We start from the raw sequence: 576716 nt of genomic DNA, 5'->3' as shown, positions 1-576716 counted from the left end.
CTGTGAAATTCTTGAAATTATCATGGAATTTATCTATATGTTGGTTGTTTGGCCTCTATAACTGCCTTTCTGCTAATTGAGGGATTTATTCCTTGTTCTGGATTTGTGAATGACTGATCCTCACTTAGTTTCCTACCTAGGCCATAGCATAGTGGCTCCTTGGCAAGAATTTGGGTTCTTGGTTCCAACCAAACATGAAAACTTTGACTGCAGAGTCTGAATTGAGGATAGATGGTTTACACTTGTGAAATACAGATCTTTTCAAAGCCCCATCTTGTGAATCTGTATTACTCTGTTCACCCAGCACCCCTCCCTTCTTCTAGGAATAACCCTCGTTCGTTTGGAGAGCTTTGACCCCCTCACTCCAACATGATTTTAGGGGAGATGAACATCCTCCCCTTTGGCCACAGAAGTTGGTCCAGGGAGCTGGCACACGAGCCAAACCAGACCAATCAGAATAGTTCCCTGGGGTTTTTTTTGAACTGGAACTCAGTAGGGATTTTCTCAGATGATGATGCAGGGAAGATATGAGCCTGCAACTTTGGGGAGAATTGGTCCATCTTTGGAGAGAGTCAGTTTGAAAAGATGAGGTTGCCATGGAGAGAGAAGCAGAGATCAGAAAAACAGAGAGAGAGAGACAGAGCACATGAGTGATGGAGTGCTGATGGAGTCCCTGTCTTGGTCCTTTAATTCCAGAGCCCAGCTCACCCCAGGGTTAGGTGACCCCCAAAACGTCCCCTTGTTGCCCAAGCTAGTCTCTGTTTCTGTCACTTGTAACCAAGTCTGCCATAATACAGTCTATCTCTTTTTTTCTATTGCTTATTCTCAGCATAAGGCCAAGACAGTACATGACTGAAATAAGCAGTTTTGATTTCAGTGAGGCCTGTGGAATTGCTGTAAAACTGACAGACCTGATGGCTTCATCTTTTAAGGCTAGAATGTATCCCGGTCTGCTCAGGACAGCCGTGGTTGATGCCTGTTGCCCTAGAGCAACGATTGCAAGTGCCCCCTTCCAGGATTATAAGGGCCTGACGTGGCTGATAAACCGTATATTTACCTCATTCATCTCAGTCATCCCCTTTCTGAAGCCTTTTCTGACCCCCCAACCTTGAGCCATCCTCCCATAAGTGGGAGCCCCTGGGAGACACAGAGCATGCCTCATCCATCGTTGTAGCCCAGTGGAGTTTTCTGCAACACCCTGCACACTGTCTGAACTCACGCAGTTGTGGCTGCTTTGAACAGGTATGCCTTAAAATAACTATTAAACAGGCTTACCTGAAAGAAATCAATCTGATGGATGTGCATTAGTCATGACCTAGGTTTCTAGTCCTTCAAGTTTAAAGGGAACCTAGTCTCATTTATGAGACATTATTATTATGGAAACTTTGAATATGTGCTTTCATTTAATTCTCTAAGGTAAATCTTATCTCCATTTTTACAGAGTAGGGAATTGACAAAGAGGTGAAGTATGTGCCCCCAAACCTGATCTCTCCCTACAATATGGGAGCCTTCACTGTGTCACGGATTCCCCCCTTGGAATGCCATTCTGCCCTCAGAGGCTGAAAGCTAACCACAACATCTCCCACGCTTCTTTATAGAGAGGGTTCTGGGTGTGATTCAGGCCCTCCTATCTGATGCTGTTACACTGGTTGGAGAATGGAATTAATTCCATAGGATGAGAGGTGGACATTCATTTTGCTGGTGCAGGTCATGGCAGAAGCATGATAGTTCTGCAGCCAGCAGATGCAGGTCCCCACTTTAGCAGAAATGACTTCCTGATCGTGGCGAGAGCAACAGGCCCCTTGAGACCTCCATCTACGGTGTGGCTTTTGGGTGTCACTCCTGGAAGCTCAGCCTGGAGTCTGTTTCTTCCGTTCTGCTATTGATTCTGCGGATTTAATACCCTTCCAGCCAGGTATAATGGGAGTTCCTCTTTGAGCAAGTGAGCACTGACCATTAGATTATGTCTGCACATACCTGGGAGGCATCACAGATCATGGTTAAGATTCAGGGGAGCCAGATGGGCTGGCTTCACTTCTCTTTACATATGCTTTGATTCTCTTCTTCGTGATGAATAGTGGAGACGGAGTCTGAGGACCCTCCTCTAGGCTTCTGGCCCCTCATTTAATAATATCGAGTTCAAGCCATACCTGCTCACTTCCTACTGCTATTTGCCAGAAGATTACGATCACTACCCAGTCTCATTCAGACAGAGCTATATGGAGGAAGAACTAGCTTCATCGTGACCCCACTGCTGAATTAAAATCATCTGGAGCTTTCCTTACACTGATATATATGTTAGAAATTTTTTCCCCTCATTTAGATGGGGGCCAAACAAAGGAATACGTCTTTTATTTATTTCCTTGAAATGATTCTTACATGATAATTGTCCTTAGCATAATCACGGCTTGGTTCCATATTCTCACAACTGAACACTTTTCTTTTCATTTTGGGGTGAGGTGACAGAATCATAGAGAAATACTAATCATTTGGTGTGGTTTTCTTGATTAAAGGAACTGTAAATGACTATTTGAAAAAGTCAAGGAAGGCTTATTCTTGGATTAATACCAGGTAAAATTTGTGTCTATAATTCATCTTACAGAGCAACTGGCTACTCTTTAAAAGTTCAAACACAGTAAGATAAGGAAAATGAGAATAATCATGCCATAAGCCTCAATTAGTAAAATACCTCAGGGAATGGGCTGTCCAACCATTAGGGTAACAAGAAGGACTTTTCTTACTAATTTCTTTGTAGCATAATTTTGGCAGCCTCGAGAAAGACCCACACATCCAAAGAAATTCCACTCCCTTGGCTAACAAATTGCTTTGAATTTCTTTACGAAGTTATAATGGTTACTTTTATGTGCCTTGACTGAGCCATGGGGTGACCAGACGTTTGGTTAAACGTTATTCAGGGCGTTTCCTGAGGGTGTTTTTGTATGAGAGGAACATCTGCATTGGTAGACTGAGTAAAGCTGATTGCCCTCCTTAATGTGGTTGGGCCTCATCCAATCAGTTAAAGGCTTAAATAGAACAAAAATTCGACCCTCCTCCAAGTAAGAGGGAATTCTTCCTGCCTGACTTCCTTCAAGATGTAACATTATTTTTTTTCCCCCTGCCTTCAGACTGAAACATCGGCTCTTCCTGGGTCTTAAACCTGCCAGCCTTTGGACTGGACTACACCACTGGCTCACCTGGGTGGCCAGCTTCACAACTCAACCTACAGATCTTGGGGCTTCTCAGCTGCTATAACCACACGAGCCAATTCCTTATGATGTATGTACAGAAGACATATATATTCATCCTACTGGTTCTGTTTCTCTAGAGAACACTGACTAACACAGTAACAGAGAAGGGACAAAAAAGTACCCATATATCCCAGAGGGGAAGCAGGACTCTCATATACACCCACATACTCAGGAGTGAGTGGCTCATCTCCCTGCCTCTTGAGCACACATTTGTAAGGAGAGGATGGAGGAAGAGCCAAACGCTTGACCCTAAAGAGCACAGAAAACACCTGTGAAGGAGATACTTGCCACAAAAACCAGAAGCTTCATTTGGTCATAAAACGTATCTAAGATTTTTCAGCAGAAACTTAGCTACTGGTAGAGGGGTAAAGAGAACATTTCCATTTAGGGGACATGGACTAGACAGACTGGTTAAGAGATGGCCACAGCTTCCCAGTGACAGCTCAGCTGGAAGGGTCTCACCCCATTACTAATCAAGTAGGATTTAAACAGTATCCATCACTTCCCGGGCAAAATAAGAATGGGTTTTGCAAGTCACAAGTCCAAATATGCAGGCTTGGATGCCAGGTAGGTTTCCCTGGCCTGCTGGTCCCTGACTCTTTGGCAGGATGGCAGCTCACTCTGAGCTGGTGAAAATGTGACTACCCACATAGACCTCTGCTCAAATGTCTGAATCTTGATTCCAGATTTCAGCTGTCAGCCTCGAGACCACGAGGGTCAGGAGGGATAGAGACTGGGAACCTGGCATCGCAAGAAGGACAAACAAATAGGGAAACAAGGGGAAAGTCCAGATTGTCTGAGGCAAAGAAGCAAGCAGGGACATGGTCGAGGTGAGCTTTGGGGACCAGGCTAGACAGTTCCTCAGGCGTCTTCTGGTCTAACACTTCCATTTTTCAGGTGGTGACACTAAGGTCCAGAGAAGGGAAGAGACTTGCCCACATCATACAAGACATTCTAGGGATAGAACTCTGGACTCTGTCTCCAAGACCCAATAACTTTTCTGCTTTATAACAATACTTCTTAAAAGAAACCCAAACCCTATTCTTCCACCAATAGGACAGGAGATCTTAGGGTCAGGATCCAGGCCAGAGCAGCTCTAGAAAGCAGGATTTCGTACTCCGGGCCTAGAATAGAAGCCACGTGGACACTGCCCATCCCTACACCTCTCACTCCCATCCACACATTGGAGCAGGAAGGGGACCTGCAGGTGACCTGCCCAGAAGAGTGGAGAGGAAGGGCCCAGGTGACCAAACACCCATGTTCCATATCTGTCCCTGTCGATCCCCACAAATCACTTTCCCTCTTTGTGCTTCAGTTTCCCCATCTGTAGAATACATTGATCTAACTTCACGCTCTTTAGTTTTATTGATATTTGGACATCCTACATGTTAAATGATTAAGTATACCTGTTTGAGGCAGAGACAGAAATACTATATTTATGTCCAGAGGCAGAACCATTCTGTGCTGCAGTCACCAAGGTGTAGATGTTCTGGAATCAAAGGCCACACAAAGGGCAGATTTCTATTACAATTAAAAGAGGAGTCAGAGGACGCAAGAGAAAACGCTAATTTGTCTTCACTTGAAAATATTTCCAACAGAAATTTTGAGGAGGCTCATCCCCTCTTCCAGCCGTGCGCCTCTCCCATCTTTCCCGAATGGAATTCAGCTTGAGAGACAAATAAAGGATGACATTTTCCGTTCAAAGGTAGCCTGTCTTGGGTCCCAGGGCAGCTGGCTTTGGCAGAGGTGACAGGTGAGAGCAGGCGCTCCTGAGTGAGGACTCGGAAGTGGACATCCTGCATGGCTTTAGGTACAGGTTACAAAGGTGTTACTGACAGCTCCCCACTGAGGTCTGGAGCAGAAAGGACACTAGATAGGAGTACGTGGGGATTTTTTTGTTTGTTTGTTTGAAAAGATATTGGGTATCCTGATGCTATTATCTTGGTAATTACAAATTGCTTATACCTGTGAAAAGCAGCCACCTAAGGGAGGGGAGGGGTCCCCTTGAATGTGGTTATCACAGGGCATTTGCCCCCTGCCCTGCCCGTCCTCCTCTGCCATCTCCCCACCTCAGGTCTCTCACATATCTTTGGCTGGTGATTCCCAGATATGGGAATCACATGCTCCGCCTGCCAGGCTGCAGTGTACCCTGCTCAGGAAGTCTATCTCGACCCATAAAGTCGGGCTGGGTGCCTGTATCAGATGTTGATGCTCCACCCAGAGCTCCTCGGATCCCTTTACTATTTCTCTGTACTCCTCCCTGGTTTCCTTCTGTTTTCTCCTTTGGAATGTTTTTGCTTCCTGAAGCTTCTCCAGGACAACTGCCCTGGGCCCACTGGTGCTGGCAGGTGTAGCGTGTTGGAGAATGTGCCTGCCCCCGCAGAAGTGCCTAGCCAATGACTGGCAGGGTGGGAGTCTGCAAGCTCATCCTCTCTTGTTGGGACAAACTCTGAGACCTGGCTAATACTCCAGAGTTTCCCTATGGGGTCAGGTGGAAGCCACTTTCAGTGGGACTTATGCCTCTCACCCTTGTTGGGTCTCTTCCACTGTCCTGCTTCCCCTGCTCTCTTTTTTTTTTTTTTTTAAATATTTTATTTATTTGTTTGGCTGCACCGGGTCTTAGTTGCCACGTGCGGGATCTTTTAGTTGCAGCATGTGGGCTCTTAGCTGCGGCGTGCAGGATCTAGTTCCCTGACCAGGGATCGAACCTGAGTCCCCTGCACTGGGAGCGCGGAGTCTTACCCATTGGACCACCAGGGAAGTCCCTCCCCCGCTCTCTTACCGGTTTCTCCCGAGACCGCTGCTTGAAAAATCAGGAACATATCAGATGTACCAATCTCTAGGGAACCCAACCTAGGATGGCACTCCCATGTGCTGCCACAGCTCTATGGACCTGCCCCATTTATAGTACTGACCACAGTGACCCATAACTCTCTATCCACTAGCCGGCCCTGCCACTGGACTGAGAGCTTTCCAAAGGCAGGAACTGTTTTGTCCAGGGCTGTATCTCAGGACAAACTGAGGACCTGCCAACAGACTCAATGACAGCTTGTAAATGAATGAATGAACCATGAACTCCAGCTATCAGAATCAATCCCAATAGAAGGCTGAACCCAGAAAGATATCTGAACAGTATGCTTTCTTGAAAATGGAGTAAGAATGTTATGGGACCCTACATGCTGGGCCTAGGACCAAAATAACCCCTTCTTCCTCGTGCTCTTTTTGTGTGTCTTCACCAGCACACTTCATCAGCCCTTTGCCTGTTGATCCCATTTTCCAACAGGCCTTACTCTTAAAAATAGACCTATGGGGCTTCCCTGGTGGTGCAGTGGTTGAGAGTCCGCCTGCCGATGCAGGGGACACAGGTTCGTGCCCCAGTCCGGGAAGATCCCACATGCCACGGAGCGGCTGGGCCTGTGAGCCATGGCCGCTGGGCCTGCGCATCCGGAGCCTGTGCTCCACGACGGGAGAGGCCACAACAGTGAGAGGCCCGCGTACCGCTTAAAAAAAAAAAAAATAGACCTATGTATTTACATCTGTCTTCTTAGTTTTTAATTCCTCTGCAGCTTCTGCATCCAGGCTCTCAGAGTCCCCCATAGCGTCCACATTCATCTCTTAGCTTCTCGCTTACTGCTGGATACTGACCTGCCTCAGAATTCCACCCTGAGTCCTGCATCTGCCACATCAGATCTGCTGACTGCTGTCCCCAGGTGCCCCCAGTCTCCAACTGGTCCCCATCAGGTGCCCTTTCCAGACGGCAGGACCTAGAGCATTGGACTCTCACCACAACACCCCTGGCCCCTCCTCTGTTCTCACCCGGTGCCAGCACAGTGTGGAATGTGGCTGTGACAGAGAAGCCCATTCTGTCACCACCACACAATCTCTGGCACGTTCAGGCAGGCCTGGGCAGGTCACCACGGGTTTTGTTGCCAGGAGGGAAGGCCCACAGCTTTCCCAGAAAAAACCGTGATGAAGGCTTGGAACTGTCACTTGGCCTAAATGGAGACAAGCAGATTGGAGGACTCTTACACTCTAAGTCATCTGGGGTTCTGGAGGATGGCTGGCCATGGGCTGAATTTATCCTCAGGGAGGATACCAAGGCCCGTTTGTCCAATTTATTTGAAGGCAGGGGTGAGGCACAGAAAAAAATAATTCATATAAAAGAAACCGAAGAGCTTGAGAGAAAGAGGCCCCTGCTGGAAAAGGAGGCCCACCGGCTCAGGAGAGGGCCCGGGAAGCAGGGAGAGAGCCATTGGAAAGGGCTATTTAGTTGCAGAGAAAAGGCTCCTAAATCTCACACACACAAAAAAGTGCTTGAAAATGAACTTTGTGAACTTATGCTCCTTTGCCTTTGCTAATGTGGCAAATGCCATCCTTTCATCAAATATTCACAGGCAAGCTATGAATACTTGGGAGTCAGGCTGTGCAGGAAATGATGGTGACCTTGGCTGAGCAGTCAAAGAGAGGGCAGATAGGGCTTCCCTGGTGGCGCAGTGGTTGAGAGTCCACCTGCCGATGCAGGGGACACGGGTTCGTGCTCCGGTCCGGGAAGATCCCACATGCCGCGGAGTGGCTGGGCCCGTGAGCCATGGCCGCTGAGTCTGCGCGTCTGGAGCCTGTGCTCCGCAACGGGAGAGGCCACAACAGTGAGAGGCCCGCGTACCGCAAAAAATAAATAAATAAATAAATAAAATAAAAAAGAGGGCAGAGGATATGTTAATGATTTACAGCCAGGGGATTCCTTCGACACAGACTCATGGCACAAAGAGCCACAGGAGGGATGGCAAAGATGAAAAGGCTCCGTGCAAGGTGATCCGGGAAGAGCATCTGGGCAAACAAGACTAGTTTCAAGTTTTCTCTACCTTTATTTCTACCACACTGGCCATTCCAGATCCTCATCTGTCACACCCATACAAATGTCAGAGACCCCCAATCTTCTGGCCTTCTTTCCCCTCTTCCTTCAATGAATATATATTGTCTTCCTTGCACCAGGCACTAGGGAAACTGCAGTGAACAAAACATCAAAATCTCTGCCCCGGTGGCACTTACATTCCAGAGGGAGGACACAGACACACGTATAGCAAGTCAGAGAGCCATAAGCCATGGAGAGAAGAGGAAAAGGAATACGAGGGTAATGGGAGGGGAGGGTTGCAAAGTTAAAGACAGAGGTCAGGGAAGGCCTTGCAGTTGAAACTTTTATTAAGCTTCTCTATGCCAGACATCATGCTGGCCACTATGCATGCGTTGGGCACAAATTCCGAATAAAAGGATGGGATTCGCCCTTGTAAAGCTGACCATCTAGCTCCTTTCCTGCACACCTTAAATCTCTCCTCGATACGGCTGGCCTGGTGATTTTCCTATAACACAGGGACCACCACATCACTACCCTGCTTAAAAATCCTTCGATTTTCCTCACACCTCAATGTGGCGAGGATCAAATTCTGCCTCCTGAGCAGGTTTAACGTTCCCCGTCCCACCCACATTCCAGTCTAGGATCTGATTACAGCCTTCCTTCCCTCTAACTAGGTACCACACAGGCTAATTTGCCTGTCATTATGCCTGTCATTCTGCCATCATTATTAGTAGTGTGCACTGTACTCTCAAGGTGGATAATAGCTCATGCAGTCACGCTACTTGTAGCACACGCCCAACGCTTCAGCTTGTACAAAATACCCACAATTCTCCAAAAACACGTGCTATTGCCAGCTTCCTCACCTTGCTCGCGCTCCCCCCTCAGTCGGGGTTACCCTTTCCTGCCGTGCTTGTCTGACGAAATCCTCTTTATCCTAAAAACCAGCTGAAATGATACCTTCTCTCTGTTTCTGGGCTGTCTCCGCACCCTCACCCCTCTACTAGACAGCATCATTTGTTCCCTCCTCTGTGTCCCCAGTGCGTCACCCCTTAAGCTGGTGCAGTGTGCTCCACACCTCCATCTGGGTGTCATCTCCACCTCTGCCCTGGGGGAAGGGCCTGGACGCTGTCCAGCCCTGTGTCCCCAGGGCCTTGCCCAGCGTCTGAACCACAGTAGGTACTAAGTGTGGAGTAGGTTGAATGCAGTGTGGTTGTGCTCTAGCTGCAAATATAACAGCTGAAAGCACTAAATGCTTTCAAGGAAACTTCTAGAACTTGAAGACTGGATCTGCCATGCATTCCCCCCGCCCCGCCCCCAATCTGTCACATAATTTCTTCAACATAGTGTGAAGTCGGTGTCCTAACAGTGGATCTCTTGTTGATCTGCACCTTAATTTTCTGGCTCACAGGTGCTCACTCACCTGTACTCTGTATTGTCTCACCTTCCACTTCCCTTGCCTCCTGGGGGAGAGCCACTGTGACATGTACCTTAGCTCTGAGTCTTGGGTCAGGGGAGCAACGAAGGATATTCTCAGCCTATGATGACTGGGATAGTAGGGAAGTGAGATTGGGGCGGGGGTGATGTCAAGAGTGGGAGCCAGCAAAAAGCACCCCTTATCCAAAGCTGAAATGAGAAGTTTCTAAAAAGGGAGACATTCGAGGGCAAAGTGTTGGTACCAGCAGCAAAGTTTCAAGCAATTCTATGTTTATGAGTCTTGAGTAAGGGAGGACGAGGGAGGAAGTTTAACACGTGACTAAAGTCAGGAAGCCAATGGTTAGAAGAGGGGGTACGAAGCAATGGAATGAAAACAAGCTATGCTTTTAAAACCCTGGCTCACCATCACTCAGGTGTTGTTTTATTCATTCGTATTCAGTCATAGTCGCCCAATGAATACTGAGTGCCTATCTTGGGCTGGGCACTGTGCAAGGTGTTTAAAAGACAATGATTAGAAAAACAAAAGACCCAGTTCATGCCAGTCTAGTGAGGAAGTCAGAGATAATCAAATGCTCATAAGATAAAAATGCCCACTTTAGGGCTTCCCTGGTGGCGCAGTGGTTGAGAGTCCGCCTGCCGATGCAGCGGACACGGGTTCGTGCCCCGGTCCGGGAAGATCCCACATACCACGGAGCGGCTGGGCCCGTGAGCCATGGCCGCTGAGCCTGCGTGTCTGGAGTCTGTGCTCCGCAACAGGAGAGGCCACAACAGTGAGAGGCCCGCGTACCACAAAAAAATTAAAAAAAAAAAAAAAAAAAAAAAATGCCCACTTTAGCATGAACATACATACACCACCAAATGTAAAATAGCTAGCTAGTGGGAAGCAGCCGCATAGCACAGGGAGAGCATAGCACAGTTCGGGGCTTCATGACCACCTAGAGGGGTGGGATAGGGAGGGTGGGAGGGAGACGCAAGAGGGAGGGGATAGGGGGATATATGTATACGTATAGCTGATTCACTTTGTTATACAGCAGAACATATATATAATTGCTTAACAATGTAGAGCAATTATCCTCCAATAAAGATGTTAAAAAAAATGCCCATTTTAAATGGTCGTAAGTGCTCTGAAGGAAGCATACACAGGACTCTAAGGGCCTATAATAGACCAGACCTGCCTGGGGAAATGATGGGGAGTTGTGAGCTTAAGGATGAAGAAAAGTGGGGCTGCGGTGGCTCCCCAGGTGGAGGTGGTAGCATGTGGGAAGGTCTGGTGCCAGAGAGAAGCAACGCACCGCAGACTTGGTTTGGAGCCCAGAGGGTAAAGGGAAAGCAGGACAAAATGAGGCTGAGAGAGGAGGGCACATACCCTGCAGGGCTGTGTCAGATACCTTAGGGCATCTGGTCTTTTTGCCAAGAGCATGAGATGACAGGGAGGTTTCTAGCAGTGGGAGTGGGGGTAAAGAGTATGTATGTGTCACCTGATCAGATATGTATTTTGAAAACTTCATTCTAGCTGCAGGGTGAAAATGTGTCGTAGTGGAGAGATCACTCAGCAAGCAATTGCAAGAATACAGGCCAGAGATGGGGTGTGGAGCTCAGACTAAGGAGGGGGCCATGTGACTTCCCATAACCTCCCTGAGTTTCCGTGTGTCATCCTATAAAAGAGACAGTAAGATTTAAAGCTCTGGGTAAGTAAATAGGCAGAGCGTCTACTTCACGGTAAATGCTCAATAGACATGTGGTTTCCTTCCCTCCTGAGTGAAGCAGGCAGCTGACACCTTGGCCGAGATTCCTGGGCCTGTCAGGCTCTGCTTTCTGAGACAATTTTGGTTTTATTCACAGAAGCAACCCTGTGTTTGTGCAGGGAAATGGGGACAGGAAACAGCCCAAGACACATTGTGGAGAAGTTCCTTTCCAAAATATTTTTGAGGTGTAAAAAGAGAGGACAAACTATATAGATTCCAGGAGTCAGTCTCTCTCTCTCTGTCTCTCTCTCTCTCTGTCTCTCTCTCTCTCTGTCTCTCTCTCTCTCTCTCACACACACACACACACACACACACACACACACACACACACACACACACACGGGTGAGGTTCCTTAGGTAAAAAATGACATTGGTCTCTATCACAATAGGGAGGGCCAGTGTCCTAGCTAAGAAGGCTGATGGATTCCCAGGAGTATTGTTATATCTGAGGTTTCCTTGGAAAACCCTTCCTGTCCCTTACAGCCAATCAAGTAATGAAAGTTGCATTGGACTGGGATCAGGTAACTTAGATAAAGGCCTCTTGTGTTCATCCTGGTGTGTGCAATATCAGGTGACCTGCTCTTCCAAGGAAAATAAAGAGTAGCCATCCTCCAACTCAGCAGAGGGGGAGAGAAAGCCTCCCCCCATTTCACGTGGTCAGCTGGAACAAGGCTTCATCATTGGTTGGCTTACAGAGTACACAGCCAAGGGACACCTGCACATTTGCATTCATCAGATGGTGTTATCGTAAGCACAGTCAGAGATGCTTCTGGCAAAAAAGAAAATGTAATTTCATTATCTTCTCTCAAAGTAACAACCTACAAAAGAAAGCTCAACTTGAAGCACTGAAAACAAATCATTCGTTCCTAAAGACAAAACTGGGCAAGAACATTTTGCAAAACTTACTGTAACGTAAACAATTCCTGCGATAAAAGCTTGTAACCAAGAAAGTCACACTTCCTTTTAGTACCCAAATGATGATGGCATTAACCCCAGCAACTGGGTTGTTAATTAATAGCTCCCATCAAAGTGTCCCTTAGTTATCTCAGAAAGCTCCCAAAGGGCGCCCCAGTCTAGCCTCTCAGCACAGACTCCTTGGGTGGGGCCTTCACCCTCCTCTCCTGGTTGGCTGTCCACTCAACCGGATGCTCCCTTGCTGTTCCAACCTGTCAAGCAGATGCCAATGACCCTATTATGGGGGCTCCTCCACGGAATGGCCAGGAAACTACTGGAGGGTCCTGATCAGAGAAGCACATGCTCTTCTTATCTTTAACAGTTTCACGATGTTGCTATGCTAGAAACAAACTGTAGGGGGCGAAAGTGCCAGCAGGGAGACCTGTTTAGCGCCTACTGATGCGCAGGTGAGAGACAAGGAGGCTTGGACCAGGGTGATGGCAGTGGAGGTGGTGACATGTGGTCAGATTCTGGATGTATTTTAAAGGTAGAACTAATAGGATTGCCTAATTGCAACGCAAGAGAAAGAGCAGAGTCAGGGATAACGCCAAGGTCCTTGGCTGAGAACCAACCGGGATGGAGCCACCATCGCGTTCCCTGAGTAGAGAATTGGCTCTATCCACCCTGCTTGCCTGACTGAGCCCTAACATTGCCGCTTACTAGTTCTTAAGCCCGATACTGGGACCAATGAAAGCTGTCTTTCAACTTTATTCACTGAAGATTATATTTACCTCTAGCAAACAAACCACAGTCACTTGTCGGCCAAAGAAGAAAACTTTAAACAGATTTTTTTTAAATAGCAATTTTACAGGCAAAATTTCTTTTCTTTTTTTTAAATTGAGATATAATTGACATATAACCAGGCAGATTTTCTGATTATTATCTAATAACTTTAAACATAAATTATTAAAAGGCGAATAAAAATCTTTACTTAAGAAGTGTGCACCTAGACAATCTTTGGCTTAATGAGGAAATCAAAAGGGAAATTCTTACTGCTAAAAAGCAATAAAAAGGAGAAACACAAAACTAAAACAAATGACCCAGCAAAGCTGTCCTGAGAGAAGTATTTATGGTCTATTACAATTCTCTTATAATTGGAGAAAGAAGACTAAAAAGTAAAAGAACTAAGGACTTGTCTTAAAGAACTAGCGAAATAACAATAAACCAAAGGAAACTAGGAAGAGATTTGTAAAAATAAAAGCAAAATTTAATTAAATATGAGTTAATTAAATCTTAATTTATTGATTTATTAAAATTTAATTAAATTTAACATTTATTTAGAAGTTTAAATAAACCTAAAAGCTGCTTCCTTAAAATAGCTAAACCCTTAAGAAACCTGAATAAGTAAAAAAGAGAAACAAAAAAGGGAGATTCAACCCTATGGCAACAAATTCAAGAATTTAGAGAGAGAAGATGACTTCCTGGCACAGTATGTACTACTAACACTGACCTAAGAGAAAGAGGGAAACCTAAACAGACCAATTCCCACTACTTTGAAAGGTGATTAAAGGTGTACAATATCAAGAGTTTCTAGGACCAGATGGCTTCCCAGGTTAGTAACAAACCACTGTTTGTTCCATTTCCCTCTCTTTTTAATTCAGCCACACCACTTGGTTCTACAGTGAATAACAGTTACATAGTCATAATATCTGAATTCTCTTTATTGGTTTTCTATTTTAATAGAAACAGAAAAATCAGCTCACAGACAAAGCAAACTCAATTATAACTGTACTATGACGTCCAAATGTTATGAATATCGAAAATATGGTTCCTTGACTAAAAAGGGGAGGCTAATACGAGGAGAAGTAGATGGGAGAGTAGGGGCATCTAATAAAAAGCAAGTGTATAAGTATGTACAACTTTGATGCATCAAGATTTGGAGGTTTAGGTAATTATTTAATGATAATCATCAGAAGAACTCAAATTAGGACTAACACAAAAACCAAGAAAAGGGAGAGGGAATGGAAAAAGGAAGTGGGAGGTGGAGTAAGTGTGCTAATTTCACCATATTTCATATTGAGGAGTCAACAAATACTGTCTTAGATGGATAAATTATGAAATAAAGACTTAAGTATCAGAACTTAAAGTCATGGTGGTAACCACCAGAAAAACTCAAAATAGAAGTGGGTAAAAGCAGTCATTTCTGGGTGTAAAAGAGATATAGTACTTTAATTTTATTTTGCACTTTTTTTTTTTTAAAGCTGATCATCTCTTTTATTTATTTATCTCTTTATTTATTTATGGCTGCATTGGGTCTTCATTGCTATGCACGGGCTTTCTCAGGGTCTACTCTTCGTTGCAGTGTGTGGGCTTCTGACAGCGGTGGCTTCTCTTGTTGCTGAGTGCGGGCTCTAGGCACACAGGCTTCAGTAGTTGTGGCACGTAGGCTCAGTAGTTGTGGCTCGCGGGCTCTAGAGCGCAGGCTCAGTAGTTGTGGTGCACGGGCTTAGTTGCTCCGCGGCATGTGGGATCTTCCCGGACTAGGGCTCTAACACGTGTCCCCTACATTGGCAGACGGATTCTTAACCACTGTGCCACCAAGGAAGTCCCTTATTTTGCACTCTTATGTTCTGTTTGCATTCTTAAAATCAATTCTTATAAATAGCAACCTTCATGTATACATACACAAAAATAGAGGAGAAAAGAGCCAACACAACAGGTACCCTTTGGGGGAGGGGAAGAGAGAAAAGCCTCTGGTTGTAGCATGGCCAAGGAAGGAATTTCATGGGAAGACTTCTGATGAGCAGTTTTCAGTTGTTTGCGGTGGGGTGTGCCCTGTGAGTCCCCCTCCACCATTCCCACACAGTCTGCATTGCTCCGGGGTGGATCAGAAGTCCTCAGGAGCTACCAAATGGGGCACCCGGGTGGGCTTGGGGTGAACACAGACAGCACATGTGGATTATAGAGCTGTAAGACAAGGAGACAGCCAGTGCCCTGGTTACACAAAGATGGATCCAACAGTTTCTGTCTTGAGGAGTTCACAGTCTATAGAAAGAGCAAGATACAGAAATAGAGCTTTGCTTAGGGCTATGTGTAGGTGAACATAGAAAAGAAAACTGGAAGAGTCCGGAAGGTCACTATGGAAAAGATGACCTCTGAGTTACATGTTGGAAGTTGAGTAGAGAGAGGGAGAAAAAGGGCTTTCTTGGCAGAGGAAGAGGAAAGGGGCCTGACAGGATGACGCTTGTTCCTGGAATGGTGGGTGATTGGTGTGGCTAGACCAGAGGCTATGTGGGGTGGGAAGACTGACAGGAAATAAAGCTAGAATGATACTCTGAGGCAAATCGTGAAGAGGTTGGGCATTAGCCCATGGGTGTTGAAGCATCAGTCAAGGGCTGGGAGTGGGAAAACAGCATGACAAGATTTGCACTTTGGAAAGATCACTCTGAGTGGAGGCTGGGAGGCCAGTTAAGACTGTGAAAACTAGGGAAGATATAGTGAAAGTATGAAACAAGTCTGTGATGTGGGAGTTGTGAATCTCAGTACTTGTCAGCAGCACATGGGCGGTCACTCAGAGAAATCCAGGGAAGATGGGCTTGACCTTGACCCACTCAACAGAGTGCTGCCTGGAGAGACCTAGCCAATGGTCAAGCACAATATGTCTGGGTGCAGCAATCCCCAGGTATGGTTTAGGAAGATGGCGGGCATCAGTGATTCTGAAAGTATGGCTATCTCAACAGACAGGACACCAGACTGGAGGATCCAGAAAGGAGATTTCAGAAATCCAGGCAGGCAGAGGCCTAAGCCAGAGCAGGGCTATCAGATGCAGCAAAAGCCTCTCAAAGGCTTACTTTCCCCCCTTTTTCTTCTAAACCAACATCTGAATCAGAGTTGGGGCCAGATAGAGTCCTGTGGCTGCCCCAGTCAGGTCTAATTTGCTTTAATATTTATTCTATATTCATTCAACAGAGTTGGAAAGAGAAAACCTATTTTCAATAAAAATGCAATGCAAACATTATGAAAAAAAGGTCCTCTTTATTTTCAAACAAAGCATTGTTAAATATTAAACAATATACTAAAATTTTTTATTTAAAATTTAAATTTTTGTGTTTCATTGATTGTTTTTTTCTCACTTATAACTAGATAACATTAGGTTACTCACCAACTCAATTACTGTAGATTAATTTACAATAATATATGGGTTGGCCAAAAAGTTCGTTCGGGTTGTTTCCATAAGATCTTATAGAAAAACCTGAACAAACTTTTTCGTTAACCCAATAGTTACACAAGTTTTTACCCATCTACCTCCTACCCCTGGATTTTGAACAAACTGCTTTGAATCAATCCCTTCTTCATTACTGACTAGCTGTATGACAAGGCATGTTACTAAGCTAAGGAACATTTTTCTGATCTGGAAGGCAACAGTATTATTATCTTCCTCTCAGAGTTGCTGTGAGGATGAACAAAGTTTATTGTGTGGAAGTTCCAGGAACATAATAACTACTCAATAGATGCTGGTTGCCTTGCTTTCCCAGTCATGTGGTATCTAGAAGTGGGGTTACTGGCAATCGGGTATAGCCAGTGAGACAACATCCCTCATGCCCTCAGTCTTCTGGAAAATTAGGAGGAGGTAGGGAAGAATCATCAGGAGGTATTCAGGCTGTACCTGTTGAAAGTGTACCATATACTCCTGTGAAGTCGTCACTACGGTCGAGATAGTGAATATCCATCATGCCCTAAGTTTTCTTGTGCCCCTTAGTAATCGCTCCCTTCTGCCCCTCTCCACTATCCTCATTCTCCTGCTCCCAGGAAACCACTAATATGCTTTCTTTAACTCTCCAGGTTGTCTTCTTCTTATCCAGTTTTCAGAGTTCTTATACATGGTGGGAAAAAAAAAGTTCTTCAGCAATTATACAATTTGCGAGTGTTTTCTCCCAGTCTCTGCCTTCAGTTTGGGTTTGTCTGACATTTTCTCATGATCAAACTGGGGTTATGGGATTTGGGGAGGAATATCACAGAGATGAGGTGCTCTTCTCATAGCATTATATTGGGGTGCATGCTAGCAAAATGACTTATCGCTGGTGATGTTGATACGGATCAACTGGTTATGGTGGTACCTGCCAGGTTTCTCCACTGTAAAGTTTCTTTTTATCCACTTTCTATATTCTTTGAAAGTTGGTTAAGTCTATTCCATACTCAGCTAGAGGGGAATTAAGTTCCACTTCCTGGAAGGGAGAATATCTATGTATATTATTCAGATTTTTCTGTAAAGAAGTTATCCCTTTTCCCTGTTATTTATTTACTCACTCATTTATATCAGTATAAACTCATGGATATTTGTGGTTTTTTGACATGTTCCCATCCCCCCCCCTTTTTTTTTTTTGCGGTATGCGGGCCTCTCACTGTTGTGGCCTCTCCCGCTGCGGAGCACAGGCTCCGGACGCGCAGGCTCAGTGGCCATGGCTCACAGGCCCAGCAGCTCCACGGCATGTGGGATCCTCCTGGACCGGGGCACGAACCTGTGTCCCCTGCACCGGCAGGTGGACTCTCAACCACTGCGCCACCAGGGAAGCCTCCATCCCCTTTTTTTTGTACTTCCTTATTTTCTGTGCACTACAAAATACTCCACGCTCATCTTGTATTTTCTCTATCCCAGCCCTAGAGTTAGCTATTTCTCCAAGGATCCCTGCTTCCTTGGAGGCAATAGTATTTAGAAATAAATATCTAAATAATGTATGTGCTCCTTGTTAGTGGTGTTACTGTTTTTAGGCATGGGGGGTATTTTTTGTTTTCCTTGTAAGTTTCTGTATATTCAGAGGGAGATTGAGAAATTCACAATTAGCCAGTCACGTAAAAGAGTTCTACTAAAAGTGTGATTCATGAACCATCAACGTCAGCATCACCTGTGTGTTTGTTAGAACTGCAGCTCTTGAGCCTCATCCCAGACCTACTAAGTCAGAAACTGAGTTGGACCCAAGACTCTGTTTTAATAAGCACTGTAGGTGATTCTTTTGCATATTAAAATTTGAGAATCAATGATGTAAGCAGTAGGCTGTAGAAATACAAGTTAACTGCTATTGTATTTGGTACTCCAGTCCTGCTATAGGTGGTGCTCCAGACAATGGCCAAGCTAGTTGGCTTCTTAATCCAGCTATGATGTCAGTCCTTGGATTCCTACCATTCTGAGGATGACACATCAGACAAGGAAGAGCAGACAGGCCAGACAGAAGCAGCAAAAACAAGAACAAAAGAACCAATCATCAACAAAATACTAGCAAACCAAATCTAGCAGCATACACAAAGGACCATATACCATGACCAAGTGGGATTTATTCCAGGAACGCAAAGTTGGTTTAACATCTGAAAATCAATTAGTTTAATATAATATCAATAGAATAAAGGGCAAAAAGCACATGATCATCTCAATAAATGCAGAAAAAGTATCTGATGAATTCAGCACCTCTCCATAATAAAAACACTTAGCCTAGGAATAGAAGAGATCTTCCTCACCTACTAAAAGGTATCTATGGAAAACTCACAGCTAACATCATACTTAGCAGTAAAAGACTGAATGCTTTCTTTCTAGTTTACAGATTTATTGTGAAGACTGAATGAGTGATAATGTGTGTGAAGTACTCACAACAGAACTAGGCACATACTGAGTCAGTTGTAATTATAGAAATATTGGGTGTAGTTTCTTAGTATAGTTTCAACTTACTATAGTTTCTGACACTTATTAAGGGCAGGATTAATATTGCCTGTTACTATTAATATTATTTTAATGGAGTCTTATTATCTTGGGGTGAGGGAGATAGCATACAGAAGTTTCTACATGAAAGGAATCCTGGAGGGACATGGAAGGGACTATAAGCATGAGAATTCTGTTTGGAATTTTGATACAAAAGTAGTACTGAGCATTGGCCAAAGTCCTGCTATAGGGAAATACACTATGGCCAGTTTATCCTGAGGTCTGCTTGCTGGCAGCACTGAGCTGGGGTAGGGGTATTCTATAAGCAGGAGAAACTGCCTTCATGGACAGAGGTGTTAGCCACCCCCCTGCCCCCACCTCCACCCCTACACCAGCGATGGGGTCTGATCTCCCTCTACATCTTGTTTTATTTATTTATTTTACTTTTGCCTGTGTTGGGTCTTTGCTGCTGCACACAGGCTTTCTCTAGTTGCGGCGAGTGGGGGCTACTCTTCGTTGCAGTACGTGGGCTTCTCATTGTAGTGGCTTCTCATTGTGAAGCACAGGCTCTAGGTGCGTGGGCTTCAGTAGTTGCAGCATGCGGGCTCAGTAGTTGTGGCTCGCGGACTCTAGAGCGCAGGCTCAGTAGCTATGGCGCACGGGCTTAGCTGCTCCGCGGCGTGTGGGATCTTCCTGGACTGGGGATCGAACCTGTGTCCCCTGCATTGGCAGGCGGAGTCTCAATCACTGTGCCACCAGGGAAGCCCCTTTACATCTTGTTTTACATCTTGTTTTCCCAACACAGCTGGCAGCAATTGCCTTAGTATTTCCTGGGCCTCTTCTCCAATGACACTCCCTTCCACACAACCACTCTCAGCTGAAAGGCACCAAGAGTGACCATCTGTGAGACAGGCCTATTCAATATGCTTTTTTACAGATCAGAGGCCAGGTTTTGTTTTGTTTTGTTAATTGCATGCCAAGCTGTCACCTAGAGCTTAGTGAAGGGTATGAACATATCCATAAATTATCCAGTATTCAAAGGTGATTTTGATATTCCTATCAGGAGCCTCTTTATGCTCAAATGAGCATGCAGTATTTTTGCAAAGGTAAGCATTCCGAGGGAGCTGTTAATTATTTGAAACCAGGGTGCTTGGGTGACTGCAAACAGCAATGAATAAATCCCAGGAGTGGCTAAGATAGGGCATGATTTTATAGTTGCTAGTGGGGGACTTACTTGGGAACTGTTTAAAAAAGTAAGAGCGACCCATTAGATTATTTCATAATTCAAAAGTGGCACACTATGACAGTGATGGGGTTCAGAGGGAACCCTAGGGATTTTTGTGTCCCTGATGGGGGCAGAGTTGCCTCTGGGCAACACTGTTGTTACTGAGGTACCCCTCAATAACATGGTGGCATGAGAGCAACACTGAGTCACAAACTGAATTCTTAAAATATCGAATTAATGAAATTCTTCTGAGGTATGGGAGGAGGGGACATTTAATCTCAGATCCCCCTCTCTTACTGCTTTCTCTACTCCTTGGCAGCTGGATCTGCTGATGGTTTTAACTCAGGGTCAAGCCTGTCCCAAATTCCAAGCCAATCTCAACAGGCAAAGGCAGGGCCTTTCAGTCATTCATCTTTTTTTCCTTTCATTTATTCAGCATACGCATGGTGATAGGCATTGTTCAAGGAATGAAGGGATAAGAGACTATAAAAGGCATGGCCCCAACCTCAGAGTAGCTCACTACCTAGGGCTGGAAATGGACACATAAATAACTCTAATCTTCAATTTGTTCTAGGAAGCCCAGCCCTGCCCCAATTAGGCTCTGCCTGACTGTGGCTTGCTCAACAAATCCAGCCCCACACGCTCCGCATTCCAGCCCCACATTACCAGGAAGTGTTAGTGCCTTGCACCCAGCTCCCAAGTCATGAGATGGTCTCACACACAGCAGGGTAAAGAAGAAAGGAGGATCGGAAGAATGAAGGAGGCAGGACCTAGTGAGAAGGCAGGGTTGTCAAGACCAGCTGTGGGGCAGGAATAGAACATTTGATAGGACAAGGAGGAAAGGGGCAAGGCAGTGGGTCTGTTCACATCTGTATCTTCATTATCTAAAACTTAAAATTTTGGGACTTCCCTGGTGGTCCAGTGGTTAAGACTTCACCTTCCAATGCAGGGGGTGCGGTTTCGATCTCTGGTCAGGGAGCTAAGATCCCACATGCCTCGCGGCCAAAAAGCCACAACAGAAAGCAATATTTTAACAAATTCAATAAAGACTTTAAAAATGGTCCACATCCAAAAAGGAAATTCTTTAAAAAAAACAACAAAAAATTTAAACTTTGTCATTAAAAAAGGTTTGTGTTATTCCCAATATTGTTTAGTGGTCAGGATTAGGGGTTTGAGGTCAAGCCAACCTGAATTCAAACCAGTATTTCTCTTACACCCAGGTAAAAGGGGCTCCTGCCAGGACCCACACGTACTAAGGATCCTACCCGCTTCCAAACACACACGTACATATACACAAACACTATCGAGTGACTTTCTTAAAACTTTTTAAGTGCCTCTCTGGTGCTTAGGACCAGGCAGAGCTGGCAGTGCTGTCCAGGTGGGTGCCCTGATCCCAGATGGGACTTGCATGAGCCCTGACCTTGTTTCTCCCCTTGGAAGCTCTCTCTGACCCTCCACCCCATGCATGGGGTCAACCAGATGTCCCCTTTTTCCTTATCAGGACAGCAGCTTGGCAATCCGATTGCTTCTGCTGGCTGGCATGGCATTTCTTTTGCATGAGATGTAGCTGCCCAAACAGTACTGACATGCTGACGTTGCTACTCTCACAAATGTACCACTAAGAATGAGTTCCTGGCCCTGGGCTACTGATGTCCACCGTTGGCCCTCAGGGTTGAGCCGCATGTGTGCGTGTCCTTAGGTATACTTGTCCACGTTCTGACCACAGTACTGGCTTCAGGCTACAGACTCAAAGATGGTGGGATGATAGCACACCCTGCACAAGCCTCCTCAGGCTTCACACCATGTGAATCAGCAGTATTCCCAGGTGGCTGTGCTTATCTCCTCTGGGGCTTTTGAGACCAACTGCCACTCTGAAAGATCAAAGGATCTTCTGATTGATGATGTCCTCTCTAGCCAACATGGTGACATGTGCTCCCCTGGACCTGTGTTGGACCACGCAGAAGTTCCTGTACAGAAGAGACTATTTTTCTTTCTCTGCCATGGACCCCTCACCTATCTTAGGAAAAACTTTCTTGGTTTTATGATTCATCTTCAGCTCTAGTCCATGCATTTGATCCAGAGGGTTCAGGGAAAGAGAGATTAAAATGACCTTAAGGAATTAAGGTTTGGGGAGAGAGAATGGATTCAGTAAGAAAACAGTTAAGGAATCAAATTTGTTTTCTTTGGAGAAGAGAAGGTCAATGGATGGTTTAATTCTTGCCTTTACGTATAGGCAATAATTTAACGCAAGGAATATAGAAAAATTATTCTTTATGTCTGAAAAGACTAACAAGAGGGAACGAAATTAAATTAGAGCTGGAGAGATTTCAGAATGATAAAGGGTGATCGGAGAAAGCCTCCCTACCCTGGGGGACATATAAAGGAAATCAGACAACCATTCACTCAGCTTATGTTTTCCTGAGAATTTTCAGGGTTTTTGGGGAGAGGGGGTGTGGAGGAAGGGGGAAGGATGTAGGTGTGGTCCCAGTGGTTTCATCCAGGTTCTCAGCCTCAGCAGATGTGTACAGTGTTTAGCGGGTAGGCCTGAAGAGATTATTAAGTCTCAAGCCCAGGAGCAAAGGGAACTGGGTTCTCAGGGGTATCCTGAGCAGCAGAGCTAAACAAACACCTCTAGGTGTGCCTCCACCTCTCTGCCTGTAAAAAGGGATTACAGACTTTCTTTTGTTCTATCATGTCTAGGAAACGTCACTGAGGTTTATATGCAAAATAAGTTCCTTAGAGGATTCACAGTCTGACCCACAGCCCACATCGGCTGAATTTCTGCACATCGAGCTCCGGGCACAACAAACATGCTCACCATCTCCAAACACGCCCTGCTCCTTCACCCACAGCACCTTCTTTGCTGGAAATGAGCTTCCCTTCCCTGCGCTCTCTCTATTCTGGCCAATTCCTACCCATCAGTGAAGGCCCAGCTTAGATGTCATCACCTTTCAGAAATGTTCCCCCACCCTCCCTCAAACTGAAGCAAACTGAGTCCTGCCTCTGCATTGCTGAATGACTTGGTCCACACTATTGCCTCCCCTCTGGACTGAGCTCACTGGGGACAGGAGTCGTGTTTCAGTCTATCAGTCGGTCAGTCAGTAAACAAATGATGGTTGGGCACCTACTATGTCACAAGCACTGTGTCAGGCACAGCAGATACATCCATGAATGAAACAGACAGGATTACTCCCCCGTAGGAGCTTACGATCTGGGTAGGACTCTAACAGATAAAGAGGGCATTACAATGAATTTGATAAGTAAGAGTCCTGTAGAAGAAGAGGGTGGGGATACGTGTTCCAGATGGAGGGAAAGGCATATGTAAATGGTGGTGGCCAGATAGAACCTGGCACATTGAAGGAAGAGAAAGAAGCTCAGTACTGCTGTTGAATAATACTGGCAAGAGACGGGGACAGAGGGGAGAGCAGGGGCCACGTTACCCTGTGCCTTTTGAGCCCTTTAGGAAGATTAAACTTTATCCTAAGAGCAAAGAAGAACATCTGAAGAGTTTTAAGCAGGGAAGTGGCATCTCAGATTAGCCCTTTGAAAGATGACTCTGGCTGCAATTTGAGGAATAGATAGGCAGGACTTGTTATGGAGGCAGGGCCAGCAGTGAGGAAGGATTTTGGTGAAATAATTTGGTGAAATAAGATGGTAGCAGCAGGAATAGACAAGTGGGTTGTTGACAGCGGTGTCTCACAGGTGGAATGGACAGAGCTTGTGGCTTACTGTGTATGGCTACAGATGGAGGGTAGAGATGGTAATGGAGGGGAAGACTCAGTGGAGCCTTCTAGGCTTTTTTCTTGGACAATGTTTAATGGAGGTGTATTAACCTCCTAGGGCTGCCTTTGCAAAGTACCACAAACTGGGTGGCTTAGAACAACAGACAATTATTGTCTCAGGGTTCCGGAGGTCAGAAGTCTACCATCAAAGGGTTGGCAGTGCCATGTACCTTCTGAAGGCTCTAGGGGTGGATCTGCTCCAGGCCTCTCTTGTAGCTTCTGGTAGCCTCAAGTGTTCCTTGGCTTTGTAGATGGCTGTCTGCTCCCTGTGTCTCTTCACGTGGCTTTCTTACAGTACTCATGTCTCTGTCCAAATTTCCCCTTTTCCTAAGAACACCAGTCATATTGGAGTAGGCCCACTCTACTCCTATATGACCTTATCTTGATTAATTATACCTGTAGCAACTCTATTTCCTAACAAGGTCCCATTATGTATAGGGGATGTATAGGTATTATGTATTATTATTACGTATAGGTATAGGGGATGAGGACTTCTTTAAATGAATTTGCGGGGAGGGGAATTCAACCCATGTTGCAGGGCGTGGGGGTAGCATCATTCACTAAGACAAAGAATGCGTGATAAAACAGGTTTGGTGATAGAAAGATGAAGCCTTGAGCTTGGGGGTTGTTGCATTCAGTGGCCCTGTGGGAAACCAATGAAGAGATGTCTAGAAAACTCTTTGATACATTGGTTTGGTACTTAGAAGAGAGGTATGGCCTGGGCTGGGAATATACATCTGAGAGTCTTCAGCATATGGGGTAGATAAGATGGTGAATCTCTGGGGAGGGTCAGACCACCTGGGGAAAATGAACAATTCATCTTTGAAACCCCAGCACTTAGCTCAGCCCCTGCCATTGCTCTAAATGTTGAATGAATAAGTGCCTGATGAAATGAAAATGTTTCTTAAGCTCGCCATTAGTTTGAGACAAGAAGGCTTTGCGTGGGTGACGGCACGCCCCCCTCTGGCTCTGTGACACGGAGGGAGTATACTTTGTAGGAATGAGGAACAAGTGTCCTTAGGTTTTACCTTATAGTCTCCTTGGCTCTAATTTAGTAAATTTGTCAAAAGCTTCCCACCCTACATCTCCCAGGGAAAGCCATGAGGTCAAGGGTGAGGGATCCTAGGGTTGTGCCCATCTCTTGACTTGTAGGAACACGAACCAGAGGAAAGGTACACGAGTCTTGTTGCAGTCTGCAGCAACATCTCCGTTTACCTGAAAGTCTTCACCTTTGCCATCAGCCCAGCTTTTCAATAAACTAAATTGTACTGAAGTTTCTAAATAAAGACTTTCCTACACCATCTCCTTTCCCTCCAAATCCCAAGACTGATGGTAATTTGATCTTGGGGGAATCTGGGGCAGAGTCACTCTGGCCTGGCCACGCTGGAGTGGGAACTGCAGGAGGCGGGAGCTGTGGGTGGTGTAATTGTCTGCTGGGCGCTTGATCCAGCCTTCTTTGTGCCTGTTGCCTGGTGACATCCAGAGGCCCCTATCTCAGAACCACACTCGGGCTTGCTATTGGTTCAGTGGTGGCATTTGTTGACAATAGATACTTCCCTGGCCCTGGACTCTGAAAGAGACCTCTGGAGCTTGAGTTTCAGGCTACACTGCTTGTCCAAGCGCAGTTCCTTAACTCTTTATGTACCCTGCCAGAAAGGCCCAGCTGCAGCTGCCAGGGCACCGTGAGTGTGTCCAGCCCAACTCTATAGCACTGTTCTCTGCCTCAGAGTGTGCAGCTGGGCTGGGGGATTTTCTTTTCTTTTAATCTTATTTTCTTTTATTTCTTTAGACAGCAGGTTCTTATTAGTTATCTATTTTATACATATTAGTGTATATATGTCAGTCCCAATCTCCCAGTTCATCCCCCCCACCCCCCGCCCCCTGCTTTCCTGGGCTGGGGGATTTTCTTTTCTGCTCTGCTTCTGTGGCAGAACAGGGTTTTCTTCCCTTCTCACCTCTTCCTGGGTTTTCCTTGCAAGACAGTTTAAACAAACAGACTTTGTTGGCTTAACAAGTCATCTGAGCTGAGCTAGGAAAGGCAGTCAATATTAACAGAAAGGCTTGTTTTGTCAATGTTCTTTTCTGAACAATCTGAAAGATCTGAACCTCTTCCTGCGGTGCCTAGGAGTCTGTGGATGAGATCTACACCTTCCTGGGATGGAGCTGGGGCCACGCGGGAGAAGAGAGGTTAGAAGGAGACTGAGGTGACTACAGGGGAGGTGAAAAGAGAGGGAAGCCAGTCAGAGAAGGGGTTCTGGATGCCTCCAAGGTGGACCCTATTGGATCAGTGACTGAATGAAGGGACCAAAGGGATGGTATCATTTATGGAGGTCAGTCCTCCACTTGGGTGAGCACCTGGCATCCGGGCTTTTCAGGCAGCTCCCTAGGCCCTTCCCACCCACCTCCTCCTCACCTTCTGCCTTGGGCACCCTTTAGAGAATGGGTCAGCTGAGGGTCAGGCTGGGGACAAGCTGAGTCAGGGCAGCTGCAGTGAGGACTAGAGTTTGCCCAGTTAAGGGAAAGAGAGTTCTGGCTGGTTCCTCAAAGGTTCCAGCCCTGATCTTCTAAACCCAGTACCACTTGGAGGAATGTTCAGGCCCAGCATCCTGGCAAAGCCCCTACCCCCAATCTCCACCCCCTTGTGCCTCTCTCTCCTTCCACGTGCAACAAAACCACTCACATTTAGGCAGGGAAAGCAGAGGATCTTGCAAAGACCAAGCAAGGCTGTGTGTCAGACATGAGAAAATGACGGGAAACGGGAGGAAGGGGAATGGTCTTCCCTTGCAGCCAAATGCCCAAGCCTGACCTACACTCCGAGAGGAGGCCCTAAGAACATTGCAGGAAGGAGAGGAAGAACTAGGGGTTCTAAGCGGTGTCCTCAGGATTAACTGACCTCCATCTACAGCAGCCAGCACTCCAGAGGAAGTAGGGTTTGGAGCTGGAGCAGAAGTGCCAGGATCCCGTGGCCAGGAGACATGTGTAGCAAACCCCAGTGATCCATGGGTCCTAGGGATTTCTGTTGGGCCTGCTGGAGCCCAGATGTCTGGTTGTCCCTGTCTGAAGGGCACCACTGGGTTGGATGCAGTGAAAGGACCCATCACTCCCCACCCCTGTCCAGCAGGGCTGGGGATCATATTATGCAGCTTCTTTTCTTTTCCTAGTTCATCTTTCTGCCAGCACTAACTGCTCATCAGGGTTTCTGATGTGACTCTCCCTTTTGTTTGCATCTGAGATCCAAGGAAAAGGTGGGCTTTGTTCCTAATGCAGGTGTAATGTGCCAGCTGAGAACGCAGTAGCCCTTTGCCGCCACCAGTTTCCACAACCATTTGGACTAAGAACCAGCAGGAAATAGCCCCTGAAATGGGTACAAAAGTTTTGCTGTAACAAAGTACCACAAACAGGAAGTACCACAACAGAAACGTATTGTCTCCTGGTTCTGGAGGCTCGAAGTCTGAGATTGAGGTGTCAGCAGAGTTGGTCCTTCTAGGAGAGAATCTGCTCCACGCCTGCCTCCTAGCTCCTGGTGGTTTGCTGTCAATCTGCAGTGTTCCATGAGAAATCTCACTCCTATCTCTGCCTTGATCATCCCATGATATTCTCCTGTGCACGTGCCTGAGTCCAGGCTTCTCCTTTTTATAGGGAACCCAGTCATATTGCATTAGAAGCCTACTCTAGTATGACCTCATCTTAAGTAATTACATCTGCAATGATCCTATTTCCGAATAAGGTCACATTCTAAGTCACTGGGGTTAGGACTTCAACATATGAACTTTGGGGGAGAGAGAGAGTTTTTGAGCATTTGGTAAAATAATCAGTCATCTCTAGAAATCAATGTAAGTCCACTAAGAACAAGCCATGTCAGTCTAACCACTTCCTACTGTCACAGGGTTAAACACAAGTAAACAGATTTACCTGCAGGGATGGGCAGGGGCCAGAGCCCAAGCGCCCTTTTTGCCACACAAAAGGAGACGACATTTGCCTATATAACGTAACTGACCTCTCATTTGTTCCAAGGTCTCTAAAACTCAGAAGTAAAACAGTTCAGCGAAAAAGTTATCCCCCAACTGGCTTCAACATTTGGCCTGGTGGGCAACAAGCTATCATAGTTACTAGGATAGCAGTCATATTATAAACCCAGGGAGGAAGTTCTCAGAATCATTTATAATGAAATCTCTAAAGCCTGGAAAACAATCTCCTATCACTTCCTTTGTCATCATACGACTTCCTTTTAATTTCCAAGCCTCGTTAGTGCCTCTTCCCACAGAGTCTGTGAACGAAAGCAAATGCCTGCTTTCGCCAGGAATAACAGTGCAAAGGAGTGTGGGTGTCAGGGCCCTAACGCCCAAGCTTGGGCCTCCATTTCCCGCCATTGTTCCCTCAGTCATGTTCCCATACACTGGTTTGGGCTGTCCTGGAGGGAGTTTTTCCAGATAAAAAATGGCCTGGTTGGCTGCCAGTGATTCAGGCAGGTTCACAGCCCCACACCTGTTTTATCTCTCATGCTTATCACTCATCATCAGCTTCCAGGACACAGACAATAGGGGCAAAGAGGCATGTTGGCTGGGCCAGGTCTTAGGTGGCCCCAAGGGTTTTAGAGGTCTCCAAATAACCAGACGCCGGCAGTCTCACCAGGTCCCTCTAGGTTCTAGGCGAGGGGTCCTTTCCCAGTTAAAGCAGCAGGGATTCAGTGAGTTCACTTGGTGTTCAAGCTATATAATGCCCATTTCCCTGGGGCCCATAATGGCAGAAACGGAGCTCTCCATGTGTGTTGATTTGTCCCCTCTTCTGATCCTGCTGTCTCAGGAAGCCCCAGAGGTGACTGAGCATTTAAGTATCCAGGGAGGAAGGGGTGCCAAAGGGCCTTTTAGATAGTTGTGGTTTTGGTTTTGTTTGTTTTCCCCCAAACTGTGTTAAACTTAAAAATAACCCCAATGGTGAAATTAGTGAAATCTGAATAAACTCTGGATTGTACTAATGTCGATTCCTTGGTTTTGATATTACACTACAGTTAGGCAAGGGTGCAATTTTTTGCAACTTTCTGTGAACCTGTAATTATTTGAAAGTAAAAAAGTTCTTTCAAAAGTAATCTTGATGGGTCCCCAAAGCCTAGTCAATGTACCTTGCCTTTGAAAAAGGTGCAGAGTCTAATAGCTGAGAGCACAGGATTTAGGCCAGACAGATCTCAGTGCCAATGCAGGCTTTACGCCTACAAGCTGTGTGACTTTGGGCAAGTTACTTAATCCTTCTGAGCATGGTTTCCTTATCTAGGAGAGAAATCTTAGTGCTTCCCTGATGGATTGAGTGTGAGGACTAAATGAGGTAACTCATGGAAAGCACCTAACAGGATAGATGATAAAGCACAAAATGTCCCTTTAAAACCATAATCTATTGAATAGAGGAGCCATGCATGTGTTTTCAATAGTGGGTCACAAGCTCAGACAGTCCTGTGTAGCTGAATTTTTTCAGTGGCCCCCATGGTGAGTAGAGACGATCCACACATGGATGTGATTCAAACATGAGTCAAGTGCCTATGGAAGAACTGTTTGAATTTTGTCCCAATTTTTTTCCCTATAAATTGTCCAAAGTCCCAAGTTTCCTAATGTGGAATTAGATTAAACAATTAACATCACAGAATAAGCAATATTCCGTTTCCACTGCAAAGAGGAATTGGCTGAAGCCTACCAGCCAGCCAGGTGCCTGGAGCTCAGGTGGGGTGGGAAGCCTCGGGGGCTGAAAGGTGTTAGGCCCTCTTGCCCCCAACTCCTGAGTGAGAGCTAATTAAGGAGAAGCAAATTTTTGTGAACTAACCCAGGCACCTGCACTCCAGAAAAAGAAGGACCCCTTTGTGCCGGGGAAGCATCTTAGCTACCATGAGCACCTCCTGGAGATATAAGAATGGGTCCCGAAGGCAGCTCTTGACATGCCCTTTCTAGTCCTTCTCCCCTTCCCAAGCCCTATATTCCAGACATCCTGGTTACTCATCATTTCTCAGACACCACCTAGTTTCTCCAAACAGGTTGTCCATCCACCTGGAGAGCTCCTCTTCCACCCACTCCTATAGTCTCACGCACCTCAGCTGATTCCATTCCACCCATTTTTCAAAGCTTCCATCAAATGTTTTATCATTGTCACTCACAGGTCATCTCTCCTCCTTTGAACTCTCCTAGGTCCTGGTTTTTCTCTTTCTCACAGCCTTTACCACAATCATTCAACAAATATCTACTGTGTTCTGTGCACCAAGCTCTGAGGTCGGCCCTAGAGGTGCTGCAGGAGGGTAATAGAATGTGGGAGCTGTGCGTTGGGATAGGGGTGGAGAGAGGGCCGTTAAAGAGTCACAGTGAATCCGAAACTAAAGAATTTTGCTGGGGGCTTCCCTGGTGTCTCAGCGGTTAAGAATCCGCTTGCCAATTCAGGGAACACAGGTTCGAACCCTGGTCCGGGAAGATCCCACATGCTGCAGAGCAACTAAGCCTGTGTGTCACAGCTACTGAGCCTGCGCTCTAGAGCCCGTGAGCCACAACTACTGAGCCCATGTGCTGCAACTATTGAAGCCCATGCGCCTAGAGCCCATGCACCGCAACAAGAGAAGCCACTGCAATAAGCCCGTGCACCACAAGGAAGAGTAGCCCCTGCTTGCCACAACTAGAGAAAGCCCACTCATAGCAACAAAGACCCAACGCAGCCAAAAATAAATAAATAAATAAATAAATAAATTTATTTTTTAAAAAAATATGAGTAAGACATAGTCCCTGCCTTCAGGGATCTCATGGGTTAGTAAGGGGAACAGACCAGAAAAGACACCAACATCTGTGACACCTACGTCAATAACAATGAGTGCTCTCCGGGTACTACGTATGTGCCTAGAGATATCCATTCACTATTTCGCATGATACTGAGGTCAATACAGTGAAGCAGGTAATAATATTCTCATGTTACGGATAAAGGAGATGAGACTAAGATTTTAAGTTATTTGTCCAAGATCACAACTGGCTAATGGCAGGGTGGAGATGTGAATTCAGCCTTGCCTGGCTCCAACTCCATGCTCTGGGCGTTACCCTCATGGCCTGTGGGCAACGTGTCTCAATGCTTCTTCCCTGCCTTGCCCCCCGCTGCAGAAACTCCTGGCCTGCCTGCTGCAGGACATGGTTTCTGGGACATAATCTACCCACCTCTAACAGTGAGAGCAGAGGCCTTGGTTTGTCACAAGAACTGATGTGCTTTAGTATTTTCAGAGCCCCTGCCCTCAGTGAGCCTGCAGTCTAGGAGAAGAGATACCACGCGTATGCATAAATATTCAGGTTATATGACTGACAAATTGATGGCCTGTTCCCTATCTGTTAGACTGTGCTAGCCATCATCTCCCCTGATAGCACCTTCTCTATCTCCATTATAGGTTCCCTGCATTGCACTGTACTTATTTTCTACATGATCAGTTGTGAGGCCTTCCAGAGCCGTGAGTGTGGTGTAACTTCACATCGTGTACATTGCTCGTATTTAGCCTCCTCATTCCTGGGGCAGGTCACCGTCCTCCTATCTCTTGCCTTGGGTTCTTGCCACAACTTCCTTACAGCTCCTGGTTTCAAGTCTCTCCCTGGTTTGAACCATTCTTCACACTGTAGTCACAGTGATCTGGGACCACAGATTTTGAGTCTATCCCTCGCTTAAGACCCTCAACGGCATACCACGACCATCAGGGTGAATCAGAGCATCTAAGCCTGGTGTTCCAGGACCTCCCGCTATATCTTGTACATTCTATGCTTTAGCGACGTTCTCTGCTCCAGCAAGAAGGGGCTGCTTGCAGAGTCTCCTACACACCTGGCTGCTCTTCGGCTCTGGGTCCTGTTCTTTTGTCTGTGTTGAAAGTGTACTCTCTCCCCACCTTCACCTGGCCGACTTCTACTCATTCACCAAGACTTAACTTGGACAGAGATCACACAGGAAGTCTCCTCGAACCTGCACTCACGTTGTATGATAATCCTCTCCTTATGTGTCGGTTTTCACTGCTAGACTGAATTTCATGGGGACAACAAAGGTGTCTTCCTCATCTCCGAATCTCTAGCACCCACCGGAAAATAATAATCACTCAGTAAATACTTGTTTAAGTAAATGAATAAGTGAATGATTCATTACAGAGTACTAGGAGGTATTAAGTGCCAAATGAGTAGTACAGACAATAAGAGTAACAGAAAGGAGGAAGCGGTCACTTCCAGTTGGGAGAGCCCCAGAGGGCTTCACGGATAAAAAGAATTTTATGCTGGGCCTTGCAGGATGAGATAACACATGTGAAAGTGCTGGCCCAACGCCCACCTGCCGTTGGCGTTGAATCAGGGTGAAACGAATCTGATTTGGCTATAGGTGGAAAGAAACGGGGAGGACATTCCATGGGGGCAGGAGGTGGGAGCAAAGGTTTGAAGGTGGAAAAACACACGGCAAGTTCAGGGAACAATCAAAAGGCCAGTTTGACTGGAGGAAAGGATTTGCATCCGGGAGGACAAGTAGGTTGGAAGTGTGGGTGAGGCAAGCCGTGGACGATGCAGAGATATCTCATACTATTGCCCAAAGTGGTCAGTATACAAGGGCCCCAATGCCGCCTGCACCTGTCTTTTCCATCAAGGAGGTGTAAATTTGAACTTGATTAAGGGGGTCTTTGAACAATGTAAGCAAAATACTCAGGATTGTGAGATAGAGGCAGAGTGGATAAGGTGCAGGATTAGGTAATTATTTGGTGTTTCTGTAGTGTGAACAGGAGAGTAAAAAGAGCTCTGACCAGTTTTCATTTTCCCTTGCCTTTCTAGTTTTGCCTGAATCAGAGAGCAGCTGAGTTGACCTAGAAAAAAAAAGTTGCTGTAAGCAGGAAATGCAGTACGGAGGGGAATGGGAAATCCCAAAATCGTGCCAGGAGAGAAAGCAGTCAGTGCTGGTCAGGTGGGAAGAGTGAGGCCTGCTTGCCCCACTTCGGTCCTGGCCCGCTCTCGGAAGCAGCCTACCTGAAAGGTGCTGGACAGCACAGGATAATGACAGATGGGCCTGTGTCATGACATGTTTGGAGCCAGCACCGATATTACACCATGTTTGGAGAAGGAAAGCAGGAAATGTAGAGGGGAGCACACAGGAGAGCTCTACCCTCTCACCAACCCCACGTGCATGTAGCGGGGAGCACACAGGAGAGCTCTGTCCCCTCAACAACTCCACCTGCATCTTGTGTGTGACCTAAAGGAGACGGCACACTGCCGTGAAAGAGAGAGGGGGAAGGGGGTTCTGAGGCAGGAGCTTCCTAGCCCACACCTCTGCCATTTACCGGCTCTGTGGGCTTCACTGGCCATTGAAACTCTCTAAGACGTGGTGTTCTTTCTTTTCTGCTTTTCTAATGAGGGAGGGCGGTTAAGGGTGCCTTCCAGATCTCAAGTTCTATGAGACTCCCACAATTTCCTCTAAGAAACAGAACCAATAGGAATGTGTATATACAGAAGCAGACATATTACAGGGAATTTGTGGTTATCGAGCCTGGTCAGTCCAATATTGGCAGGGTGTGTCAGCAGCCTGGAGATCCAGGGGAGCTGATGTTGCAATTTGTTTGAAGGCTGTCTGCTGTAGACCCAGGAAGAACTGAGGTTACTCTTGAAGTGCAAAGGTAGGTGCCTGGAGAATTCTCTGCCACATGGGGGAGGCCAGTCCTTTTAGTCTAATCAGTCCTTCAACTGATTGAATGAGGCTCACCCACATTAGGGAGGGCAACCTGTCTTAATAAAGGTCCACTGAATCCCAAAACACTCTCACAGCAAGACCCAGAATAATATTTGACCAAATATCTGGGTACCCATGAAACAGGAGGGAAGGGGGCAGGGCACAACCTTTGAAAGAATGACACAGCCCAAGGACATGACATAAACTGATTAGAACCAAATGGGTCCAAGATGGCAGACTAGTCAACTTCCACTAGACCTTGAGCCTCAGTATATGCTCACTGTAACACCCACAGGTGCCATGACACACCCACAGGTGCCATGACAGTTCCAAGACTGACAGTAAGGATCAAAAAGTGGGTGGTGGCCCAATTCCTGGAAATCCCCGCCCCTTCCTGAAATAGCTGGAATACTCCTCCCACTCATTAGCCTATGAAATTACCCACCTCTATAAAAACTGACAACCCCATACCCTGGTGCCTTTCTCACCTTCTGAGATGGCCCACACTCTGTCTGTGGAGTGTGTTTCTCTCTAAATAAATCCACTTCTTACCTATCACTTTGTCTCTCACTGAATTCTTTCTGTGATGAGACATCAAGAACCTGAGCTTCATTAAGTCCTGAAACCAGGTGTGTGATCTCAGTTGGAAGACTGTGGGTTTTGGCTGGGTTGGAGTCCTGGCCATGTGGGTTTGAGTCCCAATCTGAAGTACATGGTGTCACCCATGGCCCAGCCAAGTTGACACATAAAATTAGCCATTACACGTAGTTATCCAGCCTAAGATTACAGATCTCACTCATCTTTTGCTCCAGCTACAAAAGAATATTCCCCATACCTGCCCTGTATTTTCCAACTTCTATTCCTTTGCTCATGCAGTGCCTTCCACCTCTAATACCCTTCCCTTTCCCTCAGTTCCATTTATTGAAATCCTATATTTCCTTCACAAGTAGCTTTATACCACCTACTCCTGAAAGCGCTGTCACGTTCTAGCAGAAAATCTAAGATAATTTCCACAACCTCTGTATCCTTGGGTTTCCTCTTCTGTAAACTAGGGATAATGATTCCTAACACAGTAAAGATTGCATGAGCTAATACACATAAGGCAGTCAGAACAGTGCCTATCACGAGCATTGATGGTTTTTTATTATTATTCTCTACCCGTTCCCCCATTCCCTACTAGGAACGTGTGAATAATAATAATAATGGTGAATGAAAATTTAGCAGTTATCTTCAAGGTAAAGTGCTTTGAAAACAGACATCTACACGTAAAATTTACTTCTGTTCTCCCCTTTCATTTGTATCTCAGTGGTCTTGAACATCCAATGGTTATAAGATTTACTGTCCAGGGCTGTAAACACAAAACAACGTCTGCTCTCACAAGCATTAAAGGATGTTGAAGGATAATTGTGACTATATGTGATTTTTGTCTCATGCACTGATTCCACGTAGAATCTAAACAGTGACTCTACTTTGTGTGTTTGGTTTTAACCACTAAATCCTTTCTCCTGGGGTTTACTGAGGAAGCCCTGGGGGGAGAGTGGTCAGCAAAATGTTTGCCCTAGGCATGGCTGAGATGCTCTTAGTTTTCTCACTCTGCCTTTACTTTCACTGGTTGGTCATAGTGCCAATGCCTAGGGGTTTAGAGCTCTCAGAATCGCTCTGATTCCAACCCTTCAAGGGCTGTCTTCTGGCTGAATTACTAGCTGTTTAGCAACTGTATTTCAACAGCTTGTAAGCCTTTCACTATTGTGGGGAAATGTAAACGAGGGACTCTGAGCCCACAAGGGGCAAATGCTTAGTCAAGTGGGTGTCACCCAGGCATGAAGACTACAGAGATGCAAATGACCAACCTGAGACAAAGAGCACCTATTTGTGCCTGGATGTCACCTTCAGGCAGAGAGACTTCAATGGGGAAAATGGCCCAGAGGACCCTTGGTACAGAGTCAAAAGGAGAAGAGAGGAGGTGAGCACTGTCCTTGGAAATGATAGTGGAGATTATAAGCCCCCAACATGCTCTTGTTTACTACATTTGGGGAGCTGTGAGGAAGCCTAGACCAGTGGAGAATAAAAACTTTGTAAGAGTTCAATATCTGTGTTATTTTCCCATATTTGCATCTTGTTTTCTCTCTGGCTGTGCTGCTGGGAACAGCGGTTAGATGCGTGGACTCGGCTTTAAGGAGAGCCAAGAGAGGTAGCTGGAGCGGCTGCTTCCCTCCTCATCAGGCTTGAATGGGGAAGAAAAGGGCCTTAAGAACCCTGGGACCTGCGAGAAGACGCTACTTCCAAGCAGTATGAAGTTCTGGGTGAGTTGCTTCAACAACCATTGCAATATTCGACTTAAAATGCCTATCCCCTTGATTCCTATATCCCATATTAAACTTGTTTTTGTATACAAGTGTATGATGTCCCCCTTAGACTCTAAGCTCATGGAGGGTGCGAGACATCCTTAGTTATGCTGTCACTGCCAGGCTCTGTCTATCACAGGGTGTTGCCTGCAGAAGGCACAGTCTTTAGCTATTGCTATATAACAAACCACCCCAAAACTTAGCAGCTTGGAACAAGAGTGATGTATTATTTCTCATGGTTCTGCCATTTGGGCTGTGTTTGGTGGAGCAGTTCATGCTACATGGCATTGGCAGGGTCACTAGTTAGGCTGCAATCTGCTGTGCTGGAAGGTCCTAGAAGGCCTTGCTCACATGTCTGGCTCTCAGGTGCTCCTCCACCTGGCCTCTATCTGTCCATTCAGTAGTATAACCACAGCTTCTTTATACCATGGTGGTGGCTTCCAAGAATAAAAGTGGAAATGGAAGCTGCCAGGCCTCTTAACGGCTACACTCAAAACAGATATAATGTCACTTCCACCATGCTCTGTTGGTCAAAGCAAGTTATAAGGCCAGCCCAGATTCAAGGGAGGGGAATTAAGCTCTGCTTCTTGATGTGGGAGGGACATGCTTATCTAGGGAGGGGAAAACTGTGGTGGCTATCTCTGGAGATTCCCACAGGCACTTGGTCAGTATTTGTTGAATTTGCTTTCCAATGTGAGGACTGGTGAGTGTGACATCATGAAGGGAAGCTTATATTTTTCTCCTTTTCATGCATCACTATTTTTTGTCTCATAAGCCAACAGGTTAGACCAGTGCTATCCAAAAGAAATATAATGTGACTCACAAATGTAAGTCACATATGCAATTTTTAATTTTCTAATAACTCCATTTAAAAAGTAATGGGTGAATTTAATATTATATTTTATTTAATCTAATATATCTAAAATATATCATTTCAGCATGTTCTCAATCAAAAATGAATAATGAAATAGTCTACATTCTTTAAAAAATTTTTTTACTAAATTTCAAAATTTGATGTGGATTTTACACTTACAGCACATCTCAGTTTGGACGAGTGCCTAAGAGCCACATACGGTGGCTACACTATTGGACAGCTCAGAGCAAAACAATTTATTAATTTTCCTTATATCTAAAATAAGAGTGATAGGGACTTCCCTCATGGTTCAGTGGTTGGGAGCCTGTGCTTCCACCGCAAGGGGCACAGGTTCAATCCTTGTTCAGGGAACTAAGATCCTGCATGCCGCACAGTGGGGCTAAATAAATAAATAAAAGTATAAAAAAATTAAATTAAATTAAAAAATAATAAGGGTGATAAAACAGAACAGGCAAGCAGTATAATGCATTTTTTTCAGTGCTATTGTGAGTGTAAAATGAGAAAGAATACATTACACACTCAGCAAGTATCTTGCATGCAATAAGAGCTCATTAAATGTTTGTCTGAGAATTTTGGGCTGTTATAAAAAATGTGCCATAGACTGGGTGGCTTATAAACAAAGCTGGGAAGTCCGAGATCTGCACTGGCAGATTCAGTGTCTGGTGAGGGCCTACTTTCTGGTCCACAGATGGCTGTCTTTTGCTGTGTCCTCACATGGTGGAAGGAGGTGAGGCTGCTCTCTGGGGTCTCTTCCATGTGGGAATTAATCCCATTCATGAGACCCCCAACCCCCAACCCCATGACCTAGTCACCTCCCAAAGTCCCCACCTCCTAATACCATTACATTGGAGATTAGGTTTCAACACATGAATTTTAGGGGACATAAACATTCGGTCTAACTTTGGTCCCTCTTCATTGTTTATGGGTATTTCATTGCGGGACTGGAGACCCTCTCAAGCTTGCTCAAGTAAGGCTACATGTTCCTTGAGCTGGAGAGCATTTATTATTTGCTTTTATCTGGTGCTCTTAACCAGGTTTCTTGTTTTTCTCATTTCTCAACTTTTCTTGAAATTTCTTTTCTCTCTGCATATCTGCTGTGTTTTCTTCTCCCCACTGACCAGCTTCTTTTGTCTACTCATAGTTCATCATAGCTTCCCCAGCCTTTCTTGCTATGACATGATCTTTTGATAAACTGTCACCGACTAATAACTGGTTTGGGTTTTCCATGTTTCCCAACAAATTCCCAAGAGGTAATCTGATTGGCCTGGTTCATCTTTTCATGCCAGTTCATGTCTTACCTTACCTGAGAAATGCCTGCCTTGGGTTCAGGTGCCCATCCTTGGCCTATTCAGCTGTGGGGAGGGATGCACCTTCTTATAGTACTCAATGTGGCCACCGGGAAATCAGGGGCTGTGAGTGGGGAAGTTTCCCTTAGAGGAGATGTGGGCAGACAGGCACTGAATGATATCACAATACACTGTTTCTCTCTCTGTCACTGGGATTTTCCAGTTGAGCGCATCAGTCTGACCCCGACAGAAGGAAAGTTTCTTCCCTTTACTTGCTACTTCCCTTTCCTCTGGGATAGACTCTCTTAACAACAATGCATATAATTGGAGACTGCAGGAACCCTGCTTGCCGAGGAAGTCTGGTTAGGCGCGAGGCAGTGCTCAACCGGTGGGAGGGGATGCAGATAGTCTTCCTTCTGTAGTTCTTGACAAACCCATTCTTGGCTCAGTACTCACCACAACAGGTTGATCTAAGTGCTTACTTTGCCAGCATCGCCAGAAATCAGTGTTTTTCTAAGTGGAATTTGTTGTGTCACCCTGTTGCACTAGAATCAGCTGGGAATGCTCACGAAAAATGCAAATTCCTAGTCCCAACTGCAGACCTATGAGTGAGAAGCCCAGGGAGTGCGGTCAAGAATCCGCATGTTTACAAGCTCCGTAGATAAGTCTAATGCACAGTGAGTCTGAGAAGCATTGCACTAAGCTACCCTATGAACCTCGTCTATTTCAGACTATTCTGTTCCATTAGATTTCATGAAAATCCCTTAGAACACCTGATATGCAGAACCTACATTTCTTTTCTAGAACTTTCCAGGTAGTCTAAGGTCCATCCAAGTATCCTCAAAGGCAGATATAAATAAGCATGCAGGTCCTGGCCACCATCCACTCTGACCCGAAACCCTGGATTCAAACAGGGAGCACCCAAACTTTGCCTCTGACTTGACATTTCCCATGGGATGGCAAAGGGATTTCCCTGGTAGCTCTTGTGTGATAAATAAGCACAAATCTCAAGACACCACCCTGGACAGAGGCCCTCTTGGCTGGCAGCCGGAGTCACAGCTCAGTGGGATAAGCCCAAAGAAGCCCCAGGTGGGTGGAAATCAGTGCATGTGGGGCAGCCTCTCTGCAGAATCACAATGGAGCCACGGTTTGCACTAGAGTCAGACAATGACTCCGATTCAAGGGACCAGGTGCCAAGGCCGAAGGGTGCTCTGGGTAAAAGGGAGGACCTGGGCCCCTTTCCTGGCTCAGTCTCTGCCTGGAAATGATTCCACTTTGTTTTTAATCCTATTTGTCTTTCTTTCATATTTCTAGGAGCGCCAATAAATGGCCATCCATTTCTTCCAGGGTAATCACATCTTTTTCGCATTTGACCCCCCAAAATTTAGACACTTACTACCTCAGCCTGTCTATGCTGTATATGAGCAAGAGGTATGCATTCTCCAGATTCTGGAGAAAATGAAGTAATCGCCTTAACAATGAGTCAGGAATGACATTCGGCCTCTCTCAGCAGTCAACAGCAAGTTCTTTCGCAATGCCTCACTGCCTGCCACGTATCACAGATTTCCAGCTCCAGTCACTCCAGATATTTTCATTTGTACTCCAGGACAGAAACCACCATTTGACTTGTGAGCATTTAGTGGATTATGTGCTTCATAATCCATTTCCTTTCCCCTAAGCATCTATTTGTAACACTAAGAGGTCTTCAAAGTAGGCGAAATGTACGAATATGGTTCCTATTTGGTGCCTGCTTATTCACTGAACAGAAAACTTACTATCCTCTTCCTTTCCAGCCTGGAACTGGATGCATTATACTTGTCTCCAGCCTTTTCCTGAATGGGCTCATCTCTCACTCTAAAGAGATGATCAAAGAGACAAAAATTAACACAGACCTGTGAAAATCTATTATTTTATACAAGAGAAGGAGAAAAATGGCCCAATATTCTGGAATCAAATGTAGATTTCTCGCCCTCTGATGTAGATTTTTTTGTATGATATCAAAATACTCTTAGAAACTCTTCGCCTTGTGTTTTTAGTAGCTACTACTGAAATTCTCCTACTAAACAGGAACAGGACGTACTGAAAATACAATCAGCCAAACAAGAAGAGACTTTGTGGAATTTAAAGTGCAGTACCATTCGGCATCTATGTTGGGCATAGAAAAATAATAAATATGACACTGTAGAAAACTATATTAATGAAAGGATAAACTGAAGAAACTATACTAGAGAACAGAAAAAATATATATGTAAATGAGAGATAAAGAATAGCTAGTATAGAAAACAGGTCCCAGGATCTATCTTATTAATTCTACTGAGAAAGGAAAGCTGAAGCAATAATAAGCGAAAATATTCTTGACTTTACAAACAAAATCAACCTAACTGAGTGTATATTCAGTGCGTTTTATCCAAAATATTAACAGGTACAAAAATATTGGCAATTAAAAAAATTTAAAACAGAAGGAATTATCTTAAAAAACGGAAGAGGCTATTGACAGAAGAAAACAAAAGAATGACCCTCCTAGGTCTTCCCATCACAATGAATGCCAAAAGGTCATGAAGAAATGTCTACAGAGATATGTAGAGAGAAGGTTATTATCTACAAATTCAGAAAAAATTGTTATCTGTGACAACAATAGAAAGATGTTCTCAGAAATGCAAGAACTATGAAAATGTACATTTCATCACTCCTCCTGAAGGTTCCTGAGAATGTCCACCAGAAAATCATGAGGGGAGTCCAAAGTAAGATCTTAGGACAAGAAGGAGGAAAGAACTGGAAATAAGTACTGAAACCAGTTACACGTGCATACACACACACAAGTACCCTGGGTTTTTTATTTGTGGCCACACCACACGACTTGTGGGATCTGTTCCCTGACCAGGGACTGAGTCCAGACCAAGGCAGGGAAAGCCTGGAATCTTAATCACTAGGCCACCATGGAACTCCCAGAGGAAAGGATGATTGTAGTTTTGTTTTGTTTTGTTTTTCCACACACACAATTATTATCAATGTGCTTATGGGAGCTTGAATATAAAAAGTAAACTGAATGGATAATTATATTTTTAATTGTTCAGTTAAGGGACTTCCCTTGTGGTCCAGTGGTTAAGACTATGCACTCCTTGGGGCTTCCCTGGTGGCGCAGTGGTTGAAAGTCCGCCTGCCGATGCAGGGGACATGGGTTCGTGCCCCGGACTGGGAGGATTCCACATGCCACGGAGTGGCTGGGCCCGTGAGCCATGGCCACTGAACCTGTGCGTCCAGAGCCTGTGCTCTGCAACGGGAGGGGCCACAACAGTGAGAGGTCTGCGTACCACAAAAAAAAAAAAAAAAGACTATGCACTCCCAATGCAGGGGGCCCAGGTTCAATCCCTGGTCAGGGAACTAGATCCCACATGCCACAACTAAGAGCCCGCATGCCGCAACTAAAGATCCCACATGCCGCAACTAAAGATCCCACGTGCCGCAACTAAAGATCCCACGTGCCGCAACTAAGACCTGGCGCAGCCAAATAAATAAGTAAATATTAAAACCAATTATTCAGTTAAAATTATTGGAAATGTGGAAAAATAGACGAGAAAGAAAGAACACTTGGTTCCTCATTCCATGTAAAGAGGAGTAAAAAAATTAAATGTTTACTTTTAAATAAAATAATAAATATGCTCTTCTGGTTGTCTGTTATCAACTTGTCGTCATTCTGCATGGCTGCAGAGAAGCCAGGAACTACCTTTCCTAGAATCACCTTCCCTGAATGGTTCTGGGTTAGATTTTGCCCAGGAGAGATGCTCTTGAGAAGTCTGGAAGGAGAGGTCTTTGTGACCACAAAAGTGGGTAGTCCTGTGACTTCACAGGGGCTTCCCAGTGAGTCCCAAGAATCACCTGCTTTAGACCTTCAGGCTCAGATCTTGGTATGGATTCACTGACCTTCCCAGCCCTGCTCTTCCAAAGTTGTGCCAGCCCTAGTTCCTGTTTTAAACTTTTCATTCCTGGAATACCTAGACAGTGGTTTTCCTGACTGAAGCCTAGTGATACATTTGACTTTAAGAATTACTTCATAATTTAGTCACCACTCAAATTTAAAGCAGGAAATCTAATTTCCAAATCATTGCAGAAGATAAAAGCAAACAAAATACTCTCCCTATAGCAAAAAACAGAATAGAAAGTAAACAGAAAACGTAAGGCATAAAGCAAGATGTCAGAAGTAACACCAGGCATAACAGTTATGCCAACAAACATTAACACTTTTAAACCCCTTTAAAAATAGGCAAAGATTCAGCTTGGAGCAAAAACAACAAAGCGATTCAATGACTGCTTACCAAAGATGACTTAAAATTCTACTAAAAGATTGAAAATAAAAGGATGGGGTATGGACATGTCATGTAAACGTAAACAAAAAGAAATCAAAAAGAATTTAATGTAACAAAGATTAAACAGGATAATTAGAATTTTTAAAACGTTTAGACACCTAGTTACATTCTCATTGTAAAAAGTCCAAACAATATAGAATTAAATAGAGGTAAAGGTAAGCACTGCTAACATTTTGCTGCTTATCCTTTTAGTCTTCTATCATTTATTGATTATCTATCATCTATGTTATATTGACTCTAAGATGTATCTATTTTTTAAAGTTCCATTATTTCCTGTACATCCAAGAAAGGAAAACACTATGAGTTAAATTATGACATGCTAGCAACTGTGAGATGCATCCCAATTTTAGATATTAAAAAATATTTGAATCTTAACAATGGATTTATTTCTAATGTATTTTTATAAGAATTGACTTACTTTATATAAGGGTTTTCTTATTTGTCTATCTATCTATAATATTATCTTCTGTCATTTTATTTCTTTTCCTAATGATATGACTTGGTAGATTATTCTATTTCACGTCATAACTATCTACCCCAATAAAAATGCTACATGGTGTTTCATAACTTGCATGTATCATCATTTATTAGTTCTTTTCTTTAAATGTTAAACTTAATATTTAGGTTATTTCCATTATTTTTTGCAATGACAAAATGCTGCAATGATCACTTTACACATTCTTATGGAGCACCTGTGTGCCGTTTTTCTAGAATAGATAACTTGCTCTCTCAAGTATAAGCACCTTTAAAACTCTGGTAGAACTAGCAGATTGTCCTCCACCAAGACCATACCAGTTTATTGTCCCATTAATACTTGCTTCCTCATCAAAATGGATATTGTTATCATTATATACATTTTTGCTGATTTGGTAAGTTGTTTTCATCTCCACTTTCTTGATTACCAGAGAGGTTGATTAACTTATCATGTTTATTGCTCATCACATTTCTTCTGTGAATTGCCTTTTTATATCCTTTGCTCATTTTTCCATTGGAGTGTTTTTTTCTTCTTGATTTGTGGATTTCCTTAGTGTTGAGGATAATAGTTTGTCGACCCATTATGTAAACTGCAAATATTTTCTCCCCCTGTGCTGCTATTTTTACTTTATTATGATGAAATCTGTTATCTGGAATATCAAATAGATATAATCAATTATGTCAATCTTTTCCTTCACAGATTTTAGGGTTTGTATCCTGATTAAAAAACACTTAATTCCAAATCATTTAAAGTCTTCTCCTATATGTTCTCCCAATAAAGAAATGTATTATTTCACTTAAGATGTCCAGAAGTAAGGTGGATTTAGGCTGGTATGGTCAGTGGCCCAATGACATTTTCCTGAACTTGACTTCTTTTCATTCCATTGTCGATACTGGCTTTATTTCAGGCTGCCAACAAGATGGCTAGAGCAGGTGCAGATTTCATATGCAGAATTCACAGCAAATCCAGAGGAACAAAAGGGATTGTGTTTTCCTGTTTCTCTTCCCTTTTCTTTTCCTTTTTTTTTTGGCCGCGTAGCTTGTGGGATCTTAGTTCCCCAAACAGGGATTGAACCTGGGCCCTCAGCAGTGAAAGCATAGAGTCCTAACCACTGGACCGCCAGGGAATTCCCATGTTTCTCTTCCTTGGAAACATGAAAATCTTTTCCCAAAGTTTCAAAATACTTCCCCTCATGTCTTGGCCCAGGGAAACGTGGTGACTGTGAATACCTTAGATTAATCCTTTGGGGTGCACAGCTGGTGGGGGTGGTCAAGCACAATGATCACCACGAACTCTTTGTGAAATTTTTCATGTCTGACTCTTTACCTGAAATTACTTTGCGCGTGGTGCTAGGTAAAGACCACCCCCTTAATGAATATCTAATTATTTGCTTAATGAATATCTAATTATTTTAATACCAGTTATTGACTAAGTCATGGTTTTGTTATTAAAAATGCCACTTTTAACACACGTGCACATATACACACGGGCACACATGTGTGGGTCTCTGGACTTGCTTCTCTTCTGGGTCACTATATGTTTATTTCTACACCAAAGTCATCAACTCCGTTGTGTTTTGCTATGTGGGAAGACAGCCCCACCCACTTCTGATTTTGTGCTTTCCAAAAATTTTTGTTATTTTCAGATGATTTCTTGGACATTACTGAGTCAGCTTGTAAGGGTAAAAGAATAACCCTTCTGTAGTTTTGAATAGGATTACATTAAATACCTATTGTTTAGGAAAAGAATCACCATCTTCACAATACTGAACCTCCCAATCTAGGATTATTTGGGTCATTTTTTATAGCTCTCAGAGAGATTTATTGTTTTCTTCATATTAAGCCATACACATTTGTTACTGGGTATGTTAGTCTGTTCAGGCTGCCATAACAAAATACCACAGACTGGGTGGCTTAACAACAGAAATTTACTTCTCACAGTTCTGGAGGCTGAAAAGTCCATGATCAAGGTGCTGGACGATTTGGTCTCTGTGAGAATTCTCTTCCTGGCTTGCAGACAGCTGCCTTTTTGCTTTGTCCTCACGTGATTGAGGGTGGGGAGAGAGAAATCTTCCTCTTCTTATAAGGTCACATCCTATTGGATTAGGGCACCACCCTTATGACTTCATTTTACCTTAATTACCTTCTAAAGACCCTGTTTCTAGATAGAGTCACACTGGGGGTTAGGGGTTCCACGTATAAATTGTGAGGGGCGCAAGGGGCACAGTTCAGTCCGTAGCATTAGACTTGTTATTGGGATTTCATAGTATCTGAAGATAGTATGAACAGAGAAAGAACTGTTCAGCAGAGCAGAGTCAAGAGGAGACATAGGGGGGCTTCCCTGGTGGCGTAGTGGGTTAAGAATCCGACTGCCAATGCAGGGGACACGGGTTCAAGCCCTGGTCCAGGAAGATCACACGTGCCTCAGAGCAGCTAAGCCCGTGCACCACAACTACTGAGCCTACGCTCTAGAGCCCGTGAGCCACAACTGCTGAGCCCGTGTGCCACAACTACTGAAGCCCGCGCACCTAGAGCCCGTGTTCCACAACAAGAGAAGCCACCGCAATGAGAAGCCTGTGCACTGCAATGAAGAGTAGCCCCAGCTCGCCGCAACCAGAGAAAAGCCTGCACGCAGCAACGAAGACCCAACGCAGCCAAAAATAAAACAAATTTAAAAAAAAAAAAAAAGAGGAGACATGGGGAAGAATAAAAGTTGATCTCTGCCTGTACTCAATTGAGTTCAGCTTATTCAATAAAGGTTTCACTATAGATTTACTACCCAACGTATATTCCCACCTGCAGAGTTCCTATTTTCCCATACCCTTGCCATCACTATCATTTCTAAAATCCTTGCACAAATGACGAAAACTTGTAACTTATTTATATCTGCTTTGCCCTGACTGAATAGTGAGGGTATCTCTCATATGTTACTCTCCATTCAATTTTTCTCTTTCTGTGCCTTACTTGTTTATGCCTTTTCCCATTTCTCTATTGGGTTGCAGTCTTTTCCTTTTTAATTTGTAGGCTTTCTTTATGTTTGGGATACAGATACTTTGTAACATGTGCAAACATTTCTCCCATCATGTGGCTTACCTTTTCATATTTTAAAAATGTGTCTTTTGATGTACCAAAGCTCTTCATTTTAATATAGTCATGTTTATAACTCTTTTCCTCATGGTAGGTCTTGTCAAAAAATTCTTCCCTACCCCAAGGACATAAAGATATAATATAAGGATATAACATATATTTTGTTAATAGGTTTAAAGGTTTGTGTTTTACATTTGTGTCTTTAATCCTCCTAGGAATTACTTTGGATAAAGGGTGAAGTAGGAGTCTGATTTCATTTTTGTCCACTTAGAAATCCAATTGCCCCCAAACCACTTAGAGACTATTCTTCCTTTCTGCACTTGGGTTTTTTTTTTTTGTTTTTTTTTTGCGATACGCGGGCTTCTCACTGTTGTGGCCTCTCCCGTTGCAGAGCACAGGCTCCGGATGCGCAGGCTCAGCGGCCATGGCTCACGGGCCCAGCCACTCCGCGGCATGTGGGATCTTCCCGGACCAGGGCACGAACCCGTGTCCCCTGCATCGGCAGGTGGACTCTCAACCACTGCGCCACCAGAGAAGCCCCTGCACTTGGGTTTTTAAAAAATAATTAATTAATTAATTTTTTTCGGCTGCACCTTGCAGCCTGTGGGATCTTAGTTCCCTGACCAGGGACTGAACCTGTGCCCCCTGCAGTGGAAGCACAGAGTCTTAACCACTGAACTGCCAGGAAAGTCCCCACGCTTGGTTGTTATATCTCCTCTGCTGTATTATACTAGGTTTCCTGTCATTTGTGTTTTCGTTTCCAGGTTTTCTAGTCTGTTTTTCCAATCTATTGGTCTCTTCCTGCTTCTAGGGCAACTCGCCCAATAACATGGAAGGCTGTGCATGCACACACACGTGTGTGTGTGTGTGTGTGTCTGATAGAGATGGGTGGGGTTTGATCCCGGGGTAGAGTTTCAGGTCTGAAAGGTTTTCTTGGCTATCAGAAGGCTGCCCACTTTTTAAGAATACTTATGGTAAGGGCCACACGTGCCAAGAACTGGGGAGCAAAGCAACAGGCATACTCCATAAACTGCAGGAATTTCAGGAATGCTGTAGCTCCAATGTCATAAACATCTTGGTTTGCAACATCCAGATGTCTTGCAAGGAAGTGACGGGAGCAAGTCAAACTCAACCTTCCTGTGCTCTGTACTCGGGAATATAACCACAGTTACCTCACGATGGTCCAAGCAAGTTGAGACTGAGGGTAAGGGAAGATGTCCTCCTAATTCTGTGACATGATGTGCTGATGGGTGGTGAAACTGTATATGATTTCCCCTCTCCTTTCAGCTCTTCTGAATTTTCTAAATTTTCTATAGTACACGTGTTGCTTTTGTTTATGTATCTATTAGGAATATGTTCAGCTGCAAAAATAGAATATTTGACTAACAGTGGTTTAAAAAAAATAGGGATTTATTTGTCTCAAAAATAAGAAGTCAGGACTTCCCTGGTGGTGCAGTGGTTAGGCATCCACCTGTCAATGCAGGTGGCATGGGTTCAAGCCCTGGTCCGGGAACATCCCACATGCCACGGAGCAGCTAAACCTGTGCACCACAACTACTGAGCCTGCGTGCCACAACTACTGAAGCCTGTGTGCCTAGAGCCCGTGCTCCGCAATAAGAGAAGTCATCACAATGAGAAGCCCACGCACCGCAACGAAGAGTAGACCCCGCTCACCACAACTAGAGAAAGCCTGCACAGAGCAACAAAGACCCAATGCAGCCAAAAATAAATAAATAAATAAATGTATTAAAAAAAAGAAAGAAAAAAAAGAAAAAGAAGTCATTGGGCTGAGCCAGTGTCACAATGCTGTCAGAGACACACTTTCTGTTTTAGATGTAGGCTTTCATCCTCATGACTGTAACCTCATCATCACAAGATGGCTGTTGTTCCTCTAGGATTCATGCTCATGTTCAAGGAAAAAAGAAAAAGGAAAAGGAAGGAGGAACCAGTAACACCTTTACTAGGAAAACAGAAGCTTTTCCAGAACTCCATCATAATAGTCTGCTGATGTCTTATTGGTCATAACTACCCCTAAGTGCAAGGGAGTCTGAGAAGGTGACAATTTCTAAAAGGGTACAATGTTGCATGGAACATACTAAAGAAGCGCTGGCAAAGGATGGACCACAGGCCTGATGCCTGTTTCTATAAACAGAGTTTATTAAACACAGCCACACTCATTCATTTACATATTGTCTATGGCTGCTTTTGCTACAACAGTAGAATTGAGTAGGTGCAACAGACCATACGGCCTCAAAGTTAAAAATGTTTATCATCTTGCCCTTTACAGAAAAAGTTCGTGGACCCCTATCTAAGGGAGAGGGGAAAAGGATAGCTGTTGGGAGGCAACTAGTAAGTAAGAAAAAAGAAAGATCCAGCATTATGTAGGCAGCCAGTAGCCCTTGAGGAATGACGGTCATCGTGAAGAAGGCAAGTTGTCTTAATGTACACAGCCCACAGAAAAGGATAGATGTTTAAAAAAGAAAACAAAAACCTAAGTTAGAATGGAACTCACTGGAACAAATACATTTTTAGACAGTTTCCAGGCCCTGCTGGGCACCAGCCTTGATGCCTGAAGGGCAATAGTTTAATCCTCTAACCCTATTATTTTTTCATCATTTTCTGCTCATTAGCACAGAGGAGAAATCTCTTCAGGTTTCCTAAGTCCCTTCTTAGGCTCTTTAAAAGGAAAGCATTAAGGTGAGCAGGCTGTGTGAAGTAATCTCCTTTCTGTCCTCACCCTCCAATGAAAGGGAAATGTAACACTGCCTTGTAAGTTACACTGAAAGGAAATAGTTCTCATTGTATCTGAAAAAAATGTGTGGTGGTAGCTGAGAAAGAGACCACAGGATCCTGGGGAATGTGTCCTCTGAGCTTCTGTACAAAGCCCAGTGGACACTGGTATTTCGCTGAGGTTCCTTATAACGATCTCGCTGTACAAACAGATCATTTTACTCCTTTGAGTTACCTTGACTGTGAAAGATCAGCCCAAGTAAACTGGCAAATGAATAGTGCTGATCTTCCTTGATCCTAAGTAAGAAAAATAAACCCATCTCAGGACAAAGATGACCCCAAATTCTCATGACAATCTCTGGTTGACCTTGACTCAGCGATGAGGCATAATATGAGAATGGGGCAATCCACTTCCAGAGCGCCATGGCTCAGGTTTTTTCTGCAGAGACCAACTGTCTGCAGTAACTATCATGGCAGCTGCTCACAACCTACATTCCCGATGCCTAAGGTAGTGTTTTAAGACTGAGGCCAACCACGGCCCCTTGGCTTATAAGGAATCCACCTTCCCCATGGCTGCTAGAGGGATCTATTCTCAAATGCAAATCTGATGAGGGATGTTGGCGAATGCACTGGGATCAACCAACTGTTGATGTCTGGAGCATTTGTATGCAGATGAATCCTGAGTCTGTGTTTGAGCTGAGTGTCACAGATCTGAGAGGTCTGTATGAATGGGGAAGGGAGAAGTGGTGTCACAAATACAGGTATTCACTGTGACTGCCCAGAGTACAGCCTTAACTTCCCTGTTGTATGGCTCCTGCCAACCTCTCCAGGCCCCTCCTGCTCCAAATTTACCAAAACCTCCTTCAAGGTCAGTTCAACCCTAACCTTCCCTGTCACACCTTTTCTAATTTATTCAGGCTTCCACCTCTGTATTCCAAAAGCACCAAATATATATCTCAACAATCCCATGTTGACGAAATGATCTGTTTTGCCTTCTGGTTCACCTACCAAACCGTAAGCTTTTAAGAGAAGCTACGTAAACTCTGTCTCTAGCACAACTCTTGGCACATAGTAGGCACTGAATAAAGTTTTGCTGTTTTGCCCAAATTCCCTTCACAGGCAGATGGAGACTGTGGGTTTTGCATAGGGCAAGGATAAAAGCAAGGAAATCTTCACAGCAGAGAGTCTGTATGAGCTGAGTTTTGAAGGGCAAGGAGTGATTAGCTGGATGAAATAGGAGAATGAGCTTACTGGGAAGAGAAAGCAATGTTAGCAAATGCACAAAGGCATGAAACAGCGTGATATGTCCAGGAAATTGCAAGGAGCTCCATCAAGAAGGAGCAAAGGGAGCAGGAACTGGTCTTAGCCAGATAAAGAAGGGCCTTGTGAGCTAAACCAAAGACACCAAGCCTCATCTTAAAGCTGAAGAGAACCACTGAAAGTCTGTAAGCAGGAGAGCAACAGGGTGATATCTGAATTTAAGAAAGGTCACTCTTGTTGCAGAGTAGATGATGGCTTCATGAAGGAAAGGTTGGAGGCAAGAATCATTTCTATTGCAACAATCCAGTGGAGAAAAACTGAACTGTCATATCTTTGATAACCTTGATATATCAATTCCATGCCAAAGAAGATATCCTAAGAAAATAATCAGAGGCACAGAGAGATTTATGTACAAAAATTTTCTGCATCATCATTTATAATGGCAAATTTTAAAGAATAATTGTAAGTTCTATTTATGGGGGATGGTTAAATAAATTACGGTACATGTATCATACTTTGAAAACATGTTCTAGATCTGTGCCATTCAGTATGGTAGCTGCTAGCCACATGTGACTATTGAACACTTGACATGTGGCTAGTCTGAATTGAGATGAGGTATAGATATGAAAAAAACTGGAGTTTTGAAGACTTGGAATTAAAAAAAGAACTTAAAATATCCCCTTGGCAATTTTTTATGTTGGTTATATGTTGAAATGATAACATTTTGAACATGTTGGGTTAAATAAAGTATATTAATAATTTGACCTGATTTTTCTTTTTTTAACATAGCTATTAGAATATTTGAAATTAATATATAGCTTACAGTATATATCTATGGGACAACAATAGTCTTGATAAAAGTTACAAGATGGGGAAAAGTAGGTTTCAGGCAATATCATGTGACAGGATGTTTTTATGGTTTAATATTACGTGCAAACCAACTTGCAAACTTGTAATGGGGCAAACTGACATCATGGGCCTCCTGATGAGATGTACCAAAAAGAACACAACATCACTCAGGAAGTATTCCTGCCTAAAATATATGGTCCGAATCTAATCAGGAGGAAACACCAGACAAACTCAAACTGAGGGACAGTCTAGCCTGTACTCTCCAAATATATCAACATCATAAAAGACAAAGAAAAGCTGAGAAAGGATCCTAGATCAAAGGAATTTAACAATCAAATGCCACATTTTCAAAAATGCTCTAAAGGACGTTACTGGGACATTTGGCAAAATCTGAATATGGACATAAAATCATATTGACTCCATGTTACATTTCCTGAGTTTGATCATTGTGCTGTGGTTAAGAGAATGTCCTTGTTCACAGAAAATGTACACTGAAAAGTATTTAGAAGTAAAGGATCACAGTGTCTGTAACTTATTCTCAAATGTTTCAGCAAAAGTTATTGTAGGTATATATCTATGTATGTATATACAGAGAAAGCAAAAAGGAATTCATTGAACTCTTTTCGCATCTTTTCCATAAATTTTAAAATATTTTGAGTAAAATGTTAAAAAAAAATTTAAGTATAAATTTTTTGAAAAGCATATGAGAGGCAGCAGTGTAGAAAGTGCCAGCTGATTCTCATTTTTAAATAGTAGCACCCTTAGAAGATCCAGGTAAGAGGGGCTCCTGCCCTGCACCTTGCAGTTTAGAGGGCCATATCCTACCCCTCTCTGGCTGCGCCCCTCCCAACAGGACAAGAAGGCTGCAGGGCCAAAGGGATGTACCCTCAGGGCCCATCAATCCCATTCTAGAGCATTCTACAAGTTCCCAGAACTTGGAATTCCCTGCCATATAATGCAGAGCCCACTTCCAGACCTGTGTGTGCCTGTTGCCTGGGTCCATCTTCCTAAGAATGGACCATGCTGTCGCGGTGTACATCCCTGAGTGACAGATGTTTGCAGGGCGCACTGCATGAAGCTAGGATGTGCGGGCCGGGTAACCATATGCATTCAGGGGACAGCCCTTGCACTGCAGGATGGAGCCAGGAGTGGGAAGAGAAGGGAGCAGGCTGCAGGGTGGGAGCCAGAGGCCCCTTCTCCCCACACCACCTGTTCAGGGTGGAACTCCAAGGAGTCTGAGAAGTCCAAATTCAGATCTGGCCTTGTAGGTCATTATGAAGTTTGATATGTCTAAGTCAGATGATAAAATGCATTTTATATACAGTTTGCCAGCCTGATGCATAACTTTCAAGTATTTAGACATATGGTACGCAGACTTCCGTTTGTGCTCTTTCCCCAGGTCCTGCAATGGTGGGAGTGTGATGAGGGATAGGAAGCCGAGAGGAGCCTGCCTGCATAGACCTGGCACTACCACCGCCTCCTGTTCCTCATTCAAAAAGGTAGGGGGGACTCCCCAAACAATGGGAAAACCAGACCCTGTAATGATTTGGGAGGATTGACGGGAACCTGGCCTGAATACATGGGGAGACTGAGATAACTCAGAAGAGCCTGCAGGCCTTTGACCAGCAAGCCCCAAGGAAAAAAACATTTTCCAAGAAAAACTCTCACAGGTGAGGACAGAGCACTTTCAGTTTGGCAAGGATCTACTCTCCAGGCCCTGAAAGGTGCACATTATCTGGAAACTCTTGTCTCCAGTCCTTCAAGCTTTACCTATTATCCCAAAGGGGGTTGGAGGTGGGACCACAAGCCCAGAGTCCAGGGCTGTACAGGCAGCCTCCTTAGAGCCTTAGAAGTGCTGGGTACTGAGCTCACCCATGGCCCAAGGAAAGCCTCAAGGGGGCAGCCCTGAGATGCTAGAAAGGCCCAGGCTGGGGGTTCTGACTGCCTCCACCCTGGGCACTGACGCACACTGGCAGTATCACCGTCAGGAAGGATCACAAATCCCTGGATCTGACACTTCTTACTCTTCACATGGCTGGCTCCTGACTACACAGGGCTCAGCTCAAAACCATCCTGAGAGCCTTCACTGAGCACCCAGCTAATGCCACAACCTGCGACCCCAGAGCCACCCCAGTCGTGCCTTCTTCTCCCTCTGTTACGGTCTTCACAGCACTTACCACTCCTGAAAGTATCTTGTTCATTTATTTGTTCCCTTATTTATTATCAGACTCCCTTCTTTTATACTAGAACTTTTATGAGAGCAGGGAATTTTACCTGTCTTATATATCACTATAGCTTTAATCTAATACCAGACAGAGAGCAGACATTCAATAAACATTTGTTTAAAAATGCATACCAGGCCTTCCCTGGTGGCGCAGTGGTTGAGAGTCCGCCTGCTGATGCAGGGTACACGGGTTCGTGCCCCGGTCCGGGAGGATCCCACGTGCCACGGAGCGGCTGGACCCGTGAGCCATAGCCGCTGGGCCTGCGCATCCGGAGCCTGTGCTTCGCAACGGGAGGGGCCGCGGTGGTGAAAGGCCCGCGTACCGCAAAAAAAAAAAAAAAAAAAAAAAAAAAGCATACCAGTAAGCCAGGCTGTTTCCAGCTTTCCTTCTAAAGTTTCTTTCTGTAGGGGGCATAAACAGCAAGCCCAAAAGGGCCATGAAACATAGGCCCAAACAGCTGACCCAGCAAGGGTCAGCACACCAAAAATTAATATGAAATATTTTTTATTCTAAAAGGTCAGTGTATTTAGTTTTCTGTTGTTGTATATCAAATGACCAGAAATTCAGTGGCTTAAAACAACACAAATTTTTTATCTCATAGTTTCCGCTGGTCAGGAAGCTTGCATGTTTTAGCAGCTTCTCTGCTCAGAGTCTCATAATGAAATGAAGGTGCCAGCTGGCTGTGTCCTCACTCAGAGACTTAACTGGGGAAACATATATTCCCCAGCTCCCCCTGTTGATGACAGAATTCAGTTCCTTGTGGTTGTAGGACTGAGGTCCCTGCTGTCTTGCTAGCTATAGAACAGCGACTGCTTTTAGCTGCTAGAAACCACTCTTGGCTCCTTGCCATGTGGCCCTCTCCACCTCAGCAATGAAGACCCTCCCCACACATGGAATCCCTCTCATGCTTTAAATCTCTCTGACTTCCCCTTCTGCACCCAGCCAGAGAAAATGCTTTGCTTTTAAAGGGTTCAAGTGATTATATCAGGCCCACCCAGATAATCTCCTTAAGGTCAACTGGTCATATAACCCAAACCCAGGAGGAAAATTTTTCATATTCACAGTTTTGGGGATTATTCAGAACACATACACCAAGGTCAGGAAATCTCGAGGACATCTTAGAATTATGGCTACCACAGTCAAATTTATTTGTCTATTTCATTGTATATTTGTTTTGAAAAATATGTTTATTTAAATTTGTATGTAAATTTATAACATACATATTTATAATATAGATTGTTTATTATACTATACTATATAGTATAGTATATAATTATATATTATGTATAGTTATATAATAATATATGATATATCAAAATAATAACAGAATATATTGTTATATATTGTAAACATATATTTATAATACAAATATTAATGTATATATAAAATATGTATATAACAATATATATGTATATAATTTGTATAAAACAATATTTAAATAAAATTGACTGGCTAGGAAAACGTAAGATGGCTCTTCTGTGGCATTACGTGCCCTCTGGCCACCACCGCATATCCAATTTGGAAATCCCAGGTGGAAGGGGTCTATCACAGGGATGCCATAACATCACATAAGGCAAAGCATGAGAGAGAAAGGAGACCAGAATGTAGTGGGTGGTCCATCTACTTTTGCTGAAGTTAAGTCAAAAGCCCTAGGTCCCATCACTTGAGGGTGCCCCAGTCGTGGGCAGATGGTGGCAGGAAGCTGGGGCATGGTGCAGGCTTGGGGAGAGAGCCACGGCTGCTATGTGGGTAGGGGAAGCAATCAGAACTTCTGACTTGGAGTCTGACAGAGACGAGCTTTAATCCTGTCTCTCCCACTCGCCAGTTTTGTATCCTTGGGTGATTCATTTAATTTGTGTTTGAGTTTTGGCTTCTCCATCTTAAAATGGGGACAATTAGACTTACTATGGTTTGCTGTATCAAACAGAATAATGCTTGGAGCAGTTCTCAGTCCAAGCCTCAGATTAGGGTAGGTATTCTGTAAATGTTTGTGGATTCCAAATCTGGAATTTTCCCACTGAGCTAAGCCTTTACATTAGGGCATTATGTCTCCATGGAGCTTCTATCACAAGGCAGATGTGTACCTAGAAGGGGTAAGACCTTACCTTGGCTCTGTGCTTGGCACCTGCTAGACAAAGAGAAAACACTTTGGCCCTGAGCAGTCAGCCTTGGTGAGGGGAAGCGGGTCTTGACAGAGAGCTGGTGGCAGAGGAGGTGGCCCCCAGGCCAGGGACACCTGGGGATTGCAGGAGCATGTAGGAAAGCCCAGATCAAGGGTGGCCACTCCTGGGGCTCAGAACTTAGTGGGCAAATCCAGCAGTCCCTGGGAATCCCTGAAGCAGTGGGAACTCTTTACACCCATCCTTCCCAAGAGGGAGTGGGGTTGAGCCCCCAGGCCAGTAGCACACTCCCCAACCCTAACTGTCCAGTCACTGCACTCTGACAGCCTTCCTTCCTCCCTTGCCCTAATTCCCTCCCCACCCACTCCCAATCTATCTGTCATCCTAGCAGATTTCCACTCTGACCTACAAATTCAATGACCCTCCTTTGAGGAGCTCTCACAACACTTGTAAATAACTGTAACCTAAAGTGATCTATTTTTTCCATAGGTACACGTGCACAGTGCCATCATAGCAGCCTGGGGTGGAAGGGAATTGGAGACGGGAGGCGCTGTCTGGAAGGGACTCCAGGGGCTCTTGAGGGCTGGGTGGAGTTGCATAGCTGTAGAAGGGGGAGGAATTCTAGAGGGAGCAGGGGCTGTCCACAAACATCTTGGTTCTCCTTCCGGACACATGATACAATTTCATCTCTCTACTACTGCTTTCGAACTAGGCAGGGAGAAGGGGCGGGGGAGAGAGAGAGAGAGAGAGAGAGAGAGAGTGGGGAAAAAAAGAGTGTGAGGTGTGAGGGTGCAGGGGGCAGGGAGGAGGAAATGTGAGAAGAGAAAAATATTTAGAAGTTTTTTCTCAATCTTCTTTATCGGCTGTGAAGAAAGAAAATATTTGTGAGGAATGTGGTTCTGGTGATGTGAACAAGTAGCCTAGGGGGTGTGTGTGTGTGTGAGACAGAGAGAGAGAGAGACAGACAGAGACAGAGACAGAGAGAGACAGAGAGAGACAGAGATAGGGACAGAGAGTCTTAAAAGTGGGTCAAGCCAGAATCAGGCTGACTAGCAGGTAGCCAGGAATCTCTTTGTACTGAGACAAGTCAGGCATTTGTCCTGCCCAGGCCACTGAGGGCACCAATGCAAGCACTGTGTCTAGGCATTGTGGCCCAAGCTGCATATGTTGTTTAACCACATCCACCTGATGAAAGTCCAAGCCAGAAACAGGAAGGATTTACAAGGTGCCCACTCTCCCACTACAGAGGCATTTGCTGTTGAGTTATGAAGCCAATGGGGTCAAGACTCCTTAGAGTCACAGAATGTATTACACCTTCTTCTAAGCACTCTGGATCCCATCAGTGCCACTGGACACCTCTGAGGTGAGAAAGTGACTCAGAAAGAGGAAAGGACCACCCCCTGCCAAAACTGTGCCAGGAATTAGTGCCCAACAGGAATCCTAAGAAACTAATCCTAGGATTTGGAATCAGGAACAGATCCCAGGTAGAGCAACTGCCCCAATACCTTGCTTACTTGCATGTGTTCTGACCTGAATAGCACCAACTATAATTAACCATGCTGATTGTACCCAGCCTTAGCAAATCAACCAATTAAGTCATGGGTGATTAGCTGTAGAACAAAACAAAACAAAGAATCCCAGGCTTGCAAATTCTTTAGCTCCTTGTTGTAGCTTTTCCTCTCACAGTTGTCTGGCCTGCATTTTGCCTTGCCCAACCTAGAGAGGAGACTTGTGGGTGATCTGGACACCAAGAGGAGAAAGAGGAAAGGGAGGTGGAAGAGAGTGAGAAGAAAAGGTGTGGCCAAATGCTATGTTTCCAAACAAATTATCCAGTGCTGCGTAAGTTGCAAAGAAACCAAGAGCCTCCATTCAGCATAAAAGTGAAAAAAGGGAAGGAAGGAAAGTCTGCCTCTGAGACACTTGGAGGGGCTTGTGATTTTCTCTGATACTTACCATTCTGCACTGAACTTGAAGCATTCTGGGTCCTTGACAACAGGGGGAGGAGGGGAAGGGAGTAGACCCAGACTGGGCAGAGATTGTAAGGTAAAGAGCACAGCCAAAAAAGTGACCTTCCCTCTGGACTGCCAGGGAATTCCCGGAAAGTTACTAAAAAGAAAGGAGCTGGGTTGCCAGCTCTGGACATTGAGGGCTCTCTGGAGCCTGCAGAGGAAGGATTAGGGGCCATGTTCTGTATAATGGTGGAAGCCATCTTTGGCTCCAACTCCAAAAAGGAAGTGACCCTTCCCAATTAAAGAGGGGTAAACCTCCTTTCCAGTGCCATTATGTGTCCCACAGTCCACAGAGAGAATATTATGTGTCTCTCAATCCACAGAGAGAAGAGACCCAAGGCCAGCAGAGAGCTAGCAAGAGGCAATATCCCACAGCTGTCCTGGAACAAGCAACCATCAAGAATACTACGTTTCTGAGGCATGAGCTGGCCGAGCATGTGCTCCAAAGTGAGGGAGTCAAGAACGGTGAGGGGAACATAAGAGAGGGCGAACCCTCCTCCTCCCATGCAGCCTCAGGGTACCCGAGCAACAAGCAGCTGGGTCCCCTCATCTTCCTCCTGCAGGTCCAAGTCATGTAGAATCCTAACCCAGACAAGACATGGGTTACTGGCCTTGGCCTCCTTGTCCAAGATCCTGTGACTTGGTGATACTTTGACCCCATCCTGAGTACCTCTCTTCTCTTCCTGACATCTCGCATACCTGCCTCTAGTTCTGACACCAATTCCGATGTGTGGTTTTTTTCCCATACCACCAAGCAATTAACTCAATTCTGACACTATCTACCTAGAGATAGCATCAGATTCTACAGGTTAAGGGCTCAGTCCTACAAGACTGCAGCCTCCCTTGCCACTTCAGATGCCAGTCACAAGTCCAGGTTCACCTGTGCTTCTGACCAACCAGCTACATACTGGAGGTTCCAACGACATCCTTCTTGGGTTCCATTAATTTTCTAGAGTGGATCACAGAACTACCAGTTTATTATAAAAGGATATAACTCAGGAACAGCCAGATGGAAGAGATGCTTAGGGCAAGGTATGTGGGTAAAGCGGTATAAAGCTTCCACGCTCTCTGAGTGTACCACTCTCCAGAAATGAACATGCGTTCGCCAACCTGGAAGCTCTCCCAACTCAGTCCTTTTGGGTTTTTACAGATGCTTCATCACATAGGCATGAGTGATTAAATTATTGACCATTGGTGATTGATTCAACTTCCAGCCCCTCTTTACTACCAGGACATCAGCGGGTGGAAGATCCAACTCTTCCATCACTTGGTTGGTTCTCTTGGCAACCAGCCCCATCCTTAGGTGCTTTCCAAAAGTTGCCTTATTAACATAACAAAGACACCTTGATTGCTCTCAGACTTAGTAAATTCCAAGGGTTTTAGGAGCTCTGTGCAAGGAATGGGGCAAAAACCAAATATACTTAATCATGATACCACACTGCCTCAAAGCACTTCTCTCTCCTTTGGCTGCCATGTGGTAGCAGTCCACAAGACTGAGCTTCATGTGCTTCCCTCCCAAAGCCTTAGATCAATTACAGTACCTGGTACTCCACCCCCACCCTAAATCCCAGACCCCGCATGTACTCACCCACCCCCTTCTGATGACTGGGTCCTGATTTCCTGCCTCTCTAGGGTTCAGCCACTACCTGAATCCCCATTGCTCTTTATCTCCCATGGCCGAGATGCTGACCATTCCTGCAATGCTGTGTCTGAGCACAGAATCTCACTTCCAGGAAGAGAAAGGACCCCTCAGGCTCAAGTTTATCCAGGAGGTTGTTCCTCTGCTTTGCCTATTCTGGAACCAGAAACTTGCTTCTAAGACTCAGGTAGAGGCTTCCAGTTTTAGCATTCATATTTGACAACATACAACGTTGAAAACAAGACTTGAAACATCACGAAGATAACACTGCTATTTCTGAGAATGACCAGGCCCATGTTCTCCAAGGAGGATCACATGCAAGAAATATAAAGGACATAGAGTGGCCGGGGGTCCTCATTTCACTGGGAGCTGATAGACGTGTGAACTTTGGCCTCATCTTGGGACATCCTCCCAGTGAATTCTGATGTAATGAGGGGACCCTACACCCAGTTTTCATCTTAACTCTATCTCCCTCTGGGCCTGCCTGGGTCTCAGGGTCTGGATAATATATATATATATATATATATATATATATTTTTTTTTTTTTTTTTCTTCAGTACGCGGCCCTCTCACTGTTGTGGGATCTTCCTGGACCAGGGCACGAACCCGCATCCCCTGCATCGGCAGGCGGACTCTCAACCACTGCGCCACCAGGGAAGCCCTGGATAATATATTTTGAGGGTACATTCATCCATCTATTCATTGATTCATTCATTCAGTATATAATTCCTGTGACCTACTATATATGAGACCCTACCCTGGGGCTTGCAGCTTCCACAGAATGATAGCATTACACAGTGGTTATGAGTGTAGACTAATGCCTGGGTTCAAGTTCTGGAATTCGTACTCATGAGCTATATGATTTTGACCTAATTATTAATTTTCTGAGCCTCAATTTCCTCCTGAGTAGAAAGGAAACATGATAGTACCTAATTTGTGGAGTTTTATTATGCTTGACATATAGTAACTGCTTGATATCTATTAGTTATTATTTTATTTTATGCTGATCCCACTTGGGTTACCAGCCACTCCTCCCATAAAATAAAGAAATCTATAATTTTCAGGCAATAAAACAATATGAATTTAAAAATCTCTGTGTCAACGAAGATAGTCTGGGCTGTATTCAGGTTGTTTCTCATCTTGCTTTCTGATCTGCCGGGAACAGAGGGACTTCGTCATTTAGAGAGGAAAGAGGTAGAATTTCCGAGTACCTTCTTTGGGGATCTTAGTGGGCAAAAGCCTGCTCGTTGTCCCAGACGTGCCCTCCCCAGCTTCTCAAGCTCGGCAGCCTCGTGCTACCCCAGGTCATGAGCTTGTCCAAAGTGAGCAGGACGTTTATCAGTGGCCTCAGCCCCTCCAACACACAGGGCTTAGGGTACAGTTGCTAACTCAGCTTCGGATGGGGGTCTGCCAGGTAAGAGCAACTCCCATGCCCCCTGCTCCAGGTCTCCTTTTCTGTCCGCTAGATGCAGGAACCAGCGTACTAGAGAGCAGGCTGGGCATCTGTGGATTCCCCCATACCCTAGCACACCACACCCACCCACTCCCCTTCCTGTGTGCGCCTACTTCCAAGACTGTACCTCTGCCTGCATTTCCTCTCCTTAATTTCCATGTAGGGCCACTCCTCCTCCATAGGCCAGGGGCCCTGCTCTGCATCTCTGCCAGTGGCCAAGGCTCCAGTTCCTGACCTAGATTCTGAATCCTCCTCCTCCAGGCTGAACTCTCTTTCCACCTCCCTGCCAACTGCTCCATTTGCATACCCCTGGCTCACATGGTTAGATCTGTCCCTACTCACTGCTCAGGCTGGATTTGGAAACTGTTTGCCACCATATTCCTTCTGTTATCCTTGGGGCTGATTAAACCACCTGGGTTTGGATTCCTGAGTCTCTCCATCAGGACAGTTTCTCCAGCCCCCAGGCCACTTAGGCCAGACACTCAGGCTTTGGAGAATCCAGCACCTGCCAGTGGTATGATCTTGCAAAAGTTAAAACTTCTATGCCCCAGTTTTCTCAAGTGTAAAATGGGAAAATAAGACCTATCTTACAGGCCCGTTGTGAGGATTCAATGAGATAATACACAGGCAGCACCTAGCACATTGCCTGGCACACAGTAAGTAATCAATAAAAAACAACTGTCAAAGAGCTTAAAGCAATGGTATAAAAAGACATCTGTTCAGTTTTTGGTACAGTTCTGTGTTCACATATTTCTCATTGATCCTTGAAAACTGTAATGATGCTCCCTTTCCCACACAGCCCTTCCTGTCCCCAACTAGTATTCGGGACCCAAGGGACAGTTTGGAAGGGTCTGAGGTGGGTAGAGTCTGTGCTCCCAGGTGCTGGGCAGACTGGTCTGGGGGTTCAGCCACCTCTTGGTCACCAAAGGTGCAGATGCTTCCCAGGCTCTAGGTATGAGCTGAACCCAGGGAAGAGGAGAAAGGAGGGAAAGAGGATGGAGTGGGGGAAGTGGCTGAGTAGAAAGGGCTCAGGAAATGAGAATGGGATCACTCAGCAATGGGCCTCCCTGCAAACAGGGCAGAAGCAAACCTAAAGGCTCTTCTGTGCCAGGACCAAGTGGCCATGACAGCACACCAAAGCCAGGCTGCTCCTCCATTTTCTCGTCCACACTCTCAAGACTCATGGGCAGGGCTGAGCTGTGAAGACGCGGCTGCGCCACACTGACGCTATCTGCCCGGCACTTAGCCCAGCTTTCATCAGCCCTCCAACTCTTCACGAGGCTCTAATATGCTTCCCAGCAGAAGCACATTTCACAGATGGGGTGGTGAGGAGAGCCATTAGCCTTGGCCTGTGGGTCAGAGTTGCCTCTGATCCTAGCCTCTCCAAACACAGCGTTAGCCACTCATTCTGAGGAAGACAAGTAGAAGGGATTTGTCAAGGCATCAAGCCTGGGGCAACGAAGGACACAAAGCAGGTTCCTAGAATCTCTTTCCTCTGGTGTCAAGAAGGTCAGCTTAACTATTGCCATAGTGAGAGTCAGGAGAGGACCCTGCCTAGACTAGGGAATGGAAGCTTCAAGTTCAAAGGCTGTCTCTGCCCCAGGCTCCTCATGTGAGATACTAAATTAAACTAAAAGTGGAGACACTCAACATCACCATCGGAAACACCATCCCACAACAGTGGGATCATGCCAACGCACATGGCTGTTAGCACCTGCGCCACACAAGTCTTCCCTTTGCTGCTCTGGGTCAGTGGACTGAAGCTGGAAGAGAACATACTGAGTTTGAATGCCATGTCACAGACTCTCTTACCACTCAGAGCCTTTGACACCACATCAGCCTGGACACAAGACGATCACCAGCCTGATGTGATCAGCTGTGTGAGGGTACAATCAGCTGTGAAAGTGTGTATAAAACCAGGCAGCCTATTAGTACTCTGATGCTGCTTCCCAACATCACTCACCTGAGAGCCAGAGAGGGCCTTCCCTGGGTCTCACCTGTTTCCCAATCAGGAAAGCTCTCTCTAGTAGAATGTAAGCTCCACGAGGGAGCCAGATTTGATGTTTTGTTCCCTGCTGTATCCACAGCGTGGGGTACATAGTAGACAGTCAATTAATATCTGATGAATGAATGCATGAACTTCTCCACTTCACATGGCCAGGCCCACCAGTGTCAGCCTGGAGCCATGCTCTCCACAGAACTTCACCTCCCCTACCTACAATAACTGGACACACTCAGCCTCTGCTGAATATCCTCCTCAATCTTCTAGACCTTAACTGTACACAAGAATCACCAGAGGAGCTTCTAAAATAATATTCAATACTAGTGCCCAGACCCTACCTCTAGACTTGGTTGGGTGTAAGACTATGGCATTGGTATATTTTTTTAAATACCAATGAAAAATAAATGATTCTAATGTGAGAACTACTGCTCCAGACAGAAGAAAGGATGGTTCCCCAAGGACAAAATGGGAATGGGATAGGGAGACCAGACAAGGTCAGTGTTCAGGGGGAACAAGTTCACTTGGATTCCTGCAAAATCCACATTCTTTGAGTTTGATTAATCAAAGAGTCAAAGTAAAGATATGGGCTTTTTCTTCCCTAGTAGGAACCTAAGTCAACCAAAGCTGCTGCAGGAGGCCCCTTTCGCCTCTCCTCACATGGACACCCAAAGACATAACTTTCCCCCACACCTACCCAGCAGCTCATTCAGGACCGCTCTGAACCTACTCTGCCCACTTGAGGCTCCCAGACAGGGACTGTAATATTGATTGGGTTCACCTGGCTGAGGTCCGCCTCCTTAATGATGCCTAGAGGGATTCTTTACCGAGACCCAGAAATTAAAGACAGCAAAACTATCTGTTGCTAACAAATAAACCCACACTATGGGATGAGCTATGCACTGTGTTTATAAACACACGCACACCCCTAGACGCACACACACATATGCGTGTGCACACCCCAATGATAAATAAAGTGTAACAATGGTATACATCTGGTGTTAACTTCTGTAAACCAGTTTACTGAATGGGATGAATTCAATGGTTGCACAAACAGAAAACAGGTTAGTTTTTCTCTTATTGCTACCTTCAGCTGCACTGCCTTCCTTTCATGGCTTTCTGGTCACTTTTGTGTATTTAAAGGGTTCAGTCCAATTTAAAACTTGAAGCATTCAAATGTTATAACTGATAAGGGGTTAATATCCAAAATATATAAACAGCTCATACAACTCAATATCAGAAAAACAAACAACCTGATTAAAAAATGAGCAGAAAACCTGAATAGACATTTTTCCAAAGAAGACATACAGATGAGCAACAGGCACATGAAAAGAGGCTCAACCTCATTAACCATCAGAGAAATGCAAATTAAAACCACAATGAGATATTACATCTCACCTGTCTGAATGGCTATTATCAAAAAGACCATAAATAATAAATGTTGGGGAGAAGGTGGAGAAAAGGGAACCCTCATACACTGTTGGTGGGAATGTAAATTGGTGTAGCCACTAGGAAAACATTGTGATCGTTTCTCAAAAAACTTAAAACAGAACTACCATATGACCCAGCAATTCTACTCCTGGGTATTTGAAAGAAAAAAAATTAAAACAATCATTTGCAAAGATACATGTACCCCAATGTTCATAGCAGCATTATTTATAATTGCCAAGATATGGAAGCTACCTAAGTGTCTATCAACAGATGAATGGATAAAGACGGTGTGTGTGTGTGTGTGTGTGTGTGTGTGTGTGTGTGTATGTGTGTATATACATATATATAATGAAATACTACTCAGTCATAAAGAATGTAATTTTGAAATCTGCAACAACATGGATGGACTTGGAGGATATTATGCTGAGTGAAATAAGTCAGACAGAGAAAGACAAATACTGTATGATATCACTTATATGTAGAATCTAAAAAATAAACTAGTGACTATCACAGAAAAGAAACAGATTCACAGATATAGAGAGCAAATTAGTGATTATCAGTGGGGAGAGGGAGGGGGAGGAGCAATATAGGGGTAGGGGGTTAAGAGGTACAAACTACTATGTATAAAATAAAGAAGCTACAAATATATATTATATAGCACAGGGAATATAGCCAATATTTATAATAACTATAAAGGAATACAACCTTTAAAGGAATACAACCTTTAAGAACTGTGAATCACTATGTTGTACACCTGAAACATATAATATTGTACATCAACTATACCCCAATTTTTATAAATAAATAAATAAATAAGGGTGAAGAAGGTTCTTCCAGGACACAGATGGGAACTTATTCTGAATAAAGAGGAAGTGAAGACTGGGGGGGAAATGCAATGGATACAGAAAGAATTTAAAGAAAAAAACAAAATAAATAATAAAAACCAAAATGATTAATTGGTTAAAACAAAAACAAAAAAAGCTTGAAACACTCCCAATTCTAGATGTCTCACTCCTACTTTCCTTCCTCTAAGCCCAGGCTGGACGTGTGGCTTGGGGATCATCAACGGGGAGGTGAGGACTGCTGTGTTCCTTCACTCTTTCTTCATTTCCTTCCCACTTCCTGCTGTAGATTCCTCCAGGGTTGGGGAAGAGAGTGTCTGGTGTCTTACCTGTCCTGCAGGTGCTTTTCTCTTGAGTGTTGACAGCTTCTGGGAACTGTAAGTGTTCAAAGACTGGCTCCACTGCAGGTTCTCCAACCGGCGGGGTGCACTGTCTGGTCAACATCTTGCAACACTCTTAGCAACTTCCCCCAACAACTCACTGTGTAGCCTTTTCCTGTCACCTCTTAACTGGTAGGCGATCCTCTCTGACAAAGTCCCAATTGATCTCAAGCCTAATTATCTTCCCCAGTGCATGTTTATCCCAAAGGAAAATCATGCTTTCTTTTCACACTAAAGCTGGTCTTTTTGCTCACTCTTTTTATCCTGCCTTAGTGGATGACTTCAGCCACCCTCTTGCCTTCCAAATTTAGTAGGAGGTAAGGTTAGGAGGGGGTACCAGTGTCCACGTTCAAATATACCTCCAAACTCCAAGGGAACAAACATCACTTTCTCCCAATGACCCTCTCAAGATAGACCCACAATTTCTGCAGCTCACCGGGACTGTGAGATACCAGCCCTCTTTTTTGCAAATCTCAATTTCATCAGTTTCCCTTCACTTGGTTTGGAAGTGATTGGAAAGAGAAGAGAAACATCACAGCTCTCCCAGCTAGGCTGACAACTCCTTACCTCAGTGACTCTCCAGAGAGCTCCTTTCAAATCTCTTGTTTTCTATATAAGAGAAAGTAGGAAGTAGGCATGCCAGCCTACTTCCAACTGCGACTCCTGGCCCCATGCCTGGGGGCTTTATCCAGCTGCTGAGCACACCTGGAGCAGGTCAGGTGCTAGGAATTAACACCCTCCCTTTGCCCCAGGAGCAGCACGCAGCCAATGACTGATAGGAGTCAGTGACTAAAGAACTCATTTCCCTTGCTCCCTTGGTGGGATAACTCCAAAGTGCATATTCTACACTGGCTCCCAGAGTTGCTTCCCCCAGAGGGATGAAGCTCCAGTTGCCACACCTTTATGGGCTGCCTTCCCTTCCTTGTTAAACTCTCAGCTTCAGGACGCTGTCTCAGGGTACCCTTCTAGGGGAATCTCAACTAAGAACAATTCTGAGACAGAAATGAAAATATTGTGGACAGATTGGCAGGACCGGTAGACTCAGACCCAGGACTAAGCAAGTCTTCCCAGGTGCATGCCACATCTGTGTTGTATCTTTCAATGTAAGGCTATATATAGCCAGGACATCTTTAAGAGAGTACACCTAGCAGCAGACATGCAGCAAAGGGTGAGAATTTTATTCCTCTGTCCGCTCCTCTTCTTTCTCCTTTCTTCTTTCACCTCCTTCTCCTCTTTCTCCATGGCCTCTCACATTTAGAGTATGACCCCTGGCTCTGTAACTCAGCCATTCCTTCCTCCTTTTAGAGCTCGCAGCCTTGAGCTGAGGTGGGTATGGGTGCCCGTCTCCCTTCTCTGTCCTGTGAGTGGCCTGGAGAGCAACCAGCATGCCACCTTCTGTGAGCACACCCCAAAGAGCCAACCATTGTCTCAGGTCTTTTGGAAAGAAGTCAGCAAAATGATTCACTGATGAAAGAATCTGGTCTTAGGAAATAAATTCAGTCAAACCTAGGCATTTGTTTTCCTAGTAGATGATGGGAAACCTCTTATCTCTCTGTCAACTGTGTCAAGAAAGTGACTAACTCATTACTTAATATCAGTAAAGATGATTTAAGGACTTCAGATAGAAGCCAGTAAAAAGGCACGCTGTAGCAGTGATTGCAGGCGAGAGGGCAGTGCTCACTCCTCCCTCCAAGGGTTCAGAAGCCCATGAGGCTGCTCCGTCACTGGATGCATGAGTTCATGGCGAAACCCCACTGGGGTTCTAAGATGCCCTCTAACTGGGGTGTAGGTAGCCCGAAGGGCAGCAAAATCACAGCCATTGAAAGCCACTATTACTGACTGTATGGCATCGTAGCCCTCAGGGTACAGGATGAAGGACAGGTTGAGGTATCCCCATGACAGCACTGCCCTGAACAATTCCCCATGGAGCAGGTGGTGTCTGCTACCCCGCACTGTGTGTGTGCAGCAGGGCTCCTGACCCCATCTACATGGGGTGGGTCAAGCATGGCTGTCCTCAGAGCACAGCAGCTGGAGGGATCCTTTGCCTGCACGTTTTGCAGACACACTCAAATTCTCTCTGCCAGGCAGAATGATTTATTTGTATGTCTTCATTGAGGACAATTATTTTTTAGCACCTTGCTAGGCATACTGGGTGATCTCATCACAGGGAAGAGCCCATGAGTGCCTGCATCGCTCAGAGCAAAAGTGGGAAAGGAGCCTCCCCCTCCTGCTCATCGAGAAATTCTCCTCTTTCCCTGGCACCTTCACAGAGATATGAGGAGCCTGCTTTTTTTGTCTTGAGAGCACTGGTTTGCCCATAAAAGTTTCATCGAGGAGGATATTTTAAAGGTGCCTCCCTTTTGGAGAGAGTTTTTCTTTTTTAGAAAGAAAGGGGAAAACATTTCAGATCTCCTGCTTTTTAAATTAACAACAAGTAGCATTAAACCTGATTCAATACGTAAATGTAATACTAAACATGTCTTAGATTTCCAAATGTAGGTAGTTGAGCAGGGGAAGAGGAAAAAGAGAGGAAAGGAATGGAGACAGGACACAGGATGGGCCCTGGCAACAGAGGAGAACCCATGGAAAATAGGGGAGAGAGATGAAGACAGAGAGATGGACTGAGGGGAAAAGAGAGGGAGAGGCAGCGGGCAGGGAAAGAAGCCTGGGCAGGCAGACAGCAGGGATGGGGGGCGGGGCAGAGAAAGACACCAGGTAGAGAGAGGGCAGGAAGGAAGAAACGGGCAGAGGGCACAACCCCTCTCAAGGCTTCCTGGTTCTCCTTTCCCTACTCACCAATTTCTCCAACAAGGGTCTAGTCCAGACTCTTCTACTTCCACACTACCCATCCCTCAACTCCTTACACCCCCTCACCATGCCTCAGTTTGGATGCCCACTCCCACGCTGCTCCTACAAGACTTCTATGGGCCAGATTGACACTGCAGCTCCCTCCCTGATTCCTCTACTTCTGTGGCATCTGAGACAGTGGAAGCTGGGTCTATGGGATACAGAGGTTCCCATACCAGTTCTGTTGTTTATTAGCTGTTATATCTTGGGCACGTCCGTTACCCTCTTTGAGTTTTCATATCTGTAAACTGGCAGTAATAACAGTACTTAGCTTGCTTCCAACACTGGACTCTGTAGTGGTTTTTGGATGTGTGTGTAGGTGTGTGCACGTGTGTGTTTATATGATAAGAGATAAGGACACAAAGACTCACTGTGAACTATAAAATGATACACAGGGCGTCCCTGGTGGCGCAGTGGTTGAGAGTCCGCCTGCCGACGCAGGGGACACGGGTTTGTGCCCCGGTCCGGGAAGATGCCACATGCCGCGAGCGGCTGGGCCCGTGAGCCATGGCCGCTGAGCCTGCGCATCCGGAGCCTGTGCTCCGCAATGGGAGAGGCCACAACAGTGAGAGGCCCGCGTACCGCAAAAAAAAAAAAATACACAAATAGGAGTATTTTGGTTCCTTTGCTCTTACTGTCACTTTCTCTCTCCTCCCTGCTTGCTCTTCTATACTGTATCTCATCCCCTTTATCCTCTTTAAACAGACCTTCCCCAAGGCTTGTCTTTTGTTCCTTTCAGTTCCTGACCTCTCCCTTTGCTTCCTCTTCTGTCGACTACAAACACATCTCCAGCCCGACGCTCTCTCCGGAGCCACAAGCCAGGCTCTGCAGCCTGCGTGCCTCAGCGGCACTTCAGATCAACATGCCCCACGTGGCATGGGTAGAATGTCTGCTTGCCCCAGGCTTGTTTTAGAGGAGTGGGAGAAGATAGACTATGGACAGACAGGCTCAATTTCAAATCCTGGCAATCCTGTGGATGTGCTGCCTTGCAGTAATCTTCTGAGTTTAGTTTGCTCACCCACAGCATGGGAGTAATAAAACCCACCTGAGAAGTAAGACGAGGCCTCACAGTGATGAAATATTAAATGACAGCACAGTGAGATAAGGCCAGGAGGGCACATCTGGGGCTAGATGTTCTACAGACACTTCTCAAGCACCAGTGAGTGAGGGGCCACAGGAGGACGACGTTCCCATAGGCAGGTGGCAGGCTTGACTCCAGCAAGCTGGCAAAATAGCATAGAGGTTAACAGCACACAGTCAAGAGCCAAACCTTGGCTCTCCTGCTTACTGGCTGTGTTGCTTTGAGAAAGTTACTTAATTTCTCTATGCCTCAGTTTTCTGTAAATGGCTTGTCATGAGGATAAATCATCAAACATATAAATTCACACAGGCTGCTTACAATGTGCCTGGCATGAAGAAAGTACCATACAAGTACTTTATTTAACAAATATTATATTAGCTATTAGTGACATTATTTATCAATGGTTGCATGTTCATTTCTTACTTGGGAGGCTTTGGGGGCCACATGGCAGCTAGAAAACAAGAGGCCTGAGGACGATCCCCACTGTGTCTCCTGCCAAGTCTTGCTTCATCTTCCTTCAGGCCATAACCTTCTCTCTCTGAAGAGAAACCGGGTGGGGATTCATCGCTCTCCACCTCACCCCCTGCCTTGGAGCCTTGGTGCAAACTACTGCACATGCGGCCAGGCCTGCGACATCACCAGGTGAGATGGACGTGTCTGTAGGGGCAAGGGGATAACGGAGGGAGTAATGAAAAGTGCCTCCAGGTCCGTCTCCCCTGTCCTGGTGACTCTGGAATGTGGCATCATGGGTCGCTCCTGGCACTGTGACCAGCCAGGTGGAACTGGGGCCTGGCGAGAAAAACAGAAGTGGGTCTGAGGAGACGAGGACGGGACTGTGGAGGGCTCATGCCCTGTGGAGGGGGTGACTTGGTCCTGAGGGCAGTGAGGAGAGACCTGAGCAGAGTTTCATTTAAGAAAGTTCTCTCTGGCTCCTGGGTGGGAAACGGGGCTCAGTGCAGGGTGAGATGGGAAGTGAGGAGAGCAGGTGCAGACACCCGAATCTGGGCAGTGGCCACGGGGAAGGAGCAGAGGGCCCAGACAAGTCTGACTTTAAAGGAGGAATTGGCTGGACTTTGTGTCAGCAGTGGGGAGGAGTGGAGTCTCGGGTAGCATGAGGTCTCCAGAACAATGCTGTGCTTTGTCCACAGTGGCAGGTTCCACACCTTTCAAAGGTGTTGTTTCACCTTGGGTAGACTCCACAATGTGTAAAGGAAAAGGGCAGGTTGCAGTGTTTGCCGCTTCCTTTAAACACAGAGTGGGCCCCTGCTTGGAGGGAGCAGGCAGATGCGGCCCTGCCTTAGAGGTGCTCACCTCTGATCTGAGGAGGCAGGTCCTCTGGCCAAGGAGGCCTCGTACTTCTTGCCTCACCCAGGTTTGGTCAAGAACCAGGGAAAACCTGAGCTTCCCTCCTGGGGGGGTGAAGGGAGAACCTCCAGGCCAGCCCAGCCCAAGACGCCACCCTCTCTACTACTCATGTGCTTCCCCAGAGCTCTGGGGTGATATGAAGTTTTAAACTGCAGTCACTAGCTTATCAAGACATTTGTCAACTTGTTGCTTCATCTATTAAAGGAAATGATAAGAGAAAGAATAAGTTAAGAAATATACGTAGAACTCCAAGCAGAGTGTTGGCACATAGTAAGTGTTCATTTAAAAGAGGCACTATGACTATCACTATTACTACTTATTATTACACTTACTACCACATCCCCCTCTGTCTCTTTTCTCTCTTTGCTTTTAATACTTCCGACACTTCCCAGTCCTTCTCCCTCAAAGATTTGTCCGAGACAGTTAAATATTCCCTGATATACGTCAGAGAACTTAGTGGAGTCAGAATCAGGAAGGAGAAAAGACCTTCTGGTCCCTGAGGCCTGCCAAGCACCAGCCACATAATTCCACTGCCTGGCAGAGTCCTCACAGCCCTAGAAGGAGGTATCATTGCCCTCACTTTACAGAAAATGTAAAATGAAATAGAGACAGAGGTCAAGTAGCATGATTGAAGTTCACACAGAAATAACCAGGAGGCCAGAATTAAATGGGGGACTGTCTAATTCCAAAGTCTGGGCCCTTACTTCTAACCCCACAATCACATAAAACCTCCCATCCCTGGGTGGAGAGGAGCAGCCATCCCTTTGATGAACAGCCCACAGAAGGAAAGGAAGTCATTCACTTTTGTGTGGCCTTCCAGATGGAATTGCCAAAGGAACAGAGTGTTTTAGACCTAAATAATCCAGACTGGTTGTGTGCGGGGAACAGGGTCAGTGTTTTCATCCCATCCCTTCCTGGTGTGGCCTGGACACAGCGATGGTTGTGAAATGGAAGGGCTATTAACGGAACCAGGCCGAGGATGTACCTGGGCAGACACTTATCTGGGCAGCATCTCCATTACACCCAGAACCCTAGCCCAGCCTTTACTATGGCCAGGCTGCCAAGCAGAATTCCAAGTCATAAATCCTCTTAAGGGCACAGAGCACATGTTCCACCCTGACCAATGGGAAATGCACACCTCATCTGCTCCCTTCCATCCCTCCTAGGTTCCAGCCCTGGGAGAAAGTGTCGGCGGTTATCACAGCCAGCACTTGTGCGTGCACTTTAGACATCTCTTTCCCATCCATGATCTCATTCCACCACATGTGGAGGTGGAGTCAACAGTCCTGGTATCAAATCAAAACTCTGCCATTTACTGGCTCTGGGCTTTGGCTAAGTTATTTCTCTCACTACAGCCCTGTGAGATTTTCACTGGGGAAGTGAGAAACTTGGGCTCAGAGAGGGCACCAGGGTAAATAGCAAAAAATGTTTTGTAGCTAGATCTGTGTGATTCCAAATCCAAGGCTCTTTCCAAAAAAACATCTGGTCCATGGAGAAAGGAAAAGCTCAGCAAACAGAGTATCTTTGCTACTTCTCCTACTACCATCTGAAATACAACCACCCAAATTCAACCATCAGCCAACTCAACAAGTTAGGCAGAAGGGCAAAGCTCTCTGTCCCATTCAAGTTCCATCAGTAAGAGACAACCCAGGTGGTGGGGGATTGTACCTTATTTGTGGGACCCCATCCCATCTTCTGGACAGCACAGACTGGCTATGGGAACGCCTCAGCCTTGGGGGATACAGCCTCTTTCTGGAGTGCAAATGCTGACCAGGAATTCAAGTGGGAGTCTGCAGAGTGGGGCTGGGGTAATCCGTGTGCTCCTGAGGGAGATCCCAGTAGGACACTGGCTGGCTGAGGACCATGAACAAGGCCCACAGGAATGTGAAGCCTGCAGTTCTGAGATATCCCTGCCTGTTTCCTATGCCTGTAAAGGGATCAAGTCAGTGTTACTTCTGGAGACCAGCCTGCTGGCCAGCACTCTGCATCGTTGCATTTCAGGGTGGACTTTCTGACTCGCGCTTCTTGGTCTCCTTTTTCTAGGAGAAGCTAGAGCCACACTTTGTATTACCTGGTGGCAGAGTCTGAAGAGAAGCAGTTTACTACTCATTCGTTCATTCACCCTGACTGGCACTGGGGATTACCATTGCAGCGAGACAGCTCAAGGCCCCTGCCCTCTCAGGCTTAGTGGAGTGACATGAGATGTAGGGCAGATGGACCAGGGCTCTAATCGCAGCCCAAGCATTTACCATTCGGATGATCTCACCCTTTCTAAACTCTCTGAACCTCAGTTCCCTCAGGTGTCAGATGTGTGCAGTGATGCCACCCTCATAGGATTCAATGAGTGGAAGAATTTACTCAAATAAACGTGAAAGTGCTTTCCTAACCATAAAGATCATATCGACTTTATTTACTGTTAATAATGTGACTATTATTATTACTATTGCTACACTTTTCCATTCAGGAAGTTTTCTCTGCCTGACCTGTGCATTGTGCCGGAATTTGAGTAAAATTTTCTTTGCACAGCAGGCTCAGACAATATTGGTTGAGCTACTCTGGTTAGCCTACTTTTTTTGAGATATAAATTCACTTTCTACACAATTCACCCATTTAAAGTGTACAATTCAATGTTTTTCACTATTTTAACAGGGTTGTAGGACCATCACCAACTCTAATTTTAAAACATTTTCCTCGCTCCTAAAAGAAATTGTATGCCCCTTAGCAGTCACTCTCATCCCCTCCTATCAATCCCCTCTCCCCACTATAAGCAACCAGTAGTCTTTTTGTGTCTATAGATTGGCCTATTCAGGATGTTACACATAAATGGAATTGTACAATATGTGGTCCTGTGTGACTGGCTTCCTTCACTTAGCATAATGCTTTCAGGGTTCATCCATGTTGTAATAGGTATCAGTATTTTACGTTTTTATTGATGAATAACATCCCATTTCATACATCAAACACATTTTATTTATCCAATCATTAGTAACAGACACGGGTTTTTTCCATTTTTCAGCTATTATGAAAAATGCTGCTATGAATATTTGTGTATAAGTTTCTGTGTAGACATATGTTTTCATTTTTCTTGTGTATATACTTTAGAGTTGAATTGCTGGGTCATATGGTAGCTCTAAGTTTAACATTTTGAGGAACTGCCAGACCGTCTTTCAAAGGAGCTACACCATTTTACATTCCCACCAGCAGTATTCTAGTGTTCCAACTTCTCCACACTCTCACCAACACTTGTTATTGTTTTTTTGATTACAGTCATCCTAGTAGATGTGAAGTGATATCTCCTTGTGGTTTTGATTTGCATTTTCCTAATGACTAATGATGTTGCACATCTTTTCATGTGCTTATTGGCCATTTGTATATCTTATTTGGAGAAATGTCTATTCAAATCCTTTGCTCATTTTAAATTTGTATCATTTGTCTTTTTATTATGAATTGTGAGAGTTCTTTCCATATTTTGGATACAAGCCCCTTATCAAATATATAATTTACAAATATTTTTCCCCCTTCTGTGAGTTGTCTTTTCATTTTCTTGATGATATTGTTTACAACACAAACGTTTTACATTTTGATGAAGTCAATTTATTTTTTCTTTTGTCTCTAATGCTTTTGGTGTCATATAAGGTCTGTTTCTTTCTTTTTTTTTTTTTTTGCGGTACGCGGGCCTCCCACCGTTGCGGAGCACAGGCTCCAGACGCGCAGGCTCAGCGGCCATGGCTCACGGGCCCAGCCTCTCCGCGGCATGTGGGATCTTCCTGGACTGGGGCACGAACCCGCGTCCCCTGCATCGGCAGGTGGACTCTCAACCACTGCGCCACCAGGGAAGCCCTAAGGTCTGTTTCTTAAGTGGGCTCTGCCTTTTAAAACACGAGTCTATTATTTAAATAAAATTTTGATATTAAATATCTAGCATTAAATCCAAATTAGGAAAAAGCAATGGATCATCACTATGGTCTTGAACAAGTTACAATAATGGAATAAACCAGACTGAAACCTTGTTATAGAAGAAATGGGGAAAGAATGGAGTTTTCAAACTGGCCGAATGGCATTTGAGGGGGGCTAAAACCCCATTTCTCTCACCATCACCAGTGCAAAATACTTGTGGGGGTGGGGTGGGGCTTACGATAAGAGAGAAGAGTGTGGAAAAATGTACTGGGACTGAGATGTTTAGGAATGAAGCAGCCTGTTATGTGTCCTGCATCTGCACCCAAGGGCCAGGCGAGGCCAAGACTGGATTCCAAGGCCACCCTTCTCACCCTCCCCTCCCCACTTACCATCTGCGAAGGACTGGGGGGATGATCGAGCACTTCCTAAGGTTTGACAGGACACCAGGGTCTTTGAACATGCTGTTCCCTCTGTCTGGAATGTCCCCCACCCCCAGTCCATCCCCCAGCCAACTACCACACCTATTTTCCCTCATATTTCATTTGCTACTTCCTAGGGAAAAACTTCCCTGACCTCCACCCACCCCCACTGCCAACAAGATCAGGTACCTCTGAATGCATTTTCACAGGTACTGTCCTTTCCCTTCATGAGACTTTTCACAATTTCTGATTAGACCTTTAACTAGTTCATCTTTTCTTTTTCAATAGGCTGCAACCTCCATGAGCACAGAGTTTGTGTTTGTTTTGCTCACAATTGCAGGCTTATCACAAAACTTGACATAAAGTAGATGCTCAGTAAATATTTGTGGAATGAATGAATGAATGATCACAGGAACTGGAAAATCCCTCCAGAATGACCCATTTGTTTTCAGAGGGGTTTGTTTTCAGGGTCCTCATGCAACCAGAGTAATATAAAACGATCACTCCCCAGTAGACAGAGCAGCAACAAGCACCCTTTCTGTCTGTAAGATGGCTTCCGTAGTACAGGACTACCCTGTCATGGTAACTGACAGGACCCTCAGGCTGGGCAGGGAGGACGTGGAGGCAGCATGAGGAGTGCTAACAGCTCATGAGGTCAGCATTTCAGGGGTGGCTGGCAGCTGAGTGCTTGCTCCTGGGAAAGTTGAACTTGCAGATGCGGGAAGTAAAGAGTGCACCACGGGAAAGCAGTTCACCTGCGAGGGAATTTGTCTGAGAAAATAACTTTGTTTTCTGGAAATCCTCAGCCAAATCAGCCAAACTCTCATCCTGACAAATAGGCCTCCTCGGATTGCGACACGTGCCTTCACCAGTGACACCTTACTTTATAAAATGTGCGGGACTTTGTTTAGCTCAAACATTCCATTTGCTTCCACAGACGACTTCTGAGCATGCACTATGAATCAGGTGTGGTACTGGATAAGAGGACACCTGGATAAACATGCTCTTTTCAAGGCGTTCACAATCCAGGGGCGAGTCAAATCGTCAATAGATAATTATGAGGCAGCCATGAGTGCCCCGATGGAGCCTTAAAGAAGGGACTGAGAAGAAAGTGATTCTTTTTTTCGTGGGGGTAGCCTGGGAAGGACTCCTGGAAGAGGTAACTCTTCCGATGAGTCTTGAAGTAGGAATCAGAATTATCAAGGGGATGATGCGATCAAGAGGCAGAGATGTTTCATGTAGAAGAACTGAGTTGTGTTGAAATGGTAGGAGCAATATTCAAGCTGGAAACATCCTAAACTAGAGAAAAACAAGGCCCAGTGCTCTTGAGAATGACTCCTCCATCTGCTCACACCCACATCTGATAGGTCTCCGAGACCTGCCGCTTCCATCACCTGAGCAGGTCTTGAATTCTCCTCTCCAGCCCTATTGCCTTCGCTCTAAGCCAGCCCCTCACAAGCTTCCCCAGTTCTACTGCACAGTCTCCCGACTAACTGGTCTCCCTGGCTGAAGCCTCTAACACGTCCTGCGCCCGGTAGATCTCATGTCAGGCCGAGGTGGATTCAGGTACGCTAGCAGCGGCATCAGGACTTGATCTCTCTGTCTTGGCTCTGTTTCCCTTTGTGTTGGCCTCACTCGCAAGCTGGCCATCTCCCTCTGGTGGCCCCACAGCCACAGGTCAGCAGGCTTCCTGCTTCGAGAAACAGGATTGCTTCCCAACAGAGCCAATGGTAGCCTAAGAGCTGGGTCTCCTTGGACCACCAGCAGTGTATGCCCATTTCTGAATCAATCCCTTAGAATCAAATAACACAATACAGCCTGCAGATTCTACCTTTGCAGATTCAACCAACTGTGGATCAGAAATATTCGGAAAAAAAATTCCAGAAAGTTCCAAAAAGCAAAACTTGAATGTGCCACACACCAGCAACTATTTAACATAGCACTTACATTGTATTTACAGCTACTTACATAGCATTTACATTGTATTAGGTATTGTAAGTAATCTAGAGATGATCTAAGGTATACGGGAGGATGTACGTAGGTTATATGCAAACACGATGCCATTTTATATAAGGGACTTGAGCACCTGAGGATTTTGGTATCTGCAGGGTGGGGGTGGGAGGACCAGTCCCCCGTGGGTACTGAGGGACAGCTTACACTGATTGGCCAGGCCTGAATCGTAGGTCCATTCAGGAACCAGAAGGAACCATATGAACTGACAGTGATGGAGGGGTGACTCCCCAAAGCGAAACAGAGATGTTATGATTAGCTGAAGGGCGAGTGAGGGTTGCAGGGGCAAAAGATTGTCTGCCAAGACTGTCTGAAGCACAAATCTGATCTGCTGCTCCACTGCTTTCAAGGTATGGTGAGCAAGGCCTTCGAGGTGTGGCCCCAGCCCACATCTCTGAAACGACTCCCCATTGCTGCGCCATACCCCCACCTTTCCTGCCTTCCACCCACCATCCGTGGCTTGGCCTGTACCATCCCTCCATCTTCCTCCAGGCACAATGCAAAGGCTCCCTCCTGCAAGGGGCAGCGTGTGCCCACTCCTCCTGGCCCTCCACAGAGCTGGCCGCTCCTTCCTCCGGCGTAGCACTGAGAGCTCTACTCTGCACCTGTTCGTTTGCACCCTCCTCATCCTCGCCTGGTTGCTGGGTGAATGTTGGTTAAACTAAATAATTAATTAACTGCCAGGCAAAGGGACGCATTGAAGAATGTTCCAAGGCCTGGTTCCTTTGGATAAAATTTTAGAATAAACTGGCTTAAACAGGGCACTTGTATTGGAGGGGGGAAAAAACAGGCTCTACTTTAGTTTTTCCCTGATTCACTGAAGAGAAAATATGTTTCATTTTTCTTTTCAGTGACTGTGTATCCTCCACTCACGCATCAAGACCGTATATGTTCTCTGAGGGACGCCCCACCTCTGCCAGGCAGGCAGTGCCCAGGCCTGGCCATCCCGTCGTTCTAGGGGCCTGATCCTGGCCTTGGGCATCACCGTGAGGCTTAAAGCACAGGCAGTGGGCCATTTGGGGACAGGAGCTGTTCTCCACCGCTTCCAGGATGGCCTGAGTGTCTGTCTGCCACAATTTTGCCCACCCAGAGTCTGCCTGTCTCCCCCCAGGTCTGAGGCTATGTGCTGCCAGCAGCAGCCCTTTCCCTGATGGCCCTACCCTTCTCAGGTGTTCCCAGGGCGGAGGAGGTGAGAATGCTTTTAGCTCTAACCCAGGCATTGTACAGGTAGCTATTACTACCTATTTTACCAGAGACAGAAACTGACTCTCAAAATGGCAAAATCACCCACCCTGTGTGCTTCTGTCTGCACAGCTAGCTAGACATTGTACCTCATGTTACGTAACTACACATTAACTAGATTTCAGAGAAATATGGGGAGAGAGCAGTCATGTCTTGCGGGCTTGCGGATCTCTGCTTGGAGACAGTGCAGGCCATGCACGACTGCCCCCAATAACAACCCCGCTCCACTGGCCTTTCTGCCTTGCCCTCAGTTAGCCATTCATTCATTTACGAGTATTTGTTTCCTAGGTACTGTTCTGAGCTCTGGGACACAGCAATGAAAAAGGCAGGCATCAGACTTTACCTTCCAGTAGGTATGACAGAAAATAAATACGTAAGGACATAATATAATTTTAGATAGTTAATAAATGCTATGCAAAAAATATCAAGTGTTAATATTCTAGACCTTAAATTGGTTAGTGGGTTCATAAGTATTCATTACATTATCATGCTTTATAACATACCTCTTCTTTCCATATTTTCTTTGTATATATTTTTTTATATTGGAGTATAGTTGATTAACATTTGTAAATATATTCTTCTAATTCAGTATTATAGAACAAAAAAGTTGTGCTTATAAAAAGATTGGGGTAAGAGGACGGAGAGAGATTGTGATGGGGCACGGCGGGTGTTTTAGATGAAGTCATCAGACAAGATTTCTCCCCAGATGTATATTTAAGCTGAAATCAGAAGGATGAGAGGGAGCCCGCGGTGCAAAGGTCTGAGGAGGAGCGATGCTCACAGCAGGACAGGGAGGGTGAAGGCCCCGCAGGGAATGACTTGGGAGTTCCAGAAGCAGCAGACACTGGAAGGACTGGAGCCCTCACCGAGAGTGAGAAAGGGAAGGAGGAGGTGGGCCGAGTAGGGAGGATGGACCCGGCACATGGATCTTGGGTGCATGGACCTTGGGACACTGGGCTCATGGCATGTGGATATTATTCCAAGTGTAACGGGTGGTGGGTTTTGTTTTTAAAAGATTAGTCTCTCAGGAGCACCACAGGAAACAACTGCCCGTCTCATTTCCCCCCTCGCCTCCCCTCTGTCCTCACATGGTCAGGGACATGCCAGAGGCCCTTGTCCCTCTTTCCAGACTCATCAACTCCAAGAGCGTGGGCTTTGTTTTTATAGGGCAAGGAGGCAGAACAGTAAAGGTTTAACTTTATGCTGCTTTTACAGGTGACAGTTAAATCCATGTTGCCACTAAGTTTCAAGTTCAAATATGTCTGTGAAATGATGCTCTAGTTACTTGATTTATATTGACTGTCAACGTTTTCACCAAACTATAACCTCCCCTTAATTATGCTAATAACTTCACTCCTGTCATCTTCGTTCAGCTCCCCCAACAATTCTCCAGTGATGTCTGCCTCGACCCCAGCCTTTGGGTAAGGGAAGAGAACGGGGGAGGGAGGCAGTGAAAAGAACCTGGTCTAGAGACCTGGCTTTAGCACCTGCCATGTCTCTTATCAGCTGAGTGACTTTGGACAAACCATTTAACCTCTCTGAACTCATTCTTTCATCTGTAAAACCAAAATAAATCCTTTCTCAGAAATAAAGTATGAGAAAAGCACCTAGCACAGTGACTGGGATGCAAGAAGAGACCTGTAAAACTGAGTTGAGTCTGATTTTAATTAAATTCCTAAACTAAAAATCCTAAATCTATTAAATAAACTTGACCATTGTTAGTGCTGCTTCACTGACCACTCAGCATTTTTCTTATTGTTTTTTTTTTTTTTTTTTTTTTTTGCTGTACGCGGGCCTCTCACTGCTGTGGCCTCTTCCGTTGCGGAGCACAGGCTCCGGACGCACAGCCTCAGCGGCCATGGCTCATGAGCCCAGCCGCTCCGCGGCATGTGGGATCTTCCCGGACCGGGGCACGAACCCGTGTCCCCTGCATCGGCAGGCGGACTCTCAACCACTGCGCCACCAGGGAAGCCCCTTATTGTTTTTTTTAATGACTATGCATACTCATTGTAGGCTATTAGTAAAATACTAAATAGTATAAAGTAGGAAATTGAAATCATAATTCCACCACTCAGAGATAATTACTCTTAAAATACCCATGTGTTTCCTTCTAGCCCTTTTTCTGTGCATGTATTTTCATATCTGGATAGTACTGTTTATTCCATTTTATATCTTGCTCTTTTCATCAATTTCCTAAGTCTCTAAAATATTCTTGAAAATATGAGTAGTAAACAAATGAAAGATGTCTGCTCTGTGGGAATGGAGGAAAGCATTCAGGTTCAGAATGTATTGGGAAGGAAGAGGAGACAGGTCTTGGAGATGGATTCAATGTGAGTGATCAGAGAGATCACAGATAATTCCCAGTGTTTAGCCTGAGCACCTGGGTGAAGAGTAGTGCCATTTACTGAGGTGGGGATTGAAAGAGACGCAGATCTGGGAGAACATCCTTGGCCACAGGGACATTCTAGCTTCTTGGTCTTCCAGAAGACTTTGACAGGGGGATAAGGGGTGGGGGGGTAGATCTGACTAAGTGCTTAGGGACAGCTGACACATCATCCCTGAGATGTTGTAAGATGTTTCCCCAAAGAGCACCTTGTGAGCAATTCAGAGGCAGCCCCATGGACTGAGTGCCAGATTATGTTCCAAAACTGGGCCTCCCACCTTTCTTGAAGGAGGAAATCGTAGACACAACTTTCAGCAGTTAAAGGCAGACACAGTGTGCATTCCTCATTCCACAAATAATTTCTGACTGCTTACTACGTGCCTGACACTGTTCTCAATACTGGGCATACAGCATCCATCCTGCCCTTATGGAGCTTACATTCTAGTGAGCAAGACCATAAGTAGTATATAGTGTGTTCAATAGTGTTAAGTGCTATGGAGAAAAATAAAGTAGAGAAAGATACCAGGTGGTGTGGAGGGGTGGTGTTGAAATTTTAATTATCGTGGTTCCGAAGGCCTCACCTGTAAGGTGACACCCGAGCCACATGGGGATGAGAGTCTGGGGGATGAGGAATAACCCGGGAGCCTTGGGCCTTTTGTGGTGACTGATATAAAGAGGACTAATAAGGTAAGTTCTGATGGTTTCAAGGAAGAGAATAGCGGTAAAGCTTGAATGTCAAGGGTCGACAGAGTGTATTAATTAGAGTTTTCAAGAGAAACAAAACCAATAGGAAATATATATTATATATATTTACACACACACAGAGATTTATTATAATATATACTTCATGCAGTTATGGAGGCTGAGAGGTCCCAGGATCTGCTATCTGCAAGCTGGAGAGCCAGGAAAGTTGCTGATATAGTTTGAAGGCCTGAGAGATAGAGACCCAATGATGTAGATTCCAGTCCAAGTCTGAAGGCCCGAAAACTAGAAAGATCTCTGTTCCAGCTCATGCAGTCACGCAAATAGCAAAGTCAACTTTCCTCCACCTTTTTGTTCTATTCAGACCCTCAGCATATTGAATCATGCCCACTCACATTGGGGAGGGCCATCTACTTTACTCGGTATACAGATTGAAATGCTAAACCCTTCCAGAAACACCCTCACAACCACACCCAGACATAACGTTTAACCAGCTATCTGGGCATCTCATGATCCAGTCCAGTTGACATACAAAATTAACTATCCCACAGGGATAGGGAGGGGCTGTGTCAGGAGTGCACAGAGCTCGTGATTGCCGCCTGGACTCCTGATAATGGAAGGTATGGAGGTTGGAGGAGGGCATCTCACAGAGAACAAGGATGGCTGTAGGGCACTCCCTTGATTTCTGCTGATGGCAGCTGGAGAGGCCAGGGGAGGGCATTCTTAAGTTTACAGAGGACTGGAGAGAACTCAGAGTGGGAATCCAGGTACGAGCTCTAAGGTCAGAGTCAGGAAGGTCAAGGGCCTCAGGGAAACAGGCAGTGTTACTTCTCCCGCAGGCCACAGATGATGGGGAATTTGGGGGAAGGCAGGAGTCCTCTTCCCAGACAGTAGACATTACCCAGTTGCTCAGTTTCATAGTACTGGCTATTGTATAGTACACCATAAGTAGGTAGCATTGCTATGTCACCTGTGCTGTGGCCCAAGAGGCTGCCTGGACTCTCACACTCTGAATGGAAGCTCTGAATATTTGGAAAGTATAATTGAAGAGCTATAAATAAAGATTAGCCAAGTTATTTATATTCATAGTACTCTCATGTCTAGCACAAAAGAAGGTACTTATCCTTCATGTAGCAGGCATTTGATATATACTGGAAATTAAACCAAAAAATTATTTTCAAAGAAATAAAATCTATTATTTATTCAAAACTTACTGTATCCAAAGTTCTGAGTTAGGTGCAGTGGGGATTTAAAAAAGGCAAAGACATAAGAATTACCCTTAAGAAGTTTACATTCATAAATTAGAGTAGAAAATGTACACTCAAAGAACAAAATTGAATGCAACCAAGTTAGGGAAATTTGGGACCAGATCAGTGAATGAAGTAATGGTTCCAAATACAATCCTCAGGTACTTGAGTCAGTCATTATAAGAAATCTTTAAAATGACAGAGGTGAGGGACCTAAGAATTCATTTAGCCATAATTGCTCACACTTTCTGACCATGACCTACAATAAGAAATATATTTTACGTCACAGTTCAGTACCTACACACACACACACACGCGCGGGCACGCACACACAAACACCTAATTGAAACACGTCTCACTTATCCTTGATGAATGTGCTGCACTCTGATATATTCTATTCCATTTATTTATTTTTTTGAGAGCTGATCTCAACCCACTAAACTGATTTCACAACCCACCAATGGGTTGCTATAGCGTGAAAGGCACTGATCTAGTCTAAATGCCTCCTTGTACCATACCTTCAGCCCAGGCATACTACAGGACCCCAGGTAAGTTGTGACTTGCTGACCTCACAATAAACTTAGAGTTTTGACTCTGCAAAATCCAAGGAGAAGAAGAACCCTGGCTCATTCTACTCACCATCATGTCCCTGATGTCTAGCACTCTGCCTGGCACACAACAGATGTTCAAGAAATTGGTTAAATGAATGAATGAAAGCCAAAAGTCCCACAGCCAGTTAGCTATAATGATGCCTCCTTTCAAAGGCAAGCTAGAACAGACAATTGTTGGGTGTCAGTCAATAGCAGCTATTTCACAATTCCATAAGAAAATAATTTAAAATTTTAAACGTAAAAATAAATCATCGTCATGACATCTTACATGTCATCAGTACATTACTTTAGGTAGTTACACATTGTTTTCTGTATGTACATCCTCATCTATCCATTCTACCTCTGGCCAATGGATTGCAAGCATTTGGATGAAATAGATGTCTTCTTTCTTTGTTCCCACCAACCACCTAATAGTAGCCTTGGCAGTTAGGCTGAAAATCCTTTGGGGAAGAACTGAAATCATTAATAGGATTTATTTCTCTTCCATTGTTTTGTAACAGCTTTATGAGGTATTATATAATTGACATACAATAAACTGCACATATTTAAAGTGTGCAACTTTCAACACAAATATATACCTGTGAAATCATGATCACTATATATATATATTTTTTTTTTAAATATATGATTTGCAAATATTTTCTCCCAATTTTTGGCTTGTCTTTTCATTCTCTTAATAGTGTTTGTCAAAGAGCAGAAGTTTCTAACTTTGATCAGTCCAATTTAGCAAAAGGTCAAAAAGGTTTTCTCCTATGTTTTCTTCTAAAAGTTTTACAATTTTACATGATACATTTAGGTCTGTATTTCAGTTTGAATCGATTTTTGTATATGGTGTGAAGTATGGAAAAGTGCATTATATTTACATACAGATATTTAATTTTTCTGGTACTACTTTGTGAAAAGATGATCCCTTCTCCTCTGAATTGCCCGTGCACCTCTAGCAAAAACTGGTTGTCCAAACATGTGTGGATCTATATGTATACTGTGTATTCTGTTCCATTTACATTTCTATCTGTGTTAATTATATACAGTTTTGATTGAGATTGTGTTGAGGCTATAGATCAATTTGGGTAGAAGTGACATCTTAACAATATTCTAACCCATGAACAAGATATATCTAATCCATGAATAAGGTATATCTCCCAGTTTATTTTAGGTGTTCTTTAATTTCTCTTGGAAGAATTTTGTAGTTTTCAGCAAATAGGTCTTTCACATCTTTTGTCAGGTGTATCCTTAAGTACTTCGTATTTTTTGAGACAAATGTAAATGGTACTGTTTTTTAATTTCAATTTTGAATTGCTTGTTGCAAGTATATAGAAACACAATTGATTTCTGAATAGTCATTGTGTATCAGGTAATCTTGCTAGACTCACTTATTAGTTCTGGTAGATTTTTTTGTAGATTCCTTCAGATTCTATACAAACAAACATGTTATCTGTGAGTAAAAATTTTTTTACTTCTTTCTAATCGGGATGCCTTTTATTTCTTTTTCTTGCCACAATGCACTGGCGAGGACCTCTAGTACAATGTTGCTGTACAATGGCATTTAACCATTAAGCATATGGTTAGCTATACTTTTTTTGTAGCTGCCTTTAATCAGGTTGAGGAAGTTCCCTTCTTTTCCTACTTTGTTGAGTTTTTAAAATCAGGAATGATGTTGTAATTTTAGAAATTATTTTTTTTGGCATCTATTGAGATGATCATATAATTTTTCTTTTTTAATTTGTTAATAGAGTGAATTATACTAATTAGTATTCAAATGTTAAAACAACCTTGCATTACTGCAATAAACCCCACATAATTATGATGCATATTCTTTTTATACGTTATTCAATTTTATTTGCTAAAATCTTAGCTAGAATTTTTGCATCTATGTTTATGAGATATATTGGTCTGTAGTTTTCTTTTCTTGTAATGTCTTTGTATGAGGTAATGAGGTAAAATAAAACAAGTTTGAAAGTATTTTCTCTTCTTTAGCTTTCTTGTAGAGTTTATGTAGAACTGGTATTATTTCTTCCTTGAATAGTTGGTAGGATTCATCAGTGAAACCACCTGGAGTTGGAGGTATCTTTGTAGGAAAAATTTTAAACTACAAATTCAATTTTCTCTAATCGCTATAGGGCTATTTACATTACTTATTTCTTGTTGGATGAGCTGTTTTAGTCTGTGTATTTTAAGGACTTTTTCCATTTCATCTAAAATTTCAAACTTAGGAACACAAGGTTTTTCATGATATTCCTTTATTAACCTATTAATATTTGTGGATGTTTATGGATTTTTTTTTTCCTGATCAGTCTAGCTAGAGTTTTATCAATTTTATTGCTCTTTTTAAAGAAACAGCTTTTGGTTTTATTGATTTTGTCTAGGAAATAAACAAAGAAACAATAGTTTATTGTTTTCTACTTTATTTATTTTTAAAAATTTATTATTATTTTTTTTAATTTTTGGCTGCATTGGGTCTTCATTGCTGTGAGAGGCTTTCTCTAGTTGTGGCGAGTGGGGACTATTCTTCGTTGAGGTGCGCAGGCTTCTCATTGCGGTGGCTTCTTGTTGTGGAGCACGGGTTCTAGAGCGCAGGCTCAATAGTTGTGGCGCACGGGCTTCGTTGCTCGGCAGCACGTGGGATCTTCCTGGGCCAGGGCTCGAACCCGTGTCCCCTGCATTGGCAGGTGGATTCTCAACTGCTGTGCCACAAGGGAAGTCCCTGTTTTCCAATTTAATCTTTATTATTTCTTTTCTTTCACTTACTTTGAGTTTAATTTGCTCTTCTTTTTCTGATTTCTTTAGGTGGAAACTTAAGTCACTGATTTGAGACATTTTATCTTTTCTAGTGCAGGCATTTTGTGCAATAAATTTCCCCTTCAGTACTGCTTTGGTGGAATCCTATGAATTTTGATATGTTGTGATTTTATTTAATTCAAAATAGTTTCTAATTTCCCTTTTGATTTTTCCTTTCCCATGGGTTATTTAGAAGTGTGTTATTAAGTTTTCAAATATTTGGGAATGTTTTCAGTTATCTTTTTTGTTATTGACTTCTAATTTAATTTCATTGTGATCAGAGAACATGCTTTTTATGACTGAATACTTTTAAGTATATTGAGACTTGTTTTATTGCCCAGAATATGCTGTATCTTGGTGAATGTTATGTTCACACTTGAAAAAAAATGTATATGCCACTGTCGTTGGGTGGAGTATTCTACAAATGTCAATTAAGTCAAATCAGTTGATAGCATTGTTCAAATTGTCTTCATTTAAAATTTATATTTCAAATCAATTGTTGCAAATTAAAAATACAACATATTTTTGAAAATTGATCTTTTATTTGTCACTCTTTCTCTCTACTTTTTCTACCAATTATTGAGACAGAGGTAGTGAAATTTCTAACTCTACCAGTGGATTTGTATGTTTCTTTTTGCCATTTCTATCAGTTTTGTCTCATATATTTTGAATCTGTTATTAGGTACAGAAACATTTAATGTTAATGTTTCCTTTTTATGTGTTGATCCTTTCATCATTATAAAATGACCTTTTTTAATCCCTGGTAACATTCTTTGCTTTGAAATCTATTTTGTCTGATTTAACATAGCTGTTCCAACTTTCTTTTGGTTAGGGTTAACATGGTATATATTTTTCTATCCTTTTAGTTTTAAGATATTTGTGTTTTGATATTTGAAATGTGTTTCTTGTACCTAGAATGTATCTAGGCTTTTCTTTTTTATACAGTTGGATAATTTCCCAGTTAAAATTGGTGGTGTCTAGACTCTTTACATCTAACGTGATTACTGAGATAGTTAGGTTTAAGTCTATCATCTTGCTACTTGTTTTTTAGGTCCCAACTATTTTTTGTACTTGTTTTTCTCTTTTGCTGTCTTCTTTTGTATTATTATTTTTTCTTATAATTCCATTATGTTTCCTTTGTTATCTTACTAACCATAACTTTGTTTTGTTATTTCAGTAGACTCTTTAGGATTAGTAGGATTCTTTAGTAGGATTTATAATATAGCATCAACAATTTGTCATAGTCTACCTTCAAGTGATATTACACAGCTTAACACATAGTATAAGAACTTTACAGTAGTAATCTTCCCTCTGGGCTTTTATGCTATCGTTGTCATACAATTCACTTATGTATGTTATAAAACCCATAATGCATTGTTATTATTTTTTTATACACAGTCAATTATCGTTTTTTTTTTTTTTTTTTTTGCGGTACGTGGGCCTCTCACTGTCATGGCCCCTCCTGTTGCGGAGCACAGGCTCCGGACGCGCAGGCTCAGCGGCCATGCTCACGGGCCCAGCCGCTCCGCGGCATGTGGGATCCTCCCAGACCGGGTCACGAACCTGTGTCCCCTGCATCGGCAGGCGGACTCTCAACCACTGCGCCACCAGGGAAGCCCCAATTATCTTTTAAAGAGATTTCAATAGTAAGAAAATGATGCATTTACCCATGTTACCATTTCTTGTGCTCTACATTCCTTTGTAGATCCATATTTCATCAAGTATCATTTTTCTTCCATCTGAAGGAATTTCTTTAATACTTCTTGGAGTGTGGGTCTGCCTGCAATAAATTCTTTCACCTTTTTTATGTCTGAAATATCTTTATTTCTTCTACTTTTTTTTTTTTTTTTTTGGTGTACGCGGGCCTCTCACTGCCGTGGCCTCTCCCACTGCAGAGCACAGGCTCTGGACGCGCAGGCCCAGCGGCCATGGCTCACGGGGCCAGCCGCTCTGCGGCATGCGGGATCCTCCCAGACCGGGGCACGAACCCGTGTCCCCTGCATCGGCAGGCAGACTCTCAACCACTGCACCACCAGGGAAGCCCGCCACTGTCTCTTGACTTGTGTTGCTCTGATGATAAATTCTGCTGTCATCCTTCTCTTGGTTTTGTGTGTGTGTGTGTGTGTGTATAATGTATCTTTCCCTGCTCCCCCCAATTGTTTTTAAATTTTTCTCTTTATCACTAATTTTGAGCAATTTGATTGTGAAAAGCTTTGGTATAGTTTTCCTTGTGCTTCTTGTGTTTGGAGTTCATTAATCTTCTTAAATCTGTGGATTTAGAGTTTTCATCAAAATTGGAAGTTTTTCGGCCATTATTTCTTTAGCTTTCTCCCTTCCTTTTTCGCTTCTCCTTCAAGGATAAGAGTCATATGTATATGAGGTTTCTTGAGGTTGTTCTACAAATCAGTGATGCTCTTTCTTACTTTTTAATTTTTTTCCCCTCAGTTTTTCATTTTGGATAGTTTCAACTGCTGTGTCTTCACAGTTACTAAGCTTTTCTTCTGAGGTTTCTAATCTGCTGTTAATCTCATATAGTGATTTTTCATCTTACTCTGTAGTTTTCATCTTCATAAGTTTAATTTGAGTGTTTTTTATGTCTTTTTCTACTTAATTTTTCAAACATATGGAATGCAGTTATAACAACTCAATTTCTTTCTCTGCTATTTCCAACATTTGTGTCAGTTTTAGGTTGCTTTTTCTTCTCATTTGGGTCAAGTTCTGCTTCTTTACATTCCTGGAAACGTCTAATGGATGCCAGACACTGTAAATTTATCTTATTGGGCATAGGATATTTTTATAATCCTATAAATATATTTTTGAGCTTTGTTCTAGGAAAGAGTTAACTTATTTGGAAACAGTTTGATCATTTCAAATCTTGCTTTTTTTGATTCATTAGATGGGCTCAGAACAAGACTCAGTCTAGGGGTAATTATTCTCCATTACTGAGGCAAGAACTTCTAGAGTATTCTAGTCAATGCCCCATGAATTATGTGTTTTTCCTGTGTGGCTGATGGAAACAGAACTATTTCTGGCCCTATGTGTGCATTGGGAACTCTTCCTTTAATCTTTTTTGGATGATTCTTTCTCCAGCCTTTGACAGTTTTCTCCCACATATGTGCTGATCATATCCTGTTAAAACTTGAGAGGGACTCTATGCAGATCTTAAGGGTTTTCTCTCTGTGCAGCTCTCTCCTCTTTGGTACTTCTCCCTGTACTGCATATCGTAGCTGCCTTAGTCTCCCTGCTGCCTTAGCTTCATCTTCTCAACTCTGGAAGCATGCTGAGCTTTACTTGGATTTCCCCTCCCTGAGCTATGGGCAGGTAATAAACTTGGGCAGTCATAGGGCTCACCAAGTTTGTCTCTCATATCTCAGGGATCACTGTCATTCATTGCCTGCTATCAGTATCTTGAAAACTTTTATATATTTTGCCTTTTCTTAGTTGTTTCAGGCAGGAGAATATATCCAATCCCTATTACTCTATTTTGGTCAAAAGTGGAGTCTCCCTCCATTTTTTTCTCCCTTTCTCTACAATGAGATTTGTGTAGGAAGGTTTCTTAGCAACTATCCAAAAATTGTCAAAGGTATCATGTTACTCTCCATGGGCCCAGATCACCTTAATAAATACGACAGCATTTAATTAAAAAAACAACAAATAAACAAGAAACACTTCTTGACTCTTCTGGAAGCTTGAGGAATTTTTAAAAGGTACAGCACTTGGCCACTGACCTCCAGAAACTGAGACTGTAATGGAGCCATGCCTATATTAATAAATAACTCTAGCAAGACTAACAACTCTGTCATTCTAACTGTTGAAAAAATTGATGTAGCACCTGTCCCTGCAGCCTGCGGGCTGAGAGAAGGGAAGGGTGGGGCCCAAAAGGGGCACACAACTCAGCGAATTCATCTGTAATCTGGAGATTTCAAAAGACTGACTGATAAATGGAGCGTCATAAATTTATCTGTGGTGTTTATCTTCAGAGGTTTAGAGCAGTGGCTTAAAAGACGCTAAATACAGATGTAATCTTAGTTTCAAACAGTCTAAGAAGGCAGCTGCGTTTGGTGAATCTGAGATTAAAGTCTTCCTGGGACCCCTGATAGAGCCATCAATGTTCTTGCCTGCAGGCAGCGGCAGGCTAGTGGTTCAGGTGGCTCACTGAGCTACAAGTGGTAACATGGGACATGTGTGGGTGTTAGGCTTTTAGGGAAGACAGCCTTGGGGTGAAATGCCAGCATTGCCATTTACTCTACTGTATGAGCTGGGGCAAATCAGTAGTTCTTCCTGAGTTCTGTTTCCCCAGGGTGTAATTTTCTATGACTATTGAAATCACTGCATTGCATGTAACAGAGTAACATCAGTAATACATCTCTTTTTGAAATCCCATTCAAATCATCTACCTTCTGGTGGTAGTCCTCTCCTACACAGTGGTATATAAGACAATTGTTTAGCTTTTAGTTTTCTTATTTGCAAAAAAAGGGAAAGGCTCAGGAATCTTTGCTGAATTTGTGTGTTCTCAAATCTTCAAAATCTTTTATTTGCACACTTGACTTGGGTTACTTCTAGTGATGGTTACTCTTATTTTTGCCATTTCTATCTTCCTAATTTCACTTTGGGAGATACCCTCTTTCCAAACACTGGACAGATCTTCACTATAGGGTTTATCACATTTCTTTGGGAATTATTTGCTATTTTTACTGATTGCCCCACTAGGAGATGAAACCCTTAAAAGCTAAGACTAAGTATTAGTCAGCTTGGTATTACCAACACCTACTATATCAAATAAAACATAGTAGGACCTTTTTAAAATAACAAATAATCAATGAATGGACCAATGGAGGAGAAAATTGACATGATATCTGGAAAAGATACACCTAAAATAATCCAAGGTTGAAGTCTAGCAAGCTAAGTTCCTTACTGGGAATAATAATTTAAGTGAAGCCAGTCAAAACACAAAGAACATGCAGGACATCCTTTCTGGAAAGCAGCTCTGAGAAAAACAGTGTGGTAGAGAGAAAGGAGCACAGACCCCACTATCAGAAGGGCTTCAGTTCAAATTCTAGCTCTTCTATGTTTAAAATGTGTGACCTGGGATAAATTATTAAATCCATCTAAGCTTTAGTTGTATTTAAAAAGTAAAAAGGGAGAAATAATAATAATAATAATATTGTGGCAATCATTAATGCTCTTCATCAAAAGTTTCTGGTTCTTCTTCTTCAGGTACTTGATAAAGACTGTACTTCACTTCTCCCTTGTTTTCAGGCATGGCCATACGATTGACTTTAGTCAGTGAAATATGGAAGTGTTTAAGCTAGTGCAAGATTTGCCACTGTTTCTTCTCCTTACCCTAAAGATTGGGAATGTTCCAGAGGTGAAATCTTCACCACCTGGGTCTCTGTGTAGGTATGAAGTGCAACAGAGCCCCCACTGACCTCAAGTAGTAAATTTTGTTGTTTAAAGCAACTAAGATTTGGGACTTGTTACTATAGCATAACCAAGCTCACTGTTACTGATACAAGTTGATAGGTTGTGTCAAACTGATAGGTTGTTGAAATAATTAAATGAGATGTTTTTTAAATGTCTGTGTCAGTTTTCAAGTCTTTGTGGGCCTGACGTTGCTGGGTTGAAAATGTAAAAAAGTTTCAAATTATTTAGTTTGAACATGAGAATCTTTTTGGTGAGGCAACAGCACTGCAAAGTCTGTCAATAAGAGAACTAACTCCCAGCCTCAACAATTGTCAATTAATAGACAGTATATACCAAAGAGTGAATACTTAGTGTTGGCAACCAGTATTTAGCAAGATCTAATAAGATATGAATTGTGTGGCAAAGGGAGCTAGTGAAGGGACAGACCACTTGTAGCTAGAGGAAATGGGGGAGTTTGACAGAAGTCTTGAAGGTGGAAAGGGTATGAACAGATGGAGGAGAGAGAAGACCACAAATTTCTAAAAACTATGACACCTCTAAAACATCTAAGTCTTGCTCTTCTTGTTGCAATTCTCTGATAAGAAGTTGTATCTGAATATAAAAAGCTGCATTTTCACTTTTCTTTCCAAGGAGTATGGTATCATCAAAACAGCATAGCCTTCCACAATTGCTGGCACATAATAGAGACACAATAAATATTTATTGGTCAGATGTATGAATGGATGGATGATTGGGCTTTATGGAAAGACAGACCTGGATTCAAATCTCAGCTCTTTTACTATATGACCTTGTAAAGGTTACTTGTCATCTCTGTGGTTTCTTTCCTACATCATAGCATAGTTTTATGTTCAAATGTAGCACAGTGCTTCACATGGTGGCAGCTCAGTAAAGAGTAGTCTAGCATTTTTCTGTGTTGCAACATAGCTTTCATAATGATCACAGTTAATGCTCTTCACCAAGTGAATGTACATTCTTGGCATGAAGGGAGTTTTCTAATATATCAATATCATAAAAATGTGCTGATAACATCATTATGCCTAGAGATTCTTCCTTTTGTTGAATATTTTCAAGTTTGGACTCACTGAGTCAAAGGCAGTGACTATATCCATGGAAAAATCAGCATCTTAAAGGGATGCTACAGGATGCAGTCCCAGCTAGTGCAAGACGGAACATAATTATAAGAGCCCAAATTCAGCTGATGAACTTAGATTGGATCAAAAGATCTGCTTGGGCTTGCTGGCAGATTCTGTTTAGCAAAGTTGTTTTCTTGTGCAAACTCTTCCCCTGTTTTAAATAAATCTTCAGTCTTCCGTCCCACTGTTCCCTCTCATCTCCCAAACCTATCATCACCACCTCTGGAGTTACTTCAATCCCCTTATTAGTGAATGATACCATCTGAGGGTGGTACAGCTGGCTGGGGTGTAGGTTAATTATTTTCTGTGCAGTGTGTGGGCCCGTTCTCACTCCTCAGATGCCCTGAGTTCCTTTTCATATCTTTCTGTACTAAAGTTTTTCAATGTGTTTACCGTGTAAGTTATAAATACTGATTCAACTTACAGCAAAAGAAGGTAAAATCCATAGTACTACAAGAGATGGCATTTCTAAGAGTGAGATGTAAACATACAGGACTCTTCCTGGAACCAAATCGTGTGTGTGTGTGTGTGTGTGTGTGTGTGTGTGTGTGCGCGCGGGTGCGCGCGCACGCATACACATATGTCTGTTTTTTCTCAGGGTTTTTACTCCCCAGTGTATCCAGATCATTCAACATTTCATGTCCAAAAGCAAACTCATGATCTTCTACTTTCTCGTATTTGGTCTTTTCCAAAGTTCTTTAACTTGCTGAATGGTGCCAATTATTCATCCGGTTGGGCAACAGCAGAAACCCAGGAGCTATTCCTGATTCTTCCTCTTCCCTCAATACCTCCACTCCATCTACATAGAATCCTTCAAGTCCTGTAGCACTTCAGCTACTACGCCATCCCTGAACCGGCCACTTCTCTTTGTCTCTACTGCCACCACACCGTTTCAAGCCACCATCTTCTTTCCCCTGGACAACTAGTTAACTGGGACCCCTATAACCTCTTGTGGTAGAAAAGGTGTGCAGCCCAGATCCCCCTTCAAAGGAAGACTTACTGCCCAGCCATGGGGAGTGTAGACAGCAGATGGCTTCCAACTGTTAGCTCTTGCAGAGTGGGCTGCAGCTGCAGACAGCCGCCTCACCTGGGGTCATACTTTTCCCAGGGTATCCCAGACAGGTGACTGGGAAGTAGAAAAGCTTGGTCATTTCAGCCTTATGTGGGACAACTTTGACTGACAGTATTCTAGAGGTCCCCAGTAGCCTGGCTGAGCCTTTGTCGCTGAGGCTCTCTCTGTGAGCCCTCCTGGAGAACTCAACCTGCAACACCTCTCATCCCCTCTCCACTCGTTCTGTTTACTGTGGCCGCAGTGATCTAATTACAGTGTAAGTAGAATATCACTCTCCCCCTTACACTCCTTAATACTGCCCCACTGCTTTAAGTCCAAAGTTCCAAATCCTGGACCTGGATATCTGATTCTTCTACCCTTCCTTTCTCATCTCACACTCCTCCCTTGCTCTCCATTTGACAACTCAGCCACAATGGCTCTATTAGTTTCCTGGGGCTGCTGTAACAAAGTATCGCAGACTAGGTGGTTTAAACCAGTGGTCCCCAACCTTTTTGGCACCAGGGACCAGTTTCTTCATGGAAGACAATTTTTCCACGGACCGGGGTGGGGGTGGGGGGCGGGGCACTGGTTCAGGCGGGAATGCAGGTGATGGGAAGTGGCAGATGAAGCTTCGCTCGCTCACCCGCCACTCACCTCCTGCTGTGCGGTCCGGTTCCTAACAGGCCGCAGACCGGTACTGGTCCACACCCTGGGGGTTGGGGACCCCTGGCTTAAACAACAGAAATGCATTGTCTTACAGCTCTGGAGGTTAGAAGTCCACAAACAAGATGTCAGTACAGCCATGCTTCCCGCAAAAATTGTGAGGGAATCCTTCCTTGTTTATTCCTAGCTTCTGTTATTTGCTGGCTGTCTTTGGCATTCTTTGATTTGTAGATGCATCTCTCCAATCCTCCATCATCACATGGTACTCTCACTGTGTCTCTGTTTTCACATGACTGCCTTCTTATAAGGATACCAGTCATGTTGGATCCGAGGCCTCCTGTACCCCAGTTTGACCTCACCTTAACTAACCATATCTTCAACAACCCTATTTCTAAACAAGGTAATATTCTGAGGTACTAGGGATTAGAACTACAACATATCTTTTTTCCCCCCCAACATACCTTTTCCTGAGGGGGACACAAAGTAACCCATAACACTGGCATATGTTCAATCCCTGAAACAAGCCACACTCATCTTGCTTCAGGTCTTCTTCAAATACTGTCCACATCTTCCAAGTTTCTTGTCCAAGCCCTTCATCCTCTCAATTTCAGTGTAAAGTTCATTCTCCTTAGGCAGATTTTCTATCCCACTCTTCCCCCAAGCTAGGTTAGCTCTTCTCACTCATAGCACCTTGAACTCTTTCACAGCATTTAGCACTACCTGTAATTACAGACTGACTGAGCAATGACTGTCTCCTCCACAGCCTATCAGCTCCATGAGAGCAGAGGCTGTGTCTGCCTCGCACACTAGGTATCTCCAATGCTGAGCATGGTACCTAGCACACAACAGGTACACAGTACGTATATATAAAATCAGTGATCTCAGAAAACTTTTATGGAGCTATTAGGTTTGATCCCTCCTTAGAGTTTTGAAGTCTTAGGTGTCCCTGTTTCCAGGAGATATGGTATTGCACTAACCCAGTCAAGACAACAGCTTGCTGAAGAAATGGGGAAGAGGAAGAGAGTAAACCCCAGTTAAAGATGCTTGAAGTTGACCCCCCAGATATTCCCAGGAACGAGAGCAGACAGAGGCATCTTCCAGGGGACAGTTGTAAATCCACTACCCAATAGGGAAAGTGGGCAAGGTCTCTATTATTCTCCTGAATTGTGAGCTTTCCTGCCATTAGGACCTTCCAGAAACGTAGGTTCCTCACTGAGTTTCTGGGATCATGCCAGAAAGCTTGATAAATGACAAGAAGCAACATGCAATTCCATAAATACTCCACCTAGAGAAGAGAGGATGCCTCATTCATTTGGGTGATAGTCTGGAAGGTAGAGTGATGGAAAAAGTCCAAATACATAAAAATAGCTATTTAGAGAAGGTTGCAATTGGGGGAAGTGGAGAAGAAAGTTCTAATTAAGATGTTATTGAAACATACCTATTAAATGAAGGGTGACTGCTGATCAGCTGGTTATTTCTTGAGTAGGGAGAAGTGAGTAATTCTTATTTGAAGAAAGCCCCTTAAAGCTCTTTATGGGCTATGCTTCCTGCAGCTTCCTTTTTTCCCCTTCAAGATGCCCTTTGAGTGATGTACCTTTCCCTTCTGTTTTTTTCCACTCAGGGGCTCTTATGTCCCCTCTGTCATCAGCTAGAGCCATTGTCATCCCATCCTCGGCTGGGACCAAGATTTACCAGGCTGACAGGGACAAAGATGTATCCCAGTTGGAAGAATTCTCATTGCACAGTGCTGCAGTGTGCCAGAGTGGAAGGATCTTTCCAGAGAAGCAGGTTTAGAAGAGTAATTAATATTTTGGATTCTTTAAAATTGTTCCTTTTCTTTTTAACCTTCCCAAGCACATAACCTTTATCATAGAATGCCTTAGGAAGATTAGATTTTGTGACAGAAAGAATGTAAAAAGAATTACCGAAGTATTAATTAGCTTTGGCAATCACGATTTAGGCAGCAGGGTAGTAGTTTGCACCCAAGGCTACTATCTTGAGAGGTGGTTTTCCAAATTCTTTTGTATCCCTCCTTAGGTATCAGGGTCCAAGCCTGGAAGACCTGGCTCAGACAGTGCTTCTGTGGTGTGGAGAAGATACCCTAGGCCTCGTGCAAGCCAGGTACACTGTATGTGAGAGGAAATGGAGCAGAAGCAAAAGACAAGCTCTCCACTTTGTAGCCCCGGGAACAGCAGGAGACAGAAGGAGCACCTGGAGGCCAGAGAGCAAAGCTGTCGGTCTTGTTGGCTACCTCCTGGCAGACCCAGCAGGGGATGTGTTAGTTAAGTCTGGGGGAGCCAAGAAGGCTGGGGGCTCTGTTGTGCAACCTCTGGAAGACTAGGAGGAGGCTAATTCTCAGGCCGTCCACACTGAGCTGGGGGACCACCTCCTCACCCTGATGGCTCAGCACAGTCAGGAAGAGGCCAGCCTATGGTTCAAGTGTCCTGGGTCATCTTTGGTTCCAGTGTGGTAGAGACAGGCTCCAGAAATACCTGAGGGTCCAGAGGAGTTTGCAAGAAGGATCAACGTGGTGAGGACGGGGGATTTAAGTAGCAAGGGCTACTGAGGGAGACACTCAAGTCAAAGCCAGACAGGAGTCTCAGGGGAGCTTCTGATGCCTGAGAGCACCAAGGGTCAGGGTGAGTCAGCCGGAGGGAGCTAGAAGGCCCTGAACAAGCTGAGCAAGGCCAGATCACGAGTCACACTTCCACAGAGACCAGAGGAAGCAGGGAGCATCTGCACAAAGACCCTGAATCTTCCCCATAGCCACAGCCGTGGGGTTGCATAAGCTGCCACCACCCCCAGACACACATCTGGACACATCTTTGGGAATTAAAAAGAGACAAAGAATTTTATCTGTGAAACTGAGCAATTTTATCCAAGAGAGGTTAATTTAAAACTTTAATATTGGGTTTAATATTGAGTTAGGCTTTCATTTGAACATTTACAGTTTTTCTTTGCTAACCGATTGGCTGTGGGCTTGGGAAGAAGGCTGTATTAGATATACGAAAAACAAAGCAGATGTTTCTCTGTGCATCCAAGTTATAGTGTGAAGTTAATATTCTGCTTCTGACACACAGGAATAAGGGAACCATGAAATCACTTGTCAAAAATCTCAGCAACGTTTAAAAAACCAAGCATTCAGTTGTTGCAGGGTTGGATGGGTCACATTCCGGAAGCCCCCCCCAAACAGGGCTGACTGCAGCTTTCACGACTGCAGAAAATACAGGAGGAAGTTCAAGGAGTGAACCGGGATGTGTACTCCTCCAGCAAGTATTCTGTTCTCCACTTTAGAGAGAGGTGCCCACACTCAACCCTCAGTCAGACCCGCGCTCTAAGGAGTAGCTAGTCTGCCCAAGGTGGGCACCAGGTGACTTCCAAGGACATGAGACCTGTCCATTCACTTCCCTCCCTTGGCAATACCAGTAGGGGTTATGTCAGCAAAACAATTTGTTTAAAACGACCAAGCCCACGATATGTGATGAACCACACATAGGTTAACTTACACATGAATGTAGTTAGAGTAGTGATGAAATAAAAATTCGTATTCTAAGGCAAGTCGAGGAAAAGTTACACATAAAACATTTTCTCTGCACTTTGGCCTCCTCTCTCCCCTCTACCATGCATCATGTATCTGCATTATGCAGTGACCAAACTTCTCCATCGGCAGAAATACCCACTTAACCGTAAAGAGCGACATGCTCCTAGCATCAACAAGACAACTTAAAAGGTAACATTCCTTCTTAATCTTTGTAAGTGTAGAACTGGATACTTTGTAAGTGTAGAACTGGATTGTGTAAACTGTCAATAATACGTCATTTAATATACAGTCTTCTGTCTCAAAAACTTATAAAACTGTGCTTTGACCTCTAATGGCAAAATATTTCTCAGAGCTTTCTGAGAGGCTGTTCCTGGGTTATAATCCTCAACTTGGCTCGAATAAAATTTCCCATTTCTTTCTTGGATCGACCGATTAATTTTTACATCAACAGTAGGAAAAAAATAACATGATTAAAACAACATGGGTCTGGTGTTCGCTACCTTGTCCTCCCCACTAGGACAAGCCACAGGGACTGTGGCCATCTCTTCCCTGTTTTTTTCTGTCTTACTTTCTTTAGTTATCCTTGTTATTCTTTCACAGGTTTCCTTGTGTATGCTGTGCTGAGCCACATTCCATCATGATCCCGGCCCATCCTTTCAGGATGGAAATAATAACAATCAGTGAGCTCTGGGCCATTCCATCTGCAAAGTCTTCATCTTCCATAACTCTAGCCATTCCTGTTTTTGTTTCTATTTGCACAATAAATTCATGTGTAAACTGTGGTTCTCCTCCAGTGAAAGCCCACTTGGTCAAGTACCTATTGCCAAAGGACAGTGAGTGTCCACTTATCATCAGTGCTGAACACGGCCCTCTTTTTAACTCCTGATGGGAAAGGACAACTCCCAGGCTAGGTGCCTCTGTTCCCCCATCCCATTATTCACAAGTTTTTACTCTGAATGCTAACTATGCGCCACTACTAAGTGTCCTGCTGGATGTATATGGGGACTCAGAATCGCCCACTTGCTCCCTACGTGCTTTTTTTCTGTTTAGTTCTGTAAGTCTCTCTGCATAGGTAGGTGAAACCCATTCTTACACTTGCACACATATCCATGTGCTTGTTTTTAGCAATTCTGAGCACTCAATATTGTCATTAGAAAACTCTACAAGAGTACAATCCAACTCTATGGAAAATTCCTTAAGCACAGGGATGTTGATTTATACAGTCATTCATCTGCATCCATGGGGACTAGTTCCAGGACCCCCTGAAGATACTCAAATCCAAGGATGCTCAAGTCGTTATATAAAATGGCTTAGCACAGTGGCCCTCCGTATCTGAGGTTCCACAGACAAGGATAAGGAGGACCAACTCTACCTCCTTCATTTCTCTCAGTGCCAAGCAAAAAAGTTACCATTTTGATTTGACTTCACATCCTATTAATATTTGATATCTAACCAGTGTTTACTAAGTGTTTGCAATAGGCCTGAGCCTTTCTTATACATTCTCTAATTTAGTCTTCAAAACAACCTCGTGAATTACGGACTATAGGATATTCTCAGCTTTACAGAACAGAAAACACTGATTCAGAGAAGTCAGGTGACTTGTCCAGTCACTCAGCCAGAAGGTGGTGACCCTGGAATTAGAACATGTACTCTTCCTGCTTCAGAGTACAGTGCTATTTTCTACACCACAGCGGCTTCTCCACTGGTGGTTCTTGCCTTAAAGAAGAAGGTCTGCCTAAGGTCAGCAGACTTACCCAATCAAGAGGAAGTCCTTATGTGGAGAGGTAAGGACCCAGCTTCATGGAGCAGGGCCTGGAGGCCCCATCCTGTGATAGGGCACCAGTCCAGCAGGTTCCCAGTTCTCTGGCTGTGTTAGTAGTTTCTGATGCACGTAGAAGGGCAATCTGGGCTCATTTCACTACTCCTGCCAGGGCTGGGATAGAGGGGGATAAGGCTGGCTTGGCCGGGTCCTCTCACCCACAAAATCCAGGCAAGCGGCTTCAGCATTAGCCCTTTCCATTAAAAGGGCAATGTGGAATTCAGTCTTCCCCAAACAAGGAGGTTGTGATGGGGGTGACAAGTGACACTTCCACACCCTGCCTGTCCTTGACCATGATCATGCAGAGCCCCAGGTATGATCCCTTGAGCAAGCAATGGGGTCACCCATGTTATCCAACCAGGCTTAGCAGGAGTTGACAGGGCCAGAGACAGCTGGGACCCAGGTAGGTCTATCCTCTCCCACTAGTGTAAGAACTCCATGAGAGCTGGGACTTTGAATGTCTTATTTACTGCTGTACCCCACTGTCTTGAACTGTACCTGGCATATAGTAGGTATTGTTGAATAGACACTGTTGAACAAATGATTGGATGGATGAGCAAAAGAACCAAGAGGCACGCTGCATCTTGTGTGCATAGAACCCCATCTGCAAGGGAAATGTATGCACAGACCTTTTTCTAAAGGCCTCCCCTTTAACCTTGCCGGCCCCCCTCCCTTCTTCAACACATACTGTCTCCTGAAAAAAACATCTCTGACTGATCTCTAAGCACTGGTCTTATGCTGGCACCCTCTTTACCAAAGGCAAGAAAAACTCGTCTATCAACTTTCCCTTAGATTGAGCAGAAGCACCCGTCTCCAGCTTCAGAACCACAATTCTCTCAGGAGCAGCTGAGCCCTTTCAGTTTAGCACCACTCCCCTGAGGCAGGAAGGGGAGAGGCAGAAGCCATGCCACAGTCCAGGCTTGGGTCTCCCAGACTCAAGCTGCCTGAGGAGGGCCCCATAGTGAGGCCAGGCCCCAGTGGACATCTGAGAGAGGCACAACCTCCTGTACATAATGGAAACTCTCGTCTATACTCTCTCATTGTTCTTTGTCTGAGGGAGTCTGTAGTACATGGGGCCAAAAGTCTCACAGAATATTTGATCACAGGAAACTTTCTTAACTTGGCTAAGCCTCAGTTATCTTATCTATAAAACTGGAATAACAATAGCTTCTGCCTCATAGAATCATTATGCAAACTAAATAAAAGAACATCTACAAAGTGCTTAGCACAGTGCTTGGGACATAGTAAGAGCTCAGTAAATGATAGCCATTATTATTCCTGTTAAGTATGGTTTGTTCCTGTGCTTCCATTGTAAAAACAAACAAATATAACCCACAATCTGAAATAAACAGAAAAGCCTCACTTATCATTATTAATTCATTCAACCAAGACTGCATCAGGCCCTATGCCAGGTCCTGGACAGATTAGGGAAGGTCTCTAAGTTCTTTAAGTCTTTAAGTTCTCTGGGCTTTCACTTATGTTGATCCCTGGAATGAATCGCACATACTCTCTGTTTGCCTGTCTCACTTTAATCTCCAAAACTCAGCCAAATGGAACCTCCTCTAGGGATGCTTTCCCTGAATGGGTGCATCCCATGCTAGATTCCTTGGGAGGCAAATTCTGAGATTAGCATGGAGGAAATCCTGGGGATGATAACTTACAGAAGGGAGGAGAAGAAAAAAGACTGGATAGAGGGAGATGTTGAGCAGCAATGCAGTTCCAACAGGGGCCCCAGCAACCCCACAGGCCTGTCAGACAGCAGGGAGTGGGCCAGGCCTTCACGCTCCCAAGTTGCATCAGTCATTGGATGCAGGCTGCCTCTGGAAGGTGTGACCTTGGATGAGACAGTTTTCTTTCGCCCCGACAATCCCCAGAGAGGGCTGTCAGCTGAGGGTGATCTGGAAGCACTCCCTGCAGCAGGGGAATGGGTCCTTCATTCCTGAAACGGGATTTGGGCAGCACAGTGTAGCATCCACGATATACTCCAGCCTAGATTTTATCAGTCATATAGAGATGTTGATTTCCATCTGCTCGACTCCTATCTCTCAAGTGGTATACTACATGCGTGGGAAAAAGGAAAGGAATTTACGGGCCCCTGAACTCTCAGCTGCATTAAAATCTCCATTATCCTCTTCTATTCCACAGCTCTGAGTCCTTCCTTCATTGCTAAGCATCCCTGCCACCAAGGCTAGAAGTCAACAAACGTAGGAGGGTTTATGAAAAAAGTAGTGAGTCAAGATGGAGGAGGGTGGAGGGTGGACAGGGATTGAGCTTATCTCTGGACTGGGCTGGACCTAGTTTAAGACAATTTTTGATGCTTCTATGGCTTTTTTAAAGAGAGAAGAGGGCAGGCAGATTTCAGTCTCACCTGAAAGAGCAGGAAGTTGTTTCCTTGGGCTGTCAGGTAGGTCTACTGCTGTTATCAGTTTGGCACAGTCTATCTTAAGAAAATGTAACTAGTGGTTCTGCTGTCTGTTGGCAAGCTCCAACAAGGCCTAACTCGAGACATATTGGGCATAAACGTCTATCTGAACGAATTCTGGGATCACACAGTGGATTTGCAAACATGTTTTCAATTAAAGGCTGCTCTCAGGAAACTGCAGCTGCCTTTCCACCCTAGAAAGAAAATATCCAAAAATCCAACTCCAAACTGAGAACTGAACTTGTATTTCAGGCCTATAACAGATTTTTATCTCTCGGGTTTCTGAGTCCCAAAGATACTTTCAGACTTCTTATTATTACCCACTAAAACTTTTATGAATTTTAAGAATTATGAACACATCCTAAACTCATTTTAGTAGGTTTGTTTATTTAAAGGGCACAGGTGAAGCAATTCTGAAGCTATTATATATGTATTACAGGATTGAGAAGTGAATGAATATATCAGTGTTGAGATCCAGGGTGTCCACCCTGGAAGAAGGGACATACAAATATGAACTGATAAACATGTGAGGCAATGGATGTGTTAATTAACTAGGTGGTGGGAATCCTTTCAAATTACCATTATGTGTACATGTTAAATATCTTACAATTTTATTTGTCAATTATACCTCAGTAAAAATGAAAAGAAAAAAATATGGATTGGGAGAAGGCAAAAAAGAATTCCACGAGGAAGGAAATGGAGCTATCAGTGTAAACTCATGATTTCTAAAACAAGTATATGTGTGTGAATACACATTTTATGTGCACATATGTATGAATATGTATTTATATTTATATACAGGCATATATTCCCTAGATCTGCCTACTAAAAGGGTCAAGAAGCAAACCCCCTCTCCCCTCCCCATAGCAATGAGCACATCTATCTCCCCAATCTTGGTCTCTAATACCATTCCCCACTAAGAGGAAACATGTTTCTCAGAGGAATGGCTGATTCCAGGGTTGAGGTGAGGTAGGGACAAAATGAACCTAGAACATCTTATTATGCCAAGGATGCTAAAGAGGGAGAAAGAGAGAGAACAACTGGGGCATGTCAAAAGGACACAGGAGCCAGATTAGAGGGACTCCCACTGGCCAAATCAAGTCCATCCATGCATTATAAAGCACTGGAAAAAATAATTTGTATGTTCTTACCAAGGACGAATAGATAGATAGGTAGGTAGATAGACAGATAGGTGAATGAATGAATCAATGAATGAATGGAGAAGGGAGAACTCTTGCTTACAGTAAAGTGCAGAAAACCGGCTGGTGAATTTAGAGGTAGTCCTGTGGGTGGAAAATGCTCATTTTGCAACCATCATAATAAAGATAGGATGAGGCAAGAACCATAAACGGAAATAAAATCTAGGAGGAAATTTTGACTAAGAGCAAAATATTTGAACCATCTTAAGGTGTCTCTCCCACAGGAAGAAAAAAAAAGAGTAACTACAGAGTGGAGAAGTCAAACAACACCTTGACTGGGTCATCAAAATTAACATCACTAAGAGGACATCATGAACTTCCAGGTGTGACACCCTGAGAAGGACACAATTATCACCTATGCAGTGTTCTGGCCAAGAATGCACGACCTGAATTTAATCATGAGGAAACATTAGATAAACCTAAAATGAAGACTGTCCTATAAACCAAAGGGGAGAGAGTTTGAATTCTTCAAAAATGTCAGTGTCATAAAAGACAAAGAAAAGCTGTGGATAAAGAAGACCAAACACCAAAGACGGACAATAGCAAGTGTTAGGGAGGATGTGAAGAAATTGGAAACTTCATACATGGTTGGTGGAATGCAAAATGGTGCAGCTGCTTTGGAAAACAGTCTGGAAGTTCCTCAAATTTTAAACATTGAGTTACCATGTGACTCAGCAATTCCATTCCTACATAGATACCTAAGAGAAATGAGAAAATATATCCATATAAAAACTTGTACATGAATAGTCATAGCAGCATTATTCATGATAGCCAAAAAGATAATAGGCAAATGTCCATGAAATGATGAATAGATAAACAAAATGTGATATATCCATACAATGGGCTACTTATTATCCAGCAATGGAAAAGAATAAAGTACTCATACACGGTGCAACATGGAGGAATCTTGAAAACACCATGCTGAGTGAAAGAAGCCAGACACAAAGGACCACATACTGTATGATTCCATTTATATGAAATGTCCAGAACAGGAAAGTCTCTACAGGCAGAAAGCAGATTAGTGACTGCCTAGGTCTAGGGGAGAAGGAGGGCAGGTAATGCTAATGGGTGAAGGGTTTATTTGGGGTGAAAAATATGTCTAAACTTCGGTTGCGGTGATGGTTGCACAGTTCTGTGAGGATACTAGAATTATATCTCAATAAAAATGGTTTTAAAAGTCTAACGTTCTTTAAAATACCTGAGTAGCAACAATATTTAGCAGTAAGATTTATCTCTATAAAGAGCAATTTTTTACAATAAAGAAATAAAACATGCACATACAAGGATGGTTCGGGAAGCATGGAGGACATTTGTGACCTGGGCAGGAGCAGCTTGAGTGACGAAGTAAAGGCAGAAGGCAGACTGGACTGGGTCAGAGGAATGGAAGGTGAGGAAGCAGACAGAGTACGTTTGTATTGCAGACAACTCTTTCAAGGAGCTCCCATGTAAAGGGAAGTAGGTAGAGAGATGGAGTGAGACACGGGGATGTGAGGGCTGGAGTAGGCTTTAATCATGTTGGAGAGCTAGAGTGTTGAATGCTGCTGGAGAGTATCCAGGGGAAAAAGCGCAGTTGGAGATGCAGGGGTTGAGAGAAGATAATCCATACAGCAAGGTCCAAGGAAAGTCATGGGACCCAGAATCCATGTGATAACCAGGGAAAAGAACAGGAGAAGTGCCCGTATATACAGGTCTGGGATTTGGCTTCAGTAAGATGAGAAAATTCCTGACAGCTGACTTCTACCCGTGGAGAAGGAAAGGACTGAAGGTTTGAAGTTTCACATCCTAAGTTGGTCGCCTACTAGCTGTGTGATCTTGGCAAATGTAGTGAGCTTCTCTGAGCTGGTTTCCTCCTTTGTAAAGTGGATTATACCTTGGAGTGTGCTTGTGAGGATAAAATGAGAAAACATAGGTAAAATGTAGAACAGGGTGACTATCACACAACAGGCTCTCAACAAATGTTAGTTTCTTTTTTAGTTCATTTCTATACCCTTGTTCACTCCACTACCACCCAAGTACATGCAAAAATAAGAGCTTCTTAAAGGCAACAGCCTTATTTTATTAATCATGTTCCCATGACCTATAACGATACCTGGCACACAGTAGTTGTTCAATAAATATGTTTCCTAAATTCCTCTTCTCTGAGTAGCTGTCAAGTGTCCAGCCCCATGCTAGGAATTTTCACTCATGTGCTCCTCACAGATACACTGGAAATGGGGTGGTATCATCTTGCCTTTACCAGCGAAGGACCTGAAGCTGAGAGAGGTTAAGTCATCCAGCTGCTAATGATAAAGGTGGAACTCCAGGGCAACTCTTCATTCCAAAATCAGTGTCTTTCCACTATCTACCAGATACCTGGTTTTGTTTTTGTGTTCTGTTTTGTTTTTTCTCCTGTCTTAAGCTGGTTTATAGGTGAGTCTCCAAGACATTGCCTGGAGGAACCTGTGTAAGCCTCACAAGGGCTAGAAGCTTTCTGCTCACCTGTCCTAACTTCCCTCCCCATCAGAATTGCCCTCCCTTCTTCCTCCTGCCCCTCCCTGACCTGATGAAGGTGTCTAGTACCACAATTAGATGGTTTAAAGGCTTCATTTTAGTTATTTCCAGACCCAATATATAAAGAAGAGAATAAAGGGTAATCTTAAAGACTAGTAAATTATCAGTGAGCAAGTGAAATTCACTGTCTAGTTTTGGCATGATAGAAAGTTTGGGGACCTGAAATGCCCAAATTCACTGCTGTTGGAAAAGGGTAGAGGGGAAAACTGTATCTTTTGCCTTATATGCTCTGTCTTTTAAAAAATTTCTTAAGATTTTAATGAAAAATTTTGAACATACAATTACAGTGGCATAATTGTAAAATAACCTAGTAGAGAAACTAGTATAATGAACCCATGTACCCAACAATTAGCAAGATTTTGCTTCACTGGCTTCATCTCTCTCTTTTTTTAAAATGTAATTCCTGACTTCCTGTCATTTCACTCCCCACTTCAAGATGCATATTTTGTGGCTGCGTTGGGTCTTCATTGCTGCACGCAGGCTTTCTCTAGTTGCAGCAAGTGGGGTCGACTCTTAGTTGCGGTGCGAGGGTTTCTCATTGTGGTGGCTTCTCTTTGTTGCAGAGCATGGGCTCTAAGCGCACAGGCTTCAGTAGTTGTGACACGTGGGCTCAGTAGTTGTGGCTTGCAGGCTCAGTAGTTGTGGCACACCGGCTTAGTTGCTCCACGGCATGTGGGATCTTCCCGGATCAGGGCTCGAACCTGTGTCCTCTGCATTGGCAGGCGGATTCTTAACCACTGTACCATCAGGGAAGTCCCAAGATGCATTTTTTTTAATGCATTTTTTTTTAACTTAGCCACAGGATTATTTTTACACCTAACAAGCTTGACAACAATCTCCTGGTATCACCTAATACCAAGTCTGTATTCAAATTTCTCTGATTATTTAACGTTTTTTTCTTTTTCTTTTCCTCTCTCTTTTCTTTCTTTTTTTAAAAAAAAAATTTGGTGTGTTTGAATCACAATGCCAGACCTACACATTGCATTTGGTTGTTCTGTCCCTTAAAACTTTTTAAGAGAGGGAGTTTCCCTTTCCTAAGCCCATTACTTGCTTTTGATGCCAATGCATTGGGGGAACTAGATCCATTGCCCTAAGAACATCCCCCATTCTAGATTAGTCTGTTTCCTTGTAATGAAATTTAACTTGCTCTCTCTCCCCCATAATTCCTGTAAACTAGAAGTTGGCATTAAACATTTGATGGACTTCAGGTTTTTTGGCACTGATTCTTTGAGGTGGTGCTGTGTGCTTCACATTGGACCACATCAGGAGGCAACAGCACTGACTGTCCCGCTCTTGGTGATGCTGAGGGTGGTCAGTGTGTTCAGGTGGTTGTCCTGCCCTTTTCTGGGGTAGAGCAACCATGAAGCAAGTTATCAAAAGTCAAACTGACAGTGATCTTTAATTCATTCAGTTGTCATTACCTGGGTCCCTACCATGTGCAAGCCACTCCATTAAGGAGATACAGAAATAAATAAAAAATACTTTTCCTGCCCTTGAGAGAACTCACTGCGACGAAGGAAACACTGTGAACTGCCCTGGTCTTATCCCGTGAATTGCTTCCTCCTCTGTAGGTCTGCAGCTCTATAAACACTTATAAGACACAGCTCAGGGGCCAGGAAGTGCCAACATTCTCTCCTAAGACATCACCTTGCTTGAAGGCTGCAGCCTTCCAGGACTCCTGGTCATCATGAGCTTTCCTGTGGGAAACTAAGGGAATAAGGGAGTGTTCTCCAATAACCACAAGGTGCCCAGTTGACTCTTCCTTCAGTCCTGAAAAGTTTGACTTCATAATTTAATGAGCAATTGGACTTTCTGCTTTTTGCTTCAAATTCTAAAAAGTAGAAACTCTCACCTCCAGTGAAGGTGTCTTAAGTACAGCTGCTTTGAAACATTTATGTCTTAAGTACCAGGTGGCTACATGTGAATGGGGAGACTTAAGTCTGTCCTTGGCAAAATCAGAACTTTAGAATTGTGTCAACTCAGCTTTTATGTGTTGTCCAAATGCTTCACCCTTTGGTGGTTCTCACTCTGCTCAAAACCCTCCACAAGACTTCTCTGCTGCACTTCTAACTTGTGTTCAGCTCTTGCATGGGGGATAAACAGGGGATGTAACTCACTACACCTCAGAGAATGTCAAGTGTATTCTGAGGTTCTGCATCCTTTAAAAGAGGCTCTGCCAAGTCACCTGGTGCACGTGCCCCTCTTGCAGGTGAAGAGAGTGGAAGCAGCTGAGGACACTCCACTCCAGGCCACTTTTTCTCTGAGTATTTTTATTATGGATATATACATCTTTAAAAAGCGATGAAAGCACTCTTTATCGCAAAAACTCCCTCTGTTTGCATTTCTAGCAACATTTCCTAGCCCGCTCTGGAGCTGGAACAAATTCTTTCCTCCACCTGGCCCTCCTTTCCCATCTCTCCTCCTGAGTGCTGTGCCAGCCCTGGAGACTGAAACTACAAACACATCTACCCTGCCTATTGACAGAGGAGGCTGTGGCCTCTCCTCTGCTGCCCCACCCAATGCCTCAGGGACCTCCTCCACGGAGAGTTAAACCCGTCCTCACCAGTCAGGTCCTTCCCTACAGGTTGGGCTGATCAGAACTCCCTCGACCAAGTTGCCTTGGAGACAGCCCTGGTGTCTGAAGAGAACAAAGGTGGGGAATTGCCACCCTGCCCTGGAGCCCAAGCAGCCTCCAAAGGCCAGTGGCTCTGACACCAGTTGCATCATCCCCAGTCTCTTAGTATCACACAGTCTCTTTCCTCTGTTTTGTTGCTAACTTTACATAACTTTGGCTCATGTACCAAAAAACTCATTGGGAGGCCTCTGAACATTATGTTTGTGGACTTAGGAGAAAATTCTGAAGAATATCCTAAGTAAGGGGAATGAAAACCCCAGTTGCCAGGGGGTAGGGTTAAGGGGAGAGCAGGGTGGTTTCGCATATGCTTGTGTATCTGAAGTGTATCATACACGAAAATGCCAAGTATACTTCCAGTGGTTTTGAAGCAATAGACAGTTGCAAGTGGGGAAAATCTTCAGAGGCACAGAAGGTCTTCCCCACCAGCTGGTCTCTGTTTTATTATCTTTTATAAAAAGACATTCTGATTTATTTGCAGGTCCTTACATCTGGGTTATAAATTAATACTCCTTTTAAACAAATTTACAAGCTCTAAGAGTCAGACATTCTTCTTCCCCTGAATCATATGAGTATCCTTTGCATTAGAAAGAGAGCAAAAGAGGGTGTAGACTATAAAATCTAAAGCATTATTGAAGCCGTACGTGCTCAATCCTTTTATAGCAAAGCAGGATGGTCTAGCTCTTTCTAGGGCACCTGGGTTCAGATCCTAAAACTTTTCTGTCTTCTGCAGGTGAGCCCTTGGAGACTCCATCTATTAATACATAAATTAGGAAAGAAGCAGTACTCATAAAGGTGTTGAGAGACTTAAAAAGAAAGGATGCGTACAATATTGGCTTTTAGTGGTGCTCATTACTGGTTAGTCCTCTTTCTTATCACATTGAAAATCTGGAAGCTCTTTCAGAATTCATTAAGTCAGTACAGCAACTTTGGAACATGAGCTTTGAAGTTCAATTCCCTGAGCTTAAATCCTGCTTCCCTCTCTTATAAGCCCTATGACCTTGAACATGTTCATTAACTTTGCTATGCCCCAGTTCCCTTAACTGAAAAGCAGGGATAGTAGCAATACCTATCTCATAGGGTTGTTGTTGGGCTTAATTGAGATAACAGTCCCTGGCACACATAAAAGTGCTCAATTAGTGACTACATTCCAGAAGCTGAGAAGTGTGAGAGTTGGATCAAAATTACACTTTCTACTTGACTTTGTCATTATGAAGAACTTTCTCAATTGAAAAAAACAATGCTGTTTTTTCTAAGAGCAAAACTTGCCCATTAAGGAGCTACTTGAGTTGAAATGTGCTAGCAGGAGGCATTACTTTTGATGGATTGTGGAAAGTTCTGTACAGCACGCAACTTGTGAAATGAAATAGGTTATGTTTTTGTAAACTCCTCCCACTCTAAGAAGGTTTAGTGCCACTAGGGGTTCTCCAGGGACAATGTACGCTTTCGTTGTGGTTTGACTTTTAAAAGTGTTTGATTGTTCAGTACACCTTGTTTGAAGAGTTGCTTTACTACAACTTAATGGCAAATTCCACTCTGGATTTCCTGCCAACAAATCTATAAAAGCTTTGTTTGAGACTGAAAGCATTCAGAACATTTTTTTTTTTTAAGCTGGGAGGTGCTGGGTGTACAAAAAAAAAGGAGGAGGAGGAGAAGAGAAGTCCTGTGGGTGTAGGATGAGTGTTTGTTCTAAGAACTGGCTCGCCGGCTCCAGAGCAATTAAGAAAGGCCAAGATTTAGAGTGGGGCAAAGCGAGCAAGCAGCTCTGTTATCGCCCGGCCCAGAAGAAACAGCCCGGCCCTGCTCTGCCCCTCTCATTCAACAGTTCTGTTCCCGTTCTGAACTGATGTGATGACAAAGCAGCTTTCAGGGCATTCTTCCCAGGATGTAACATTACATAACACCTACTCTGCTTGGCCTGCTGCGGGTGCCATGGTTTAATATCCAAGACTGGCATTCCAGTGTTAGGCTAAGGAAATAAACACGTAGTGGTTTTCGTGCCAGTGTTCACGGGTGGCACCTGGTTAAAGAGCATTTCAGACTTATGTTCCTAAGGCTGTATCCACGTAAGCCACCTTATATTCATGTTGGAATAATGAAGATTAAAAATAAAATTAAAGCGTCCATTAATGGAGAACTCTTTTTAATATGGATAAATATCATACATATAATGATAAGTGAGAAGAGCAGCTGCAGAACGGCATGCAGCTGTATGAAGCAATTTAAAATAAGCCTAAACCGCCCTCTGTATCCACAGGTTCTGCATCCTCAGGTTCAAGCAGCTGTGAATAGAAAATATTCAGAAAAAAAAATTCCAGAAAGTTCCAAAAAGCAAAACTTCAATTTGCCCACTCCCTGGCAACTATTTACATAGCATTTACTTTGCATTTATAACTATGTACGTTGTATTTACATTGTATTTACAACTATTTACATAGCATTTACTTTGTATTAGATATTAGAAGTAATCTAGAGATGATTTAAAGTACATGGGAGGATGTGAGTAAATTATATGCACATATCACGCCATTTTATATAAATGACTTGAGCATTTATACATTTTGGTATCCAGGAGGGTCTTAGAATCAGTCCTCCATGGATACCTAGGGACGACTGTATTATGTACTGTATATATACAAGTACAAAAACATGCACAGAAACCCCGAATACCAACTTCAGGATCGTCAGCTCTGCAGAAGGATGAAGAGATGAAGGAAGGGAGAGTGATGGGGGCAAGGCCCTACCTGTATTTGAAGGTTTTTTCTCTTTAAATCCAAAATAAAGAGATCTGAGACTAATATGTCAAAATGTTAGCATTTATTAAACCTAGGTGACAGGTGTGTGGATATTTGTCATATGATCTGTACTTTTCTGCTTTTTCAAGTATTTCATCATTTAAAAATTTTTATTAGAAACTAAAAGCATATCTACATGATGGAATATCATGCATTAGATAGAGTAAGGAAAGAATATAGGTTATCAGAGAAGTATGTACAAGAAATATTCTAGATCAAAAACACAGGCTGCTCACGTTGGCCCCGGCAGGAGTGGAAGCTAGATCTAGGTGGAATGGGGGTGGCCTGCTTAGGTGGAGGCCCCTCTTGACCACCTCCTTTCCCTCGTCTCCCCCCTAACTCCTGGGCCACGTGGGCCAGCCCGCTGAGCGGGGGGGCTGCCTCCACGTTCCTCACCTCCTCAGCCGACTTCTCCACAGGGGCAGGCTGCTTGCAACTGGGGGTGTGTAGCTGGCGCATGGGTACAAGGCCACTCGGGATGCTCCTGTGGAGGCCCCCACCATCCCTTCTTGAGTTTTAACGTTTCCACTTGGGCATCCCTGAATAGTACTCTTCCACTCCAAACTCAGTCTCCTAAGTTCCAGCTTCTGCCATCCTGCCTCTAAGGTGCAGCTCCTAACCCCTTAGACTTTAAGCCTACTCACCAATGTACCAGACCACCCCACGGGTTCCCATAAAAGTAATTTCCAGCCAGAAGGAGGAGGGCATCATTACAAGAACAAGAACAGATACAAAAACATGACACAATAGGTTGCTGTAGAGCATGATACTATAATCTATTTTTGCATAATAAAATATACATATGTATACACACACACACACACACAGTAGTCTAAAGCTTTCCTCTGGGCTCTATACTCATAATCACTGCCTGAAATCTCCATTTGGATGTCACTCAAGCAATCCAAAACCCTACTGGGTCAAAAACCAACCTCTTCATCTTTCCCTCCAGACATTCTCATCTTCTACTTTTCCCCATCTCACTACATGACACCATCATCCACTAGTTGCTCAGGTAAAAATCCCAGGAATCAATGAGGATTTCTCCCTTTCCCTCAAGGCCTGCTGGTCCTACCTGCCAGCTCTAATGGATCCCATCTTCTCACCTTCCCTGTCACCCCCACTGCCCAGGCCATTATCAGTCACTGGATGCCTGCAAGAGTTTCCCGACCAGCTCTCCTGGCAGCCGCTGCTGATCCCTACAGTCCATTCTCCACATGGCCAGAGCGGTCCAGTAAAGACACAAATCATCCCTTAGCTAAAACCCATCAATACTCCCACTGTTCTCAACTCCTTAATTATGGGTCTGGATCTGCCACCTTCCCCTGCCTCACTGGGCACCATGCCCCCCTCCCTCCCCTGCACTCCAGCCACCCTGGAGGACTTTCATTTCCCAGGGATCATCACGCTCCCTCTGGGTCAGGGCACATGCTGCTCCTCTTGCTTCAGATGCTTGATACTCTCCTCCTTTGTAATCAGAAATAACCCATAAACTTAGTTAAAATATCCACATTGAGGGAAGATCAAATAAATGTGTTTGTCTTATTTATTTCTTGAATAGTTTATTTATTTACTTAATTCAGCAAATACCTATTGAACACCAACTGTGTTCCCAGATCTGTACTGGATGTTACGGTTCCCTTGTTTGGCTTCCATATCCTAAGCCCAATTGCTTCAAGGTTTACACTAGGGGTTTCATTTTGATTACAGCCCCTTCGTACGCCCAGCTCTGCTATGAGATGGGTGAAACTCAATGGAAATGCAAACACACTTTCATTTCTCATAGGAGAGAAAAACTTTTACTATAATAAGCCATCTCCTTCAGGAGATGAGGCTAAACAATTGTCACTGCAATCATTTTCCTCTTATAGACAATTATAAGTCCAGAAACCAAGTAATTTTCACCATGTTCCCACTGACCACTTGTTCTGAGATTTCTACACCCACCCTGTTGTCAACTGTTCCCCAATGCTAACTTTATGTGTCTGCAGGGTTTGCCAGGGACCTCACTGAGGAACTTCAGTGTTGGAGCTCAGGGTGAGCAGTTTCTGGATATACGGACAAGTGCCCAGTGCACTGTGCGCTCTGCCCATCAGAGCTTTCTCATCTCCTTGGGCATGTTTCAGATCTCATTTCAAAAGCCTCAGGGCAAAAGTCTGCAAGGAAAACATGTGTTTGTAAGACTGGAATTATCTAGGTTGACTATTGATATTAATTCAACTCAGTTTCTGTTTTTCCTTTTTATCTCCCTAAAAGACCTGAGTGTACAAGAAAATACTCAGTGAACATCTGACTAGTTGTGAGATGAATGGAAGTAGTTAATTTAGCATAGTGTTTAAAGCAAGGGTTTCAGAGCCAGAGAAAGCTTGCTCAGTATGTTCTTTCCTTCATGCCCTGCCCTTTGCTTCCAGACAAACTCCTACTCATCCACCAACACCCACCTTAAATATCACTTCTGGAAAATTTTCCCCAATGCAATCAATATGAGTAGGTAGTCCTTTCTTCCTGGGTTCCCAGAGCATGTCTATTATGTTTAGTTTAGCACCTGTCATGTTGTCTTAAAATTGTTTGTTAACTTATATGTCTCTTCCATTGAATAACTAGGTAATACAAGGCCAGAAACACACCTTACTCTGTTTAGCATGGGGTCTGTCATACATTATAGTGATCAAATATGAGCACTAAGTAATCAGTCTGACCTGGGTTCAAATCGTAACTTTACCTCTTACCAGTTATTTAACCATGTGAAGTTAATTAATCTCCATAAGCCTCTGTTTCCTCATCTAAAAGACATTTACCTTTAAGAGTTGTTGAGAAAATTAAATTAGGTATTGCATATAAATGTTTGACATGGTAAATGGTCCACACTGAAGGATTTTTTAACTCTCACTTTTATTATTAACTGCACAAATGTTTGTTAGCCAAATTAATAAATGCATGACCTAAACCTCTGATCACAACCCCTTCATGCCAACCAAAGAAGGGATTGTGAGTGAAATGTAGGAGGAAATGTCATTGACATAGTGTTCACTTTTCTCATAAAAATACAGATAAAAATATACAGGTGTTTTGAATGGTCACTTGTGAAGGACACCTGTTAGGAGAAACTAGCCTAATCGTTCTAAACTGCTTCCCGTGTTAACGGTAAAAATCAAATTCAATTTAAATACTGAAGGTCTTATAATGTGCATTTCAGCCTACCTGTTTGGGCAAGCGATTTTTTCTGGGAGCCTGCAAGAGACAGCTTAATTAGTGGTGGTCATTAGAAGAGATGCAGCTGATTACACATCACTTAAAAGCATTTCAGGTCGATTTTTTTTCACTTTGTAATCTTCTACCTTTATCCTTCCCTGGCAACTTTTCTGCTTACTCCTGACTGAAATTTAAGAGATAGACACATTTTCATAAAATTTTACAGCCTGTTATTTTGCCTCAGGCTCTTCATCTTTTCTTAATTATGATAATAGTAGCACGAATTCCCGGAGTGCCTACTGTGTGCTAGCCAGACAGTGTGCTACGTGCCACATATACTGTATATATCTCCTTTTCCCTGAGTTTATCACCATCTAACATACCAGATTACTTGCTTCTCTATTATTTCATTGTTTATCATCTATCTTTCCTCCCCTCCCATCCCTCACCTCTAGGAAAGTAACAGCCCAAGGGCAGGGATCTTTGTTTTGTTTCCTGATATATCCCGAGAGATTAGAACAATTCCTGGCACATAGTAGATGCTCAATAAATATTTGTTGAATGAATGCATCTTCACACAACCCTGAAGTAGCTAGTATTATACTTATTTTGAGGCTGGGGAAACTGAGGCCCAGAGATATAAAATTAAAAGCCCCCCCCCCCAAAAAAAAAAGCCCAGCATCACATAGATAGTAAGCAGCAGCTGTGGCCCTTGGACTCAGACTTGTCTGACTCTAAATTCTCTGCTTTCTCCAAGAGGGAATGCCTTGCTGTGATCAAGTCCTCTTCTGGAACGCATGCATCCCCTGTGCCTGGGTTGACTTGAGACGGGATTTGAGATCCAGGATGGCAATGCCAGGAGTGCACATGATTATGTTGTCAGAACTAGACAAGGAGACAGGTCAGACTGCTGGCCACAAGGGGGTGGCTTGGAGACAGGTTGGCTGACCATAACACCCTCTGGCTCTGTGCTCAGAGAGAACTTCATGGTCTTCTCAAATCCTGTTTTTCCTGCATGCCAGAAGTTAATATAATCTCCCCTACCTCTTACAGACCTCCCAAACTTTCTGTGAAAATTCACGGTGTCTGGGCAGAGATTCCAGTTCTTTGGAGAAAGGTGTTCTCTACATGCCAGGTGTTATTATTATAATGATCATTTACGGCTATTCACACCCTTTTGATATTCGGAGCCAGGCACCTTTGTTCCCGGACCTCTTCGGTCAACCCCAAACTATTTCATCCCCAGCTCCTTTCTCTATATACTGAACATTATGAAAATATTGGCTGAGTTCCATATTCCCATCCTGGATGTGGATTTTGGTGAGTGAGTCAAATTAAGAAATCATGACCTGTTGTGGGAGGTCTGGTACCCTCTCCTCATCATACATACTTCCTTGGCAAGATCTTCCAATTCCATAGCTTCAGCTGCTGTTTACTGATTGGTTTCCCAATCAGCATCACTTTGCTTTCCAAACTCCAAACTCACTTTTGCAACTGTCTTCTGCATACCTCCACCTGGATGTCTGGAAAGCATCTCATATCCAACATGTGCAAAGCTCAGTTTCTCATCTTATCTCCAAGTCTAAACACCCCTCTCAGTTCTTTGTCTAAATGAATGGTCTCTGTCATCTTTTATTTCTCAATTCTCGTTTCTTCACCACCCACATCCAGGCATTAAGCTCTTTCTGTTTCAAATCAGAAAAAAATGCTTCACATCTGTTTCCTACTCTTGGTGTCTACAAACACTGCCCTAGTTCTGACCCCAAGCAGCTGCTGACCTCCTCCCTGGCCTTTCTGGATACAGTTTCTTCCTTTTACACGTGGCCATAACAGCTGTCTTTGACATGACAAGCCTAATGATGTTACACACTCCAACTCTAGGCTCTTCAGAACTGGCCCTATCTATCATGCTAACACCATGGGCCCCATCATGTGCTAACTTCTTGTCCTCACCACTGTCTTCCATGACTACCCTATGTTTCAAACTCTTCACCCTCCCCTACATGCAGTGGTTTTCATTTCTTCATGCCTTCCCACACTCTGTTCCCCTTGTCTGGAATGCCTTTCCTTTTCTTTGCCACCCATCGCATTCACATACATCTTTTAGGTCCCATCTCTTCTGCTTTTCCAAATCCCTGGAGGTAGAGTAACATCCTTCTCTATGGTTCTGTAGCCATTTGTAAATGCCCTCTTGTATTAGCCAGGGCTCTCCAGAAAAACATAACCATTAGGATATAAATGTAGGAAGTGATTTATTAGGAATTGGAATGAGGAATTGCCTCACCCTATTATGGAGGCTGAGAAGTCCCCCAATCTGCTGTCTGCACACTGGAGACTCAGAAAAGCCAGCAGTGTGATTCAGTCTGAGTCTAAAAGCCTGAAAACCAGGAGCACTGAGGGTGGGACAAGATTGATGTCGTAGGTCAGCAAGAAGGGATGGACTCTTCTTTCCTCCAACTTTTCGTTCTATTCAGGCCTTCGACAGGCTGGATGCTGCACACTGGGGAGAGCGAACTGCTTTACTGAGTCCACCAACTCAAATGCTAATTTCATCCAGAAACACCTTCACAGACACACCCAGAAATAATCGTTAGCCAAATATCTGGGAACCTTGTGATCCAGTCAAGTTGACACAAAAAAATTAACCATTACATCTCTCAAAACAATTCTTACCAAGAGCATTCTATAATACATGTTTTGTGATGGGCACTTTTCTGACACTCATTTAATCCCTGCAACAACCCAAAGAGTCGTTATTATCTTTATCCTCATTTTATCCTCAAGAGGCTAAGACCAAAGTTAAGTCACTTGTCCCAGGTCACCCAGCTAGGAAGTGGAATTGCCCATTCAAATGGAGACAGTCTACACCGGAGCCCATGCATTTGAACACTACGCTTTTTGTCTCTCACTGTGAGATTTATGCATCTGTCTAGACTGTACGTTTGTTGGTTTCCCCAACTCTAAAACCTGGAAAATTATTATTAATGCCTAGTCCTCAGGCTTTGGGGAAGCATGAACAGAGCTTAGAAATTAGATGTAGACGTAGATGGTAAAACACTAATAAGCAATTATGATTACACCCTCGACTGTCGCACCAGGCCCCTGAGAGTAACTCATCCTTCCAATCCGTCCTTTTCGCCACCACGTTAGTGTCCTAGAGCACAGATGAAATAATATTATTTGGTGGCGTTAGTTTATATGCTAAGGATACAAGAGAGAGCAAGACAGATATGTCCCCTGTATATATGAGCATAGAATCATGGGAAAGATAGATATTAAGTGTGTGGTTGCAAATATGATGAGTATTTTGATAGAGGGCATATATAACAATAACAAGTGCTGCAACTTTTTTTTGGATGTTTTATTTATTTATTTTTATTGAAATATAGTTGATGTACAATATTATATTAGTTTCAAGTGTACTACTTAGTGATTCGACATTTACATACATTACAAATTGATAACTACAATAAGTCTAGTATATGAAGTTATTACATTATTGACTCTATTCCCTATGCTGTAAATTACATCCCCATGACTTATTTAATTTATAACTGGAATTTTGTACCTCTTAATCCCCTTCACCTATTTTACCCACCCTTCTACCCCCTCTCGACTTTGGTGATCCACTAGTTTATTCTTGGTATCTATGAGTCTATTTCTGTTTTGCTTTGTTTGTCTATTTGTTTTTTAGCTTCCACATATAAGTGAAATTATATGGTATATGTCTTTTTCTGTCTTATTTCACTTAGCATAATACCTTCTAGGTCTCTCCATGTTGTTGCAAATGGCATGATTTCATTCTTTATATGGCTGAGTAATATTCCATTGTGTATACATATACCACATCTTCTTCATTCATTCTTCCATCAATGGACATTTGTTTCCGTATCTTGACTATGGTAAATAATGCTTCAATAAACATAGGGGTGCATATATCTTTTCAAATTAGTGTTTTTGTTTTCTTCAGAACAATACCCAGAAGTGGAATTGCTGGATTGAATGGCAGTTCTATTTTTAATTTTTTGAGGAACATCCATAGTGTTTTCCATAGCGTTGCACAAATTTTCAATCCTACCAACAGTGCATGAGTGTTCCTTTTTCTCCACATCCTTGCCAACACTTGTTATTTGTTGTCTTTTCTTTTTCTTTTCTCTTTTTTTTGTTTTGGTGGGGGTGGGGGGGCCATGCTGCACAGCTAGCGGGATCTTAGCTCCCCAACACCAGGTACTGAACCCGGGACCATGGCAGTGAAAGCGCCAAGTCCTAACCACTGAACTGCCAGGGAATTCCCTTGCTGTCTTTTTGATGACAGCCATTCTGACAGGTGTGAGGTGATATCTCATTGGGGTTTTGATTAGCATAATCCTGATGATTAGTGATGTTGAGCATCCTTTCATTTGTCTGTTGGCCATCTGTATGTCTTCCTTAGAAAAATGTCTATTCAAGTCCTCTGCCCATTTTTCTTTTCTTTTTTTTTAACATCATTATTGGAGTATAATTGCTTTACAATGTTGTGTTAGTTTCTGCTGTATAACAAAGTGAATCAGCTGTATGTATACATATATCCCCATATCCCCTCTGTCTTGTGTCTCCCTCCCACCCTCCCTATCCCACCCCTCTAGGTGGTCACAAAGCACCGACTCTACCCATTTTTCAATCGAGTTGTTTGGGTTTTTTGGTACTAAGTTGTGTGAGTTCTTTATATATTTTGGATATTAACCTTTTATCATATATATTATTTGCAAGTATCTTCTCCCATTCAGTAGGTTGCCTTTTTGTTTTGTTGATAGTTTCCTTCTCTGTGTAAAAGCCCTTTAGTTTGATGTAGTCTCATTTGTTTATGTTTGCTTGTTTCCCTTGCCTGAGGAGACAGATCCAAAAAAATATTGCTAAGACCAATGTCAAAGAGCTTACTGCCTATGTTTTCTTCTAGGAGTTTTATGGTTTCCTGTCTTACATTTAAGTCTTTAATCCATTTTGAGTTATCTTTGTATACGATGTAAGAAAGTGTCCCAGTTTCATTCTTCTGCAAATGTTTGTCTAGTTTTCCCAACACCACTTATCAAAGAGACTGTCTTTTCCCACAATGTAGATTCTTGGTTCCTTTCTCTTGGGTTAATTGACCATAGATATGTGGGCTTATTTCTGGGTTCTCTATTCTGTTCTATTGATCCATGTGTCTGTTTTTGTACCAGAACCATACTGTTTTGAATGTTATACCTTTGTAGTATAGTTTAAAATCAAAGAGCATAATACCTCCAGCTTTGTTTCTCTTTCTTAAGTTTACTTTAGCTGATGAGGATCTACTTTGTGTCAGGTACTGTTCCAGGCCATGAGAAATCACTATTTTCATGAAGCTTATGTTCTAATAGGAGACACAGACAAACAAAAATGTTAGGTAGGGACTCCCCGGGTGGTCCAGTGGTTAAGACTCCATGCTTCCACTGCAGGAGGTGTAGGTTCGATCTCTGGTTGGGGAACTAAGATCCTGCATGCCATGTGGTATGGCCAAAAAAGAAAAAAAAATGGCAGGTAGTGGTAAGTGCTATGAAGAAAAAGCAATCCAGATAAGGGGGGATAAAGCAGTCTGGGGGTTGTATTGGTTAGGATTAAGTCCAAGTGCACTGAATAGGCAAAATAAATAAGGATGGTTTAATATAAGGTTTTTTGTTTCTCTGCAATGATGAAATCCAGAGGTATGCAGTCCAGGGCCTTTAGAATAGTTTCACGGTCATCAGCCTTCCGCTTTCCTCTCTGCCATTTTCAATGTGTCTTACCTGTTAGGATTGCCTCATGGTTCATTGTGGCTGCAAGAGCTTCAGCCATCATATCCGAAGTCCAGCAATGAAGAGGGAAAAAGGAAGTGAGGACAAATAAGGGGCACCTCTCAGTTAAGTCAGCCCCCTTGAAGGGAATTTGCCAGAAATCTCACACAACTTCTTCCTTCCTATTTTAATAGTCACCCCTAAATGTAAGGGAGATTAGGAATTGCAAGTCATCAGCTGTGTGAAATGCTATCCAGAATATAATCAGGGTTTATTCATAAGAAAGAAGGAAAAAGTGGTATTCGATAGATAACTCCACCAGGAGTTAAAAAGGCTTTCCAGAAGAATGGAGGCTTGGGCTGACAGCTGAAAGATGAGTAGGAGGGGCCAGGCCAAGAGGAAAAGAGCACTGCTACAGATAGAAGAATAGCAGCTCTGATGCTCCCGTAGGGCTGGAACCAAGCTGATCTTTGTTCTGTGCTTAGAACCTTAAGGAACCTTGAGCACCTTGTTCTGTGCTCACCTTAAGAAATAGTTACTGACTAAATACCAGCCTCCAATCGGCTACTTATGCTACCCAATGTGTAGTCTCTACCCCAGGAGGAATACCCCCTCTCCCAAAGGAACTCTCTCTGTTATTTCCATTCTACTTACAGCAAATGACTCTTGGTAAAAAATCATCTTGTATCCAGATGCAGACAGGACAGTGCTCACAGATGCCAAGAAATCAAGATATGAAACATGTGTTGCAGCAAAATCTGACCATAAATTCCAAATGAATCAGGAACACTGCTTAACAGGCCAGTGCATCTCACATATTAAGTATCCTTTGTTGCTTATAGCTACAGAAGCTGCTGAGGTTGGGAGTAAGGTAAGGAAATGAGAAGAAACCTGCCCAGCCTTTCCTGTTGATGAAATTCCAGGGGAGTCTGGTTCTCAGGTTTGGTGATTAGTGAGCCAAGTCTGGGAGATCTGACACTGAGCCAGTCTCTACTCTGCTGGCAGACCTGGAAAGCTTGGATGGGGTGGCTCAGAGGAGGGACCAAAAGACTGTGTGCCTTGCTTAGAGCCTCGCACATGGTAGATGTTCAATAAATATGGCTACCTGAATGGTTGAGGCATTTGAGAAAGAGTTTGTAGAAGTATGACATTTGAACTAAGTTATAGGGGTTCCTGCAAGGGTGGGAGGAGGGACAGACATTTGAGATGGGAAAGACAGTGTGTGCAAAGGGAGAGAGGCGTGAACAGGTTAACCTCACGTGGTACAGTGAGGCTAGGGGAGGGTAGCAGTGGGAGATGAGGCTATTAAGATGTATTATGCAGGACAGTGCTAAGATAGACTTTTATAGACTTTCTCCAGTGGGTAATAGGGAAGTTTTGATGAATGCTGAGCACGTGAGGGACATAATCAGAGTCACGGGCTCATTCACCCCTCTCTGCCACAGTCACTATTCCAATGCGAACTTTCCATATAGTCACAATATTGCTTCCATTCATTTACCTCTCTCTGTTCCTTCACATCCAGACCTCTTCCTCTCTTCATCCCAATTCTTGATATCATCATAGGGGCCTTCATCATCCACGTGGATGTATCTCCCAACACCCGTGGCTTCCAGCTTTGATGACCTTCAACTTCAGCCATTCTCTTTAGCCATCCACTTCCAGAGCCATACCATAGACCGTCCCCATGTTGAGAATCTCAAAGCCCAGTTGTTCCTTTCCTCTATCATCCATGGAACAGGCAGAAGAATCCAATCACGTCATTCCCCTGCTTGAAGCTCTGCAGTGGTTCTCAGGGCACATTACAAATCCTGTCATCCATGGAGCAGGCAGAAGAATCCAATCACGTCATTCCCCTGCTTGAAGCTCTTCAGTACGTATACAAATCCAAACTCCTTCCTGTGGGCTTCCGGACCCTACAAGTTGTGGCCCCTGCCTACTTCTCCAGTCTCATCTTGGACCACTCTCCCCCTCACCTTGCATTCTTCCTTGGCCCTTCATCCTTTTACAACTACAGTTGTATTGCCACCCTCATCACACTAGACTTCTCAAACGAATTCTCATTACTTGCTGTCCCTAACTTTCCACTTCCCATTCACTCCTCAAGACACTAAATGTGGCTTCAGCTCCCCCCAATCTTCTGACACTCCTCTCTCCAAGGCTATGGTTATAAACTGCCAAATAAAATGGGTGCAGGTAGCCACGCTTGTCTTGAAACTCACTCCCCCTAAACATGATTTCCACGATGTTACTTTTTCCTTCTTCTCCTACTTCTCTGTTTTTTCTTAGTCTTTGTGAATTCCTCTTCCTCCATCTACTATCTAAATCTCTGTCTTATCCAGAGCTCTATCTTCAGTACCTTATATTCCCACTCTACACTCTTTGTTGAGCAACTGAATCCCTGTCCATGGCTTCCCTGTCCCCTCATCCAGGCACCCACAGACACCTCAACACAATATATTCCAAACTGAGTTCACCATCTCCCACTCCCACCTCTTGCCAAGGCCCAGTCCACACCATTTAAGAAAAGCACCCACCCATATCTTCCCATCTGCCCAAACTTGAAAGCTGGAAATCATTCCAGGTTGTTCCTTCTCCCTCATCCTCCACCAATGATTAATCACCACATGTGGGTGAGGCTAGCTTCTAAATGTCTCAGATCCCTGCTTAACCCCATCTCCTAGTTCAGGCCCTCCGCATCTCTCTTCCAAACTTTTGGACCACCTGATTACCATGTTCCCTATCTTTGTTTTTTATCTCTTGTCCTCATTAGATCATGTCTTATTCAATTTCTTATCCTCTGGGTCTGCTAATAGTGGCTGGCACATAGTGTGTACTTGTAGTAGCGTTTGTGACTATATGAATGGACACATGAATATGTGCATAAAGAAGGAACAAATTGGGCAAGGCACCTGGCATTGCCTAGTTCAAAATAATATGCCTACAAAATCAAAATTCACAAATCACTTGCACAATAACTTTGTGAGGTGCTTATTATTATTCCTAACCTCTCTAGTTCAATAATTTAACCTAAACGATAGAATTAATGTCATAGAATTTGTAAGTGGAAAAGCCTGGATTTTAACCTATGGCTCCAAATCTTAAACTTGTCACCAAGTCTTAGAGTTTTTCTCAGCAGCTGCATTATTTTTAGGTCCTACCAACAATCTGGGATTAGCCAAATTATCTATTCTACTTTGCAGCATTGTTTTTAAACAACACATTTTTACCCACAGAAAATGAAATGTATTCATTTCCTTAAAGTACAAAGGTTTGTCTTCATTGTTGCTGCTCCAAAGAATGTGCGATCATGTGCAGCCTCAGGTAGACATTTCAGTCTACCTGAAATGTGTGTATGTTCAAAAACTAGCCCTAGGTACCAAAGGCTCAGACTTGTATGCTGCTCTGTGGCTTGAAACTCCCTCTTCCTTGGTGATTTTGGCAGCCAGTCCCCTCCTAGAAAGGCTGACGTAGATAAAACATCACCCAAATAGAGTTTGGTTTCCTGCACCATCCTCCCTCAAACCTCCTCCACCTCTCGTATTCCCTACCTCTGTGAATAGCCACCCATTTCCCAGACCAGAAACTTGGTCACCATCCCTGAGTCCTCCACCTGCACATCCAACCAGTCTCCTCTACCTCCCAGCCAGTCTGTTCTACCTCCTCAGTGTTCCATGAGTCTGTTATCTCTTCATTCCAATGACTACTACCTTCATTCAGGTCTCCACCTGAATCTTAGCTGCATTAGGAATCAACCTCCCAACACATCTCTCCACTTTTTGGCTCTGCACACACAAGCCAACATCCACACTCTAGTCCAGTTCATGATGCAAGCAGACAAATCTGCTCAGGTCAGGCTTCTGCCTTTGAACCTCTAATGTCTTCTCTTTTGTCTCAAGATTAAGTCTAAAGTCTTCATCATGGCACACAAGACCCGTCATGGTCAAGCCCCTACCCACCTTGCCAGCCTACTCTCACCCCACTTTCCACCTCTCAACTCTGGGTTTGTACTATCTTCTTCTGCACTTTGCATTTACTGGTCCCTCCCTCCCCCACTTCAACTTGGTCAACTCCAACCAGTCCTTCAAATCTTGACTTGGGCATCATCTACTCCCAGTGACTCTGGCTTCCACAATCTGGGTTAGATGCCTCCTTCATTTTCCCATGGGAGCCAGAGCACTACCCACACCGTATTGTGATTGTCCACTTGTTTGTCTATCCTTTACCCCACACCCCTTACTCAGTGAGCTCTGTGAGGGCCAGGAGTGTTCATCTATTTGCCTCTAGTTCCTGAGCCAGTGGAGGCTCATGAGTTTGTTGAGTCAATGAATCCTTGCCCTCAACTCTCCCAACTCCCCTTTCCCTGCCACCATAGTGGTGGAGACACCAGTAAAACAGTCAGCATATGTCAGTGTTATAAGAACCTTAATGGAGTTATGTATAAGGTGCCCTGGGAGCAAGGAGAAGGGAGCCACAGCAGCTTCAGATGTCTCAACCAACTGTATGGCAGAAATATGCCTGGGATGTTAACTTTTTGAAAAACAGCAAATGGAAAGAGCACCTCAATTTACAACCCTGAAGATCAGCTTAAGAATAATTCATAACTCTAGGTCAGTGGTTCCCATTCTCTTTCCATATGAGGACCCCTTCTAATATCAAAAAGTTTAGATATTTCTGTGTAATAGTAGCTGACGCTGAAAATCCTAAAACTCCTCTAACTTCAGTAAGGATTTTATGAATCTGATTGGATTCATCACAATGCCATCTACAAAGATTCACAAATTAGTAGTACATGAATGTGAAAGACAGTTATTATGCCCACAGACTGCCTGCTGTGGGTATGGGTTTGTGGACCCCCCGGTAAACACTCCACAGGGCCCCTGGCAGCCAGGGGTTTAGACTCACTGATGCTACCATAGCCCTTTATGCCTCTCAGCTACCCTTTCCTCCTGGATCTGGACCAACTCAGGAAACTCAGTGATGTAGAAGACAGACATGGTTGGAAAATGAGTAACTGGTAATACCTTCATAACTAAGTAATTCTATTCAGGCATTAAGAGATTAGTTCAATACTTTAAGAATCTGTATTTTAACACAGAATGAGCAGATCAAATACTTTCCTTTAAGCAACAATCAAAGGACCACTCTACTGTAAAGTCTACTTTGCTGCCATGTGATGAGATGAGAAGACCATCTGTCCCAGAGACCATGGATCACTTTGTTATCCCTCATGGCACGCAGGTTGGTTGGTTCAGGGTCATGCTGAACCTACTCCAGTGATTCAAGAGCAACCTTCACTCTCATGGTTTTAGGTTCTATTATCAGCAGCTATGTTCAACCAGGATATAAGAAAACAATCTCCCATGGTACTTTGCTCATACTTTAATTATGACACTTTACTCTTTTTTTTTTGTAGTTACATAAGTTATATGTACTTATTTAAAAAGTCAAATGAGGGACTTCCCTGGTGGCGCAATGGTTAAAAACCCGCCTGCCAAAGCAGGGAACACAGGTTCGAGCCCTGGTCCGGGAAGATCCCACATGCTGCAGAGGAACTAAGCCTGCGCGCCACAACTACCTAGCCTGCGCTCTAGAGCCTGCGAGCCACAACTACTGAAGTCCGCGCACCTAGAGCCCGTGCTCCGCAACAAGAGAAGCCACTGCAATGAGAAGCCCATGCACCACAACGAAGAGTAGCCCCCGCTCACTGCAACTAGAGAAAGCCCACGTGCAGCAATGAAGACCCAACACAGCCAAAAATAATAAATTAAATTAAATTTTTTTTAAAAGTCAAATGATACCAAGTTTATAAAATAAAAAATAGCAGTTTCTATATCACTCCCTGATGCCATTTCCCAAAGATAACCATAGATAATAGTATAATAAAGTCTTTTGTTCTGTTTTATTAAAAAGAAAAAAAAATACATATTGTTCTACAACCTGATTTTTCCTTCTCTCTTCCAATTTTTTTTTACTTTCTATTATTAAACTCTTCAAACCAATACAAAAACACAGAGAACAGTATAAGGTATCCCCATGTACCTATCACCCAGCTTCAACAAATATCAACAATTGGCCAATTTTGTTCTATTTATCTCTCCTGCACGTCCAATTATTTTCCCTGAAACATTCCAGCAAATCTTATATTATTTCACCATAGTATTTTATTTTGTATTTCTAACAGGCAAAATCTTTTAAAAACAATCATTTTGTCATTATCATATCTAAAAATAATCACCACCTTTTAATAAACAGTCTGTTTCTATTTTTCCTGATTGTCCCTAAAATTTGTTTTTTAACTTTTGGTTTGTTCGAATTACTATCCAAATAAAGTCCATAACTTGTTGATACATCTCTTTTAATCCACAATAGTTATAATAGTTCTATCTCCACTCCCTCTGTTAGGCTATTTATACATGGGTTTTTGTCCTATAGAATTGCCCAGTCTGGATTTGGCTATTACATACTCAGAATATCATTCCACATGCTCTTCTCCTCTCCCTGTTTCCTATAACCTCCTCAGTAGACCTAGACTCTTGATTAGATTCAGACTCTTATTTGGGGTGGAATATTTGGTAGATGGAGCTGATAGCTTTCCATTTTATCCATGGCTGTTAGTGTTGTCAGCTGATCCATCCACTATAAAGTTTCTGATTAACTTGACACCTGCTCATTTTAATATCATCAATGATCACTATCTAGATGCATTAACTCATTAGGGGTTGCATAAGGGTAATTTTCTAATTCTATCATTTCTTCTGCATTTGCTAGCTGAAATTTTTTTGTAAAGAAAACTTTCCCTCATTAACTGTTTGATGACTTAGAAACTCAGTGTGTACAAGAAAGACAGAATAAATGTTCTCTTTATTACTAATTTCCAGAATAACAACTTGGTATCCTAGCCACCTCATATTAATCAAAGGTGATTAATAGGTTAATTTTTTTGTAATATCATTGTGAGCCCCTAGATTTTTATGCTTTTGGTGTGTTTCAGTCCATTGCAGTTGTTATTCTCATTGAAATTCATATTTTCCTGTCTTTAACCATTGAAGCCCCTTCAGGTTGCCCCTGAGTTTATATAAAATCACAAAGTCTTTTACAGTTTCCTTGTTTTCTAGAACATAGGATGTAGCAAGCCTATCTTATCTATTTCTTGTCATGAATTTGGAATCAGCCATTACTTCAAGGAGCCTTTGTCTTTTTAATAGAAAATGGTATTTAGATATCGTTGGTATAGGTGCTAGTGGGCAGTAATTGATTCCAGACTATTTCTGTGGACAAAGCTAAGAAATGTATAATTTTTAGAGCTATAAAAAAAGTAATGACTTTATACTATTTCTACTTCCTTGCTTTTTTTATTTGACAATATAATACAGATTTTTTTTCATGTCAGCAACGCAGATCTAATTATTTTAGTAGCTGTGTAATATAATTATATGGCTATAACACAGTTTATATAACCAATTTTCTCTTTAGAAGAAATATTAATCCAAAGGGCTCAATAAATGTAAAATCCCAATACCAGTGTCTTAGAGAGCACTTTGCATGCTTAACCCCTAGGCCTGGTATACAGCAGGAACTCAATTTTTGTGTGTTGACTTGGACCGAGCAAGCCAAGGCCCACAGAAGAAGATGTAAAAAAGAAAAAGTCTAGGCTAAGGCCTCTGTAATAACTCCAAAGGACCTTTGGGAAAGCTCTGTGCCTCTGGTCCAAACAGGATGACAGACCCATGAAGTAGGCCTAAACCTAACCCACCGATTAAAGCCAAGTTCAGTGGAGCCTAGCCTGGATCAACTACCTCCCAGGTGAATGAGAATGAATGATTATTATTTTAAGCCATACTGAATTTGGTAGTGATTTGTTATACTTTATTATTATCATATTCTTGGACAGAATGACTTGACATGATAAAGATATCAACTCTGCTCAAGATAATGTATGTATTTAACATGATCTCAATAAAATATACTGAGACGGGTTATTATTAGCTACATAAGATTTTCTATAACTAAAATTGTAGATGATATCAAAATGAAAAGGGAGAGAGACCAGAGAAGTGGGAGTAGTGTTTTAAGATTCTTATCTTGCTTGGGGGCAAACACAGCACTTATAAGTTTATATCGTGGTCAGAAAAAATAAGCAAAAGTATGGCTCTTAGTAAGTTTGAAAAATAGAAGAGCAAAATTAAATGTATAACTTTGAAATCAGTCAAAGAAAATTCTATCCATTCAATGAAAAAAGAAAAGAGAAAATGAAAACACTTGTAAGTGACTTAAGTGGGAATGGCAGAGAAAGGACATCCAAAAAGCTACTTGTCAATAAAAGTAAGAATACTAGCAAAAAGTTGTCAGGGGCTTCCCTGGTGGCGCAGTGGTTGAGAGTCCGCCTGCCGATGCAGGGGATGCGGGTTTGTGCCCCGGTCCGGGAGGATCCCACATGCCACGGAGCAGCTAGGCCCGTGAGCCATGGCCGCTGAGCCTGCGCGTCCGGAGCCTGTGCTCCACAACGGGAAAGACCACAACAGTGAGAGGCCTGCGTACCGCAAAAAAAAAAAAAAAAAAAAAAAAGTTGTCAAAGAGCTAAATGTAAGAGCTAAAACTATAAAACTCTTAGAAGAAAACAGAGAAAACGCTTCAGGACGTTAGATTTGTAAGGATTTCTTAGATATAACACCAAAAGCAAAGACCACAAAAGAAAAAATAGATAAGCTGGACTTCATAAAAATTTCTTATGCATCAAAGACACCATCAACAAAGGCAATAAATGGAATGGGAGAAAATATTTCCAAATCATACATCTGATAAGGGATTGATATTCAGAATATATGAAGAACTCCTACAACTCAACAAGAACAACAACAACAAAAAGAATCTAATTCAAAGTGGACAAAGGACTTGAAAAGACATTTCTCCAAAGAAGATAATAGAAGTTACCAGGGGCTGAGGAGAGGAGACAATAGAAAGTTATTATTTAATGGATACAAGGTTTCTGTTTGGGATGACAGACAAGTTCTGGAAATGGATAGCGGTGATGGTGGCACAACATTGTAAATGTACTTAATGCCACTGAATTGTACACTTAAAAAGACTTAAAATGGTAAATTTTATGTTATCCATATTTTCGCACAATAAAAAATTAAAAGAAAACAAGGACAATGAATTTCGTAGCTCTTTCCATGAAAAATTTCTAAAAGTAATCACCAACCCAGTAGCAGTTAGTGCTCCTAGTATACAGACTGTGGTTTCTAATATGGTACTGGCACAAAACCAGAAATATAGATCAATGGAACAGGATAGAAAACCCAGAAATAAACCCACACAACCACGGTCAATTAATCTATAACAAAGGAGGCAAAACTATACAATGGAGGACAGTCTGTTCAATAAATCGTGCTGGGATAAATGGACAGCTACATGTAAAAAAATGAAATCAGAACATTCTTTAACATCATACACAAAAATAAACTCAAAATGGATTAAAGATCTAAATGTAAGACCGGATACTATGAAACTCTTAGAGGAAAGCATACGCAGAACACTCTTTGACCTAAGTTGCAGCAATATATTTTCAGAGCCGTCTCCTAGAGTAATGGAAATAAGAACAAAAATAAACAAATGGGACCTAACTAATTAAACTCAAAAGCTTTTGCACAGCAAAGAAAACCATAAACAAAATGAAAAGACAACCCACAGAATGGGAAAAAATATTTGCAAACAATGCAACCGACAAGGGATTAGCCTCCAAAATTTAAAAACAACCCATGTGGCTCAATATCAAAAAAAAACAAACAACCCAATCAGAAAAATGGACAGAAGACCTAAAAATAAACATTTCTCCAAAGAAGACATAGAAATGGCACAGAGGCACATGAACAGATGTTCAACATCACTAATTATTAGAGAAATGCAAATCAAAACTACAATGAGATATCACCTCACACCAATAAGAATAACCATAATCAAAAAATCTATAAACAGTAAATGTTGGAGAGGGTGTGCAGAAAAGGGAGCCCTCCTACACTGTTGGTAGGAATGTAAATTGGTGCAGCCACTATGGAGAACAGTATGGAGGTTCCTTAAGAAACTAAAAATAGAGCTACCATATGATCCAGTAATCCCACTCCTGGGCATATATCTGGAAAAAAACATGGTTCAAAAGGATACATGCACCCCAATGTTCATTGCAGCGCTGTTTACAATAGCCAAGACATGGAAGCAACCTAAATGTCCATCGACAGATGAATGGACAAAGAAGATGTGGTACATATATACAATAGAGTACTGTATTACTCAGCCATTAAAAAGAATGAAATAATGCCATTTGCAGCAACATGGATGGACATGGAGATTATCATAATAAGTGAAGTAAGTCAGACTGAGAAAGAGAAATACCATATGATATCACTTATACGCAGATTCTTAAAAAAATGATACAAATGAACTCATTTACAAAACAGAGACAGACTGAAGAGACTTAGAGAATGAACTTATCTTACCAAGCGGGATAGGTGGGGGGGCACGGATAGACTGGGAGTTTGGGATTGATGTGTACACACTGCTATATTTAAAATAGATAACCAACAAGGACCTACTGTATAGCAGAGGGAACTCTGCTTAATACTCTGTAATAACTTAAATGGTAAAAGAATTTGAAAAAGAATAGATACATGTATATGTATAAATAAATCACTTTGCTGTACACCTGAAACTAAAACAACATTGTTAATCAACTATGCTCCAATACAAAATTTTTAAAAAAATTTTAATTAAAAAAATATTTCCCATTAAAAGGAATCAGTGATGGCTGATTTCAGGTCTGGGTCAGAAAATGTACGGTATGAGCCAGGAACACCTTGACGCACCAGAGAGCAAAGCTATCAAAGACTGTGAAAAATGTGTGAAAAGGATTCAGGAACTAACCTGAAGAAGCTCCCACTCAGCCAAAGATAGGACCAAAACTATAATGGATTGAAACACATTAAATATTTTAAGTTCAAAATTCCATAATGATTCCCAAAAAGATGAACAAAGAAGAAAAAACTCAGTCAACTTTGGAGAATGCTAGGGAACAACCACATTATTCTGAACACTAGTAAATAAAAAGAAAATGCAGGAATGTTGCTTTTATCCTATATTTCAGGATAATCAGGATTTAAACTGTTCATCAGGGTGACATTTGATATAAGGAAGAATCTTTCTACAGAAGTATTCCAGTTAATGAATGACAAAGGAATGAGGGAGGGAGAGGAGAAAAGAAGGGAGAGAAGGCGGACTTCCCTGGTGGCGCAGTGGTTAAGAATCCACCTGCCAATGCAGGGAACACGAGTTCGAGCCCTGGTCCGGGAAGATCCCACATGCTGCAGAGCACATAAGCCCGTGCGCCACAAATACTGAGCCTGTGCTCTGGAGCCCACAACTACTGAAGGGAAGTGGATGTGGGGTTGGGCGGGGGGGAACATGAAGTAAAATAAAATAAGACAGAAGAGAGACCTTGCACAAACTGAGGATGGCAATGTGACCTTAATGAAGAAACAGGATCCGGTCAATTCTGTGGTTTTTAAGGTGGGAAAGGATGACATCGAAGAGGGGTCTTGAGCTGGATAACCAACAACCTTATAAATCCTGCTAAGCAATGTGCATTTTATCCTGAAAGCTACAGAGAATCCTGGAGATATCTGAAGCAGGAAAATCTTGCATGGGACTGGGTGAGAGGGGCAGAGGCTGGGAGAGTGGTCCTTCAAAGCAATCCATGCTAGGTCTCCACATGTGTAGTGGGGTCAGTGTGGACACAGAAATGCCCTAAATCAGGTGTGCATGCCCAACTACATGGCACAGGGATCTTTGGAAGACTCAACACTGCCTCCCTTTAACCTTCCCTGATCCTCATGTACCAGAGGCTCAACCAGGAACAAGGCCTGGTTAAAAGTGCTGGGGACAGCTCCAGCACAGTCATGGTTGGTACCACCTTCCAGATGCGACTGTGAATAGGGCACAGCTGTCTGTTCTGATGGACAAGGATTCCAGGTTGTTGACTATACACCTGTGTCCTTGGGGCCTTCAGTCAAAACCTCCATGCTGATACAGAGGGTATTAATTTTTTGTGAGAATTTTTTTTCATTGGCAAAGTCTTCACCTCTCTCAGACAGATGCCCAGATATTTACATAGGAATTTCTCCTCCTTTGCTTTTTCCTAAATCCTCACCTGGTAGATACATTACCAGCCCTATGGTTCTGAAAAATCATTCCACCTCCCTGGTGGAAATACTTGGACAATACTTGATAGTCTCTGAGCACCACCCTCTCCAATGCCAACACTCTGAGGTCTGTAAGCACTCCTTTTCTGAGTGTGCAGAGCACTTCTTGAGTACAATGTGCCCGGTGTGATGTAGCAAAATGGGTACAGGTTTTAGTCAGGCTTAGGTTAGTATCTTGCATCTTATCAAATGGGTGGCCTTATCTTCTCCATCTATAAAAACTGGAGGTTAAAAAGGTCTATCTCACAAGATGAATGTAGGGAAAATGCATGTGAAAATACTTAGCCCGAGGAGTGGGCATTTGGAAAGTACTCAAGAAAAGATAGTTCCTCCTCACCCTCCTTCATTTCTGTTTAGGAGAACATGTTTCACAAACACCTTCACACTGAAAATCTCACAAATTGTCATGATCAAATTTTCCCTTTTCAAGAATTTAAGGGTGAACTCAGGTATAGTAACATATGTAGAAAGAAATGCCTAGAATAATCTAAACTGTTAATTAGAGGCTGTTAATAAACAAGTGGGCTTACGTACTTACTTTATTTTGATTTAATTTTTGATAGGGGTGGGTAGGGAGAAGCACAAAATCAAATATGTTTTATGATACCACCTTCTAAGGATACCTTTTCTACTAGACTCAGATGAAAAAAGATAATATTTTCTTTTTATAAATCTGATTCTATTCGTTAATCCCCTTAATCTCACTCATGTAGAGTTTCTGGCCCTTCTGCTCAGATGGATCATTGTTCAGCTCTGATATCAGACAAGACTGCTATTAATAAGCAGAGTTCGGGGAAGATAAAGAAGTGGGAGGAAGAGAAAGCACCATGTCCTCTTAACACTTCTGGTCGGATGACTTGCCCTTCAGGTTGTAAGGATATTTTAAGTCAGTGGTTGCCAGCCCTGGATTCCTGGGGCCCCAATGAATTAATTAATTTTGGTTAAAATACTTTCTTAACAAAATATAATATCAAATGAAAGTCAAGGTGTGGTGAAATGGGCACTGTTATGCATGGCAGATTGTAATTAGACCAAATCTTTTGTAAAGCAATTTGGTAATTAAGTCTCAAGCCTTTAAATGTTGTACTCTTTGACCTGGGAATTCTTTCTGGGAACTTATTGTTGGGGAGGAGTGTCTAATTAGGGAAACAGATATGTACACAAAGAAGCTTATCACAGTGTTGTTTTATAATAGTAAAAAAAATATTGGGAACAACCTAATAACATGAGAATAGTTATATGCACTATAGTGCATCCAACAGATGGACGGAGCCGTTTACAAGGAATATGTCAAAACCTGAGCCTAAAAGCATATAGGCTTCTCATTAAAATTATATATTTTTAAAAAGCAGCAAAATATGAAAACTTCACAATTCAAAAGGTCTGGAAGGAAATATACCAAATTTTGATAGTGATAAGCTTATGGTGATGAGATTTTGATTGACTTTTCTTCTTCCTTATGTTATTTTCAGGACCACCATAAAGACTACAGAATATAACTTTTCTAATTAGCAAATCATCATCATCATCATCATCAATCATGTTTTATAAGGAAGTAAACAGAGATGCCAGATATAATCTTTTTGGTTTGGGAGATGGCCGAGAATGGGATCATAAAGATCAAAGATACAATAAATTCTATCAGTTCCACAAAAGGATGGGACTGGTTGGTAAGGAGCCTACTCCATCTCATATTCTCCTGCACAAGCTTGCTGGTTTCTCCTCAGCGTTTCTGTTAGCCTTGGAGAACAGTAAAGGAGGTAGTTTTCCCAGGCGCACTGAAATCCTGGTGCTGGTGCATTCACTGTTATGCATTCCTTCTCATTCTTAGTGCCATGATGATTATTTTTAAAGTGAATGAAATTTTAAGGATATCTAGGATTTGTTAGGCACTTTTTATCCCCATATTTCACCTTCCTCAGGCTTGCAGAAGTTCTTAGTAAAAGGAACTATTGTCCCCCCCCACCCCCCCCCTTCTCCTTTCTCCTACCCACACAGAAAGTGCCTTTGGGGGATATAATTGATTTGGATAAAAGAAAAAATGGGCAGACTGGACCACCCTTTGTTATGAACAAAACCTCCTTCACTGCCTGAAGAGCTGACTGGGAAAGCATGTTCAGGTGGTCAGGACTGGAAGGTCCTAGAAAGAGGGCATCAGAAAATCCCACAGGCTTTCTCCCTATGATGTGGCTTATTTGCTTTACAGGCTTCAGGCATACTTGCTGACGTCAGCAGCCCGTCAAAGTTTAAAATAATAGTGAAAAGGAAAATGGCCCCTTTCTGCTAGGCAGTCCTGTTCTGCCAACTTTTGTGTTTTCTTTTGAGTTAATAAACGTCCAAAAGCCATCTCCTCTACCACCCTTGGTGCGGAGCGAGGGAAGCACAATAACTTTAAAACCACCAGGTCAGTCTATTCCCAGCATAAACCATCCAGACAAGTAGCGTTTGTCACACTCTAATGAGGATTTTACCTCTGCCTCCAAAAGAAAGCTATCATTAGGCTTTGTGTTTATGGATTCAAATGACTGTCTTGGGACAGTGGGTTTCCTTTGGTCCCTTCCTCATTTTAATCATGCTCCAGACCAAACGCATAGACGTTTTCTGCATCAGACGAAACGAAAAAACCATAATTATGCCAGCTAATGTCTTTGGAAAACACCAGTTAAGAAAATGGCCTTTTAATTCCCATTCCACTCGAAAATCTGAAAATATCTACACATGTTATAATAGCATGGCGGTGGTGGAGGGTGGGTGTCTAAAAAGCAGAGAGCTCAAAGGGTCTGAGGAGGTCTGGTGGGCAGGCCCCTCTTGGCAACAAGCAGAGAATCTCTCCAAGAAAAGAAATTTCTCTATAAAAGCAAGACCTCTTAAGTTATCTTCCCATGTAGTGTTGAAACTGGAGCCGGCCCCCGCACAGTTAGGTTGATACCAGGCTGGCACCGCGCACACACCCTATTGTTAATACCTCCTCAGGACAGATTAGATCCCACATTCCTCAGAAGTTCTGAGCTCTGGAGGGAACACTGCCAGCAGGCTCCTTCCACAGGGCAACAACTAGCTACAACTGATAAGTTTTCATTGAAATAACTGGAACAATTACACTGAGTTCCCACAGGGCTGTGTCACTAGCTATTAAGAGAGAAGCACTGCACTTGCATGCTGTGGTGTCTGCAAAGGTGTGAGCCAGACAAGAGTAATTCAAGTCGAATCTTTAGCTCAATTTTATATGCCTTTATATGCTTTTATGGCTACATGCCGTTGTTAACCAAATTCTTCACCTAAGGTGTACTATTAGATTGTTTTATGTTTTCTTTTCAGGTCTTATCTAGTAAACCTTGATATTTACACTATCTCAATTTAGGTTTGGACAAGTAACTAATTAATCTCTGACCAAAGATACTGAAGTTAGACTTGGGTTTGTTTGGTAAAATCTGTTGAGGTCATGGTTGGTTTTACACGTAGCTTAGTTAAAAAGCTGAATACTAACAAAGATCTTTGCTTTCAAGGCTTACCTTTCAACCAGAGTGCTCATTAAACAGCAAATGTAGTTGTACTTGGATTCTGCAACTTCCCTTTTATTTTTTCTGAAATAACAGTGTCTGAAGGGAATGAAGTGGCAATAAGAATAAAAGGACAACACACATACCTTTGCAGGAGCAAATCTCAAAGGGCCTAGATTAAATTTTAACCAGGGGTTATGTCTACCACGATTCTGTATCTCCACGGGTTAGGTTTGGCTTTTATAATAATAAAAGGTGATTTTGGGAAAAGGACCCCATTTTAACATATACTGTATTTGCTAGGAGGAAACAGAGTTAGTCTTTGAAAGAAAATAAAAGGCAAAGAGTTTAGCAGATGGGTAATTCCCAAATCTGCATAAATGTAAACAGCCAGGATTTTGGTGCCTATGGGTTTTATCAAAGGTGTGAGTAAGGCTGAGACCAACACCAGTGCGTCCTCTTTGGCTAGTTTTAACATGTTCACAGTCACAATTAACATTCAAGGAATTTCCTTTTCATCCAAGTGTTTCTTTAAAAAGTACTTTATACCACAAACTAAAGTTCTAGCTGCCATCAGTCCTTCCCATACAAAAGATTGGTGAAATCTCCATGATACTCTTTTTGTTGTTTTTTTGGAAAATGAGCTCGGACCACGTCAACTTCCTGGAGCATTTGTTTTCCAACATAAGGGGGTTCTCACCTCCTCCCTCCTTTCTTCCCCTGAAAGAGCTTGTAATGGAGACCCTGCTTCCTCGTCTGGTTATCATCCTCCACATTCACTCCAAGGCCAGAGGAGCGCCGCTGCCGAGCAGGCGTCCCCTGCCCTCCCCCACCCAGTCAGAGCGCTGCTGCCCGGCAGAAGGTCCGGGCCCACTCCCCGCCTGGTTTCAAGTCCCTGAGCCGGTCAAGCCGGTGCTTCCTACAAAGAAGGGAGAATCGGCCGTCTCCCTCTCCCCGCTCTGCTCCTCCTACACAAGGGATTCGCACACAGGCACCGAGTCCGAGTCCTGGCTGTGCATAGAGCTCAGCCCGGTATCCGAGTCCTCGTCGTTACCAGGACAGCTCTTGGCCAGTCCGCGGGCCTGGTCCACCCACACCTCTGCGCAGGCCTGAGGCCGGGGTTCCTGCGAGGGACCGCTCGAGACTGGAGTCCCATCGGGAACTACCGTCAGCTCCAACGAGTGCAAAGTCTGGAGAAGGCCCTGTAGCTCGCGCTCCTTGCTGTCCCACTGCTGCTGGCTGTAATCTAAGTCCGACTTGACGGCCTCAAGGTCCGTGTTGAGCCGGAGCCCGATGTAGAGGCTGGTGCTGAGCTGCGTCCTGACCCGCTCCCGCTCCAGCAACAGCTCACCGTCGAGGCCGCCATCAGCCTCCGGGGGCTCCTCCCGCGCTGCGAGCTCCTCCTGGCGCCTCCGCATCCACCTCTGGTTCAGTTCCTCCTGGATTTCGGCTGAGAGGCGTTCGAGCAACTCCTCCTGTTGGGCCCGCTGCTCCTGCAACCGCAGCAGGTCGTCGCAGCGCTGGGCCAGCTCCTCCAGCTCGACCGCCTGAGCCTCGCCGTCCAGGGCCGGCGCCGCCGTCGCCGCCGCCGGCTCCTCTCCCGGGCCGCGCCCGTCGAGCTCGATGCCTGCGCCCACCAAGTAGGTGTCCTGCACGTAGTTCACTCCGTGCCGCCGCATGCGGTCCAGATGCACCTTGGCCTCGTAGCGGTCAATCTCTCGGTCCAGCTCCCGGAGCCGCTGCACCTGCTGACGGATGGTGTGGTCCTGGGAGAGCACCAAATGCACCAGCGTCTCCATGCGCTCCACCGACGCGCTCTCGGCGGCCCGCGGCGACGACGAGCAGGACGAGGCTGTAGACGAGGAAGTGGACGAGCAAGGCGACGACGGCTGCTGCTGGCGCCGCCGGTTGAGCTTGGCCAGCTTGCGGAACGCCTTCCGCACCACCCGTCGCTGCTTCTCCTGGGTCAGGGCCAGGCTGGGCCGCACCGGGACGCCCCGGGCGGAGCAGGTGCGCTCGCGACTGAGCACAACGCGCGCCTCGGCACTGCGGGGTCCCGCGTTGGGCAGCGACGCCTTGCTACGCACCAGCACGAAGCGTACGTTCTCTCGCTCGTCACCCCAGGCGTCCCAGAGACGCAAGATGCGCGTCTTGTTGGGCAGGATGCGCTCAAAGCCCCGCCACTTCTCCACAATGCAATAGCACTGGGGGGGCCCGCACAACATGCCCTGGGGCAGCGCGTCGTCGTCCTCGTCGTCCTCGTCCAGGGGTTCCGGCAGCTCCCCTGGGCCTGGCGGGTCGCCAGCTATGCCCCGCCGCCGGCCTCGCCTCTGCCGGCGTCGCCGCTGGCAGCCATCCTCCAAGAGCACCCGCACTACGTCCGAGCAAGTGGTGCGACGGGAGAGACCGGACACCAGTTTCTCCTCCTGGCAGATCCACACCGATATCGTCTTCTCCGAAGGATCCATGGCTCAACCGGGACGCAGGTGGCGGGAGGGGCCGAGCCCCACTGGGGCAGCGGGCAGCCCGGCAGCTCTTGAATAGGGATTGGAGCTCGGGATCCTCGTCCTCGTCAGCACCGGCCCTTCTCCCAGCTGCGCAGAGAAGGCAAGCTGCGGCGGTGCTCGGCCTGGACGGCGCGCTCCCGGAGCAGCATGCGCGGGCTCGGGCTCCCGCCGCTCTGGCTCTGCCTAAGGTTCCCGGGGCCTCCGGGTTTCGCTCCTCCCCACGTGGCTCCTCCCCCTCCCGCCCCCAGCGCCGGAGCTACGGCCGGAACGCGGGAAGCACGGAGCCCAGGCCCGCCCCTCTCCCGCGCTGCCCGCGTGGGCACTCTACTGCGCGTCGGTTCGAGAGAGGGACTCGGGGACCTCCGTGCTGCAGCAGGGCCTGGATCCGTGCCTAGGCGCGGGTCAGCTCTGCTCCTCTTCTCGGCCCACTGGCTCCGCTCCTTGCGCCTAGAGCTAGCTGGACTTTCTCACCTTTCCCGGCGCCCCAGAGACGTTTCCTGGTCCTTAGGCAGCACGGTCTGAGAAGTGCCGCGGCGCAGAGAAACCGAGACACCCCGCGCCACCGGAGATTCCAACCGCTTGCCTGACCTCCAGACGGGAGCTGTAAGAGCCTGCTATAATGCGGAAGGCCTTCAGTCTTTCTTGTCTGGAGACAATATTTGCATATTGAAGGCGAACAGGACGGGGCAGTGTGCTCGGGGAACAAGTGTAGATATAGTAAGGTCTAGACTTGAAGGGGACGTTCAGAGGCTGCTCCCGGTGCCCGGCACCGTCATGTCTGTGGCTCCCCACGTCGCCTTGGCTTCACAGAGCCTTCTTGGTAGGGGGACTCCTGATTCTAGTGTGAGTTCCGGGCCCAAGCTCTTTTCCACATCCCACCTTCATAAAGAGAAACCTAGTCATTACCGCGACAGTTTCTGGCATTACCCAGGATCTAGATGTGGTCAAGAGGAGGTAAGGGCCAACTTTCACAGCTCAAGAAATCCAAGACCAAAATGCAAATAAACTTTTTTCATCCTCAGACGCTGATGAGGATGGTCCGTTGTGTGCAAGGCTTGCTCCCAGCTTGTCCTTGGGAGCACAGGCCTGATAAGCTCACTCCTTTGCTTCAAGACCTTGGACGGCTCTTCACTGCCTCCTGAATAAAGTACTTTTATTCATTCATTCATGCACTTGATAAATATTTGCGTACCCACTGTGCTCCAGGTATTCAACAGAGGTGCTAGACGTGTCCAACACGGGGTCTTCTGTGCTCTGATAAAGGAGAGCACGAGGTGCCAGAGGAATGCTGGAGTAGCGTCCTACCCAGCCTGGAAGAGTCGAGGAAGGCCCCCCGGGGAAGGGTCATCTTAGGCAAGACTGAAAGCATCATCTGAGTCAGCCAAAAGAAAAACAGAGGGGAGGAGGCAGGCAGCATGCCAGGCAGAAGGAACCACATGTGCAAAGTCAAGGAATCAAAAGGGCATGGCAGTTACCGGGGCTACAAGGAGTTTAAGTGAGACGAGTGTCTTAAGAATGAGGTTGGATGGGTGAGCAGGAGCCAGATCTGGAAGGGGCTTTAATTCCATGTGTCAGTATTTGGACCTATCCTAAGGGCAATGAGAAGCCATGGAGTGTGGATTCTGAGGTCAGACTGCCTTAGTAAAAATCCAGCCCTGTCACCTACTAGCTCTGTAACCTTAGGAAAAGTATTTCATCTCTCCGAGCTTCATCTATGAAATGGTGACAATAAAAATACCTGCCTGATGCAAACTATTATATATGGGATGGATAAACAGCAAGGTCCTACTGTATAGCAAGGAACTATATTCAACATCCTGTGAAAAATCATAATGGAAAAGAATATGAAAAAGAGTATATATATATGTATATAACTGAATCACTTTGCTGTACAGAAGAAATTAACACAACATTGTAAATCAAGCAGAAATTAACACAACATTGTACATCAACTATACTTCAATAAAATTTTTTTAAAAAACTACTTAATAGAACTGTTATGAGGATTAGATGCTTGGACCTGGTAAATCCACAATGGAAGTTTTATTGGAAGGTTAGAAGTAGGGGGTATATTAGTTTACTATTGCTGTGTAACAAATTACCACAAATTTAGTGGCTTAAAATAAGACCCAGTTATTAGGTCTGCAGGTCAGAAGTCCAGCATGGTATGGCTGAGTCTTCTGCTCATGGTCTCCCAAGGCTAAAGGCTAGGTGTTGGCTGGGTTGAGTTCTCACCTGGAGGCTCTGGGAAACAATCCATTTCCAAGCTCACTCAGACTGTTGGCAGAATTCAGTTCCCTGCAGTTATAGGAGTGAGCTCCTTGTTTCCTTGCTGGCTATTGGCTGGAGGTCACTCTCAACTCCTGGAAGCCTCCCTCAGGTCCTTCCCATATAATACCCGCCCCTTCAGCTCCAAGTCAGCAACAGCATGTCAAATCCTTTGACTCCTCATTTGCTTGAAGTCTCTGTGGCTTCCCCTTCTGCTACCTGCTGGAGAAAACTCTGCTTTTAAAGGGCTCGATTCATTACGTAGAGCCACCTGGATAATTTCCCTGTCTTAAAGGCTGGCTAGAGACTTCCCTGGTGGCACAGTGGTTAAGAATCCACCTGCCAATGCAGAGGACATGGGTTCGAGCCCTGGTCCGGGAAGATCCCACATGCCGTGGAGCAACTAAGCCCATGCACCACAACTACTGAGCCTGCGCTCTAGAGCCCACAAGCCACAACTACTGAGCCTGCATGCCACAACTACTGAGCCCGTGTGCCACTACTGAGCCCACGTGCCACAACTACTGAAGCCCGCATGCCTGGAGCCTGTGCTCCGCAACAAAGAGAAGCCACCACAATGAGAAACCTGCACACCACAACAAAGGGTAGCCCCTGCTCGCTGCAACTAGAGAAAGCCCGCGCACAGCAACGAAGACCCAACGCAGCCAAAAAATAAATAAATAAATAAATTATTATTTTTTTTAAAAAAAGGCTGACTAATTAGTTGCCTTAACTGCAAAATCCCTTTTGCTGTGTAATGTAAGATAATCACCAGAGTAACACCAGGGGGATGGAGATCATGGGGCCATCTTCAATTTCTGTCTACCAGAGAGCCTAAGGTGACCATTCTTATTTTGAAAAATCACTCTGCTTGCATTGGGGATGATGGATGGCGGTGGGGAATGAAAGCCAAGGTGGCCCTTGCCTTGTGAAGACTGTCACATTCATCCAAGGAGGAGATGGTCGCTTGCACCGACAATAGTGGTGGTGAGAGGACTGGACAAAATTGAGAGCTCTCAGGGAGGCGGGAGAAGCAGGACTTGGTAATGGATTCAAGGGGTATTTCCATCTTTCTAGCATGGTATTGGGAATCTCATAATCTGGCCCTGCCTACTCCCCTAACTCCTCCTTCACATGCTTAGATATCCTTGCCTCCTTCCCCTCTCATGATTGTTAGAGCTTTGTTATCAGCTGCAATCCCTAGAAGATTTTAAGCTCCACAAAGGTAGGGATCATATCTGTTTTGCTCACTTTTGAATCCTCTGCATTTGGCACAATGCCTAGCACATTCTAGGTTTACTAGGTATCTGTTGAATAAATAAATGGATGAATGAATGAATCCTACATTCTAGCAAGTCAACACCTCACTCATTCAGAGCAGCACCTGAATCTTGATGCATTCATGCTTTTATAAGTGCTTTCCCCACTAACTAGGATCCCTCTTAAACTGCAAAACTCCTACTCATCCTTCAGAAGTTCAGCTCAAACATCATGTGTTGTGGGAATTCTTTCTTTCCTCCTCCAAGATGAACTGGCTCCTTGTTCCTCTTCTGCCTCTCTTGATGCACTTGTTACTTTGTGTTGTGATGCACTTTTTTCATCTCTCTTTGTCCACAAGACTTAAGAGCTTTTCAACAGTGAATTGACTATCTTATTTATATTTTGGTCCCTAGTGCCTAGTGCCTGGTACATAGTAGGCACTTTCTATGTCTTACTCAATACTGTAAGGAACACTGTAAGATGTAACACTAAGATGAATACTATCTAAGATATTGTGCTACCCTCAAGGTTGTAGTTTCTTTTTAGTGGCAGCAGATAGATACATGAAATCCCTGTTGTAGGAATGTTATATATGTTATTCCTGCTGGAGCAATTAAAGGATAGAGTGATTAAGGGGTCCTGGGAAGACTGAAGAAGGCAGGGCTTTAGTAAGTGGAGAGAAGGAGTTGGTGGGAGAAATGACATGAGCTAAAATGTTAAGGTAGGTATACACATGGTCATGTACTAGTGTTTTAGAGTGCAGGCTCTGGGGCTGCCCTGCCAAGTCTTGAGTACTAGCTGCAAGCTTTCTAAGCTGTAATTTCCTCATCTGGAAATAAAAAAGAATAGAACCTCCTTAGAGAATTGTCATGAACATGAAATAATGTACAACATGTAAAAAATTTAGTATGGTATCTGGCATATCACATCACAAATGCTCGATAAAACATAGCTAGCTTTATCCACACATTTTGAGTACCTTTCCAAGCTGTGTCCTGGGCTAGGCTTTAAGGCTACAGCAGTGAATTAGACAGGCACGGTCCCTGCCCTTACAGAGCTCACAGTCAGGACTAGTTTGGTATTTGTTTGATTAAAAATGTAATTGTTAGATTAGGCAAGGCTGTAGTAATAAACAGAGCCAAACGTGTATAATGGTTCAAACGTAACAAAGGTTTATTTTTCTCTGATGTAATAGTCAAAAGCAGGTATCCTGGTTGGTAGGTGGCTTTATTACAGACAATGATACAGGGATCCTGGTTCCTTCCATCTCATGACTCCAAAGTCCCTTAGACCTCATCGTCTACATCCAGCCAGAGGAAAAGGAGAGGAGGAAGGGGCATATCGTTTTCTTCAAGAACTTGGCCAGGAAATGGAAAACACTGCTTCTGCTCACATCCCACTGAGTAGAACCCAGCCACATGGCCACTTGTAATGGCAAGGGAGGCTGGGAAATGTAGTGAATGTCTCAAAAGAAGGAGTGGATTTTTATGAATAGCTAACTACCTGCCAGAAGAATCTTTATTAAAAATGGGAGATGAGGCAGAGAGATGTTCCAAAAGTCTGTTGCAACAGGAGGCCCACAGGCCAGTTCTGGCTGTCTTAGATGGAGCACACCCTTTCCAGTTGGCCATGAACCCAACACTTTCTTTGTCTCTTATATGACCCAATTCACCTACATTCACAAGTCACCTCACCACTGTAGACAGCTGAGTTTGTGACTCCTGCTTCTACACTTCCTCCCAGGATTATCTCACTAACCGCCAGGGATTTAATACTATCGATACACCATGGCTCCCAAATCTAGGCATCCCTTCCAGATCTCCTGATCTCCCAGTATGCAATTCAACTGCTTGCCACATAGCTCCACTTAGGTGTCCCCAAAATACCCCCAAACATTTGTCAAAAGGATAAGCTGAACGTATCTTTCTTCCCAAACCTGTTCTGCCTCCTGAACTTCTATCTCAGAGAATGGCCCCACCATCCACCAAATGACATATGAAACCTGAGGATCACCCTGCATCATCTACCTCTTATCCCACAGTGTAATGAAGTTTTATGAGGGCAAAGCTGTTTTGTTTTCTGCTTTCTCTCCAGTGCCTAGCACACAGTAGGTATTGAGTGTTTGTGGAATGAATGAGTGAATGAATGAATTTCCTTAGCTCAGGCCCTAGTTATTTCTTACCTGGATCACGCACTTTCCTCCACACTAGTTTCCTCCTGGCTTGCCTTTCTCCCATATTCCCTACTGACAAATGTGTGATGACTTCCTATTATCTTCAGAATCAAATCCAGCCCCCTCAGCAGAGCCTACATACCCCTCAGGATCTGATGGCTGCTTCACTCTCAGCCTGTACACTCCAGCCACCTCCTTGTTCACAGTCTTCCCTCTGACCCCCTGGCTAATTCCTACCCACCCTCCAAGTTTCAGCTTAACTGCCACCTCTTCCTAAAAGTCTTCACTCACAACAACATCCGCTCCAGGAATTAATCCAAGCAGAACTGTGCTTTAGGAAGATTAATCTACATCAGTAGGTAGGATCAATTGAAGTTATGATACACTTTTGTTAAGAAGAACAGGCTGCGGGGGAGGGTAAAGGGCTGCACTGTCCAGTACAGTAGTCACTAGACATATGTGGTTATTGAGCACTTGAAATATGGTTAGCTGAATTGAGATGTGCTATGAGTATAAAATATACACTAGATGTCAAAGACTCAGCACAAAAAAAAATTTAATAACATTAGTAATATGCTCTATCAACTACATGTTGAAATGATACTATTTTGGAAATATCTGATTAACTCATTGAATTTATTTTACTGTTTTTTTTAATGAAGAAACAAAATTTTATTCAGCAAATGGGAAAAAAAGAAATTCCAATACTTTCCTAATCAAACACAAAAATTAATTCAAGATGAATCATGGACTTACATGTAAAAGCCGATACTATTAAATCTTCTTTTTCTTAAAGAAACATATTCATAGAAAACATAGAAGAAAAAATATATTCAAGCTTTAGCATGGCTAAGATTTCTTAGAAAAGACACAAAAATAACCCCAAAAGAAAAACTGGACTTTATCAAAATTAAAGACCCCTAGTCATTAAAAACAAACAAATAATAAAAAACAAAAACAAGCCTGTTAAGAAAAGGAAAAGGCAAACCACAGACTGAGAGAGGTTATTCACAGTGCACATATCTGACAAAAGACTCATGTCCATAATATAAACTAATCCCTATAAGTCAATAATTTTTAAATGTTATAAAAGCAGACAAAAGACTTGAACAGATACCTCACAAAAGAAGTATAAAAATGGGCAGTGAGCTTAAGAAAGAGCTCAACATCCTCTATCATCAAGTAAAAGCCAATTAAAACCACACTGAAATACCACTATATATCTACTAGAATGACTAAAATTTAAACAATAACCCCAAATGTCAGCTAGGATGTAATGCCACCAGAACCCTCATACACGGCTGGTGGGAATGTAATAATACGAATGCTTTGGAAAAACAGTTTGGCGGTTTCATACAAAGTTATACACCTCCCTTATGATTTAGCAAATCCATTCATAGGTATTTTATTCAAGATAAATGAAAATATGTCTAAGAAAAGACTTATCCAAAATGTTTATAAGAGCTTAATTTAATAGCCCCAATCTGGAAACAACCCATCAACAGAAGAATGCAGTATATTATATTACATTATATTAATTATATTAATTCAACAAAATACTAATTAGCAATAAATGTTATAAAGTATTGTTATCCACAGCAACATGAATGAATTTTAAGAACACTCTACTGAGTGAAAGTAATCATATATAACACATATTGTAAAATTCATTTGTTCAAAGAAGGCAAAACCAATCTTTGGTGACTGAAATCAGAACCCTGGTTGTCTCTAGGGTAGAGGAGATTGCATAGGATGGGTTATGGAGAACTTTCTAGGGTGAGAGAAATGCTCCTTATTTTTATTGGTGTTTTTTGTTGTATCGGAGAATGCATTTGTCAAAACTCATTGAACTGTACCTTTATAAATCTGTTTATTTACCTGTATATAATTTTTATCTCAGTTAAGATAATCCAGTCTGTCTGACTCCAATGCCCACATTTTTTTTGCTATCTTATGCTGAATATCAGGCAAAAAATTAGCCACTGGAAATTTTACAAACCTGAAATGAATCAGCACCTTGTGAAGGAAAGAGAATGGATTCCTGTATTAGAAGAGCATAAGTGAGGAAGCTGTTTATAAACTGTAAAGGTGACAGAAATACTTATATTTATTTTTAAAAAACTATTATTATAAACTGTTAAAGCAGTATCACACCCTAGGGGCTTTGGAAAAAGTAGCCATTTCCATTATCTGTTGCTGCATAAGTGGCCTAAGGCAACCAATTTTATTCCCTCATTTTTCTGTGGGTCAGGAATTTGGAAGTGGCTTAGCTGAGTGAATCTACCTTGAGATGTCTCAGGAGGTTGCAGTCAAGTCCTTGGCAGGGGTGCAGTTATCTGAAGGCTGGAGGGTCCTCCGCTAAGTTTACTCCGTGGTTGTTGACTGGCCTCAGATCCTCACTGGCTGTTGGCAAGAGGCCTTAGTTCCTTGTCAAGTGGGCCTCTGCAGACTGCTGAGAGTCCATAGGATATGACAGCTGGCTTCCCCCAGAGCAAGTGGTCCTGTTATTGATCGCAAGTCCATGTGCCCGACGCACAGTGAGGCAAAACAATAACAAAACGGAGTTTGCAGCAAAGAAAGGCTTATTGCAGGGCCATGCAAGGAGAATGGGGGACTCATGCCTTAAAAACCCCAAACTCCCTGAAAGCTTCCAGCAAAGCCATATTATAGGAAAGGTGAGGGAGGAGCATGGTTAGCAGTTGCAGACTTCTTTGTGTCAGATCCTTTGTTCTTGAGGTCAGGTCACGGTCACATTACGATGTTCCTGTAAACCTTAATGGCAGTGTCCATATACTCCAGCTGCTGAGGCCTCAGCGGACTACGACCCACAGAGACCGCCGCTGCCATTAGGTCACGGAGGTGGGGATGGGGGGAGGGGTTTGCTGCTGCTTCAAGGCCTGGGCCTGGCCAGTGGGCGGCCGTGGCAAGGGCTCTGGAGCTCTGCAGGACACAGCCCTCAGCCTGTCCCTGAGCCCCCCCCCAGCTCACCTGTGCGTCCCAAGGACGGAGGGCCTGGGAGGGCCCCGGGGAGAAGGCCATGATCTACATCTCACCTCTGCCATGAGGACCACTGCCAGGCTGACTGTTGTCGGAGCGGGACCCTACGGTCTCGTGCTCTTTTTTTTTTAATGGATAAACCAACACATTTATTTTGATGGATTTTGTTTTTCAGGCAACATAAGAATGATATCGTAAATGATGTAAGAGATATTTAGTTTTAAAAAAAGGAGTACAGGAGAAACAAAATTTAGATACATTAAAACAGACCTGCTACCAAATTCAAACATAAATAATTGAATTTCACAAATTACTACTCTCTGTAATTGTGGTTTAATCTTACATGAAAGTGACTAAGTTCCACCCCATTTACCTGTTTCTTGTTACTTCTTTTTAAATGTGGCTACCAGAAATTTAAAAATATCTGTATGGCTCATATTATATTTCCATTAGACTATGCTGCCTGTGGAAATTTCCAGAAACTTGAAGCAAATTGTTTGAGCCTCTCCAAGTGTGGAATTACCCTAAATATCCTAAACAAGTGCATGTCTGCCTGCGTTATGGCCATCTCCAGAGAAAGCCATCGCATAGCTTTTCTGGATTTGTAGTTTGAATGTTTCTTTTTGTTTTACGATGTCCCTCAGAAAAGTTTCTTGTTAGAACCTAAGCTACTCCCCTTAGGCAGCCTAAGATGCACATTCCTGAGTCCAAACCTACAGGTGAATCCAACTGAAAGTCAAAATATAAGTGGTTACTTCCCAGACAGGACTTCAGCATCCTTGCTCATCTACCAGTCCAGATCCCTGGTGGAGATTCAGGTAGCGTCCTGAACCAGAAAATACACAGGCTTCACGATAGGAGAAAATATACAAAAATATATTTTTGATCTGGGCATAGGGGAGGCATTCATAAACAGGACAAAAGAAAGCAAAATTCATAGAAGAAGACCACGTAAAAATTTGAAACTTCTGATTGGAAAAATATATAAGGATACCATAAATTATGTTGTCAAATAATAACGCAGAAAAAATTATCTACAGCATAGATACCAAAGGATTAGTATTCAGGATGTATAAAGACTCCTAAAATTTAGTTTTAAAAAATCATGCCACATGACGTAAGATAGATGAAGGGTAGATTAGAGGTAGATCACAAAAGAGGAAACATAAATAGCCAACAAACAATAATGCCCAACTGGACAAGATATCAGGAAAATGTAAATTTAAGTGAAACCAGATGCCCTTTTACTGCCAACAGATTGTCAACATGTTAGAAACTGACACTGACAACGCTGGCCAGGATGAGGGGATATATCTATTAAACATTAAAATGTACATACTCTGGGACATAAAATGTCCCAGACATAAAATGCCCCATTCAACTTCATGGTATCTACCTTAGAAAACATACATGCGCTCAAGGAGGCATGTATACGGATGTGCACTAAACCATTTCGTTTTAGCAAAACAATGGATACAATCAAAGTGTCTATCAATAAGGGAATGGCTGAATAGACTAGGAGATACTCAAAATTTGGAAGGCTTGGCAACAGTGAAAGCCAGTGAAGTAGATTTATAAGAATTAGGTAATAACAAATCTCCAAGATGAACTGTTCAGTGCAAAAGGCAAGTTTCAGTGTGATGTTTATGATGAGATCCCATTTATGTTTTTAACACATACACATATACATCAAATCAGGCCGTGTGTTTCCCTGGGTACAGATAACTATATGTGCATGCACAGAACAAGGTATCGGAGGATGTTTGCCAAACTGAAAGCAGTGAATCCCTCCTGGAAGAATAAGAAGTTTGCAGAGGGAGACGATCAAAGAGGAATTTAGTTTCATCTGCAACAATTTTACAAGAATTTAGTCATGCATTACTTAATTATGCAATTGCAGTGTATGATTTTTAAAATTGAAAGGGCTCAGGTTGGGATCACTAAGTTCTGGTTCTCTTTTCGACCTTTCCTTCATCTCTTTTAGACATAGCTCCCTCACTCATGAGAAAACTGAGGCCATGGGGAAGGGACTGGCCAGTTTCCCAGCTCACTGAGCCCTGTTCTGTCTGCAGTTTCTACCTGTCCAATCTATCAGTCACAGTTCATGGCAGCTGTGGAACACCCAAAACAGGAACTCCCGCCCTTAATTATATCAAGGCGTGCAGAAGTGTGACTGGCCCTTACTGCATGAATCAGCTCCTCTTAATGATTAACTGTAGAAAATAATCCGGCAAATTATGTTTACAAAAATTTTTGGTTGCTCTCAAATGCATTAGAGGAAATCTGGGAACCGCCACGCTTGTCCAAGGGAACCCATTCCTGATCAAACTGAACACCTGGCTGGGGGATATCCTCAGGGATGTGGCTTCTTAAATTGAGGTCAATGGGCCACCTGCCCAGAACTGCCTGTGGTGTTTATTAAAATGCAGATATCTGGGCTCCACTCTAGACATAGTGAATCAAAGTCTCTGGAGGTAGGCCCCAAAATTTGCATTTAAAGCAGCCTCTCCTGGGGATTCTTTTTTTAATAAATTTATTTTATTTTATTTATTTTTATTTTTGGCTGCAGTGTGTCCTCATTGTTGCACATGGGCTCTCTCTAGCTGCGGCGAGCAGGGGCCACTCCTCGTTGCGGCACGCAGGCCCCTCACCGCGGTGGCTTCTCCTGTTGCGGAGCACAGGCTCCAGGCACGCAGGCTCAGTAGTTGTGGCTCGCAGGCTCAGTAGTTGTGGCGTGTGGGCTTCAGCAGTTGCGGCGCGCAGGCTCCAGAGCGCAGGCTCTGTAGTTGTGGCGCACGGGCACAGTTGCTCCGCAGCATGTGGGATCCTCCCGGACCAGGGATCGAACCCGTGTCCCCTGCGTCGGCAGGTGGACCCCCAACCACTGCACCACCAGGGAAGTCCCTCCTGGGGATTCTTATGCAAATTAAAGCTTGACCCCCAACTGCACTAGGAGGAAAGAACTAGAGACAAGAATGCTTTTAGCAAGAATGCTCTTTAGCCATCTTGGTCCCATAGATGGTAATCATATAAAAGTAACATACATACACAATAGGGTGCTGGCAACATATGACAGGTGAGAAAGAGATGTCCCTGAGAAGAAGAAGGTAAGAGAGAGGACAGAGTAGGGGAGGAGCTGATCACTCTTTATCCTCTGGAATCTTTTCTCTTTGGTGGAAGCCTGGGTTACAAGATGATAACATAGAAATGTAAGCGAGTCTAAAGTAGCAATGACTTCAGTCATCTGAAAGACATTCTGGAAGATACTGAGCATTCCTAGTCCTTGTTCCAACAAAACCAACCTAGCTCCTGATTCACAAATCATCCTGGGAATGTATAGCACTTACAGTCAAAGAGAAACCTCTTAAGCAAAAAGTATCATCTATTCAATGGTCTATGACATCACCATAGAAGACCATGTCAAAAGGGGTTTTGTGTGATTAATTTTCATTATCTGTTGTTACCCAGTTAATGAAAGGTGATACTGTTAATGAGTGTGTGAACGAGACAGTGTCTTCGTTGCCACATCTGAAACATTTCCCAGCTTTCCCAGGGTAGAATAGTCCTGACCCTAAGTGTGGCCTTTCTTCATTATAGAGAGATACAAACTCTTTCTCTCTCCAATTGCCCAACACCAAATTATTGTGTGTCAGCTACTCACCACCCAGGACACAATATGAGGCCTGTACTTGAATTACTGCTATTTTATGTGAGCAAAATGCTAGCTTTATTTTCTCAGTAAAGTCGATTGAGTTGAGAGAAGTTTCAATACCACATTTCTTGGTTTGAAAGCATGATTGTTTTAGTAGCTGGTGTGAACTGCCTGGAACTTGGCAACTCCCTCTAAGAAATATTTAGAAGATATTAAATTTGATTAAATGGAAACTTTGATACAAATAACTTTGAGACAGTGAAACCATGTTCACAAGGAGATGTTCTTTTCCCCACTGAGGAAGAAATGGAGACATGTTTCTATTGTCAGTGCGTCCTATCCGGCCAGATTAAAAAGGAAGGCTGTGGGCTAGATAAGCAAAAATAGGTTACATCTGGGTAACTCTGCGGTCTCTCCCTGCTTGCTGAAGAAGCTCCTCTTTGTTTCACTCTTAAAGCACAGCGTTGTTTTCTTGGACTGGTGCTGAGTTAAACCGGGGTTAAACTATGGATCCCTTACACTTGATTTCGTGATTGGGAGACCTACACAGATGCAAACCTAGAACATAATTGAACCCTTAAAAGCTAAAATCTCCACGAATAGGAAAGAAGCCACTTGATCCTACAGAAGATTGTCTGGTTCCCTTCTCTTTTGTATCTGTTGTTAAACTAGAGAGAGAAATCACTAAATTATCAGTCTGTATTTGCTACTTTAGAGTACCCATTAAAGAATTTTACAAAACAACTGTGTCATAAAAAGTATTTCATCCATATGATTCAGCCACCCCATTTCTCAGTGTGTATATACCCAAAATAATTGAAAGCAGGGTCTTGAAAAGATATTTGTACACCCATGTTCATAGCAGCATTATTTAAATAGCCACAAGGTAGAAGCAAGCCAAGTGTCCATTGATAGACGGATAAATAAAATGTGGTATGTCCATACAATTCAGCCTTAAGAAGGAAGGAAACTCTGACACATGCTACAACATGGATGAATTTTGAGGACATGCTAAGTGAAATAAGCCAGTCATAAAAAAGATAAATACTGGGACTTCCCTGGCGGTCCAGTGGTTTAGACTCCGCACTTCCACTGCAGTGGGCACGGGTTCAATCCCTGGTCGGGGAACTAAGATCCCACATGCCGCAAAGTGCAGCCAAAAGAAAAAAAAAGATAAATATTGTGTGATTCCACTTATATAAGGTACCTAGAAAGGTCAAATTCATAGATACAGAAAGTAGAACAGTGCTTACTGGGGCCTGGGGAAGGGGGGAGGGGAGAGTTATTGTTTTATGGATATGAAGTTTCAATTTTCCAAGATGAAAAGAGTTCTGGAGATGGAGTTGGTAATGATTGTACAACAGTGTGAATGCAGTAATGCCACTGAACTATATACTTAACAATAGTGAAGATAGTAAATTTTATGTTACGTACATTTCACCACAATTTAAAATCATAATGCTTTTTAAAAAGTATTTTAGATTTTTATGCCAAAGCTCTTACTAAGGGAACCTTCAACTTTTTCAAAAGGTAAAATACTTTCCACATGACTTTCAAAGTAAATACAGTATTTTGTTAATTCCCTGCATCTCTCAGGAAACAATTTCTGATCAGTGTTCATTTGAAAAACCTTTGTCTTCCTTCTGCTTTCATACTCTTTCTCCCTAGCTCCACGTATTGGTCAACTTTGTTAGCCATTTATGCTGATTTGTGGCTTTACTGCTCCAGTCTTTATGAGAAACTTAGGTAAATAGTTGCAAGCTTTGCTAAGCTTGAAAAATGATAGCTGGGTACTAAGTCTTTATGTTGAAAAGACTGTGACTACAAAATATATTCTTAATAAAATTAATATTCTCCCTAGTTCACAGAGCCATGTGCAGAACAAACAGCACAATTTCTGCCTGGAGACAATCGATATGAACACATGTTGTCCTAGTAGATAGTTGCTTATTAAGCAATTGCAAAGAATAGAGCTGGATGGACCCAAAGACATTATTTTTATCCCTGTTTCCTGGAGCACTAGGTTTCTAAGCAGGTCTCCTAGGAGCAACAGAAGACAGGGCTCTAAACCCCGCTTCCAATACCAGCTAGTGAAGCTCCATTTGTGTATATTTTATACACTGGGGCTCCATTCCCCCCAAATGTTTGAAATCCACTGACCATGAAAATGTTTTGCTTGACTCTGCACCTTTCCTTCTCTTCTTCTCACTTCCCAACTGTTACAATTCTGTATGGGAATCAATGCAGTTATAGGGAGGCTGAATCCACCCTCAGCAGTGGGAATGGACCTAGCACCACATTACCTCAGCCTGGCCAATCAACACATTTCATCCCGTCAGTTATTGGTTCAGGGACAGGCATGTGACCTCAGAGGGTGTGGTTAGAGTAAATCTTAGAACTTCTGCTGATAACACTGACACAGAGATTTTCTCTTTGTGCTATTCGTGAATGGGCGTGTGTAGCCCCAGGAAACAGCTGGAAGCCATTTTGCCACCAAAGGGTCTGCTGGGTCTGCCTAAGATAAAGCAACACCAGGCAAGCAGTGCCAAGAGATGATGAGGGGCAGACTGATTCCTGGTTAAGTTGTTTGAGCTACCCCTCAAGCTTTTCAAATTTCTTTGGGCTTTTCAATTACATGAGCCAGTAAATTCCCCTCATAATTTAAGCCAATATGAGCCAGCTGTCCTGTTACTTAGAACCAAAAACATTTGAACTGATACACCATCAATACATGTCAAACAGCCCCTTAGTTTTACAGATGAGGAAACTAGGACCCATGGATGCTATGTTAAGAGGCATAGACTTCCAATCCCAGGCTATTTTCTTTTTAGTGTCCTAATCATTTAGAGCATATTTGTGGTGAGTTTGGCAACAGTGAATAAAATGTTAATTCTCCATATAAGCAAGCGTTAACTGGATGTGATCTAAAGTACTAGAACTGATTTTCCTCATGTTTGACTTCTGGCAATCAATCTCATTGCTTTATGGCCACTCTGTGTATTATGCACCCTGATTGATTCATTAAAGAGAAGAAAGATGAAATAGTTGGGAGGAGGTGTGGGGACCTCACTGAAGAATTTAATTTATAGCTAGTTTACCAGCAACTTAGGATGCTGCTTTGCCATTTTCTTCTAAATTTGTCATGCACTTTTACTTCATAATAATCATCCCTTATTACCATTTCTCATCTTTCAAAAGCACAGCCCTGCTGCCCTGTCTTCTTACATTTTTTTTTTTTTTTTGCCGTACGCAGGCCTCTCACTGTTGTGGCCTCTCCTGTTGCGGAACACAGGCTCCTGATGCACAGGCTCAGCGGCCATGGCTCACGGGCCCGGCCGCTCCGCGGCATGTGGGATCTTCCCGGACCCGGGCACGAACCCGTGTCCCCTGCATTGGCAGGCGGACTCTCAACCACTGCGCCACCAGGGAAGTCCTCTTCTTACCTTTTGAAGCTCCTTCTACAGCTAGAATTTCCAGATTCTGTATGCTCTTTGTCTGTAAACTCTGAAAATTCTATCATTTTTACCTATATATACCATCTCTCTCACCCAAACATTGATCTTATCTTTTGGGGAGGACTTTGTTATCTACCCCTAGCCCTAAAATTACTTAAGAAAATGCTCACTGAGTCTTCAAACAAATGTCCCACAATGAGGAGAAAAGAGAAAGGAACCCACATTTAATGGGCCAGGAGGGGTACTTGATGTCTCACAGATATTCTCACAACCACCTGACAGGAAGTAGGTAGTAGTGTTCTAGTCTAAAAATAAAGAAACTGGGGTTCAGTGAGTTGCTGAGACTCAAACCTAGGTGGGTGCAGGTCCGAAGACATTTCCTTCCGCCCCTGTGCTGGGCAGTGGACTCTGCCCCTTCTTTTGCCAGCTCTAAATAATAGTGACCACCCGGATCTAGTGTTGGGAAGACTGAGGCCGCATCCAGGCCGAGAGGGAAAGACAGTAGACATGTCTGTCAAGCTTGCCAAAGGGGAGAGTGGCAGCCCACATGCCACATATTTCACATCTCTGCATGCCCATGCCACAGCCAGTTCTAGAGGTTTTTCCTGGAAGAAGTTCAGGTGCATCGGAGAGTCTAGCTATAAAGTTTGTAAACTCAAATGTGTTGGGGGGAATGGTTCTGCATAAAGATGAGTATGCATTTGTAGTGTGTATGTGAGAAAACTAGAAGTCAGAGGGTTAATCGCTGTCTACTGGAGGTGAATCATGAACCAAGCAGGTGAGAAGTTTGGGTCCTGAAATGACCAGTACACTTTTGTACGGAATGCACCAGGGCAGCATACCAGCCTCCTTTTTCAGATTCACATTGACACACAGGTACGTGAATGTTGCCATCTGAAGTGACTCGCTTAAGAGGAGCCAGTTCACATGCCACTACACAGACGGACTTACAGCGTCTTTCTATCAAAGCATAAAGTGTCGCACATGAACAAACAGTGAGAAATAACCAGTTTTCTTTTCCTGGAGAAATAGGGACACCAGAAAGGGAAAGAGGAAAGGAAGGTAGCAGTCAGGGAAGCCACCTTCTAGCTCCTGCTTTGAAGACATATTCATCATGCATATCCCTTAGCTGGGTGGTGGACAACACTGGAAGTTACAGGCCTGCTGGTTGCATAGACGGTGGTCCTCATGTGGGGTTATTCAAGATATGCAGAAGGAAAGAGGCTGGATCTGGTCACAGAAGGCATTCCATAAAGAATAAATGAATGAATGAAAAATGTAATAGAAATTAGTGCAAATCATGGATTCAGATCTAAGCCATATTTGTCTTATTTCCTCATCTGAAGAATATCTATGATTTTCGGTTGTCTGGGGAGGGACTGTAGAAGGCAAGGAGGCAGATTTTGAGTTCAGTAAAGGTGGGGGTATTTGGGGCTGAAAGAAGCCAGTGCAGGAATGATGGGCTTCACCAGGAGAAAAAGTGCATCTGTCCAAGGGATGGACACTGAGAGTGACCTGGGAGGCTGAGCAGGTTAAACTCTTCCATTGGGGTAGACTGTGCGTTTATCTGAACAGGAGGTTAGCTGTGGGGTAACTGGAAAGGAGGCCATTCTCCAGAATGAATAACAGTGGATTTAAAGACAGACTTGAAGTAGACAAATTAAAGATGCCAGATTTTTGTGGCAAAGTTAGTATGATATCTAGTTTCCAGAGCTCTGCTTCTCAGTTCTGGCTGAACCCAGAATTACCTGGGAGCTTTTCAAACTTACTAACGCATGGACCCTTCCCACAAAGATTCAGATTCAATTGGTCTGAAGTGAGGCCAGGAATCAATTTTTTTTTAATTTTATTGAAGTATAGTTGATTTACAATGTTGTGCTAATTTCTGCTGTACAGCAAAGTGACTCAGTTATACATATATGTATTTGTTTTCATATTCTTTTCCATTATGGTTTATCACAGGATACTGAATATAGTTTCCTGTGCTATACAGTAGGACCTTGTTGTTTATCCATTCTATATATCAGGGGTCGCCAACCCCCAGTACCAGTCCGCGGCCTGTTAGGAACCAGGACACACAGCAGGAGGTGAGCAGCCAGCGAGGGAGCAAAGCTTCATCTGTCGCTCCCCATCGCTTGCATTACCGCCTGAACCATCCCCCCGCTTCACTGTCTGTGGAAAAACTGTCTTCCACAAAACCGGTCCTTGTGCCAAAAAGGCTGGGGACCGCTGCTATATATAATAGTTTGCATCTGCTAGTTCCAAACTTTCGATACTTCCCTCCTCCACTCCCCTCCCCCTTGACAACCACAAGTCTGTTATCTATGTCTGTGAGTCTCTTTCTGTTTCATAGATATGTTCATTTGTGTCATATTTTAGATTCCACATATAAGTGATAGCATATGGTATTTGTCTTTCTCTTTCTGACTTACTTCACTTAGTATGATAATCCCTAGATCCATCCATATTGCTGCAAATGGCATTATTTTCATTCTTTTTAATGGCTGAGTAATATTCCATTGTATATATGTACCACATCTTCTTTATCCATTCATCTGTCGACAGACATTTTGATTGTTTCCATGTCTTGGCTAATGTAAATAATGCTGTTATGAACATAGGGGTGCATATATCTTTTTGAATTATAGTTTTGTCTGAGTATATGCCCAGGAGTAGAATTGCTGGATCATATGGTAGCTCTATTCTTAGTTTTTTGAGGAACCTCCATACAGTTTTCCATAACGGCTGCACCAATTTACATTCCCACCAACAGTGTAAGAGGGTTTCCTTTTCTCCACACCCTGTCCAGCGTTTATTATTTGTAGATTTTTTAATGATGGCCATTCTGACCAGTGTGAGGTGGTACCTCATTGTAGTTTTGATTTGCATTTTTCTGATAATTAGTGATGATGAGCATCTTTTCATGTGCCTATTGGCCATCTGTATGTCTTCTTTGGAGAAATGTCTATTTAGGTCTTCTGCCCATTTTTCAATTGGGTTGTTTGTTTTTTTGTCACTGAGTTGTATGAACTGTTTGTCTATATTGGAAATTAAGCCCTTGTCAGTTGCATCATTTGCAAATATTTTCTCCCAGTCCGTAGGTTGTCTTTTCGTTTTGTTTACCTTTGTTGTACAAAAGCTTATACGTTTGATTAGGTCCCATTTGTTTATTTTTGCTTTTATTTCTATTGCTTTGGGAGACTGACCTAAGAAAACATTTATACAATTTATGTCCAAGAATGTTGTGCCTATGTTCTCTTCTAGGAGTTTTATGACATCTTGTCTCATATTTAAGTCATTTTGAGCTTATTTTTGTGTATGGTGTGAGGGTGTGTTCTATCTTCATTGATTTTCATGCAGCTCTCCAACTTTCCCAACACCACTTGCTGAAATTCCCCATTGTATATTCTTGCCTCCTTTGTCGAAGATTAATTGTCCATAGGTGTGTGGGTTTATTTCTGGGCTCTCTATTCCGAGGAATATATATATATATATATATATATATATATATATATATATATATTCCACCAGGGACCACCAGGGAATTCCCAGGAATCAATATATTTTTTAATTTATTTCAATTTTTTTATTTTTCGCTGTGTGGGGTCCTCATTGCTGTACACGGGCTTTCCCTAGTTGTGGCGAGCGGGGGCTATTCTTTGTTGTGGTGTGCAGGCTTCTCATTGCGGTGGCTTCTCTTGTTGTGGAGCACAGGCTCTAGGCATCCAGGCTTCAGTAGTTGCAGCACACAGGCCCTAGAGCACACAGGCTTCAGTACTTGTGGTGCACAGGCTCAATAGTTGTGATGCACGGGCTTAGTTGCTCTGCAGCATGTGGGATCTTCCCGGACCAGGGATCAAACCCATTTCCCCTGCATTGGCAGGCAGATTCTTAACCACTGCACCACCAGGGAAGTCCCAAGAATCAATATTTTTTAAAAGATCTCCAGGTGGCTCTTACATGCCACTAAGGTTAAGAATCTGCACTCTAGATATAACTCAAAGTAGGTAAATTTTCAGGAATCCATGCCTAAACTATGAAATTTTGAAAGAATTCAAAAGAGACGTTTTGGGATTATTGATCCACACCATATATATCCTTGGTTTCTCACCAGCCCCTAATCTCAAGGCCCGACAGATGCCAGGGTGATCTCCATCCATGAGAGCATCCCTAGAGGGGCCAGTGGGAAGTACACTCATGGAACCATCCTGGTAAAGCTATGGCAAAGAAAAATCTCAGACTCTGAGTGGCCTGACACTGTAGCAGGGGAGAAACCACACTGGAAGGCATGGCACAGTGGAAAGGGCACTAGGCCAGGAATCTGATGTCCTGTCTTTCACTCTTGACTCTGCAACTCCCCCACCCAGTAATCCTGGGCAAGTCATTTCACCTCTCTGGGTCTGAGCTCTGTTACCTGTCAACTTCAGTCTTAAAGTTTCCTTCCACATCTACGGCTCTCTGACCCTAACTCTATTTCTTTGGCCAGGTCAATTTGAGGTCTCTAGGCCTCGTGAGTTTCTGGGGGGAAAAGGGTGATGCAAGAGGAAAGAGTAATATGGGAGAAAGTAGAAAAGGTGGACAGAGGTTATTTGAGCTTTAAGAGATACTGACAAGGTTCTATATCAAGAGTATTAAAAACATTCTAAAATTTATTTGGTTCTGGATACAGAATTCACTTAAATTGAAGGCGAAAAGGTGGGACTGAATGTACACTTCTCTAGTTGGAGAAAAATCTAATGTGATGATGATGCTAATGGACATTTTGCAGCACTTGACAGTTTACAAAGTATTTTCACATATTAATAATTATAACTATATAGTACTTTAAGTAAAAAATACTTTGCAGCGCTCTCCCACCTGCAGGAGTTGGTATTGACTGCACACGTAAATAGGCTTATTATTTACATGGTTGTTAGCAGAAGTGAGAGTGATGGAGATCCAACACTAGCATCTGGACAGCGAACAGTTCAGAAGATGACCTGGCACATCTGTATCAACACTCCAGTATTCAACCTGGTGGTCTCCTAGTCATGGTCTGGAGCAGAATTTGAGCTGTGAGGCCCTGCTTACCTTCCTAGGAAGTATGTCTTTCCTCCATCACCACTGAATCCATACATTTGCTTTACTTCCTCTTCCATTTAGTTTCCATTAACAAGCTGTCATTTTGTCTTTTCTCTCTAGACAGAATCCTAGCCTGGGAGGCAGAAATTCTGGGTCCCGGTCCCAACTCTGCCATTTAATTATTTTGTTCCATCTGATCCTCACTTTCTTCCCCTAGAGCAGAGTAGAACCAGCTCTTTCCACCTCACTAGGTCTATGTCAGGCTCAAATAAAGTAATATATGTCACAAGGTTTTGAAATGTTAAAAAGTACAATCCAGATAGACCTGAAAGAATGTCAACTATTGTTATTTGGGGGCTTAGCAGGACCAGGAATTTGTTCTCATTGCCTCCAGAACATGTCAGTGCTATGCTGGCCTCCTGACTCCCTAGGATCCTCCTTCCATCACACAGAACATTGATCCTGGGATTGTCCCCAGGATTTCCAGAGTATATCAGGGCTGTGCCGACTTCCTGACCACCCCCAGATTGTATCCCTGGTTCTTACAGTGCTCTTATGGGCTTAATTGCTCCAACTTTCCATCTCCTGCCCACATCCAGAGACTGTCATACAGAGTGAAGTAAGTCAAAAAGAGAAAAATATCATATATTAACGCATATATGTGGAACCTAGAAAAATGGTACCGATGAACCGGGTTGCAGGGCAGAAATAGAGACACAGATGTAGAGAACAAACGTATGGACACCCAGGGGAGAAAGTGGCAGGGGGTAATGGTGGTGGGATGAATTGGGAGATTGGTATTGACATGTATACACTGATGTGTATAAAACTGGTGACTAATAAGAACCTGCTGTACGAAAAAATAAAATAAATTAATTAATTAAATTTTTAAAAAATAACCTTACTATGTGCTAGATACTCTGCCAGACACATAAACTTGCATTTAATCTCCACTATAGCCCTGAAAGTGATGCTTTATTTTCCCACTTTGCAGACGAAGACCCTAGGGTGAGTTGCCCAAGGCCATAGAACCAGTGATTGACAAATCTAAACTTCAGCTTTGGTCTTCTGATCACAACGCCAAGACCCACCAAACCCCCTGATCACTGTAAGCCCCTTCAGGTTATCCACTCATCCATCAGTTTGGGTCCAGAAGCTAAAATAATTCATTCCAACTGGCTCAAATTTTAGAGTCCTTAATCAAGGGACTATTTACAGAGCAGGGTTAAGGGAACAAGAGAGGGACAGTTAACCACCAAAAGATGACTGTATCCAAGTCCAGGAGAAAAATAAAAACAGAAACAGAAACGATGCCACGGTATGAACAGGAAGAATTAAATATAATAGATTGATTAACCAGGCACTGGAAGACTAAAAGGGTAAAAGAGAACATTTCTAAACAATTAAATCAAACCACTAAGGGATCTTTGCCTATGGGCAGTAGCAGCTACTACAACCCTGCTAAAGGGGGCTGAAAAGTTAACGGTTGGTCAGCCAATCACTACATGGACTCCACACCAGGTTCAGGCTTTAGTAAGCAATAGGGAAGGTCAATCTGAGTTCAGGCTATGCTTTTAGACAGCCCAGTGGTTACCATAAAAACCTGTCACATGTTGAACTACCATATGACCCAGCAATTCCACATCTGGGCATTTATCTAAAAAAATGAAAACACTAGTTTGAAAAGGTACATGTACCTCCATGTTCATAGCAGTGTTATTGACAATTGCCAAGATATGGAAGCAACCTAAGCGTCCATCAATAGATGAATGGATAAAGAAGATGTTTTATACACACACACACACACACACACACACACACACACACACACATACATACAATGGAATACTACTCAGTCATTAAAAAAGAATGAAATTTTGCAATCTGCAACAACATGGATAGACTTGGAGGGCATTATGTTAAGTGAAATAAGTCAGACAGAGAGACAAATCCTGCATGATATCATTTATATGTGGAATCTAAAAATTACAACAAACTAGTGAATATAACAAAAAAGAAACAGACTCACACATATAGAGAAAAAACTAGTGGTTACCAGTGGGGAGAGGGAAGGGGAGAGGGGCAAGATAGTGGTGGGGATTAAGAGGTACAAACTATTATATATAAGCTACAAGGATATATTGTACAACATGGGGAATATAGTAAATATTTTATAATAACTATAAATGGAATACAACCCTTAAAAATTGTGAATCACTATGTTGTACACCTGAAACTTATATAATATTGTACATCAACTATACCTCAATATAAATAAGTAAAAAAACAAACAAACCTGTCACACTGAATCCTGCCACCCTGCTACCCACAGAAATGGGGCTCCTGGAGCATGACCGTATAGAAACCGTAGACACAATCTATTCCAATCACCCAGACCTAGGAAGTGAGCCTTTTCCAAATGCTGAAGAGGAATGGTTCACAGACAGGAGCAGTTTTATGAGAGAGGGATAAAGGCCAGAAGGATATGCAGTTACCTCCTAGACCCAAGTCATAGAGGCAGGAAGCCTATGTCCAGGGACTTCAGCCCGCTGAGCTGATAGCCCTCACCTGAGCATTAGAGCTCAGGACCAGGAAGATCTTAAACGTTTACGCCATCCTACATGCACATGGGGCTATTTGGAAGGAAAGATATATGCTTACAGTGGAGAATAAGCAGTTGAAACATGGCTTAAACCTATTGAGACTCCTAGAAGTAGTGCAGCTGCCGAAAAAAGTGGCAATGATTCATTGTTGGGGTCACCAAAGAGGGATGCAGAGGTAAAAGGGAAACCAGGTGAACACAATTGCCAAAAGGGCGGCCCTAGAACTAGTAACTTGGCAACTACCACTCATACGTAAGAGGTCAAATCCATCCAATTATTCCCCAGTCTACACAAAGGGAGAATTAGCCAAAGCCCCAAAATGGTGCTTCAGTAGAGATCTAGGAGGCCATGGGTGGCTAATTAATGAATATGGGCAATACTTCTTTCCCCAAACTGCAGCTTGTCAAGCCGTTAGGGAGGTTCATCAAGGAACTCACTACAGGAGGGAAGCTCTGTATAATTGGTTAGTTGAGGTCATAGTAACTCCTGGCATGAAAGGTATAATCAGTTGGATTGTTGAGACCTGCCCCATCTGCACAATGAACAACCCCAAAGTTGGACCCCACTGCCGACCAGAGGCCCCTAGGTAAGCTCCATTCAGACTATTCAGACCAGAGAGACATATCCTGAAGATCAGCAGATTGATTTCACTGTCACCGAGAGCATTAGACAACTTCAGGTATCTCTTGGGGCTAGCGGACATGTCTTCAGGGTGGGTAGAAGCATTCCCACTAGAACTTAAACGGCAGCCACAGTGGCTAAAGTATTGCTGAAAGAGACAATCCGAAGGTTTGGGCTCCCAAGATCCCTATAAAGTGATAATGGCCCAGCATTTGTGTCTCAAGTGACAAAGGGGATAACAAGTGCCCGGAGCATAAAATGGACCTTGCACTCAGCCTGTACACCCCAATTGTCCAGGAAAGTAGAGAGATCCAGTCAGACCTTAAAACAAGCTTAGCCAAGCTATACCAGGATACTCAAGAAAACTGGATTAAGTTACCCCCAATTGCCCTGCTTTGCACACAGTTAACCTCAAGAGATAAGTCAAAATACATTTGAACTCATGTATGATAGACCTATTCCCAAGCCCAAGAGAAGGGACACATTAGCCCCCTTGAAATGGAACAACTCAAGTATACCCTCCAGAAGGAGAAACCACGAAAGGCCTCATGGAATATGGTAACCAGGTGCCGCCTGCACCCACCGACCTTCACCCACTGGCCCTCCACCCCTTCCCCCCCGGAGACTGGGTGAACCTAAACACCCGGAAAACTGGCAACACGCAAGATCAGCTCACTCCTAAGAGGACCGGACCCCACTCAGTGATCCTTACCACCCATCCTGCCCTGAAGCTGCAGGGGTCACTCCACGGGGGCATCACACTTGAGTGAGGGGGGCCCCTGACCCCCAACCTCAGAGAGACAACCTGGGGCAACAGACCCCCCCCCCTGACTCTTCGTGTGAACCTCTCTCTGACCTGAGGCTTCTCTTCCAAAAAAACAACACAAAATTGTGACCAGGGATATTCAGCCACGGCAGAGTCTCGACATCAGGGCACACTTGTACCTACAGGCAAAGACCAAGAAACCTTCATTGGTAGGAAAAATTTTAACGCATGACCATTATTCTCTTGCTAACACTTGGGCCATGCATCCTAAACTGTCTGGTGTCCTTGGTCTCCAAAGTTTAGAGTTTCTAAAACTCCAAATGGTGGTCGCTCAGGGATGCGAACAGCCCGGGCGGAGGCCTGTGACAAGGATGCACGTGTAAAGGCAGCTGGGAGAAGCTCTGCTCCTCCACCCGCGGTTATGACGACGCCCCAAGTCACCCGGAAGCAGTTACAGACGGACCCGCGCTCCTCGGCGCCCCTCAAGCGTGAGGCGCAGGACAAAAGACAGACGAGGGATTTGTCACCGACAAAGCCCATTAACAATTCCTGGGAAATAGAATCTGCGTAATAAAATAAAGTCTAACCTTTTTTCCTCTGTGCTTCATCTAGTTTCACTTGCTCGTTGGGGACCGTGTGCAGAGGCCTTGCACCTGGCACTTGAGTGCGAAACGGCTGCTCCGACACCTCAGCGTGGGACCAAGTGCAGAAGCGCTGTACTTGACACACTTCAAGATGGCGCCGGCGGCAGGGCGGTGTTCAGAGACGCCGCCCCCCCGCTGGGCAATCAGGGGCGTGAGCAGCGCAGCTGCGTCCGCCCCTAGCGCTCCGCCCCCTACTCCGCTGACTGGAACTGTAAGCAGCCCCGCCCGTGGCCTACCTGGGAGACTGGGTACTCTGGAGGACGAGATTGGCCCTCTCCGTTCTTTGATCAAAGAACAAAGCTTTCCTTCGCTTCTGAACTGAACTTGGTCTTGTTCTATTAGTGTGAGAGACTGCGGGCAGGTGATCCTTGTTGGGGACTGACCTGGGAGGGTCGGTAACAATGCTACACTTGGAGCTCGGGAAACACAAGGAAGCGATTGGGATTATTCATTAGGAAGAACCCTGTAGAACTGGGACCCAGATCTGTGAGGAAGGTGCTACCTACCTGATGGTCCTGTTCATCTGGCCCTGAGAGCCCCAGAGCTTAGAGAGTGGACACAACAGAGCTGTTCCCACACCTGTGAGAAGAGGGTGTTCTTAGCGGGTGCTGGTTCTATAAGAGGGTACAATGAGGCTGATTGTGGGAATATGAACAAAAACCTGAAACCTGGGACCGAAGGCCACTGCAAGGTGACAAACTATTGCTCAGAGGATTCTGACAGAAGCAGGAAGCCAACACGGAAAGATGCAAGACCTTTCTTCCCCTTCCTGCCTTCCAGCTCCTTTCAGTGGCCCCTTATTGACAGAACCTAACAGGGAGCCGCTGGCAAAGGAGTAAAGTAATGATAGAGTCCCAGCTCCAGGATGAAAATGCTGAGACTAGAAGGATGGGTTTGGAGCAGAGAAGTCAGAGCTGAGCACCCAGCATAGCCCACCCTTGGCCGCTCATCATTCACATATGTCATTCACATATATCCTTCTACACACACTTGAACTTCTATACAGAACTGTATGCTTCTGCCTAACAAAACACAACTATCCTTTGTACAAATGAAGACAACTTTACCTCTCCCAGAGAGGAAAGGCACAAAATCCCAAAAGTAAAGGTGTCCATTTGTGGATAACAGTCACAGTATCTGTCTCTGGGTGATGTGATTATCAGTCCCACCTGAATGTTTTGTAAACAAAGATTAATTTTAAAGTTTACCACTGCCACCAATACTCATATAAATTATAAGGGAAGGAAGAGAAAGAAAGAGAAGAAATAAGTGTGCGTTAAATATATGTATGTGTATGATGTCACTTATACGTGGAATCTAAAATTTGACACAAATGAACTTATCTATGAAACAGAAACAGACTCACAGACATAGGGAACAGACTTGTGGTTGCCAAGGGGGAGGCGGGGTGGGAGAGGGATGTATTGGAAGTTTGGGGTTGGCAGATGCAAACCGTTATATAGAGAATGGATAAACAACAAGGTCCTACTGTATAGCACAGGGAACTATATTCAATATCCTATGATGAACGATAATGGAAAAGAACATAAAAAAGAATGTATATATATATGTATAACTGAATCACTTTGCTGTACAGCGGAAATTAACACAACATTGTAAGTCAACTATACTTCCATTAAAAAAAAGTATACACTGTGCAAACATGTAAGAAAAAAACATGCAGAGTGGTGACAGTCCTTGTCTCTGTAGCTGATCACCAGGAAGGGTTGAAATTTTTAACTTCCTTCCTCTGTTACTCATTCTATGTTTCCTTCCTTTGCTCTGTCAGCATATCACCTGGTGTGGGTTTTTTACCTGCTAGGATGACATCAACTTTCATTTCGAAAGGGTCTGAATCTTCAGTGGTTCTGCCCACTTTTCCATTAAGTATTACTACTGGACGTGGAAGTACTAAGAGGTGCCCCAAGCAACCCCTAGATTCCAGACACGGTCCTCCATGTCCTCATTATGTGGCATCTATCCAGTTTCTCCTTGGTAGTCAGAGCCTGCCACCTCAGCAGTGTTTGGATTCTATCCTGTAGGTAATAAGGAGCTACTGACCAATAATAATAATGAACCAAGGCAGTGAGGAGGATTTTTTTTTTTTAATAATATAAGAAAAACAGGGCTTCCCTGGTGGCGCGGTGGTTGAGAGTCCCCCTGCTGATGCAGGGGACACAGGTTCGTGCCCCACCCAGTCCGGGAAGATCCCACATGCCGCGGAGCGGCTAGGCCCGTGAGCCATGGCCACTGAGCCTGCGCGTCCGGAGCCTGTGCTCCGCAACGGGAGAGGCCACAACAGTGAGAGGCCTGCGTACCGCAAAAAAAATAAAATAAAATAAAATAATAATAATAATATAAGGAAAACAAATGACCCAATATTTTAAATAGCAAAAGATCTGAAGATACTTTACTAAAGAAAATTAGGTATGGCAGGCAAATAAGCATATGAAAAAAAAATGCTCAGCAAGTCATCATTAGGGAAATGCAAATTAAAATCACAATTAGATACCAATACACACCTGTTTGAATGACCGAATTGTTTTTTTGATATTTTAAAGTCTGACAACACCAAATGCTGACAAGGATGTGGAGAAACTGGAACTCTCCTACAGCAACTCCACTCATTAGTATTTACTCAAGATAAATGAAAAGGTATGTTCACACAAATAACTGCACATAAATGTTCATAATGGCTTTATTCGTAATCACCAAAAAAAAAAAAAAAAAGAAACAACCCAAATGTCCTTCAACTGATGAATGGATAAACCAACTGTGGTACTTCATGCAATAGAGTATCACACAGCAATAAAAAAGAAGCAGCTACTGATTCCTGCAACAACATGGATGAGAACCAAATGAAATCAAATTAATGTTGCTTATAGATCTAAAGTTGCCAAATGATGTCTTTTTTGAAAATCAATGTTTAACTTTTTAAAAGATATAACTATTTATTTATTCTTGCACAATTGCCCTATGTATAACAAACACAATCAATGCTTGATGATTTTGCCAGGTCTAAAGCTGCTCTTCTCCATTTGTAAAATATAGTATAAAATTAAATATAAGCGATTTCTATTTTCCATCATTCCAGTATATATCTATATAATCAATATGGAGTTTTCTGTATATGTCCACATAAGTTTGAGTTGGAATGGTTTCTGACAGCATTCGTTTATCATTGTAGGCGAACAATCATGAATGCAAAGGATTTTTATCAAATCATACCCAACATCTTATGCATTTTCCACAGTTCTTGAATTTTGGCTACTCTCAATCAACAAAATTCCTTTATCATATATCCCAAATCCCTTTCATGATGCTACATTTAAGAAGAAGTAGAAATCATTTGAAACTTGATATTCAGTCCACATTTCCCCTTCAAGTTAAAAAAAGTGACGTGAGACCACAGAGCTGGACGCATATTAGGAGTCTTACTGTGCTAGTCCTGGCGGGAGATGGTGAGAGTGGAGCTGGGCAGGGATGTGGGGTGGAGAGGAAGGGACAACACATAAAATAGAACTGGCAGAAAAACTGTGGGTTCAACAGAGTGTGTGTGTGTGTGTGTGTGTGTGTGTGAGAGAGAGAGAGAGACAGAGAGACAGAGAGACAGAGACAGAGACAGACAGACAGAAATACAGACAGGTACAGAGACATAGAGAGACATGCAGAGAGAGAGATGGAGGCAGACAGGGAGAAGTGGTCCTGATACAGGACCACTGAATTTTTGGTTCTTTTATTCTCCAGAAAGATATAGGACAAGACCTGGAATTAACACATACAAAAAAATCTAAAAGAAAAACCTTTAAAAAAAAAAAGGATCTTTTTTTTCTCTTCTGCACATGGGGAAAGTGCAACCTCTCCTCATTATGAGTTTTCAAGTATAAAAGACTTTTTCTTCCAGGGCATCAAGATCTGTGGGCTGCTGAGATCAGGGAAGCAGCTCAGGCTGCAAAGAGAGCTCTTGGTTCAATTGAAGCCTCCGCACCCCGGGGGCTCAGCCTCCAAGAGGATAAGGAGTTTCAGGAAAGCTCCGCAAAGGCACGGTAGCTTCTCTAGGAGAACAATCCTCCAAAGGAGGGGAGTAGGCAGGTGGCTCCCCTCAGGGCTCTTTCAGCAGCTGAGTGTCTGAGCGCTGTGTGCAGATTGGGCTGTCTCTCATCGTCACTGGACTCCAAGGACAGTGATCCGCTGTCCATCACCAGCAGAACGTTGTTCCCTCACTTCAGAGCGCCCTCTTGTTATTTAAAGGGTTTTCTGCCTTCTCAAGTTCCTTTGTCAACAGTCTCCAGGAAGAAGCCCAGGCTGCTGGGGCAGAAATGAATGCATGCTCACATTCTACTTGGGAGCGCTTAATCATTGCCTGGATCACCACTCCTGCACCGCCTTTGTTTGGAAAAGTTACACGTGGGAAAACTTCCCTTTCTCGTTGAAATTAACAGCGAGGCAGAGAGAGTCCACTGATGTGTAGAACCTCAAAACTCACAAAGAGAAAGAACTTTGCTCCTGTGTGTGAGTGAACCATAGAGGAATCAGATAGAGTGATAGTCGTTATCATCCTGCGACCAAGACACTTCTGCAAGGTTTGACACCACCCTATACTCACTCCCCTCCCCCTGGGCCTATGAGACAGACCCAGCCACGAAGACAGGCAGCTCAAAAGAAACTGAAGCTTAAAAAAAATACTTCGGGTTCAACAGAGGTGATAGGGCAGAGGTAAATGTGGGAGGGAGGCAGGGTTGCTTTCTTTCACTTCTTCCCCTTTTGTTTTTTAAATAGCATTTATCACTCTCTGCTTTTATCTTGTTCGTGTATATGTTTTTATTATTATCTGTCTTCTCTCCTACCTTGAAAACTCCATGAGAGCCTAGCTATTTTCAGTCTTGTTCATCATTGCATCTCCAGGCCCTTGATCAGAAGTAGGCTTTCAGTAAATATTTGTGGAATGATTGAATAAATGAAGATGCCCTCAAAGGTGGGCTCTCAGGAAGGTGGGCCTGGGCACAGGTTTTCAGCCCCAGTCTGACCACATGGCTGGGATGCATTCATGTCACTTTGCCATCCCAGTTAGAGACTTGGAGAAATAAGCATCCCATAGAGGTGGAGCCATCTTGGGGGGTGGGGGTGGGGGGTGGGTGGGGGGGTGGGAGGTGGGTGGGAGGGACAGTGGGTGGGGGCAGGTGGGAAGGGATTAACAGCTGTTCATATCTTCCCCTGAGCCCAGTCTGGGTGCTTTCCCAAGGCCAGGGAGCTAAGATCCCCGGCACTGAAAAGGTGGGCATTAAGGGCAAAAGGGCATATGGGAGTAGGATGGCCTTGATGAACCCATGCAGCCATGGGTTTAGGACCAGTGAGGAAAGCTCCAGAAGCCAGAAGGGGGAAGTAGAGAGTGTCTCCCGTAAGCTGTACCTCTGTACTTACAAGGTTTCCAGATAGCTGGGCTTGTGCCTTGGAAAGAAAATAAAATTTGTTTCTCCTTCTCCAAGAGATTCTGAAACACACAAGGAAACAATCTCACAGGATACAGCAGTAATAAACAAACAACAAAGCAACAACCCCAGGCCCCAGGCTCTGCAGTCCTGGAACTTGGGTCAGATCTAGCTGCCTTATTCATTCACTTATAAATTCATTTAACTAATGTTTATTGAGCACAAATTTGTGCTAGAAATTGTGCCACTGTGTCCTCAAGAGTTTCTGACTTGTGGGCTCCAAAAGCTTTTGTGATCTAATGGGTAAAACGATGTTTTGTAAGGAAATACCATTCTGATAGTTGAATATCATATTCAAATTAACTTTGTGGAATACAAGCCATTTTTCAATTGGGATTTGTCTGCATTGCCTTACACTGTTAATGAATTGCTTCCCAGGCTGATGGGATGCTCCTTGGATCTAACCATTGCAGTGTAAATATTGCTAACCTGTGTTTTGTTTTGTTTTGTTTTTTGCGGTACGCGGGCCTCTCACTGTTGCGGCCTCTCGCGTTGCGGCGCACAGGCTCCAGACGCGCAGGCTCAGCAGCCACGGCTCACGGGCCCAGCCGCTCCGCGGCATGTGGGATCCTCCCTGATCGGGGCACAAACCCGCGTCCCCTGCATCGGCAGACGGACTCTCAACCACTGCGCCACCAGGGAAGGCCTAACCTGTGGTTTAAGTCTGCTGCTTTTGTTGTTGCTTCGTTGTTTGCTTATTTCTACTGTTTCCTATGAGATTGTTTCCTTGTATGCGTCATAATCTTCGATTGTGGGCTGATTCTGAGGGTGTTTAACGGTGGGATTTCTGTGTAGTCTGGTTTGTGTGTCTACAAAGGGGGTTTTTGCATTGGCTTCTGCCAGCCTTGTTACCAGCTCAGGACGTTTTTCATGTCGAATTGTTAGGGACTTCTCCTCCACTCAGATAGTATAAGTTTGAACCTGTGAAATTTGAATAGCCCCTGTGGGTAAAACCCTTTAGTTATAGTTGGCTTCAGGTTACAATTTCTCTGAAGGGAAATATTTTTTCTTACCCAGAGCCTTTTGCTGGTGGGAAGAATTTTCCAGAATGTGCCTTTAAAAGTTATTTACTCTATGCAGGGGTCTCCGTTTAAGTCCTTGCCCCTGTCCCTGAATGGGCAGCAAAACTCAGACTTGACAGCTCTGCCCCCAAGGACAGCCAAAGCATCAGATATTACTTGAAACTCCTTTTTTCAGCTTCCACTCCATTTTTAGACGCTGAGCATTTTCTTCCTTTTCTTTTCCTTTTGCAAAAGTGTATTGCAGAAATCGGTGTCTATATTTATCCTATGACTGTTCTTTAATGGCTCATAATTCACAATAGACATGTTTCAAAACGAAATCAATAGATTTTCAAAACGTGCTATTTTAAGTCTCCATGTGACACAAAAAGAAGGGGAAAAACTATGAACCGTGAACCCTTAGGCAATTTCATGTACATCGTCTTATTTGATTCTCACAACAATCTTGTGATATCGTTATTATCCCCATCTTACACATGAGGAATCTGAGGCTCCAGATTAAGTGGCTTGCTCAAAGTCACGTATCTAGTCAATAAGAGGACTGGCATTATACCCATGTCTGTCTGACTCCAATGTCTGTGCTCTTCCACTGTGCCATGCTGAGGGTTCATGGCAGAGCCAGAGAGAAAACATAACCAGCAAAAGGCTCAATACAATATAAAAGTAAAAAAATAAAATGATAAAAACCACATTGCAAGAGATACTACAAGAAAGCAAGGACGTGTGTAGTTGCTGGTGAATAAGCCAGGGGGCTTTGATTTCAGAGGGGCCATAGTGAGCTGGGAGAAGGAGAGACTTGACTTGGGCCTTGATGATACTGTCTCAGTGGAGAAGGGGAGAAGCACATTCCTGACAAAGGGGAGAGCTTAAGAAGAGGCATGAAGGTGAGAAAGTGCATGCCTGCTATGGTCTCCAGGAGTAGACAGGGCATGGTTATATAGAAGTACGGCTGGGAGAGAAGATGGGAGAAGTTTGAGGCCAAGTGTGGAGGATCTTGACTGCCAATGGATTTGAACTATGTTGAGTAGGTAATAAAGCCTCTTAGCTGGGAAAGGTGTAGTCAAGGTAGTGGTTTAGGAATATGTACATGGAAGTCATGTACAAGACTGACTGGGAAAGAATGGAGGAAAGGAGAGAAACCTGTGAGCCTGGATTAAGGGGGCAGCAGTGAAAAGGAAATGGAAAGGATGGATAAATAGACATTTCTCCTACTCAGGAGGCCTGGTACTTAGCATGTGTTCAGTGAACAGTGATTTTATTATTAGTTCAATGACTTCATTTTACAGACAAGGCCTCTGAGGCCTGGAAAGTCGTTTGCTCAACTTTGCACAGTTAGTGGCAGAGCTAATAGTCTCTTGGACTCATATTCCTTAACTCTTTCCACATAACCAGAGAAATCACCTACAACGCCCAGGTCACGTGGTCGCGGGTGCGTTCAAGCCTCTGTAGATTGGCTGAGTTGATGAGAAACCTGGATACTAGGAAGTAATAACAGATAACAGCTCTGAAATCTCTCTGTAGCCTCAACATAGGCCTTCTTGTCTAATTTTTCAGGGTGCTCAGCAAAGGCAATCCCCACACAATGCTCCATATTTCTCTCATAGCTTTATCATGTTTTCCCAGAATTTTAGCTTTTGGGATAGCGATCCTTGTTATTCTTTTCATACTCCAGTCAAGGAACAAAGCTGTGCTGCATACCTGTTTCGTTCATTATTAGTTGTTATATAATTATAAGTCTAGATGGCTGGTTCTATTAGTTAATACTTCAAGTGATAATAAAGACACAGATCCAAAATATCTTTCTGGGCAATATTAATACAAAATTTTATAACTTTGGGCCACACCCTCTCTCATACTTTCAATAGATGAATAGCCTGTCCTCGTCAGGATGAATGGAGAACATTTACCTTTGTCAGCATTTATTGGTGCAGTATTATATGCGGCCATTTCTTTAATAAGGCAGTAACTCTTTAGCAGAGTTTATAGGCTGTCTTTCATCAAAAGACCTCAAAGTAACTTTGTTAACACTGTGTCATTATTAATCATCCAACTTGCCCAAGGAGGCAAGCGGTGGTTGTTTCAGAGGAGAAACTGAGGTTTTTAGAAGGTTATATGACCTCTTAAGGTCATGAACAGGGTCAGAAAAAGAGCTGGGCACACTGCCTACATTCCTACCTCTCAGGCCAAAACCCAGCCTTCCCCCACAACACTCTCTAAACATTTCCTTTTGACAGAAAATGCAATTGGCTACCTTGATCTATTAAGCAGAAATGAACTCTGAACCCTCCTTCAATGACTTGAGGAAATCAAAGCTGACTTCTGAAGTGACTTCAAGTCATAAAATGCTTGATTCACTATATTAAATCGTAACATTGAAATAAGTAAATAGCTTTGTAGTCAGAATGATAGCTTGGATTTAAATGGTGCCTGTTCACACTGCACTGTTTGAAAAGCACTGCAGTTCACAGGCTTCTAAAGGCTGTCAGTCATTTTGGCTGCCCGCGACTTTTTGACTTCAAGTATCCCTTTCTTTCTCACAAGTCTTTTTTTGTTTTGTTTTAAACTTATTTATTTGTTTTTGGCTGCATTGGGTCTTTGTTGCTGCGCCCGGGCTTTCTCTAGTTGCGGCGAGCAGGGGCTACTCTTCGTTGCAGTGTGCGGGATTCTCATTGCGGTGGCTTCTCTTGTTGCGGAGCACGGGCTCTAGGCGCACGGGCTTCAGTAGTTGTGGCTTGTGGGCTCTAGAGCACAGGCTCAGTAGTTGTGGCTCGCGAGCTCTAGAGCGTAGGCTCGGTATTTGTGGTGCACAGGCTTAGTTGCTCCTCGGGATGTGGGATCTTCCTGGACCAGGGCTTGAACCCGTGCCCCCTGCATTGGCAGGCGGAGTCTTAACCACTGTGCCACCAGGGAAGCCCCTGTCTCACAAGTCTTTTCTCCGCCTCCCCCCTTACTTCACACACATCCCTTTCCTTTTATCGAATCATTTCCTCCTGTGTATCAGGCAATCTCAAGATATAAGAATCTCCTTGCTTTAGCTAGATATGAAGAAAGATTTCCAGGCTCTCTGGAATAGCCTGTGGATTCCCACTCTATGGGACTCTCCAAGAGGCTCTTATGGGGATGATTTAGCTCTAATCTTGCTTGAGGTAAAGGATCAAACTTACAAAGACTGATTAAAACTCATCAAACACTTAAATGGTCCTCTAAACATCCCAAGCCCCCTTTTGTTGAGATTGGGGTTTTGTAACTAGTCTGGCCAATGGAAGGAAAGGCAGTTGAGAACAGAATTCTTCCTCCACCTCCCAAACTGCTGAGTGGCTTTGGAGTCCACGCCTTCCAGATGGGACAGCTACAAGATGGAGGGTGGTTGCCCACCCAACTTCAGACTTTACAGTAAGCAAGCAACAAACTTTTGTCAGGTTAAACCACTGAGATTTCAATCAGCTGTTGTCAAGTATCCTGACCAGCGCCAGGAGTAGAATATCACCAAAACAAAGAAATTTAAGATGTGTGGCATTAGCGCAGCAGTCAAGCTGGAGGGATGGCAATCCGTGATATGCAGTGGCAAAAAGTTGAATAAAGGTGGGCGGGAGATAATTTGGAAAGCAGACTGTGAGCTGACGAATTTGTAAGTCTAAGGCAGGGGTCAACAAACTTTTCTGTAAAGAGCTAGATAATAATCTTCAGCTTTACAGACCATACGGTTTCTTTTGCAACTACTCAAGTCTATCATCACTGTAGCATGAAAACAGCCAGAGACAATATGTAAAGGAATGAAGTACGGTTATGCTCCAAAAAAACTTGCCATTGACTGCATTTGACAAGACACTTCAATAAAGAGATGAGTTCCAGAACTATTTGCTGGTTTGCAGTCAGGAATTAGAGAGAGAAGTTAGAAATTTGGGTTCCCAATCTTCCATAAACTATATGAGGGCTAAGAATGCTGTGCGGCCCCCAAAGCCCATTCAGATGTGGAGAAGGGGGATAAATGCATGAGGAGTGACCTCCTAGAGAACAGAGCAGGGATTGGGGTGAGGGGTTAACCTCATTAAAAATGTGAACAAAGTGAAGGACAAGCTAGGTAGATAGATGGGAGAACAGAATTATAAGCAAGTGCAAAGGTCCTGAGGCAGGAGTGTGCCTTGTACTTTCAAGAAACCACAAGGATGCCAGGATGGCTGGAGCAGAGGGATCAAGGAGTAGAGGGATAGTAAGAGATGACATCAGAGTGGGAGGGCAGATGGGTATGGGGGTCCTGTCACACAGGGCCCTGTAGGTAATTTTGAAGATGCTGGCTCTTATTCTGAATGAGCTGGGAAGGCATAGAGGGTGTTCAGAGTGTGAAGAGGGGTACACTCTGATTAATGTTTTTAAAAGGATCATTCTGGTTGCTGGGTTGAGAAACAAACAAACAGGGGGAAGGATGTAAGCAAGAAACCAGTGAGGAGTCTATTGCAGTAATCCAAGCAAGAGATCATTCATTCATTCATTCATTTACTGAACAAGTATTTCTTGGCCACCTCTTGAGAAGACGTTACCAGGGGTAATGCTTCACAAAGTTATTGTGAGAAATTTCCTTTAAACAACAATGCTGTATCCATGCTATGAGAGAAAAGATTAAATGTGGTAATATGTTGTGAGTTCTTCAAGAACTAAAGGTTTGAAAAATCATGAGAAATTTTTTCATTTTTAACCTTTGAGGAAATTTTTAATGAAAAACTTTTGAATTTGGGGAATGAAAAACAAGATCAGATGACAGCTTCCTTATGTTGTCATATTATATAGTAAGAAATTTGTAATGTAAATCTCCTGTACCAGCAAGCTTGAGCTGTAAACAAATGCAACGTATGAATCTAGATTGAACCCTGAATTGGAAAAAAGAAATCTGTAAAAGACATTATTGAAACAACTGGCAATACTGGAATATGGACTGTAGATTAGACAATAGTATTGTAGTGATGTCAAATTTCCTGAATTTTATAACTATATTGTGTTTATATGAGATAATAATAGCCATGGTCTTGGGAAATAACACTGAAGTATTAAAGATAAAGGCATACAATGCATAGAGAAGGGGCATGATATATGCAACTAACCCTGAAATGGTTCAGAAAAAAAAATGTACAATGCCCATCATATATGTGTGTATGAACATACACAGAGATTGTATATGTGTGCATGGGTATATATAGAAATGTATATGTGTGTATATATATGTGTGTGTGTGAACAGATATGGTAAATATTAACAATTAGTGCTTCTGGATAAAAAGTATACAAGGGTTATATGTATCATTCTTGAAATTTCTGTTAAGTTTGAAATTATTTCCAAAAATTTTTATAAAAACATTTGACTTCCGAAGTCAAGTTTACTAGAAAAAAAATTAAGCTAGTTAAGCTTTCAAAGGAAGAAGTGGAACTATTTCTACCATCAAAGGGCATCACAACTTTCATAGAAAAGGGAGGAGGATTCCAAGTCCTCTCTGCTTGAACACTGACCTCCTTTTCCAAACGGAAGCTGGTCAGCCGCCTTCTCTCTCCCCGCTGGGCCCCAGAGTCTCAGAACCATCTCAGCCATTTGACATCACTAGTTCTCAAACGTGGCTGCTTATTAGAACTGCCTGAAAAGCTTGAAAAATGACTGGTGTTTGGGTCCTACCTACAGAGACTCTGATGCAATGGGTATTGTGTATGTGTGTGTGTGTCTATGCGTGTGTGTGTGTGTGTGTGTGTGTTGGGGACAGGGGTGCCTGAGCAACAGGATTTTTTTTAAAAACCCACATGATTCTCCTGTGCAGCCAATATGGAGAATCCACTGAACCACACCGTGTTGCCTCTAGCTCTGAGCTGAGCTCAGAGCCTGGTGGGGTCTCAGGTATACAATGAGCTCTCTGGCCTCGTTCTTTGGCTGCAGAGAGCACCTCTCCTCCCTGAATGGCTTTGCAGTCCTCATCTGGGATGCAGGACTGCAGGTTGCTTAGAAGTGTCCATCTTGGAGGGCCTCGGGCATCACGAAAGACACCTGTTGGTTCCAGGGTTTCCACAGCCAAGCTCAGCACTAGGGGAGTGCGCGGGGGTTATTGGGCATCACTGCAGGAAGGCGGCATTCTGCATGAGCGATCAAGAGGGAGAGCCCCGGGAGGGGGCGGGGTTCAGAAGCTTTTCTTTCAATTGACACCCCTGTTCTACCCTGAAAGCCTAGGGCCTGTCTCTTTAACAGCCCAGAAAATCCAGGGGCAGCATGTAACACTTGTCTGCCTTTGAGACTGGCGATCACAGGATAAGTCCTCAGAATGGTCAGCATTCTGACCATATCTTTCCTACCACATGGATATCCTCTTTGTCCCCTCTCCCCTTTAAGACACCCACCTTCTACATTCTTCTAAAGAAAGTCATTTTCACAAGCCTTGGAATGCCAGTTCCGAACAGCCTCTGGCATCACGGAAGGCACCACACTGGTACTTTTCATCTCTAATCTCCCCTGCTCACCTATTAAAAGATACATTTTCAAAGCAATGGGAGCAAGTTACTCATTCAAATGCTGTTAACAAATAACAGGATTTAAGGGTGTAACAGGTAGTTACTCAGCTTTGAAAATTTGCCCCGAAGAGTTAAAATTTCTGCTTCATTGGAAAGGGTGGGGGCCGGGAATGTCCTTGTGGGAGGAATTTTCAGCCCCTAGAATTTTATGTCTGATCTCTCTCCCCTGCATCTGAGCTGGAACGCGAGATCCAGCGTGAGATTGCAGGAGAGGGAAGGCTGGGGACAATCCCGGGACCTGCAGGTGTTCAGCGGCTGCACCAGCCAGGGCTACTCCCCGACCCCAAGCCAGCAGACACCAGCTGGGACTTGCCGCAGCCCATGTCAGGGGAGTTGGCTTGTAAATTACTCCCTGGATCATCCTCCAGGTTGGATGGGATCACAGGGGGCGGAGTATGGAGGTGCTGCAGCCCGGGCTTCAGGTGGAGGGCTTCCTGGGCCAAGTCCATCAAGGAGAGAGGCTGACAGTGCAGTGATGACATGCCCCGCCCCCCCCCCCCCCCCCAGCCAACTCAGCGGAGCCTCATCATCACCACAGCCTCCAGAGCAGCCCAGAACCAAAAGCTGGGGTACTGCACCCCCTCCCACCTCTACTGTAATGATTGCTTTTTCTTTTAAAGATTTCTTGAAGTCCTACACCATGAGAACGTGACACTGAGTCCTTCACTATGAGACATCCTATGCAGTGGGGACAATACCTCCAGGGAGGCTGCAGAGTTCTGGTCTCTAGAGTAAGTGTTCAATCAATGGCAATTCTCTTCTGGGGTTTAAGAAAATCTTCAAGCTCCCAGGGTGGTATTAAGACATAAGCTGTGAGGCCTAAAGGGGGGTCAGTAATAAGGCAGCAGGAACGGTAAGGAGGTCAAGACTCCACATTAAAGGACTTCATCTGATCACCAAGAATTCTCAAGTTTGGCTGTTCTGCGGACAGGTTCAAGTTTAAAAGAGTACTTGTGGTATAGGAATTCAGAAAATTTGCATTAAAAGAAGAAACGGTTAAATTAGAGGTGGGAGAGGGGTACAATGACCAAGGCAAGAGAGAAGAAAGGACTCTGAGTTCCCACTTGAGGCAGCTCCTGAGCCTGTAGGCACAGAGCTGAGGGGGCAAAGGGGGGGTACGAACACCACTTAAACCCCTTCGGAGCTTCGAAGAGGGTGGGGGAGGGGAAAGAGGCGGAAGGAGAAAGAGCAGGAAGAGAAGAGTCAAGGGTCAAGTTCTCAAATTCTCCTTCTCTATCGGTGAAAATAGCAGTCTCTCTGCAGGGGAAATTCAGTCCGCCTTAAAGTTCCCCTTCCCATCCTGGATTTGACCTCATCACACACCCCATTCTGCCCCAGGCCACCCACCGACAGACAGGGACTCACAGATTATAGCTTGAGAGTAGATGCATTCAGGACCCAGCCCAGTACTTTACACATCTCACCTCTGGATCTAGAAATCCATGCCTTAGCTCCCTGCGATCTTACAGCTCGCCTTCCTCTGCATAAATCCCCTTTCAAAGTTCTTATCTTGGATCTAGTTGACCCTGATCTACATTTTTGTGATAATATTTTAATTACCTTTGCATTTATCTATTGATTTTCATATCCAGTCAAAAAGGATTGGAGGCAGCTTCTACAGTTTTAATGTGGTAACTACTTTGATAAATCTGGCTTTCCAGACCCCCTTCACAAACAGCTATAGGCACAGCTACAAAACAGAGATGAGCCTTCTAGTTTAACTGCAGAACAACATACAAAGCACCTTTGAAATCTTGCTCCAAGTTTTAAAATATGTGCATCTACTTAGTATCCCAAGAAGTTTCAGACAGTATTGGGCATCCTGGTCACAGAGACCTGGTGCTGTCGGTGACCTCAATCTGCTGCCTGTCACAGCTGTCAAAATCCTGGGTTTCCTCAAAAGTATGCCCCCCTCCCCTGAACCCCAGCATGAGGCTGATTCTTGTGCAGGAGTTTGGATTCAGGGTTTGGGACACCCAGGAGTAGGACCTCCTGCATTTTCTTTCTTTTGTTAGGTGCAGAGGAAAAAGAGGGGCAAAATTGTGCTGGAGAGAGGTATTTTGTTCAAACCAAGGGGCATTGGAAGAGGAGGGGTTTCCTTCTCTTCCAGAAGCCCCTGCAGTGCCCCGATCTCACCAGCTCAGACCTTTTCCCAGCCACACTCGCGTTCCATCCGGAAGAGAGTCAATCAATCCGATCTGGACCTGTAATCCTTTGCTAAAAGGCCTCTTGGCCGTGGCCCAGCTCAGCAGGGGAGGGTCCAGCATTGTCCTTGGAAGGTTCGCTGTGTAGGGTCCCACCCTTGGGGGCTCCCACGCTGGGACCTAGCAGAAGCCCCTTCCCACATTCACAGAGGTAACTGTTGAGGGTTACAACAGGTCTCGCCTCTCAGGTGTTACCTCTGGGAACCTCAAGAGAGTCCCTGGACAGCTTCACCCTGGGGTAAATAAGTAGCAGGGCCTTCTCTTTCTGCCAGTGACTCAGGGCCAGATCTGCTCTCTCCCCACCCAAATGGCCAAAGAGAAGACAATGGGGACCAAAAGGGGGCCATTTTTCCTCATTTTGTTGTTGTTTATCCATTTAAAATATATACCTTTCTTCTGAAAGCATCTGAGAGGGCGTAGAGAAAGCATGACACAGGAGAAGGTAGTCAAACACAAAATGCAGCAGCCTCTTTGGCTGGAGCAGAATATTTGCTTTCAAATACCAGCCTGAGCTTGGAGGAGGGGAATAACATAAGAGCCCCCATTTGTGAGTCTGGTCAACACTTGGCATCCATCGTCTTATTCGTTTTTCACAACACTGTAGTGGTAAATGTGGTCACCACTATTGGACAGATAAAGAAACAAAGGCTCAGAGAAAGGGAGTAAATTTCCCAAAGACCCATCACCAGTCAGTGATAAATCAGAGCTGGAATCCTGATTCTAGAGCCCTCCGCCTAGCCACCGCAGGGTACTCTTCTCCTGTACTGTTACCAGCCTTGATCATTCAGTCCTGCGTCCTCTAGCTACTAAGGCAAAGCTAAGCTGCACACTGGCTAACGAATCTCACTCCTCAGAAGGGCAAAGGAGCACCGTGATGGTTTTCTCTTTTGTTTTGTTGTTTCATTGTGAATGCCCATTAATGAGGCACTCACCGCCTCTCACATCTGATGTTTAGGATTGTTGCCTGCTCCTGGTGTGCATTTGTGTTTGCTGGACCAAAACATTGCCATTGACTATGAAAAATTTCAGCTCTGTCTTATCTTGACACCTGTGTGCTTTGGGGTCTGCCTTATGTGGTTGCACAAAGTCCTCTAAGTAGCTTTTAAATGTAATCCATTTATATAGAACAGTTAGAAGCTGACTGGGAATGTGAATGAATGTCCACTAAAGTCAGTTTTCACTGGGCTGAATCAATGCTGAGTTTCTCCTTAGAACGACAGCGCTCCAGAAGAGAGCAGAGTAAGCTGCTGGATTATTGCTTTAAAAAGAAAAAAGAGAAATTTTAAAAGTTCTTTCTTTGCTTGATGAGAGATGCAGTCCAGGTCACAGACCTTGGGTGGTTGTGAGTTTTCCTGTTTGCACGCCTTCTCTGTGACTGGGAGAGGGCTGGGGTATAGCCCGAGGGAACTTGTTTCCACCTGACAAAGCAAAGACAAGAAAAAAATGGCATTCTCTTTTTAAAAATTTTGTAGAGGCAGAATGAACCTGTGTAAAGAGCATGCCTTTTTTGTTTTTTGTTTTTTTTTTCAGTACGTGGGCCTCTCACTGTTGTGGCCTCTTCCGTTGCGGACGGAGCACAGGCTCCGGACGCGCAGGCTCAGCGGCCATGGCTCACGGGCCCAGCCGCTCGCGGCATGTGGGATCTTCCCAGACCGGGGTACAAACCCGTGTCCCCTGCATCGCCAGGCAGACTCTCAACCACTGCGCCACCAGGGAAGCCCCAAGAGCATGCCTTTTTGAACCCAGGTAGATCAGAGTTCAAACCCACATTTTCTCACTTCATAGCTGTGTAACCATGGACAAATTACATCAAGTTACATTTTTGAGTCCAGTTTCCCACCAGTAAATGCAGATGAAAATACAGACCTAGCTGGCGTGTTCTAAGGATTAGAGGCAATCCCTGGACGACCCCATGCCGGACCCCATGGAAGGCTCTTCATAGCAGGTCTGGCCATTAACAGGAGCAGCTGGCACGGGGCACTGCTCATCCGGCCGCTAGGCTTGTACCTTCAAGGTAAAAGGAGCTGCTCTAACGCAACTCGGGACGGGTTTCACCAGAGTAGCAAATACCAGGCGCCACCGCACCTAAGGTGGGGCTCAAGAGCATAGAGTTTCTGGTTTTCAATGATAAAAACAAGCAGACAAACAAGCAGCCCTGTAGCCCGTAAACATTCGGGAAAGTCGGCTTCAAACCCTACCCCTCCTGGGTGAGAAACCCTTAAGTGGCAGTTTGCTGCCCTCTGCTGTCCATCTGGAAAACTCCGGGATGCTTCTCGCAGTGCTGCCAGCCTCCAAATTCCAAGGAGCTTGGATGTCGAGGACTTACCCAACCCCTCCAAAAGGTGCACCCCAAGAGGGAGGGCGGGTAGTACCAGGAAAGGCTACATAATCTGAGGGGTCCAGTGAAATATGCAAGTCACCTTGTTAGAAAGTTAAGAATTTCAAGACTGGGACGAGAGTCTTAAACCAGGCAATGGGCACTTTGGAGGACGGGGCCCTGTGCAACTCCATGTGTGACACACATACAACTGGCACACCTCATTATTACCTGCTCTGACGTTAAACTTCTGGATCCATGTCCTAGTCGTCATAGTTCCCAGAGGACCTGAAATTTAGTAGAACATGTCTGGGGAGAGGAGGTGGGGAAAGGGCCTTCCCTAGTAAGCCAGACTCGGAGTGGGTGTGGGGTTTCTTTTGGCTAGAATGTTGTTGTAGCACAAATCTAATCTTCTGCTTACTGCTGGAGTTTGAGGAAGCCAAACAAACAAACAAAACCCAAAAAAGAAAAACTGAAAACAACAAAGAAACAGATATAGCACACCTGTCCTGAACTTGGGCACCAACTCAGACTCAGGAATCAGACGGATGAAGATTCAAACATCAACCTGATTACAGAACAGGCTATCTTGGATGACAGAGCATACCTATAACTAAAGAGTATGCTCAAATTCACTGTCCAATTCCACCAGGAGATATCCACCCAAATGAGAATGGGAACCAATTGCTGTCATCCACTACCCAGATAATTTAGTATATGTACTTCCATGGGTGGAGGTAAGGAGTAAGGCAAGATGCCAAGAGTAACTAGAAGAAAATCTCTCTCCATGAAAACCAGAGCAGTGGGGAGAAAGTGCTCCCCCAACCTGTATGAGTCAGGGACTAACTAGGAAAATAGAAACCACTTCAAGTATTGAGTTGGCCAAAAGGTTTGTTCGGTTTTTTCCATAAGATGGTTCTAGTAGCACTTAGTTGTCTTTAACTTTATTTGAAACAATTTTGTTAAATTGTATGTGACAGCTGTCATATCAGCGTGCATTTTAAAAAAAAGACATCAAAATTGGTGAATTTTTGTGTAGCCATTTTAATACTGAAGATGGAAGAAAAAAAAGCAAGATTTTTAGCTTTTTATTTCAAGAAAGGTAAAAATGCAACTGAAACGCAAAAAAAGATTTGTGCATTGTGTGGAAAAGGTGCTGTGACTGATCAAATGTATCAAAAGAGGTTTGCGGGGTCTTCCCTGGTGGCGCAGTGGTTGAGAGTCTGCCTGCCAATGCAGGGGACACGGGTTCGTGCCCCGGTCCAGGAAGATCCCACATGCCGCAGAGCGGCTGGGCCCGTGAGCCATGGCTGCTGAGCCTGCGCGTCTGGAGCCTGTGCTCTGCAACGGGAGAGGCCACCACAGTGACAGGCCCGCCTACCGCAAAAAAAAAAAAAAAAAAAAAAGAGGTTTGCAAAGTTTCGTGCTGGAGATTTCTCACTAGACGATGCTCCACGGCCAGGTAGACCAGTTGAAGTGGACAGCGATCAAATCGAGACATTAATTGACAACAGTCAACATTATACCACGCGGGAGATAGCCGACATACTCAAAATAACCAAATCAAGCGTTGAAAATCATTGGCACCAGCCTGGTTACGTTCATCGCTTTGGTGTTTGGGTTCCACGTAAGTTAACCAAAAAAACCCTTCTTGACCATATTTCCGCATGCGATTCTCTACTTAAACATAATGAAAACGTTCCGCTTTTAAAACAAATTGTGACAGGTGATGAAAAGTGGATACTGTACAATAATGTGGAATGGAAGAGATCGTGGGGCAAGTGAAATAAACGACCACCAACCACACCAAAGGCCGGTCTTCATCCAAAGAAGGGGATGTTGTGTATGTGGTGGGATTGGAAGGGAGTCCTCTATTATGAGCACCTCCTGGAAAACCAAACGATTAATTCCAACAAGTACTGCTCCCAATTAGACCCACTGAAAGCAGCACTCGAGGAAAAGCATCCGGAATTAGTCAACAGAAAATGCATAATCTTCCATCAGGATAACGGAAGACCGCATATTTCTTTGATGAGCAGGCGAAAACTGTTACAGCGTGGCTGGGAAGTTCTGATTCATCTGCTGTATTCACTAGACATCGCACCTTCAGATTTCCATTTATTTCGGTCTTTACAAATTCTCTTAATAGAAAAAATTTCAATTTCCTGGAAGACTGTAAAAGGCACCTGGAACAGTTCTTTCTTCAAAAAAAAAAAGTTTTGGGAAGATGGAATTATGAAGTTGCCTGAAAAACGGCAGAAGGTAGTGGAACAAAAGGGTGAATACGTTGTTCAATAAAGTTCTTGGTGAAAATGAAAAATGTGTCTTTTATTTTTACTTAAAAACCGAAGGCACCTTTTGGCCCACCCAATATTTACAACAAAGGGAATTTGATGCGGAGACTGGTGGTGAGGGTACTGAAAAGCTGAACTCCAAGATGGGCAGGAACAGAAAGTCACTCTAGCTTTTAGGATAGAAGAGCGAAGGGGTAAGGTGATGGTCCTAGATCCCCAGATCAGATCACTAGAAGCTGGAACCCTTGGGGGTCCCTCGAGTGGGAGCTGGAGCCATGAAGGAAATATAGCCTCTGCTGCTGGAGGCACCCCCTGAACGGAAAGGGAGGGCAATGAGCCAGCTTCTCCCTTCCACCAGGACCTTGCATTGGCCACGCTCTGCTGCCAGGCACCTGGCAGAGGTGCCTGGAGAAGACAACCAACAAGGTTGCATTTCAGAGGAGGTAAAAGGCAAGGAGTGGATCTGAGCGCAGACAGGCCTGGGGCAGAGACGCCCTTGATGGTTACAAACTCAGATGAGTGCCTGTTGCCTACTGGATACAATGTAAATTCTGCCCCATGAAATGAAAGGTCTTTCCCAAGCCAGACCACTCATAAACTGCATTTCCTGCTACTGCCTTGTCCTTGTTCTGTCACCTACTTCCTAATTGTAGGCTCTCAGTCTTGCTTCCTCTTCCTGGAACATCCATTGCCCACACCATCCCCTTCTCTCTTCTCATTTCTCCTCAACCTGTATCCTTCTCTTCACCCCAAGCTTCTCCTTTTTCTTCCTCTTCTTTCCTATTTCATTCCTTTCCTTTCCCATCCCTATCATCCCCCTGTCTTTCTTTCCTATCAATGAGCAGATTGAAGTCCAGGTCTTTAGGTATATTAGTTGTTATTGTTTTCTAGTAACTATTCCTTAAAAATCAATTATTAAAACATATTGTAACCACTGACCCCCCACCCTCACCTCCACACCTGGGAAGCCCCAAACCTAGATGTAACTGATTAAAACCAGTCCAAACTTTCTTTACCAAGCCACTAGATGTCATATTGATTTCACAGCAGAGTTGGGAAGCCCTTGCAAGAGCTCAAAACCTGCAAAGAAACAAGCATCTTCATACCTTGCTTGCCCCGAAAATATCACAGCCAGACTTCTGCTTACAGTGGTAACTGAATAAGATTTTACTAGATGGGGACTTCCATGGCGGTCCAGTGGTTAAGACTCCGCACTCCCAAAGCAGGGGGCGCGGGTTCAATCCCTGGTCGGGGAACTAAGATCCCACAGGGCGCGGAGCCTGACCAAAAGAAAAAAAAGATTTTTACTGTATGGACGTGTACAAAATGGAAGCATTGAAAGTACCGGGGAGTAAAAAGAAGCAGGTGGATTTGGGTGGGAAGTCCATGTGTGGAGAGAGAAGTGATAGGAAGTGAGCTCCCTATTTCTGCTGTTTTGTGCCCGAGGGGCCAGGTACAGGGAGTGTTGTGCAAGCCAGTGGTGGTGCTGGTGGAAAAGCAGCCATCTTTTTGGCCCATGAGAAAAGAAGATCGAGTACAGGGCAACTACAGCTGCCGAAAGGAGGGGACGGATTCCTGGAAGGGAAGGGCCAGAGAGGGGGTCCCCAAATTTTATCTGTTCATATCTCTGGCTGGCTGCTGGACCACACAAACACAAAACAGACACAAAGCATCTCAGCTAAAGGCAAGAGTCTGAAAGAGTCTTAACCCACTGATCTGATGTACCATTTCTGTCATGTTTTATACAACTTTGGGTCTTTTTCCAATCTCCCTATTCTATTCCATCGGTTAGTTTGTCTAATTGTGCATTATTACCACACAGACTTATTTACTAGGGCTTTATAATAAATATTGATACCTTGGTAGGATTAGTCCCCTATATCAGCCACAGGAATCACACATATTCCTGAACAGGGAAAATGTAGTATAAAGAATTGTTAACTCGTAGAAAGCGGTTTACTAAAAGGGGTAAAAGACGACTCAGAGGAGTACAGGAGTAGCAAGTGCAAAAAGGCAGCAACTACCTCTAGGCTAAAAAAGAGTGTGAAAAAGGGTGAAAAATGGAATACTACTCAGCCGTAAAAAATGAAATAATATCAATTGCAGCAACATGGATGGACCTAGAGATTATCATACTAAGTGAAGTCAGAAAGAGAAAGACAAATATCATAAGACATCATTTACATTTGGAATCCAAAATACGACACAAATGAACCTATCTATGAAACAGAAACAGACTCACATAGCTGTAAACTATTATATAGAGAATGGATAAACAACGAGGTCCTACTGTATAGCGCAGGGAAGTATATTCAATATCCTGTGATAAACCATAATGGAAAAGAATATGAAAGAATGTGTGTGTAATCGACTATACTTCAATAAAATAAATTAAAAAAAGAAAAAGAGTAGACAATGAAGGCACTAGGGACTTAGGAGAATTCCACGCCCTTCCAACCAAAGGTTGAGAACATGCAGCCTGCCAGTAGCAAAGAAACGTGACAGGGGCATGGGCCAGAGCTGGTCTCTAGAAATTGTCCACCATGGCCATAGGCCGTAGCTGGGATAAAGATAGTCTGTAGAAACTGCCTACTTGGTGGAGAGACAGTTGCCAGAGGCACAGTTGGAGCTGCTCCACAAGGTCTGCTGGACTCCTGTGCAGAGTAATAATAACGGAGGACTGATCCCCAGAAGGGAAACGCCTTCCTGTCGCCATTGCCTTTCAGTGTAACTCCAGTGCTCTCTATTGGTAAAGCTTAACATTGTGTCCGGCTGGCAAAGAAGAAATGTTTATAGGGTCTATTAGCTCCACTATCACAAAGCAGGGCAAAGGATGGATTTGGAGCTGAGAGAAAATTGGTAGCTAGCTCATACTCCTAACTTGTTCTTATTCTTCAAATTTTTAAGCTATTTTTGGTCACTTACCTTCCCATGTACACAGTGGGAGCAGGGTAGTGGTGGTGGAAATTATTAAATTTTCACTTGGATTGGATTTAATCTGCAGATTTGGTGGACCTAACAACCTTACATTATGGAGTCTTGCAGCTCATAATATTTGTCTCTGTCCATTTATTTAGATCTTCTTTAAAGTTTTTCAGTAACACTTTTATAATTTTCTCCATAAAGATCTCTTACAGCTTTTGTTAGGTTTATTCTTCAGCACTTCGTAGTTTTCAAGCAAACAGTATATTAAAAATTTTCTATGTTACTATTAATACAAAAATGCATTTTATCATGGTACATTGTTTTGTATCCAGCAACATAATAAACTTACTTCCAAATTCTAGTAATAAATCTATCTGTTCTTCTGGCTTTTCTACATATACCAGTTTATCTTCCAAGAATAATGACAGATTGGATTCCCATTCTTATGGATTTTGTTTCTTATTCTAGCCTTACAACATTGTGTAGAACCTCAGTATGCTGAGTAGAAGTGGTAAACTCAGGCATCGTTGCCTTGTTCCCAAGTATCAAAAGGAATGCTTTCATTTTTAGCTTATTATTTTGTAGATACCTGTTATCAGTTCAGAGTGTTTTCTCCTAGTTCTAATTTAAGAAGTTAAAAAAAAATCATGAATGGACACTGTGTGTTTTCAGATGCATCTATCTTCCTCTATTCAGATGATCTATGATTTTTCTCCTTTCGTCTATTAATGTTAATCACATGGGTTGATTTTCTAATGTAAACCAACCTTGCATTCCTGGGATGGACCCCATTGTGTCATCATGCATTATGCTTTATATACATGGCTATCCTCAAATTAATATTTTAATTTTATGCTCATGAGTGAGATTAACCTATACTTTTCCTTTTTCGTACTGTCCTTGTTGGTATGCTAGCCATACAATAAAATGGGGAGTATATTTAGAAACAAACTTTATGCACCTTCTCAAACACCCTTGACTGCCTCCTCTTTCCCTGCCTTGACTTGTAACTCATACATTGTGGAATTTCCCTCCACTTTCAGACTTTAATGAGACGCAGCATTACAAGACATGGGATCTGCATTCCTGAACAGCTGTTATGAGGTGGATAATGCAACCCAGTGGGACAGTCAATCATCCCTGTGGCAAGAACATTGACCAATGAGAACTGAGGGATGGGAGGTTACCTGATAGCTAGATTACTCCCTTTTATCTCCCATTGGTTACTCCACAACATTGTTTCTTCCTGGAAACCTTACCAGAAAAGTCCACATGCCAAGAGTTTCACATGCTGAGTGACCTGATAGGTCTCTTTCAACTCACTGTGAAGTGGCAGTCAAGACAGTAATGCATCACATATTTCATAGGATTCTCCTTGCTTTACTTCCATTTTTCTCTCATTTTTTCCCTGAGCTTACGTTTCCCAAATGAAGTACTGTATGTGTTAGTATCTTAGTCCTTGCCTCAGGCTCTGCTTTCTAGAAGACCTAAGCTAAGGTTAGAAATATACCCTTTGTTCTATGCACTGCAGTATTTTCTGTAAGATTGCAGGACCTTATCCCTTTAAAGTTTGATAGACCTCACTAGTAAACCATGTAGGCCTGAGTTTTTGAGTGGAAATATTGGGAACTACTGTTTCATTAACTTTAATGGTTGTTAAGACTACTCTATTCAGGTTTCCTACTTCTTTGTGAAGCAACTTTCATAAGTTACAGTTTTCTAAGAATTTATTCTTTGTATCTATACTTACAAATTCATTGGCATAAAGTTTATAACAGTATATTTTAATTATCTATTTTATTATACTTTTATTAATATCTGTGGGATCTGTAGTGATAACTATTTTCATTCCTGTTACTTTTTGTTTATTCAGTTGGTTGGTTTGGTTCTCTCTCCCTCTTTTATCAGTCTTGTTAAGGTTTATAGATTGTATTTCTGAAAAACCAATTTTTGACTTTGTTGATCTTCTCTATTGTGTTCATTTTTCTATTTCATTACTTTGTGCTTTAACAGTTCCTTCCTTGCGTGTGTGTGTGTTGCTTATTTTGGTCCTTTTAACTTCATGAATTGAATGCCTATCTCATTAATTTTTGGTCTTTTTTCTTATCTAGTATGGACGATTCTCCGCATGTTAGTCTAGTATCCTCTAAATACTGCTTTAGCTGCATTCCACACATTTTAGTAGATAGTATTTCTTTCATATAAAGTTTTCAATATTTAACTTCTGTGACTTCTTTTCTCATGTGTTAATTAGAAATATTTATTAATTCCCAAATATATGAGAGCTTTTCCAAAGATCCTTTTAAAATTGATTCTACCTTAATTGCTTTGAGGTCAGAGAATATTGAGCAGCTTTGCAGCAATCCTTTGGAATATACTGACACTTGCTTAATTTGCAAGTGTACGGTTTTCATATGAATGACAATTTTGGGACACATCGTACACAATTAGTACTTCGATTTTTCTACATATTTCCTGGAATGTGTCTGCTTGTTCCATCAACTACTGAAAGCATCGCATGGTTTTGTATTTTTCCTTGCAGTTCTCTCACTTAAGAGTGTTAAGGTAATTTTATTAAGAGCATATCAATTTACAATTATTTCATCTTTGTGGTGAATTTAACCTTTCATCACGTGAAGTGACATCTTTATTAAGACTCCCAAATAAACTGTTCACCCTCAAGTCTTTTTTCAGGGTCTGCTTCTGGGGGAGCCTAAACTAGGATAGTTGGTCCACAAGGAAAGGGATGCACTACCTTATGCAATCTCTAGCATGCTAGAGAGATTGGGGTGGTGTGAATTATGATTGGTTGGTGGTATTAATAGGTTAGTTGTTGCTAAGTGCAATTGGTGCACAGAAGGAAGAAAATGTCAGGCTCAACTCAGGGCATGGTGTAAAAGGTCTCCCTGGCAGCATTTAAAGAAATCCTTAGCTCATGCAGTTGAAGGGCAGACTGTGCTAAAAATCGAGCCAGAAATTACAAATAAAGCTGAATTTAGAGCTCTCGCAAGTCTCCTGTCAGGCCCTAATAGATACGGAGTGGGATACTGAAAACATGGAGTGGGAACACCTGGGTGGGAACACTGAGCGCTGTGAACCTCAGATTTCTCTGAAACTTCTAGGCTAGCCGTCCACCCCTCTGCCTGAAGACCATGTTAAGGCCCCATTTGAAACAGAAGCCTCACAACATGAAGTGCTCGCCTCCCCGCAATCTGCCCCACCTCATCTCATTGCTTCTAGCAGCCTGAGGCTTTGCTAGTTACAACCACCTAGATAAATCTGACATATGGGGCATTAAACACAGCAAGGCGGGTTAACAATTTCAACGACACACTAAAGAGAGACAGGCAGACAGGCAGGTAGACCAACTGACCTGTGGATGTTTTTAAGAAACCCTGCTAAAGGGAACTATACTCAATATGTTGTAATAACCTATCAGGGAAAAGAATATGAAAAAAATAGATATATATGCATGTATAACTGAATCACCTTGCTGTACACCTGAAACACAACATTGTAAATCGAATATACTTCTATTAAAAAAAAAACAAACAGGAAGAAAGAAACCCTGCTAGACATTAACATGTCATGTTCGGATAACTGAGCTTGGTGGACACCATCAAAAGGATCATGGCTTCAACCTCCTTTACTCTGTCCTTCATACATTCACCCACAACACATAAAGCACCTTTCATTTTCAACAACATACACTTTGGCAGATAAAAAAGGTGACCCACACTTTCATTTTCTTTATTTTTCATTGATACCGTATGAATACAAAGTTTCTAGAAAGCTACAAAATGTCTACCACTTTATCAAGAAGGCATCAAAATGTGTCACTTTGCAAAGACATGAAAACACCTGCAGGAACTGACACAAAAATAGCATTTTTAGAGTGATGAAATAATTGCACTTAACTGTCATGGATATTACAGTTATCACACATATGTACCGCGAAAGCTAGAATACATTTTTTTTTACAAAGCACTTTATAAAAAAATTCTCTGCACACAAACCCTATAATTTTCATATAACTATCATACTAAAGATAAATTCACTTTAAAGCCAACACTTAGAACATTTTTAAACAAAAAGGTACCAGTACCTAAACACAGACGTTAACAAATACAAGAATACTGTACTGCCAAGAGGTTTAACCAAACGCCTTTTCAAAGTTTCTGCAAACAGGTTATGAAAACGTATGTGAGAATTTGCCCCCATCCCCCCATCTCTCCAATCTACCCAAGAGGAACCTTACTGCCTAAAGGCAGGCTCCCCAGCCCACTCACAGCAGCAGTACAATATCAAAGGAACCACTGACCAGATGAAACGCTTACGTCACAAGCCCATTTCATACACGTGACACGAAGACAGACTGTGAGAATCCCATTAAGCCATTTAGAATGTGAACAAACACACGTGGCAAAAAACCGATTTACATAAAATTTAAGCATATTAAAGAATTAAAGGCTATTCAGGTTTCTTTTTTAAATGTTACAAAACTTTTTTTGTCTTTTTTTAGGCACATAGTTTTTGTTTTTACTTTTTTTTTTTTTCCTTATCTGCAGTCATGAGCCTGTTGAAAAAGGCCTACAGAAGTGACTCTTTCAAGGAGGTAACAGGGAGGTGGTTTTTTTTTTTTTAAAGAAGTGCAGTTAATATCTAATTTACACAGTGAAACTAATCACAGAAAATGACTGATGCAAAAAAGAAAAGAGAAGGAAGGAAGGAAGGAGGGAGGGACTGAGGGAAGGAGGGAGGGAGAAAACCAGAGACTGGTTTCCAATTGATTTACACCTAGATTCTGTCAGCCTCTTTCAGAAAAAGGGAAAGGGGAGACAATTTCATAATGGAAGGCAGACAAAAGAGAGCCAACATGATAGAGATGGAATCTCCTGGAATCTGCCCCCATTTCATGATGAACGAGAGGGAACATAAATGCTATTTCAAATGCTAAAATGATGGAGTGGGGCATATAACAGACTCAATGCAAATTCACAGAGAATAAAACAAGTTTACGGCTTAGGAAGTAGAACAATAAAGACAAATATTTCATCTTATTTAATGGTGCATGACTTCAGTGAAACTATCCTTTGCAATGCAATTTTAAACACAAAACCTTCATTCTTAATGATATAAGTAATGAGTTAATGAGAGAAAACTATTGCCAAAGAAAGCACAGTAACAGTTGAAAAGGGAAACAGGAAAACAAACATTTGATTAATTTCTTCCAAGTTGTGGTGTAGTCCTGCCACGACAGGGAGGGGCTGAATTCAAGCAGCTAACTATAACTTGTGCTGAGCAATTTTCCTTTTCATTTAACTTTTTTTGTTTCTTGTAGAAATTTCTACGAATACTCACAACTTGGTGTGGATAGAAATCACTCCTGAAATTTCAGACAGCCCAAAGAGGGTACTCTTAAAGACACCAGGTAGAGACAGACGGACCATCGCATTCAGAGGCTAACTTTCAAAGATGTCTAATGTCACTGTAAAGTCTATATTGGTAAAGAAAAGTCTTTTTTGTCCTGGCTTTTGTTTGGCTCGTGTTTTTGCCTTCTCATCCTTTTCACTCCTTTTCCTCCCCTCTATCAATTTTCCCAATTTACACAAGGTTTTGATAAAAGCCAGCACGGACTCTAAAGAGTTGCCCTTTGGAGGGCTGGAACATTCTTCGAAAATCCCGAATCGTGAGTGGTGCTCTTTGGAAGTTTCTCATAGCGCATTCAGACAACACTCAGAGTCAACATTTTCGCCCTAAGAAGAACACTTCAATTGTAATGACCCTAACCCATTTTTTGTTCTGCACTGTCATCTCAGTTTGAGGCTTCCAACTTTCAGAACGGTATCACTGCGTCAACCGGAAGTGCGCGCTGTCGTCTGAGTGGAAAGGCAGGCCTCCACAGACTGAACATGAGCATAAGAAGGACCACTCTGTCCACCGGCCGAGAGTCTGCGGTCTGTGTGCAAGTTCCCTGAGGCGGACACAGGGCTGGGTGACGGGCGGAGATGGCGCATGGGGTCACGGCGCACAAACACACCAGTTCCTGGGGGCCCTCCTGCCGCTGTGCGCCCCGGGGGCATGGGTGGCAGGGGCTCCCCCACGGCAGACAGACAGCGCGGCAGGCAGGGTCCGCGTCGTGCTCTTGTGAATGGAGGCCTGTGGTTGGTTACCATCCCAGTAAACCAAAGGCATTACGGTGATCTCAGAATATTTTTGGTCTCTCTACAAATCATCGTGATTATGGCAGCACTTTTCTAAGCTGGAATCTCAAACCAAAGGCACTTTCATGCTAGAGTGCAGAAGATTCACAAATAGCTAAGTATTTGGTCATGAATTTAAAAGGCAACATTAAAAGTATACAATTTGCTTTTCATAGTAAACTACGAAGTTGCAAAACCTTCCATTTTGGTATAGACATTTGACAGTGTGGTCAATGAACTGACTTCTGTTCATTTCAGATTTCAGACCAAGAAGTCAGTTTCCAATAGAACTGGAGAAAAATGGGCTTACGAAACAAAAATGAAAACAATGCTTGCTTGCTCTATTTTAAATACCATGCCGATCAGTAAAGGGACATCGAGAACTGGTGTGAGAAAAGGCTGGCGGCACGACTAAGTATCACTAAGGCACTGCTTACTGAACGCTTTGGCAGCTCTGAATTGAAAACTTCCTACAAAAGTTAACAGTAGTAAGAGAAATGCTTCCAGCTTACAAAAGGGCTCACAGTTCCGAGGCAGCCTTCTGCACTGCAAACCCTACACGCAACATCGCGAAGATTTAAGGCTTTTCAGAAATGACATGTGCAGGGTTTTGCCACAGAAACATCAACAGAAAGAAAGAAGCAATGCAGACGTATCCTCTTAATGTCACAGGTGTGAACACCAACACACAAAATTGGTTCTACCCTTCATTAGAACAGGTGTAGTGTACCAGAGCATAGACAAAAATCATACAAGTTATCGGTACCTGGTTTGAAAAGTTGACTGTCATCTTGTGTGATTTAAATAACTTACGTTTGTACAAAAACAAACTGCAAAAGCCACTAGAGTCTTGAGACCTAGAGAAGACTTGGGTTTGTAACACCAAGTTCTGGGCACGGGGGCTGTTTTTTGGCTGGTCCGAGCGTGGGACTTTGCTGCTGGGATGCTTTGTGAAGAGAAATTTAACTCAGAGCCTGTGGCAGGTGAACTGTCCTCAGGGTAAGGAAAAGGCTCATCAGCTTTCCTATCTGCTCGCGCATGCCTCCCAGACGTGATGCTCCAGGGAGAGAAGCAGCGTCACCACCAGGAGATGCTGCTGCTCTGGCAGAGGAAGGGGGTCTTAACCTCCCTCTCTCTTCCGCCCTGAGCACCAGAGAGGAACGACCCCCGCCAAGAGGCCAAGGATTAAGTGTCAGGAGTCCCAGAGCCTTACTCTTAATCTGTCACTGACCAGCTGGGTGACTTTGGGCAAGTCATCTCCCCTCTGGGCCTCAACTTTCTCATCTACAAAATGGAGGTCACAGGCATACCTCGTTTTATTGTGCTTCACAGATATCGCAGTTTTTAAAAATTGAAGGTTTGTGGCGACCCTAAGGCAAACGAGTCTACCAGCGTCACTTTCCAATAACATTTGCTCACTTCACGTCTCTGTGTCACATTTTGATAATTCTCGCAATAATTAATAATTGAAGAACAATTCAACTTTGTTATTATTTTCATATTTTTTATGGTGACCTTCAAGTTTCTATTGTAATTGTTCCGGCATTTTTTAGCAATATTTTTTCATTAAGGTATGTGCATCGATTTTTTTTTTCAGACATAATACTATTGCACACTTAATAGACGACAATATAGGGTAAACATAACTTTTATATGCACTGTGTGACTCGCTTTACTGTGATATTTGCTTTCTTGTGGTGCTCTGGAACTGAGCCCGCGCTAGCTCTGAGGTATGCCTGAAGACTGTGCTTTCCTAAAGCTCGATAAAGGAAAATTCGATCAGCCCTCTTCCGAAATGAATCCCTCTCTCCACCATCCTTAAAGATGAAACGTCCCAGAGGTCTCTGTAAATTCTACAAAAAAGCAATGAGTGCAAGGCTAAAAGTAGAAGACCAGAGGAAATGTATTGAAATGATTAAGGGTTTGATAATGAGAACTATAACCTTAGGAGAACTCACAAAAATGGGTGGGATTTTCTTTAACCTGATAAAATAAGCAATGAAGAGCAAATTAGAAATGCTCTTTAAATAGGTGTGAGTTGATTCTAGGGATGATGGTGGCCAGCTGTCCCCAACTTTCCCAGGGAGGAAGGAAAGAATACTTGTAGCAGAGAGATTCTGTTGTGAAATAGAAGTTCTGAAATAGGAAGAAACATGGACACAATATCATTTGAGTAATATTCCTACCTGTCTCTTGATGGCCTGAGACAAGGCTCCCAAGAGAGCAGCTTTCTCAGGGTAAAATGGAAGGAGAAAGAAAACCTCAAATATGGCATTTGTGACCTGTCAGATGCAGGGCAGTGGTTCTCAACCAGGGGCAGTTCTGTGCCCCATGGCACATTTGGCAATGTCTGGAGACGTTTTGGGTTGTGACAACTGGGGAAAGGTGTATCTAGTGGGCAGAGGCTAGGGATGCTGCTAAACCTCCTACAGTGCACAGGACAGCCCTGCACCACAGAGAATTATCCGGTCCAAATGTCAACAGTGTCAAGAAGGGGTTGAGAAACCCTGGTCTAGGGTAGCTTAGACATTCTGGGATTCTAGGACATGTTTTGGAAAAGCCCCAACTTTATTTAGGTCTCTTGCTAAGATGAAAATGAATACCAAGAGACCAAAGCCCAGTTCTTCAGCTTCTCCCTATTTAGGCTGCGGAAAGTGGCCTCTGAACTCTCCAATGAAAGCACAATATGTCCCTGAATCGATCCTGGTAGTGGAGGGTCAACCAGGAGATAGAGCACCCAGAAAAGAGCAGTGAGGACGGAGCTCTGGAAAGGCTTCTTTATGGTACAGAAAGCTTTACGAGGGGAGGAGACTCTGCCATAAAGGGTGAAGGACCAAAAACAGACTTGGATTCGATGTTCTAACACAAATCTAATCCCAGGGTCTAATTTGGGAGTGACAGAGAAAGGGCTAAGAGGTTGGACCAGTGGTTAAGACAGGGAGAATATCTGCCCTGGAGAAATCTTTAGAAGGACAAGACAAGAAGTAAACTTGTTTTAAGAGCAAAGAGCAATCCTCAAGTTCATCCATGTAAACCCCCAAACTCAACTACAAAGGCATTCGGAGGAAGAGGCAAGCATCAGAGCGCCCAGCCTAACTCTGTGAGTTCAGCAGACCAGGGTATGCCCTTCTCTGCAGCCAAAAGAACTACCCTCTAGCTGGTGTTCTTGGGTCTCCATCTATTTGCGCTTTGAAAAAAGTAAATCCTCAGAGCCCTCCTGGCAGTACCGAAGAGCCCCATTCCTGGGAGAAAGCGGGAACCAAATACCTCTTGCCCTGAAGTTCTGGAATGGCGTGGCTTTTAGCCACATAAGATCATTTGCGCCCCTTGGTCCTGAGAGACTGGGGGTAACACCTTGAGTAAAGACACAGGAGATGGGAGCCAAAGAAGCATCCCTAAGAGGGGTGACCAAGAGAAATCATAAATATATGACCAAGGAAGAAGCTTAATGCTTGGGCCGAAGACCAGATAGAAGGGTGGGCCACTAGGGCAATTCTTCAAAGGTCCACCTGGAATCAGGGAGCAAACTGTAGTCTCTTTACGTAGGGAAGATACACACCATGCTACTGGCTTATGTAAGGGATGTGTGTTCCAAAAGGGGAAAGTTCTGCGCTCTCTCCTTTGGTCTTCCCAGTGACCAGGGTCATGGGTTTGGGAGAGGTCAGGCTTGGTTCTTCTGTTTGCCATGAGCCAGCCACACCCTCATGACCACCAGATACTAATCAATATATAAGCAGGGTCAGAGCAGGTGGTGGGACAGGGAAGTGGGTGTGTAGGTTATTTGAATGTGACAGAACAAAGTTTTCATTTTCTGGCTTGACGTAAAAGTCTTGACATGTTTCACAACTTACAAAACATTTTATGTTCTAATAGTGTTAACCTATTCCTGACAATTATCAAAAACGTCACTTTCCTCCAGGAAGTTGGGGAGTATGCCCTGTCCCCTTCCCAATGAAGCACTTATGGAAATAACCCAAGACATGTGGCCACATCAAACAGACTGCCTGGACAATGCTTTGGAATATTTGGGTTGGAAAGTTGAATTCCTCCTAGGAAGAAAACCTCCCAAATGTGCCTGTTTGGAAAGGGCAGAGATAGATAGCTGAGCCTCTTCAACCTCAGTCAAATAAGCATTGTGACTTACTGAGAGATGTCAAGGAAACGCGTGTCCTTAGCGAATACACCTAGATCTACGGACACAGACTGTGAAATACACACATATCAGCACCTAGAAAACTGAGTGACACTGAATAGATGTTCAATAAATATGTGTTGAATAACTATATATGTATATGTGTATATATGTACACACAAACACACACGTACACATATAGTTACGGCAGGTTAATATGCACATTGGATCACCAGAAATAATTTACCCACAGGCTGGTGAGCACGCTTGTGATTTTCTGGGGAGCAGAGATCCTAAAACTGATGAGCCTTTTACGAGTTTGGTTGATGAAATTTCTCCCAGCCACAGGGTTTTCTATAATTTGCAGCTCACAGTGCAGTATTCATGCCAATTTTAAATTTTTGTTATTAAATTTCAGTGGTTCAAATATTTACTCATCTTAATAAAAAATTTGGTTGTCCATATAAAATATAACTGCACACACAAGACTATAAACATTGTAAGTTTAGATTTTCAGTATTTATCTACTTATTGCAAAAAGAGCCATCTTTTCTTTTTCATTAAATAATCATCACATTAGTACAATACAATTTTATATTTTTTAAATATACTATATATGTTAAGGATAAGGGGTGAAGTTTTCTTCCTCTGTAATAGCTGTTTCAAGAGTTTAATGGATTAGGAGATTAGTTTTAACCTCGAGGAAAAAAGTACAAATTTGTCTCATTAGGATATTTCTACCAAGCATTTCTTAAGGCTATATTTTAACATTTGGTTTCAAAAAGAAGGAAAAGTTTCATTTAAAAAATAATTTAGTGAATTACATTCTTTCATAACTTCCACCCTAATTTGTTACAAAGATAAGTCTAAAGATTCTTAGTTTTGTGTACTAATTTACATTTATATTTAAAGATTAATTTTACTTGTATCTTAAAACAAGAATTTTATGTTGGGAAAAAAAAAAACACTAAATACATTTGTATAAAGGCTGTAAATGTCCAATGGTAAATGCTCTGTCTTAATTTTTTTTTCTACCACAACGAGAAACAGGTCTCTGCAGACAGAGACTTGGGTTCTTAAGGTTCACCTTTCTGAGGAATTGTGGGCTGTGGATCTGAATAACACACAGAAACAACTCGATTTCTCTTTTTACAACTGTACCAGAACTTCACAGCTATAATGAGTATGAACACATGAAAAAATGACTTCACTCAAACAGGATTTAGAAAAGTTGGGGTGACCTCAGGGCCAGGGCAGCACCCCTGTGTGGTGAGGTTTACAGTCAGTCGTTCGATCATGGAGAGAGTGTGTGTGTGTGTGCACATATGTGTGTGTGTATATACAGATATCTATATATATAAATAACCACGGTTAGTCCTTTACAAGCCTGTAAATATGATGCTGTGCTCCATGTTCACTATTTGAAACTTCAAATACACAGGCCATGCACAGGAGAGTTTCTTGTGTATCCCTGTTTGTTACCACCTGTTTAAAAAAAAAAAAGTATAAATGGAAAAGAATATGAAACAGAACGTACAATATATATAGGTATAACTGAATCACTTTGCTGTACAGCAGAAATTAACACATTGTAAATCAACTATATGTCAATAAAATATTTTTTAAAGTATATATATATATATATACACACATATATCTATATCAAACACCACATGAATGAAAACATATTCCATCTGTGCCATGATGACTACGATTTACTTGGAAAGGAATATGGAGTCCAATGTTCAAAAAGTGGATTGTTCAGAGATCTGCCCAGCCTTCCTCCGCCCCCTCCAGCAAAAACTCAGGATATTACAGGTCTGACTTAAATCCTATTTAAGCTTAGTTACCATATGTAAGAAAGACCTTACAGATTGGGTCTCACTCAGAGAGCCTAAGAAGACACCACAAGAATTAGTGTGGGGTTTTTGTTTTGTTTTGTTTTCTTCGGGGGTGGTGGTGCAATTTTTTTTACAACACAGAGAATTTTCTATAATTCAGTTCCATGGGACAGTCATTTATCCTAGGGACTGTCTCCTATCTTATTCCTAAACCTCTACTAAATTTTGTTTCACGATAGCCAATGGGAGACATAAACTCTGTGAGTGCCTTGCTCACCACTGTATTAACATGCAGTGCCTGGACTCAGTGAAATACATGCGGAGTAAAAGAGCAGTCACACAGTTCAAACCCATGTTGTTCAAGGGTCCACTGTATTCGCTGAATGGATGGAAATTCACAGAATAATAGCCACCATCTGTTCAGTGCTTACGATGCACCTCCTCAGTATTAAATGCTTTACAGAAAGTATCTCATATAATATTACAACAACTCTAGGAGCAGGTGCGATATCACTCCCTCTTTGACAAGGGAGGATGCTTGGGGTTAATTTGTTTAAGGTTATACTAACGTCAACGAAAAACCCAGATCTTCTGGATCTGAAGACCTTTTTCTTACCCGTTATGCTATGCTGCTCTAGATAAATGCATTGATACAGTGATGAATCATCTAATTTTTTTTTTTCTGGGTAACAAAGTTTTTTTTCAATACTGGTACCCACTTGCTTTTCTAGTCTCACTCCCTGCCACTTCCCTTGCAGATCAAATACTCCAAGTATGCAAGTCTTCCAGCCCTGAAATCTTTCCCTCCCTCATCACTATATCCAAACAAATGCTGTGTCCTGCTGCTTTTATCTCCTGAAGAGTTCTTGAATCCATCTCCCTTTTCCCCTGCCACAGCCCAAGGCACCAGCAAAGCTGACCTGGACTCCTCCACCAGCAGCCACCCTTGCCGGGCACCAGTCTCACCTGTGCACAGTAGTCACAGTAACCTTGAAAGAAATATGAATCTGACAACAACACACTCCTGCTTAAAAACTGAATGGCCTCTTTTAAACTTTAGGATGAAGAGAAAACCTGTTCTCATCCTACAAGGATGAGAGTGAGCGGCCCATTCTGGCCAGTCCTACCGGGCCAGCCGCACTGCTCCGTTTCCAGTCCTCCTCCTACCACATTCCCACCTACGTGCAGTATTCTTCCCTACCCTCTCTGCCTCTCTATGCATCTGGAGACACCTCTCAATTGTTTCTTCCTCAGGGAAGCATTCCCTGACCTCCTATTACACGTTCTCTTGTCACCATGCACCGACCTCTACCAGCCGGCAGCCACAGGTGAATTACACGCATCTTGTGACTCCCTGTCCTTGATGAATGCCTGCCTCCCTCACCAGACACCAGGATGCCTGGTCCTGCCTGTCTAGTTCACCGCAGCCCCGCAGCTGATATGTCAGTATGCACCCACCGAACGGGCCTTTTCTTGGTAAATCTGAAAAATATCTGCTTGCCCATCAGGCAACTTAAATATCATCTTTTAACATCCCTGAGAATTCCCCACCTCATTCCAAGTACAGGTGCCTCCTCAGGCAGTTCAACTACTCTGTGCTCCCATGATGTCTGTTTCACAAGTTTACTGCAGCCATGATGGGCTTGCATCGTCATCATCTATTTACCCGCCTCGTTCTCCCTACAAGGCCCAGATTTCCTGTGTTTTATTTGCACTGTATTTCAGCAGCTAGTACAACCTTTCCATAACTTAGCCGAATCAATGCAAACATTCTCAATAACCTTTGAGGTGGAGAGGGCAGACTTGAGCACTTTGTAAACAGAGGTAACTGAGGTCTGGAGACTTTAAATGTCTTACCCAAGGTCATAAAGTAGAGCTGAGTCCTAAACCCAAGTCTTCTCATTCCATGACCATGACATCCTGCAAAGTGTCTTTTCCATCAGTTCAAATCTTAATTTACGTCTATCACTGGCTCTGTGACCTCAGGAAGGACTAACATTCCTTATCCATAAAATAGGGATAAAAATGACTTCACAGTTCTGCAGTGAGAATTTCATAATTTATCTACAAAAGATTCAGCACTGTGCCTGGAACCTCTATGATCTACTTTACCTTCTTGCAGACTTTCTATGAAAGACTATATCCTATTTAGGCTTCATACTTGAGATGAAGGAGGAAGGAAAAAAAATGTTTCTAGCAACCTGTAGGTCTGAATATGACCTCAAATGATGATCGAAATCCTTGGCCCACAATTCAGTCGCTGTCTTCCCCAGTCTGATTGCCACCATTAAGTCCCCAAACCTACAGGGTCACCTCAATTCCTGAATCATTCTGACGAAACCAGAGTCTAGCCCACCAGCCAGTAAGGCATGGAACCGGCCGTGGTGACACAGGTTTTGTATCTAATGTTCCTAGTAAAACACCTGCAACTGTGTCCAGCAACTGTCATCCTGGCCATGTCCCTACACCTGAGGAAGTGCTGAAAAGTATGATCTCTCCTGTTTATCAGTGAGATGACTTCATTTTCATTGCCCAGGAGTGCTGGCTTAATTTCAGTTTTTCTACAGAAAACTATTATTTCTAGCAAATATTTATTTGCTACTAATTCTATATTTATTTGCTTCTGATTCTTCATATCAAAGGGATGTATATAGTTGCTTAATGATACGTTTTAAAATTAATTTAACCTGGTAAGTTAAATGGATGGCAGTCATGTGTTCCAAGGGAGCATTACTGATATAGTTACACGGGTTTTGTGGGTAATAGATACTTACAACTTTCCCTGATCATATTTATCTTGGCTGTGCCGTGAAGTCGGGTTTTAGGGACTGAGGACATATTCCTTAACGTGCTGAAACAGTCTCACTGGTTTGTAAGAAACATCTAAGACTCCCTCCAGAAGAGGGGGGGTGGCCATCCACTCAGAGAGTTTTGGTTAATTTCTGAGGCAACTGAATGTCCACACCAGGATGCCACACACACCTTCCGGTCATCTGAGCACTAAGGTGATCCATCTGTTCTTAAATAGCAACAAAGAACACCTATATGACAAGTACCTGCCAGCACCCCAAACCTTGAACTGCTCAATTTTCACCGAAGACCGTTAAAAAAAGGATACTAATGAATAGTTATAATATGGTTTCCAAACTTTCTCCTGGACTGCTAGTTTCCAAGTTTCAGAGGGACATGGACACATATGAGAATCCAGAGATTCTCTCCTTGGAATAAATGAAAATTAGATGTAAAATTATCTGTCTGCCAATTGTATACCCATAATCACGTGTCTGTGAACTCTGAGGCTCCCTGTGGCTCACTTAACCAATCCCCTATAGCAGTGGGTCTCAACCTGGCTACACACCAGAACTACCTGGGGAGCAGTAAAAATAAACAAAAACCATGATTCTGGGTCCCATCTTTCAGAATTTTTAAAAGCTTCCTGGATGAATATCTTGATATGCAGAAGGTTTTTAATTTCTTGATTTTTATTTATCTTTTTTTTTTTTTTTTTTTTTTACAGTGGCATACAAGAGCTGGCTCCTACTAGCTCTGAAAGTTATTGTTAAATATGAAGGAATTTCGTGGGCTGGACAAATGTTGGTAGCTTGAAATTGCCCATGGAAGCTGTATCTGCAACAATGGAAATGGGCAAAAGCTATGGATCAGGGCTTTGGAAGGAACTAGGGGAGAGCCTTTTTTTTTTTTTTTTTTTAAACCAGCACATCACTGATTGAGAATCACTGTCCTACTGAATCCAAAAAGTACAGGTGAAGAATTCTTGCTCTAAGTATTCTAGTTCTTAAACCTGGTAACAAAGAATAACAAAGTAGGCCTTCAGAGGGCTGAATATTTGACCACAATATTGTCCTGCTGCCCCTTTTTGTAAAATTGTTTCCACCAAATTTTGTTTTAGCATTTTGCCTTTGGTTTAATCAAGGAATGTTATTTTTAAAAAATTCGCTTTATGAAATCCATTACTGCATATTTTATAGGTATATTTTGAGAGGAGCACTGTACTTATTAACCTTCCTAAGTAACCAAATGAAGTCCCCGTGAGAAACTGTTTTAAAGTTAAATTTAGGGGGAAAAAAACACACCAAGCATTGCCTGGGGAACCAGAAAATTTTCCCATCATGGGCCTTGAGCACCATTGCTTTTTCCTTGCCCTTTAGCTGCCCATTAAGTTTGACCATACTTTTCAGCCCATAAATATTCTCCCCCCGCTCCTGGTTATGCCACTGACTGTATTCTAGTTTACATTTCTCCTGGTACTGAGGGTTTATACTTTGCTATATTAATGTATGTTACTTATAATAATAAGGTCTTGTAAATCCTTCATGAAATGAGTCTAGGTATGTTTGAAGCACAAACCTGCTGACTCGGCTTTTGCCTCATTTATGATTTGTATACCATGGTGCTGCTGAGACTCACACTTAGCTAATACTGGAATTACCCAGGGAACCTTAGAAAACCTTAGAAAATACACATGCCCGGGCCCTATCCTCACAGACCCTGATTTAATTGATCTAGGATGCAGCCCTGCTATCGGGATTTTTAGATATTCTCCAGGTCTTGCTAATGTGCAGCCAGAATTAAGAATCCAGCTGTATCACCCTCACCCTCCCTCCCCAAATTCCAGTTCTGCTAAGCTTAGAAAGACCGGCCAGGTGAGACCCCTTTCTCTTCCACAAACTTGAGCCAAACTAAGTTTGCCCTATGGATGTGTGAATTCAACTACTGATTGACCACCTGGGGCCCAGCCCCACAGTCTAGTCAGTTCCCCTTGGCCCAAGCCCCAGCACCTCCCAGGCCCATCTTCCCCACCAGCCTCATGGCTGAGACTGACAAAACTTGAAAGAGACAAACAGTTACCAATAAAATTGTGAAGTTTTCCAAAACACTGTTCATCATATATTTCTCTGGTAAGTGTTTGAGCTTGTGGATGAAATTGATCATATATTCACACATCGGGGAGCGGTTTATTCGGTATACAAATCGGCCATTCTCAAACCTTGCATATTCCGTCTGTGAGGGAAAAAGGATTTGAGCATTTTTACACCTTTGACTTCAAAATACATAAAAAAGATATTATTGCCTGTAAAAGCATTTTACGTTTTCAACATGAATCACCTGCTATATGCTGCACTACTTATGTAGTTTACTTCATTAAAAAAAATCCTATCTCCAAACTTAACACCATACTCAGAATCCATTATTTTTCTGGAATTTTTTTTTTTAAAACTTGGGAAGATGACAGCTTTAAAGAAAAGTTGTATAGATGCTTTTCAGCAAAGGTTAGAAAAAAATATAACTGCCTGCTTAGTGATTCTCTACCTCGAGATCTGTGAGAGCAAGCCCGGCCAGTCACAATTCTTCAAAGGGCCCATAGAAAATCCTTCTTTACTGTGACAAGGCCTCACAGGCCAACAACCAATGCAGCTAATTTCTCTTCTTTAGGAAAAACTACTTCACACTGATCATGAGCCCCTGACTGTGTTATGTCTTTAATTTTTTCAAAAAAGGGGTTTTTAAAAAATATATACATGCGGTTTGAAGATCCCACTGAAGCACTTAGAAATAAGAGAGACACTCGTAGATACTCTGGATCAAAGAGGAATTTAAAAAGAAATTACAAGCTATCTAAAGCGTAATGAAAAAGAAAATATTTACATCAAACTTTTGGGACTCGATGAAGCTATACTTGCAGGAAAGCAGCTTCATGTCTTCATCATTAAAGATGAAAAGTTATAGAACTTAGTACACATCTTAAAAAATTAATAAACCCTACAAAATAAACCAAAACCAGTGAAAACCAGGAATAGGAAATTAATAAAGATAAAAGCTCAAATCAATACAAAGGAAATTTCTTTTAAGATTTTTTTGTTTTGTTTTGAGGTGGACCTTTTTTTTTTTTTTAAGTCTTTATTGAATCTGTTACAATATGCCTTCTGTTTTATGGTTTTTGGTTTTTTGGACACGAAGCATGTGGGATTCCAGTTCCCTGACCAGGGATCGAACCCGCACCCCCTGCATTGGAAGGCGAAGTCGTAACCACTGGACTGCCAGGGAAGTCCCGTAAAGGAAATTTAAAATGTAGACAGGATATAAGAACTAGTTCTTTAAAAAGACAAAATAAAATAAATAAACCCTTCACAATCTTAAGAAGGAGAAGAAAGAAAAGAGACAAAACCACAATTACATTATTGTTCAGAAGATTTAGAGGAGGTTACTTTATGTAACTCTTTGGCAAACAACCAATCAACCAACCAATCAATCAATAAAAGCAAAGTAAAACCTAGAGGACAGGATGATTTCCCAGCAAAATACAAATTGCTAATACTGAACCAAAAAGAAGTAGAAAACTCCAATAGGTCAATTACTGTGGAAATGACTAAAAACTATTTAGAAATCTACCACTGAAAAAGGTCCAAAGACCAAATGGTTTCACAGCTAAGTTTTATATAATCTTTAAAGAACAGTTATTTTTAATGTTATTCAAACAATGCTATACCATAGAAAAAGATAGGTATTCCAATTATTTTTATGAAATTGATGTATATTCAATACCAAAAGTTGATGGTTTATAAAAAAGAAAAGTATAGATTAATATCACTTATGAGGTGCAAACATTTTACGTAAAATAGCAAACAATGCATCAAAGTATCCAAAGTAGAACTTTCTTCAGGAATGCTGTGGTGGTTCATACATAGGATGTGCGTTAACTCATGATGTCAACAAATTGGAGAAAAATCACATAGTGAGAGTTGCTGAAAAGGCATCTGATAAAATATTGCAGCTATTACTAATAAAAAAATTTAAGTAAAATAGGAATAGAAAGAATTTCAATATAAAATAAAGACTATTTATAAAAACCAATAATAAGTTTAATCCCAAACGTCAAAACATCAAAACTATTTCTACTGACATCAGTAACCATACAAGGATACTCACCATCACTATTTCTTTTATTTCTTTTTACAACTGTGTTGGAAGTTTTAGCAAATGAAGAGAAGGTGAGAAAATAATAATAGTAATAATAATAAAAGTGGCATGAACATTGGAAACGAGGAGATAAAATAAAGTCTTCTCTTTTTGCTGCTGCTAAGATAATACAACAGAGAAAACCCATGAATCTAGGGGGCAAAACCCGCTGGAGATAAATAAGAGAATATGGTAAGATGGCCAAATAGAATACAGATATGCAAAAACTAGGACCTTTCTTCTATTCTAGTAATTAAAATCTGGAAACTGGAAAAATTGTATTAACAAATTATATAATATTTAGAGATATATTTAACAAGAAAGGGATAAACCTATATATGAAAACTAAAATCTTATTAAAATAGATAAAATGAGATAGAAATGCAAATAGGTTCTTGATTGGAAAGATTTAATATCAATAACACATCAATCTGTCCCCAAATAATATCTAAATCTAATGCAATTACAATTAGGTTGCTCAGGACTTCCCTGGCAGTCCAGTGGTTGAGACTCCACACTTCCACTGCAGGGGGCGCGGGAAGATCCTATATGCCGCGGCCAAAAAACAAAACCCCAAAAAACGATTAGGTTGCTCAAACAAGATTTTTGTTTTTCTTTACATTTTTATTTTTATTATTATTTTTTGAGGTACGCGGGCCTCTCACTGTTGTGGCCTCTCCCGCTGCGGAGCACAGGCTCCGGACGCGCAGGCTCACCGGCCATGGCTCACGGGCCCAGCCGATCCGCGGCATGTGGGATCCTCCCGGATCGGGGCACGATCCTGCGTCCCCTGCATCGGCAGGCAGACTTTCAACCACTGCGCCACCAGGGAAGCCCATTTTTTACATTTTTAAAATGCTCTTATAGTTTGGAAGAATAAATGCTGGCTACCTGCCTAAAAAATATATGAAAAAGAAGAGCAGTGAGATTGACTTGCCCCAGCAGATATCAGAACATGCTATAAAGCCACTGTAATCAAATCAACACAATACTGGGACATGTAGAGATAAATAGAGGGTGGAATAGAACAGACTCCAGGAACAGCACCCAGTATATGCAGTAACTTAAAGGGGACAGATCCACTCAGTTGGAAAATAAATGATTTAATAAATGACTTTGACACAAATGCCTATCTATTTGGAAGAAAATATAAGCAGACTCCCATTTCACACCAAATGCAGAAACATATTCCAAGTAGATTAAAGGCTTAATTACAAAACTCCACCTGCCACACCACAGCACGTTCTCCATGAAAATGCCTGGGATTTCATCAGTCGAAGACAACCTTTCCCTGTTCCCTGAACTTATAAAGAGATTTGGGTATGTTAGCTGAGGATGAACTGAAGAATAGTTTGACATCTGGGAAACTGAGTTACCTATCTGGTTCACTGTTTCTCACAGGTACCTGTCCAGGCAGGAAGTCCATCTACAGGTAAGCCCTGACAACTTGGCCATTTGGTAGCAACAGTAACACTAACTAACCTTCCATGCTCCCAACCACCAGCAGGTACCTTTGCTTCCTCCTTCTCAGGGGAGATGGAGGTCATGTGGCTCCAGGTCTCCCAGCTGTGTCTCATTACACAGCCACATTCTCACCCACCCTCTCCTTGGACTTCCCAGACACTGCCTTGAGCTGGTTTCCCCCCTCCCTCACCCTTCTTTGTCCTCGGCTTCTCTGTTCATGTCTCCCTTTCCACCTACCCTAGGTCTGGCTGCCACTCTCCAAACTTAATCTTGATCCCTATTTTCCTTGCTATTCCCTCTCTGCAGCTAGCTCTCCATTCCCACAGCTTTGATTATCCTTAATGCTCAGGATTCTCAATTGATATTTTCAGTCTTTACCTGTCTCCCAAATCCTAGTGTTGCAGCTATATTCGTCCCTGACTATTTCCAGTTGAACATCTTATTTACTTATCTCTGCTGGTGGCTACACTGTCCTCCTAAGCATAAAACATGTGATCTTTGACTCTTCCTCCTCTTTAATACTTAATATCCAGTCAGTTTCTAAGTACCATTCAAAATGTCTTCCTGAATTCCACTACCACCCTTTTAGTAAAGCTCATGACACCTAAGTTTACGGCTACCATCTAGTCAACTCACTTACATCCTCCTCTACCAGCATAACCCTCCTTAACACCATTCTCAGGATGCCCATCCTGTGCTCGGGAAGCTATGAGGGCCTGCAGCATCCCAAATCCGCCTTGTTCAGCCCAAAGTCTTGAAAAACATCTCCTGCTCCCTCTCTCCACCCAATGCATCCTCTCTCTCACGCCTCAACACAAAGTCAGGTTGGGCTCCTGGACCTGAGAGGTCCTGGACATCTGTGAATAAACACCACTCACTGAGCATGGATGAATTGGGTGATGGGTAGAAGACAATGGAAAGCACAACTCTAAATGAAATCACCTGCAAACATTATTCACAAAAAGCAACCCACCCCAGGAAAATGAACATCCATTTTTTGAAGGGGAGGGAGGCATGAACTATAGAGGCCATAAATAGGTTTTTGGTCCCAGTATATACTGAAATATGTTTAAAACAATTAAGATGAAGGGAGTGGAAATGGCAAAAGCAAAAACCAAACTCAAGGCATCAGGGTTTTAGAAGGCAGGTGCCAATCAGCTGAGGACCACCTTGGTTGTTATCAAGATGCCTGGAAGTGCCCTTGAACCTGGAACCTGGGGTGGGAGGGGTACCATCTACTGGGCAGCAGGGTCTATCTCTAACAGATTCCATATCAGCCCCCCCTCCATCCCCCCATCCCAAGGCCACCTGCAGGACTGACACACTGGCAAGCACAGGGCTGACTTCAGACAGTCGGAGGGCTGGCATGGGATTACTCCTGGCCTTCTTTCTTTCAGTTGCTTTCAAATCATTTTGCCTTCTTAGAAGTAATGGTGTGTGTGGGGGGTAGGAGTGGGAGGGGAAGGAGAAGACACCAGAAAAATAAAACCCTCTGCCCCAGTTTAGTTTTAAAGGAAGGCGACAGGCCGCCCTGAATGAAGGTTCCAGCATACAGAGGACAACTTACCTCTACTTTTTCTACTACTTGCTTCCCAAAGGAGCAAACTTTGGTGGAACAGGTGACTGTCATGTTCTCAGAACTCTCATACTGACTGGTCACGCCGTAAAAAGCCCCGGCATCATCTTGAATACTGCAGTTTAAATCCGCCTGTTGGAAATGAGATGGAGGTGGGGATTACTCTCTCATCGCAGGAGTCAAAGCAGTAACCATCCGGGTAAGACCTCCACCATGCTGGCTGGAGGGCAGTAGCGGGCCGGCGTGGCTCAGAGAGGTGGTGAGGTGACGCCTCGCTAGAAACAAGTTCTATGGCTCATCCGTTATTTTTTGAAGAGAATGCTAGTTTGGGCAGTCTTCCCTTGAAATAATGACATGCTATATGTATGTTTCATTTTACTTTCTTGTATTCAGTAGAGAATACTATATATCCTTGTAATAAGACATTCACGAGGTCTCTGAAATATGTGCAGAAAGCAGTATGTGAATTGTATTCATATTCACTAATCTGTAGATATAGTTAAAAGAACAGGAGATTCTGTAGCTGACTGGCCATTTGTTATATAAGTAAAAACAGATACCTCGTTAACAAATTACAGCACCCAGAGGGGAGACGGTTCCTACTAAAGACTGGCTTACAAAGATGCAAAATAATTAATACAAGTTCCCACTCATTTAACGTATTTATGATTACTTAGTGAGGCTCATGCTAGAAACAATACAGGACTACAAGCCAATATGGGATGTACAGAAAATAGCTTTAATTTAGATAGAAAATAAGTACCATGTCAAAGGTACTCAGTTTGGACAATGGAAGCATTATTTTCAATTAAGGGTATTTACTTTCAGGATGGTTAAGATTTGAACATGCGGAGAAGGGCTGAGAGAACGCTTGCACAGAAGCAGCCTGGAGTGCTTCATTCTAGCTACACCGTGAGGACTAAGGAGACTGGGAGGAATGAGTTTGGAAACGCCACAAGGGCCCAGGTAGAGGAGGACTAAGTAGGGGTATGGGTTGTATCCTGTAGGAAATGGGAACCTATTGGAAGTGTTGACACAAGGAAGTGAGGTGATCAGAGCTGAGCTTCAAGGAGAAGTGTCTCAGAGTGGTATAATGTTCACCGCAGAGGGAGGCTGGGAGGCTGCTTCAGCGGCTAGATCACTGACGGACGGTCCCCTTCCCTCAAATATCTACTGACCCTTTCCTGCACACTAGGCACTGGGTGTGGAGCTGGGGATCAACGAGTCCACATAGCTTAAGATTTAGGAGTGGGGACATCGCAACAGAAATAAGCACTCCTGAGATGGGCACAGAGACATGAGAACAAACAGTGGGGAGGGAGCCCTTGGGGTCAGGGAAGCTTCTGATGATGACGCAGCTCAGATCCAAAGAGAGAAGCGCTGGCATGGGTCGGTGGATCATGCTGTAAGAGAGAGTGTATAAAGGGCGCTCGGCCAGAAACAAGGCTGGAACAGAGAGAGCAAGGAGAGAGGGTAGCTGGGGAGGTGGGGGTGTGTGGAGGGGTGCGGGGGAGGGTCTTACATCCTAAAACCAAGGGACATATGAGTTTTAAGTACATAGGATAGGGCCAGTGACAGTTTAGGATCAGATCTGCAATCCAGAAGGGCACCCCTGACCACAGCTTGGAGACTTGAGAAGAGAGTGAGAATGGATGAGTGAGGTGTGTCAGGAGGCCTGGAAGAAGTTCCAGATGAGGCATGGTACTTGGGCTACTAGGATGACTGCAGAGAAAGAGAGGGGGATCTGACATACAACGAGACTATCTCTTGCGAGGTGTGGCACGTTTTGGCTAGCTAATTTTAATACCTTGACAGGTACTAACCGCCATGAAGACCTGAGTCAGCCTATATATATTTTTAATAAGGATCTGCATTTCAATTTCCCTCTTGAATTGGGTATCAGGAAAATCTCCATTTTCTTAGGTAAAACTTCGGATATGCTGGCTTCAAATAAAAGGACAATATACTTTATATTCCCTTTTCTTATATGCCAAGAAATTCAAAGTTAAATTAAGTGTTCAACTATAGTCATTAACTTATTCTAGGTACTTCTAATAACTACTAACAACCAGTGTCCAGCTCCTGTTATGGGATTCCAATCTACTTTTACTTGTACTTGTCCAGTTTTACATTATCCATAAATTTAGTATTGCTCCCTCACATTTTGGTTTTTGAAATTTTATGGGGCATAAATTGTAAATAATTAAAAATGCCCAGGTGTGCCTTTTGCTCACATTCAAAGGTTTGACATTTAGCTCCATGAGAGAGCAGTTTAGCGGGGAATGATGGAGGTCTTACCCTGAGATTTGTATCTCAGCTCCTTAAGGCTGAAGAGAGGCCCGTGAGTCTATGTGGGCTCCAACCTCCAGTACAGAAAGATACCAGTGTGTCCTAGGCACACAGGAGCTCTGACACTGGGTTGTCATCCAGCCTTCCAGGGCGGGTATCACCTGCTGTGAACTAAGAGAGGGCCTTTCAGAACTTTGAGCGGGTCCTGCCGCCAGCTGAGAACACAGAGCTCCGAGAAGTGGCTCAGGTGTTTTGCGGGGGTGGGATGACCAGTGATGTTCTTTGTGGGATTGATGCTCTTACTATTATGATGTAGTTTGTGCCAACAAGGTTTAACTTTAAAAAAAAAAAAAAAAAAAAAAAAGTAAAAATATGCATGTGGAAAGGAAAAAAAAGAAATCAAACTGTAAAAACGATGTACGTTGTATTTCTACCTTGAACTTGCCAACCTCCCTAGATGACCAGTGTTTTCTATTTCTCAAGTGTCCTTTTAGAGATATTTAGCATTTAGATATTCAAACATACACATTCCCTCTTTTCTGCACAAACTGTAGCATTCTTCTAAACCTGGCTATAAATAAATAAATACTTCTTAGAATTCACATAGTACTGATATAGAATACCAGTTTTCAAAAGAACAGCCCTTTAAAAAACTGAACAGCCACACTTTTTGGTGGCTACGTATTATTCCATTATACAGATGCACCATAATTTAACATGTGCTCTACTGATGAATATTTAGAATGCTTCCCAACAACAGTGCAATAATAAGTTAAGTGGAACAGGAAAGGTCCATTAGAAATTACTTTTACTTTGTTTACATTCAATTTTTAAAAATTCCCTGCTTTGAAAATGGGAATTAATGGACCATAAATACACTGTTAACTAATACTGCAATTTAAACAAACTCATTTTGATGTAATCAAGTTGTTGTGAAGGACTGGTGAACAATCAAAAACAGTCTGGTGTTTGTGGTGTAAGGGGTGGAGTGTGGGAAGGAGCATGGGGAAATTAGCAATGTGCAGGGGAGTCAACAGGAGAGCGAGCACATGGGATTGGGTTACTTTTTAAAAACTATCAACTTCAAATTACATCAACTTAACCAGGAGGGAGGTTTCTTAAGAATTGCACCTCAACTCCCTAGGCACAATGTTTTCTTTTCTTTCAATGCTCCATTTTTCACTTTGTTTACTTCAGTGGCAGTATTTTTTCATATACAATTTTTAAGGGTTACATTCCATTTACAGTTATTACAAAATATTGGCTACACTCCTGTGTTGTACAGTACATCCTCGAGCCTATCTTACTTATACCCAATAGTTTGTACCTCCCACTCTGCCACCCCTATATTGCCCCCCCACTCTTGTACTGGTAACCACTAGTTTGTTCTCTATATCTCTATAATATATTTTGTTATATTTTGTTGTATTTTTTAGATTCCACATATAAGCGATATCATACAGTATTTATCTTTTTGTCTGACTTATTTCACTTAGCATAATGCAGTGGCAGTATTTTTGACAAGCAAAAGATTTACAATGTAAACAAACTACGAGTCTTAAAATCTAAAGCAAGCATAGAAATATACAAAATAATCCATACAAATTCAAAATGTTACCCAAGTTTATAATGGCATTCACCATAATTTGATGTTAGCAAAATTGCAGAAAACTTTCACAGCTTTTATGTTTCCACCTCTGTGAGTTTCCACGCTTAAGTAATACTGGTGCTATAGCAGCAGCACACCTAGTAGATTTGACAGTTAGAGTGGATCATTTTTAAGACCCCCTTCCTTTGACAAAATTATCTTCAGTAATCATCAGCACTGTTTCACCGTTTTAAACTTTAAACACAAAAACTCTGAAAGTGGTAACAGAGAATGACGTAACTCTAGTTCTACTTTTTCGTCTTCATAACTACTGTGGCCATTTCCAAATCACAGAAGCAGCAGCACTGTGTGGACTGCAGCTCCAACGATTCCAAACTGTTAGAACTTACTCTAGAATATAAGACTGAGTCTTTAATCACATGTGTTATTAAAGAATAAGTAACATAATGGATAAGCAATATAAGTGTGCTGGTTTGAAGCATATATATGTGTGTGTGTCTATACATATATACGAAATAAAATATATATGAAATATATATACGAAATAAAAGCCCAACACTAATTTTACCAGTTGTTTAAGGTTTAGGCCAACAAAGGATTTTTTCTTTTTGAGGAATATTTTATTGATAGCATTGTTTAGAACTGTGGGCACAGTGTGATAATAAAAATGACAACCATTTTTAGATGGTTTTGCCATATAAACTTCTCTGCAATGAACCTCCTTAATGCCTGCACCTGGGGCAGACCATTCCCACCCTCTCACCTTTGGTTCACCACTGTCCCTTAGAATTCCCTAAATAATTTAATTAGTTTTAATTCGGAATGGATGACCCGTAGGTACAATGTCAGGAAGTATCAAAAATGAAGGTATTCAAGAATTCACATTATGAAACTCCACCATCTGAAACAATCTCAACAAAGTATGAGTTTTAAAGTTGTTAGGATTAACTTTTTTACATAAAATTAAAGTAGAACATACATTCAGAGAAGTGTACAAATCACAAGTTTACAGACTGGTTAATTTTTATAAAGTGAACACACCCATGTAACCAGCACCCAGATGAGGAAATAGAACAGAAGCCCCCTCATCCATGCTCCCTTTCAGTACAATCAAACGCCCCATGTCACAAGAGTAATCTTCATCCTAAAATACTGTACGTTAAGTCTGGTTTTGTGAACGTTTCACAAGTGGAATCACATAGTGCTGATTCCTCTGTGTTTAGTTCTATTTGTGCAGCATTACAGTGAGAGAGCCATCCATGCTGTGGTGTTCATCTATCCTTGTCACTGTAGAGTACTCCACTGAATGGACTATACCACCACCTATCTCTTCTAGGGATGGACATTTACAATGTTTCCAAATTGAACCTATTATGAAGAGCGCTACTCTGAACATTCAGGGATAAGCATTTGATGAACTCATGTGTGTACTCCTGTTAGGTGTTCCTAGGAGTGGAATTGCTGGTCATGAGATCTATGTGCACTTTCAGCTTTCATTTAGATAAGAGGAACAGATTGGTTTTTGAATTATCTTGCTTTCCTTAAAAAAGTTTGAGACAACTTTGTATTTAAGTATTAGTGTATATTTAATAGGTTAGATTTTAAAAGACTTCTCAACTAACAGTAAATAAGCAATTTGCTATTACAACTGCTTTGCAGTTACTTTTGAACATGGAAAATAATTACACAGCCATCCAACCATATCATAGTTGTTCTTTGGGAATTTTCTAGGAGGAGGTATTGACGTGAAAGATAATTATCTGTCAGCTGATGATATTATGATTATCCCAGAAAGAAATATGGTCACTGAACCCCCGTGGAGCAAAGGTAATATCGAAGAAAGAATGCTAACATTAAATCAGCAACAGAGGAGGCAAACTCTGTAATGAGTCTATGATTCGTGCTGAGTTCATTATCCACCCTCTCGACTCATTTTTCCCAACTGAAAACTCAGGGCAAACGTATTTCATATAGTTCTGAAGGCAAGAAAATGAGGGAAAAAATGCTGGTGTCAGACATACAAACTATTTTTGCCTAATCAGCTCTTATCTGATTACAGGATATTTTCTAAAAGCAAATAAATATAAAAATCCAAGAAACAGGGACTTCCCTGGTGGTGCAGTGGTTAAGAATCCATCTCCCAATGCAGGGGACACAGGTTCGAGCCCTCATCTGGGAAGATCCCACATGCCGCAGAGCAACTAGGACCGTGCGCCACAACTCCTGAGCCTGAGCTCTAGAGCCCACAAGCCACAATTACTGAGCCCACGTGCTGCAACTACTGAAGCCTGTGCGCCTAGAGCCCGTGCTCCGCAACAAGAGAAGCCACTGTAATGAGAAGCCCAAGCACCGCAACAAAGAGTAGCCCCCGCTCGCCGCAACCAGAGAAAGCCCACGCGCAGCAACGAAGACCCAACCCAGCCAAAAATAAGTAAATGAATAAATAAATTAATTAATTTTTAAAAATCCAAGAAACAACTAGAACCCAGCAAACTTATCCTTCCAACAAATTCCAAGTTCAAACGATATCCTATCCTCCGGGTATAAGCCAGCTGTTGGGGCCCAGGGCAGCCCGTTCCAAAATGTGCCTCAATGGCGTACTTATTTTGGATTAAAGTTACTTAAGAAACAACCAATGGAAGAGGTTGACCCGCCCCTCGGTCTCCCTGAAATCAGGAAATAAATCTCTCATATGAAAGGTATACTTCCTGCGTCTGGAGGTAGAAGGACACCCTCATCACCAGAGATGGAGAATTTAGGGCCGAGAAGCCTTTTAAACAAACCTTGTTACTTTAAAATTTTACTTCCCCAAGCCCAAGCCCTGTTTAGATTCTTCACTAATTAAGCACCCCAAACCTACGTCTCTTTGTCCTGTGATTCCTCACAAATTTATCATTTGTCTAAAAAGTATAATAGATGCCTGCTTCAGCCACTTCTTAGGTCCCATTTCTGTGTGAACTCCATTGCCATGAATTAAAAATTTGTTTCTGTTTCTCCTATTAATCTGTCTTGTGTCAATTTTATTTTCAGTCCAGCCACAAGAACTCAAGAGGGGTAGAAGGGGAAATTTCCCCCTCCCTAGCTAGTCATGGGCCATGTTCTAAAATGAAAAAAAACAAAAACAAAAAAACAAGCGCCTTGCCGATGTGACTGGAGAGGGCAAGTCCAGGCAAACGGGCCCTTCTAAGGAATCTTTGCCCATTTTGCCCTAGAACAGAGACCCTCTATATGAACTGGGTTCAGAGACCAGCTCCTTCTCCTACCACCTAAGGCAGGAGTCCTTTCTACAGTATCCTGACCTGCGGTGCCTTCTGGCTAAATACTACCTTCAGACACAGGAAAATCATTCCTTTAATAAAATACTCACCATGTCCCGGGCAGACCTAATTGTTAGAGAGTTCTTTTTCCTGTTGTTATTAGTCTTCTATTGCTGCTTTAACAAACTACCAACAATTTAGTGATTTAAAACACCACCAATTGATGGTCTTCTACTTCTGTAGGTCGGACATCCAACACGGGTCTCACCAGGCTGAGATCAAGGTATTGGTGGAGCTGTGTTCGCTTCTGGAGGCTCTGGGGAGGATCGGATTCTTTGCCTCTTTCAGCTTCCACATTCCTTGTCTCTTAGCTCCTTGCCCCATTTTCAAAGCCAGCAACACCAGGCTGAGCCCTCACATTGCCAGCTGTCATCTCTCTAGACCTCTTCTCTTGCCTCCCTCTGCCACTTTTAAGGAAACTTGTGATTTACCCACTCACATAAGCCAAGGTATTTCCCTGTCTGCTCTTAGCGACCTCCACTCCCCCTTTCCATGTAATGTAATACACCCCCTAACACTGTGGTAAGAACTCGGACATGCTGATGCCTACCACACCCGTTACGTTGCAATCGGCTTCCCAGCCGCTTCCACCTACAGCTCTGCCTTCTGCAATCACGCAGGCCTAAGAACACTGCTGTAAGACAATCCTGCAACCGTCTTTCATTTCCCCCCTCATCTCACCTTTCCACTCCCCCTTCACACCACAGAGTTCTTCAGGTCCTACTGCTTCCTAGGATCCAAGTTCCATGTTTATTTTTATTAAACTCCATCCTGACTTCAGACCTCCCTTCCATCTAGTTCAGAGACTTGAGAATCCTGAGTCTTCACCTGTCATCATCTCATCTCAGACACCTGACGGACAGCATGGACAGCGGTCACTCCTCTGCGTCTCACTCTCCGCATCTCTAACCTCAGAGAAGATCTGTTTCCAAAGCCCACCACTGTGATCAGAAGAGAGAACGTATACGAGCCTCATCTGTATACTGAAACGTGCCACATAAACATAGACCACTCCTGTCAACCCAGGGACTTCAACACAGACCTGGACAGAGATTAAAGACAGAGCCTCAAGTCACATCTCCAGAGGTGTGACCCAAAGTAGACGGTGGTTCATAATCAACAAACAAGATAGACGCTTTCCCCCCAGAGCCAGTCTGAGTCCCAATCCATGCTTATCAGGTGAGCAGCACAGATGCAGCAATGGCTTTTTTCAAACAGAAAACTTAGTACTTTTTCTGATTTGTGAGTTTATAACAAGCCTTAGGTTTTAGACATAACTGCTCAAACAGGTACAAAATTACAATCTTTCCCACAAAGATATGATTAGAGATGTCATGAAATTCTGCCTGGAAGCAAAAAAGGCCATCGTTAATAAATGTGTGGGGAATGGATTAAAAACTTGAGGATCTATATGCGGGCAAGTCCTGGAAAACAGTGTAAGGTCGAAGTAGAAGCAGGTTACAATGCTAGGCAGAGAAAGCTGACTGCACCAGACAGCAAGGAAACAAAAAAGTGAAACATCAAATTCCCTCAAATTCTTCCCTAAATAATCCTTCTCCTACACACTTGTTACTTGTGCAGCTGAGACATGTAAGTCACAAGACAAGACTTCGGCTTGGTTTCTCCTCTGTTACCTCTCACTCAGCAAGCGTATTTGTTCATGGATGTGTTCCACTGCTTCATTTCATGTTTTTGAAATTGAAGGAAAAAAAAAAAAGCAATATTCTTCAAAGAACGATTCTTCCCATTTCATGCGTGGGGAAAACAAGGCCTAGCCCAGTTACGTAGGATCCAGAGTCCTCTGAGGGGAGGGCTGGGCCAGGGAAGGGGCTCTGCAAAACCTCAGGCCTCTGGAAACCTGGCTCCAGGTGCCTGAACGACAGGGAAATGAGTGTGAGGGTTGCCAAGGGCGGAATGGAATGGTGCAGCTCAGGCAGAGGCAGCGTTTGGCTGACACAATTACTTTGTCACTGGCCTCAGAAAGAAAAGGCCTGCAGGAATAAAGGGGAAGCAGATCAGTCCAAAGGCAGGGGAGAGGGCTTGGGCACGGGGTAGGAAAGGAGCAGGCTGCAGACACTCCCTTCCCACTGGCCTCTCCCTTCCACCTGGAGGGCTTGGAAGGGCTGGGCAGGAATTACTTGGTTGCAAAAATGAAAACATCAAGAGGATTGTCCCTGACAAGAGACAGTATAATAGGCACCGATGGATGCAAGGAGACGCTGGCATTTTCACCACTTTGAACCTCTCCTCTCCATCCTCTCCCAGCCATGATCAAAGGACCAAGATTTCAAATTGTGAAGCAATTTTTTCCAATGGCAGCATCTGGCTCCTTGGCAGGCAGCGCTGGGAGCCAGGCCCTGTCGTGGGCGTCCATCCAGGCCTGCCACGTGGTGAGGCTCGGCCAGGCAGGGCACCACGTGGGCCTTACAGCTGCTCCCCCAGGCGCCGCAACAGCAGTTGCTCTGCCCTGGGCCGTGAGCCGGCAGGCAGAAGTGCTCCAGGAGGCAGCCCGGGCAGGGGACTCTTGAGGCTGCGGTCTGCTCCCCAACCCTCCCGCCTGACTCATCTGCCTGCATCTGCCCCGTGGCTTCGGAGGCCTGGGGTGCGGGAAGCTGGGTTGACTGTGGGACAGCCGCCACGCCCCCTCCTCCCACCCCCCGGGGGCAGGTCGACTTGCATTTGGGGAGAGCGAGAAAGCTGCCCAAAGGGAAGGGAGGCTTTGAGGGTGTTCGGGCCATGGTGCCCCTGCCCGGTGCAACAGGACGAAGCTGTAGCTCTCCGGCCACAGCTGTTTTAAATAAAAATAACAGGCATAAACTCAGCCCCCCCCCCCCAACTCTTCAAGTTACTTCCCACGAACTAGGGCATATATTTACATCTACAAAATAGAAGATTTTAAAAAACAACCACCAAGAGCCCCTTTATAGTGCAGATCAGCACCCATTTGAATTTCATCAACATTTAGTACTTCAAAGAATCTTAAAAGCTTGCTCTAATTACAATAGGCACTGCCTGAAAGACTGGCTGTTTGCATTGCAAATTCCTACAAATACTCGCATTCATTAAAAAAAAATTCAATTAATATCGCCCACACAACTTCAGGTAACTGCCACCGGTGACTTCACACAGTAGTAGCTGGGGTGAAAGAGCAAAGGTCTCAGGTCCTAGTACAAAGCAGCTGCACAGGCCAGTTCTCTCCACCGGAGGCAGTTAATGAGTCCTGGGCGCCCAGCTGAGCTGGCCCTTCACCCAAAGCATTCACCAGGCAGGCGAACATCGGCCAGAGACCACCTTTTCCAGACCAGAAAACAAGGCCTTTTTTCTGGTCTGGAGTTTTTGTGCATGAACAGTCTTACACAGAACAATAACAACAAATCAATCAACTAATTAACAAGTGGAGAGTTGCCAAATAAAATAACAGGCTTCCTGGTTAAATTTGATTTTTATATAAACAACATACTTTTTTCCGTGGGGATAGATAGGGACATATCCCTTTGTCCCAAAGATGGCATGGGACAGACACTAAAAAAGTATACGCTGTTTACCTGAAATTCAAATCAAACTGGGTGGTTTAAATTCTTATTTGCTAAATCTGGCAACTCTTCTAACAATTCACCTTTACCAAAAAAGAATAACAAAAATTGGGACTTACCCTCAAATTTCCATTGCTGTACGGAGACATCTTATGCTCAAAATATTTTTGAGTGGGAAAAAAATGAAGCTGCTGAATAACACATGGAGCATGATACTTCTTTTAGTGAAAACAAATGGTGTACGTAAACGTTTGTAGATGCGTATAAAAAGCCAGGGAGGATACAGGGCTGGCGGAGGGCCGGTCTCACTTTTTCTTCTATAGTCTTTGGAACTGCTCGGAAAATTTAATAAGCTTCTCTTGCTTTGGTAATGTAAACAGTACATTAAAATGGGGGTGGATGGGTAGGGTGTACCTTGCATCTCTACCTTCACAGGGAGAGGGAATTTCACACATCACCAAGGGTATAGGTCCAGTTTTAGACAACTGACCAAGATGCCTGAGGGGTTTATGACTATGTCTAGGTAATCCACTAACTCCTTGCAAAACTGGGTCTGGAAATAAGCAGCCACACCCTGATTGTGCCACTTCAATTCTTTCCTTCTCAAGCTTTTCTTGGTGATGGTTACAGAGTGAAGCTAACTGTGCCTCCATGAACAGGGTGAATGCTGGGAGGTGCAGGTGTACCACACGTCTGCTTTCCCCTGGGCTTCTGCTTAGCAGCAGCTCTTGGGGGACACAGTGGCTCTGCATCTCAGCCTGTAACCACGGCACGGAGCAGAGTTAAACAGCCCCATGCGGGAAAGAATGGACCCCTGACCTTGGCTTTGTTAGCAACCACTGAGCCCAATGGCCCGGGACAGAAAGCATTAGAGGAACAGCTGTCAGATGGATTCTCCCATGAGGTTAAGGGAATTCCCAATTTAGATTCTGCCTAGATGTCCTGAAGAGTTCAAGGTTAAAAAAAAAAAAAAAAAAAAAGGATCCGTGGTGGGACTGAGGTCGAGGGATTGAGGGAAAAGCAGAGTGAGCTTCTGCTCCCAGCTTCCAGGCTGTCCTATTCTGCCTTATGTTTTCAGTGGATTCAGAAAGGCTCTTTTAAATAAAGTCACTGCCATGGAGATCGTTTCCACCCTCAACTCTCACAATTCTCCAGGTTCTGTGAGGCCCAGCGGCCCCCAGGACCTTCTGTCAACTCTCAGTAGGACTCCTGGTCTCTGCACAAGCGTCCACCTGCCCTGAAAACTCCTTCCCACTCCCCTTCCATTGATTAAATTCTTTCAAGATTCAGCTCAAATGCCACATCTTTGTGAGGCCTTCCAGAATGTTCTCAGGCAGAAAGAGCACCTCCTCTACCTCTGTGCTTCCACATTTCCACTAGAGCCCCTATCCCACAGTGTGTCTGCCATCCCACACCAGACCCTAAGGTCTGACTCTTACTCATGTCTGCTTCCCCAGCTTTCTAGGAGCAAAGTAGAAATCAGTGAATTGACTGATTTGTTGAATGACTCACTGGCGATGTGTATATTCATTACTAATGTAAATGATTAAACTATTTCTCTAAGAACCTAACAACTCCAGAGAGAGCCTGGAAAAGTTTTTGTGTGAATCTCTTGAGGTCTCCTCCTACCCCCTTTCAGTAAATTCCTTGAGAAATTTATTCAACAAACTGTCAGATGCCTACGATATCTGCCTACACTATCAGTGCTGGCCAAGTGACAGTTCTAGGACCCCGTGTACAGCAATTCCTCTAGGTGTACTGAATGAAATAACTCTTCATCAACTGAATTAAAAAAATAAATAAATAAAATAAAAAACTGTTGAAAATCTGCTATATACATTGCACTGCTGGATAAACAAATGCTATGGATAGGATCCTTTCTCCCTGGGGAAGGCTTACAAAGTTTAGGGCACAGGCCTGGGAAAACAGGAAGGAAGCAATAATAGACAGCAGTCAATGCAGAAAGCGCTAACAAGCTCCAGATATTTTTCTCATAAAATCAAGCCAAAATGGGTTAGATGTGCAAGGTTACTGACCACCATGCCCCCCCAACCCCCATCCTTCTATATGAAATATCAGAAACTGCTATCCAAAGATGATTTTTCAAAAAAACAGACCCTGGTGAAGATAATCATAGAGTCACAGTCTACCAAAGAGAATTTATCATGTATTAGCCCCATCAGTACCTCTGAATATGGTATTTCTTGCTAATCTTCCTTCCACTACATCATTCCATTACTTCCTATTGTTCACATAATTTCAGAACTTAACACTGTTGTGAGAAGAGACAGAAGTAGAGAGAAAGGGAAAGCTTGTTGAACTGAAAGGCCCTTTCCTTATTGATAACCGTTTAAAACATGTGGGGAGCAAATTATTCCATTTTGCTAACGTCCTTTTCCATGAATTGCAACAGGGACATTTGGTTCCAAATGATAGACTCAAGTCTACAATTCCAGCCTAAATCATGCAGAATCCAATTAGAAACAGGCTGAAACTCTGGAGGGTTACATGTGCACCCAGTTTCTTCTCCCTAAATAAAGCCCAGTTGTTTTATTTATAGTGCCTGTCATTTTGTCCAACAAATGTCATTTCGTTCCTACCAAGATAAAAACATCTTCTAAAGGCTGCCCTCTTTCCAGATAATTCGCTTTCCATTTCTGTTTTATAATATCTTCTCACATCTCCTCTGGTTAGTAAAACTAGCCTTGCTTTTTCTTCCTCCAGAAAAATAGGTTAAGAAAGTAAGTTGAATCACTATGAATAAATTGTTAATTGTTTACACTGGATGATCATAATCCCAAGAATTTTAAAAAGCAAAGCATAAATAGCCATAGGGTAACATGGAGTATATCCTGATTTCTAACATACCACTAATTTAGTAATGATTTGAGAGAAAAAAGAAGTATTATAATTAAGAATTTGTTTCTTAACCACAGGATACAGAGCCATACAATTTCATATTATTTTCTTCTTTGTTATTCCAAACAAAGTTTGAGAGTAAGCCTTCATCATCCTAATGATTCTTCTGAATAGTTTTAGGCTGTGAGGTTTATAAGTAACATGTTAGTGGCGCAGCTTTCTTTGAACCAGTGTCCCCAAGCTTGACACTCTTGAGGACTGTTAGGACAGAGAGTAGAATTTTGAGGCTCCTCCAAAAATATTACTTTCATTGCATTTTTTAATTTGGTTAAATCCATCATTTTGTTTATTCCCTTAATAAGCTACTTATGGCTGGAAACAAACTTCTTTTGAAAGTGAGCTGCAAGCTATACTTGGGTTTCTGTCTTTCAGGATGCATGACTGAATCGCACCTACTTCCTTCTAGCTTTGGGGATTCTATGATGAATTCCAAGACAGCTGACATTTTATCTTAAACTAGCTGCAGTGTCTGCCATATCGCTGGCAACCCACCTGCATGGATCTCAATACTGAAATGAAGCACAGCTCTGTCCACTTGTGGGTGTACATCTTCCCTTCTTAGAGCCCACAAAGCATCTGACCGTTGTTTTATAAGGAAAATAGAAGCATGGTTTTCTGCCAGTGCAAAATGTTCACTTAGTACAAATCTGGTCCCACACTCTTCCCTCAACGATAATGACAATTTCAATGCTGCATCAAACTATAATTTTTCTGAGACATTTTAATTAGGGATTCAAATTTAAGCTACTAAGTATAGTAGTATACACTACTAGTGCAAGTAATTCAACTAAGGTGACAAGGAGGTGGTGAGATGCCTTTTACACTGCCTAGGGTTGCAAAGGGCAAGTAATAATAACCGCATCATGACTTACCCCTCTGTGTAGGGGTGGGCACGGTGTTTATCATGGCCACTGTAAGAAGCATCCCACTTCTATGACTGTTGACATGGGAAGTATATGTCTTAGAATCGAGGGAACACAGTATGTTTAACCTTATTAATAGTTGTTTCTATAGAGAGTGAGGAAGGATTAAAGACTTTGAGTGGAAAGAAAAAATAGCTGCAGATGCAGAGGAAGCCAAAACCCAAAGTGACAACAGAAAGTTGTTTTCTTTTAAATTACGCCACACGAGGCTGATGAAGATGCCTGGTATGCTCACTATTAACGGCTTGACAACTTTCGAAAGCAACTTGGTTCTTTACACACAGACACAAACTCACACATACCTACACACACACACACACACACACACACATCCTAATCAGTGTCTAATGAGAATGGTTAAATTATGATACACCCAGTAGAGAGGATATTATGTAGTCATTAATAATGGTATTAGGGATCTAATGACATCTAGCTACAGGGAAGGGTGCGAGATAAGGAAGAAAAGCAGGATGCCAGATTTAACGCACTCCTTGGTTGAAACTACATAAACATGTATCACATTAAGCCATATTCATGGTGCATTTAGGAAGGAATTAAGAATTATAGATTTCGAAAACTGCCTAGAAGATTATGATGTTGGCTTCATAAACATGTGAACGCGATGGTGCTGCCCCCTGCACAGGCAGCTACCAGGGTTGCACTGATCGCTCTGCTAAAACTTAGGATTCAACTTGAACTTCCTGGTAACAGCAGTCTACTCACCTTGTTGCCCAGGTAAACAGACACCTGAGCGCCCCATACTGACATGCCTTCACAAAGAAACTACACTGCTTCACTTCAGGTACCCGCACTGGCTTCCACGCATAGACGTCGTGGAAAGCACGTGGATTCCGGAGTCCAGCAGATCTGGCATCAATTAGCTGTGTGACTTTGCAGAAATCACTCTGCCTCTCCATGACTCAGTTTCTTTATGTGTAAAGTGGGAATAATCACATGTACCTCACAGGGTTTAAATAATACCAAGTACATGCTTATGCCTAGTCCAGGGACTGGCTCAAAGGAGGAACTCATTAACAGCCACGGTCACACACTGCTGAAAAAGAGAGGAGCCCCTTCCCTCCTGCTCCAGCAAATTCACTTTCCTCTCTTTGTAATGAGATGTAGAGTAGAATTAAAATGCACGGGAGTGAATAAAAAGTAGGCAAGAAGGAAGAGAAAGGAAATAAACAGGAGACTGTCATAAAAGGAAGAAGTTAAAGAACAAAAATTAAAAAGGCAAAATGTGGAGAAAGTTGCTTAACAGTAAAAAGAATCCTATTACTCTCTTGGCTCAAAATTTGTTGAAGCCACTGACAGCTCCCTATGACTGATACAAATGAACCCCCCTGATTCCTCTCTTTCCTCATTTTCCACCCACCTGTGTTTCCTATATAAGTGAGGGCCCAGCTGCAAAACACCTTGATGCACCTGAACACACCTTAACTAGCCTTACATGTCCCTTGTTTTGGTGCTTCCCACTGGTCCCTTACCTGCCAGACTCACTGCCATCTCTCCCTATCCTAATACTCGCAGACGTAACGGTCAAAGGAGGAGGTGACCCCTAACATCTCCCCGCTGGGACTGTAAAGTGGTACAACCATCTCAGAAAACAGCTGGGCAGTTTCTTAAGCTAAACATGGAGTTACCGTAAGACCCAGCAACTCCACTCCTGCATAGCTAGCTGCCCAAGAAAAACGAAACCATACGTCCACACACAGACTTGTCCACAAAGATCTCATAGCAGAATTATTTATAAAAGCCTAAAGTGGAAACAATCCACAAGTCTATCAACTAGTGCATGGATAAGTAAAATGCAGTCTATCCATACAGTGGGATAGTATTTAGCAACAGAAAGCAGCAAATCACTGACTCAGGCTAAGAAAACATTATAAGTGAGAGAAGCCAGATGCCAACAACCACACACTGAATGATTCCATTTACATGAAATGTCCAGAAAAGGCAAATCTGTACACGCAGAAAGTGGATGAGTAGCTGCCTGGGCCTGGAAGTGGGAATAAAGACTGACTGCAAATGGGCACTGGGCATCTTTTTTTTTTGCGGTACGCGGGCCTCTCACTGTTGTGGCCTCTCCCGCTGCGGAGCACAGGCTCCGGACGCACAGGCTCAGCGGCCATGGCTCACGGGCCCAGCCGCTCCGCAGCATGTGGGATCCTCCCGGACCAGGGCACGAACCTGTATCCCCTGCATCGGCAGGCGGACTCTCAACCACTGCGCCACCAGGGAAGCCCTGGGCATCTTTTTGAAATGATAAAAATATTCTAAAATTTAAGAGTGGTGACGACCACAAAACTCTGCAAATTTTTCTAAATATCATTGACTTGTACACAGAAAATGAGTAAAATTTTATGGTATGTAAATGATACCTCAGTAAGGTTCTTAAGAAAAAAAAAAGGTCTCCCCAGATGCACAGCCATTCACAGAGGCCCTTGGGTGTCCCATACCATTAAGGCTCACAGGGTGGAGGGGCACCCACAACACTGGCATCTGTGGCTCTGCCATTCACTTGTGTTTTGGGGCCTGAGTCCTGGGGGGCCAGTCAGTCTTCCACCCTGAAGCCAGTGGAGTGGTCACTACATGACTCACTGACATCCCGTTTACCTCAGTGTCCCCTGGCAAAGAGCTGGGGTCACAGCTTGGGCGTAAGTGCGGGTACCTCAGGTGGACTCAATATTTCTCCCACAGCAAACTCCTAAGCTGATCTAGCCTGAATGAGCCCAGAATGGACATGGAGCAATCATTATGAACAAACTAAGAGTCAGCCTGATGGTGACAACCTGGAGACTGCAGGCACTTTGAGAAAGAGGAAAAAGGAAGAAGAAAGGAGACGTGAGGATAGGACCTCTGTTGAAATGCACTGAATTCACACAAAAATGAAAATCTGTGAAGCAAATTGCTAATACGAAAGAAATTTCAAAAGGAAGATTAAGCCTACTTAAGAAACACCCACTGACATTCAAGGATAGAGTCTAAGTGTAATTCATGCTTTCTCAGTCATTAGAGGAAGGCAATGAGATTTCAAGTTGCAGCAAACTGTAAACCTAATTCAAACTGCCTTTCCTCATTTATTCTAACATAGTCAGGACTGAATTTCTTCATAAAGGTTAAGTACTGCTAACAATTATACTGAAGGAGTGATGTCTTCCATCATATTCATAGAAGAGCTCAATTTTAATTCTGCAAATCTTAATTTAATAAACTAATATCTAATCTCAGAGTAATTGTTTCTACATTCGCAAATCTCATACTAGCCACCACACTCTAAACATCTGCAAATCTAGACTTCATTATTTGGGGATTCATGACTGAAGGGTCCCATCACTGAAAGCATTTATTAAAATCATCCCCTGTGTAAAATGGAAAATTTTGGAAGCAAAAACAAAAACAACTTTCTAATACTTTGCATTCCACTTTATAGTCAAACAATATGCTGACTATAAGAAATCTTATTATCATTAAAATCCAATACTATATAGAGGACTTCCCTGGTGGTCCAGTGGTTAAGAATCCACCTTCCAATGCAGGGGACGCAGGTTCGATCCCTGGTCGGGGAACTAAGATCCCACATGCCGCAGGGCAACTAAGCCCGCAAGGCGCAACTACTGAGCCCACGCGCCACAACGAAGACCCAACGCAGCCAAAAAAAAAAAAAGGAAAACAAAAAAACCAATACCGTTTAATTTGAAAGCACTGAAAATGGCTTATTTTTATCTTATCCTACAATTTCTGATTAATTTTAATTCATTTGGGTAGAACAGTCTCTTTTTATATCCTTCACAATAGTGTCTCTCAAACTTTTGATCTTGGGACCCCTTTTCCACTCTTAAGATTTACTGAGGACCTCAAAGAGCTTTTGTTTCTGTAGGTTATAGCTGTCTGTATTTTCCACGTCAGAAATTTAAACTGAGAAAAATTTTAAATATTTATTACCTGATTTAAACATAATATTAAGCTCATTGGGTGTTAACATACATCTTTTTTTAATTAGACATACCTATATTTTAAAAAACAATGAAAATTAGTGAGAAGGATAGCACTGTTTTACATTTTGCAAATCTACTTAATGTGTGGCTTAATGAAAAATACCTAGATTCTCATACCTGCTTTTAAATTCAATCTGTCATGATTTGTACTTCAACTTTTCGTTGAAGTACATGAAGAAAACCCAGCCTCACATAAATATGTGGCTGGAAAAGGGAAGAATATTTTAATAGGTTCTTCAGATAATTGTGGCCATTTTTCTTTGACACTACACCAAAACTTGACAAGCCGTAGTTTTTAAAGGTTAACTATAGTGTGGAGTCTGAAACCATATCAATGAACTTTTCACACTCTGTTACTTTAAAATCCATTGGTTTAACTTGCACAGTATAAAAAAAAAATCACATTTGTTAATATGACTGTAGATCCCAGAAGAAAAGTCTTTTAAGTATTGGGAAGCTGTCAAGTTCACCAAAGTGGATACAAGTTTTCCAAAATTCTTATTTTTACTTGAAAGCTCAAATCTTATCTTTGGCAACAAAAATTATCCGTTGTTTTCCTTGATGTAGCAGGCAGGCTCACTGCATTCATTTTCAGTGTGTACTCTAGGTTCAAGATACAATAAACCTCATAAAGGACATTCTTGGTGTGACTGATTTTTTTTTTTTAATTTAAACTGTGTGGGCTTCCCTGGTGGCGCAGGGGTTAAGAATCTGCCTACCAATGCAGGGGACACACAGGCTCTATCCCTGGTCCGGGAAGATCCCACATGCTGCAGAGCAACTAAGCCAGTGCGTCACAACTACTGAGCCTGTGCTCTAGAGCCCGCAAGCCACAGCTACGGAGCCTGTGTGCTGCAACTACTGAAGCCCGCGTGCCTAGAGCCCGTGCTCTGGAACAAGAGAAGCCACTGTAATGAGAAGCCCGCATGCAGCAACAAAGACCCAACACAGCCAAAAATAAATAAATAAAAAATAAATTTATATTAAAAAAACCCCAGAAACTGTGCATGCAACCCAGCCCGACTGATCCAAGGCTTCAGCAGTTTTACCCTATTACATTTGAACCATCAATGAGCACATCAGCAGAGTTCAAAAGGAAAATAATATCTCAGTGTCATAATGAAAATTGTTTTGACCTTGTCAGCCCATTGAAAGGAGGCTGAGGAACCCCCCAGGGGTCTGTAGAACACCCTTTGAAATCTGCTGTGTTATCATATAACAACTGACCCCCAACCACCATTCAAGTCAATAGGTGGCAGCCACTAATTTAGAAGAAGGAAGTGACTGCTTAGAAAAAGGAAGTGCTTTTTCAGGGCGTCCACATGTATTACTGATCCCGAGAACATTAAATTAAGTAGAAGGCTACTTCCACAATCCAAATTCAATATGGAAGCATGACAAATGAAATCCAGTTACCATGCAAGGATTAAAAAAAACCTAAACGAACTGAATTTAATATGTAAATTTCCTCCCAAGGAATTTAAAATATGAATTTTTCCTTAGTTCATCTGCTTGTTTCCCCCATTTGTTGATGTTCTTGTGCCAGGTGTTTGCTTAGCTTCGCAGATATGGAGAGCGATTGACAGACCCTGTGGGTGGGGTCCAGGGGACACGAAGCAGCCAGGAAACAGAGCAAAGGCACTTCAGTCAAACGGATCGGATTTCAAGCCCCAGGTCCCCACCCTGGTGCAGCCTGTACTTTGTGATCTCTGGGTCTCTGTTTTCTTAGTTGGATATGAGGCAAATTCCAGGTAACACTGGGAAGACTGGATAAAATGCATGTAAAGCATGAGCGCAGCTCCCGGCCCACAGCAGGCATTCGATCAGTGTAGCCACCATTATGAATAAGGTGTCCAGAGGAGTGGGACACACATCCAAGTAATGATGACACAGCATGGGAACTGAGTAACCACACAACGCGATAGACTAAAAGAAAAATCAACCATTTGTTTAAGTGAGGACGGTGCTATGTAATAAAGAAGCCACCACCTCAAAAGAAGGAGGGAAAGGAGGAGAAGTAAAAAGTCCACCCACTCACACACAAAGGCAGGCCATAGGACAGACAGCAAGGGAAACACCCGGAACCAGCTCTTTTAGGGCCTTTAATGCCATGCTAAGAAGCGCAAACATTTGAGCCATTTTCTTTTTATTCTTGTCAAGACTGAGGAGTTATAAACGCTCAGTGCCAGCAGGTCCTCTGCTCTTAGGCCCCCAGTACACACACATTATCCTTACGCTTGCTGTGACATCCCTGACCCAACAGCAGTCCCCTGGCCGGGCCTGACTAGTGGAGAAGGGACAGCAAAGCTGTCCTCAGAGGCCAGGGGACAGCAGGAAGCCCCAGCAGCTGGGGGAATGTGCCCTTGGTGTTTTAAGGCACAAATGAGGCACGTAATGGGCAGAGCCATTGTGTATTCTGACACTTATAAAATCTTGAAGCATGTCTTTAGCTCCACCCAAGCCCCTCCTTTGCCTCAGGTCCTACGCTCCAGTGGAATTTATAGGTTGCTTTGCTTAATGGTGTGCGAACAAACAGAAAGAGGGTCTAAGTGTCTCAAGTCGGCCATTGTGACCCCAGCCACCTGCAAAGTTTCTTGTCATTGCATGAGAGAGCCCTGAAGCCCAAGCAGCTGCCTGTGTCTCTTTGGCAGGGACAGCAAATGCCACCTGGGTCACCACATGGATGTGCCACAGGCCAGCATGAGGACGGCCCACGGATGTGAATCTGTGATCCCTTGGCGATCCTGCAGATCAGTCAGTGGGAATCCACAGCCAGTGCTCTGCCCTCAAGTGTGGGATGCGACCATTCAGACAAAATCCACTGAAATCACAGCAAGGTCTTACTCACCCAGAATTTTACGAGGAAGAAGGCATTTTGAGGGCCCTTTCCAAACAGTTCCTTTAAGCCACCTTTCTTTTCAGGAAATTTGTCATAAATCTGACGAATGTCCACGGATTCGAGCAATGGGTCACTGTAAGAATGGTTGGCATGCCCAATGTGCACGAAGAGGTGTTTGTTGTACTGTAAGAAACCAACAGAAACATTCCCATTACAAACCCTTTGATCAACCTGGGACACATCCATCTTGAGCTGCACAAAGAGTGGTAGTCTCGAAATCCCGGAATTCCGCCTTGAACGGCCTCGGGTCTGTGCCTTCGAAAAGATGAAGATATTAAGAAAAGCCATTATAGCTAAGGGTTAAAACAATCATTGTCTATTATTACAAGGGCATATATTTTCCCAAGTGCCTAAAAATGTCTTTTTTGTAGACACAGTAGGAAACAACAACTTAAGTTACCCAACTACCAAACCTAGAAACAATTCCGTTACCCAGTTTTACCTGACTTAACTGAAAATGACAGTGACTTTGGAGCCCATTATTTACAGTGTAAGTCCAATAAGCAGTATGGGTGTGGTCAGCTAACGCCATCACCCAAAATACACTTGTCACTCCAGCTCCCCTAGCAACAGCATGAATGCAGTGCTCTGAGCAATGGTACCCACCTACTTCTTCCATCAGGAATAAGAGAGCTGAGTGTCTTTCTCACAAGTCCCCTTAGTAACCAATCTAAAACTTCTGCAAAAGGGCTGGTCAATATGTGACTGTCAGTGCAAAGTTAGAGTCATGGGTATAGATCATGGAGAGGATTCATGGTGCAGGGCTATATGGGACCCGTAAAAAAAGTCCAGTCACTCATTCACAAAACCAGAAACAGACAAATCAAAACCCTGGCAAGTCATTTAACAAATGGAAATGTTTTCTTCTCCTTGCTTTGGTATAAGATATGGTAACCAGACCAAAAAGGAGTGTGGCAAACCAGTGGTTCTCACTCAGGATGCAGCAGAATCACCATGGAGCATTTAAAAATCACCAATGCCTGGGTCCCACCCAGGCTAAACTGGCATTTCTGAGAATGAGGCCAGGCATCAGTAATGTTTAATGCTCCCTTGATGAATTCCAATATGCAGCCAAGTTGGAGAACCACTGGCCTAAACTCTATACTCCAGCCCCCCCCATGCCCGCCTCTCCTGCTGAATAGGCAGTTAAGACCAGCCTAATGTGACACAAAGGCATCCGGGGTACAGGGGTTCCAGGGAGCTCAGAACCCAACAGGGTTCACAAGAGAAACCCATGTCAGTGTTTGCCCACCAGTCCCTATTCACTTTTCAAGTTTACACTGGCATTTCTCCAACTAGAGTCCTTCCAAGTACTAGTTCCATAGGGAATGAGAAGTCCCAAATAAAAGAAGGCTGCTCTAAGCTGCTCGCCAGCAGTACTGAGTACCGGCTGAGATGGAATCTGCGCTCAGCCTGCTTCAGCACAAAACTTTGTGCCCACTGCCAATCAGCTACGACACTGGGTAAGTCCCCCCAGACTCCGACATGGGGACAGCGATGGTACCTACCTCCCAAGGGCGCTATAGGGTTTATTTTTGTTTTTTTTTAATCTTTTTGCTTATTTATTTATTTTTTATTTTATTAAAAAAATTTTTTTGGCCGCGTTGGGTCTTCGTTGCTGCGCGCGGGCTTTCTCTAGTTGGCGGCGAGCGGGGGCTACCTCTTCATTGCGGTGCACAGGCTTCTCACTGCGGTGGCTTCTCTTGCTGTGGAGCACAGGCTTTAGGCGCAGGCTTCAGTAGTTGTGGCACACAGGCTCAGTAGTTGTGGCACATGGGCTTAGTTGCTCCGCAGCATGTGGGATCTTCCCAGACTAGGGATTGAACCCGTGTCCCCTGCATTGGCAGGCACATTTTTAACCACTGCGCCACCGGGGAAGTCCCAGTGCTATAGGGTTTAAATGAGGTACTGCATACTAAGAGCTTACTGGAGCTCCTCCATTCAACAAACAGTAGACACTAAATAAATGTTAGCTACTACTATGTCTCATAAAACCTCTCTCCTTTGAGGTTCATTGAATATAACACATTAAAAGCACTGCGGAAGAGAAACATTGTGTAACTTTCTATAGCCCAAAGTTTCCCAAAGTTGTTTGCTCACAAAACCCTGTAAATATATCCTGAGGAAGTGCTGGTTTACACTCATGACCTGCTACCCACACGCTGTGGATCTCTGGCCACAATGTGGAAGGGCAGGAGGCGCAATACCCCATCTGGTGCCAGCTGTCCACATACAGGGAGTGTGGCCAGGGCCCAGCACCATCTGGGAGAGGGCTAAGCCCCTCTCCTGCTCAGCATCAGAGTGCTATCTTTACCAAGGCTTCCAAAACCCTAAAAGGCATCAGGTGAAATGAAAAAGAGGAATGTCAAGCTCTGACATGGACCCAGCCTCTGTTCCAGCTGTCTGGTGGATTTCAGGATGGCCTGAGACCTGGATGCAGCCACGCAGGAACGGAATATGTTGTGCTGGAAGAAAACTTTTAAAATAAAGTAGAAGCCATTGTCATGTTAGGGAAGTGAGGTTATAGGGAGGGGTGAAGTACCTCTGATCTTTTAAAAATTTTCTCAAATGTCATCACATCATCTTTTCAATTATAAGCAAACCAAAGCCCACAGAAATGTATGGGGCACTGCTGCTAAGGCGCTTCCAGTCTCATCAGTCGGTAGGAGGATAAAAAACAACACAGGTGAAGCTGGGAGCACAAACACTAGTGCAAGGCCCTCAGAGATGAGGAGGTGCATGAAGAGGTGATGCCTCGTGCCTGGCCCCTCTGTTGGACCTCAGTTACCAGTACAGGAGCAGAGGGCAAAAGGTGTTGTTCCTTCATTATCCAGACAACTGGCTGTCTCCATGTCCATCACCCAGCCCTTAACCAAACCTTGCTTGCAGCAAGCTCCCAGCCCCACCCGGCTTTGAGAGGCGCCATTTCTGTCACTTCTTGTGGCATCTGTAGGCAGTGAGTTTACGGGAAAGAATGGAATACAAACAGAGCCTTGGGTAGTATACCTGTGAAAAGAATCAGAGTCTCTCTGCTGAGCACACCTCACTCCCAGCTCTTCTGCCTCGCCAGCTCCCATGGGCCAGGGAATCCGAGCTGGGGTGAAATTGAAACTGTTGTAACTCAGGGACCACAGCCTGGACCTCCAGGCGTCAGAGATCAGGAAGGTGAACGACCAGAGGGTAAAATGTACCGTTTTTCAATGGGGACCATGAAAGTATAGCTGAAAATCAAGGTGCTGAGCACAAAGCACTCTGGAGCCAGACAAGAACCTGAAATCTCGTTTTTCTCATATGTACAATGGGGATATATGACTGTCATACAGAACAGGTTGGAAGATTAAAGGAAATAATGCACAGAGGGTGCTCGGCATAGGGCCTAGCACACAAGAAGTGTTCAATAAATCACAGCTGCTAAGATTACTGTTGTTGCAGTGTATTATGTGAGATTAACTAGATCCTGGGGTAGAATCAAAAGAACTTTCCTACTTTAGCTATCCCTCCTGCCTAGCAATGGAAAAATAAACACAAATAAGCCAAGAGCTGGGAGCAAGTTGTGAAGCTGCATGGCTGTTCAGATCCTTGATTACAGCCCACCCGTTACAAGCTGCTCGGGGTGTTGGCCTCTCACCTGTGTCTGCAGAAAGAAAGAGAACTGTGTCCATTCAGTGTTTGTACAATGTGCTTTCTATATATGTGACCTCTATACAATGACCTCAGGGTCACTGCCTCACAATGATACTGTAGGCAGATTTTATTAAAATCGTTTTTACAGATGAGGAAACAGAAGCTCAGAGATGAACAGATGTGCCTGAGGTCACACATCCAGGAACAGTCCTGAAGTTAAGAATAAAACTTGGATCTGTCAACGCCACAGCCCATGCATTGGCTGCAAACATCAACCACACTGTCTCCAGAAGAAAATATAAATGCCTAGATCCTTCTAACTCAGATCTACTTTTTCTGAAAGTTGATCTGAGAAAAGAGAAAAAAGCTGAATAACGTTTTCAAAATTCTGAGAAATGAAATTAGAGTTCGGGACAAACATAATTATTCACAGATGCATCAGATAGAGGCTTCAGAGGTTTCTATTTTGAGGAGTTACCTTAGTGCCCAAGTGGCTGAAATGAACTGAGCATGGGCAGGCTGTCTTTGCCAAAGGAAATCGGGCGCTGCCTCCCCAAGGCTGGTGACTTGAAACCAAACCCTGACTGTTGGCATCTGAGTGGCTTTATTCCTGCCAAGAGGTGACTTTGTTTCTAAGAATACAAAGGGCTAAAGAAGGCATCCTGGAGGCCACAGCAGTGGGACAAACAGACCTCCCTCTCTCCTTAATTCAACTGGCTAGGTGAGGAATCCCTCTGCACCCAAATCTAGAAGGCTGAAAAGAAGACGTCTACCTGATATGTTTGGGTTCAAGTTTTAATGAAATTGAAACCCTAAAAACTATTTGGTGAGGCTCTACTTCCCATCCTGCCAGATCTCCTCATAAGAGAAGACTAGGGTGGATACCTCACTTCCCTTCCTCCTTCCCCAATAAATCCCATTTTCTTTCCAGCAGTGGTGGTTTCCCCAAAACTAAAGGTGAAACACAAAACCAAAACAGGGCAGTTCTATTCTATATGGCAGAAAACAAATATTTACAAAAACAACAAAAATAACAACAACCAACGATCCCAAGTATGTGGGGAATGTACAAGCAGAAATGGGGTGAATGTCAGTGAGTCACGTCTACCAAAGCCTAAGCCTGAATTTCCTTGATATCGAAAAGAGAGGTTAACGCTGGCTTGTTCAATGACAAGAAAGTCTCCTAGGCACTCAGTAGATATGCTGATTATCAACATATCAATGACAGCAACAGAAAAGGTGCTCACTCTGCATATTTCTTTTGTGGATTTCCGTGGCACAAATCAGCACACCTAAGGTCCATTATATACCAGGCACTGGGGTGGGCACAGGGAATCCATGAGCTAACAGTACAAAGCCCCTCCCTTCAAAGAACCTACAGAGTGAATGTATGGAGCCAGCGTATTGCCTCTGTAGTCAGAACCATCGGCTGCCCATTAAATACATGTCCTCAAAGATTCTCATAGAGAAGACTGGGATTAAGGACAGTCAACATCCCATGACTTAAATCAGCATGTACCTGCTCTGTTTGTACGGATGGCAGTATTCTCCAGCACTAAACAGACAGTGTGATTCATTAGCAAGGAGAATGTATGTGGGATTTGTCTTGAAAAAGTGAATGAAGCTTCACAAGCCTAAGGTGCAAACCACGATGAAAACCAAATTAGCCATCACATGTGAGAACAGAACACACTCTCAGATTTGTCAGGGTTCAGAAAACCGACCTTCCCTGCAACTATGAGGTAGCAATAGGAGGATATGTTCTTTTCAAACGAGGGAGTAAATCAAAAAAGCAGGAGATGGGCTTCCCTGGTGGCACAGTGGTTGAGAGTCTACCTGCCGATGCAGGGGACACGGGTTCGTGCCCCGGTCCGGGAAGATCCCACGTGCCGCGGAGTGGCTGGGCCCGTGAGCCATGGCCGCTGAGCCTGCGCGTCCGGAGCCTGTGCTCCGCAACGGGAGAGCCCACAGCAGTGAGAGGCCCGCGTACCGCAAAAAAAAAAAAAAAAAAAAAAAAGAGGGAGATGAGGCCGGAACCCAGAAGAGAGGTGAAAGGAACACACTGGCCCGCAGCTGGGCTGCTGACCTGCACAGCAGCCACTCCAGAGGGGACGAGAAGCTGGAGGGCTCCTAAAGGGACTAGAGAGATTCCCTGACTTAGCTGATCGTCTGGAGAAGAGTTTGAGAATTCTGTTAGAAATGCGGAGGATGAATTTGTGTAGGTATATAAAAACGGAACAAATAAAAAGGCAGTGACAAACCTTAGAAAAAACAAGTTTTACAATCAAGAAAATGGTTCTAACCCATTATACGTTAACCATGCTGTGTACAAAATTTGCACAGGTTTGTAATATAAACACTGAGTGTTAATTAAACCAAAAATTGTGATGTAACCATATGGGGGGGGGGGGTGAGGATGTGCTAAGTTCAGAGAGCTAAGTCCTGGTCTTCCACAGTAAGAAGTCAGAGATAACGTCTGCAGATCGATGGACTGAGATACAGAGTAGATGCATGTTGTTTAGAAATACGGAGATACTATACAAAGCAAGGAATAAAAGGCGGCAGCAGCTGTTTCTAAGGAGCAGGACTGGGGGGTGGGAGACAGGGCAAGGGGGCAGGCGATGGCTGCTCTGCCTTATAGGCCATGCATGGGGTGTGATCTGGCTTATACACGAAGCACATCTATTACTATCTTGAAACATCATGGAGTTTTGTGAGGAAAGAACTATAAAGGGAAACAAAAACACAAAGAGTCGTGCTTCAGGATGTGCATTCCAGTTGGCCGCAAGTTCCCTGGACCTGAAAGGAGCTTGGTCAGATCATAGAGCCTTCCTAGGCCCAAATACTCAGGATGACTGAGCAGGAGCTTGGACCCTGTCTGCCTGCAGGGTTCACCAGAAAGACTGATGTTGCACCAGCACAATCCTACCTGGATTGAGATGTCCCGCGGCTCAGCAGCCCCTGACACAATCTTAATACACAGATTCCTATTCTGGCTTGGGGAAATGCTCATTTTCTCTTTTTATTGCTAGAACCTCTCCAGTTATTCTTCACAGCAGTTGTAAACAGTGACAAAGGTAAATGTAATCCTAAAATCTCCCCAACGTGACTTGTGAAGGGTAATTTAGCTACCCTGGGGGATTAACAAAGGACTTTCCCCCTCCTCCAAAGCTGTTCTGCGAGGTCGCTTTCCTTCCTGGTCTCTGGCTCTCCCTCTCTCTCTGCTGCTTGGGGAGGCTGCAGGGGAGGAGGGCTGAGCACCAGACTCAGGAGTCAGACAGGGTCTGGGTCTGAGTCCTGGCGCCGGCACCGCTTCCTAGCTGAGTCATCTGGGAGGGGCGCTTTCAGCCTTCTCCACATCGGTAATGCAGGGATAATAACAGTACCTACCTCGAAGGAGCGTCACGATGCTTAAAGGAGATCACACGTGGAAAATCCACAATGCTGTGCCAAGCATGTAATTTGTTATTATTATCATTGCTATTATTATTTTCCCCAATAATCACGATGTTTCTGTACTTCGGGTGAGATTACTTGAAATTATGGCTGTTCCTCTGACAGCAACGAAATGGAAATACTAAAAATTTAAAGCAGAAATTGAGAGGAAAGTTTCAGACACATTGGTGATTTCTACTGTCCCGACACTGCGATTAAGTACTGTACTGTCGGGCAGCTGAGGTAGGGGTGACGTGTACACGAGGCCTTGAGGAATCCGGCCCCTGAACTACCCCCAAGGCGTGTCCGTGAAGAATGCAAAGTCTGTCCTCGCAAGTGGGGCTAGGGCAGCCTGGGAGGTTGCCCATTACTGCAGATGAGACCAACCAGAACAAGCAACTCCCAAAGTGGCCACTGGGGTTTAATTTTCTTTTCCCTTTTTTGAAAGGGCTGCTAATACGTTCTAGTCCAGAGTCCTCTGATGAGGCAGTTCACTTTTTATGCAAAAGGAAAGGGAAAGCCCTAAGAATCTGCTGGTCCTTGGCATCTGAGAGGCTCCCTTGGACACACCCCAACGCTGCACTACACTGTCTGACCTGAAGATGGCGGTCTTTCCCTAAACTTATTCCAAAAATTCCAAGTATTTGAAGAACGCAGTAAAACCTTGAAAAATGACTGCTGTCAAATAATACCGGGAGAAAAATTATAATCCACTTAGGAATTCAAAGAAACCAAGACAAATAACTCATGTCAAGGGATGCTAATGTACAAGTTGAAACAGAACAAGGACAAATCACCTACATTTGCTTCCTGTTATTTTGCTGCCTGGACAGTCTGCTCAGACACCCCCAGCGCAGCCTGGGCAACCTGTGACGGCCCCTGGGCCCTGCAGGGACAGGGAGTGGATGCAGGACCAAGCCACGGAAAGTGGCCTGCGTCTTCAGTCCCTGGGGAGAGAAGCTTGCCTGGGCTCACGCTCCAGCAGGCTCTCTCCTCAGCTAGCTAGTCCAGAGGCACCAGCCCTGTTCTGGCTACTTGGCCCCCCGGTGCTGCTTCCTCCCCTCCCTGTGCTCTTCCCAGAAAGAAACATCACTGAACACAAGAAACAAGGAACGCATCGGTCCTTCCTTCCTGGATCTCACACCAGGATGCAACCCCTCACCCCACCTCCCACTTCTACCACCACCTCCATGGAGCGGCTGCTGTTTTCTTAAAAAGAAGTGCGTCTTCCCCACACAAGTGCAGCCGTTAAGGCCCACTGGCTGAGTACAGGGACAGCGACCAGGAAGGCAGGCGGGGGTGAGGGGGGGCGGTGGCTGACCTGCTAAGGAAAGCAGATGGAGCCTGGCTGGGCCTCTGTGAAATGTCTATAAAACCCAGATTTCCAGATGCTTTCAATTGCCTCATCCCCAAATGGTCATGAATAAAGAGGGTGAGCGTCCAGAGAAGCTCAAACATGGAGAGCAAACCACCCACTGCTGCTACGAGAGGGTGCAGTTGGCATGGATGAGCTGACAGTGCAGCTTGGCAGTCGTGCAGGACAGGGTGGGAAAGGCTGTCACAGCGACCTGTCACCTCCAGCACTGGAGAACACTCCATGTCCCACGTCCTACTGGAAGACCACACGTGGTAACACGTAAGAGAAAAAGCAGGCAGAAGCATGAACATTGAGCGCAGCCAACCGTCAGACCTCCTGAGGACCTGGAAGGCCAAATGTGCTTTCTGACCATTTACTCAAATATGTGATGTGTACATTAAGAACCCATGGGTTAGAATCCAGGCCCTGCTGTTGCTGAGCTGTGTGGCCTGAGCCAAGTTGCTTAAACTTTCTGGGCTGTGGTGTCCTCATCTGAACAGAGATGTCACCTGGCCTGCTCATCTCACGGGTCAGTGTGAGGTCAAACAAAACAGGAAACATGACAGTTCTGTGTGAGCCTTAGGGAGCTGCACAGATGCTAGGATGCAGGTTCACTGTTAATGAGAGCCACACACAAGCCATGAACTGGGGGAGAGAAAGAGTCTCTTTTCTGAAGGACCAGAAACCAAATCTCCCCAAAGAGCTGTTTCCTATGAACACACAACCCCGCTCTGAGATGTAGCGACCCCCTTAATCAGCAGGCACTGCAGGGCCTGGAAGCTTCTGCAGAGAGAACTTGCCCTCTTCCACTCTGTCCAGGATATAGGCGAGGCTCCTCCTGGCAATCTGGAATCTAAATAAACCTTGCTTCTGATCTTACTTCTCCAACTGAATTCCCATACGAAACAATTGACTCTTCTTTCTGCCACGGCCCTCCTCCATGTTTTATTTCCTCAGAGTTGCACTGGTCACATTTTCCAAACCAAAGTCGGGATCTGTGAGATCTGACAAAGGAATTTCAGTTGATCTGTGAATTTAGGCCTTTGAAAGAAGCGACATAAAACCATGAAATCCTCCTTGGGGTCCACATTTAACCAACTGCCCGTATGGAAAAGAATCAGGCTGTCTGCAGAATATATTTGCAAAACTTGAGGGACAAGACTCCCCCCAGAGGGAAGAACTCAGGTTCCCTCAGGCTGTGAAGACTGCTGACTCACTCCCCGCACTGGGGAAGTCCCATGCTTTTAGGCTGTTCCAGCCACTTAGAAATAAAGATAAGGGGCCAGGTCACTCCAGGCAGCAAAACTCCTCACCTTCTGGTTGAGGAACTGCCATCGTCCAAGCCTGGGTATCATTCGGGAATTCTCTCCTCCTGTGGAGCCCAAATCAAGGGTCCTTACTTTTCTTTCTCCAAATGTCCCGATCACCTGCCTTCACTGGCTGCCCCCGTGTGAAGGGCCTGCTACATCCAGGCTGTGCTTGGGGAGCTCAGACCTTGAAGGGCAGCCGTTTTTGCATCTGAGTGATTTTTTAATTTCTTCCAAAGTACAGTGACATGGTGAATATACAAAGGGGAGACAAACCACGGCACGGCCATTTCCTGGCCGTGGAACTTGATAATGTACCTTAATGCTCCCGAGCCTCCGTTCCATTACTGAGAGACGGGACGTAAGAACAGTGCCTGTGTGTCAAATGCTTGGCACGCAGGGCTTGGGACACAGCTCAGCCAATGCTGGAGGTTATCGTGATGGCTGCAACTAGCAGAGGTGTCTCCCTGGTCAGGTGTGCTCCTGCACATCACGGAACTTCTCCTTCCCCAAGATACTGCTCCTTCAAAATCTAAAGAGAATAATCTCCTGTCCCGCCCTCTCCATCCCAAAGCTTGCCTTTCTCTGGCTGTGTAACTCCTACCTAACCGAACTCACACACTCTCTTCCTGCTCACAGCCCTGCTTGCTCTGGAATCCAGATCACGGTAGGCATTAAATACACAACCTCTGCCTGGGAAGGTGTGGCTGAGCTTCGGGGCGGCTGGAAGAACCTGCCCTGCACCAGGGAGCAGGTAGAGGGATCCCGTTAGGCTTTATCAGGAAAACCACTCTGCATGCACACACGGGATTCAGCTTACAGCTCATCAAGGCCGGGTTTTCATTTCTCTAAAGGAGCAGCTGCTTCAGGTCTCCAGGAACTGGGCCCTGATTACAGGCGAGGCCCTTTTAAAAAGCCCACCCTGGGTGGAGGATTTTGCACTTAACACCTTTGATACGCAACACTGAAATCGTGTAGAAAGTGTACTTTCGAGCATTACTAACCACTTCTAAAATAGTCTTTTGTTTTTTAGATCTTCCTTTCTTCACCCTCTGCTGTTTTTCTCTTAGCTTCTAGTGGAGCCAAAGGTAACAGAGGGACTGACTTGCTGGTTCTCCACCAATATAAACAACCACCGACTCCGGGAAATGTCTGGTTTACACATGAGGCAGAGCCAGCAGGGGGCGTTCATCCCCCAGATTAGTCTTCCCTTAGCTCCTTGTAGATTATGGCTGGCTACAGGTACACACATCAGATACAAATGGACCCCAGAACCTTTGGTTACAGGTCTCAGGATATGGAATCGACAGACCTGGATCTGAATCCCATTTCCAATGTCAGCTGGCTGCCTAATACTGGGCAGGCTATGTCATAGGGTTGGGTAAGACAGTGCTGGCTATCACCAGTACTACTGCTGGTAGGGGTGGCAGAATTGTGAAGAATCTTTAGTGGTAGCAGGTGACACGTGGTAAACCGAAGAGTGAATTTCCAGCATAGCTGGGACTAAAAGAGGTGGCTGACTAACTGAAATGGGGGAGAATTCACAAGCTTACTCAAAACAAGCATTCTGGCAAGTCTCAAGCACCAGCCTCTCCAATTATGTAATATGTGCTTCATTTTGCAAACATAAGGTGCTGTCACAATGAACATGTAAAGGCCCTTGAGGTCCAAGGTCACACTGAAAAGACATGTAGCATGTGAATGGTTTCTTTGGCTCTCAGACTTCCAGCTATAGGAAAATTTAAAGCCATCGAAAAGAAACTCACCTGGTACATTTAAACAAATTTGGATATACTACCCTTAAAATTTAACATCAAACATTAAGCATGTTAATTTGATAAGGAAGCCAACAAAGTGACAAATAATTAAAGGTCCTAAACAAATTCAACTTGGGATTTTGCAAATCTGTCTACATACAGACATGTACACACATTTCCCCCTATGTCTTTGCAATGGCTTGGGTTCACTGGAATCATGGGTCTATGGGTAGTGCTGGCAAAAACCAAGCAAATAAATTAATGAGCTTGGTGCAGTGCGATTCTTTTTCATCCCTATCACAGCCCTATGAGGTAGGTAATTCTATTTCTTTCTATAGAAGAGGCTTGGAGAGATCGTTAGTCAATGGCTGTGGGCAGGTCTGAACCCTTTTCTGCCTGTATTGTCACCCAAGAGGAAATAAGGCACACTTGGGGAGCAACAAAGCCAAGAGGAGAATCTAGTTTGCCTGGTCCTCGGTCCAGGGTGGTCTCCCTTAAGTCCCTCCTACTCTGGAAATTCACTCTCTAGTTTACCACATCTGTCACCATTAAAGTCACGTGTTAGAGTTTAAGCTAAAGAGGCAAACCTGTTCATTCATCAGTGAAAGGTCAAATCTAGTTGAACCATTCAGATTCTTTTTTTTTTGAATTTTATTTATTTTTTTATACAGCAGGTTCTTATTAGTTATCCATCTTATACATATTAGTGTATATATGTCAATCAAAATCTCCCAATTCATCCTACCCACCCCCCTCCACCACTTTCCCCCCTTGGTGTCCACACGTTTGTTCTCTACATCTGTGTCTCAATTTCTGCCCTGCCAACTGCGAACCGTTCAGAGTCTTACGTGTAATCCTGAACATACATGAAACAAGTATCTCTGGACTCTATTCCAAGGACTTGGTGGGCCCTGCCTTTCTAAGCTAGTCACCAGCTTTCACCTCCTGCTTTATCTACAACAGAGTCATCGCCCCTCGAGTGCTCTTCTCCCTTACTCGTCCCTGCCCATATCGATGCTCTACCTCTTGGCATGAGGGCTGCTTCCTTGACGAAGCCTGCCTGGTTCCCTGTCCCTCATTCACAGCATCCAGTGTCCTCCGTCCCCAGCCGTCACCACACTTCGCAGTGGCCTCATGTGTGACTATCGCCTCGTGTGCCTCCCCCACTAGACGTCACCCCCACCCCCCACCCCCGCCAAGGGCAGAGTCAGTGGCTGGCTGTGCAGCACTGGGCCGGCCCCTCCTCGGTACAGCGCCCTGAACATGCAAGTGCTCATAAATGTTTATAGAATGGACTGAATGAATCTGCCGGTGATTCACAGTGTGAAGCCCAATTAACACCAACAACAGGAAAAAGAGGAACTGGTCATCCTGGGCCCTAACAGGTCCATAACTGAGGAGGACAGTTACAATATGAGGGGGCTGCCATAGGCTTTTTAAATTTAAAAAAAAAAAAAATTTGTTTCTTTTTTTGGTGATAAAACATTATATTGAGTCTTGTAACAAGGATAACAACTAACATCTTGGGACTTCTGCTTCCCAATGTCTTGGAGTTCTATTCCTTAAAAAAATGGTCAGAAGCAAAGAGAGAGATTTGCTGATACAGGAGATACACAGACTGAAAACACAATCCAAGAGACCTTCACAATTGGTGGTGGTTCACAGTAGTGAAGAGAGTACACAAATGAAAGATCTGAACTCCTGGTCCTCCTGCTTATTGGCTAAATATCCTAAGTCATTTTATGTGCCTGGGCCTCGGTTTCTTCATCTGTACAATGGGGAAAAAAAGAATGCAGTTCACCAGCACGTTGAGGACAAAATGAAATAACCAATGACAATGCACTCTGCGAGCAATGAGGTGTCATACAAACACAAGTTACAGAAAGCAGAAGCACAATCTGGGCCAAAAGCCCAGTCTTCAGCCAAAGAACCATCTACACTTCTCAGACAGAAGAGGAAGAAAAGGAAGATAATCTTTTTGGTTGTTTATTTCAATGCTCCCGCAGAGAGGGATTTAAGCTCTCACCATCACCCTTCTTGTAAAGTCACTCAGACACTAGAGAAGAGGCTCCAGGTGGCCTTCTCTTCCCTGTTCTCAATAATCTCATTTTCCCTGACCTGCCTCAATGGGCCCAATGACCTACTCTACATCTCCTTCTTCATTTTTTCCTAATTTTGGAGCAGGCTCTATTTTTCCACCAGCTCCCAGCATTCACAATTCATAGACAGAAATGTCAGGGGGCCACACGTGGGTTCCCGAGTCTCCACTCTGGTGACGGCTGGCGGAAACCCCTCCACCTGTGGGTTCTCCCCCATCCTACCATCAGAGGCTTTCCAGCGAGCCAAGGTACAAATACTCCCAGGAGAGGTCACCTCCAGATGTCTGTATCCAAGTTACTTACAACAGACAGTGAACTCATTCATGATGATTTTTCCTGGTAACAGAATGACAGCAAGGCGGCAAATACCCAGAGAGCGTGGCACCTGTGTGCTTTTGGTAGCCCCCGAGATCAGCAGGGTGGAGTGAGGTACAAATTATGGAAAGGAGTTGGTAAAGCTCCCAAAGACAAACTCATGATTTCTTTAGTTTTTGCCTTGGGCTCACCCACACACAGATGCAGTGCTCATAATCACAGCCAAGGAGTGGGAGGGAAGAAAGGGTCTCAGGCTTGTCGGGTGGGAAAGAAGGGAGGCTCACATATGCAGGGGAAATGGTGGGTCTGGCTGAGAAACAGGGGGATGACGGGCACTAGATGGGGCAGGGAAATGGGAAGGAAGAGAAGCGACAAATAGAGTCCAGATGCCAATGTTCTTGGTATTTCTGGTATTATAATGCATCACATTCCACTTCAAATTACTTAAGTACTACTCTGTTACTTCTTGCTATCTTGAGAAGACACAGCTTTGAAAAGAAGTATAGAATAATGGCTAAATGTTTAGGCTTGAGTTTTAAAGACATGAGTTGGAATCTCTAATCCGTAACTCTGTGGCTATAGGGAAATTATTTAACCTCTCTGTTTTCTCGTGTACCACAGAGCACCTACCCTTATGGGGTTCTGTGAGGGTTAAATGTGATCCTATCTATAAGCTTTGCACAGAGCACCAGCCACAGGGCAGGGCTCAGAACACGTTACATTTTACCACGTGCCAGAGCCTGTTAAGGTCCTTCGCTACAGCTCCAGCAATCCTTGGAGTTCGCAGCCCACAGCACCATAACCATTTAGCTCTAAAGTTCCACATATTTTGTCAACAGAAATACCTTTTCTCTTAATTGAAGGGCTGTTCCGCTATCCTCCACCAGGTCTGCTTCACACAGGTTACCTGTCAGGCCTGAGGGCAGGGAAAGAGGGGCAAACCCTGGGTTCAGGACACACCTCTCTGGGCACACTCACCGAGTCTGGGTCTCGCTGCTGTTCGAGGAAAGCTGAGAACTCCACCAGGCGGAGTTTGGTTGTGCCAATGGAGCGGCCCTGCCAGGCCGGGACCGAGGGAGCTGGGGCTGACGCAGGCTCAAACCCTGAAATACCGATCGATCGTCACCTTCAACCTGGCCGCTCCCCTCCCCTCGGGCCTCAGGCCAACCCCGGGGCAGGGCCCTACCAGGAGGAAAGGGCAACAGGCCCATCCACCAGAGTCAGGGGTGGAGCTGAGCCAGGTAGTGGTGGGCTCTGGCGGAGGAGCCCAGAGGCAGGGCCAGCCGGAGAAGCGCAATGCACGTGGCGGCTCCTTCTAAAGCTGGCGCCAGCTCAGGTTAAGGGCTGTGGCGTGAGGACACCTAATCCTGGGCAAAGGGGCCTCGCTGGGGACCACGACAAGAGTGACGAAGAGTGGAAGCAGGTGCTGGCAAAGATCTCCTGTGAGACAGGAAAGACAGGCAACAAAGACCTCCTGTGCTCAACCATCTCCTTCCCTAAGACTGCAGTCACCAGCACTGTGGAATACTCTTGGAATGCTCCGTGGTGTTGGAGCAGAGGGTGACGAGCGAATGCACGGCAGCCTGGGGAGTCTCTAACGGAGAGAGTCCCACTGAGCCTCTGCACCTGCGTGCGGCGGGAGGCGGGCAGGCCGGCTGGGTCCCCGGTTTCTGGCTGGGCTTCCGTGTAAGCGCTCCTTTAAAAAAGCGGGCTCGGAATTGAAACGCACTTCTCTGAGAAAGGGTGAGTAAAACCCTATCTGCCCTCAAGACTGGGACTGCCCCACATGGCCTGTTTATGATGAGGGAGGAACCACAGCAACTTCCCCTTCCAAGGATGACCCAGGGTCCTGAGTGAAAGTGATCAGGCTTCCTGTTTCTTTAAAAGCTCATGAGAAGAGCTCTCTAGAGATGACCGAGGCGAATCAGGACCTGGGAGGGGACACCCCCCTGACCCTCCTGAGCTCCGGGCTAACCCTGCCTTAAGGAGGGTGCCGGCGAGAAGGGGGCGTCCATGGCTCTGCAAGTGAGGGAGGGTGTGCAGCTGTGGAACAAAGCAAGAGGGTCCCGCAGAGACTCACCTGGAATGGGGGCTGTGACCGCTGGCTGGATAGGGTAGGCCTGCTGCACAAAGGGCTTGACGCTGGAGACAGAGGACGGAGAAGAGTCAGAAACCACGACTGCAGCAGCGGCTACTTCCCAGGCCTGGCCTTGGCCTCCCAGGGCTAGGGACCCACCTGGGGGCCTCGCCACCGTAAGGTTCCCTGTCTGCAGGTGGTAGCACAGCCCAGGCAGACCTCTGCCAAGACAGAGACCCAGGTATGCTGTCCATTTGAGACGGGCCAGCAGGCTGCTGGGGACCAAACCACCAAGCCTCATGCCAGTTCCGGGGGACGAGCTGGACAGACATCAGCCTGCCTTGCACATGCTGTGATATCTACCTCTGAACCTCTCCTCTGATCCCTGCAGAGACCGAGGTCAGTGGTCACCATCTCCAGGCAAGGATTGGGACGTTTCAGGCTCTCCTTCTCTGGGCCAAATAGCTCTAGTTCTTTTGAGAATACATGGGCAGGAGTTCCTTTCTGCTTTTATCCCTAGACTGCCCTTATCTTCCAGCTTACTGAGCTTGCTTCCCTCGCCCTCAAAGCATCAGTAGGACTTTCTATTAGCTGCCCCCACTACAGGGAAAGCCGGAATAAAATGGGCTATAGGATCACCTCCACTGCCCTCTCTCAAGCAAGCACTTTCAGGAGGACCCCAGACTCTGCCCCCCAAAACCATGAAGGGATGGAGCCCCTCCTCCTGTTGCCAGCTGCACAACCACTAATACTTAAGGTGGGAGTGAGGTGTTTACACGTCTCCCGGATCTGAGCAGTCTCTTTCCTGCTATTGGCCTCAGTAGATAACAATAGGGGATGACTTTGGTGATCTCAGGTTAATTCTCCCTTCTCCTCCAAGCCTGCAGGCAGTCTGGTGCCAGGAAACCTCTACCTGGGGTGGGCTGTGACCAGCCCCTAGCTGTCACTGCTGGCCCCTCCTCAAACTTACTCTTGTGAGGATCCAGGCTGTCCTGTTTGTATCATTCCCGGCCAGAACTGGAAGGCAAAATGCAAAAAGCTTCAGGGTTATGAGTTCACCTCAAAGCACTGCTCAGGATGTCTGTGCACTGTAATCTTTGCTAAAGACAGTGGGTTCAGATCATCCACCAGCTGCAAAGTGACCTTCCCTAAATGCAGATATGGTCGCTGCCCTGCAGAAGATTGCAACCTACAGCTCCCTCTGGCTTTTCTTCCAGGAAATCTCCTGGACGGCAGGGACTAGGCAGCAGCTCTTCAGTGTTCACCTGACACCCAGCTGAAATCTGGGTGCACTGCAGAGGGTTCAAAAATATCTCATCTGACTGCTTTACCCATGTGCCTACCCACCCTTCTCCTCCTCCCTCCATTCTGAAATGTTTCCTGTGTAACATGTGCCTCCACAGCTCCCAGCACCGGGGAGAGGACACAGCTCAGAACGAGAGGCCAGGAGCTCGGAGCAGCAGCAGAGACGCCTCCTTTGCTGCGACCTTTCCTGAGCTTTCTGGTGCCCGCTGACTGGAGGCCTGCTGGAAAGGCAGTAGGATGTCAAGGGAGTCAGAGAGCCCTGGGTATGAGTCCTGACATCGCTAACCATGTGATTACGATCAAGTTACCCAAACTCTTGTTACTAATTAACTCCAGTTTTCTCATCTGTAAAATGACAATAACAGTAAGAGGCATTTAAGATTATTTTGAGGATTAAATGAGATCATAACATTAAGCTTCTCAGCCCTTGGCAGGTGCAAAATGAAAATGATAATAGAATACTTCTGTCCCTTTAGGAGTTAGTTGCCATAAAGTAACCCTGAGGACATAGGAACAGAGACCAAGGGCCAGGATTAAAATGATAGAGCTGAAGAGGCAGATAACAACCTGGAAGGGCACCAAAAAAGTGATACTTAATTCCATGTCTTCAGGGACTAAGCTCCTTCCCTCTCCTTCTCCCTCTCTTACTCTCCCCCTCTCCCTCCCTCCATGCTTTCTTTCACCATTTTGCACTCAGCAACAGGGCGCCACAAAATGGTCCTTACCCTCTCTTACACCTGACCCAATTAACAAGAAGCGCCAGGTGGATGGCTCTGTGCTTGGCCATGTGGACCCCATGCGCTCAGGGGCCATCATTATGGAGCCACCTCATGACTTACCCCCGGCGCCCCTGGGAAGGTGGGGCGTGGGATCCCTGGCAGCCCCAGCTTGTTGTGAATGGCAGTGGCTGATACGATCTGGGCTGACGACATGGCGGCCATGTGCTGCAGGGCCTTATCCTTTGCAGTCTGATCCTTGAAGGTGACAGTGACACACAGAATTAATACACAACACATGGCTACCGGGCAGCTTAAACAGGCACAGCCACGAGCACAGGGACTAAAATACAGTGCCACAAAAAAGGCCAAAAAAGCAAACATGCACAGATAAATAAACACAGCCAGAAGGCTAAAAACACACTCAACCTACTGTAACTCTGAACATTTACTGAGAACACCCAGTAGCAAGGTTTAAAAAGAAAAAAAATTTTAATCCATTTTCCAACAGAATGGGAAGCCTCTGAGAAGAGTGGACAACGTATTTATTTTTCCAGCTTCCAAAGGGAGATGTCTCCAATTACTTAACAGACTCAAGGAGAGGGGGAAAAAAGGCCCTGCTTTCAAGCACACAGATGGGGAGGAGGGTGAGAGAAGAGGCGTGGTTGTGGATCTGGGGTAGGACCATCGCAGAGTGCTGGGAGGCCCGTCTGTGTGCTCGGCCTGGGAGCCCTGGCAGACACCTGGTGGGGAGGCTCAGAAGCAGCGGGGCGGCGGGGCGATGAGGCAGGGCGATGACGGGGCCAAGCAGCATGCTGGCGGGGGGCATGCTTTCTCAGGTATCCCCGCCTGGGTCAAAGGCTAGACGGGTTCTTTCTATACCCAAGGACACAGGGGATGCTACCAGGTAAGTGGTTTCCCCTTTTCCTAAAAGGGTCTTTTCTAAAAAAGCCAAGGCTGAGAACACACAGCTAGCCAAAAAGTCTGCCAAGCACAGCTAAAGTACAGAATACTCGATTTGGTGAAAATACTTACCATGCTTGTTACCTGGATACAACAATAAACAATTTGTTAAAAGGATTGCGTTACAAAGGCAGGGTTATGTTTCTTCTTAGTTAAAAAATATATACGTATACAAACACATGACACTTGGGTACAATAAAATGCGTAGGAGCGTGGGTTTTTTTTTTTTTTTTCACATTTTAGGAGAAATGTGTGACCCAGGTAACTATCTAAAGGGCAATTATCAACGACCGCAACTCCCAACTCCTCTGAGCTGGTTCTGAGGCTTCCCCAGTACAGATGGAGAAGTGGTCAGGCCCCTGGTGTGGGACAGGCCCTGATGGTGGGGGCAGGGCTTCACACTCAGTAAACATGTCAAGGGTCCTGGCTGCTTGCACAAGGTCTATGCAAGCTATCCCAGGCCCAGACTCCATCAAAGCAGGAACAAAATGGTGACATCAGAGTAAAAAGAGCACTCTCCCCAGCTGTCCTTCAGAGTTCAGACAGAGAGTGAAGGTCAAGGGAAGCTTCAGGCTAAGACACTGAGTACCAGCTGAGAGGTGGCTTCAATGTTTACAGATTTACCCAAAGGTGATGAATAAACATGCTGAGGCGCCAAAGGCAAGGCCAAAAGGAGGGGGGGGGGGAAATCAAAGCCTACAAGACAAGTACTAGAGGGTTCTAAGGAAGATCAATCAGGTGCTCCCAAGGTAGGGAGGCCACTTTGCCCCATAACTGCCAGGAGCACCGTGTGAATTTTCAAAACGCTTAAATTAACCGTTGAAAAGGAGCCTAACGTTTGCATAAAATTTTATATTTCATACACTTCTCTGGCTCTCAACTGAAAAAACGAGCCTCATCTAACAGCTATTCGGGGATACACATGGTCATAATGAGTATCTGTAAGGGCACTGCTGCAGCTGAATGACACCAGGAGGGCTCTGGAGGCCTGCAGGATTATTGGTCCCCAGAGACTGAAGTGATGCCTTTGCTGCCTCTGGTCAGATGGCATTCTTCGAGTTGAAGTTCCATTTGCTAATCTGCTGAACGTTCTATCCTGAAGCCAGCTTTCTCAGGTCACCTTTTTTTAAAGGCCTGAAACATTTCAGACACTGAGATCCCAGGAAAGAAGGCAAATATTGAAGTCAGTGGAATTTTATGATAAACTGACCGTGTGTGTGCAAATGCCCTACAGCCAAACTGGGCCTGACACGTACAAACCTCAGTGCGCGTCAGTCTACCCTTAGCTGGTCCTGCAGTTCCACCTGCCACCTGCCCCGCCATCCCCTCAGAGGGTAACCCTGGTATAAGGAACAGGAAACCTGGCTCAGTCACACTTCCTTCCTTCTCTGTCAAGAGCACCTTGACATCAATACAAGCTCATGGGTTTCTCTTTGGACCAGTCCCTTTGGACCCCAGCCCCCAAGTCATGTAACCCTTAATAAAATGATTATCAGTACCCTCAAGGAAACCGAAGGAATGGCATAGGTATAAACACAGGTGCCTTCCCCAGCGAGCTACAAGCCTTACAACCTGTCCAGGGCCCAGGCGGGGGGAGCTGAGAAAATGGCAGCCCAGGCTGCTTGTCTGCCTGGCCGATGCAGACTGTGCAGAGTAACTACAGAAGAGCTGTGGGCTTGGCTCTATTCCAAGAGTACGTCATGGGGCCTCTCTCGGACCTGAGACTTCTGTGTTTATGAAATGCTGATGACAGGGGCGGTTCTGCTTGCCCAAATACAAAGTGCGTCTGTGCACACTTGGGTGCAGTGACCAGGAATCATTAAGTCCAGGTCCACATGGAAATAAGTACCTACATCTCCACAACCCACTCTTACTCTATTAGAGTTGCTTGAGATGTTTCCCTTTGCTAGGCTGATTGAAAAGTTCTTCAAAACGTTCACGAAAGTTTGATACTTTTCTTTTCTAACAGGGTAATCAGTCAATGAGGAAAGGAGAAAAGTCACCAACTTTGCCATTTATGTCACATAGCTCCAGACACTTCAGAATACGGTCTTTTTCTTTTGTTAAATAAAGTCAGGTTTGACTCTCTTATTACCCAGCATTCCACCAGGTACCCAAATGAAAACAGAAGTTCAGAAGCAGAAGAGCAAGTCAACTGCTGCGAGCACACCAACTTGCTCTATGCCAGTAAAAGGCGTACGTGCTGGGGAGTCCGGAGACCTGGTTCCAAACCTGCCCTCCACCTGACATTAATGGGCTGTATTACCTTGGGCAAATCACCTAACACTCTAATTTTCTTCAACTACAAAGGAAAGAGTTGTACTTTATTTTCTAAAGGTCTTCTGATTCTAAAAGTATTCATAGCTGTGAGTTTGACATCCATTATAAGCAAATACATCTTAATACATATAGCTGAAAAACCACTAGTGAAAGGACAGCAGGATGTTAAAATTTGGGCAGTTCTTGGCCACCTGTCCTAATAGAGAGAAAGCCAAGTGCAGAGAGGAAATTTTATCTCAAGTAGAGGTTCTTTCTGCACTTGACCTACCTATTTGAGAATAGGCAATTTCCTACAAATGGACTAAAATGTCTACACCAGTTATTTCTTACTTTTTTTAGTGGTGACATTCTGAGTACTCACTTAATTTTATAACATCTCCCCTCTACCTATGATATACGATGGAAAATTAAAAATTTGTTTAAAATCTAAAGTAACCCTGCAGATAATAAGCACCACCAGGGAGATCTCGAAATCAGAACTGAGAGACTGGCTATAGGCCTACTTATCCTGAAATGGGAGTACACCTAGCTGAGAGATTTCAATGGAAGGATGTCTAAATTGTCATTTTCAGCCTAGAGATACATGCCTGGCTTTGAAGAAATTATAACTCTCAGTGTCAGACCTGATTAAATGGCATCTCTGTGTCATTCTAGTCTAATATCCTGGACTTTTAAACGTTCCACTCTATCATCACCACCTACCCCCAGAATAAAGGGGGGTGTGGGTGGGGGTGTCGCTAATCCATCCAAACAACAGTAGCTTAAGTAAAATCAAAAATATATGCTACATTTGTACACCACATTAATTTTATTCTAAGATGTTTTCACACTAATATTTCTGAGATGTGGAAGAGATTTACAAAGGATGAGCACATTGTTTTATCTTGAAAAACTGTTATTAAGTCAATACTGAGTTATCGTCTATGATGTCTTAGATTACAGAAAATACTGAGTGTATGCATGTGTACATACGAGTATGCACGAGGAAAAATGTGTCCTAGGAAAAAGCGTGGACAACTTCATATTCACTCCTTTTTACTGATTTTAAGCCCTTCTATTCCTAAGATTATAAAGAATGAGGCCATAAAAAGCCAAAGTGGGGAAAGAAAAGGCATATCTCCCTTATCCAACCAAACCCAAACTCAAACCCACAACCTGGAATGTGGAAAATATTTATGGAGCAGGAAACATGGGTCTAAGACTGTTGATGGAGTGCTAAGAACAAACAGCCCATGTGACCTGAGACTGAGGGCAGACGAAGCACTCCAAGGCAGGGTGCACGTCTCAGTACCCACTCGACTCTCTTCCTGCCCCATTCCTGGCATACCGTGCTGTCAACGGCCTCACTACCTCTGCCACGCGGGGTCCAGCAGGCCATGGCAGACATAAACTTCTCAGCCTGAAGCCTTTCAAACTGTTATTGTTACTAAGTAAACAGGCTTTCATATTTCATGAAGCAGAGCAAGGCTGCCACTACAACTCTGGGATCAGCTGACTACCTTCTTCTTGCTGCTGAAATGTACACAATGCTTGGAAAATGTCTTCAGGTGATATCCATGACAGGAAGGCAGCCTATCACAGATGCACATGGCTGGAGTGGTGCGCTCTTCAAACTCAGGGAGATTTTATGAATCAGTCTCTGGAAAGTAGGGGACCCTTGTTCCCCCCTCTGTTTTCTCAGCTTTTAAATATTCTGGGGAATCAATTATCTCATAATTTTTAGGCATTAATCATAAACACATTTTAAAGATAATATAAAATGGCGCATGCTCGCATGTACTATATTATAGTGGCTACATATGAAATCTGAATGAACAGCATACTAAATCAATATACTCCTGCTTATTCAGGGGCCATCATTTCAGAATTTAAAGACTCCAATCTAATTTCTTCATATGGAAGCCCACCAATACATCAGGAAAAATATGTACAGTCAAAAATAAAAAAGACCATGGATACAAAAACTTCGGATAGCTATTAAGTGTTCTTCTCCAAATATACTTCTCTCAGCAATATAAAAATATAGCACATGAGAGGAAAGATAGCAATTTGCTTGCAAAATCACTTTTTCAGAAAAAGACAAAACAATACTTTCCTAAGAAGTAATTTTGCAGATGTTGTTTCTAATCTTGCACTATGTGGATTCACATGACCTCTGCAATTATTAGCAGTAGCCCTTAAGCAGATAAACATCATAAGAGTCTATGATGGCTTGGAGAAAGGATGGAGGGCACTTGAATTTTTCTAGCCATGATCTCTAATTTGCTTATTATTAGAGAAAGCAGGAGTAAATACAAAAGGGCCTATTTCAGGCGGGCAATGGCTAATGCCAAGGAGAGAAGGCCCATTCATGCTTCTCCTGACTTGACATGTAATGAGTAGCAATTAATTCATCTTATTGTATTTCCAAATGCCAAAAACTCCATTCACATCAAAGAAAAATTTTTCAAGGCTTTTACCATTGTCCATTTTTAAATGTACTGTTCTATATTTAGTAGTTTATAATTGTCAATAGTGTTTCCTTTAATTCTCATCTGGGGCTCAGCATCATAAAGGACTGCAGACAAGGATCTGTGATTTGTAGGTGTGCCTGATGACTCTCTACCAGGAAGCCTGGGATTTAGGTCTGCTAATGCCAGGTCTGGGTGTTGGGGAGAAGGCACCCACTAACTTTAGCCCCTTTCTCCGTGAGGGACAGTAAGAGGCAGGAGGCAAATCTCCCTTGAAAAGCCAGAAAGTACCAGCTCCCACCACTCATCTTCTCTGTTTCATTCGAACAGGCAGACACAATGAAAACAGGGCTCAGTTGAGGGAGACGATGCAAAAGCATCTCGAGTTAGGGCAATGAGCCCTCATCCTCTACCAGCGAGCACTCTGTAAGGAGGCAGCATGACAACACAGCTTGCTTGGGCTGTGGTGCCAGATAGCCCTGGGATCCAGTTCAGACTGGTGACCCTGGGTGAGCCCCTTAGCCACTGCAAGCCTCTGCATCCTCACTTGCAAAGTGACGACAACACTCACCTTCAAGAGTGCTTTGAGAACCACATCAACCACTCTGAGCACACAGTGCCCACAGCCTCGCCATTCTGTGGACGTGCCATCTATGGGGCCCACATGACCGACCATCCAGGCTCAAGTCACTGGAGAACTGAAATGCTTAGGAGCCCTGGTCCTGAGTACATACCTCTGGGCTCAATGTGATTGAGCACTGTTTATATTGGAGGCCAGTTAACAATGGGATTTCCCTAGGAAGAGATAAAAATGTAGAATGAGGCTGTTTCTGTTGTCCTTAAAGAGAAAATCCAGACCTGGCTCAGCTGACATAGAAAGGTAAATGTATTCAGTCTCCTAGTTTACACTGTAAGTTCTGTATCATCACACCGTTGATGAGAGGTTCTAATTCCACCACATCCAAGCACAAGAACTTAACTGCCTCCAGTTTTGGTTTTAACCCAGCTAAATTTAAAAAAAGGTAATGAAAATATTGCTGAGGAGAAAGAGTACATGTCATGAATGCAAAAGAACTCCTTGAAGTTTGGGAGATGCCAGGAAAGGCGGTGTATCATTTCCCAAATCCTGCAGCAAGGCCAAGTGCCTTGGTGCTGGCATTGAGACAAAGGAGGTGGTTGTTTCGGGCTTCTTTTGCCTTGTGTACTGTTAACAGTCAACGCCTGAACGAGCAAAGTGGCTCAGAAGGCCATGGGGAGCACCACTGGATGAAGTGCAGCGTGTCTTCCCCGTGGACAGGCCCATTCCTGGATAGAATCAGTGGTGACACAGCCAGGATTCAGCAGTGTAGATGCAGCAAAGCCACAGCAAAGTTCTTGAACTCCTCAAGAGAATTAAATCAACAATTTGAACTTTAAGCTCTCTGCTTACTGGAAGGAATGGCAGGTTGGAAAGAATGGCCTGCTCAGAAATCAAATCACAAAGGCCACCAGGGCAAGAACGAAGAAAATGGCCCCGGGGAGCACATGGAGCTCGTAAATTAGTCACCAACGACTGGACACAATCAGAGAAGCTCAGGCTTTTTTCTGCTCTACTGGGATGATGCAATGTCAGCAAGTACAGGCTTTTCTTCAATACAATCCAGAGCTTGACATGAATATGTCTATTGCCTAAGATGTATTCCTGCTGAGGTTAGGGCAGAACAAAGACTTCCTTTACTCTTAGCACTGTCTGGACTCATGCACTCACCAAAACACACCCCAAACCAGAAGCGGCCTGGTCCACCTTCAGGGGAAGATGAGGACAGTCCACAACGATGAGGACAGTCCACAGTGTGGTGGTGGCCTGCAGAGCTTGGCTGTGGCTCTCACAAGCCTCTGAAGCCAGCAAATAAAGGACCACCTTTTTGCTGCTATCAGGGAAAGGAGGCCTCTGGGCGGGGACTGGACAACCTCCCAGGACAAACGAACATACAGAGACTCAGAGCAGGAAACTCTAAGTAGGAACTCTGAGTAGGAAAGAAGAGACTGTTTATAGCACACAGAGAACATTTCTGCAGTCTTTCTACATGCTGGGATAATAAATCCATGGAGCTTAAAAAAAAAGCAAAAACAGTTAAAGACCTTTTGATGAATTAATGGTGAGTGAAATAATTCAAAGTACAGAATCATGTCTAAAGTTGCAGGCCAGGCCTCAGTCTGTACCACACAAAGTCTTCTCAGACAGGCTGCTGCCTCTCACTGCTCAATTGCAGATTCCAATGAGGGGATAAACTAGGGAACAGGGGGAGATGGAAGATAACACATGAAACCGGCATGGGCAACACTGCTGTAGACCCAGCTGGTGACACAAGGTCCGAGGGAGATTTCTGAGTCAGCATCTGTGGAATTCCTCAATGCATGTTCCATAGACCTATAAGCCACCTGCATGCTGTAACTGCACGGATCCATCTTCTACTTTATAACTAGAAACAGGCACCTGAAGAGTGGTGGGCCAAAAGGATCTTGTCTGGGCAGGGGCCAAACATGTGGTCCTCCCATCACAGAGAAATGACTCTGTTCTAGACCAGCGGTTATCACACTCTGACTTGTCTTTTAGACATTTTAGTCAAGAAAATTAAAAAAAAATAAAAGTATATATTTGATGTCCAATATTCTGGCACTCTGGCCACAAATGCCTTGCAGTTCCAATCCATCTTAGGGCTTCTGAATCTCACCTGCACTCTGCTGGCCCCTTCACCCTTTTCCCTACTGCCCCAGTCTCCCTGCTGATGGTTCTTGGTCTCTTCACATCGTTCCTTGACCTCTTCAACTATCCCCTAGTTTTTCTTGCCCCTTGCATCTCTCTCCTGTGGTTGAAGTCTGTGTCCAAGGCCATCCCAAATTGTTGGCCAAGTCTATCCTAGCTCAGGCCAGGATAAACTACAGAGAAGAAGTCTCAGGTTGGTGCCAACGGCTTTAGCACAAGTTCATAGTAAACAATGGGTAAAAATCTAGCTTAGTTTTAGGATAAGGGCCAAAGGAGAAGAGATAGTTTTCACTGGATTTGATTTTCTCGGGGAAATACTAAATGGCAAGGAAAGACACTGATGGTGGGGGGCTGAGATTGGTTGAGGAAAGACAGTAGGTAGAGGAAATCAGAAAAAGTAAGAATAATGTTTTGCCATTTGATTTCTTTCAGTTAAAAAAAAAACAAATCCTTACAGGAAATATAATGAAAAGAATCATTTCTGGATAGTACAAACATGAATGCTTAATATGGCATTCTCTGTACTAACTTTCTGGTGTATTTAAAATTTAGCAACAAAAACTTCATAGTTAATTTTGATGTATACTCTCAGTTAATGGCCATTACTTTAAGAGAACCCGGGCTTTAATAACATACTTTTTTTTTTAATGTTTTAAATTTTTTATTATCTATCTATCTATCTATTTATTTATTTTGTGGTATGTGGGCCTCTCACTGTTGTGGCCTCTCCCGTTGCGAAGCACAGGCTCCGGACGTGCAGGCTCAGCGGCCATGGCTCACGGGCCCAGCACTCCGCAGCATGTGGGATCTATCCCGGACCGGGGCATGAACCCGCGTCCCCCGCATCGGCAGGCGGACTCTCAACTATTACGCCACCAGGGAAGCCCTAACCTAAGTTTTAAATGCTGCCTTTGAAAAGTTTCAGTGTACAGTTTTCAGACTTAATAAGAATAGAACTTTTTAACATAATTCACTCTTTAAAAACAATGAGCAAGAAAGAGCATGCAGCAATCAGACTGGAGTGGAGTGGGGACCAGCCGAGGGTGACAATACGGATGGATAAGAGCCATGGAGCAGGGCCCCAGGGGTGCTTGGTCGGCCCCTGGCCCAGGCCCACATCTTGCTCCCTTGGCTTCTTAGAGCAGCCCCTGAATTAGCCTCCCTGCCTCCAGCTTTGCCTCGCTCCGCGCTATCCTCTAAAAATGGTTGGAGGGATCTTTCCAAAGCATAACTGTGAACGACCCCTGCGTGTTCCCATGCTCCTCAGGGGAACCTCACCCCTCCAGTCTCATTCCTCATTCCATGCCTCCAGCTAGATGGGTGTTCTTCATGGTTCCCCCAACCCCCCCACCCCCATTATCTGTGGAAATTCTCTACCTTCCTCTATGCTTAGTTCTAATGGAACCCCCTCCACGGGGCTTTCTTTAATTCCCCCACACTCAGAATTAATCATCCTTTTCACTGCGTGGTCTTTGCACTGCTCTGTTAAATTTCTACTGCAGAGCCCCCTAGCTGGGGACAATCCACTGGGAATCTTGTATTTTCCCCAAATGTGGCCAAAAATAACAGAAAGAATGAGTGTTCCCCCAAAACAGAGACTCTTGTGTAATCAACTTTCCACGCCCAACATCTACTAAAGGGTCTAGAACACATGGCTTCTCAATGGAACCATTACTGGACTGAATAAAGTAATCATTTCTGTGCTTTTAAAGTTCAAATCTACACGGAAATCTTAAAACTTTTACTAAAACAATTTTGTTTTAAACGAAAATTAAAATCCACACATTTTGAGGTGATCTGGCTCACAAACAAGCACTTTGAGAACCAATGCATTTAGCAGAAGCATAAAGCTGACCTTTGAAACGCATCCTAAGAGATTTTCAAGAGCGTGACTTCTGTAGCTAGGATGACTCATCCACAACCGTGACATGAGAATAACCACTCTCTCGAGCCTGTTTTCTTCAGAAGGCTATGGCAGAACAGGCTACGGAATTTAGAAAATGTGGGCTCTAAGTGGGACCCCCAAGCTGTCCCATAAAGGCCGGAGGCACGGCTGAGAGGCGGGCATTTCCTTTTCCTTCTGCCTAACGCAGTGTGGGGTTTCAAACCTTATTCAACAGAACCAGCCAAAGAGGCCACTGCTAAGGACGAGAGAGTGTGAGCTTTAAATAAAACAGCTTTTACTCTTTTATATATGGAAAATTTCGAGTAAGATTTCAATCTGAAATGTGAGTTTTGCTGCTTAAAAAAGGCTGGAAAACCACTGGCCTCAAGAATTCTCCTGCACCCTTCCTGGGAGAGTGAAGAGAGGCTCACAGGCAAGAGGGTGCCCTTGGAAGCCACACCTGGCCCTGGCCCTGGCCCCGGCCCCAGGTGTGAGCAAACCACTTTTTCAAACCCCGAGGGAGAACAGGGAAATGAAACTTGGCTTCAGTCTTCACAGGAGGGCCACAGGCCTCTGTCCACCCTAGAGAACAGAAATCCTTTGACTTCAGAGCATGCGGAGAAATAGTGAGAAGCCCGGCTGGCAAGGCACAGCAAGGACAGGTCCGGAGATGGCCAGTCAACGGCTATCTCCTCCAGGAAGTCTTGCTGCATCGTCTCAGACAAAGCACGGCACCTGTTGTGAGTCTGGATACTTCCTGCCACCCCTATCCCTGCTCAGAAGCTATCCTTGCTGTCTACTGAGATGACTTCAACTTCTGTAGTGAGTTTATCTCATTAGCCGGTGTTGGGAGGCCAAGAAGTCAGAGGCTATCAGCCTGACCCCACAAGGAACTCGGCGAGGATGCTCATCCCTGCCTCCCGAGGACGTCAGACCCCAGAGCTGAACAAGAAAGCGCAGACAGAGAGAGGAGTTCTATCCTCCTACCACGCCAAGGGGCCTGAGCCCGTTTCCTGGTAATGGCTGGCAGGAAGGTTAAGGAGGGCATCTTTAACATAAAACGCCTGTGAGAGGTGAAGGCAGCAGGATATCTGCAGGCAGGTGGCAGCCAGCCTTATTCTCCTCAACTGTCCTAACTCCCTCTGAGTGGGGACGCAGCAGCTCTGCAGCCAGGAACACATCACCCCGAGATACTGATGACCGTCAATCCCAAATTAGGCCCACATCTTGACCGATGGCTCAAAGTTTAAAAATCATCTTACTTCTAAAATGTAGTGGCTGAGGGACTGTGGGAAGCAAGGCCTGCACGCCCAGGTCCAAAGGGGCGTGAGGGGTGGTGACACGTTATCTACAGTGTGTGCTGATGAGAAGCCTACTGCTTGAAATCCACTTCAGCCTCCGCTACAGGAAACCCTGTCTGGAAGAGCAGTAGTTCAGGATTCAGAAAGTTCACATCCTGACTTCGCCACTTCCTATGCTGGATGGCTTTTGGTGAGTTAATTAAACCTTTGGATCCCTGGTTTCCTGAATATTACTCCTGAAAATCTGAGAATGGAACTCACTTTGTAGTGAGCTTACATGAGAGAACGCACAAGAGGCCCTGCACTGCACTAACTCCTGTCTTTCATCCCCAAACTCAGCAGCACATTGTCCATACAGCTCGTCTCTGGGATTGCCCACACATTTAACTTTGGCTCTTTCTGCGGACACTTATCCTACAGTGCCCTATATTTCACATTCCCATTTCCACGGCCAGCTCTGTGAATAGAGGATTGGTTGTTAACTGCCCACTGTGATAAGCGCCATGCCTGGAACACTCGACTGGTATTAGCTGATGGGAAGAACAAAGGCCTCCATTTTTCCAAGAGTAATGAGGTAGGGAGGAAGGAAAGGAACTGTAAGAAGATGGAGGTGGTTCTTGGAGATGAAATGCTGAGCCAGTTGCTACCCCACTGCCTCTGTCTCTGCCTCTTCTTCATGCCCGCCCCAGAGGAGAGTGGTCCAGGGCTGGCTGAAAGTGGGGGGAAGTCTTTTTGTAAGAACAAACACAAAAACGACTGTGTGTTGGTATGTATGTGTATGTATAAGATAATGGCAAAACTGTTTCCATTGAGGAAAATTTGTCAAGTCACCAAGAGAGAAAAAGAGTGCTTGTGGAATCCCATGGGGATCCCCTCTGACCGGGAGAGCTTTACCCACCATTTACAGGGCTTTCGGTCCAGGGCCATGTGCCCTGGTGAGCATACAGGAACCACACAGTGCAGAAATAGAACAATTCATAACATCACAGATGGAAACACAAAATTGATGTCTGTAAACTTCTTTGTACATCATTAATCCGTTAGAGAAACTAGAAGCAGAGTGAGAACTTGAGCAAACACTGGGGTAGTTACATCCACATAGAAAGGACTGCACCTTTGGTTAAAAAGCAGGAGCTACGAAGTTATTTTAGTCTTCCAACTGCTCAGCCAGTGCAACTAAAAGCCAGCCACCATCAGCCACATGTGTGAGCGAGCGAGCCAGCATGCTGCCCACTGCAGAGGGCACCCCAAATGCGCCTTCCTGGTCGCTAGACCTATTTCACAGTCAGCGTCGTTTGCATAAAAAATGTTGGAGGCCTTTGGGAAGGGTCCCAGTGTTCACCACTTGGGGCTGTGAAATCACACTTTGTCCTTTAGTTTAGAACAAAAACACAAATTTACTTAATGTATGGGGGGGGAAAATCAGAACAGAACCAAAAACAGGCTTGTGGGAAAGACAACAATATGGACTACAGATTCATTTTTATTATAGAGTAGAGCTCCTCCACGCAAACTATAATCCCTTTGCATTTCTCAGATAGGGCATTATGGAGGGAAAAAGTCATGCATGTTCTACTGCAAGTTTTGGAACGAGAGAAAATAGGGAGAACTTGCATTTTTAAGTCGTCCATGCCTCTGTTTTTGCTATGAAATATATTTTAAAAGACTGGAACATGAGGCACATGTACAAAAAAAATAATAAACTCAAGTATAAACGGAATTGCAAACATGGATTTGATCAAGAGCTTTCCCATCTCTAAGACCTATCTTTTTTTTAAGCCCTCACCTCCAATTTCTTTTTTAATTAACAAAGCCACACACTTAAAAAACATTAAGCAATGTGGAAGAAATCTGGCAGAAAATACTCTCTGTTGGAAGAACTCATGAAAAATTACATGAAGAAGATGTATTTTTCATAAGTACTGAAAATACATCAAAAGCACAAATTAAAATAATTTCTAAATTTTTTTCAAAGTAATTTCATGATGGCCACTTGGAAATGATTCATTTATAATTTCTACACCAACTTTGCATCTCTTTGACATTTTTTCCCTCTCCTAGCTCAGGGCTGCTTGGTGGTTATTTGAAGGGTAAAAAAAAAATCATGTTTCTGTGCTGAAAAGTTATCAAGACCAGCTCTCTGCTGCATTTGCATTGTTATTAGGGACACACACACACACACACACAAACACACACACACACACTCTCTCTCTCTCTCTCTCTCTCTCTCTCTCTCTCTCTGAGCTTAATGTGAGGCTAGTACAGAAACAGAGAGATTAGACACAAAGAAATGTAAACAGCTCTCACATGCGAGGAAACTAGGTTACCAGAATCCCAGCACCAGGCATTCACCAGTCACCATGGAAAACAGGAAGTGAGATGCATAGCAACCACAAGCCAAAAAGCAGGAAAGCGCATACCTTTAGCTTGGAATGAAAATCACGAGATTTCCTTCTGGCAAGAACCTGAATGTGACTAGACACCTGCAGGGTAGGGGAAGGGAGGAAAACAAAGGAAAAGCCTGTAACCATGGAGATGAAAAGCCCCCTACAACTGGGCAAGCCAGACGTACCTTAATGGCGGCTTGAATTTCTCGAACTTTCTTTCTTGCTAAGACCTGTATATGACTAGACACCTACATTGTTCGGGTTTATGAGGGGAAACAAAACAAAACAAAACAAAACAAAAAAAGGAAATCAAATATAAAATCGCTACTCCTTGGGAGGGTTTCGGGGTGGGGGGGTGGGGAAGGTTATTTGCATCTCAACAAAGCTCTGCAGTTAGGAATACACAGTCCCAGCCAGACACCAAGCCCCCAGCGCTGCTCTAAGCTTTTCAGACTGGGTCATCACTGCAGTGACTGGAGTCAGGATGAAAGTTGAAACTAATCTTAGTTTTCTCACCCAGGAGAAATCATGGGCACGGGATGAGAGGGGGAGAGTGGGGTTGTTTTCTTTATAAAATTAAAAAGGTGGGAGTAGAGGTAAATGAAAATATTTATAGCTTCTCAGTATCAGGAGGGAAAATCCCTTTTTCTCAATTTAGAAGAGACTATCCATAAATTAGCACATTCCGCAGAATCAAAAAGCTGAAGCTGTAGGTTGTATTCTGATCTCATTAAGAGCTCTGGATTCTGTAGCAAATGTTAAAATAATACTGACATGTAAATTAGATCTCAAAGAGAAATGGAAAGACCCAGTTAGCAGAGCTTTTTTTTTTCCCCCTTATAAATATCTTTAATCCTTCCACTCTTTTGGGTATTGACTGGGCGCCAAGTGGATTTGCATATTATTACAGAGCGAAAAGTGTGAATACAGCCAGCCAGCCATCCTGTTAAAAATCTGGGTTGAAAAACCACACGGATTTGCTGAACAACAAATTCACATTGGAGAGGTATCACCAACTGCCGCCTAAAAACATCCCCGGGATGCCGGGGTGTGGAAAGCAAGCCAAGCCCGGCTTCTGAAACACAATGATTCCACGGGGTAAACAAATTTGCATCTCTTTCAGCGGGACTTGGTTAAATTTAGAAGTGCCCCCCCAGTGAAGGGGTTGGGCACATGACCAGAGCTCACAGACCGGCAGACAGCCCAGGTCCAGCACCTTCAGTATGCTGGGAATTAAGATGTGTCTGTTTCAGAAATTTAGAACCTCTCATTTAGAAGTTCAGCAACTGTGAGGCCATTACTTGATTTCAAACACTCTAGCCACCCTAAAAACAGGATTTATGATAACAAATGAACCTCTTATCTCTAACTTTTTCTTCGAGTTTCAATTTGCTTCTGCCTTTTTTTTTTTTTTTTAAGTACGGAGAAGCAGGAACTCTCCCCCATCCTCTTCACCTCTCCATCCTGCTCCTGCTTTCACTTGTTTTCACCAGAATTTTGTTCTGATGTGATTCTCTGACTTGCTGAGGGCCACAGTGGGGGGAATATCCACCGAACAGACAATGCCCTGACTCTGAGCACGGGCAGGAGGCCACCTGCCTCTGTGCTGACTCAGCAGTGGGCTCCCGGCTGGGGCACAGGAGCGTTCCTGGGGAAAGCTCTCCCCGTCATAAACACTCAGGAAAACAACTCATCACTGAGCAGAGGGCTGGAATCTGCTGCTCAGGTTTAACGAGACCACAGTTGAGCTCGCCTTTTGGTTTGATTATAGTTTTTAAAATTCATGCCATTTCAGTCAGCATAGGTCAACATTAAAATATACATATATATTTTTTTCTGTTAACAACTCACCCATGAGGTTGGTTTGATGGTTTTCCCCCCTTCCATTTCTTTCTTTTTCTGTTTTTTGTTAAACACTAATTTCTCATCCGTTCCAGTTCTGAACTGGGTCAGAGATTTGGGCTGCTTTACATCAGAAGGAACGAAGAGCGCCAGAACGCTGACAGAGGGCAGAGGAAAATTCCTGACCCTGCTCTGCACAAAGGTATTGTAACTTCATTTCAGTCACAGCAGCTACTGACAAAAAGCCATAGCTTAAGGAGCAACAGTTCCCTGGACGCACATCATTCAGCCTTATAATCCAGCCAATACTCATGGCTGCTGGTGTTACTTTTTCATTGAAATGATGACTAATATGTAATTGTTCCAGGATTTTACAATGCGCAAAATCTCAAAATTTCATGACTTGCAAAGTATACCTGCACCTGCGGCTTTTGCAATGTTTGCAGATGCACAGTTTCGGAAAGAAATTTAAGTTTTACAATACAGTACAGGAACAGTTCATACACTGTCCTTAGCGCTGAAACTTTCCCATATGTGTATAGAAGGAACTCCAGAGACCACATAATAAAAGGTCACTGAAATGATGAACAGTGAAAACTGAGCCAATTTCAAACACCTACAACACTGACGTCCTTACAGGGAACTCCAATCGGGGGCTCCTAGGAGCCAAAGCACAGACAGCCACTGCAGCCAAAATGCCTCCTTGGGCCATTCGCTAACATGCACAATTTCCAGGTCGGTTGTTTTACCTGCTTTCTGGTCCTCGTCTTCCCTGTCCTGAGTTTGATGTATCTGGCTATCAATTCATTCCTACCTGAAAGAAAGAAGAATTTACAATAAAGTAGGTTACTCTGGGGTGGGATGGGGGGGGTGGGTGGGGCGGGGGGAGCCTCTGAAAAGCTAAGAATAGAATTCAGAATCAGGAGTTTTTGTTGCAACTCTAAGTTTATTAATGCTAGAAAAATAAAAAGGACAATCGTTTGCAAACAATATTTCCTAGGAGAAATTAGGACGAAGGGAATTTAATTATGAACTACAGTCAGCAATGGAGGAAAGAAATGTGCCTTTTAAAAATGTGCCTTTGTGTTTGCATGCTTGTCCCTAAACGGATGGTCACTTGTATGAAAAACAAATAAAAGGATTAGTGTGGGAGTATACAGACCTGGTTCTGTTCCAGTCTTATTTTTCATATTCCTTCTCACCCAGGTTTCTACTCAGAGTTAACTCCAGTTAGAGTCATAAGAGCCACGAGAGGATGAACTGCTCTGGCCACGGAAACACAACGAAAAGAAGCTACAGTATGAAGACAGACACCCCCCTAAATGTAGTCACTGTGCCAGTAACTATACACAAAACTGTCAGCGCCAAAAAAAAAAAAAAAAAAAAGACTCAACCTTTTCCAAGCTTTATTACCTCTGGGGGAAAGAAAACGCCTTAAAGTATAAACAAATACCTCTGGTCCCTACTCCAAGAGACTGAGAAATCTCAAAGAGATGACCTGAACTATAATATAATGGGAAACTACACCCCCAAAGCCAAGTGGGGAAATGTATTACTAATACTATATGAAATATAAATGCACTCATACGGGACACGTGGGTCCAAACTGCCACTATAATCATCACGGTATTATCTAGTGGTCTAATTTGTGTTTGCTGTCTTACTCCCCACACATACTGCATAGCTGAAGACAGCAAGAGATTTTGTCTTGTTCCCCAGGGTCTCCCCAGCACGCAGCACACTGCTGGGCACACAGAAAGAAGAAATGAGGAACTAACACAGCCTCTGGTGACAGAGAGTACCACAAGCCCCAGACCTCCCCAGCAGAGTAAAGAACTGGCGGCCCTGGTGACAGTGTCTTTATGGGAATCTTGCCTGAGAATTCTAAAACCTCTCCCATCGCTGCCTAGAACATTCCTGTAATTATGGCTCTGTTCTCCACCGACCGTGCAGGATATGGTCGTCACTGGAAGGCAAGGGAATCGTGGAATCTTGGGACTGGGAAGTACTTCTGAGTCATCCTTTCCTACCCCTAAAAGTCTAAGTCCTTATGTAAGCCAGCACTTCTAGAATTAAGGAAGTAGCCCATGCTATCTTAAAATATACTGAAGAATTAAAAGACCCTCCTTATTTGAGGCTTCCTGTAACTTTCATCCCCAGATTCTTTTTGTTCCCCGTAATAAGAACAAGGCTAGTTCTTAATGCACATGCCTTTCAGATATTACTGACAGCTTTCAGGTCCTCCTGCAGTTGTGTCCAGGCTAAACCTTTCCTGTTCCTTTGTTATCTGTGATAAGCTTTGGAACACTCCCATATCCATCCTGTGACCATCCTTTGTCTAGTTTCCTTTCATAGCCTGGAGCCCAGAACTGTAGTCACCTCCCTGGTCCTAAATACTCCACCTCTGTTAATGCAGCCTAACACTGCACTAGATTTGGGGGGGAATCACAATAAACCGTCAACTGATGTCAATTTGAACTCTTAGGCCTTTTTCATATAGCCTAATTCTCAGATATATCCCTACCCCTGTTCCCAGTCTTTTCATGCGTAGTTGGGATTTTCAGATCCAAATACAAAATGCTGTGTGTATTTCTATTGTACTTCATCTTATTAGATTAAGCCTGTCATCCAGTCTTTGAATCTCAGATCCTGATTCTGTGACTGAACTTACCCTTTAACCATAGGAAAAGGACCTCTAAATTCAGTTTTGAGGACTGCTTCTCAAAGCATTCTCTTTCAACTTTTGAGAACTACCAATATCCCCTGTAGTGTCATCGGGTCTACTTCTCTATCTCTCAGATGGTTGTACAGATTTTGCAATTTGTTTCAAAGGCTGGCTGACAGCAGAGCCCAGCTAGGAGTGCCTAATTACCAGAAGCCAGACCTAAATGACAATGTCTGCAGCGGAGCCAAGCATCCTCCAGCTCAGGGCCTCACTGTGCACCCTGTTCGGAGCTGAGTGGCCAGGATGAAATAAATCTAGGGCTCTGAATTACATGCAATTTCATCTGAACCTTGTCCAGATGGGAAAAACGTCTCCTGCCCTCCCCATTTGCTTATTTTCTAGGAAAGCAGACAGAATAGCTTGATACAAGTGGCATACAACCTATATCACCAGTTTTTAATTTCTTATGGCATTTGGTTGAATGAATGAGATCAGTACCTAGGACAGCCACGTTTGACTGTGCACCCTGTGGTTTATGCAGTGGCATAAACAATGTCAACTCATAATTTGATTAAAATGCTTCTAAAGACCACTACTTCTACAAGAAGACCTCAATGAGCATCTACTATGTGCTGAGCGCTATGCTACATCATTTCATGGAAAGCTGGTCATGACTCTCACGTCCCTGGTTCTTTACATGAGCAAGATTACCTTTCTTTTAAAAGCCTGTGTTCTTTCTTTCATACCATGTTTCAAGCCACGAAGAGTAATTAACTTGAAGCTGCTATGTGTTCCTTCTTGCCCTGCCATAAGGAATACTGCTGATTCAAATTATAAATTCAAATTCCACTAACACTAAGCATCTACCGTGAACTCAGAGCAGACGGTTAATCACTTCATTTTTTGTGAATTTTTTTAATGACGATAAGGGTGGTTTTGTGCACAGAAAACATTAGTCAGGTTTACCTGGCTTTAGAAATGTTTATTTCATTTGTTTAGTTATTTTTTAAAAAACCTTAAATGCCCTAGCTCATCTTTTAAGTTCAGTTCAACTTACAGATCTTATAATTTTTATAATCACTTTCAAAGGGCCATCGGATTCATGTTTGGTCCATTTTACAAACCTAGTTAAACTCCTTCAAACATTTAAACTATGTTATTTATAATCTATAATTTATTTAATTCTTTTAAATATTAGAATTGTTTGATTTAACTTACAAAATCTCCCCTTAAACAACTCTTAGAAACCTAATAAATTCTCTTAAGTGCCCCAATATTGCTTAGAAATCTAGTTAAGACTTCAACCCTCCCTAAAATCAAGTCTAAGTCTGTTACTTTATTGCATATTTTAAATTGGAAATACAGGCTAACCTGTTATGTGCGCCAAATTATTTTAAATATGCATACTGAAGTACTCACATGCACAAATCCTTTAAATAAAAAGTATTAACACTATGGCTCTGATTATATTAAAAACTTCTACATTCAACTCTAAATCTTCCCAGAATTATAATATGCTCACCCTTTAAGGAAACAAGTATGTCATTCCAAATGATTTTGGAATATCTTTTTGGGTGCTTGGGGTTGTACTTATTTTACTAGGTTCTGAATGAATTCTTATTAGCAACCCTGATAGGACTTTCTGAGCCCTATTTATATTTCTATAGCATGGCCCTCCAAACAGGTTGGATTCATACAGTTCAAAGCCTTGGATTTGAATCATGGTACTAAGGTACAGAATTCTCCAATCAAGGACAGGGAACTCAGGGACACCAAACATCACTGATGTAACTGGCAGTGGGGCTCTGGTGCATACAACACAGTTCTGTTTCACAGCCATGAAGAATGCTGGTTATTAGAAATGTTAACCCTCATTTCTCTAACTCTTGCTTCCAAAAAAAAATACACATGTACACATATAGTGGTGCTTGATCCAGTAAACCTTACATTACAAAAGTTACTTTCAACTAAGTTAACTTTAAAGTTAATCATGACATTCCTAAACTATTCCTACAGTTATGTGAGTACCCTCTCTCCCTGTGCCTTACATGATGCCTGTGTGGTGTATCAGGGATATAAAGACAGCCTAGCCTGCTGCTCACAAGGAGTTCACTGTCCAAAACAAGGGCTAAGATAGAGGAAATCAGCTCTATGTGTCAGACAGCAACTGAAAGAGGTTCTAGTAACATATGTGGGTAATCAGCCACAAATAATTCCAGAAATCTAGAAAGCCTTCCCCAAAGTACTGGAATATAAGCTAGCCTTTAAAGATAGATTACATTTTCTCCAACATTATAAAAAATTTCCAACATACAAAGTGAACGCTATATACACGATATACCCACCACCCAGATCCTACCTTCACTTTTTCTTTATTCGCTTTATCACATGTCACTCCATCTATCCACTCTTCTACCCGTCCACCGAGCCATCTTATTTTGTTGTTGTTGCATTTCAAAATAAGTGGCAGGCATGATAACATCCCTGCATCCTTCAGTGTGCATATCATTAACTACAGTGATAAGACTGATTTTGATAGGCAGAATGGAGGGGGTATGCTGAAGACCCTTTTAGACAGAGGAAGCAGCATTTTAAAATATATATACAGAGGAAACTGGGGCTCCTAAAAACCAGGCATGCTGACCCTCAAGCTCCCTTGACCACTGCACACTTTCTCTTTCTGAGCCCAGGAATCTCCAGGTTCTACATTCACAGCATCCATGAATCATCTCCTTCATTCTTCTCTATAAATACCTGTAATAGCTTATAGAGCTGAGTGGCAATGTCACACTTCACCACTAAGTGTCATTATACTACAGCTTCTCTGCAGCACAGAATGTCCTTTAGAAATGCACACCCTATCACTTCTTTAAATCTGAGATGCAGCAGCTGCAGTTGCCTTTGCTTTTCCCACAGGCAAGAGGCAGCAGCAAAGGCAAACAGCCTGACCTGTCGCTTTTATACTGTGATCCTCACTAAGTGCTACGATCCAGTTTTTATTTTCTTTTTCCTTTCTCCTAAGTGACATAACACAGTTGAAAGTGAGCCCATCATTGGCTTTTCCAGCCTCCCAGATTGCTGTGAAATTTCCGCTAAACGGGCAATAGAGAGAGAGAGAGAGAGATTCCAACAGAAAGGGAGTTTGCACTGTGCTTGCCTTACCCAGAGAGAAGACTGGTTAACGTTGTTGTGGGCTTGTGTGTAATGGGATGTGGCCTCAGGGTCATGTTTGAGGCACAGCAAATGCAGGGTCTGTGGCTACAAATTGTAGCCCAGAGACACTCGGCTTTAACAGTGTAAGAGCCACTTTGTAACTGAATGGAGTCAGGGAGCCACAAAGGAAGAAGTAACGAATGGAACCTCTTCCCTGGCTGCAGCCGGTCTGAAGGCTAACACATACTCTGGCCTGGGGAAGGGGCTTTAGTGTACTCTAAGGAAACCTCTGTTAGCCCTCTCTTTGCTGGGACGGACATGGGAGGATTCCCCCACAGGTTTTTCCCATGTTAAAAGAACGAGAATCAGATGGAAAACTCAAGCTTCTTCTGACTGCTAGACCAAAGCTGTATGAAACAGGCACTGATGCTATGGTTGTAGCCATATGGTCTTCCACACCCCCTCACAAGCCTTAACTTGGCCCAAGGGCACTATTAGGCTGTTCCTTGTTAAGACCCTGAGCTGCCTGAGCTCTGTACCTGAACACACAATTGCTTTCATGGCCTGCATCTCCTTGCCCAGTGCTGCACGTCTGGATTCTGCCCACCTCTCAAATGCCTTGTCCTTCATGAGCTTTCCAGCTGGGAGAGGTCAGGTCCCCTCTCCCTAAACATCCACAGCCCTTGACCTTGGCCTCTTTACTGCTGGCTCGTATATTTTCTGCCTTGTATTTGATCGTTTCAGCACACGTCATGGCTGCAAACAGAGCATAAAGAACAACAAGAACAACAACCAATGAGGGAACTCCCTGGTGGTCCAGTGGTTAGGACTCTGGGTTTTCACTGCCAAGGGCCCGGGGTTCAGTCCCTGGTCGGGGAACTAAGATCCCACAAGCCACACCTAGAGGCCAAAAACAAAAAAAGAGCCAATAACATTCATCCTTTCTCTGCCTCCCCTTCCCAATCAGCTCAATGTTTATGGAATGAATTGTCATCAGGAGCAGAAAAGAGGCTCCTATGTCCCTACAATCCAGTTTGACACTGAATCATCAGCATAAACTGGAAAAAGATGACCCAGTGAGAAGAAGCAAAGAAAGATGTCTTCTACGAGGTGACAACACCACAAGGCATGATTCTGTCCTCCAACACCAGCAGCAATGCCCAATGAGAGAGCGCTTTACAACGGACTTTTCTTGGGTAAGATTCTACGAGATGGTGTTAAAATACTCTCTAGCTCTGGACCTCTCTGTATGACCTGAGGTTCATGTAAAGGAAAAAGTATCTTAGAATATGAAAGCCAACAAACAAAAAGCACAGGTGTAGGGTACACTGCAGGAACCAATTGTCAGCTGCTGGGAGAGGTCTACAGAACGGGGATGTTGGATGAACCTGTCCTGCTGAAGACCTGGGGCGTCTGTATCTACGGATACTGCCAGAGGAGGCAGTAGAGACCATTCACTGACCTGTGAGGAGTTAATAATTAGCCATTTCTCACACACTGCTTCATCACCCCAGCAACACTGGGAAAGAAAGGAGGTCTACCAAAGCTGGCCAGTCACCCACCGTACCTACAGGGCACAAGCAACACGCTAGGATTCTGGGGGTAAAGAGATGCCATCTCTGCCTTCAGGGAGCTTACATCTGTGAAGGACTCTCACCCGTGAGAACGGACTCAAGTCACCCTACCCCTCTCCATGCCTCTCAATCATGGCACGCATCAGAGCTGACAAGTTCCATTTATCTCAATGACTGCATGATGAACACCTGCCTCCCCCACTAAAGACAGGAATTTCCAGAGGAGCAGAGACCTTGTGTTTTCGCTCATCGCTGTGCCCCCGGTGCCAAGAATACAGCAGGTCCTCAGAAAGTATACACTGATGGAACGAATAACTGAATGAGAGGGATGGAGAACCAGACTGGGGGAGGGGTACAAGGCTTAGATTGGGGGTAAAGGAAGGCGCACGAAAGAGCATTTGAAATGGTCACAGAGTGTCGTTGCCAATGAGGAAGTTTGGACACCAGTGTCTCAGTTAATCCCCAATATAAATCATTGACCAAAAATCAGCACCAACCAACATGGAAAATCACCAGAATGGGCCAGGCAGCCCGTTCTGCATTGCCAGGGGCTGGTACTGCATGTTCCCCATCTAAAGTCTTACAAAATGAACTGGTGGCCTTCAGGAGGTGAACACTGGCAAGTCTCTAAAATAAATATCCTCTGTCTACACTCACCCAGAGGCTTACAAGGAACAGCTTTAGAAGGAAGAATACACAGACAAAGGCTGTGTTAACCCTGGTTGGTCAGAACTTATTCCTTGAATCCCTTCAAAACGCCTGGCAATAACCCCAGTCCCACCTTCTCCGAGTTCCCATCAGTCAACGGCAGCTGATAACATTATCAAGTGATGGCTCCATAAAACACTTCATCTTAGCTAACAAACCACACATTTGCATAAGACTACAAGGGTCGAAGAGAGAGACGAGCAAGTAAAAATGTCTAATGTTATGCACTGAATACAAACAATCCCTCCATGTTGAATTCTTTTTGTTGTGTTTATTTCCAGAAGGAAAATAAATATAAATGAAGAAAATTTTTCTAATGGCTCATTCTTTACGAAGCAATAAAGAGATGCTACACAATCACCTTTTTTTAAAAAAATTATTTACTTTATTTATTTTATTTTTGGCTGGGTTGGGTCTTTGTTGCTGCGTGCAGGCTTTCTCTAGTTGTGGTGAGCGGGGGCTACTCTTCGTTGCAGTGCGTGGGCTTCTCATTGCGGTGGCTTCTCTTGTTGCAGATCACAGGCTCTAGGTGCACAGGCTTCAGTAGTTGTGGCTCGTGGGTTCTAGAGCGGAGGCTCGGTAGTTGTGGCGCACGGGCTTAGTTGCTCTGCAGGCATGTGGGATCTTCCCAGAGCAGGGCTCGAACCCGTGTCCCCTGCATTGGCAGGCAGATTCTTAACCACTGCACCACCAGGGAAGCCCTACAATCACCTTTGTAATCCTCTACCTAGCCTTAATTACGTTATGCCTCTAGTTGTTCTTTCTAATCCATCCTATATACAGCTACTTGAAACACACCTCTGGTTCAGCCACTCTACTGCTTCAAGACCTTCTGCCTATAGTCTAAAGGTCAAACTCCTTTAGTATAGTATTCAGTAGGGTCCCACCGTCTGGCCCTAACTTTTTTTTCATGACACACCACCATCACCTTAATCCATTTTACTGCCATCAAAATGCACACCTAGCTTTCAGTTCCCTGAACCATCCTGCCATTCTAAGGTTTTGCTCACAAGTACCATACACCTTAAGACCACCAATCAAAAGCCTTCCAGGTCCAGCTCAGATACTCTTTCCTTCACAAAACCTCCATGAAAGGCCTGAAATATGCACTAGGCTTGGAGTGTGTGAAGAGGAGTGAGCCAGGGAGCCAGGTACCTGGAGCTCACCTCACAGACCAGTGGCTGGGAAAGACCACAATACTACAGAGCAAACTGAAACCAAAGACACTGTGAGTTAAAAACAAGCTGCCTGGGACTTCCCTGGTGGTGCAGTGATTAAGAATTTGCCTGCCAATGCAGGGGACACGGGTTCAATCCCTGGTCTGGGAAGATCCCACATGCCGCGGAGCAACTAAGCCCATGAGCCACAACTACTGAGCCCACGTGCCAGAACTACTGAAGCCTGCGCGCCTAGAGCCTGTGCTCCACAACAAAGAGAAGCCACCGCAATGAGAAGCCCGCGCACTGCAACGAAGAATGGCCCCCGCTCGCCGCAGCTAGAGAAAGCCCGCGCGCAGCAACAAAGACCCAACACAGCCAAAAGTAAATACATAAATAAATTTATATATTAAAAAAAAAGAAAACTGCCTTGTATATACAAGTGGGGTGAAGGGAGATGGCTTGACTCTGACTGGGAAGTAGCACAGATTCCCCATGCTGCCCTGGGCCCAAAGTACTTTACTTCATGGGTCAGGGCACTGCCCACATTCTGGCTCTAGTAAGAGTTCCTTGTGTAAAAGACCATAAGCTTCTGAAAGGTAGGTTCTATATCTTCAGCATTTTTGTGTCCCACACACTCAAGGTGTGTACAGGATGTTAACAGACTCTAACCTTGTTGACCCCAGTGGCAACCTAAGTAGACCCCCTACCCAGAGGCTCTCAGGAGAGTGCTCAGTCCTGACAGTTCCTGCCACTCATCTTGTGGGCATTCACCTTCTCTTTCATGCCCACATCTGATTACGTTGCTTTCCTACATTAACAGGTCCCCATCCATTATAAGAAAGACACACACTCCTTAGCTTGTTACCTAAGGCTAACAGCCCATTCCTGTACTGCTATAGCAGCTTCATAGAGTTCCCCTAGCCATCACTATGCTTTTCCACACCTCTATGCCTTTGTGTCACCATCTGTCCTTAAATGTTCTTCTTCTCCTTTGCCAGCAAAACTCCTATTTATCCCTGTAAGCACCAACTGAAGCATTTCCTCCTCGACATCTGGGAGCTTTCCAAACTGAGCTAGTCGTTTCTCCTTCGTATGCTCATGTACTGAGCAGATAGCCCGGCTGCTGCTACGCTGCCATTACTTACCTACAGGACTATCCAGTCCCCTCTTAGAATAGTGACTGCTCTATGGACAGAACCCATCTGGTTCTGACTCCAGATCTAGCGCCTATTAAGTAGGTGCTCAGTAAATGTTTTCAATTAAAGGAAAAAAAAAAAAAAGAATGAATGAGCTCTCCTCTTCCATATGAAGAAAATCAGAAAAAAAAAAGATCTAAAAAAAGAGTACCTAAATTGGATAACAGCATTGTCAATACCATCTGAAATCTGTAGGCCCTTTTACAGTTACAACTATTTTAGTGAGAGGCGGCACAATTCTCCAGACTCTCGTCGTGAGCTCTTAGCTTGGCTCAAGTGTGACCAACACATGCTCTTTTCCTCCTCACCCCTCTCTCCCCCGATGACCTCCACATGCCACAGTAATATGGACCTGGTCCAAAAAAAAGGTAATCCAACATTAACCCAGGAGAGTCCTGTTAATGAAAAACTTTGGTAAGAACACTCTGTTTATTTATTAATTATTTGGCCTTAGAGAAGTGTGAAATCCACACATCTGAAGTGCTAAAAACTGCTGGTCTTTAATGGAGATTCTTTAATAGTGGCACTGCTGCAAACTTTTTTTTTTTTGGATTCAGATGTATCATTGCCTAGATCTTCTCTGGGAAATTTGAACATGTACTTATTAGCTGTGTGAACATGGGAAACTTGCTTCACTTCTCTGGACCTCTTTTTCATCACTTGAACTGACATACATGGTTTCTGTCCAGGATACCATACCACATGGCATCTAGTGTAAACCTACAATGTTTCTACTTTTAACGCTATAGAAATGGAACATCTTTTCCATGCTACACTGAAAATGTCCTCAAAATCTTTGCATTCATTACCCTAAATCATCCAAATGATATGGCCATAAAACCTGTTTCTAAGTAAAAGGAGCCCTTTATTGTGATATCTGAATATTAAGAGGGCATCATGCAAATTACGTAGTTGCTACAATAATCTTTTAATTTAGAATAGATTCTTCCTTGAATAAAATAGCAAGAACTACGTTTTTGCTAAGGGCTAAATGAGGCCAAAATTATAATTTGTGGCAGATTGTAAAATTACCTCTATGAATAGACTGCAGGCATTGCATTAAATGTCCCAACCATGTCATCAATGGTCGTCATGCAGAAGTAAGAAAGGCCCTGTCTCAACCTAAAATGCAAGAAGTCCAACGTTCTAGAAGTGGAAGAGGAGGCCACTTTGGTTTTGTATATTCTCATGGTAGTGGTGGAAATTTTGGAGCAGGACTAGGAAGGAACTTTAGAGAGGATCTGATGGATATGGAAGTGGTCCTGGATTCAGGGGTAGCTATCATGGCTATGGAGGAGGACCTAGAGGTGGCAATTTTCTAGGTAGCCCTGGTTATGGAGGCTATTAGCCAGAATCATGGTGGAATAAGACATAATGTTATTCCTTTAAAAAAAATTTTGTGGGTGTGTAGAGTTAAGAAGCTGTTGCATGTTTGTGATTTAATAAAAATTATTCTAAAGGAAAAAAGAAAATAAACAGCATGTCTCCCACTGGATTTCCAGAATTTAGTTGTCAGTGTAAAAACAAAACTATCATTAGAAGAATTAAGCATCAACTTCTGAAGTTATATAGCAGTAGCTATACAAAGGTGAGTTATGCAAGCATTAAAATCCAAATGACACTCACATAGGATTACTTGCTGCTTAGAAAACACAGTATTCGATAAAAAGAATTCTAAATGTCTAGGCACTTAGTAATTCTTTTAAAAATAATATGGAAACCATAACATAAAGAACAACATTTTAAAAAATGCACTCAAACCCAAGAGACTGAAACTTGGGGGGTTAAGCTAAATGCAATAATATTGGATGACAGGTAGGGACGAAGTGAGATAAAAGAAAGCTAGACAATACCTACTGTGTGAATACCTACTGTGTCAGCACTATTCAAAGCACTGTGCTTATACATGAATACATTTAACCTTCATTCCCACCTTATTCCCATTTTATAAATGCTGAACCTGAGCTTCAAAGAAGAAACTTGCCCAAGTTCCCAAACCAGTTAAGTGGTAGAATTAGGAGTTGAACCCAGCTTTGTCTTCCAAGCTCATTGTGCTTAACATCAGACCAACTGCTCTGAAAATAGCCTCTATAATAAGTTAACTTCTCACAAGATCATTACTAAGTGCTTAACCAAAACAAAATCTTAAAGGGGCCCAACCCAACCACAAAGTGGATGGAACTGTAATATACCATTTTAAAAGTCCATTCACCACCTATAATACAAGATAAAACCTCACCTCTTCATGCCTTCAAGGCCATCATAATCTGGCCACAATGCAGTCCCCGTCCCCTGTTCAGTAATATCTGCTAAGTATCTTCTATGTAAAAGGCATTGCACTAGGCACTGGAGGAGATACACACTGGAATAATAACATGTTCTCTGGCCCCAAGGAGTTTAGATTTTAGGAGAATTGAGGCAAGAAGCCACACGTCTGTAATAAAAGGCAGAATATTTACGAGGAGAGGAAACATACTGAAGAACAGTTTGAGAAAAGTCCAGAAATGTTTCCTCCTGTGGTTGCCACGTTCTCTGTCATTTACCCAACTGCACTGGACGCATTAGACTGCTCTCAAAATCAGGAGTATCCAAAGGCAACAATATCATCAACGAGAAAGCAGTGGCCTATGAAATGGGCTTTCATTTTAGCTAGTGATCAAGCAAAACAAAGAGATTATTAGCTCTTTTGGTTGAGTTTTAGATTCAGGAGAGTTAACCCATTTTTATTCCCCTTTTAAATTTCTAATTACTCAGGTAATATGCAATATATTCTCTGTAAAAAACATAACTGTTACACATACAAGCCCACTTTTTGCCCTTTCTCCTGCCTCGCTCTACAGAGCTATTGTGTCCGTTGGGTGCAATTCCCTTTGTGTAGATGACCTGCCCTCGCCCCTCGGTCCTGTCCAAATCTGCTGAACACTTACTTCTGAGTTGTCAAGACCCGGTTCCAAAGGCACTCCCCCAGCTCCCTGACAGTCTGTTCTGCCTCTTCAGCTCGGCAACCTCCATGCAAACTAGCATAGTGCTTGCCATGCACGCTTCCTGTGCAAGTTTTTGCTCCTTTTTTTTTAATTTTTTTGACAAATTGGGAGCTTCTTTAAAGCAAGGCCCACGTCCTGTTTCCCACAGTATCCCCCGGCCTCTAACTCCTGGCATTGTACTCAGAGCTTGCTACTTAATGATAGCACTGCTGCTGATTTTAGCCACTTCTTGGAAGAAAAAAATATTTGAAGAGGTGACATCATGGCACACAGGAGGTGGTGACAATGTTTTCTTTGAAGAGGCAGGAAGACAGGGAGGGAAAAGGAACAGGAAGGACAGAAAAAGCACTGTGCTGGCAGGACTGGGATATAAAGAAGAACACAAGAGTTCGAGGAACTCACAGCCCAACTGAACGCTTGTGAGCTGCTGAGATACCCATGCACCCCAAGACACCTCTCCTCCTCACAAGCTCCAAGAAACGGACAAGGCACACGTGATCATAACTGAGATACAGGGGGCAAAAAAGGACACCGAGTGACTGCTCCATTCCCTAGTGGACAGGACCCGGAAAACTTAGAGCCTTTCCCTCTTCAAAATTAGCTTGCTAAAGCCACTCTGTTTTTAATTCTTGTGATCTTTAAGATTTATCATCCTGCCTCAATTCACCACCCTCACAGAGGAGAACACTCAGTATTTAGCTGAGAAAAACAAATGTTCTAAGAAACGGCTAGAATAAGTTAGAAAAAACTGGATCAAATGGAAACAAACCAGCTCACTCCGGGCTGTATCCTGGGTAGCCATGATATTTTTTAAAGACAGGGAATACAGACAGTCGACGTGGCTTCATCTGCAAGTTCGTTCACCACACACAAGTTTGATTTTGTAAGAAAAGGCAGAGCCCAAACTACTCTTGACTCCAGCCCTGAAGGCTGCTTTGCAAAGATATCTCAGAGTGAAATTATTCAGCAAACCCTTGGTGGATAGAAGGTTCCACAAGTCAACAACCGCTTAAGCAGTTTAAACCAACAAGCAAGATGCCCTCTATTTAAATGCTATGAGCGAATCTATTTTAAGCCTTTAAAAATCCTTTGGGCAGGTGTTTAAGCTGTGTACAGACTGAGCCTGGGGAGGCTCTGGACGAGGGGGAGGGCGGGCTCCACTCTTCATGCAGGCAACATTTTGTTCAGACAATCTTCCTGCAGCAGGTCATGTGACAAAGGCCAAATAAACAGCATCTGGGGATTTTCAATTACAGACCTTCGCCCAGCATGCCTGCACTGTAATCTCTACCAGATGAGGCTCAGGCCTCCCTATTTTCAATAATTCACACACTGTGTACACATAACATGACAATAAGGGCATTCATGGTGCAGCCCGAGTCGCAGATCAAAGCTAGCAAAGGGCCAGCTGTAAGCATGCTCTGCTGCTGGATGATTCGTGCTTTTCACAGGCTTGGAGAGACGCTCTGCAGGACCTGGCAAGCCGGCCTCTTTCCTGTGCGGTATGCTGAGCAAACTCTGAGCATGAACCAGGCACAGCCTGCTGGGATGTCCAGAGAGGCGACTCATTCCATGTGCATCTGCAAGTAGTGGGCAGCTTCAAACTCCAGCCTACTCAACAAGCTGCCTCTTGGGAAAAGCTTGCCTTGGGCCAGTGCAAGAGCCATGCAAAACCTCGCCCACTCCCAGGAGCAGGTGGTTCTTGAAAACGAGCCTGTTCTAAAAAGACGGTAAGGTTCTCGCACTTAATAAACCCTCAGCCAGGTGCTCCGAGTTTACAGACCCAAGGGCTGTGGAGTCTCCATTCAGCCATCACACACACAAGCGACTCAGACGCAAACTACACGGAGGTATCTATTTAACGCATGTTACAGAGCTTTGAGTCTGGGAAATAAAAGAGGGCACTCTATTGTTGCTACCAAAATCCCCACACGTTAACTCAATTAACTTGTGTGTGTGTGGACTAACGCGTTTAGCCACTGTGGGCATGTGCACGCATGCGTGCCTGAGCACTTGAAAGGCATTCGGAATGTTCAAGTCCACAACATTCCACGTGCCTACTGCCCTGCAGGGAGAGTTGCAACTGGAGGAAATAAGGACACCGCTTCCTCATATAAAGATTTCATACCCGTCAATCAGGGTAGGACCCCGGAGAAAGCCGTAATGGTGACTTCCTCAGCAGCAAACACAGGCTGCTCACAGCTGTGAGCTGGGCGTCCTTACCCCCTTTTCTCTCTCATTCAGGATGGTTTCCTCTTAATCACAATAATCCCAAAAGTGCTAAAACATATCAATCGTTGGGTAAGCCCTGCCTACAAAGGGCCAGCCGGCTGGCTTTTATGGCCTTGTTCAACAGCAGCTGATACTTCATTCAGTGACAAATCCAATTTAGCAGTTACAAGAGGTTTAGCATCCCTGAAAAAATACTGGGGTTGATCTGGCGCTCTGAAGTCAGCAAATGCTCCACTGCCATATTGTTGCAGAGATTATTCTGCTGTCATGTCTGGGTGTCTACAACCAACTGTCTCGCACCTTCTCTACCCTTGCCCCCCACGAGCTGACGGTGATGGTGGTGGCAACAATTTAATCCCCGGATAAAAATACAGGCAACAATCATACTTGGAAACTGACTAAATAATGTGATTTTACCACTGCCCTCCTCTCTCTCTCTCTCTCTCTCTCTCTCTCACACACACACACACACACACACACACACACGAGTAACTGGCTCCACTTTTCAAAAGGAGGATTTCTACAATACCTTGAAGGAAAAGCTATGGGGAGAAATTAATGTCACTCCAACCTTTGGATTCTGGGTCAGCTCTGAAGAGTAAAAGGAGACAAACAACATGTAAAGATTTTACCCTTGGACTGAAATTCGTATTATTAAAAAACTCTTGCAGGACTAATGTGAAGACCTGGGAATTAAATTCTTTACATTCATTTTTAACATCAAAATGTTAAAACAAAGAAAGGCATTGAGCCATGGTGGAAGGAAGCAAATAAACTGACAGAAAGAAAAATTAACTTCTGAATTTTTAATACACGCAATATATACATATATATGCATATATATATACTTTATAGATTATTATATAAATTGAAGTTAGAAGAATCTCCAAAGAAAATAACTCAAGATAATTTAGCTACAAAAGGGATACACAACCAACAAAATGCCATTTTTAAGCAACAGCACAAGGTAATTTACAAAGTAGAATAAAAGGGAAATGATCTAATAGGAACATGGGCCGATTATTCCTTTAATATTAGACTTCGTAGTCAACAGTTGGTTTTTTATCCCAGCTCCAGTTTTAACGATACCAAAAAAAGTGTCCACAGAGACATCTGGTTTAAAAAAAAAAAAAAGTTTTCAGTGCCATAAATGAGATGTGCAATTGTGACTGGCAAGATATCAACAATGGAATATTCCATAGAGTTTTTATTTCATGTGGTTTTAAAACTTTATTCTTTTCTCTGGATTTTTTAAAGCATACACTGGAAATTAAAACAAAAAGCAAACATCCAAAGCCTGCAGACTAGAGAAGACATTTAGCTTCTGTGAATAACAATCCATTAGATTAATATTTTGTCAATGTCACTTATCACAACAAAAGCAACGGGATTTTATAATTTACTCTAAGTCTGGTTTGATTAAAATTCAAAAAACCACGGCAAAGCTATATTGAATTTCGTTTGCTGCATTGTAATTACTTACTTTGTAGCTGACTATAAACAGTGTTTTATTACAGCCACAAAAATGCATTTAAAAACTAACAGTAATTCAGAGACACTAGAAGGACCAAGGGAACAAGTCCCATCACTTCTACTCTGAACAGCAAGTTAGTCTCTACGTTAACGCGACATCAGAAAATGGGGACCCATGATCTTTCTCCATCCTAGGGGACCTGTGGGTCTGCCTAAGTTGCCTTCTCTTAGAGCAGGGCTCGGACCCCCTGAGAGCACAGATTTGGCAGAGCCAGATCTATGCACCTCCTTCCTAAGACAGAGAAAGACTCTCACTTGGCTCCAACTCAGCAATGAGATAATAGAGGCTGCCAGGCATGATGGATGATTTAAAGGCTTAAAACTACTATTTGCATCCTCCAGATAAACAATTAGATGGAAAAAAAATTTTTTTTCTAGAGGCAGCTTCCAATACTGTTAATATACCTGGCAGGGGAGAGTTAGTTTAGTGAAATGAAGACTTACTTTAAAAACATTTGTCTGAGCCATTTTCTGAAAGTGTCTTTCTGGAGTGGAAAGAAGCAAACCATCCATTTTGGATAAAAAACCAAGTTTAGAAGTTCAAAAGTTAGAGACGTATAACTCCCTTAAAGTTAGCATCAAGGTTTTCAATGCATTTGATTACTTAATTTTTCCATTCCCTTATTTTAAATCCATAATTCTTAAAGGCGGAATAATAAAAAATTCACTTATTGGACAAGGCAGGCAGGCATAAACATGATTTAAGCATGAAAGAGAGGAAACAGCCTTCACACGCACTTGCCAGAGAAAAATTGGTGGTTCTGAAACAGCATACAGGCAATTTTCTGGAGCTCATGAGGATCCAGGGGGCAATGCCTGAGAAATGACAGAGACATGTTTGAAAAGTCAACCTGCATTTCTCTAGAATGAATTTACAGGACGGGGCAGGAGTACCTCTGGAAGTTCACCAAGCCTCCATTAATAAATGAGGCAGCAGTGCAGTTTCCATGGAAACAGAGACTCCAACTCTCCAGCAAGCTTAGTGCATAAACGCCAAAGGTTTCTCCTCAAATCTCAACTTCCCGTTTCCAGGTGCTGACAAAACCAAACATACTTTTAAGCCTGGAAAAACAGTGCAGGGGTTTTGAAAAGGGATTCTCATAACACTGGCTTGGTCAAAGTGGTGTGGCAGCTTCACAGACAGAACTCTGCAGCTCCATCTTGCTATAACAGAGGCCTGGAGCATGATTTTAAAGGGAGTTAAGAGCCCCCTGAGAATGTTCCATGAGTTAAATATATTTGCTGTACTATTATAATGTGTTAGGACAAGTTATATATCATTATAATAGGCTCCCATGATTAACATTAGTCTGACTGTTTTTTCCTTGCTCTGTAGAAACCATTTGAGGATAGGATCAGCTTGCTCACCAGTATGGGCACCTGAGGAAAACTGACTGCATTTCTTTAACATACATAACCTTGAAGCTTATACTTCATGATGTCATGATACATTTTCAAAGGAGACCTTTCCAGAACCTTCCATATGAACAGGGAAGTGTGGTGCAGACTTCAGAACTCTGCCATCAACTAGTCACTGACTTTAGGGGACACTTATTAACCTTTTTACGCCTCAGTTTCCCCAAAGGTCTAATACTTTATAATGCTGTAATATCACAATAATGATGAGATCTCACTGCTTTTACATTCCTTCCAAACACAGAGAACACCAGAAAGCACTGGTGTCCTTTGATCCTCCACCTTCCATTTCCCTGAACACTGAAAGAGCTGAGTCTCCAAGGTACAAACCAAAGGAAGATGGCATACTTCCCAGTAAATCCAAGAAGCTACAAGAAGGGCTACTATGCGAGCAGTGGCAGAGGAAGTGGAGGTATGGAGGGATTCTTGGAAAAGCACAAGAGAATTCTAAACCAACCCTCCAAGAACAAGGCAAAACCAGCATTCAGCACAGAGCTCTCCCTGGAGAAAAATGATCAAGGAGAATAAGTCCAGTCTGTGCGCTCACGTAGGGAACACACTTCTTAACCAGCATCCGTCCCAGCCACCTCAAGGGCTGTGCTAAGAGGACAGAGACACTCTCTAAAGCCAACGGCTTCTGACTACCACCGTACCTTATGGGCATGACTTGGGTGCAGATAGCTGAGAGTATCAAAGGAGGACAAAAGGCAGCTTTTCTGCACCCACAGAGCTTACAATCTACCCTGTGGCATACAAGAGATGCAGGTAGGAAGAAAAGGCAGATCCACAGGGGTTTTATGTTTTTAAGGGTTTTCCTTTTTAATTCTGTTCGCTTGCCCCCCAACCCCTTTCACACAGGAATAATCTAGTTTTAAGTCCCTCTCTGCATCCATATAATAGTGTAACTTCCCACACGAGTGCTGCCTTTAGCTAAAAGGCTTTAGCAGACAGTAACAAATTCCTGACAGCTCCGACAGATAACCTGAAAAGAGAAAAGGTTTACCATTTCAATTTTCAGACAGGTCTGGCCTGGGGACAAATCAGTTGAAAGACAAAGAGGGTAAATTTCCAGTATGACTCCCCTTGTAAAAACCATAAAGTTACTATCCAGGGGGAACAATCAAATGTCTACCAGAACTCTGAAAGCCACTGCATATCTAATTCCATTCCAGTCATGAAATCACATACAGAGAGCCGTCATGTATGTATAAATTCCCTTAATATGAAGCCTGTGTCTCATTTTTCTACCTCTGAGGAAAATGAGGTTTGTGGTGTGAATGGGGCCGTTCTCTCCCTGAAAGGAGACATGCAGAGAGCTGGTGTACCTATTAACATAGCCAGCATTCCCAAGTTACATGACGAGCACAAGGAGAGACACAATGACATCACTGAACCCTAGACCCAGGCATCAAGGGCCAACAGATGCTCTTACATGTCATGATTAAGAATATAAGTAAAAGTGGAGAGAGAAAGACCCTTACTGAGAAACAACCATCCCCATTATATGAATTTTGACTGACCTTTCTGTACAATTTAATTACAGACCCTTCAGCGTGAATGAGCAACTGGGAGTATTTATTTAGCTTGGTTTATGAAGTGAGTAGCTAGAGGAACAGCAGAAGATGAGCTAAGTTGGCTATAGTGAGACAGCCGTGCCAAGAATCTAGACTGCATCCTGCAGACAATGCAAAGGGCCATCAGATGTGCTCAAGGAAGAGAATGCTTGAACATCCTACCTGGGCTTTGAAAAGCTAAATCTAGCCATGGAATGAAGATAAGAAATCTAGCTATGGGACGCAAACTAGACTGACGGGGCTAATTGGAGGCAGGGAGATGGGCAACAGTTCAGGTGAGAGAGGTGATGAAGGCCTGAATTTGGGGAGTAAACCTGAAGAGAGCAGGAGAGGAGATGGAATCAAATGAAGAACTGCCAGGTCTTCTTGACATATCTGGTGTGGATGGGAAGAAAGGATTTCCATGGCAGTTGATGTTCTTTTTTTGTTTTTTGCAGTACGCAGGCCTCTCACTGTTGTGGCCTCTCCCGTTGCGGAGCACAGGCTCCGGAGGCGCAGGCTCAGTGGCCATGGCTCATGGGCCCAGCCGCTCCGCGGCACGTGGGATCTTCCCGGACCGGGGCACGAACCCGTGTCCCCTGCATCGGCAGGCGGACTCTCAACCACTGCGCCACCAGGGAAGCCCCGGCAGCTGATATTTTGAGCTCCAAGATGGTAGTAACAACTTAGAAACAAAGAATATGGGAAAATCAGAAGACTGGAGCAAAGGAGCCAATAGGTCTCATTTGGGGTATTTTCATTTGAGAACACAAAAGGATGTCTACGTGGAACCGTCCAGCAAGTAGGTGGATGTGCAGGGTTGGAGATTAAGAGATTCAGGCTGAGCAGGAGACACGGGTCCAGTAGTCTAGAGCCTGCTGCTGGTAACCAAACCCTGAGAGCAATGAATGACATCCAGGCAAGAAGTGTAAAAGAAATAGGGCACTGCGGAGAACTGACAGAACAGAAGAAAAGGAATCAGCAGAAGAGGCAGAGAAATCGAAAAGAGACATGTACTTGGTCCAGTGATATCATGGAAGGCAAGGATAGATGAAGCTGAAAAAAGAAGAGTGCTAAAAAAAGTCAATGATAGGACCTCCCTGGTGGTGCAGTGGTTAAGAATCCACCTGTCAGTGCAGGGGACACGGGTTCGAGCCCTGGTCCGGGAAGGTTGCACATGCCATGGAGCAACTAAGCCCGTGCATCACAACTACTGAGCCTGAGTTGAGCCAGCGTGCCACAACTACTGAAGCCCGCGTGCCTAGAGCCCGTGCTCCGCAACAAGAGAAGCCACAGCAATAAGAAGCTTGCGCACCACAGCAAAGAGTAGCCCCCGCTCGCCACAACTAGAGAAAGCCCGCGCGCAGCAACAAAGACCCAACATGGCCAATCCATCAATCAATTAATCAATGTTCCTTAAAAAAAAAAAGTCAATCATATAAAACGCTAGGGAAAGGTCAAGTGGGATGAGAACTATGAGGATACGTTACACGGCACATTAAATTACATCTCTTCAATGCTATATAATAAACATCCTCACATGCAAAAGTAGTTGTGGTTAGAGGTGAGGCCCACCCATCAGTCTGGTCTAGTTCAGTCTGCTTCTCAAGTGGGATTGTAAGGATCAAGGGGCCCTTCGAGATTTTACATGACTCATATGGTCTCATATGCATAGACTTTGGTCACTGACCTAGGAAGTGGGGGAAGGAATAGAAACATATCCAAAAGCAGCTACCGAATGGTGTGTGGTCTGGGAGAGAGTGTGGACAAAGCGGCGCCTGTATCGTGCAGACCTTTGGTAGACAGTAAGGGAGGTGAGGCACTTTCCCAGACCGATGCAAAGACTGGGGGTGCAGGGCGATTACACTCCCTGGTCAATGGCAAGCAGAGCTAAGCTATGGATACAAGAGATCATCAGTGAAGATATTCTGTGAGAAGATCAGTTATATGTATTTTACAATAAAAAGCATGTATATTAGTATTTATAACTTGTGTGCTACACATGCTTTAGATTAGTAAAAAGTTTAATCAACACATTGATTTTGTGTGCACATGTGCGTGCATGTGTGTGCGTTTGTGTGTGTGTGTGTGTGTGGTTAGTTGATTGAAAGTATTTACCAGCACACCACTGGCTATCGCCTCTTTATTCCAGTCACTGCTTCTAAAACGTTCACCAAAGGGGCAGCAGGTTCCTAAATCAGCAAGAGATGGCACATTTGAGGATCCTAAGATCATTCCCTTGCCAATGAGTCTCTCAAGGGTGCTCCAACCAACTCGCACAAGTTAGAAACCCCACAATCATGCCTGCCTTCCCCTTCTGGTTCCCCATCCTTATGCAATCCTTGCGCAATCATTCAGTTACATAAATATCCATCTCTCAGGCCTGCCTATAGCTCCAACCTTCCCTGCCTCTTCTTTTGGACCTTTTAAAGTAGCCTAACTGCTTTCCTTATCATCCATCTCTCCCTGCCCCACTCTCACCTTCCTTAAGACTGTAACCAGAGTGATCTTACTTAAAATATCAAGTCTTATCACATTACCTTCAATGTCATCTTCCTATCCCTGGGCTTTCTATCTTGCAGACCCCTACATCAAGAATGCCAATCCTTGTTGCTACCTGCAAACTTCTATTCATTTTTCAATAAAGGCTTCCATGACCTACAATTAATGATTCCCTGATCAGGCTCCCTACACCCACCCTGCGCTCAAAACCACATTCTATCATCACTGTTTCCACAACCACATTCTCTACTAGTCTATGTACTAGAAACTAGGAACTAGATAGCAGGAGCTTTTTTCTGTAACTCCTCTAATTCTCAGCCTCCAGGATACCTCCTAGCACATAGGAGATGATCAATAAATGTTGACAGAATGAATGGACCAGAAATGTACACAGAGTATGGACTGTACTTCTTTCTGAAGCCTACAATATTAAAAATTTTTTTTAAATAAATAAGTTGGATGGAAAATACTATTTTGAAAAAAATATTATTTGGGAATTGTCCTACGTCTATGAAAAGCAGTGCTCAGAGGTCTTTCATGAGTTGCTTGTGTAGTGACACGTTTGTTTTTCAGGAGAAATTTGTACGCCTGTTTTCAGAGTTTGAGCCACACGGATTTTCTGCTGAGAAACCCTTTCATGTCATGTATGTGGTTTCTCATCTACCCAAGCCTCATAATGGCAAAATATTATCACAAAAACCAACCAGAAAACAATGAAAATATTTGTAACCATAATGCCTAGACTTAAGGAACTCTCTCAGCTACTTTAATATTAAACAGAGTCAGAAATGTTTGGCTTTAGAAGACACTGTAGGGATAACTTCAACAATTTCAACTTTCTTTGCAGATGAGAAAATTAAAGCAAAGAGAAGCCAAAGACAATGCCCAAGGCCACACCACTCATGAGTTTACAACTGGGCAGAACTGAGGCCTCCTGACTCTGAGACGGTGCTCATTTCAGAACCCCTCTATGCTAAACCTTAATTTTGTACCGATTTTCTACTTAAATGTTAAAATTTTTCTTTAAAGTCCATGTCATCATTAGCATTTAGTAATTGCATAAAACGGGCCCTTAACTTTGCTTCCAACAGGATTTAAATCCAAAATTCTTCTTAATTAGACAGAGAAAGTTAATCTGGATATATCTGGAATTATGTCCCAGAGTCTATTCTGATCACAGTCACAAAATCAAAAACTTAAAGGTTGATCCTCCCCTTGAAGGATCAGTGGCCTTGGAATGTTCTTGGAGGCCACACAGCATTGTCTACATTCAATATTATCCGAGGACAATGCAGTGTTCCCAGTGCCCCTCAACAGTGGAATCCTGTCTGTCACACATTCCTCCTGAATGTATTCAAAGTTTCACAAAAGGAGGTCCCATGTTCACAAAGAACCCAAAACTTTTGTTATTAGGATTCACAGGGACATGTGGTATGTCATGAGGTAGAGCAGTGTTTTCAAAATCCCATAAGCTTTGAAGAGAGAGAATGAAATACCTTCTTTTTTAACTGGATTGATAATATGGCAGAGATACGAGGAGGCAAAAAAGACTAATTTTGAGCAAATCCACAAACATGAAAGATGACATATGCTGTCACTTGAGTCCTTGCTTTACCCCATGAAGGGCTGTCTACCAGGGCGGTGATGGCTCATCCCTCCTGCGCTGCCCCTCGGCCAGGCCTGGCCCAGGTGCATACCTACAATCTTCTGCTGGGGGAGGCATTCTGGTGGCCCTTCATCCATAACTTCAACCTTAAAAACTTAGAATCCTCTCTGCAACTACACAACTTCTCTGAATAGTTCTCTATGGATCATTCCTTCATCCACAGAATGTCTGAGCCAATTAAATCTCAGCTGTTAAGATATACAGAGTAATAGAATTTGAAATGTATTATGCAACTCTGTCCTACAAATCCTTCCTTGTAATTTCCAAATGCATCTACACTGCAGCACTTGGGAAAATACTGAATAAATCTACATTTACCCTTTATGATTTTAAGCTGCCTTTAATGTTTCCCTTCAACTTTCTTCTTTCCGACGGAAGGGGTCTAACGTCTTCAGCCCATCCGAAGGCGACCCCCAGGATCATTTTCACGGCCAGCAAGTGTGCTCATCTCTTAACATCCTCCTGCAGCAGCAACATAACACTGGGCATGACATTCCAGGGGCCCACACGAAACAACTGGACAGGACACTCAGATAAAAATACTGATACCAGATCTTATATACAAGGCAGATTTGGTGGTTTAGAAGGAAGGGCCCTTGGCCTGGGTATCTGGAGACCTAGTTCAAACTCCAGTTTGAATTTGTCTGAACCTCGGTTTTCTTGTATGTAAAAAGGGTCTAAAACTCCCTTATAGAACTGTCGTGAGGATCAAGAAAGAACATTTCTATGAAATCGGCTGGCATGGTCTCTGGCACATATCAAACACACTGTACACGTCAGCTGAACCCCAAATTAGCTATAAGTAAATTCATTTCTCATCACTATTATAATTTCTCATCTACATTGCTGTAAATGTGACCTGAATGCAATTACTCCCTCAGTCCAACAGAAACAGGCTCACACCCCTCCAACATTCATCACTGCCAATTAAGTGAGGGCAAAGAGAATGTTCACGCCTCTGCAACTTTTTGTTTCCCTCAAAGCACCACTGCACCTATAGAAAGAGTGGTCAAAAAACATCGAGGGCTAATTCACAAAAGAAGAAACGTAAATGCTCTGATGAAATGAGAAAAGGTCCATCCTTACATATAGTCAAGACAAAACAATGTTTAACAATTCCTTATATTTGGTTTAGTTTGTTTCTCTTTTCCCCACTGAGAAAACTATGACAGACATCTCTTAGCAACTTCCTTCCCTGCCCCAATATTCAAGATACTACCCCTAAATTACATTAGGAGCAAAGATTATTTTTAAGTCTTTTGATACACATAATCAAATTGCTACCCAAAAGGGTTGAATCAATATATTAATAAATACTCCCAACAGCAATACTTGCTCCTAGGAACATTAGAAAATGAGTACAGGCAAAAATGGGTATTTTATCGTTGCTTTACATTGTATTGTTCTGAGCAGAACACAAACAAACATTATATTTAACGGGAATGGTTTATGCGATACCTTAAGAAAGCAAGATAAAATACACATATAGGATGATCCCAACTTTGTAAAATAAAAATTAAGTCATGTAAAGGAAATATATCAAAATGTGGTTGGCTCTGGGTGATAGGAATTATAGGTGGATCTTTTCCCCTTCTTTATTCCCCTACTTTTTGTTTGGGCAATCCATCTCACTCCTGCACCCACCTGTGGAACACATCGCCTGCAGAGGCAGCACCTGTAGGTGGTAGATGAGGGCAGATGACAAACCCAACCAGAGCAGTACAGGTATGTGGGGGAGAGGCTACTCTGTCAATCCCAGACATAACCCCGACTCTCCACAGATAAAAGGGGACGGCATCCCATCTTCACACTGAACACCGATCACAAATCCAAGGACAAAATACACTGAGTTCTAACGAGCTGACACAATTCAAGACTACAATTCATGCGTACATGGCATTCAAATTCAGACGGAAGGAAAAGCAAGCTATTTCTAAACCCAGTCATACTGAATTATCCACCACATCCTCTTCCATGTCCTCTGGACCTTCAAACATGTAGCCTAAGATATTTCTCCCTTCCCTCTCTTCCTGACCAACTCCTACTTCTATGTCAATTCCCATCTTAGACAGCCCTTGCCTCCACTAAGTCTGCCCTGACCAAGACTGGGTTCACACACAGGGACCACCACCTACCCATGTCAGTAACTATTAACGTGTATTATAGACTAAATCGTGTCCCCCTCAAGATCCATATGTTGGAGCCCTAACTCCCAATGTGACTGTATCTGAAGACAGAGCCTTTAAACAAGTAATTATGGTTAAATGAGGTCATAAGGGTGAGGCCCTAATCCAACAAGACTGGTGTCCAAGAAAACGAAGAGACAACAGGGATGCTTGCACACAGAGAGGAGCCCATGTGAGGACACAGGGAGAAGGTGGATATCTGCAAGCCAAGAAGAGAGGCCTCAGGAGAAACCAAACCTGCTGGTACCTCGATCTTGGACTTCAGCCTCCAGAACTGTGAGACAATAAGTTTCTGCTGTTTAAGCCACCCAGTCTGTGGCCTTTTGTTACAGCAACCCTAGCAAACCAACAAAATGTGTCTGAAGCTTCCAAAGAAACTCTAAACTCACTGAGGGCAGCAGCCACATCTGCCCTGTCCACTACTGAGGGCCCAGGGCCAGGCACAGGGTAAGGGCTCAATGAAAAATTAACACATCTTGAAAAAAGGAATAACAAATAAGAAATATTGAGTGTTTGCAGAAATTAATAATAGTTTCAACCATGCAGCCCTAGAGTGTGACAGGAATGGCTACTTTTCATATTAACAGCTAAGTAGGCAAAGAGAGGAACGAGAGGGTAACCAACCATGTTGGTCCCTTTTATTCTAAACAGTTTTTAAAGTATGCTTGCAATGTAAACTCCTAGACATTATAAATAGTTAATTTCAAGAGAATTATGGATGGAGAGTAAGTTAATTAAGTTGTTTGCCTTTTTGCACTAGGGTATATGCGAGTGTGCCTGGCTTGAGAAAGAGTCACTATGGGATGTGCAGCATTAATTAACTTGGGCTTAGCTGCTGAACATAAAAAAAGCACACATTAAGCCTGAGTTAGTTGTATTTAAGGAAACTACACTTCACAATACAACACTTTTCAGAGGTGATCTTTGCCAAAGAAAAATAGATCTACTTTTTCTTCTTGTGACAAATGTGACTTTTTTCTCCACCTTTACCCTGCTATGTCCACAATACGGTGAAGGTTTTTCAAAATAACACTTAAGGCACAGAAACTAGGAGACAGAGTACCCAGCCTAAGAATGGGTTGTTTTCCAAGGCCTGAAGTCAGAAACTGAACTGCCCCTGGAAAGACAATATGCAGAGTTAGGTTTCCAGCTCATCTACAAAATCTTGATGAGCTCATAAATCCAAGACCGGTCTTTCTATCCAACCCGTAAAAGAAAGACTACTAACAGTGATGACCTGTGTTTTTTCCTGCGGTGCAAAACAGAAGAGGGAGTCCTCTCCACGTTTTCCCCAATCTAGTAAGAAGTAACGATTGCTTTCTATCATCCTCCTTTCCTAGCTTTACTTCCTTCCCAAATCCTATTATCTTTTTTTCCCTAGGTCCCAGGTACTCTACCCCTAAAGTCTACTAGGTTCCAAAATTACCAAGCCTTTTCTCTGCTCCCATTCCCTCAGTGTAATGATCCCACTTAGGGGTTATGAGGAATCGATCTGATTGACCTCATTTACACTACATTCAGTGCCCTGTATTTGTCCTAACAGGAAGAGTAACATTTTAAAAGAAGATTATTATGACTCTCAAATAAAACTCCAAAGAGCAACCCTGAGGTGTTCATTCATTCATTCATCCATCCATCCATGTAACAACTGATGGTATAAATTTTACCATTTAAAAGCTCACTGCCAAACAAGTTTATTCTCCTGCAAATATGAAAGCGTTCTGTAAGTATAAAATGCTAGACCTAGATCGGGTAGTAAAACTATTGGCATCGCCAGGAATCTATCCCAAATCAGTGAAAATAAAATACTACCACAATGGCATATCTGCTGCTTTCTAGTTAAAAAAACAAACAAACAAAAGAACCACAAGGTTTGATAATACATATATTCACCCCTGGTGTGTTGGCACATTAGCTCCTGCCCTCTTTCTGCTACATTCTGAGCACCCAATGCTCTGAGTCCCATGGAAGTGACATATAATCACAGAGATAATGGCAATCTCATACAACTAGAGAATCAAAGGCAGGGTAAAAAGTCACAAAACTCCATTAAGCATTTTCTCTACATATACTACTGTATTTACACTCCACCTTTCCGAACTCCAAGAAGGAAGCATCAAAACATTATCTTTAATCAGTAACAGGTATCATTTATTAAATGCCTACTGTGTGCCAGCCAATGAGCAACACATTTCCCAAATATCCCTCTCCATTACCACAACAGTTCTGTAAGACAGGTACTATTATTATTCCCAGTTTCCAGATGAGGAACCGAAGCCTAAGACCAGTTAAAGAGCTCACTCAAAGCACAAAGCTAATAGACGGCAGAGCTGGGATTTGAGCCCAGGTCCGTCAGAGTGCACTGCCCTTAAAAGGAGGTTGCATCAGATGTTCACAAGTCCAAAGCTTCCATGGATATCTGTTCCAGCCACTGTCCAGCCTAAGTAACAGATGACCTAAAAAGGATGAACGGTCTAAGTAAATCAAATGCTAGAAAATCTATTCTGCGTAATTCATACATCACCCTCCCCCATCCAAATGTGAGCTGAGTAATTTATCTTTCACACCTCGAATGGCTTGTTTTACAGGAAACTGTAATTATCCCCCAACACTGGTTGCCAGCCACTTGTTAACACTGGCTATAATACATATTGCTTGACATCTCATTTTATCCAAGTCATCTTTCTTGAATGCAAACCTTAAATTCTCATTCCTGAAGATGTACCTACTGCAACTCAATTCAACAAACATTTATTAGGTCTTTACATAATTACATGTGTGAAGCATACAGATACAGCCCTTGCCCAAGGCTAACTTAAAGTCAGCTTGGGGAAGAAAGGAACCAAATGTGTAAGCACCAAGGAGGCGGCGGCTAATCCCGGTTTGAGAAATTCAGAGGAGGCACCTGAAAAGCGTTCTTGAAGAATGAGTGGGGACTTATAAAATGGCTAAATAGTATTAGACCTTGGACATTTATTAAGTAACTTTGTGTGACTAAAAGAATAGGGGGAATAAACAGTGGTGATAGGTTGTGAAATTTTTTATACGTGAAAAACTTTCTCCTGCAGGGAAAAGGGATCCAAAGCTTTTCTCAGCAGCATAGGGACAAGAGTAAATTTAAGTTTCAGGAAGATGAAACAACGTATCCAAACATTTTTGGGGGTGTGACTTAGTTTCTAGCTAAGATATAAGACAAACCCCACATTTGTAGACTCTACGTGCCTAGTTTCTTGGGTTGCTAATGATGAGTATCCGTAGGTGAACCTATGGAAGGATCATTAACGTGGTTCCGACAGCGCGGCTGCGGACCCGCGCGCTCGCGAAGGAGCCTCTCCACCAGTGCGGCGCAGGACGGGAAAAGGAGGGGGAGGGAGGAGCCCGGGAATTGGCACCTGGCGTGAGCGCGGATGGGCGTGTGCGTGCGCGTGCGTGCTGCCGCCCCGGGCGGCCCGTCGGGTCGGTGGTCCTCCGCAGTGGGGAGAGCGAGAAGTGGGTGGCCCGAAAGAGATCGGGTTGGGAGGGTGGCTCCTCACCTCCCTCACCACACCCGCCCGCCTGTGCCTCCCCCGGGGCAACACCGTCCCCGCCCCCTCGCCGTATGGCCGCGGAGGCGACCCCGCCCATCACCACGCGACCGTCCTGGTGTTCTCCCGCCCGACCTCGACCTCCCCGCCACGTTCCTCGAGGTTTGGGTCCGAAGGTTCGGGGGGGGGGGGGCACGAGCCCCCCACGACGCGCCTCCGTCTCCGGTCACGCCCCCCCGTTCGCGACCGTCCCCGGCGCGGAGCCTCCGGTGCGTCTCGGAATGGGTGGCGTGGCGGTGGTAAAAAAAAAAAAAAAAAAAAAAAAAAGCTGTTTATATTTCTCCTTTTTCATGATCTTAATTCATGCACAGTACTCTCCTGCTCTGTACATGTTAGATCCAAGTTGAACCCTGTATTAAAACATTTCAGCACAAGAAGGGCAGGGGGAAGGTAGATCAGCAGCATTTCAGCACCTCTGTGCAGGCTGGAACGCAATGTTCATAATTAAGATGATCTGAATTCCACGCCCCCACCCCAAATCTTACTTTTTTCAATTCATTGATAAAATCTGGATTAAAAATACAGACATTTTGTCATTCTTACTACATTTACCTCATCTCACAAGTCTCCTGACTGGGTGAACGCTAATGCTGCTGCTTCTGTCTGGTCAATTATTGCACGGACACAAGGGACCAATTAATGCCATCCATAAAAGCCTGAATCATTCTGTCAATTAACGAGAACTAACTATGTCATCAGATATATTACTGGTGAGCAAGTCTATTTGGTTGCAATATGTCTTGAAGGAGAGCAGTATCAAATGAATCACAATTGACTTGGACAACTGCTAGCATAATTTCGGAAGATGAAAAGACAGATGTGGTAGTTATTAGTGGTCCCCTGAGGAATTACAGCCAAGCAATTGTAATGTGCTAAGACTGCACTAGCAGGTGCCTGCAGTACAAATCAGACAGAGGGTTAAATCAATATTTTCAATTTCTTAGGATCAATCTGGTGTTTGAACGAGATGGAAACTTGTTAGCAATTGGCAGGATGTGTAAATGGAAAGTCAAACTTCTTATTATTTGTTAAAAAGGAATGAGTGTACTGCATCATGCCCTTGGCACAAGGTAATGCTTTCATGATCCAGTAGCTGGGGCATTCACTGAGAATCAAGCAGTTCTTAAATTTTAATAGAGTGCAAAAGGTTAGCTTTATAAAGGTTGAACATTCAAGATCTTTAAAAATGACTGAAGTGTCACTAGGAAAGTTTTGAGCTGTGACAACAGTATAGTTATTAATGATTAGTGCAAGAACCAGAAGGAAAGCTTAAACTCAATGGAAAGAGGGGGGAAAATAAGGTCTTACCAAGAATTTATAGATTAAACACAGCCTTGGGAACATTACTACTTTTCTCTTGCTTTACTAAGAAGCAGTCTGGCTTTGAGGACAATTTACCAAAAATTTTGATTATTTTTCCCCAGTCACCTATATATATTGTATTTATAACCCTTGTTCAGTGTCTAGATTGACTGAAAGACTATCTCTGACAATGTTCATCTTGGTTTTTATTAGGCTTCTTGCTTTTAATTTAGGGATAGACAATCCTTCATATGCCCCTAAATTATGAAGATCCAACACACATAAACAGAGCTTGGAAGTGTAAACAAGTAGAACTTGCAACCTAATGCATTTTATGTGTACACAGTAACCAGTTTAATCATTACTGGGGAGCAGTGTGGTTCACTGGAAAAAGTCAGACGTGGGTGTGAATCTGGGATCTGTGGCTCCCTTGTTATGTGCCTCAGGGCAAGTCACATTGCTGCTCCAGGATCAGTTATCCCGTGTGCTCTAGAGGGGAGGGGCGGGGTGTGGGGGGGGGGAGAGGTTTCCTGCCTCCTCTACTTATTGGAAGCAGTGAATCTCCTGCCTGGCATACCAATTAGAAGTGCAAATGTTTCCTTCCTATTTAAAGCAAAGTGGTATATTTCAATAAGAAATAAGTAAAGAATAAGTACAGCACAAAACTTAAATATATAAAGCCAATGTACGTAGTTATAGACAAATAAGAGACTTTGTTTTCCTTTTGCTTAAAAAAAAAAAAATCCTCTCCAGAATCTTAAAAAAAAAATTAATTCAAACACGTATTTCTTGACTACATAAAAACCAGATTTTTGAGACACAAAGATAATGAGGCAGGGTATCCGCCCTCAAGGAGCTTGAGGGTAATATGTACCTAATTAATGGTAAACAAAGCAGATCTTAAGATCAGGGCACTGGGGGAATTCAGGGGAAAGAGAAAGCCTTTAGGTGGCAGAGGGGGCTGTGGAAGGGCAGGCTCTGCAGGAGAACATCCATGGAAGAAGTGCTATTTGAGATGGGTTCTGAAGTATATATACTTCACAGTATGTGTCTGTGTATATATAAGGTAATTATAAATAACACATACAATCCACTATAATTAATGTGTAAAACACATGTGTGTATATTTATGCATATGACACATATGCTGACAGCTTCTTTAAAGGAATGAACACATGACAGTCTTGTTTATCAAATGCACCCCGGCAGCAGACACCTAAGAACAAACGGGGCTGGGCTGGGCTGGGCTGCTGGGGAAGGGACGTCCCCGGATGACACGAGGCCCTGAGAGCTGGTCCGTCATTCTGTGCCCGCCTTTGAGCACGACCGTCTCCAGGCCTGGAGGTAACTGGGCCTGTGATGAGGAGAGGCCAACTCTCAGGCTGCCCCAACGGCCGTCAGGTTTGAGCTGAGTCCTCCTGAGGGCCCAGGGCCCAGGGGCTATGGCAGCAGCACGCCGCCCAGGCAGCCCAGTGAACCAGGTAGGCCAACCAAGAGGAGGCTGCCCACTTCCTACCGAGATAAATACAATACATGTCGAGATGAGCAGCGCTGACTTCACTAAGGGATCCAGAAATTATTTATAATATTAACAGGATGCCCCCTGGAAGCCTCTGTGACCTCTGCAGGGCAGGCTATCCTCTTGACCTCACCTGCCCGGTGAGGTGAGGTACTGCTCAGTCTCCAGGAGGTTTTCTCTCTATTTGTTCACTGTCACCCTCAACTACCTCATCTCTCTCAATTCTCTCCTCCAATTTCACCAAGGCTAAGCTCCTCTATTTCCTCATGACACAGAGGTCTCTCCTCGACAGTAACTCCAAGTCCCTTCTCTGATGGTCTCCCTGGCCTCCTTGTCCCTCACCTGGCCTCCCTCAATATCTCTACTCCCAAGGCCCAGCTCAGCAAAATCACCTCATCAAACTTCTCTGATCCTCTCAGTTAGAAAATGCCCTTTGCCCTGTTCTACAGACAACTACAAACCCTCCCCCTCCCAACGCTTCTGTTAAAAAGCCTTTAAGGGGCTTCCCTGGTGGCGCAGTGGTTGAGGGTCCGCCTGCCGATGCAGGGAACGCGGGTTCGTGCCCCGGTTCGGGAGGATCCCACATGCTGCGGAGCGGCTGGGCCCGTGAGCCATGGCCGCTGGGCCTGCGCGTCCGAAGCCTGTGCTCCGCAACAGGAGAGGCCGCAACGGGAGAGGCCACAACAGTGAGAGGCCCGTATGGCAAAAAAAAAAAAAAAAAGCCTTTAAGATTTGGTGTTAGAGAGAAATAAAGATGGCCTCAACAGTCTCACGATGCCAACACATGTGTCATGCCTCAAGAATTACATAGAAGGGGGTTCCCTGGTGGTCCAGTGGTTAGGATTCGGTGCTTTCACTGCTGTGGCCTGGGTTCAATCCTTTGTCAGGGAACTGAGATCCTGCAAGCAGCACAGTGCGGCAAAAAAAAAAAAAAAAGAATTACACAGGAGATTACAAGTAAGGTACTATGCAACTCAACTGTCTTCCAGGTGTAACATGTGCTCAATATACTCAAATCTTATAGCTTTCTTGATGAGTTTCTACAAACACCCAAGTTCACGTCTAATCTCTACAACTGGGTAGGAAGGGACCCGGCAGAAGCACTCCATATCTTTATGCTTCTCCATCTCCTGTGCTAACACTGTAGCCTCGAATGTAGAAGATGCTCAATAAATACATGGACAAAGGAAGAAAACTGTTTGGCTAGAGGATCAATCTGAGCATTATAAGCCAATGTTCAAAGTCAGCAAGAGGGGGACTTCCCTGGTGGTCCAGTGGTTAAGAATCTGCCTTCCAACACAGCGGACGCAGGTTCAATCCCTGGTAACTAAGATCACACATGCCGTGGGGCAACTAAGCCTGCGTGCCGCAACTACTGAGCCCACATGCTCTGGAGCCCGGGCACAGCAAGGAAAGATCCCGCAGGCCGCAATGAAGATCTCCGTGCCGCAACTAAGACCCGATACAGCCAAATAAAAAATAAATAAATAAACAAAGCAAGAGGAAGGAACAAATTCAAGATCCTTTTCTTCGGTTTAGAATTTTCTTCTAAAGACAAATATCAGGGTAAGCAATGTTTCATGCTTTCATCACAGCACTGACAGCTACAAAGAACCCAGTTGCTCCCCAGGGCACATCCAGGGTCCCTTGGTGAGCACAGCTATATGGCAAAGCCAAATGGGCTGGGGGAAAGTTCTCTGGTTCGGGTGAGGCTTAAGGGATGCTCACACAGAGGGAGGGAGAGGTTGAGTGGGTGGGCTCATTTGCTCGTTCATTCCCTCATGTATTTTCTGTCTTGGACTGGGCAACATGGAAGGCTCTGAAGATTCAAGGTTAAACATAAGTCTCTGCCACACAGAACCATATGGTCCTTTGGGGCAAAGTGCATTTGATATAAATCCTGTCTGCTGCACTTGGGTCTGGGGGAGCTCTTGAGACATGCACGGTGCCTCCAAGTCCACCATCACTACATACATTAATCAGGTCACGGAGCTAAAACCATGGAAAAGGGGACAGAGGAAGCAGGCAAATTTCCTTTTCTTTCCTTCTTTTTTGGGGGGTTAGTTTTCTTTCCAATATTTAAAAATCCTCACAAGCTTAAATCACTGCATCTCTGCTCCATAAACATTATCATCTGCAGAAATAGTTTGTGGGGTATATCAATACATAACAGAACCTAACTAACGGATACTCCAACTTGTTCTCAAAAGGGTTTAAGGCACGTTCCCAAAAATACAGGGTGAAGAAAACAATGACGACAAAAGAATAAAAAATAAGGCAGGAGTAAGATTATACCAAAAAATAAAAGCAAGAAAAAACAAGGACTCTACATATAGCAAGGCCTGCGTTGAACCGATACCAGTGAGGGAACTGTGAGTAGGAAACCTTTTGCTTGTATTTTTGGTTAGGATGTACCATAAAATATATACTTTGTATATAGTTTTTTAAAACAACCACCCTGCCCTGGGGCAGGCTATGTGTATTGCTCGACTTCAATTTTGTAAAAAGGAAAGCTATTTCTTTAAGAAATTCAACTCACAAACGTCAGCTTTTGAAACCAAGGTTCAGCACAGAAGAGCCAATAAAAATGCTGTAACTTGAAACCAACCCACATGGCACAAAAAGAAAGGAGGGAGGTCAGCCGGGTTGCCCTCCGACACACCCTTCTAACTTGATTCTAGAACAGCAGCGCCCAGTTTGCAAGACAAGAAGCTAATTGACTCGAATGTCTGCTGCATAAGCTATAAAACAAGTACATAAAGAACAATATGAACATACAGGGCCATCAGTTCCATAAAAAGGCCTGCTGTCCAGCGCCACACTGGGCACCAAACAAGCGGGGCAATTGTTTCAGCAGGCTGCATGATGAGGAAGGAATAATTAGCGTACTTGTGAATCAAGTGTCCACCAGGAAGAGATCTCCATCCCTGAGCAGCAGCAGGCACCCCCCCCACCCCGCAGCCCTCAAGAGTCAAGCTGGGGTTTTTAAAGATCTTTACTGACAATCGTGATGCAAGCAAATACATCCTTCAGCCCAATAAACTAACAACTCCCTCCACGGTGGTCATTTCTTATTTGCTGAAACACACACACACACACACCCCTAAAGTTTCACCAACTGTTACTTTCCATTACCAGGAAATGTCATTTTCTCTCACTCATTTTTTCATTGGCTAGGGATACAACTCCTGCCAAAAAGGGAGGGGTGGTGACAAAAGCATCCATTTGAGCTGTCCTGGCACAAAGAGGGCAAAATGATCTCGAATCCATAAACGTTTGTCCACAGAGTTTGGAGGAGGGGGACCAGGAGTAAATACCTTTGGTCCTAGGATTTTTCTCATTATCCAACCTATTGAATGGGGAAAACAAAACAAAACAAAACTGTTTTCTTTCTCCTGCAAATCTGAAAATAAGCAAGTGAGATGTGTGGTCTGTCACTAGGACAAAACCCATTGACCGGGTGGTATCTGATGCACATGACAGTCCACAACAGAAGCAACATAAGCAACTGACTAGTATCAGGAGATCTAAGTTCAAATCTCTGTTCTCCCTCCTAAGAGCTGAATCCTGTTTGGCAAATCATTAACTTATCTGGGCCTTAATTTTTTCTACCTGTAAAATAGGGATAATAAGTGTTCTCATTCTCACAACCTCCCCCGAAGGGCTGCTGAGAGAACGAAATGAGATTATGCAGATGAACATCATTTGACACGAATATAATTCCTTAACTTGGTCTACTTGGAAACTCGGAAAATGCCAGGCATAATCCCAGCATCTCATGAATACTTACTGTTTGCTCAGCACTGAGGCAGGTGCCTAGGAGATGGAGAGAATTAAAAGGTGCCGTCTTCTTGCCTGTGAAGAACTCACAGGCTAATTAGAGGCAGGATATGTACGTTTAAGGCTAAAGCAAGATTAGGCATGGTTCGCTGGAGGTAATAAAGTCTAAATGCTTTCCCCTCATCTGACAATTCTTTTGCACTCAAAAAAATCCACTGGGTTTTATCCAGAAGGCTTACAGCCCTAAAAACAATAACAACAGAATTGATGAGTGGTATCTCGGCAGCGCCCAAAGGTATTCTCAGAGACAGAGCTGAGAGGAATTCTTTCCTGCCCTTTAGTCACTCTATGAATTCAAACCATAGGGAGCACAGTGGGCCCAAAGGAAATCTTGTCTTTAGGGACAGAAAGACCTGCTCCCAACCTTTCCAGTGACCTGTGCTTTTAAAAGAAAAGAAGACTGCATGGAACACCTGGAAGGACCTCCTTCAGGAAGCTCCAGTCCCAGGGACTAGAAATCCAAAGTCTAACAATATTCATTAAGAATGGGTTCCTGGGAATTCCCTGGTGGTCCAATGGTTAGGATTCCGTCCCTCCACTGCAGGGGACCCAGGTTCAATCCCCGGTCAGAGAGAAGTAATTATCAGATCTCCATTTTGCAGGTGAAGTTAAGGACTTGATAGGGTTAAGTAACTGGACCAAGGTTTGCAGAGCTGGTAAGAACTATGATTTGAACCCAAGCATGCTGATTTCAAATCCCACACTATTTCTCATCACACAGGATCACTGCAGATCCACTCTCCACTCTGATGTTTGTTTCTTGAAAACTAGTCACTCACACTATTTTCTCTGCAGAAGGACAAAAGACACTATGAATCTACCATGGAGGCCCATTAAAACCAGTTGACAAGGAAAAGTGTAATCCAAGGTACAAAGCCTAACAAACTTATGTTCTTCTCCAAGGAAATTTTTCCTCCCGAAAGGTTTGGCAGGTTAGGAAAAGACAGGACGGAGAGCTAGAATACGTCCAGAAAGTTTAAATAATTTTGAGTGGTTAATAGATTTTTAAAAAATTCAACCTCTCTAGGAACAAGAGAATATAGTTAAATGATGTATTCACTTTTCACCCACTGAACGACTGAAGATTTTTTAAAAGACAATTTTCAATGCTAGCAAAGGTAAATTGATTGAGATCATCTCATATGTACTGCTAGCAAACCTTCTACAAAGTAGTCTGGCATACTGTTTCTAGTTTCATATCTAAGAACTCTTTGCCTAACCTAAGGTCATGAAGATATTAGCTTTTACATTTGTCTTTTACATTTAGGTCTACAATCCATTTTGAGTTAATTTCTGTGTATGGTGTGAGGTAAGGGTTTAAACTGATCTTTTTTTGCATATGGATATCCAATTGTCCTAACACTATTTGTTAAAAAGACGATCCTTTTCTCTATTAAATTGCTTTGGCACTTTGTGGAAAAAATCAATTGACAATAAATATAATGGTTTATTTCTAGACTCTCAACTCAGTACCAATGACCTACCCTTACACCAATAACACACTGTCTTGATTACTGTAGCTTTTTAGTAAGTTTTGAGACCAAAGTGTAATCCTCTATTTTCTTCCTTTGCAATTTTTTTTCTTTATACTGGGTCCTCTGCCTTTCTATATAAATATTAGGAACAGCCTGTCAATTTCTACCCAAAAAAAACCCAAAAGACAAAAAAAAGGATGCTGGAATTTTTATAGGGATTGCATTAAATCTATAAATCAATTTGGGGAGAATTAAACAAATATTGAGTCTTCCAATCCATGAACATGGAATATTACTCCATTTGTTTAGATCTTCTTTAATTTTTCTCCCCAATGTTTTATAGTTTCCAGTGTGCAAATCTTGTACTTCTTCTGTGAAGTTTATTCCTAAGAAATTTATTTTTTGATGCTACTTTAAACAAGACTATTTTCTTAATTTCATTTTCAGATTGTTTTTTGTTAATATATACAGTTGATTTTTGTATATTGATCCTGTATCCTGTAAGCTTAATGAACTTATTATAGGTTTGTGTGGGTGTGTATGTGTATGTATTCAAGACTTTCTACATACAGGCTCAATTCACCTGCAAATAAAGACAGTTTTGCTTCCTACTTTACAAGCTGGATGTCTAAACTTGCAGTATACTTTTCAATAGAAGTGGCAAGAATGAACATCCCTGCCTTGCTCCCAATCTCAGGAGGGAGCTGTATTCATAATTTGCACAAAGCAATCTACTCAAGCTATTATCTTTCCTGAAGACTTTATGAAACAGAGCTGGGTAAGTATTTTCGTATACTGATGACCCATGAGCACACACAAATGAAAAACATACTTACAAACTTAAAAAAAAAAATCAGTGTGTTTTAAATTAAGAACAGAGAACCAAAAATGTCATCTAATAGATAAAAACATATAAAGTTACTAAAAACTAAATATATGAAAAAGCAGCACTGTCACATGTCATTGATTGTGTAAAGTGGAGAAAGGTAACATAAGGGAGGGCAAACAGGGGCAGCCCAGTCTGGGGAAGGTGACGTCACTGCCAGCTGCTGAACACCCTCCAGGTCAGCATGGCTCGCAGGGCCAGGAGCCCAGGCTCACCAACTCTCTCCACCCTCCACTATCCCTAGCAACCAGGACTGGAAGGGCCTGGGGGGAGGAGGCTCTAGCAGTCCGGCCCAAAACCTCTCCCCATCAGCACATGAGCCAGCTGGGAGTGAACCATGCAGGAGACTGGAAGAGAAGAAGCCTCCAGTGGGAGCTCTCACTCAGCAATCTTCACATAACAGTTTCTTAACAAAGCAGCTGGACTTCTTTACAAAAAAAAAAAAAGAAAGAAACTCGGTTCCAGAATGGAAACTTATCAGGCACCATGTAGCACTGTTTGAAAGAACATATTGGTTCCAAAGACCTTGTTTGCTCTGAAAGATGAAAGTTTAGATGCCCCAGCAAAAGGCACAGATGGGTGTTCAGAATCCAACTGCTCGACAGAACTGCCAGCTCTGACAAACGTTCACACTCTATCCTGTACACAACTTCCATGCTGTGTCACTGCACCTGCCTAGAATGACTACCATTTTTACAATCAGACAAGCCTGCAGACAATGGTTAGACACCTACTATATGTAGAACCCAGTGCCCACAGTATACACGGAGTTATCTGTAACATACATATTCTATCACACACTGAGATAAATCTGATAGGAATGGACATAGTAAACCGACTAGACATTACAAGTAGGGATTTCACAGAAAATAAATTAAAAAATAAAAGACCTGCTACGAGGTTTTAAAATCTAGCCAGAGAGAGAAAAAAACCTCTCTGGGTAGAACTAAAGCTCATTTCTCTAATTTTACAGTAGTTCTCATTTTCCAGTATCTCAGAGTGGTGAAAAGCCAAAATCACTTAGTTTCTCCAAGGACAAGAATTCGTTTGGGCTGAGGCAGGTGGAACCCCATCTGCTGAAGGGAAACTGGCAACACTTAGGGTGCCCTTTGCTTACCTCCACTTACACATTCATCACATTTTCTTTCTTTTTAAAAAAAATATTTATTTGTTTGTTTGTTTATTTATTTTTGGCTGCGTTGGGTCTTCGTTGCTGCACGTGGGCTTTCTCTAGTTGCGTTTAGTGGGGGCTGTTCTTCGTTGTGGTGCGCAGGCTTCTCTCGTTGTGCAGCATGGGCTCTAGGTGCGCGGGCTTCAGTAGTTGTGGCACGTGGGCTCAGAAGTTGTGGCTCGCGGGCTCTAGAGCTCAGGCTCAGTAGTTGTGGCGCACGGGCTTAGTTGCTCCGTGGCATGTGGGATCTCCCCGGGCCAGGGCTCGAACCCGTGTCCCCTGCATTGGCAGGAGGATTCTTAACCACTGCGCCACCAGGGAAGCCCATACACGTTCACCACAGTTTCTGCACATTAACTCTTTAGTTCCCACCCCCAGCTCTCACACCCTCTGTCCCCCCTACCCGCCAACAACTGTCCCTCTCACCTTTGTAGGCTCCGTGCCTGGTATATAATAGGTACCAAGCACACGTTTCCTTCTTTCCTCTGGTAATGGTTCTCTGGACAAGAAAACGTGATACTGGAAATACCTCATCATAGCTGGAGCTTTGTCACACAGCACTAGCACATTACACAATGTGGCAGGTCCCTGCCTCCCAGCTTTCCCCACACATAGCTTGATCTCCCATCAGAATGGTGTGCAGGAAGAAGAAATTACCCATGTCAAGGAAGCACCTACTCTCCCTGCTCTCTGGCTGGAAAGGTGAAGGGTCTAGGGTCTCCTCGAAGGTCCCCAGCATCCCCACCTGCAGTCTGGGAAGCCTCGGCACCTGCCCTGCCCCGCCCCTGGGAAATGACTTTCAAAGGTCTTCCACAGACGAGGCAGGGCCTTTGCACAGAACTACCTCCTTTAAGCCTCGGCGCAACCGTGCGAAGCAGGCCTCAACTATAAAGTGGGAACATTTTACAGGCAAAGGTTATCAGAGCTCAGAAGCCAAGGAACTTGCCCAAGATCACACAGCTGCAATTTAGTCTTCCATTTAGAAAAGACCCCAAGGGCCCACACACATGTCCTGCAAGGTCTTATTAGCCATTAAACATTTCCTAAAGTGCTCAGAGAGATGGCCTAATGAGCAAGGTGAAGGAAAACCAGGACAGCTGTTCTCTCTTCTTCATTGTCACGACCACAGACAAGATGTGTGAGGAGTGGAGGATGCAAACTGTTAAACAAGTAGAATCTGACATATGCCACACACACACACACACAAATGCTGGACAATTACCTACTAAGAATGTTGTCTTGAAATGTAAAAACTACAAATTAAACTGGAACTGGGGCCTGAATTGCTTTTTTAGTTCACTTGTTATGTAGTCTGTACAACATGTAATCAGGACATGCTCTGAAGATTACCCCCAATAAGCTTTGAAAAGAGCACAGTCATTAAATAAAATCATCCGATAATTGCATGGTTCTTGGGGTTGGGTGTTACTAATAGAGATGCTAATTTTATCTGCGCAACCACACTGATATCAGAATGAGGGTGCTCCTGAAATGGAAGTTCCTTGAGCAAAGCTCCACTGCACCCCATTCTACAAGGCGGCAAGGCTGAGGAAAGCTCCCGGATGCCCCTGCTTAGCTGGAAGGAGCAGAGTAGATAAGCACAAGGATACCCCTCAGCCCCGGTCCCTGGAAAAAGCATTGGCCTTCACCAGCTACATGCTTTCGTCATCCTTCTAGTAGAGACACTTCACAGGCAAGGCCTCCAGCACCCCATCTTCTACTGGACTCCTGTGGAGAAGCTGAGGATGAGAAGCTTGGGATAAATTATCTGAGTTCTTACTCTCAGAGGATGTGACAGGGTGGACCTGTCTTCCCCAAAGCCTTCATCTGGCAAATGGGTATATGCACCCTGTATGAAATGGGTCCTTCAACATAATTATTTCAATAAATGTTCTACACTTGTGAGAACAATTTTTCTCTATATTTTCATCGACAGAGGACCCGTGTGTGAGAAATGAGCCCTCTCATTTCCCTACAGGTGAGGCAGAGCAGTTAGGAGAAGGAGGAAAAGGAGGAGGAAAAGCAAGGAAGGAAGGATGAGGACAGAAGTGAGCGAGGGTGTAAAGGGGAGGGGTGCTCATGCGGGGGTCGCACTGCAATGCTTTACCAATGCTCAGTCGATCAGTATCTGGCTACAGGTTCCACACAGGTTGATCAATAGTCTAAAAATACATGAAAACAGATCTGGGCATTTTCTATAAAGCCATTTTTCACTTTTTCAAGAAGCTTCAACTGACCACCTGTGATGTCTTTAAGTCATGACCCTCCAGAAGGGCTGGGAGTTTAGGGTTCTGGATCATTTGCTGTAATCAGCAAGAAAGGTGTGTGTGCGTGTACTGGAAAAGCCAGGGACAGAACCTACATATTGCCTAGAAAAGCACCTAGGTCAAGACAAAGCAGAATGAACTGTGGTCTGTGATACCCTCGGTACACAAAGGCAAGTTCCTCAAGCCCCAGAGAGCATGAGATCCACAAGGCTGTACCTGAATAGCCAGTCTCCATGAGGCTGGGCTTATAACTTGGGCACCGCCCAGAGGAAAGCCATCACCACACACTAAGAGATTCCACTCAACGCAGAACTCTTTAACTTGGGGCTCTAGTTTCCCTTGCTGTGGCATACAAATTTTGCATGTTGCCAAATGAATGAGAATCTATCAAGTGGGGAATATCAAACCCAGCATATGTGGGGCTTATTAACTTGAAACAGACTGGAAGAGTGGTTGAGAGGAGGGACTCTGGGGCCAGACTGCCTGGGTTCAAATCCCAGCTTTTCCACTTATGAGCTTTGGATTTGACGTCCACTGTCCTACTAAACAGGAACATGACAACACCTATCGTAGTTATGAGGATTAAACAAGTTATCTATATAAAGTAAGAGTTACAAAAATATTGTTATTATGAGAGAATTTATGTATATTGTTTCCTCAATGTACATGCTACAATTAAATGTCTGTGCACCCACCAATTCCTATGTTGAACCCTAATCCTCAGTGTGGTGGTATTTGGAGCTGGGGCCTCTAGGTGATTAGGTCATAAGGGTGGAGCCCTCATGAATGAGATTAATACCCTTAAAAAGGGCTAAAGAGACCTGAATACTCCTCTTCTGCAATGTGAGGACACAGTGAGAAGACAGCCTTCTATGAACCAGCAAGCTGTCCCTCTCCTCACTGGATACTGAATCTGCCAGTGCCTTGATCTTGGAGTTCTAGCCTCCAGAACCGTGAGAAGTAACCTTTCGTTGTAGATAAGCCACCCAGTCTATGGAGTTCTGTTACAGCAGCCCAAACAGACTAAGACAGCACACATATGAAAACATTAAGATTCTCAGGCCCAAAAGTATTTTCCCTATCATAGAAGTAACTGCTAACATTTTATCTTATCTCTTTTGATCTTCCTATTTTGTAATTACATTTATTGGATGAAAAACCTGAACTCAAAGAGGGCAGCCGACTGGGTGGACACCTCACCACCTGTGTGTAGCACATCAGAGCTGAGCAGCCTCCCTGGCACTGTGCCACCTCCTCTCCCACACGAAACAGGGATTTCCTGTTATGTGAGTTTAACACAGCCCTGACTAGGGATTTACGGTATCAATGCTCCCCAGCTCATCTGCTGGGATTCCCAGGCTGTTTACTTACTTCCAGTCTTCCTGAAACATTTCTCATAACTCATAACTACTACTCATAACTCATAACTACAATTCCAACCCACATGGCCAAATGGAATCCAAAGAGATAAGCTATGAATGAAATGAGATGCAGCCTACCCACCCATTCAGAGGCCACCCTGTTGTAGGACACTGTTGACTATTCTAAACCCAGTACTACCAGTATACCCCATGCAGATGCCCTGCAAGACAGGAGGCAACCTACTTCCATTCCAAAGATATTCTAACTACCCCAGAGCTGTGTAGATGAGGTTCTAAATTTCCATTTGCATGCTGAGGGAACTCCCAAGGAAGGCCTCAGTTATGTTCCCATTTTAGTTTAGAAGAAACTAAACTCTGACAGAGGTTAACTTTCCTCGGTGTCCACGTTACGTTATGATGCAAATATGAATAAAACTACCCTCTCATGTGTGCATACAGCTTTAACAATTTCTAAATACTTTCACATGTGTCTTTTCACGTGGTCCAATTAAGCTTTTTTTCTTTTTTTTTTTTAAATCAAGGCTCAAAAAGTTTTGGGGACTAGACCAGGGTTACAGGGCAAGAGAGTGCTTGGAACTGGGGACAGAACTCACAACTCTGGACTCGTTTTCACGTAAGGAATAGCAAATCACTGATCTGAAAGCACCACCTGCTACAAAGGCACTGAGCTCATCATGCCAGGGCCTTGAAGAAAGTCATCCCACAGAGACCCTGGCTTTGGATAACAACAAACTGGAGAACAAACTGGAGAACAGGGGCTCTGCTTCCGGAAGCCCTGGACAGCAACAGTGGTTCACTTCCCCGTGTTAAGGGCAGACGGGCCAGTGGGGAGACCAAGGCAAAGACTGAACAGAGCATGCAGAGAGGTACAAAGCTCCCCAGCGGCTGCAAACACTTCCCTTACCTCCAAGCCCTTTCTGCTCTCAGCCTTAGAGAGACTGACATACAACATACCTTCCTGGGTTCCCAGCTGGACTTTCAGACTTAATCTTGCCATCTTATAATTGTTTGCATTTGATTTCTTTAAATTAATGTACATCAGTAGCCCGACAAAATCATTATAATAATGAACTTCATTTGGAAAACCAGCACTTACAATCCCACAGCCCTTCCAAGCCAACGGTTTTCATTTGTCTGGGTTCCCTTCTGGTCCTCGTCCTCTGAAACAGTAGCCATGATTGTAGAATAGGCACTACTTTGTATCCCACTTTTACTTCATGTAATCGCATTTTCTCTCGCAACCCGAGCATGTCTAATGACCCTGGCAAGTTCCTACTCCAAAGGCTTCTTTTAGGGTGTTTCGATTTCATCACCAATGTAGACAACTGATCTCAGAAGCTCCATGACATGTCTGACTTGTAACTCCTAAGGTCTGAGATCATGGTTTTGGGTGAGAAGCAGAACACTCTGGGGGCGGGAGGAGAGGAAGAAAGGAAAAACAACTGTGCCTTTCTTCTCAGGAGACAAAGTGCTGTTAGAGGCGAAGGCTTTAAATGCCCCTGTGGGTGGGAGGGGGCAGGGGTGCCTATGGCTCTCAGGCTACGCAGCCTTGGTGCTGCCTTAAGGATGAAGCCACTCTCCAGTCCCCAGTAAAGCAGTGTCCTGTGAGTTGCAGAAAATTTCTGTAAAGCAAGAGCCCGGAGCACATTTCATTCAAATCGAATCATGTCACAACCCCCAACATACTTTCCCACTTAGCACCTTTGCCAGCTGGCTCTGCACTGACGGAGAAGTTTAAACTCCAAGACCTGACACTCCACCCCCTTCGCCTTCTACCTCCTCCCCTCCCCCCACAGCCTTGAGCCCCAACTCCAGGTCCCTGCCCACCTGGCCACTTTGCTCACTCAGCGCCTCCACCTCCAACTCCAGGAAGTATGACCCTATTCTCAAGGAGCTCACGATCAGGGTACCAAACTAAAGGTTTTGAGTGTATGTTTATCACATGAAAATCAGTAAGCCATTTAGTTGTACGTGAAACAGTAACAACATGGTTTTAACCCATCATTTCAAATGGTGTAAAACTGGGCCAATATATTACAAAATAAGATTGCCTCTTAAACATTTTTTTTCTACTGTGAAATATAATATATGCACATAAAAGTGCATATGACATAGATATACCTTTAAAATGAAGCATTATAAAGTGAACTGACATAGGTACTCAGTTTTTTTTTATTTACAAAAAAAATCCCCTCTGAAAAAGCAGTGATAACAAATGCAGTCACGAAGCCTTCGTCACCAGTAGAAGTGGAAGATGCTGAGTTGCAAAGCTTTCTCTTGATTGGGTCATCATTTGCATCACTCTTTAACACCCCTCCATTTGTATTTCAACATACATTCCAGATTTCCCAGGACAACCGAATTCCAAAATTTAGGTTCTCTGGTCTCCATAAACCACCAAAAGTGCCTCAAATTCCTACAGATCTCCAGGACTTTCTGTTGGACCAGAAGCATCATAAAAAAACCTTGAACATACCATGAGCCCTAATTTGAGGCTCAAAATGTATTTACTGTTACTCTAGCCTATTTTCTGTGTCTGCTTTCTGTTTGTACTTCTCTCACAAAACCTAGTAAGATTCAGTTGCTTCATAGGGGTCCCAAGTCAGTCCTAAACTGACTCAGAGATTTTCTCATCTCCACCACTAAGCGTGGTAAAGGTTACAAGTATTTCTGGTGCAATTATAAATTGCATCTGCACACCCCAGCTTGTAAGTGCCTCAGGACAATTTCACACTGCTCTGCTTCAATGTCTCCCTGCCGCCCTCTAAGCTTGAGAAACCCACTGACATTGAATCTCCTTTGACAGCAAAGGCAATTATGAGAGTTCCGTGTGAGGGGAGAAGGGAGGGCCAAGGAAGGCACGGACAGAAGGGCAGTTCTGAGGAGCTGGACTTGACTGACCCTCCCGGACTCAAAGGGCTTTCATCTCCCAAGGAGCCAGACGCCCTGACTCTGGGTCATAAGCACCAGCACTGATCTCCAGACCAACTTGTCCCCAGAGAGGCCCCAAAGCACTACTTCCTCAACTTTTCTCGACTCCAAAAAAAAAAAAAAAAAAAAAAAAAAAAGGTATGCCCTTTGAAAGAGCTTAATGAGGTCTGGCCATGTGAGAACTGTTCAAAACACATCCACACTTTTCACATACATTAACAGTGGTTCCACAGACAACGCTGGTGACCCCACATTTGATGGAGGCAGAACAATTATAATTGCAGTTACAATTCGGAGCACACCTGCTGTAAGATATCATACGATGAAAAGTATGCACGCACTTTCATTCTCTCAAGAGTTTAAGACAAAGGTTAAAAATAAAAGGTGTTTAATGGTTATTAGCTGCGACCGCCCACATACATGAAAAGTAATGAGAACATGTCTCCCAATTTCCTACAGGTTTCCTGCCAAATTCCTGCCTCCTTCGTAAGGAGACAGAATCTGCAGTGTTTTCTTTGCCATGCAGATATACCCCATATCACTGTAAACAAACGTCGCTTTCTTTGCAGCTAATAACCACATGTGTGGGTAAGAAACCTCTCCAGTATAAATCCGTGGGGACAAGGCGGCATTGTGGGCATTAAATAATTATAACAATCTGACATGAGTCAGAGGATTGTTTTTCAATGGCCCTGTTGCACTTCAAACTTTCAAGTCGACCCCAAACTCTCTTTCCTGGCACTGTGTCCATGCGCTGGGCTATTGTGAAACAATTCTCATTCTTTAGAGTTTGGTCCCATTGCAAGGAGCTGGCAACGTGGGCACTCATGAAATATTAACACGTTACACTGATTTTTTTTCATAAGTGTGGCCAACAGTGGGTCAATTATATTACTATGAAAAGCTTTTCATAATTCATTTGGGGGGCATCAAGATCTCATTTCTAGAAGACACAAGGATGATGAAGGAGACAGTTTTGAAGAGGCCGGCACTCACGCACAGAATACAATAATTGTGAGAGATGGAGTAAATACACTGTTCACAAAAGAAGAAAAATGTTTAAATCTGGCAAAATGATTAAAACAGGGTCCAACATATCAACAAATTGAGAATTAAGTCCACGGCAGTCTCTCTCTGTAAATAAGAACAGAAAAACCCCAAATGCTGGCCATTTACACCCCTTCTTGCTGGCCACCATATTTATCCCTGCTTTCTTCAAAAGCAAAACTTGTTAATTTCTAGATAATAGAAGAATTATTTCAACCTACCCCTGCTCTGAAGTACCTTTCATTCCAAGAACATGAACGGCTGGCCTGAAACAAGAGTCTCCTGGCTTGCGTGTGTCCACGGAGAGCCTGGTGTGAGGTTCTCCTTATCTGGCAGCCCGTGTTTTCTCTTTAGTTGTGCTGGGTGCATAAACTTCACACAGGCTGCTCCACCAAAGACGGGAACCCTTCATCAGACAGGGGAACAAACAATATTCCAAGCCAGCAGGCCTCCAGCCATGTTGCCCAGAGAGGACATATTCAATATGGAACAAGAAGGGGCCCCACAGTTCTCAGTCCCCTACTTTCACATTATTAACACTGTGGTGACCTATGTCCAACTGTCTCTGCCACTAAACCGTGAGCATCTCGAGAGGAAGAGCCAGGTCTTATTCATCTTGGTATCCCTTTCCCTGGCAACAGAGATTTGCACAAAAGATGTGGTAAATGAATAGCCACATCTAGTGTGTAAATGCCCTCCCACTCTGGGAATCTTGCATCTGGCGTGCGTGTACAAACTAAACGTATCCTCTTTCTTGCACTGATCCACAGCAGCACCAGGAGAGAAAAAGGTCACAAAGGGCCGTCTTCCTGATACCCATGATTAGGGGCGCAATGTGAAAATGCCCCGGGTAAGCCAACAAATGCTTTCCATTACTTTAGAGTTTGTAAGCCACTAGGAACACCAAAAAAGGGCAGGGTGAGTTACGCTGTTGAACCAATCCTGAAATCCCCCTGGAAAATAAATATGCAGGCAAAAGAGGTTCCCAAGGGCTAACGACTGACAAGAAGCCTGGTTCGAGTGTCCCGAAAACCGGACCACTGCTAGAATGCTTTTCCAAAACCCTATGGGGCTTTCTAGAGGGCCTAGTGGGAATGTGGTCCCACGGGCACTAGAATGAGAGAGGGTGATGGCAAGGTAGGCCCTCTGACCCCCATCCAGCCCCAGATGGGACCATGGATGCAGTGGTACTGGGGTAATAGAAATCCACCCAGGTGCAGACCCGGTGCCTGGGAGAATGGCTCATGAGACACTGGCATCAGCCTGAGGGTGGCTCCCAACAAAGGAAGGACACAGCAGTCCCCAGGTCACTCAGCCTCAACAGAGGACTGGCCTGGGCTCCTAAGAACTCTCCATCCTCTGAAAAGCGAAAAGGACTTCGGTCAGGGCCAAACCAAAACTGAAGTGCTGTAAAAACTAACTTAAAAGGATTAGGTTTATCTCATACTTATGATCCCAACTTGCAGCCTTCTGTCTTTCCACCGAGCCAGTGAAGTAACAGAGAGAATTCATCACCCTTTAAGGCAGGCAGCAACTTACATGTGTTGGCATGGCCAGCACCTGCTCTCTTATGCACCCCAGTGCTGAAAACACACAGTTCTCCTTTGGCTCCACCTGTGTTCTGAAGAACATATAAGCAACACACAAGTATACACGTATCCCTAACACAAACACTCACTAAAACTGTCAAATCCCTATGCTTCAGCCTAGATTACAATTTAGTCCAATCATCAGCCAATCATTGAAACGACTTATTACTTGGTTACATTTAGCTAAACTTTTCACTGGGAACACCTGTCACCAGAGACGTGACATCACATCCACGCTAAGTTTTCATTAAGGAGGATGGTCACTGCACACACAGCCACACAGTGTGGTCTATGTTTCTGCAGCTTGGGCCCGTTACATTTCTGAGACCTCTTTTCTTCTGCAGATTCCTCTATTTATTGTCCATATTTTCTGAATTATTTTAAATGTTGTGTTTAAGTAGAAAAGAAAAGTTCTGAAGAACAAAAACCCAATGGAAACCGCTGGGGTGGGAAAAGCATTGTTTACTCCAGAGGCAGCTGGGAGCCCTCTCTCTTCCCCAGGGACCTCCACTGCAGATGAGGGCAGTGGCCTGGTTTGTCTGGGAAGGAAGGGAGGGCAGCTTCCTGGCCCTGGCAGGCCTGTTTTCCAGCTACTGCGAGAAAGCAACACAGCTTCCATTTTAACCTCACCCTCTCTGATGGCTGAGGGACAGGGGCTCTGGAGCCCACAGAGTGAAACCTACGCTTATCTCTAAACAGAAGTGGGCTTTGATGTCGGCCAGCTCTTGCCTCTTTCCCTTTGCAGCTGTGGTTTATCAGCGGCAACATCTCCATTAAGCACTTAGTCAGCAGCCATTATGGGGCCCACTTCTGCACTGGGTGCCTGTTCCTGAGAATAACAGAAAGAAAAAGCATGTGCCTGGCCCACGGGGAGGGAACATCCAGTGACGGGTGGGTGGGCAGTCACACACGCGCACGCGCACACGCACGCACACACGCACGCACACACACACACGCACACACACACAGTGCTTTGGGACAGTCAGGGCTGGCTGGACTTGAGATCAGGATTCTCAGCTCTCTCACTGTGTGACAAATGTCCTAACCTTTCTAAACCTCTACGTCCTTCCTGCTGTTGGGGGAATGACATGAGACAACACAGGCAAGATTCTCAAGTGCCGTTATTTGATTCATTTATATGACTTGTGAATCACTTGTGATCTGGACTTTCCCTCCATTACAGACCCCGGCACTCCTGACAAGGACAAGCCCCTGAGGTTCCCTGAAACCAAAAGTACCCGCCCTGGCCCAGCCCCAGGGTCCCCCTCTTCCATGCAAGTTCTCTAAGCAGGCCAGCTGGGGCTCGAGGGGCAGTCATGGAACTCAACTCCACCTCTTCGGGGCTACTCGTCTCACACACTCTTAATGTACATTGGTTCCTACAACCTTTGTTGGCGCCCGTTGGCTACATACGCATCTGTTTCAAAGAGGAACAGACTCTCTTTTCAAGAGAGGAAGCAGCACTCAAACACAGGACCAGTGGCCCAGGACACCGTCCTCTGAAGACAGAAGCTCATACGTAATCCCAGGGTGCCCAGGCCTCCGTGGGGCCTGGGCCTCAACAGCCAGAGTGTGGTCTCCGGCTGCTGCCAGCAGCCTCCTCGCACAGACAGCAAACAATGGCATGCAGTGTCCTCCCCACACGTCAGCCCTGGGGACCAGCGAGGGTGGCGAGCAGCTAGCAGGAGGCAAAGGGGAACAAGAAACAGCCACCAGAACAGTTTGTTTGTGTCCAACTGTTGAGAACCTGGATGCAGTGCCAATGGGGAAAGAAACACCCTCCTTGTAGCACTTCTTTGGGGCCGCAGACTTGTGGTCAGCACCTCCCAGCTGTGTCCAAGAGAGCTGGACCCAGGCTGGACCCCACCCTCTCTCCTCCACCGTGGGTGGTGATTCAAGACACTGGCTGCAGGAGGAGGGGACACCAGCGCCCCAGCTAAATCCAAATGAAATGCAAAGATCTCAAGTGAATTTGCAGCTCAGTGTGCTCTCCTCTGGCACCACTACCCTCCCTAAAGAAGGGAAGGACCAGGTACCATCACACTGAGTCCTTCCATAAGCTTGCAAAGGAGGTGCAGGCTGAGGCTCAGAGAAGCTAAGCAGTCCACACGAAGTCACACGGTTCTTATCTCGTAGGGAGGCTTCTGGCTCCTTATGCTTCATTTCCAGAAATGACAAGCACAGTCTTCGCTTTAATATTACACTGCCTATCAAGAGCACTGCTGTAAAGAACAGAGTATGCGTGTGCACACACGCACACGCACGCACGCACATGCACACACAAAAGAAAATGCTATTTTCCCAGGCCCTACGGGCTGCCAAAAGAGCAGAGTGTGACTCACAGTGGTCCCTTCACCTCAGCAGCTCTTCCCTCCCTCCTATCTCGTAATTTGGCTCACTTGACGCTCTCTTAAAGGGGGCTTCCTCAATGGCTGACTGAAAGATGACATTTCTATAATTTCATAAGGAAAAGGAAACACCCAACAGCCTCCTCTGGCCTCCTTCCACCTCTCAAGCATCCGAAAGGTAGAAGCTGCCGCCAGGACTCCCAGAGAGCCCCCAGCTCACCCTCACTGCTTCTACAGCTCCGACACCCTCGGCCCCGTGAATGTCCTCACCAGGACTGAACTCCTCCCTTCCAGCTTCGGGCCGGCTCTTAGCTGCCTGGCTTAGCTGCTCCTCCTGGCTCCCATCTACCCAACAGAGCCCACTGCCACAGGTCCAGCAGGAGCATTAGAACGCCACTGATTCTGCCTGTCCACACTCACCCCACTCTGACAGACTATGTGCCCTGACTCTTGGTTGCAAACATCATGGTCATTAACCCTTTCCTTCACTCCAGGGACCTGTCTTTTCTTCCCAGCATGGCCAAATGCCTTCAAAGAGGTATCACTCTATGGAACTGTCTCACTGGGTATAGAGATGACCTGCTTTGAAGCTCACTAGGGGTGATTCTCCAGCTTAGTGTCCTGAACTGGAAAAGCGCTCAGCCGCCACCCTCCCCAAATATGGCTGATTCCCTCTGGTCCTGAATGTAGAGGGTTCATGCTAACCAAGTGGAATTGAGAAAGATTGTGGGCTTCCAGCATCTCCAACATGTAAATTTTCTCTTGATAAATTTCATGTCTCAGATACTACATTTGACAGAAGACTGGCTACCAGCAGTAATTCAGAATTCTGTTTTAAAATTGTTTTTAAAAGAACATGTGCCTGTGTGAACTTCATCTATTATCACTTATACCATTTATTACAGATCTGTTGTCCGTGTAAGGCTGAGAGTTCCTTCGGATGGAGACAAATACTTTTATCATTTCCATCTCCCCAGAGACTGGCAGACAGTAAGTCTCTTTTAACTGGCGCCCTTTTGGAATTCTAACAAGAGAATACCAGATAGGGATTAGCCCTGTGTACTAGGATGTACTATTCCACCCTGCCTACCCAAACACCTCTCTGCAAACCCCTGAAGTCTTGTCTTTCACTCACATCCATCCCCAAGTGCTCACACCAGGAAGCCATCGCTGAATAAGTGGTGGCAAGAGGGTCATTTCCCCTACCTTCCCTGTAAATTCAGGAAGCAATCTTCTCAGTCCACAACCACAAGCCCAAAGCCACAAGCTCAAAAGCCCATGTGCATCATAAAGACGGTGTTTCCGCACATGGCCCTGGCCCTGTGGTTCTCTGGCTGGCGTATAGCTGCTGCGTACAGGATGATCTATCCAACCATAGATGGCTTTGAAGGACTCTTTTCAGAATAGAGGCAAGAGCTTTACAAAATAAGCAAAATAAGCAGAGATCACTTGGGAAGAAGTTACATCTATAACACCCCAGACTCCCCAAGCATGATAGAATCTGGACTTCCACCCACCCTCACCCCCATCCCATTCCCAAAGTCTACGATAACTGAGGACCTGTATCTCCATGCTGGGAACTTTTTTTTTTAATAGACTATTTCTTAGAGCAGTTTTTTTAAATTAAGTAATTAATTAATTTTTGGCTGCGTTGGGTCTTCGTTGCTGCGCACAGGCTTTCTCTAGTTGCAGCCAGTGGGGGCTAGTTTTTGTTGTGGTGCGCAGGCTTCTCTTGTTGTGCAGCATGGGCTCTAGGCATGCGGGCTTCAGTAGTCGTGGCACGTGGGCTCAGTAGCTGTGGCTCGCAGGCTCTCGAGCACAGGGCTCAGTAGCTGTGGCGCACAGGCTTAGTTGCTCTGCAGCATATGGGATATTCCTGGACCAGGGCTTGAAGCTGTGTCCCCTGAATTGGCAGGCGGATTCTTAACCACTGTGCCACCAGGGAAGTCCCATAGAGCAGTTTTAAGTTTACAGCAATATTAAGCAGAGGGTACAGAGATTTCCCATATATCGCCTGCCCCGAAACGTGCAGAGCCTCCTCCATTATCAATATCCCCCATCAGAATGGCACATTCACTACAACTGATAAACCTACACCGACACATCATTATCACCCATCTGTAGTTTACCATAGTGTTCATTCTTGGTGTACATCTTCCGGGTTTGGGCAAGTTTATAATGACATTATAATTTGTAACAATCCATGCTGGGATGTTCAGTGGAACTGGGGCCACTCCACTACGAGCAAAGCCACTCGCTACTACCAGCGAAGACCTCTCACTGATCTCTTCCAACCTGCTGTTTCCCTCTGGTTCTGTGGGCGTCTGGGTCCCACCTTAGGCTTTCCCCGGGGATCACAGACACCCTTCTCTGGCCCTGGCCCTCCTCGGCAGGAGATGAGAGCTATGCTCTGAACCCGCCCACCACAGCTGAAGAGAGGGAAGGTACCGGGCCCCAGCCAAGATAAGGACTTGGAAGAGACCTTGTTGCAAATTCCTCAACAAATTCTGAATGGAAAGAGTCTTCATGTCAGCTTACTACTTTCCAAGAAACAATAAAACTGGCTTTCAAGCAAAGGATGGGGGCAGGGCGCTCAGTGGCTCGTTTAAATAAGAAGTCTTAATCCAGCAGCTCAGATGACATCACCGCAAATCTGCTCCCATTAGGTGAGCTCCTCGTTCCAACCAGTGACCAGTCCTGTACCTGTGTAGGTTCCTCATAAAATAAAACTGCCACCACAGTTACAAACCCCATGTCCTCACACCACACCATCCACAGGCTGTGAGATTCTCTTCCAAAAGCTTCTACAGAAGAAAGCATTTTCCAGAAGCCCCAGAAAAGAACCTCATCTACTTCACTGGCTCCGAGAGGGTAACCAATCACTGTGGACATACATAAGCTGCTTGGCTTCCATCAGTCATGCCCACCTCTGTAGTCATCAGTGAGGGCGACCCCAGCCAGAGGACAAGGGGGAAGGCTAGCCTGGGTGCTTTTCGTAAGGAGAAGAGTGGATGCTGAGGTTTCCAAAATACCCTCTACAGCTTTGGAGTATTTAAGTACCAGTGACTCCCAGGCTCACAGGCCGCAGCCATCTCACCAGTCCAGGGAAAGAAGTATTAACTGCAGGCAGCCACCAGGTGAGGAAGTACCAGCAGCCCCAAGGAACATACCTCAGGGCCGGGGACAAGGAGACACCTTCATTAGAGGCACAGAACCGCCTGAGACCCCTATGGCCAAAAGCAATAGTAAGAGTGTCACCACAAGGAACCGCCACAGGTGACACCAGCGTGAAGGACGGAGTGCTGAGCATCGACTCACTGCTGGTGACACCTCCAGACCCAGGGAGCTGCAGCAAGGCCCCCAGTCGCACCAGAAAGCATGGACCCTTTAGTCACCAGAAATCCCAAGTCCACAAAGACACTCAGAAGACTGAGGGAGAGGCAGAGAGGGAGGAACACATGCCTTGGCCAGAGAGGTCAAGACAAAAGCCTCCTCAGCTCTCCTGTGGGCAGGGAGCCCAGAGGTCTCCCAGCACACCCCGCGCTTGCAAAAATGGGGAAATGTCTTGGAGTTCACTCTGGCCATCTCCCCAGGCTTAAACCCCAGTGGAGAAAACGCTCCAGCTTCTGTACATGTGTGTCTAAATTCCCAAGCTCCTTCACTCCTAAAAAGCCTTCACCTGTTACTAGTTACTTAGGATTAACAAGAGTTTCTTCTCTTGTTTATCCTTCCCTTCTTGTTGCTCTCAAGAAGACTTCCTGCCTCGGCGCATTTCCCTAAGAACACGGCTGCCTTGTCAGGACAGGGCTCCAAGCACACAAGGTAAAGCCCAGTTCCTGTGGCTGGAGCTGGAGCTGAAGCAGAGGGTCTTTCTTAACCTCTCCTGGCACAGAAGTCTCCACAGATCTCAGCGGTTGCCCATTGGGCCCCCAGGAGCAAAGCACAGGAAGTTGGATTTTGGCAGCCCCACCTTAGGCCTAAGTGGCAGCACTGTCAGCTTCTGCCTGCTGCAAAGAAGGGTGGTATCTGCGGAGGTGAAGAAAGGCTGTGCCCAACCTCCTAGCTGTGTCTAAGGCTGAGGAGGGAAAGAGGTTCCTGTGGCCAGATCAAGAACTATGGTCTCTGAAGAGCTGGGGATGTGCACCCAAGGAATCAACCACATTGGTGACATTCCTCCAGTGGGGATTCTTGAATGCCTGCTAGATACCAGGCTGGGTTCAGAAACAGGGCTAGGGATGAGTGGAACTGTGCCTCCCCCTAACACTCGGCCTGTCCGTGGAGAGAGCAGTGGGTTTGAATCTTCCAGATTCCACATGCCTTCATGCAGAGTAGAATTTAAGGCTCTTCCACTGGGAATGGGAAAGCAAAGGGAATGGTAAGGAGTCCACTGCGAAGAAAAAACGGGAAACTGAAGACACAAATCTCCTAAGGTTACACTGACCTATGGGATCTGGTGGGGTCAGGGTTGGACTGAGAGCAGGTCCATCACCACAGGTCCACTGCTCTGCCTTCTAAGCCTGTCCCTGCTCAGATGTGGGAGTCTGTAGGTTCATTCACTCTTGCTAGGTCGGGAAGGATCTAACGCTAATCATTACCACACTCATTAAGAAAGAAAACCAGGGCTTCCCTGGTGGCACAGTGGTTGAGAGTCCGCCTGCCGATGCCCGGGACATGGGTTCGTGCCCCGGTCCGGGAAGATCCCACATGCCACGGAGCGGCTGGGCCTGTGAGCCATGGCTGCTGAGCCTGCGCGTCCAGAGCCTGTGCTCCTTAATGGGAGAGGCCACAACAGTGAGAGGCCCACGTACCGCAAAAAAAAAAAAAAAAAAAAAAAAGAGAAAGAAAGAAAGAAAAGAAAAGAAAGAAAACCAGTGTTTATGCCATATTCAATACGACACTTTTGCTTTCTACTTTGGGATGGGTCTCACTGCTTTTCTTAACTTAGGCTCAGGATTAAAACCTCCAGTTCAATAAAGGATTTCACAGCTCCTTTCCTCCTCTTCTAGCTGCTCTGACTGCATTTACTGGAGTCATACAGCCTTTCACCTGTGACATTCCATCCTCGCAGCCACTTAGTGAGAGGACACTATTTTTCTCCCCATTTGACAGATGAAAAAAATGGAAACTTAGGTGACTTTTTCAAACACCAACAATGAGAAAGAAAACATAATTGGCAACTTTAAAGTATGTGGGGACTTCCCTGGTGGTCCAGTGGCTGGGGCTCCACGCTCCCAATGCAGGGGGCCCGGATTGAAGCCCTGGTCGGGGAATTAGATCCCACATGCTGCAACTAAGACCCGACGCAGCCAAATAAATAAATAAATGTTTAAAGTATGCGTATGGGGATGAGTAATGGTAGAAAATTTGAAATTGTGCTTGCTCAAGAACTTCTGTGAATCACACTTGTTGCTCTCTCCCTAGTGTCTCCAAGAAGAGAGGCATGGTGACCAGTGCAACGATCCCCCCCCCCCCCCCGCCACAAGCAAGAGAGAAGGCGTTAGCTAAGCTAGCGTGCTCTGGGTGGTCCCACGCCAGGTGCCTCTTCTTTCAGCCTCAGAGCACCTTGGCAAGTTGGGAACCTGCCTCCCTTCTTACAGAGCAGAAAGCCAAGGCTTAAAGAAGAGGAAGGAGCAGGGGAGGTACATTCACTGGGGCTGCTAGAAACCAGTTAAGTAGCAATACTCCAGAAAAGAGGTCAGACTCCTGCACCATATAAGCCATTTGGCCTCGGCTGGAAACGGCTCCGGGGCAGAGCTGAGGACACAGGAATGGTGGAAGTGTGCTGCCCCATTCCACGACAAATCTCAAGTTCACTCTAGACACTATTTTATGAGCCTGCTATGACCTGTAATTTCCTTGTCTATGTTTGAGGCCAGTATTTGATTATTCCCAAGGGAGACTATTTAAGCATAAATCACTAAAAATAATGAGAGCCACAAGTTACTTGGGAAGTGAGAGGAACAGTGCATTTAGAAACAGAAAGCATTTTCTTTCTCATCTTTTCCCTGTATTTTCTGAGGCTGTGTACTGTATTCACTTAGAAAAAGAAACTTCTAGTTTTTCCTTCGCCCTCTTCCATTTTATATTCCAAGAGGAAAAATCATATTCTTCAAAACCACTTTGTGGGGCTTCCCTGGTGGCGCAGCGGTTGGGAATCCGCCTGCCGATGCAGGGGACACGGGTTCGTGCCCCGGTCCGGGAAGATCCCACAGCCCGTGAGCCATGACCGCTGAGCCTGCGCGTCCGGAGCCTGTGGTCCGCAGCAGGAGAGGCCACAACAGTGAGAGGCCCGCGTACTGGAGAAAAAAAAAAACCACCACCTTGTGGATAAGCAGTAAACACATACATCTAGGGCTCTGGCTACTTAGGATTCCTTGTGAATGGCTGAGGACTATAATCTGCCATCCAGGACGGGAGACAGGGACACAGCAACCACAGGAGCCACTGAGCTCTCAACATCTGTCCAGGACTGATCACTGCCAACACTTCAAAGCATGACCTACTTCACCTTAACACGTAAATTCCAGGAGAAGGCCAATCATCCACAATGGAATTTTCCTTACAGCCCTTTGGAGTTTTCATAAATTCTCATGGAAAGTCATTTTACCATGAAATGTTGCCTTTATATAAACCCTTAGACCCTCCTTACACAGGTGAGCTAATGATGATTAACAGTTTCCATTTGTTAATCTGGTAATTAACTGTTATCAATAGTTTTACTAAGTGCTATGCTCTATACTGGTATTTTTCTTTTAATCCTTACTGCCACCATACAGCACAGGTGCTATTATCCAATCCACTTTACAGATGAAAAAAATGAAACTTGGAGACAGATTAAGTAATTTGCTCAAGGTCACAAAGGTAGCCAGGAAGTGGCGGGGACAAGAGCAGGGCCAGGACTGTGATTTCCGAACTCACCTCAACAGGTTAAACCATTATCCTACACTGTCTTCAACCATGTGTTATACACAAAAACGTTTTAAAGCATCCTATGGGGAATTAGTCTTCATAAAGACTGTGTTTGGAGCTGACAGAAACAGAACTCTATGACAAAGAAAACTCTAAAGCTTGACCAGTTGCATTTTCCTTAAAAAAAAACAAAAACAAATCCATAGGACCAAAAATTATCTTACTGTAATCAACCCAACTGTACATGCAAACATTACTGCTTCCAAATACCTTTGCAAAAAAAGGAGAGCTTTCACACTGGAGGATTTTTATTGTGAAAAACAGCATCTGTGCTGTTATACTCAGTATTTTCACATCATTCTTTAAAACAACCTGCAATGCAATTTGCTTCCCCAGGAAAGTGTATTATATTTGATTCTTATCGCAACTCATTTCTTACTAGTTATATTTTGAACTTTTTTTCCAAACAGCCTCAGGATTGTGCCTATGGGAGCCAACCTACCAATTCGTTTGATTATTCAGCACAACCTGCTATTCTTATAGGCAATTTCACAGCTGCAGGGATTTCATGTCTGCACATTTACAAACCAAAAAATAGGAAAGAATCCAAACCTGTCCTGATCATCACCTATTTTTTACTCCACTCTCAGACCATGATGTTGAGATCATTACCAAGGTTAAAAGACAAAAGTTGCTTCGGCTAACCCAACTAGTCAGTTTACTATTCAGTGGAAAGCTCAGAAGCTTGAAAGCTGGAAATTGGTCATGTTTCTACCCATATTTACTACTGTCCTCAGGCCCAGGCCAGCGGGCCCAACTTGAACCCTAGGATTTAGAAGGCCCTGCACTGGTCCTCTTTCAGCCATACTTCTCCTCTACTGGTGAGGAATCTTTGAAGGTCAAGGGGATAGCCCCCTTAGGGCTCCCCTTACCTTTCAGACCATGAACCAAGGACCTGAGGCTTCAGAATTCCCAGCTCAAGATACCCATTCCACTTCCACGGCCCGCGCAGGCTATTTCCCTGAGTCTGTGACAAAGGCACACTTTTGTCACTGGTGTGGGTACGCTTAGGTGCAAGGAGTGGCCAAGGGGCAGCTTTGGGGATGCAGGGAATGGAGGAAGGTTTGCTTGAGCCAACTGGGATATCTATACACACATATTATGAGATGCAACCAGGGGTAGGAAGAGATGGGGACAGGACCCTAAATTTGAAGGTGGTTCCAGATTATTATAAGGTATATTTGTCAAAGTAAGAGGTGAGGAAATGTTATTTAAGAGTTTAGTATTACCTTGACATAACTTTTCAGTATTTAGACATACAGTATATGAGCTCCCATCTACACTCTTGCTTCAAAAGTGTCATAAATATTCAGAGCAAGTCTGGCTATATTCAAACATAAAAGTACTGCCATTTAAATAGACAGATGAGAAGCTCACACAGACCCCCAAAATGTATAAACCAGCCAGTTGATTCAGGCATCAAAAATTGCTCAGCAAAACTCCTAGGAAAGAATAAAAGAAACTCCATAAAACTATCTAATCAACTTAGAGACAACAAATAGAGCTGTAAAAGTAACTTGACTTAAACAGATCCGTTCTTCAGAACATACAAGATTGATCAATCAATGCTTCAACAAGTTTCTGCGGCTACTTATCTTTATCCAATCACTCAACAGCTGAGTCTGGAGACAGTCTCAATTTCTGAAACTCCATGGGTTGTTTTAAAACTATGATACATAACTACCAATAGCAAAAAGATCACCATTATATCTATCGCACATGGAAACTTGTGCCATCTTTAGGATCAAGCATTTTGAAGATAAAAAGGATAAACTCCCTTGGTAGTGTGTATGGGGCCTCCAAACTTTAGTGGTTCTACATCAAAGATAGATTTTATAATAAGTGCAACACTTTTACAATGGCCAGGATATATGTTACCACATGATCTTTACTACTAGGCTCAAAAAGGAATTACACACCCACAATATATAATTATGCCATAACAACTATAGTGAATTGGATCTGTGCTATGATTCTAGAGGAAAGGATCTTGTAGTAAAAATTGCTCATTTCATAAACTACAGTTACAAATGTCCAAACATCTCTAAATTGATCATATTCAGCTGTCTCCCCAAACAGATAAGTAAATAATTTAAAAGAAGTCATGTTAATTGTGATACACATCTTCCTTCATTACTAGCATTTCTCTCCCAGGCAACTGGCAAGCCTGCACTATGACAGAATTTTTATGACTAGAAATTTGAAAGGAGATTCACTATATTGTTTGATCTGCATAGTGAACCACCAAATGGTCATTTGACGCCTGCTTAAACACTTCTCACTATATCCTGAAACAGAGGCCTAGTCTACCATTGTAGGACTATTAGAAAATAATCTTTCGGGCAGACTCTGGGAGGGCTCACGTCAAGGAGTACTTCCCAAAACTTCTGCTGCCAGTGTCCTTGCCTTCACGGTGAGCCACAACCACTCCCCACCTCTGCAGGAGACCCTCCAACCCTAGCAGGCCACATTCATCATGGGAAAAGTCAAAGCCTTGAGAGGAATGAGGTTCCAGTCCCCACCTTTTTATCTCAGAATTCCTACTAGACCCACCTGAGAAAACACCAGCTCAAGAGGGCAGACAGCAGAAGCAAGGAGAACTACAATCCTGCAGCCTGTGGAACAAAAACCACATTCACAGAAAGATAGACAAGAGGAAAAGGCAGAGGGCTATGTAGCGGATGAAGGAAGATAAAACCCCAGAAAAACAACTAAATGAAGTGGACATAGGCAACCTTCCAGAAAAAGAATTCAGAATAATGACAGTGAAGATGATACAGGACCTCGGAAAAAGAATGGAGGCAAATATCGAGAAGATGAAAGAAATGTTTAACAAAGACATAGAAAAATTAAATAACAAACACCTAGAAGAATTAAAGAAGAAACAGAGATGAACAATACAGTAACAGAAATGAAAAATACACTAGAAGGAATCAATAGCAGAATAACTGAGACAGGAGAACGGATAAGTGATCCGGAAGACAGAATGGTGGAATTCACTGCCGCAAAACAGAATAAAGAAAAAAGAATGAAAAGAAATGAAGACAGCCTAAGAGGCCTCTGGGACAACATTAAACGCAACAACATTCACATTATAGTGCTCCCAGAAGGAGAAGAAAGAAAGGACCCGAGAAAATATTTGAAGAGATTATAGTTGAAAACTTCCCTAACAGGGGAAAGCAAATAGCCACCCAAGTCCAGGAAGTGCAGAGTCCCAGACAGGATAGACCCAAGGAAAAACATGCCAAGACACATAGTAATCAAATTGACAAAAATTAAAGACACAGAAGAATTACTGAAAGCAACAAGGGAAAAACGACAAATAACATACAAGGGAACTCCCATAAGGTTAACAGCTGACTTCTCAGCAGAAACTCTACAAGCCAAAAGGGAGTGGCATGATATACTTAAAGTGATGAAAGGGAAGAACCTACAACCAAGATTACTCTACCTGGCAAGGATCTCATTCAGATTCAATGGAGAACTCAAAAGCTTTACAGACAAGCAAAAGCTAAGAGAGTTCAGCACCACCAAACTAGCTCTACAACAAATGCTAAAGGAACTTCTCTAAGTGGGAAACACAAAAGAAGAAAAGGACCTACAAAAACAAACCCAATTAAGAAAATGGTAAGAGGAACATATATTTCAAAAATTACCTTAAACGTGAATGGATTAAATGCTTGAACCAAAAGACACAGGCTCACTGAATGGATACAAAGACAAGACCCATATATACGCTGTCTACAAGAGACCCACTTCAGACCTAGGGACACAAAAAGACTGAAAGTGAGGGGATGGAAAAAGATATTCCATGCAAGTGGAAATAAAAAGAAAGCTGAAGGAGCAATATTCATATCAGATAAAGTAGACTTTAAAATAAAGAATGTTACAAGAGACAAGGAAGGACACTACATAATGATGAAGGGATCAATACAAGAAGAAAATATAACAATTATAAATATATATGCACCCAACATAGGAGCACCTCAATGCATAAGGCAACTGCAAACAGCTATAAAAGAGGAAATCAACAGTAACACAGTGATAGTGGGGGACTTTAACACCTCACTTACACCAATGGACAGATCATCCAAACAGAAAATTAACAAGGAAACACAAGCTTTAAATGGCACAATAGACCAGATAGATTTAATTGATATTTTATAGGACATTCCATCCAAAAACAGCAGATTACACGTTCTTCCCAAGTGCACACGGAACATTCTCCAGGATAGATCACAACTTGGGTCACAAATCAAGCTTCAGTAAATTTAAGAAAACTGATATTACATCAAGCATCTTTTCTGATCACAACACTATAAGATTAGAAATGAATTACAGGGAAAAAAACGTAAAAAACACAAACACATGGAGGCTAAACAATATGTTACTAAATAACCAAGAGATCACTGAAGAAATCAAAGACGAAATCAAAAAATACCTAGAGACAAATGACAATGAAAACACGATGATCCAAAACCTATGGAATGTGGCAAAAGCAGTTCTAAGAGGAAAGTTTATAGCTATACAAGCCTACCTCAAGAAACAAGAAAAATCTCAAATAAACAATCTAACCTTACACCTAAAGGAACTAGAGAAAGAAGAACAAACAAACCCCCAAATTAGCAGAAGGAAAGAAATCATAAAGATCAGAGCAGAAATAAATGAAATTAGAAACAAAGAAAACAATAGCAAAGATCAATAAAACTAAAAGCTGGTTCTTTGAGAAGATAAACAAAATTGATAAACCATTAGCCAGACTCATCAAGAAAAAGGAGAGGACTCAAATCAATAAAATTAGAAATGAAACAGGAGAAGTTACAACACACACCACAGAAATACAAAGCATCCTAAGAGACTACTACAAGCAAGCCTATGCCAATAAAATGGACAACCTGGAAGAAATGGACAAATTCCTAGAAAGGTATAACCTTCCGAGACTGAACCAGGAAGAAACAGAAAATATCAAAAACAAAAGAAACAAAGAAAAAAAGAAAATATCAACGGACCAATCACAAGTAATGAAATTGAAACTGTGATTAAAAATCTTAGGTGAATTCTATCAAACATTTAGAGAAGAGCTAACACCCATCCTTCTCAAACTCTTCCCAAAAATTGCAGAGGAAGGAACACTCCCAAACTCATTCTATAAGGCCACAATCACCCAGCTACCAAAACCAGACAAAGGTACTACAAAAAAAGAAAATTACAGACCAATATCACTGATGAATATAGATGCAAAAATCCTCAACAAAATAACAGCAAAGAGAATCCAACAACACATTAAAAGGATCATACACCATGATCAAGTGGGATTTATCCCAGGGATGCAAGGATTCTTCAATATATGCAAATCAATCAATGTGATACACCATATTAACAAATTGAAGAAGAAAAACCATATGATCATCTCAATAGATGCAGAAAAAGCTTTTGAGAAAATTCAACACCCATTTATGATAAAAACTCTCCAGAAAGTGGGCATAGAGGCAACCTACCTCAACATAATAAAGGCCATAAACGACAAACCCACAGCAAACATCATTCTCAATGGTGAAAAACTGAAAGCATTTCCTCTAAGATCAGGAACAAGACAAGGATGTCCACTCTCACCACTATTATTCAACATAGTTTTGGAAGTCCTAGCCATGGCAATCAAAGAAAAAGAAATAAAAGGAATAGAAATTGGAAAAGAAGAAGTAAAACTGTCACTGTCTGCAGATGACATGATAATATACATAGAGAATCCTAAAGATGCCATGAGAAAACTACTAGAGCTAATCAATGAATTTGGTAAAGTTGCAGGATACAAAATTCATGCAGAGAAATCTCTTGCATTCCTATACACTAATGATGAAAAATCTGAAAGAGAAATTAAGGAAACACTCCCATTTCCACTGCAACAAAAAGAATAAAATACCTAGGAATAAACCTACCTAGGGAGACAAAAGACCTGTATGCAGAAAACTATGAGACACTGATGAAAGAAATTAAAGATGATACAAACAGATGGAGAGATATACCATGTTCTCGGATTGGAAGAATCAATATTGTGAAAATGACAATACTACCCAATGCGATCTACAGAATCTATGCAATCCCTATCAAATTACCAATGGTATTTTTTACAGAACTAGAACAAAAAAATCTTAAAATTTGTATGGAGACACAAAAGACCCCGAATAGCCAAAGCAGTCTTGAGGGAAAAAAACAGAGCTGGAGGAATCAGACTCCCTGACTTCAGACTATACTACAAAGCTACAGTAATCAAGACAATATGGTACTGGCTCAAAAACAGAAATATAGATCAATGGAACAGGATAGAAGGCTCAGATATTAACCCACACACCTATGGTCAACTAATCTATGACAAAGGAGGCAAGGATACACAATGGAGAAAAGACAGTCTCTTCAATAAGTGGTGCTGGGAAAACTGGACAGCTACATGTAAAAGAATGAAATTAGAACACTCCCTAACACCATACACAAACATAAACTCAAAATGGATTAGAGACCTAAATGTAAGACTGGACACTATAAAACTCTTAGAGGAAAACACAGGAAGAATACTCTTTGACATAAATCACAGCAAGATCTTTTTTGATCCACCTCCTAGAGTAATGGAAATTAAAACAAATATAAACAAATGGGACCTAATGAAACTTAAAAGCCTTTGCAAAGCAAAGGAAACTACAAGCAAGACAAAAAGACAACCCTCAGAATGGGAGAAAATATTTGCAAACCAATCAATGGACAAAGGATTAATCTCCAAAATATATAAACAGCTCATGCAGCTCAATATTAAAAAAATAAACAACCCAATCAAAAATGGGCAATATTAAAAAAATAAACAATCCAATCCAAAAATGGGCAGAAGACCTAAATAGGCATTTCTCCAAAGAAGACATACAGATGGCCAAGAAGCACATGAAAAGCTGCTCAACATCACTAATTATTAGAGAAGTGCAAATGAAAACTACAATGAGGTATCACCTCACACCAGTCAGAATGGGCATCATCAGAAAATCTACAAACAACAAATGCTGGAGAGGGTGTGGAGAAAAGGGAACCCTCCGGCACTGCTGGTGGGAATACAGCCAGTATGGACAACAGTATGGAGGCTCCTTAAAAAAAACTAAAACTAGAACTACCATATGACCCAGCAATCCCACTACTGGGCATATACCCAGAGAAAACCATAATTCAGAAAGACACATGCACCCCAATGTTCAATGCAGCACTATTTACAATAGCCAGGTCATGGAAGCAACCTAAATGCCCATCGACAGACGAATGGATAAAGAAGTTGTGGTGCATATATACAATGGAATATTACTCAGCCATAAAGTGGAAGGAAATTGGGTCATTTGTAGAGACGTGGATGCATCTAGAGAGTGTCATACAGAGTGAAGTAAGTCAGAAAGAGAAAAACAAATATCGTATACTAACACATATATGTGGAACCTAGAAAAATGGTACAGATGAACTGGTTTGCAGGGCAGAAATAGAGACACAGATGTAGAGAACAAACGTATGGATACCAAGCAGGGAACGTGGTGGAAGGGCAGGGGGGTGGTGTGATGAATTGGGAGATTGGGATTGACATATATACATTAATATGTATAAAATGGATAACTAATAAGAACCTGCTGTATAAAAAAATAAATAAAATTCAAAAATTTTTTAAAAAAAGAGGGCTTCCCTGGTGGCGCAGTGGTTGAGAGTCTGCCTGCCGATGCAGGGGACACAGGTTCATGCCCCGGTCCGGGAGGATCCCACGTGCCGCGGAGCAGCTGGGCCTGTGGGCCATGGCCTCTGAGCCTGCGCGTCCGGAGCCTGTGCTCCGCAACAGGAAAGGCCACAACAGTGAGAGGCCCGCGTACCGCAAAAAAAAAAAGGATCTTTCTATAATTGGGCCAAAATTTGACTGCTTCCACCATAACCAGGTCCTATAGGACTAATGTGCTTCCTCCTAACCGATGAGCATCTTACACTTATTTTAAAATAACTCTCATGTCTTTGTGGAACCTTTTCCAAGCTGGGCCGAATATCCCCCAGTCCCTTCAATGATTCTGTGTAGCACATGGTTTCTTGCTCTCTTTAATATCTGGGTTGTTCTCCTCTGAAAAAGCTCCACAATGTCCACATTCTCTTTAATGGGGGCTTTCTTCTGTCCACACTTGGACCCTCAACACACAGAAGGGTACCCGGCACAGAGTATATAGGAGGGAGAGAGGGGTGGGGGGAAAACAGGAAGAATACAGAACACCAAACTCAAATATGACCTAATATGGTCATCCTCCTCCTCTCTTCATCAACACAGCCTGAGATGACACTCCTTTCTGCAGAAGCCATGATTATAAACGTGCTGTAATCTCACAGTCAACAAAACTCAGGTAGTACTGCCAAGTCACATGTTTACCATCTACTCAGCCAAAATTCAATTAATTAATTCATTCATTTTTTTTAAAGCCGTATGTCACAAGCTTGGAAAGCACTTTCCCTCACAGAAGTCCCTTAAAAGTTTGAAGAATGGAAACATCATAAAGCATAGTCTTTCCAGGTTAATACTTCAAAAAGAACAACATTAACTTAGGTATATAAGCTCTGGTACATGCGCCTAAAAATTAAATTTGAATACTTTATCACTGTACCCCAAGAAACCTCACAAAACAGATGGGCTTCGTGATTTTCCTGGACATAACTTAGGGATCTGATGACACATGTATACCTCCAAAGTTTAACCACCCCCTCGAGCCAAAGTCTCCGGAGCACTGCTACAAACCTCCTCACTCTGCCCTTCACCAGGGATGGGCAAAACCCCACCACCAAATCCTGACAGAAGGCTCTCCACCCATCATGCTGCCTGACAGGAGGGCAAGAGCATGTGCCTTGTACACCAACAGAACTGGCCTGCATTCCACAGTCCTGGGCAGGGGGCAACTCCTTAGAACACCAACTTCCCGCCCTTAAAATAAGGATAATAGAGCCTACTCTGCAGGGTTGCTGGGAGGGGTCCAGGAGACCCCACTCTGAAAGACCCGGTTCAGTGACTGGGACATGGTAGGCACTCGGGAAACGCAATCTTCCTTCCTCTTCACCTCCCATCTCCCCTTTCCCTAAAGCTAGGAATCCCAGCATGAAGGCACACACAGTTGGCACTCAATCACCAAAAGCCACGAAAATTATGATCTTTGTTGCATGGCTTATGAAAAGCCATAGTTCCCCTTCCTATTTACCAACAAGGCACCTAAAGACATCTTTCTCTCACACAAGATCGACTGAACCACCTAAGCCACAGGTAAGGAGAAACCTTCCTCATTATAACTAAAAACAAAGCCGCACTAATTCACATGCAGACTCATAATCCCTCAGCCGAGGGCCTTCAGAAATGCCAAGACCCTCAGGGAAGTGAAATTTCCTTGAATGTACAGAGGCAGAGAACACCCGGGGTTTCAAAATGACTAATAATGGAAATGTACTGTAAACAGGGAATATTAAAGAGCTTAGAAAGCCTCTCAGGGAAAGAGAGGAAAAAATCCTCACAGTTCGGAGCCTGCTGGAGAGAACGGCAGTTTTCAGGCCAACAAAAAAAATAAAGGTGAAAACGTTAGGCCCTCGCAACTTTTGTTTTCGCAGAATCCGGAGCCCAGGTTGGTCCTGTGAGGGAGAAAGCTCCCCGGCTTCTCGCTACCATGGTGTTTTTTCTATCTTGACAATTCACTTCCCCGACAGGCATGCCGCCAACTCAAATGAGACTCAGAGCAGTGAAAAGCCCTTCAGGTAAACAGTGTGATAAGCTAAACTGAAAAACTAGACAATGTTTTTGGACTATGAGGTAGTTGCTATGGAGACAGTTGCTAATTAACTGCTTTCAACCAGGAGAACAAAGGGCTCCGGGCAGGCAGGCCTCTGTATCTCTGCGCGAGCAATGCTCCCAGGCCTGCGCCATCGGCACACCGCTCATATCTGGAATACCTGAGACCCGGCTGGGTTTGCCACATGCCTGAGGAAATGGCAAGAGTGCATCTCCTTCACCCCGCCCTGGTTGCAGGGCACCTGGCCACCAGTACCTCTGGGGGACGCAAGCTGCACAGGGGAATGAAGAGTCACCGGCATCCACGCGTGCCAGGCACTTCCATAAATACCATCTTCCTCCCCACCGGGAGACAAAACTGAGCTATCTGAATGGAGGGTCGGGGGGAGAAACATAACCGCTTTAAGTGATATATTTTACTTGACATGCTTTATTAGAGAAAACAAAATACAACTCATAAATTCAAAGGGGAATAGATACATCTCCCCTACTTCGGGGCTATCTTCCTCATGGGGAAAAAGTGACTGGATATTTCTCAAAAACAAACAATGATCACTCCATATTTCTAAACCCCACATCTTGTGGGCACCCAATAAATAATAACAAAAAAAACACCTTAATTGTAATCTGACTTATCACTGACGGATTTTCTCCTCCGACACCATCCCATGCTGACCAGTTGCCTGGAACGTGGTCTCATCCTCAGAGGTTAAAATTGGTGCCCTGAGACTGAAACAATCCGTCTGAAGGGCTGACCTTTGAGCTACAACCAGTGAAAACCAAAGATCTATGTTCCGTTCACGAACAGTTAAACTGAAGTGCGAAATGGGAAGAGAGCTGGGCGTAACTACCTCTACTCACTCCAAGGCAACCCAAGAGGGCCTGTTTCAGCCCTCTGCCTAATTTCTGCTTACACTAAATATAGCCACATTACGTAAATGCCAAACTCCACCAAGCTCTGGTGTGATCCATTCCGCTTCTCTAGAACAAAATCAACTTTTTTAACTCGTGAGAAGCACTGATCAATACAGCCTGTGAGCCACCTACCTTCATGATTTGAGACAGAATCTGGATTAAAACATGTTATGATTCTGAATGAGATAACAATCAGACTCTCAGCTGGACTCTGCAGTGATGATGCACATAAATATTTTCAGGAAAACCCAGTGATCAGGCAGCACTGAAATCCATTTAAGAGCATAAGCTTTGGAAGCAAACAGGCCTGGGCTCGAAACAAGGCTGCAACTCTACGAGCTGTTTAATACGAACGTCTGTGAGCATCCGATTACACGTCTGCAAAATAAGGACACTAATACCTCTCAGAAAGTTACTGCAAGAATTCAGTGGAAGTGTTTACTCCAGTCCGTTGCCTATGGCAGGTACTAAAGACGCTGTGGATATTAATTAAAGCCTCCGCTGATTTTCTACTTTTCTTAAAAACGGGACAAAACTGAAGGCCCTAGTTTCTACCTCCACAGCCAAACTCATGAAAAGAGAAAAGCAGAGGACTTGTAGGCTGAGCTGGGACCCTTTCCACCCGCCAAGAACCCTCTTCTCTCCACAGTATACCATCCACACTAACCACCAGCCAGAACTGGAGACGTTTTCACTACAGTACAAACTGCAGGTATTCGGCTGACTTGTCAAATCCAGCCCATATCTGAGATAAACTCAGTTCTTTCTTATGAAACCAAGGAGTTAAATTCTGGTTTTGCAGATGGCAGCTTTTTCATAAGGCTTCCAGCCCAATTCCCTCCCTGCTTGGGCTAAATTTTATCAGTCACTGCCCAATGGCATCTCACCTCTTCTCATTTCAGTCTCTCTTGCCTCTGTTCCTTCCAGGCTGGACATCCAGCAATCCCCATCCACCATCCATTCATCCATCCATCCACACACTCAACAGAATTTACCAGCCACCATCTTTGTGCCAGGTACCATGCTGATGCTTAGAACACAAAGATGTAACTGACGCCATTTGAGAGGCATTCTTAGGCCAGTGCAGGATACAGACATCTACACAGGATTAGCACAGGTGAGCCCTGTGCTAGGAGATGCACGTGGTCCTGGGGGCACAGACAGGGGCAAGGGGAGATCGAATGCCTGACCACAGTATCCCCGGAGAAACAGACTGTGACTCCTGCGGCTCTTCTTCCTTCTTGTGCAACCACTCACTTTCATCACACCCACTAATGTCCCCATATCAAGCAGAGTACAGGGAAATGTACTCTGCTTAAGGGGGCTACTGCTAGGGAAATGGAGGTGGGAGAGGAGGAAGGCTGACGTCTAACCAGCACACTAGGGAACATTCCCTGATACACACCCAGCTGTACAGTGTGGCTTGCTGCCTCCCCTCAGCCCCCGGGGCCTAGCTCTATCTGTTGTTGTATCTCAAGAACGACAGGACCATCACCATGACTCCTGGCAGTCTCCGCCAATGGTCTAAGAGCTCTCCAAGAGCAGAGACCTTATCTAATTTACATTGCTATCTGGAGCACCTACCACAGTGCCTGGCCCAGAGCTGCTCCACAGAAGCTTGCCACACTCAACTGAACTGCGGTCTAGAGCATGTGGGCGATTTAGGCAAGATCACAGAGCTAAGCAGAGAACTGGATTGGAACCCAGAGCTCTGGCTCACTTGTTCTGCACTGGGGTGACTGCGGGATCTTTCCTAGAGGGGACTATTTAGCGCTAGAAGAACAAATGAGTTCTCCAGCCTCAAATCTGTCCTTAAAAGCCTCTCTCACCCAACGTGTAGGCCTGTGCAGGTAGAAGTGAGAACACTCCCACAGTAGAAACTGTATTTAATTATTAGCATTATGCACATATATTCCCTTGGGGTGCCTGAGTCCAAAAATATCAAGAAGAATCTTGCAAAACTTTCAATCTATAGTTATCAAAGAAAAAAAAATTCCTTGTGGTATCTGATAATCTCCCCTGTTTCAGAAAGACTGCATTCTCAATCCCCCTACTTTCACCTTTGACCATACAGACCTAGAATATGAATTTTAAAAAAAATTACTGTTGATCCAGGTTTTAAAAGCAAAGCATGTCAAGAAAAACAGAGACTAGAACCTTCCAAGCTATAAGCAGCATATTAGTATGGGAAGAGCAAAGGATTAAGAGGACTTGGGTTCAAATTCCAATGTACTAATCATGTTAAGGCCACAGGCCAGTCTCTTAACCTCTCTAAGCCACTTACTTCATTTGCTAAATGGAAATTAATAATAACTCTTCTTACCAGGGTTGCTGGACTAAGGCAGATAACATCTGAAAAAGCACTTATAAACTGTAAAGCTCTGGAGGAGATTTTTTTCAGTAGGTGTTAAAATACAGATCCACACACCAAACACACAGCTGTGGTCAATCTTAGAGAGAAACACAAGTACAGCTATGACCATTAACAAGAGCCAGAATGACTTATGGGGATAAAAGCCATAGAATGAGACATCTGATTGGGAATAACAGACATTTAGTCACCTGAATAATTGTTGGAGGTCAAGGAATATGAAAAATAGTAATTGCTAAAGTCTTGTTAAAAATAATAGCCCCGAACTAGGTGTGTGATTGTTAACGGGCCCCTTAAATCACTCTGTGCCCAGATTTCTTATCTATGAAATGAGGATAATGAGAGTATCCATGTTACGGGGTTGTTATGAAATTTAAATGAGTTCATATTTGCAAAGCACTTAGATTAATGCCTGGCACATTTCTAATTTGATAGCTAAGTAGGTAGGTAGGTAAATAAATAAACAAGCAAACAAACAGAAGATAAATTTGTATTCCTCTCTTTTCCATGACACTTATTCATTCAGATTTTAACTCCCCTACAGATGAAGGAGGACTAGTATGAAACCTCAAACTCAACCTGAGTGTATGGATGGACAGATATGAAACACTCCAATCTTTCTATTTTAACGTGGTATACCAGCAAGCAGAACGCCAGATTTTTCTTCTTTATTGAGTGGGGAGGTCAGGGGAGGAGGAGAGAAAAACCAAACCCATTCACCGACTGAGCCTAGATTGATCACCACTACCCGTGCTTGCCTCCTAAGTGGGACAGCACTGCCTTGAGACATCCGACAGTAATCACCACCTCCACAGAGGTTCATGTTCCTTGCACAGAAACAGAGCATTCAAGGTTTTACAACATTTGTACCAAAGAAAGAGAAACCAGCGCTGATTTGGTGCCAAACTCAACTGTAAATACGAGGTGTTTTTAAATTGGTAATTACAGATGAGAACGTTATATACTTTTGGCATACACACCATAAGGCATTCTTGGTTTACACACTTAAATAAATATACTCATCACAGGTTTCAATTCTCTTCGTGCGTTTATTTGACCTTGAGGGATCAACTTCCTACTATGTGCAGGGCAGTGACTTGCAGTAGGTGAGTGAAGACAAGATATAAAATCCCAGACCCTGAAGAAGACAAAACTCCCAATGACAACATTTCCTTATACCCCAAGGTAATACAAGGGTTTCTCTATAAATGACAAAACTCAGTGAGACAAACCATGCTGGGTATTTTTCCCCCCAATTGAATTCAGTAAACACCGAGGGTCTGCTGTGTGCCATCTCCATACCACCTTTCATGCTCCCCCAAGGTCCCAGTCTCGATACACAAGTTGCCACCTTCAGTGAGTATTTGTACAAGGTAAAGTCAGAAGAGAAGTGCAGTGTGATCTTCCTTGCTCGGATAGTCTGTCCTCCCCCTGAAATACAGTTTTCCCCACACTTTCTGTACTACTGTGGAAATAAAAAGGCAATCCCAAGCAGACAGAGTTCTCAACCTTAACATTGAAGAGTCTCCACACTCTCCCCAAAACGAGCACCTCCAGGCCCCCAGTCGTTCTAGACTCCGGCAGTGAATCAGAATGGCAGGCACAGCTTTTGAGAAAAACAACGCTGGCCACCTCATCAGAGATCTGATTCAGCTGGCTTGGGGTGAGGCTGCTGTCATTGTTTTTCTTTGTTTCAAACTTTCTCAAGTAATTCTGATACACATTAGGGTGCAGAAGCAGTGCGCTACCCGAGGCAGGAACTTCACCAACCTGCACTTCCAAAGAGCTCCCAGGTGATGGGGTGCCCCCAGTCCATGGATCACAGTTGGGGAAGCAAGGCTGTAGAGCCTAGGCCTCCGTGTTTTTTATTAGCTCTCCAAGTGATTCTGATACAACAAAGTTTAGTGGAAAGAGAATTAGCTGACTTTGGGGTCAGACTGACCTGGGTTACAATCCTGGCCCCAACACTCTGGAATCACAACCATGGCCGAATTACTAATCCTCTAAACCTGCACCCTCGTATACCACATGAGTGTTATGGATTGAACTGTGTCCCCCCCCAAAAAAAAGATATGCTCAAGTCGTAACCCTCAGTACCTCAGAATTCGACCTTATTTGGAAACAGAATCATTACAGATGTAATTAGCTAAGTTAGTTGATGACATCCTGCAGTAGGGTGAGCCCTGAAGGCAATATGATGGGTGTCCTTATAAGAAGGTACTGCAAAGATACATGGGGACCAAACATTATGTGACAGCAGAGGCAAAGACTGGAGAAATGCAGCTGCAAGACAAGGAAAACCAAGGGCTGATGGCAACACCAGAAGCTTAGAGGAAGGCATGGAACAGATTCTCCCCTAAAGCCTCGAGACAGCTTGGCCATGCCGACACCTCCTTTCATACTTCTAGCCTCCCAACTGGGAAGCAATACATTTTTGTGGTTTTAAGCCACCCAGTTTGTAGTCCTTTGCTACAGCAGCCCTAGCAAACTGATAAAATGAGGCGCTGACACCTCCCTTGGCAGGGCTGCTGCAAGCCTGAATCTGCTATTGGGGATGGTGAGGGCCCTGCTGATCAGGGCAGGACAAATTTCCTTTCCTTGTTAGACGTATTAGGGAAAAGCACCAGGTGATAAGCATCCCCTTTCAAGGAAAAGTAGCTGCTGGGAGACGTGTTCTGGCACCTAGCCTCTCGGAGGGTGTTCGAGGTGGCAGCCACGGCAGGCAACGGGGCCCATTATGTGTCTGCGCACCCACTCAGCTGCTCCCAGTGGGTCGTAGGAGCAGCTCTGCTCTGTCATGAGTGCAAACAGTTACAGGCCCGGCTGGGTCCTGGGGGCCCATTTTGGACCTGGAAGTTCTGACAGGCAGCCTGTGGGCCATACAGGGGGAAACTCAAGGTTCGAGGGCCCTCCCGGAGAGGAACAATCAGCGCCTCACATCAGCCTTGGCCCTAACCCCGAGAGGGACTGTCACGAGTCCCAAAGTGAGGATTCCAGGTGCCAATTTATATAGGACACTCCTAAATCAGTGAACCCGATTACCCAAAAATCATCCGCACCACAAGGTGTATTTTTTTAATACTTTTATATGTATATAAGAGTAACATACAGAGACTGTGTTAAAGTCAATTATCACTTTTCAGAGCATACTTGCTCCTATATAAGCTGCTGCCCTTGGCCTCATTCATTCGGCCATCAGATAATCACACAGTGACTACTACACGCATGAGGTTACAGAGATGGATGTGGCGGAGATCAGGCCTGAAGAACCGCACGTCTGGCGGGAAGAAAAAAGATAATTGACAAGCATTTACTGGGTGCTTAGGCCTTGCCAAGTGGATCACATATGTTATTCACTTTACCAACACAGCAAGCCCAGGAAACTGAGACTAATGACATTACATTATCTTTGCAGGGTCACACAGCTGATTAATAGAAGAGGTAGGATTTGACCTGCTGGTTCCAAGCCCTTCCCACCGTCCCACAGCTGTTTCCTGACAGATTTGACCAAGTGAACAGAATTTAAGAGAGGTTAGGGTAGACCAAAGGTCATGGCCATTTCACTCCAGCGCCCTAAGAATGAAATGTCTGCTTCCATTATCCTCTGTAGTGATCCAATACCGATTCTTCAAATCAAAGTATTGCAGATATACCTGGGACACCCTCAAGGAATACCCCGTATGCTGACTTCTGAAGAGCTGCAGTGACGTCACAATAAGAACATGAGCTCTAGCTGTTAGGCCCTCAGCAAGATTCCCACCTGGCCTGCTGCATCACAGACTATCCCAGGGCTTAACAATAAGGAAGTCATTGGGATAGGTCTTTTAGGTTCATGTTCCACATCCTGCATGCCTTTTTCCTAACAAAGTCTTAACATCACCATGTCAGTGGGTATCTAAAAATGCCTTAAAAAAAGAAAAAGGAGTGAAATGCCAAACTCAATCTCTCTGTAACTTACTTCAAAAGGGTCAACATCCTACAAATAATAAGAAAGACAATACTCTAAGGGAAAAATAGAGGAAAATACTAAATAGATAATATATGAAAGAAATACAAATACATAATAAACATATACAATTATCTAAGTTCACCTGTAACCACAGAAATACAAATTGAATTAATAATGAGACATTTTCTATCAAAATAGCAGATATTTAAAAAATTAAATACCCAGCAGTGATCATGAACTGGAGAAATGAACATTCTCATTACTTTTTTAGTAGGGTGGACACAAGTAATTGGCAATATCATCATAGCTCTTAAAGAAAATAATCTACCATTTAACCATGTACATTCTACTTCTTGGAATTGTCCTAAAGAAATTCTCAGGTATATTACTCAAGAGCATTCACTATAGTTAACTTGTGGCAGGGAAAAACTACTTTAATTGCTCAAAAAACAGGTAACTGGTTCTACAATTACAATTCTAGGTAATTTTTTTAAAGTAACTTTATAAATTTTCAATGATATTGCAAAAATCTAAATTGTGACTCCAGTGTTCCATTATGCAAAAGAAAATGTTTTTAGGCATAGAAAAAAAAACTAAAATAAAAATATATAAAATATATAACCAAATATTAAATTGATTAATTTCCAAATAACGGGAGTTTGATTTTCATTTATTTATATTCTTCAATTATTTCTAATGTTATAATCAGAGGGAAAACAGTAAATATGAGTAAGTACTACATATTATTCCCATTTATAACTTTCATTATAAGATAATTAAGTATATATAATAGGACATTTTAGCGTTTACCTTGTTCCTGGTATTATAATAGATTTACGTATGTCTCATTTAATCATCACAGCTACCATATGTGTTCCACACAACTGTCCTCTTTAAAGATAAAGAGAAGCTGGCGAACCTGCCCAGAGTTGCTCAGGTATAAGCTAAGCTGTGCATATACAGGCCTGTTCTAAAACCAGGACATTGTTCTAACAGAGTGATGCAGTGGAGGTCCTGAGAACAAGTCTGCATTTCTATTTCAGTGACCATCACAAGGATATGAAAATAAACAGGCTTACATCAAAGGAAACAAACTAAAGAAGAAAGCAACAAGTTTTCAGATTTGCCTCTATTTTTATGTCTAGGTAAAAACTTTCTTCATAGTACTATATAGTACTCTTAACTATTTTTCCCCTTACTTTCCTTTTCTGGTTACTCTTATAATAACCTTAGAACTGCCCCCACAAAACATCTGAGGGGTCAATGACAGCTGACTCGAGAGAAAACACCCCAGAGCAGAGAGGCACTATTTATCTATCAAACAAAGCTTGATGGAAAACTCCCTCAAAAACACTCACTCACTTTTGTCCTATTTCTGGACTCACCAAGCAACTTTCTAATCAGTGAGGTGATCTCGAAGTAACCCCATGCACACAGAGGAATGTCCTGGGCACTTGCCCAGTGTCCATCTCCCTGCAGCTTGATCTCCCATTGAAGGTACTTCTAAGTGCCCACCCATCCTTAGTTTCAAGAAACATCGGAGTCCATGTCTAGTTCATTTGTTCCTTTGGTGGAACAATGTTATTATCTTGTTATTCCTCTATCTTTAGGTTTCTGTAATTACACATTGTGGTTCATGCACAAGTTTTAGTTTAACTTACTTTGTGTATAATAAACATTGCACCTATGTTCTCCAAATAAATAAGGCTGTTTGCTGTGTGCTTTTTATTGTCTCCCTACAGTCATCTAGCTTTATTCGGCCTGCTATTACGGAAGCATTTTCCCCTATTCCACTATAATTTTACTAAAGAAAGAACGTATCTCAAAGGCAAGAAAATAATTGCTTAGAAAACTGGCTTAGGGCTTCCCTGGTGGTACAGTGGTTAAGAATCCGCCTGACAATGCAAGGGACACGGGTTAGAGCCCTGGTCCAGGAAGATCCCACATGCCGCGGAGCAACTAAGCCCGTGCGCCACAACTACTGAGCCTGCTCTCTAGAGCCCGCGAGCCACAACTACTGAGCCTGAGTGCCACAACTACTGAAGCCTGCAAGCCTAGAGCCCGTGCTCTACAACAAGAGAAGCCATCCAGTGAGAAGCCCGGGGACTGCAACGAAGAGTAGCCCCTGCTCGTCGCTTAGCCCACGCACAGCAACAAAGACCCAATGCAGCCAAAAATAAAAATAAATAAACAAATTTATTTTTTAAAAAAAAAGAAAGAAAAGAGAACTGGCTTAAATTGGCCCCAGGCCTCAATCCACAGGCCCTCTCCTCCAGGCCGATACTCGCTGACTCCTGAACTCCACAGACATATCTAAGATGTTCCACTCCCACACCCAACCCGACTGTAAGGCATCACTGGCTGGAGCCAGGAAAAAGCCTGCTGATCGGGTATCTCAGTCACAAGAAACCTCAGTAAGAAGGACCTGCCCACTCTTGAAACTGACAAGGCCCTTATCAGTGCCTTCCAGAGATATCCCATTACTGCCAGAATCTCCTATCAGACCAGGAATCCATCTTCAAAGTGTTGAGAGCAAGTCACATCATAACAAGAAGGGGTCGTCCCATGCTGATTGCAAGGAACGCTGGGGAGACCAAAGTCTGTGAAGATACTAGATACCTTCAGCTGATAAGGGTTTCTACAGAAGCCTGAAAAGATGCTCTGAATTTGTGTTCTTAAGCACAGACCAAACTTAGGCAGTTCTCTGAAAGTTATAGATGATGAAAGCCAAAGCTAGGTATTTCCTAGGCATGAGCCACGCGTGACAGACCCAACAGGAGAACAGCCACTTCTGGAAGATCTTTCTGGAAGATCTTTCCCACAGGATGTCCCAACACCCAGTCCATAACAGAAACCAGCCATTCACATACAGCCTATAAGAATAATGTTGCTATGAATATTTGCACCCAAGTCTTTGTGTGGACATATGCTTTCACTTCTCTTGGGTAGATACCTAGAGGTGGATTACTCTACGTTTGCCATTTTGAGGAACTGCCAGACTATTTCCCACATAGACCGAACCATTTTACACTCCCACCAGCAGGTTATGAGGCTTCCAATGGTTCCCCATCCTCAACAACACTTCTTAGTGTTAGTCATCTCAACTGCAGTCATCCTAGCAGCAGGTGTGAAGGGGTATCTCGTTGTGGTTTTAATTTGCATTTCCCTAATGGCTAATGATGTTGAGCATCTTTTCATGTGCTTTCTTGATTATTTATGTACCTTCTCTGAAGAGATGTCTGTTATGATCCATTGGCAAAGTCAGTAAAAGTTTGAATCAATAAATGAAGACATGCAAACAGGCTTCTTTTTACATCCTGAGTGTCTGAGATTCTTTGATATTGGGGATACAGAAGGAGCAGAACCTGGGGAAATCCCCCTTTTCCACAGATTAAGGGAACTGCAAAAATTGTCTCTCCTCCTCAGCACAACTCAGGGATGTAGGCAACATCATCTCCATTTTTCAAAGTTAAGTTGCTGTTTACTGAGCACCTACTATGACCAAGAGACATGGAGATGAAGAAGGCATGTGAACAGCCCTCGAAAAGTTCACTGCCTATTAATAGAGGAAACAAAACCCAAGAGGTAAACTGACTTAAGTGATCCAAGGTCACTTAACCTGGGTGGCCGAGTCCATACCTTCTTGCTGTCCAATCCTGAGTATCACAGTTCCCCCCAGGCTGGCAGGAAACAAAACTCCAGAAAGGTCCACTGAAAGGTGGGGGCAGGTAGGAGGCAGCGGCACTGCAGGGGCATCAGAGGCCCCACAATGGGCCCAGGCTCAGCAACTGCCTCTGGAGGGTCAGGACTGGCACAGGGGGCTGCAGTGCTAGCCTTGCCTGCACCCAGACGCCGGACAGGACCCCTGACGAGGTCATGGGCTGAAACCTGTAGCGAATACACACTGCTTCTGCTTAGGCTGGAGGCAGTTACCAGCGATGATGGATTTAAATAGCACAGCCCTGGCCTGAAACAGACAGCAGAGTAGCTGGAGGCCGCAGCCCCCCGACAGGGGCAGAGTCAGGGGGGCCCAACTCGTGGCAATGCCTCCCCGGGCCCAGCTGAGCCCGGCTGCACACACCTCAACCACACTTGGGCCTCCTGCCTCACATCCTCCTCTCACTACGTATCCCCGCGGTCGAAGAGCAGCCAGGAGCCTCTCGACTTGCGTCTGTTGAAGCTACTTATCAACCTGGCTGAACAGCAATCTGGAGGGCAATGTCAAGTGTAATAGCACATTCACCAGGACCCTGGGTTCCCACCTCCCACCTATTCCTAAGCCAAACTCTCTCCTGCCTGTGCCCCCTCTCTCAAGGCATTCAAGAGATGCTAGCTGCACACCCCAAACTTGAAGTTGGGTGGCCTTGGAAATCATTATCTCCATCAGGAAATAATAAAAGCAGCGCCCATAAGAAAGACATGGGCCAACACGCACCGAGAGCGTACTGTGTGCCAGTACCCATCTAAGGAACCGATGGGAGTCGCCTCATTTAACTGGCACAACTACTTCGCAAGGTAGGTTTCATTATCCCCATTTCACAAAGGGGAAACTAAAGCTTAGAGAAATCAAGGTCAACCTGCTATATCGTTCTAGCTCTAAAATGAAGAGCTAGAACACACTAAAATGCACTTCTACCTTGTAATTCGAAAGTGAGGTGGCAAAAATCTCAATTTATCCTGGGTGGGATCTCAATTACATTAAAGTGATTTACAGTGAATTTTAGTCCCTGCTTAAGAGAACAGCTAAAGTCACTAGAAAAGGTGTAATCTAAAATGCCCACTTCTCAGGAATTCCCTGGCAGCGCAATGGTTAAGACTCGGTGTTTTCACTGCCAGGGCCCGGGTTCAATCCCTGGGTCAGGGAACTAAGATCCTGAAAGCTGTCAGCAAAGCCAAAACAAAAACAGAGCAAAACAAAACAAAAACACCCACTTCTCCAATTACACAGCATACATACCTGTGTTTTAACACACACTGCACTTCATTCCATGTTTTTTTTTTACAGTGCTCACCCCAGCAATTATGTATTCTTAGGGCCCAGCACATAAACTGGCAAAGACAGTCCCTCGGAAAAGTCTGCTTAAATACTGACTCAGTCTCAATACATTCTTCACAACTCTGTAGAAATAGGCCATTTTCACATTTGAAATGTTTGCACTATACTTTTTTTTTTTTTTGCGGTACGTGGGCCTCTCACTGTTGTGGCCTCTCCCGTTGCGGAGCACAGGCTCCGGACGCGCAGGCTCAGCGGCCATGGCTCACGGGCCCAGCCGCTCCGCGGCATGTGGGATCTTCCCGGACCGGGGCACGAACCCGGGTCCCCTGCATCGGCAGGCGGACTCTCAACCACTGCGCCACCAGGGAAGCCCATGCACTATACATTTTTTAAATTGTTTCATTTTTGCATTTTCTCAAATAAACCTTACGGAAATATGTGAAAACTTAAATATTTATTAATAATATTACTTATAAAAACTAATTTACTAGTATGCCATCTCTAAGCCAATAGGCTTGTCAAAGGTATTTAGATAATATTTGCCACCCCTTTGGAAATTATAAGTCTCATCATCAAATTTGGCTGACATTTAAAATAATCCTACTGACCAAAAAGCCAAGCTTTCATAGTCTCAGTATTTTTCTCCAAAGAATTATTTTATAAAATAAAATGCATATAAGGCTTCCCTGGTGGCGCAGTGGTTAAGAATCCACCTGTCAATGCAGGGAACATGGGTTACAGCCCTAGTCCAGGAAGATCTCACATGCCGCAGAGCAACTAAGCCCGTGTGCCACAACTACTGAGCCTGAGCTCTAGAGCCCCGTGAGCCACAACTACTGAGCCCGCGTGCCACAACCAGTGAAGCCTGCGTGCCTAGAACCCCTGCGCTGCAACAAGAGAAGCCACTGCAATGAGAAGCCTGCGCACTGCAACGAAGAGTAGCCCCCACTCGCCGCTACTAGAGAAAGCCCACGCACAGCAACAAAGACCCAATGCAGCCAAAAATAAAATTAAATAAATAGATAAATAAATAAATAAAAATAAAATGCATATATTCCTTAGTTTTTGCATTCTTTAATAAGAAATGTGAAATATGTTTGGCCTTTTTTTTAAAAAAGTAGACTGATTCAGCCAGGTAAAGCAGAAGAAGTTCTGACACAGATCTTCCTTGACTTACAATTGAGTTATCTCCTGATAAACCCATCATAAGTTGAAAATATCATTAAGTCGAAAAATGCATTTAATATACCTAAGCGGTCACACATCATAGCTTAGCCTAGCCTTCCTTAAACATGCTCAGGAACACTTACATTAGCCTACAGTTGGGCAAAATCACCTAATATAAAGCCTCCTTTACAACAGTGTTGAGTATCTCAAGTAACTGATTGAATACTGCACTGAAAGTGAAAAACAGACTGGCTGTATGGGTGCAGAATGGTTGTAAGTGTATCGGTCGTTCACCTTCATAGTGGCGTGGCTGACTGGGAGCTGTGGCTATTGCCACTGCCCAGCATCACGAGAGTATCATACCGCCCATCGCCAGCCTGGGAAAAGATCAAAATTCAAAATTTGATGTATAGTTTCTACTGAATGCATATCGTTTTCACACTCTTATAAAGTTCAAAAATTGTAAGTCAGACCATGTGACTCTTCTTTTCACAGACTGGAAACAAAAGACATGCTTTCAAGCCCTTCGGCTCTCAAACAATTTAAATTTAAATTAATACAAAGGAAAACAACTTCCTCAACAAAAAACTGACATTTTTACTGAATTATCCTTTGGCTGTGAAAACTCCAGATATAAGTGATATGCAGCAAGTCACTAACCCTTTCTCTCAAGTTTAATAGGAGACATTAAGGAATAGGAGACATTAAGGACTGGTCCCTCAAACCAGGTACATCACACAGTGGTTGGCAAAAAGGGACAGGTAATGACTACATATCCCTCCCCTTCTTCACTAGGAACATTCCATTCCAACAGGAAGAAAGTCAGGAAGGTTCAGAACTCTGAAGTTCTGTTCAGAGAACAGAGGTCCAGGACCCTATAAAGTGCTGCTGTGTCCAGGGAGCAACATCCCTTTATTCTAAATGACACGCAAATGTCTCAAGTCCCACAGCCCATCCCTGAGGACAAGGTAGGGGCCAGGACCCCGGCCGGCTTTTGGCCTGTTCTCCATCAGCAGCCAGGGACTCTCTGCAAATCTAATCAGATACACCCCAACCCTGCTCAATACCCTCTAACGGCCCCCTTCATCCCGACACATGGCGAGAGCCAAAATCCTTACAAAGGCCTCCAAGGCTCTACAAACTCTGGGCCTGTGACCTCACTGGTTCCTCTTCTCACTTCCCCCCTCGCTGACCACTCCAGCCACGCTGGCCCTCAGGCTCCTCAAACACACTAGGCACACCAGGGCTTTGCCAAGGGTGGGTGTGTGTGTGCGCGCGCGCACACCCACCCGCTGCCTAGAACATGCTTCCCCAAACATCTGCTTGGCCTGTAGCCTCAACCCCTCACCTCCTTCAGGTGCAAACTCTCCCATCCCCCTTCCTGCCTTAATTTCCTCTTTACCACTTTCGCCATCTGACTAACTTTCTTACCGTCTATCATCCCACTAGATGTAAGCTCCATGAGGTCAGAAACCCCTGCTGGATTTTGCTCACTGCCATCTCCACAGCACCTAGAGCAGTACATAGCTGGCACTCAGTGAACACCTGCTGAATGAAGGCAGCACTGTGAATGGTTACACCATGCTCCACTGGAAAGCAAAATCTGGCCAGGCCCTACTAACTAGGGTTGCCATGTATTGATAAAATACGACTATGGCATGGGATATACGTACACAAAAAATTATTCTTTGTTTATCTGCAACTCAATTTTTTTCCCCCTAAATCTGACCACCTTAGTCCTCACTCCAGAATGGTCAAACCCAGGCCATCCAGGTCACTGGGCGAGGCAGAGGTCTGAGGATGTAATCAAAGGGCCAAGGGAGAGGTCATTTCCTCTCCTCAGGCCCTCTTCATTGAGGTCCCTGGTGATCCGGGTTCTGCCAGCTCTGGGTTGAAACATGGGCCCATGCAGGCTGAAGAAGCCACCAGGCAGAGCTCTCATCTATGCCTCCTCTGCTCTCAAAAAGGAACACTTTCTTTTCCTAAATCCCCATTTGGCCTGGTCTCAGAGAGGCCCAGATGCTTTGTTCCCTCCCACCCTCCTCTGTGACTGTGGAAACCACAGAGACAGAGCATAAACAAGTCCCTAACTCCGGGCTGCCTGCACACTCCCGTCACGGCCCAGAGCCCCAGCTCCCGCTCCAGCTCCGGGTCAGACCGTGTGGCTGCGTTTCTGACTCTATACAGGGCCACAGGCTCTCGGAACAGCATGTTTCTCTCGTTATCTGTATGCCACCAGCAGGCCACCTTCTGCGACATGTGAGAGGAGACTGAATATATGTGAAAACAATCTAGAACTTAGAATAAAAATGTTAGTAAATTATGACATACCCACACTATCTATATCGAGGTTCTGAATAGTCACGGATTTTCAGACACATGCTCCCCAGGGTTATTCCCAAGTCTCCCATCTCCTGAAACTTCTAACGTGGGAGACCTCTGAGGTTTCCGTTCTGTAGCCTAAATCTCAAAGGACCGAGATCTGTAAGCCCTTGGCACCTAAAGTCAGGTGGGTCATGGGATCTGGGAGCAGGGGGTGGAAGGGAGCCAAAAGTGCAGGTACAGAGAAGATGACATATCCTGTTTTGCCTGGGAAGGTCCCAGTTTATTTCTGTTTCCAGGTGTTGTTATTTACACTGCTCCATTTTATTCTAAGTGTCTCAGTTTGGACATTAAGTTAAGTGGTGAAACTGAGAATGACCTTGGCACCCTGGAGCCAGGATCTACGGGACAGAAGGGAACAGCCATGTAAGAGCAGCTGCGATCAAGCAGGGCCAACTCGCCCCCAGGACTGGAACTGGGGAAAGGGCATCTGTGGGCAGCAGCTTCCAGTATGAAAACCGAGGAGACAGGGCTGATCTCTCCAGATCCCTCCAGCTCTGAATGCTAAGAGAACAGCTGGGAGAGATGCTTGTCCTGCCCTCCCACTGGACCTGCACCGAGCACATGCAGGTCCACACGTCCCCCGCAGTTCCCGGGCACAGGCCACCAGGAGCCCAGCCTTGGCTCAGAAGCATCCTCACATTAGGGTGTCAAGTGACTCAAAAGTCGGTCTTTGATCTGACACGGAGAGAGGCCAGGCCCTGCTTCTTCTCACAGGTCACACCTACTGCCTCTGGGTTTTCTCCAGATTTCTTGGCCCTCAGGTTGGCCCCAAGAGAGCAAATTGTAGCAGATATTGAAACAGTGCTGATTCCCCAGGCTCCCTCACACCCCGACACACCTGCCGAGGGCTCCGGGCAGCTTGTCACTGTTATTCACAGTGCACTGCAAGTCCACGCTTCTCAGCTGTAGGAGCTACAATTAACAGGGTGGCTGATGCCTCAGTTGAAACCACTGAATGAAACTCAGCAACACTCCCAACTGGGAGGAAGGAAATCACATTTGGGCTTGGACCTGAGTTGGCTTAAAAAAAAAAAGGAAGGAGCCACACTGGATTGGGGTCCAGCCCATTAACACTCTAGGGAGCCACAGACTAGAACGTGCCAAGACATGAGGCACCCTGTTAACACACATATGAAAAATCATATGTGTTTCCATCAGCACACCACCAAGGGACACACTTAAAAACTTCAGCATACTTAGTACAGTAAAGATGCAGGGATCTTGCTCCAGCATTTGTAAGGTTTCATGTGACATGCAACATGCTCACTAAGATGTTCACAGGAGTGAGTTGGGAAGCACTGACTCAGTGCTTCAAATGGGTTCTCTCCTTAGCCTTCCTTCCTCTTTGCCTTTTCTCTCTCCTAGACAATTTCCAAGGTTTCTGCTCCAAATCCTGAGATGCTATTTTCCAAATTGTTCTCAACCCAGAATGCTGAATTTCCAAGTGCCTGCTGGTTCCTGCTCTATGGAGAGCCCCAAGGCCCTGCAAATTCCATACAACTCAAACTCGTGACTCCAATTCTGCCCCATAAAACCTGTCTTTCCATGCTGTACATCTTCCTTGTCTCTATAAATGCACAGCTGCCCATACAGATGAAATACCTGCATCTCTTTCCTTGCAATAAACCCTATCAAGTCTTCTGATCTCCAATATCTCTAATCTAATACCTGATCACAAATATACTGATCTGAAATACCCTTCCCACCTCATCCCTCCTTGTCACTCCCATAGCCTCTGACCTAGTTGTAGCCCTTCTGCCCCAAGTACTGCAATAGCCTCCTTATGGGTCATCAGGCCTCCAGAATAACTCTCCTCAAATACTAGTTGAATATCCTAAAACAATGGCTTCTATTCCCCCCACCCCTTCCAGGAATGTGCTACCTGCACAGAAAAGTTGACCTTTACTGCCCCAATCGCCTGGCCCATTACTCCATAATCTCTCATTCTGCCCTTCCCAGCTCATAAGCCACTCTACTTCGTCCATCCTTCTCTGCACCCCACACTCTAGCTCTACCAGAACCCTACTGTTCCTGAGAACATGGATGTTTTCACAGCTCTCTGCCTTCAACCCTCTTCCTCTTCTACTTAGTCCATCCCTGAAAGGCAGTCCGGCATAGTAGCTAAGACTAAGAACAAACTGTCTTGGCAGTCAGGTAGACCTGGGAGTTTCTGAGTCCCCACTCCACCACTCAGTACTACGTGACCTTGGCTGCCAGTGCGTGGCCTAAACATCAGAAAAGCAGCTCACTTGGTTTTCCCAACAGTGAAATGGGAGATTCCTTCCATAGGTAGACACCTGGGGAAAAAATACTGTGACACACGATAGCAAATACACACAACTGGGCTTCCCTGGTGGCGCAGTGGTTGAGAGTCCGCCTGCCGGTGCGGGGAACGCGGGTTCGTGCCCCGGCCCGGGAGGATCCCACGTGCCGCGGAGCGGCTGGGCTGGTCCCGTGAGCCATGGCCGCTGAGCCTGGGCGTCCGGAGCCTGTGCTCTGCAGGGGGTGAGGCCACAGCAGTGAGAGGCCCGCGTACCGCAAAAAAAAAAAAAAAAAAAAAAAAAAATGTAAATACACACAACTTAGCAGAGAACCTTCTTGCCTAGTTGGCACATGTTTTCCAAGCTCTACAAGAGGAACCACTGATAACTAGCTCAGGGCATCAACAGTACTGATGCAAAGCTTCTGCAGAGAATAACTTCCAGAGTGTGAGGGCTGGGCTTTCTGTCCATCTCTTCTAGAGGGATTTGAGCACACAGGCCCAAAGGCATCCTGCAAAGAGCAAAGCTGTTCACCTTGGACTGACTATGGGAAACTGAGTTTCCCCAGACATTGCACCTGGAAAAAGACCAGAGCACCAGAACCAAGACCCTGGTCTTTGTCATACTTATTGTGATTTAAAAGGAAAACACACACATCTGGTTTAATGACTCCTCGACACAAAACCCTGGCCTTTATCACACTAACGGTGATTATTCTTTTGTGAAGAACATGTGGTCTGGTGACATCTGGATCTGGAGACCCAAGTTCAACAACATTTTAAGGGTAGCTAAATTCAAATGTACATAACAGTTCAGGGTGCTTACTATGTGCCGGGCACTTGCACCACGTAACTTGACTTAACCTTTACATTAGTTCTCCAAAATTAGCGTTCAGCTCCTGGCCTACTGCTGCCTTGGATTCGGCCACCTTCTCTCTCACTCAGTATCTTAATTAACTGGTATGTTCACCTACTTTTTCAGCATTCTCCTCTCATTTCATCTTTACTAGTGAAAGAAGAAAGTTTTATTATAATAGTAGCTAACATTTATTGACCACTTTCAAAATGGGCCATGTATTAATATAATGCTAGGCATATACATATACACCCAGACCAGCTTTATTGAGATATAGTTCACATACCATACAACTCACCCATTGAAAGTGCACAATGCTCTGATTTTTAGTATACTCACAGACTTGTGTAAGCCTCACCACAACCAACTTAGAACATATTGATCATCTCGGAAAGAAATCCCAAACCCATTAGCAGGAACTCCCCAATTTCTCTCAAATCTTCCAGTTCTAAAAAACCACCAATCTACTTCCTGTCTATAGACTGGCCTGTTCTAGACATTTCACACAAACAGAATCACACAATATGTAGTCTTGTGACAGTCTTCTTTCACTTAGCATAATGTTTTCAACAGTTGTTCATATCATAGTATTTATTAGTACTTTTTATTGCCAAATAATCTGTTGTATGGATATACCACATTTTATTCACATAGTCATCAGCTGATGGACATTTGGGATGCTTGTACTTTTTGGCTATTAATGAATAATGTTGCTATGAATACTAGCGTACAAGTTTTTGTCGGGACATCTGTTCTCACTTCTCTTAGTTATATACCTGGGAGAAGAACTTCCGGTCATATGGCAATTCTATGATGAACCTTCTGAAGAACTGCCAGACTATTTTCCAAAGTGGTGGTGTCATTTTATATTTCCACCAGTCATGTATAAGAGTCCCCGTTTCTTCACATCCAAGCCAACACTTATTGCCAGTCTTTTTGACTATAGCCATCCTAGCGGATATGAAGTGGTATCTCATTGTGGTTTTTATTTGCATTTCTCTGATGCCTAATGATGTTGAGCATCTTTGCATATGCTTATTGGCCATTTGTATATCTTCTTTGAAGAAATGTCCGTTTAGATCATCTGCCCATTCTTTAATTGGGTTATTTGTCTTTTTATTAGAGTTGTAAGAGTTATTTATACATTCTAGATACAAGTCCCTTATCAGATTTATAATCTGAAGAAAGTTTTTCTCCTATTCTCTGGGTTGTCTTCTTTTTTTTAATACTTTTAAAAAAATTTTATTGGAGTACAGTTGCTTTACAATATTGTGTTTGTAAAAAGTTTACAATTTACAAAAAGTTTGTAATTTTTATGAAGTATCAGTTTATCTATTTTTACTTATATTACTTATGCTTTTGGTGTTATATCCAAGAAAGCTAAACCAAAGTCAGAAAGACTTATTCTCAGTTTTCTTCTGGAGTTTTATAGTTTTAGTTCTTACATTTATGTCTATGATGGATTTTTAGTTATTACAGTGTATGATATGAGAAAGGGGTCCACTTCATTCTTTGCATATGGATATCCAACAGTCCCAGCACCATCTGTTGAAAAGACTACTGTTTTCCTCTTAAAATCATCTTGATACATTCGTTGCAACTCAACTGACCATAAGCGTGAGGGTTTATTTCTGGACTTTTGATTCTATTCCACTGACATGTGTGCCTAACTTGATACTAGTACCACATCATCATAAGATTGTAGCTCCGTAATAAGTTTAGAAGTTATCTTGAAAAAGAAGTTTCTTCTTTTTCAAGATTGTTTTCACTATTTTGGGTCCCTGAATTTCCATATGAATTTTAGGATCAGCTTGTCAATTTCTACAAAGAAGTTAGCTGGGGTTTTCATAGGGATTACAATGAATCTATAGATCAATCTGGTGATTACTGCCATCTTACTAATATTAAGCCTTCCAATCCATGAACATAGAATATCTTTTTAAGTATGATGTTAGTGGTGGAGTTTTCATAAATGCCCTTTATCAGGTGAGGAAGTTCTATTTCTAGCTTGTTGAGTATTAATATCACGAAGAGGTGTTGGATTTTGTCAAATGCTTTTTGTGCATCTCCTGAGATGTTAATGTGATTTTTGTTCTTTATTGATATGATGTTATTATATACATTAACTAATTTCGAATTTTAAACTAACCTTGCATTCCTGGGGTAGATCCCACTTGGGCATGGTGTGTAATCCTTTATATATGTTGCAGGATTCGGTTTGCAAGTATTTTGTTGGGGATTTCTTCATCTATATTCATAAGAGATTTAGTCTATAGTCTTCTTATAAAGTCTTTGGTTTTGTTTTCAGGGTTAATATTGCTCTCAAAGAATGGGTTGGGCGTGCAAAACGTTTTCACACATTATCTTATTTAACCTTCACATCAAACTTGTAAGATGGGCACTCGTATTTGCCCCATTTATCAGATGAGGAAATGAAGGTCTAAGAATATTAAACTGCCCACGGTTACACATAGTAGACACAGGATTTAAACCCAGTCAGCCCCCACTCCTGACCCTATGACCTGCATCACCATGAAGAACTTACTCCTTTGAGCTAACTGACAAGCCCCCATACAAACCAGACACTAACTAGATTAGTGGCAGGTTAAAACTATACTAACCAGATTTTGTGACCTGGTCACAAAGGTCTAGTAACCCGCCCTAACTTAACATCCTTCTGAATTCCACAGTGATAGCTTACTTGGTTCATTGTTCCACTTAAGTGAATCATCCAGGATCAACAATGTCATCTTAGAATAATCAGTGGTTGAGGTAACGTTCAGACAACTAAAACTAAACCCAGAGTCAACCTGAAAAAAGCTATGTACACTTGCGCATGTACACAAACAGACACACACACACCCTCCATTCGGAGACAGATAAGCGTACAAACATACTGTGTCAGGTACATACTAGGAAAAAATAATTGTCGAAGTCTAGCTTTCTAAGGACAGAATTTCTGACTTGTAAAAATCAAATCAGGGTGGGAAGTGGGTAGATTCAGTCACTGCAATAACCAAACCAAGCTCAGCAATGAAGACAGCCACTGAATGTCCCATTTGGACAAAATCATTGTGATACTGACATAAAATGTAAACTAAACTAAACTGCTCTCATTCGCAACACCTCAGGCACAGGGTCAATACGGTTACAACAGAAGGGTGTAAACATGGGAGTGAGGTGCTGCTGGTTCTACACTAAGTTCTGCTTCACCAAGAGGTTCCTCAAGATAAGATGCTCTAATGGAAAACATCATGGGCTCTGTGCCTCAGCTTCTTATCTATGAAATTATAATCCTCGCCTCCATTATTTCTTTAGAATGTTGTAAATGTGATAACAATAAGGCTGCGGGAAAGAACACCTTATAGAGAAAAAAGATGAAAGTATTATCACCGGCAACTTTCACTAATTCAAACATTTTTTTGAAGGCCTAATGTGTGCCAGGCACTATGCTAGGGGCTGGAGATACAGACACGCACATTAAAAATGAGTCTGAGATGAACGGATAAAGAAGATGTGGCACGTATATACAATGGAATATTACTCAGCCATAAAAAGAAATGAAACTGAGTTATTTATAATGAGGTGGATAGACCTAGAGTTTGTCATACAGAGCCAAGTAAGTCAGAAAGAGAAAAACAAATACCATATGCTAACATACTTACATGGAATCTTAAAAAAAAAAATGGTTCTGAAGAACCCAGGGGCAGGACAGGAATGAAGACGCAGAGGTAGACAATGGGCTTAAGGACACGGGGAGGGGGAAGGGTAAGCTGGGACGAAGTGAGAGAGTGGCATGGACATATATACACTACCAAACGTAAAACAGATAGCTAGTGGGAAGCAGCCACATAACACAGGGAGATGAGCTCAGTGCTTTGTGACCACTTAGAGGGGTGGGATAGGGAGGGTGGGAGGGAGACACCAGAGGGAGGGGATATGGGGATATAAGTATACGTATAGCTGATTCACTTTGTTATACAGCAGAAACTAACACAACAATGCAAAGCAATTATACTCCAATAAAGATGTTAAAAAAAAAAAGAGTCTGAAAAGCGCTCTGAAAGGCGGTCAAATAACATGCTATGGAAACACAAAGGAGGGAGCAACTAGCTCTGCCTGTGGAGACTAAGGAAGGTTTCAGAGAGGGGGGAGTATTTTCTACTCCTACTGGTCTTGAAGGACCAGTAGGAGTTTACCAGGCAGAAAACAGGATGAAGAGTGTCCCAGATACCAGGAAAGCCCATTCTCCTTTTTTCATTGTTTACTTGGAACCAAAACTCTCTTCCACACAGCAAGGCAGCAATGTAGGGGTACGGTCCAGAGAACCTCAGGTTCCCATCCTGTCACAAATCAGAGGCAGCAGAAGATGGTGGTGAAGAGTTCAGGCAATGGAACCAAACTGATGGGGATTCACATCCTGGCTCCAGGAGTTCTTAGTTCTACGATCCTGGGCAATTTACTGACCCTTTTTAGGCCTTGGTTTCCTCATCTGTAACATGGGAATAATAATAATAGCTATTGATTTGTAAGGAGGCTTAAATGAGTTGATGTTAATTGTTTAGAACAGTACCTGGCACACTGCAAGCACTGGATAAATACCATTATTATTATTATTATCAATCTCTGTCACAATGCCTGCTCTGGTCAGTCCAGGCCTGACTAAGATTTGTCCATCTCAAAAGGCCCCTATCCCAATGCATGTGGTCATCCCACCTGGCAATTCCCTTCACCTAACAACTGTTCATGTCTGCTGTCTCAGGACACACGGGGACTGAGAGAATGCTTCCTAATACACACGGCTTAGGATCCAAGTAACCCAAACAGCATCTTCCATAATCAGGATCATATCGCCATTGCAGTCTGTGTGTTGCTGTGAGACAGCAAACACAAAGGCACATCCAAGTACAGAGACTGCAGCAACAGTTGAATAAACATGCAATCCGATACCTAACATCTGGCATGTCATCAGCCCCAATACCTTATTCACAATCAAGTATGTTTAAGGCTGTGGCTACTTTATAGGTACAAATGTCTTTATCAGGACATTAATGTGCACCAAACCCCTCTCCATAAAAGCAGTCATAAACAACAATCTCCTCTAAGCTGTCACGGAAGCTACTGTGTTTGTAATAGAACCATTCATCTAAGAGACAGTTGCCAAAGCCTGTCTCAACACAATAGCAAGCAAGTCACAGCGCACAGAGGCAGACCCAGGGAAGAGGGCAGGCACAGAGTGAGTAATTAGGACTTTTGTAAATGGCGGGGGCGGGGGGGGGGGGGACCTCAGCTTATTAACATATGTTCAAAGTTATCCGGGATGCTGCAGAGCTTTGGGGTGATCAATTACATTTCCCCCAGAGCACTTGTTTTCAAGGTAGCCCTAAAAAGTTCCTCCAGCTATTGTAAAAAGAACAGTGTCTATGGAATTTTTTTTTTCCAGCTAATGACCAATTTCACCGCCTGTAGAGGGGGAGCACTGCAACACTACATAAAATTTTTTTTAAATAAATTAAATATCCCAGGTAGGAAATTTCACTGTCACACCTTTCAGACTGTATTCTAAAAGGGCAGAAAGGAGAGGGCAGAAAGGAGAGGGAAGAGGCTTTAAAGAAATAATATCCATATGGACTTTGAAGAACGATTTGATTTTATTATTTACCTGGAATTGAAGCATTTGAGAGAAGAAAGGTTGGCAGACGGAATAATCTGTAGTGAAGGCACAGCAGGTAAATATCAAGTAAATGAAATATACCCGTGATTAACTCAAATGATTATAATCAAATGAGAATTTATAGCACTCTCTAAAGTCTCCAGAGTGTTTTCATACTCTAAAATCCACCCACCTCTGCCTAAAGGCAATGCAAGTACAAGATTACCTGCCAGGAATCTGTTACAAAGAATAACATGGTCATCAAAAAGACTACCGACATTTTTAAAAAGACAGGGCCGCAACCCTCCAGAAATAAAGCATGTCCACCCTAAAGTACAAGTTAAACGATTAATATTAGCTCGGCAAAGATATGGATCCTGTTCCTTCTGTTGTAGCAGCTTGCTGTGAACATGTGGACACTGGAAGAATGGATTTATTTGAAGGCTTTCCTCTGTCTCTCCCATCACCATTTTACCACAAAACATGAACATCAGAATAATGCCACTGTTAGTCTGGACAGCTGACTGACAGGTCCAACTGACTGGGCACCTGTCGAACTCCTGGACCAATGTCCTACGATGTATAATAAGAACACCCTGCCCTGCTTCCTGGCCCCAGCACCACCACTCTCAAACCATCTGTTTCCCCAGATCGGTGCCTCGGCCATGAACCCATGGAAAGAACAGCTTGTTGGCACCAGCTCCTCTCCCAGCACCGCTCTCCTGCCCACCAGGACCTTGCAGTGGCCCACCCAACTTAATCCCTAGTGAACATCACGCCATTGTCCACCTGGATGATATGACTTGTTTCTCATTCTTGGTATTTTCCACATTTTTCTTTAATGAGTATTTCTTACTCAGAATCAGAGGAAAAAATAAACTATATAATTATTTTTCCCTCTAATTCCAAAAGTAACATATGTTCACTATTTAACAGAACTCCATTAATACAGAAATATATAATAGACACACAGAGTTCCCCATAAACCCATCCGCCTGCAGCAACTGCTATTCATGTTCTAAATTCCTTCAGATTTTTTCTATGACCTTAACCACATAGCACATTTATATGTTTTAATTTACTGAGTTGAGTATTCTCTAGGATAGGCCCTCTACTACACAGATCAGCAGAACACTATCATAATAACAATAATTTGTAAAATGACCACTTTAAACACTTACTACCAAAGGAATGGGATACATTTAAATAACAATGGTATTAAGAAATTAAGACACACTCTCAAGTGAAATGCTATAGAGAGAGGAATCGAAGCTCTAGCCCTAGGTGGAAGGCAGCAGGGGTAAACGAGAGAGACAGCATTGGAACCCAGGGCCGTGCAGCTAAAAAAGTGCACATCCGTGAGTCCAGTGGAAGCTACTGCTATGGGGCCTGCCCAGCCTCTGCCGGCAACAGGTTCCCACTGCCCACTGGTCCCTTCCATCAGCTGTGACTCTGACCTAGTCAAGTCTGCCCTGATCTCCCCTTCTCCAGTACCTCCTTTGGCAGCAACTCTGAAATGTTTCTTCTACCAAAGTACCTCCCTTAACCAAACACCCCTCTACCTAGGCTAGGCAACTTAATCCTGAGTGACTGCTCCAAAATGTACTTTCCTACCTTTCTAATGTGCCATGAACAGGGGGGCTTAACCTAAGAAAAGTAGTATTTTTAGAATTCAGTTCAAAATACTTTCTCATACATAATTGCATTTTCTCTCAACATTGCTGAGAGGTATGGAGAAATATGTTGATTTCCTCGCCCCATTCTACAGATGAGGGCAATAAGGCATATAGATACATCACAAATAGGTATAGTTTTAGGGCAGCCAAAGATTTGGGAGTAGGAAGGCAGAGAATGTTAGCAATTTCTTGTGACCCCAATGTTCCTTTTGCCAGACTGTTCTGCCACCTGCTCTTTACTAGGCCCATGCCATTCATATCAATATCAAACTCTTCCCATTCATATCCATGGGGTCATGTCCTCCTCAAAGAAATCCCCCTGGGCTTCCCTGGCGGTGCAGTGGTTGAGAGTCCGCCTGCCGATGCAGGGGACACGGGTTCATGCCCCGGTCCGGGAAGATCCCAAATGCCGCGAGCGGCTGGGCCCGTGAGCCATGGCCGCTGAGCCTGCGCTCCGCAACGGGAGAGGCCACAGCAGGGAGAGGCCCGTGTACCGCAAAAAAAAAAAAAAAAGAAAAAGAAAAAAAGAAATCCCCCTACTAACTGGTTACACTTTGGTAGGTTTATTTGCAAATTCACAGTTCACTACTGTGGACTTCAACGTCAACATATTATCCAATCAATGCTGATGAGCCTCACCATGTCCTACTTCCGTGTCTCCAGTGGCCATCACCCACGTTCACATCAGTTGACCACATTTGCGGCCACACCTTGAAACTCGTCACTTGAAATCTCTCCACCTCTAACCTCAGATGCTTCCTCACCTGTGCATGACCACAGCCTCCTGTCCCGCCACCTCTCCTACGTGTGCACAGCCTCTGAGCAGCACATGTCACGACCTGCCGGCCCCTCCAGCTTCACCTTGTCCCTGTCCCTACCTAGACTGGTGCAAGCACGCACTCACTAGCACCTTGGTGTCTCAGGCCCCAAGCCTTGACATTGTCAAAATATGGATAAACCAATAATCCCCTGGCAGAAAAAAATATATATATCACAATAACGCCAGTGGGTTCCCCCAAAAGTAACGTTCTCCGCCTTGTACAAAAATTAATTCAAAACAGATCATAGACTTAAATGTAAAACATAAAACCAGAAACCTTTCAGAACAAAACATAGAAGAAAATTTTCAGGATCCAGGGTTAGGCAATGAGTTCTTAAGACTTGACACTAAAAGTACAATGCACAAAAAGGAAAATTAATCCATTGGATCTCATCAAAATTTAAAACTTTTACTCTGCGGAAGCCCATGTGAAGAAGATGGAAAGATAGGCTACAGACAAGGAGAACATATTTGCAAACCACATACCTGACAAGGAACTCATATCTAAAATAAAGAACTCCCAAAACTCAACAGTAAAAATATAAATAATCCAACTAAAAAAGGGACAAAAGACATGAACAGACATTTCACTGAAGAGAATATACAGATGGCAAATAAGCACCTGAAAAGATGTTCCACATCATTAGTCATTAGGGAAACTCAATTTAAAACCACATGGGATATCACCACACACCTATCAGAATGGCTAAAACAAACAATAGTGATACCACCAAATGCTGGTGAGGATGCAGAGAACCTAGATTGCAAGTGAGAATGTAAAATGGTACAGCTGCTCTGAAGAACACTTGAGCAGTTTAAAACAAACAAACAAAAAAACTGAAGGCACAACTACCATTTGACCCAGCAATGCTTTTATCCCACTGAAATGAAAACTTACGTTCACACAAAAACCTGTATATAAACGGTCATAGCAGCTTTATTTGTAATAGCCAAAAACTAGAATCAACCCAGATACCCTTGAACAGGTGAGAGGGTAAGTACACTGTGGTACATACACACTAGGGAACCACTCAACAATCAAAGGAACAGACTACTGATACACACACAACCTGGATGAATCTCCAGGGAATTATGATGAATGGAAAAAAGCCAATCCCAAAAGGTTACATACAGTATGATTTCACTAGATAACATGTTTGAAACGACAACATTTTAGAAATAGAGAATAACTAATGGTTGCTAGGAGTTAGGGGTAAAGTCAGGGGAAGCAGGACAGCATTGGGTATGGTTATAAAAGGGCAACCCTGGGGATCCCTGTGGTGTTGGAACTGTTCTGTACCATTGAGGTGTGGATACACAAACCTACACAGGTGATAACACTGTACAGAACTTCATAAAACACACACACACACACACACACACACACACACACACACACACTCATTCACAAATGAGTACAAGTAGAACTGGGGAAATCTGAATAAGATCAGTGGATTATATCAACATTAATATCCTCATTATGATATTATACTACAGTTTTACAAAATGTAACCACTGGGGGGAAATGGGCAAAGTGTACAAAGGATCTTCGTATTATTTCTTACAATTGCATGTGAATCTACAATTATCTCAATAAAAATTTCAATTAAAAGAAGAAAGTAATGTTCTCCAACTTCTCTCAGGCCCTCCTTCCACCGCTCAGCAATTCTTTTACTCACCCCTGTGCGTCCATATCCCATTCCCCCACAGTATCTCTACTAAGCTTGCTCTATTTTTCAAAAGCCCATAAGCCACCTCAGCTCACATGGCCTTACTTCTCATCTGAAGAAAGGAATCACTATGCCCTCCCTGGGCCCTCTACCTGGACCCTTCTCCTGCCATTATGCATCAGAGTAAAAGAAGTCCTACTCCTTTTAAAGTCTCTTCCTGGTTCTATTCCATCATATATATCCTCAATTGCATATATTTTCTCCTCTACTAACCAAATGGCCAAGTCTCTACCCTGTCCTAAAATAAGTCTTCCTTTAACTTTTTATGCCCTTTAAGATACTACCTCCTGGCTCTTCCTGTACATGGCAAATCTGGGCCATGGTAATGTTCCCTCTCTGTACACAGGGAGCATGAACTGAATAATGTAGCTCATTTCCTGTACCCAAAGTCTGTAAGGACTGTTCCAAATGTCAGTCTCATTCCCTCCTCATTTGTTTCTTTTACCAACTCTAAAACTGTGGCCCTGTCCTCTTGGACCCAGGCTGTAGCTTAGCCCAGTGGCTCCCAAACCTGGCTGATCACCCAAATTACTCAGGGAGCTTTTAAAAACACAGATTCCCAGACCACACTCTCAGAGATTCTGATTCAACTGGTTTGAGTCTGTTTTTGTTATGTCTCTTGTTTTAAGCTTCTCAAGTGCTTCTGCTGATGATGGTCAGACTTGGGAACCACTGATGGGTCTATCTTTTTCTTAAAAAGGCAATCTTTTTACTCTCCCACAAACACAGACACTCCATTTAAAATCCATGCCCATTTCACCACAGTACACGTGAGCCTGCGCATATCCCCCATTCTCATCCCTTCTCTGGTGATGAGCCCCCAAACTACCCCTGCAACTCCAAGCTGCCTGAGCTCCAAGCAGGAATTTCCGAACACCACAGATCACCCTCATCTGGATGGCCACCCGGTACACCTCCGGCACATAACAAAATTCAACTCCTCATTCCTCTCCTCTCTACAAACTGCTTCTCATGTCTCCACTCCCCATCCATTTGATAGTCCCATCGTCCTCCCCACCACCCAGAAGCAGAACCCTGGAATCATCTTCAACTCTATCTTCTTTTTCACAAATCGCATCTGGTCAGCCAATCCTGTTGGTTCGACCTCTGAAACTTCTCTGCCAGCACCGTCAGTACCGAAGTTTAGGCTCAGCCTCTCCCACTGGCCTACTGCAATAGTCATCTAACTTCTCTTCACGCCTTCAGAGCTGGCTTTGTCAAACCCAGGCTGAGTCACATCACCTCTCCTGAAAACATGCAATGGCTTCCCTCTGTCCCCAGGATGAGCGCCGGACACCATGGCATGGCACTCGAGGCCCTCCACAATGCAGTGCCAGCCCACATTTCTAGGTTCATCTGCCATCCCCCTCCAGGATACACCCTCAATTCTAAGAGCACCAGAGCTGGGTCCTTTCAGGACCCTGTGCCTTTATCATGCTGCTCCCTTAGGCCTGAATGCCCTTCCCCTTCTCTCTCTCTCCCCACAGTAGCAAATGTGAACCTAGGCTTCAGAAATCCCTTGCAACAATTATATGCAACAATTCTGTAACTGCACAAGCATGCATTCTTTTGGAGAAGAGATCCACAACTTTCTATAGATTCTCAAAGGGAGTCTGTAACCCAAAGTAAGTTTAAAAGCAAAAAAAATAAAAATAAAAAACACTAAGTGGCCTTTTCCCATTGAAAGTTAGTTCACCTAAGTCTGCCTCTCAGACTCTGACTCTTCCAGCCTTTTGCACTTTCAAATATAGACATGCACATTCCCCAATCATAAACAATCGTTACTTTCTACTGCTCTACCACTGAGCCGTATATCTCTCTAGAACAGAATATACTTCCTTCCATGTCAATATTGTAGTTAGTTGTCTTAACTGGCTTGTTGTATCAAGCTGACTTTCAAACGTCAACTCTACGACTTATTTACTGTGGCCTTGAGCAAGTAACTTGACCTTGGTGGGCCTCAGCTTCCTCAGCTATAGAACAGGGATAGTCATGGTAACCTACATCATTGGGTTGTTCTGAGGAATAAACAAGTCGACGCATTCTAAAGCAATGAGAAAGTGCCTAGCACACAGTTAAGTGGTCAAACAGGTCAGCTTTCTTAATTATTTTACATCTGTAGTCCCCACTCACAGTCCACGCACAGCACAGGCCCTCACTGAACGACTCCCGAATCCATGTCTTCCCGAATCCCAGCGCTCATCCATTGCCACAGAAAGCTGTTGAAAAGCATAAGTTTCCAACTTGGTAATAATTTAACATTCTCTCTCTTTTTTTTTTTTTCGCCCTTATGACCAATTCTTGAGCCATCCTGATTAGCTATTTTTTACCTGGATTGCACAAGGGCTCACACCTTGTGCATAAACCTTTGTAGGTCAGACCCCCACTATGTTAAACTTCCCAGTCCAAACACTGATGACGTTGGCTTTGCTATTCTCACAGGAACCAAACTATTTCAAAATCCCCCATTACTCATGTGTTCTGAGGATCCCAGAATTAACCCTTGTTCTGTTGCTGTGCTTACGTGGGTAGAAATCCTTCCTACCTCTTGAACTAACATTTGCCAACACACAGAGCAAAAACCAGTATTTCTTCCTTCTCAGTCTAGGAAGACCATTAAATATACCAACACACCTTTCTCTCTCTCTCTCTTTTTTTTTTTTTTCTGTTTTCTCCCTTTCTTTCTAGCCAGCTCCTCTCGGGGCTCAGAGGTTTACCTACTCACCTTTCTTTATTTTAAATAATAACTCACACATGCATATATTCAGCATACATCACTGATACCTTCTCTGTCCAGCAAGACAGGGTGGGGCCCCTGCCTTACGGAGCTTCTAGCCTGTTCTAAGGGCACAGCACTTTGTCCTTCACATTTCTAGCAAATTCATTTGAAATAATATCCCAAATCACAGGTAAGACAGAAAGAGGAAATCAAAGATGCCACATGATGTTCAGAGAAATGGGAAGAACAAGTTCAGGTCAGGCCCCAAGGCTCACTCTCCCAAGGCCTGGAGATCCTACAGGGCTCAGATTCTACAGCCATGTCCACATCAGGGCTGCTGGGGCCTCCACAGAGGTAGCCCACCTTCCTGGTCCCCAGAGAAATGACATGAAAGTACCCCGTCTTCCAGAGGGACGACTCTGCACTGCCTTGCCCAGTTCTTCGGAGCAGGAGGAGCATGGGGACCTCAGATGTCAGCCACTTTGTCTGCACTGATGAACTGGCGCACACCTGTGCCTGCTTGTGTGCACTCCTTCTGATGTCCCCTTGTCAGTTCTGCCACCACCTCACTGAAGCAGCCCCCTCTCTCCTGTATCTGGTACTTCTATGAAGTAAGCAAAAGAGGCAAGTCCGACTCCTGTGCTCCCCTGGTTGGGAGGGCTCAGGTCAGCAACTGGGGAAGACCAGCCAGGGAGGACTGGCCCAGCGATACCTTCCTCCTCAACTTTTCTATGCCTCACAACTCAGCTCTCTAGGGCTGACCAGTAGGCCTAGCAACCCAGCAAGAAAGTGGGGGCACCCCTGGAGCTCTCCTAAGCAAGGACCCTGAAGATATCTGCTCACAAAAGGAGAAATCAATTGTCCAGCAATTGCTCTGCCCAAGCTGCCTGTAGGATCCTAGGGCACCAGAATCTTCCAGACATCTTTCTGGCCACCACCAAGGCCAGCCTTATGATCTAGGATCCTCCCCGCTGCGATATTTGAGAAGCTTTCTTCCTGCCAGCACTGGGCCAGGTGCCCTGGACACTGGTGGCCAAGAACAGGCTTCAAAAGGCTAAGTGGAAGGTGAACATCTTCAAAGGGGTCTCAGACTTCCCAGAAAGCTCTGGCACACAGCCCTAACCTCAGGTCAGTGCTTCCTGCAAATGAACTTGTGATGGCTCCATGAGGGCAGGGACTTGTCTGTCTGGCTCGCTGCTGTATCCCTGACAACCCCTAGTACAGGGCCGGAATACAGGCGGTGCTCTCAATGCTGACTTGTCGAATTCACTTATAATGACCTCCAGCAAGGAAGGAATGAAAGCACAGTGGAAAGAGTCCGGGTTTGGGAGTCAGACAGAGCTGCTTTTGAAAGCATCCAGCTATACCATTTATACTGGTCATGCACAAGCCACTTTATCCCTTTTAGACTCAGCTTCCTCATCTATAAAGTGGGAATCACAATACCCACCTCAAAATGTTGTTGTGAGCATGAGACGGAAGTTTTATGCAAAGCCTTTAACCCAGCTATTGGCAGAGAGCACTTCTTTATTTCCACTTCAGAAACACTGATTAACTCTCACTGTATGCCAGACACTGTTCAGCGTCGTAGGAGGATCCCAAACCACAAGTTCATTTAATTCTTATAACGATCCTGTGAAGGAAGATCTATCTAAATCTCTCTTGCAGTTGAAGAAATGGAGGCACAGAGAGGAAGAGCAACTTGCCCGGAGTCTGATGTCTAGAAGAGGTAGGGCCAGGCTTCATATCAATTCCAAAGTTCAAACTTTAAGGTGCTACACTGCGTGTCTCTGAGGCAAGCAGCCAGTGAATGTTAGCTCCGGTCCCTAACTTGATTATGAGAGATATTTGACCACACTGCCTGACTAGGGTTTTCAAGTGCAATAGAAAACACATCCAGACATTCCCATGATTCACTGTTTTGTTCTGTCTTGTTTTAAGCTGTGACCTGCTCCTGTGAAATTCAATTCCAGACAACTCTGCTGATCAAGAACATCTCTGCCATCTTGTCCTCCTGCTAACTACTCCACAGCTTGCTCCACAGAGAAAGAGACACACAGCAATGTAAAAGTACGAAAAAGAAAGGAAAAAGAAAACACAGAGAAGAGAGGGAGTGAGCTTGTAACCTCTTAAGAACAGTCAAAGAAGTCTCACCCTCCTTCTAATAATCCCTAAGAACAACTGCCTACCCATAGGGTACCGCAAGCAGAAATAATCTGTCCACGTGGAGACCAGCCACATAAAGGCTTGGCCTCTCCACCAACCCAGGTAGCATAGGGAAAATTAAGCCATCTTTTCTAATGGCCCAAACCTCAAAGTAAAGAGAGCTTTCCATTTTCCCCCTCTATAAGATCGCATTTGCCCCACTGTCAACCACGGAGGAGACTTCATTACCAAAATAAATCAGCACTGCACTTGACCTTGCTTCTCCAAAGGCTCAGGATTAGTGACATCACAATACTCTACAGATGCTCAGAAATACCAGAATAACCCCCTCAAGTCAAAAACACTTGGTATCTCACTAGAAGGCATTAAATTATTTTGATTTTACTCCATGGAATCCAAAATGCTTTCAATGTTTTCATTTCCAAAATGCTTAAGAGAAAAAGCATGCTCTTAGGACCTTCAGAAACCTCGACTCCTGGTCTGGTTTGTGTCCTGATTCACCTGTGGTAAGATGGGGAACAGGCTGGAAGCCAAGGAACAGTAGCTCTGGTCCCACACTGCTCACATGACTCAATTCCCAAGTGGCTGGGGCCTCACTGTGGAAGCTCCCAAATCAACCGTCTCTCGCCCTCAAAGTTACAGGCAGGTCCCGTGCAGCTCTCAGGCACCTGGGCTAGCTTCTCTGAAGGGATCCAGTTTCCATCTCCCATAGCCCTGATAACCACCATGTTTCCCTTCCAAAGCAGCAGTACAAGCAAAGCTCCTCCACGCTGGCCAAAGAGAGGGAGTTGAAGGGGATGTTTTCTCTCCAAGGCAGTGGCCTAGACATGGGGATGGCTTCAGGGCCACTGCAGCAAATCCATCTCTTGCACCCCTAACCAGGACACATGACCTTGCAGTTGTAATTCCTAATGCTACTCGCTCAAAATGACTGCCCAATTTTAAATCAGGTTGGTCACCAACACAGTCAATAAATGTAACGTGGATTTCAGGAAAAAAAGAATCTATGCGTCAAGAACACACGCTCTCAGGAAGCACTCAGAATCTGATTACTTTCAGTATTAAAGACATGCTCCACAACCAGCACCACATTTGTCAACAGACTGATCACTCTTACTGAAGTACAAGTCACAAAATCCAGCATCATACAACATATACGCCCCAAGGACCACGGATATCATCTACTTTACCCTCGTTTTGTACAGGGGAGAAAACTCAGACACACACCAAGGGGTAGGATTGTTCAAGTTCACTGTGGGTAGACGGCTCAAATCCAAAGCTTCTCACAATTCTTTTTCCTAGTCTGCTGCCTTTGACCCCCAAATACCAACAAGAATTCTTTCACAAATTATTTTCACAAAAAAAATTAGTTCAATCTACCATGGCTGCCACCTAAAAAGTAAAATCAATGGAAAAAAACAAAACAAAACTGGAGTTGAAAAGAATAACTCCAGCTTTGAATTATGTTCTTATTCCTAGCCCAAAAACCTGCTTCCTAAAGGGACAGCTCCTTTCCCATATTCCCAGTGAGAAATGAAAGGCAGTAGTTCTTCCCACCAGCATGTCCAACACTAGCCCAGTATTTTAGATTAAAACAATCTCTGGGTAAACAAATGGGTGTTGGTACAAGGTAGAATGGCCCGAAGCCACCTTCACTACTCCTAATAAAATCAGCTTCAAAGAAGGCTCAAAGATTAAAGTGCTTTTCTCTGCCTTTAAAATGGGGAAGTTGTATTTTTAGGTATGAAAACAAGACCCTGAAAGCAAATAGCCAGGCTGAGGAAGGGTAGCCCAGGAAAGATACAAGCACACAGAAAATCGAAGGCCCTGAAACTTTCTACCCACAGCAGCTGAGATGTTTCATCTTGAGTCCATTTCACCAGACACGAAGAAGCTTCTTTGGCTACGAAGGATCACATGAGAACATAAAACAAATACTGAAGGTTTACGTTCTCTTTCTCTCCTGTGTGTGTGACACCGACTGGCCAAGGGAGAGAGACTCGAATGCTGCAGAAAGCAAAATTTTCCTTGTTTCCATTACATCATCCAAATTGGAGAGGGGTAGGGCAGGGTGGGGGGCACAGCTGGTGGCAGCTGCACCACCATCTGCTTTCTCCTCAGCAGTGGGTGCTAGTTTGAGCTGCAGCCTCCTACGGCTCCTGATAAAGGAGGTGCGGTATTAAAGGTACAACACCCTATTATGGAAAAGCTTTCAAATTATTTAGAAATAAATCACTCCCATGATAAGTTAACAAGCTCCGCTAGGCTGCTGAGCCGGTTCTCTTTGAGTTTAGGTTATTTGTTTGCATCTCTTTAGACTCAGCCACAGTGCAAACTGTCAACTTAACGTGCCCAATTAGACAAGCAGAATGTATCTGCAACCACCTGCCATCTGCTTCCCAAAAGGTAAGCAGGCAGAAAGTACAGGTCAGCAGCTGGAAGCCTTTACAGCAGGTGCAGGGAAGGTCCAAACCCAGTGTGCAAGCCCCAGACTAGTGGATGGGTGGTGCTTGCTGCCACCTTTGGCATCCCCAGCCATCTGGTCAACTGGTCTCATCCTCTTGGGTGCTCTTGGAGTTTTGAGTGCACTGTGAGGGGTCCCCATGTGGAAAGGGAGACTGGTCAGAGTAGCCTGGGGGTCAGTGCCTTGTCTGGCCATTCAACTGCAAATTGGCAACAACGCAGCAAACTGGTGGTTCAAAGGTCTGATCAAGTCCCTGGGCATGTTTTATATGGCCTATACAGGGTTGTGTTTAAAAAAAAAATGCTGGCTTTTAAAAATGAGTACATTTCGTATATAAACATCTATCTTGCTAGATTTGGCAGCACGAGGCCCCATTTCTACGGAGCTTCAGTCAGTTATCTGGAGCTAGGCAGCAGCACTTCCTTTTGATGGGGCGTGCATTCAGAAGAATTAGTCCCCACTTTTGGTGTCTGCATATGCCACTGCAACTACCTCTGTTCCTATCTGGTCCTCGAGAGCTTTTGATATGAAGAAGAAGAAGAAACTCCAGGGAATGATTTCCCAGAGGTCCTTTACTGACTCTCCTCTTCAGTTGAGATTCAGTCCCTTGGATGGCCAACTAAAATTGTACAAAGATCATTCAACCCAACACAAGGAATGGATCTCAGTAGAAGGCTAGCTACGTTGACCCCTTACCACAAAAGCAGGTTGCAGCATTTCAAAGGAGCATTTCAAATCACTTACCATACATCTTGCCTTCATCGGATAAGATGATTTTCCTCCTCCCACACGGTGGATAGATAGCCAAGGCTTCCTGAAAGCTCTGCTCAATGTCGGGGCTCCAGACCCCTTCTGCATCATTGTCAATGGGCTTATCTGCAGAGTCACTCATCCTTTCCATGTTTTCGGCAGGGCTCTCACTGCCGCTCCAGCTGCTGGGCTCAATTTTGGCGGTTGGATTTTCCAAGCCGAAGCCTGGAGCCTTTTCAAGAAAATAAACCTAAGAGAGAAATCAAAAGATAGTATAAGGACACGGTAACCGTCAACATACTGCTCTCGCTGGTTCTACCGCAGACTTTTCAGTCACCAGCTCTGCTTGGAGGATAACTCCTAGGAGAGAATATGGAATTCTGAGATCCAAGTGTCTTTTGTTCCTATGTATCACGTTAGGAACAGAAAGAAAACAGCAGGCAGAAGCTGGATAATCTTCACAGATGAGAGGAAATTTTCATCTGAGAACAGTACTCACTCTGAATTGCAAGTTCACAATGAATCATGCAAAATTTGCTAAGTACCTACTATCTACCAGGAGCACTTTGCTCGATGATAATCAAATCTCCAGAGCAGAACAAGTTGTTTAAAAGAAAATAAAGTACAACAAACGGCGTCTACCTCACTGTGGCAATTAGCACGATAACTCTAAAATGTCAAACCATCCGAGAATTTGTCACTGGGATCACCAAGAAGCAAGATGGCGGCAGAATGGCAGACAGAAGGAGGGAGATTATTTTATCACAAATACTCATTCTACAATGCTCATTCTATAGCATTTATCCGCAGGGCTTTTTACACTGTACAAGTCAGGTCACTTTGCCACTCTCAGCTTCTAGATTGTAACCCTGAAGCTGGAACCAAGTTGTCCCCAATTCCTGCCTTCCCTGCAACAACTGCAAGCGGCCAGCACATCTGAAGAAATGTTTCACACCCACATGAGGCACTTCGTCTGGTAGCCTCCTTGGAATTCCTGATCACAGGAAAACTGTGCGGGAGGCTTTCGTTTATTTTTCTGTAGCACTAAAGATTACAGAACCAAAAGAAATCTTTCTCAAAGATTTATTCTCCTTAAATTATGCATGTAACCTATGGTCATTCCAAACAAATGTCAAAGTGGCACAAACACCAATGTGAAAATGATCTAATCCAGTACCCCTTGCTGTCTGCACACTAACATATCAATATGCCTTTGTTGAAAAGGCATCAGATCATTTATTCAAAGCCTTCCCCAAAAAGGGGATAAGAATTCCTCCTGGGGATTGACTGGAAGAGGGGAGGCGCAGGGCCTGAGTATGGAGAGCTTAGTGCGACCACCATTCCACCCCTTCCGCCGCCTCAAGTCCATGCAACATCACAACAAAGGTGGCCAGGAGGGAAGCAGATGCAGACAGCCCTACTAGGTACCAGGCACTGCTCTGTATCCCAGGGCAGTCACCTCTGAGAGCCAGCACCTCTGAGAGCCAGCCCTTTCCTTCTCTCTCCCAACTGAACCCTTTTCCCCTGTCTTCCCCCGCTGTGTATATCTACAGATCCCAGGTGCAGAAAGTCTGAGGCACAGGAACATTACACAATAAATGGTATAACCAACGGGTGCTTTTGGCTCTGTATCCTGACAGCTCTTTAGATTTGGCAGCACCTGGATAAAGGAAACCCTCAGGTTATCTGCCTTTGAACGCTGCCACTGATCCATCTTTCAAAGAACTTGTCAGCAAAATATTTACTACTTCTTACCAACACATGTACACTGACACAGGAATTTTAAAACTGCCAAATGTTAAAGATATAAATTATGCCACAAGAAAGGGTTTTGTGACTGACCCCCAGATGAACTCTACAATGCCTGCAGTGTGGGCCTTTGAATTCTCAAATTATTACATTTTTTTCCTTGGTTGGGATCTAAGAGTCTTACAAAATCCAAGCTGAACTGCACGCTACCCTAGAGTCTAGCTCCAAAGAGGTTTATTAGAGAAATTATAAGAATATGTGTGAACTCTTTGAGCGGTGACTAGCCGTTCACCCTCTCCCTCTCCACCTTACCCCAAAACTAAACAAAACAAAACGAACACAACCAGACACATACAAAAACACAGGCCAATTCCTCAGCTCCAGGCAGCTCACAGCAGTAAGACTTCACTCCAGAGAGCCACATTTTAAGATTAAACTGTGTCCAGCGCTCAACCACTATGGTAGAGGGATGGAATCCAGGGGACCAGGGGAACTTTATTTGACTTAAAAAACATTACCATATAATTGAAAGCCTCAGAGTCTCCAGACCAAAACACAACAACCCTAATTCAATAGCTGAGGTCCCCTCTGACACATCTCATTAACTGGTCAGTCTATGCATGAACATCACCAATAACAATAACAAAGAACCCACTACCTTCCCAGTATCACCTCCTTTGTACTAACATGTTGAAATTCTTCCATCTATCGGGCTAAAACCCAATATCCTGGTTAACTTCTAATCATTCAGCCTTGAGGTCTATCCATGCCTTGGGGAAGCAAATCTCCCCAAAGACACCCATTTAGGTATGACCAGAGCAGCCCCCAGTCTCCTGACCATGTTCCAGACTAGACACAATTCACATCATCCCTCTTGCCCAGCCCAGTTTGTCACAACCTTCAATAAATGACACTCAGAGGTGGACTCAGGATCCATAAAACTTCTAAGCTCCCACCCTCCAAGTGCTGTTCCTGAATCCCAACTCTTGATCAATTGGGTTAGGAGCTAAAATCAGGAATTTATATCTATTCTATTAAATTCCATTATTTTTAGCCTTAGCCAGTGGCTCAAAACTGGTAAGATCTTTCTGAATCATAACTGCCAAGCTTAATGTCTTCAGACACCAAACAACTTCTGAAGGTGTTACACACAGGGAGGGTGTTAGATCTGCTTTGTAGAAGTTCCAAAGAAGATTATGGCTCAACATAAGGAAAAATTTCCTGTTAGTTCAACAAGTGGTAATGGCCTCATAAGACAGGCAGCAGAGTCTTGCAGACAACCCCTTCAAGTTACCTCTAAAGCTAAGGGTCACAACTCCTTGGTTGTTGGGGAATGCAATATTAACTAGCATCAATTGATCCATCCACTTAGGAACCACAGGCACTGCTCTAAATGCTCACATGTTTTTATTCATTTATTGCAAAGGGAAGAAGAACTCCGTGTCCAGGCTCTTGCATTTGGTGAACTGGAGCTCAGCAGGATGGAATTACCTACTCTGGACAAGGGCCAGGACACAGCCCCAGAAGCTACCAGATACATAATCCACAGACTTCTACAGGCCCTTGGTTTTACAACCCAATTGTAAGATGAGGCCTTGTATGGGCAGAGTTTCCAATCACAAGACTAGGACTGGCTGAGAAAAGCTCCCTGTACTGGATACCAAATTCCATCCCTCAGTTCCCTTCCAGCCCAGCTCAAAATCCACCTCATCCTGGAAACCATCCTTGTATCTAGTGGCTCTGAGAGAATCAGCCACACATTAGGAGCATCCTAAAAATGTGTGGAATTAGTTAACTACCACCCGATCTACCTGGCTTCTGAATGTACAATAACAAGCACCTGCTTATTACCAACAATAAGATCTAATCAAGTGATATACGCACAGAATATCTGTGCCTGCAGAGCTGATGTCCTCACCGCCTCATACATCCTTTGAGCAAGGGAGCCAACTTTCACTCACTTCAGTAAATGAAGAACATAGCATTGTGGGGCAGCGGGGGTGGAGGGGGCAGCGGAGGCGGGGGGTGGGGTGTATGGTATTAAGATTCAAACTGATCTGGATTCCAAACCTGTCTCACCCATTAGCCACGCAGCCCAGACTAAATTAGGTAATCTCTAGAGGCTCAGGTTTTAATTTATAAAATGAAAATAATAAATTAAATGCAACCCCAGTGCAGAAAAATCATTAAGTAGTGGAGGGACTCTACCCCATGGAGTTTCCATAAAGATTTAGTGAGATAATGAATGAAGGTGCTCTATCATCTGAAAAACCATGAACAGATGACGTTTTCAAGTCCATCATCTCTAGACAGTGGCATGGACCTTGTGATGCCCAAACACCTACTGATAATGGGATGGTAAAGAAATGAAGGAGCTTCCCTAATGGCTCCCTTTGGGAAATAAGTTTAAAGGATCCTCTTCCTTAAGGTCTTCAGATGCCTAAATGGAAAATTTAAATTGGTAACAAACGCCTGCACTTATAATGCACACAATCAATAGTTTTCATATTCTTCTGGGAAGTTTCGTTGAGGGGAATAACCCTAAATCTAAACGAATGCCTAAAACAAAAGAGAGAAGGGAAAATGTTGTTGGTTGAAAATGTACTATATATCACGTAGCCCCCATGTGCCTCAGTTTCCAACATTAACACTTTTCTAAAACCTCCTTTTTTCCTGAAACTCTTCCCAGCCACACTGGAATAAACTCCAAAAAGAAATGTTACCAGTGACCCAAACATTCCTGCTAATAGCCACACTGCCTAAATGAATCATTCTTTCAGGATTACCCACTTACATTTCAAGACAGGTAACATGAGCACATTGGAATGACATCTTATATGATGAACATTATACCCATATATGTGTGTGTGTGTGTGTGTGTGTATATATATATACACACACACACATATATATATACACACATACACACATACACACACACACACACACACACACACACACACACACACACACACACACATATATAGTATTCAACCAGTACATATTTTGATTTAAAAGTCTAGGGGAAGAAGGAGGTTAGATGGTCAATGCAGGTGCTTCTGACACCAACTCTATCCAAGGAACGTATGCACAAGGGGTATGACACAGGACACAGGAATCGCTGCTCCCTTTATATTAATTCCTGTGGGTTTCTCATAATGTAAGCATCTCACCCACTTACTGGTGATTTAAGAGCTCTTAAATAAAAGTATTAGTTTTAACTAACCCTCATGATTAGGGAAATGTCACTGAACGTGAGGATCTAAAACAAAAAAATCCATAAAGCTTATCTTAGCCAATATCTTCATACTCTGTGAGGCAACAAGAAAAGAGGTGGACTGGAAGTTAGGACTCTGCCTCTACCCGAGTAACCCTGGACCACACAGTATCCGCCATGTGCCTCAGTTTCCACCGTTAACACTGAAGGAAACCAACTTCATCATTCATCACCTGTGTTTCCAAAGACTACCTATAAGAGATCTTAGATTCAGTTGGTTTGTTATCACTCCCCCCATCCACATCCCAATGTCCTTGAGGGCAAGGACTACTACAGTCACCATAGGTATCCCCTGTGCTAGCACAGTACTTGGCATAAGAAATATTCAAAGAAAGAAAAAATGAACCAACAACCAAATGATGTGAACATTCTTTGATAACAACATGACTGAACTTATCACCCAAGCTTTCCATGAGAAGGGTCAGAGTTTCAGCTCCTTTCCCATTCCTCACTCTGACTCTGGCCAAGGTTCTAATGAATAATAAGAGCCCCAAAGGAAATCAGCAAACCAAGAAGATGTAAGAGGACAGACTTATGCCAAGCACAGTTTGGATAACCACGAGTTAGCTGTCTGATTCAACTTCTTATTTATTAATCACGATTACAGACAACCAAGAGCCCTTTGTGTTAAAGGGACAAATATGGTTTGGGTCTTCTAGGACAGGGGTCCCCAACCCCCGGGCCGCATACCAGTACCAGTCCACAGCCTGTTAGGAACTGGGCCACACAGCGGGAGGTGAGCAGCCAGCGAGAGAGCAAAGCTTCATCTGCCGCTCCCCACCGCTCCCCATCGCTCGCATTACCGCCTGAACCATCACCGCCCCACCCCGGTCCGTGGAAAAACTGTCTTCCACGAAACCGGTCCCTAATGCTGAAAAGGTTGGGGACTGCTGACCTACAGGATCGTATTTAGTAACTGCACTGCCCGCACTGGGTATTATTCCTACCTTATGAGGTCCAGAGGCCTAAATAAGTTGACCGAAGTCACATATGCTTAATAGTCATTGCTCCAGATAGAATGCACATTCCATGGGAATACTGGACTCAAACTACATCCTCACTAGACAGTGAGCTGGAGGCTGGATTCGAAAGGGAGAGAATGTAGGCAGTGCTGAATTCTCAGCTCTGTCCACAACTGACACCATGAAGCACAGTCTAATGAATTCCTAATGAATAGTTATGATACTGACTCACCTCCCTGGGTACTTGGGAGGAATGTCAGACACTAATGATGGTTCACCGCTTTTGCATATGTAAATGGGGAGAGCTGTTATTTTCCTACCATTTCAGAGGCTAGCCAAACTTGCTAACAAGTGGCCTGAGAAATACAGGTGAGGGTCGGCAGCCTGGTTTTGAAGGCAGTCTCCAGAGAGACGGAACGTCTGCTGTGTAGTATCAGCCAGTGAGCCTTAGTGTCATACACTCCAATTGCCAATAGGTTCCCTCTAATTTCAGCAGGAAGGAGCAGATAATTACACCTTCTCCTTTTCGAAAATCACTTCTCTATCAACAGGATCCATCAACAAGCCAGTACCTCTTCACCAAGACCCCGATGCTGAGCACCCCATCAGAGGTCTTAGCATTACCCTCCTGAGATTCCCTGATTAATTCTCTGCTCCATCAGCTCCAAGTACTTGCCCAGGTGACAGCTCGAGAAAGGCTCTGATTGATTTCATGCCATGTGGTTCTGTATTACCAGCCTTTGAGGGAATCACCTTCCCCATCCCCTTAATGAATGTGTTAGCCATTAAGAACAGAAATTCCTGTCTCTTCCTTTCCTCTTCACCACCACCAGGCAAGCTTAATCACTGCTCTCCATCAGTAGGCTCCTTCAAAAAGACAAGGCCATACACTCGGGTCCAGGCAATCTATGCCATCTGACCATTCCAAGAGAAGACTTGCTATCAAGAACAGTGCACCTGTAAGGGGAGCGTAAGCTGGATGACATGACCTGTAGCCCAAGTCATGGATCCCTGGAAGGTGGGTTGTTTAACCTTGGGAAACACGTTTCAAAGCCAGAAACAGAAGCTTCTTTAATGCTCTAAGAGGGAAAAAAGAAAACAATGCCACAAGAGTTAGCAGTAAGTAGCATTTCAAAAGGAACATTCCTAAGCCCTTTCCCAGGAATAACAGTCAAAGAAAACCCCCCAAACTAACTCCTCCATTCCAAAAGGTCTGTAGAGTGAACACACATTTCAAGTAGACTCACCAATCCTAATGCTTAAACAAAGAAAACAAATACCAGGAAAAAAATACTCTTTAGTCACTAAGTCATGGGAAATGTTACTTTCTTAGGTGGTGAGATTCACCATCAGCCTATCATGATGCCTCAGAATTTTACATGACAATGAGTACAAATTAAAAATCAAAAGTACACAGTTCATATTTTATTTTACTTTTTTTAAAATTTATTTATTTTTGGCTGTCTTCATTGCTGCGCGCAGGCTCTCTCCAGTTGCGGGGAGCGGGGCCCACTCTTCATTGCAGTGCACGGGCTTCATTGTGGTGGCTTCTCTTGTTGCGGAGCACGGGCTCTAGGTGCGCGGGCTTCAGTAGTTGTGGCACTCAGGCTCATAGTTGTGGCTCGCGGGCTCTAGAGCCAAGGCTCAGTAGTTGTGGCACGTGGGCTTAGTTGATCCACGGCATGTGGGATCCTCCCAGACCAGGGCTTGAACCCGTGTACCCTGTGCTGGCAGGTGTATTCCTAACCACTGTGCCACCAGGGAAGCCCCAGTTTTACTTTTTTTATTTTTTATTTTTGGCCACACCGTGCGGCCCGTAGGATCTTAGTTCCCCAACCAGGGATCGAACCTGTGCCCCCTAGAGTAGAAGCACGGCGTCTTAACTACTGGACCACCAGGGACATCCTGACAGTTCATATTTTAAAAGCTACCAGCACATCAGATAAACACATATGCTGCGTTTGGTCAGACCCTAAGACAAGCATTGCAAAAGAGTCCATCTCAGCCCCAGGTCAGAAGGAATGCCAAACAAATGGGCCTCATGCAATCAAGGTGCTGTTCCCTAGGTGGCAAGTCTGTAGGCACGTGGGTGGGGAGACATGGGGTGGGGCGTTTGTTGTAAGAAGGCACCATCCTTCTTACAAAAGCTGGTGGAGACTCACTCGGTGTTACACAGCTCATTGCCGGCCAACTTAATGATGTGTTGGCTCTGGACTGACTCCAAGTCCCAGCAGCTGAGCTGCCCGGATGCAGCTCCTTTGGCTGATGCGGAATCCTAATTCTGCTGCATTAGGAGTGGCCCTCTCCACTCTACACAGAGAAACGGCCCTGGGCTGCCTTCTCCAGTTTCTATGATTTAGGATGCTTCCCCCATTCTAGCCATGCCTCCGTCTACCCTGGATTATTACACAGCATGCTGGGTGAAAGCAGCAACAGGTAAATCCAGGGCTGACTTCTGCTTGGGTCATAAGCCAATCGACAAGGAAAACTGGAAAAAGATGGCATTTGAAAGTGCTGAACTGTGAGGACCAAGCTCTGCTGAGAGTCTTCAGCTGGGTACAGTGGCATTCAAATGCTCTCTAAAGACCCAATGGATCCATGAGACTATCATCATCACCGCATCAGAGAATCCAAAATTTAGGCTCCAACATGCCCAGAAGGAAAAAACTCCTCTTTCCTGCCAACTTAGGGTAACCAAGAACACGATACACGGCGACAAATGTTGTTCCTTTCCATCCTCTCAACCATCACAAATCATATGTTTACATTTTTGTGTGAGTGTTGGTCTGGCCCATCTTACTTTAAATACCCATTTCTAATGCATCTGATCATAGAGATACTGATCCCATATCATACATGAGTATTTTCTGAGTCCCAACACATGATCATCAAACTCCTTGGGAGCAGAAACAGAGCTTGTGTGACCTCTAGGACCAAAGGCAGTGGCATGTAGAATTAGGACACTGGATAAAAAAGAGGGACAGACTGAACAGCAGGTAGAACTATCTGTTCCAGTCCCATAGTGATTCCACAGTTATCTGAGACAAAGTGTATTCCAGGAGCTCCAGATAAACTGCTTTTATTGAATTATGCTTTTACGTGATACCATCAGCATACCCAGAAACATCCCATGAATTAGTCACTGGATGTACTCCAAGAAGTTGAGTATGTCCTTCATCACATTACACAGATTGCTCTTTACAAAGGTCCCAATGGAAAGTTCAATAACCAACAAAACACCACGTGTTTTTCACCTCGTGTTCACCCGACTAGGCTTCCTCACTCACTGCCAAAGAGCACTAAGCCCCACTGGCAGGCCCCTCAGACAGAGCACGGTGGTTATATGGTTGGCAAGTTTGGTTTCATTCCCAAACCCGCTTTTTGAGGTCCCTGCCTCAATCCTCTTCTTTTTCTTCCTTCTTTCCCTGCTTCTTAATTTGTGCTCTTCTACAGCCTTGCAAGCTGCCTTAAATTCACTCTGAAACAGGACAGGGCAGAATCACGAAGGGGAAATAATTTCTGTTTTCTTTTTATTATCTGTTTCAATTCAATATGATCAAAGATTTATTGAAACCCCCCATCCCATGTCTCCCCACCCATGTGCCAGGCACTAGAGAGAGGAAATAAACATGCTCCCCTCCCTGCCCTCAAGGAGCACCCTTCCAGCAGGGAGACACAGAAGTAGGTTAATTATCCTTCAAGACTTCAAGCCACTCGTTGGGAAGCCACTCCCGCCATGTTCCTGCAGAAAGCACCTTCGCTCCCCAGGATAAATGAACCCTCTCACTCACTGCACAGGAATGATCCGTCTCTGTGGCTGTCAACCCTGGGGGTTTGTGAGATCTTTAAGGCTTAGGTCCATGCCTTTAGTCATTTTCCTGTCCTTGGCATTTAATGAAGGTCTGGCACACAGTCAGTGCTCCCCAAAAATAATGACCCAAAGGGTGCCTAAAATAATGAACCCACGGGTGAAGAAATGAATGAACAAGTGCATGAATATAATATGTCAAAAGAGGAATGAACTAAGTGCTGTTGGAGCACAGAAACAGGAGCTGATTCTGTCTCTCAGGTCAACAAGGGCCTCATGGGAGGTGATGCTTAGGCTGGTCTTGAAGTCTGAGCAGGACTTACGAGGCCAATTATGAGAAAGCTCAGGGAGGCCTGTGCAGAGATGGGTATCTGTGAAGGGGATGTGGTGAAGAAAAGACAAAGCAAGAAAACAAAAGGTAAACTGAGCCAGACCACAAGGGGCCACACACACAGCAACAAAAAGTTTGGGTTGTTTCATTCAAAGGCAACAAGAAAACGCCAGCAATATCAGGAGTATGCAAGCAACTCCTAAAGGGGGGTGTGTGTGTTAGTGTATGTGTGTATTTGGGGGGATAAAGGATGAAGAACCGGCAATTTTATAAATTTGGAATCCAAATTGTTTAATCAAAAGCATTTTCAGGGCTTCCCTGGTGGCGCAGTGGTTGAGAATCTGCCTGCCAATGCAGGGGACACGGGTTCAAGCCCCGGTCTGGGAAGATCCCACATGCCGTGGAGCAACTAGGCCCGTGAGCCACAACTACTGAGCCTGCGCGTCTGGAGCCTGTGCTCCGCAACAAGAGAGGCCACGATAGTGAGAGGTCCGCGCAACGCGATGAAGAAGAGGGGCCCCCGCTTGCCACAACTAGAGAAAGCCCTCGCACAAAAACAAAGACCCAACACAGCCAAAAATAAATAAATAAACCAATGAACCGACATTTAGAAAAAAGCATTTTCAGTGTGGTGTGGTCCAAAAGAGTTCTCTAGATAAATTCAAGTGTTACAGTGTGGCTCATCCCTGAAGCGTTCCAAATTTATAAAGGCCTTTTAATGCACAAAAAGACAATGACCGTTTATACAGGTGTGCTTGTTTAAACAGCCTAGAACCACAGGATTCACTCTGTTGGTGCCCAGTCACTCAGCTCTTCCAATAAATGCTCTCAGAGTTGGTCGTGGAGGGTTCCACGTATTTCCCTGGTTCCTCGCGGATAGCGCGGTCATCCTGAACCCAACGTGGGGACTAGACTGCTATGCTTACACAGTGACACATGTGTGCACATGGCCAACGTGCAAATGGCAATGAGAGCAAGTGTATCAACAAACCAAAAATGTATGACACTGCTTGTTCACAAATGTCTACCCGTTCCCAGCGTCACTGATACAACTGAGCCCCCACCCCTCCAATGAGAAACACATCTGCCATTTAATGATGATACAGGGATAGAGCAGCTGCAAAACTGGTCTTACACTGAGAGGGATGCAAATTCAGGGGCCAATTAAAGCCTCACCCTCACCCCCATCCCTGCCTCCAAATGGAAAACCGGTCCTTGTTTTATACCCAGTGCGACTTCATCAGGAGAAAGAATCTTGGCAGGAAACTGGCTGAGGCAGAATAAGTATTGTTCCCCCTTAGACAATACACCAGTCATTCAAATTAACAAATATTACTTGAGCACCTACTGTGTGCACAACACCAGCTCTAAGCAGTCCATAAGCGCGTCAGGGCATGTAGTGGGGCAAGAAACCCAGGCAAAGAGAGGCATCGACAGAAAAGCTGAGGCACCCAACTCTGAAATCAGGCGAAACATCTGCTTCACTTCTGCAAGGCTCAAGGTGCTCTGAAGGAAAGCGGACTCTGGTCATGACACCCGCCACCGGACTCCTCCCTCCTCATCCCCAACGCTCCCCACCCCAGCAAATGAGGCAGTCGTATCAAGCAAAAAAGGCAAAAGGCCACAGCTTGATTCAATCAATATTTCTACACCTCCCCAGCACACGCACACACGCACAAAGGAGGAGTGAGTCTCTTTAGAAAAAAAATAATAATAAAGGGGAGAGATATGTATTTCCTTCCAGGATCTCTTCCTCCTGCGGATTCTCCTAACCCTGGTAGAGGAACAAGGAACTCCTCTCTCTAATCAAAATGCATTTCCAATTACATTTACACCATTTCCAATTACACCTGTGAACTGCCGCTAAAGCCCTCCCCGTCTCGGACATTCACGGTGTTGATGCCTGCTCAGTCCAAACGACTAATGAGGACTTTACTTACAGGGCGAGACTTGAGAGGCTAAAAGGCCCAAAGACAAAGCAAACAAACCCAAACCCTCACAGACACACAGACCTGGCATACCGGGCACTGACACCTTCCAAGTCACGTTTCTATATTAAGGATCTGTCTCTAAAATCGCCCAAGAAAATCCAAAAAGGGTTTCCCAGGCCCTGGGTGAGGGAACCCAATCCCTCAGGCTCCCTCTGAGGGATTCTGCTCCTCAGAGAACCTCGCTGAATCAGCACCCAAAGGAGGGCCATCATCTCAGGCTTCTCCCATCCCTTCCCATGCAACTCGTCACCAAAAATGTCCACTCGGCCCCTCATCTCTCAACTGCATCCCCTCCACTCCTCTCCACCCCCACTAACTTTGCTCCCGTCTCACAGGCAGGACCTCTTCACACCTCCCTGAGGTGGGCTGTCCCCTATGTCCCCAAACACCACCACTACCAACAACCTAGTTCTGCCAGGTTCCCAACCCTGGGAAGTACATAGATGGCTTCTTAAAAATACAGATCTCAGCCCTGATGCCAGAAGTACTGAATCAGAATCTCCAGCTCATATATTTTTAGTCAGCTTCTCCTGTGCTATTCTTCAGACAGAGTCTTCCCAAAATGCAAATATGACTTTTATCCTATGCTCACTTTAAATCTTTCAGCAGAGGCCCACACCCTCCAGGACCTAACTGCATAACAGGGCACCCATGGCCTTGACCACCTGCCCCCAGCCTGCTTCTCAGGCACCTGTGCAGTCCCCCACATTCCAGCCAGAGACCACTCCAAGGTGCCCAGACACAGCAGGCTGCCTACTTCACCCCCTCAGCCACCTGGGCCCCTCTGCTCAGCTGCTTCTCTCACCAGCAATTCCATCTAATGAATGTCTACTGGTCCTTTCAAGACCAAAGCCACCAACCTCTCCTCTGGGAAGCCTTGGCAGATTCCTCCACTAGGAGAAGTCACTTCCATGTCCTCATAGCACCTCAAGCAAACTTCCAACACCATACTTGGTACGCTTCACTGTAATTTCTCTTAAGATACTGTTTCCAGCTGATCGGTAAGTCCCTTGGCATTCCTATGTTTAACGTCTCTCACTATCAGATGAATTGTTGGAACTCCAAAAATGTTTGCTAAGTGCTTTCCTTTGTGGGCACCCCTGCAATTCCAGGGAGGACACTGTGCATCTGGAGAGTCTATATGGCCAAACAGTTAAAAATATGTGTATATAAAGAGTATATAAGACTTTAGAATCCCAGAGGTTTTAATTTTGAGTTCTCCACTTGTTAGCTGTGTCTCAGGGTGTTGTGTGTGTGTGTGTGTGTGTGTGTGCGTGCGCGTGCAGGTACAAAGCAAAATGAGAATTAACATTACATACCTGTTGAAAGATTAAACGAGATGATCCATGTAAGTATAGATGTCTCAATCCTCGGCAACCATTATATACATTACTTAATCTGTATGTTTACAGATCAGTGGGTATGTGTGCACACGTCTTGAGCTGTGCCTGACATGCTGAAGGTCCTCAAATAATTGCTGAATGAACGTACACAACTATAATTAATACCTACTTCTTATATATCTGTGATTCCTGCTATACTGCAGATTTCCAGAAGACAGGGGCTCTGTCCCATTCATTTCTGTACCTCGTCCCTACACCAGCTTGATAAAATTGTTCGCTTTAGTTTAACATAAAATATTAATACAATCTTCGTGACTATTAAGAAACTCATCCTTGTCTAAGGAATCACAAAGACAGCCTCAGGCATACTCTAGACCAGACCCACAGAATGAAATGAAAAAAACGTAGTAGCTTAAAACCTTCCTCCAGTCTCCAAAACCCCTGACTAGCTGGCCTCTACTGGCCCCCCATCTCAAGGTAGGGCCTGTTGCCTGACAAGCCACAATCCGAGGGCTGAACTGGTGACACACACCCCTCCTCCCCAGTCTGTGGCATCCCCCAGCCCTGCTGCAGCAGCTGCTCCACCTGGGAGATCAGATCTGGAGCCTGCCTTTTCAGCTCACAGCAAGTTCACCCCCCAGGGACCTGGGGGCTGCGACTGCTGGCCAAAGTGTCAGGTTACCACAAAAATAACAGCGGGCCCACACCAGGCAGGCGTGCAGGCCAAGCGCAGGAGGGGAAAGGTGAGAAAGAGAGAACCAGGAGAAGAAAAGCAGACATTTGAGTCTGTGTCGAAGAGGAACTGGGCTTTACAAAATGTACTTTAAATTCATAAGTATACTCCTAACATCACCACTACAGCCCCTGCAATAACTCATTCATTTAGCATCCAATCCAGAGTAGCTTATATATTATTCTTAAGTATGTTGAATGTGCTTTTAAAAACATTATTTTAAGGCAAGAGGGGGATGGGTTTGTTTGGGGTTTTTTTAAAGTTTGCTTATTTAATACTATTTATAAAAGTCAGATTTGGGTCAGTGAAGATTTTAACAAGTATTCCCATTCAACAAATTCCTGATATTACTCAGCTTTAATTTTCTCAAAATTAAATCCAAACATGACAGAGCTAATTAGGCCTAGTGAAGGAGGGACAGACCTTCAAAACAGAAAAGGCCAATAAAAAGCATTTATGTATTTTTTTTCCCTAAAATAAAATTACAGTTCACTCCTGTGCTATCCTCTTGCAGGAACACTGCTGGCTTGATGTGGTCTGACCCAGCCTGGGTACTTCAAACAAAGTTAACTTCAATCACTACAGGGAGTTAGCAGGTTATTGAATCTCCATCCATTGTGCTTTCATCTTGGTTTACTCCACACACCATGCCTTTTTAATTGGCTTCTCGCAACTGTTTCATAAGAGAGTAGATAGGGACCCAGCTATTAGGAAAGATGCCCTTCTTCCAGCTGGGCAGGTAAACCCCAGACCAGGCAGTGAACCGGGTGGGTGAAGTTTCCCATTGTAATCTCTTACATGTGAGAGACGCTGTGAATGCTCTGGCAGGGGAAGACGGCTAACTCTAATAGGCACCTTAGATTCCCAGCCTGAAGGTGTTAAAAGAGAAAGAAGATTTAAAAAAATAAAATCCAAAAGGGGGGAGAAAAAGGATTCTCTGGTTGGTTGGTTGTTTGTTTTTAAGTTAATTTAGATGGAGAAAGGTTCCCCAATGTCATGTTATTTTGCAGTTACTGATTTATGTTTCATGTTAAAATATCAGGGTTACAAGCATTATATGGCACAGCAGTAATCTAAACAGGACTCTATCTATTGCAAATGTTTAAAAAAGGAGGTACTTAAAATGACAATCTTAGTGGCAGCCAACAGCAGCTAACAGACATGCAGACAGGCAGATTCTGTGTGTTTTATTTTTTAGCTTTTAAGAAAAACTAGCTCTCTCCCAATCAAATCAGTAAAAACTTCAGAAAAGGAACGTACTACCAGCAGAGTTTGAGCTCTACAAATTTAGAAGAACACCAAATAAATAGTGAAATGAGAGGCAGTTTCATTCTGCTTTAAAAACAGTCAGTCTAGTTCCGGGAAGAGAGGACCTCATCCAGCTCGCTCCTGCTTATGTGGTCAGAATTCACACAGCTCATGCAGGACACATCACACCGTGCAATTATCAACCAGCATTGATTGCCACTGCTAAAAGATCTTTAATAGTCCTGATTTTTACCATAAAAGCTCTCATTATTATCCCAGCTCTCTTTGCTTGTTCAGCGTGCCTGGTCACTTACAGGAGGAGGAGGAAAACCCAGGGACTCGGCTCATCTTTCCCCAGCCGTGTCTTCCAGGGAGTGTTCGTTTCCCCGCAGCGCAATGCCACGCCACTGCACTGGCCGGCACACTGGGTTTAAAATTAGCTGAGACCTGGAGAGCCACGGGTAACCTTCTGACAAGGTTAGCCAGCAGAGCAGAGCACGGCTCAGCGAGGGACATTAATAAGAAGCCAAGGAGAGCCTTTCAACAAGCGTATTAGGGCCTCTTGGAACCCTTGCAGTCTGGAAGCCGGGGGAGCTGGGGCCCCCGCATCGCGAGGCTGACCTAGGCTCTTATTTTTATCCCACCAAGTCAGCAGCTTCCTTTACAGGCGATAAACACAACCTCCAAAAGTGTTTCTCCAAGTTTATATTCAAAATACTCAGTCGCTGATTATACAAATAACTTGTTAAACTCTAAACTGGATTTAAGAAATATAATATTTATGGAACGCTTCTAATTATAAAGTTAATACCCACAGATGACCAAAAAAGTGGAACATTCAGAAACATACATAGGAGAAAATTAACTTTACCCACAGCCCTCCAAACAATAGTCAGTGCTAACAATGCATTTTGATGTACATCCTTGTACTAGTAACATTATTATTATTATTCCCTATAGTTTCGGGTTCTTTTATTGTCCACCGAACATTTTACATTCAGCATTTTCCTGAGTCCTGAAATATCCTTTGTATTCATGAATTTTAAGAGGTATAGTATTCCATGTCACGGATATACCATTATTTGACTATTTCCCCATGGCTGGACATTTAGATTTTGCCCAGCTTTTCACTGTATAGCAAACATCCTTGTAATGATTTCCTATGGACAAATTCCTAGAGTCCAGGGGCAGGAAAAACTTGAAGCCACTGGTGAAGATTGGGAACCCCATGAAGACAGGGACGGTGCCCGCCACGTGTAGTGTTTTCTAATTAAAGCAATGTGTCTCAGTGCTTTCCAAACAGAGAACCCTAAAGTCTAATGTGACACGTTCCGAGTGCCTACCAAGAGGTCAACAGGGCCAGCACCACAAAGGTCCCCTAAGCACTGAGATAAAGGAAGGCAAGCAAGGAATGGATCTAACACCTCTGAACACCTGTCAAAGGTGATTCAGATGCTGCTCCCACCCCCTCACGCTGCCAGCCCCCATCAGTACCTCACTTGTACAGCCACCCTGCTTGTTTCAAATACTGAAATACTTCCACACGAACTGGAAAGAGTCAGTGGCCCAAGCCCACTGAATGCCTGTCTCCTTACCTCCCACCCCTCTTCCAGTGCCCCCAATCTTCTCAGTATACAACAAGTACATGTAAGTGCCTGGCACACCTGGGGGCCTCCAGTGTCTTCCATTGGGTCCATGTCCACACTGTCTGTTAAAATACCTTAAACATCACCCCTCTCCACACATAACCTATAACCCGGGATTTGCTTTTTAAATTTTGTTAATCCTCCCCTCCAACCAGCTCCTCAGAGACCACTGCTTAAAATCTTATTCACCAACGCATCAGCGCTGTCTCTGAAATTCATTAAATTCCCTAATATTTTATTTTTAAAACTGAAATGGACACTTAATGGGAAGAACTTCCCGAGACGGCGGCTGGGGTGGGGGGCAGTTCCCACCAAGTTATTCTCTACAGAGCACAGTGAGCTGGGTTAGACAAAGACGAACATCACAGTCCTAAGAGTCGTCCTAAGAGTACGAACACCAGTGACACTGGTTCCCTGAGGGTAAAAGCTACCTGCTTAAATCACATGAGACTTTGAGGAGGTCTCAGATCGTCAATGATAGTCTCAGCAAGCTAAAGCAAGAATACTGAAATGCTGAAGTCTAGGAATAAGAAGAGTCGGTACCGCCTAACTAATGCCCCGACCACCCTGGTACTGGCTCACTCTACAATACCAAAGCAACATTTAGGGCTGGGCATATGACTATGCACTTGGAAGCATGACCTCTACCTTAGCCCTCCCTTTAGTACGCTATTTTCTGTGGAAGATAACAGGTAACTAATAAGTGGAAGAGAGTTTTGTTTCCTCTAAATGTTTTTGTCCATCCTCTACTGGGGGTGCCAGGGCAGGAACACCAGCCAGGAAAGGGAAGAAAGACAAACAAGGGGTCTGTAAAATCAGACTTTGAAAACCAAGAAGGGGTCAACCTGGATGCATTACAGCACTGTCCAGCCCAGCAGCTGGGATCATGGCCCAAGCTGGAATCAGCTCAAAGACAATGCCTATCCAACACCTCCATGATGGAAGAATATGCTCAAAATTCCAAGTCACTCTGGGTGCTGCAGCTTCTTTGCCAATTAAGCAAAATTCTAATTAACGGATATAAAAAATATTTTGGATTCATAAAATCAGATGTAATGGCAAAAGTTTAAGGAAATGCCTTGTAGTAGTAAGTGGAGATAATATTCACAAGTAACATTTATTCAACACTACTGTGTGTGAGGAACAGGGATCTAGACTCGATTTTTATTATTTCTTCTAATCCTCATCACATCTATATTAGGTAGAGATGTAATATTACAATATTGATTATTCAGATAATGAAGCAAATAAGGTTTAGAAACAGTAAGTCTTTTATCCACTGGTCAAACAGAAATTCAAACCCAGATCTATCTCACCTTGAGCCCAAGGTCTGTCTTTGTGAGACACTGAACCTCCCATCGCCGGAGGTAATCAAGGAACAGTTGAGGAGGGATGCTGTGCAGGGGACTAGAGTAGGCAGAAGAATGTCAGGGAGGGTCCATTCCAACCCCTGATCTATGACACACGAAAACAAGTTGCCTACTGTATGCTGGCTCTGTACCAGGTGTGTGTGTATGGGACATGAGGAGTAAGAGAGACCCTGTAAATGAAGTGAGCACACTGTTAGAGCTGAGATAATGGACAGCCGCTCTATTTTTCTGCTCACAATAAAAAGCAGCTGAAAAGCAAGGCCAGTGGAGAGTCCAGACTCTTGGCCATCGTGACCCCAGCAGAGCTGGCACATGGCAAGCACTGGTGTCTCTTTCTCCCTCTCCAGAAATGCAGTGGCACGGATGAGAGCCTCGCTACTGCAGGGCTGGGAAAGAGTTGTGATCCCTGCACCTGAATTTTTTTTTTCAACACAAAGCTTATATTTACAGTGAATTAATGATTCACATTTGCACTGGAAAAAAACATGAACACAACCAGAGAAGGAAGTGAATGAACAAGTCACACAGGAGAACAAGCATATGACAAAATACGCATCTTCGCTAGGAGGGGGAAAGAATGGCAAATTCAAGCAAGTTTAAGGTGTTATTTTAAATCTCCTAATCAGCAAACCTTAAAAGACAATAAGAACATCTGTAGTGAACATGACACAGGAACTATGCTAGTGATGTTGGGGATGTGAAGATCCAAATGGCTATACTTAACTAAGCACCTCAAAAGGCTGAAATTCTTCGACCTAGTAACCTTAACCCTAGAAATTTATCAAAAAGAGAAAATCCCACGGTAGAAAAAAAATTAGGAGCACAAATATCTATATTACAGAATCATCTATAATACCATGAATAGCAGAATGACTAAGAAAACTACAGTACATGAATGTAAAGGAAAACTATGCATTCTTTTACAAGAAAAATTTTTTAAAATAGAACCATGAGGGAAAGTTTCTCAAAGAATATTCATTTTAAAAAGCAAAATACAGGGGAACTCCCTGGCGGTCCAGTGGTTAGGACTCCACGCTTCCACTGCAGGAGGCACGGGTTTGATCCCTGGTCAGGGAGAACTAAGATCCCGCATGCCGCACAGCGCGGCTAAAAAATTAGATAGATTGGTAGATAGACAGATAGGCCGGCAAAAAGAGAGATACATAAATAAATAGCAAAATACAAAATTGTGTGTATATGTGTATATATATATAATTATGTATATATGTAATTACAACTCTAGTTTTATGCATATTTCTACAGAAATAAAGTGAAAATAAAAAGGAAACAGTTACTCTGTTAGGAGGGTGACATTACAGATTTTTATTTTACACTTTTTTATGTTCCATTGTTTTTGTAATTTTTAAGAAATTATTCCGACTTTAAGAAAATTTAAGGAAACTCAGGTACAAATTGAGGTATTCAAGCATCTGAATACAAGAAAGCTTAGAGGTCAGACATTTGTGGATACTTGAATCCTCTTTACCACTCGGATCCACCCAACCAATCTCCAAGGTCTAGCTGCAACCTTCAAATGCAAACACAATACACAGATGATAGCCTACTTCAGGTAGACCTAAGGACTTAATGTTCCTCTAAACATTTCAGTAGCAATAATAGCTAATACCTACAGAGTGTATATTCTGTACCTGGCCCTATTCTAAGCACTTTATCTGTCAATGCATTTAACTCTCATAACAACACTATTAGAAAAGTACTATCATTATTCCCATTTAGAAACAAGGAAATTAAGACACCAAAAGAGAAAGTAAATTTCCCACCTGGCTCATGCATCCTCAAAGCCAGGATCTGAACAGTCTGATTTCAGAGTCTAAACTGATAATTACCCAACTAGACTGCCTGTCTGTATAGCCAAGTCTCCCAGCCACTGCTCTGCTGGTCCTCTTTTCTGAAACGTCTTTCCTCCCCTTAGCCATCTCTAAGGCTACCACACAAAGGCCACCTCAAGTGCTACCTCTTCAGCGAAGCCTTCCCTGGCTCTCATGCAGATTTGCTGTGTTTCCTCTATCTCATGGAACTTTAAACACACAATTACCGTTTCACTGATACTGCTTAGTAATTTAATTGTTTGAGTCCTTCTTCCTCAGAGAATACAAGTTTGGGGTGGGGAGTAGATAGAGGTATTCTTTGTATCTCTAGTCATTAGCCCAATGTCTGGCAGGTAACATGTAATCAAGGAAGGAGGGAGGGAAGACGATGGATGGGTGGCCGGACAAATGCATGAATGACTTCTCAGTAAAGGGACTAGAGAACTAATTCATGTGTTGGTGGGTGAATATTTCACACATGCTTGGGGTTAAAATAAAATAGGGCGTTGAAAAGTATGCATCTTCAAAAAGGAAGGAAAACCACTACAACAACGATAAAGCTTGAGGACATTATGCTAAGTGAAATAAGTCCGTCACAAAAGGACAAATACGGTATGATTCATTGTATATGAGGTCCCTAGGATAATTACTCTCATTGAGACAGAAAGCAGAAAGGTGGTTGCCAGGGCCTGAGGGGAGAAAGGAATGGGGAGTTATTGTTTCACGGGCACAGAGTTTGTTTTCCAAAATGAGAACAGTTCTGGAGATGGATAGTGATAATGGTAGCAAAATAATGTGACTGTACTTAAATGCCACTGAACTCTATACTTAAAAATGGTTAAAATAGTAAATTTATGTTCTGTACATTTTACCATAATTAAAATTATAGATAAATAGGTAGGTAGATAATTAGACAGGTAAAACAGGACCACAAAGCAAAGAAGTCAGACCAAGTCAAAGTATACCTATAGTGCAATCCAAACATAGCCCTCAGTGCTGGAACACTCACCACTGCACATAGATGCTGCATGTATCGTTCCAAGACTCTTCCCCTCTCAGCAAGGATGATACTTCCTCCAGCGAGCCTTCTTGGATACCCAAGTCCAGTCTTGGGGGGCCCACCACATGCTCCCATAGTACCAGGACCTTGTACCAGAGCCCGTCAACAGGTCTATCCAGCCAGTGTCAAGCCCGTGAAGGCTGCACCCTTATCTTGCTTAGATGAGTCCACAGGACCTGACTCAACCAATATCACCTTTAATAAGTACTGAGTCAATTAATTAACTGCTGAGAAAAGGAGAGGCTAGACTACTGCTCTGATTTTCAGAGCTTACACGCAGGGTTGTCTTAAGGAGTTGTCAACAAGGCAAGTTAATACATCGGCCTTCCATATCCCTCAGATACAGAACCCACTGATATGGAGGGCTGACTGGACTAAGCCATTTCACATAAGGGACTTGAGCATCCACAGATTCTGGTATCTATGTGGGCTCCTGGAACCAACTCCTGCAGATACCAAAGGACGACTGTAACTCACAGAAAACCCAAAGATTTTCTAACTTGAAACTGAAAAAAAAAACAGTGGGGGATCCAACCGCAGAAGATTGCCAGACAGGTTCCCACTGCCCCTCTACCTCCTCTATTAAACAGAGGGGATGTTCTTCGTGAACAGCTGATTTCCAGAATCTATACCCCTCCCCACCAAAGTTAGAGCTCCACGCCCACCTTCTGATACCCAGGCGGAGACCCAGGTGCCAGGCGCAGCACAGGGGCTTAAACACATCACCTCTTCAAATTCTCTTGAGGTCAAGGGAGTATTTTCCTCTTTGCAGGAACAAAAGTTTAAACTGCAGTTTGATCAATTTGTCAGGCACCTGTTCTTCAGGCTAAAATTAGAAAACATTCTTTAAAGGCTGGTAAATCTTTATCGATACTGAGGGGTCAGCTCAGAAGGCGGGGGCAGTAACTGCTGTTTTTTGCCTAGTCCATTCTTTAAGGCAGCTGGTACCTGTACTGAATTTCCTCTTGTACGTTTTTCTGCCATATAAATTACTTCATCACCCCTAAATCTGTTCTGCCGTATACACCTCCACGTCTACTCTTGGTGCATGTTTTGCATAGGAGAACAAATTTTTGGATTTGCTACTGGGCAAAGTGTGTTTCCTTTCCCCCTCCTCCTCCAATCACCGGGCAAACTATAAGAGTGACGCTGAGAGGCAAGCAAGGCTCATCCACACTGGAACCCCACCATGCAGAGCATATAGGACCCAACTGGAGTACAAATGACTTCCAGCATGACTTGAGTTGACTTCAGGGCACGTGCACACATTTGAGTTACAGCTCCAAACAGGTCATGCTGATGTAACAAGGAAAGATTATCAAGGTAAGAGATAGACCTGCCTGTGGGTTTCTGGAAACCCTCAATCAGTAAGCAAAGTCTTCACATGAACCTTAGGTTTTGTTCTTACCCATTCACAATAAAAATCATAGGTAAAGGATATTTGAGGATCTAAAATAGAGGAGCAGACACTCAGAGGACATTTTTATATGGAGATCTTGATTACTACTTCTTTTTTTTTTTTGCTTAGTCTTCCATTTATTTAGTCAAACCATCCTTATTACAAAACATGTGAATTATGGAGACAGAGATGTATCAGCACACAATCTGACCCTTAACTTCTGCTGGGTAAGATAAGACAGAACAAGAGTATAACCTTTGGCAATTCTTTTTTTTTCCAAGCCCAGGCATGGGTGGATTGTCCAACACTTAAATATTTTTAAAGTCCCCTAAAATATTATTGACCACATCATATATATATATATATATATATATATATATATATATATATATATATATATAGTTGGCCAAAATGTTCGTTTTGTTAGTGAATACGTTGTTCAATACAGTTCTTGGTGAAGATGAAAAGTGTGTCTATCTTTACTTAAAACCGAATGAACTTCTTTTTGGCCAACCCAATATATATACACACATGTTCTGACAGCATTTTTGCTTCTGAAGAAGCAGACTATTTCTCACAAAATAATAAAAAATGGTGTTTATAATTTTGTCCAACTGTTTTTAAAGGTTTTACAAAATCTTATAAGAAAATTATGGGTAAATTTTAAAAAGAAAATACATTCTCATGCATAACAACTCATTTAAAAGAGAAGCACCCTGCCAATGCAGGGGGCGCGGGTCCGATCGCTGGTCGGGGAACTGGGATCCCGGCAGGCCGCATGGTGCAGCCAAAAGATTAAAAAACAAAAAAATAAAATAAAAGAGAAGCAAAAGCTTCATTTGGCTGCCTATCTCAAAGCAACATTTCCTGCTTCCCTCCCCACCCCACTTTACGTATATTACTTTGTGAATGGGTAAGAATAAAAAACCAAGGTTCCAGCTGGAGCCCATCACATTCCACATGACCATCAAATTTGATAAAAATTCTCTATTTAATTAATATGTTCAAGCACCATTCAATAAGCTTTGAGGATTATACCTTCATCTGAAACTTAGAATACAGTGAATTTTCATAGAGTTTTTTTAGTTTTAAGAACAACCATTGATAAATCCTATCTTCAAAGGAAGAGAAGTGATCATGTCTATCCCACTTTACAACTAGTTGAATTCAACAAAATATCTAGAATCCTAAATACAAATAATATTTTCAATTCCATATTCCTTCTTTAAATTGAGTTCTTTTTTATTTTAAGATACATTGCTTCCAGGCAAACCTGTGCTTCCTGAAAAGTTTGTTCTAGGTGGGGCAGTGGCACCAAAACAAACAAACAAAAAAGTCTAGGAAAAAAAAATCTCTTTGGTCTTAATAGGCTGTAAACATGTTCACATATTCCGGTTTTGAACAGAAATAGTGAATGCGAGGAAGAAAAAGGATGCGGTTGGAATTTCAGGATATTACGTGTAGATTCATAGACAGAAATCTGAAAGAACTTTGCCAGAGTAAAGAAATACCATAATCATATTAACATTTTAAAGGAAATTTTGTTCACAATTCACACATACTGATGCAGTGGTTGACGGACTGCTTTATCCCCTTCTCTAGATGTCTAGATAAAGCATGGTCTACTATATGCTACTTCTGCAAGGCTGAGATACAGAAGTCGTAGGTATCTGGATTGCTCAAAATTTAGATGGCTGTCAGAAAAAACATACAAGCATTTGTTCAATTAGCCTTCAACAGGCATGTGGCCAACTCTGGGCCAGGCACTAATGCTGGAGAGATAAAGATGAGTAATAAACACGGGCCCCACCCTCAAAGATCTCACAGTTCAGTGAGAGGCTGATACATCAGCTGACACCCAGAACAGTGCATAGCACGTGCAGGCACTCAAAAAATATAAAGCAGGTTAGGAGCCAGGGAGGGCAGGCAAAGATCGGCCTGAGGAGCTGGAGTTTAGCAGGGAGCCTGACTCTTAACTTGGAGGGCTGGGCTGGAATGCACACTCCACCACTCTGCTGTACGAGGGCAATGCATTTCACATTGCCACGCCTCAGCGTCCTCATGTGCTCTCTCCTAGGGTAGTGATGAGCTAACATACATGGAAATATCTGGAATGGCAAATGTGTTAACCCCATCTCTGCCCAATGGCTACCCCAGGTCTGGGGCAGGGACCAGAGTGGCAGAGAACCACTGTGGGAGGATAAGATTTTTTTTGCCACTTCTTCTTCCTCTCCCTTTTCTAGTCCTTCCTGCAAAACCCCCCTTTCCCCAATGCTGACTGAGCAAGACTCAGAGTGAATGAACCAAAAAGGAACTGGGAGGAAGGGAGTGGGAAAGAGAATCCTGGCTAACAGTAAAGAAAAGAGAAGATGGCCATCCTTTGGAAGGGAAGCCATCAGTAGTTCTAAACTGGAAAAGGGAAAAATAAAAAAACAAAAAAACTCCTGAACCAGATACCTAAAACATTTCAACTTCTGCTGGTTAGACTACTTTTCTGGATAGCCTCGGATTCTTGCCAATTAGCTGTAGTTATTTTCTTCCCATCTCCCTGTTTGAACTTCCTTTACTAAATTAAAATAATTGCAGCACATTAACATTTAATCAACACAAAAGAAAGACTAAACCAAGCTCAAATATAATTTTAGAGCTTGCATTTTCTTTTTTTAAAAAAATGGGCGTTTGTGTATTTCTGTGTATCTAGTGGTGAATGCACATGTTTACAAATATATGTACATGCACACATATATGTGCATTGTTTAAGTAGGCATGCATCTATATACAAATATAAACCAACCTTGTAGTTGAGGCAAGTGTGACAGATACCAGCATCTGTATCTGTATCTACCATACCCGGAGGCAGCAAGAGAGGTAAGTTGAGTGTCTACTCCAGAATCCTGCAACCTCACCCTGCACCAAAAACTAAGGTCCCACGCAATGAAGAAGCCCTGAAGTTTCCAAGAAGACCAGGGCTGGAGGGCTGGAGGTGCTCGAACTCCCTGTGACTGGACCCAGCCCCTAAAGAACCTCTCCCTCTTCCTGGAAGAAAGCTTTCCTTTTAGTAAACAAGGGCCTTTGTCCCAACCAGGAGAGCTGAAACTGCTGGGGGTGGGAAGCAGGGGCTCCAGAGCTGCCTTCATGCCTGCAAAAGACCACAGCCACACCGGGGGAGCTGGAACCCTCAGGCTGCTGCCCCTTAACTCTCTTGAGGTTAAGAAATGCTGCCAAGTTCACTGTCATCCACCTCAGTAGGTCTTTACTTAGAAGCAGCTGTGTCCAGAGCCCAGCGCTCAGGGCTCACTTCTCACAGCACCATCTCGGGTGTTTCACAACCACCACAAAGGCAAGGGGGGTGGTATTATTCCTTTCACAGGTGAGGGGTCTGAGGTTCAGGAAAGCTGATGGGGCCAAAGGCAGACACCAAAGTGGGTAAATGGAGGAGCCACCAGGCCACCTTCACACCATGACGACTGGCCAAGGGAGAAGAATCTGAGCTCCTGGGTTCTGGTCTCAGTTCAGCCTCTCATCTAAGGTGTAATCAATGGCGAGTAGGTCTTAACTTTGTGAGCCTTAAGCTCAATGACTATAAAAAGAAAAAGAGGGAGTTCCCTGGTGGTCCAGTGGTTAGGACTCTGTCCTTCCACTGCAGGGGGGGCACAGGTTCGATCCCTGGTCAAGGAACTAAGATCCCACAAGCTGCGAGGTGTGACAAAAAAGAAAAAAAAGGGGGTGGGGGGGATAAATACATAAATAAAAAGAGGAAAAAGAAGCCAACTTTTGTTCTGTATCTCGTAGGACAGTCAGATAGGAACACTCTCTGTGATCATTACTCAACCCAATTCTCAAAGGCTGGGTGGGTGGTTTTCCTGTCATCAGCTCTCACAGCATACAACACGACCGCCTGCCTCCCTGGAAGGCATCAATGATCCTTCTCAACAATGAACTCAAGCAAAACAGGCAACCCTTGGGCAACACCAGAAGTCTCTGTACTTATCTTTACTACAACTGATACTCAGTTTTTACGCTGTCCAACCCCACTGTAAGTTCCTCACCCAGAGACCCAGCCTTGACTTCTCTGTATTTGTCATCACTATGATACTACCACTACCACCATGCCTTCAACCATGGAGTTTAAGCAAATATCCACATGGCAACATTTTCTGGGTATCCGCTAGGCCATGTAAAATAAAAACAGAAGTAGGGATTGGTTTTTTTAAGAAAAATAATATGGTATGGTCTTGGCCCCAAACAACTCACAATCCAGTGAGGAGGATGGAGACGTAACTGACTGCTGGGATTTGCTGAATCATTTGACACTGGAATTTGCCAGTGACTGGGAGTTGGAAGGGACAGTGACTCTGAAGGATAACAGAGTCTGCTCCTGATACTATCTCAAAGGATATGATGACCGGCTGACTTTTAACCAGGTGGAAATTTAATAAGGATAAATGTCAAGTTATGCACCTCGCTAAAAAAAAAAAAAAAAAAAAAAAAAAACACGCGCATGCGCGCGCACACACACACACACACTCACTCACTCACTCACTCACAAGTATAGGGTAGAGAAGATCACATGAGAAAGTCTTAAGGGACTGGGTTGCCCACGAGCTCAATGACTCAGTGTAATGAGGCACCTATAAAAGCTAATGCAGTATCAGGCTGCCCTGAGTAGACTGCTGCGTTCACAGTAAGAAAAGTGAGCTCTCAAATCTGGATTCCAGCAACCACAGGGGATGAATGGTCAAAAGTGAGCAAGTTTCAGAGCGCTGACAGGAGTGTGAAGCCACATGCTAATAGGAATGAGGATCACGAAGCTGGAGAATGAACAATTCACAGGGCCATGAGAGTCATTTTCAAACTAGTCTTGGGCTTTACCATTCCACTCGCAGGAATAGGTTAACAGAGATACAGTTGACCTAAACCACAGAGGCACTGACATTAACCCAAAAGCAGGGGTTTAAAAAATGAGAGGTAGCAGGCAAAATGAAACAGAATTACCTATCTCATTATGAAATAATGTTACCAACTGCAATATCATAGTTACTGACATGAAAGTTATAAAAAGAAAACTCTATTTATAAGAAAAAGAAAATTACAAAATACTATAGACAAATACTACAGACAAATTTCATTTTGTAAAAACAACAACATATACACACATCGAAAACTGCACTGAAGGGGCTTCCCTGGTGGCGCAGTGGTTAAGAATCCGCCTGCCAATGCAGGGGACACGGGTTCGAGCCCTGGTCCGGGAGGATCCCACTTGCCGCAGAGCAACTAAGCCCGTGCGCCACAACTACTGAGCCTGAACCTTAATAGAACCCCTACTTAAAGTACAGCCTATGGACTGGCACTATTGGCATCATCTGGAAACGTGTTAAAATGCAGATTCTTGGGCCAAGTCCCAGCTCCACTAAATCAGAACCTGCATTTTAATAAGATCCTCGAATGAATCCTATGCTAACAAAGTGAGGCTGCTGGTGGTCTACAGACTACCCTCAAGAAGCAAGGACCAGGGGCACGCTCATCCAACAAGATCTCCAAAGCCCAGAAAAGCATCTCATTTGTTCACTCACTCATTTATTCAGTCATTCACTCACTCAACAACCATATATTAAGTTCCTATACCATGCCAGGCACTTTTCTAGGTGCCAGGTCCTGTTCTAGCCAGGTGTGACTGAACAGTAAGGATTCTCTAATACTAGAGAGAATGGCCCAATCCAGCTGCCTGCCCACAAAATCCAGCTAAAAGCAATTTAAGTGCCTCTGAATTCCAGCTCCTCCAACCCTAGCCCAGCACCTCAAATGCTTTGCAGGTGTCAGGGCTGCTATCTCTTCACAAACCACCAAGGACCCATCCACACCATAGCCACCGCCCAATGGTTTGGGCACAGCCCCTTTATATTTCTGCAGGTGCTACATTCCAAAAATATTTCTTCTTATAAAGCATGGCAGGAATTCTACACTGAGGGGAGAAGAGAGGTTCAAGAGGGGCCTTATTTTTCCCAGGGGAGAGAAGAGACTAAAACCTCTCATAGAGAGGTTTACATTTTCAAAATGTATTTATTTTATCAACCACATGCTCGCAAGTCAAACATCCCCTCAAAGACATCTTGCAGACAGAGATATTCTGGGAACATACTGGAGGCAGCTTATTTATCTGCAACTATTATAAGACTAGCCCGAAGGGATGAGTATCAGATGCTCTCTCCCGCTGAAATGACTGTCTGCCTGCCTGCCTTCCTATGCCAGGTCACAGCTACTTCATGCCCCCAAATAGCCCCTGCTTGGCCCTGCCAAACTGCCTCTACCCCACCGGTCCTGTGAGAGCCTTCCAATTAGCCCAGGTCACTCCTGATGGGAAGGGCTATCAGTTTGCTCCATGTGTTCTGCAACATCTTTGCTCCTTGCGGTCTGTAAACCGACAATGGAAAGTGTAACTAATATACAAACGTAACGTTAATATCGAACACTGCCACAGTGCTGGAAACCCCTGCGGGCTGGGGGCTGGTAAGATCCCAAGCAAACTCAGCTCTTGGGGTTCACTGTCTGAAAGGGAGTTATAAGAAAGTATACTCCAGCCAGCTACAACTGTCTCTTAGCTCTCTCCTTCGCTATCTTTAATCAAGTTATCCTTTGGGCCACAAGATCTAGCAGTTAGGAACACTTTCCTATCTCCTGCAGTCCTCTCTACCTTAGCCTGTTAACTGTCTCCTTCCCCACAATGAGCATCTTGGGATCGGGGTAGCTTTCTGTTCAGTGCAGCATCTCTGGAGCCCAGCAGATACCTGACACATCCAGGTCTTCAGTAAATACTGACAGAATGACAATTCGTTCATCAAGCATTTAATGAGTGCTGAGTTTTAGGATTAAAATACTAAATACCCAAAGATAAAAAGTAGTAAAGAAATGGTTAGCCCTTGTTGGCCTTTGGAGACTAAACAAAACAAGGATCAAGGACTATGAAAAAGCCTGGATGCAAACTCCGATGTGAGGGGTGAGGGAATTCCTGGAGCAGAGCAAGCCAAGTGCAACAGAAATGGAATTTTCTTATCCACAGCATCTCACACAGATCCACCCCCAGTCTGTAATTCATTGTGTACTGAATGCATTTCCCACACACCAGCCTCTTATTCTGCAACTGGCCAAATTTTTCATCTGTCTTTTAAAATATCGGTATATACTACATGGCATATCCTGTCTTCACCCTAAACTGTTTTATTACAAGGAGAGCCACCCCTCATAACAGGGTGGACTTCTCATAGGCATTTTTATTTCATTCTTAGCCCCAGCTGTAAGACTGTTAGTGCCCTGTTAGGAGGGCAGAGAGGTGCAGTGATGCGCAGGCCTGCCATAGGCTGTGCCCTTGGGACCCAACTCACACCTCTTCACTCTAAATCCCGTGCTCTCATCACCTACCCGCTTCCTCTCCCAGGCCTCGCTCTCCACCTAGCATCGCCACGTAACAGAAATGCAACACGAGCCACACGTGTCATCGCACATTTCCTAGTAGCCTCATTAAAAGAGGAAAAAAGACGAGGTGAGAGAGTGGCATGGACATATATACACTACCAAGCGTAAAGTGGACAGCTAGTGGGAAGCAGCCGCGTAGCACAGGGAGATCAGCTCGGTGGTTTGTGACCGCCTAGAGGGGTGGGATAGGGAGGGTGGGAGGGAGGAAGCCACAGGAGGGAAGAGATATGGGAACATGTGTATATGTGTAACTGATTCACTTTGTTATAAAGCAGAAACTAACACACCATTGTAAAGCAATTATACTACAATAAAGATGTTAAAAAGAGGAAAAAAGAAACACGTGTTAATTGATTCTAATAACATCTACTAACCCAACAACCCAAATATTATTTCTACCTGTAATCAATATAAAAATAGCTGCGAATGAGGTTTTGTTTGTTTGTTTGTTTTTTGCGGTACGCGGGCCTCTCACTGTTGTGGCCTCTCCCGTCACGGAGCACAGGCTCCGGACGCGCAGGCTCAGTGGCCATGGCTCACGGGCCCAGCCGCTCTGCGGCACGTGGGATCTTCCCGGACCGGGGCACGAACCCGCGCCCCCTGCATCGGCAGGCGGACCCTCAACCACTGCGCCACCAGGGAAGGCCCTCGTACTAAGTCTTTGAAGTCCAGTGGCCATTGCACACTGATGGAGCATCTCAGTTGAGGAGCCTCCTTCTGAGTGCTGAACAGCACATGTGGCTGGTGGCTACGTACTGCACGGCACGGACCTGGAGCGAGCACTTCTTACACGTGCTTGAATCTCACAGAGCCTAACACCTGTTGTTTCCAAGCACATAAAGCCTTTTCAGTGGCACCGACTTCTGTTGTATTTGAGTCTGGGAAGGGCCCAAATGTCAGTCGACATAGGTTCTCCATGTTTCAATGACTTTCAGGTCCATCCTTCAAGTCTCACCGTAGGCACCACTCCTTTAAGGAAGCCCCCACTGACCATGCCCCCAACAGAGCCCTCCCACTTCAGACACCACAGCCCTTAACCCCACACTGTGAGTGCCTGCCCAGCTGTGTTACCCACTATTGTACGTCCCTTGAAACAGGACTCTGTTTCATTCACAGCCCAAGCTTTATCTCCCAGCCCAGCACAGCCTCAATAAACATTTGCCAGACGCACGGATGGATGGTGGGATAAATGAATGAAATTCCTCCTAACACAAAATCTCCCGCTCTCTAGGCCATAGTTTCCTCGTCTGTAAAATCTCCACGGTTCCTTCCAGCTCTGAAAGTCAAGAAGGCCACGCAGTGACTTGCATTGCTTACGCCCGGGTCACAGCACCGACTGGGGCGCTTATACTGAGCCCACATTGCACAGCCAGCTTGACCAGCCATCTGACACAGGAAGGAACATTTAGATTGCACTTGAGAGGTTATTTCTCTAGACCAGTGCAAAATGGGGCAAAACAGACTGTTTTCAGGTCTTCAGAAAGTATCCTATGAACCTCCTTCTTTTCCACAGAACTACAGAAATGCCTGTATTCTCTCATGTAATTCTTGAATAGCTTCCCTGGCCAATAATTTATATACTTCTTATACAGAAAATGTTTAATTTTATCCTTAATGAATGAATGTCATTAAAAGATCACAAGATCAGGTTTTAGACTCCAAAGTCCTGGTTTTCATCACAACTGCCTTTTTACCACCTAGTTCCTTGGTCATCAACGTGTTATTTAACCTCTCTGTACTTCAATGTCCTTATCCATAAAACAGGGATAACAATATAACCAACTCACAGAGTTGTTGTAATGCCAGAATGCCTTATATACCATACAGAGCCAAGCAAATGTAAGCTACTATAGAAACTACTTCTTCCAAAGCATGTCAAAGTGGGGTGACAGAGCAGTTCACAACTAACACAGCCATGGCCAAGGCCCAGGCCTGGGGAACTCAGGGAAAGGCCGGAAGGAACCCAGTGCACTCCACTCCGGGGCTAACGTTGTACAGGCCCAGAATTCACAGCCTCACAAAGCCGAGCCCCCAAGGTGCTGCCTGGATAGGAAGCAGCCCAGAGGGCAGGCTCCCCCAGGTAAACCAGGCATGCGTCTGCCCGGCGCCACTGGGAGGTGGCCGTGGAGGAAGGCTGCCTACCGGACAAAGGAGCCAGCCTTTCGAGGTTGGGCAGGGAGTTTCTGTCTCAGAAAGGCAGGGCCGCCACTGAGCAAGGGGTCCTGCCCTCAGTCGGGCCACGCCAAGGAGCTGGAGAAATAGCTTCACCTGCCTTTTCTTTCTTTCTTTCTCCTGCAGTGTTTCAGGGGCACCTGAACTTTCCCAAACCAGTTCTGCCCATTTCAAACAGGAACTAGGTTTGCACCTACGTGTGTGTGTGTACACGCATTTTATCATTTCAGAAGAAAGCACTTTGCAGTCCGAGAATGAGTCATCAGTAATCCTTGTCAATTTGCCAGCAGCCTGCCCCTCTTCATTACAAACAGAAAGATAAAAGCTTTTGCACTACATTAGCTGGCATACGCCTCCACAGACAGTACAAATAAATTAATTGTGCCTCATCTCAAACAGCCCGGGAGGTGTGCAGGAGGGGAAAATGCGCTCCGTCTTGTTTCATTAGCGAATTAAACTGCAATAGAGCCATGACCACTCTCTTATGTACAGACGCCTGGCTATTCGGCCAACATGAGACTGTCGCCCACTTGGGGCAGCACTACCCAAGGGGGGCGTCCACGTGCCAAGAAACTGTGTCTTCTGCTCAAGGGAGTGCGTGTCCTTCAGCGCTTTCGTGGTCCTTGGGGGGTGGGGGGAAGTGACAACCACAGGGGCCACTGTAAGGGCACCTGGGGGACAAGAGTCACCCCTCTCATGCTGGGTGCTGCTGCAAGAGGGAGGCGTTTCCATCATTTACCCCAGGCAAATAAGCAAACCAGTTCCGCGGCCCTGGTATGCACGGCAGAGTGAAAGAGTCTGTCATCAAGCAAACTCTGTCATGCTGAGGAGGGCAAGCATTCCAGAACAAAGCTATTCAAGACCGACTTGAAAAACAAGTCAGACTCCCCCTTCACCACTAGCTAAGATTACACCCTCAAACACACCTTTCTACGATTCTGAGACATTTGCTTTTGCAGTGCAGTTAAAGGCAATTTGCTACAATGCTGTGATTTTCTTTAACCTGGTTCCGTACTACATAATTTAGGCAACCTGCATTTTATAAGTTGAAGGAGCATGACTGAAAAGCTGATCCTTTCATGTTTTATCTCCAAGGAGACAAAAACAGTATTTACAGGGAAGGAGGGGGACAGGAAATGGGGGAATGACAGTGGAAGGAAAGAACAAAGCGGACTCCAAGGAGAAGAGGAAGAGCCCCTCTCCTCTCCAAGTATCACCCTATTAACCGGTGACCTGCAAGGATGTTAAGATCACAAACAGCTAATCCAACCGTAAAATATGTCCAAAGTATTTATTATACTGATGGGCTCTGGGTTTGGGTAATGGTAGTTTGGTTTGTTTTTTTTTAACTGTAAAATCCAAGAATCTAAAAAATTCTGAGCAGAAAACCTGACCTCACATGGCTAGGTCCTGCCTATAACAAAAGCAAAAAACTTAAACCCAAAAGAGACAATGATAAAGCCATATTCAACCTTATCATAATAGAAGAAATACCAAGTAAACAACGAGGCACCACTGAGCCAAATCTTTGTAAAAATGACCATTTATCTCATGCAGGCCAAGTGCTGAAACGGGTACCTTACCCCACTGCTGGTGGCATGGTAAACTGACGCAAGTCTTACGGAAAGCAGTTTAGCAATCCATCCAGAGGCCCCCCAAAAAATGTTTGTGCCCTTTAACCCAGAAATCATGCTCTTGGGAATTCACCCCAAGGAACTAATCTACAATAGGATGAAGCCATATCTCCAAGTATTATTTATAATAGCACAAAACTGTAGGGGAAAAAAAATCTAAATGTACAATAATAGATGAATGGTTAAATAAATTCAGCCTGTGGGATGACAGATTGTAAGACCATTAAAAATCATCTTGAAGACTCTGTAACCATTTGGAAAACATTTGCTTAAGGTTTACTGAAAAGAGCAGAATACAAAATTGAGTCTACATATGATTACAGCTATACAGAAATATGTCTGCATACAGACAAGGGCTAAAAGGAAAAATGAAAACAGTTGTGTTAGAATAGCACGCTTGTGGGTGAACTATTTTTCTTTTGTTTCATTTCCTTTATTGTGGTTAGAGCATTTCATCTCGTGAAATAAAGAGAAATCACGGGGTGTATATGCAGCAGCTCAACTCACATTCAAAGGATGAATCAGGAATCTGAGAAACCAATACGCTAATTCAGGGCATGTGCAATACCTAGCACGAGTCTCTATCCTATGCTTTGCATGGGTCCCTCCAATCACATCTCTCAGCCAGTGAGGCGGGCTGATGAGCAATCGGATGCTCAGAGAAGCAGAACGACCTACCCAAGTCTGTATGAGGCTACAAATGACAGAGACAGGATGAGACTTCACATCAATTCTGCTCCAAAGCCCCAGCCCATCCTGTCTACTTCTGCCACTACTTCCAAGCTCCCTTCCATCACTGGGAAATAGTTTTCCCTCCTTAATAAAATGAAGAGATTCAAGTTTCTTCCAGCACTGTGTGGATCCATCCACATTTGGTTCATAGACCACCTGCAGCCAACTCACCTGCACGCCAGGTTAAAGCTCAGACAGTTGGCCCCAAACCAGACCTGGTGAATCAGAGTACAGACAATCCCAGACTTAAGGATGGTTCAACTTAAGGAGTTTTCAAATTTGCAAGGTTTGAATGTAACACCCATTCACTAAAAACCGTACTTCGAATTTTAAATTTTGATCTTTTCCTAGGTTAGTGATAAGTGGTACCACACTATCTCATAATGCTGGACAGCGATCACAAGGGGAAACAACCGATACACTCACAACCATTCTGCACCCATACAACCCGTCTGTTTTTCACTTTCAGTATTATTCAATCAATTACATGAGATGTTCAACACTTACTATAAAAGAGGCTTTATGTTAGATGATTTTACCCACCTGTAGGCTACGGTAAATGTTCAGAGCACATTTAAGATAGGCTAGGCTAAGCTTCAAATGCATTTTGACTTACAATATTGTCAATTTAGGATGGGTTTTATCGGGACATAAAGTCATCCTAAGTGGAGGAAGATCTGTATTATAGAACTTTCTCTACTTTACATGGCAGACGTAGTCTGATTTTTTTTTTTTTTAAAGCCAACATATTTCACATTTACAATTAAAGATTGTAAAAGTTAAGGAATATCAGGATGTAATCCCATCAAGGAAGATCTGTATCTGGGAGTGTAGCACCTGAATCTGAATTTAACCAGCTACCCAGGCAATTCTTATGCACAAGAATATTTGAGAACCGCTAGTTAAGAATCATGCAAACATCTGCCAAATCCAAACACCCAAACTCATATGTCCATCTCCCCACACACAGGAAAGTTCCCTGGGTTGGGGAGGGGGGTGGGGGTTAGAAGCTTGTACGTGTTCAAATGAGTATTTAACCTCAAAGAGTTAAAATGTTTAAGACGGAAGAACACAAGAGAGTGATCTGTATTCCTCAGACACTTCTTTTTCTAGTGAAATAATTCCTGGGCTCCCAGACATGATCCAATTCCACATGTCCATGTTTAGCATAGTGCTGGGAACATAACTGGTGCTCAAAATGCTTACTGAAAAAACAGGGGAATGAAGGACTGCTTGAGCTGGTAGTGTGGCAGTATCTTCCAACCAACTACACTTAGTGTTTATTTTGTTTGCGTGCTTGTCCGCCCGCAGCCCTGGGAAAGGCCCATGACGTGGGGGTGGGCTGTAGAGCATCCCTCCCGTCCTGCACAGTGGCACTGTGTCCCCAGACGCTATAACAGGGCCCGGAATGCTGTGCATTTGTGAACAGTGGTTGAGTGAATGAACAACAGGCACCAGCAAGAGCCAGAAAAAATATGAGGGCTCCTGGATCCAGTCATCTCATCAATAAACGGACACTGTTCCTACAGGAGAAGGGAATGGGGAACTTCTTTACCAAGTGCACACCATGCCCTGGCCTGCGTACTCCCACAGTCACCTGTCCTCAAGGAAACCACAATGACATCAAGTAGACTAGCAACTAGGTCTAAATGGTCTGTCCAAAGACCCAGGCAGTAAGTAAGAGACTGTGGACTCAAAACCACATTCTCTGCAGTCTTAACTAATACAGGGTAGTCAAACAAGAAAAATAAGAAAATTAAAAAATATATAAGTCTAAAAGAACACCCCATAGAGGATCCATTGTCCAAAGGAAACCCACTGTATACACACGTTCAAAGATCTGGAGTTAACTTAAAGAGGCTTCCAAGAGGAGGCACTGGGGCCAACCTTACACAAGCTGTGGACAGGGGTCGCCCTTGCTAGGAACTGTCCCTTTAGCCTGTGGACGCTGTGAGAGAGCCTCAGCTGCTCACCTAGGGAGCCATCTCTCTCCTTGAAAGCAGTAAGTAATGGCAGCACTGATGCTGCCCCCAAATTACCATCAGCTGCAAACACTTTAGAATCCAATGGACTTTACACCCAGACCACGTGCAGGGTTCTATTGGCTATATAATTATTGAGCACCCACGGGAGCACTTCCCAATGTAATGAAGAGTTGAGATCAATTATGAAATCAAACTGGCCTGGATTCAAATCCTGCATTCACCATTTGCTGACTGCGAGACCTTCATCTCCCGAGACTCGGTTTCCTCATCTATAAAGGGAGATAATAATAATGCTCACCTCAGAGAGCTGTTTTGAGAGTTAAGCAAACAATGCCCTTAAAGGACTTACCACAGGACTGGCATGCAATGAAGTTGTAGTAAATGGTACCTACTACAACAGTCACTACAAGCATTGTAAAATCTGGACACCTAACGTTTCTCCAATTCACAAGCACACACACTACCTATGTGTCCTGCATTTTCTACTGATTTTTTCCTGTTCCCCATAAAAAAGCATCATGTATTAACACAGGGCATATACCTGTTATTTTTAATAGGCATGGAATAAGTGCCTATTCCTCTCCCCAGGGATCTAACTTTTTAATGATTTCCACATTAGATTTAACATTAAATGCAAATTGATCCATAAAGTCATCTAATTAGAAATTAAACATGCCATAGACATTATCCACGATTTAATTAGAAGAGCAACACGATATGATGAGAAATGCCCCTCCCTAGGAGGAGAAGCTGGGAATGGAGCTCCACCTCGACCAATTACTGGCTGGGATCTGGAAGGTCACCTAGCCTTTCTGGGCCCCCGCAAAATGTACAAGTTAGATTTCAAACATCCTACCCAAAGAAAAGAAATCTACGATTCAAATCACTTCAGTAACTATTTATGGAGCAATAGGCTCTGGGGATTCAAAGACTCATTCATGCTTTAAGGACATGGCAGATTAGGGAATCTACAGCCTGTTCCATCCACCAACACACCCTGGCTTGTGAAGTGGAAGGGTTCGAATTTTCATTATGGGCAATGCTACTGGGCAAATGCTCCTCCCGCCCTGCCCTCCCCTCTTTTGGGAGGCCATGCCCCCAATGTTTATTTCCCAAAGCATAATTTTCAAGTCTCAGGGCTCAAAGCTCAAGGCTGGTATATCTGGTCAAGCTCTTTGCTGTTTAAATCATTACCCCTACCCCACCTCCAACCCAGGGCTTCTCCCAGATCAAATTCTGAAAAGGCTGCCAAGATCTTCCTCAGCACTGCTTGTCCTTTTCAGTGCAAAACGATCCTTGTCCCTAGCCTGGCCTTTTGACCAAAAAAGTGGAAGGGGAGGAGAGGGAGAGACGGAGATGTGCTGAGAAGCCCTCTGGAATCAGGCACGCAGCACACAGTCTCCGAGGTTGAGCGATGCCCCGCGTGGCCGGGGACTGTGCAGCGGCTCGGCAAGGCGTGAGGCTGACTCATGGGCAGCATCTCTCTCTCACGTATTGGGGAGCCTATGGGACGGTATCCTACCCTCGTTCACGTGAGTGATGTGTGTGGGGCCCTCTCCTTCCCTCTCTCACTCTGGGACAAGGACATGCCTCCACAGCAGGCTACAGCATGCCACCGCAGTCCCTCACCCAACCCCAGGCACCTTCCATCACCTCCTCAAACTGCTCTCATTCTACTGTTTGGGGTGAGCAAACAGGGGCTGCTGCCCCTGCAGAGACCCTGAGGAGGGGTCTCGGGGTGACCCAGACCAGGACAGTGGGCCCTTTCCTGATTCCTGGAAATGTCACTGTCTAAGAGATAGCCTCCCAAGCTCTGGCAATCCCAGAAAGCAACCACAATTCAACGGTGGTTGCTCAAAAGACTCTTGGACGCCCCCCCAAGAACACTCCAGAGCAGAGTCTTCCAACTCTCAAAAGTTACAGAACTGCCTTTAATTGAATATGATGATACATGTAAAGCATATGGAAGTAAAATTTATACTACTCAGCCCAAATTAGGGTAGAGGAAGATATTTAAGGTAACATTAGGATGGAGGTTATTGGAACTTGATGGAATTTCTCCTTTAAAAAAAAAGCCTGGGTCACACTAAAATGAATGAGAAAAGTTAGATCTGACTACAGACTAGCCTTGCACTCTGCTTGAGAACCCTACAGGGATAAAACAAGAATGTAATTTAGCGAAGAGAAAAGGAAAGGAAGGAACTGGATTCAGAAATGCCCTTAACACGAAATCAAAATGTTATTCTCACACAACTTCAAACTTGAATTATGTCAATAATTCCACCAAAAAAAAAATGGGAGATATCAAAATCCTTACAGAAGAACCACATCATTCTATAAACATGATTTCAAAGCCCCTGTCCCACAAGGGCTGGGGGGGCGGTGGGGGGAGCTGCAGGGAGGCCAAGGGAATGCAGGAGCATAGTGAGGAAGATGATGCTAAGAGCAGTGATGCCTTCCCTCTGAAGAGGAACTTTGCAGCTTACAAAGCCCTTCCACTTTCATTATCTTCTCTGATGTCCCCAAGACATTCCTGTGAGGGCTGTGGGGATGCCCGCTTATCTGTTTCAAGCTCTGAGAGGGGAGGAAGCTGCTGAAGGTCCCGCAGCCAGCAAGGGACAGGTCTAGCAGGTGAGCCTCGGGTCACGTCAGGGCCAAGCATCATCCATGGACCACTGTGCACAAAGAACACCCAGGATCTTTCCCAGGGATGTCCATGCATCTCTGTATGAGATGGTGGGGGGGGGGGGGGGTAGAATGGTGAGCCTGTTTTGAGCCATTCCTACCAGAGCTGTGCATACCCTACCTCACAGTATGAGGTTAAAGGGAAAGAAAGCCACTCCTTCCTGCTTTATCTCAATAAAGATGCACGAGCCAGGCATGATTCTAAGCGCTTCATGTACCCTGCCTCATTTTACTATTACAACAGCTCTATGAGGTAGGAACTCCTATTAATATCCCTATTGTACTATTCAGTAAACAGCAAGGTTAAGTAATTTGCCCAAAGGCAAAAAGCTGGAAACTGGTAGGCCAGGAGCCAGGAGCCAGGCAGTCTAGGCCCAGATGCTGTTCTTTTGACCACTAACCTACATACTGCCTCACAAGAGGTGCCAGTGTTCGTGGATTCAAACCTGTCGTGGGCCTGGGTACAGGTCCCTCACAGCTCCCTGACAGTACCACACCAAGCTTCCTCAACTTCCAGACGCACCGTGTTTCAGAAATATGCAGGTCACCACATTCCCTCCCTCCCTCCTTCCACCTCCCATTATTGAGTTACTGCAGGAGGATCGTGTATTAAGGCAAACACCACTTTGACATAACCTAATAACCACCCATCTCCCAGCACTCGGCAAGAATGAATGCTACAGGGCACACGTGCAAACTCGATTCTCAGTCCAGGAGTGATTTCTGTGGGAAGCGTAATTCCATTGTCCTCCTCACCCAGCACATCTTATATCCATAAAACACGAGACCCCCATCAGTCAGGATACCCAGGAATGAAAGGCCCTGCCTCCTAATCCATGTTTCAGGTACAGCTAGACTCCATCTGGTGACAGAAAGTCAAACCTAATCTGATCTTTTCATTTAAAAACACAGTACCAAACACACACAGCTGTATGTAGAAGGCAGCATTATAACAGAGATATATAATTATTCCCCATTCAATTCTGCTGCTTACTTATTTATTAGCCCCAAATTACTCTTGGTATTGTAGCCTATGGTCACTATAAACTACAGGCCTACCTCGAAGACATTGAGGGTTCCGTCCAGACCACCACAATAAAGCCAATGTCACAATAAAGCGAGTCACACAAATTTTTTGGTTTCTCGGTGCATATGAAACTTATGCTTACACTATATTGGCGTCGATTAAGTGTGCGATAGCATTATACCTAAAAGCAATGTACATACCTTAATTTCAAAGTATTTTATTGCTAAAAAATGCTAACCAGCATCTGAGGCTTCATCAAGTCGTAATCTTTTTGCTGGTAGAGGATCCTGCTTCGTGTAGACCAGCCCCCAGTGCAGTGGCTGGTCTGCTGCAACTTCCAGAAACAAGCTTCCGCAGAAGCAGGGTGCCTGTGCTCAGCACCCAGCTGAAGGGGACGCAGCTACCCCTGCCCCGCCTTTCCAACCACCTGACCCAACCTACACCTTCTCCCCGGCCCCTCCTCCCCAGCCTCCAGGCTGGCTTCCAACCTCTGACCCAAGAAGCCCCTCTAAACTAGAAAGGATGTCTTCTCTCTCTCTCACACCTGTTCTGCTGGTTACACTAGGTCACAAGGTGTTTCCACCCATGTCTCTGAAGAAGGAATGACTCCAGAGCGTGGAATTTACAGTAATAAGGAGTCTGGGAGAGACTGAAGTGCTGAAATCACAGTACGTTAGATGGTCCTAAACAGAAGCCAGAATCGGTGACTACTCGATTCCCCATCCCAAGGCAAGCTGCATACGGGCGGGGATCTTTGTCTCTTTCACTCACAGCTATAGCCCTAGTGCCTAGGACAGTGCAGGGCACATTTTGGCACACAGTAGACAACTGGGGTTGTTATTAGTTGAATTGTGTCTCTCCAAAATTCATATATTGAAGCCCTAACCCCCAGCACCTCAGACTGTGATGATATTTGGAGATGGGGTCTTCACAAAGATAATGAAAGTAAAATGAGGTCATAAGGTGGGCCCTAATCCGGTAGGACTGGAGTCCTAAGAAGAGGAGGAGATCTGGACACACAGAGAGACACCAGGGGTGCACGCAGACAGAGGAAAGACCAAGTGAGGACACAACAAGAAGGCAGCCATCTGCAAGCCAAAGAGAGAGGCCTCAGAAGAAACCAATCCCACCAACACCCTCATCTTGAAGCCACCCAGCCCGTGGTATTTTGTTATGGCGACCCTACGGAAGTACTAACAGGGATGAACAAATACATGTATGAATGAAAGAGGGATGAGTCCATGCCTGTCTCATTCTGCATTTTATCTTTGAAGCTTGTGCCAGTATTCATGGTGTACTGTCATTTTAAAAGGCCAAAGCAGCAGCCAGTCTCTCCCCAGAGCACCATTTGGAGGCTGACCAGGCTGAAGCTCCTGGGAACAGGGATATGGGTACAATCTCTACCATCAGCATCCCACCCTCCAAACAGAACTTCCCACTTCTCGTAGCTCCCTGGGGCTCTCTGGGGCTAGCCGCTTGGCAGAACAGCCCTCAGATGTGACTGCTTGAGAGATTTCTACTGGCTACCACCCTGTACCTTCTATCCTTAATGAAAGAATAGACTCTGGGAACAAATACTTCTGGGCATTAGTGTTGTGATGTGATGCCTGGAGCTGCTGCAGCCATTTGCTGACCATGAGAGAGTCTGGGAACAAATACTTCTGGGCATTAGTGTGATGTGATGCCTGGAACTGCTGCAGTCATTTGCTGACATAAGAGGAGGGAGCTGACATGTGAAGGATGGCAGAGAGAAAAATGGAAAGACCCAGGTCCTTGATGAGGTCACTGAGCTGCTGACCTAAGGTACTCTAGGATCACCCTACCTCCAGACTTCTAGTCCTATGAGATTAAAGTTCTCCTTATTATAAAGCCATTTTGAGTTGGTTTGTCTGTTACTTGCAGCCAAAAGCCTCCAGCTACATTACATGAGCCGGAATGCTACCGGTATCAACTTTCCAGTTTTATTAGGCAAAATCTGTGGTTCCTGACTTTTTCAAGTTTGGGAACCCCTTTCAACGTCAAAACATTCTACACAACACCCATCTAATAGCGGTCCTACTTTCAGTATCCAATATCTAACAGTCAATAAACTACTATGACTTCCAGTAATTTTTTTTTTCTTTTTCTTTTTTTTTTGCGGTACTCGGGCCTCTCACTGTTGGGGCCTCTCCCATTGCGGAGCACAGGCTCCAGATGCGCAGGCTCAGCGGCCATGGCTCACGGGCCCAGCCGCTCCGCAGCATGTGGGATCCTCCCAGACCGGGGCACGAACCCGTGTCCCCTGCATCGGCAGGTGGACTCTCAACCACTGCGCCACCAGGGAAGCCCTCCAGTAATGTTTTGAAGTGAATTTGCATTGTAGACAACTAATTCTATCTAAGGAAATCTAAAAACACTCAGGCATAATTTTAGACAACATACATAGAATTAAGTGAGCCTGCAGACAATTCTTGGCTGGGCATACGGGTTTGAGGACACTCACACTAACTGCACAGCCCTTTCCCCCAGCCCCTAAAAAATATCTGGCCCCCAACTTGAGAACCCTCTGACTAAACAGAAGACCAAAGACCTTTCCAATTCAGTTGGGGTCCACACTTTATGCTTCTCCTTGTCAATTCAGGTCCAAGAACTATTTAAGACTCACTTCCCCCAATGAAGTCTTCCCAGATGGTACCCGTCGATTGTGGTCAATTCAAAATTGCCCTCTGACGCTTGTGTAATTAATGCCAAGCACACTGGATTTGATTTATTCTCACCCAGATAAAAACTTGGTCTCTCGGGACTTCCTGCGGCAAACAAACAAACAAATAAATAAAACTGGTCTCTCATTTTACTTTTTCCCAATTCTCCCATGTGACTGATATATTTCCCAAGGGAAGAAAGGATGGTGGTGACAGTAGTAATACTAATGGTAGTAGTAGTGGCGGTGGTCGTCGTGACATTTTAGCACGTTATATATTGTAGCCAATGTGCCACGTATTTTACATCATTGTTTAATTTCATCTTCAAAGCAACCTTTGAGATAAGTATACTAGCGTTCCCATTTTACCGAAAGAGGACAGTGAGACAGAGTTTAGGTAACTTGCTCGAGGTCACACAGCAAGTAAGGAGCAGAGCTGTGGTGAGAGTCATCCATGCATAAGCATCAACCGAAGCTGGGTGGATGCGGAAATGTGAATGGGCCTCATGGGAGGAGGCCCTCTGACACAACCAGATCACCTCCTCCCGAGCCAGTGCAGTGGCCTCCCTGGTGAGCATATCCTGAGACTCCTGTCTCCTTCCCTTACAATCCAGCCTCAAAGTCAAAGAAAACTTTCTAAACCACCAATCCAATCACATCTCTTCCCAGTTCATAAATTCTGCGGGTCAGCTGGTCACTAATAGATACAATCCAGACTCCTAAACATGTTCACAGTGGAGCCCCAGAAACACTGTTCCAGACTTGGGGTCCATCCACAACAGGTGCAGATCCCCAGATATAAGCTTTCTTATCTCTGTGCCTTTGTACCCGCTAGAACCTCTGCCTGGAATGCCATCCCATCTCTTCCATACCCTTCCTTGCAGCTAACACCAGTACTCTCCTCTGCTCACCATCAGTACTCCTCCTGAAGTTACTTCCTAACTCATGGGGCACAACAACCGCCTCACCTATCCTTTTCTTGACTCTTTGTCATCGCACTGATCATGCTCTTCATGACATGTCTGTTTCCCTCTCTTGCTGCATGGGAGCTCCATGAGCACAGGATCCTACCTGCCTTGCTCTGTGCTCTGTCCCCAGTGCCTACAACAGTAGCTGGCCAGACAAGGTGCTCAGTCTTTACTGGATAAATGAATTGTTAGAATCACTGCTTTCTCACTGTGTGCACCGTGGCGCTCCATTAGCACCTACCATCCAGTTGATAATCATGTCTCTTCACTGCAAACTCTTCAAAGAACCCCTTGCATCCCAGACACCTGACAAAGTGGACACCCAGTGGTGACTGCCACATATTTTCACAAAAGACACATCCACAAATCCGTTCCTTTTTATTTAATATGTCTTTGCTCATTCTGGTTATACAAATTTAGGAGAGGAAAAAAAAAATGTGTTGCAGTTTTGGACTTTTAAAAAGTATAAAAAGCTCCCTTACAAAAAGGGAAACCAGAAAGTTTCCAGCAAGTCAAAAAATTAGAAGACCTCAAAAACAGGCCCATGCTGGTTTTCTAAGAAGTAACTATCTCTAAATGGAGTATAATCTATAAAAATATTCAATCACTATGTTGTACACCTGACACTACCAATAATATAACAGTGTAAATCAACTATACATCAATTTAAAAAATAAAGAGGTAATAAAAACCTTTTGGTTTTCCATTTAATAAACAGTTCAAACAATACAAAATGAATGAGGTGGAAAATGAGCGTCCTTACGTAATTCTAAATCCTAAATAAGTGATCACTATTAGCTTTTTTTTTTTTTTTTTTGTGGTACGCAGGCCTCTCACTGTTGTGGCCTCTCCCATTGCGGAGCACAGGCTCCGGACGCAGGCTCAGCGGCCATGGCTCACGGGCCCAGCCGCTCCATGACATGTGGGATCTTCCCGGACCAGGGCACGAACCCGTGTCCCCTGCATTGGCAAGCGGACTCTCAACCACTGCACCACCAGGGAAGCCCAACTATTAGCATTTGATGTATATTCTTCTCCCCGCCGCAAAATTAATGCATATCAAATTATATAATATGTACTCATTTCATACATACACACACACACATATATATATATTAAAAATAGGATCACACTATACATACTGATCTGTAATCTAACTTTCTCCATAAGTTCTCTGCCATCTTTCCATAACAATACATAAGATGACTTCATCATTTTCAAAAGCTTTATAATATTTACTACATGGTTTTACTGGAGTTTATTCAACTACTCCTTTACCAATGAATGTTCTAAAGTCCTAGTTTGACTAAAATAGAATTACCATATGATCCAGCAATCCTGGGCATATATCCAGACAAAACTCTAATTCAAAAAGATACATGCACCACTATGTTCATAGCAGCACTATTCACAATAGCCAAGACATGGAAGCAACCTAAATGTCCATCGACAGTTGAATGGATAAAGAAGATGTGGTACATATATACAATGGAATGCTACTCAGCCATAAAAAAGAACAAAATAATGCCATTTGCAGCAACATGTATGCAACTAGAGATTATCATACTAAGTGAAGTACGTCAGAAAGAGAAAGACAAATATTACACCATCTCACTTATATGCGGAATCTAAAATATGACACAAATGAACCTATCTACAAAACAGAAACAGAATCACAGACATAGAGAACAAACTGGTGGTTGCCAAGGGGGAGGGGAGTGGGGGAGGGAGGGAGTGGGAGGTTGGGGTTAGCAGATGTAAGCTATTATATACAGGATGGATAAACAATAAGGTCCTACTGTACAGCACAGAGAACTACATTCAATATCCTATGATAAAACATAATGGAAAAGAATATAAAAAAAAGAATGTATATATGTGTACAACTTAATCACTTTGCTGTACAGCTGTAATTAACACAACATTGTAAATCAACTATACTTGAATTTTGGGACTTCCCTGGTGGTTTAGTGATTAAGACTCCAAGCTTCCAATGCAGGGGTCGTGGGTTCGATCCCTGGTGGGGGAAGTAAGATCCCACATGCTGCATGGATAAATAAATAAATAAATAAATGGCTAAATAAATAAATAAAACAGGGCTTCCCTAGTGGTCCAGTGGTTAAGGCTCTGTGCTCCCAATGCAGGGGGCCCAGGTTTGATCCCTGGTCAGGGAACTAGATCCCATATGCATGTCACAGCTAAGAGTTCGCATGCCACAACTAAAGATCCCACATGCCGTAACAAAGATTCCACACACGGCAACCAAGATCCCGCATGCAAGTGACTAAGACCCAGTGCAGCCAAATAAATAAATAAATATTTAAAAAAACAAACAAAAAAGTTTTATTAAAGGGGGGGGGACTTCCCTGGTGGTCCAGTGGTTAAGACTCCATGCTCCCAATGCAGGGGGACCAGGTGCAATCTCTGGTCAGGGAACTAAATCCCATATGCATGCTGCAACTAAGAGTCTGCACGCCGCAGCTAAGACGCAGCACAGCCAAATAAACAAATAAATGATATTTTAAAAATAATAATAAATAAAAAGCAAGGAAATTGTTGTTAAAAAAAAACTACACTTCAATTTTTTTAAAAATGTAGAATAAAGTCCTAGTTTGACACTATATTAAATAGTATGGTGAGGAACATACTCATACAAATCTTTCCTTAGGATAAATTACATGAAGTAGAACTGCCAGGTCATAGAATATGCACATTTGACCTTATAATCCCTGTTGTCAAAATTCCCTCCAGAAAAGTTATGTGGACCCCGACCAGTAATATGTAAAATTCCACCATCACCCCACCTCAACGAAGGGTGGTTTTTTTTTTGATCAATAGAGTTAATGCCTTCAGCAGGATAAAATCTCTGACCCTTGGCACCAATTCATACTCACCTCACCAACTCTGCCTCTTCAAGAAAAGCAGGCATTAATTCTATTCTGGACCAGGGTTCAAGAGCCTTACCAAGGTTAACTCTGGGCTGCACTAGAGGCACACATAACTGCACAGACCTCAGGTGAAGACCACTATTCCACAGAGAGGTCCTTAGCTCTGGGCTCTGACCACAAAGCAAAGGGATCACAGGTAGGATCCCTCGTCAGTATACAGAGAGCCTGTAGCTTCTGCAAGACAGACCCTCATGAAGGAGCAGCTGTGCAGCAAGTATGTATACCCCCCGCTCATCATTCTTGTCTTCTGAGGGACTCTGGGAACTGCGACAGCAGAGCTAGAGCCAAGAGCATTTACAGTAAGTCCCCTACATACGAACGAGTTCCATTCCAAGAGCACATTCGAAAGTTCAATTTGTTCATAAGTCCAACTGTTAGCCTAGGTACCCAACTAACAAAATCGGCTGTATAGTACTGTATTGTAATAGGTTTATAATACTTTTCACACAAATAATACATAAAAAACAAACACAAAAAATAAAGAAAAAACTTTTAATCTTACAGTACAGTATCTTGAAAAGTTCAGTAGTACAGTACAACAGCTGGCATACAGGGGCTGGCATCGAGTGAACAGGCAAGAAGAGTTACTGACTACAGGAGGGAGAGGAGGTGGGAGATGGCAGAGCTGAAGGATCGTCAGCAATAGGAGACGGGGGGGGGGGGCGCAAGCTGCAATTTCATTCTTCATTAATATACTTTCAGTATGAATACGGATCAACACTTGGAGCATCAAAACTTTTTATTTTTTTGAAGAATATTTCTACAATTCTTCCCTGCCTTCTTAAATAGAGTTCACTAGACAGAAGCATGTTTCTTAAGGATCACAGTCATACCATGAAGACCCACAGGGGTGTTGACCACTCAAAACAACAGGGCAATGAGGGCTAAAGAACCCCAGTTTAATATACTTTTTAAATGTGTCTACTATTGAGTTTGTCTCTCCCCATACTATCAGCTATCAGCTTCTCTCTCTCCAGCAGATGCCCCCTCTCTACTTCAGAGCCATAAATGGTCCCCTCCAGTCATTTATGCTATGCGAAGCAGTAATTAAGTAGGTTAGAATTAAAAATACATTAAGAACAAACAGAGCATAGAAATCACCTCTGAGTGATGCAGCTAAGCTTGGGGAGGTCACTGTGAGTGAAGCAGTTAAGTTCTGGTGCACAGACCTTGTGAAAACTCATTCAAGAGCCATCATTACATTGAATATGTGCCTTAAAATGGCTTGCAGAGAGCTCTATCACATCCTTGGAGGGAGGGATTTTGTTTTTGACACATAGAGGCAGGGAGCTGGTTGGCCGCCAAAGGAAAAAGCATGAGGAGGAGTGGAAGGGTGATCCTAAGGTCTTGGGTCCAGTATTTTCGAAAGAACACATCAACTGCTTTCCTCCACAGAAAATGAGAGGATCATCCAGGCACACAAGCACAGCACCGCAAGTATACAAGTCTTCTGCCGGCATGCTACTGCTAACAAAAAAAAAGCGTCGCAAATGTTGTTATTCCTTTCCCTTACTTAAGCTTTCTAGAAAACCTCCAAATGGCCAACAATCTAGAGCCAACAGGTTTTACAAACCAAAACTCTCCTCCTAGGCACAGCCACTGAGATCTACAAGTGTCACATGGCCTGTGCTGGGGTCAAGGTCAAGAGATGACCTTGGGCCAATCATATGCCCTTTCTCAGCTTAGTTTTCCCATCAGCATAAAACGGGGATGACACCTGCTCTTCTCTGGGAAAAGAGGGCCGTCGTGGGGAGTGTGAGGAGATACAGCTGTGGCCACCACGAGTCGGCCAGGCTGCCCCTCCCACTCAAGCCTGCAAGAACTGCAGGACACGTGCATGGGGAGCACCACATCTGGTCCGGCCACACCAGAGGATCTTGAGAGTCCTAGAAGGAGCCAGGTAGGAAAGGGGCTCAATGACAAGTTTCCAATTCAACACAGCAGGCTGCAGCCCAGAAGCTCCACTGTCTGCTTTAGAAATATCTTGGCAATGGTTTTTAACAGCAGAATCACCCTCTGTCAAAGGAAACCTTACATATGCCCCCAATATATAAAACAGATAAAAAGTGGTATTTGGGGCTTCCCAGGTGGTGCAGTGGTTGAGAGTCCGCCTGCCGATGCAGGGGACGCGGGTTCGTGCCCCAGTCTGGGAAGATCCCACATGCCACGGAGCGGCTGGGCCGGTGAGCCATGGCCGCTGAGCCTGCGCTCCACAACGGGAGAGGCCACAACAGTGAGAGGCCCGTGTACCGCAAAAAAAAAAAAAAAAAAAAAAAAAAAGTGGTATTTGAATTTCTTAATTATTTAATTTATAGTATTTATTTATTATAAATACAGTGAGGCTGCTCTCATGAACATAAGATTAAATTACAAATGAAACATCTAATATATTTCCCTTTTATTTTTCTGACAGTATAAGAAATATAAAGCAGGAATACAAAATCCTGATTCTCAAATAGTGCAAATGGTATCTATTTAGCCTTTTACTTGCAGCCTCAAGAATCCATTCAATTAAACTAACCAGAAACCTAAACTTAGGACAATAAGAATTTTTTTTTTTTTTTTTGGCTGCGCTGGGTCTTTGTTGCTGCGCGCAGGCTTCCTCTAGTTGCGGCGAGTGGGGGCTACTATCCTTTGCAGTGCACGGGCTACTCATTGCGGTGGTTTCTCTTTTTGCAGAGCACAGGCTCTAGGCACACGGGCTTCAGTAGTTGCAGCATGCAGGCTCAGTAGCTGTGGTGCACGGGCTTAGCTGCTCCACAGAATGTGGGATCTTCCCGGACCAGGGCTCAAACCTGTGTCCCCTGCATTGGCAGGTGGATTCTCGACCACTGTGCCACCAGGGAGGCCCCTAGGAAATTTTTATTTCAAGTTGGATTACATTTCTTATTAGGAAATGTTCAGTTTGGAGGGAGGTGAAGAATGGTTTCACTGGCCAGTTTAAGGTTTTATGTGTGGAGGAAAGCACTGTTAAAATGTATCTTGGAACATAATTCAACGTTCAAATGAGGTCAGCTCTAAAAATCCCCAGATACTTGGTACCAGGCTCTGACAGATATTTATGCAAAATTTCAAGAGTCAAATTTATTTTGTTTCACACACTAAGTTCAAACTAAGTTTCGACTTCATCACTGCCATTCTACCAGCCTTTGTAAATACGCACAGTGAGAACACAAGCCCATATTGCCTAATGGAACTCATTCAATTTATTGTAAAAGTTTCAACAAGATATACAAGCGAGGGTACCAAATTATATTTGAGAGATTTAGGTAGTGGAGTTTGTCAGCCGATGTAAAGAAGTGATTTATTACCTCATTTGAAATATCTGGAGCTCAACCTTTCCTTGAGTGGTTAACAAACTCTAGTATGAAAAAGTAAACTCCTAAGAATTATTATCCACGCCATTACAAATAACTCATAAAAATAAAAAGATAATATCTTAGAATAATGCCCACACTGTATATTACACACATAGCATCGCTCTAAGAGGTTACCTACTGAATGAGCAGTTTTGTATATACAACACACAACTTTTGGTAACAGCTGGTATACAAACCAGCCCTTCGGCAATTTTGCTGCCATTGTTCTCACAATATTAAGATGAAATTTTCTTCACTTCTGTGTGTCAAGTACTTGAAAAAACTGGTCTTTCTCATGTTTGCCTGGATAAACACATACAAATGCAAGCAAAACGTTGACAACTGCACCACCCACACTCCGCTGAGCTACATCATAAGAGCATTCATCATACAGCCCCAGCACTTTCATTAAACGGGGAGCATTTGGTTCTCTCTGTATGCATCACTCTACGACGACACTAACCACCTTCACAGCGTATTGTGAGGTGAGGACTGGGAAGCTACAAGTACGTGTTCCACGTCAGGTTGAAACTTGGTGGAATTCTACGATTCTTAAGAACAGGGTAAACCCTTGGGATCTAGGAACATGTGAGGAGACACACAAGACCTGCTGATTCCCCGAGAGCTGCTGTCAGCTCAGCTCCTGCCTCAGCCCTCAAGCCAAGCAACAAATGCAGCTTCAAGAGCGGTGCAGAAGTGCAGTACATCCCACCCTTCCCTCCTTCCCAGAGGATGGAGGCTCACTTCATTCATCCACTCACTCACACATTAATTTGGTCAACCTGCAGACATCCACTGGATGTCTACTTCGGAAGGCATATGCATGGTGTATGTTTCCAATCACATAAATTTAATTATATTTTATTTTGGAGAGTTCCTCAATACCCTTAAAAGTAACCTGAAGATACCCAAAATGAGTGACCATCACCAGAACCAGGACTCACTTCTGTTAACCAAACAGGTACAGCACTTGGCAAATGTTAACCATTTCTATCACATCCAAATACTTTGACTTGTGCAAGCGTGCTTTTGCGCTTCTGTGTGCCAGGCAGGATACACAGATAAGATCCAGTTCCTGCCCTCAAGGGGCTCAGAGGGAGGGAATGGAGTAAACCCAAGATACAGAGGACAATGTGATAAATGCAAAGGCAGAGTAACAGTATGGGGGACTAGGGGAAAGGAAAGAAGGCTTAGTTACATTATCCTGAAGGAACCGGGAAGGCTTCTGTGAAATGCTGTACATCCTTCTCTTTAGAGAGAAGCAAGAGCTGAACAAAAGCAAGAACATATCCCAGGTAGATGCAGGAGGAAGAGAAGGCACGGAGGCAGAAGAGACAGTTGAGTGTGGCTGAAACAGGAATAATGGGTGGGAGTGGCTGGCCAGGAGGCTGGGAGGGAACACCAAGCCTTTCTCATCAGCAGGCTTAATATGATTCAGGTCGCCTGGTCTCAGACACCTCAATCATCTGTAAAGTGGAAAGAGTGGCTCCTCCAGCAAACTCCACATACCAAATTGAGTGGTCACACCGCATTCTCCCTGTGGTTGGCAGGAGGCTTGGCCAATACATACATCATCTTCCTCTGCTCTAGGTACATGGAGGGGAGCTCCCAAAACAAACCAATCACAATGCCGACTCAGCCATAATAGAAGATAAATATAATACATGTCTCTGCCTTGGCAGGAGTCGAGTTCCTCTAACATAAGTCTTTCCATGCTCTAAAATCCATGCAGTTTTTTAAAAGTACGCCCAAGGCCACTCTGCTTCCAGGGGATTTGGGGTTTTAGCCAATTTGCTTAGGCTGTGCAAATTTGCACCACCCCATGAGCCTGGGTTTGAAATGGAGGGGAGGATCTCAGCTATAACAGGGAAGACTTTTAATAAAGAGCAGAACCCAGAGCCCATGCAATAGAGAGCTGCTCTTGCAGGTGAACCCACGCGGGGCACTGCTCACCCAGCTCTCCAAGCAATGCAGTAACCAAATCCCACTGCCCCCAAATTCACTCACTTCACAGATACATTCTGAATGCCTATTATATGCAAAGTACCACGGAGACCATAAAGGTGTGCAAGCCACAGCCCAAGCCCTGAAAGGGCTTACAGCCTAGGAGGAAGGACACCTACAAAAGCCAGTAAAGGGACTTCCCTGGTGGTCCAGTAGTTAAGACTCCACGCTTCCACTGCAAGGGGCGTGGGTTTGATCCCTGGTTGGGGAACTAAGATCCCGCATGCTGCGTGGTGCAGCAAAAAATAATAATGATAAAAGCCAGTAAAACATGCTGGATGGTGAAAGTGCCATTAAGACCATGACGGGCCAAAGGAAGTAAAGGTCCCTTCTGGTAAAGAAGGAAGAGACTTCCTGAAGGAGGTAGCTGCAGAGAAATGGAGGAGGTTTTCAACACAAAACAGTTGGAAAAGGTGCTCCTCTTTTCTGAGCCCTTGCTATGCATCACTTCAATCCCACAACAAACCAGTGTGCCAGGTGATACTGCAGGGACTGGGCATGGAAATCCTGGTGAGCACAATGTCACACACATCATGGGTGGTAGAGCCCTCGTTCTCTGCTACAGAAAGCCTTTCTGGTAGAGGGAGTGGCATGAGTACAGCCGGTATGGGATATGAGAAGAATCCAATATGTTGGAAGGACACATTGTAGGCCATCCGGCTGGAAAGGTACACTGAAACCACACAGCAGGGGCCTCATCTACCTGGCCTTAGGCGAATGTGTTTGTTGACTGGGTGATGAAGTACGTAGGGAAGAAGCAGCTTTGGAGAAACAAGAGCCCAGGATCAGGCACAGCAGCTAAGAGCCACTGGAGCCAGCCAGCTCTGACCTGTGGACAAGGTCTTTAACTTCTGTGTGCCTCCACTTTCTCATCTATTAGATGGGGATGATAATACTACCTAATTCACAGAATTGTGACACTAAATGAATTTGCAAAGCAATAAGAATAATGCCACCCATAAAAACTGCTATAGAAGTGTCAGTGGATAATGATGGTGATGATGAAGCAGCCTTAATTAACCAGATGAGACATCCTGAAGTTGGGATATTATCTCAGAGATGACTAGAGTAATCCAGACAAGAGAAAGGATGGTAGCAGCTACCGGGAGGGGGGGCGAGGGGAGGGGGGGGGAGAGGAAGTCAGCGATCTGAGAGATCAGAGAACTCGAAAGGGGAGGAGAGGGTTGCAGCCTGGGAGAAAAGCAGTGCTGCTGGAGGGGCTGCTCAGCCATAAAAGCACTTGGCAAAGACTCAGAGAACTCTTTGCTAGACTTCAATCCTTACACACCCAGGGGCAGTCCTCAGAGCCTCAAATCTTCCATCTCGAAAACGGAGCCAACAATCCTTACTCTTTCTATTCTCAGCATTGTCATGAGGAGCTAATAGGGCAGTGGATTTGGCCACAGGATGTTAACACATAATGCACTGTACAGATGGGAGGCATGAGTTGGGACAAGGGACTAGTCTGGGGAACGAGCCCAAGGAAAGAGAGACACTCTACTCAACCTTGTCCATGATGTTCCCAGAGAGTAAGACTGAGGGGCAATTCCAACACCCTCGCCCTGCACAGCTACCGGCTGGTACCAGCCCAGGACCAGGGACACCTGAGGCTGCCACGGCACTGAGGGTAGAACACACAAAGGTTCACGGGGCAGACCCCCAGTGCCGACAGCAGAATTCGCCACTCCAGGGCACACCAGGTATAAAAGAAGCCCACAGAAAACCCAGTTGGCTCTACCTCCTCCATCTCTCCAGTTACAAAGCCTGTAAGCAGATCAAAAGAAGGGTTCCAGAGCCAGCCAGGGATGGGGAAGAGAAAACCAGCCCCTGTGGGCTGCAGCAGGCGGCCCCCCCAGCAGTTTGCCTTCCATTAAAGCCAAGTGTTTGTTTACATTTCCTGCAACATCTTGTCACTTTCTGGATAGGATTTCTTACAGAAACTCATCTTTTTCATGTTGAGTGTAGTCTACAGAGTCCAGGAGACCATAAAGAGCAGCAGCTCGCATACCCTGTTTAAGTTCTCTTTATTTTAGCTTCGGGAGGAACTCAGGAGCCCCAGCCCCGAGTCTCTTCTCCAGCAGACCGTGCGCCTCCCTATCACATCATTCACCACAGAAGACTGGGACGGTGTCCTTAACACAACTCTCTCCCTCCCACTACCCTGGAGTTCCTTGAAGTTTCCTGAACTAGCCTAGAGTTCTCATCCTTCTCTGAGTCCCCACCACCCAACACAGACCCTAGCATATAATGAATTGAAATGTCACCCCATCCTTTGGAATCCAAAAGCAGTGAGAACCCACAGGCACAACCTGCTCCAAATACTCAAGTTTGCCCCTTACTCAGAAGTCTTTTAATATAGCAGCACCTCATGTCTTCAAGCCTCCCTGTTTGGTTTTCCAAAAACCTGACTTCCGAGGTCAAAGGAAAGGCCTAATTTAGATTTGTGACCTTAGCCTGTGTTTCATTTTACAGTTTTGATTTGTTTGATACAGGTTGTGGAGAAGTAAAAGCCCTTATCACTCCAAAATACAGTTACCAAATACAAACCACTCAAGAACAGGGCCTTCTCCCTTCAACCAACTTTTTCGGCTGACTTTTAACAGTTTTAAAGTTGATAAACTAGAGGAAGCGCTTTATTTAAAGAAAGAAAAAAAGATCTAAGTAAACAGTTCCCAGAGTTCTCTAAGAATTTAGACTCAAAGAACACAATCTGTCTACACAAGGATAAATGCAGTTTTATTAAAGAAAACACAGCGGGCTTACATACACTCTTCAAACAGTGTACACTGTCCACACGAAGAAGCAAACAAATTCAAAGCGAGCGGAACAGGGTCATCAGTGGGGAAGTACCATGGTTTTTCGCTCGAAAGCTGAACCACAAGGCAGGCAAGTGTTAGAGACAGGCTTTCTCAGGGTATCTCGAATGGAGCTCAAGGAGATGACCACAGAATCATGCGGTGGAGCTACTGTGATGGTTTTCAAAATAATTTTTATTGAAGAAACAATCAACTGAACTACTTATAATCTGCAAAGCCAAGCCCCTTGGCACCAAATGTGTTAAAAGCCTCCAATAGCACTGGAGTTTCGATTTATTCCAAATATAGACCTGAAATCACAAACTACAGAGCCAAAGCCGCAGTGTTTTAAATGACTGACCAACTCCATCGAAATATCCCACACTTCTCATTTCAGAGTGAGGGGGAAATAAATGAGAGTCAAGAAACACAATTTCTAGAAATTCTTCCATCATAGGAGGGAAAGCCTGAAAGATCCGTGTGGCTTTTAAGAAAGCCAGGAAAAAACTAGGACATACGCAAAAGTTATTTCCACTGCACAATGCACACTACAGATAAAACGTCACTTTTCCAACAATTTTAAAATACACGGTATGTTTAGAGTTTGATTTTTCTCTCACTACTTGAGCTTTTGTCAAGCACCTGGATGTTAAGAGTTATAAAAATGAATGAAGGGGCTTCCCTGGTGGCACAGTGGTTAAGAATCCACCTGCCAATGCAGGGGACACGGGTTCAATCCCTGGTCCGGGAAGATCCCACATGCCGCGGAGCAACTAAGCCCATGCGCCACAACTACTGAGCCCGTGAGCCACAACTACTGAGCCCGTGTGCCACAACTACTGAGCCCGCACACCTAGAGCCCGTGCTCCGCAACAAGGGAAGCTACCGCAATGAGGAGCCCGCGCACTGCAACGAAGAGTAGCCCCCCACTTGCTGCGACTAGAGAAAGCCCATGCGCAGCAGTGAAGACCTAACGCAGCCAAAAATAAATAAATAAAATAAATTTGTTTGCAAAAAAAAAATGAATGAAGATTCTGTTCCTGCCCATAAGGTGCTCACAAGTTGGGTATTTGTACCCAAAGCGAAAGGGTTTAATAAATAGATGATACGAATTTCAGTAAGGGACTTTTAGTAACAGAAAAAAGGTCCAAAGTTCTTTGCAGCAATATTTTATTTCCCCTAGTTAAAGAAAAAAAAATTAACCTAACCAGAATGATCTATTAGACAGACGCTGCTAAACACAAAGTGGTGGGATGTGACCGGGTGCATTAATTTACCAAAGGACTGGCCGGTGACGAGACCTGCACTAGCTATCGATCACCATCAATCTCCACGCTTCACTGTGACTTTCTACCACTTCGTCAACTTTCATAGATTAAAACACTCCAGGCCAGTCCTTGATTCATTTGGTAGATAACTACTGCTTCCCCTCAAAAACCACATATTCACTTTAATCCATTTGAATAATTTCTCAAACTATGGGCTGAATTCTAACTGGGATCCAAGTCCAGACCATCCCACATGAAGCTAATCTTCAACTAGAGGGCCAGAAGCTCTGGTTACTGGGATTTCACTCATTCCAGCTCATTTAACAAATATTTATTGAGCATCAACTGCCAGGAATTTTCTAAGCACTGAGCAATTCCACTGGAAAATAAAACAGACATGGAACCTTCCCTTGTGGGGCTTACAATCTAGCAGTCAGAGCATCAACAAATGAATTTTATTGAGGGAAAGGAACATGATTCAGGATAACAGGCAGCTGGGCTGGGGAAGAGACGGGATAGGCACCCACCATATAGGATGGTTAGTTAGAGTTTCTATGAAGACAAAACCCTACAGAAGATACATCCTTAAAACTTGCAAAACACCTGTTACAAAGGTTGGTGTGACTGTTACTGAAAAAATTTTCTGAATAACTAGTATATATAATTTAGAAAAGACAAAATTATGTTTAATAATAGAATGAGGCTAAACTAATCTATAAACTTAATAGAACCCCAATAAAAATAGTTTCTGAAAAATTTTTTGACTAGACAAAGTGCATCTAAAAGTGTAAACAGATAAACACACCTGTGAAAAAAGCCAGGAAAAAATCTTAAAGAAGAAAGTGATGAAAAAGTGAGTAGCTGAATTATACAGCAAAACCCCTCTCACAGAGCTATGGTAATTAAAGCTCCAGGTAGATAATGGAGCACATGTGAATTTAGTTTACCGATCTATAGAGAAAAGAGTCAATGAATTGTGTTAGGACAAGACAAGCATTAAGTTAAAAGGTTGGGATCTCTACCTCACTCTTTCTACCATACCAAACAAAATCTAGACATATTCAACTATGTAAAGTATATTATGACTTCATTTTTTTAATGTGTAAGACATTTTTCCAATAATTTCAGGATAAGATGGTCTTTTGCATGCAAATGAAAAACCTAGAAACCATAAAGGAAGAGTTGATAAATTTGATGTAAGATTAATTTCTGCATGGAAAGTTATGTAACAGGGAAAGTCAAAAGGCAAATGACAAACTGGGAAAGAATATGTGCAACTACCCCACCCTACAGCCCCCTGACGTTTCGCTGGGACATTAGCAGTGCTTCTCAAATTTTAATGTGCATACTCTTCACCTGGAATCTTGTTAAAGTCAAGATTCTAATTTGGCAGGCCTGGAGTGGGGGTCTCAGGGTCTGCATCTCTAACAGGCTCCCGGGAATACCAAGTAGCTAAATTTTACAGAACTTTTCAAATTAAAGAGACATGGGGCCAGAACTGAGTGGGGCTCAGATACCTCATAAGAATCACTTGGGAAAGTTTCAGAACCTTGGTCCAAACTTCACCATTGGACATTCTGATTTAGAAGATCCAAGGTGAACAGGAAGAGTCAGTATTTTCTTTTTTTAACTCCCCAGGTGACAAAGATATTCAGCCTGGTTTGAAATCCAGTGGACAAGATCATCTGAGTCCCTTCCTGCTCTTTTCTGTGCTCAGAATACTACAGAGAGACATGTTTGAACTGGTAGTTCAAACTTCTTTCCCACCCCCAGACCTCCCTCCCCTACCCACACATCACCTTCCTGCAGCCTTGTCCTAACATATTCTCCTCTCACAACAAAGGCTGACAAAAGTACAGGAGCACAGCAAAGGAGGCCCACAGCATGGTTAAGTGGCATCCCAGTGATGGTTTACCCAGTCGCTGTTTAACCAGTTATTGGCTGCGTGATCCTGGGTTAGCCTCCTAACCTCCTGGACTGTATTTCCTCACTTATACAAACCAAGTTGTTGTGAGGGTTTAAATAAATTAATCTATTGAAAGAACTGTGTAAATTGTAAAACATCACATAAACATTAGATGTTTTTACTAGATGTGACATTGGGAACATACTCATCTAAATCTGAACCCCCTCATGTCCACGTCCCAACAAATTTCTACGTTGCCCCCCTTTCCAATCCCTTCTCAATTTAAAGAAAAAAAAAAATTCTCCAGGTTTCCACTTTCTAAATATACAAACTAAACACTATGAACAAAACAGGTAGAACATAAATACTAAAAACAGAACTACCATATGACCCAGCAATTCCACTCCTGGGCATACAACCGAAAAACACTAACTGGAAAAGATACATGCACCCCAATGTTCATAACAGCATTATTTGCAATTGCCAAGACATGGAAGCAACCTAAGTATCCAGCGACAGATGAGTGGATAAAGAAGATGTGGTGTGTGTGCGTATACACACATACAATGGAATACTACTACTCAGCCATAAAAAAAAAAGAATGAAATTTTGCCGTTTGCAACAAGGTGGATGGACTTGAAGGGCATTACGCTAAGTGAAATAAGTCAGAGAAAGACAAATACTGTATGATCTCACTTATATGTGAAATCTAAAAAATACAACAAACTAGTGACTATAACAGAAAAGAAAGACTCACAGACATAGAGAGCAAACTGGTGGTTACCAGTGGGGAGAGGGAAGGGGGCAGGGGCAGTATAGGGGTAGGGGATTAAGAGGTACAAACTATTATGTATAAAATAAGCTACAAGGATATATTGCACAACATGGGGAATACAGTCAATATTTTATAATAACTATAGATGGAGTATAACCTTTAAAAACTGTGAATCACTTTCTTATATAATATTATACCTTAATTATATGTCAATCAAAAAAAAAAGGAGGAAACATTTCCAAACTTTCTCAGTTAAAAAAAAAAAAAAACCCGCAGGTAGAACGTGTTATATCAAGCCTAAACTAAAAATGGCTTCAAATCTGTAAAAGATGCCAACAAATACTGCATATGTCTCCTAATGTACATGGTAAGGGTTTTCCAAAACAAATTCTATCCTCTTTAACAACTTCTACTTTGCTATTTCTAAATGTTAAGTCTCACCTAAATCTTCCTCCCTGCTCATTTATACTGCCACCCCCAATGCCCCCCAATCTGGGGAACAGCAGATGAAGCAGGCCTTTTGTTTCTGACACCATCCCCAGGGGCACACACACACACACATCTTATAGGTCTCCTCAAGAGAGGCGTTTGCCATTTAATCCATTTGCTAATAAAAGGAACCTGGAAGGTTCCCTGACCGAGGAAGCTTCATGCACGTGCACAATATACACACTGGATTTATCATCAGGAAGCATTTGCCAAAGGCCACTGAGCACATGCTTTTCCACACTGATCAGAGACGGCAGGGGAGGAAGTGAAGGGTGGCGCCACTAGGCAGGACACCCAGGTCTAATGACACACCTGGCCTGCCTCCTTCCAGGTGCTCAGCCACCAGAACTCCTCAGTGCCCCAGGGTATGACTGGAAAAATTCCTCACCTGCCACATTTGAACCAAGCCACCGTACAACCTAAACCACATGGCAAACCAGGCAGCAGAAAGGCCTACATAAAGCCTGGAAATGTTCCAGTCTGAAACACAGGTTAGGAGGGTAACCCTATTGTTACTACCTGCTTAGCTCCCTCAGACAGAACCCATACTGGAGAACTGGGTCCAGGACAGCAGCCCTGCCTTGCAGACCAAGCAGAAGCTGTGTGCTATCACACTGAGTAGGGCCTCTCCAGAACACCACACAGGGCTTACTTCCCAGCAAACTAGTCGGCCAGAGACCATTTGGTTTCAATTAACAGAAACCCACTCCCACTAACCTAAGGAAAAAAAAAAAAAGAAGGGTAGGGGAACGTGGGTTCATTATAAGGCCAAGGGGTCTATCAGATGACCCTGAATCAGGAACTGCAGCCAGCCCTCATGGGAAATGGAAACCAGGAAATGGAAAACCATCCGGAAATGAGACTATTCCCAAGGTCTCTCATCTCCTCCTCTGCACAACAGCTTTGTTGTTTTCTCTCTGCAAATCAGTTTTAATTCTATGCTTCTGTGTACCCATGGGTCAAACATCTACTCCCCAGTTAGCTTTTCCCTGAACTGTAGGGTGAGCATCAAAGACCAACTAGGATTGCTGTCTCAATCCCAAAAGATTCAGGAGAGAGAGTTCAACTCAGCTTGAATCAGACAGCCCCCTTTGATCCAAACATCAGAGAGAAGGTGGGTAAGTTGGTCTAACTATAGAGGATATCTACCTGTCTGGCACAATTACAAAAAATGACAATATAAATGACAACAGCTTAATGAACTCTGACCTTTGTTAAAGCCACAAGGTTTCCAAAGGTACCATCTTGTCTTCTTATCATCACTCCAAGGAAGCACAGCTGTACAGCCAGATCCTCAAATAACAGATAAATGTCTTCTTTGTAGTTTGCCTGTTGGTTGCTTGGGTCGGAGAAAAAAAGCACTTTGTTGTTATCAAATAGGAATTTATTTCTGGTTCCTCCTTTCCTCTTTACAGGAGGGTTCTCAGCAGGAATCTTGCCTGGAAACAGGCAGAACCCGGCAGTACACAAAAATGTCCTTGAATCATGAATACAGAGGTAGGGGAGAGACACAGTCATGGTAGAGAAATACACACACAGAACTAAAGCCTTCTGGGGCAGGCATACTAAAAATAATTTTCCATAGGAAGAATCTGTTCGGTGTAAAGGTTAAGCAAGGCTCCTTCCTTCCTTACAAAAGCGTCTGGGTTTTTCATAAAGTAGACCCAAAGAGTCCATCAGTGGGGGGTCTACTTCACCTAGAGCAACAAACACATTCCTCCCAGATCATGGGCTGCTCTGTGTGGTTGCTAATAAGATAATCTGTTACAGGAGGCTTACAAATCCATTTACATTGATTTTAATTAATGAATCAATCCCTGAGCCTGAACAACTTGGTCCAGAGAGGGTAAGCAATTCAAGATTCAATCTGCACTCCCAGCCTGAAAGCTACCTTAAAAAGAAATTAACTCTCAGATCAATGCAGGACAAATAAAAATAATTGGGTTTGTATCTCTTACAACATAAGAAAAAATCTCTTCCAAGTTTAGACAGTTACTCTTCACATATGAATAAGGGAAATATATTTTCAGTGATTTCCTAACAAACTCACCTAGGATTAAGCGGTTTTTTTGGACAAGCCTGAAATCTGGAAAACCAAAGTCAGATATTATGACTCTCAGTCCAGCCTCTGAAATGAAGATGAGTCCACCTTTCTCAAAAACTCATCAGAACCTCTCAGCTCAGACTGAAGTTGAATAGAGAATTACCCAAATACAAACGACCAGTAAGAACAAAGTGGCACCCACCAGCCTGGCTGTGCTCTGAATCAGCCAGGCTTCATTAAGAAGGCAGGCAAACTTTTGCGTTTGCTTTTACTTTATCCTTTACAAAGGCTGAAATAGAATTTGACCTTTCTGAGCTATCGCTAACTATGAATTGGAAACAAGCTCAATTTAAAAGACAGCATCAATATGTGACCGCTCATAGGTTCATTTTTCTCTTCTCTTTCCTCATCTTTTTTCACAGGGTTTGTCTACCCACTCTATTTTTAGACTCCTATCAGAACTTCCAATGACTCCATGTAAACCTAGTGGAAAAAAGTCTAGTTTCAGTCCCACTTTCTCAAATCCTCCAGCTGGCCAACACCAATTAGCATCGGAGAAGAACATTAGAGTTAATAACTGAAAACGCATCACACTCAATTTTAATTTTTTTTAAGATGGAAAAAGTTCATAAACTCACCAGCAAACCATAAAGCAGCAGAGAGATACCAGCCTGAGTCTGCCCCCACTTATGAAGGCAGACAAGGGGGGGCTGCTCATAAAAGAGAATAAATACATACAGGGTGTGGAGACGCATGACTTTGGGAGGCAGCATTTCACGCTTCTCCCTCACTCTTTACAATATTTAATAAAAGAGTTATCAAATTGATTTTGAAGTCAGTAAGACTGGCCTGAAACACTGCAAAAGGAATTAAAAAAAAAAAAGACCCTGTACATAAGGAAGTAAACTGCAAGAAAAAGCAAGAGCAAGAGAGCCAGAGCTCGGGGCAGGCTGGCACTCGTGTGTTCTCTCCCTCCCTCCATCCCTCCCTCCCTCCCTCCTTCCCTTTCTCTCTCTCTCTCCCTTCTCTGTCTCCCGACTAGGCGAACAAAACAAAAGAAGTTGATACTTCAGCTATTCATATGGACTCCAGAGCTTTCTGCCCCTAATGTCTGCTTGCATGCCCTCAAGTTTTAGGATTCACTGGACGCTTAACTAAAGCTCCCTGAAACATTTCCTGTGCATTTCTGGGGGCACCTCGGCAGACCGAGCCAGCTGCCTTTCCTGGCTGAGTTGCGCAGGGCAGGGTATGCCAATGCAGCCTGACATTCAGAGCAAGACCACAAATTATAAACAGTTTCAGTAAATTGACTTGAGTGTCTTTGTTCCTCAGACATACATCTTTCTACCACTTACAAAGGCAGGCAGCAGAACCTAACCACCAATGCGACTATAGCCAGGACTGGGAAAGGAAGTTATTGAAGCCTGGATTTCCTGCTTTTGCTTGTAGCCAAGAACTATGAGGCTTGTAGTGGTTTCAGGAACTGACTCATCTAATGATTCATGGATAAGATACTGCTTTTAATACGTTTCTGACCCTAAGACTCAGGAACTTGAAAACCAATCTGAACCTAGGCTTCACTCTTATTTGCAAATGACTATTCACAGCAAAATAAACAGGAGGACAATGGTTAATGAAACAATGAAAACATCACACCAAGGGCAGGAAAAGCAGAATGTGGATGCCACATTTGAAGCCATGATCAAAAGCCTAATCTGTGGGCTGTGACTTGATAGCATCCAAACTTCCCAAAAGTGAATAACAGGTGGGATGAGGTTTATTTTTAGATATCATTCCCCTAGATGTAAAAATAGATTTAGCACAGCAATGTTTTAATTCAGGCGCATCTGGGGTTGTGACTCCAAATACCCAAGATGGAAAGCAGCATGTAGCTCTAAATTTAACTGCTACAGTTGCAAACCAGGGAAAGAGTTCAGGGTTAGCTGACCAATGAGTAATGGGTAATAAAGGACTCATGGTGGAACTCACTCTCTTAAATCATCCTCTACAGGAAGACTGCAACTCAGTATTTCCACCCATCCTCTGACCAGTCTTCTCTTTCCCCTCTCCACACACACGCACACACAAGCACATCAGTCCTGAAAAGCAAAACTCTCTAAAAGTAGAGTCAGAAGCTGGCACCTCTAGCTGCTCCCCGTAACTGCCCCATAGATGCATTCATCATCAAGAAAGCCCACTAGTGAAAAGTTTTCAAGCCTCCCTGGCCAACCAATCCTTGGGTTTTCCTTGCCCCTCCCCCTAGGGGCATTAAGAACAGGACCAGGGTTTCCCTGGTGGCGCAGTGGTTGAGGGTCGGCCTGCCGATGCAGGGGACGTGGGTTCGTGCCCCGGTCCGGGAGGATTCCACATGCCGCGGAGCGGCTGGGCCCGTGAGCCATGGCCGCTGAGCCTGCGCATCCGGAGCCTGTGCTCCACAACGGGAGAGGCCACAACAGTGAGAGGCCCACGTACAGCCAAAAAAAAAAAAAAAGAACAGGACCAGTTTCAGGGGTGGCTTTCAAACCGTTTACAGGTTTCAACACCAGTCCAGTCACACAGAGGGAAGGGGGAAAAGAAGACAAAAATGGCAGGGGGGAGGGGGGCCATGGGGGATGGAAGAAGCAGTAAGACCAGTTGACCAGGCAAGGCCAAAGTGCAAGGGCTGCCTGGCAGGCCCTGCCCAGCTGGGCTCCTCCAACAGATTTACTGACATGACGTCAGTGGCTCCAGTCCAGCTTTTCTTTGGTAGCTTTTACCACTTGCCTCCCCTGTGTTAGGGAGCCACAGGACCATAAAGAAAATTCCCGTTGTGAAACGAGTTTAACCTCGGGGCACAGACGCCTGCCTGTAAATTATAGGGCTCCTCACCCTCTCTCTGTGCCCCTGGAGGAAGGGGAAGGGAATAAACCCCTACTCTACTGTACTTTCCTTAACACAGAGGAACCATTAAACGAAGCTTGCTGCCTTTAAAAAAAGGGGGGGGGGGGCGGTGGGAAGGGGTGTGGTAGGGATATTAAATGAGTATACAAAGTTTCACAGGACAGGATGCTGGTTAATTTCTCAGGGATGGCATGAATGATGATAATTTCAGTACTACTCACTCATTCTGTTGTGAGGCTGTGTTGGCTGGACTGTGAACGCATACGGCTTTGTTTCACCAACAAAACAAAAAAGTATTACTGAAACTGAAACTTCAGGCCTGAATGGAACCTCTGAGGAGAGACCACTGTAGATGTATTTAAAACGAGATTTTCTTTTGGCCTAAGTGCATATTCTGTGACGCACCAACAGGGGCATCAAACAATTTGCAAAAAGCAAAGACAGAAATTACTAAAAATAAGTCTAATAGGAGACTCATTAAACAAAAAAACACTCATTTTAGACTTAAAGGCTTACTATTGTATTCCCACAACAGCAGAAGAGCCGTGTTCCATCTAGGACTCCAGTGCATACAGCTGCCTAAAACCAGAGCTTTAAAATTTTTTAGCTTATAAAAATAATGTGTTAGTGATAAACTCTTTAAATGAGTGAGAGATTAAATATATTCTATTTTAAACACTTTAGGAGAGAAAGGTACAAAACTTAATTCAACCAGTATTTATTCAAACACATGTGTGTAAATTGACCCCAACAATATCATCAAAATACAGCTTGCAGTCTGAATGGCTCAGAGCGGTCTTAAGATAAGGAATCTCTCACCTTCTGGTTATTTAAACAAGGCACAGAACAAACCATCAGGGAGACAGGACTGAAAGCAATGATTAAAGTCTTCCGTGAAGCCTAAATTAATGTGAGCTTTGGCCTTCAAGATGAGAGTCAAGTCATGAACTGTCCTGGGGGAATTCAGTTTGGCCTTTTTCGTAGGGGAGAAAAGGACACGATGACAAGCACAAGAGTGGAAATGGCAGAATGAGAGCCAAAGGGGCCAAACATGAGACAAGTGTGCAAGGAAAGTTTTTATCATGGACCAAAAAGTTGACATGGTAGGTGGGATCCATTTCTGAAGGGGGCGAGGGGTGTGTGACAGAGATCCTACCCAAGTTGTAGCTCTGAAATAGCATTTCCCACTAAAAGAAACCAAGCTCTGTGGAAATGGTTCATTCTAACTCCAAGAATACAAAAGACACAGGATAGCAAGGAAGCTGCTATCAATAAGGGTCCCATCAAAAGGACACAGGAGCCAACTAAAGAAATTCTCACTGCCCAAAGATTGTACAATTTGAGCATCAATAGGAAGAGGAAACTACACAGAGTCAAAAACATTGGACAGGGCTTCCCTGGCGGCGCAGCGGTTGGGAGTCCGCCTGCCGATGCAGGGGACATGGGTTCGTGCCCCGGTCTGGGAAGATCCCACATGCTGTGGAGCGGCTGGGCCCATGAGCCATGGCCGCTGAGCCTGTGCGTCCAGAGGCTGTGCTCCACAGCGGGAGAGGCCGCAGCAATGAGAGGCCCGCGTACCGCCAAAAAAAAAAAAAAAAATCTGACAATTTTAAATCCACGATTGCATAATGATATTCAAACAAACAAACAAACAAAAGAAACCACATACCTGCCTTTTCTGTACAACTATATGCCAGGTTAACCAAACAATTGATGATAGAAAGTTTCTATGAGTATTTTGGCTAATAAATGAAGTAAGAATGAGAGGACTGGAATATGACCAGTTTACGAAGCCCATATGAAACAACAGATACAGGTAGAGATCATAAATCAGTGGCTAACACACAAAGAAAGAGACAACTGGACATCACGTGCCTCCTGGTGGATTGCTAGTTATGGAATATTCCTGCCTTAAAAAACAAAAAACATTAAACCTCAAACAGACCAAACTTCTAGGTCTAAATTCCAATTTATAGGAGATACAGAGGATAGTGGAGCATGATAAACAGCACTAAGAGAATGCAACTGCAAAATCCAGAATGAGCGAGAAACTCGACAAGAGAAATAGGCTTTTATAAACACATCACCCGCAAGGGGGAATAAAGGAGGGAAGAGATCTTCAAAGAGTTTTAAGAAACAGAACAACCAAAGATAACCTTTGATCTTGTTTGGACCCTGATTTAAACAAACCAACTATGGAAAAACAGTGATGAGACAATCAAGGAAAAACTGAAGAGCCACTAGATATTTTACATTAAGGAATTATTATTAAAATATTGGCGTGATGATATTACAGTTGGTGTTTTTTAAAAAGAGTTATATTTTTAAAATACATACTAAACCTTTACAGATAAAATGGTATGGCATCTGGGATTGTTTCAAAATAATCTAGTGGAAAAGGAACCCGGGATTTAGAAGAAACAAGAATGGCCACGGGGTGATGATTGTTGCTAAGTCATGATGGTCCAGGGACGTTCACTGCCCTCTATATACTATACTGAACTTTTCATAATAAAATCTAAAATATTTTAAAAATCTGAAATAAATAAAAATAAGGCACTGCTCCTGTCCGCCTCCTTCAAAAAGACAGAAAGATGCTAAGAGAAGAGATACTTGGCACTCTAAGTCATGGCTACTTAGAGTAGCCGTAATTATAATCAGCAGATAACGTTAATGAGACACTCTGCCAGGCATCGTGCTAACCCTCACTATAAACCATGAGAAGGGCACTACTATGTCCATTTTACAGGTGAGAAACTGGGTTCAAAAAAAATAAAGAGGTTGCCCAAGGTCAAACAGGTAAGTGGAATAAATGTATGTAATTCCACAAATTCAAAAATGTAATGAGAATCAGGATGAGTTATGTCTTTGCAAAATAGTTACCGGAAGTGCCGGTAACTCCCTAAGTCAAGAGATCCGACGCTTTCCAATGTGAAAAACAGCAGAATCAAGAAGTGGTGCTTTGCTGATGACGATTTTTGGTGAAACCCAGGAAACTGAAGGGGCAGTCTCTTTAAGATCTCAAAGTGATAAAAGCAGAGGAGAAAGGGTGAAAAAAGTGGACGGCACATGTGTGTGTCTGTGTGTGTGTGAAAATATGAAAGCAAAAGGGAAATTGTCTGAAGAGAGAAAAACAACAGAGCAGGAAATCCAGCAAGAAGGGAAGCTGGAAAAAAGCTTAAAACTAAACCCAAAGGAGGAAGATGGAAAAGCAAATAAATGAGCTCCTGTCAGACTGGTCCATTCTGGTTGGGACAAAACCCTCAGGATCTTGGACAGAGAACTGGAGGACAGAGGAAGCAGGAGACTTCAGAATGGGTTGGGGCAACCAATGGAGAAGCTCACTGTGGGCCATTCGCCATACTCCATCATTTTACTTATTCTTTTTATTTTCATTTTTCAGATAAGGAGACAGAGGCCCAGAGAGACTAAATAATTTTCCCCAAGACCTCTCAGCCAATAAGCAGAACTGGGACTGGAACCTGGGTCTGACTTCAAAGCCATGCTTTTATATTTGCTTAATATATATAGCACTAGAGAGATCTACACAACCTTAGGGCAACACCAAAATGGCCAACAGCAGAGGTACCCAAAAGGCACTGGGAAATATATGACAACTCTAAGAAGGGGGCAAACCAGTACAGGGAAGGAGGGGAAGACAGGAGCACAAGTCCTAGAAACTGGCCATCAGTGCCCCAGCCCCTTTTGGCCCAGAGTCAGCAGAATTAGGTGAACAGGAGTAAGACAGTATCAACTATTCCACAACCTTCCACTAAAAACCAACCATGACATCAAAGATGGGTAGCAACCCCATTAGCAATCCCATTTCAAAGTCCCTGCTGTCTATTTCAGAGACCTGATTATTAAGGGCTCTGAAGAAAGCAGTTAACTCCCTTTTCCCTTCTGCCCCTGCCACTGTCCATCACACATCACTGCCTAAAACATATTTCCAGCTGGTCACCTGGGTGGGGAGGGGAGAAATTCACCCCATCTCCCTAGTTCCCAAGTACTCCCAAAGGTCATCTACCTAAAAACCCTACCCCCAACATGAAGGCATTTCCATATCCAGGCCTTCCGGGTGGTAGAGGGGGCTAACTTACTCTGCCTGCAGGCCAACAAGAGCACATTCCAAAGGAAAACCAGATAAACTGGCAGGTCCAGTTCCAGGCTTCCAAACCAGATCAGCTTCTTGCCAGAGCCCCCAACACAGCTATAGAGCAGTTTAGATCAACCCAGTCCCCAGATAGCCTCTCATTTTCATATAACCAGTCTGAGAGGTGAGGTGTTCTGGGTCCCCACAGTCTTTGAAGACTGACACAAAAGTGGGGAGGTGAATCTTGCCCCTTCACAAGAAGATGAAGGACTAGGGTGGGGCAGGAAAGGCTTGAGTGGGTCACACCTAACATCTTAGGACCTTAGCCACAGGTTTGTTTTGAAAATAGAGTAAAATGGGCCACCAAGAACACAAAACAAAATAAAGTATTAAGTAGTCTGCCTTTTCTGCACAAATACACCAAAAGAGGGGAAGTCTACCTTTGTTTCAATGTCACAATCTAAACACCATTCAAATGCCACAGGTGACTTAATAGGCAATCTTTTTCAGCCTGGCAGCCGTGAAGTCACACAGATCTAGGAACTGGTTTCAAATTTTGGTCCCCATTGCACTGGCTGTGTGACCTTGGGCAGGTTACTAAACCTCTCTGAGATTCACTTTCTTCAACCACAAATAAAGCTCTCAGGTTTAAATTAAGGTAATGCTGAAGAATGGGCTTAAGACAGAACCTGGCCTGTCAGCCTTCCTTTCTTATCCAAATTCTCCCAGGGTGGCCTGGGAATTAGCACAACTGAGAGAAGAGGTATGGAATAGACTCAGCAGTACTGCTCCTCCTCCATAAAAGGGAAGGGAGTGTGGGGTTGTGGACGGGATGGCTCAGATAACAACACTGCTCCAGGACCTTTTGGCCTAAGGCTCTCACACTTTATCTCTTTAATCTAAAGCTAGGCTCAAAAGCAGGCTGGATCATCTTACCAGAAAGGGAAAGCAAAGATTTTCAAGTGACTTGCCCAAGGTCACAGGGAGAGCCAAGACCAAGGGCTATCCAACCCACACAGCTGGAAGTGGAGGGACCAAGACCCCAGCCCTAGGAAGACCCTCAAATGCCTTCTCCCAGTGAACCACCCCAACAAGGAAATAGTTCTCCCAATTCTCAACAGCAAAGGCCAGAAGCCATTCTTTCAAACTGAACACCTGCCCAAGTTACTGCCTAGAGCACATGATAAAATAACTAAATGAATAGTGTTGTTAAGAGAACCACCTGGAATTGAGCAGTGTCATTACAATTATTTTTGGTTTTAGGCAAAGTACTAAAATTTCTTAAATTTCTAAGATTCCACTCCATTTTCCCTCTGTATCCACAGGTTCCAAATCCACATTCAACCAACCTCGAATCGAAACTATCTGAGAAAAAAAAAAATTTCCAGGAAATTCAAAAAAACCAAAACGTGAATATGCCACAAGCTGGTATCTATTAACATTTAGTATTTACACCGTATTTACAACTATTCACGTGGCATTTACATTGTATTAGGTATTATAAGTAATCTATACAGATAATTTAAAGTATACTGGAGGATGTGTGTAAATTACATACAAATACTACACCGTTTTACATAAGGGACTTGAGCATCCGAGGATTTGGGTATCTGCAGAGGTCCTGGAACCAATCCCCTGTGGATACTGGGTCCGGGTCCAATGTATTTCGGCACATCATAGGACATCATTACAGTCTCCCAAACAACAAAGATAAGCAAGTTTGAAACTAAGAATGTCAAGAGAGCCAAAACTACAGGTTTTAAAATCTGTAATCTGAAATCCCCAGATTTCACACAGTACAAAGCTTTCAGAATTCCACTGGGAAAAACTTCTAAATTGAACTTTGCAAGTCCGAAAGGAAATGAACCAGTGCTGAATCATTCCCATGAATGATGAGACACTTTTTTTAATTCGTTATGAATTGATCCACAGAATAGCAGAGGGTTTGAAACAATTTGGTTGAAACTAGCACAGGTTTATAGGAAAAGTTGTTCTCTGAAACTCCCCTCTATTGAAGCTCAGAAACAGCCTGGGATGCTGCAAGAATAACACTGTTATGAGCTCAATATCAGGGTACCTCAAAAGTCCCCTGCTTGAGATTTTTCTCTCTATTCTGCTTAATTAGAGAGTCAGCCAGTTTCCTCAACAGTTCCTATTCGTAGGATGACCATATCACTTATCTTCCAAACTGGGACATTTTGACAGTAAAAGAGGGCGCGATTAAGGGCTGCGCCACAAGCAGCCCAAACCAGGACTGCACCAGGCCAGAAGTTACACAGCCACAAGGAATGGTAGAGAACAATCCTTTAGAAATACAAGTGGATAAAAACTACCACAAACAGTTATTATGAGGAAGACAGTGTGCATCTGGTGGGAGGACCCAGCAATAAATTAAAAGTTAAAATTAAGAAAAAAATGGGCAGGGGGGAGGGGAGACGCCAGAGGGAGGACATATGGGGATATATGTATATGTACAGCTGATTCACTTTGTTATACAGCAGAAACTAACATACCATTGTGAAGCAATTATACTCCAATAGTGATGTTTTACAAAAAGAAAAAAGAAGAAAATGGGCAGAGTAGAACCTGAAACTCGGAGGTATAAATTAACCTATGCTGGGTTCAACTTTTCCCCATCTTAAATCAACTTAAATCAGATTCGATACTTAACTTGTGGCCTCACGTGCCTTCCAGGTCTCCCTCCCTCGTGATCTCCTAGTTTATTTATCTTTTATGATTTAGTCCACAGGCTGTTTAAAGTGTAAGCCATACGGGCGGTTAACATAGTCAACGTTTATCATTAAGGAGCAAGTCATCCCACATTACTGAAGTTATTCTTTCTTAAGTAAAAACACCTTCCACTGTAGATACTTCTAATGGATACCTTTAGGCTCCGCACTAAAACCAGTAAACTAGCAGAGATGTAAACCCTTATTATTAGGTCATTGCTCTGAATATCAATCTTAAATCACTTGACCAGCAAAACAAATGTACCACCGTGTGAGGAGTGCTGGGAGTACCGTGCTCCATCTTTTTCTATGAGATATAATTCACATACCCTTTTAAAAGTATAATTCAGTGACTTTTAGTAGATTCACAGGTTGTAAACCATTTTTTTTAATCTACCTTTCTCCCCTCTTCAACTATCAGTCTGCCTGCCTCTAAAAGCCTTTATTTCCCAACTAGTCTCCTCATCTCTCTTAACAATTTTTAACCTCAATTTTTAATTTAAACTAGGAAACCAGATTAACACACAGTTCTATATACCCCGGTTAAGAAGACATGAGCAAAAATGCAGGTGGTCCTCAGCCTAGGCTCACACAAAGCAGTCTTAACTGCTCAAACCAGTCACTGGGAGTGGCCCCGCTCTGAAAACACGGGGACATGGACACACCCTGAAGTGTACCTGGGTGTCAAGTGGAGCATGACCAGCCTAGGGCCTCTGGCTTTGAAAACACAGGTTTCTACCCACCAGCATCCAGAAAGTATTCAGCTCATCTGCCCAGGAAGTACCTCAGTACTAACCCAACTTAGACACTCACCTGGGACTAACAAACATTCTCTTAAAATATGCAAATATACTGGCAGAGGGATGGTCTGCCATTCACACATGAGTGTGAATTATTATTTGAATTATATTTAAGGCCCAGAGAAAGGAATCTGATGAGAGGGGCAGAGATTTAACTCCAGAGCTTGGAGTACTTGGAGGAATAGGATAAGTCTTAACAGCAGTCACACCTGCAGCTCTAGCCTACTGAGCTAGCTCTTATCTACATATTATCACAGCCCTTCAAGGTGGGTAACACACCAGCCCATTTTCCAGATGAGGAAACTGAGGGCACAGAGAAGTTAAGCAGTCTGCCTCTAAACAGGTTAAGAGGTGCGATTAGGCCAGCAAAGGTATGGGGAGGTACCTCTCTGCCTCTTGTTCTCTCACACCCAGAGTTGATGCCCTCAGAACTCCAGCAGGGATTCCTCAATAATGGCTTTACCAACAGGTCCAGGGCCTTGAGCATAGCTTCTCTATGAAAAGACGAGTTCTATACAAACACCTTGGAAAAGAACTTTCAGAACCCAATCCCAAAGTTGGGAGAGTGGCTTCCAAGCAAGAACCTAAGGAAGACATTTCCTTTCGAGTGGATATAGGTGCACCATGCTACCCATCTTTGGAAGCATTCCCATTTAACTGGTATTACCATTTGGCAAGGAATGACCTCAGATATTGCGTATTTACTGATGGATTTCCTCTACTTTATGAATCAGGGAAGTGTGGTTCAAAGAGATAAATGGTCTAGGACTTTATGGGATGCCTCACCTCTCCTGGATTTCAATCATTCGCCCGAGACCATAAGTCTGGCTCTTCTTAGCAACTGCTTCAGCCTCGGGTGTTCTTCGGGAGTCAACGTCCAGGCTGACCTGGCAGGAACTCCAGGGAGACCTGGTGTACAAGACAGCACATGAAGCTGCTGTTTGCTGAGCATGTATTATGTGCCGGGCACACAGGAGGCATTCTATTAAAATGTACAGATGGGGACACGGAGGCTCAGAGCTCAGAGAGGAAGTAATTTGTCCAAGGGTACAGAACAAGTGTGGCTGCACCAAGAGTCGCACTGAGGTGTGTCCGACTCCAAACCTGTGCTTTTAAACCTATGTTATTATCCTGCCTTTTTCCAAACCAGAATCAGGAAGCTTCCAGCTCCCCACAACCAGACCCCTCCCTCCCTTTTGCTTCTTTCATTAACTGTTCATAGCCAAGTTTTAGATCTATACTGGCTCACGACTGGCGATGAAACTTCTTTTTTAGTATTTTAGGGTTGAGTTCATTACTCTGGAGAGTATTTAGGGGGTGGGGGAGATGTTTGTTTGTTTATTTAACAACTTAGTCCCACTCTAATCCCAAAACGGCATCTGGCCAAAAAAATTAAAAAAAAAAAACGCTTTCCCTTCAAGGCCCAATTCCAACATCACTTCCTCTACAAAGGTTTCTTTAGTCTCCACCACTGGGAAACACAACTCTTTGGATATATCATGAGCACTCACCCCACTGGATTTTTCCCCCCTTTATTCTGATATTACCTAAGAAAATGTATGTTCCTGAAAACTACAAATGTGTAAAAATGAAAGCCCCTCCCCTTCCCAATCCACTCCCTCAAAGCAACCCATCAATGATGTATAATCTCCCAGATCCTTTTGGAAAGAGATGCAAACATATTTCATCAACATTTCATCAACTCTAAGACACCAGTGATTGTTAAATGCAGTATGACTTTATTTCTAAGAAATACTGTTGCAAAACACGTTGCCAGAGCACAGCCTTATCACTTAGAAACTGTATTTTATAAATATTGAAACTTTATCATATGTCAATCTTATGCAGATATAAAAAGGAAACTATATAAGCAAACAAAAGTGGGTAAGATATACTAAAACAACTTCTCAGAGAGATCAACATCCATGCTTTTCCACACAGTACTGCCCTCTGTGTCAATGAGAGCACTGGCGACATCAAATACATTCTTAGGAATGCTTAGCGACTGACGCTGGAATTTTCTTCCTCTCCACTGCATTTGTTCTGCAGGCTGTGATGAGTGTACGCAACCACATCATGGGTCATGACCACCACCTGGCCAGCCATGATTGCAGGACACATCCTAATTTCGAAATGTTCAAATATGGGGGAAGAAAACTGCACCTTGGAACTCATGAAATATGAAAAACACAGCTTCCCCACTGGATTGTGATGATCTCTTTAATCTCTTCACATGCCTGTTTCCCTTGCTAAATTGGAAACTCTGCAGGGGTGTTTTACTGATGGCCATTCATTGACCACCCTTGGCTGATCACCAAATCCCTGGCACACAGTAACCCCTGAAAATGTTTCAATGTAACAGTTCTAGGCAAAACTGGGAGCCCCTAGATTTCAAAGTGCCTAAGGTGGAAGGAAGAAAGAAGAAAGGAAAGAATAAGAGCCGAGTATGGTTTATCAGCAGCAAAACCATGCTCATCTCTGGGATGTTGTCACGATCACCCTTCCTATGCCCTCACTCTGCAATATCAAGGCGCACCACGTGAGACCCTCTATGAACATCCCCACTACTCAAAAATGAAAACTACCTCTGCAAACAGCCAGGCAAGAATTAGTCCTCAAACTCCTTGCCAGGGAGCCTGAGGCTCACCTCTATAATCACATCTGGAAACAACTGCTACCTTCCCAAGGGATAACAGATGTGTGCTGAGCACGGAGAAGGCGGTTCTGCTCATTGTGTTGCTTCTCCTGCGCATTTTTGTGTAGCCATATCTTTAAAACCAACCAAAAAGATCTTAGTGAATTCCATAAACAGTCAGTATATGCTCCTAGGTACATCACCTCACAGATACAGGAAAAATCTAGAGTTAGGAGGCAAATTTAGCCTGATTCCATCTGAGGATAAAAGTTAGAATACCTAGAGTAATAATTCCCAATCAGAGGTGGACACCACTCTGGGGTCTCTTAGAAATACAGAAACACTACACCTATCCCAGCCCTAAGGCTCCAGGGCTGATGCCCAGTCTGTGGAAAGCTCCATGGAGGCTGTGATGCACACGCTCAGGCGGGAATCACTGGTGAGGCAGAGACTCTCTAGGACAGGCGTGCAAAGAGGCTGCCCTGGGTTTGCGTCAGAACCATCCTGCATTAGCCATGTAAACAGATCTGTGTAGCAAGAATTAGAAACCCCAAATTCAAAAGGCGGGAGGCCTGGAAAGGAGACTGAGAATGTGCAGAGAGGCTGGGTGGGGAAAGGGACAGACAGTCTTACCCTGGCTTCCCCAGTGCCTGGCACACATCAGGGACACAAATGTTTGCTGAATGAGATTCATATGGCTGATAAGCACCTGGGCATGCACATGATGAAATTTCCACTAATCCACCTACTATGTGCAGAATCCCTGAAATGGCCCCAGCAACTCAAGGCAGGAGTCCCCCAGTCGATTCACCAGTGGCAGAGATTTTAGTTTTGCTTCAGCTTCACTGAACATCTGAGTAGAGATGTTCTAGGAGCGTTTCCCTCTCTAAGAATTCCTAGTCATAAAGGAAGCTGCTTTTTGCCTCCGAATCACAGATAATACTTCCTCTGATTTTCAGTTACATAGATATTAATCATTTTTGCACTTGATGAAAGGTGGAAAAAAATTAGGGAGGTATTTTTAATGCACAACAAAACTAGAAACATTTTGTCAAAATAAGAACCATATTGGTCTTATCCTCCCAGTATTTAGAACAAAAGCAAATTTTGAATTATGGGAATTTCTTGGCTCTGCCAGTATGAAACGCTATTAAATAGCTTGTTTTCTGCTTTTCTGTCAATGGAAATACCTGATGAGGTCTTCTAAGCATTCCAGATTTCAAGACGGGGTTGAAGGTTCCCTCAGCTGATATAGCTCTTTCTAACTCTTACCAACCACCATTGTCTCCCAAAAGCTTTGAAATGAAAAGGAGAAAGGGCTGAAAGAGATTCCACCAAAGGAAGCATCGGCTCCCAGAGGTTTCAATGGTTTCGGAATCAGCCCCCAAGATAGCCCCAGCCACAGTGATGGGTGATCTGAAAATGAAGCATATCAAAATGCTATTGATGAGCTAAATTACCAGACAGCTTATCTGAGGCCCACATCCGCCATATGGTGCCCCAACTTCTGCCGCCTGTTGCTGCCACAACAATAGGCACGCCTACCCAGAAAGCACCATTGGACAGAAACCCAGCAGCAGCGGCATGTGGGGTGGCTACTATGTTTACATTTTATTTTGTGCTATTAGCTGTGAGCCTCCCCCTATCCCAGGAGTGACTTGAAACATACACACATTCAATGTCAAAGACCTGTGTTACCTGCAGGACACATGCGTGCACGCCGCATGTGTGCACGTGTGTGGTATACATCAGGTGAACAGAGAGAAAACCAGATGTCAACTTCAGAAACGGAGCTGTCTGGTTGGGGGGAGGGCGAGCCAGGCCAGCTCCCAGCTAGAGCTGCAAGCAGACAATGCGCTTTTCTCAAAACACTCGGGCAGGCGGGCCTCGGGGAGTGGCTATTTAAAACACTTGGCTCCTTTTATTTCACCACCAGGGAAGTGAATTCGGACTCTCAAGTGCCAGAGCAAATGAAGTCATTTGGTTTCCTCGGGCAGAAGTCTGCATTTTAGCAGAAGTCAGACTGGACGAAAGTCGGAAGGTCCAGCTGAAGATGTTCTTTCTTCCAATTAAAACTGATTCCACAGAGGATTTGGCACCTGGGCTTCACTAACTTTTTCTTTTTTTTTGAAAAGACACTAAGGTCACAGAAAATGTAAAGGACACTGGAATGAATGCTGTCAAAGATGACTCCCTTTACAAAATGCCATTAAGTATGACCACATAAGGATATCACATTCTAAAGTCTTGGGTGGTATAAAAGATTAACAGTGATTTTTGGCAAATGAATTCATAAGATTTCTGCATTTCTTTCTTTCTACTCTCTCAAAACAGGTTCCTATCTTTGCAGAGATTATATCATTGATGGTAACAGAATATCTATTTAGTTTACTATAAGGGAAAAGACACTGGTTTTCAAAGAGAACTCAACAACACATAGCATCTGGTTATGAAAAAAAGCACAAGATGCAGGTTTGGATACAGTACAAAGCAAAAAAAAAAAAAGCCTCTATCCTAATATTCAGATCTAATTAACTATTACAGAAAGCCACTCATTTCATCCCCCCAATTAACCACACCTAAGCAGACAACATTCTTGGATGAACTTTTCAAATTTTCTTAAACATTCTCAGTTAAAATAAAAAAAAAAAAAACCTCCTTTCAAGTTAAATTGAGATTGCACTTGAACTCCATCCAAGAGCAGAGCTGAACTGAATTATGATAATTAGAAAGCTGTGCTTATAAAAAAGCAGCACAGTTCATGCATTTCTTTTAAAAGTTCATGCCAGAGAATATAAGTTCAATATGTTCTCACATAATTAACATTTCCCACCATTAGCAGCAGTTTTTCAGTTTATATGTAAAAACAACAGCACTCGCCATTGTTGTATCTACCCCCGCCAATAATGTTTCAGTCACTTTACACGTACATCTAAACCTGTCAGATGCCTCAAAGCAACCAGAACTTCCCAATGGAGACAATGGTGGTGCTTAACTTGTTCATCAATAAACTGGCTTTTTCTTTTAAACCCCTTTTCCAATGCTGGGCTCTGCTCCTCATACTAAAACCATTAATGAAATCCTAGGACACAGCCTTAAAATCTAACGTGTAAAGGGCAGGAAGCATTGCATCAGGATAGTTAATACTGGGGGGTTAGCGGCAAAATACAGCCAGGATAGAGCCTTCCTCCCTGGGCCTGCCACAAAAGTAGAAAAGACGGCCTCTTAGGAACTCCCCCCACCCCTTATCCAATCAGAAGAGAGACCAGTGGTTTCACAGTTAGCCAGGCAGGACTCCCAGACTATGGAAAGTATTTTCAGAGAATCCTCCCAACCATGCAAAAAGCCAGTGGACAAAAGGAGAACTTAAGAGCTGAAAGCGACCCACCCAGTAAGAAACACTCCTGAAAACCCATTTGCTTTGACTAAAATAAATACACATTTCAAAATTCTCTTATGCTGCACCACTACAAAGCCCGAATGTATCTGAAGAAATGGTTGGATTTCCACTCTGAGTTCAAACAAGGGAGAGTGTCGAGGAAGCTTATGATGACATTCTTACACATTGAAAACTCTCAACTGCCCACAGCTTTGAAACAAATTATAAAAACCCATGCAGAAACACTCCAAATGGGCTTCTCTGGTGGCACAGAGGTTAAGAATCCACGGGACAATGCAGGGGACACGGGTTCAAGCCCTCGTCCAGGAAGATCCCACATGCCGTGGAGCAACTAAGCCCGTGTGCCAAAACTACTGAGCCTGCGCTCTAGAGCCAATGAGCCGCAACTACTGAGCCCACGTGCGGCAACTACTGAGCCCGCGCACCTGGAGCCCGTGCTCCACAACAAGAGAAGCCACTGCAATGAGAAGCCCGCGCACCGCAACGGAGAGTAGCCCTGCTCCCCGCAACTAGAGAAAGCCCGCGCGCAGCAACAAAAACCCAACACAGCCAAAAAATAAATAAAAATTTAAAAAAAAAACAAGAAAAAAACACTCCAAGTATTTAGATCCAAATATTCTAGCATTCCACAAACTACCCCAGAAGAGGAAAGGCCCCAAACTTCCCTGATTTCAGAAGTATTCAGTAATTGCGATACAAGGGGGTCGAAATTAGTATTTGTCAAAAATACTAAATACTGAAACATTAAGTGCTTAGGATGGACCTGAATTACTTGATTTTATCACCTTCGTGAACAAGAAAATAAAATATATCACTGACACTGTTCAAACCTGACTTGGGATCTAACTTAAACACCACAGTGTAATCTGTGGCTTCTACAGATAAAATAAGAAAAAGCGCCGCGCAGCTGTAAGAGATTACTCCAGTCATCGGTCAGTCCCCAATAGCCCAGCAGCACAGCCTGAGTCTGTCAAAGCTTACAATATACTTTTCTTGCCGAGTTCAGAAGTAGGCCATTAGCACTCTGCAGTTCCAGTCTCTGAACTCGAAAGAGGAAGCTGTAATGCCCGCATTTATCAACAAAAAGGTGGGCTCTGATTTCCTTGCAATTCTACAGAGAAAGCTGGACACTTGCTCGGGCCAGTATTCTTCAGTCTTTGGAAAAAAACCAAAAAGTTTTATCACTAAACAGATCCAACTTCTAAGCACAGCTTTCAATCCACAATATTTTTCTCTCCTTTCGCAATCTCTTTATTGGAAACAAGATAAAATGCCTAAAATACAAGCTTAAAAGTGTTATCTACCTACTGTCTGTATGTGAGCACGGTCATTTTACATACATGGGATCATACACACAGTTATTTGCACCAACCTTTGGAGTGATAAGACACTACAATTATCATTTGCAGGCAGTATAATTATGCTCACAATTAACACATAACAACACAAGAGATTAGAGAGACGAGTAACCCCACAGATGCACAAACTCTTGTCCCACCGCCATGTATGACAGGTCAATCCATTTCAGAAGCAAGAAACCTTAAAATATTGTTAACGGCACAGCTCATTCCTCCAAAGGCCTATCTAACATTTGGGATCTACATTCTCGAACTGTCGAACTGTCACATTTTTCTACTGAAAATGTGACAACAAATATGATCTAGATCCCCATATCAATACAAGTATATTCCACCAAATTTTCGCATTAAGAAATACCCTCTTATACTTGCTGTCCTGTATCGTCAGAGCCAACAAAATTCAAAATTGTTCATAAATGACTGAAACTCAAGCAGCAAAAAACCCGAACATTTTTTTCCTTATGACTTGTCCTTTTTGCAAAAAAAAAAGTGGGGGTACCAGTGTCCAAAGTTGAGTATGTGAATATAGAATTCTTTCTATATAAAGCAAAAGAGGGGGAGGGGCAGAGAAGAAGAAAGGAGGAAACTGACTTTCCCCAGGCTGCCCCCCAACCCCCTACCACCAGCAGCCCTTACATATAATTGATTTGCTGCTGGGGCCTAGGCACACACAGCACCACAATGCCAGGAAGCACCTCTTGGTGAGAAATTCAGTTCAGTCTGGCTCAAACTAAGTTAGCGTGTCCTCCTTCTTTAAATTAAATTTCATTAAGTATATGCCACGGTGAGTCCTGGTTTATGTTTTGGGAAAAGAAGAAGAAAAAAATCCCCCAATAATCTCTCTCAGGCATGTTTCCTGGATGGAGTTCTATTTGTTACTTTATAAAACATCACACAGAGGAGAAATCTACACAAAAATTCTTTCCTTTAATAGTTTTTTACTCTTACTGTCAAGGCAAAGTGTCACACTGGTTTTATTTCAAACTTGTAAAAAGAGAGAGAGAGAGAAAGAAAAGAGAGAAAGAAAGAAAGAAAGAGAGAAGGAAGGAAGGGAGGAAGGAAAGGTAGCTGATATTCTCCTAAAACTGCAAATCAAATAATACTTAATCATTAACGTAAAAATAAAATGGTCTACATGGGCATTTTTATACCATCGGCAAGAACCAGTAATGGATGCAGCTTATCAGCTCATTCTTTTACATCAACAACAAATAAAAGAATTGTAAACTCTGTTTAAAATCTGAAACCTGAGAGTCCAACACAGAATTGCACATAGAAAGAAATACTAAACAAAAATATCTGTGACCATTTATGGGAATAGTGAGATTAGAAAAATAAGCCTTTCCCCTAAAAAACAATCAACAATTCAAAACCTCACTGTTGACAAAGGTTCAACTAATCCATTTGTCTTTCCTGAGTCACTTTGTAATTGATTCTACTATTTCCATCTAAAAAGGAAAGATTCTTACCAAAGTTGGATCTAAGTCTGGCCCTTACAAGCATTCAGATGTACTTGGGGCTCAAAGATCCTGCTATTTACAGAAAGGCACAAATCCAATAGTGAAAGGATGAAGCACTTGGCACAGCCTGAGGTCTGTTCCCCAAACCACCTCACAGTACCCTGGCAGACAAGCCCCCATGCATAAAACACCAGCCAAAATTCACTGCAAGCTTTAGAGAACAGAGCTCACTCCCTGCTCGGACAACGCAGCGGGATCACTTCTTCCTGAAGGGATCTGTCTATTCAGGTAACCACCTGCAGGCACCCAGCACACCCCAAGCATCAGACCACCTAAACTTCCAGAAACAATCAAGGCAAAGGGTAGGGAGGAAGAAACACGTGGTTGTCCAGAACTGACAGTGTTCTACTCATTTGCAATATCTGTAGCATTTTTAATACATATATTTTTTAAACTATAATATTTTGAAATCTGATAGGTTTTGCAGACCTTTCTGTGCCAGGACCTGGGCTTCCTCCAAAGCACTGTTTTTAAAACACGGCCTTTTTACATTACCCGCTCCTGGAACATCATCTGTCTCTAAGTTTCCAGTGCTTACTGAGGTCAATTTTCATTTCTGCAAATCACAGGCAGCCACTTGCTTCTGAGAAGTTAACAAGCCTCCTGAGAAATGCTGGTGGCTGGTATTTCATTGTTTCATAAATATTTTTATACAGTGACATTCAACTTTAAATAAATCTTTAAAAAGACAATTAAAAAGCGAAGAAAATTATGATCTGGATTTTATTTATTTTCGTGGGAGAAAAAGAAGGGAGGTGTGAGCCCCTCCACTGTTTCCAACTCATTTAAAATGTTGCTTCGGTTTAAAAAAAATAAAAACACATTAAAAGAAAAAGAAAAAAAGGAAACTCATAGAAGTTGTACTTTCTTTAAAGCGGGCCTCTGGACTTTAGAACAAAACATGTTGCTGCTACGAACAAAGAGCAGAAATGCACCCTGATTTTCTCCCCTCCTGGGGATCATTTCTCTTCCAATAAACAAACGAATCCCCCAGTATTTCCTACCGAAGGGAAGTTTTCCAGGGAGAGTCTCCTCCAGGGTTTGGTGGTAACTGCGACTCAGTCTTTTTTGGACACAATGTTTCTGCTGACTCCTGAAAATTTTCCACTTGAATGTGCAATGAAGCAGCGGCGGCGGCAGCAACAGTCCTGGAGAAGCGGCAAAGACGACCGTGCCTCCTTTCATCTTTGAGAAGAAGGAGCGAAACCCCGCCAGCAGCACAAGTCGGCGCAGACCCCAGGCCGGCCTCGGGGGGCCCAGGCGCCTGGGGCGGCTGGGGAGGCGCGGTGGGGGGATCGGGCCGGCTTCGGGCTCCCTGGAGGCGCCGTCGGCTCTCGCAGCCCGCGCTCGCTCTAACTTCTGACTTCCCCGAGAAAAACGTGGAAACTGCCCGAGGGTGTGTGCGTGTGCGCGCTGGCAGGCAGACGGGCGCGAGAGGGGGGCGCGGGGGGCGCGGCCGGCCTGGCGCCTCCAGGGCCGCCTGTTGCCGCGCGGGCTCCGCAGCGCGCGGCCCAACTTGGCGTCCCGGCAACTCCCGCGGCGGCGCCCGGCCGCTCACCTTGAAGGGGCGCGGGGAGGCGGGCGCAGGGGCCCGGCCCCGGCCCTCCGCGTGCCCACCCGCCCGCCGCACACAAAGCGGAGTCCGGAGAGAGAGAGCGGCCCGTGCCGTACGCCACGGGCGCCCAGCCCCCGGCGCCCCGCGCGCCCCCCGCACCCAGCATCAGCCCCGCGCGCCAACTTACCTCGGCGAAGGGAGCTGCCGCAGCGCCCGGCGAGTCCGAGGCAAACTTCGGCGCCGCTTCCCCCGCCTTCAGCTCGGAGCCCGGCTCCCGGTCCCCGGGCTGGGCCACCCCCCCCCCCCCACCTAGCACCGCTCCTGCCCCGGGGCCGGCTGGACGTACTGGGCTGCTGCCCGCGGCTCCGGGCAAAGGTGGACGGGGTGGGGGGGCTTCACTGCATGGCCTGTCCCCGGACGCGGCCGCCCCGAGCCCGGGCCCCGCCGCGCGGACTGGCCCGCAGGGTGGAAGCGAGTCTGCAAAGTGCTTGGTGGGCGCCCGCGGCGGGCGGCGGGGCCGCGGCGGCGGCTGCAGAGGCTCGGCTCGGCTCGGGCGGCGCGGCACGGCGCGAGCGATGCTAAGAATGTTCGGAATGAGGACAGGAATGAAATGAACGCCAGGACCGAACTCGCTCCGGAGGGGTGGGGCCTCGGTGACGTCATGCGGCCTGCCGCCCGGGGCCGGGGGCGGGGCCTGCCGCCGCCGGTGACGTCATGGGGATTCGGGGCGGGCCCGGCTCGGCAGCCTAGCCGTTGGGGCGCGCGCGGGCTCCCTCAGGAGGGGCGGCGGGGCGGAGTCTCGCGCCCACGGAGGAGCGGGGAGCGCGCGGGAGCCGCCCTGCCCCTTCCCGGCGCGGGCTCCGGGCTTTGTCCCTAGCGGGGCGGGGCGGACCGGGGGTAGGGCGCCTCGGAGGAGCCTACGCAGCGCGAAGAACTCTGGAATCCTGGGTTCCTTCCTTGGGGCGGGCGCCGAGGCCGCAGATGCGCGCGCCGCTCCTGCCCTGCCTCAGTTTCCCTGTCCCGAGACGCGGAAGCTCGGGCGGCCGCTTGGAGCGCTCCTGGACTCGGAGGAAGTCTGCAAGTGTGGGGAAGAGAAGTTTCTCTTCTGGAAATTCACGTAGTTGTTCACAAGCGCGGTGGACGCCTTCCCGGGGCCGGATTCCCAGCCTGCCAAGTCTTCCCCTCTTTTTCAGTTTATAAAAGTTCAGGACTCTCGTTCAAGTCGAAGTCAGCCCTACTGTTGGAAAGGGAAACCTTTAGCATAGCAAAGAAAGGATAATTCCGGAGTTCGTAATAATGCTGCCCTGCTAACACGGTCTCCTCCGAGTCGCTCAAGAAATCGAGTTCACTCATCCCTGCGAGTTGTAATTTTCGAAAGCAATGGGTCAGGTAAAAACCCTAAATTTTTAAATGCTACATCCGGCAATTTCACGTCACTCTTTTTTTTTTGGTGATGGGGGGAATAAACTTCATGTACACATAGAATAACTTTTACCCTACCTTTGGAGGTAGTGACGCTGAAGTGACATAGTAGACTCCGTGGGTAAATCAGAAAACAGCTGGGTAAAGCTGACCCACTGTGGCAGAACTGTCTAAAATTTGGGGTAATTGTAACCGGCAGTTTCAGTTAGATCGAAGTAGCATAGCAATTCCTGTTCTGTTGACTTCTTTTCTTGGGGCACTTCGCTCTCCTTTCCAGTTGGGGCCCCCAGGATACATAATGCCGCCTATTTTGTGTGCCCCCAGGAATCCCCTAAATATGGGTAACTGAGGGAGGCGGAATGTGACTGGAGACAGCACATTTTCTACAAGGCATAATTTTACTAATGCATTTTTAATTGAAATTTTTGTTGAGAGAATAAAATTAAATATTCACATGCAGTTGTAAAAAATAACAATACAGAGAAAACCTTTGTTCATTTTCCCCATTTCTCTCACCAGTGGTAATGTCTTAACTATAATAACACAATTGAGATATTGACATTGATACAATCCACCACATCTTATTCACATTTCCCCAGTCTTGTACTCATTTGTGTGTGCCTGTGTTTCGTTCTATACAATTTTCTCACCTGTGTAGGTATCCACCACCACAGTCAGGTACAGATGCATTTTATCTCTATCTAGTTTGAATGCAATAATGAGGTGATACAATGAGGGTCACAATAATGACTAGCCACCTTAACGCTGGTTTGGGGAAATTTGTTAGGGAAACACAAAATTTGGCATTACAGCTGTACTAGGCGTATCTCTCTCCAAATATCAGTTTCTAAATACACCAGATAGAGTCCGATGACAGTGCCAGACAGTAGGGTTTCTAAATCACTGTTGGTTAGCCCAGTACACCTGGGCACCTTTCAGACACTATTTCCCATCTCACAGCCACATGGCAATACGAGGTCTCCCAATCCTTACTGAATTCAGGAAAAAAATCCTTGGCCTAGGATTCAAAGCTCTTCATGACCAGTATTTTCTCCAACTTCCATCTACAAGCATATTTTTTGAGACTCATCTTAAAAACCTTTTCTTCCAGCAAGACTACTCACGTAGATATTTCCTCCCTAGCACCCTCAAAATTCCTTTCTCCAGACAAAGTACTTGTATTCTGTTAGTTACCGGCATACTGGGGTGCCCCAGATCTGAGCCTCTAGAAAGTGTACTGGGTCTCATTCAGCTATGTGTACGCTGCCAGAGACCTACACATAAATGGGAGTAACTTTCATGGTCTCTCCACACATTCTCAGTCTCCTCAGCTACCCATTGGTCAGTGCAGAGGAGCTAAGGGTTTAGGACCCGGAAGCTGTTCACTCCCAGCATCTGAGGGCAGGAAAAGTAGCTGCCACCTGCTAAGATGGTAGCAACTACCATGTACTGCACTAACACTTAGCCCTTGGCATTTTGCATTTGACATCTCAGTTCATCCTCATGGCACTTGTACAAGGTAGCAATCGTTAGCTCAGTTTATACAGGTGAAGAACTGAGGTATAGGAAGGTACTATGACTTGCCTACAGTCCCATAGTCAGGGAAGAGCAGAGCCAGGTCCTGAATTTCTTCTGACTTCAGCCCATGTTCAGAACCCCTCTATTGCCCACAAAACAGAAATGGATATATATCAAAACAATAGAATGCCAGGCACTGTTCTAAGTACTTCCTATATATTACCTCATTTAATCCCTACAGTCACCCTATGAGGTAGGTGATTTTATTTATTCTCATTTTATTAGTGAGCAAACTGAGAATCAGGTGAAATAATTTGGTCAAGATCATACTGTTAGAAAGTACAGAGTGAGGATTCAAACCCAGGCATTCCAGCTCCAGATTTCATGCTCTTAACCTTCCACTCAAAGGCCCAAACTCAGTAGTATACAGAACAAGAAAGATCAGCCATCTGCGGGGGCTGACCTACCCTGAAATGTAACAATTATACATATCACCTATGATAAAGGAAAGTTTGTTACCTTCAAGTTTTACCAAGGAAGAACCTAATTTGTAACATATAAGAGAAACAGTGATCCACTTAATGGTAACAAGTCATGCTGAGGTAGAAACTCTGAGTCCACCTGAAACTAGAAAGGAGAGCCAGTGGGTTAGAATTTACCATAAGGAAGCACTTGGCTCAGGAAGATACTGCTTTGGAAGACAAAGATGTATGATTAATAATAATGATACAGTTTGTCTTGTTTCTAAGAAGTTGATCCCCTTTTCTTATAGGAGTGTAAAAATTGGTACAACCACGTTCGAAAAGTTTGGTAGTAGCTAGTGGAGTGGAAGCTATGCATATTTTGTGAGCCAGAAGTTCTTAGGAATACAGCCAAGAGAAACTCAGGTATGTATGCACCAGGACACATGTACAAGAATGTTCATTGGGGCATTTTTGTAGTAACCCCAAGCAAGAAACAACCCAAATGTCCACTAACAGTAGAAAGGATACCTGAATTTTGATATAATCATACAGTGGAATACTATACAGAGTTGAAAATGAATGAAGTACAGCTACATGCAACAACATGGATAAAGGCTAAAAAATATAATATTGAGTGAAAGCAGCATGAAATAAAAGAATCCATGAAGTATAATTGCGTTCATATAAAGTTCAAAAATAAGCAAAATTTACCAGCATTGTTTAGGGATATATAATTATGTACAAAACTAGAAAGAAGGGGGGAAAAAACTAGATAGAAGAACATGAAGTAATTACCAATAAATCTGGGGTAGTGGTTATCCCAAATGATAGGATGTTCTGGCAAAGAGGGGAAACCTGGGAGAGGGGGCTTCTGGAGTGCTGGCAATGTTATATTTTTGTCTGGTTACATGGGTGTTTATTATAAGGATTCATTAAGCTATGTATTTGTTTTAAGCATTCTTCTTTACATATCTGTTGTATTTCACAATTTGTTTCAAGTTTTATTGAGAAATAATTGACATACATCACTGTATAAGGCATACAGCATGATGGTTTGATTCACATATATTGTGAAATGATTACCACAGTAGGTTCAGCTAACATCTATCTTCTCATATAGGTACAATAAAAAGAAAAGAAAGAAAAAAGAAAAGGAAAATTTTTTCTCCTTGTGATGAGAACTCATAGGATTTCCTCTCTTAACAACTTTCATTTATATCATAGAGTAGTGTTAGCTATAGTCATCATGTTGTATATTACATCCCTAGTACTTATTTACCTTATAACTGAAAGCTTGTACCATTTGACCGCCTTCCTCCAATTTCCTCCACCTCTGGTAACCACAAGTCTGATCTTTTTCTATGGCTTTTTGCTATTCAGTTTGTTTGTTTAAGATTCTACATATAAGTGAAATCGCATAGTGTTTGTCTTTATCTGACTTATTTCACTTAGCATAATGCCTTCAAGGTTTATCCATGTTGTCACAAATGATAGAATTTCCACATTTTTTATGGCTGAATAATATTCCATTGTGTGTCTGTTTGTGTGTGTGTGTGTGTGTATCACAACTTCTTTATCTGTTCATCCACTGGTGGACTCTTATGTTGTTTCCATGTCTTGGCTATTGTAAATAATGCTGTTATGAACATGGGGGTGCTATCTTTTTGAGTTAGTGTTTTCATTTCCTTGGGATATACTCCCAGAAGTGGAATTGCTGAATCAAAATTAAATCTATATTTAATTTTTTGAGGATCCTCCATACTGTTTTCCATAGTGTTTGTACCAATTTACAATCCCACCAACAGTACACAAGGGTTCACCATTCTCCACATCCATGCTGGTATTTGTTATCTCTTGTCTTTTTGATATGGCCATTCTAACAGACATGAGGTGATATCTCATTGTGCTTTTAATTTGCATTTCCCTAATGACTAGTGACATTGAGAATCTTCTCATGTACCTGTTGGCCTTTCATATATCTTCTTTGGAGAAATGTCTGTTCAGGTCCTTTGCCAATTTTTTAATTGGGTTATTTGTTTTCTTGCTATTGAGTTGTATGTGTTCTTTATATATTTTAGATATTAACCCCTTATCAGACACATGAGTTGCAAATATTTTTTCCCATTCCATGTGTTGTCTTTTCACTTTGTCAATGGTTTCTTTTGTTGTGTAGAAGCTTTTTAGTTTGATGTAGTCCCACTTGTTTATTTTTGTCGCTTGTGTTTTAGGTGTCATATCCAAAAAATCAATACCAAGAACCATGTGAAGGACCTCTCTTCCTATGTTTTCTTCTAGGAGTTTCATGGTTTCAGGTCTTACATTTAGGTCTTTAACCAATTTTGAGTTAATTTTTTGGGGTGATGTAGGTTACGGGTTCAGTTTTATTCCTTTACATGTGAATATATAATTATCCCACCATTATTGAAAAGACTTTCTTTTCTCCATTGAGTATTCTTGGCTCCCTTATCAAATATTATGCCTGAATTTATTTCTGGGCTCTAGGTTCTGTTCCATTGGTCTATATGTCTGTTTTTATGCCAGTACCATATTGTTTTGAAGCCTATAACTGTAGAGTACAGCTTGAAATCAGAAAATATGATGCCTCCTGCTTTGTTCTTCTTTCTCAGGATTTCTTTGGCTATTTGGGGTCTCTCGTGGTTTCATACAAATTTTAGGAGTGGTCTTTCTACTTCTGTAAAAAAAAATTCCACTGGAATCTTGGTAGGAATTGCATTGAATTTATAGATGATTTTTTGTAGTATTATTAACATTTTAACAAAATTAATTCTTCCAATCCATGAACACAAGATATACTTCCATTTATTTGTGTCTTCTTTGCTTTCTTTGATCAAAATGTTGTAGTTTTCAGAGTAAAGATCTTTTACTTCCTTGGTTAAATTTATTCATAAATATTTAATTGATGCTGTTATAAATGGGATCAATTTGTTCTTCATAAAATTCACTGTTAGTGTATAGAAACACTACTTATTACTGTATGTTAATTTTGTATCCTTGACTTTACTGAATTTATTGGTTAGATCTAACAGCTTTTTGGTTGAGTCTGTAGGATTTTCTGTATATAAAATCATGTCATTTGCAAATACAGTCAATTTTCCTTCTTCTTTCCAATTCTAATACCATTATTTCTTTTTCTTGCCTAATTGCTCTAGCTAGGACTTCTATTACTATTTTGAATAAGAGTGGTGAGAGTGGGTACCCTGTCTTGTTCTTGATCTTAGAGGAAAATTTTTCAGTCTTTAACCTTTGAAAATGATGTTAGCTGTGGGCTTGTCATATATGGCCCTTATTATGTTGAGATACATTCTTTCTATGCCTAATTTGTTAAGAGTGTTTATCATAAATGGGTGTTGAAATTTGTCAAATGCTTTTCCTGAATCTATTGAGATGATCATATAATTCTTTTATTCTATTAATGTGATGTATCACATTGATTGATTTGCCTATGTTGAACCATTCTTGCATCCCAGATGCTTGAATCCATTCAAATGGCTTGAATCCCATTTGATCATGGGGTATGATCCTTTTAATGTGCTGCTGAATTCAGTTTGCTGTTATTTTATTAAAAATTTTTGTATCAAAAAAAAAAAATTTTTGTATCAATGTTCACCAGGGATATTGGCCTGTAGTTTTCTTTTCTAATAGTATCTTTTTCTGGTTTTGATATCAGGATAATACTGGCTAGTAAAATGAGTTTGAGAGTGCTTCCTCCTCTTTGAATTTCTGGGAGAGTTTGAGAAGAATTGGTGTCAATTTATCTTTAAATGTTGGGTAAAGGGGAATTCCCTGGTGGTCCACTGGTTAGTACTCCATGCTTTCACTGCTGAGGGCCTGGGTTCAATCCCTGGTCAGGGAACTAAGATCCCACAAGCCGTGTGGCGTGGCCAAAAAGTAAATAATAAAATAAAATAAAATAAAGAAAAAAAATAAATTTTTGATAAAATTCACCACTGAAGCCATCTGGTCCTGGGCTTTTCTTTGTTTGGAGACTTTTGGTTACTCATTCAATCTCCTTTCTAGTAATTGGTGTATTCAGATTTTCTATTTCTTCCTGATTTGCCTTACTGAGTTGTATGTTTCTAAGAATTTTTTACATTTTTTCTAGGTTGTCCAGTTTGTTGGTGTATAGTTGTTCATAGATTCTATAGTTGTTCGTAGACTCTTATGATCCTTTGAATTTCTGTGGTATCAGTTGTAATGTCTTCTTTTTCATTTATAATTTTGTTGATTTGAGTCCTTTGTTTTTTCTCCATAGTTAGTCTAGCTAAGGATTTGTCAATTTTGTCTATCTATTCAAAGAACTAACTCTTAGTTTGATTAAAATCTTTTCTATTGTTTTTTCTGTTCTCTGTTACATTTATTTCTGCTCTCGTCTTTACTATTTTCTTTCTTCTGCTAACTTTGGACTCAGTTTGTTCCTCTTTTTCTAGTTCCTTAAGGCATAGAATTAAGTTGTTTATTTGGGATCTTTCTTGCTTTTCCATGTAGGTGTCTATTACTATGAAATTCCCTCTTAGAACTGCTTTTGCTGTATTTCACAAGTTCTGGTATCTTGATTTTCCAGTTTTTGTTTGTCTCAAGGAACTTTTTTATTTCCCCTTCAATTTCTTCATTGATCCATTGGTTGTTCAGGAGAGTGTTTAATTTCTGTGTGTCTGTAAATTTTCCAGTTTTCCTCTTTGTTATTGACTTCTAGTTTCATGCCATTGTAGTCCGAGAAAATACTTGATATGATTTCAGTCTTCTTGAATTTGCTAATTTGTTTTGTTTGCTACCATATGGTCTGTCTGAGAAAATATTCCAAGTGTGCTTGAGAAGAATGTGTATTCTGCTGTTATTTTATAGAATATTCTGTATATGTCTGTTAGGTCCATTTTGTCCAAATAGTTTCCTTATTGATTCTCTGGATGATCTATCCATTGTTGAGAGTGGGATATTAAAGCCCCCAACTATTATTGTATTACTGTTTATTTCTCCTTTTAACTCTGTTAGTTTTTGCTTTATATATTGGGCTGGCCAAAAAGTTCGTTCAGGTTTTTCTGTAAGATGTTACAGAAAACCCCAAATGAACTTTTTGGCCAACCCGATATTTAGTGGGTGCATAAATAATTACAATTGTTATATCTTCTTGATGTATTGAACCCTTTATCATTACATAATGACCTTCTTTGTCCCTTTTTACCATTTTCAGTTTTGAGTCTATTTTGTCTGATATAAGTATAGCTACCCCTGCTTTCTTTGGTTACCATTTGTTTGAAATGTCTTTTTCCATCCCTTCACTCTTGGTTTATGTATATCTTTAAGGCTAAAATGAGTCTCTTACAGGCAGCATATTGTTGGATCTTCTTGTTGTTGTTTTTTTTTAAATCCATTTATCCATTCTATGTCTTTTAGTTGAAGAATTTAATCTGTTTATATTTAAAGTAATTATTGATAAGCGCTTATTATTGCCATTTTGTTCATTGTTTTCTGGCTGTTTTATAGATCTGTTGTTCTTTGTTTCTTATCCTGCTCTCTTTCTGGGGGTTTTGATGTCTTTATGAATCAGTGTGCTTTGGTTTCTTTATCATGTTCTTTTGTGTAATTACCACAGGTTTTCCCTTGTGGTTACCATGAGGCTTACATAAAATATCTTAAATGTGTAACACTCTATTTTAAACTCATAACAACTTGGCTTCAATAGAATTTGTAAACTTTTACACATTTTTGGTTATTGCTGTTACAGTTTACATGTTTTTAGTATTATATAACTAATAACAGATTATCATAGTTATGTCTATTTTACTACTTAAAATTTTTTTTAAACTAGAGTTGTAAGTGAATTATGCACCACTATTACCAAATTGCAGAATCTAACTATGACTATATATTTACCATTACCAGTGAGTTTTATACTACCTTTTTATATTTTTATGATATTAGTTAGCATTCTTTTACTTCTACTCAAAGAACTCTATAAAATTTCTTGTAAGGCAGGTCTGGTGGTAATGAACTTCCTCAACTTTTGTTTGTTCGGGCAAGTCTGTATCCCTCCTTTTTTTCTGAAGGAAAGCTTAGCTGAGTGTAAAATTCTTGTTTGACAGTTATTTTCCTTCAATATTTTCAATATGTCATCCCATTTTCTCCTGGCCTGAAAAGTTTTTGAGAAATCTGCTGATAATCTTATGGTCCCTTGCATGTAACTTCTCTTTTTTCTCTTGCTGCTCTTAAAATTCTTTCTTTGTCTTTTGACAATTTAATTATAATGTATCTCATTGTAGCCCTATTTGAATTCAAGCTATTTGGGGTCCTTTGGTCCTGATGGATCTGGATGTCCATTTCTCTCCCCAGGTTCAGGAAGTTTTCAGCCTTAAATATACTTTCTGTCCCTTTTTCTTTTCCTTCTGGAATTCTCACAATGTAGATATTGTTTCTTTTCCTGTGTCCCATAATTCCCATAGAGTTTCTTCACTCTTTTTCAATCTTTCTTTTTGCTCCTCTTCCTGGGTAATTTCCAATGTCCTATCTTCCAGGTCACTGATTCTTTCTTCTGCATGGTTGAACCTATTTTTGAAACTCTGTTGAATTCTTCAGTTTAGTTATTGTATTTTTCAACTCTGGGATTTCTGTTTGGTAGTTTCATTTTTGTTTTTGTTATTTGATGGTTGCTATTTTTTTTGGTGAAACTTCTTGTTTTGTTCATGCATTAGTTTCCTAATTCTGTTTAGTTGTCTGTTTGTGTTTTCTTGTAGTTCACTAAACTTCCTTAAAAGAATTATTCTGAATTCTTTGTCTGACAGCTCATAGATCTCCATTTCTTCAGGGTCAGTTTTTGGAGCTTAATAAAGTTTCCATTGGTGGTGTCATATTTACCTGATTTTCATGATCCTTGATTCTTTATGTTGGTATCTGCGCATTTGAGTAGTGGGGTTCCTCTTCCAGACTTCACAGGTTTGCTTCGGCAGAAACAGTTCTTCACCAGTCAGCTTAGTTGGATTTCTGGGTATGTCTGCTGGTAATGTCCTTGGGCAGGTGGGACCAGCTATTATGGTCTATTTTGGGGGGAGGCAACTGTTCAAGCTCTGAGAACATGGATGGAGGGCATGTGCCACTGACTGAGAACAGTTGCATAGGACTGTTGGCATTGTTTCCTACCCAAGTAAGGCTCTAGGATTGGGTCCGTGGTTGTGTGGATTCCCTGGTCAGGTTTACTAGATGGTCAGGACTGGGTACTATATTTAATAGCTGATGGGACTATGAATTAGCTTCCATGCCCTGGCAGGACAGCAGGACAGGACCCCAGCCTGTACAGGTTGCTGTTTGGGAACCCAAATCAGAATGTGCACTGAATTCCCTGGTCAGGTGAGGCCACCATTTTACCACACAAATGGTGGAAGCCATAGGCTGTGCTCTCTGTTCAAGTGCCACTGTGTGTAGGACTGTTGAATGGCCACATGTTTCCCATGTTCTCTGGTTAGGTTCCCTGGTCAGACAGGCTGAAGACTGTATTCTGCAATGAGCAGGGCTACAAATTAGATTTCCTGCCCAGGGATAGTGGGAGAAGCAGCCCTAAAGCTGGTAAAGTTCTATGTTTATTATCTTAACTCAAGCCAGCCCACACTCAAGTTCCCTGATTGAATAGGGCCACTGGCTGTGTTCTGCAAACTGTCAACTCTGCCCACCAGCCTCCCAGTTCAAGTGCTGCTGGGCCACACAGCTTCCAGGAATTTTGTCCAACCCTTGTGGTCAGATGAGGCTGGAAGGTACTCTCTACAGGGCTATGTAGCAGCTTCCTTGCCTGGACAGGAGGGAGAGGGGCTGCTCTAGGTAACTCTCAATTTCCTGAACAGGCGCTCAGGTTGGAAAGGCTGAGAGCTATCACCAACCTTGGCTATGAGTTAATCCCCCTGCCTGTGTGTAGCACGGGAACATTCCCCGTCCCCTACTAGCTTTGCTCTGGTGGCAGTCCTCTCTGCCTGCCTACCTCTTGGCTTGAGCACTGCTGGGCCACATTGCTTCCAGGAGTTATTGCCAGCCCTTCTGGTCAGATGGGGCCACAAGACACTCTCCACAGCAAGGAGAGCAGGGGGTAGGGCTATGATTCAGCTGCTTGCCCGGGCATGGGTAAACCAGGGTCTAGGGCCAGCAAAACTCCTTGTTTGAAGTCCGAATCTGACAGATATGCACCCTGCCAAGTTCCCTGGTCAGAGTGTGCCCCCAGCTTGGTTCTGCAGATGAGCAAAACTCTGGTTGGGATTAATACTTGGGCACTGCATGATGTAAACTCAATCTGCCAAGATCCATTGTTTTCGCAAGCGTCTACCCTTTTCTCTGTCAGTCAGATTCCCTGCAATTCCATGGAACGAGATCAGAGCAGGGGCTCCCACAAAGTGACCCACAATGCTGGGAGATGCTGGTTGTTCCTGCCGGGGTTCTCTTTTCCCACTGGAAGAACTGGAGGCTCAGGGGACACCTTTCCCCATGGTGCTATGCTGGCCCAGGGTTGGGGGTGGGGACAATGCTGTTAACATGTAACCACTTCTCTTACCTTCTAATGCCATCTATCTTGGTCTCTGTGCTACAGGAGGTGCTCCAGCCTTACCCCTGTGTTCTAGGATTCTATCATTTGTGTCTTGTTCTGGAATAGTTGCTAGTTGTTCCTCTTGTGAGGGGGACCAAGTCAGGGACAACCGATGTCGCCACCTTGGTGACCATATTTCACAATATTTAAACATTAAAAATAAATGTTAAAGAGACCTGCCAATATTCAAATGCCTCCCATGTGCCCAGGGTTTGACCTGGTTCTGAATCCTATCCCTTCTCACATTCCCATAATCCTTTTGGACTACATCATTCCTTCTCTTCCAGATTTTCAACTTCACTGTATATTGGATCCTTTCCATCAGCATTTAAACATACACAAGTCTTCCCATCTTAAAAACAACAACAATAAAAAACAACCTTCTATTGCTCTAACCTCATGCCCTCCCTCCTACTGTCCTCTCTCCTTCCTTTCATAGCTAAACATCTGAAAAGAACTGTCTGACTCCATTACCTCCATTTCTTTACCTCTTACTATTCTTTGACCCTGTCCAGTTGGGCTTCTGCCTCCATTACTTATTCCATCAAAACAGGTGTCCTTCTAGCCCTCATGATTCAGTGTAGCTGATTCAGTTACATATATATATAATTTCCTGCTTGACAACATCATCTGGGTATCTCAAAAGTATGTCAGACAACCTGTCCAGAATTGTGATCTTCCACTATGAATATGGTCCTTGTCAGGTGGTTCCTATCTCTGAGAAAAGCACACAGATGATGGGCTTGATACATCCCTACCTGCTTAGTACCCTTCAATAGTGTTCTATCATATTTACAAAAAGCCATTCTAAAGCCCTGCATGATCCAACCTCTCCCTACCTTTTCAGGTATCTTGCATCTCTCCCTCCCAACTGTGTGTCCCTAGCACACTGGAAAACTTTTAGTTCCTCAAATTTATCAGTTGCCCACAGGGTCCTTTTTTGTGTTAGTACAGCTCCTTGGAGTACTTTTCCTTCCTCTTTAGCTAATTCATTCTTCTCCCCCTGTTATTAGCTCAAATGTTATTTCGTCAAGAGGGTCTTTCATGATTCTCCAGCCTTTATCACATTAGTTATATAATGCGGGGTAACAAATCTCTCTAAAATGTAATGTCTTAAAACAGTAATAATCATGTATTATCTTTCATGGTTTCTATGGGTCAAGTATTTGGGAATGTCTTGGCTAGGTGGTTCTACCTTACGATCTGTCATGAGATTGTAGTCAGATATCAGCTGGGGATACAGCTATCTGAAGGTTTGACTGGGATTGGAGTTTCCACTTTAAGACTGTTCACTCATGTGGCTACCAAGTTGGTATTTGCTCTTGGCAAGGGGACTCACTTTCTCTCTACATGGACCTCCGTATGTTTCTTGGGCTTCCTCACAAGATGGTGGCTTGAATTCAAAGGTAAGATTTGAGAAAGAGACAGAGAGAGAGGGAGAAAGGGAGAGTTGTGGATAGAGAGAGAGGGAGGGAAGGGGGGAAGGAGAGAGAGAAAGAGAGAAAGCTCATGCAGGCAAAAAGCTGCATCCTTTTTATGACTAGCCTCAGAAGCCACATAGTATCACTTCTACCATGTTCTGTTTGTTAGAAGTGAGTCATGATGATTGGCCCATATCCAATGAGAGGGGAATTCGATTCTACTGCTTAGAGGGGAAATGTCAAAAAATCTGCAGACATATTTTAAAAATCACCTCACCTATACCCTCCCTTCCTGGACTTGCCACAGTCTGTGTATATACTTCTGTGACTATTTGATTAATGCCTATCTTCCCACATTAAAACAAGTTAGTGGAATAAGCTAGTAGGACAAGAACCATATCTACTTTTCTTTCCATCTGATTCCTGGTACCTAGCACGCTATCTGGCAATTAGTGTGGAATAAATATGAATAAGTTATAGATTAGAAATGACACCTGCAATGCCCCTTTTAGGTAGGTATCATTCTTTCCATTTTATAGATGTGGAGTCAAAATTGTTGGGTAACTTGTTCAAGTACCAAAGTTTGAATCCATATCCCTCTGTTGCTAAGCCAGAACTATTTCTAGGACTCTAGAATTTCTCCCTATGACAACAAAAGAGGCACAGAAGTTACTCTGGTCTGAGTGAAATTGTCTCCTATGTTTCTAGATTTTCTTATCAGGAAGCCTTGGGATAGCTCATTCAGTTTCCCAGGTGTAAGAATTTAAGGACAGACTGTTCTTAAAGTGAGATAATACTCAGAATCTAGTCATGGATAAAAAAAGGTTCTCCAAAGTAATTGATCCTTTTGAGTTTTCTTATCATGAAAAGAAGAGAAAGTGGAGTTTCTGAAACTACCAATCTACTATTGGGAGAATCACCCAGAGTGGTCACTGGGAGAACTAGTGGCTCTCAATACCGGATTCTTCTATCTGACCCCATGCATTCCTCCACTCCTGTGCAAAGTCTTATCTCCTTCTTTACTATGGAGAAAGGAGACATTCATTAGCTGCTCTGTCCAATGAGGTGGCCATTAGTCATTTGTGTATTTTAAATTAATTGAAATTAAATAAAAATTTTAAATTCGGTTTCTCAGTTGCACTAACCACATTTCAAGTGCTCAAAAGTCACACGTGGCGAGTGACTACCATATTGAAAGGTGCAAATTGTAGGACATTTGTATTATCACAAAAATATTCTATTGAATAGTGCTGCCAGAGAACCTAGATAATCCTAACCCCAGAGAATTCCCAAGCCATGGAAGAAGAGGAAACCAAGGGCTAGAGGAATTATCCATCGCAAAGACAGCCCCAGCTCACCTGAAGGAAATGGTCCCTAATCGAGGGGCTCTGGGTGTGGATTTTCCTCTACAGGTCTGTGCTCTCTCACCAGGCTTTCTCTCTCTTCTCCATCTATCCTCTGAGCTATCTCACTTTAAATAATCACCAGCACTCTCCAGACCAGATTGCTCCACACCTGCTGCCCTGAACCCACTGAGCCTAGGCCTATTCTAGGCAGCTCCTCTGCCAAGACAACAAATCTTTACCCTTAAACCATTTCATCTCTGTACTTAGGCCAATCTTTGCCCCTCCTGTCTCAGAGTATGTAATTTCTCTCCCTCTTAGATACAGTTCCTCCATCAACTTCTCCATCAACAGATGTGTTCTGGATTCTATGCCCTTCATCGCACGGGAGAACTTGCTTTACTAATTATTCTCTTTCTCTTCATCATCTTCATCTTTCCCTCTCCACCAAGTAGGCACAGCTTACCCAATGTTGTTAACCTGAGTTAACCCTGAGGCCACCGTCCCATCTTCCCCTTCTTTTCCCTACCAGTTGGTTCTGGGGAGCTGTCTGCCTACATCTTCATTTCTTACCTAGAGCCTAACTTTCATCTAATTCATTTGCTTCCTATTTAATCAAATTTGTTCAGGATATGTCATTCAAGGCTCCCCCCAATCAGTCCCTGGCCCATTTTTCTTACCCTTTTTTCTTTGTCATCTTTTAGGCAAGCTCATCTCTTCACCATCCACCACACATGTCTAAAACATTCCTGCCCCTGCAGCTTTATTAATACTATCTCTCTCACCAAAAATACTTGCTCCATGTATACCCCTTCATCATTGGAGGCTGAGCCCAATCCATCCTTCTCAATGAAGTCTTTCTGATAATAAAAGCCCAAGTGCTTCACTGACTCCCGTCACTGAGCACAGAACTTCCTGGTGCTACTGTGTATTGTCATATGCATATTTATCTTCTCTCCCTAGTTGAGTTTCAGTGTGCATTCTGGCAGGGAATTAGCATTCACATCTTTTCTCTCCCAAGAGTTTTGAGATGCAGAGTTTTGTGCATAGTGGATATTCAAATATTGCTTGATTGACTCATACACTGACACCTTCTATCATCACTTCAAAAGGGGCCAGTGGTAAACCACGAAGCACTATTTTAAATAAACCTCCTGAAAAGAATATTATGAAATGGAGACTGACAGCTATTAGCTATGTAAATGCCCTGAGGATGAAGGTGGTGCGTTAAAAATAGTACACCTCTATTATGCTAAGTGAAATATGTCAGACAGAGAAAGACAAATACTGTATGTTATCACTCATAGATGGAATCTAAAAAATACAACAAACTAGTGAACATAACAAAAACGAAATAGACTCACAGATATAGAGAACAAACTAGTGGTTACCAGTGGGGAGAGGGAAGGGGGAGGGGCAATATAGGGGTAGGGGATTAAGAGGTACAAACTACTATGTACAAAATAAATAAGCTATAAGGATATATTGTACAACACAGGGAATATAGCCAATATTTTACAATAACTATAAATGGAGTATAACCTTTAAATGTTGTGACTCACTGTATTGTACACCTGTAACATATCATCATACTGTACATCAATTATACTTCAACACAATTTTTTAAGTTAGTTTACTTTTTTAATTAATTAATTTATTCAGTTTTGGCTGCACTGAGTCTTTATTGTGATGCGCAAGCTCTTTGTTGTTGTGTGTGGGCTTCTCTAGTTGCAGGGCATGGACTCTAGAGCATGCAGGCTCAGTAGTTATTATGGCTTGTGGGCTTAGTTGCAGTATGTGGGATCTTAGTACCCCAACCAGGGATTGAGGAATGCACTGGGATCATGGAGTCTTAACCACTGGATCACCAGGGAAGTCCCTCAATACAATTTTTTTATTAAAAAAAAAAACAATACACCTCTTTGGTAGATCCTGGGACAACAGGTGTGAAAGGGTGCTGGGAACTGCAAAGAGCTGCACACCTGGCAAGCATCTTTGCCATTGTTGATACATTTTGGTGGGTGAGGAAAAAAAATCTGTGCTGTATTTTACTGTTTGGTGGCAGGGGGATGGAGGAGTGCAAGGAGAAAGAGTATAGACTTTGGAGGCAGTACAAACTTGGCTTGGCTCTCAGCCTCATTGCTGAATTGATGTATAAAAGTGAGAAGTAATCTTTTTTTTTTACATTGCAGAAGAATGTTATTGGCCCAAGGAAAGGTTTGTGATAAAAAACATGAACAGTATGATATCACATTTATAATTTGTTTTTATAAAGGTTATCATCAAAAAGAACACAAATAACAAATGTTGGCAAGGATGTGGAGAAAAGGGAACCCTTGTACACTATTTCTGGGAATGTAAATTTGTGCAGCTACTGTGGAAAACAGTATGGAGGTTTCTCAAAAAATGAAAAATAGAACTACCATATGACCCAGCAATTCCACTCCTGGGTATATAGCTGAAAAAAAACAAAAACACTAATTTGAAAATGTGCATGCACCCCAATGTTCATAGCATCATTATTTACAATAGCCAAGATACGGAAGCAACCTAAATATCCATTAGCAGATGAATGGATAGAGAAGATGTGGCATATATATAATGGAATACAGCTCAGCCATAGAAAAGAAAAACATTTTGCCATTTGCAGCAGCATGGATGGACTTGGAGGGCATTATGCTAAGTGAAATAAGTCAGAGAAAGACAAATACTGTATTATATCACAGTATTTAGGTGGAATCTAAAAAATACAACAAACTAGTGAATATAACAAAAAAGAAGCAGACTCACAGGTATAGAGAACAAACCAGTGGTTACCAGTGGGGAAAGGGAAAGAGGGGGGGCAATATATGGGTGGTGGAGTGAGAGGTACAAGCTATTGGGTGAAAGGCTACAAGGATGTATTGTACAACACAGGGAATATAGCCAATATTTTGTAATAACTGTAACTGGAGTGTAAACTTTAAAAATTGTATAAAATTTTAAAAATTAATCCATTAAAAAATTAGGCATGAGAGAATCAAAATAAAATTTCAGATTAAAAACAAAAGTATATGTGTGCACAGAAAAGGACCAGAAAGGTACATGCCAGAATATTATAGATTACAGGTGATTTTTTATTTTTTTCTTTGGCATTTTCTGTGTTCTTCAAATTTAAAGCACTGTGACTCTTATAAAGAAGGTCTGCTAAAAACATTATCTGAGTTAAAGAATTGCAGTATAAGACCCCCTGATTATGTATATTTTAAGAAGTTTGAATCATTTCTATGTATTGAAAGGTGTATGTGTTTTTCTTTCAACAATCTCAAATATTCAAAAAGATAAGTGGAAGCCACCAACATGACACCACATCACCCCCAAATTCTTCAATGTGTCTTTCCTCCAAACATGAGCATTCCAATACATAACCTTATACAGTCATCTAAATTAGGAAATTAACACTGACCTGTAAGCCTCAAACTGCATTTGGGTTCCCTCAATTATCTAATAGAGTCCTTTATAGCAAAGGAACCTGTCCCATATTATGTGTGGCATTTAATTGTCATGTCTCTTTAGGGTCCTTTAATCTGAGTTAGTTCCTCAGCATTTTCTTAACTTTCATGATGGTAATGGTTTTGAAGATTATAGGTCAGCTATCAATATTTTGTCCCTTAATTTGGGTTTGTAGTAGTCAGACTCCAAAATGTCTTCAGTGATTCTCATCTCCTGGTATATATGGCCTGTGGAGTCCCTTCCCACATTGTACTGGGGTGACCTGTGTGACCAGAAGAATACTGCAGAAGTGACAGCATGTACCTAGAGACCAGGTGGTAAAAGACATTGCAACCTTTGCCTCAGGTTGCTTGGATTGCCTCTTGGATTGCTTTCTCTGGGGAAAGCCAGTCATTGCACCCTGAAGATACTCCAACACTCCTGTGGAGAAACTCACATGGAGATAAACTAAAACATCCAATCAGCAGCCACACTACCCTGCTGGCCATGGAATAAGCCCCCTTGAGAGTGGATTCTCCAGCCATCTCAGGGGAAAGCCTAAGTGAGAGCCACCCATCGAAGTTGCTCCCAAATTCCCGACCCACAGAAACTTTGAAAGATAATTTGTTATGCAGCAATAGCTAACGAATACAGATTTGTCTGTTTCTTCATGATTAGATACAAACTATTCATCTATGGCAGGCACACCACAGTGGTAATGCTATATTCTCATTGCAACCTATCATTTCTATGCATGATTTCAATTTATTGGTTAGGTTTGATCATTTGATTAAGGTAGTGTCTGCCATGCTTCTCCACTGTAAAGGCATATTTTTTTGTGTGTAATTAGTAAGTAATTTGTGGGGAGATACTTTGATACCACGTGACTGTACTGTGTTTAAACAACTTCCACTTTATTCGTCAATTTTTGTTATATCTGTATAGATCCCTGGACTCCTATTTTATTCAGTGGTTATAAGCCATTACTATCTGTGTTTATTTTGATGATCAACTCATATCATATTTAGCCAGTCAGGGCCCCTTCAACTGACTTCTGTGTCCTTTTGACATGTCTCCATCGTTTTTTGAGCACTTTACAACTTTCTGGCCCCAAAGTGTTCCCAACACATCTGATACTTTCCTTGGCCAGCTCACAAATTAGCCATTTCACCAAAGAGACATGATTCCTTTTAGTAGAGAATGGTTTTTAGAAGTCAGGATCTGGGTGCTAGGTATGCTCATTGCTCTTGGGTGACTACTTCTCTCATTGCATCTTTATAGACAGAATTAGATAATATATGCATGCATTCACATATATACTTATATGTATATCTAGCTAGCTAGCTAGGTATCATCTTTTGCAACTATGAGTTTATAATGGTACCTCCAATTCCAGACAAATACTCTTGAATTCATTCTAGTTTTCTTTTCCACATTTGTATCTCCGTTCTCCAACACTGTGAAAACTGGCTCCCATTATTCTTTTTTTTTTTTTTTTTTTTTTTTTTTGCGGGCCTCTCACTGTTGTGGCCTCTCCCGTTGCAGAGCACAGGCTCGGATGCGCAGGCCCAGCGACCATGGCTCACGGGCCCAGCCGCTCCGCGGCATGTGGGATCTTCCCAGACTGGGGCATGAACCCGTATCCCCTGCATCAGCAGGCAGACTCTCAACCACTGCGCCACCAGGGAAGCCCCCCATTATTCTTAATATATGATTTGATTAATCCCCTATTGTAACTAATTTCTCTTCACCACTTCCTGCCTCCCCTCCCCTGACATGGATGCCGTCTTCACCTTGTTAAGTTCCTGCACTTCACACTGGGAACATCCTATTCCAGGAATATGGTGAATTAGATATCTCAAATGACCCTTTGTATCAGTTTCCAATAGATGTGCAACAAACCACCCAAAACCTTAGTGGCTTAAAACAAAAGTAATTTATTACTTCTCACAATTCTGTGGCTTGACTGGGAGGTTCTGCTTATCTCACCTGAGCTCACTCATCTGGCTGCATTCAGTTAGTGGGTTGGGTGGAGAATGGCCATTCATAGATGTCCTCATTCACATTTCTGAGGTCTTAGCTGAGATGGCTGGGACGGCTCAAGCTCTCTCTTCGTGTGGTCTTTCACCTAGGACTTCTTTTCATGATTCTGGAAGTGTTCCAGGAAGCAAAACTGAAAGGCCTCTTAAGTCATACAACGTAACTTACACTACATTGTATTAGTCAAAGCAAGTCACAGGACAGCCCAGATTCAAGGGGTGGGGAAACAGACCCACACTTTTTTTTTTTCTTTGTTTTTGCGGTACGCAGGCCTCTCACTGTTGTGGCCTCTTCCGTTGTGGAGCACAGGCTCCAGATGTGCAGGCTCAGCGGCCATGGCTCACGGGCCTAGCCGCTCCGCGGCATGTGGCATCTTCCTGGACCGGGGCACAAACCCGTGTCCCCTGCATCGGCAAGCGGACTCTCAACCACTGCGCCACCAGGGAAGCCCCAGACCCTCACTTTTTGATGGCTGGAGCTGGAGCAGCAAGTTACATTGCAAAGGAGCACAGGGAGACAATTCATTGCTGGCCATTAGAGTAACAATTTGGCACACTTTCCTAATTAAATGATTACAATGTCAGTTAAAAAAAAATTTTTTAAACCATTATTTTAAATGTTTCTCTGAACCAGAAAGAATATAAGAAATCTCAGAGCTGTAATCAAAATAATAGCAGGAAACTTGGGAGACAAGAGACTCCAAGATTTGTCTTTTTCCCTGAGATTTTCTGCATCACTGGAGAACTTGAGCTCCTATTTTAATAGTTACATGGTGCATGGGAAATAGAAGGCAAAGCTAAGGGTTAAAAAAAGAAGGGAATCAAATATCAGACCCTTACATAAAGTTCAGACCCCACCCTCAGTCTCAGGTGAATGAGAAAAACAATCTTACTGAAAAAAAGGAGACAGCAAGAAAAACTTGCATACATGTCTTGTCCTTGGTGCTAGATGTTGGGGAAAAGAATCATCTGAAAATTTGTAACCAAAAACTGACCATCATATGGGTTTACAGAGTTTTCTGTAAAGGAAAATGCAAGCTGATGATGGTATTCAAAGTGGTCCCCTGTTGTAAGGCCCTTCATTGACTCAGAGGCGCAAAAGTGAATGCTCACTGGAAAAATTCAAACTCAATCCAGGCCTCCAAGAATTCCTACAGATGAAGTTCCAACACAAATGAGAAATGCATTGTAAAATAAGATCACAAAACATGCTAAGAAGCAAGGACCCGGGCTTCCCTGGTGGTACAGTGGTTAAGAATCCACCTGTCAATGCGGGTTCGAGCCCTGGTCCAGGAGGATCCCACATGCTGCGGAGCAACTGTGCCCATGCGCCAAAGCTACCAAGCCTGCGCTCTAGAGCCTGCGAGCCACAACTACTGAGCCTACGTGCCACAACTACTGAAGCACGTGCACCTAGAGCCCGTGCTCTTCAACAAGAGAAGCCACCGCAATGAGAAGCTCACGCACCGCAACAAAGAGTAGCCCCCGCTCACTGCAACTAGAGGAAGCCCGTGCGCAGCAACGAAGATCTGGCGCAGCCAAAAATAAATAAAAATAAAATAAATGAAATTTTTTTTAAAAAAGCAAGGTATCATCTGTGAGAACAAGCAGAAAAAACAGAAGGCAGAAATAGAGCCTTTATGTATTCAGATTATTCAGATACAAGACTAAAAGACATGGACTTTGAAGTAACTAAGTTTAATGTGTGTTATGGACTGAATCATATCCCCCCTAAAATGTGTATGTTGAAATCCTAACCCCCTGTGTGAAAGGATTTGGAGTAAGGAAGTAGTTAAGGTCAAATGAGGTCTTGAGGGCGGAGCCCTGACAGGATTAGTGTCTTTATAAGAAAAGACATCAGAAAGCTTGTTCTCTTTCTCCACCATCTGAGGACTCGGTCAGAAGTGCCACCTATAAGCTAGGAAGAGAGCACTCACCAGGAACCTGAGCATGGTGGTATCCTGATTCTGGATGTCCAGGCTCCAGGCTGTGAGAAAATAAAATTCTGTTGTTTAAGCCACCTATCCTATGGTATTTTGTTATGGCAGCCCAAGATGACTAACACAATATGTTTACATAAATATAAGACAAGCTTAAAATAGGAGCATGGAATAATTTGACAGAATCGAGAAAAGTCCATAGAAATTCTCAAAATTAAAATTATAATAACGGAAAGTAAAACACCTGTTTGAAAAGTGGGTTCCACCACTGAAAGTAGATTCTACCACTGAAGATAGAATTGGATGAATTTATACGGAATATAAAGAGATTGAATATATGATAGGTTATGAGATATGGTGGATGTAATGAGAAGGTCTAGCATATCTCTAGTCATATTTCCAAAAGAAGATAATGGGGATGGGAAGATTGGAACCCTCATACATTGCTGGTGGGAATGTAAAATGCTGTAGCCACTTTAGAAAATGGTTTGATAATTCCTCAAAATCTTTAGAGTTAGTGTATGATCTGGAAATGCCACTACTAGGTATTTATACAAGAGAAATGAAAACATACAGCCACACAAAAACTTATATACAGGGACTTCCCTGGTGGCGCAGTGGTTAAGACTCAGCATTCCCAATGCAGGGGGCCTGGGTTCGATCCCTTGTCTGGGAAATAGATCCCACATGCATGCCACAACTAAGGAGCCAGCGAGCCACAACTAAGGAGCCCACCTACCGCAACTAAGACCCAACACAACCAAATAAATAAATAAATATTTTTAAAAAAGCAAAAACTAGTACACAAATGTTCATAGCATCATATTCACAATAGCCAAAAAGTAGAAACAACCCAAATGATGAATGGACAAACAAATGTGATATATCCATACAACAATATTATTTGCCAATAAGAAGTAATGAAGTACAAATAAATACTCCAACATGAGTGAATCTCAAAAACATTATGGGGCTTCCCTGGTGGCGCAGTGGTTGAGAGTCCACCTGCCGATGCAAGGGACACAGGTTCGTGCCCCAGTCCGGGAAGATCCCACATGCCGTGGAGCGGCTGGGCCCATGAGCCAGGGCCGCTGAGCCTGTTTGTCCGGAGCCTGTGCTCCGCAACAGGAGAGGCCACAGCAGTGGGAGGCCCGCGTACTGCAAAAAAAACACAAAAAAACATTATGGTAAGTGAAACAAGCCGTTAACAAATAGTTACATACTGTAGGATTCTATTTATATGAAATTTCCAGAATAGGCAGAGAAATAGGAAAAGAAAGAAGATTAGTGGTTTCCCAGGACTAGGCAGCAGGTGAGGTAGGAATGGGGAGTGACTGCTAACAGGTACAAGAATTCTTTTGGGTGTAATGTGTTTTAAAATTAGATTATGGTCGTGGCACACAACTCTAAATACACTGAAAACCAGGAAACTATACACTTCGGTTTTTTTAAGATTTATTTATTTATTTATTTTTGCTGCATTGGGTCTTCATTGCTGCACATGGGCTTTCTCTAGTTGTGGCGAGTGGGTGCTACTCTTCGTTGCAGTGCACAGGCTTCTCATTGTGGTGTCTTCTCTTGTTGTGGAGCATGGGCTCTAGGTACGTGGGCTTCAGTTGTTGCAGCACACAGGGTCAGTAGTTGTGGCTCCTGGGCTCTAGAGCACAGGCTCAATAGCTGTGGCTCATGGGCTTAGTTGCTCTGCGACATGTAGGATCTTCCCGGACCAGGGATCGAACTCATGTCCCCTGCACTGGCAGGCAGATTCTTAACCACTGTGCCACCACGGAAGTCCGGAAACTATACGCTTTAAACAAGTGAACTTTATGTTATATAAATTACATATCAATAAAGCTGTTTTAAAAAGAGGTAATAAATAGGAAATAGCCAATATTCAAATTCATAATAACTGATAATTTTCCAGAAGAGTTAAAAACACATCTTTAAATGCAGGAAATCCAATGAATCCCAAGAAGGATGAATAAAAACAAAACACATATCTAGACTCATCATCAGATAACTAAAGAACACCAAAGAAAAAAAGAAGATTTCAAAAGCATCCAGAGACAAAAGACACATCGCCTGCAGAGGAGCAATATTGATTGCTGTCTGACTTCTCAACAGCAGAAGATCTGATGGAAGCTGGCAGACAGTAGAATAACATCTTCATGTGCTGAGAGAAAATAAACTACAATTCTAAACCATATACAAACCATATATAATATACATATTATATATTTCAAGAATGGGTTAGAAATAAAAAAAACTTCAGACAGATACAGATGTGAGATTACATCACCCACAGACCTTCATTAAAAGAAATTTTAAGGGCTGTACTTCAGCCAAAAGGAAAATGAATGCATATGGAAATCTGAGGAGCATGAAGGAATGATGAACATATTGAAAAACATTTCAGTAACTCTAAGCAAACACTGTATAAAATTTTTTTAAGTGTCCAGTTTGTGAAGGAATACAGGCTAGAATTAAAATAATAGACAACAATATCATATAAAGTGGGGATGAGTTCATGTGTCCTAAGGTCCTTGATTGGTCTCCCTACAGGCAACTCATTACTTCCACTACCCATCCCTATTGGATTGTGCTGCAGTTTGTTTTCCAATAAGTCCTTTGATTTGACCTGCCTTTAATCTTTATCTTCTGACACCCTGTCCTAGTTGCTACTGGTGCATGTCAGTGAATGACTGACTAGGCCTGTTGGAGCAGTTTTTCCTTTAAATATTAAAAAGCTTAAACAGGCTCGTACAAGGATTGGGTTCTTGGGAATTCCCTGGCAGTCCAGTGGATAGGACTCGGCACTATCACTGCCGGGACCCGGGTTCAGTCCCTGGTCAGGAAACTAAAATTCTGCAGACCGTGTGGTGTGGCCAAAAAGTAAAAATAGGATTGGGTTCTTAAAATTATCTTCATTCCAAACTATTCTTTTTTTTTTTTTAATTTTTTTTAAAGGAATTCCTTTATTTTTTATTTATTTATTTTTGGCTGTGTTGGGTCTTCGTTTCTGTGCAAGGGCTTTCTCTAGTTGCAGCAAGCGGGGGCCACTCATCATCGAGGTGCGCGGGCCTCTCACTATCGCGGCCTCTCTTATTGCGGAGCACAGGCTCCAGACGCGCAGGCTCAATAATTGTGGCTCACGGGCCCAGTTGCTCCGCGGCATGTGGGATCTTCCCAGACCAGGGCTCGAACCTGTGTCCCTGCATTGGCAGGCAGACTCTCAACCACTGCGCCACCAGGGAAGCCCGAAACTATTCTGTTAAAATTTTAGAATGCTTTTTTTTTTGGGGGGGGGGCTACTCGGGCCTCTCACTGTTGTGGCCTCTCCAGTTGCGCAGCACAGGCTCCGGACGCGCAGGCTCAGTGGCCATGGCTCACGGGCCCAGCCGCTCTGCGGCATGTGGTATCTTCCCGGACCGGGACACGAACCTGTGTCCCCTGAATCGGCAGGTGGACTCTCAACCACTGTGCCACCAGGGAAGCCCTAGAATGCTTTTTTTGATTCAAAACTGAAATGTTAATTATATTAAAATTTAGAAAATTGAGAAAAATATAAAGAAGAAAATAAGTATCATATCATAAAACAAAAATTATTTAAAAAAATTTTTAAACTGTTTGTAAAACACAACAAATAGATTAATGTAACAAATAGTTGTGTTTCCACTACTCAGAACTGAAAATTGCTAATACTTTGTCATATTTACTTCTAGTCAGTTCCTTACATTTTCATAGCCTTGGATAAATTACAAATAGAGGCCCACATAATTTATGTCTAAATATTTAAGATCTAAATCAGGACAACAAACTGTTAAAGTATATTTTACCCTCCTACACTGACAAATAATTTTCCTGACCAAAAACTATAAGGCTATACTTTTTTGAAACTAAAAAGTAAGTAAATAACAAATATGATTTAATTTTTTTAAACATCTTTATTGGAGTGTAGTTGCTGTACATTGTTCTGTTAGTTTCTGCTGTATGTGTGGGAGTTTGCTGATGGATTTGTGATATTTAGATGATTACTAAACTAAAATATATATAATCTATGAATAATTATATATTTCCCACAAAGTTTTTTTTCTTGCCTCCATTTCAGCAAATCACTAATAATCTTCTTACAGTCAAGATTTTCACGTACTTTGTCTTCTATTGATCATAATGCCAAATTTGACAACTTTTCTTCAGCCATTGAGGTTCTTAGATAATTTTTTTGTTAATTTCAGTTCGGACAATTTTTTCATCTCCAACAGTATCAACTGGAATTATCAGTAAAATTCTTATATATTTGCAACTCCTGTTACAAAGGGTTAATTTCCATAATACACAATAAGGTCCTACAAATTAACCAGAATATAAATCCACCAACCCAAAAGAACAATAGGCAAAAGATATGTTTTATAGCCAGCTGTATTTCTTTTTCTTAAAATTGTTCACATCCTTTGCCTAGATGACCACTTTGTTGTCCCAATAACACACAGCTAAATAGTTCTTGTTTTACCTACTGATATGTGATTATCACTTCATAATATGAATTCTCATACTTGTGAATCTATTTCTGAGTTCTTTATCACAGGACACTGATCCATTTGTGTATTACTACACAAATGCTCAATTATTTAAATTCTAAAGGTTTATGTAGATTTGTGTGTGAGAGTTTTTTTCCTATTGAATTGTAACTTACATACCATAAAATATGCAATTCTTAGTTTTATAGCTAAAATGAAGTTTGACCTATATATAAACCTGTCTAACTACCACTCAGATTAGGATATGGAATATTTCCAGTACTCCATGAGAGTATCTTATGCTCCTTCCCTGTCAATACCCTTGAAATGCAACCGCTATACTGATGCCAATCATTTTTGCCTGTTTTTGAGTCTCACATATATGGATATCACATACAGGATTTTCTCTTTATTTGGGTCTCTGTTTGCTCAGCATTATGTCTCAAAGATTTATCCATTTCATTACATTTAGTACTTTCTCATTGCTATGTAGAATTCCACTGTGTGAAAAAGCACAGTTTATTGATCTATTTTGCTGTTGATATACATTAGCATGCTTTCGAGTTTGGAGGTATTGTGAATAATCCTGCTTTGAATATTGTTGGATGTGTTTTTGATGGATATAAGCAATTATTTATGTTGGAAACATACTCAGAGATTGAATTGCTAGGTCATAGAGTATAAGTTTATTCAGATTTAAGAGACACTTTCAAACAGTTTTCCATAGTGGCTATAACAATTTAAACTTCCTAAAAAGTGTATGAGCGTACCAGTTGCTCCACATTAACATCAACACTTGGTATTCTCTGTCTTTTAGGATGGGGGTGTAGTGGTATTGACTACGGTTTTAATTTGTGTCTCCCAGATTGTTGATAATACTGTACAGTTTTTCATCCATTTATTAGTGATTTGCCCATCCTCTTTTGTGCTGTGCTTGTTGAAATTTTAGCTCATTTTTGTGAAAATCACCCAACTTTTATTTAGTGAACTGCTGGAACATATTATATATTCTGTATAGGATTCCTTTGGTAGAGATGTACACTGCAAATATCTTTCCCATGCCCTTGGCTTGCATTTTTGCTTGCTCAATGTTGTGTATTGATAGGGAATATTTAAGCTTCAATTTATTATATTTTCCTTCTGAGTGATTGTAATTGATACCATATTTTTAATTTCATTTTCTACTTGTTAATTTCTAGTGTCTAGAAATACATTGATTTTTGTGTGTTGATCTTGTTTCCTGTGGCCTTGCTGCTGGGCTCACTTATTAATTTAGGAGGTTGCTTTTGTTTTGTTTTTTTTTAGATTCCTTGGGATTTTCTATGTAGATAATTATGTCATCTGGAAATAGGGACCGTTTTATTTCCTCCTTTCCAATCCGTGCGCCTTTTATTTTCTTTTATTGCCTTATTGTGCTGGCTAGGCCTTCCAGTACTATGTTGAACAAGAGTGGTAAGAGTGAGCATCCTTGGGACTTCCCTGGTGGTCCAGTGGTTAAGACTCTGCGCTTCCACTGCAGGAGGCATGGGTTTGGTCCCTGGTCGGAGAACTAAGATCCCACAAGCCACAGGGGGAAAAAAAAGGAGTGAGTATCCTTGTCTTGTTCTTGAATTTAGGGAGAAAGCATTCAGTCTTTCAACATTAAGTATAATATTACCGGACAGTTTTTTATATAGATGCTCTTTATTGAGATGAGGAAGATCCCCTTTATTCCTAGTTTGCTCGGTGTTTTTATCACAAACAGGAAACAGATTTTGTCAAATGTTTGTTTTTGCACCAACTGATATGATCATGTGATTTTTCTTCTTTGGCCTGTTGATATGGTGGTTACACTGATTGATCTTTGAATATTTAATCAATTTACATATGTTTTAAATTCCTCTCAGCAGTGTTATAGTTGTCAAGGTAGAGATCTTACACATCTTTTATTAGGTTTATTCCTGTGCATTTGATGTTTTTGTCTGTAAATGGTATTACTTCTTTAATTTCATTTTCTAAATGTTTATTATTGGTATGTAGAAATAATTTTTTTTACATTTTTGATTTTGTATCCAGCAACTTGATAAATTTACTTAATAATTACAATAGTTTTTCTGTAGATTCTTTTTTATTTTCTAGGTACTGAATCACATTTCTGTGAATAAGGACAATTTTAGTTTTTTCTTCTTTTCTACTCTTTATTTTTATTTGTTTTACTTGATTTATTGCACTGGTTAGGATCTCCAGTACAAAACTGAATAAATGTGATAGTGGACATCCTTGATTTATTTATGAGATCAGTGGGAAAATATTGAATATTTCACCTTTGAGTAGGATTTCAATGATAGATTTTTGGGGGGGTTTTCCCCCATGTTCGAAATTCAGAACCATTAAAAAAATGTCCTTTAGCCCCATATAAATTATTAAGACCTGCTACTGTAAACTCAGAGGACAATTTTAAAAAATGACCAATAGAGAATAAGTAAAATAATTTACTTTTGATTATGATTGAGAATGTAGCACATGTTTAAAGTTTTTTAAGTATTTTAAATCAAAGTAAAATTTTCATAAAGATCCACATGTATATAATTATATATATAATTAGATGAATTATAATATACTCATATATCCAGTACCATAATCAAGATTTAAAACATTTTTATTTCTCCCTTGCCTCCTTTCAGGCACTACACACAGCATATAGACAACCATTGTTCTGATTTCTGTCATGGTTTTAGTTTTGTTTGTTCTAAATTTTCACTTACATGGAATTGTAGAGCATGTATTCTTTTATTTTTTGGCTTATTTGCTCAGCAAAATATTTTCAATGTACCATAAATACCATACATTTTTATTTATTCATCTATTTGATGAACATTTAAGCTATTTCTAGTTTGAAGGTATTATAAATAAAGCTACTATAAACATTTCCATACAAGTCCTTTTGTGAACCCAAATTTTAGTTTCTGGTGGGATAAAACCTAGGACAGGAACTGTTGAGTTATGATGGATTAAGTCTATGTTTAACTTTATAAGAAGCTTCAAAACAGTTTATCATACTGGTAGTGCTGTTTTCCATTACCACTAGCAATATATGAGTTCCAAATGTTCTGTATCCTCAACAACATTTGGTGTTAGTCTTTTTTAAATTTAGCTTTTTCTTTCTCCTTCTCCCTTTTTTGTAATAACCTCTTCATCAGATTAAGGAGGTTCTCCTCTATTCCTAATCTCCTCTGTGACTGTATCATTTATAGGTGTTAAATCTTATCAAATACTTTTTCTGCATTTATTGAGAAACATATAATTCTTCTCATTAATTTTAGTAATGTGGTGAATTATATTGGTTGATGTTTTAACAAATTTATTGAAGCACAATTTACATACCTTAAAATCACCAATTTTAAATGTACGGTTTGATGAGTTTTAGGAAACGTACACCGTTGTACAACCACTATAACAAACTATCACCCAAAATGTTTCCTTGCTCTCCCTTGCAGTTCATTCCTATTCTTATTCCAGCCTCTAAGCACCCTCTGAAATGCTTTCCGTCTGTGTAATTTTGTTATTTCTAGAAATTCTATATAAGTGAAATCATAAAATATGTGGCCTTTTGTGTCCTTTCCCACATGGCAATGAACTGAGGCCTCCTGCCAACAACCATGTAAGTAAGCCATCTTCAAAGCTGATTATCTGGTCTCCATCAAACCTCCAGATGACTGTAGCCTCAGGTAATATCTTGACTTCAACTCCATGAGAGACCCTGAGAGCTATCTGAGCAACTCTCAAACTCCCAATCCATACTATGAGATAATAAATATTTTTTGTTTCAACCATTAAATACTGAGGTAATTCATTATACAGCAATAGAAAAGTAATACACTTGCATTCCTGGTACAAGTCCAGTTGGTCATGATTATCCCTTTTACATAATCCTATATTCAATTTTCTATTATTTTACATAGAATTATTGTTTAGTTTCATGAAAGATAATGGTCTATAATTTTCCTATCTTGTAATGTCCTATTCAGTTTTTGGTATCAAAATTGTGCTGACTCATAAAATGAATTGGGAAATTCCCTTAACATTTTTATGACCCGAAAGAGTTTTTGGAAAACCTAGTACTTTTTCTTTATTACATATTTAGAGGAAATCAGGAATGAATACATTTAAATCTGAGGTTTTCTCTAGAGAAAGTTTAAAAATTACAAATAGAATTTCTTTTATAGATATGGAACTATTCAAGAATTTTTTCTTCTTATTTCAGTTTTGTTAACTTTTGTTTGTATAGGAATTTATCCATTTTATTCTGTCAAATTCATTGCCACAAAGTTATTCCTAATATCTTCTTATCTTTATGTTGTAGGATTTCTAGAATTCTTGATATTCATAATTAGTGCTCTCTTTATTCCATCAATCTTTCTATGGATTTATTGATTTTAATAATCTCAGCAAAGAAACTTAGACTTTGTTATATTTCTCTATTATCTGTTTACTTCCCGTTTTATTGATCTCTGCTTTTATCTTTATTATTGCCTTCTTTCTACTTTATTTAGGTTGATTTCTTATTCTTTTTCTAGACTCAAAAGTTGGGAGCGTTCATAATTTATTTTCAACCTTTCTCTTTTTTTGTAATACATATGTTTAACATTTAAAATTTCTCTCTAAGCACTGCTTTAGGTGTTTCCTACACATCTGTATATGTAGTATTTTTTTTGGCTATTATTCAATTTAAAATATTTTTCTAACATCCATTGTGATTTATTTTCTGATCCATGGGCTATTAAAAAGTGAGTGCTTAACTTTCAAATCTCTGGAGAGTTTCTAATAATCTTTTGTAAAATTGATTTATAGTTTAAATCAACTGTGTTCAGAGAATATATTTTATATTCTTGGTATTCAAAGTGTGATTCATGAGCCCAATAACATCAGTATCATTTGGGGACTTGTTGGAAATTAAAAATCTACATTTTTTCAAGATCCTGGTTGATATCTATGCTGACTAAAGTTTGAGAAGCACAGGGCTTCCCTGGTTGCGCAGTGGTTGAGAGTCCGACTGCCGATGCAGGGGACATGGGTTCGTGCCCCAGTCCGGGAAGATCCCACATGCCACGGAGCGGCTGGGCCCGTGAGCCATGGCTGCTGAGCCTGTGCGTCTGGAGCCTGTGCTCCACAACGGGAGAGGCTGCAACAGTGAGAGGCCTGCGTACCGCAAAAAAAAAAACAAAGTTTGAGAAGCACTACTCCGTATTATTTCAATCCTTTGAAGTGTGTTGAGGCTTGCTTTACAACTCATCTTATAGTCTATTTTGGTGTTCCACCTGTATTTGAAATAGTTCACATTATGCAGTGGTTCAGTGTGCTATTCTATAAATATTTATTAAGTCAGGATGGTTAATCATACATTTCAAATCTTTTATATCCTCATTGAGTTTTTGTCTCCTTATTCTATTAGTTCTTGAAAGAGGTCTGTTAAAATTTCCAACTATGTTTGTGTATTTCTTCTTTTAGTTCTATTAACTTTTGTTTATCTATTTTCAAATGTGAGCTTAGGTTCATGCATGTTTAGAGTTTTTTCATCTTCCTGTTCACCTTTTTATCATATGAAATTTCCTTTTTAACCTTTAGTAATATTTTTTTCCCTTAGAGTTCTATATATTATACACCTAGATTCCTTAGAGGGCTATATTTTATATATGTAGCTTTTTTTTGGATTAGTACTTGCATCTTATGTCTTTTTCCTTCTTTTTCTCTCAGTCTGTCTTAACTTTGTATTTAACAGTGTTTTCCTGAGACAACAGAAGCAAGAAGAACTACAATCCTGCACCCTGCAGAATGAAAACCATAATCATAAAAGTGTTTTTGTATAAACATAACTGGCCTTTTAAAAACATTTAGTCTTTTAGTATTTATCTTTTAATTAAAGTTTTCATCCATTTATATTTAATGTATATACTTAGTAATATAACTGAGTTTAAATCTACCATCCTTTTATTTATTTTCTGTTTGTCCATTCTATTTCTTTGTTTCTTCATTCCTCCTTTCTTGCCCTCTTTTGGATTAACAAGTTTTTTTTTAATTTAATTTTAATTTTTTGGCCACACCATAAAGAATGCAGGATCTTAGTTCCCCGACCAGGGATTGAACCCATGCCCCCTGCAGTGGAGGCATGGAATCTTAACCACTGGACTGCCAGGGAAGTTCCAAATTTTTTTTATTTGTAGTTTTATTCTCTATTAGCTTTTGAGTCATATCTTCTTTTATTATTCATTTAGTGGTTACCAAATAAATGACACTATGTCCCTTGACTTGTTAAAGTCTACTTAAATTAATACTTTGGCCACTTCCTGAACAATGCAGGAAGTTTACAACAGTTTAATTCTATTTATCTCCTTCTCATCTTTTTTTTCTTTTGTTCTTCTCTTTGGCCACCCTACATGGCTTGTGGGATCTTAGTTCCCCAACCAGAGATCAAACTTGGGACCCCAGCAGTGGAAGTGCAGAGTCCTAACCACTGGACCACCAGGGAATTCCCATATCTCTTTCTTATCTTTTATGTTATTGTTGTCACACATTTTATTACTACCTATATTTTAATATCTATGACATTATTTTTATTATCAGTAAAGGTTCATTTATATTATCTACATATTTATCCTTTCCCATGGTCTTTATTTCTTCCTTCAGTTTCATGCTTCAATCTGGGATCATTTTCATTCAGTCTGAGGAATTCTCTTGAGTCTTTCTTATAGTGCAAGTCTTCTGGTGACAAAGTTTTTCATCAGAAGCTTTGTTTGAAAAATTGTTTGTTTGAAGAATTTTACCTTAATTTTGAAGGATGAAATTCCAAGTTGGCAGATTTCTTTAAAATTTCAGTATTTTGAAGATATCATTCACTGTCTTCTGTCTTTCATAGTTTCTACTGAGAAGGTAACTGAGTTTTATTGTTTTACTTTGAGGGTAGCATGCCTTTTTGCCCTCTATTTGCTTATATTTTACTCTTTGCCTTTGATTTTAAGCAGTTTGTTTTTATTATTTATTTATTTATTTTACATGTATTGAGATATAATTTACGAATGAAATTGTAATTCAGCAGTTTGACTATAGATACAGCCTTCTTTATATTTATCCAACTTGGAGTTTGAAGAACTCTTTGAATTTGTGGTTTGATACATTTCATTAGGTTTGGAAATCTGGGGGTTAGTATATCTTCAAACATTCTTCTGTTCCTATTTCTTCTCCTCTCCTTCTGGAATTCCAATTATATATGTGTTAGATCTTCACATTGTATCCTATACTTATCTTACACTGTTTTATATAATATTCATTGTTTTTCCCACTCTGAATTTCAACCTGTATATTTTCACTTCCAGTTTATTAATCCTGTTTTTTGCTATGTTGTAATCTGCCCTTAAGCCCATCTCTTGAATTCTTAATTTCAGTTACAGTTTATTTTATACTTCTAGAAGTTCCATTTGACTTCTTAAAAATAGTTTTCAGTTATCTGTCAAATTTTTTAATTTTTTACACATGTTAGTATGGTTATTTAAAATGCTTGTTTGATAACTCCAATATCTAATTTACTCTGGATCTTTTTCTATTGTCTGTAGCAGCTCCCAGATAGGAGACCTCACCTCGTACACCCACCACTGACATTGCCTAACTGATATCCACATTTTAAAAGTATTATTTAATATGACACCAAAAGTGCAGGTACAAAAGTAAAAGTAGTTATATGGACTACTTCAAAATTGAAAACTGTGCGTCAAAGGACACAATCAACAGTGAAAAAGAAACCTAATGGAAAAAACATTTATAAATCATGTATCTGATAACAGGTTAATATCCAGAATATTTAAATAACTCCTAAAACTCAACAACAACACAAAACAACCTGACTGAAAGTGGACAAAGGACTTGAATAGACATTTTTCCAAAGATTTATAAATGGTCAACAAACACATGAAGAGATGCTAAACATAACTAATCATTAGGAAACTGCAATTAAAAGCTACAATGAGATACCATCTCACATGCATTAGGTTGGCTACTATTAAAAAAGCAGAAAATAAGAAATGTTGATGAAGATGTAGAGAAATTGGAACCCTTGTGCTCTGTTGATGGGAATATAGAATTGTACAGCTACTGGGGAAAACAGTATGGTGTTTAAAAATTGAACATAGAATTGCCATATGATCCAGCAATTTCACTTATGAGTATATACTCAAAAGAATTAAAAGCAAGGTCTCAAAGAGATATTTGTACACCCATATTCATAGCTGCATTATTCACAATAGCCAAAAGGTTGAAGCGATCCAAGTGTCCATCAACAGATGAATGGAAAACAAAATGTGGTATGTGCATACAATGGAATATTATTTAGCCTTAAAAAGGAAGGAAATTCTGGTATATGCTATCAAAACAACATAGATAGGCACTTCCCTTGTGGTCCAGTGGTTAAGAATCTGCCTTCCAATGCAGGGAACACAAGTTCAATCCCTGGTTGGAGAACTAAGATCCCACATGCCGCAGGGGCAACCAAGCCCATGTGCCACAATTACTGAGCCTGCATGCCACAACTACTGAGCCTTAGTGCTGCAACTACGGAGCCTGTGTGCTCTGGAACCCGCACACCACAATTAGAGAGCCCACATGCTTCTACTACTGAGCCCATGTGCCACAGCTAGAGAGAAGCCTGCATGCCACAACTAGAGAGAAGCCTGCATGCTGCAGCGAAGAATCCATGTGCCACAATGAAAGATCCCATGTGCCGCAACAAAGACCTGTCATAGCCATAAATAAATAAACAAACAAACAAACAAACAAAAAGCAACATAGATAAACTTTAATGGCATTATGCTAAGTGAAATGAGCCAGTTACAAGAAGACAAATACTGTGTAATTCCATTTATATGAAGTACTTAGAGTAGTCAAACTCATAGAGATAGAAAGTAGAATGGTGGTTGCCAGAGACTGGGGGAGGGAGGAGTGTGGAATGGAGACGTGTTGTTTAATGGATGTAGATTTTCAGTTTTGCAAGATGAAAAGGGTTCTGGAGATTGCACAACAATATAAATGCTTTTAACACTATTGAGCTGTATACTTTAAAATGGTTAAGATGGTAAATTTTATGTTGCATGTATTTTACAATTAAAATAATAAAAAATTTCAACTATTAAAAAAAGTATTGGCCTTTCTCACCTTCTGAGATGGCCCACACTCTGTCTGTGGAGGGTGTTTCTCTCTAAATAAATCTACTTCTTACCTATCACTTTGTCTCTCACTGAATTCTTTCTGTGATGAGACATCAAGAACTTGAGCTTCATTAAGTCCTGAAACGAGGTGTGTGATCTCAGTTGGGAAGACTGTGGGTTTTGGCCAGGTTCAAGTCCCAGCCGCATGAGTTCAAGTCTCATTCTGGGTTTTGGCTGGGTTCTAGTCCCGGCACATGGGTTCAAGTCCCAATCTGAGGTGCGTGGTTTCAGCTGGTGACCACGAAGGGACAGTGATAAGGTAAGAAAATGTTGAGAGTTAGGTCTTGGTCCTAAAGAGGCCCGTGGGGCACCACGAGCCAGGCATACTGGGGAGGACACTCTGCCCATGCCTGCTCATTTTAGACCGAGAGGGCAACTCCGTATACTTATGCACATCCAACAGCAGATCCAGGACAGAATTGTTAATCTCTATACTCTTCTCCTTGACTCTGAGGTTTTTCTCCTACATTCTTGCATTTTTATTCATTCCTGCTCTATTCCTTTCTCTGTTCTGTTAATCCCAGAAGACCTGTGTGACCACCAAGGTGTACTTTTTATTGCTTTTACTCCCTTCCCTCTAACTCTTACAAGTGCTGACCCTTTATTCCCAACTTATAGCTACACCAACTCCTGCTCATCATCAACACCATTGAGGACATCTTCTGTGCATTTCTTTGCGACTTTTGGGGCACTAACACCCGGTTGGGAGACTACCTTGGAAGGGATAACATCTAAAATCATAAGTGCAAACATTGACCAAATTGTGTGGTGGATTTTGACTTAAGGGTGGAATTTTGGATAGCTCAGGAGTTACAGACGTCACCTCAGGCTTGTCTGAAATGGGTCAGGCTGTATCAATCCCAACCAATACCCCTCTGGGCCATATACTCCAGGACTGGGAAAGAATTGGACAGTAGGAATTAAAAGGAAAACATTTAGTAGGTTATGTAATCAGGTTTGGCCACTATATGAGTTAGGAAATTTAAAATGGAGTGAAGTACCCTATGTTCAAATTTTCATGGCCTTGTATCTAGGCAATGGAACCCAAAAGGAATTTAAGGCGTGTGTAGCTTGGAGGGATAACTCTAGGAAGGACACAGAGCACATTTTAACTGACCCACCCTACAGGGCCATGGATCCCGAATGAATGTGAATCCCTCCTCCTCCGAGGTACAGGCCCTTTTGACTATGCATTTCATAACTTAGTCTGTCCCAGACATTAGGCACAAAATTCAGAAAGCAACTGTTGGTCCTCAGACTCCAATGAATGATTTGTTCCAATTGGCTTTTTAGGCTTTCAATAATAGGGATATGACCAAAAAGCCTGAATGCACCCAGAGAAATATGCAAAAGGCCCAAATGATTGCAGTGGCTTTGTCTGCTCAAAGACTGCCAAAGGGGAAGTTGGCTTTTCTGGGCTAATCTGGCCCTGGAAGACCACAAGGCCACAGGTACCAATACAAGGCCAGTGTACCCTGTGCGGACAAAAGGCACTGGGGGGAAGGTTGTGATTGATGTGCCCTTTGCAAACATCCAGGGCATTGGAAGAGGGAATGCCCCAGATGCCAGAGAGCAAAGGGGCCCCTTCAGCCATCGATGGTTTTGCAATCAGAAGACTGAAGGGGCCCAAGGCCAAAAGTGGCTCTGCCTAGAGATACCATCTACATAACTAATGTCTAACCTTGGGTGGTCATTGATGTGGTGGGCTACTTGATAGAATTTCTTATAGACACTGGTACAACCTTCTCTTAACCCAAAGGATTGGAAACCTTAGCAATCATAAAGGATACGTAATGGGGTTGTCAGGGAAGAGACAGGGGCACACTTAACCTGGGACCCCTTTTGTGCAAGATCAATGGCCAACTGTTTTTACATTCCTTTCTGTTTGTGCCTGACTGTCCCATCCCTTTAATGGGAGAGATTCATTAACTAAGCTAGGGGCCATTCTGTTTCTCGAGGGGCAAGGGAACACCCTCATCACCAAATGGTTCTAACAAAAAGCAAAAAGGAACAGATAAAATCTGAAGCTGAAACAGAAGCCTTAATAGACCCTAGAATGTGGAATATCGAGGTTCCAGGCTTGGCCAAAGATATCCAGCCGGTGATTATTAAGTAAAAAGGGTTATATTGTGTCTAAATATAAGGTACAAATTTCTTAAACCTAGGGAAGATCCTCAAAAATGTTTGTAACTAGATTACCAAAATAGGAGGCCACTGGTCTGACCAAACTGACCATAGCTGATATTCAGAGTCTGATAGGAATTTTAGAGGAGGCCTTCTCCCCTAAACTACATGAGGAAAAGTAAAACTTTCTAACATAGGTGAATGGGTACGTCAGCCCTTCAGTATCCTTGAGGTAACCACCCAATTCTTTGAAAAAGAAAACTGTCTTTGTTTTGCAAATGTAGTCTTTACAGGACCAGAGGTGTGGCTCCAAAAATAATCCAAAACCCACCAATCCTTTTACCACTCCCCAAACCTTCCCTATTTATCTTAAGAGGCTTGTAAATATTAAACAAAGGGGAAACAAAGTCATCCTAGGAGGCACTTACCCGTTCCTTTGAGATGCAAATATCCTACTTGGTCTTCTCAGGAATGCTTACCTCTGCCATCTTTTTAAACGCAAATTTTAAAAAGAGGGTATGTTTCCATTGAATTACTTAACAATGTATTCCTATAGTACAGCTAAGAGTTGCACACAAATCAATGGTTATTGTCAAAATATAAATAGGAGCACATCCACATACTTCCCTCCCTTTTATACATACCTCCTTCCTAATACTTTAATAGTTTAGATTGGATAATGAATCCTCTTAAAAGCATTATACTTTGTGTACTCTGTTGCTTTATGTCTCTTTTTTTTCCTTAAAGAATCAATTTTATTTATTTATTTATTTTTGGTTGTGTTAGGTCTTCATTGCTGCACGCAGGCTTTCTCTAGTTGCGGTGAGCTGGGGCTACTCTTCATTGCGGTGCGTGCGCTTCTCATTGCGGTGGTTTCTCTTGTGGAGCACAGGCTCTAGGCACGGGGGCTTCAGTAGTTGTGGCACATGCGCTTAGTAGTTGTGGCTCATGCGCTCTAGAATGCAGGCTCAGTAGTTGTGGTGCACAGGCTTAGTTGCTCCATGGAATGTGGGATGTTCCTGGACAAGAGCTTGAACCCGTATCCCCTGCATTGGCAGACAGATTCTTAACCACTGCGCCAGCAGGGAAGTCCCTATGTCTCATTTTTAATTGAACATTAAGGGAATGTAGTATTTTAATCATAACTCTGCCAATATCTTTATCTAGAGGCCTGTTGCTATTTTTGCCTTTTCTTAAATTTTTGTCGCCAAGAAAGGATTACATTTTTTTTTTCCTTCCAGATTGAGTTGATGTAGTGTATTTTTGGTTATCAAAATACTCATAGCTTTGGGACTTTGAAATGGTAAATATTCATGATGTGTGAAAAAGCATGATACATAACTGTATGATCTTAATTACATATAAATGGATGCTTAGTTGTGTTTAAATACACAAATGAGACCTAGAAGGACACATCAAATGGTAAACTGCTTGTGATGATGGATGACTTTGTTTTTGCTTCTTGTGTTCTTTGGTTTCCTATTATGCACGTGTTAACTTTTAAGAAATAAATGTTATTTTTAAAACCTTAAATAAAGATAAAAAGAGGGTAAAGTAATTTAGAATTTGACTTGCCAAGGATAAATAGAAATCTTAAGTGTCTTTTCTGTAAACACTAGTAAAAAGGGTTTAGCCATCTAGGCAGGTGACCTTGATTTGTTCCATCTGCTAGAAGCCCAATTTGAATCCAGCCCCTCATAACTGATGGCTTTTCTGTTGCACCTGACTCAGGGCTGAAATTTTGGAATGGGAACTATGAGGCCTCTGTGTTTGTTTGTGTGTTCCTGTGTACCTACATGTGCATTGTAGGTGTATGGTATTGCCAAGAATTAATTCACAAAAGAGCTCTACTTAATTGGCTTTTTAAAAATTAAGTGCTTATATAAATACTCGGAAATAAAAAACAATCTGGCCAAAATGAATTTCAGGTTCATGTCTTTGGGAAAGTATTCAGTACTAAACTGATATCTGGTATTGAAGGTGGCTTTAAGCTTGTTAATTTGATTAATATAGACATGTTAGAGTCATCAATGTCAAGTATAATATTTCTGTTGTACCTAGGTTTATTAGAGGTCAAATAAGACCTTATTCTGTTACAAATTTGTCAACAAGAAAAGTAACTCAATGTGAAAAAAACTTTTAAGAAAAGTAAATATGTGTTTTTAGTAAAAGGTGTGAAGAATGAAAAATACTGAAAAGAGTTTTGCATGATCAGGATTTTCTAAGACTGGATTGAATTTAGTTGGGTAAATGGATATTGTTAGTCTAAAACAAGACTGGATTTTTTTTCTCCCTCCAAAGTATTCTTGAAATGCTGATTTTGACAACAGATTGTATGAGTTTCTTTGCCTTTAAGTGACTTGTATTTGCTTTTAAGATCTTTTGTAACTTTGGTTAAGGAATAAGTATTGTCTCACAGTGACCTATGATCTTATTTGACCAAGTGTTTTAAAACTTTTTGAGGAACTTCCCAAATATCACATTTTAATTGTTTCTTTTGATTTCCAGCTAACTTTGGGGTACTTTAGAGGTCCCCTGAGGTATCTTAAAGAGAAATATTTAACTAGGATTATTTGGTAGGTTAAGTTAAATGTAATCATTCGTAATTCTGGTTATTGTAACCAAGTTTCTTTATCGGTTACACTGTAATCAGATGTTTAACCATGCCTTTTAAGTCTTTTGTCATTTATAGATATTTTTGTACTCTGATGCTGTTACAAAAAGTGCTTCATCATCAAGGAGATTCATAGAAAGGCTATGGAAACAATTACAACAGTTCCACACCAAGATGATGGCTCTGCAAGGATTCCAGCCCATACTGACTTAACAAGGAGCTTCCCTGCCCCTGGGGCCCCTAGATCAGGCATCCAGAGATTTTTACTCCCTGACAGGCAGGGTTGACACCCCTACTCAGCCTTGAAGCAGTTACAGAAGACAGACCATCGCCCTTCTGCTTCCCATAAGAACATGGGAGTAAAATCTCTGACAGGGGAATGAAACAGGAGGGAAGGGGGCAGGGCACAACCTTTGAAAGAATGACATAGCCCGAGGACATGACATAAACTGATTAGAACCAAATGGATCCAAGATGGCGGACAAGTCAACTTTTTCCACTAGACCTTGAACCTCAGTATCAGCAAGCTCACATCAACAAGCTAAATGACACACCCAGTGGCACCATGACAGTTCCAAGACTGACCATAAGGATCAAAGAGTGGGCGGTGGCCCAGTTCCTGGAAATGCCCGCCCCTTCCTAAAATAGCTGGAATACTCCTCTCACTCATTAGCCTATGAAATTACCCACTCCTATAAAAACTGACAACCCCTTACCCTGGTGCATTTCTCACCTTCTGAGATGGCCCACACTCTGTCTGTAGAGTGTGTTTCTCTCTAAATAAATCTACTTCTTACCTAAAAAAAAAAGTATTGGGGGACTTCCCTGGAGGTCCAGTGGTTAAGACTCCGTGCTTCAAATGCAGGGGGTGGGGGTTAAATCCCTGGTCAGGGAACTAGGATCCCACATGCCGTGTGGCACAGCCAAAAAAAAAAGAGATTGTTTAATATATTTGTTGCAACACAGTTGAGCTTTTCTTTGTAGAGACTTTTAGCACACACTAAACTGGAAGGTAATAACATGGTTTATAAAATCTATTAATGCTGTAAATTAATTGATAGAGGTTTTAATGTGAAATCATGCATTCTTGGATAAATCCAAATTAAGAAATTCAGTTTTGATAAACATCTGTATTCAACTTGCCAATTATTTTTAGGACTTTGGAGTCTAGATTTCTTGGCAAGATATGCCATAATTTTCTTTTCCTCTACCATCCTTGTCTAGTTTATGTATCGATGTTTTATTAGAATCAAAACAAATTGAGTGTCTTTTTCTCTTCTTTTGAAAGTTTATATAAAAGAAGGTTATCTCTCTTTTTAAAAGTTTGGTAAACTTCACTGATAACACATGGTGCTTTTTGAGAGATATTTGACTATTAATTCAATTTCTTAAAGAGCCAACAGTCTGTTTAGATTTTCTATTTCTTTTGGAGTCAATCTTGGTGATATGGTTTGCTGTATTTTTAATTTCATTTAAATTTTATTAGCATAAAGTTGTTCACTATATTCGCTTATGTTTTTTAAAAACTTATCTACTGAAACAAGCACTCTTCTGGTTATTATAAGTATCTAGTCAGAGTTTCAGAGTTCCAAAATAGTTAATTCAAGCAACTCTTTCCAGCTCAGCCGTTGCTTTGGTGAAGGGACCAACTGTTGGAGATTCCTACTTCACCATTTTGCATGAAGTCACTCTGATCTGGGCTGGCCTCGCCTTTAAGAAAAGCTGAAGCCAGGAACAAGCCTGTTTGGCAGTCTTCTTAAGTTTTACTTTCTCATTAGTATTTCTCGTAAGGCATATCTACTAGCAATAAAAAAAAAAAAGTTAGGTTTTGTTTATATAAGAATGTCTTACCTTCATTTTTGAAAGATAGTTTTTTATTATAAGATATTTGGTTACAGGTCTTTTTTTCTTAAAAAATTTTTTTTAGCACTCTGACTATGTCATTCCATTGTTTGATGGCCTCCACTGTTTATCATAAGAAGTCAACAATTAATCTTATTGGTGGGACTTCCCTGGCTGTCCAGTGGTTAAGACTCTGCACTTCCACTGCAGTGGGTGCGGGTTTGATCCCTGGTCAGGGGAATGAAGATCCCACGTGCTGCATGGTGCGGCCAAAAAATAATAAAATTTTTTTGAAAAGTCATATTGGTGTTGCCTAGTACATGGCAAGTAGTTCTTCTTTCCCTGTTTTCAAGATATTTCTCTTTTTCTTTTAACATTTTGGCTATGATATGACCATATATGTATCTCTTTGTGTTTATCTTACTTGGAGCATGTTGAGCTTCTTTGATGTATAGGTTAATGTTTACTAGCAAATTTTGGAAAATTTCAGCCATTAATTTTTCATATTTTTTCCTGTCCTTTTCTTTCCTTCCTCTCTGATACTCTCATTACATATGTGATGGTGCACTTAATGATATCGCACATTTTTCTGAGACTCTGTTTTCAAAAACATTTGCATAATTTCTGTTGCTGTATCTGCATATTAGTTGATTCTTTGTTCTGCCAACTCAAATCTACTACTGAGCTCCTCTAGTGGATTTGTCATTTTGGTTATTGTACTTTTCAACTGCAGAATCCCACTGATTCCTTTAAATAGTTTCTAGCTCTTTATTGATATTCCCTATTGATGAGACATGGTCATCATACTTTTCTTTAAGTTTTTTTTCCTTTAGCTCTTTGGACATATATGTAATAACTGTTTTCAAGTTTTGTCAGCTAATTCCACCAGCTGTGCCCCCTTTGAATGGCAGTTTTTGTTTTTTGTTTTTGTTTTTTTTTTTTTTTTGCAGTACGCGGGCCTCTCACTGTTGTGGCCTCTCCCGTTGCGGAGCGCAGGCTCAGCGGCCGTGGCTCACAGGCCCAGCCGCTCCGCGGCATGTGGGATCCTCCCGGACCGGGGCACGAACCCATGTCCCCTGCATCAGCAGGCGGGCTCTCAACCACTGCGCCACCAGGGAAGCCCTGAATGGCAGTTTTTAATGTCTGCATTTTTTCCTATGTAGGGGTCACACTTTCCTGTTTCTTTCCATATCTTATAGTTTTTTTTGTTGTTGCTGTTGAAAACTTGACATCTTAGATATTATATTGTGGCAGCTTGAATACTTATTGCCTCATTCCCAGGAAGTTGTTGTTGTTTATTTTCTTTGCTTGATTGTTTGCTTATTCCTTTAGTGACTTGTATGAACTAATTTTGTACAAAGTCTGTTTCTCCTGTAGTATGGAGCCTCTAATTTACCTACTCAATTTTCTCCTTTTGTTTTTATCCTTTAGCCTGGATACCTAAGAGTCACTCCTTGGTCAGCAGAAGTCACTTATTGGTCAAAGGTCATGCTTAAGCTCCCTTAGCCAGTTAGATTTTTTACATTTTACTGTTGTGTTTTGCAGTCTGCTATCACAATTCAAGATATTTACATTTTTGCACCGCATTCAGCCAGGGACTGGTAACTTGGATGTTCCTTCTCTAATCACTCCCGAGAGGGTGCAGTCTTGTGCATCACACATTCTTCCAGTTTGCCAGTGATGGGTGTGATTTCATTTTTAAGATTGGCTTCTTAGGCATTGTCTCTGCAGCAGAGTAGCTTATTGTTCCTGTGTTTGGTCATATGTGTACAGGCAGACCTCTCCTTTATTGCACTTTGCAGATACTGCATTCTTTTTACAAATTGAAGGTTTGTGGCAACCCTGCATTGTCAGATGATGGTTAACATTTTCTAACAATAAAGTGTTTTAAATTAAATTGTGCATGTTGTTTTTTAGACATAATTTTTTTTAGACATAGCATTAGAATGCAGTATATGTAAACATAACTTTTATATGTACTGGGAAACCAAAAAATTTGTGTGACTTATTTTATTGTGGTATTCAATCTATTGTGGTGGTCTGGAAACGAACCTGCAATATCTCCATGGTATGCCTGTATTTAATCCCCTTACTCTATTGAAGCTTCACCTTGTATTGATGGGTCTATATGTGGCTCAGGGAATGTTTTCAAGTCTGCCCCATGTCCTACTCTGACTGCTCCTGCATCGGTGCAGCCTTGCACATGCACACAGCCTTCCTGACTCCAGAGTTGACTGTGATCCCAGGAAGCTTCTTCTTGACTATCTCTTTCCCTGGTTCTCTCTATTAAACTTGTGTCTGCTTTATTATTTGATTTGTATAATGGAGCTACTGGCCTCCTCTTCATTGTTCTCCACCTAGTCTTCTTGGTTTTTGACAACCTTCTTAGGCAAGGAGTTCTCCACTCTGTTCCAGTCAGTCCCCTCAGGCAGACCTGCAGAGTTCTTCATCTTGTGGCCTACCTCTCCTCCCAGGCATAACCCTGTGCCACTGCATCTAACTGGGGGTGGAGACCAACTTTTATTTTGGTGATACTCCTGCTGTACAAGAGGAGACTGGGAATGGAGGGGAGGGAAGTAGCAATCCCTTATCTTCGTGGCTTGACTCTCCTAGCATGGAGACTCTGCTCTGTGAGTACATGGGGTGGGGGTGAGGGTGGGGGATGATTTGACTCCTAGTATTCTCAGCCTTTTATGCCTAGGGTAGAATTTCTATTCTATGAGTGGGGCTGAATGGAATAGAATAGAGCCTCTGCAATACAAGGTTGGAATGTGGTGTGGTGGTGGTGGATGAGAAGCCCCAGCAGCATTCCCCCTCTGGGTTGAACGTATAACCCCAGATTGGGGGTTGAGGGGAGACGTAGTCCTCACTTTCTTGGCTGCTTCTTGACAGCTCTTTCTGCCTGGAGTTGAATACCTAGGGTAGAGTTTCCATAACATGTAGATCAGAGTGTATAAAGGAGGGAGTGGTAGCTCACTATTCTTACCAAGACTTAGTAGATTTTCTTAAGTGAATGTTTCTCCATTTGCTGTATGTCTTTAAGACAATTTCCAGAGACTTTTTTTTTATGTTTCAATTTACATATTTTTTTTGATTTCATTTTTTTTTTTTAACATCTTTATTGGGGTATAATTGCTTTACAATGGTGTGCTAGTTTCTGCTTTATAACAAAGTGAATCAGTTATACATACACATATATTCCCATATCTCTTCCCTCTTGCGTCTCCTTCCAGAGACTTAATTGTTGTTTTCTTAAAATAATTTTCTCCAGTTACACTGATGTTTTGCTGGGAAGAGGGCCCACTGAGCTCCTTACTCCACCATTCTGGAAGTCCCACCCCCAAAATGATCTTTTAAAAATGTAAACCTAAATGATTTTCCTGCTCTGAAACTATTCCTCCTCTCTAACCTAAAGCAATTTAATGAATTTAATGATTCCCTATTACTTTTAGAATAAAATCTAAAATTCTCAATTTGGCCAACCTACATAATCTAGCCTGGCTCTCCAGCTTCAGTTTGAACTAATTTCTTTCTTACTCTTTTCCCACTGGCCACACAAGATCTCTCCCAGTTCCTCAAACATGCTAAGCTGTCTTCTGCCTCAGGACCTACCCACACAGCTTTCATGTGCTTGGAAAGCTGTGCCACTCTTTTTTTACCTGGCTAATTTCTACTCATGGTTCAGAATTCAGCCTAAGCCTCACACATCAGCAAAGTCCTCTCATTGTGTCCTGATGTGGGGAGATCCAGCGCCCCACTGAAACAGAGACCATCCCTTTCCACACCTGTAATATTTATTATTTTGAGTTATTTATTGTTTAATAATGTTTCCTTCTCCATTTGACTGTAAGCTCCCTGAGGGATTGTTTTCTATTGTGCCTTCCCAAGGAGCTCAACAAAGACTTGACTGATAGACCGATTGATCTACTGTGGAGCCTTTTAACATGGAGAACAGTGCTGAATTATCCTGTAATATAAGGTGGGGGAACAATACAATGCTTACTAATATTTATTATTTTACTTTTCATCTCTTCACAATTTATACAATTGTTCTACGGCAATTATGTTTTCCTCAAGGCATATAGATGCTTTTGGAGTTTGGATGACCAGTTCAAGCACCCTTAACTCAAAGAGACAGCAGTAGGATGCTTCTTCTAGTACCTCCAACACAGAGAACTTGCCTCTTCCCTCCTTTTCCCAGATCTGTCTCTGAAATCAAATGACACCCTGGCTGAGAAGAACTTGTGGAGGCCACCACAGGGAATATGCTGACTCATGTCTCCTTCCCATCCCCTTCTTTCTTTTGTGTCACGTAGAATTATAAAAACATGTTTGTCTTGTTTATTGGTACAAGTAGACACTTAATATATCCCTCTTTTCATTGCTTTTCCAGTACATAGGTAATTGTTTTAGTTTAGTTACGTAACAGTGAGATCTTAGAGTTCCTTCCATTGTTTTCTAGCTCTTGCCCAGTTATCTCTGGAAAATTCCTCAACAATAACCTTGGTTTCATTTGGCTGACAACCCCCAAAGTGGCCATGCTTATGCCAGTCAGTGCATAAATATTGTTGGTAGTTTACCTATATCAAGGAAAAGAAAAACAATACATTCAAAAATGAAATTACTCATAATTAAAGAAGTAGCATAACTCTCCAAGTGCCTTGACAGTGCCCAGAAGTCCCTTTTAGAATCTCTGCAAGGGAATTCCCTGGCAGTCCAGCGGTTAGGACTCCATGCTTCCATTGCAGGGGGCATGAGTTCGATCCCTGGTTGGGGAATTAAAATCCCACAAGCCACAAGGCGCGGCCCAAAATAAAAGAGAATCTCTGCAAATTTTGCCAAGATGGATTTTAAAATCTCTTTCTAAATAAACCCCAATAAATGTATTTTGAATGAATGAATAATACTCGCTTATAATCAAGACCTAGAAAAATAAGTAAAAAGAATTTTCTTATTGAATTTTGTTGCTTTCCTATTTTGTGTGTAGCCATAGCATGTCTCCTAACAGTATTCAGTGGGAAACGTACAGTATGTTGGCTTCAGTTTGTGTTTCTCCCTTCACTAGATTTTCCAGGGGTGGAGGGGCTTAACCCCTATGTGTGCAATTGTTTCTGCCTATGGGAAACAAGATCTGCGTTCCGAGCAACTGAGTTATAAGTGCCCTTTTGGAGTGCAACTGGCTCTGAATTGCAGAACCACCTATATTATACTCAGTACCAAAAAGGAGTAATGTATTTGTGCTTTCCGGGTTTTCTTTACTTCACCTTTTTGTTCTATTTCCATTTAAAACTATTATTAGCTTTAAAATAAAAGAAAAAAATATATAGATAAACATATCTTTTTGTTTTTCATTGCAGCTAACGAATGCCCTGGAATCAGAGCATAGATCAGTAATTTATAATTTTACCTATACTATATTATAGTTGAGAATTTGAACTCATAATGACAACACTTACTTAGGTAACCTAGGAAAATGAGAAAAAGAAAATAAGCATTAGCTTACAAGGTTGGGTTAGATTCCCTCAATTTGAAGTAGATAAAAAACAGAACAAATTAAAATAATTATTTAATGAAATACAGAAGTCAACTCCATTTTACTGAGTCATGTTTCTCTGTCATTCCATGGTTCCTTAGTTAATTGATTGTCACAGTGCTTAGCCTAGGGTAGGCAATTATCAAATGAATGAATGGATGATTGGATAAATAAATGAATGAATAAACAAATGATATCACCTGGATGTAGTTGAAGGGTTTGGAAAGTTTAGATAAAAGTTGATAGTTTCTCCAGATATTTGAAGGTCTTTTTGTTTTTTGGAAGATTCAATGAGTTGATGAGGCAGAGCAAACACTACAGAGGGCCTACTATGTGCATATTTGGCCCATTGGAAATAGAACCACTAAATAGTACAATCTTGCTCTGCTGCAAGTGAGGGGATTTGTAGAGAGGAAGTGAGGGGATTTGTAGAAAGGAAGCAATCTTCCTTCAGTCTTCCCAGGGGCTGGGAATTTGTCTGGAAGCTGAGTTTGCATAATTAGTGAGGAAGATACAGTGAAGCCACCTCTTGGCCCCATCACTTATATTGGTTAATATTTAATGCTCTACAAACCCACCCCGTCAATACCTTTACTTCTTAAGGCCACATAGATGATTTTGTTTATTATGAAAAAGGTCAGGAAGTTCCCAGGAAGAAAAAACGATGGAGATTAACATTTTGAGAACTTTTACCTTATATCCTATTTATAAGTGATCTTCCCCTACCTAAAAACCACTTGCTTAATAATTTCTTACCTTTAAGAGAATTTCTGAAGTAGTACAATGAGAGATAACCCTACTTTGTCTGATGTCTTGATTGGGTTTGTTTGGACCATGAAGTCACTACACATACAGGAACTGGAAGAGGTGACTTATAGCCACTGTCTCAGGAAAGCCGAGCCTTTGCTAAGGGTCTCTGGTGTGCCTCGTCCCAAAGTATCCAAATTAACTCGAGCTGTGGGAAGCAGGCTGATAGTTTCCTACTTCTGTTAATACCCCCAAGGTCCTGGGGAAGGCCTGCAATCCACCTGTTCCAAGTGAGAAAAGCAGGCAGGGAAACTGGGTGCTGGAAGCAGGGCCAGCAAGTCAAGGGCTGGCTCTGAGCCTGGGAGAATGTTCAGGGCAGGATCGGGAGGTCATGTCAGATAAGAGGGCAGGATCCCTAGTGCTCAGTGGGACGGACTGGCACTGGGCAGGAAGGGAGCCCTGCAGCCTAAATATTACCACATGGACTCTCTTAGTGTGAATCTTTCTCAAAGAACCTCCTGAGCCCTGGAGGATTCCAAACCTCCATGAAGAGGAAATTCACAGCCCTGGGGGCCTGGGCTCTTCTGTCAGGAGCCTTTTGCCCCCTAGCTAGCTGACAGGGCCCTAGGCTCCAGCCACCTTCCATTCATAGGGATGTCCTGATAGTCCTAAATGCCTGCCCTGCTGTTCCGGGCTCGGGGAGTGTGAGCCAAGGCAATGCATGGGTAATGAGATTTGCATCCACATTTTCCACACCCCATCTGGGGACACAAGGTCTGACAAACATGCGTGTGCTCGTGGGATTATGACCAGAATATGTGTAATCAGAGCTGCCCCAGAAACCTGGCATCTGTTGTAGCCAAAGCTTTGAGCAGTAGGGTCCCAGCTTCTATGGTCTTCACAACCCTAACAGCTGCCTTTGCTTTTGCTATTGTCCAAGGTAGGTTCATGTCAGGTGACATTCAGGTGACAGTGAGAATTTGGAGTGATGCCAGAGGCCCTAAGATACCCCTACTGGCTAATCATGCCTTGATGCAACCCCAGTTTCAATTAGGGTTCTCCACGAGGGTGCTTTTCAAAAGCAGTACTGGTAGCACAAGGCCATTTTTTGTCTTTTAGATTAGCAACATGGTTTTTTTTTTTTTTAAATGATAATACTAAAAAAAAAAAGAAAATGATAATACTGGCTTCGGTGAAGGATGAGGTTGAGATGGGTAGGAGTATACATTAACAGAACTTTTACGAAAAGGAGTTTGCCCCTTTGTATAAGGAGCCTTAAAAAATTAGACAGATTTCTAGACAGCTCTGTTATACATATCTGTCTCATAATGCACTTTGGCCCAGTATTTCTTTTTTTTTTTTTTTTGATGTTGCACAATTTTATTTATTTATTTTTTTCATTTTAACATCTTTATTGGAGTATAATTGCTTTACAATGGTATGTTAGTTTCAGCTTCACAACAAAATGAATCAGTTATATATATACATATGTTCCCATATCTCTTCCCGCTTGCGTCTCCCTCCCTCCCACCCTCCCTATCCCACCCCTCCAGGCGGTCACAAAGCACCGAGCTGATCTCCCTGTGCTATGCGGCTGCTTCCCACTAGCTATCTACCTTACGTTTGGTACTGTATATATGTCCATGCCTCTCTCTCGCTTTGTCACCGTTTACCCTTCCCCCTCCCCATAGCCTCAAGTCCATTCTCTAGTAAGTCTGTGTCTTTATTCCTGTTTCACCCCTAGGTTTTTCATGACATTTTTTTTTCTTAAATTCCATATATATGTGTTAGCATACGGTATTTGTCTCTCTCTTTCTGACTTACTTCACTCTGTATGACAGACTCTAGGTCTATCCACCTCATTACAAATAGCTCAATTTCGTTTCTTTTTATGGCTGAGTAATATTCCATTGTATATATGTGCCACATCTTCTTTATCCATTCATCCGATGATGGACACGTAGGTTGTTTCCATCTCCGGGCTGTTGTAAATAGAGCTGCAATGAACATTTTGGTACATGACTCTTTTTGAATTATTGTTTTCTCAGGGTATATGCCCAGTAGTGGGATTGCTGGGTCATATGGTAGTTCTATTTGTAGTTTTTTAAAGAACCTCCATACTGTTCTCCACAGTGGCTGTATCAATTTACATTCCCACCAATAGTGTAAGAGGGTTCCCTTTTCTCCACACCCTCTCCAGCATTTATTGTTTCTAGATTTTTTGATGATGGCCATTCTGACTGGTGTGAGATGATACCTCATTGTAGTTTTGATTTGCATTTCTCTAATGATTAGTGATGTTGAGCATCCTTTCATGTGTTTGTTGGCACTCTGTATATCTTCTTTGGAGAAATGTCTATTCAGGTCTTCTGCCCATTTTTGGATTGGGTTGTTTGTTTTTTTGTTATTAAGCTGCATGAGCTGCTTATAAATTTTGGAGATTAATCCTTTGTCAGTTGCTTCATTTGCAAATATTTTCTCCCATTCTGAGGGTTGTCTTTTGGTCTTGTTTATGGTTTCCTTTGCTGTGCAAAAGCTTTTAAGTTTCATTAGGTCCCATTTGTTTACTTTTGTTTTTATTTCCATTTCTCTAGGAGGTGGGTCAAAAAGGACCTTGCTGTGATTTATGTCATAGAGTGTCCTGCCTATGTTTTCCTCTAAGAGTTTGATAGTTTCTGGCCTTACATTTAGGTCTTTAATCCATTTTGAGCTTATTTTTGTGTATGGTGTTAGGGAGTGATCTAATCTCATACTTTTACATGTAGCTGTCCAGTTTTCCCAGGACCACTTATTGAAGAGGCTGTCCTTATAACAACCTCCTTTCAGGAAATGATCAGCTATATGAACACAGATTTGTGATGTTTATCCCAGTATTGCTAATGCCAAAATAATGGAAATTTACTTCAGTGTCTAATAATAGATGAATGATTAAATTAGTAACATTAAACTTATATAGTGGAATATCACGCCTCCACGAAAAATGATTCATAGTCAGTCCTCCATATCTGTGGAGATACCACAGATTCAACTAACTGCAGATGGAAAATATTTGAAAGAATTCCATAAAATTCCAAAAAGCAAAACTTGACTTTGCCTTGCACCAGTAACTATTTATACAGAATTTATGTTGTATTTACAACTATTTACATAGCATTTACATTGTATTAGGTATAATAAATAATTTAGAAATGATTTAAAGTATGCAGGAGGATGTGTGTAGGTTATATGGAAGTACTACATCACTTTATATGTGGGACTTGAGCATCTGTGGAGTTTGGTATCTGTAGGGATCCTGGAACGAATTCCCTGTGGATACAGAGAGTCCACTGTATTTAGAGAAAATATATGGTTCACAAGAAAGTAGGTATAAATTCTCTTAAATACAGGAAAAACTCTGATTTAATGTGGGCGGAGAACACTTAAGGACATGAATACCAGATGAGGATTATCAGGGCCATATAGGAGGCCCACATATTCCGCAAGTAGGAAGATAAATTCCACACCCTTCTTGGAAGATGATTGGTAACTTTTTTTTTTTAATTGACGTGTAGTTGATTTACAATGTTGTGTTAGTTTCAGGTATACAGCACAGTGATTCAGTTATACATGTACATACACAAACACACATACACATATATATATTCTTTTTCAGATTATTTTCCCTTATAGGTTATTATAAAATATTGAGTATAGTTCCCTGTGCTTTACAGTAAGTTATCTATTGTTGGTTATTTTATATATATATTGTGTATATGTTAATCCCAAACTCCTAATTTATCCTTCCCTGCCCCCCTTTCCCCTTTGATAATCATAAGTTTGTTTTCTGTGCCTTTGGATCTATTTCTGTTTTGCAAAAAAGTTCATTTGTATCTTTTGTTTTTTTGGGTTCTACATATAAGCTATATCATATGATATTTGTCTTTGGCTTTCTTCACTTAGTATGATAATCTCAAGGTCCATCCATGTTGCTAGAAATGGCAATATTTCATTCTTTTTTATGGCTAAGTAATATTACATTGTATATATATACCACCTCTTCTTTATCTATTCATCTGTCAATGGACATTTAGGTTGCTTCCATGTCTTGACTATTGTAACTTTTTTTTTTTTTTTGCGGTACGCGGGCCTCTCACTGTTGTGGCCTCTCCCATTGTGGAGCACAGGCTCCGGACATGCAGGCTCAGTGGCCATGGCTCACGGGCCTAGCCGCTCCGCGGCATGTGGGATCTTCCCGGACCAGGGCACGAACCCATGTCCCCTGCATCGGCAGGCGGACTCTCAACCACTACGCCACCAGGGAAGCCCCATGTCTTGACTATTGTAAATAGTGCTGCAATGAGTGGCAATTTCTATCAAATTTTAAAATACACAAACTTTGGGACCCAAGACTTCTACTTTTAAGAACTTATCCTGCAGATACATTTGCATTTGTGTCTCATGATATATGTACAAGGAGAGTTATTACAGTATTGTTTCAGTGGCAAAAGCTGGAAACAACTAAGTGCCTATCAATAGAGCATTGGGTAAATACAAGATGGCACAGTTATCAAAAGTAACATACTAGGGACTTCCCTAGCGGTCCAGTGGTTAAGACTCCAGACTTACAATGCAGTGGGGGGGACCTAAGATCCCACATGCTGTATGGCATGGCCAAAATTAAAAGAAAAAAAGTAGCATACTATGCAGCTGTTAAAAAGAATGAGGTACTTCATTTACCTCATGACTACTGTGGAACTTTGTGTATTAAATAAAACTCAATATAAGAAATGAAAAAAGTACAGCACAATAACTAATATACTACTAATGTGTGTGTGTGTATGTGTGTGTATGTGTGTGTGTGTGTGTGTTAATTTGTAGACTATCTATCTCAGAAAGGAGATAAAAAGCTGTTAATGATAATGGCTCCTGTGGGAAATAGGAATGAAGGGAAAACATATTATTCACTTTATGTTCTTTCATATTTTTCAAATTTTGTACAATGTAGATATATAACCCATTCCAAAATCAATAAATAAAAAATAAGAATAACATTTAAAAGTAAGAAAGAAGTAGAGGGTCTCCCTGGTGGCACAGTGGTTAAGAATCCACCTGCCAATGCAGGGGACACGGGTTTGAGCCCTGGTCCAGGAAGATCCCACATGCCACAGAGCAACTAAGCCTGTGCGCCACAACTACTGAGCCTGCGTGCCACAACTACTGAAGCCCATGTGCTTAGAGCCCATGCTCCGCAGCAAGAGAAGTCACCGCAGTGAGAAGACTGTGCACCTCAACAAAGAGTAGCTGCTGCTTGCCACAACTAGAGAAAGCCCGCACCCAGCGACAAAGACCCAGTGCAGACAAAAATAAATTAATTTAAAAAAAGAAAAGAAGTAGAAATAAATTTTAAAATTCCTGGGAAAATGCTCATAGAATAAAAATAAATGAAAAAAGAAACCCACAGTAAACCATATATATGGTATAATCCCATTTGTTGTTGTTGTTATTTTTTAAATATTCATTTATTTATTTGGTTGTACCAGGCCTTAGTTGCAGGAAGCAGGCTCCTTAGTTACAGCACATGGGCTCCTTAGTTGTGGCATGCGAACTCTTAGTTGCGGCATGCATGTAGGATCTAGTCCCTGACCAGGGATCAAACCTGGGCCCCCCTGCATTGGGAGCGTGGAGTCTTATCCACTACGCCACCAGGGAAGCCCCCCTCATTTGTTTTTAAAGTGGTGTACACAGAAAAAAGACAAAGAACAAATTTAAATGATGCTGAATGATACATAAAATAGTTTTTTCCTTAATATTTCTGTTTATTTTTCAGATTTTTCTATAATGACTACATGTATTATTTCTGTAAACAAAACAAAAAATAGGCAACTTATCTTTGGTTAGTGAGATTAAGGGAAACTTATCTTCTTAATTCTTTTTGTTATTTTTCCATAGTTTTTTTTTTTTTTTATTGTTTGTTTGTTTGGGTCTTTTTTTGGCCATGCCGTGTGGCTTGTGGGATCTCAGTTCCCCAACCAGGGATTGAACCTGGGCCACAGCAGTGAAAGGCTAGAATCCTAACCACTAGGCCACCAGGGAACTCCCCTGTGTTGTATTATTTTAAATATGGGGGAAAAAAAAGATTTAAAAACTCTAATCCAGGACTCTAGATCAGAGTTTCCATAATTCTTCTTGAGGCTCCTGAGCAGTGCCCTGCACAGTGAGAGGCATGTGTTCCTGGACATTCTCTGGCCAGGCTGGGCTCGGCCCCATGGTGACCACCACTGGTCCAGGAGAGAAGGGGAGAGCACTCTCTTTCTCAATGCTGGCTACCACCGTTTCCCAAGCAATGACCTCTCTGTTCAAGCAGCCACATTTACTGCTGCGGAGGGACCCTGGGAGTGAGGAGAAGTGGAATAGGGAGAGTTGGAAAGAGCCAGCAAGACAGAGGCCAAGGAAGAAAGCCAGGCACAGAGCAGCTTCTAGGCTGCAAACATCTGGGGCACAGTGTTCTAGGCTTCCTTGTTCTCCACGTTTGTTGAGGTTTCTTGAGTATCTCTGATGCTGGAAGTCTTTGCCTCCTCTATCCCGCCAGGCTCTGCTTGTCATTCCAGATAGACCATGAGCATCTACAGCTGTGAAATTCCTGGCACAGAACCTGGCATGCTGGAATAGCTGTTTTCCTAACAAGTGGTAGCCATATAAATGTAGTATGTTAAATTCAACAGTGTGAAAACAAAGAGCAGAAGGACAATTCCTGGGTGCTGAGATGAGACGGCTGCCATGTACTGTTGTCTATGTTGAATCCTGCCACATTTTCCATTCAAAAAGTAAACATTAATAATTTGCATATTTATTACAACAGTTTTTTTCTGAAAGGTGGCTTTGTTAAATTGTTTAACAAAGTTAGTATATTACGACAATTTTCAGACATAAGAAGAAAAGCGTCTTGAGAAAAAGGTGCCCTTTTCTCGTTGGTTGTGTGGTTCAGTGGCAGCTCTGTTAGCAAAAGCCGAATTTTAATTCAGGGGCCACTTCTTGCTCTTGTCCACAAACCAGCCCAATCTGCCTTGAAACTTCGAAAGGTGAGGGTGGGTGACTGGACAGTACTAAAAGGATAGTCTCAGATGCACATTTACAGATGCTGAGAAGGAGGTAGAACGTGCATAGGAGAGGTTGTCTGTTCTGTCCTCACGCTTGGATTTCTGGCTTCCCCAGTATGAGAACTGCATGCTGATGTGTGGATTTCAAAGCAATTATTGAGACCTAAGAGCTCTATTAAGCAGAAATTGCTGTCTGACTCGTGCAAGCTTCAGTGACTTGGTCGCTATGGTGTTTTAATCCTGACTCGTGGGCCCACACGCTCTCTTCCAGATTGCAGAGCATAGATTCTGTGATTGACCACATCTGACTGCTCATATCCTTGTACCGTGTGTGTGTGTGTGTGTGTGTGTGTGTGTGTGTGTGTGTAAGCATGTGTGCAAGCTCACTTATATGTATAATGAATGTACATTGGCTTCCCTCTAAAATTCTTATTGAAATAGCGATACAAATTACTTTTGGCCACATTCAGTTTTAAGATGGGAAAAACGAATTTGCTCTGCTGAAACAAATAGAGCAGAAACATGTCAGCAATATTGGGCTCTCATGTTTGGGGAGGTGTTTAATAAGGAGGGGCCCTAAGTCTGGGCATGGCCCCATGGTCTACCACACAAGGCCTCTATCTCTTTCTTCCCGCTCTGTTCTCCACCATCTCAACTGAGCGGAAAGAGCTTTGGGTAGAAAAAGCAGGAAGTCATTGAAAACCCTGGGTTCCCTTTGTACAATTATATCTCCTATAAGGAGATATCTGAGGGTCCTTTACTCTCAAAGCTCTTCTAGGGGTCACTCCCTAATGTCTTATTTGAGCAACCCAGACCCACTTGCTGAATTATGTATATTTTGTTGGTTACCGAATAGCTAAGAGGAAAAGGTGTATCAAACTCAGTATTTTAAAAATGAACGTATTAGTCACCTTCCCCATTTACCGCTACTTCTTCTCCCATGTTCCCTACCTTGGTGTGGTGGCTATGAGAGGGCACCTACCAGAACGTGAACTACAGGGAGTGTAATTGACCAAGGGCCCACTGTGCTCTGAAATCCTTCACTGTGTTTGGGCTGAGACCATGCTTCCCACGGGCTGCTGCCAGCAATGACTAAGCGTGGCCAGGATACTGAGGCAGATCCATTTCTGAGTGATGTGGGATAATTCTGAAGTTTGACAACTGACTTCAGCTCAAGGACTCCCTGACAGCCTTGCGAAATGTTCCATGACAGTCTAGGATGCTTCTACCCAAGCTTTCTTTCCTTACTCCAACACTTGGGGTCTCCTGCATTTGTGGTCTGATGGCTCTCCCAGTGGTTTGCAGCTCTGTCTCCATTTTCTTAAATGAAAATCTTTGCACACTTAATCCCATCTTGGCATGACTTTCTCAAGGACTCAGTTAACAAAAGTAGTACTGAGGGTGGGGTAATAATACTACCGGCTTCTTTCCATTCTGGGAGGACTAGTAGTTCATCCTCACAGGGATAGAGACTCATTCTGATTATGAGTTTGCCTTTCTTGCCTTTGGAAAATGATCAGGGGCTCACATTTGCCAGGGAACACAGCAAGGATCCTACGGAACTACCGGGCACTAATACTAAGACTCTCTTTCATCAAAAGACACCATTAAGAGATTGAAAAAAATCAAGTCTACACAATGGGAAAAGATGTTTGCAGTACATGCATCTGTTATAACTTGTGTACAGAGTATATGAATTCTTACAAGTCAATATGAAAAAAGCAGGTAACCTAATAGAAAAATAGGCAAAGGAGTTGAACAGTACTTCACAAAAGAGAGTATCCAATGGCAATAAACATTTGAAGAGATATTAAATTCCACTTGTTATTTGGGAAATGTAAATTAAAGCCTCAAGGTGATGCCACTAGAAATGGCCAAAATGAAAACACCAGACAGTACCAAGTGTTTACATGTGACTGGAGTGGAGTACCTAGAACTTTTACACTCTACTGGTGGACGTGTGTTTTGGAACAACTATCTGGGAAAATAGTTTGACAGTGTCTATGAAACTGTACATACACATTTCCTCTGACCAGCAATTCCATGCATACATAAGTTCAACAAAAGATGGAACTAGAATGTTCCCAGCAGCATTATTTATGGTACCAAAAACAAGTAATAACACAAATGTACACTGAGAGAAGAATAGGTAGATAAATTGTGTTTGTATGTTCATATAACAGAATACAGGGTTGAGGATGAATGAACTACTATTACATACAGCAACGTGGACACTCACAGACATTGTTAATGAAAGAAGACAGACTGTACAAAGCATATGGGATGATTCCACTTGTAAAGTGCTTAAAATCAAACTAAATTAGTCTAGACTGTTAGAAATCAGAATAGTGGTTATCTGTGTGGGGCGAGTAATGACTGGGGTGTTTCATGAGCTGATGCTAATTACACAGGTATGTTACTTTATCAAAATTCATCAAGTTGTACTAGAATTTGTACAACTTTTCAATGTGTATGTTTTGCTTCAATAAAACTTACCCCAAAAGTTAATTTTTTCCGCAATATTTTCATTATCAAAAATTTAGAAAATACAAAATAGAAAAATAAATATTGCAAAAGAATACCCACTTCAAGCATTTTAATCATTATCCTTTTGGCCTTTTCTCTATACACTCAAATGTCCTCTCCAGCCCTTCCTTCAGAAAAAATCAGGACCATGTTCTAGATTCTGTTTTGTAACTGCGTTTTGCAACTTCCACCATATATACAGTCAACACCTTTCCATGTCATTAGCATTCTTTTACCACATTTAAAGGGTTGCTAGTTGTCTACTGAATTGGAGTTCCATAGTCTATATACAAAGTCATTTTTCATGTTTAGGTTTTTTCTAATTTTTCAGCGTCATAAACAATAATATGTGGTGATCAGGACTTTCCTGGCAGTCCAGTGGTTGGGACTCCATGCTTCTGCTGCAAGGGGGCATGGGTTTGATCCCTGGTCAGGGAACTAAGATCCTAGTTCTGGACAGTGCAGCTCGGCCAAAAAAAAAAAAAAAAAAAAGTGATGATCATTCTCGTAGCTAAATCTTTGCCCTATATCCATGATTATTTCTTTAGACTCAAGTTCTAGGAGTTGGGTGTCTGCATATAAAGCGTTGTATACCCTTGAGGTTTAGACATCTCCTGGTTAATTTTTAACAGTGATGTAACAGTTTGCGCTGAGAGCGTGCTTTGGAATATGTTCCTATCAGGTGGTTCTTGGAATCCTGAGAGCAACAACAGCAATGACAATGTCAATAATTGCCATGGAGCCTATTATATCATTTCATTTATTTCCCACCAAAAATCTGGCTATGTGGGGACTAATAACTACCTTTTACGAATGAGGATACAGGTTCAGGAGAAGAACCATATTCAAGTTCTCTCAGTATTGAAAGCTGGATTCAAAGCCAGAGGTGTCCAACCCTAAAGCCCTCTGCCACTCCATAGCGCCTTCCGGGGAATGGTAAATCCTTTTGTTGAGCTACCAGGGAGTCCAGCTGGACCAGTGATTACTGTAAGCCACAATAGCAACACAATAATGATCATAGTGAGAGCTAATGCTCAATTGATGCTAATAGACTGATCGGGAAAGCAAGTGGGATTGAGACAGAAAAAGAGAATGAATCTGGAAGTGTGGGTGCATGTGGGGAGGAATTCTGACTCTTATGGAAGTTACCAGAAGATAAAAAATTGAAATCCCGTGTCAACCCACTTGTTGATGACATGTCACAAGGTTGTATAAGCCTCCTCAGCCACCAGGGCACCAGGCTGTTGGACTCATTCCCCTGGAGTAAGATTGATAAGCACATTCCACTAAGAACAGATGTAGCTGTGAGAGGCCAGAAGCCAGTTTACTAGAAGACACAGAGGGAGTGGAGAGGCTTGTGCAAGCTTTTTGATTGTGGCTCAGAGTTTTTGTGAAGGGCCAAAGAAGTGAGACTTTCTGGGGACGTTCCAGTGAAACTCTGATTCAAGCTGTATCCCTTTTTCCAGGAAGCTGTTAAGGCTGGTTACTCAGAAAAAGTAAGAAAACTCTGTGTGTGTGTGTGCGTGTGCGTGTGCGTGTGCGTGTGTGTGTGTGTGTGTGTGTGAGAGAGAGAGAGAGAGAGAGAGCGAGAGAGAGCGCAAGAGCAGCATGGGAGCATCCGTGAAAGAAGCTCTGCGATTGGCAAGTGACAAGTTTGGGGGAAACTGGATGTGTATGCCTATTGATAATTTGTTCTTAGTCCTTCTCCCTGCTGACTCAACATTTCAACACACAGTCTGCTTGTCAACTGATAGGGCAAGTTGCTTGGAAGCTACAGAAAAGAGAAGAGGCAACATGGGGAAGTGGGAGAGAAGGCTTTGGAATGCCACAGCTTCAATCCAAATTTAGCCACCGGTCAGATTAATGTAAGAGAACAATAGTTAACTTGTATTTCAGGATCTGTGCTAAGTACATCTTCTGTATCACTAAATTTTCAAAGCCACTCCACAGCAAAGTTTCTCCCATTGTCCCTGTTTTATAGATGAGGAAACCAAAGATCAGGAGGCTTAGGTAATTAATGGGAGATATCAAATTTGTTGAGAGGCATGTTTGAACTGAGGCCCATCTAAATCCAACATCCTACCCTTTTTAATGGTGTGACTTAGAGAGAATTTTGTAATCCAGGCCTCAGTGTCTATTCTTTAAAGTAGAAATAAATACCGCTGACCCAGGTCATTGTCTGGGGGCCTAAATTATGGTATTTTACACCAGGGTCTGGCACATAATAGGTCCTCAGTGAATGTTACTTTCTCTAGGGAGAGGACTTTCAGGACTTTGAGAAAGGGAGAGGGCATATAAAAAGCCAAACCAAACCAAAAAACCTGAAAAACATCTAGTGGCTTAGATGAGGCTAGATTGGACAGAGGGCAATACTATTAAAAAAAGAAGAAGGGGGCTTCCCTGGTGGCGCAGTGGTTGAGAGTCTGCCTGCTGATGCAGGGGACGTGGGTTCGTGCCCCGGTCCGGGAAGATCCCACATGCCGCAGAGCGGCTGGGCCCGTGAGCCATGGCCGCTGAGCCTGCGCGTCCGGAGCCTGTGCTCCACAACGGGAGAGGCCACAACAGTGAGAGGCCCGCGTACCGCAAAAAAACAAACAAACAAAAAAATTTTTTAAATAAAATAAAAAAAGAAGAAGGATTCAGATTCAACTGAGAGTACTAACAGGATGAAGAGCACAGGGCTCAGAACATCACATATACTGACTTAGCCACAAGCTTGTGGAGATGATGGTATTGCGTCTAACTGGCAAATGAAGGAATAATGTCCTAAAAGACTAGGTACCTTGTCCCAAGTCATGTTGCTGGGATTCTTTCCAAGGAGTGAACATGTCTTCTATGATTTTTTTTTGAGACAGAATGTGCATCCTGTGAAATTCACCTTTAGAAGTATACAATTTAGTGGGTTTTACTATATTCACAGAGAAGTGCAGCTATCACCACTGTATAACTATCTAATTCCAGAATATTTTCGTTGCCCCAAAGAGAATCTCCATTCTCATTAACAGTTACTCCCCATTCCTCCCTCCCTTGGATGCTGGCAACAAGTACTTTGCTTTATGTTTCTATGGGTTTTCCTTTTCTGGACATTTTATATAAATAGAATCATACAGGATGTGACCTTCTGTGTCTGGCTTCTTTCACTTAGCATTATGTGTCAAGGTTCGTTCATGTTGTAGCATAAATTAATATTTCATTTCTTTTTATGAGTCAGTAATAATCCACTGTATGGCTAGACCACATTTTGTTTATCCATTCATCAGTTGATGGAAGTTTTGGTGGTTTCCACTTTTTTGCTGAATAAAATTGCTATGAATATCTGTGTACATCTGTGTGGATATATGTTTTCAATTCTCTTGGGTATATACCTAGAAGTAAAATTGCTGAGTCATATGATAAATCTACGGTTAGCTTTTTGAGGAATTGCCAAACAGTTTTTCCAAAGTGGCTGCACCATTTTACATTCCCAACAGCAATATATGAGAAATCCAGTGTCTCCATATACTTGCCAACACTTGTTATTATCTGTCTTTTGATGATAGTCATCCTAGTGGATGTGAAGTGGTATCTCATTGTGGATTTGATTTGCATTTCCCTAATGACAAATGATGTTGAACGTCTGTTCATGTGATTGTTGGTGATTTGTATATATATATATTTTTTTTTTTCACATTTTAACAGCTTTACTGAGGTATAATTTGCATACCATGAAATTCACCAACTGTAAGTATACTATTCAAATGGTTTTAAGAACTTGATTGTTTCCTGATATAGGTGTTTAAAAGTATCCCTTTAATCCCTACTTTAGCTGCATCCCATAAATTTTGATATTAGGTTTTTATTTTTAAAAAGTTCAAAATATTTTCTAACTTTTCTTGGTTTTTACTGAAGTATAGTTGATTTACAATATTGTGTTAGTTTCAGGTGTACAGTAAAGTGATTCAGTTATACATATATATATTTTTTAAATTTTCAGATTATTTTACATTTATAGTTTATTACAAGATATTGAATATAGTTCCCTGGGCTATACAGGAGGTCCTTGTTGCTTATCTATCTTACGTATATTAGTTTGTATCTGTTAATCCCATACTCCTAATTTATCCCTCTCCCCTCCCTTCCTGGTTCAGTAACCATAAGTTTGTTTTCTATGTCTGTGAGTCTATTTCTATTTGGTATATAGAATCATTTGTATTATTTTTTAGATTCCTCAAATAAGTGATATCATATGGTATTTGTCTTTCTCTGTCTGACTTCACTTAGTGTGATATTCTCTAGGTCCATCCATGTTGCTGCAAATGGCAATATTTCATTCTTTTTTATGGGTGACTAATATTCCATTGTGTGTGTGTGTGTGTGTGTGTGTGTGTGTGTGTGTGTGTGTGTGTGTGTATTACACACACACCCCCCCCCCCACACATCTTCTTAAACTAATCATCTGTTGATGAGTGCTTGGGTTGCTTCCATGTCTTGGCTGTTGTAAATAGTACCGCTATGAAGATTGGAGTGCATGTATGTTTTCATATTAGAGTTTTCATCTTTTCTGGATATATGCCTAGAGTGGGATTGTTGGATCATATGGTAGCCTATTTTTAGTTTTTTAAGGAATCTCCATACTGTTTTCCATAGTGGCTGCACCAATTTACATTCCCACCAATACTTTTGGAGGGTTCCCTTTTCTCCACACCCTCTCCAGCATTTATTATTTGCAGACTTTTTCATGATAACCATTCTGACTGGTGTGAGGTGATACCTCATTGTAGTTTTGATTTGCATTTCTCTAATAATTAGTGATGATGAGCATCTTTTCATGTGCCTATTGGCCATCTGTATGTCTTCTTTGAAGAACTGTCTATTTAGGTCTTCTGCCCATTTTTTGATTGGGTTGTTTGGTTTTTTGACTGAGTTTTATGCATTGTTTGTATATTTTAGATACTAACCCCTTGTCAGTTGTATCATGTGCAAATATTTTTTCCCACTCTGTAGGTTTTTTGTTTTGTTTATGGTTTTCTTTGCTGTGCAAAATATTTTAAGTTTGATTAGGTCCCATTTGTTTATTTTTGCTTTTATTTCTTTTGATTTGGGAGACTGACCTAAGAAAATATTGCTATGATTTATGTCCAATAATGTTTTGCTTATGTTCTCTTCTAGGAGTTTTATGATGTCATGTCTTTCATTTAGGTCTCTAAACTATTTTGAGTTTATTTTTGTATATGGTATAAGGGAATGTTCTAATTTCATTTATTTACATGTAACTGTCCAGCTTTCCCAACATCACTTGCTAAGGAGACTGCCTTTTTCTCCATTGTATATTTTTGCCCCCTTTGTCATAGATTAATCGACCATAGGTGTGTGGGTTTATTTCTGGGCTCTTGATTCTGTTCCATTGCTCTATTTGTCTGTTTTTGTGCCAGTACCATGCTGTTTTGATTACTGTAGCTTTGTAGTATTGTCTGAAGTCAGGAAGGGTTGTGCCTCCAGCTTTGTTTTTTTCCCTCAGAATTGCTTTGGCAGTTCTGGATCTTTCATGTGTATATATATTTGGGAAGTGTCTTCAGCCACTTTTTTTTTTTTTTTTTTTTTTTGCGGTACGTGGGCCTCTCACTGTTGTGGGATCCTCCCGGACTGGGGCACAAACCCATGTCCCCTACATTGGCAGGAGGGCTCTCAACCACTGTGCCACCAGGGAAGCCCTTCAGCCACTTTTTAATTGGATTATTTGCTTTTTTTTTTTTTGAGATGTAAGAGTTTTTTATATATTCTAGACACTAGACACTTATCAAATATATGATTTGCAAATATTTTCTCCTATTCTGTTTCTCTTTTCATTTTCTTAATAGTGTCCTCTTATGCCTAAAAGCTTTTAATTTTGACAAAGTAGAATATATCTATTTTTCTTTTGTTACTTGTGCTTTTGATGTCATACCTAAGAATCTAGTGATAAGTCCAAGATCATGAAGCTTTACCCTTATGTTTTCTTCAAAGAGTGTCACAGTTTTAGCTCTGATATTTAGGTCTTTGCTCCATTTTGAGTTAGTTTTTGTATGACGTGAGGGAAGGACCCAACTTCATTCTTTTGCATGGGGGTGTTAAGTTGTCCCACACCATTTGTTGAAGAAATTATTCTTTCTCTGTTAAATGGTTTTGGCATCCTTGTCAAAAATCAATTGGCCAGGGCTTCCCTGGTGGCACAGTGGTTGAGAGTCCACCTGCCGATGCAAGGGACACGGGTTCGTGCCCCGGTCTGGGAGGATCCCACATGCCGCGGAGCTGCTGGGCCCGTGAGCCATGGCTGCTGAGCCTGTGCGTCCGGAGCCTGTGCCCCGCAACGGGAGAGGCCACAACGGTGAGAGGCCCGTGTACTGCCAAAAAAAAAAAAAAAAAAAAAAAAAAAAATCAATTGGCCATAGATGTATGGGTTTATTTCTAGACTTTACATTCTATTCTGTTGATCTGTATGTCTATTATAATGTCAGTACCACACTGTTTTGATTACTGTAAATTTTTAGTAAGTTTTGAAGGAAGTGTGATTCTTCTTACTGTGTTTTACTTTTTCAAGATTGTTTGCATTTTCATATGCATGTTAGGATCAGCTTCTGAAACTATACCAGCTGGAATTTTCAAAGAGATTGTGTTGAATATGTAGATCAATTTGGGGGAGTATTGTCATCTTAACAATGTTAAATAAACTTTTAAAACTTATTTTGTTGTTATGAGGTATAATTGACATATAATATTAGTTTCAGGTGTACAACATAGTGATTCAATATTTGTGTACATTGTGAAATGATCACCACAAGGTCTAGTTAACATCGGTCACCATGCATAGTTAGAAAACATTTTTTTCTTGTCATAAGAACTTTTAAGATTTACTCTCTAGGCAACTTTCAAATTTGTAATACAGTATTATTAACTACTGCGTTGGCCAAAAAGTTTGTTTGGGTTTTCTGTAAGAGCTTATGGAAAAAAAAACCGAACAAATTTTTGGCCAACCCAATATCATCATGCTGTATGTTACATCTCCATAAGTTATTTATTTTGTAACTGGAAGGTTGTGCCTTTTGTCCCCCTTCACCGATTTCTCCCATCTCCTACCCCTCCCCTTTGGCAACCACCAATATGATCTCTGTATCTATGAGCTTGTTTTTGTTTGTTTGTTTGTTTAGATTCCACATATAAGTGAGATCATACAGTATTTGTCTTTCTCTGCCTGACTCATTTCACTTAGCATAATGCCCTCAAGGTCTATCCATGTTGTCGCAAATGGCAAGATTTCATTTTTTATGGCTGTATAATATTCCTCTGTGTGTGTGTGTGTGTGTGTGTGTGTGTGTGTGTGTGTATGTGTGTGTGTGTGTGTGTGTATCACATTTTCTTTATCCATTCGTCCATCAATGATTGCTTTCATGTATTGATTATTGTAAATAATGCTGCAATGAACATGAGATGCATTATCTTTTCAAATTAGGGTTTTCCTTTTCTTCAGATAAATACTCAGCAGTGGAAGTGCTGGATCATATGGTAGTTCTATTTTTAATTTTTTGAGGGACCCTCATATTGTTTTCCATAGTAGCTGTATCAATTTATATTCCCATCAACAGTGCACAAAAGTTCCCTTTTCTCCACATCCCTGCTGACTCTTGTTCTTTCTTTCTTTTTTTGGCCACACCATGTGGCATGTGGGATCTTAGTTATCTGACCAGGGATTGAACCTGTGCTCCCTGGAGTGGAAGCGCAGAGCCCTAACCACTGCACCACCAGAGAATTCCCTTGTTATTTCTTGTTTTTTTGATAGTAGCCATTCTGACACATGTGGGGTGATATCTCATTGTGGTTTAGATTTGCATTTCCCCAATGATTAGTGATGGTGAGCATCTTTTCACGTACCTGTTAACCAACTATATGTTTTCTTTGGGAAAATATCTGTTCAGATCTTCTATCCATTTCTTAATTGGATTGTTTGGGTTTTTATTGAGTTTTATGAGTTCTTTATATATTTTGGATATTAACCCCTTATTAGATATTTGCAAATATATTTTCCCATTCCATAGATTGCCTTTTCATTTTGTTGATGGTTTCCTTTGCTGTGCAGAAGTTTTTAGTTTGATCTAGTTTCATTTGTTTATTTTTGCTTTTATTGCCTTTGCTTTTGGTATCAGACCCGAAAAATCATTTCAAGACGTATGTCAAGGAGCTTACTGCCTATGTTTTCTTCTGGGAGTTTTATGGTTTTAGGTCTTAAATTCAAATCTTCATTGGAAGTTAATTTTTGTGCATAGTGTAAGATCATGGTCCAGTTTCATTCTTCTGTATGTGGCTGTCCAGTTTTCCCAACACAATTTATTGAGGAGACTATTCTTTCCCTGTTGTCTATTATTGCCATAAATTAATTGACCATATAAAGTTTATTTCTGGGCGCTCTATTTTGTTTCAACAATCTGATGACTTTTTTTTCTTTTTCTTGCCTTGTACCTTGATTAGCTCCTTCACTACAATGCTGATTAGAAGTGGTGAGACAAATATCCCGATCTTGGTCCTGACCTTAGAGGCAAATCTGTCAGTCTTTCCCCATTAACTATGATGTTAGCTGTGAGTTTTTCATAGATGCCTTTAATCAGGTTGAGGAAGTTCCCATCTATTCCTACTTTGTTAAAAATTCTTATCATAAGAGAGTGTTGGATTTTGTCCATGCTTTCTCTGCATCTATTGAGATGATAATGTGGTTTTGTCCTTTATTTTATCAACATGGTGTATTACGTTGATTAATTTTCATATGTTGAATCACCCTTGAATTCCTGGGATAAATTTCACTTTGTAATGATGTATAATCCTTTTTATATGCTGCTAGATTTGGTTTGCCAGTGTGTTGTTCAGGATTTTTGCATCCATGTTCATAAGGGATATAGTTTTCTGTAGTTTCTTTCTTGAGAATTCCTTGTCTGGCCTTGGTATCAAGGTAATTCTGGCCTCAAAGAGTGAGTTAGAAAGTATTCATTCCTCTTCTATTATGTTTGAATTATTTATTTTTTCTTTCAAATATGTCAGTATATTGGACAGCCAGTAACAGAACTTTAGGGCTTCCCTGGTGGCGCAGTGGTTGAAAGTCCGCCTGCCGATGCAGGGGACACGGGTTCGTGCCCCTGTCCGGGAAGATCCCACATGCCGCGGAGCGACTGGGCCCGTGAGCCATGGCCGCTGGACCTGTGCGTCCGGAGCCTGTGCTCCGCAACGGGAGAGGCCACGGCAGTGAGAGGCCCACGTACCGCAAATAAAACCCCCAAAACAGAACTTTATTTTGGGCTGTGGTGTGGCAATACATGAAATGTAACTGGCACCCGGGTGTTTATCCTGGTAGATCAGATATCCCAAAATGCCAAAGGAGATGCCATCATAATGTAGAGGAGGCAAACTAAATACATAGGCCACACCCATGCAGTCAATGCATGTTCAGCCTGGTTAAACATAAACCTACCTTAGAAGACAATCCCAACACACGACCTCTTCCTGTTTGCAGACTATCTTTGGAATTTCCAACTAGAACTGCATCTCACTCCTTATTTGCTCCTCCCGGATTCTCTTGACCAAGGACCACGTAGTTTCTTCTCCCACTTCTCCACCAAGGAATAAATACACATATTTCTTGTTTGTGACTGTTTCCAGTCTAATTTTGTCTTTGTTCAAGCAATGCATATCAAAATAGCTCAAGGAACTCACCTTCTAGTTATCTCTTGCCCTACAAACACTTTCTTTCAAGAAGCTTTTCAGGGGAGTCCAAGTCTAAAATGTCTATGGAAGACCCACACAGTTTAATGTGTGTTGAGTAAGAGAAAAGTATGGTGTGTGCTAGATCACACTGTGAAGTCTTCACGGACCAGGCACAGAGTTGAGTTGAGCCTTGAAATATAAGAAAGACTCAGAGTGATTTAGAGGCGAGAAGGGTCATTCCAGCTTCAGGAAACAATGTGCGACGTTCCCAGCTCTCAGTGGAGATATATGCTGCATACATATAGCAATAAAGAGGTAATTTGATTGGAGCTGTGTATGGGAAATTTGGTAAGGTAGAGAACCATGCAGAGCATTTTTAGAATTTTGAATAGCTTTAGGGTTCTATTTCACCATTCTCCAAACTACAATTCTTACTACACTAGTATTCCTCTAAGTATTGTTTTAATTAAGGTATAATTGACATGTAACATTATATTAGTTTCAGGTGTACAGTGTAATGATTCAGTATTTGTATCATTTGAAAAATGATCACCACAATAAGTCTAGTTAATATCTATCACCATACATAGTTAGAGATTTATTTTGTTGTGATGAGAACTTTTAAGATCTACTCTCTTAGCAGCTTCCAAATATACAATACAGTATTATTAACTATAGTTACTCTCTAAGTATTAATAAATTTCTCCCAATGAATAAAAAATTAAGAGGTTCTGTGGTCAACTCCATCTAATGAATATTGTTAAAGTCCTTACAGAAGGATGTCTCAAAGCCTTCATTCAGTGAATATTTATGTAACTCTAATGGGGGAATGTAGTATCCAAAATTTTCCGACCTTATTTGGCCATAGAGTCCTATTTTGAAGAAGATTCAAGCAACATATTCAAGATAGAAAATGAAATACAGATTGTAAAATGTTGATCCAATCTAATCCTCTTACCTTTCCAATGTAGCCTTGAGGGAAGTGCTTCTTTAAGGTCACACATTAAGTCAGAGCCTGTACTGGGGCTAGAATCCAGGTCTTTGACTCTGGACAAATTATGGTGGGTCTTGGTTGCCAAGTGTATCAGTTAGGGCAAACACTAGATGCTGTAACAAACAAACCCAAAATTTCAGTGCGTTGACTCAACAGAAGTTTATTTTTCATTCATGTGTTAGTCTAGTGTGGGAGTTTGTGGTCAGAGGGCAGCTTGCTTCCCTGTGGCTAATCAGAAACCCAGGACCCTACAGTTATGTGGCTCTGCCATCCCCTGGGGCCACAGAGTACATAGAGAAGCCTCATTTGCTTTATAAAGACCCTGGCCCAAGAGGAAGCATAATGCAATGGTTAAGAGTATGGACTCGAATTAGATGTCTTAAGCTGGAATTTCATCTCCGTGACTTATTAGCTGTGTTCCTCTGTATTATTCAACTACTCTGACCCTCAGTTTCTTTGTCTGTGAAATGGGGGCAGTAATAGAACTTTCCTTTCCACATAACAATAGAATTGTTATGTGCATTAAATGAGTTGATGTTTATCAAACACTTATCTATACCTGACACATATTATGCACTTTACAAGTGTTTTATAAATAATAGCAAAAACTATAGTAATAATAGCTCCTGCTTACATTCCACTAGCTGTATCTGGCTGTAAGGAGAGCTAGGCAGCCATTTCCCAGTGACAGCTCCACACTCTGAAAGGAGAAAGAGAACTTTCTGAATTTTTCATAGAGAACTAGCCATCTTTGCAAAAGCCAAGCATCAGAATTTTTGGAAATAAAGTTTTTCTTTTTTTTAACATCTTTATTGGGGTATAATTGTTTTACAATGGTGTGTTAGTTTCTGCTTTATAACAAGTGAGTCAGTTTTACATATACATATGTTCCCACATCTCTTCCCTCTTGCATCTCCCTCCCTCCCACCCTCCCTATCCCACCCCTCCAGGCGGTCACAAAGCACCAAGCTGATATCCCTGTGCTATGCGGCTGCTTCCCACTAGCTATCTATCTTACGTTTGGTAGTGTATATATGTCCATGCCTCTCTCTCGCTTTGTCACAGCTCCCCCTTCCCCCTCCCCATATCCTCAAGCCCGTTCTCCAGTAGGCCTGTGTCTTTATTCCTATCTTACCCCTAGGTTCTTCATGACATTTTTTTCCCTTAAATTCCATATATATGTGTTAGCATATGGTATTTGTCTTTCTCTTTCTGACTTACTTCACTCTGTATGACAGACTCTAGGTCTATCCACCTCATTACAAATAGCTCAATTTCGTTTCTTTTTATGGCTGAGTAATATTCCATTGTACATGTGTGCCACATCTTCTTTATCCATTCATCCGATGATGGGCACTTAGGTTGTTTCCATCTCTGGGCTATTGTAAATAGAGCTGCAATGAACATTTTGGTACATGACTCTTTTTGAATTATGGTTTTCTCAGGGTATATGCCCAGTAGTGAGATTGCTGGGTCATATGGTAGTTCTATTTGTAGTTTTTAAAGGAACCTTCATACTGTTCACCATAGTGGCTGTACCAATTCACATTCCCACCAGCAGTGCAAGAGTGTTCCCTTTTCTCCACACCCTCTCCAGCATTTATTGTTTCTAGATTTTTTGATGATGGCCATTCTGACTGGTGTGAGATGATATCTCATTGTAGTTTTGATTTGCGTTTCCCTAATGATTAATGATGTTGAACATTCTTTCATGTGTTTGTTGGCAGTCTGTGTATCTTCTTTGGAGAAATGTCTATTCAGGTCTTCTGCCCATTTTTGGATTGGGTTGTTTGTTTTTTTTTTATTGAGCTGCATGAGTTGCTTGTAAATTTTGGAAATTAATCCTTTGTCAGTTGTTTCATTTGCAAATATTTTCTCCCATTCTGAGGGTTGTCTTTTGGTCTTGTTTATGGTTTCCTTTGCTGTGCAAAAGCTTTTAAGTTTCATTAGGTCCCATTTGTTTATTTTTGTTTTTACTTCCATTTCTCTAGGAGGTGGGTCAAAAAGGATCTTGCTGTGATTTATGTCATAGAGTGTTCTGCCTATGTTTTCCTCTAAAAGTTTTATAGTTTCTGGCCTTACATTTAGGTCTTTAATCCATTTTGAGCTTATTTTTGTGTATGGTGTTAGGGAGTGATCTAATCTCATACTTTTACATGTACCTGTCCAGTTTTCCCAGCACCACTTATTGAAGAGGCCATCCTTTCTCCACTGTACATTCCTGCCTCCTTTATCAAAGATAAGGTGACCATATGTGCGTGGGTTTTCTCTGGGCTTTCTATCCTGTTCCATTGATCTATCTTTCTGTTTTTGTGCCAGTACATACTGTCTTGATTACTGTAGCTTTGTAGTATAGTCTGAAGTCAGGGAGCCTGATTCCTCCAGCTCCATTTGTCATTCTCAAGATTGCTTTGGCTATTCGGGGTCTTTTGTGTTTCGTACAAATTGTGAAATTTTTTGTTCTAGTTCTGTGAAAAATGCCAGTGGTAGTTTGATAGGGATTGCATTGAATCTGTAGATTGCTTTGTGTAGTAGAGTCATTTTCACAATGTTGATTCTTCCAATCCAAGAACATGGTATATCTCTCCATCTATTTGTATCATCTTTAATTTCTTTCATCAGTGTCTTATAATTTTCTGCATACAGGTCTTTTGTCTCCTTAAGTAGGTTTATTCCTAGATATTTTATTCTTTTTGTTGCAGTGGTAAATGGGAGTGTTTTCTTGATATCACTTTCAGATTTTTCATCATTAGTGTATAGGAATGCAAGAGATTTCTGTGCATTAATTTTGTATCCTGCAACTTTACCAAATTCTTGTTTAGCCCTAGTAGTTTTCTGGTAGCATCTTTAGGATTCTCTATATATAAGTATCATGTCATCTGCAAACAGTGACAGCTTTACTTCTTCTTTTCCGATTTGGATTCCTTTTATTTCCTTTTCTTCTCTGATTACTGTGGCTAAAACTTCCAAAACTATATTGAATAAGAGTGGGCAACCTAGTCTTGCTCCCGATCTTAGTGGAAATGCTTTCAGTTTTTCACCATTGAGGATGATGTTGGCTGTGGGTTTGTCATATATGGCCTTTATTATGTTGAGGAAAGTTCCCTCTATGCCCACTTTCTGCAGGGTTTTTATCATAAATGGGTGTTGAATTTTGTCAAAAGCTTTCTCTGCATCTATTGAGATGATCATATGGTTTTTCTCCTTCAATTTGTTAATATGGTGTATCACATTGATTGATTTGCGTATACTGAAGAATCCTTGAATCCCTGGAATAACCCCACTTGATCATGGTGTGTGATCCTTTTAATGTGCTGTTGGATTCTGTTTGCTAGTATTTTGTTGAGGATTTTTGCATCTGTGTTCATCAGTGATAGTGGCCTGTAGTTTTCTTTCTTTGTGACATCCTTGTCTGGTTTTGGTATCAAGGTGATGGTGGCCTCGTAGAATGAATTTGGGAGTGTTCCTCCCTCTGCTATATTTTGGAAGAGTTTGAGAAGGATAGGTGTTAGCTCTTCTCTAAATGTTTGATAGAATTCGCCTGTGAAGCCATCTGGTCCTGGGCTTTTGTTTGTTGGAAGATTTTTAATCACAGTTTCAATTTCAGTGCTTGTGATTGGTCTGTTCATATTTTCTATTTCTCCCTGATTCAGTCTTGGCAGGTTGTGCATTTCTAAGAATTTCTCCATTTCTTCCAGGTTGTCCATTTTATTGGCATAGAGTTGCTTGTAGTAATCTCTCATGATCTTTTGTATTTCTGCAGTGTCAGTTGTTACTTCTCCTTTTTCATTTCTAATTCTATTGATTTGAGTCTTCTCCCTTTTTTTCTTGATGAGTCTGGCTAATGGTTTACCTATTTTGTTTATCTTCTCAAAGAACCAGCTTTTAGTTTTATTGATCTTTGCTATTGTTTCCTTCATTTCTTTTTCATTTATTTCTGATCTGATTTTTATGATTTCTTTCCTTCTGCTAACTTTGGTTTTTTTTTGTTCTTCTTTCTCTAATTGCTTTAGGTGCAAGGTTAGGTTGTTTATTCCAGATGTTTCCTGTTTCTTAAGGTGGGCTTGTATTGCTATAAACTTCCCTCTTAGAACTGCTTTTCCTGCATCCCATAGGTTTTGGGTTGTCGTGTCTCCATTGTCATTTGTTTCTAGGTATTTTTTTATTTCCTCTTTGATTTCTTCAGTGGTCACTTCGTTATTAAGTAGTGTATTGTTTAGCCTCCATGTGTTTGTATTTTTTACAGATCTTTTCCTGTGATTGATATCTAGTCTTATGGAGTTGTGGTTGGAAAAGATACTTGATACAATTTCAATTGTCTTAAATTTACCAAGGCTTGATTTGTGACCCAAGATATGATCTATCCTGGAGAATGTTTCATGAGCACTTGAGAAAAATGTGTATTCTGTTGTTTTTGGATGGAGTGTCCTATAAATATCAATTAAGTCCATCTTGTTTACTGTATCATTTAAAGCTTGTGTTTCCTTATTTATTTTCATTTTGGATGATCTGTCCATTGGTGAAAGTGGGGTGTTAAAGTCCCCTACTATGAATGTGTTACTGTCGATTTCCCCTTTTATGGCTGTTAGTATTTGCCTTATGTATTGAGGTGCTCCTATGTTGGGTGCATAAATATTTACAGTTGTTATATCTTCTTCTTGGATCGATCCCTTGATCATTATGTAGTGTCCTTCTTTGTCTCTTGTAATAGTCTTTATTTTAAATTCTATTTTGTCTGATATGAGAATTGCTACTCCAGCTTTCTTTTGGTTTCCATTTACATGGAATATCTTTTTCCATCCCCTTACTTTCAGTCTGTATGTGTCTCTAGGTCTGAAGTGGGTCTCTTGTAGACAGCATATATATGGGTCTTGTTTTTGTATCCATTCAGCCAATCTGTGTCTTTTGGTGGGAGCATTTAGTCCATTTACATTTAAGGTAATTATCGATATGTATGTTCCTATTCCCATTTTCTAAATTGTTTTGGGTTCGTTATCGTAGGTCTTTTCCTTCTCTTGTGTTTCTTGCCTAGAGAAGTTCCTTTAGCATTTGTTGTAAAGCTGGTTTGGTGGTGCTGAACTCTCTCAGCTTTTGCTTGTCTGTAAAGGTTTTAATTTCTCCATCAAATCTGAATGAGATCCTTGCTGGATAGAGTAATCTTGATTGCAGGTTTTTCTCCTTCATCACTTTCAGTATGTTTTGCCACTCCCTTCTGGCTTGCAGAGTTTCTGCTGAGAGATCAGCTGTTAACCTTATGGGGATTCCCTTGTGTGTTATTTGTTGTTTTTCCCTTGCTTCTTTTAATATGCTTTCTCTGTATTTAATTTTTGACAGTTTGATTAATATGTGTCTTGGCGTATTTCTCCTTGGATTTATCCTGTATGGGACTCTCTGTGCTTCCTGGACTTGATTAACTATTTCCTTTCCCATATTAGGGAAGTTTTCAACTCTAATCTCTTCAAATATTTTCTCAGTCCCTTTCTTTTTCTCTTCTTCTTCTGGAACCCCTATAATTCGAATGTTGGTGCGTTTAATGTTGTCCCAGAGGTCTCTGAGACTGTCTTCAGTTCTTTTCATTATTTTTTCTTTATTCTGCTCTGCAGTAGTTATTTCCACTATTTTATCTTCCAGGTCACTTATCCGTTCTTCTGCCTCAGTTATTCTGCTATTGATCCCATCTAGAGTATTTTTCATTTGATTTATTGTGTTGTTCATCATTGTTTGTTTCATCTTTAGTTCTTTCAGGTCCTTGTTAAATGTTTCTTGCATTTTGTCTATTCTATTTCCAAGATTTTGGATCATCTTTACTATCATTATTCTGAATTCTTTTTCAGGTAGACTGCCTATTTCCTCTTCATTTGTTAGGTCTGGTACGTTTTTATCTTGCTCCTTCATCTGCTGTGTGTTTTTCTGTCTTCTCATTTTGCTTATCTTACTGTGTTTGGGGTCTCCTTTTTGCAGGCTGCAGGTTTGTAGTTCCCGTTGTTTTTGGTGTCTGTCCCCAGTGGCTAAGGTTGATTCAGTGGGTTGTGTAGGTTTCCTGGTGGAGGGGACTAGTGCCTGTGTTCTGGTGGATGAGGCTGGATCTTGTCTCTCTGGTGGGCAGGTCCACGTCTGGTGGTGTGTTTTGGGGTGTCTGTGGACTTATTATGTTTTTAGGCAGCCTCTCTGCTAATGGGTGGGGTTGTGTTCCTGTTTTGCTAGTTGTTTGACATAGGGTGTCCAGCACTGTAGCTTGCTGGTTGTTGAGTGAAGCTGGGTGCTGGTGTTGAGATGGAGATCTCTGGGAGATTTTCGCCATTTGATATTATGTGGAGTTGGGGGGTCTCCTGTTGACCAGTGTCCTGAAGTTGGCTCTCCCACCTCAGAGGCACAGCACTGACTCCTGGCTGCACCACCAAGAGGCTTTCATCCACACGACTCAGAATAAAAGGGAGAAAAAGTAGAGAGAAAGAATTAGTAGAAGTAGGAAGAAAGAAAGAAAGAAAGGAGGGAAGGAAGGAAGGAAGGAAGAAAGAAGAAAAGAAGGAAAGAAGGAAAGAAAGAAAGGAGGGAGGGAGGGATGGTGGGAGGAAGGAAGGAAGGAGGGAAGGAAGGACAAAAGAAAGAAAGAAAGAAGATAAAGTAAAATATAATGAAGTTATTACATTAAAAAAATAATTATTAAGAAAAAAATAAAAATAAAAAACGGACGGATAGAACCTTAGGACAAATGGTGGAAGCAAAGCTATACAGACAAAATCTCACACAGAAGCATACACATACACACTCACAAAAAGAGGAAAAGGGGAAAAAATCATAGATCTTGCTCTCGAAGTCCACCTCCTCAATTTGGGATGATTCGTTGTCTATTCATGTATTCCACAGATGCAGGTACATCAGGTTGATTTAGGAGCTTTAATCCGCTTCTTCTGAGGCTGCTGGGAGAGATTTCCCTTTCTCTTCTTTGTTCTCACAGCTCCCAGGGGCTCAGGTTTGGATTTGGCCCCGCCTCTGCGTGTAGGTCGCTGGAGGGCGTCTGTTTTTTGCTCAGACAGGACGGGGTTAAAGGAGCCGCTGATTCGGGGGCTCTGGCTCACTCAGGCTGGGGGGAGGGAGGGGCACGGAGTGCGGGGCGAGCCTGTGGCGGCAGAGGCCGGTGTGACGTTGCGCCAGCCTGAGGCCCGCCTTGCGTTCTCCCGGGGAAGTTGTCCCTGGATCCCGGGAACCTGGTAGTGGCGGGCTGCACAGGCTCCCCGGAAGAGGGGTGTGGATAGTGACCTGTGCTCGCACACAGGCCCCTTGGTGGTGGCAGTAGCAGCCTTAGCGTCTCCCGCCGGTCTCTGAGGTCCGCGCTTTTAGGCTGCGGCTCGCGCCCGTCTCTGGAGTTCCTTTAAGCAGCGCTCTTAATCCCCTCTCCTCACGCACCAGGAAACAAAGAGGGAAGAAAAAGTCTCTTGCCTTTTCGGCAGCTCCAGACCTTTTCCCGGACTCCCTCCCAGCTAGCCGTGGTGCACTAACCCCTTCAGGCTGTGTTCACGAAGCCAACCCCAGTCATCTCCCTGCGCTCTGACCAAAGCCCGAGCCCCAGCTCGCAGCCCCGCCCGCCCCGGCGGGCGAGCAGACAAGCCTCTTGGGCTGGTGAGTGCCGGTCGGCACCGATCCTCCGTGCGGGAATCTCCCCGCTTTGCCCTCCGCACCCCTGTTACTGTGCTCTCCTCCACGGCTCTGAAGCTCCCCCCTCCGCCACCCGCAGTCTCCGCCCGCAAAGGGGCCTCCTAGTGTGTGGAAACCTTTCCTCCTTCACGGCTCCCTCTCACTGGTGCAGGTCCTGTCCCTATCCTTTTGTCTCTGTTTATTCTTTTTTCTTTTGCCCTACCCAGATATGTGGGGAGTTTCTTGCCTTTTGGGAGGTCTGAGGTCTTCTGCCAGCGTTCAGTAGGTGTTCTGTAGGAGTTGTTCCACGTGTAGATGTATTTCTGGTGTATCTGTGGGGAGGAAGGTGATCTCCGCGTCTTACTCTTCCCCCGTCTTCCCCTCCGGTCTGTAAATCAAGTTTTTTGGGAACAAAGCCATGTTCGTTGTGTAGCCTTTTCTTTCTTTCTTTCTTTCTTTTTTTTTTTTTTAGTGATTTAATACCAAACATTAGCATTTGTATTTGAACCGGTAGATAATGGAAAATTTTAAAGATTTTGAGCAGAGAAGTAAAATAATAGCAAGAAGCCACTCCAGATATTTTTTTCTATCTCAAATATCTTTTCTATAAATTTTGAGTTGTGGAAGATAAAATTGTGTATATTATTCTAGACTATGAATATGTCTGACTGAGAATATGTGAATTTTCAATTGTTATGAGGAGTTAAAGATAAAACAGAACACCTGAATGGAATACTAAATAGTAGAAAAATGCCTTTTCACATACCTTATATTTATATAATTTGTATATTTGTGTATTCTACATACATTATACATACCAAGCAAAATGAATATACAGCTAGTACTGAAACTACTGAGGAGAGAAATTTTAAATTTTCCAGAGAGTAAAGAATGATAATAGGAAATTAATTGTAGAGAATCTTTATTGCTAATTTAATATGTATTTAAAAAACTAATGCTAATGGTGTGCTGAGGTAATTTATTTACTTTGTTGAAAGTTTTAATTTTGGTGGTCCTCACTTGACTTTTCCCATAAGGTTGCATGTTTCTTTTATTTAAATTCTCCTATTATAAAAGTATGAATTATTTGGGCTGTTGATAATATTCCATTTCTCTCTGTAAGCACATAATAAGATAGCATTTCCCTGCCCCTTTTGAAGTTAGGCATAGTCATGTGACTTGCCTTGGACAAAGAAAGGTGAGTGGCCACCACGGATGTCACTTCTAGGCAGAAGAGTTAAGTGTCAGTGTATAATTTGCCATGTTCTCTTCCTTCCTTCAGCTGTGGGGATTATGACCCATTACAGCCTTCCTCTACCCGGATCTGAGAGTTTACAAAGAGCACAGCCCCACTGCCAACCATCAATGAACATTCAGCATAAGCAAGAAATAAACTTTTGGTACAGTAAACCACTAGGACGTGGAGATAATGCACTTGCCATACCGTAACCTAACCAATCCTAACTGATGCAAAGAATATCAGGTTGGCAAAGTATGACTCTAGTTTTTTAGATAATATAATTGTGGTGTTCCACAGACATGGGTAGAGAGAAGAAGCACAGCCTGGATATGGGAACATATTGCTATAGACTGGATATCTGTGCCCTGCACCCCCCCCAAATTCATATGTTGAAACCTAATGTCTAATGTGATGGTATTGGGAGGTGGGGCTTTTGGGAGATGATTAGGTTGCGAGGATGGAGCCATCATGAATGAGATTAGTGCTCTTATAAAAGAGACCGCACAAAGCTCCCTAGTCCCCTTCCACCTTGTGAGGACACAGTGAGAGGATGGTCTTGTATGAACTGGGAAGCAGGGCCTCACCAGACACAGAACCTGACCATATGGACACCTTGATCAAAACATCCAGCCTTCAGAACTGTGAGAAATAGATTTCTGTTGTTTATAAGCCATTTAGTCTGAGGTATTTTGTCATAGTAACCTGAACGCACTAAGACACGTATGTTAAGTGACAAGGGCCTAAACTAGCTTACTATAGTGGGAACAAAGGACAATAAAGCATTAAATATAATAATAAAACAATAAACCTAAAAGCATTACTCATACCATGTTCTTAAACATCATGCTGTCTTCTGAGCCTCTGTCAGCCTCAGATACAGGAGTGACTTGTAGCTGCACTTGGCAATCATAACATCTTCCCAGGGAATGGCTTGACTTTGCCTCTGAATTATTTTTTAAAAACCTAAAGCTAATTATGTTTAATGTACTGGTACAGTTTGGTTATTGGTTTATTGGCTATTATCTAATTGACGGGATTTCTTCTTATCTCGCAAATTGAAATCTCTTTAACATGATAATTATTACTGAACAATACAGGATTCAATTTATTCTGAAAGTAATCACGTTGTAATATCAGGTTTGCTCTTTGCAATCAATGGAGATTGATTTTTTCATTATAACAGAAAGAAATACTAATTTTAGGAGCAACAATAGAAAGATAAGGTCCAATGGAGCCGTTATTGGTATAGGCAGCTGATTTCAGATCACTAGCTAGTACTGTTTGTTGAATCACAATAGACTGAGGTCCCAGGGCCTTTTGTGTAGATAAAGGTACTGATGAAAAGTACACACCTAACCTGAGGGAATTACTGAATAAGGCTTGTGCTTCCTAGATATCAGCTGAAGTACAGAACTGGTCCCATTGTCTTCTTGGTCTGTAGCTCATTATATCAGGAAAAAGCCTTCATAGAAAACGGACTCATCCAATATCCAATATCCAAGTTTAGTATAAGATCACTTATCATTTCCCCAGACCACTAATGGACATGTATTCGGGAAGGTATTCGTCCTTTTGTTGACGTGATATTTATTATTTAAAAAATTGCCGAGAGAACTGGGTTATGAAAGTCAATTCAGCAAATATTTACTGAACACCCACTTCTTCCACATATTGTAAACAAAAGCCCTCACTGCAGTGAATGTGCTTATCCTGGAAAGTGGGGGACAGGGAGTAGAAAAGATATAATTGATATGCCTACCTGGTTCTCCTGTATACATTAAGGTTTTCAAAATGCTGCTTTAGAATTCAATTGTCATATAACTTCATTTATATTTTAACTTTTTATTAATATCTAGTAGTTCAAGTCCTCCAATGTTGTTCTTTTTTCAAGTTTGTCTTGGCTCTTCTCAGCTTTTGCATTTTCATATAAATTTTAAAAACAGCTTGTCTATTTCTCCCAATAAAACATGGCTTATTTTTTGATCAGGAGTGTTCACAATTTATAGATCAATTTGGAGAGTATTGGTATCTTTAAACTATTATCTTCCATTCATGAAAATGGTATATCCTTCCACTTATTTAGATTTATTGTTATTTCTTTCAATTACATTATGTGGTTGTCAGTGTAGAGGTCTTGCATATCTTTCATTATATTTATTACTGGATACTTGAGGTTTTTTGATGCTCCTTTTAGAAGGCTGAAAAATGGCCCCCTAATGATGTCAGGTCCTAATCCTTGAAACCTGTAAATGTGACCTTATTTGGAAATGAGGTTTTGCAAATGTAATTAGGTTAAGGATTTTGAGGTGAGAAGATTGTCCTGGATTACCTGGATAAGCCCAAAATGCCACCACGGGTGGGTCATCCTTATGAGAAGCAGGGGAAGATTTGGCATTGGCACATAGGGGAGAAGGTCATATGAAGATGGAGCAGAGAGAAATCTGAAGATGCTGGTCTTGAAGATTGGAGTGATGTCACCACTAGTCCAAGAATGCCAACAGCCTCCAGAAGGCAGAAGAGGCAGGAACAGATTCTCTCCTAGAGCCTCTGGAGGGATGTGACCCTGCTGACATCTTGATTTTGTCCCAGTGAAACTGATTTTGGGCTTCTGGGCTCCAGACTGTAAGAAAATTAGCTTTTGGTGTTTCAACACACTTCTGGAGTTGGTAAGTGCCTCTAGGTTAACGGTACCCTAAGTTCCTGATACCTCCAAATTTCTGCTTTCTCCTGCATCTTTGTCCAGCAATTTTTAACTATCTTTTGGGTTCTTCAGTGACTCTGAGCAGATTAAAAAATTTTTAACAGTTCAGCAGAAGAGTGGTTATATAATCTAATTTCACATTACTCAATAACCTCACCTGCCCTTTTCTTGAGCATATTATAATTTTTTAAAGTACATTAATTTCCTGTATTGTTTCTAATTTCTCTATATTACTGTCTTTTTTTCTTCCTTCCTTTCTTCTTTTCTTTCTCCTGTTTCTTCATTTTGCATCAGTCTGTTATGTTAAAATATAAACTTTCTCCAGATGTCTAAGGAGACTTGTTTTTAAAAAACATATATTTGAAAAACAAGGCACTAAATGTTGTTTGGAGATTGTGTGTGTGTGTGTGTGTGTGTGTGAGAGAGAGAGAGAGAGAGAGAGAGAGAGAGAGAGAGAGAGATAGAGAGAGGTTGAAGGGGAAAGGCTGCAGTAGACTTCACTGATTAAAGGTAACCTGGCCATTTCCTTGAGGGGACATTAAAATGTCAGTATATGTAAGTCCTTTCTCTTGAGCAGGGGTATACTCCTAGCTTTGAAAGTCCTGGGACGTCTCACCAATCAGTTTGATGATTTTTCACTCCTTTCTTCAATAATCAGGCCAGTGCTTCCCCACTTCCTTGAGTTGTTCCCTGAGTTTAGAACACCTCAGCCAGGGGGTAGGGTCTGACCAGTTCCATTTCAGGTGTCCATTTCTGGCCCAGTAAACAGTGATCAGGGACTTAGTCACATAGTGTATAGAGCTGCCACTTTTGTACTGAGGTTAGGGTATTTTTCCAAGAGGATATTGAATGGGAGGGCATTATGAGCAAACTCTTTATAAAGCACATTTTTACATTTTGACTCACCATCCTTGAAGCACTTTTGCAAGTTCTGAAATCTTTATATTTCCAGAGAAACCACACCTCTTGGTTTGGATGAGTGGGAAATAATCAAGCTCGCTTGGGTAATCTTTCATAACCTGGGATACCTTCCACGTGATGGGATGTCCATCTACTCATGATGGTTAGTACCTGGGCTCTCTCAAAGCAATGTCATTGATGGGACATGCAGGGGCAATAATAAGATTATAGCAGAAACTTCCTTCATTCTTTAGGTGAATTCTGTTAGTTCCAAATTTAGATGAGGAGACTTGGGGATGAGCAGGGTCCTGCTATCTGCTCATATTCTTGGGTAGTAACTTGGTGTAATTGAACATGAGAGAATGAACTTCAGTAAAGAGACTTTCATTGGAGCCAGAGCCACTCTAGCTGTGTGACCTAGGGCATGTTATTCAAACTTGGAGTTTCAGCTTTCCCCTTTCTTTAAAATGGGAAAAATAAAGAATCCTTCTTATGCTCATAGTCTGTGAAACAGTAAACATGTTAAACATAGGGTAGTTTTTCTTACGCTCTTATGTTTTACATAATTCCAGTGACTTGAAGGCATCTTGCAAAGTTTTCACCCCCAAGAGAGAGCAATGTTGATTTCTCATCCTGTTCTGCAGGGGACCTTCCTGCATCAGGATACAGTTTCCAGGGAACCTGGGCCAGTGACAAGTTGGAGCATCATTCATTCAAGAGAGGAAATGGATGGTCTGAGGGAATGACTAGAGAGACAGGATCTTGTAGAAAAGGCAAATTAAAAGTTAGTCAATTTGTCAGTTTGAAGGAGCTGGGTCAAAAATGAGAAGCTCAGTTGTGTACAAATTGGACTAAAACTTGAAAAATCAATCTTGAGTGAAATTTTGAAGTAGGCTTGGAAGACAGAGTCTGGAGTAGGACTGGCCTGAGGACTCAAAGGCCAGGCCCTGAAATAAGATAGCCTTATGATTTTTATGTTTTCTATTTATTTTAGTAAAAAATCCAACATCTACATAAGAAGTGAAAAGTAAAAGCTCACCTCTCTCTTCCCCCTTTTAATCCTTTTTCTATGCATTTACACACATATAAGAATACTTTTTTACAGAAATGAGGTCAGTCTGCACATAGCATTATTTTTAACTTAGTAATATATTTTGGTCATTCATTCACTCAACAAATATTGATTGTGCACCATTTTAAGTGTTAGAGATGTAGTGGTAAACAAAACAGAAATTCCTATCCCAAAGATCTTTTCATATAGATACATGCCACTTATTTTTAACAGTGACAAAATTATTTTACAATTTAAGGGGCATCTATTGTTTTCTCTCAGTCTGAGTCTTGACTTTTCACCTCCAATAGTGCCATTCAAACAACAGCTTTTAACTTTGCTTAAGTCTAATTTGTTTTTAAAGGGAGGGGGGATCTCTCCCCTTATTATTATTATTTTTTAATTAATTTGTTTAATTAATTTATTTTTGGCTGTGTTGGGTCTTTGTTGCTATGAGCAGGCCTTCTCTAGTTGCGGCAAGCAGGGGCTACTCTTCATTGGCGGTGCGCGGGCTTCTCATTGAGGTGGCTTCTCTTGTTGCAGATCGTGGGCTCTAGGCACGCAGGCTTTAGTAGTTGTGTTACGCAGGCTCAGTAGTTGTGGCTCGCGGGCTCTAGAGCAGAGACTCAGTAGTTGTGGCACACGGACTTAGTTGCTCCGCGGCATGTGGGATCTTCCCGGACCAGGGCTCGAAACTGTGTCCCCTGCATTGGCAGATGGATTCTTAACCACTGTGCCACCAGGGAAGCCCTGCTTAAGTCTAATTTATATATTTGTTTCCTTTTATGACGAGTTCTTTTTTGGTGTTTAAGAAAACCTTTGCCTATTCCAAAGCTGTAAGGATTTTATCATGTTTCTTCTAGAAGTTTCATGTTATATCTATCCCTTGATTAGGACTTGGCCTGGTCTGAATCACAAAGATTGGTCAAGAAATGGGCAGCCATAGCTCCAACTATTACATGAGATACTCTTTACATTTTGGGGTAGTGAATTTTGTGGGATAAAAGCCTGAGCTGCTGTTGGCTATCTCTACTGCCTGAGCATGAAGTGTATGCAGAAGAAGACTGCAGAGACAAGAGATGAAAAGAAGCAGGTTCCTGACAACATTCTTTGGATACCTGGATCCCACTGGACCTGAAGCCATATGTCCTTGTGTCTTTCAGTTACATCAGCTGGTAAGCCCCCATTTTGGCCTCTGGGAGTTTGAGTTGTGTTTATTTCAACTACACTTAAAATTTAGGTGACTAATGAACAATGTAAGGAGGTAGCGTCATGTATTTAATCAGTCCTCTATGGATGGACATTTAAGTTGCTCCAGATTTTAGCTATTATGAGCCATGAAACCCTGGGGGCTCCGCAGAGGAGGAGAATGGAGGAAAAATTTGGATAAATGTCTGGGAGGAATGTTCTGAGGGAGATGCAGTAGATTTCAAAAGAAGAATAAAGCCAGCCTGCCTAGCTGTGACAAGGAAAAGGGACTGTGACATCAGACTCTTCAGGAGAGGATTGGAGACCCCTGCCCAGGAGCAAAGGAGTGGCCGGGAAGAAACAAGGCTATTCCACATGCCTCAGCACCTGTGCCAAGTGAGGAGAGAAGGCAGAAGGAGAAGCCCGCTGCCATTGTGTGTGCTTGGATCGTGGTCTTGGTTTCAGCTCTCTCCACAGATCTCTTCCTGCTCACACACAGCCATCTGTGGAGGTGACTCATTCTGAAACACAGGGTCTTTTTGTGACCTTGAACATAATCTTGAATATAAATAATCATTTGAATAACTTTAAAGTCTGGAAGACAAAATATGTGATGAAGACATTATTATTGTTATTGTTATTATTATTATTATTACTACTACTAAGGCACATTTGAAAAGTAAGAGACTATACTGGAGATAAAACTGCTTCAGCAGAAACTTTGGAGTCAGAAAGATCTCAACAACTCTACTGGCCTAAAAGTTTGGGCAAGTGACTTCTTATGTCTCCATTTCTTAGTCTATAAAATGAGGAAAACAAACACTTCCTTCATGTAATTGTTGTGAGGATTAAATGAGGTAATTTTTAGCAGCATAACCCAGGGAACAGAGCCAATGAATGGTAATAGAGATTATTAATAAACAAAGGTTCAGAAAAGTAGAGACACGTCCACATTCTCATAACCAGGGAGAGTTCAAAACAGTCTTGAATCCATGAGTTTTGACCCTTGTTCTTCCCACTACACTACACAGCTTCTGAAGTGACTATTGAAAGGATGAATGGGGAAAATGCTGACTATCTTAGCCGGTGAAGGGAGAGTGTAGAGATAATAGTATGTTTCCTGATTTTTTTCGTTCAGCGTTGGACAGTTTTCCTTTCTCAGGTATTCTGCGAATACTGGTCTATTTACAGTGAGGTCCTTTCGGGCACAGACATAGGGCCACCGCAAGATTTCTTACTGGGATGATGACCTCAGCAGAGTGGTCCAACTTCCCAGAGCTCCTGGACTAGGCTCCCCCTAGCGGCCGCTGCGGGACGTGCGCACGCCAACTGGGACAGGAGGCCTTGGGCCCACAGAGGGGAGGGGTCATTTACCAAGAGCAGGCAGGACAAACACTTCACAGAACGTACCCAGCTGTGATGCAGTGCTTCCCCACGGGAAATACATTTACATTCTGCTCTGGGGGTTCCAGGGCCAAGAGGCTCAACAGTGGTAGGGGGCAGAGCTGAGATCCTGCAGGAGAAATGTGAGTGAGAATCGGGGTGAGGAGGACAGAGACTTTCATGACCCAGCGAAATCTTGAGTAGCTCACTCAAGACCCTCCGGGCTGGGGTGTTTGGCCAATTGGCTGAGGGAACATTCTCGTCCAATCTGGACTTGCCTCTGGGGAACCCCCTCCAGAAGCTCTGTGCCTATTCTTGGTCTGCATGCAGGGGAACTCCTGTCTTTGAGAACTCTGTCTGTAATAGATTTTGGTGGAAGTCTGTACTAATTTAATACCCAGGACACCCTAGGAGCTAGATTCTTTTATTATCCTTGTCTTGAGACGAGGAGACTGTGATTCAGAGACCCTATCTCTCCTGCCAAGGATCACACACCCATGGAATGGGAAAGTTGGCATACAAGCTCAAGGCTGAGAGCTTCAAAGGCTGTTTTCTTTCTACCAGGCTACCCTGCACTGGACACTGTAATTATTTGTTACCTACAGACACCATCAATCATAGAACTTAAGAAAAACTTGGAATCGCAGCAGAGAGGAAAAGCCTTCTTATCCACAGTTGGACTTGTATCTCCTTTCCCTGCTTCTTACCCATCTTCCTCCCTCCGGATGGTCTGTCCTACAAGCCTTCCTTTTATCTAAGAACCACTGCCAAGCCACAATTTCCTGTGTTTTGTTTTATTATCCAGGGAAGAAAGTAGTGTCTGCCAGCCTGATCTGTGACTCGGGGCCATAATTACTTCTGGACTGTTTGGGTCCAAAAGGCTGGCTAAACAGCTCCAAGAAATACCACAGCCTTCCTGTTCTTTCATCTCCTGGTGGAAGTTAAATACAAGAGAATGAATATTATTAGAACACTAATAGTATTATATGTTGAATTTACCTACATATAAATATTTATAAGTATATAAGTGTATTATATGTATATATATATATGTGTATATATATGTACTTACTTCTCTGTGTATATATTTACTGTGTGTTATCAAACACAACTGTTTGATATAGATGTCAGTACTCTCGCTATATAGATGAGGAAACTGAAAATCTGAGAGGTAAAGTAATCTGTCCGAAGTCACATCTCTGGGATATAAGGGCTGAGATTTGAACCCAGTTGGTCTGAATATCAGTCTATAATCTATTTCCTGTATCACACTTCCTTGTTGTTTAGTTTCTTTTTTTTTCCTTTTTAAGTCAACTCTAGTTAGATCTAATTAACTTACAATAAAATGCCCTCATTTTGCAGAAATAGAGACACAGATGTAGAGAAAAAACGTACGGACACCAAGGGGGGAGAGTGGCGACGGGGGTGGTGGTGGTGGGATGAATTGGGAGATTGGGATTGACATGTATACACTAATATGTATAAAATGGATAACTAATAAGAACCTGCTGTATAAAAAAATAAATAAAATAAAATTCAAAAATCCAAAAAAAAATGCCCTCATTTTGAATGTACAATTTGATGAGTTTTGACAAATGTATACACCCTTGTAATTACCACCACAATAAAAATATAAATATTTCCATTGTGCTCAAAAGTTCCCTTGTGTCCCTTAGGGCAGTGGTCCCCACCCTGTTTGGCACCAGGGACCGGTTTCATGGAAGACAATTTTTTCACGGACGGGGGTGGAGGGGATGGTTCAGGTGATAATGCCAGCAATGGGGAACGGCAGAGGAAGCTTCGTTCATTCGCCCGCCTCTCACCTCCTGCTGTGTGGCCCAGGCTGCGGCCAGGGGCTTGGGGACACCTGCCTCAGGGGTCAATTCCACCCCAGGTAACCACTAACCTGATTTCTCTAGAACTTCATGTAAATAGACTCATACAATATGAACACTTTGGGGTTTGGGTTCTTTTGCTTAACATTTATCCATGTTGTTGCATATATCAGTAGTTTGTTTCTTTTTATTGCTGAGTAGTATTCCATTGGGTCAATATACAACAGTTTCTTCATTTATCCACCATTCCTCCTGATAGACATTTGTGTGGTTTCCAGTTTTGAGCTATTATGAAAAATGCTGCTGTGAACATTTGTGTATACTTCTTTGTTTGACATAAGTTTTTATTCCTCTTGAGTAAAACCCTATGAATGGAATTTCTGGGCTTCATGCAATGTGTTTAACTTTTTAAGAAACTGACAAAATGTTTTTCAAAGTGGTACCAGTTTACACTCTCACCAGCACTGCTGGGGTTTCAGTTGTTTTACATCCTCATCAACATTGTGTCCTCACGTGGCAGAAAGGGAGAACTCTTGTCTCTTCATCCCCTTAAAGGGCACTAATCTCATTCGTGAGGGCTTTACCCTTATGAGATAATCACCCTCCAAAGGCCTCACCTCCAAATACCATCACATTGGGATTAGGCTTCAATATATGAATTTTAGGAAGACACAAATATTTAATCCATAACAGTATTTAGGTATAAATGCAATTTTTAAATAAAATATAGATCTATTCATATTTTCTATTTCTTCTTGAGTCAGTTTTGGTAAGTTGTATTCTTTTAGGGAATTTGTCCATTTCATCTAAGTTGTCACATTTGTTGACCTTATGTTGTTCATAGTAGTATTCTTTTAGTATCTACAGTATCTAAAGTGATGTTCCTTCTTTCATTCCTAAACTGTCACTTTGTGTCTACTCTCTTTTATTCTTGAGAAGTCTTGCTAGAGTTTTTTTCAATTCTATTGATCATTTCAGAAATGGTTTTACTGTTTCTCCCCTTCTACATATTTTGGGTTTAATTTACTTTTTCTAGCTTCTTAAGGTGGATGCTTAAGTCATTAACCCCACTCTCTGCCTCTCTGTTGATTCAGAGTTTATATTTTGTCTGCTTGATCTTTCATAGCCAGTGTTGGGCAAATATTTTCCCCATTATTGTTTATTCTGTTATTATTATGGAACATGTCTTGTTTTCTCTATTCTAATATAATCTGTTTTGATAGGTCAGGTAGATAGAACAATACTTTATTCTTTGCATCCTGCACAAATATTAACATAGTGTTCTGCATGTACTAGGTGCTTAATAAATAATTATTAAAATAACAAATAATATTTTAGTGTGTTTCCATGCACCGGACATATATATATATGCAGAGTGCACATTATAGGGATTGGCCTTAATATTCCAGTTTGGTCATCAAAAATCAGCTCAGACATCATTTATTCTTGGAAAGAGTCTCCATTGGTGGAGAGCATCACTCTCTCATTCAATTTTCTTTATCTTGTGTGTACTTCTATTGTTACACTTACGTTGTATCATAATATTTAAAAAATTAGTTTATAAGTATATCTCTCCTACTCTAGTCTTATTTTTTTTGACAACAGGGCCCTTGTCTTGTTCCTCAGTGCCTAGTACAATGCTTGACATACAGAAATCATTCAATAAATATTTGTTGTGTGAATGAGAGAACAAAAATGCCTTTCTCTGCCTCTGAATTCTGGTGAAGCATTCAGAACATATGTAACAACCATGTGTTCTGTTGTGCTATATTTCAGAGAATAAACACACAGGCCTATTGTGGTTTTGAAATGCATTTTAAATGGAAAAACGTTCAGCATGTGTTGTAGTAACTGCTCTCACTCAAAGCAGAGTCCGGAACCAATCAACACCTAGGACCCAACAGCAAGTGGACAACACCATCATCCTCCCCCACCCTTTCATTTGTCCTGGAAGAAAATTACTAGTTTAAACCAAACTAACCTCTCCCATCTTTGTTCCCAGAGATGAGGACTGTTTCACAAAGAAAGGAGGGTCTGCATCTCCACTGCTTGAGAAATACTGCATTCAGAGCAATTATATAATAGGAAATGTCCCTAAACTCCAGCCAGATCAATTTGTTCCCCCTCCCCAGGGCTATTATCACAGTGCCCTTGCCAAAGCTCTCAACAAGTCTTCATAATCTCTTACATGCTTGGTTCTCTGTGGAGTTTTCCAAGCACTTTCCTATCCATTATCTTTTCTAATCATCACAACAGCTGCTATATGTTCCAGAGGGCACTGAATAAAGGAAAAGAAATCCGGCTGTGGATCCAGACAGCACTGATTCCATTTCTGCTCTGCCACTTACTGGTGTGTGGAAGGGGGCAGATCTCTTCATCTCCTTGAGCCTCAGTTTTCTCATTTGTAAAATGGGAGTAATAATACTTACCTCACAGCCTTCTTGTGATGGTTAGAGCTAATGGGTATAACCCATGTGGCATGGTGTTTGGCACATGATAGGTGCTTGATAAGTGGTAGTTATGGGACTTTAAGAATCCACTTGCCAGTGCAGGGGACACAGGTTCGAGCCCTGGTCAGGGAAGATCCCACATGCCGTGGAGCACCTAAGCCCGTGTGCCACAACTACTGAGCCTGTGCTCTAGAGCCTGTGAGCCACAACTACTGAGCCCATGTGCCACAACTACTGAAGCCTGCATGCCTAGAGCCCCTGCTCCACAACAAGAGAAGCCACCGCAATGAGAAGCCTGCGCACCACAATGAAGAGTAGCCCCTGCTCGCAGCAACTAGAGAAAGCCCGCATGCAGCAATGAAGACCAAACACAGCCCCCCAAAATAAATAAATTAATTAAAAAAATAATAAATTAACTCATAAAAAAATAAGTGGTAGTTATTATTTTCATGTTCTGTAAATGTTGCAGTTATTTCGGGTTCTTGTAGTAATTCTGGGTGAGATTAAATCAGGTGCAGTAAAACAATGCTAATGGGCATCAGATATGCTGCCAGCTTACTGCTTCTCAGCACAACAGCTTCTAAAGGCAAGAATAGAAAGAACTTAAACAAACAAACACACACAAAAGCAAAAACCCGTCCCCCAACACTAAATGGAACAGAGGGAGGCCCTGTAACTTAAACATTGCTAGAGTGCAACTGAATCCATCCTGGAATCTGTGTAAGACCTTGTGCTGAAAGTCGTTGCTTTGAAGAAGTTGGTATTAGTTAATCTGTTTCTATGAGTATCATTTAACACAAACCCAGCTGGCAGCTACTCTGTGCTAGATTCTAAGGTTAGAGAGAGAAATGAAATAATTCAGTAACTGAATTAATCTTTGCTCTCCAACAGAAGGCTGTACAAAGAACACAGAGAATGGACTCACTAACTCTGGGAGAATCGGGAAAGGCTCCACAGCAGATCCTGGAAGGGTAGGTTGGGTTTTCCTCAGATGGGGCCAACACTGAGTCTTAAAGGTATGATGAGATTTTGTGAAGTTCAGCCGTGGGGAGCAGGGAAGTTACAGGGATTAGCTTGGCATGGTTGTCAAGTGTTTGCTCTAGAGTTAACCAGAACTGAGTAAGAATCCATGCTCTGTCATTGATGAGCTGTGGAACCTTGGATAAGTTGGCTCAGTGCTTGTGTTTCACAACTTAAACTAGAGACACCAATAATTCCTACTCTGGGGATTTTAAAAGATTACAAATACTTTCCCATCTTCCCCATATAAATTTGAATAACTGAAAGGGCAGAAATTAGAGGGATGGATATCAAAATGTTGCTTTACTACTAATAAGACTGTTTGAAAACTTGGATGTTTTAGAAATGATGTGTTTCCTAGTCCTGTACCTCAACATCAAACACACTCACTAGGCACAGGAAGACACGGAAATACGGGCCTCTCTCCTGGGGCAGATCTACTCCACTCAGCTCACGGTGAGACTCAGCAGCAGAACAAAGCGCATCCTTTCTCTAGGAGGCAGATCGAAGAGTGGTCCTGGATGCGGCTGAGCCAGATGTGTCTAGTTCCTTCTTCATAACAAGCCAATGAGGTGAGTGACTGTCCCCAGGGAGACTGAAGAGGTGAGCAAGAGGCCAAGAGTTTTATTCTAATGGAGATCCTTCCATGTGGAAACATGAAACCAGAGGACGAGAGGTTGCTTCCAACACCTACAGCAAAGTATTTTTGTGAGGATGAAATATGAGGTAATACACACAAAATACTAAGCACAGTGCCTGGCACATAGTAAACACTCAACCCATGTTAGCCTTTATTGTTGTTGTTGTTATAACAGCAGATTAGCAGGCCCCAGTGTATTGTCTGATATCCTTCCATTAAAATATCCACGAAGTTATGCAAAAAGACAAACACTGGAGGCTAAAGGGAAGACCATAAGCCAAAGTCTGTGGGGGAATTCCTTCCAGCTATACTGTTGGTAAAGGTACACATCCTAGACTAACTACATTCTCCTTTAGAAAGCATGGAGCCCCCTTTGGAGAAGGAGTCTAAAGTGACCCCAAATATCAGCAAACCTTGTGCAGCTACATCCCTTCTGCATCTGGGGTTTATCTTTTGAACTTGATAGAACTGGTCCTATCCTCTCAATTCCATAAATACCACTCCACACATAGAGAGAAGCTAGTAGTGATGGAGGCAGAGGCAGGAAAAAGGATGTGGTCTTTTATGCTCTGACAAGAGAACTAACAAATGCATCTGACCCAAACGTCAGAGGGAAGGGAGAGCTTACCTCAGTCTTCCTTAGCCAAGTGAGACAAATTACCCGCCCGGCCCAGGACTAGGGACCATGTATATCATACCTACTCTAAGTGTGGATCTTAGAGAAGTATGCTCCAGCACCCAAGTGCACAGGGAGAGAAACCAAGGAGATCCCATGGCCTCTACCTGTTGGCAAAAGTTGAGCCTTGTTAAAAGATAAGTCAAAAGGAACCCTATAAAAATTACTGTAGCATAAAAGAAATGGAAAATTATTGTCTAGGCTCAGAAGAAAATCTTTACTCTAGAAATTACTTACTATGTAACGTGATAAAGATAATTAACACAGCTGTATGGTATAAATTAAAGTTAAGAGAGTAAATCCTAAGAGTTCTCATCAAAAGGAAAAAATCCGTATATTTTTCTATTTCTTTAATGTTGTATCTATATCAGATGATGGATGTTCACTAAGCCTATTGTGGTAATCATTTCATGATGTAGGTAAGTCAAATCATTATGTTGTACACCTTAAACTTATACAGTGCTGTGCGTCAATTATATCTCAATAAAACTGGAACAAAATAGTAAAAAAAAAAAAAGTAAAAATTACCTACTAGAGGAGTCAGAAAAGTTTTTGGAAGACATTTGCTAGCTCTTTCCAGCAAGATGCAGGCAGTCATGTTCTCTCTGAAGAAGGATAAGTGAGCTTTATCAGCAATGGTTTGAAATAAAAAGGAAGCTTGCAATTCAACTCCAAAAGCAGGATTAATAATATCAATTTGGACATGATTTTATAAAATTGAACTGTTCCTGAAGAAAAGATTAGAACAAATAAAAAAGGATAAAAATCTAAGTCTTAATAGAAGAAACTATTCTTTATTGGGAGAAAAGGGCAGTGTTTGGAGAACAATAGGATTTGGTATGTTCCAGGTGATATTAATATATATTCCTAATGACCTATTTTGAATTTTAAGGAAAACAAAAGATTCTGTAAGAATCCATGCCCCAAACAAAAATAGAACAACCCAGATTATCTACAGAGGAACAAAAATCAGACTTCTCTTTGGCAACACTGAATAACTTAAAACAATAAAGCAATGTCTGTGTAGTTTTGAAGGAAAAAAATGTGAAACAAGTATTGGTCAGAGAAACCAAGAGAGAGGTGAGTCTAAAATAATTCAAGAATATTAAATTGTAGTATAAAGGGGTAGGTAGTAAGCATTGAAAACAAGTGAACATGCGAACATAAAAACTTAACTGTGTCAGTTAGGTCCTGCCAGAGACCATCTAGGCATTTCAAACAGAGGGAATTTAGTACAGGCTATTTGTTACTTAGAGGATGGTCTTCCTGAAGACACAAATAGGGCCTTACTTCTCAAACTTTAATGTGTTCAAATCACCTGGGGTCTTTTTTTTAAAATTAATTAATTTATTTATTTTTGGCTACGTTGGGTCTTCGTTGCTGCGTGTGGGTTTTCTCTAGTTGCGGCGAGCGGGGGCTACTCTTTGTTGTGGTACATGGGCTTCTTGTTGTGTTGGCTTATCTTGTTGCAGAGCATGGGCTCTAGGCACTCGGGCTCAGTAGTTGTGGCTCACGGGCTCTAGAGCGCAGGCTCAGTAGTTGTGGTGCACGGGCTTAGTTGCTGCGTGGCATGTGGGATCTTCCCAGACCAGGGATCAAACCCATGTCCCCTGCATTGGCAGGCAGATTCTTAACCACTGTGCCAACAGGAAAGTCCCACCTGGGGTCTTTTTAAAATGCAGATTCAATAGATTTGGAGTGGAGCATGAGATTCTGTGTTTTTAAGAAGTTCCCAAATAAAGTCAGTGCTGCTGGTTCATGAGCCACATTTTGAATAGCAAGGAAATAGGGGAAGTTGAGTCAAACAGAGATTACCAATAGCAGGAAGCCACAGTTTTCCTCAGAGTTGAAGGAATACCGAGAGGAGACGTTGTTACCAAAGACTAGAACTCGGTGCCTTGGTGGTAGCTAGCAACATGGCCATGCCTTCCTGAAGGGAGCTGGGACCAAGAGGTTGTCTGGCAGGGTCTGAAGTGACCAGCAAAGGTGCAGCTGCTGCTGGAGACCCAGCTGGAGGCAGATAGATAGGGAGTCAATACCCTGGGCTTCTGCCCTCCTTCTAGCCTCTGATCTTTTCCTACCAGCTGAAACTCCCTTCCTCAGTATAGCATACTGCCTCCCTGGCTCTCAGCTTCTCCTTCTAGGTTGCTCTTAAACTTATTCTGTTAATATGCTGAGCTGTTAAGCTTGATCCCAACTTGTTTCCAATTTCTACCTCCAAACTGGTGCAGTCAAACATATCACAAAGAGCTCTCTAGGTATAGGATCCACCCTCTTAGAAAGAACTGGAGAGGCTGGGGAATGAGTGATGGGGAAATAACAAATATAGTGAATGTTAATAACAGACATAGTTTTTCTTTATTTTCTTAGTTTGCTTATTACACTATGTACCTCCCATCTTTCACTGCGTTGAACACACCAAGCTCTCTCCCACTTCAAGGCCTCATCAAAGGCTGATCCCTTACCATGAAATGCTTTTCCACCTAATCTGTGGCTGGTTAACTCCAACTCATTATTTAGATCTTAGCTTAAATGTCTCTTTTGAACAGATAGCTCCCCTATCACTCCAGTTTATAATAATTTCTTATAACATCTTTTCCTTGCTCTTCAATTTCAGTATGAAATTATATATTTATGTGATTATCTTCCATTCCCCTGTCCCCCACCAGGCCTTTAATTTCCATGATTGTCAAAAAGTGTATCAACCTTGTTAAATGCTGTATTTCCCATGCCTGGAAAACTGGACGAATAAATGAACGTGCCTCTCTACCACATTAGTATGAAAAAGCAGGTTGGGTGTTTTGGTGGCTGAAGAACATATTCCTGATTTTAATATTTGAGTGTGAATATTGAAATAATGTGATTTTTGGAAGGCATTTTGCTTTGGTAATGAGCTAGTTAACCAGGAGTTCAGATTATTCTAAACTTTCATAAGTTGTATCATATGTGTACCTGCATAACATTGGCCTTTAAAAAGAGGTAATATCGGGCTTCCCTGGTGGTGCAGTGGTTGAGAGTCCGCCTGCCGATGCAGGGGACACAGGTTCGTGCCCCGGTGCGGGAAGATCCCACATGCCGCGGAGTGGCTGGGCCCGTGAGTCATGGACACTGAGCCTGCGCGTCCGGAGCCTGTGCTCCGCAACGGGAGAGGCCAGAGCAATGAGAAGCCCACGTACTGCAAAAACAAAACAAAAACAAAACAAACAAAAAAAAACAGGTAATATCAACAGTTACCATGTGTTGAGCACTTAGTCAATGCCAGACACTGTGCTGTTTTGTAGACATTATTTCATTTAATCTTCATAACCACCCATGAGGTTGTTATAATTCCCATTTTACTGATGAGGATACTGAAACTCAGAGAAGCTGAATGATGTCCTACAGCTTATACATAGTAGAATAAGAATTAAGACCCAGGTCTTTCTGTTTTTATCAACAATATAACTAACTTTTTTTTTTTTTTTTTTTTTTTTTTTTGCAGTACGCGGGCCTCTCACTGCTGTGGCCTCTCCCGTTGCGGAGCACAGGCTCCGGACAAACAGGCTCAGCGGCCATGGCTCATGGGCCCAGCCGCTCCGCGGCATGTGGGATCCTCCCGGACCGGGGCACGAAGCCGTATCCCCTGCATTGGCAGGCGGACTCTCAACCACTGCACCACCAGGGAAGCCCTATAACTAACTTTTATAACTTCTAAATAACTAGTTTTAAGCTTAATGTAGGAGGTATTTCGCCCCTTTTTCTAACTCAAAGGGAGGGAAATGACCTAAGCTGTGAATAACAAAAAGTCTTCAGGGAACTTTCTTTCCTGGGCAAAAGGTAAGTAAAGGAGGGACCTGTCTATGCAGAGGTGTGAGAGTCCTCAAGGAGTCCAGTGTGGAAAGTGTACGTCTCCTAACCACAGAGCCAAGAGAGGTCTCTGTGGGAAGTTAAGCTCAAATTGGAAGGTCAAATCCAGTGATGTGCCAGCTCACAAAGCTGATGGTTAAATTTGCAGGAATTCTGTGAGCTGGTTATTAGATGCAGCCATTATTAAAAATTAAGTTTTATAAACATAAAATAATTAAAAATTATACTAAGAACAAAGAAACTACAAGCTCAAAACTCATCACTTCTTAATTATTTTACTACATTTTACTGTTATCTATGCTTTTGAGTTGTTTCTATCTATTAACACTGAATGGTGGAAATACTATGTAGTGGTTGGTGTGCCACTGTGCATCTCTTTCTGACTATGTGTTCAGTGACATTACATAAGTACCTTGAAATGGTCCATTGTGAAGTATTTACACCATGGAAATCAGCAAATACTACCAACCAACCTCCACTCTCCCAAAAGCTGGTTGCTAAACATTTATCAGGACACCATTGATTTAATCCCTGGGAAAAGGGCAAGGTTCAGAGCCAATGTCAAAAGAACAGTAATGATTAAAACTACTGTTGCCTGCGGTTGCTCTCTTCTGTATTTGGGATAGCTAACACTCAGGGGGCTAAAAAAGGGGGCTTGGTATCTTACAAATAAAAATGTTTTGTATGGGTGTTCTTTAGTTAAAAAAGAAAAGAAAAATAAAACGCTGATGAGAATGTAGTTATGAAGTAGAAATTAGACACTATTAATATAAACTCAATTGGAAAAAAATTTTAGGGGCTAGAAAATCTCATTAAATAGCTATAGATGGGATGATAGGATTCTTTTTTATTTTATTTTAGAGCTGATTAAACTTGGAGGTGATGCATGAGATTTAATCTGTGTTTACAAATTTTACACTTGCCGCATCCTGCCACTGTCCTGCTACTGCCCTGTTGTCCATGTCTTTGGAAAGCTACAAGATGTTTGTGTAAATTTTGGAATGTCTTTGTCTCTTGTTATATTTGGAAAAAGCTCTAGAATGTGTCTGAAGTAGCTGAGTATTATTTATAGCAGATAAAGCTTACTGTGATACAATGTGATGGTGGGGCCGCAGTTAGAGTTGCTGTCAGCACCAGAATTTTGGCTGTGCTTGTATTGATATAATAGGTTTTCTGTAAGGGCTTTATTTGGCCTTTGAAATCAGATTCTTAGCAATCCAGGCAATATGGTAAAGAATATAAAAATTTATGGAAATCTTCAATTTCAGTTATTTGGGTGAAAGTTGGCTAGCCTCAATACCTGGGACATTTTTCCTAGCATGATTTTCCTGGTTGTTTAAAAGTTTTACTTACAAAGTAATTAATTACAAAGTAATATGAGCTTATTGTAAAAATTCAAACAGCGTAGACCATGAATATCTTAGAAGCTCACAACCCAGGATACCAGAGGTCAGACCCCATAAGTTAAGCAGTTTATGTAGTATTCCAGAGTTCTTGTATCCATTAGCCCTTAACATATATAAGTATGAAAATTAAATGAGATCATATTACTCTGCAATTTGCTTTTTTGTCTTTTCTTCTTAAAATTTTGTGATATGTTATCATACATACAGATGATTATATAAATGGATGTGTACGTTTTAATGAATTATAATTAAATGTACACCAGTGCAACCTCTACTCAAGTTAAGAAATATAAAATATCCTGCACCTTAGAAGTTGTCTGTGTCCCTTCATGATCACAAGCACTTCTCAGTCTTCCATAGGAAATCATGACCTTGATTTTTGTGACGATCATTGCCCTGATTTTCTTTATGCTTCTATCATATATCTGTGTATCCCGAAATAATATTTTGTTTAGTTTTGGCTGTTGTGAACTTTATATAAAAGGAATAACACTGAATGCATTTTCCTGTGACTTCTTTCTTTCATTCAGTAGTGTTAATGAGATTCATTCATGTTGTTTCATGTAGCTGTAGTTCATTTATTTTCATTGATGTATAATATTTCATTACCTGGATATGTCAATTTGTTTATCCATTGAACTGTTGATGGACATTTGTGTTTTCAGTTTTTTCATATTATGAATAATACTATTATAAGTAATTTATATCTTCTGGTGTAACTGTATAAAAGTTTTCCTATGATATGTACTTAGGAGAGAGATTGTTGGATCATAGTGTTTGCACATGTCTATCTTTGCTAGATAACCCAAGTTGTATTTCAGAATAGTTTTACCAATTTACTCTCTGACCAGCAGTGGATGAGAGGTCCTATTTCTTCACATCTTTGTCAACACTTGGTATTGCCAGACTTGAAACCTTTTGCCTATATGTAGAATCTCATCATGGTATTAATTGGCATTTACCTTGTTCCTAACGATTTTAAGGTTTGTTTTTCACATAATTGATGACCATTTTGGTTGTCCCTTTATACAGTATTTAAGTCATTTGTCCATTTTTCTTGTGAGTTGTTTATCTTTTATTTAGTGATTCTTAAGTATTCATTACATGTAGTTTTTAATCAAAGCTGAGATGCCATTGATTAAAAATGCTCTGCTATTTTACGTTACATTAAAAAAAAGAGAACATTATCAATTAAATTATAACCTGCCATTGACCATGATATGTACCCAATTTCTGTGATGGTAAAATGTGGAAAATGTTTTATTTATTAATTTATTTATGGTTGCACTAGGTCTTAATTGTGGCACGTGGGATATTTGTTGCAGCAATCAGACTTCTTAGTTGCGTCATGTGGACTCAGTTGCAGCATGCATGTGGGATCTAGTTCCCTGACCAGGGATTGAACCCAGGCCCCCTTCATTGGGAGCATGGAGTCTTACCCACTGGACCACCAGGGAAGTCCTGGGAAAATGTTTTAAAAACAAAAAATATGGTATTCTAGGTACAAGACCTTTGGTAGTTTTATGTGCTGCAAACAGCTTCTCCCAATTTTTGGCTTGGTTTTTCCCTTTCTTTATGACTCCTTTGATTAACTGAAGTTCTAAGTTTTAATGAAGTCTAACTTGTATACTTTTGAAAAAATTTTGTATTGTTTTATTCAAAATAGGACATTTATACAGAAATGTTCATAAATCACTATGTGCATTTTATTTTATTCATTTTTTCTGAGTATAATATGTATAGTTCTTATTCTGGAAACAAAAGTTTCAAGTATTCAAAACTAGAATTGTATCAATATGGATGTAGCTACAACTCTAATATTGAATATAAAGAGAAACAAATTAACCTCGTTGTATTTCAAATAAACATAACTTCAGAGAAAAAAAGTAAATGAATCCAGGTAATTTTGAGCACAGTACTTTACCTTCAGTGTAAAAATAAAGAAGAAATGCCAACAGATCTTAAACTCTATAATTGGTTGGAAATTTCAGGGTTTTTTAGCTTTTCACTTTATTTATTTATTTATTTATTTATTTATTTATTTATTTATTTTTTACGGTACGTGGGCCTCTCACCGCTGCGGCCTCTCCCGTTGCGGGCACAGGCTCCAGATGCGCAGGCCCAGCGGCCATGGCCCACGGGCCCAGCCACCCCGCGGCACGCGGGATCCTCCTAGACAGGGGCACAAACCCGCATCCCCTGCATCAGAAGGCGGACCCCCAACCACTGCACCACCAGGGAAGCCCTATTTTTATTTTTTAATTAATTAATTTATTTTTGGCTGCCGTTGCGTCTTTTTTTTTTTAACATCTTTATTGGAGTATAATTGCTTTACAATGGTGTGTTAGTTTCTGCTTTATAACAAAGTGAATCAGCTATACATACACATATATCCCCATATCTCCTCCCTCTTGCATCTCCCTCCCACCCTCCCTATCCCACCCCATAGGTGGTCACAAAGCTCCAAGCTGATCTCCCTGTGCTATGCGGCTGCTTCCCACTAACTATCTATTTTACATTTGGTAGTATATATTAGTCCATGCCACTCTCTCACTTCGTCCCAACTTACCCTTCTACCTCCCCGAGTCCTCAAGTCCATTCTCTACATCTGCGTCATTATTCCTGTCCTGTCCCTAGGTTCTTTATGACCATTTTTTTTTTTTTTAGATTCCATATATATGTGTTAGCATATGGTATTTGTTTTTCTCTTTCTGACTTACTTCACTTTGTTTGACAGATTCTAGGTCCATCTACCTCACTACAAATAACTCAGTTTCGTTTCTTTTTATGGCTGAGTAATATTCCATTGTATGTATGTGCCATATCTTCTTTATCCATTCATCCGATGATGGACATTTAGGTTGCTTGCATCTCCTGGCTATTGTAAATAGAGCTGCAATGAACATTGTGGTACATGATTCTTTTTGAATTATGGTTTTCTCAGGGTATATGCCCAGTAGTGGGATTGCCTGGTCGTCTGGTAGTTCTATGTTTAGTTTTTCAAGGAACCTCCATACTGTTCTTCATAGTGGCTGTATCAATTTCCATTCCCACCAAGAGTGTAGGAGGGTTCCCTTTTCTCCACACCCTCTCCAGCATTTATTGTTTGTAGATTATTTATTTATTTATTTATTTATTTTTGTGGTGTGCGGGCCTCTCACTGTTGTGGTCTCTCCCGTTGCGGAGCACAGGCTCCGGACGCGCAGGCTCAGTGGCCATGGCTCACAGGCCCAGCTGCTCTGTGGCATGTGGGATCTTCCCAGACCGGGGCATGAACCCATGTCCCCTGCATTGGCAGGCGGACCCTCAGCCACTGCGCCACCAGGGAAGCACTGTTTGTAGATTTTTTGATGGTGGCCATTCTGACCGGTGTGAGGTGATACCTCATCGTAGTTTTGATTTGCATTTCTCTAATGATTAGTGATGTTGAGCATTCTTTCATGTGTCTGTTGGCTGTCTGTATATCTTCTTTGGAGAAATGTCTATTTAGGTCTTCTGCCCATTTTTGGATTAGGTTGTTTGTTTTTTTGATATGGAGCTGCATGAGCTGCTTGTAAATTTTGGAGATTAGTCCTTTGTCAGTTGCTCATTGGCAAATATTTTCTCAAACCTGAGGGTTGTCTTTTCATCTTGTTTATGGTTTCCTTTGCTGTGCAAAAGCTTTGAAGTTTCATTAGGTCCCATTTGTTTATTTTTGTTTTTATTTCCATTTCTCTAGGAGGTGGGTCAAAAAGGACCTTGCTGTGATTTATGTCATAGAGTGTCTTACCTATGTTTTCCTCTAAGAGTTTGATAGTGTCTGGCCTTACAGTTAGGTCTTTAATCCATTTTGAGCTTATTTTTGTGTATAGTGTTAGGGAGTGTTCTAATTTCATTCTTCTACATGTAGCTGTCCAGTTTTCCTAGCACCACTTATTGAAGAGGCTGTCTTTTCTCCATTGTATATTCTTGCCTCCTTTATCAAAGGTAAGGTGACCATATGTGCATGGGTTTATCTCTGGGCTTTCTATCCTGTTCCATTGATCTATATTTCTGTTTTTGTGCCAGTACCATACTGTCTTGATTACCGTACATTTGTAGTATAGTCTTAAGTCTGGGAGCCTGTTTCCTCCAGTTCCGTTTTTCTTTCTGAAGATTGCTTTGGCTATTCGGGGTCTTATGTGTTTCCATACAAATTGTGAAATTTTTTGTTCTAGTTCTGTGAAAAATGCCATTGGTAGTTTGATAGGGATTGCATTGAATATTTAGATTGCTTTGGGTAGTATAGTCATTTTGGCAATGTTGATTCTTGCAATCCAAGAACATGATATATCTCTCCATCTGTATCATCGTTAATTTCTTTCATCAGTGTCATAGTTTTCTGCATACAGGTCTTTTGTCTCCTTAGGTAGGTTTATTCCTAGGTATTTTATTCTTTTTGTTGCAATGGTAAATGGGAGTGTTTCCTTAATTTCTCCTTCAGATTTTTCATCATTGGTGTATAGGAATGCAAGAGATTTCTGTGCATTAATTTTGTATCCTGCAACTTTACCAAATTCATTGATTAGCTCTAGTAGTTTTCTGGTAGTGTCTTTAGGATTCTCTATGTATAGTATCATGTCATCTGCAAAAAGTGACAGCTTTACTTCTCCTTTTCCGATTTGGATTCCTTTTATTTCTTTTTCTTCTCTGATTGCTGTGGCTAAAACTTCCAAAACTATGTTGAATAATAGTGGTGAGAGTGGGTAACCTTGTCTTGTTCCTTATCTTAGTGGAAATGGTTTCAGTTTTTCACCATTGAGAATGATGTTGGCTGTGGGTTTGTCATATACGGCCTTTATTATGTTGAGGTAATTTCACTCTATGCCTACTTTCTGGAGGGTTTTTATCATAAATGGGTGTTGAATTTTGTCGAAAGCGTTTTCTGCATCTATTGAGATGATCATATGGTTTTTCTCCTTCAATTTGTTAATATGGTGTATCACAGGGATTGATTTGTGTATGTTGAAGAATCCTTGCATTCCTGGATAAACCCCACTTGATCATGGTGTATGATCCTTTTAATGTGCTGTTGGATTCTGTTTGCTAGTATTTTGTTGAGGATTTTTGCATCTGTGTTCATCAGTGATATTGGCCTGTAGTTTTCTTTCTTTGTGACATCTTTGTCTGGTTTTGGTATCAGGGTGATGGTGGCCTTGTAGAATGAGTTTCGGAGTGTTCCTCCTTCTGCTATATATTGGAAGAGTTTGAGAAGGATAGGTATTAGCTCTTCTCTAAATGTTTGATAGAATTTGCCTGTGAAGCCATCTGGTCCTGGGCTTTTGTTTGTTGGAAAAATTTTAATCACAGTTTCAATTTCAGTGCTTGTGTTTGGTCTGTTTATATTTTCTATTTCTTCCTGGTTCAGTCTCAGAAGGTTATGCTTTTCTAAGGATGTGTCCATTTCTTCCAGGTTGTCCAATTTATTGGCATATAGTTGCTTGTGGTAATCTCTCATGATTCTTTGTATTTCTGCAATGTCAGTTGTTACTTCTTTTTCATTTCTAATTCTATTGATTTGAGTCTTCTCCCTTTTTTTCTTGATGAGTCTGGCTAATGGTTTATCGATTTCATTTATCTTCTCAAAGAACCAGCTTTTAGTTTTATTGATCTTTGCTATTGTTTCTTTCATTTTTTTCATTTATTTCTGAGCTGATCTTTATGATTTCTTTCCTTCTACTAACTTTGGGGCTTTTTTGTTCTTCTTTCTCTAATTGCTTTAGGTGTCAAGTTAGGTTGTTTATTTGAGATGTTTCTTGTTTCTTGAGGTAGGATTGTATTGCTATAAACTTCCCACTTAGAACTGCTTTTGCTGCATCCCATAGGTTTTGGGTTGTCATGTTTTCATTGTCATATGTTTCTAGGTATTTCTTAATTTCCTCTTTGATTTCTTCAGTGATCTCTTGGTTATTAAGAAGTGTATTGTTTAGCCTCCTTGAATTTTTATTTTTTACAGATTTTCTCCTGTAATTGATATCTAGTCTCACAGCGTTGTGGTCAGAAAAGATACTTGATATGATTTCAATTTTCTTAAATTTACCAAGGCTTGATTTGTGACCCAAGATATGATCTATCCTGGAGAATGTTCCATGAGCATTTGAGAAGAAAGTATATTTTGTTGTTTTTGGATGGAATGTCCTATAAATATCAATAAAATCCATCTTGTTTAATGTGTCATTTAACGCTTGTGTTTCCTTATTTATTTTCCTTTTGAATGACCTATCCATTGGTGAAAGTGGGGTGTTAAAGTTCCCTACTATGATTGTGTTACTGTCGATTTCCCCTTTTATGGCTGTTAGCATTTGCCTTATGTATTGACGTGCTCCTACGTTAGGTGCATAAATATTTACAATTGTTATATCTTCTTCTTGGATTGATCCCTTGATTATTATGTAGTGTCCTTCTTTGTCTCTTGTAATAGTCTTTATTTTAAATTCTATTTTGTCTGATATGATAATTACTACTCCAGCTTTCTTCTGATTTCCATCTGCATGGAATATCTTTTTCCATCCCCTCACTTTCAGCCTGTATGTGTCCCTAGTTCTGAAGTGGGTCTCTTGTAGACAGCATATATATAGGTCTTTTTTTTAATCCATTCAGGAAGCCTGTGTATTTTGGTTGGAGGCTTTAATCCATTTACATTTAAGGTAATTATCAATATGTATGGTCCTATTACCATTTTCTTAACTGTTTTGGGTTTTTGTAAGTCTTTTTCTTCTCTTGTGTGTCCCACTTAGAGAAGTTCCTTTAGCATTTGTTGTAAAGCTGGTTTGGTGGTGCTGAATTCTCTTAGGTTTTGCTTGTCTGTAAAGGTTTTAATTTCTCTGTTGAATCTGAATGAGATCCTTGCTGGGTAGAGTAATCTTGGTTGTAGGTTTTTCCCTTTCATCACTTTCAATACGTCCTGCTACTCCCTTCTGGTTTGCAGAGTTTCTGCTGAAAGATCATCTGTTAACCTTATGGGGATTCCCTTGTATGTTATTTGTTGTTTTTCCCTTGCTGCTTTTAATATGCTTTCTTTGTATTTAATTTTTGATAGTTTGATTAATATGTGTCTTGGTGTGTTTCTCCTTGGATTTATCCTGTATGGGATTCTCTGCACTTCCTGGACTTGATTAACTATTTCCTTTCCCATATTAGGGAAGTTTTCAACTCTAATCTCTTCAAATATTTTCTCAGTCTCTTTCTTTTTCTCTTCTTCTTCTGGGACCCCTATAATTCGAATATTGGTGAGGTTAATGTTGTCCCGGGGGTCTCTGAGACTGTCCTCAATTCTTTTCATTATTTTTCTTTATTCTGCTCTGCAGTAGTTATTTCCACTATTTTATCTTCCTGGTTAATTATCCGTTCTTCTGCCTCAGTTATTCTGCTATTGATTCCTTCTAGAGAATTTTGAATTTCATTTATTGTATTTTTCATCATTGTTTGTTTGCTCTTTAGTTCTTCTAGGTCCTTGTTATACGTTTCTTGTATTTTCTCCATTCTATTTCCAAGATTTTGGATCATCTTTACTATCATTACTCTGAATTCTTTTTCACGTAGACTGCCTATTTCCTCTTCATTTGTTTGGTCTGGTGGGTTTTTACCTTGCTCCTTCATCTGCTGTGTGTTTCTCTGTCTTCTCATTTTGCTTAACTTACTGTGTTTGGGGTTTCCTTTTTGCAGGCTGCAGGTTCGTAGTTCCCGTTGTTTTTGTTGTCTGCCGCCAGTGGCTAGGTTGGTTCAGTGGGTTGTGTAGGCTTCCTGGTGGAGGGGACGGGTGCCTGTGTTCTGGAGGATGAGGCTGGATCTTGTCTTTCTGATGGGCAGGAGCACATCCGGTGGTGTGTTTTGGGGTGTCTGTGACCTTATGATTTTAGGCAGCCTCTCTGCTAATGGGTGGGGTTGTGTTCCTGTCTTGCTAGTTGATTGGCATACGATGTCCAGAACTGTAGCTTACTGGTTCTTGAGTAGAGCTGGGTCTTAGATTTGAGATATCTCTGGGAGAGCTTTTGCCGTTTAATATTACATCGAGCTGGGGGGGGGGGGGTCTCTGGTGGACCAATGTCCTGAACTCGGCTCTCCTACCTCAGAGGCACAGGCCTGACACCTGGCCCAAGCACCAAGACCCTGTCAGCCACACAGCTCAGAAGAAAAGGGAGAAGAAAAGAAAGAAAGAAAGAAAAAATAATAATAAAATTAAATTAATTAAAATAAAAAAATTATTAAAAATAAAAAAATAAAAAAAGAAAGAAGAGATCCACCAAATCAAAAAAGATATCCACCAATGATAACAAGTGCTAAAAACTGTACTAAAAAAAAACCCAACCCCTCCCCACAAAAAAACCAGACAGACAGAACCCTAGGACAAATGGTAAAAGCAAAGCTATACAGACAAAAATCACACAAAGAAGCATGCACATACACACTCACAAAAAGAGAAAAAGGAAAAATATATATATATTGTTGCTCCCAAAGTCCACTGCCTCAATTTGGGATGATTCGTTGTGTATTCAGGTATTCCACAGATGCAGGGTACAATCAAGTTGATTGTGGAGATTTAATCCGCTGCTCCTGAGGCTGCTGGGAGAGATTTCCCTTTCTCTTCTTTGTTCGCACAGCTCCTGGGGTTCAGCTTTGGATTTGGCCCCGCCTCTGCATGTAGGTCGCCTGAGGGCATCTGTTCTTCGCTCAGACAGGAGGGGGTTAAAGGAGCTGCTGATTCGGGGGCTCTGGCTCACTCAGGCCGGGGGGAGGGAGGGGTACGGAATGTAGCGCGAGCCTGCGGCGGCAGAGGCCGGGGTGACGTTGCACCAGCCTGAGGCGCACCGTGCGTTCTCCTGGATCATGGGACCCTGGCAGTGGCGGGCTGCACAGGCTCCCCGGAGGGGCAGTGTGGATAGTGACCTGTGCTTGCTCACAGGCTTCTTGGTGGCGGCAGCAGCAGCCTTAGCGTTTCACGCCTGTCTCTGGGATCCGCGCTGATTGCTGCGGCTCGCGTCCGTCTCTGGAGCTCCTCTAAGCAGCGCTCTGAATCCCCTCTCCTTGTGCACTCCTCGTGCACAATTGTCTTTTGCCTCTTAGGCGGATCCATTTTCCTGGACTCCCTCCCGTCTAGCTGTGGCGCACTAGCCCCCTTCAGGCTGTGTTCACGCAGTCAACCCCAGTCCTCTCCCTGGGATCTGATCAAAGCCCGAGCCTCAGTTCCCAGCCCCGCCCGCCCCGGCGGGTGAGCAGACAAGCCTCTCGGGCTGGTGAGTGCTGGTCTGCAGTGATCCTCTGTGCGGGAATCTCTCCGCTTTGCCCTCTGCACCCCTGTTGCTGCGCTCTCCTCCGTGGCTCCGAAGGTTCCCCTCTGCCACCCCCGTCTCCGCCAGTGAAGGGGCTTCCTAGTGTCTGCAAACCTTTCCTCCTTCACGTCTCCTCCCCAGAGGTGCAGGTCCCGTCCCTATTCTTTTGTCTCTGTTTTTTCTTTTTTCTTTTGCCCTACCCAGGTATATGGGGAGCTTCTTGCCTTTTGGGAGGTCTGAGGTCTTCTGCCAGCGTTCAGTAGGTGTTCTGTAGGAGTTGTTCCACATGTAGATGTATTTCGAATGTATTTGTGGGGAGGAAGGCGATCTCCACGTCTCCTCCGCCATCTTGAAGGTCTCCCTGCCTAACTTTTCACTTTAATAAACACATATCTTTAAAAAACCCAACTTAAGATATAGTTTACAACTATACAATTTACCCCTTTAATGTATACAATTCAATGGTGTTTAGTATAGTCACAGAGTTGTGCAACTGTACATTTTAACAAATAGAAAAAAACACCCATGTAACCACCAATCAAGGTCAGGAGTAAAACACTGGGGAAGCCCTCTGGAGGTCTCTTTTCTTTTTTTAAAAAATTTTTTTATTGAAGTATAGTTGATTTACAATGTCGTTTTCATTTCTGCTATACAGCAAAGTGACTCAGTTATACATATATATACATTCTTTTTTATATTCTTTTCCATTATGGTTTATCTCAGAATATTGAATATAGTTACCTGTGCTATATAGTAGGACCTGTTGTTTATCTATCTGTGTATAATAGTTTGCATCTGCTAATCCCAAACTCCCAATACTTCCCTCCCCCTCCCCCCTCCCCCTTGGAAACCACAAGTCTGTTCTCTACGTCTGTGAATCTGTTTCTTTTTCATAGATAGGTTCATTTGTGTCATGTTTTAGAATATCTACTTTTTTCTCTGTGTTTTTTTCCTTTTTGCATCTTAAGAAAGCCTTTCCTACTGTGAAATAATGAAGATATATTATTTTCTGAAAGTGATATAGTTTTACCTTTCTCATTTCATCTTTACCTAGGATTCATTTTAAGTATAGTATGAAGTAAGTGTCCAAGAGTGTATTATTTATTATGGCCTATTTCCTTATGCATAAGTTTGGGTTCTGAGTCAGGGTTCTATTCTTTTCCATTGTTTTTCAACCTTTGTGTCAATACTGTATTGAATTTCCTGTAGCTTAGCCTCTGTTAGAACAGGTCCCTCTTCATTTGTTTTTCTTCAAGGGCATTTTGATTATTCTTGATCCTTTGTACCCATTTATTACACACACATGCAAAATACCTCCAAAACAAAAAATTGCTAAAACTTTAAGATCACATTGAATCTATGAATAAATTTGAGAAGAAATGACATCATTATAATATTGACTCTTATAATTCATTGGTATGATATGTGTCTCCATTTTGGAGTAGTCCTTATTAATTTCTCTTGATAATGTTCTATGGTTTTGAGAATGCCTTGCACATTTTTTGTAAGACTTATTCCTGGGTACTTTTTATGCTATTGAAAGCAGTATTTGTGTTTTGTTGCTGATATGTAAAAATATACTTGAGGTTTGTATATTGACCTTGTATTCAAAAATATTTTATTAATTCAAGTTTATTAATTCTAATAATTTACCTATAGATTAAAAATTTGTTCTACATATACAATCATAACATCTGTGAGTAATATCAATGCTGTTTCTTTTGTTTTTTTGCTTGCCATAATGAATAGCTAGGATTTCCAGTGTAATACTGAACTGAGGTGGTAATAAGTAGAATAAGGCAGTCTTGTCTTGTTCCCAGTCCCCAAAATAGTGTTCCATAGTTCAACAGTAAGGATGGTGTTCACTGTTGTTTTTGGTCTTGGTTTTTTTTTTTTTTTCTTTTTAAGAGTTATATTCCATAAGATTAATGAATTTCCTTGGGTTTAAAGCCAAGCTTTGTGAATAACTAGCTGGACGATCTTTGGCAAGTAATTTTACCTCTCTGTGAGTTTTCTCATGAGAAAAAGATGGATGTCCTACTCTAGATTCTCTGATAAACAGACTGGGACAAGGATTAAGTGCTAATGCTTTATAAAGGAGGTGTAATCCCAGAATAGCAAGAATGAGTGCAAAGGAAAGTGAGGCCAGGCAGTGTGGGAAGCAACGCAAAGTAATGTCTCACTACCCTGGCCACTGTCTCTTGATGAGCTACAAGGATGTAAGCAGTGGCTTAGCTGGTGAGTCTGTCAGCCATGCAAGATGTCTCCAGATAGGCTGAATGACAACCTGAGTCTCAGAACAGTCTGTGGGTAAAAGGAAGGGTAGGGATTCTATCCTCCAGCTTCCTGTTTTTTCCTGGGGGGGTCAACATTTGTCCCACTGGGAATTAAGTTTCCCTCCTTCTCTGTTGCATCATCAGGCTTTTTGGCAACTGTGGGCAACCGGATCCCTTACCCTGTGGAGTGGCATTTCCTCTGGGCCTGGAGGTTGTGGGAGGAGCCATAGACTCCAGGTAAGTGGTTGGCCAGCCTCAGGCATCAAGACCACAAGGGCCTACAAGAAGTCCTTTGGCCAGGGTGTTGGCCAGAGCAAATGGCTGAGCGTGCAGGAGATGTGAGGCTGAGAGACTATGAGGACGTGCACAAAATAGGATTATTTGTAGGGCTACTACTAGTACCTACATCATAGGGTTGTTGTGTGGATTAAATACGTTACTAGTTTTTATTTTATTTATTATTATTTAAAATATTTATTTATTTATTTTTGGCTGTGTTGTGCACGCAGGCTTTCTCTAGTTGCAGTGAGCACAGGCTACTCTTCGTTGCGGTGCGCGGGCTTCTCATTGTGGTGGCTTCTTTTGTTGCAGAGCACGGGCTCTAGGTGCGTGGGCTTCAGTAGTTGTGGCACACAGACTCAGTAGTTGTGGCTCACGGGCTGTAGAGCACAGGCTCAGTAATTGTGGCACACGGGCTTAGTTGCTCTGCGGCATGTGGGACCTTCCTGGACCAGGGTTCGAGCCTGTGTCCTCTGCATTGGCAGGTGGATTCTTAACCACTGCACCACCAGGGAAGTCCACTTTACTAGTTTTTAAAAGCTTAGAAAAGTGCCTCGTACAGGGTGAGCTGTCAAATACTGTTAGCTAAAATGCAATCCAATGTATCAACCTTTTCGCTATAGACAATGATCTTCGTGAAATGCTTAGAAAAGTCTTCTCTACTCAGCAATTATAGAAATAGCATCCATCTGGATTTTATTTTGACATATGAAGTGAGGTCAGAATCACACTTTGTGTTTTTCCAAATGTCTTGACACCAGTCCAAACACCATGTATTGAATATTCTATGTTTTCCCCTTTGCTTTGAACTTTGATTTATAATATATTAAATTTGCATATTTATTTGCTGATTTACTAACTTTTATTCCATTCCATTGATATAACTCTAAATTCTATTCTACTGTTTAAGGATGATAGCCTTATGATAATAATGTATTTTATGACATGTTTCCATTTCTTGTTCTTTTAAGAATTTTCCTGGCTAGTCTCACATGTTTATAATTTTAGGTAAATTTAAGAATCATTTTTTCAAGTTCCTTCTAAAAGAATAATTCTGGGATTTTGATTGTGAATACACTGAAATTATAGTTTAAGTTAGGAAAAATTTATTATGGTGAAATTTACTTTTAAAAAACAAGATATCTCTTTCCATTTATTCAAGATTTAATGTTCTTAGTAGAATTTTATAGTTTCCAACAACTTCCAAACATTTCTTGTTACAGCATTCCTAGATAATTTATGATTTTCTATGATTTGAATGGAATGTTTTCTTCTGTCATATATTTTACTTGATTATTTTTGTATATCAGAAATCTATTAGCTTTATTTTAAATTTTTTAGTAGCTTTACTAAGATAAATTTTACAGTATGGTAGAATTCACCCATTTCAAGCATGCATTTTGATGATTTTTAGTAATGTTGCTGAATAGTGCAACAATCACCATAAATTATTTTTAGAATATTTTCCTTCCTCTAGTGAGATCGTTCGTGACTGTTTACAGTTAATCCCAGTTCTCATCCCCAGCCCCAGGTGAACACTAATCTACTTTCTGTCTCTATAAATTTTCTAAACAATTCATATCAGTAAATCATACAATATGTAGTCTCAAGTATCTGTCTTTCATTTAGCGCAATGTTTTTTGAGATTTATCTGTGATGTAGCCTATGTTAGCGGTTTGTTTGTTATTACTGCCAAATAGTATTCCACTGCACATTTATATCACATTTTGTCTATCTTTTCACCAATGATGGACATTTAGGTTGTTTTCAGTTATGGACTATTTATAAATAATGCTACTATGAACATTTGCATGAAGTCTTTGTGGGGACGTGTTTTTTTTTAATTAATTACTTAATTTATTATTTATTTTTTAACATCTTTATTGGAGTATAATTGCTTTACAATGGTGTGTTAGTTTCTGCTTTATAACAAAGTGAATCAGTTATACGTATACATATGTCCCCATATCTCTTCCCTCTTGTGTCTCCCTCCCTCCCACCTTCACTATCCCACCCCTCTAAGTGGTCACAAAGCACTGAGCTGAACTCCCTGTGCTATGCGGCTGCTTCCCACAAGCTATCTATTTTACGTTTGGTAGTGTATATATGTCCATGCCACTCTCTCACTTTATCCCAGCTTACCCTTCCCCCACCCTGTATCCTTAAGTCCATTCTCTAGTAGGTCTGTGTCTTTATTCCCGTCTTGCCCCTATGTTCTTCATGACCTTTTTTTTTTTTTAGATTCCATATATATGTGTTAGCATACGGTATTTGTTTTTCTCTTTCTGACTTACTTCACTCTGTATGACAGACTCTATGTCCATCCACCTCACTACAAATAACTCAATTTTGTTTCTTTTTATGGCTGAGTAATATTCCATTGTATATATGTGCCACATCTTCTTTATCCATTCATCTGTTGATGGACACTTAGGTTGCTTCCAGGGACGTGTGTTTTTATTTCTCTTGGATAGATATGTAGGAATGGAATGATTGGGTTTTATGGTAATCTTATGTTTAACTTTTTTTTTTTTACATCTTTATTGGAGTATAATTGCTTTACAATGGTGTGTTAGTTTCTGCTTTATAGCAAAGTGAATCAGTTATACATATACATATGTTCCCATATCTCTTCCCTCTTGTGTCTCCCTCCCTCCCACCCTCTCTATCCCACCCCTCTAGGTGGTCACGAAGCACTGAGCTGATCTCCCTGTGCTATGCGGCTGCTTCCCACTAGCTATCTATTTTACGTTTGGTAGTGTATATATGTCCATGCCACTCTCTCACTTTGTCACAGCTTACCGTTCCCCCTCCCCATATCCTCAAGTCCATTCTCTAGTAGGTCTGTGTCTTTATTCCCATCTTACCCCTAGGTTCTTCATGACATTTTTTTTTCTTAGATTCCATATATATATGTGTTAGCATACGGTATTTGTCTTTCTCTTTCTGACTTACTTCACTATGTATGACAGACTCTAGGTCCATCCACCTCGCTACAAATAACTCAATTTCATTTCTTTTTATGGCTGAGTAATATTCCATTGTATATATGTGCCACATCTTCTTTATCCATTCATCTGATGATGGACACTTAGGTTGCTTCCATCTCCTGGCTATTGTAAATAGAGCTGCAATGAACATTTTGGTACATGACTCTTTTTGAATTATGGTTTTCTCAGGGTATATGCCCACTAGTGGGATTGCTGGGTCATATGGTAGTTCTATTTGTAGTTTTTTAAGGAACCTCCACACTGTTCGCCATAGTGGCTGTACCAATTCACATTCCCACCAGCAGTGCAAGAGTGTTCCCTTTTCTCCACACCCTCTCCAGCATTTATTGTTTCTAGATTTTTTTGATGATGGCCATTCTGACCGGTGTGAGATGATATCTCATTGTAGTTTTGATTTGCATTTCTCTAATGATTAATGATGTTGAGCATTCTTTCATGTGTTTGTTGGCAGTCTGTATATCTTCTTTGGAGAAATGTCTATTCAGGTCTTCTGCCCATTTTTGGATTGGGTTGTTGTTTTTTTGTTATTGATTATGTTTAACTTTTTGAGAAATTGCCCAACTGTTTTCCAGAGTGGCTACACTATTTTACATTCCCACCAGCAATGTGTGAAGATTCTCTATTGATTTTAATATATTTACTTTGTATGTGACTATCTTATTGAATAATCTTTTCTTTTAGTGTTTTTTCTGTTGATGCTTTATTAATATGTACTCACAATTTCAAGTGACAGCATTCCAAATCAAACTAGCTGAAGTATTGGTTTATGTAATTAAGAGAAATTTAAATAAAAGAGAAATGTATCCGTTTATGTAATCAAGAAGGACAGACGAAGTGCTGATCATACACGATCAGAATTCAACTTAAAAGATAATTAGGTGCTCTCTCTCTCTCAGCTATGCTTCTTAATGATTATTAGTCTTGAACATCTTGACAGGTGTTGATAGAAGCTCAATGATGACACAGTTTTTCTCCTTTGATGTCTTTATGTAATGGATTATGTTGGTCAATATTTTCCTATTGTACCATCCTTGAATCTCTAAAATAAATACCAATTGGTCATATGGTTTTACTGTACATGGCTGCATTTTATTTGCTAATATTTTGTTTAGAATTTTTCTTTCTAAATAAATGGGTGATTTCAATCATCTTTGTTTTGTACTGTCTGTAACCAATTTGGTTGTTAAAATATTTGCTAGTAAAATGAGTTGGAGAGTTTTCTATATTATTTTGTGGTTTGGAATAATTTAAATAGAATTATAATAATTTGTCTTATAGCTTAGATGAAGCTCAGTTCTAAATGCATTTGGATTTAGTGCCATTTTCAATGGTAGATTTTTTGTCATTTTTCAACCACTTTTATAATTGGTCTATTCAGACTTTTTTTCTTCTCAGGTTAATGTTGATAATTTTTATTTTGTTAGAAAGTTATCTGTTTTCTGTAGATTTTCAAATTTGTGCCTATGGATTTTGCATGTGATATTCTCTTAGCTCTTTTAATCTCTGTTTTGTCTTTGGTTAGAAATTGGTTATACCAATTTACAATTCCACCTAAAATATTAGAGTTCCTGTTTCCTTATATCTTCTTCCACTCTTGATGTTATCAGATGACAAAAAAAAGTTGCCAAACTGCTGTGTACAAATTTTATCACATTAACTGCCATTTCCATGATTATAAATGAATGTCAGTATTTTTTCATGAGTTTATCAGTTTATTGTTCTCTGCCACTATTGAAAGTATGTTCATAAACTTCGCCTGCCTTGAAAAGATATTCGTAACTTCCAGCATTGGTCAAGATGGATTAAATCCACTACAGCCTATGTTTTCCACAGGTTACAAACTAATAACTATGAATAGAAATTTTAAAAACTACTTAAAGACTCTGAAAAATAAAAAAATAATATTCAGATTGGGGCGGGAAGTCAGATCTTGCAGAGCAATCAATATGAGATTGAATTTCCTGGTTTTGCTTCTTCCTTTGTATCCCAGCTTTAACCCAAGTGTGGCCCCAATTATAGAACTGTAATATGAAGAGTAAAACTCAGAGAAAACCTTTTCCTTCTGGCAAGAAGACCAGGGAAGGCGACTTCTTCTCTTTATGCTTGAAATGAGTTTCTTATAGGCAGCATATAATTGGGCCTCACAATTTTTTTTAACCAATCTGACAATTTTTGCCTTTTAATTAGGGCAATTAGACCATTTACACATAACATGATTACTGATATAGTTATGTTTAAATCTATCATCTTCCTTTTTTTCCCCCTATTTGTCCCATTTTTCTTTGTTCCCTTTTTCCCTCTCTTTCTAACTTCTTTTGGATAAATTGAATATGTTTTGTGATTCCATTTTATCTCATGATAGATTATTAATTATAGTTTTTATTATTCTTTTTATTATTTTAGAAGTTGCTCTAGCGTTTATAATATACATCTTTGACTTATCACATTCTACCTTCTAGTGATATTATACCACTTCACATATAGTATAAGAACTTTTCAATAGTATACTTCCATCTCTTTCCTCCTAAACTTTGTGCTATTTTTGTCATAAGTTTTACTTTTACATGTGTTATAAAACCCACATTAACTAGTTATTGCCTTTGTTTAAAGAGTCATTTCCTTTACAGTAATTTATATAGTAAAAGAAAAATCTTACGTATTTACCTATGTAGTTACCATTTGCAGTGCTCGTTCCTCCTTTGTGCAGATCCATATTTTTATCTTATTTCTTTTTGCTTCTGCCTGAGGGATTTCTTTTACTATTTCTTATAGTGTGAGTCTGCTGGTAGTAATTTTGTTTTTAGCTTTTGAGTATCTGAATAAAATCTGTTTCATCTTTGTTTTTGAAAGATATTTTTGCTAGGTATCAAATTCTAGGCTGATGTTTATTTTCTTTCAGCATTTTAAAGATGTTGTCTGATGTCTTCTACTCTGCATTGTTTCTGGCAAGTTATTTTTGTTCCCCATATGTTACATATTGGTTTTCTCAGCTTTATTGAGGTATAGCTGATAAATAAATTGTAAGATATTTACAGTGTACATTGTGATGATTTGATGTACATATACATTGTGAAGGGATTCCCACCATCTGGTTAATTAACACATTCACTACCTCACATATTATCATTTTTTGTGTGTGAGAACATTAAATTCTACTTTCAGAAAATTTCAATTATAAAATACAGTATTATCAACTATAATCACCATGTTTTACATTAGATCCTCAGACTTTATTCTTTTTATAGCTCAGTATTTATACCATTTTACCAACCTCTCCCTATTTCCCCCACCCCCAGCCCTGGCAACAACTTTTCTACTCTTTGTTTCTATCAGTTTCACTTTTTTTTTTTAAAGATTACACATGTAAGTGATACCACGCAGTATTTGTCTTTCTCTGGCTTGTTTCACTTAGCATAATGCCCTCAATTTCTATCCATGTTGTTGCAAATGGCAGGATTTCCTTCCTTCTCATGGCTGAATAATGTTCCATTGTGTGTGTATTGATGTATGTGTATATGTATATCTGCCTATGTATGTATGTATATATGTGTGTATCTATCTATTTCTTTATCCATTCACCATTGATAGAAACTTAGGTTGTTTCCATGTCTTGGCTATTATGAATAATGCTGCAATGAACACGGGAGTGCAAATATCTCTTTGATACCCTGTTTCCATTTCCTTTGGATATATACACAGAAGTGGGATTGTTGGATCATATGGTAGTTCTATTTTTAATTTTTTGAGGAAACTCCATACTGTTTTCCATAGTGGCTGAACCAATTTACATTCCTATCAACAGTGCACAATGGTCCCTTTTCTCTGATCCTTGCCAATGCATGTTATCTCTTGTCTTTTTGATAATAGCTCTTCTAACAGGTATGAGGTAATATCACTGTGGTTTTGATTTGCATTTTCCTGATGATTAATGGTGTTGGGTGCCTTTTCATGTACCTGTTGGCTATTTGTATGTCTTCCTGAGAAAAAATGTCTATTCATTTCCTCTGCCTGTTTTTTAATTGGATTGTTCATTTGCTTTTTGCTATTGAGTTTTATGAATCTCTGTATATTTTAGATATTAACCCCTTGTCAAATATATGATTTGCAAATATTTTCTCTCATTCAGTAGGTTGCCTTTTCTTTCTTTCTTTTTTTTTTTTTTGTGGTACGTGGGCCTCTCACTGTTGTGGCCTCTCCTGTTGCAGAGCACAGGCTCCGGATGCGCAGGCTCAGCGGCCATGGCTCACGGGCCCAGCTGCTCTGCAGCATGTGGGATCTTCCTGGACCAGGGCATGAACCCATGTCCCCTGCATCAGCAGGCTGACTCTCAACCACTGCGCCACCAGGGAAGCCCGCCTTTTCATTTTTGTTTATCATTTCCTTTGCTGTGCAGAGCTTTTTAGTTTGATGTAGTTCCACTAATTTACTTTTGCTTTTATTGCCTTCACTTTGGGTATCAAATCCAAAAAATCATTGCCAAGACCAGTGTCAAGAAGCTTACTCCCTATATGTTTTCTTCCAGGAGTTTTACAGTTTCATGTCTTACGTTCAAGTCCTTAATCCATTTTCAGTTGATCTTTGTATATGGTGTCAGATAGTGATCCAGTTTCATTCTTTTGCGTTTGGCTCTGTGCAGTTTTCCCAGCACCACTTATTGAAGAAGCTGTCCTTTCCTGTATATTATTTGCTCCTTTGTTGTAAATTAATTGACCATATATGCATGGGTTTATTTCTAGACTCTCTGTTGTGTTCCATCAATCTATGTGTCTGTTTTTATGCTAGTACCATACTGTTTTGATGACTATAGCTTTGTAATATAGTTTGAAATCAGAAAGTGTGATGCGACATATTGTTTTGTTTTGTTTTGTTTTAAATCTGGATGCTTTTAAGTTTTCTTATCACTGGTTTTGAACAATTTATGATGGGCATTGGTATATTTTTCTTAATTTTTTCTGCATTTGTGGATTGCTGAGAGTCTTGGATTCGTGGGCTTATAGATTTCATCAAATTTTGAAAAATTATTGTTATTATTTCTGGATATATTTTTTCTGCTCCTACATTTCCTCTCCTTCAGGGACTCCCATTACAAACATTATTAGGTCCTGTGAAGTCTTTCCATAGCTCACTGATGCTATGCTCATTTAAGAAAATTTCTCTTTTCTTTCTAGTTTCTTTTCTTTTTTATTTGTATAGTTTCTATTGTTCCATCTTCAGATTCATTAACCTTTTCTTCTACAAAATCTAATTTGCTATTAATCCTATCCAGTGTATTTTCCATCTCACACATTGTAGTTTTCTTCTCTAGAAGTTTTATTTGGTTCTTTTTTTAATATCTTACATATCTCCACTTAACTTTTTTTTTTTTTTATTTTGTGGTACACGGGCCTCTCACTGTTGTGGCCTCTCCCATTGCGGAGCACAGGCTCCGGACGTGCAGGCTCAGCGGCCATGGCTCACGGGCCCAGCCGCTCTGCAGCATGTGGGATCTTCCCGGACCGGGGCACGAACCCGTGTCCCCTGCATCGGCAGGCGGACTCTCAACCACTGCACCACCAGGGAAGCCCCACTTAACTATTTTTTAACATGTGGAATATAGTCATTGTAACTGTTTTAATGACTATGTTTGGTAATTTTAATATCTGTTTCAGTTCTGGTTTGGTTTTAATGTATGTATTTATTTTATCTCATTATAGGTCAACTTTTTCTCCTTTTTTGTATCTGGGAATTTTTTTTTTTTTTTGCAGTACGCGGGCCTCTCACTGCCGTGACCCCTCCCGTTGCAGAGCACAGGCTCCTGACGTGCAGGCTCAGCAGCCATGGCTCACAGGCCCAGCCGCTCCGCGGCATGTGGGATCTTCCCAGACCAGGGCACGAATCCGTGTCCCCTGCATCGACAGGCAGACCCTCAACCACTGCACCACCAGGGAAGTCCTCAGGATTTGCTTTTAAGAGTTATTAGGCAAAGCTAAAGCAGTGTTCAGTAGAGGACTAATTATTCCCCACTATTGGTACAAGTGTCTTCTGTGTATTTCTACCTCACACTCTGAGAATCATAAGGTTTCCCAGCCTGGCTAGTGGGAACTATTCCTAGCTATGTGAGAGCTCTGGGCATTGTTACTTCTAAATCTTTTAAATGGTTGTTTCCCCAGCCTTGTCTAGTTTCTTCACACACATGTGCTTATCATACTCAGCTGAATATTCAAGGAGACCCCCTGCAGACCCCAGAGCTCTCTTTTTGTGATGCTCGGTCTTCTCTTGTACTCTGTCCTTCAAATATTAGTCACCTTGTTCTCCCCAAGCTCTCAGTTACATCTCCTCAAGTCAATAATTATTTCCTTTTGATGAATTGATATCTTTATTATTATTGTGTCTCTCTTTATCCATCACTATGTATTTTTTTGTTTTAAATCTTGATATTACTAACGAAGTGGCATCCTTCTAAGTATTCTAGTCAATGCTTATGAATTAGAAGGTTTTTCATGTTGGCTGGTAGGAAAATGAACTATTTCTGGCTTGGTGTGAGCTTTGGGGGTTTTCCCCCTGCTATTTTTGGTTGATTATTTCCCCATCCTTAGGTAGTCTTCTTACAAACATGCTCTGATCTGTATTCAGCTGAAGACTCAAGAGGCACTGATGATCTCTGGAGCTCTCTCTTGGCTGGTCTTCCTCTTCTCTGGTTCTCTGTCCTGGGAGCTCTAGCCACTTCGGCCTCCCTGTCTTCTAGTTCTCTCTTCTCAGCGTAAGGAAACTGCAAGCCTCTGCCTCCCTTCTCTCTTCCTATGTTGTGGCCAGGAAATTCCCTCCAAGCAGTAAGCTGAGGCAATTGTTGGACTCATCTTCTGTGTTCCTTCTCTCTCAGGTGCCACTGTCCAGAACTGCCTGATGTCCAGTATCTGAAAACCATTGTTTCATATATGGTGTCCTTTTTTGGATTGTTTCAGATGAAAAGCATATGCCATCTCTGTTACTTCATATTGACCAGAAGTGGAAGTTCTCATCCTTAATAACTTTAAAAGTATCTATATTATGGATGCAGACTGTATCTAAGACTTAAATGATTACCTTGTGTTTTATGTGGTGAATACTGTTTACTCATGGTGTTATGTTTTCAAACATCTAACATTGTTATCTTTTATTATGACCTCATTGTTAGTGGGCTTTTTTAAAAAATCCTGTGTAGCCAGTGTTGAAGGCATGTCTTTCCAGGGTAGTTTTGTATTCCCTTATACTGGATTATGTTAATTTCTCAGCTGTACAGTATTCCCACGGATTAAAAACCCACCGAAGATAAGCTCACAAAATATATAAAATAATTGTGTTGAGCCATTGGACATCTTTGATGTCCTCAGATCACATGAAGTATATAAATTCAAAGTCCAAAGCCATGTATGTTGTGGGCTCTCATTTTTGAATTGTCAAAAGAGACTTTTCCTCTTTTTCAATCCAGAGCCTAAGAAAAGACTGACAAACTTTCTTATGCTCCTTACATGCTAATAGATAGTTTTCTCCCTCCCTTAGGAGGTGTAGAAAACTTCTCCTTGTGTAGATATCTCATTTCTAACTCCTAGCATTATAGAAGGCTTTTCTGTCCTTATGTTGGTGCTGAAATCCCTAGATTACTGAAACTAGCATCACCTCCTTTCCTCAAAGACCTTCACAGAGTCACTTCTCATATTTATTGTTCTGATTTTCAGTTTCTTCTTCATTTCTAGGATGTAGAGATTTCTCTTTATTCTTATGGTATTAACTATTAAAAGTATATATATATATATATATATATATATATATATATAATATATCTCTTCCAGATAACAACATGACTTCTTTTTGATTACTAGCTAGTGTCAAGTTTTTCTTTTTTTAATTAATTAATTAATTTATTTGTTGCTGCGTTGGGTCTTCATTGCTGCGCAAGGGCTTTCTCTAGTTGTGGCGAGCGGGGGCTACTCTTTGTTGTAGTGCATGGTCTTCTCACTGTGGTGGCTTCTCTTATTGCGGAGCACGGGCTCTAGGTGCATGGGCTTCAGTAGTTGTGGCATGCAGGCTCAGTAGTTGTGGCTCACAGGCTTTAGAGCACAGGCTCAGTAGTTGTGGTGCACGGGCTTAGTTGCTCCACAGTGTGTGGGATCTTCCTGGATCAGGGATGGAACCCATGACCCCTGCATTGCAAGCAGATTCTTAACCACTGCGCCACCAGTAGAAGCCTGTTAGTGGCAACTTAGTGAAGCTTCCAGCCTTCAATAATTTGCATTTAAAAAATAAGTACCTGGGACTTCCCTGGTGGTCCAGTGGTTAAGAATCTGCCTTCCAGTGCAGGGGACATGGGTTTGATCCCTATCCGGGGAACTAAGATCCCACATGCCACGGGACAAATAAGCCTGCGCACCACAACTAGAGAGCCTACGTGCTGCAACTACTGAGCCCATGCGCCACAACTAGAGAGCCTGTGGGCCATCATTACTGAGCCCACATGCTCTGGAGCCTGCACACCACAACTAGAGAGAAGCCTGTGCACCACAACTAGAGAAGCCCGCACACCGCAACAAAAGATCCCACGTGCCTCAACTAAGACCCGACACAGCCAAATAAATAAATAAATTTTAAGTACCTAAATACCGATAAGAGAAAGGGTTTTAATAAAGATATTGTTAGTAATGAAAGGAAATGCTGATTGGGAAATGGGACCAGGGAATGAAAAAAGCAAGAAAAGAAGAGTGGGATCCAGGCAGAAGGGTATAGGTGATGTAAAACTAATAATCACCACTTACTGGGTGCTGACAATGTGTGGTGCACTTCACATGTGGTGTCTCACTGTTTGAGCCAGGGAACCAGGATGTGAGTGGGCTGCTTTCAACCAGATCTGTCTGCTATTTGCATTACACTATGCTGCCTCCCTTAGCTGTGTAGAACGCACTGGATTCTTGTGAGAATGAAGAGTGAGGATAAGATTACTACATCCCTTTGAGTGAACCTCTTGTTCTGGATCTTACTGTTATTTTGTAGTGAGAGTGTGCTGTCATACATATACACACACAGACATATACATATATATACTTACTATGTATGATAATAATGATGATTTTACCTATATCTATACGTCCAAAGCAGGATTTGTAGTGGCAATTCAGGCTACATGTCTGTCTGATTTTGTCAGTGGGAATCTGCTGGATGCCAGCCCTAGATACTCTTGCACAGGGTTCAGTGAAATTTTTCTGTGAAAGACTAGGTAGTAAATATTTTTGGCTTGCAGGCTGTATGTTCTCTTTTATTTTTTAAAAATATTTATTTATTTATTTATTTTAGGCTGCGTTGGGTCTTCGTTGCAGTGCGCGGGCTTCTCATTTCGGTGGCTTCTTTCGCTGTGGAGCACGGGCTCTAGGCACGCGGCTTCAGTGGTTGTGGTACGTGGGCTCAATAGTTGTGGCTCACGGGCTCTAGAGAGCAGGCTCAGTAGTTGTGGCACACAGGCTTAGTTGCTCTGTGGTATGTGGGATCTTCCCTGACCAGGGATCAAACCCGTGTCCCTGGCACTGGCAGGCGGATTCTCAACCACTGCACCGCCAGGGAAGCCCAGGCCGTATGTTTTCTTGTTGCAACTACTCAACTCTGCTATTGTAGTATGAAAGCAGCTTTAAACAATACATGAATGCATGGATGTAGCCATGTTGCAATTAAATTTTATTTACGGAAACAGGCAGCTGGCCAGATTTGGTCTGTGGGCTGTAGTTTGCTGACCACTGCTCTTGAGTCTATTCCACGATGAAATGCCATAATTACACACATATATCCATAAACTAAGGCTTCCTCTGTACTCAGGGACCTCTCAGGGATTGTCTGAATCAGGTAGAGAAAGTCTGGATGGCAACTCTTGAAACCCCAGCAAGAGTGGAGAGAAAATGAGATGGAACTCTCTGGCACACAACTCTTTTCTTATCACAGCCTGACTGTGAAGAGAAGCTAAACTATGCTGGTGATGGCCACGGAATTTTCACAAATATAGTTACATTATTCCATTGCGTCTTTGAATCATCCTTGTCTTCCCAGAGCCTGCTGGGGCTGGTAGAATGACCAAAGCGAGGTTGGGTTTTTAGATTATTACTTGTTAGAGAAGTGTGTGAGTTTTAAAGAAAGGTGCTTTTGTTTACAGTTAGATTTAATGTTAATTTTAACAGTTAGTTTAGTAATTTTACAAAAAGACAAGGTGGCTGGGCCACACAGTGACTTTCCAGTCATGACAACTTCCCTTTTGAATGTCATTGATCTTAGTTTCACTGAGTGTGTCACAGGAGGGGCTGAAATCAGTACCCACTGACCTGATCTGACTGCTCAAGAATCTGGGACCCAGAGAATGGATAGGTCCTGAATGACATTGTCCTAAGCATCAAGGCTAGATGGATTCACTTTGCATATAGCATATCATCTACAGCTATCATGATGAATTTTAGTTTGCTTGCAGTTTGGACCAGGACTTTTGTATATAGTATTTTTGTTTGTTTTCTTCCGGGAGTTGTTTTTTTGGCCACGCCGCGCGGCTCGTGGATCCTTAGTTCCTCAAGCGGGGATCAAACCCTGGCCCTCAGCAGTGAGGCCTAACCACTGGACTGCCAGGGAATTCCCCTTCCTGGAGTTTCTAATTGCCTTTCTGATTTTGTGTCGATAAAAGGATAATGTGCCTTCATTTTATAATCCAATCTATCCAGCTTCCATTTTTAAATAAAATTTTCTACTTAATTTTTTGAATATGGTGTATATTTCCAAGGGTTGAATATCGGTAATTCTAAAACAAGCTCCTTCCCACTTTGTTCCTATATTTGCTCAGTTTCCATTACTATGAATAGGTAATCATTGTTATTAGTTTCTTAATAATCCATTGTTATTAGTTTCTTAATAATCCATTGTTATTAGTTTCTTAATAATCCTTTCATTGAATTTTTATGCATATGCAAGCCAGTGCATAATATTGCATAATATTATGCATAATATTTTTTCTTCTCTCCTTTTTATACAAAGGATAACATGAATATACTTCTGCATCTTGCTCTTCACTTAACAGTGTATCTCCAGGATCTTTTTGTGTTAATCCATAAAGAACTTTTTCATGTGTTTTTACAGCTGCAGTCTTCCATTGTTTAAATAACCATAGTGTACTTAATCCTTAGTTTATTGACATTCTAATCTTTGGCTAATGCTAACAATGTTGCAATGAATAATTCTGTCCATTGGTCATTTTGCATGTGCCTAAGTATAGGATAAATTCCTAAGAGTGAATTTCTGGGTCAAAGGTTATATCCAGTTGAATTCTGATAATTATTGACAACTTGTCCTCACTGCAGGTTGTACTATTAAAACCCCCAATGGAAATGTATAAAATGCTTGTTTCTTCAAAGCAGTGTCATCACACCATTCTAAAATCTTTTGGATTTTTGGTAGTCTGATGAGAAATAATATCTAAATATAGCTTTACTTTACATTCCTTTTATTATGAAAGTTGAGCACCTTATCATATGATTTGTGAACTGTCTGTATAATTTTTCTTTGAATTTTTCAGTTTTTTTAAAATTGGAGTTTAGTTTTTTTCTTGTCAATGTCTTGGACATTTTATTTTGTAAGGAGGTTAGCCTTCTGTTCTTATAAGAATTGCAAATATTTTCCCAATTTGTCATTTATCTTTTGTTATTTCGATTGTTTAATAAGTTAAGTTTGACTTCTGTTAGAGTAGTTCTTTTTTGTCTTAAAGTTGTTTTTGTTTCTTTTACTGCAGTCAAATTTAACAATTTTTATTTGTGGCTTTTTGATTTTGTGCTTTGATTAGAAAGTTCTTCTCCATTCCAAGGTTATAAAGAACAATGTCCATTATTTTTTCTAATACTTTATGATTACTTTTTTTTAACACTTCAAGATTTGATGCTTCGGAATTTATCCTAGTATGTAATGTGGGATATGGTTCTACCTACATCTATCTTCATTATTCACAGATTCTGCATTTACAAATTCACCTACTTGCTAAAATGCATTTGTAACTCCAAAATCAATACTCACAGTGCTTGTGCTGTCACTTGTGGACATATAAGGAGTGGCGGAAATTTGAGTTGCCTGTCATGTGCATGTTGCCAGCTGAGGTTGACCAAGATGTTGCTCTGCTTTCTTGTTTCAGCTCTAGTACTGGAAACGAATGTCCTTTCTGTGGTCTATTTAGCACCACATTTCACGTTTCCGTGCTGTGTTTGTTGGGAATTTTGCTGTTTAAAATGGCCCGCAAGTGTAGCGCTGAAGTGCTATCTAGTGTTCTCAAGCACAAGAAGCTTGTTATTTATTATAGTGCCTTACAGGGAAAATACGGGTGCTAGATAAGCTTTGTTCAGGCATGAGTTATAGTGTTATTGGCCATGAGTTAAATGTTGAGTCAACAATGTATATTAATAAGGTGTCTTTAAACAGAAAGACACATAAAACAAGGTTATCTGTTGATCAGCTGATGAAATGGTTGTGACCAGAGGCTTGCAGAACCCTGTATTTCTCCTAGCAAAAGTGGTTCAGTGTTCACTAACTCAGTGTTTGCAGTATTTTTATAGAATGTAACTACTGCTGATGAGAATTGACTGCTATGGTTTTTCAAGATGGCTACTAACTGCCCCCCACACCATCACTGAATAGTTCATCTTTCCCCATGATTTGAGATGTCTCCTTTATTGTACACTAAAGGCTAATTTCTTCTGTTTTACTGGTCAGTCTGTGACTTCATGTACCAAGAGCTCATGAGACTCTATAAAAAAGTTTTTAAATCTGCTAAGTATAGTTCCCTCCTCATTTCTCTTCTTTTTCAGAATTTTC

The 576716-nt window shown here is 42.8% G+C and overlaps 2 protein-coding genes and 1 long non-coding RNA gene across 15 annotated transcripts; 1 reads left to right on the top strand and 2 right to left on the bottom strand.

Annotated features, from left to right (window-relative positions):
• Window positions 1-34011: 34011 nt before the first annotated feature.
• Window positions 34012-59872, top strand: LOC109552261 (uncharacterized). 2 transcript variants are annotated; one of them, XR_002179070.3, is made up of 5 exons: window positions 34012-35515; window positions 35702-35855; window positions 52221-52320; window positions 57499-57640; window positions 59372-59872. It is a non-coding gene; the product is annotated as an uncharacterized lncRNA (long non-coding RNA). The 2 variants fall into 2 exon arrangements; XR_002179069.3 differs by lacking the exons at window positions 52221-52320; window positions 57499-57640; window positions 59372-59872 and adding an exon at window positions 39372-42997 and having other exon boundaries at window positions 34014-35515.
• A 74715-nt stretch (window positions 59873-134587) lies between these two features.
• RASSF10 (Ras association domain family member 10) lies at window positions 134588-138937 on the bottom strand. The gene has a single exon (XM_004328444.4). It carries the CDS (start codon window positions 137910-137912, stop codon window positions 136413-136415), a length of 1500 nt encoding a protein of 499 aa, XP_004328492.2. The 5' UTR covers window positions 137913-138937; the 3' UTR covers window positions 134588-136412.
• Window positions 138938-189970: 51033 nt separating this feature from the next.
• TEAD1 (TEA domain transcription factor 1) lies at window positions 189971-452467 on the bottom strand. 12 transcript variants are annotated; one of them, XM_033862575.2, is made up of 15 exons: window positions 452148-452285; window positions 451410-451553; window positions 369298-369553; window positions 264521-264585; window positions 262115-262177; window positions 261963-262025; window positions 248953-248964; window positions 248041-248175; window positions 246867-246913; window positions 245900-245961; window positions 244798-244922; window positions 229875-230048; window positions 208427-208567; window positions 203287-203439; window positions 189971-198061 (listed from the first exon to the last, which is right to left on the bottom strand). In XM_033862575.2, the coding sequence occupies exons 3-15, from the start codon at window positions 369452-369454 to the stop codon at window positions 197948-197950; spliced, it is 1311 nt and encodes a 436-aa protein (XP_033718466.1). In that variant the 5' UTR covers window positions 369455-369553; window positions 451410-451553; window positions 452148-452285; the 3' UTR covers window positions 189971-197947. The 12 variants fall into 12 exon arrangements, with proteins under 12 accessions (XP_033718466.1, XP_019803622.1, XP_033718467.1 ...); XM_019948063.3 differs by lacking the exon at window positions 451410-451553 and having other exon boundaries at window positions 452148-452467; XM_033862576.2 differs by lacking the exons at window positions 451410-451553; window positions 452148-452285 and adding an exon at window positions 442279-442401.
• Window positions 452468-576716: the final 124249 nt, after the last annotated feature.

This window comes from Tursiops truncatus, chromosome 8 (genome assembly GCF_011762595.2).
Source record: "Tursiops truncatus isolate mTurTru1 chromosome 8, mTurTru1.mat.Y, whole genome shotgun sequence".
NCBI classification, from domain to species: Eukaryota; Metazoa; Chordata; class Mammalia; order Artiodactyla; family Delphinidae; genus Tursiops; species Tursiops truncatus.
The sequence above is the reverse complement of the archived record's forward strand: the minus strand, read 5'-3'. Positions and strand labels throughout refer to the sequence as shown.

What these genes read in the sequence shown, in the direction of transcription:
- TEAD1 (XM_019948062.3), bottom strand. Translation starts at nt 430,206, where the DNA reads ATGATAAGAAGACAAGATGGTACCTTTGGAAACCTTGTGGCTTTAACA. An exon ending in AAGTAGTAGAAAAAGTAGAG is followed by an intron (nt 203,440 to 208,426) that starts GTAAGTTGTCCT and finishes TTTCCCTCACAG; the next exon opens with ACGGAATATGCAAGGTTTGA. An exon ending in AAAACTTCACAATTTTATTG is followed by an intron (nt 198,062 to 203,286) that starts GTAACTGTTTGT and finishes TTTTTTAAACAG; the next exon opens with GTGGTAACAAACAGGGATAC.
- RASSF10 (XM_004328444.4), bottom strand. Translation starts at nt 137,912, where the DNA reads ATGGATCCTTCGGAGAAGACGATATCGGTGTGGATCTGCCAGGAGGAG.